The sequence below is a fragment of the Oncorhynchus gorbuscha genome, linkage group LG16, assembly GCF_021184085.1.
Source record: "Oncorhynchus gorbuscha isolate QuinsamMale2020 ecotype Even-year linkage group LG16, OgorEven_v1.0, whole genome shotgun sequence".
Classification (NCBI taxonomy): domain Eukaryota; kingdom Metazoa; phylum Chordata; class Actinopteri; order Salmoniformes; family Salmonidae; genus Oncorhynchus; species Oncorhynchus gorbuscha.
The window spans coordinates 56,343,853-56,920,568 of record NC_060188.1 but is presented as its reverse complement, the minus strand read 5'-3'; the positions used below and the strand labels follow the sequence as shown (position 1 = coordinate 56,920,568).

The window sequence follows — 576,716 nt, the reverse complement described above, 5'->3', positions numbered from 1 at the left end:
GTCACACAGCATTTCTGGGAGAGATTTAGGCTATGATCCTGATTCACTCCAGTCCACAGCATTTCTGGGAGAGATTTAGGCTATGATCCTGATTCACTCCAGTCCACAGCATTTCTGGGAGAGATTTAGGCTATGATCATGATTCACTCCAGTCCACAGCATTTCTGGGAGAGATTTAGGCTATGATCCGGAGTCACTCCAGTCACACAGCATTTCTGGGAGAGATTTAGGCTATGATCCTGAGTCACTCCAGTCCACAGCATTTCTGGGAGAGATTTAGGCTATGATCCTGATTCACTCCAGTCCACAGCATTTCTGGGAGAGATTTAGGCTATGATCCTGATTCACTCCAGTCCACAGCATTTCTGGGAGAGATTTAGGCTATGATCCTGATTCACTCCAGTCACACAGCATTTTGTCAGACTTTGACAAACGCCAGCAATACCCATATTTCCGAGTCACAGTAATATGATTTATTAGGAAAAGCACAAGCGCATCTGGCTTGAAGAGCGGCCCATCTCACTGAGTCTATGGGCCTAATGCCAACACAGAGTAGAGATTTACCGAGGTTAAGCCACCATAATCAATATGACACTGTTAAGTGCACTTTGATTGTGCAGTGCACATTGGAGATGGGGAGCACCAAGGTATGTCCCTGGTCTGCAGCTGAGCATTCTCTAAGCCTAAACTGGCTTTTGAATGTCATTGTTCCGGGGACATTAACTTTGATATGATTTGATGAGATGGACAAAGAGAGGATGCTGCGGCCATCTTAAATTGTATTGCTCCTCGCGCCATTAGAGTCCAGTCGATTGGCCGGGGGGAGCTAAGGTTTGTGTAATCACACACACGACACACCATCCCTTCACAGAACACAGGTAGCGAGCGACGGTGAGCGGCTAAATTGGCCAGTGTGAAACTCATGTCACTAGGCAACCAGATCTGATGGTTCCTTTGTGCGGGGTGAAAGGTTGGAAGTGCTCACACTAATCTCCCCGCTTCACAATTAAATAACAGAAGAGCCATTTCAAACCCCCTCTCCACTTTCTGTGGCGACAACAGCAAAAAAAGAAAGCAAGTCAATCCCCATCTCTCCTCTACCAATTCCTTCTGTGCTAATCGAAAAGTATTTGCACTGTAAATTAAACGTGGCCTCTTGCGTCACTGTTTTTTTTTACACGATGAAACGCTTCTAAAGAATCCTCAAACGGCTCAAATCTAATTCTGCAGGAAATTTGACTCCCAATACCGCTGTGGACAAAAGGGCCTTGGTTATTGTGATGGCCAGGCCTCTGTTCCTTCTCCGGCAAAACCTTCCCTATTCAAAGCCCCCACGCCACAAGGGTAATATGTGGCAGGCATATTTCAAGGTGGGAAACCGAGACAAACAGGAAGACAGCCAGGCTACAGTGTTGTGAATGTTAAATCTGGGGGAGTTAATGCGTGTTGGAGACAGGATGGGCTGCTGGGGTCATATTGTAACGTGCTGAGAGACATCTCCGAGAGCGAGGGGGTTTGGCATCCAGATTGCCAGCTTCTCCAGCTTCCTGCTGGCTTTCTTTTACGGAGCGTGAATCGCCGAACCTCCAGGAGTCCATAATCTCTCCTACGAAACTTTCTCGCCAACAATGTGCCATAAAGCCCGCTTGTACCGAGCGATTCTCCCCGACTGCTCCGCCAAACGGATTCTGATATCCCAATTTGCTGCCAGATCTCCCCCTTCTACAACAGGCTCTTCCTTCACTACCCCCAAAACTGTGTTGTTCCCCATGTTCCCGTGGCGATGCCACAATGCCACCACGACACCTTCTAAGCCGTGACCCAGAGGCTAGAGAACCGAGAGGCCCAGTTGGGTACTTCTTACTGGCTGGGGTAGGTGGTGGAAGGAGGCTGTGTCGGTGCACACTCACACACACACTGCCCCTCGCATAGACGCCTCAAAATGCACGAGGCACAGTCAATAAACGCACAACTCATTGTGGGAATTTCCACTTGGCCTAAAGGCTAAACATTCCTGCCACGGCAGATGATTACTTCTGGGTGTTGGCCTGCCGCCGTCCCACCGCATGGTATCTATCAGGCCGGCTGAGCATCCCTACGCCTGGAAAACTCATTTATATCCTATCAGGGGAAAAACATTTGTTTGGAGAGGGGAGCAGAGAGGAAAAAAAACAGGGAGAAGAAGAGACCGTAGTCTAGGTCTGCACTTGATTTAATTTGGTCACTGACTCAGACCACTTGTACACTTCTTATTTTGGGAAGTGAGTGAGCGAGATGGAGGGAGAAAAAAAAGTTCTGTCTAGGAGAGCGGAGAGAAGAGGAGCGTTGCGTTTAAGGCCTTTTAGGGCTGCAGAAGAGGTTGACAGATCCACTATTAAAATGTGTATTTGTTTATGTGGATCCCCATTAGCTTTTGCAGAAGCAGCATCTACTCCTCCTGGGGTCCAGAAAAAACACAACACACTGGTACACTGATAGACAAGGACAGTCACACACATTACAAATACAACGATATTCAAACAAAATAAAGAATACAACTTTTTTTAAAGCTGTGTGTCCCCTCCCAGTCCCCGCCGTTCCAAGAGACCTTTCATCTCTTTTTTTTAAAGGTAATTCTGCTGTTTGAGTAATTGGAGATGGAAGGGAGTCACAGACCGTGGCTCTGTATAATAGTGTGTTGCTGTATTCGTTTTGGACTTGGGGAGTGTGGAGAGACCCCTGGTGGCATGTATTGTGAGGTATCTATGGGTGTCGGAGCTGAATGTTATTTGATTATACTGACAATCTGGAATTTTCAGCACAGTAATACTTCTGATAAAAACTAGAAGAGAAGCAGCTAAGTCGCCTCAACCTGGAAAGACTGGCCTGCATTTTGTTGATGTTAGTTCTGTATATGTGTTACAGGGGTAGTTATGTTTTCACTTGACACTGCAGAAATATGTTTTTGATGTTTATGTATTCCTATTTGTTGAATGAATTTACATATCAGTAAGGTGTTATGCCATTGGTCATACATGCAGATAGAGGGAGACCGCAAACTTAAATTCTTCCCAGTCTGATATGGACAGGCAAGTGATACAGTAGGTCACACTCTGAAACGTCTATTTTCATATCTACAATGTGTACTATGTTACATGTTCTGATGTGTATATATTTATGTTTTAGTCATTTAGAAAACTCTTTTCCAGACCGACTTACAGGAGCAATTAGGGTCTAGTGCCTTGCTCAAGGGCCCATCAACATTTTTCACCTAGTTGGTTAGGGGATTGGAACCAGCGACCTGCGGTTACTGGCCAAACCACTTAACCACTAGACAACGTGTGTGCTATCCTGGGATGTGTTTTTTATGTCATTGCAGTAAGAGATGAGTTAGCATGCACCTCTAATTGTATTGGCCACATTAGGTCCCTGCTAATTCACTTATTTCCATGCTAACAGACCAATCACAAATCTACAGCCATATGGTTGTCCTACACATCTAATGTGCTTCCTTGTGTCTATCGTCAGGTACTTACGTTTGTTGTATTTTGTACTATTTTTGTCACGGTTATGATGTTTGATTACAAAATGACCCGTCTGATATTGACACGCAAGCGAATAAACATCCGTCAACTGGGCTCGACTGGCTGGACAGAGTCACAAAGTACAATCACATCTGTTACACTGGTGACGAGACTTTGCGTCTTTGCTGGACATCTGTTACATGTGCAGTTACGGGCAAGACGTACTGCTCACTTTTGAGCCAGTTGCAGCTTTGCTGGGTTTTCCTTTGATGGGACAAGACCAGAGCATTTGATGTGTCAAAAAACATAACTATTTTTTAGAACAAACATACCCAACCCATCTTCACAATAACTTTGTCAATATGACTTGACCATCCAATGTTAAACCAAGGAGATTATTTATTTTTATTCAACTAAGCAAGTCAGTTAAGAACAAATTCTTATTTACAATGATGACCTACCCCAGCTAAACCCTAACCCGGAGGACGCTGGGCCAGTTATGCACCGCCCTATGGGACTCCCAATCACGGCCAGTTGTGAATCGAACCAGGGGTCTGTAGTGACACCTCTAGCACTGAGATGAAGTGCCTTATACCACTGCACCACTCGGGAGCCCATGAAAAGTTCAGCTTCCTCAACTTGCTCAATGGTCACACACTTTTTACACAATTCCAGATGAGATTTAGGTCTTTGAGACCGTTTTGAACCAAATACAATGCCTTTAGTTGTAGAAGTATTTAAGACCAGTGCATTATTAAATCACCCATTCAGATACTGACTAACTCCTTATTTAGAATGTCAGTGACCTCACTGGCTTTGGGTGCCGACATGTAGAGCGTGGAATCATCTGAAGACAGTCATTCTAGCATCTTGTAAGACCGGTGTCAAGTCATTTATAAAAATAGAGAAGAGTAATGGCCCAAGGCAACTGCAATAACACAGATTCAGACAGACAGTCAGCTGAAAGATTTCTTTAACTGCACTTTAGCAAATGTTACCCATACTGCATAGCACAACTGTTTTAACTGGGACAGTGGGAGGTTTGGGTTTCAATGCTTGGCCTATGTCACCTGTTGAACTTCTCCCGCAAAGTCAAATGACCCTGACGTATTCTCACTCGCTTTCAGTCTTTTCACTTATCAAGAGCTTTCACACAGGATGATGCATGAAAAAGGACTGGGCAAAACTAGAGAAGGTGAAAACAAAATGGGAATGGTTGAGTTCTGATTACCAGTAACATCAAAAGGAGATTCTCCTCTTTCAATCAGAAGGGGGTCAGTCTGGGTGAGCCCATTCTTGTGGTATATTTAGGAGATACAGTATCCCTCCCTCTGAACCCTGTGACCTTCGGTGGGAACCAGGCATCACCTGGGAGGAAGGACCATCAAGGGGACCAATCCCAGCCTCTCTACAGTGACGGACAGTTTAGCCGTCACATCAACTGTCACTCCGGGTCTCACAAGGACACATATCTCTGCATTACACCTGATGACCAAACAGGGGACAAATACTATTACATCAGCCAAAAGTGTCCGTGCAATTCATAGTGGTTTATAAGGACATAAAAATCTACACAATACATACACAGTACACTTGTATGACAACTATGCAACATAGTACCCTATAGTTGTCATAAAAACTATGAAGGGACAAAGACATTTGCTACAAGTGCACTCCACTGTGGTTTACAATACGATACCTGCGTCGACCCTGAGTGCCCTCCACGGGAGGGAGTCAGACATACAAATGGGTAATCTGCCGGAGTGAAGGACAGCTTGCTCAATAATGAATGGCTAGTGAAATATGGTGGCTAGCGTCTAGCCATGCTCATCAGCATTACTGCGCACCTGATGACCACAGCAGGGGGGCATTCATGACGCTAACGCGACAATCAAAAATGAAACGCTACCCAATAACCTTCATGTACCTCCAGTTACTATTTCTAGACTGTTTGTGCTGAATAAATGTCGGTGTGGTAATACATCTATTTATTCAAACCTTGATTTCCACATAAACACATCAGAATTTAAGATCTTTCAGGCAAACAGAAACGCTTCATACCAAGGCTATGTGGGGAGCACACGCATGCACTATCCATTGTGGCTCTAATGCTCACTGACAACTTAATAACGTCACAATTAACTAAATGCTAAACAGACGCTCCCATTCGCCTAATGTGATTGAGATAATCAACACTTTTGACGTGACCCCTGTGCACCGGTGGCAACGGTCCAATTTAGGAGAGTCACATGGGAAGGGTGTTTGTGGGGACTGATTGGGAGGCCACCAGTGTGAACATTTTCAGATGTGGGAGAGAAAAAACAAAGTAGGGTGGGAGGGAAAGCGAGAGAAAGAAGGAAAGAGGCCTCATGGTTTATTTTCTCCCTGTGCCATAACACAGGCGTGTTGTCCTCCCTTTTCTCTCGCTCACTGTCCAAACTATTTCTGTCTTGAGAAAGAAACTGTTTACTCTGTGGCCCGGTCGCTGGAGTCACGCCGTGTTCCCACCGGCTAAACCCACTGTTGCCTCTCCAAAATGTTTAGCATATTTTCCCTGTAACACAAGACTTAAAAAGGAGGGGAGGAAAAGGGGGGGAGGGATAGAAAAGGAGGGGTAGTCCCTTCTATTATTTAGGGATCTTCACTGAGGAGCGGTCAGAGTGCTCGTCTATAAACATGACTACCACCATCTCATAGAAAACATGTTGCTTGGCCTCCTGAGTGGCGCAGTGGTCTAAGACACTGCATCAGTGCTAGCTGTGCCACTAGAGATTCTGGGTTCGAGTCCAGGCTCTGTCGCAGCCGACCGCGACCGGGAGACCCGTGGGGTGGCGCACAATTGGCCCAGCGTCGTCCGAGATAGGGGACGGTTTGGCCGGCAGAGGTGTCCTTGTCACAATCGCGCACTAGCGACTCCTGTGGTGGGCCGGGCGCAGTGCACGCTTACACGGTCACCAGGTGCACGGTGTTTCCTCTGACACATTGGTGCAGCTGGCTTCCGGGTTAAGTGGGCATTGTGTCAAGAAGTAGTGTGGGTTGTGTATCGGAGGATAAACAGCTCTCGACCTTTGACTCCGAGTCCGTACGGGAGTTGCAGCGATGAGACAAAACTGCAACTACCAATTGGATTACCACAAAATTGGGGAGAAAACGGGGTAAAAACCTCAACCCTGCTTCGCTTCCAAACTTGGACATAATAGCTTTCAATGCCAGAAGGTGACATTTGGATCATTTGCATGATCGGCAAAAGCACCCAATTCTAGAGGGGGGCAAAAACTGACAGTGCAGATGTAGATGCATTGATGGCACCCATATTACATCATCAAGCTCAAAAGTCATATCAGGACATGGAATCCATCTCCTCCTAGTTCAAACCATTAAGATGTGTCTTGTGTGAGAGGGGTGCGTCCTTCAAGCTTGTTGCTAAATGATCAATGTCAGGTGCTATAATGTGATTCCACCAGTGACTTGTGAGGTGGAGATGGAACCCTCCGGAGCTATACGAGAGGTGATATACAGTGCCTTCGGAAAGTATTTAGACCCTTGAATCTTTCCACATTTTGTTAAGTTACAGCCTTATTCTAAAATTGATTAAAAAAAAAATTTAACAGCAATGTACACACAATACCCCATGATGACAAAGTGAACAGGTTTTCAGAATTTTTTGCATTTTTATATATTTTTTTAAACAGAAATTTCTTATTTACATAAGTATTCAGCTCCTTCGATAGGACACTCAAAATTGAGCTCAGGTGCATCCTGTTTACATTGATCATCCTTGAAATGCTTCTACAATTTGACTGAATTCCACCTGTGGTAAATTCAATTGATTGGACATGATTTGGAAAGGCACACACCTGGCTATATAAAGTTCCACAGTTGACAGTACATGTCAGAGCAGAAACCAAGCCACGAGGTCGAAGGAATTGTCCGTAGAGCTCCGAGACAGCATTGTGTTGAGGCACAGATCTGGGGAAACATTTCTGCAGCATTGAAGGTCCCCAAGAACAGCGGCCTCCATCATTCTTAACTCTTCCTAGAGCCACTCCCCAGTAAAAGGCACATGACAGCCTGCTTGGGGTTTGCCAAAAGGCACCTAAAGATTCTCAGACCATGAGAAACAAGATTCTCTAGTCTGATGAAACAAAGATTGGACTCTTTGGCCTGAATGTCTGGAGGAAACCTTGCACCATCCCTACAGTGACACATGGTGGTGGCTGCATCATGCTGTGGGGAGGTTTTTCATCAGCAGGGAGACTAGTCAGGATCGAGGCAAAGACGAACGGAGCAAAGTACAGCGAGATCCTTGATGAAAACCTGCTCCAGAGGAGCAGGGGCAACGGTTCTGCTCCAGCTCAGACTGGGGCAACGGTTCACCTTCCAACAGGACAATGACCCTAAGCACACAGCCAAGACAACACAGGAGTGGATTCCGAACAAGTCAATTCAATTCAATTCAAGGGCTTTATTGGCATGGGAAACATGTGTTAACATTGCCAAAGCAAGTGAGGTAGACAACATACAAAGTGAATATATAAAGTGAAAAACAACAAATTAACAGTAAACATTACACATACAGAAGTCTCTGAATGTCCTTGAGTGGCCCAGCCAGAGCCCGGATTTGAACCCGATTGAACATCTCTGGAGAGACCGGAAAATAGCTGTGCAGCAAAGCTCCCCATCCAGCCTGACAGAGTTTGAGAGGATCTGCAGAGAAGAATGGGAGAAACTCCCCAAATACAGGTGTGCCATCCTTGCCTGCCTGGTTGGCCTTCTCTCTCTCTACCGCACCTGCTGTCTCTAACTGAATGCTCGGCTATGAAAATCAACTGACATTTACTCCTGAGGTGCTGACCTGTTGCAACCTCTACAACCACTGTGATTATTATTATTTGACCCTGCTGGTCATCTATGAACATTTGAACATCTTGGCCATGTACTGTTATCGCCACCGGGCACAGCCAGAAGAGGACTGGCCACCCCACAGAGCCTGGTTCCTCTCTAGGTTTCTTCCTAGGTTCTTGCCTTTCTAGGCAGCTTTTCCTAGCCACCGTGCTTCTAGACCTGCATTGTTTGCTGTTTGGGGTTTTAGGAGTTTCTGTGTAGCACTAACTTCGGCTGATGTAAAAAGGGCTTCATTTGATTGATTGAAATTGGATTGTAGTGTCATACCCAAGACGACTCGAGGCTGTAATCGCTACCGAAGGTGCTTCAACAAAGTACTGAGTAAAGGGTCTGAATACTTATGGTAATGTGATATTTCAGTTTTAAATCTTTTATAACTTAACAGACATTTCTTTTGCTTCGTCATTATGTGTATTGTGTGTAGATTGATGAGAATGCTTTCCGAAGGCGCTGTAGGTGGGAGTCGGGTTGGGCTGCCCTTAAAAAGGAATTAAGCCAGACCAGGGCAGTAACCTACTGCGTGAACACATACATTCATGTGTTCATACTGTGCATGTTCGGAGTAATGTACATGCATGCACAGGGATATAACCTAACCTAAGCACATACCAACTAACACTAAATATAAAGCCTGTTTCACAAGCAGTGTGAGTCTGAGCGGCTAAAGAAGCACCGTGGCAGCTGATACTTCTGACGTCAACTGGCCAGAAGGGATGCCACAATAGTGCCCATTGAAAGAGCAGCATTACCCAGAAATGGGCATGACTTCAGGGCCAAATATTGTCATTTGAGAACAACAACCCTTGCTGCCAAGCAGCCGCTCAGATAACATCTGGCTTTGATGGTCAACAATGTTTCCCCTCCTATGTTTTCCTCGGTCTGGTGTTCGACCCCTGTGCAAAAACAGTGTTTTAGATTTAATTATTATTACAGCCATTACAAAGGAAAATAATAGGTCCCCATTTGCACAATAACTAATATTATCTTTATAAAACAATATTCTTATTTCAAGTCTTACATTCAAAATGTACAGTGTACAGTGCACATGTAAAAAAAAAAACCCCAGACAGTTTGACAGAGTATTTCAGATGCGGGGGGGGTGATGACTGCGCGAGGGGAACAGGCCTTCGCTCTCTGCCCCTCTGTACCCTCTCTGTCAGCAGGAGTCTGAGACCCGGACATTTACAGCGCCACGTAAAACTCTGGTCATCCTAAACACCACCTCCATGTCGACGGCCATTAACTATTTACATAGCGGGTGCGACGCAGTCACACAACCACCGGACTGTGGACCGAGGGGGTAGAAGGTGAGTGGGGAGGAAGAAATCTCTAGCTGTTAAGTAACTGTTTTCTCTGGGGTTGGATGGACACAGCAGCTCTCAGAGGAGCACTTTTCCTACTTTGAAAAAGGTGTATATTACATCTCATTGTGAACTTCGAGTCATTGAAACATTTCTGTATAGCAGAGTGAGAGTAAACAGAACAGGGATTCCTCACTGTTCACTCACCTCTCAATCTCACCTTACATGAGTCATGCTTAATGGAAACGTTGTTCTAAACGGTTTCAAGTATGAGTAATCCCCTTCCTGACAGTGTACAGTAAGTTATGTATTGCCACACAGGCATACACAGAGCCGCACACAAACAGAATAAGGTGACAACCCATTTTCCAGAGCTAGTAAACTGAGTAAAGCTAAGCATATGGGTGAGCATATTGAGGGATGGAGCCGGCGTATCAGCCTAGCCATGCGTTACAGCACATTTTAAAATATAAGCCTGGCGGGCCTCGGGGGAGACTGGCCTCACTGCTGTTCCAATACCTGGCAGGAAGACAAGTCGCGCTGCCCATTTTTCTAGACCAGACTGGAATGCTATATTTAGAGCTGCATTCCTTTCTGCTGGTATGCCTGTCCAATCATTAGCCTCGTTTAACCCCTCTTCACTCAGAGGCCCTCGAATTGGTCAATGCCGCTCCGGAGGCCCCAGCCACTGTCAAATAGGGGGCCTGCTCAAGTGGGGCCATGAGACACGAGTGTCAAAAAATGATCGCTCCGGAAAGGTGTTCGAGTCAGGCTTGGATGAGACGTGTCAATGCCTTCATGATACGGAGTGTCACATACCCAAACAGAATCAGGATGGACTATTTTTCTACTGCAGTAGACAGAGGAGCCCCCCCCCCATTTCAAATACAAAACAGAGCATGACTTCCCTGCAGGTTGAGTAACATCACCCTAACAATGGCTAACTCTCAATGAGCACAACAAAACTTTATCTACTGAAAAAGTTTCCATTGGAGAAAAAAAAGGAAGAGATAAATGTATCACTTGGGAAGACATTTGAGGTTGACATAGTGACAGGAGAACATTGCTTGGATCACATTACCAGTCCATAGTCCTGAAAGAGGATGGCTTGTTGTTTGTTTGGCCAGTCACATAAGTGTGGAGTGATAGAATGGCTGTAACCCAGTAAACCGCGGGTCACACACATCAATGCTACACACCAGAGGTTGTGACCCATCTGACACACTCTGGAGTCCAACAGTCACAACACACCTAGTCACCCTTCCCACAGTATCAAGCAGCGGTGGATCAACACACTGTGAGTGGAGGGAAACCCGAGTCGGACATATATGAGTGAGTGATCTTTGGAATCTGCTGGAAAGACGTCGCCATCCTCATCCTCCTGTCGCTGATGAACCAGACTGGCTTGCCAAGTGAAAGGCACCCCCCACCGTCCAGTCCCGTATTGATTACCACTGCTTTATTAAAAGGCCTGATATGATCCAGTCCCATCCAGCTAGCCAGTGGACGGTAGGTCCCAGGTCTGGGTGTCTCTTCCCTTCCCCCTCTCTGGCATCCAGGCTGTGTCATCAGGCTGAGGGAGCCCGTGTGCCAGGGAAGATTCCAGACCCTCACCTTCCATTGGCCACTGTGACGCGAGCCAACCGGCTTATAAACATAACTCAGGGGGGTTCGGCTTTATGCCAGAAGCCATGCATGTGGATATGTTCACCACTGAGTCTTTCTGCTTCGGTCAGCGGCAAGCGCCACAATACATCACCCATTGTAGATACACAGTGGTGTAAAAACAACTAAGACTTAATAATGAGTCAACTAGCATTAAGGTCAACTAGCATTAGACGTTACTCAATATACTTCAGACCATTTAGGCACACTAAAATGCATGTGTTTTTTTGGGCCATATTTATAGCCATCAATCTGACCTGTTTCGCCTGAATTGGTTCAAACTTTAAGCCCAAGAGCATACTGTAAACACTTGCACAACAGACACAGACATAGATGGGTGTACAAGACCATGGTGGGAGTGGAGCAATTGTTTCAAAGAGATCACAATCTCCCTAACACACAGAGTGATGGGGGAACATGTGTAAAGCCTTATTGAAGCAGATGCGGGATGTGTTCTTACATGTGTGGATCTGTCTGTGAGCCTCCAGAGCATCCTCCTTCTGGAACTGGGCCCCACACTGGTCACAGACAATGGCCTTCTCACCAGCTGCAACACAGGAGAGGAGACAGGAGGGTGTCAAATATGGATGGTGTTTATAGACCGTATATGAATAGAAAAAGGTGTGTACAGCAGTAGTTATGTAGGATGACATAATATGGTTCCTACAGTGTAGTTGGCTTAACACTACTTGCGTAGTACAGCATGTGGGTAGTGCTACATAACCTTCAGAACAGCCATAGTGTAGTGAAATCATCTATTTAAATTAACAAACTGATACTGCCAAGAGCAGAGCAGAGTGCAGGTTTTTATTTTAAAGATATCATAAAAAACAATTCCCACGCACCTATAACAAGCAAACTCAGATGTATAAGTGATGTTCCTATTTTTGAAAATTGGTATTGACATAGCACTGAATATTACATGAGCCATTGTGTCTGAGCAGCTTTATTAGTGCAGTATGGGAACATGTGCCAACGTTGGGCCTCTTCTCTTCACACTGCACTTCTACAATCCAATTCAGTTCAGTAAACTTGATTTATTCCCCAGCCAGGGGCAATAACAAAATCCTGTTTATTGAATTGAACTGTATGAGTGCAGCACGAGGAGCAGAGGTATTTATCAAAACACAAACAGGGGGTGCTATGGGAGCACGTCAAGGCGCGCTAACTCGCTGTCCTGCTCCACCCAGATATCAAACAGGTGTGTTCGGTGTTCCTGTGTGGTCCTGATCCCAGGACGATGAGAACCCTAAACCAGACCTTGGTTGTTCTGTTCTTGGCATCGTCTCCAAGGGTTACGACACCCTCTGGCAGCAGCAAATCAAAACAGGAAGTTAATTCTCATAACTTTTTTTGGTCTCCGAGATGGAGAGAAACTGGGTGTCGGTTTCGCAACACTATTACAAAACAGCTACACCGTTAGTCTGAGGAAGACAAGTTACACTGAGGCATGATGGACAAGTTGGAGTTGTACATTTGCCAGTTACTTATGTAACTTATGTAACTGTTTGAGTTATTGTACTAGACCTTAACTGTCATTTCACACACTCACAGCACAAGGCATTAGTTCCTATAGCCATTTATTCTACAGAAATATGGACTTCAGTAGAAAAAAACTTGCCAAAGTAATACCCTTGATTTTCTGCATATTTTAAGGCAACGTATGGCCAGGGATGTTTAATGCAGAGTTGAACATATGGCATAATTTGTCCGTTAAAAGATACTTAACCTTTGGAGAGGGAACCGTGTTCAGGTGAGATAGACAGAATATCACATTTTAAATTCGCATGAATAAAAATCAGCTCCCCCTGCTTCTTCCAGAGCCCAATGGAGATTATTGGATATTATAGGGTCAGGAGTCTTTCCTGGTTGGGTCACATGGTCTAGAACACAGGTAGGCAATTAGATTCAGCTTCCGGACAATTTGAGGATGGTCTGGAGGCAGGAACTTAATTATAATAATTTATCAAATTACCATAATTAAGGCCAAAAAGAGATGATTTTAAAATACAATAATTTCATACCTTGATTACATTGAGACATGATAATGTTTATTTTATTTGCGGGAATACAATAGATTAAAATCCTTTTTATCTGAATTCTTAAGAGATTTTAGTGTCTTTTGACCAAATACAAAAAAATGAAAATAAATGAAAAATAAATGTATTATTTATGCCGGTTTTGGCCCGCCGTTCATCTGTTGCCGACCACTGGTCTAGAAAAACTCCTGGCCCTAGCATTGACTATAATGCTTTTTTGACTGCTAGCTTCATTCAATGGACTGTAACCATGAGCAGCCCTCACTAAAAGGTGCCATGAGCCAATTCAATCTTTACCTGGGGGGATCCAGCACAGCGCAGGCTTAGTGAACCGGGGCCCCACAAATGGCACAACACTAACCGCTCCCCAGGGAGGCTGAAGTGTACACCCCGGCACATGGACATAAATCCTTAGAGGAAGTGGCGGCGTGACGCCCGTGTCTTTATGTGGACAAAACCTCCGTGGCACCTTATTGGTGTGGGTCATTACTGTCTGAGTGGGGAGGAGGACCGTTAGAGGGGTCACAGCACCCAGTCAGTCAGCCACCCAGCTGGCAGGCAGGACCTGTTCAGGAGGCCACTGAAAAACCCTAACCCAAATTAAAGTGATACATTTTCATTCCCTTTCCTACTTATTTTATCAATAGAAGGCATCTCATAGCCAGCTAGAGGAGAGGTGAGAGAAACTCCTGCCTGGCACAGTGCCCCCCCTCCCCCGATCCTCTGCCCCGGGTAGTGCCGTGGAAGCACCAACTCTGCGGCTCAAAATAACTGCCTGCCTCTCCAGAGAGAGAAAGAAAGAAGTGGCTATAAAATAATTGTTCTCCAACAACCCCTGCTTCCTCCCTCCTTGGCCTCCCTCCTTCAAGTTGCCACAACCGGGCCCTAACCTGACATAATGGGCCTTGCACAACTGTTGCTTCGAATAACCCAGGGAAAAGGAGGGGGAGTGGGGATTTGTGCCACGTGCCACGGACGGACCCTTTTTGCTTCCTCCTCTGTAATATTGCACAACGTATTTTGGCAGCGAGATTTTTTGTGTTTCAAAAGAAACAGAACACTTTGTTTATGGCCTTGCGTGGCGGCCGTGTCGAGAGGAAGCCTCCTCCTCCTTAGGGAGATGGGATATGCAAAAAAACACATTTCCAATTCAAACAGGCATATAATACACACGTGTACATGTGTGAAATAGGACAAATATAAGCACCTACCAAATTATTCTTAAAACAAAGTCACGGCACAGATTGGAGGGAGGTGGGGGGGTGGTGGGGGAACTCGAGCTATGCGAAGAGTGGTCGCGGTGGGAGGGCTACAGTGTGTGTTTGTGTAGGGGGGGGGGGTTACACCTGATTGGAAGTGCCAGTAGCCCACCCCACGGTGTGTCTGTGCTAACCCAATCTAACAGAGCCCATCCGCACCACACCGCCACACACACAGCCTACCCTCAATGTGATCGCATAACTATGCCATTCATCTCCACTTCTCAGACAGAAGATGCAGTTTGTTCCTTTTGTGGAGAGGCAGAGAGAGAGCACGAGAGAAAGAGCGAGAGAGAGAGAGAACAGATCGAGAAGAGAGAAAGAGAGAGAGAGAAAGGGGGCAGATCGAGAGAGAGAGAAAGGGGGCAGATCGAGAGAGAGAGAGAGAGAGGGCAGATCAAGAGAGAGAGAGAGAGAGAGAGAGAGAGAGAGAGAGAGAGAGAGAGAGAGAGAGGGGGGAGGGATATTTGAGCAGACAAACACAGAAACCAACAAAAACACAGCCTGGCTGTTCGGTGAGCCTACACAAATGGGTTACGCAAGACAGTACACTGGGTGCAAAAAAAACCCACACACACACACATCCGTCAGAACAATGAGTACAGACACCACGCTCTCCCTTTTTTCCTCTCTCCCTCTCCTCTCCCTTCAGCGGTAACGAGCTGTGCTGTACAGTTTTATTTACACTACCCTCTTATCAGTCACAGAACAGTACGGAGACTGCCAATTGGAAAGGACAGCCCAGAACTGTGTGTTCCCTCGCTCAAGTAGATGTGTACCGCAGGCAGCACATTTTTTATCAACCAAGACGAAAATCCTGGGCCGCAGCCAGGATTCCTCTCAAAACACACACACACACACACGAGAGTATTACGCACGCACAGACACGACACACATAGACCAAGGGCACACAGCACTGACTAACAAACATATACAGTAATTTATACAAATAGACATACAGCTACCCATAGACACGTGTAGCACAGACACAGACAGACAAAATACTCGGATACTCGGAATTACACGATTGTGTAAGCAAACACTGTACAGTAGATAAGATAAAACTGTTTTCCCTCTTGCAAATCCTGACCATAAGGACATGGGAGAGCGGTTAGCTGGTTTACAATGATAGTTATCAGCAGGGGGGGAAAACAGAAATAAAAACAGAAAATCTTCAGGCCACATGACAGTTTTATGGTCTACTGCTCAGAACGAGGATGTCTAGAGACGAGGAAAGCAGACAAATATTGACTTGCCGAATGTGAGGGCGTGTGCGTGCACACAGACACACACCAAAGCAGTCTCTGAATTCAAACCCTCAAAATGGATGCGCTTCAGCACAATCAGTCACCCTTGTTTTTCGCTGCTCAAATCTCTTAATCCATTTTGCCTGCAAACCAAATTTGTCTGTCCAGTAGGTCACAGACAGGCTTTTTTCTCCCTCGCCCTCTCTGTTGCTCGCTCTTTCCTCTGTACAATAAAGCTATTTTCAGTGCTCTTGCCTTGGGGAAACTAGGGGCATCTCAGTCCACATAACGCCACCCCCCCGTCCTGACGTCAGTCAGAGCCTTGTTCAGGCAGTACACTAGTCTGAGCCTCAGCCTCGTCTGGGCCTTTGAAGGCCAGATAGTGTGGCTGCTATGACAAGCAGGCAGGCAAACTCACATCCTCCCTACCTCCCAATCCTTCCAGCCCACCAAACTACTAGGGCCGGGACGATACTGGTATCGTGATACTTGTTAGTAAAGAAACAAAGCGGATTGAACTTATTTTGGAAAACAGCCCAAACGTTGGAAACAAAACATCATTATGTTGTCATCCAGAGTCAATTATTTATTTTCCGACCTATAGCACACTATATTTGACATACAGCAGGTTTAAAAAAAGCTGTGCGTTCATTTTTGCCATGGTACAATATTATGATACTGGTATCACAACCCTACAAACTACCTTTCACTCTTCCTCCCCAACACCTTCCCCCTCTCTGCCACAGAGGTGAAAGTTTCCATGTGTTCTCCAGCTTTACCTACTCCCCATTTTGTTCCAGAAGTGGGTTGCTAGACGTTCTTAAGTTATGACATGTTGGCGTGTTCCCCCTCGGTCCGGCTCGGACACAAAGGCCTCTTAAAGCTTTGGGGAGGAAACATGAGCCGGGCCGGGGAGAGGAGAGAGGACCCACTGGGGCTTTGCTGGTGTGAAGTGGCAGGAAATGAGGACGGGACCTCCTGAAGTCAGTCCGGCTGGCTGCCCCTGTTCCCCCTCTGCTCCCTCCAACACAGGGGCCATTCCTCAAGGAAGACTTCCATTCCTCAAGGCAAAGAGGCCTGATTTGAATAGCCTTGGTCTCCACAATAGACGGAGACCAACTCCTAATGCGGAGGTCAGGCCAGTTTGGGCCAGCTGTCCTCAAAAGCGACCGTTGGAATGACAGAAACAAAATGGCTTGTTAGGGTAAGACAGCTTTCATTTGAATGGTTTGATGTGAGTGGATGCAGTTCTCCCTTTGCATTCAAACCAGGTTAATTGAAGCAACGCAGACAGGCCACTGGTGCGTAACGCAGGCCTAAATGTACACCAATGCACTGAAAAAGTCCCATCCACAGTTCAGAAAATGGTAGCCATGATTAGTGGGGGACCGTTTCTATATCAAACATCTCTGACCCAGAGCTAGTCAGTGTCACTCCCCTGGCCTGGGAAGGTCATGGAATGTTCCAGGACATAAACACTTCTTTGAACTGTTGGAGCTGAGCGATAACCGTTGGATTTGGTTCTTGGCGAGGGGACGGGAGGCGGCAGCTTTTTTCCATATGAACCTGAGAGTCTGACCACGAGGTGAACCCTCGCCCCCCCATGACTATTGCAGGACACAGAAAACCCGCTGGATACAGCAATTGACATGTCTTTACAGTGCTGTAAATGCCTTTATTGCTTAGGAGAAATAGATGGAAGGAAGGGCGGGGGCGTTTTCGGTTGTCATTTGCCAGCCTTTATATTTGGCCTGGGGAAAAGATGACTGTGTGAAGCCGGTTCCAACAGACGCCTCTAGATGCCTTTTAACAGTACCAGTCAAAAGAAACAGCCAATGTAAAAGAGTCCAGCCACTAAAAAGCAACCAAAGACCGGGCAACCTGCTATTCAAATGTAACAAAAGACAACAAGCTGTGGCCATAAAAGACAATCATGTGGTGCTGCTGTATTTGAGCCAGTATCGCAAAGATGGCATGAACAATTGGTTCAGAAGCTGTAGAAATGCTGCACAGTTCCTGACAAATGGGTGCTACAGTGTCTGCAGTGAAACAAAATGGTCACAGGGCTAGAAAGGGGAAACTGAAACGATGGCAAAGCCTGCTGCATACGCGCTCTCTCCACAAGTCAATAACCTGTAAAGATTTAGCATTTAGGGCCCATTATTTCCTGCTTTCAAGTCACACGTTGTCAAAGGAACTACTGGGTTTATTAAGGCCAGAGTAGAGTTAGGATGCCTGGGGGGTGGGGGCTGTAGGCAACAATTACCTCTGGGACAGTAAATGAGACAGGAAAAGGGAGGGAAAATATTTGTTTTGGGAGGGAAGACTGACAGAAATGTTTAACAGAAGACTTTAAAAATGCACAAATCCAAGATGGTAATAATCCTTTTTCAATGGGATTGTGAGAGTTTCCGTAATACATTGCCAATAGCAAGGGGACTCTATGTACCTGAAGATTTGTTGGTGACAGTAGAACATCACTAATCCAGATTATCCTTTAAAGACGAGAAGTCTGAAATATGTGGACATCTGAAGTGCCAACTAGGAGCACATGGTCGCAGAGCCAACAGAAACAAACTGCCGATATGGCCAAGAAGAGATAATAGGAAATCCAAAAACCAAAACAACTGGAAATGTGGAAAACATGCAGCGTTTAACTACACTCAGGTGCACTGATTTACATACTTGTTTATTTCGTTTGCATCCAAAATGATTTTTCACCCAGTTAAAACACACAAGGTTTTATTGCCTACGAGTTCAAACGGAATGTGATATAAATTATACAAATTCCAAAAGTAAAAGTATTGAGTGAAAAAACTTCACATTAAATAGTCTTAAAAACCTTCATCTTTGGCCAAGATGTCTGCCAAATGACAAAAGGAGTTTGCTGCTTGCTCTTTCCATTATGTCATTTGTTTTTCTGAGAGAGGGGGGACTGAGCCATAATCTTTCCTAGCAAGAAGAAGTGGAAAAGGGGAAAAAGTAGGGTGAGAGAAAGCGAGAAAAAAAAAGTCAATTCCATAAACATTTTTTTCTTCACAAAAGTGGACAGTGTGACGGGCCATTAACTTCCTCACTAAAACTTTTTACTATGTCCTGCCACACATTCCAGATCTGCTGTCCTCTTCCTCTGAAGCAGCTCCTAGTCAGTCACCCTGCAGTGCACCACAGCACCCAGATATAGTAACGATAGAACCGACACTCGAGAAGTGACAAGCCATTGGCCGAGAGCCAACAAAAGCCAAGATTCAGCTGGGCAAAAATAGGCCAAGCTGCCACTGTACAGTCCTTTTTATACTGAACAAAAATATAAATGCAACATGCAACAATTAACAATTTTACTGAGTTCAGTTCATATCAGGAAATCAGTCAATTGAAATAAATAAATGAGGCACCTAATCTTTAGATTTCACATTACTGGGCAGGGGACCAGCCTTGGGTGGGCCTGGCTCCCAAGTGGGTGGGCCTATGCTACTGGGGAGCCAAGCCCAGCATTCAGAATTATTTTTTCCCCCACAAAAGGGCTTTATTACAAACAGAAATACTCCTCAGTTTCATCAGCTGTCCAGGTGGCTGGTCTCAGACGATCCCGCAGGTGAAGGGGCCGGAAGTAGAGGTCCTGGGCTGGAGTGGTTACACATGGTCTGCGGTTGTGAGGCTAGTTGGACATACTGCCAAATTCTCCAAAACGACATTGGAGGCAGCTTATGGTAGAGAAATGAACATTCAATTCTCTGGCAACAGCTCTGGTGGACTCTCTCAAAACTTGAGACATCTGTGGCATTGTGTTGTGTGACAAAACGGCATATTTGAGCATCCTTTTATTGTCCCAAGCGCAAGGTGCACCTGTGTAATGATCATGCTCTTTAATTAGCTTATTGATATGCCACACCTGTCAGGTGGATAGATTATCTTGGCAAAGGAGAAAAGCTCACTAACAGGGATGTTAAAAAAATTGTGCACAACATTTGAGAGAAATAATCATTTTGTGCATATAGAACATTTCTGGGATCTTTTATTTCAGCTCATGAAACATGAGACCAAGGCTTTACATGTTGCGTTTATATTTTTGTTCAGTATAGTTAATCTATAACTACATTTTTGACACCTGAAGGGATAGTATAGTAGCTCCTTTGACTGTGCTCAGACTTGAAAGGCACTACTGGCTAGACGGCTCATCAATTTAACAGAGAGCAGAAGCATCTCCTCTGAGAGGCTTCCTGAGCCCCAAACGACAGACAGTTTACTCCAGTCAAAAATAGTCCTCCCTCTGCCTGACCACCAAGATTAGTATTCCGAGGCCATTTAATAGTTCGCAACAGTTAGAACATAATATCCACGCTCTGCTTTTATGCTGCACCTCCTAGTGGAATTAGTAGCATAAAAGCAAGCCTTGTGTGTCCTGGCTACTTCCAGATGGCTTTGGGAGTGCTTTTATCTTTTTTTTCCCCCCTCTCTTTCACTTTCTCTCTCTCCCTTTTTTTTCATACATGAAAGCACCGTCTGCGGATCTTTGCTTAGCGGGTTGATTGTCTCTTCATCCCGAAAATAAAAAAAATTCTTAGAGTATTTCAGAAGGGAGTCTCTTCCATAAATGGGATTCATAGCTTTCTAATCTGTGCTGAGAAATTGATCTAAAACTTTCCCAGAGCTATCGTCCAACTTACATAATGCAATAAAGGCCATGCCTTGGAGGATATTTACTTTCATGGCCATTTACGTGGCAAACAAATCATGCTTTCTTTTCTCGGTTGGCATTGTGGTAGCGTATGACATAGTTTATTTCCGTCACGAAATGGCCCACAAAGATTAAATCCAACTGGTATGTTGCGACAAGACCAATCTGGCAAATGATGCAAGTGTGGTCAGTGTCATACCATGTTTATAGATGGTAGATTTTCATACAAAATAAATCAAGAACATATTGCATTGATGGTAAGCTTCGGTCTTAACCATGGAACATTTCTGCATACAACAGAATGCTATTTTGCTTGATAGCAATGACAACTACGTGCAAAATATAATTTTCACATGGTTAATGGATTGTCATATAATTGAAAGGTGCAGACTAAATGAAGTCTGGAATGGTGGTCAGGTCTGACAGCACATTTCCCTAATACCATTACACAAAAGCCATGCGTTTGCTGTGGTGACAGCTAATAGAAAGACCTAAGTGCATGGTTATGGGATCATTTTAGGACATGCGACAGTGCTCTCCCACACTCACTCGAACCCGCTTAAAACACCCAGACTGCCTCGGGTAAAAAAATAAATACTGGCCCAGCTCTGCCAGTGCCAAAACATTCCTCTCCTAATTTCAGTCACAGATAAACACTAGATAATCTTATAGCCGCTGCAATGTATGATACGTGGTTATGTCATTAGAACAACAACAACAGTGTTCTTCTGCTGAGCCAGATAGAGAATCAGTGGCATTTTATGAAAATCAGCCCTTTTCATCCTTCCCAGATGTTTTCATTTTCTGAGAAAATCCTTCTAATTGAGATATTTTGATGCAGGTGTGATGTAGTCTGATTAGTCAGGTCACACGTTCTCTCACTCTCCCCAATTTACACCAAGGTCGGTTGTAGTCGCTCCAGCCAACGCTGTCCTCTGGGTGAGTAGGTTAACCAGCTGGTTATTCTTTTTTGATATGTAGTCAACACAGGCAGCCACAGATACATTAACAGTGATCATTCAGACTGTTTAATATACAGACAGTTTGTCGGGCTGACATGTATAGTTACTAACTGAAGCTTCAACTAGGCTTGGACAGTATACTGTACACCAGGGCATTTTTAAATACCCAGGGTATGATTTTCAATACAAATGGTTTTGAATATTTGTATTTGTAAAGAAACACATGCACGCACACACACTATGTGTAACCCCAGTCAGATGTCTGTCCCCCCCCCCAGCGTGTCTGCGGCTTTCTGGGCGATGAAAGGTAGTGGGCTCCGGGCCTGACAAGAACACCAATCCATACTGGCCACAGGCTCCTCTCCAATCTATTTCTGCTCAGCTGGTTTTAAATGAAGTTATTATGACTCATTAAAATGCCCGCAAGCTTGTGGAAGTCGGCCAATTACGATTTAAATTTAGCCTCTCTCACAACCAAGCGCGCTCCCCCCACTCCTCCCTCCCCTAGCCCCCGTCCAGTACACTTCTCTGGCTCTTTTATTGCATTGCTATCCCCCCCTCCCTTTTCGCCTGTTCAAACCACACATCACTGCTTTTCAACCACAGATTTACAGCTGGTATCAATTCCTTGATCTTTGAACACAAACAGAACCCAATACACAAACAAGTCATTTCTGCCCGGAGAAATGCAAACAAATACACACAATAACTTCAAAAAGGGGAGACACCTTGAGTTACGTTGTTTCCTTACGCCTGCAGTTCCAAAAATGTTACTGTGAATCAAAAATAACAAAAATAGTCGCCCCTCAATTGCATATAATTTCGGCCCAAAACGTTATGCATGTTGCTGGCTTTCCTTGCAAGTATTTTTCTGACTCAAATCATGACCGCTTCACGTCACTGCTTCACATCACTTCCTGAATATTGACTTCCGTGTCTTGTTATTAATGGGACAAGGTTGACATTTAAGGGATCAGTGTTGATGCTATCATTCTATTTCGTAATTCTTTATTGCATTCCTCAGAACTTGCTTAGTGATAAGAATGATGATGTCTACCAATAAAGCAATACATGGGTGTGTCATTCTGACAGATCTATAGTACCTGCCATTCCCTGTTTGGGCCTTAAGCCCATGTCAAGGATCTTCCACTGAAAATAAAATACCTACGACCACGCAATGAAGTCCACCTGATCCTTGTACAGCCCCCCTTGAGCAACGTTCACCTTTCTCGGAATGAGGTGCACTTCTTTTCAAACAGCCCTCCCCCAACCCCAACACAGCATGGTGAACCTAACACATGTTTCTCCCTTGTAGACATGCTTGTGTGCCTTCTCCCCCTCTCTGAAATGTGTGTCGAGGTGCATGTGTGTGCCTTCTGCCCCTCTCTGAAATGTGTGTCGAGGTGCATGTGTGTGTTTTCTGCCCCTCTCTGAAATGTGTGTCGAGGTGCATGTGTGTGTTTTCTGCCCCTCTCTGAAATGTGTGTCGAGGTGCATGTGTGTGTTTTCTGCCCCTCTCTGAAATGTGTGTCGAGGTGCATGTGTGTGTTTTCTGCCCCTCTCTGAAATGTGTGTCGAGGTGCATGTGTGTGTTTTCTGCCCCTCTCTGAAATGTGTGTCGAGGTGCATGTGTGTGTTTTCTGCCCCTCTCTGAAATGTGTGTCGAGGTGCATGTGTGTGTTTTCTCCCCCTCTCTGAAATGTGTGTCGAGGTGCATGTGTGTGTTTTCTCCCCCTCTCTGAAATGTGTGTCGAGGTGCATGTGTGTGTTTTCTGCCATATCACTTGTTCCTTTTCAGCAGAACAAATTAATCGAAACCCCCCTTTCCTTTCCAGTGAGTGACACCCACCCACCCCCTTTCCTCCCGTCTCTGACAGGAGCTGCTCAGAGGGAGAAAAAAAGAAAGGATGAACCATATCCAACATTCTATGGGCTGTGTTCTGTTTTAGAAAGGCACACAGTGTACTGTGCAGCTCATAAAACTCTAAAACATCCTCCAGACGCTGCCGCAATCACCCTCCATCAAAACACTCACTGCACTCACCCTCCACACAAAACACACCATCTCGCATACAAAAATAAGAGCCGGCATCGAGCTGAATACCAAATCAGCCCATTAGAGCACAGGGGCACTCGCTACTTAGCAACCAAAGGGATTTAAAGCTGCAATACCCTGACAACAAAGGAGTAAGGGAGTAAGATCAAGGTCTTTTTTTCTACATGGGTATTATGGGCTAGTTGGGAGCTTCCTTGTGGGTTTTCTTTTTAGCACCAGAGATGTTTCTTTAACTAGGTGATGGTTAACGGACAAGTCAATTTTGAATATCCCATTGAATCTTATGAGTAAGGTGTCTTGTCGCCGAGGTAATTCGATGGGGGCTACTTAATTTGAAAGAGGTGAAAGCATCGTAAATCATTATGTATCAATATGACTCGATTTAATTGACCTCGTGTTAAGATCTGAAGCCGGGCCAAATGTGTTTTGTAGTACTAGAAATAATTATATGAGCGGTACAATGAACGTCGAGAGAGACTCGTTTAGTAAGAACAGTCATAAAAACACACAAGGTCAGATATTGAATGACTAGCGCTCAAGTACCATATAATAGTAGGTTATTGAAACAGGATCCAACTTAGACAACATTCAGTAGTAATTAGTGGTTTACTACAATGACACAAACACTGTAGCACCTCACCTACTGGGGGAATAGTCTAGAAGTTTAAGAGAATCAAGAGAGATGGCCTTAAGGGACAAGCAAACTAAACTGGGCCATCCAGTTCCGTCATAGTGTAACGACAGATGACTAACAGTCAAAGGCATCACCTCCCATTATGTACAGTACAGTCAAATCAAATGTATTTATAAAGCCCTTTTTACATCAGCAGATGTCAAAGTGCTTATACAGAAACCCGGTCTAAAACCCCAAACAGCAAGAAATGTAGATGTAGGCTATCCTTGTCACATACTGTACAGCCTAGATAGACCATCCCTCTTCCAGAGGCTTATAGAGTGCAGCCAGGTAGATACATTGAGTTCTGGCTAAAATGGGACAGTTTACTGAAAGAACACTATTTCCAACAGTCAAGTCTCATTTCAGGTGGATGGAGGTCTTAACTGGTTCCCTCCTGCCTCTCTCTCTGTGTGTGTGTGTGTGTGTGTGTGTGTGTGTGTGTGTGTGTGTGTGTGTGTGTGTGTGTGTGTGTGTGTGTGTGTGTGTGTGTGTGTGTGTGTGTGTGTGTGTGTGTGTGTGTGTGTGTGTGTGTGTGTGTGTGTGTGTGTGTGTGTGTGTGTGTGTGAGTGTGTGTGAGTGAGTGAGTGGTGAGTGAGTGAGTGAGTGAGTGAGTGAGTGAGTGAGTGAGTGAGTGAGTGAGTGAGTGAGTGAGTGGAAGCGCTTTTTGATGAGGAGAGAAGTTGCCGGACAATTACTGAGGCCATTATAGCCAGGGACCCAATCGTCTCTTCTGGACCTTTGTAATGGAGGCAGATTTATGCCCCAAATAATTCAAGTGTTGTTTTTAAATAGGGGTTTAATGTACATCAACAGGTCAGGGAAAGTATTATGGGTTTAAACCACAAGAGAGGAGTTAGGGCACACGGCCAAACAGAAGCTTGGCCCATTTATCCATGCCGTCTGTCATCCTGTGCTAATGTACTGGAGGGAGGGAGGAGGGGAGGGAGTGGGGGCGGTGAGCTATGGTGTCAGCTGTTGTGAAAAATATACATGTAAATCACAGGGCATTTTCTTTTCTACTCCCCCCCCCCCAAAAACTTTTAATAGAGCTTTTCCTCCACAACCCCCACCACATCCCCCTCCCTGTCCTGATTCACAAGGCCCTTCTCTATTTTGGAATATGTGGCTTGGAAGGCAGTCAAGTTCCATTAATTTCTGGTTTGGGTACAGTATGTTCTTGGACACATCTGCGAGTGATCATAAACACGCTGGAATGCTGGCAGAACATCCAGACCTGCCGGCACAACCATGATGTCATCACTGTGAGGGAATAGCTGGAGCGGGGCCAGGAAAGCTCCACCGAGCCGCTCCACTATACTCTACTCCTCGCTCGCTCTCTGTTCTGCTCCCACGGCAGTGAGACAGATGAGAGAGAGAGAAAGAGAGAGAAAGAAAGAAAGAGAGAGAGATAGAGAAAGAGAGAAAGAGAAACACTTTCACCTGGGCTTTTCTCATCATCCCCCTACTTCCTCTTTCCCTCTCCCCAGCACGCAGTTTTTCTAAATACCTCACATTTTTCTATGTCTTAATGCTTTAGCCATTTATATGGCGCGCACAAAGAAGTGGGAGCAGGTGTCAGTCAGGTGCACTGAGAGTTAACTAGCAGATTATGTCAGGGTTGATATGAGGGGGGCTGCAGGAAAGAGGGGGAGGTCCAAGATCTTGGCTCGTGGCTCCTCTGCTCTGTAATGGCAATCCAATGTGCAGTTTGATATTTAGAGTCAATTTGGTGACATGGACTGGGTCTAAGACAACCTCTGTCAAGGTTTTCTTAGGTTGCCAGAGTGTTAACTTCTAACACTGTCATCCAAGTAAGGGTTAGAGCAGGAAGACCGACATGCTAACAATGGGAGCAGAAGAATCCCCCAGGGCTGATAGTGGGACAAACAGTGAGCCATCGCAGAAATATCTAGCAACCCCAAAACAGGTGACTGTCCTTCCTGAGTGTGGCTGGCTGGCTAACCGAGTTTGAAACCAGCAAAACAAGCTTTGGAGACATTTTTAAGTGTCAGTGAGGGGGGATAATATGGCAGAGTGAAAATAACAGTATACACACGTAGCCTCAGAGTGTAGGAGGCAAGCTGTACTGTCATGTTCCAGCAAACATGACACTCTTTTCCTGATAGTCCACCGGCAGTAATATCCCCCATGTGATCCTGGCTGGGTCTCGCCGTCTGGACGTAATGTGCCTTTGTGTGTCTGTATTAGAGTCAGTGTGGGTTTCTGAGTGCATGCGTGTGTATTTGCAGTGTGTGTCTGTGCGTGGCGAGGGAGGGGGCCTGCTGCCGGACGAGACTGCTCCCTAGCCTAGCTCAGACGGCTGAGCTAATGAAGTCAAGTGAGGCCCAGAGCTGGGTCTCCCTGGAGAATAGAGCCCAGACTTAATCAGGCCGGGGCGGCCAGGACGGGCCTGCTAATGACACAGCCCTGAGAGTCTGGACGGCGTGCACACGTGGCCCTGTGTGTGTCTGTCTACTGTATGTCATTTAATCTAGTTTGTGTGTGTGCATGTGTGTGCGCACAGCATGTCTGTCCATTAAAACATTCAATCAATTCAGATTCTCTCAGTACAAGTTTAGTTGGCTTTGCAAGCCAAAGCTCATATAGGGTTTCATTTCTGCCACTTCACAGCCTATACAGTTGGTTAATCTGTGAACTCTTGGCTGTTACTGTAAACAGAAGATTAGAGCTTTTGGATCTAAAAAAGACGTTGAGATAAAAACTTGCTTTGATGGTGCATTATTTCCGCTCACTGAGCCTGAACAGGTTTGGAGAAGAGGAATAATTACATCATATAAAGCATCCATGTGCTTTACAAAATGTAACTATAAATCACCTAAGTCTGTGGGCCAACTGGTCCCAAGACTATTCCACAACACTCTACCAAAAGGGATACCAGGGCATCTCACCTCCTAAAGGGCCTGATTTTCTCCCTTCCCTGTTCCCAAACAGCTGAGTCACTGTTCCTCCAGGCCACTGCCTTTCCCTCGCGGGCTCCCAGGACACGGTGACCTTAACTTGGGGAAAAACACAGGCACACGCCACTTCTTTATTGGGCCCACGGCCCACCGAGGCCCACTCATCAGCTTACCATATCGGTGCTAGACATCCACCAGACTCCTCTTACATTCAACAGTTACCCCCCCTCTGATGGCTCAACCACCGCCACGGCAAACACTAACTGCTCGACAGACAATAATACATTAAAAAAATCCCCACTCATAACAAACACTAGAAAAAAAACTGGCACAAGACTCACTGTACATACTGTACCCTCGGCTGTGGCAGGCAGCCCAGACTGGCGAGCCGCCAAGTCCCCGATAAAACAAGCACACAGAGGGAGAGAGACAGAGACACAGACAGAGAGAGAGAGAGACAGACCGAGAGAAACAGACAGAGAGAAAGAGAGAGAGAGAGAGAGAGAAAAAGAGAAAGAGAGAGAGAGAAAAAGAGAAAGAGAGAAGAGAGAGAAAGAGAGAGAGAGAAAAAGAGAAAGAGAGAGAGAGAGAGAGAGAGAGAGAGAAAGAGAGAGAGAAAGAGAGAGAGAAAGAGAGAGAGAGTGAGAAAGAGAGTGAGAAAGAGAGAGAGAAAGAGAGAAAGAGAGAGAAAGAAGAGAATGTGAGTGAGACAGGCTGCACTGGCGGACTGGAGCGGGGAGGGGAGGGACAGCGACGTCTGAAAAGGTAAACATCCCCACACAGTACACTGTGCATACCAACAAGTATTCCTCGTCCTCCTCCCTCCCGCCCGCCTTCCATCTCTCTTTCACTCTCTGTCTGTATGTCTGAGGCTAGGTGAAGGGTGGGGGCTGGTTTGGGGGGGGGGGGCAGATACAGGGACCTGTGAGCTGTCATTTCAGAGAGAGAGAGATGATAAAAATCAAGACACGCACCGAGGTCGGGATGGAAAAGAAGTTGAAAGTCTGAGGCAAAAAAAAATATCAAAGGGCCTCGGCTCGTCGCTCGTCTCTCCCTAACCGTCGCTGTCTTGATAGAAGCGCCTGTCTGCTTTACGCCAGACCAAAGCTCCAATGAGTCAACACTGACATGTACACAGCACAGGTTGGCATTGTGCGTCAAGCCAGCCAGCCCTGCGAAAGTTTCAGCGCTTGAGCTAAAAATACACTGCCCACATCCTTCACTCACTTTTCATTGTTGAGGGGAATCATTTCTTGTGGTTCTTCCTAGAGTTTCAAATGTGTGTGAAAAGGCAGGCAGACGGTTGTTTGCCATTTCCTTTTTTAGCTTGCCACCCATTGACAACTTCAATGAAGTATTTCTGGAGGGTGGCCAAGAATTTGTCAGGTCAGAGTATTTACCTACTCACCTGTTGAAAGCAGTCAGCTTTATCATCCAGTAACCACTTCATACTCGTCATGACTCACAGCTCTGATAATGACTGGACCAATGATCTCCCGAATGACTTGGTTAATGATGATGCTAGACCAGATCTGGACTCAATCAGGATGGGGAAACTAAGGCCAACCAGGTCTGCCTTTACTATGCAGCCTAGGTGCTGAAGACTATGCAGCCTAGGTGCTGTTTCCACAGGCACCCGGGAGCTAAGCAAGCCATAGTAAAACCCTCTTTTGAAGTCTTCTAAAGTCTTTCTCTGAGGCAAGGAGAAGAAGCGGCTGAGTCCAGGATTACCCGACTCATTTTAAAACTTCCACATTGCAATAATTCTTCCCCTAAGGATTGCTTGATTACACGCACCGTCTTACTGTCGCAGCAGGAGTTGCCTGAGGTGGCAGTGTACAATACAAACTCTGCTGAATTTCAGAGAGAAGAAGAAACTCAATGTTGTGTCACGGGATTTTGGCTCCAGGATCTGAGAAACTGGGGAGGCTGGGAGAATGTGTTGGGGTCTCCGACCTGCAGTGTGTTTATTACACTGTTGTAGTCATAAATGTCACAGCCAGCTTTAATACAGACATGCTTTTTATTATGGATGTCAAACAAGAGCTGTATTTGTGGTCTTTCTGACTAGCGAATGTGTAGTAGTGGGGATTTGGAAGGGGATTCTAAAATAAACATAATATATTTCCTTAAAGCTGTATTTTTACATGCTGAGTCGTGCACGGAGCCAATTCACCGGCACAGCGTGAGGCGTCATTCATCTCCCCGCCGCAACATGGCGGGAGAGCCACCTCGGCGACAAATCAAAACCTGTGTTGCTACATCCTGGGGCCCCAGACTCCGGCATTAATTGCGAGATACTAATTTGTTTGTTCAAAACCCCTTTGAAACATGACTGAGGGAGAACAAACAATGGTGACATGACATCTCTCATTTCCATATAATGGGAGAGAACTGAACAACACTGTTGTGTTTCCAGTGTGGAAGGAACATTGTGGTTGCATGTGGAGACATATGTAAATCAAATCAAATTTTATCTGTCACATGCGCCGAATACAACAGGTGTTGGCAAACCTTCGTGAAATGTTTACTTACAAGCCCTTAACCAAAAATGCAGTTAAGAAAATACCCCCCCCCCAAAAAAGTAAGAGATAAGATGCGTGCTGTGTTAAGAAGCAGTGTGGCTTGGTTGGGTTGTGTATCGGAGGACGCATGACTTTCAACCTTTGTCTCTCCCGAGCCCGTACACGAGTTGTAGCGATGAGACAAGATAGTAGCTACTAACAATTGGATACCATGAAATTGGGGAGAAAAAGGGGTAAAATTAAACAATTTAAAAAGCAAATAGTCTGGGTAGCCATTTGATTAGATGTTCAGGAGTGGGGGGGGGGGGTATTTTCTTAAAACTGCATTTTTGGTTAATGGCTTGTAAGTAAACATTTCACTGTAAGGTTTACCTACACCTGTAGTATTTGGCGCATTTGACAAATACATTTTTATTTGATTTACATATGTTTCCACATACGACCACACAATGCTCCTTCCACACTGGAAACACAACAGTCAGTCAGTCAAGTGTTGTTCGTTCTCTCCCATTATACGTAAATGAGAGATGTTTTGTCACCGTTGTTTGTTCTCCCTCAGTCATGTGGCTTGGGGCTAGAAGCTGTTTAGAAGCCTCTTGAACCTAGACTTAGTGTGCCGACCTAGACTACCGCTTGAGGGGCAGTAGCAGAGAGAACAGTCTATGACTAGGGTGGCTGGAGTCCCATATGTCGTGTGGGTGGGCAGGAGGTTGGATCAGGCCAACACGTGGAGGGGTAAGGGGAAACCTACACAACAGGGAACCCAGAGTCCAATGGCTTTTACAGACCGTCTATAAACCATCTGCACTTAAGGCCCGAGGAAGAGAGGAGTCCAATAAAGAAAAAAGCCCAACTGCACTAAGTAGGCCCTGAATCCACAGGCTGTCCGTGGCCAGTGTCAGCCTGGCTGGATCAATAGCTGCTGTGTGTTGAATTACATGGCTTTTAGATGGCTAATGCCATGGCCCAGGCCCTAAACCAATGGGGCCAAAATCTCCACTGAATGTTGATTTAAAACCACTGCAGCCCGTTGTAAATCCGGAAATATATCTCATGTTATCTGTTCATGAAATCATATCCGTGAGTACGACACTGGACACAAATATGAACGCAACATGCAAAGTGTTGGTCACATGTTTCATGAGTTGAAATAAAAGATCCCAGAACTGTTCACACTCAAAAAGCTTATTTCTCTCCTGTTAGTGATCATTTCTTCTTTGCCAAGATAATCCAGCCACCCTACAGTTGTGACATATTAAGAAGCTGATTAAACAGCATGATCATTGGACCTTGTGCTGGGGACAATAAAAAGCCACTCTATAATTTGCAGTTGTGTCACACAACACAATGCCACAGTTATCTCAAGTTTAGGGAGTGTGCAATTGGCATGCTAATTGCCGAAATGTCCACCAGGGCTGCTGCCAGAGAATTTAATGTTAATTTCTCTACCATGAGCCTCCTCTAATGTAGTTTTAGGGAATTTGGCAGTACGTCCAACTGGCCTCACAACCGCAGACCACGTGTAACCACGCCAGCCCAGTACCTCCACATCTGGCTTCTTTACCTGTGGGATCATCTGAGACCAGTGGACAGCTGATGAAACTGGAGGTTTGCACAACCGAATAATTTCCGCACAAACTGTCAGAAACCGTCCCAGAGAAGCTCATATGAGTGCTCGTCGTCCTCACCAGGTTCTTGACCCGACTACAGTTCGGCATTGTAATCAACTTCAGTGGCCAAATGATCAACTTTGATGGCCACGGGCATACTGAAGAAGTGTGCTCTTCACGGATGAATCCAAATTCCAACTGTACCGGGCAGATGGCAGACAGCATGTAATGGCATCGTGTGGGCGAGCAGTTTGCTAATGTCAACTTTGTGAACAGAGTGCCACATGGTGGCGGTGGGGTTATGGTATGGGCATGTATAAGCTATGGAAAATGAACACAATTGGATTTTATTGATGGGAATTTGAATGCACCTCTACACCACCAAATGTTTTAACATAATGCACAAGCCCCATGTCGCAAGAATCTGTAGAGAATTCCTGGAAGTTGAAAATGTCCCAGTTCGGGGGTGGGGTTTCAACATGGCTACGTAAAGACATTTTCTGAGGCCTCTCCACTAAGGGGTGAAACTTTTCTGTTTGAACGTTTTTAACTATCAAAATGGGGTGGAATTCTTATTACAGTATGTAGGAGAGGCTACATGTGACTATGGGGTGTGTGTTCAGCACGTGCATATGAGTGCAATAGTGATAATGTTTAGGACAATTAAAAATATTAGGCTATCCATTTTTCATTCACATGTCCATAGATCTATGTTAATTCGCCATTATTCAACATAGGACATAAACACTTAATGGGCTTCCTGTTAGTAGCGTGACAGAAAATAGTGTAGGTACTATTTTTGGTTCTGTCGTTTCATTTTGAGACTTGGCAGTGGGGGTTATATTTTTATTTGTAGGTGTTATTTTAGTTTAGCGTTACACAAGCGTGTTATTAATTGTTTTGTTTTTGTGATGCACTACTCATTCTGGGTTTAGTCTAATACCACTGTAACATAAACAGTTAATTTAAAGCTCCTGGAATGTTCGGGGTAGTGGGCATGTGGTCAAGATTAAGAAAATACTAACATCCTTAAAAAAGGAAAGGGTTTCAATTGCGATGCTACACGAGACCAATTTATCTTCAACAGAACACGCTAAACTGAAGAGGGACTGGGTGGGCCATGTGTACTTCTCTTCTTTTAGTTCAAACAAAAGAGGCACTGCCATCTTTGAAAATAAAAATGTCAGTCTCCCAAGTGGCACAGTGGTCTAAGGCTCTACAGCTGTGCCACTAGAGATTCTGGGTTCGAGTCCAGGCGCTGTCGCAGCCGGCCACAACCGAGAGACCCATGGGGTGGTGCACAATTGGCCCAGCGTCGTCCGGGTTAGGGGAAGGTTTGGCCGGCAGGGATGTCCTTGTCTCATTGCACACTAACGACTCCTGTGGCGGGCTGGGTGAAGTGCACGCTGACATGGTCGCCAGGTGCACAGTGTTTCCTCCGACACAAAGGTGCAACTAGCTTCTGGATTAAGTGGGCATTGTGTCAAGAAGCTGTGCGGCTTGGTTGGGTTGGGTCCGTATGGGAGTTGCGGCGATGAGACAAGACTAACTAAAGAATTGGATACAGCGAAAACGTGTGAAAAATAAATTAAATAAAAGAACAAATGTCCAATTTATATTTGAGCACCAAGATACAGACCATGAAGGACGGTTTATTTTGATTACAGGTAATATACTTCAACATATTACTATACTCCCTCAAATTTATGTCTGACATGATTTTTTTATTTAATCAATACTGAAAGGGACTTGGGTTTATTTCAGGAGATTTTAACTGTACCTTGGGTAAATTGGATAAATCATCAACTGCCCCAGTCTCGAATCATTGAGCCTCAAATACATCTGTGATTCATCTGGTTTAGTAGACATACTGTATGGAGAGAGCTAAATCCTAATGTCAGAGACTATACTTTCTATTTTAGACTCCATAATTCATATTCTAGATTGAACTATTTTTTAGGCCCTCTACTTACTAGCATTTTGTCCAGTCATGTGCTATTGGTTATATAGTCATTTCTGACCATGCCCCAGTGTATATAGATATTGAAATTGGCAAAACAATCCCCAAAAACGAGAGGTCTCTGCTTAACAATGAAGGATTCTGCTCTGTGATCAAAGATAAGTGTTCACATTACTGTCTCGACAATCAACTCTCTCCTGTCTCAGCTGCAACTATCTGGGATGCTGCTAAATAAAGTATAAGGGGTCATATCATTTCCCAAGCCTCGATCATGAAGAAGCTTAGAATGGAAAATAGGAACAAATTGGAGGCTGTAAAGCATTTAGAACTTCTTAATAATCAACCCAGGTGAACTGGAATTCACTAGCTTGTGCTAAGGCCAAACTCAATTTAGAGCACACAAAGCATGTAAAAAAGAAAACGTAGATTTTTACCAAGCAAAAATATTATGAGTTTGATAACAGTCTGAACGATTGATTAAATCTATATGGATGGCAGATGGCTCCACTTCTTATGATCATTGCTTATCAATAATACGTTTTGTGACATCTAAAAATCTCTTTATACTTCACAATGTACAAGATCGAACAATGAAATGCCAAAATATCTGATTAAGATCCCCCCCCCCACCCCCTCCGAGTTTTGCAGCCACCTAAGGCACTGCATCTCAGTGAAAGAGGCATCACTATGCCTTATGGCTAACGAGACATGGTGTGATGAAAGAAACATACAGAAACTCAAATCCTTCTGTTCACCTGATTTAGAATTCCTCAATCAAATGTCGACCACATTATCTACCGAGAGAATTCTCTTCGATTATAATCACAGCCTTATATACCCCCCCCCCCCCCAAGCAGACACATCGATGGCTCTGAACGAACTTTATTTGACTCTTTGCAAACTGGAATCCATTTATCCGGAGGCTGCATTCATTGTAGCTGGGGATTTTAACAAGGCTAATCTGAAAACAAGACTCCCTAAATTTGATCAGCATATCGATTGCGCAACCAGGGGTGGAAAAACCTTGGATCATTGTTACTCTAACTTCCGCTACGCATATAAGGCCCTGCCCCGCCCCCCCTTTCTGAAAAGCTGACCACGACCATTTTGTTGATCCCTGCCTACAGACAGAAACTAAAAAAAGACGCTCCCACGCTGAGGTCTGTCCAACGCTGGTCCGGCCAATCTGACTCCACACTCCAAGACTGCGTCCATCACGTGGACTGGGATATGTTTCGTATTGCGTCAGATAACAATATTGACGAATACACTGATTCGGTGTGCGAGTTCATTAGAACGTGCGTTGAAGATGCCGTTCCCATAGCAATGATTAAAACATTCCCTAACCAGAAACCGTGGATTGATGGCAGCATTCACGTGAAACTGAAAGCGCGAACCACTGCTTTTAATCAGGGCAAGGTGACTGGTAACATGACCGAATACAAACAGTGCAGCTATTCCCTCCACAAGGCTATCAAACAAGCTAAGCGTCAGTACAGAGACTAAGTAGAATCTCAATTCAATGGCTCAGACACAAGAGGCATGTGGCAGGGTCTACAGTCAATCACGGACTACAAGAAGAAAACCAGCCCAGTCACGGACCAGGATGTCTTGCTCCCAGGCAGACTAAATAACTTTTTTGCCCGCTTTGAGGACAATACAGTGCCACTGACACGGCCTGCAACGAAAACATGCGGACTCTCCTTCACTGCAGCCGAGGTGAGTAAGACATTTAAACGTGTTAACCCTCGCAAGGCTGCAGGCCCAGATGGCATCCCCAGCCGCGCCCTCAGAGCATGCGCAGACCAGCTGGCCGGTGTGTTTACGGACATATTCAATCAATCCCTATACCAGTCTGCTGTTCCCACATGCTTCAAGAGGGCCACCATTGTTCCTGTTCCCAAGAAAGCTAAGGTAACTGAGCTAAACGACTACCGCCCCGTAGCATTCACTTCCGTCATCATGAAGTGCTTTGAGAGACTAGTCAAGGACCATATCACCTCCACCCTACCTGACACCCTAGACCCACTCCAATTTGCTTACCGCCCAAATAGGTCCACAGACGATGCAATCTCAACCACACTGCACACTGCCCTAACCCATCTGGACAAGAGGAATACCTATGTGAGAATGCTGTTCATCGACTACAGCTCGGCATTCAACACCATAGTACCCTCCAAGCTCGTCATCAAGCTCGAGACCCTGAGTCTCGACCCCGCCCTGTGCAACTGGGTACTGGACTTCCTGACGGGCCGCCCCCAGGTGGTGAAGGTAGGCAACAACATCTCCACCCCGCTGATCCTCAACACTGGGGCCCCACAAGGGTGCGTTCTGAGCCCTCTCCTGTACTCCCTGTTCACCCACGACTGCGTGGCCACGCACGTCTCCAACTCAATCATCAAGTTTGAGGACGACACAACAGTGGTAGGCTTGATTACCAACAATGACGAGACGGCCTACAGGGAGGAGGTGAGGGCCCTCGGATTGTGGTGTCAGGAAAATAACCTCACACTCAACGTCAACAAAACTAATGAGATGATTGTGGACTTCAGGAAACAGCAGAGGGAACACCCCCCTATCCACATAGATGGAACAGTAGCGGAGAGGGTAGCAAGTTTTAAGTTCCTCGGCATACACATCACAGACAAACTGAATTGGTCCACTCACACAGACAGCATTGTGAAGAAGGCGCAGCAGCGCCTCTTCAACCTCAGGAGGCTGAAGAAATTTGGCTTGTCACCAAAAGCACACAAACTTCTACAGATGCACAATCGAGAGCATCCTGGCGGGCTGTATCACCGCCTGGTACGGCAACTGCTCCGCCCACAACCGTAAGGCTCTCCAGAGGGTAGTGAGGTCTGCACAATGCATCACCGGGGGCAAACTACCTGCCCTCCAGGACACCTACACCACCCGATGTTACAGGAAGGCCATATAGATCATCAAGGACAACAACCACCCGAGCCACTGCCTGTTCACCCCGCTATCATCCAGAAGGAGAGGTCAGTACAGATGCATCAAAGCTGGGACCGAGAGACTGAAAAACAGCTTCTATCTCAAGGCCATCAGACTGTTAAACAGCCACCACTAACATTGAGTGGCTGCTGCCAACACACTGACACTGACTCAACTCCAGCCACTTTAATAATGGGAATTGATGGGAAATTATGTAAAATATATCACTAGCCACTTTAAACAATGCTACCTTAGATAATGTTACATACCCTACATTATTCATCTCATATGCATACGTATATACTGTGCTCTATATCATCTACTGCAACCTTATGTAATACATGTATCACTAGCCACTTCAACTATGCCACTTTGTTTACATACTCATCTCATATGTATATACTGTACTCGATACCATCTACTGTATCTTGCCTATGCTGCTCTGTACCATCACTCATTTATATATCTTTATGTACATATTCTTTATCCCCTTACACTGTGTATAAGACAGTAGTTTTGGAATTGTTAGTTAGATTACTTGTTGGTTATTACTGCATTGTCGGAACTAGAAGCACAAGCATTTCGCTACACTCGCATTAACATCTGCTAACCATGTGTATGTGACAAATACAATTTGATTTGACTACAGACCCTGGTTTGATTCCAGGCTGTATCACAACCGGCAGTGATTGGGAGTCCCATAGGGCGGCGCACAATTGGACCAACATCGTCCAGGTTAGGGTTTGGCCGGAATAGGTCGTCATTGTAAATAAGAATGTGTTCTTAAAACACACACACACACACACACACACACACACACACACACACACACACACACACACACACACACACACACACACACACACACACACACACACACACACAGCAAAAGGTTGGGGTCACTTAGAAATGTCCTTGTTCTAGAAAGAAAAGCCCATTTTTCGTCCATTAAAATAACAAATGGATCAGAAATACAGTGTAGACATTGTTAATGTTGTAAATTACTATTGTAGCTGGAAACGGCAGATTTTTTATGGAATATCTACATAGGCGTGTCGAGGCCCATTTTCAGCAAACATCACTGCTGTGTTCCAATGGCACGTTGTGTTAGCTAATCAAAGTTGATAATTTTAAAAGGCTAATCAATCATTAGAAAATCCTTTTGCAATTATGTTAGCACAGCTGAAAACTGTTGCCCTGATAAAAGAAGCAATAAAACTGGCCTTCTTTAGACTCGTTGAGTATATAGAGCATCAGCATTTGTGGGATCGATTTTACAGGCTCAAAATGGCAAGAAACAAAGACATTTCTTTCTGAAACTCATCAGTCCATTCTTGTTCTGAGAAATGAAGGCTATTCCATGCGAGAAATGTCAAAGAAACTAAAGATCTCGTATAACGCTGTGAACTACTCCCTTCACAGAACAGGGCAAACGGTCTCTAACCAGAATAGAAAAAGGAGTGGGATTTTTTAGTACATAATACACTCTTAGCTTTGAAAGATGCAAGGAGGTACTTGCAGATTCCCGACCACATCACCCTGGTCACCGATTGCCCTTAATTCAGATCCCCCCCCCCCAAAAAAAGGAGTATTGGACTTCTGGACTGTAAGACGAAGGGTATTGCTGACCTTATGCCTTTATTTACTCAGGACACTCTTAAATCGTTTCAACAGATAAAAACTGAGTTTGACATACCCAACAAAGATTTGTTTAAGTACCTACAACTTGGATACTTCATAGAGAGTCTGAAGAAAGTCGATATACTATGTTTTCAAATTACTGAAGTTGAAAAACTATTTAAGAATCTTACTGTTCGGAGAGTTTTAATCTCCGACATATATTCTATTTTAGCGAACAGAAGTGCCTCATCCTATGACGCGTTGAGACATGTTTGGGAGAGACATTGGACATGCATTTGGTGAGAAAGAATGGGCTTCTATCTGTGAAAGGGTCAACCCCAAATGCACCTCCATAAGCATACAATAACTACATTTCAAATGTTTTCATAGAACCTACTTTACACCTGTCTGCCTTCATAAAAGGTTTCCCAATGCATCACAGTTACGTTTCAAATGTAAACAGGATACTGGCACCTTCATGCACATTGTTTTGGTACTGTAGCAGAATCCAGGCTTATTGGAATGATATTCATTTACACAAAGAATATCTGCAAGTAGCTTTTTCACCAAATGTATATTTTCCTCTACTTTGATTGTAAATGTTGCGTTTGACCCGGACTCTGAACATCTGTTCAATACCCTTCTTTACTTAGCCTAAAAATGTATATTGTTATTATGGTCCACGCCTGATGTACCATCTGCGAGAATGTGTCTTTCTCAATCGTCTGCTATTATACCCATAAAGGCACTTACCTTTGATTTACACTAAAGTCTGATACATTTTGGAAAATCTGGTCTCCATTATGGTCCTATGTAGAAAAGCTCCCATAAATGCCCCATGTTATAATTGTGATGTTTGTATATATTTTTTTCTCAATTTTATGACTGCCTTTTTGTGTAATGTTTTCCTATATCCTTATTCCTTTGATTGTACTTTGTGTGGTGATGCACTTTGTTTGGTTGTCTATGTAAAATAACATTTTCATAATATAATATTCATAATACAAAAATAAAATGTCCCAGTTCTTCCATAGCCTGCATACTCGCTACATGTCACCATTGAGCATGTTTAGGATGCTCTGGATAAACGTGTACGACAGCGTGTTCCAGTTCCCGACAATATCCAGCAACTTCGCACAGCCATTGAAGAGTAGCAGTACAACATTCCACAGACCACAATCAACAGCCTGATCAACTATGTGAAGGAGAAGTGTAGCGCTGCATGAGGCAAATGGTGGTCACACCAGATACTGACTGGTTTTCTGATCCAAGCCCCTATTGTTTTTTTAAAGGTATTTGCATTTCTGTATTCCCAGTCATGTGGAATCCATAGATTAGTACCTAATGAATTGATTTCAGTTGACTGATTTCTTTATATGAACTGTAAAATTGTTGCGTTTATATTTTTTTCAGTGAAGTTATCCCATTTCAATATCAAGCCTGTACAATGCACAGCCAATACCCTGAGTCGATATTCACACAATAGTAAGGAATTCCCCTAGACCACGATGTCACACCCTGACATAGAGAGCCCTTGTTTCTCTATGGTGTAGTAGGTCAGGGCGTGACTAGGTGGTATTCTAGTTTATAATTTCTATGTTGTGTTCTAGTTTATATTTTCTATGTTGGTGTTTTATATGATTCCAATTAGAGGCAGCTGGTAATCGTGGTCTCATATTTAAGTAGTTATTTTTCCCACCTGTGTTTGTGGGACATTATTTTGTGTTTGTGCACCAATTAGTCACGTTTTGTGGTTTGTTTATTGTTTTGCTGAAGTTTCACTTAGTAAGAAAGATTTGGAACTCTACGTATGCTGCGCCTTGGTCTCGTTCTTACGACAACCGTGACACACTAAACATTCTATCCCATTAACCCCCAGTCTAAAAGAGCCAACTTCGTTGTACATTTTTTTGTAAGACAGAAGTAACAAAAGATGCCGAGAAGCTGCTGTGTTGTTCAACATACCATGTAACCAGGTCAAAAATCCCAACCTACGGTTCGCAATGCTCCCACTTAAGGATATAGAGCCTGCGCGAAAAGCCCTGTGGCTTCCGGCTACTTGGCGTGGGACGTGGTGTCCAGGTAGGCTACACGTAGCTATGTGTAGTCCGTTTAACTCCACTCACTACTTGCATCTGTATAATCTCTTTTTTGGTGATGTTGGTCTTGGCTAGCTTACTGTTCCGGTTGGTAGCTAGCACTCACGTGGCTGCAAGCACCGTCATGAAAAGGGGCATGAGGGAGGTTCTACAATATTACATAATGAGAACACTCGGGAGCAGGCGATGTTGAAAAGTCATCTTTAGACATGTACTTTTCTTGAATGAAGTTATGTAACTGACTTAAACAAGCACATTGGGGTAACGTTGGCGTTGTGGTAGGAACCCATGGGTTGTTTTCCACCAAGGCGTTCGGGACCGCAGAGTTCTATTCAATACCGACTGGGACTATATCAAATTCCATAATGTTCATGTTCATATAGTGTAGAATGTAAACAAACAAAAAAAGTACAATTGTTTTGCTATGCATTGTTAAAACTGGGTATTACACAGTATTAAACACAGGATGAAAAATCTCTACATGTACAGTATTGTTTTTGTAAATACATGCAGTATAGATACACATTCATAGACAGATATCTGTACAGACACACAAGTGTTGATTCTTACCTGAGTGAGACAGCAAGTGCATCCTAAGGCGTAGGCTGTCCAGGAAGCGTTTCCCACACAGCTCACATCCATAGGTCTTCATACCGCTGTGCAGCTTCCTGTAAAGACGAGGGAGAAGCACATCTTCAGGACATTGTCTGGATTTTACAGTCAATATCAAAATCAGACAGAGAGACACATTCATGAATGAAACCTGTGATTTGACATTCAGCTGCCTACATCACTGTTCAGTGTTGCTCACAATGATATCCTGGTATTGTCAAACACTTTGCTTCTCAGATACTGGTAAGACAGCGTCACCGACCATGAATCAGTACATCAAAGCATAACAGTAAACGGAGCTTGACCTTATTCCAGCTATAAAATCACTAACTGTTATTCCACTGGAGGTGTTACTGTGGCAAGCATGCACACCAGTCATAGAATTGACGCACATTGGATGGATTAGGTCCTATAAAGTGGACTATGATTTACACAGAGAGACGTACAAGGGAAGCCGGTTTACAATAGGAGTCTTTATTATACCGTGACAGTTTTGAGTCCCCTTGTCAATTCCTTTTTATTTTGGACCCTTGTTATGGGAATGGCTCCTTTATCGCCCAGTCAAAATGGCCACCACCTGAAGGAACACGCGTTGGTGCAGAGCTACATGGTTGTGGCCCAGAAGGTCAAGCCTAAACTAAGGGTAACTATTTAATTACACAGAAAAGGAAAATGGGGGTTAGATAACTATGCAACCTTCGGCAACCTTGGACAACCTATGTGAAGATTTCAGTTTGGCGATGTGGTAGGAACCTTGACAACTCAATCTGTTGCAAAATCCTCAAACACCCCAGGGGCAGATCCAAAATTAGCTTTTGTTCAGATGTATCTAAATCTGTTCTGAAGCAATTAAAGGACACAGATTGGCAAACAATTGCCATTTTTGCAGATAGCCTCGCTAAGCCCCTCGAGAACGTCACACACACACACACACAACACACACACACACTGTAGTTTGGCCATGTTATCTTTAAGACATACTGCATCCTTCAAGGAAGAGATAAGCAGATCAAGAATGGTTTGACAGTCCACACACACAGAACAACTTCAAACAATGCCGCACTTAAGAACATAACACTCAGAGAGAATGCTCAGGTCATCCCCCCCATAAAACATACAAACATTCACCCCTAGCAGGTATGCCCTTTTATAGTTTTATTGATGTTCTTGCCTAAGTGGGCCTCGCCAGAGCCCACTGACCGGCTCAAAGACCGCTGGCAATTTGTTAAAAATGGTAAGCCAAATGTATTTTTATTAGCATGCTTACAGCATTCTGGAATTGTTACCAGAGAAGTAATTAGCTCAATGGTTGCACCTCGGCGCCAACTGTGGTACGTCTCAGAATGGGAAACAAAAGACATATGTTCCGGTTCTATTTGTGCACAATTAAACTAGTCACCAAACTGTCGAAAGCTGAGAGAAAATGGTATGTAAAAAAGGATGTGAGTGAGAAGAATGCACCAAAATAGTTTCCTTTTTATGTTCAGGTGAGGAGCGGTTTTGTGTCGAGTGCATTGTATGCCTGAATGAAGTGATAATCAGAGCACTTCAAGCTGGATTGTCTCAGTATCAAATCAGACGACGGAAAAAATTGTCTTAGTGTGCAAGTTCTCAGGGAAACAATACCCTTGATAAGGAGATCTGAACTTCGTAAACTTGACACAGCGATCCATCTTCGTGTCTCACAAAAGAGCAGAGGATGTTTGGGGAGAAAAATGACGATTGATTGATGTCAAACGCCAAATCAAAATTGATTTACAGCTCCTGCTGCAAACGAGAACAAGCCATCTGTGACAATGGTGGCAAGAATTATTAAGCAAGGAAGTCTGGTGTGACTTCAATTAAGATTAATTGATGGAAAACCGCTTTGAGGACCGAGGGGGAGAGTGAAAAATCACAAATCAAAATAAACAAAAGGAAAAGGGGCGAGAGAGAGTGAGAAAAAAACTAGAAACCATACAAAATCCTGATGGCTGGTTTAACAAGAGTAGGATTTGTGGAAAGACCTCGACAAACAAAAGGAAGAATGAGGCAGCAAAGCCCTTTGGCAAGCTGTAAGTAATTAAAAAGGCCTGTAAACGTCTCCAAAAATAAAAGGGCCACTTCAAAACGCGATGGTGGGTGAGCGGCTGTGGCAGGAGGGGAGCTGGGAAAAGACCAGGGGTCCGCGCACCTTGGGGACACTGAGTGATGCACACAAACACAACATCTTACTGTAGGGGACTTTTCAAAGACCTTTTGTTGTGGCCCCTCAATCTGGCCATTGTCCCCTGGTACAGAAAGCTGATGAAGAGTAGATGGACTTATTAAGGGGACTGCAAGGGGCTGGAGAGAGGGGAGCATGTGTACCGACTCAACCTTATATGCATGGAGGCCAGGGAGGTGTTGGAAACGGGAGGCTTCTGTCCATCTGGAGGGGAGAGATGGAGATGGAGCTGAATCTAACAGAGGACCAGCTCGTCTAAAGCAGAGAGGAACCTGATGGTGTTTCAACCAGACAGACAGAGGCAGACAGAATGACAGTGGTTTATAGGGCTCTATATATTTAGCATACTAGGGAATAGTTGCAACATGCTACGTCTTCGCAATTGTGCTTGAGGAGTTTTGTGTTTAAAACCAAATTAGGCTGGGCAATTGAGAATGCTCAGCAAGGGCTATTGCAATTGTTATGGAATAATAATATAATAATAATAATAAAATATAATAATATATATAATAATATAATAATAATATATATTTCTATTTGGAAAGCTGAGAATACCTACAGTTGAAGTCAGAAGTTTACATACAACTTAGCCAAATACATTTAAACTCAGTTATTCACAATTTCTGACATTTAATCCTAGTAAAATTTCCCTGTCTTAGGATCACCACTTTATTTTAAGAATGTGAAATGTCAGAATGTTTACAGATGTTTACATAAACTCAATTAGTATTTGGTAGCATTGCCTTTAAATGGTTTAACTTGGGTCAAATGTTTCAGGTAGCCTTCCACAAGCTTCCCACAATAAGTTGGGTGAATTTTGGCCCATTCCTCCTGACAGAGCTGGTGTAACGGAGTCATGTTTCTAGGTCTCCTTGCTCACACACTTTTTCTATAGGATGAGGTCAGGGCTTTGCGATGGCCATTCCCATAACTTGTTGTCCTTAAGACATGTTTTGCCACAACTTTGGAAGTATGCTTGGGGTCATTATCCATTTGGAAGACCAATTTGCGACCAAGCTTTAACGTCCTGACTGATGTCTTGAGATGTTGATTCAATATATCAATTTTCCTTCCTCATGATGCCATCTATTTTGTGAAGTGCACCAGTCCCTCCTCCAGCAAAGCACCCCCACAACATGATGCTGCCACCCCTCTGCTTCATGGTTGGGATGGTGTTCTTCGGCTTGCAAGCCTCCCCCTTTTTCCTCCAAACATGACGATGGTCATTATGGCCAAACAGTTCAGACCAGAGGACATTTTGTTTCATCAGACCAGAGGACATGCAGAGGTCTACAATTTTTTAATGAAGTTTTTGCTGATTTCCTTTGATTGTCCCATGATGTCAAGCAAAGAGGCACTGAGTTTGAAGGTAGGCCTTAAAATACATCCACAGGTACACATCCAATTGACTTAAATTATGTCGATTAGCCTATCAGAAGCTAATGCCATGACATAACTTTCTGGAATTTTAAAGGCACAATGTATGTACACTTCTGACCCACTGGAATTGTGATTATATCACTTATAATTCACTGTTTGTAAACAATTGTTGGAAGAATTACGTTTGTCATGCACAAAGTAGATGTACTAACCGACTTGCCAAAACTATAGTTTGTTAACAAGAACTTTGTGGAGTGGTTGAAAAACAAGTTTTAATGACTCCAACCTAAGTGTAAGTAAACCTCCAGCTTCAACTGTACACAATGTAATGCCATCTGCCCCAAAAATAGCATGCACGACAAATGTGAACACTGCTAAGATTCAAAATGACTTTGAATGAAACGACACCCTCCTGCTGCAAAAAGTTAATGGCAGAGAGCCACACAATGTTAACATTACCATTAACTTTGTGTTTTTTTATGGAAGCATTTCTTTTTACAGCTACTTAATTTTACAGGCGCAGAAACTCAGAGTGACCCTTGCTGGTGATTTAGCGCAGCGGCAGTCAGCAGCCTGGCAGCCCATCCTGGGACTTGTGCTAACAGCCTCCTGTCTCGGTGCTGGTGGCAGGTCCATTAGCCTGGATAAAAAGCAGTTTATTTGGGGGTGGGTGGCGGTGGACGGAGGCGGAAAGCCGAAACGACCAAGCAATTATTACAAGTTCTACTTTCTGACCAAAGGAGCTCTGACCCCTCCACCAGATGTATCTGCACAAAAGACCCCCTCGCCCTCCCACCACCCTCCCTTTCCTCTCCATGTGTGAACTGTGGCAGCTCCCAGTCCCCTCAGGACTCCCTCCCTCCCTATGTGCACGCACACGCACACACATCAACCCCCCTCTCTTAGGACATGAGAGGGGTGGTAGTGTATGTGTGTGTGGGGGGGCGGAGGAGGTTAGGGGGGGCTCGTTTGAAACAGACTGACTGTAGTCATTAAGGAAGCTGACATTTAAAAAAAATCAACTCAAGCCATTTACTCAGTTAATAAGCGACTTTGTCCAGCAGTCAGTTTTGACAGCGGCAATAAATAAAAAATGTATGTAAACAAAACATACGCTGAACACCTCATTTAGGCGCTGGAGTGGTGCGTGGGCTCGTAAATCAGGGAAGTGTTTGAAACGGGAGTAGATTACAGGCCTGTGTTATTGAGCTGTTACAGCGTGCCTCGTATAAACCTGAACCTTTTCACTCTCCAGTAGACCACGCTCTACATCATAGCCAGGAGTTCTCCTGTCCGGGGACGGCCCTCAACGCAGGGGTCTCTGCTACATGACGCCATTAAAATAAAAAAACTGAAACAAGCTTCAGTAACACCACCAAAACAACAGTATACTCCACTGAACAGCCAAAACAACAGTATATACTCCACTGACCAGCCAAAACAACAGTATATACTCCACTGACCAGCCACAACAACAGTATATACTCCACTGACCAGCCACAACAACAGTATATACTCCACTGACCAGCCACAACAACAGTATATACTCCACTGACCAGCCACAACAACAGTATACTCCACTGACCAGCCACAACAACAGTATACTCCACTGACCAGCCACAACAACAGTATACTCCACTGACCAGCCACAACAACAGTATACTCCACTGACCAGCCACAACAACAGTATACTCCACTGACCAGCCACAACAACAGTATACTCCACTGACCAGCCACAACAACAGTATACTCCACTGACCAGCCACAACAACCGTATACTCCACTGACCAGCCACAACAACCGTATACTCCACTGACCTGCCACAACAACCGTATACTCCACTGACCTGCCACAACAACCGTATACTCCACTGACCAGCCACAACAACAGTATACTCCACTGACCAGCCACAGCAACAGTATACTCCACTGACCAGCCACAGCAACAGTATACTCCACTGACCAGCCACAGCAACAGTATACTCCACTGACCAGCCACAACAACAGTATACTCCACTGACCAGCCACAACAACAGTATACTCCACTGACCAGCCACAACAACAGTATACTCCACTGAACTGCCACGACAACAGTATACTCCACTGAACTGCCACGACAACAGTATACTCCACTGAACTGCCACAACAACAGTATACTCCACTGAACTGCCACAACAACAGTATACTCCACTGAACTGCCACGACAACAGTATACTCCACTGAACTGCCACGACAACAGTATACTCCACTGAACTGCCACAACAACAGTATACTCCACTGAACTGCCACAACAACAGTATACTCAACTGAACTGCCACGACAACAGTATACTCAACTGAACTGCCACGACAACAGTATACTCCACTGAACTGCCACAACAACAGTATACTCCACTGAACTGCCACGACAACAGTATACTCAACTGAACTGCCACGACAACAGTATACTCCACTGAACTGCCACAACAACAGTCTACTCCACTGAACTGCCACAACAACAGTATACTCCACTGAACTGCCACAACAACAGTATACTCCACTGAACTGCCACAACAACAGTATACTCCACTGAACTGCCACAACAACAGTATACTCCACTGAACTGCCACAACAACAGTATACTCCACTGAACTGCCACGACAACAGTATACTCCACTGAACTGCCACGACAACAGTATACTCCACTGAACTGCCACGACAACAGTATACTCCACTGAACTGCCACAACAACAGTATACTCCACTGAACTGCCACAACAACAGTATACTCCACTGAACTGCCACAACAACAGTATACTCCACTGAACTGCCACAACAACAGTATACTCCACTGAACTGCCACAACAACAGTTTAGTCATCTGTTTGGTTAAGCGGTTGAATAATCTAATAATAATCTATGCCTTCAGTATGGAAACATTCTGGAAGTGCATTAAAGATAGGAAGTCCTTAAAATCTTTATATTCCTGGATGGAGTCGACAAAGGCTTTCCTACTATTGCACATTGGCGTGTTAATATTAACGTCACACGTCAGCTCATCAAAACAAAGAGTCCAATCAAAAGAAATGAACCGAATAGAAAAAGAAATGAACCGAATACAAAAAGAAACTTGACTGCTGCGCTTACGCCTTTACAGCTACTTCAAAACATCTCTCCGCCGAAACCCAGGAACATTGCCCTCCTCCTTTATCGCCTTTCATCTTTCCAATCCTTTTCTAGCCTCCCTTCTCGACGGCATTCTTAAAACAACTTGAGATGATACTTGGCATACAGGCGAGGGGGCAAATGGAGAGAACAGGAGAGGAAAAGACGAGACGGCATTGGAAAAGGAGGAGAAAGAGGCACGTGTATAGATTGGGGCAGGGTCACCGTAAAATAAATGATAAATTGTAGAGTGAGTGTTTGCCCTCAATGTGCCTGGAAATGGAGAGGCTGAGTGGCCTATCTGGGGGAGCCAGTCCCATTAGTCTCCTCCTCTGGGGGGGGGGGGGGGTCTCACTCGGGGCCCTAAGAAGCACGCACGCCATCCGTCCCATGTGCACACACAGTCAGATTAAGGTATTTGTCAAAAGAGGGGGCCAACAATGTGGCAGGGAGAACATAGAGGGAGGGAGAGAAAGAGGGAGGAGGAAGGGGAGCTCAAGCTGTCCGTCTATTTGCCTCACTAGCTGCTTTTTAATAGAGATCTCAGTCAGGTGTCGACACTGCTCTGCCAAAACATTTGCATAATGATGATTAATCTTAATTGACATAGTGGCATTTGCACTTTTTTGGGTTCTTCCACCGAGCTATCCTTTAGTGGTGGCTAAGATTAGCTGTTCCTTGCCTCATATACACAAGGGTGAAAACAACCATCTATGATATTTAAAAAACAGACATTTTTACATCCAGAGGCTGATATAACCACATGTGGGAGGGGGAGCACTTGTAAACAAAACTGTAATAACGCAAGTGATGGCTAGATGACACATCGGTAGATGATCCTAATGATCCATAAGTGGCTACGAGATGCCTCTGGCTCTGCCAGCGGTTTTTATTTTGGTATTCTTTCCCCGATCTCCAGAGCCGTGCGGTGAGGCGAGGGTCTTTTTTCCACAGGCGTTTCCAGCCCATTAGGACCAGGCGAGCCACGCAGATGACGACCATCAGACAGCGTGAGGGGGAGATTGGAGCACGATAATACAAAGGGATAAAAAAATAAAAAAAGAGAAAACAGGGATACAGAAAAACAAACAAAACGAACGCCATCACAGCTCGGGCCCTATTTTAATGGCATTCATAAAAACAAATGCCACATCCATTTCTTATTAGCCCAGAGCCGTCCTACACATGTCAATGACTAGCCCCCTTTCCCCCCGCTGCGAGACGTTCATATGAATTCCCAGCCACACTCACACATGCTGCAAGCTACGTGCTAAGCATAGACAAGTAGCAGGCAGGCTGGGAGAAGAGGGAGGGAGGAAAAAGAGAGAGAGCCACTGCCTTTCATCCCTGGTACAGAGGCGTTATTTATAATACCCAAAGATTACCACCCCCAAATTTGCCTGGGGGTACAGGGATAGATTCAGCAAGACAATATTCTTGAGGTAAAAAGGGAAATATATTAAATTAAATGAATTTACAAGGGAGGGTGGGCGGTTGGGGGGAGGGGGAGCATAATAGCGCTGCATTAAGGGAGAGGTCTGTTGAATGCCAAAAGGATATTCGTTTCCATAATGGCCCAATGTTATCAATTGAATTATTGCCTGTAATATCAGCGTTAGTGGTCGACTCAAAACCACCCGCACTAATCAATTCCCATTCACACTCTGCCATCATTATCACGGTCTATGTCATCATTACAGACCCAAACCCGTGGCTCTAACATGGCTTCTGCTGGGAGATTGGTTAAATAATCACCGTGTTGACTGGCTCGCTGCTGTTCGGTGCCTCTCGTCGTGAAAGAGAGTGGTTCTCGAGCAGCAGTCCCAGACAGTGGAGGTGTATTGGTGGTGGGGAGAGAGAGACTGCAGGCGTTGAACAATGCTCAATTATGTCGTCCAGGGGAACGCGACACAGCGCTCCTTTCATTATCCCTGGCTGAAGCCTCTTTTCTGTGTAGTCAACAGGCAGAACTGGAGTATTAGCCCCACACATTGGCTCTGTACAGGGCCCCGACATAGGACCGCCACTCCTAGTAGCCATACCTGGAGACATTATTTCCGCCTAATCCCAGGTTTTATGCCTGAATCTCCGCCAAACTTAGAATCTGGGTTCCCCCCGTCTTTTTCTCTCAAGAATTTACCATCTGAAGTATACTATTAGGTTTATATAAATACTTCGTTCAATAGAGAATTGCATCAGAAAAACAATAGTCCAAACCCTATGCCTCTACCATGTATGGTTCAAAAGTTAGATCATTTATTTACTCAGAGAATAGAATGTCATTACGGCCATGGTCAAAAACTGGTTGCTGTTTAATAGAACTCAGTCACTGCTCTGCGGGCAGAACGGCACGAACGTCAAATGTCAACTGACAAGCTAGGTAGTGGCTGCACGATTGCATGCGATAACAGGGACTTACATTTTTTTAAATCTGCAGAATACAAAACAAAGAATTTAGCCAATATACGATGAACAAAAATATAAATGTAACATGCAACAATTTCAAAGATTTACAGTTCATATAAGGAAATGAGTCAATCAAAATGAATTCATTAGGCCCTAACCAATGGATTTCACATGACTGGGAATACAGATATGGATCTGTTGGTCACAGATACCTTTAAAAAAGGCAGGGGTGTGGTTCAGAAAACCAGTCACTATCTGGTGTGAACACCACTTGCCTCACGCTGTGCGACACTTCTGTCAAAGAGTTGATCAGGCTGTTAATTGTGGTCTGTGGAATGTTGTCCCACTTTTCAATGGCTGTGCGAAGTTGTTGGATATTGGCGGGTACTGGAACACACTGTCGTACATGTCGATCCAGAGCATACCAAAAATACTCAATGGGTGACATGGCTGATGAGTATGCATGCCATGGGAGAATTTGGACATTTTAAGCTTCCATGAATTGTGTACAGATCCTTGCGAAATGGGGCTTGTTGAAACATGAGGTGAAGGCGGCGGATGAATGGAGAAGCGGATGAATGGAGAAGCGGATGAATGGCACGACGATGGGCCTCAGGATCTCTTCACGCATCTCTGTGCATTCAAATCGCAATCAATAAACTGCAATTGTGTTCATTATCCATAGCTTATGCCTGCCCATATCATAACCCCACTGCCACCGTGGGGCACTCCGTTCACAACGTTGACATCAGCAAACTGCTCGCCCACACAATGCCATACACGCTGTCTGCCATCTGCACGACACAGTTGAAACTGGGATTCCCAGCGGCCATCGAAGGTGAGAATCTTCCTACTGAAGTTGGTTACGATGGCGAACTGCAGTCAGGTCAAGACCCTGGTGAGGACGATGAGCTGAGGAGCTTCCCGAAATGGTTTCTGACAGTTTGTGCAGAATTTATTCGGTTGTTGAAACACTCAGTTTCATCAGCGGTCTGGGTGGCTGGTCTCAGACAATCCCACAGGTGAATAAGCACGATGTGGAGGTCCTGAGCTGACGTGGTTTGGCCGGTTGGATGTACTGCCAAATTCTCAAACTACGGTATATTATGCGAGAGAAAAGAAAAGCACATTTTCAGGCCTCAGAAATCGCAGCCCAAATAAATCCTTCAGAGTTCAAGTAACGGACACATCTCAACATCAACTGTTAGAAGAGACTGCGTTAATCAGGCCTTCAAGGTCTAATTGCTGCAAAGAAACCACTAACGGACACCAATAATAAAGAGACTTGCTTGGGCCAAGAAACACAAGCAATGGACATTAGACCAGTGGACATCTGTCCTGAGGTCTGATGAGTCCAAATTGGAGATTTTTAGTTCCTTTCACTGTGTCTTTGTGAGACGCAGAGTAGGTGAACGGATGACCTCCGCATGTGTGGTTCCCACCGTGAAGCATGGAGGAGGTGGTGTGATGGTGTGGGGATGCTTTGCTGGTGACGCCGTCTGTGATTTGTTTAGAATTAAAAATGCACACTTAAACAGCATGGCTACCACAGCATTCTGCAGCAATAAACCATCCCATCTGGTTTGCACTTAGCGGGACCATCATTAGTTTTTAAATAGGACAATGGCCCAACACACCTCCAGGCTGTGTAAGGGCTATTTGACCAAGAATGAGAGTGATGGAGTGCTACATCAGATAATCTGGCCTCCACAAATCACCCAACCTAAACCCAATTGGGATGTTTTTGGTTGAGTTGGACCACAGAGTTGTTCTGGGATTGATTTGCACTTTTTGCAACAAAGTACGTTAATCTCTAGGAGACAGAACTCATCTCCTTCCTGAGCGGTATGACGTCTGCGTCTACTATTGTGTTCATACTTGTGTACTATTGTTTGTACAGATGAACGTGGTACCTTCAGGCATTTGGAAACTGCTCCCAAGGATGAACCAGACTTGTGGAGGTCTACAATTTGTTTTCTGAGGTCTTAGCCGAATTCTTTTGATTTTCCCATGATGTCAAGCAAAGAGGCACCGAGTTTGAAGGTAGGCCTTGAAATACATCCACAGGTACACCTCCAATTGTCACATCAAACGATGTCAATTAGCCAAAAGCTTCTAAAGCCATGACATCATTTTCTGGAATTTTCCAAGCTGTTTTAAGGCACAGTCATCTTAGTTTATGTAAACTTCTGATCCACTGGACTTGTGATACAGTGAATTATAAGTGAAATAATCTGTCTGTAAACAATGGTTGGAAAATTACTTGCGTCATGCACAAAGTAGATGTCCTAACCGACTTGCCAAAACTATAGTTTGTTAACAAGAAATTTGTGGAGTGGTTGAAAAACGAGTTTTAATGACTCCAACCTAAGTGTATGTAAACTTCTGACTTCAACTGTATATCCTCCCCAAAGAAAATTAGTTCTAATTTTCATGGTGTGATTAGTTCACTTCACGTTGCCATAGAAACGGTCCATCTCAACGTAGATTGACCAGGGTTAGAGCAATAGAAAGCTACCTATCTGGTGACGAAAGTGACAAGGGTATCAAGTTGATTTTGATTGGTCCAAAGAGTGAAAACACCTCAAATGTTACCACCTCCCAATGCAGAAAATGGAGATGCCCCCCCTAGCAAATGGTCACAACAAACTAACGTTCTTATTTAATCAACACTGTTAAGTACAAGCATATTAAAGGTTGTAATATTGTAGAGAACAATCTGATGATTAATTGTATGTGATTCATAATAACATAAGGCACCCTCTTGAATTTAACCTTATTTTACCACATTCTAGAGCAGTGAGTGAACACCCTATATTCTATTTATTTTTGCATTTTATTTCACCTTTATTTAACTAGGCAAGTCAGTTAATAAAAAAAATCTTATTTACAATGACTGCCTACCAAAAAGGCACAAGGTTTCCTGTGGGGGTCAGGGGCCTTGGATAAAAAAAAGAAAATAAATACAATATAAATATATAGGACAAAAAAACACATCACAACAAGAGAGACAACACTACATAAAGAGAGACCTACATAGCAAGGCAGCAATACACGACAACACTGTATGGTAGCAACACAACATAACAACAACCAGGCTTGATTCGATTTAATCATAATTGGAATGTGAGGATTTTTGAAAGAAAAAAACTGCAACACATTCAAATAGTTGCAGTTGCCATTATGAGTACATGCGTGAAACAGAGACCCGTGTTCACAAATTAATGCCATGATTTGACATTCCCTGACACGAGGATAATAGCCTTGTCATTTAATCAAGGCCTCAACGCAGTGGTTCAACACAACCAGATGGAATGAAGAAAACGGCATATGCGAGATATCACAGACATCTATATCTGCAAGCCCACCCGATTTATGGGCTAAATACTGTAAAATAGCAATGACAGCTATACCCCCCTCTTTCTGTTTAGTCTCAAAAGCAACCAGAATCTTCCTCGCCACCCGCCATCTGAAATTAGACATTGTCTTTTTCTATGTCACAGTTTGTTATGTTCTTGTTTTCTTCTGTTCCCATTTCTTGATCCTTCAGATCTGAGAGGTTAGTGGCGTGCTAGAGCTAGTGCAGTGCGGCGGGAGCGGGGCCCGAGCTATAAAAAGACCCAGAGTCTTCCCTCTGCCATGCATTATTCATGGGCATCACCTTCCATCAAGTGGTAGAAACCTCAAGGATGTCTAACTTTAGGTTGTGTGTTTGAAAAAGGGGAAGACAAGAGGAGCTAGGCTGAGGCAACGTTCCCTCTGTGCTGCTGATGTGTATAATTTATTCCCGGTTCAGATGACATCAAATACTTGTACCCTCTTGAGTGTTGCAGTTTGCATCTACGATGCTTAAGGGAAAGAGAGAGATGTTTTATCTTCCCTCCCGCTCTCCCTCTCGTCTTTCTAGCTCAGTCATAACGAGCGCCAGCACCTGTTACATCCATAAAGATGACATTCAACAACAACAACCTGTACAACGCAGCAGAGTGCTCCAAAAAACAAGCTCGCTAAACGGTGAGACAAACTTTTGGGACAGACCTATGGAGCAATCACGAGCAATGTTGTTGTTCAGGCTACGCTATTCCACAGATGCTGTTTATGGTTTGCTACATTCCATCCAGATAGATCAGTTCATATCAGTGTCAGAACCAGTGTATGACACTCACTGTAAACAGTTTTTGTTTGTCTATCGTGTTTTCTGGGTCACTGGAGCGAGAGGCCAGAGAGACTCGCGCAGACCAGTATGACAAGGAGGCCATTATTTCAAACTTTTGGCTTTAACTCTCAAAATATTATGCAATGCCTTCTGGATTGATTTACTGTAGACCTCTGTGTAGCCCAGAGTTGAGCACATTTTAAGAAAGCATATAGCGGGGCATGGCCGAAATTAGTACCACAAATGCAGCCATTATTTGCGACAAAAAAAGCTGAATGTATCTTAAGAGGCCGTTCTTGGAAAACAGCTTTTACAAAGATCAATTTAGTAGGTCATATTTTGATATTTGAGATGTCCAGGGCAGATTGTTTGTGACGCAGCTGACCTCGGTAACAGTGTGTGTGGTAAATATTATGCCCTCTCGTTGCTGTGCCTCGTGGTCGCTCAGGGAGGTTCAGGTGGCAGTGTGGCACAGCAGTGGCAAAATGCTAGGTATCTGCACTGTCATTCCCCCCATGTCCGCTTTCCAAGAGCGCCCGCGAGGTCCCAAATAGCCCCAGCCAGAGCACACAGAGGCTGCAGTAAACAAGTCCCTATAGCCTGGGCAGGGAGGAGGGCGTGGGGTGGAATGAAATCCAGTGACCGCTACGTGCAGAGTCACCACTCACCCACTACTGGAAGCCCTTTATGACACGAGTCGACAGACTGAGAAAAACAGTCAGCGAAAAGACCTGCGACAGTCAGCCAGCCAGTCAGAGCAGGGCAATGCCAGGAGTGTCAGCCAGATTGAATATATGCTATTCCATACTGACCTACATTCATATGTGAGGGGGCCATTGAAATATAAGTTAATGACGCCGTGTCTGGTGACATTCTGTGTGGCACAAAGGGGCTGCTTTGCTCTGTTTGGCTGGATAATGTGGCGGCGCATGGTGTCTGTTAAACTGCATTAGTTATAATATGAGCAGAACCATTTTGGCCATTTCACTCTGGGTGGCAGGGACTAAGTAGCTCTTTGGGAGAGAGAGAAGGAAAAAAATATCTGGGAAAACTGCTGACAGCTTTTTGGCCGGAGGGGCGGAATTCTGAAATGCCTCTGTATGACAGGCCAGGGTCATTCCCTAGTCAGGGAGCAGACTTTCCCTGACCCTGTGTTTCTAAGAAACGACTTTGAGGACTGTGTGTGTGTGGGGGGTCTAGGGGGTAAACTCATCCCCAGTCTAAGCAGCATGGTAGAGGGGAGGGGTGAGGTGTGTGTGTGGAGGGGGGAGCGTGAGGAGAAATCGATACGGCTGCTGTGAGTCACTCGCCACTGTGCCTTTTGGCCGGGCGTGGAGGCAGCGGTGGGGGGGGGGAATCAAAACGGACGCCTTTACAAAACTAATAACTATCAGTGAGGCTGCCCTCCAGACAGACGTGTCAGTCGGTTGTGTTCTGATAGAGAGAGCCAGGCACAGGCACAGCAGGCCAGGACAGAGCAGGTTGGAGCACACAGGGCTGGGAGCACCACTGGCTGGGCTGCCTGGTAACAACACAAACTGCCATAGGGCCTGATGAGTGGGGGGCTGAAGTATTAAAAGGCAATGGGAAGACACGGCCAGGTAAATGGAGAAAGTGTGGGAGTATTTCTGTGCTTTTAGATAAAAGCAGATTCACAGCAAGAATATTCTGTATGACAAGGAGATGTTCTAATGGCACCTGAAAAGTCCATTATAACTTTCATTGTAGAAGAGTTCTTATAAATCCTAATTTAGGAACATTAACAACTCCCTCAATGCTGAATCATTTAACCAAAAATCTGTCCCACAGTTCCTTATATGAATGAAGAAAACAACAGTTTTCTCCTGAGGAAGTGACAGAAGCGACACAAGGGCAGTATAATTTCCTATCCACTCGAACAGAGTTGGAGTCTCCAAATGTCCTTGGGGTTGGTTAAATATCTGCCAGCTGGGGCATTTTTTATTTTGTGTGTCGTCGTGAAAGAAAGAACAGAGCCCGATCTTGAATCAATCATATGTACAATGAATCCAATAAGCATGACTGGAGAACGCACCTGGGGTCCTTGGGCGGCGGCTGGCTGTGGTGGTGCCCGCTTGAGCGGCCACTCCATTCCCGCTGCTCTGTGTCACGTCTTTCAACAGATGCCACGTTACAGAATAGGTCATTAATAGCACAGTGGGCCAGCTTGTCTGAATCTCCCTCTCTCACACACACACACACACACACACACACACACACACACACACACACACACACACACACACACACAATATGTCTCCATTTGCCTCCCAGGAGCAGCGGGCCCTGGCCACTTTACTGTAGGCCACGCTTCACCTAATTATGCCAATCAAACAGAGGTTCAGTGGGAGGGGTTGGGCCAGGGGGAAGAGCGAGGTGGGCTAGACTGTCGATTTTCATTCACACAGCCCTCGCTCAGGCCTCTTTTACACAATTTGCAAGAGTGGAGAAGGTTTTACATATTGATATTGACCCGTGCGATGGCAGAGAGGCGCCTCGTACACAGCTTCATCCACTAAACGTCGGCTTGGTCGTTGCTGGCCACAATTGCACTTGTCAAAACTAAAATCTGCTTGGTTTACCAGCCATGAGCACCAAGCCACAAACCCCAGTTGCAGAGGTTTCACCACCAGCTTTCCCTTTCCTAGATTGGTGGCGGGGAAGAATAAAAACAATGATAGAAGGCTATTTGAAGAGGGTAACATATCTGTGAGGAACTATTTTGCCTTTACTGTTATTCTCGAAGGCAATTTCTATTCATCTACAGTATTCCATAGTAAAAGATATTCTCAATTTCTTCAAAGTGTTGCATAATTCATAGCACAATGGCTCCAGCCGCCTCAGTATCTCCCCTCGGGGTGCTGATCAGATTTAAACAGTTGTATTTAGTGCTGGCCAGACTCTGGGGAGGGTACCAAGGCCACATGATGCTTTAGTGGGCTGCTAACGTGGCGGCTGTGTTTTAGCACTGATAGACCCCCGCTGCATTTAAATCAGCATCTTAACAAACATGTTCCCAACCTCCCCTCCTCCTCCGCTGGAGAGAGAGAGAGAGAGAGAAATGTTACCTGAGACAAGCAATTTACCTTTTTTTGTTGTTTGCCTGACCTAGAGAAAACAATTTCAAAGGGTCTTCCTGCGGTCTTAACAGCTTCGCTTGAACAGGTAGGCACCAGGCCGCCTTTTTTCCCTCAGAAGATGAATTGGCGAGCTGTCTACTTCAGACAGGGCGAGTAGTTGTGTTTCTGTAATGGGACACTGGAAGTGTCTTTGATTAATGAAAGAGCGATACTGAGCTGTTAGGGAACCCAGCGCACTGAGAGAGCGATTGAGTGGCGGATACGTGCCGACAGATGCCGGATCCCGGTGAGAAGAAGGGGGTTGGGGGATGAGGAGGAGTCCGGATATGTTTCTCTCCATTGTGGGGGCCCGAGTCGCGCAGAGAAATGGGTGTCAAAATGGGTGTCAGGCACATTCCTCCAGCCTCAATGAGAAGTTGTAATTGAGGCTCCCCTTCACTGATAACGACCAGAGTGTTTGGTGACTGATACAGAACACAAACCAGTACAGCCTCAATGGACGTGGACACTGTTCCATTTCATAGACCAATTCTCATTGGGAGACCTTAAAGCCCAAATGAAAAAGGAATGCATTTTTCCCAAAAGCACAACTGAGGGAAGCAATGCCAGTGCTGCTGAGAGCTTGACAATGATTTAGAAGTAGTTTTTTTTTTTTTACACGTTGTCCATTTTGGAAGCCAAGTACGAGATGTTCTATCACTTGGTTGTCTAAAAATGTGTGTTCCATCTCTCATTTGGACTTTTCCCCCATCTGGGACAAGTCACAAACCTCAGGGAGAAAAAAAATACATGATTTTACAAAAACATGCTTTTTTTTTTTTACAAAGACACAGCGCTGGAAAGGTTCATATTTACAGAACAGTTGAATGTCCGCTCATATGCCATTGCTCCTGCCGAAATATTGCAATTATAAATAACTTTTGTTACAAATAATTAATTTATGAAAATAAAGACTGATGTAATGGAACAAGCTCATTGATAGAGACCACACATTACAAGACAGCTGCAAATAATGGTCGCTTCTAACAAAGCCTTGTTGTTGTTTGTAGTTTTGCTAATACACATTTATTGGCCAATGGTATTATTACGGTTTTAAATGCAAGAACACATTTTATTGAGCTGATTAGTTTGCCTGGGATTTTTTTTTGTTGACATGTCTGGAGAACACATTATGATGAAGGGGTTTTCCTGTGAGAAGGCACTTATTAACCCTCTGGAGCATCACGTCATGCCAAAATGTTCCAAGATGGGTTTTCTTTTGTGTTTAGGGTTTCTCTCTCACCCCAACCCCCCCTCTTCTTTCTTTTGGTGCATAGGACCTCGATTGGATTATTTTGGGGGGCACGGAAGAAAGGATGTTTATGTTGGCCTTGTTTCTAGGCGGCGAGCCCTCCAGAGGGAGTACATTCTTCACCCAAAGCATGACTAAAGGTATGTGAACCATCTGGACAAAGCCACTGGCCACAATGGCCCTACACAGCCAAGTCCCATGGCCAGGACCGGGCTCACACAGTGGCCTTTCATTGAGTGGGCCCAGCACCTAGATATCCATCTGCTCCTGTGGGGTCAACCATTTCCACTGTTATCCAGTCAGTGTGTGTGTGTATGTGTGTGTGAGCGTGCGAGTGTGTGTGAGCGTGCGAGTGCCCTGGTCCTTTTCCTGGCACAAGCTGGGTGAATAGGACCATTTGTGAGTGAGTGTGTGGAGTGGTGTGATTCCGTGACTCTGTAAATCAATAAACAACCCACTGGTCAGTTATGAACAATGCACAAAAGCAATGTGAGAAGTCTGACCTAATGTTTAAAAGTGCAAACACACTTTTAAAAAAACACCTCACGTGCAGAATACACCTAGATAAAAATATACCACTTGAAATTCATTCCAGGAATGCTCATTAGAGGCAACACCTGGCTCTCATGGAATGTCATGTGAGCCAATCATTACTGTGCATATCTGTAGGGAATAGGGATGCTTGGACTATACTCTGACAGTGGGATCTATACTATTCTCTATGAACAAGCTTGATGCCTGCTATAATGTCTGAGTCGTCCTGGGCAATGTGCCTGACTAGATAACACAGTAGGAGGGAGCAGCTGATGCTAATAAAGAAGCCAAATTTGATAATCACCTGAGACAGTCAATTTGCTAATAAGGGATTCTAATTAATTCATCAATGTGCATTTCGGCCGGCAGTATTGTCAAGAGCAGTCAAGTGCCGTTTGCGCTCTCTCCCCTCTCTGTTATTGTCTTCAACGCAAGAGTAGCTCAAAACGTTGATATCAATTTCGCTCAGCGCATGAGAGAATTGTGTTCGTGGAGAAAGACAACAATTAAAGTTCAAGTGGGCTTACCACCAGACGCGTGGCTCTATCGGTCTTAACTGATGGATAGCGGTTGCACTGTTAAGGATGTATATAATAGGCAACTGACTGCGTGTTGGGGGAGTAATGAAGCTGCCATTGGCCACACATGACGGTAATACATCATAGTACAGGAAAATAACAACTTGCATACATTCAGGGTGAAAGTTTAAACAGGAAGAATAAACTGAGATCATAACGTGTTCCAAACCGCAGAGATGAGCCAGTGGTTTTAACAAGAGATCTCATAAAACAACAAGGACCAAATTAATTAATTTCACTTTTAATTTGTTATGAAAATGTATAATTGCATACCTATCCTTCTGACATGCTATAATCTGCATGAAAACAATTATAATAGAAGAGCTGGCTTATTTCAATTTAAGATCCTCAGACGCAGTAATTATAAACTAAGCTGAGAGAGGCCCATTCAGCTTATCAATGGATTACACTCCCTGTCGGTATTGTCCATTCTATGTGGACAATATGCCCATTCTATGCGTTCAGGTCAGGGTTGAGGCTTAGGTAAACTGAACGCTGTGGTGGTCATGTCGAAGGCAGTAGTGCCCTCTGGGCTGAAACTTAGCCGCCCCTATCCCCTTCAGGAAACCAACGGGTTAAAATGAGTTAGGGTCGGAGGGGGGAGGGCGGGAGAGGGAGGAAGAGAAGGGTGGGAGAAGAGCTCACCCACAGAGGGGGCTAAGTAAGTACAAACGCTGACGAAGGAGTGAGCGGACGGACGTATAAAGCCCCTTTTTACTCCCCTTTTCATTCCTGTGACCTAAAGAGACCTCCACCACACAGGGTAAAACACACATTTAAATACATTCATGCCATTTTGATGTTGATGTCATTATCTATATTTGTTTAATAGTGAAATAACAGGCAACTATATCAGAAGTGAATGTTTAGATGAGTACTGATTATTTGTCCAATAAAAAATAAAAACAACATTTTAATACAAATAAAACAGAACAGCCATTACCACCTACAGCTACTGAAGGAAGTGTCTGTATCCTAAATTGTTCAAATGTTATTGGGTCATGGACAAGACAACACGCCAAAAAAATTCCATTGCTGGAGTTGGAGGGGGAAGGAATTTATGGAGGGGAGGTCTGGGGGTCAGAGGTGAACCCTAGCATTCAACAGTCAGCCTAAAAGCCAGAGATAAGAGCTGAAAGCATCCTGTGTGTGCCTGATACCAGCCCCTGGGCAAACAGATACAGTAAAAGCTTGACCAACTGGAATCCTCCACTCTCTTAGGGGCCAGAGTTTCGAGCTCTTCTTAAAGTCAAACTGGGTCAGGGATTGGCCAGAGTGGTCAGTCATTCATCAGCCATGCCCTAATGGCCAGGATTTATTCTGTTACTAGAAATGATCTTCGTCACAGGGAGAATAGCCACAAGCGGACAATGCAAGGCAGGCATCCATTTCGAACATGTCAATTGGATCTAAATAAAGGGGTCGCGGGGGTCGTCCGGACACTCACCACTCCCTGAGAGCCTGTTTGGGTATCGGCTCCGGCGTTTACTTATCTTCAGTGTGCGTGACAGTACAGAACAAGGGCCTGGGTCTTTGGGATTGTTTTTGGGGTGGGGGTAGAGGGCAGGTGGTGACAAGGTCTTGTCTCTTGAGCTGACAACTGAGCGTGCCACATCCCTTAACCCTAACGTACACTATCTGGCACCAGCCAAATACCAGAATCAAATCTCACTTCACTCAGGTGGTTTGGCACAGTTGTTGGTTTCCGCTGAGCAATGGTAAGCATGTTTGTGGTGGAGTGAATAGTAAGAAACTGTTCTTTCCAGAGGTCACCTGGACTTTTAGGAATTACTTCATGTATTTACAAGTCGACTGACATTTACAGATTACACAGTAGACCGCAATTAAATCAGTAGACCGCAATTAAATCAGTAGACCGCAATTAAATCAGTAGACCGCAATTAAATCAGTAGACCGCAATTAAATCAGTAGACCGCAATTAATCAGTGTTGAACAGTGACCTAAAATATATTCATAAAATGTGGAAATACTAAAGGCCTGGACTTTTGTAAGTCATGCACCCAGTGATCTCTAGTATGCTATGTGACATCCGTTTCTACACCAGCTAACAATACAAAAGGAGAGCGGGTCTTTTCTTTCACTACCCCTTCCTTATTTCCACCCTGCCTGCCTGGCGAAGGCCCGTCAGCAGCTTCTCTCCACAGCTCTAACATGGCACGACGTCACTGACACAGGAAGTGGTTGGTCACACCGACATACAGTATGTGTCACACACAGAGGCACGCACATAAGCACACGCGCAATTATTATAGTCAAATGTCTATTAAAAAGTGGGCTTTTCTCAAAGCAGGTCTATTCTTGGAACAAAACACAATAATTGATTAGAAAAGGGATTCATTCTTACGACCGAACCACGCTGGAAAATAAATCCTCCGCAAGACTGCATTTCCAAGCCAATTGTTCTATTAAATTGACACTACACCGCATTCCTCCGCAAAATGGGACATGTTCAGCTGGTGTTTGCTGGCGAGTCCGCTACCATGTTTCAATAACAGAAATACAACAGCAATTGTTCCGGGGTCTTTAGAAGCATTGAAATGAGATCCTTTCAAGAAGGCTCTTGCTTGTTTCCTGTTGGCAACATCCTGGCCACCAAACAAAAAGCAACTGAGGCAGAGAACGGTGGCTGGCATTGGAACATAACAATATCCCTATTTAATTAGCTCTGTTACAAAGGAGAGCTTGCTGTTGTCGTCACTGTTGTGAAGGTATACATTAATGGACCAGCGCAAATACACTCCACTGCCTAAGCCCAGGCAATATACAGCTCTGTATCCTCCAACCAGGGAGTAGAATCAATGTACGTTAGATACCTTGACCTGGTAAGACATGACAAGTATGACAATATTGTTTAAAAAAAAGTTTTTGGACTATGAGCACAGAGCTTTGTGATGTAGGCCTGTGTCCCTAAAACAGACAGTCTCCATTGATAACACCAGTGGAGCAAAATGTCACCTACATTGCCCTCTGAAAATATTCAGACCCCTTCTTTACAGCCTTATTCTAAAATTGATTAAAAAAAATGTTTTTCCCCTCATCAATCCACACACAAAACCCCATAGAAAGGTTTGCAAATTTAAACAAATAAACTGAAATTGTACATTTATATTCAGACCCTTTACTCAGTACTTTGTTGAAGCACCTTTAGCAGCGATTACATCATCGAGTCTTCTTGGATATGACGCTACAAGCTTGGCACACCTGCATTTGGGGAGTTTCACCCATTCAGGTCGTTGTCCTGTTGAAAGGTGAACCTTCACCATAGTCTGAGGTCCTGAGAGCTCTGGAGAAGGTTTTCATCAAGGTTCTTTCTGTACTTTGCTCTGTTCATCTTCTCCCAGTCCCTGCCGCTGAAAACCATCCCCACAGCATGATGCTGCCACCACCATGCTTCACCGTAGGGATGGTGCCAGGGTTCCTCCAGACATAACGCTTGGCATTCAAGCCAAAGAGTTCAATCTTGGTTTCATCAGACCAGAGAACCGTGTTTCTCATGGTCTGAGAGTACTTTTGGCAAACTTTTGGCAAACTTGGTGGAGTGCTGCAGAGATGGTTGTCCTTCTGGAAGGTTCTCCCATCTCCACAGAGGAACTTTAGAGCTCTGTCAGAGTGACCATTGGGTTCTTGGTCACCTTACAGACTGCTCAGTTTGGCAGAGCGAGCAGTCAGGGAGGTGTATTGCTGGTTCCAAACTTGTTCCATTGAAGAATGATGGAGGTCACTGTGTTCTTGGGGACCTTCAATGCTGCAGAAATGTTTGGTACCCTACCCCAGATCTGTGCCTTTACACAATCCTGTCTAGGAGCTCTACGGACAATTCCTTTGACATCAATGCTTGGTTTTTGCTCTGACATGCACTGTCATGCACTGTCAACTTATATAGACAGGTGTATGCCTTTCCAAATCATATTCAAATCAATTGAATTTACCACAGGTGGATTCCAATCAAGTTGCAGAAACATCTTAAGGATGATCAATGGAAACAGGACCCACCTGAGCTCAATTGCAAGTCTCATAGCAAAGGGTCTGAATACTTATGTAAATAAGGTATTTATTTTATTTATTTTTTATAGATTAGCAAATAATTTTGCTTTGTCGAAATAAGGTATTGTGTGTAGATTGCAGAGGATTATTATTATTATCTTTCATCCATTTTAGAATAAGGCTGTAACTTAACAAAATGTGGAAAAAGTGAAGGGGTCTGAATACTTTCCTTCGGCACTGTATATTTAAAATGTCTCTCGGGGAGTGTTCGCTTGAACCAGAGTAAACACCGAGAAGCGTCAGGTTTAGGCCCAGGAGATTAGGGTTGGCTGCGCCACAACAGCCCACCAGAGAAAAGAGAGAATGCCCAAAGCTGTAGAGCTACCACTACATTTCCTTCACTCAATGAACTAAACAAAACTTCTCCCATTATGGATAACTCACCGAAATATTCTCAGAAAAAAGTGGGGGAAAAAAAAAAATATATTTTTTAAATTGCTGGAAATTCTTGAGATGTTTCTTCAATATATCCTCAGAATTTTCCTTCCTCATAATGCCATCTACTTTGTGAAGTGCACCAGTCCCTCCTGCAGCAAAGCACCGCCACAACATGATGCTGCCACCCCCGTGCTTCACGGTTGGGATGGTGTTCTTCGGCTTGCAAGCCTTCCCCCTTTTCCTCCAAACATAACAGTGGTCATTATGGCCAAACAGTTCTATTTTTTAATCATCAGACCAGAAGACATTTCTCCAAAAAGTATGATCTTTGTCCCCATGTGCAGTTGCAAACCATAGTCTGGCTTTTTTTAATGGCAGTTTTGGAGCAGTCGCTTCTTCCTTGCTGAGCGGCCTTTCAGGTTATGTCGATATAGGACTCGTTTTACTGTGGATATAGATACTTTTGTACCCGTTTCCTCCAGCATCTTCACAAGGTCCTTTGCTGTTGTTTTGGGATTGATTTGCACTTTCCACACCAAAGTAAGTTCATCTCTAGGAGACAGAACACTTCTCCTTCCTGAGCGGTATGATGGCTGAGTGGTCCCATGGTGTTCATACTTGCGTACTATTGTTTGTACAGATGAACGTGGTACCTTCAGGCATTTGGAAATTGCTCCCAAGGATGAACCAGACTTGGAGGTCTACAATTCTTTTCTGAGGTCTTGGCTAATTTCTTTTGATTTTCCCATGATGTCAAGCAAAGAGGCACTGAGTTTGAAGGTAGGCCTTGAAATAATACCACAGGTACACCTTCAACTGACTCAAATGATGTCAACTAGCCTATCAGAAGCTTCCAAAGCCATGACATAATTTTCTGGAATTTTCCAAGCTGTTTTAAGGAACAGTCAACTTAGTGTATGTACACTTCTGACCCAGTGGAATTGTGATACAGTGAATTATAAGTGAAATAACCTGTCTGTAAACAATTGTTGGAAAAATAGCTTGTCATGCACAAAGTAGATGTCCTAACCGACTTGCCAAAACTATAGTTTGTTAGCAAGAAATTTGTGGAATGGTTGAAAAACGAGTTAAATGATTCAAATCTAAGTGTATGTAAACTTCAGACTTCAACTAATTAATCAGAATAAAATATATGTGGATCCACCACCCTTTTTGTGCCTTTCATTTATAACAATGAAAACGTGTAAAGAGCCATCGAAATGAACAGATACATTAACTACATAATCTGCAACATCAGTTCCTATAACCTGTGACTGAAATAGGCACTGGGGAGTGGAGACAGACGTGAAGAGAGGGAAATCCAGGTGGGTTTTGCTCCTCCACACCTGTTCCAACTCAGTGGCCTTGTGGTTAGAGTATATACCCTGAGATTACATGGTCGGGAGTTCAATCCCTGGCTGAATCGTACCATAGACTAAAAATGGGACCTAATGCTTTTTCTGCAGGGCACTCAACATTCACTCTATCAGTCCTGAGATTCCAGCAAAAGTTTGACAATTAGTTGCATTCATGAGTTTTATTGACAAATAAATAAAACAATAAGGTCCGCCAAAGCAAAAACCTGATAAATGTATATATACACAAATGCTGTAAATTTAGAAATTGTTTACTGACTGGGAAATGAACTAATCTGTGACAACTTTGGAGTTTGTGACAGCAACTATGTGAGGTTATTACAGTATTATAGACACTGTGTCCTGGGAATCCAATGGGACAACCCAGAAGTCTGTAACTCAGACACACAATGTTTAAAAGGGGATAGTCCAAAAGGCATCGGCGTTATGGTGGGACTCATTGGGTTAAAGGAGATTTGGGGTAAAGCCGTGCGATAGACGAGCATCCTGTCCAGGTGGTGTACTTGTACATCAAGCTGCCTCACACCACAGAAACAGGAGGAGATAAGAGCATGAGCCATTCCAGCTCACACAAGCCAAGGCCTGTGCAAGGCTACTTACAACTGTTCACAAGTGTCGCTGGGTGCTAATGGCATGATTAGCATGAAATGAGAGGTTAATTTGTATCGTGTAAGCCCACTCACAGCCGCTTTAACCAGGGGCGCCCAAAAAGGGCCTCTTCAAGTTCTCAAAGCAGATACAAGACTGACTGGTTGTTTTGACTATGTGCTCTAATGATAATTGCACTGGGAAACATCATTTATTTCATTATTACACATTTACTTTGTAGACAAGCAAGACCCACATTCAATGTCTAAATACCTAAAAAAATGCCCAAAAGCAAATCAATCCTGAACTTTCACCTTATGTTTCATATATCCGCTAAAGTTCCTGTGAGAAACGCAGATACTTGTTGCAGCTAAACGCAGCCTCAACACCTTTTCTCAGTATTGTTTTTTTCTAAAGCCTTAGTTCTATTCTAGGCCTTGGCACTGTAGAATAGTGTTGACACACCAAGCCAGAGGTAATGTATTCAGATTGCTCCCAGGTCCACAAAACCTGCCTGGTGTCTCTCTTCTGAGGACTTTGTTCATCCCCCATAATTGTACTTAAGTAACAGACTGTGTGTGTTCGTGAAAGAGTGCAGAGTGTGTGTGTGTGTGTGTGTGTGTGTGTGTTCACTTTCTATGAACTAGAACTGATCGTTAAATGACCAATTCTTGGTTAACGTGCAACTTCAAATGTTAGAGATAAGATTAAGTGTAGTTGAACTTACATCTCATTACTGGGTATTGATCGTTCAGCAAATGATGGTTTATTATATTAAGCCATCAATAACTACTTATGCCAATCACGTGTGCTTTTCTAAATTTGCCTGATGGACTAATTGAGCAATAGGTAGCTACGGATCTTATAACAGCAGGCAACAGAAAATGTGACCACTTGTCTGAATGGATATTCTACTTCAACATCATACACATCATTGAATGGAAGGAAATGGTCAAGATCACTACTCTAGTTTTCAATAGAGGTAAATATTGGCTCACAGAGTTTGACTCAAAGCTCCAGTGCAAGAGTGAGTTATCATATGACACATATAACAGGTAGTAGAGCAACAGCTATTCTCTGTGGGCAGAGACTGTCCTAGAAAAGAGAGACCTCTATCATGTGGACAAGGGAGCTGGAAAATGTGGCAGCAGAAATTGGCTGGGGATAAGACGACAACCCCCCCCCCCAGTCTCTCTCTTCCACTCCTCTGCCATGTCCCTCATGCCCAGGTGCAATCAATTTCCCCCTGGCATGTGCCAACTCCGAACTGGCATAATATTGTCACTCACCAGAGATATGCCATTGTAAGAAGTGGTTGGGTAAGGGGGCGTCAAGACGACATCTTCCAGACGTTACAGCTCTAAGGTCAAGACAACATCTTCCAGACGTTACAGCTCTAAGGTCAAGACAACATCTTCCAGACGTTACAGCTCTAAGGTCAAGACAACATCTTCCAGACGTTACAGCTCTAAGGTCAAGACAACAGTTGCTTCAGTCGTTTAATAATAAATGTCTGAACAGCCTGTAATAATTCATATGACTCATCACTGAAACACGGAAAATACAGATCGTATACTACAGTCACCCTACAGCACTGATGTTTACAGTTTAATATCTGCGGTGCAGGAAAATGTTGGCATTTTGCTTTTCCTGTCTGCTTAATTGGCATCGTTAATGACCTTTCTGAATTAATTACAGGCCCGTAAAATAAGTATTTTTGGACAACACATTCCTTATAAAAGTCTTACTGGCATTTCTATGGCTTTTACTTGGTTTTATGTAGGCCTAGAATGCATGTGTAATGCTGAGTTGAAGTCAGTTCGTTACAAGTTTGCATTCTACTCCCACCGAAAAGACTTCAGATCAACAATCCAGCAAAAGTGAACGCCCAAAATGTTCCCGAAAAATACTTAAGATACTTTGGGGAAATGGTTTCATCATGTACAGAAGCATTATGAAATGAATTGCATCTGCTCTCGTGTTACAGTATGAGTGTTATGAACCCAAGTGTAGATTAATAATGTTATAATACTGTAGATATGAACTCCTCAATGAGGAAGGTAATGTATATCAATGGAGTTAGAAAATCCTCCTGCCCATGTAGGATAAATGCTCCCTCTTTGGGTCCAGAAGCATCTTTTCTCCCCACAATCTCCCCTAGAGATGCTTGTTATTGAGGTGGAGACAATACTATGGCTTCTCAAACCACGATGTCGAAGAGCCTTTCTGAAACCCAGACACGCACAGTCACATACAGTCTCCAGAGATGCTATTCAGAGTGCAGACTGTGCTGCGTGGCTACTGTATGTGACGTCAGTCAGGCTTTGAAGTAGCTCAGCCCCAAGGTTTGTTTCTCCTAATGTTGTGAAAGATCATTAACTGAAGACTGACCCCCTTTGTTGCCGTTTGTCCTCCAACAAACGGTTAGCATTTTTTATTTGACCCCTTCGTCTCTGTGTGTGTGTGTGTGTGTGTGTGTGTGTGTGTGTGTGTGTGTGTGTGTGTGAAGTGCGCACACATGCGCGTGTTGGGCACCTTTGGGAGTGCTTCCATCTTCACACACACACTCAAGGCTCCTGACTGTGATGGAGAGGTCACAGGATTTTATTGGGATATATGTTGACAGAGGCAGAGTGAGCACGGACGTGTTGATGTGACCAGCGTGATGCCCATGCAGCCTGTGACTCACTGTGAGACTACAGCCAGTAGTTGTTGATTTGAGTTTCTGTTTTGTAAGAAAAGTACTTGTATTTGTTTTCAACTGGAATGGTCAAGGAGCTTTTAAAACAACCAACCCCCACTTCTGTCACACCTTTCAACATGCGTTTGCTTTGTGTCCATGTATCTGCATGTGGAGGATTAAACACAGATACATGCACATCAACACACATACACTCTGCTACAAGAAAATATCAAGTAAAGGCTCTTCCCACTTGAGGGAAACGGGCACAATCAAAGAGATCACACCAAGAGATGAACAGCTGTCTGGCTCGAGACTTTAGTTTTATCCCAGTCACTCTGAACTCCGTTTGTACACAGTGTGCAAATGTACACATTGGAAATGCACATAGGGATAACAGTAGAGATTAATACAAGCACAGATAACAAAAATAATGTTTTCAACCAGTGAATGTGTTCGAAAAATGGAAGCAACAACATGTGTGGGTAATGTCTCGCCAAGGTACTGAAGAATGGTAAATATTCCCATCTGCTCTGCGGATAAAAGCAGCCTTCCTCTCTCGTCTAGGAGAGCCAAAATCGTCAACCGTCAAATATCAGAGAGCCATTTTGAAAACACCATGTGTAAATACACATTTACAGTACATGAACACACTAGTGTTTTTTCAGACGCTCTGAATAACATCAAAAAAAGGTTTGAGGCCATGGACCGCCAATTTTAACATTCTCTTCGTGGTTTTCTTTTGTGAGGTGGGGTGGGGGCAGTGGTGGTGGTGTTGAGGCAATCTGGGTCTCAAGACATCTAAGGTTCACAATTTGTTCCAGTGCCACTATTAATGTGTTGAAGGAGCGGGCTCAGCGGGGGGTCGAGGGCTGGCTCAAAGGGCCCTCTTCTCGGTGTGGAAAAGCGAACACACTGAACAAAGGTGGGGGTCGGGACCTTGAGGCCATGTGAAAGCTGTACCTCCCCGGACTCGGAATGCTTCTGCAGACACACTGGCCGCGCTGTGCTGGCCTTTGGGGTTGCAATAGGGAGGCAGGCCTCCGTCGCATTTGTTATGGTTCACGGCGAGGAAAATGTCACGACTCCCGACTCGGAGGGAGGAAGAAAAGAATGGAGCCCTGTGAAGCTGGGTGTCGACCAAACAACAACAATAACAATAACGACGAAAAACAATGACGCCGAGCGAAGAAGACAGAAATGTGGGCACTAGATATTTGTTCATCCGTTTGCAGGGCTCTAGCCCCCCCCCCCCACACACACACTACTGTGGGCTTTGGGTCTCCTCAATGATATGTCAAGGGTATTTGGAGAGAAAGACTAAGAGAGGCAGAGAGACATTGTAATGCAAACCCCCCTTTCTTCACATTGCAGCTGGGTCTCTGATCCACAACATTCAGACAGACTTTTTCAAAATGTCACGGTGACTTTCATGTGCCACACAAGGGGTTTTGATGTAAACGCCCGTCTCGTTCTCAGGGGTCACCAGATCAGTTAGACGAATAACTACTCGGGTTTACAACAAATAGCTGACATATGCATTTGTCCTGTTCAAGGCAACATTCAGCTCCAACAAAAGCTTAGAGCTGTTTTTTTACACTAACGACAATCACAACATGAATGATATATAACCTTTCTGATCAAACACCATATTCAACTTTTTCCCCCTCATATCTGAAAAGGCATTATCAAGATAATCTAAATACCCAATAGAAAAAAAGTATAGTCTAGCTGCAGATCAAAGAAATGACATATTCAACAGGCCAAGACTCACATCTGTTCAAGATGGAAATGGATTCTGTTTGATAGTTCTCTATGACCGCAGGCAAAATCTCTTTATTTTTTAAAATGTGCTGTTTTATATTTAATTTAAGGCCGGTTGTTGTAGACATGCTACTAAAATACTGAAGAATAAATATCAACTGTTACTGAAAAATCCGTATTTCATGTCAGGTTACATGAATATTGTCTAATGGTTTCCATGACCTTCATCTGTGACGTGGTAAAATGTTGTATGTACTGTATTACATTTCTGCATGCAAAGTGTGTATTCTCTCCCATTTACGGTGGTTCAATGTGCTATTCAATTCACTATGGTGTGTGTGTGTGCGTGCGTGCGCACGTCTGTCTCTGTCAATAACCTACTTGCATTCAGTTGGATTTTTTTAAAGCAGTGTGTGTTTGCTCTCTTCTTGTGGTAAATACAAAAGGTTTATTTTTAACCATTCCACCACAGTGGACAACAGTGACCGGCTGACAGCTAGAGAATGAAGTTGAGCCACTACTTCATCACAATGGTGGGATAGAGAAGAGCATGCCGAGACAAAGAGAGGAAGGGAGAGGAGAGAGAGAGAGAGAGAGAGAGAGAGAGAGAGAGAGAGAGAGCAGAGGGCAGGAGACCCAGTATCTCTACCATTACAGGGCAGAAAACCCTTCTGTTACAACTCTGTTTCAACTGACCAGTCCACATAGAAACTATACTACCCAGGAAGGCAATGCTGCGGTGAAATTGGTGGGAAAAAGTTGGTAGAATGTTAATGACGGGCCCAATGCATGCTGAATTTGGCAGGAAATAAGGTTTGCAAAAAATTGTGAGAGGAGAATGACTGAAATATATTCAGCGCATCAGTTTGCAGAAAAATGAACATTTATTGTATATTCTTGGTTAATTTGCAAGACTAACGTCAAATATATCAATTATTTTGACCCTACATGATCAGTGCCACAATTCAAACTATTTAATATCAAAGCAGCTCACAAAATCTTCAAACCACAATGAAATTCTGCCCACTCGGCATTCAGCCAAATGAGGTCATTCCGTTTTTGGGACATTCCCCTGAATATCAGCGGCAGCCATATTGTCATTGTTCATATTGTCACGGTTATGAAGGAAATAAAACGGTTCTCTTATTCGCTCACTCACTGGTGTTCAGTCATCCAAATTCAATGACTCTGTCAAACACGGCTTGGGTTGAGGAGAGGACTGACCAGTTGGATGGCAGGCCTCTTTGTGTTCTTAAGGACAATGGAGTGAGAAGTGGGGGTTAACCCAGACCCCAGGACCTCTCCTGCCCTCAACCCCTCCCCGTTAAGGCCCTGCCCAGGCAACCTCTGACCCTAGGGTCACTGTGTCCCTAAGAATAATAAAATCTGTTCCGACAGACTTTAGTTATTCATATTGTACGGCCATTCCTGTTCTTCACCAAGCATCCGTTTCTCATCGCCAACGGTGAAAACAAGATTATGCCAAGATTAGAGGATTCTCCTGGCAGATGGTGCCTTTTCCCCCCTTGCTCAGAGCTCGGGTGACTTTCCATTTCTTTGTCAATTTTTTTATTAATTAATTTATTTTTTCATCGCCAAAGAGGATTTGATCATTGAGTCCTATAAAATTGTATATGATATTGATGCGCCATTATTGAGATTAAGCTAAATACACTGAAATCAAACTGCTTGGGTGAAATTCCAGCAGTGGAGTAGGATTATTTAATCACAAGCTGTGCAAAGTTACTAATGCTTTTAGTTTTTGAATATCTTGATTGTGCAGAGTAGTGAGTTCATTCTTATGCATGTATCAACAATGACCTAACTGGATACAGAGAATTAGGTTACATTCTACAGTCAAATATTTTTACATTTATTGTACTAGTGGCTGAAAGTGGTTGCTTAAGTAATGTACCGCAGAGTTGGGGTGTCCACAAGGTATAGAATTGTACTTGCCTAAATAACACCCTGACAACAAAAAGCTCCCTCCATTGTTGTGAGCATTAATCTGCTGACAGACAGTAAAGGCTTCCCATCCAAAACAGTTTGTGGATATATTATGACATGTTTTTGTTCGTTTTGGTCTTCAGTACGGGTTTTTTCGGCAGTTCACGCACAATATTTTTTCTCGAGGCAAGCAGAAGTTCAGAAGCATTAGTCTACGCCCCTTCGTCCGTGATTGGTCAACAGTAGGGATTCTTCGATGAAGTGTTTGTTGTCATTCAACGATAGACTCGTTCTCATGCACAGCCACAAGATGGACAAAGCACTATTGCTTAATTTTTGTTTTTGTTGTTTTTGTTTTTCAAGTTAAGGTATTTTAAGGGACTATGTGAGCACACTCGTTCGGTTCTACAATACTAGCCGAGTTCGGCTCGGTGCCAGCCGAACTGAAGCATGCGGAAACCTTAAGGTCCCCATCTTTCACATCCACGCTGCACTTTTCCTCACGCCCACCACAGACGCACTGTTATTGTTCTAAAACTTTGCCTGAGTGACAAAATGATTTACTGAACAATAAAAATACCCATTTTCTCTATGAAGCAGCATCCACTGGAAGTTGGGCCAGCCCCCAAATACATCCCCACCCCCAATGCTCTTTGACCTTATCGGAGGCCTGACTTAGCAAAAACAGTGGTCCTCCCACGAGGCCTGTGCAGGTTCCTATTTCACTCGGGCAATGAAAGGGACTACTGTAAATAAATGGGGGCCTGTTTGACCCTGCCTTTGTCTGGGCCGAGACCCCTGCATCCACTCTACTGTAACAGAGCCCACCTCTCACAATAGTGGCTCTCATGGCTCTAAGACCCCCAGCTTTCTGCCTCTACACCCACAGAGGGCAGGATTAGGAGAAAAAAAAGAGCGCCCCTGTCAGATTCACCAACCCGCGACTCCAAGGGTGTCCCCCCCAGCTTAGACACTTTAGCCTTTGTCCTCTGGCCCCCTGTGCAGTACCAGGGACTGGGAGAGAAGGGGACACACTAAACCCTGGGACCCTATGTCCCAGGATATGAGCAATAGGCCAGACCAAATTGATAGATCCAAACAAGGGAAATAACTTTACTGTTTGATTTTCCTTTGCATGAGGCTCTGCTGATTAATTTAGTCAGAATGAGAAAAAGAAAGTGTATAAACTGATCAAATAAATCACACACACAAATACATAGGGAACTACAGTATTTAAATCCCTAGAGTAGTTACTCTTATATAATAAGATACTAAAAATGAGAAGAAAAAAAACTGGCCACTACAGTCCTGTCTCTTTTTCGACCAGTGTGTGTGTGTGTGTGTGTATAGAGTAGTGTGGGGGGCGTCAGGTCAGAGGCTAAGTCAAATATTTCCCCACTGAGGTATGTGAGGGGATGCAGGAAGCTGAGGGCCCGAGATAAGGTGTGACGTGGCGATAAGGACCCAAGCACCTGTTAGGGAGTCCAGCTCCTCGTGTGCTGCAGCCATAGACAATGCACCAGATGCCAGTAAGAAAAAAAGAAAGAAACTCTGGGTCGCTCAGAGAGGACGCCAGAGTGAACCCGGAGACAGAGAATCAATGGGCGTCTCCTTAGCTGGAAGGTCAAAGCAGGAGCATGGGGGTGTAAAACTGCTGGCTGGACATGCAAACCCTTATTTGGAAGTGAGGCGTGTGGGGTGGAGGGGGGGTGGGCAGGAGATCCAGGCCTATTTTACACTATGCTTAATGGCGTTCGACGAGACCTGACAGCATCATCAGTAACTTCCTGGCCGAGACAGGAGTGGCAGAAATGATGCAGTTTGACTCATGACATGTCAGAGCCTCCCGCTTTGGTGATCCGTCCAGGAAATGGAATGGCTTTTTTCCGCATTTGAGGACCACAGACACAAAACAATCCCGATCTGATTTAAAAAAAGAAAGACCTTGGGGGGGAAACTGACAGCAAGATCGTAAACAAGAAAAAGAGTTTGATACACCTACTAATACAAATTATGAGATTTAATAACATAAACCAACTCATAAATCTCCAAATGTAAATTTCATTCAACCTAAAGGATCAAATAATACAAACTGTACAGTATAAACCTGTCAAACATCACTCATCTCCTTCGACTGACTCCAGCTGACATGCGGCCTCTCCAAGGGCCATTCTATCCATCCTCAGCTCTCTGCCACTGCTAATCTCTCTGGACGTCTTCGGTCAGCAAATACATAAATCAATTATGGTTTTAAGCTTGATGCCATGATTTACCCAACTGATCCCCCCTGGATTACAGTAAGGCTTAAAATGTGTCTCGAGCTAAACCCTTCTGGACCGCACTTGGCGTTCCCTGCTAGTAGCAGTCTGAAAGAGGCGCAGACATAATGTATACCTTAAAATGCGATGTTAAGAACTGAAAACTGGGGAAAACTGAAAACTGGGGGAAAAAAATGTAACAGTGGTTCCAAGAGCTAAGAGGGTTAACTTGCAAAAGCAGCGAAGAACTGAACTATATGTGACCAAACAGCCGGTCAACAAAACCACAAGAAAATAAAACTTCAACAAAAAATTGCCAGACGGGCAAATGCAGACTGCAAATGCAGACTGGCAAAAAGCTGTCCAACAACCTGCCTGATTAGATTTGTGTGTCTATTATGAGACGTAACCTGGCTAGGGTCCTGAGAGGAGGGAGATGGCCGAGTAATAAACAGGACCTGTGGTGCCGTCCAGCCTTCCGCACAACCCAGTCCCCTACCTGAGTGCTCCTTTATGATGGGAGTTTTATGACCGCCTTCTTAGCACGCTCGTATCACTCCATTGGGGCCCCTTGCCAATCTCTGGCACCCCATTCAGGAGGCAACAAAGAGGCTAATTAGAGTCTCTCTCGGTGGAAGCCCGCGGAGGGCTCCGATTTGATACTTCCAGCGGAGACTAGGAGCCGCGGTGGCCGCATTCACACAGGCCTTGTGCACGCTTGGGTTGGCCCTTTGGCTCGGAACCCCGCTCATTGTTCCTCAGCGCGTTAGAACCACCAAGGGGGAACCGACACGTCTTCTTTCATGTGGCAGGACCCGGCAAGGAGATGCTAATCGGATATCGACAGGATTAAAACACCGGCGTTCAGGTCCGGAGAAGGGGTTGGAGAGGTTCAGGTCCGGAGAAGGGGTTGGAGAGGTTCAGGTCCGGAGAAGGGGTTGGAGAGGTTCAGGTCCGGAGAAGGGGTTGGAGAGGTTCAGGTCCGGAGAAGGGGTTGGAGAGGTTCAGGTCCGAGAGGGGTTGGAGAGGTTCAGGTCCGGAGAAGGGGTTGAGAGGTTCAGGTCCGGAGAAGGGGTTGGAGAGGTTCAGGTCCGGAGAAGGGGTTGGAGAGGTTCAGGTCCGGAGAAGGGGTTGGAGAGGTTCAGGTCCGGAGAAGGGGTTGGAGAGGTTCAGGTCCGGAGAAGGGGTTGGAGAGGTTCAGGTCCGGAGAAGGGGTTGGAGGGTTGAGAAGAGGTTCAGGTCCGGAGAAGGGGTTGGAGAGGTTCAGGTCCGGAGAAGGGGTTGGAGAGGTTCAGGTCCGGAGAAGGGGTTGGAGAGGTTCAGGTCCGGAGAAGGGGTTGGAGAGGTTCAGGTCCGGAGAAGGGGTTGGAGAGGTTCAGGTCCGGAGAAGGGGTTGGAGAGGTTCAGGTCCGGAGAAGGGGTTGGAGAGGTTCAGGTCCGGAGAAGGGGTTGGAGAGGTTCAGGTCCGGAGAAGGGGTTGGAGAGGTTCAGGTCCGGAGAAGGGGTTGGAGAGGTTCAGGTCCAGAGAAGGGGTTGGAGAGGTTGGAGAGGTTCAGGTCCGGAGAAGGGGTTGGAGAGGTTCAGGTCCGGAGAAGGGGTTGGAGAGGTTCAGGTCCGGAGAAGGGGTTGGAGAGGTTCAGGTCCGGAGAAGGGGTTGGAGAGGTTCAGGTCCGGAGAAGGGGTTGAGAGGTTCAGGTCCGGAGAAGGGGTTCCGGAGAAGGGGGAGAGGTTCAGGTCCGGAGAAGGGGTTGGAGAGGTTCAGGTCCGGAGAAGGGGTTGGAGAGGTTCAGGTCCGGAGAAGGGGTTGGAGAGGTTCAGGTCCGGAGAAGGGGTTGGAGAGGTTCAGGTCCGGAGAAGGGGTTGGAGAGGTTCAGGTCCGGAGTTCAGGTCCGGAGAAGGGGTGGAGAGGTTCAGGTCCGGAGAAGGGGTGGAGAGGTTCAGGTCCGGAGAAGGGGTGGAGAGGTTCAGGTCCGGAGAAGGGGTTGGAGAGGTTCAGGTCCGGAGAAGGGGTTGGAGAGGTTCAGGTCCGGAGAAGGGGTTGGAGAGGTTCAGGTCCGGAGAAGGGGTTGGAGAGGTTCAGGTCCGGAGAAGGGTTCAGAGGTTCAGGTCCGGAGAAGGGGTTGGAGAGGTTCAGGTCCGGAGAAGGGGGTGGAGAGGTTCAGGTCCGGAGAAGGGGGTGGAGAGGTTCAGGTCCGGAGAAGGGGGTGGAGAGGTTCAGGTCCGGAGAAGGGGGTGGAGAGGTTCAGGTCCGGAGAAGGGGGTGGGAGGTTCAAGGGGTGGAGAGGTTCAGGTCCGGAGAAGGGGGTGGAGAGGTTCAGGTCCGGAGAAGGGGGTGGAGAGGTTCAGGTCCGGAGAAGGGGGTGGAGAGGTTCAGGTCCAGAGGGGAGGGGCAGAGAGGGAGCGGCCCTATGAACATTTAATTAAAACCGGGTTTTCAGGTGGATCATTGTAATTCAATTGTTTTTTAATGGGAAAGTTGCTTGTGCTTAGTTTCAGTAAGAAAGAAAATCAGTGAGCACAAGAGTGGTAAATATAATTAAAATAACCCCCAAATGGGTTTTCAAAATTCAAGGAAAAACAAAGAAACTAAACATATTCTCTTCAAGAGCCAATGACAGAATATAATCATAGAAAAGTGTTTAACATTTTATCTCCACAAGTGTTTCAGGCAGACATCAGTGTAGCTGCGCTACGTGGAGAGGGAAAACCCATCAGGAAGGTAGACCAGATAATAAATGTACATGTCACTTGATAACTGGCTGTAACTGCTAACCACTGGTGCGTTTCCACTCTCACCAAGGCAGGTAGGCGTAGAAGAGCGTGGGCTGTCCCCAGCACCTTCCTCCCTCTGACCACAAGCTCCCCAGAAGGACAAAAGATAGGGGCCTCGGCTCGCACGTTTCATAACAGCCTGCCTGACCACGAGGCCAGGCGCCGCGCTCTCAGCACTAGCCAGGTTTAGCCACGCAGAGGCAGGGCCGAGGTTGGGCCAAGAAAACAGACACTAATGTTACACAACAGCCCTCCTCTCGGTTCTTATCTCTGTCTGTCCGATGTTCGGTTGATTCCCCATTGCCATGGCCACGGTCTTTCTTCTCTCCGGGTCCAAAAAAAACGGCTATTTCAGATGTTAGGCGAGAGGTGTTGTGCCACCTGGCTCTGTACCGAGTCTGCACCACGCTCTCCCGCCTGTAATCCAACCATCTCCAGTTGCAGCAGTAAGATAACAGGAGCCAAAGCACTGAAGAAAGGAGGAGGCTTGCGCAACAGTAGCAAGTCTATGCACCCGGCGCCAAACGATGCTTATCTGGTTAATAAGCTGTGTGATCTGGTTCTTTTTTTGGGGTGATAAATATTAGATTTTTACTGTATTTAGTTTGTTAAAATCAAAGGGTGCTTGTGTTGTTGAATCTGTGTACAACATTAATTCATCAATTATTTAAAAAAATAACTGCATAAGGTGATGACGGTATGAGCGGATTCTCAAATCCAATAGAGATTTTTTTTTTGGGGGGGGTGCTCCTTCTGATAGAGAACATGCCTCTGTGATAATCTGTCGTTGTAGTCAGGGGTGTGCAGTCCATCCACATGATGTAACCCAGTGTTAAGTCTTTAATCGATACATCTCCCGGCATGACAGTGCGGACAGAGCACAGATCTGAGATCAGAGAGATGGCGGTGTAAATCTTTACAGTTCAACCAGGGCCTTTTAGAACCTGTCTATAATTGGGTGTCAGCCAGCTGCCTCGGCTCGGGTCTGCTCTACTGCAGCGTCTGGCCAGCCAATAGCTTATCCTCAGATGCATAAACAAACACTGACACCAGACACTACGTCAACAAGGCATCAAGACTCAGAGACTATGAAGACGAGTTAGTCCGGGAGGACAACCTAACGCTTCATGTTTTCCCCGTCCTCAAATTTGGTCTGTTCTGGAAGACGAGGACCTTCCGGGCACATGTGCCCCTTCAAAAAGCTTTTGTGGTGCTATTTGGTTATTACCCTTTGATGTACTACTGTACCTGTGTGGAGTGCTCTCCAGGGGAGTTCACTCACAGATTTTAAATGGGGGGGGGTAATCCTGCTCCATGTAATGGATGTTCCTCTGCCAGTTTAGCTTGCAATAAAAAGCTTCTACATTGAGCCAAGCTTAGGTAATGAATCTGTACTTTCTTTCCCACCATAATGCAGACTTTGACAAAGACCACAACACAATGAGGAAAAAGAGCGCTCACTGACACACAAAAGCCTATCAATAAAATATGGTAAATAACTAAATCCCTTAGAAACGATATGTTAATTTAATTTGTATCTGGGACCACAGATTGGGGAGGGAATAGGTCATCTTGACCATTGGTGTTAAAGTTTATGCCTAAAGCAGCCTTGTGGTTCTTGGTGGTGGATATGATATCAGGTGTGCTTCACCTTATAGGGCAACTTCTGATGTGCACCTGTCTCTCCCTACACATAATTTCAGGATGCAGGTTGTGTTATATCCTGCGACAACGCTATGGCCGGTATCAGGCCCTATCTGCTCTTGGTTTACTGAAGAGGAGCACGCGTGGTTATCAGTCCTCCTGATATGCACAGATAAGGCCCCCAGACTCCTGTTTAAACACTAGGGACCCTGGGTATTAGAACCACGCTGACTGTGTTTGACTATGCCCTCTCCGCCCACGACGGAGGACAACCGAGGAAATTGAATATCCGAGTCAGTTGTTGAGGAAAAGGTTTCTCTATGTCAAATATGGCCGACGAGAGGTGGACAATCGTTGACAGGGGCTCATTCATACACTGTGTGGCTTGGATATGAAAGAGATGGTTCAAACATTGACAGTTAGTTATGTTTAACAGCTATGTCCTGAAAGGGTTCTGGAGGGGGCATTCTTGTTTGGTTGTAAGTACATTAGAGGCCATGCATCTGCATGATAATGGGTTTTAAGTGAAAGGGATAAACCCAAGGCTATGGGTCTTTGAATAGGATGCTGTGTTTGGAATATCAAGCAGAGTTCTCTTCCTTAGAGTTAGTCCCTGTACGATTAATTTATTTGTCTAATAAATCACTCAGCCTTGCCAGATGATTATTTGCTTATCACGGGGTTACTAAAATATCGCTGTAATCCAGTCTCCCTAAAGCCACGAGTACACTCACCCAGACTTCCTTCAAGAAATAAATCTGAGCCTGTCAAATATGTCCCGGCTTTGGAGAAAGGGAGAGAAAAAAAACACAGTTGTTGTTGTTGTGGTGAGATGGAGCTTTGATTTGGCCCCTGTAGGAAACCTGGGGCGATTGAAAAACAAACACAGCCCTTCATTTACCAATCCCTCACTCATAAATCTCCGGGAGATATCAATACATGACTCTGGGGGGCTACTTCAAGGGATACCCCCTCGCTCCATTTGTGGAGCCAATCCACATCTCATCCAGTTGTTGAGGCTTTACGATAGAACCCAGGGCATTGGCGAATGAATGGAACAGGCTAAATTATACAGGAAGCAAGCACTTACTGATGCATTCATTCTAACATATACACACACACACTCTCGCTTGTGCACGCACACACACGCACAAAGGACCTGTGCCACGTCTGGAAACAATTATGGCCGGTTAACTTGACCTGTTTGCACCAAATGAACTCCCAGACTGAAATATTTTTCACGTTTGCACCAAATGAACTCCCAGACTGAAATATTTTTCACGTTTGTAACTGGAGATGGCAGCAACCCTGGCACAAGGCTGCTGGGATTTAATCTGTAATTAGACAACCAGAACCATTGCTCTGTGTGCTGCGAGCTGTCAACAATCAAAGCTTCTGACAAATCTTTAGAAAACACAAACACGTAGGTCTATCAACTGGGGAACCACGATTTCTGTCAATTGCGCCGACATAAAAAAAAAGTAATCGGATGAAAGAATGTACAAGTTTGCTGATAATAAACAGAAGGGAATCAGAAGATCATATTAAATCAAATCATGACTCATAATTCTGGCAATTTATCCTTATAAATTAGAGCCATAAGAAGAAGATAGGGATCTGCATATATTTAAAGGCAGACATTTTCTGGATACAACGGCAATTCATTATACACGGATGATAAAACAGGCGATGCATGACGCAATGTTTGACTTTATACTTCAAATGTCTGAAGTCTGTTTGAGGAAGCTTTAGAACAGGGCTTACAATATTTAGGGATGTCATGGAACATCTACTAATCTAAATGAACCCATTAGTATTCTGTTGGGGCAGCCAACAGATCAATGCATGAAACGGTTTGGAAATCTCTTTTGATCCTAGATTTCCCATCTCTTGCACAACCAGGGATGGTCACATTGATAAAACTTGAAAAACAGGCAACCTCACCACTCAATCTATCCAGGCAAAAGACGTATCCTCACATTAAATAAGCATTCAATAGATCTTACCTAAACCTGAAAGACATTCAGGATAAATTATGATTTATTAAAGACAACCATTGGTTTTAACACCGCAAAATTAAATTGTTTGCCATTTTGTTCACACTAACCCAAGTCATTTCATGGCAAATAAATCCAAAAACACTAACGTTTTTGTTTATTATAGCTTACAAAGGTTCTATTCAATTCCTCATGAATTTTTAGGACAGTGGGTGAAGGTACACAAGGCCATCTCTCTGAACAAGTAATTCTGTATTTCTTCCAAAATTCATTAAGGGAATATAGAGTAACCGAGACGGAACACACTCAAATCTGCCAATTAGATAGCTTTTGTTAAATCAGTCTTCGGCCATGCTGTAGACATACCAATATTTTGGTAGGGGCTGCTGAAACAGAATCCTCACGTGAACCTTAACCGTGGCGCATTCCATCTGATTAGCACAAACATTTCAAGCTGAGCAGGTCCACTCAAGGTGAAAGAGGCCAGTAGAAGAAAGAAATACATTCTGACAGTGTATGTAGTAGTGATGCAATTCAATTCCAGGAAGTGCTCTCTTTCCTTCTCTATTGGCAGCCAATTTAACTTGGACACATTCAGTGTTATTGCATTACATAAACTTAATGTACAGTAACAACAACGTTCAGCAGAGCACAAAAATTATTGAAACAACAAAGATATGTGTACAAGATCAGGGTACTACTAGGTAAAAACTTTTCAGCACAACAAGTATGAGTCATCTTGATTTTGGAATCTTTAAAATGTCATCCGACTCTTTTATGTTGCGTAAAAGCCTGGAGTTCCAAACATGACCTAGGACCTGTAAACTCACCAGGGGCACCCGCTCCCCTCCCATTCCTAGTCTCTGTATAATCTTAAGCAACTGGAAATGTGAGCTCTCAATCAATTCTGACACACTGAGTCAAACCCAAAATCGGCAATTCCACAGTAACGGAATTGTGCTGTGCAAACTTGTGAAACATAGATATCTATGATATGGTCCTATGATTACTTCAGATTTGGTCCGGTCTGGACAAGACCAAATCTGAACCAATCATGGATGTCTATGTTTGGGCCAAATGAAAGCCGGTCCAGACGTTTGTGGAAGTTGAAATCATAGTTGGTCCGGAGCGGACCAGAAATCAACATCTGTTGACGTTGAAATCAAGGCCAGGGCGGACTGACCAAATTTCAACTACTTTTCTATGTCCATTACATCCAGTGCTCAGTGGTTGAGGATGCGGGTTACAGTAAATGGAAAGAGAGGAGGCTCGTGGGTAAGTATCAGTAAGAGCCAAGAGAGGTGACATTAATTGGAGAGAGAGAGGAAGGAAAGAGAGGGATTGGATGTCCCAATTTTTCATACTCTTGCTTTGACTACCAGACAAAGAGAAAGGAAACGGTTATCAGCTGAACATAACAGTATACCAGTGGAAAGTAGGACAGTAGCACATGACCCAACTGTGGTTACAATGGGAAATCATTGTAGCCAACTCAATTGCAGAAATTGTTAGATTTTTTTCTGAAATTCTGTTACCGATTTGGCAAAAGAATTTAGAGTTTTAATTAACTTAATCATTCATAAACAAAATTGATATCAGTAAAACACTAAGTCACCTTTACTTTTGTGAACTTTCATTATCCTCCCTCATGAGGGAGAGAATTTCTTAAAAAGATGTGGGTTTTCATAAGAGAATTTCAAGGCACAAGGCAATTTACAGAAGGCAAATAATTTCTTCAAAACAAAATATATAAAAGTGTGGATATGCATTGGCACGGGTCTTTACTTCAACATTGTGTGTTTTATTTTTATTTTTTTATTTGACCCCTTTTTCTCCCCAATTTCATGGTATCCAATTGTTTTAGTAGCTACTATCTTGTCTCATCGCTACAACTCCCGTACGGGCTCGGGAGAGACGAAGGTTGAAAGTCATGCGTCCTCCGATACACAACCCAACCAAGCCGCACTGCTTCTTAACACAGCGCGCATCCAACCCGGAAGCCAGCCGCACCAATGTGTCGGAGGAAACACTGTGCACCTGGCAACCTTGGTTAGCACGCACTTTGCCCGGCCCGCCACAGGAGTCGCTGGTGCAGGATGAGACAAGGACATCCCTACCGACCAAGCCCTCCCTAACCCGGACGACGCTAGGCCAATTGTGCTTCGCCCCATGGACCTTCCGGTCACGGCCAGTTATGACAGAGCCTGGGCGCGAACCCAGAGTCTCTGATGGCACAGCTGGTGCTGCAGTACAGCACCCTTAACCACTGCACTCAACATTGTGTTTTGATGCATTTCAAGACTTTTTCTACTAGATGTTTTCTAAGACCCCTTTTCTATCTGTTTGACAAGAAATCAAAGCCTTTGCTTATTCACAATTTTTGGGATTGAAAAATGTATACATGCCTTATTTACTCACAAATATAGACTCGTAGCATTTGTTTGACACCCAATTTGACATGCTCCTATGAACTTCACAAGATGGTGCTCATTGGTCCTTTTACATGGAAATGACCAATTCTAAATCCTACAAGCTTCATGAGGTGTTGGGCTATGAGCGAGAGTGGCAGGCCATTAGCAGAAACGGAGTGTTTCTTAAAAAGCAGATAATGGCCTATTTCCCAAATTTCGAGACACTAGTACAGTTCCTTGACAGTTTTGGAAGTTGAGCAACATTTCTCATGTGCAGACAACAGCACGCTGACCGCTCTACAACAGGAGTGCATGGTGGGATTTGAACATCGGTGCACACCTGGCGTGGATTTACTTGCTGTATACCTCTCAAATCCCAACCCTCCCCCTCCTTTGCAGTCCTACATCCACACTACTACTATTACTACCACCCCCGCCCTCTGGCTATGCTGACGAGAAGCAGAGGCCAGCCGAGCGGCCGAAAGGTTAGGCTGCAGAGGTCAGGACTCGGGTCCTGTGCACAGCCCTCATTTCCTGGGCTGGACAGTCTGCACCACTTATAAAGCTAATAAGGCCCTCCTTGTCCCCCCGGTGGCTGGGGGCCCCAAACTCTCAATCACTGGCCACACCACAGGGGTCAGGGGTGGGCTGAGATGGGTGTGAGGAAGGGGGGGGGGGGGCTGCTTCCCATTAGCTGGCCCCCTTCACCAGGTGCGACTAATGGGCTCAGCCAGCGCCATGGCAGGACAGCTCGCTAGTCACCCGGACAGGCCTGGAAGTCATCAGGGGAGAGGACCTCAGCTTCGGTCGCCAACCACAGACTTGATGGTTTCAGAGAGAGCGACAACAATGTTGTCTTGATATGATAGCCTACTTCAAACTTACAAAGGGATTCACCTGTACTTTTGTATACGTTTTGGCCAGTAGTTCTGAAAGTAGAGCTCACAAGCCAAAAGTGAACCTGAAAATTGCATACTAAGTCACATATGTGCACCAGGCATTGCTCTCTCTCACTCTCCTGATGTGCATCATGTGCATCTTGATAGCTGCCACTCATATGTTGACGGACTGAAGCTCATTGGTTGAACTCAAATTGCTAGAGGGCTGGTCCTTGTGGGGGAACATTTTTGGGAAATAGGGCAGCCCAACTTCCAGAAAAACAGTGACTTTCAAACTAGGGATTGTGTGGTTAATTGAGCAAAGACTAATTCTGATCATAGATTATGCATGTATGAACTACACATTGACACATACAGCCCAAAGTGTAGGAAGTTGAAATACTTAGTTGCCAAAGTTCCAGAGCATGTCTTTATAATCATATGAAAGCAAATATTCAAGTGTCATGTAATAACAGCAACAAGTAACCTGGTGGCATAGACGGGTTAGCTGACAACGCCACAAAAACGATGCGCACAATTCAAAGGGTCAAAACGACTTGTGTTATGGTTCTGGATAGATAGCTAGCAACAATAACAAGAAACTGTGTGAGGTGAACCGTAAGTGGCTCGTTTCAGCTTGTTTGATCTTGGTATTGATACCATGTTTTGATTAGAGGTGTTTTGACTGATGTTACGTCTACGCTAATATACAAAAAGAAATGGTAGCTAACCAACAACTGTAACGATGTATGAGTGGAGACCAGCGCTCTTTGTGCAACTTTGTTTACAATGAACAATGGAGTTGAAATATAGTTTGCATGTTATCAACAATCTAAGCCAACCCAGTCTGTCTTTCCCCATAGTTACGCACCAGTCGGTTTTGTTGCTAAATAACCAAACCAACCCGTCTATTGAGTTACAATGCCTAAAGGAAAATTACACCACTTTTCAATCTCGTTTTCATTATCTCCAGCACAATACCAGTATCTACATATGTGAAAACGGCGCAATTATACATTTTACATAAACATATAAAGTTATCATTTTTCACGATGGCCGTCAGACACTACAGAGACTCGCGGTGATGTGGGGAGCAAGAAAATTCCCTGCCTCTGGGCTAGAAACTCCGTTTTGACATGTAGACACTGGTATGGTGCTGGAGAGAATGAATTAGATTGAAGTGGCGGAATTGCCCTTTAAAGTACCTACATTATTGACTTTAGAACACAAGTTTGAAAAAGTAACTCTTTCCCAATTCTGGGTGAAAATTGACAACCATAAAATCCAATGCAAATACCAGTAGTCTAATGGAAAATATGCTACTTATTTCCATGAAACCTCACTTTTTTCTACCTTTGGTTACAAAAATGTAAAAAAATGTAAAAAACTATGAATTGAACAATTTCTAGTGAAAAGGCATATTCATTGGTTAAATCCTTCTGAGGAATGTATCATCAAAGCAGGCTATCTTGACCACAAGAAGCTAACCTGACAATTACCTATTGCATCAGAATTAAACATTTTCTCTTGGCCGAGAAAAATATCTAAATGAGGGGTAAAATCACAAACGTTTATATTTGCAGTGCCTTTAGAAAGTATTTCTGGGTAAGTCTCCAAGAGCTTTCCACACCTGGATTGTGCAACATTTGTTCTGTCAAATCGGTTGTTGATCATTGCTAGACAACCATTTTCAGGTCTTGACATATTTTCAAGTAGATTTAAGTAAAAACTGTAACTTGCCCATTCTGGGACATTCACCGTCTTCTTGGTAACAACTCCAGTGTAGATTTGGCTTTGTGTTTCAGGTCATTGTCCTGCTGAAAGAGAAATTATTCTCCCATTGTCTGGTGGAAAGCAACCTGGTTCGGTCTTTCCTTTAGGATTTTGCCTGAGCTTAACTCCATTCCGTTTCTTTTTTAATCCGCAAAAACTCCCGCAGTCCTTAACACTTAAAAGCATACCCATAACATGATGCTTGCCACCACTATGCTTGAAAACATGGCCCAAACATAACAGGTTGTATTCAGAACAAATCTATTTATTTGCCATATTGTTTGTAGTATTACTGTAGTGCTTTGTTGCAAACAGGATGCATGTTTTGGAATATTTGTATTCTCTACAGTCTTCCTTCTTTTCACTCAGTCAATTAGGTTAGTATTGTGGAGTAACTACAAAGTTGATCCATCCTCAATTTTCTCCTATTACAGCCATTTAACACTGCAAGTTTTTTAAAGTCACCATTGGCTTCATTGTGAAATCCCTAAGCGGTTTCCTTCCACTCCAGCAACTGAGTTAAGAAGTACATCTGTATCTTTGTAGTGACTGGGTTTATTGATGCATTATTTTTTACCCATCTACCAATAGGTGCCCTTCTTGGAAAGCCTCCCTGGTTTGTGGTTGAATCTGTGTTTGAAATTCACTGCTTGACTGAGGGACCTTACAGATAATTGTATGTGTAGGATACAGATAGGAGGTCATCATTCAAAAATCATGTTAAGCAATATTTTTGCATACAGACTTGAGTTCATGCAAATTATCACATGGCTAGTTAAGCACATTTTTAGACTTTCCATAACAAAAGAGGTTGAACACTTATTGAAGACATTCAAGACATTTCAGATTTTCATTTTAAATACATTTCTAAAACTTTCAAAAAACATAATTCCACTTTAAATTCAGGATTTTTACAATAAAATGTGTAAAATGTTGAGGGTTGTGAATACTTTCTGAAGGAACTGTAATTCATGGATTTTAGCTTAATAGTCATCTAGCTTGTTAGCTCTAGTTTAGATCCCTGCAATATGGATACCTTCCATACACGATGCGCCCATTAGGGTGTACCGCAACTAAAACTCGATACTTGTAAATTCCGTAATGCTTTCCTTGTACCAATGTCAGTCCTGTTTAACTGCATGCTTTTCTTTGGATGCTGAAATCCATAGGTTTTATAAAAACTGCACCCTTTAATTCACTGTTTCCAACTGAATCGGAAGTTAAGCGTGCACTACCACTTGATACTTTAAAAATATCCATTATTTAATTCTTACTGTGTACCTATGCTTGTCCTGATTATTAGTGTTGTCAGTTGGATTTGGAATCCACCGTTTTGATAATTGGCCTTCTATGATAATTTGCCTTCTAATTTGCCTTCTATCCCTTGCGAAATCTAAAATTTCTGCCATGCAATGACTTACAAAAAAAATACAGATTTCAGCACCCAAAGAAAAAGCTTGTTACAGGACAAAACACTGGGACAAGGAAAGCCTTAAAGAATTAAATGTTTTACAGGTATCAACTGATAGCGTCTCAATGTAGTCTGTGGTACATTCTGCCGACACGGAGTTGAGTTTACTAAGCTGCTAGCTAGCACATGCAAAAAAACAAAACATTTTCAACAGAAAAAAAGGACTGAAAAACGTTTGTTAAGTAGATTCCTGAATTATGAAAAGGTAGAAAAATTTAGATCTATATTTTATGTACAGTAAACTTAAATGTAAACTTAAATGAAGTAACTGTAGGCAGAATTTATTTATATTTTATCATTGATTTGAAGAAAAGTTTTTTTGGCAAAGATTAACAAGTTTACAAATGTTAATAGAACCAAACTAGTCAGAAAGAAATTCACAAAGTTGACCTTACCGGTGTTGCTCTACAGCTTCGTTGTCTGGTAGCTCTGCGCCACACACGTTGCAGCGTTCGTGCTGGTTTCTGCCATCTGGCTTCATGCCAGCAGCCAGCTCCCCCAGCTTGTTGAAGAACTCCCTCTGAATGAAGCTCTGGGGCAGAAGTCCCCCGTAGGCACTGAAGTCCATGGACATGGCCAGGGCAGGGGACATGTGAAGAGAAGAGGCCATGGAGGCCGGCATGGATCGCATAACTTCGTTTTTATGATTGGGAGGCAGAGAGTACAGGGAGGTCAGCTGTTTCTCAGTCATGCCTGTCATGCCAGCCATGGCTTCGAGACCCATTTGGCTACCATCTGCTTGGGGGTCGCCCATGCCATCCTCCCGGACGTAGTGCAGCTCGCGGGCACTTGTGATCACGCTGCTCCTGGTCGGGGTCCCTGGGCCATCACGGTTCTTGTCCAACTCGTTGCTCCTCTCACCATTGCTGGAGGCGCTGGACTCCATGGTTCTGGGGCTCTCGTGGCCTCCGCCTTCATCCACTTGCATCATCTCCGTCTTGATCTCGGTCATCAGTTGGCGGTGGGAGTTGCCGTGAGTCAGGTGCTCTCCCCCGAAGCCCTGCTGCAGGAGGGACTGGCCGATGCTCATCAGGCTGTCCACAGCAGCTTTGGTTGGGCTCATGGTGGAGAGCCCAAAGGATGTGGAGACGGAGGGGCTCTGGTCTAGGGCAGAGGCTTGCTGGGTGGCTGAAAGGAAGCTCCCCTCCATGGAATGCTTCTTAGCGTTCTTCCCTCCTTGCCGGACCTTGCGCTCGTCTTCTTCCTCCGTGCCGCCATCGTTCATATTGGCCTCCGTGTCATTATCATCCGAGGACTGGATGGTCTCCAGGATCTTGAGACATTGCTCCTCCAGGTACTCGATTTCTAGGATCTCTGCTGCGTACAGCAGGTCGTCCAGGTCTTCCACTTTGGCCTGGAGTGTGGCAGTGTAGGCGTACTCCAGGATCTGCTGGAAGGTCTTTGGTGAAAGGAAGTCCAGGGTGTAATGCTGGCTGTTGCGGTGAAACAGAATCTCAAACATCTTGCTGGTGCAGGCCAACACGGTTCTATGAGCATGGAACTCCTGGCTGTCAACCATGATGACCACGTCGCAGAGGGTCCCTGCCAGACGCATCTGGTTGGCCTTCTGCAGCAGGACCGTGGGGTGGTTGGGGTTCTGGAGGTGGATCATACCCATTTTAGTCAAATCCATAACGTCGCTGAGATCCGCCAGGCCAACTCATGAGGCTCGCTTTCCCTCCTCAGCAGTTTCTTCACTTATCTTTGTAAACAAGATAAAGTCAATCTGAAGAGAGAACAAGATCAGGTATATCAGAATATTTTGGGAAAACACTTTATAATATATAAAAACAACTGTTGGCTTCTCAACTATATATCATATTTGGTCCTAGCCCAATAAACATCAAATAACTGTGGTAGATAAGATCACAGATCAATATTTAAACCTACACTTTTATATAACAAATCCAAACAGTTCTGCAGTGTTAAGTTAAAACAATCAATTGCTGTTGTATGAATTACTGCAGATTATTTGAAAAGCCATTGCAAACCATAAATGTTAATTGTCTTTTTTATAATAATTGATTTCAATTAGATAAAGATCAGCAATTTATCTTTATTTTCTGGGCATTTTGAAATCAAATTGTTCTCACCTCTCATCCAAATAGGCTACATTAACATTGCACACTTCATAAAATGAAAACAGGTCTATGCACATGACACTGAGCTGTTCTGTACATAATACATACAACTATGGACATACAACCCTACTGGGATGGTAAGAATTGTATGCAATGGCATCATAGTTGAAATGAGTGGCCATAAGAGCAAATTATCAATAGCTAAATAACACAAGTCAAACGCCAAGCAGACCAAATCACCCTTATTAAACTAAATTAAAATCTTTAAAAAAAATACCCCATCTTTTCCCACTCAATGTATAGTTATGTGAAACATGAACAGCAACAAATATGGACCACTGAGAGCCTTGCAACACCCTAGTCTTTGTTAGAATGCGTTGATGCTTGGTTCACAAAGACCATCAACACCCATTCTGAAATGAAATGGCATCTTATTCAGTATTCTTATCACAGAGAAGAGCAGTGAGCACAGAAGGGAGCGAGCAGCGTGCCAGGAATAGTTGGAACAGAGGATGTCGCAAAAAAAAGAAAACGCCATGTAGCGCCAACAAGATTATATTACATACGCCAAAGAAACGCACGAGTCATTGCTTTGGACACCTCTTTAACTTGGTTACGTAATATAAATTGCTCTACACGACTACAATTCTATTGTAATCTGATCTGAAAATACAATTTATTAAAAGAAGCGCAGGTTTATACTAGGACAGAATAGTTTCCATTACTGATTTTACTTGGAATGTACCTGGTTTTAACGTCTATGGAATGTACAGTAGGCTAGGCGATCAATGATTTGAATGCATGTTGGCATGTCATTGCCCGCTCTCACAAAATATTAGACCAGATGAGGAATAACCTGTCATGTAATAATATTAAATGATGATATAATCACCGTTATTATTATAAATATAAAATGTTATTTCTGTAGCCTATTACAATTAACATGATTACCCAGGGTCGTTACAGTAGCTTATACTCATTTTAGGCAAGTCATTTTATAATTTACATTTTCAAATATTCCATTAGAGTTAATCAAGAATCAGAAACGGTAGGCTACAGACCTTTTCAATTTTTCCGAAAGGATATCGATAAAGAGCGCAGATTAAAATCGATTAATTTATGCTAACATTATGCATCCGCAATTCCTAAACAGGTAGACAATGCTAACAATATACTCAGTGGCTCTCATAAAAATGAAGTCAACAGTTGGCAATCGTTGGAAATACTCAATGAAAATTCTATTCAATTTCAGATAGCCTATATTACAGAGGAGTTTAAGACTGTATACATTTGGTATTGATAGGAGTGATGGAAGTCCAACAAATGACAACAAATGTTACTTTATGACACGAATAACAATTTATCGCTAATTTATGACCCAGTAAATAGGTCCATGTCTATAGCGCTCCGTAATTAGCTTAGTGCCCCAGGTTTACCATAGGAAACAATCGAAAGTTGCCTAATAAGGATAGGTAACGTAAAGCCCACAAATTGTATGAGGAACTGGATGGATTAAGACAGTGCGTCGGGACGGCGCGTTAATGTCACCAAATAATTTCACGCACTCGTGTGATCAGACACCATTGAAGGGTTAATTATTATTTTCAATCAATAGGTTATGCTGTATTGACAGCATATCAACGCCAACATAACGCAATCATACGAGAACCCTCTAAGGACCAACTGTATCCACGAAGACAGTTGTCTGTCCGAAGCGCGCATCTCTTTAGCATTATGTTCAATGCGTCCTGATGTTTAAAAATCTGAGACAATAAAAACCTAAGCTCGTGGAAGTCGTATCCAAACACATTTTGCTCAAGAACAAACAGTATACTCACACTTCTCTCAACAGAGTCTACTAAAGTACATAAGGTCGAATGAGACCCAAATACATTGTTGCAACCGGGACTGGTTGCAACAATGATTAAATTCACTAGCCTGCTATTCTGATTAGCACACAGGTGGAATCGTTTGAAGTGAAATCATTACAGCTTGAGAGCATTTTATTTGGACATGTCATTATGATTGAGCTTGAAGAGATAACCCATATCGACAGCAATTCAATTTGCCATTCCATCTATAAACAATGTTATATTTATTTGCGTCAAGAAGAGGCAATATTTCATTAAGAATCAAGGAATAAGCAACAGTCGACCAGTTATCTATGTGGGTCTCTGGTGTAGGCCTACAATTTACATCAGTCAGTGAATAAATAGATGGACACAGTTCAGATTATTGCCCTTGTGTTTAAGATGATTTGTCATCACCGCTGCACGAGCTCTTCAAGTGCGTCATTTGTTCGCTTTTTAAAACTTCCAGGAATATAAGAGCGGCATAAGGTGTCAGTGTACTGTATTCTCATTTCAACAGAAACACTATTTTCAGAATAAACCACATGGACGAACGTCATCCTGTCTGGTTCGCAATGTAAGCCTCAGACCTCACGTTCTCCTGTTGCGATCTCCCGAATACTAAAACAGACAATTACGTCAACCTAACATCTTTACATGGCCAATGAAGCCCAAGTGTTCATGAAAACTTAAACACATTTCGTCCGCTCAGACTTTTGGCTTTATTTGACAGCTAAATACATGCAATTTAAAACACTTCAGCGCAAACAGGAATTGATACATCAACTTTCCTTGCCACATTGTAGCGCTATAGGAACTGTAACTTGATGAGGGTTGAAGTGAGGATAGCAAACATACTATTAAAGCATTCACAATATTAGAGTACACAGGAAAAACAACTGTAAGCATGCAGAGAAGCGGGTCTGTCACTGCAACATGAAAGCTGGGCGCCCATATCAGTACTCACCTAAATTGCACGTTTTGATTCCGAATGTGTGGTTATTGGGCTACAGCATAGTAACGCAGTTCACAGTGCCCGCTCTCACACGCACTAACTCCTCTGTTCTTTCGGGTTAGCAAATCAACACAATGGTGACGTCAACGAACCGAGTCACTCTTCCCTCTCTTGAATCCATGCAAACACTGCGAAAGTGAGACACCTAGGGGGCTGCCGATTTTTTTTGTACGTGTAGGCAGTAGGGGAATTATAGGAACTGATACAATTATCAGCGATGGTGATAATAGGTTATTGTATTTTTCTTTATTTAACTAGGCAAGTCAGTTAAGAACAAATTCTTATTTTTAATAACGGCCTAGGATAAGTGCCTTGTTCAGGGGCAGAACGACAGATATTTACCCCGTCAGCTCGGGGATTCGATCTAGCAACCTTCGGTTACTGGCCCAACGCGCTTACCACTAGGCTACCTGCCTAGAGTAATCTTCTAAATCTGAACATTTTAAAAGTCGAAATCATTATGTAATTAGGTAACCCATATAGTAAGAGGAAATTAACAAGTACATGTAGAATATTGAGGATAATTGTCCAAGAAAGTGTATGAATAATGAATATAAATATTTACTGATGAAAAAATAGATATCCATCTACTTTATCAAAATATAACATTTATATTCCTTTTATTTTGTCCCACCAGTGCCACTTGATTATAGGTTGTGTTTTTACAACTTGTTGGCTTGTAGCCAACAGGCGTTGAGCTGTCTACAGTAGGTCTATTGGGAGTTACAAGGTATAGGCTGCTGTATGCACTAAAACACACTCAATGCTACTGTATCCGTACAATAATAACAACTGACCAATTGTGTTTTAAACTGCGATGGGAAAACTTGTTTTATACTGTAATAGCCCCTAGGCTATAACTAGTTGTGCTGGACCAAGAAATACCAGTCTGTATGTGTGTTACATAGTATTTGCATTTTAACATGCATAGCCAGGCACACAATAGAGAAGGTGGGCCTATCATTTTTTTGAAAGGACACAGTATTTTGCTAATTGTGGTAGCAATATTTTTGTCATTTTCAAACTTTTTCAAAATTTTGTTTATATGAATTGACTACTGCAAGATGCTGCCAACCCCTTATGGGAAGAACGTGGTTGTCATTAACTAAACCAAAATCATAACATATTCTATTATTTACCTAATAGTCAAAATGTCCCCGGAATTGTGTGCAGAAAATAGTTTCTCATTAGTTACATTTAATATCTAGCTAGCATGTTGAATCCCCTCACACAAAACATGCCACAAGCAACAGGTCTGTCATCTCATACTGACCAATGGTTACATTGCAAAAATATATTAAGATGGGAAACATGAGATAGATGTGGATCGTAAGTAGAGTATTTTAATGTGCAGCGGTGCATGGAGAGTTTTTAGCTCCATCTGTGTGAGGATCACAGAGTGCTTCATCACCTTCGAGCTGCATGCTGTGCTGGCTTACCCATGGATAAAGAAAAAAGGCACTGCCTTAATCTCCATTTAATCCCCATTTTACTGGGGGAAAGGAAATAAAGTGGTAAATTATAAAACTATATCATTATCACTGCACTACAAACAATACAGAGGTTGCTGTTAAATGTTCAACTCTAATGTGATATGGACTTGCCAGCACATGGTGTGACTCTGCAACTGTCCAAGCAAATGGTTGAGTGGTAATTTAAAGGGTGAGTTCACCCAAATTACTAAATGATATGTTGGTTTCCTTAACCTGTAAGGAGTCTATGGAAAAGGTGTGACAACAATCCATGCTTGAGTTTTGCTTACCTAGCCCCTGTTTCAAATGCAAACTTTTTAGCATTTGTGTTGCAAACCAATACAAGTCAATGGATTTCACGGTGCATTCGGAAAGTATTCACATTTTGTTATGTTACAGCCTTATTCTAAAATTGATGCATTTTTTCCCCCTCATCATTCTACACACATTACCTCATAATGACAAAGGATTACAGCCTCAAGTCTTCTGGGGAAGGCACTACAAGCTGGGCACACCTGCATTTGGAGAGTTTATCCCGTTCTTCTCTGCAGATCCTCTCAAGCTCTGTCAGGTTGGATGGGGAAAATTGCTGCACAGATACAGTGCCGTGCGAAAGTATTCGGCCCCCTTGAACTTTGCAACCTTTTGCCACATTTCAGGCTTCAAACATAAAGATATAAAACTGTATATTTTGTGAAGAATCAACAACAAGTGGGACACAATCATGAAGTGGAACAACATTTATTGGATATTTCAAACTTTTTTAACAAATCAAAAACTGAAAATTGGGCGTGCAAAATTATTCTGCCCCTTTACTTTCAGTGCAGCAAACTCTCTCCAGAAGTTCAGTGAGGATCTCTGAATGATCCAATGTTGACCTAAATGACTAATGATGATAAATACAATCCACCTGTGTGTAATCAAGTCTCCGTATAAATGCACCTGCACTGTGATAGTCTCAGAGGTCCGTTAAAAGCGCAGAGCATCATGAAGAACAAGGAACACACCAGGCAGGTCCGAGATACTGTTGTGAAGAAGTTTAAAGCCGGATTTGGATACAAAAACATTTCCCAAGCTTTAAACATCCCAAGGAGCACTGTGCAAGCGATAATATTGAAATAGAAGGAGTATCAGTCCACTGCAAATCTACCAAGACCTGGCCGTCCCTCTAATCTTTCAGCTCATACAAGGAGAAGACTGATCAGAGATGCAGCCAAGAGGCCCATGATCACTCTGGATGAACTGCAGAGATCTACAGCTGAGGTGGGAGACTCTGTCCATAAGACAACAATCAGTCGTATATTGCACAAATCTGGCCTTTATGGAAGAGTGGCAAGAAGAAAGCAATTTCTTAAAGATATCCATAAAAAGTGTCGTTTAAAGTTTGCCACAAGCCACCTGGGAGACACACCAAACGTGGAAGAAGGTGCTCTGGTCAGATGAAACCAAAATTGAACTTTTTGGCAACAATGCAAAACGTTATGTTTGGCGTAAAAGCAACACAGCTCATCACCCTGAACACATCATGCCCACTGTCAAACATGGTGGTGGCAGCATCATGGTTTGGACCTGCTTTTCTTCAGCAGGGACAGGGAAGATGGTTAAAATTGATGGGAAGATGGATGGAGCCAAATACAGGACCATTTTGGAACTAAACCTGATGGAGTCTGCAAAAGACCTGAGACTGGGACGGAGATTTGTCTTCCAACAAGACAATGATCCAAAACATAAAGCAAAATCTACAATGGAATGGTTCAAAAATAAACATATCCAGGTGTTAGAATGGCCAAGTCAAAGTCCGGACCTGAATCCAATCGAGAATCTGTGGAAAGAACTGAAAACTGCTGTTCACAAATGCTCTCCATCCAACCTCACTGAGCTCGAGCTGTTTTGCAAGGAGGAATGGGAAAAAATTTCAGTCTCTCGATGTGCAAAACTAATAGAGACATACCCCAAGCGACTTACAGCTGTAATCGCAGCAAAAGGTGGCGCTACAAAGTATTAACTTAAGGGGGCTGAATAATTTTGCACGCCCAATTTTTCAGTTTTTGATTTGTTAAAAAAGTTTGAAATATCCAATAAATGTCGTTCCACTTCATGATTGTGTCCCACTTGTTGTTGATTCTTCACAAAAAATACAGTTTTATATCTTTATGTTTGAAGCCTGAAATGTGGCAAAAGGTCGCAAAGTTCAAGGGGGCCGAATACTTTCGCAAGGCACTGTATTTTCAGGTCTCTCCAGAGATGTACGATCAGGTTCAAGTCTGGGCTCTGGCTGGGCCACTCAAGGACATTCAGAGATTTGTCCTGAAGCTACTCCTGCGTTGTCTTGGCTGTGTGCTTAGGGTCGTTGTTCTGTGTGCTCTGGAGCATTTTTTCACCAAGGATCTCTCTGTACTTTGCTCTGTTCATCTTTCCCTCGATCCTGACTGAAAAACATCCCCACAGCATGATGCTGCCATAACCATGCTTCACCATAAGGATGGGGCCAGGTTTCCTCCAGACGTGACGCTTGGCATTCAGGCTAAAGAGTTCAATCTTGGTTTCATCATACCAGAGAATCTGGTTTCTCATGGTCTGAGAGTCCTTTGGGTGCCGTTTTTCCAACTCCAAGTGATCTGTCATGTGCCTTTTACTGAGGAGTGGCTTCCATCCATCTGGCAACTATCATAAAGGCCTGATTGGTGGAGTGCTGCAGAGATGGTTGTCCTTCTGGAAGGTTCTCCCATCTCCACATAGGAACTCTGGAGCTTTGCCAGAGGTACCATTGGGTTCTTGGTAACCTCCCTGACGAAGGCCCTTCTCCCCTAATTGCTAAGTTTTGCCGGGAGCCAGCTCTAGGAAGAGTATTGGTGGTTCCAAACGTTTTCCATTTAAGAATGATGGAGGCCACTGTGTTCTTGGGGACCTTCAATGCTGCAGAAATGTTTTGGTACCCTTCCCCAGATCTGTGCCTCTACACAATCATGTCTCGAAGCTCTACTGGCAATTCCTTCGACCTCATGGCTTGGTTTTTGCTCTGACATGCACTGTCAACTGTGGGACGTTATATAGACAGATGTGTGCCTTTCCAAATCATGTCCAATAAATTTAATTTACCACAGGTGGACTCCAATCAAATTGTAGAAACATCTCAAGGATGATCAACGGAAACAGGATGCACCTGAGTTCAATTGGAGTCTCATAGCAAGGGGTCTGAATACTTACCGTGTATGTAAATGAGGTATTTCTGTTTTTTATTTTTTAAACATTTGTATTATGGGATATTGTGTGTTAATTGATGAGGACACAAATTTATTTTAATCAGTTTTGGAATAAGGCTGTAACTTAAGAAAATGTGAAAAGGGGAAGAGGTTTAAATACTTTCCAAATGCACTGTATATTAGCGTTTTCACACTTCACGGCTAACTGTCCATCTTTAAAAGTCAAATGCAGCCGTTTTTATCTCAATATCAAATCATTACTGGGTAACAAGTACCTTACTGTAATTGTTTTTAATAAACATTGTCAAAAATGGAGAAGAAAAATAGCTGTGTTGTTAGGGTTTGACCGGGGTAGGGCATCATTGTAAATAAGAATTAGTTCTTAACTGACTTGCCTAGTTAATTAAAGGTTAAATAAAATACATTTAAAAATGTACCTGCCTTGATAAACCCAAATCCGACCAAAGCCGGACATTTTGTCTTTTAAACAGATAATCAGAGCATTATCATAATTATCAAAATGATTCCAACACAGAATAAATAAAACACAGATTTTTGTCCTTTTATAAACATGGGAGAGAGTGGATTGGCTGTCAAACTTAATCTGGGGGACAAAATGTGAAAGAAAAAAATATCAAAGAATCTTGAAACCCTTTCAGTTTGTTTTCTAAATTAAGTTATTTTCCTCACCGTGGTTGGGGCTTAGCCATTTCTGATCTTGCATTTGTTCACGAGTGTCTGAAATCATTCATTTCCTCATGTCATTTGTTTGTCTAGTCATTTCATAGACCATTGGGTCAGTATCAATATGGCTGACGAGTGTCAATGTTTCCACCTCAGAAATGGTTTCAGGTGTGCACGCACACACACATGCACGCACACACGCACACACACACACACACACACACACACACACACACACACACACACACACACACACACACACACACACACACACACACACACACACACACACACACACACACACACACACACACACACACACACACACTGAGACTGAATGGCCTTTTTTTTTACACTTGTATAAATCTGGGGGCTTCTCCGAGACTGGAGCCTGCCTCTCTGACCCCTGACCCCAACCTCTGACCACCAGTGGATTTAGTCCTAAACACATTGCCGTTCACATGTGCTAAAGTCAACTACTCTTTCTCAGTGACTCTTCTCTAAAACCAACAACAGTATGAAATCAAAAATAGTAACGAGCAACATATCTTACTTACTTACTTAATTTCGTAAAACAAAAATAAATGTCTTCTCTATTTACCAATCTCTATCTTGCTACACCATACTTTCGTGTGGAATTTACTTTTAAAACAAGCATTTCCCGGGTTTATGTACAGGGATAGCCACAAGACAATAACATAACATTGTCTTTGCATTTCTACAATTTACATGAAAAGCTTGATGTTGTCCTATATTTTTTATTTAATTTAACTAGGTAAGTCAATTAAGAACAAATTCTTATTTACAATGACAGCCTAGGAACAGTGGGTGAACTGCCTTGTTCAGCGGCAGAATGACAGATTTTTACCTGGTCAGCTCAGGGATTCGATTTAGCAACCTTTCGGTTTCTGGCCCAATGCTCTAACCACTAGGCTATCTGCCACCCCAAATTGCACTATAATCTAAAATCAAACAATAATCTATCAAAAAACCAACACTCAAAATGTATATTTGTTTGTCGAGTTGGTTGCAGAATTGCTTGTAGGCTATTCAAATCAAATCAAATTGTATTAGTCACATGCGCCGAATACAACAGTGAAATGCTTACTTACAAGCCCCTAACCAACAATGCAGTTTCACTGTCCTTCCTTTAGTAATAGTGGTCTTCTTCCTTTAGGTTAGGTTAATGGGTGACCTAGGTGTTTTGTTTACCAAGTGCATATTTACCCATCCATTCTAAGGCTTCAGCCTTCACCTGGCTGGTCAGTAGACAAAGTGCCTCAGTTAAGATGATCCCTAATCAATACGGTTCGTCTTGTCAGACCAGAAGAATGGCAGTTGTACCAACAAGGCTGCTTGGTCAGTTTCAGGTGACAAGTATAATGACCTTAGTTGAGGAAGTATTCTTAAGAACTATAATAATGTTGCTGAAACATGATCAGTGCGTTTTGACAATGTTGGCAACAGGGAAACTATAAAAGCACTCTGTAAAAGTCTGGAAAATAAAAGCCTATTGTCCTCACCCCCAACATTTTCAGAAAGTTTCCGTTCTCTATCACCACTCAGCTCGATCGTCCAAATCTCACTCTGACCATTAGATAAACTGTCACAATATGCATGTCATATTTTGTGGAAATAGATATGGGTTAATAACTAATTAATGAAGTTCCGTCATCATATGTCTGGATAACATTGTCTGGATGTGCAAACGTCTGGGCTGAGGCCTGGGGAAAGAACCAATCAGCATTGGCTTAAAAAACAAAACAAATAAAGTCTGAAAAAGACTACGGGTTGAAAGTTTGTAATATAAGTGGGTTTGGAAAGAGATCAGAGCATTTATTGACTATATTACTCATAGTGGTGTTATGAAAGTTAAACCCTGGATGTAAGTAGACAGTTGTCCAATCCACATAGGCATGTAGGCAGATGCCAATGAAAGGCTAGTTCAGTTCAAGACACTATGTTGAGGTGAGGGAGGGTATTGTGTCTGTGTTCATGTCTGTTTGTGCATGGCTACACGAATATCCAGTTAGGGGTTAGAACCGCAGATCAGTTTGTCTTCCTGACTGCGACAGACCAAGTTGGGTGTTTTCAGCGTTCCATCCAGAGCATGGTATTTCTCTATTTATACCAACACTACATGATGACTCACTACTGCTTTGAACACTGGCTCCCAAGAAGAGATTAGAAAAGAGGAACGCTAATAATGAAAAGATCATAAACGACAAAAAAGGACAGAGCGATAACGTTCTCTAATACACTCACACTGTCGTCTTCTCGGGTACAGTAAATCCATACCTGTCTCAGTATAGTTTATGATATCAATTCACTTCCCTGACCAAACTTCTCTGCTTTAAGCGGTCTCACCCACCTAATTAAATAGATCATGTAATAGGTCTCCATGGTCTCACCATCATGCCTCCATCCATGTGAGGGAGGGGGAAGAGGAGACTCAACTGACCCCACACTGTTGTCAAGATTGTACAGCGCCGTAGTTTCAATAACGTTTCTCAAATATGCCTTTCTTATTGAATTCCCCACACTAATTAACCACAGGAAGTGATTTCCTTTGTCTTTGACAGGTGATAGGCAGACAGAGGGACTGGAGAGCACCAAAACAACGCCAAACCCACGCCAAACCCAGATAATTGCTTCATTAATAATTAACATATTTAAACCCATTTAAACATTTCACTGGTGTTAGCTGAGCTCTTTGGCTGGTTGGACTAAGCCAATCAGGGAACAATAAATGCGCTCTGAGGGGATATAACTCAAGAAAGAAAAATTATTCTCCCAGGGCTCTCACAGACTGAGGCACTGAGATGTCTTTAGGTTTGACTGTACGCTGGTACTACAAAGACAACGGTCCAATGGGAGCGCCTCACCAAGGCGATGGTTAGGAATGTGGCCTATCCAATAAATAGGGAGTTTTCGGAAGTTCAACCAGAGAGACTGATTAACCATGTGACTAATTAGTCAGCACCATAGCACCCTGATTCAATGCACATCATTTGAAAGGACCCATGCCTTCCCAACTCTAAGCTGTTCCTGTGTTTGTGTTCCAGATAATTCTCATACGTATGACATTTACATTTTTGTCATTTAAATCGATTGTGATGACCCGGTTGAACTAACTCAAAAACTGCAAGGACAATGCATTGCCCTTGAAATGTTGCATTATAACTACAGATCTATAACTACAGATCTATAACTACAGATCTATAACTACAGTTGAACGTTTTTCAACCAAATATGACAGTAATTGGACCAATAGTTTCTTATAGTAGTTATTGTCTTTCAGTGGTGGCATGGGCCTTGTAAATGCCTGCTAGTGTTCCAACAGACTAATTACTGTTTTAGTGAGAGCGCCACACTAGAATTATGCCCAGAGAGAGAGAGAGAGAGTCAATTAGCAGCTGTTATGATCTACGATAAGCCTGAAAATTAGCCACTTGTTGCATCTGTTGCATGGATGATAATCAAGAAGAGACCAGACATTAATATTCCCACTAAATAAATACACATCTAATCTGATGACATCACAGTAATGGCTAATGGGGTTCAATGTTAAATGGACACAAAAGCGAAAAAATCATCAGAACTGCTTGTGAAAAAGAACATGCATTTAGAAATGGAGACGAGGTGGCACTTTATTTACAATCCTAATGGAATTGTAATTGTGCTTTATTCACTGATTTACAAAGACACCAAATAGTAATCATTAGGTGATTACCTCGTAATTATCTAACAATTTAATTTCACAAGACAGAACTCTTTCTATGATATACACAAAAAATATCCATTGTCATGTGAGGCCAGTTATTTCTGACAGGTAGTCATAGAGACACATCAACAGTACATGCATGTCGCGTACTGTCCTAGATGGGCTCTTTCTCTCTCTCTGTCTCTCTGTCTCTCACTCTTTCTCTGTCTTTCTCTGTCTTCTCTCTCTCTCTCTCTCTCTCTCTCTCTCTCTCTCTCTCTCTCTCTCTCTCTCTCTCTCTCTCTCTCTCTCTCGGTCACTCTCTGTCTCCCCTTTACCTCTCCTATACCTTTCCACATGGTCCACCAACCTATCTCGTATCTCAGAGATGCTCCTCTGTTGGCTAATGAGGTTTTGAGGTCCTTTCAGGAGTTGGGCTGCCTTTCACAGAAGGAGCCCTGGGTTCCTTGCTTGGTCAAGGGCCCAATGAATACCAAGCCCATTAAAAGGCGGCTCCCTGGAGTTCTCTTTCAGCGAAAATGTTATAAAATGTATTTCACGTGTGTGTCTCCGCCCCACACAAACAATAGGGACCCAATAGAAGGCAAGTTAAATATGCTGCAGTTTGTGTTTGTAAATTATGTGACGTGTCAATATAGCATTGTGTGACACCTACTGTCAAACGCACACAGAAATAAATCATAGACATAGTCGTGTTAATCTTGTACATACACTGAGTGTACAAAACCTTAGGAACACCTGCTCTTTCCATGACATAGACTGACCAGGTGAAAGCTAGGATCCCTTATTGATGTCACTTGTTAAATCCACTTCATTCAGTGTAGATGAAGGGTAGGAGACATGTTAAAGAATGATTTTTAAGCCTTGAGACAATTAAGACATGGATTGTGTATGTGAGCCATTCAGAGGGTGAATTGACAAGAGAAAAGATTTAAGTGCCTTTGAATTGGGTATGGTAGTAGGTGCCAGGCGCATCGGTTTGAGTGTGTCAAGAACCTCAAAGCTGCTGGGTTTGTCAGACTCAACAGCTTCCCGTGTGTATCAAGAATGGTCCACCACCCTGTGGAATGCTTTCAACTACCTTGTAGTATCCATGCGCAGACAAATTGAGGTTATTCTGAGCGCAAAACGGGGCGCAACTCAATAAGGTGTTCCTAATGTTTTATACACTCAGTGTATAACACACACACACACACACACACACACACACACACACACACACACACACACACACACACACACACACACACACACACACACACACACACACACACACACACACACACACACACACACACACACACACACACACACACACACACACAGAGTCACATCTAAGACATCGCGCTGACATCTACTTTTAAATGACAAAGTCCTTATTTACAAATCAGTATGGAATCCACTTGTATTTCCAACTATGATGAAAAACCTGGAGGACAATCAAAGGTCAGAAGTCCATTTCACCAGCTCAGTCTCAAGTGTCCCTGAGCGATATTCATGTGGAAAGTTAGAACTATGGAGGCCTGGAGGGTCCATCCATGTGGTCTTTTTCCTTGGACCACTTGAGATAAAGCTTTTCTGTGGGATGTCTTGCATAGCTCCATTCTCTAGGAGTGCATCCACTCTCTCAGCTGGGCAGACCAAGAGAAAGGGGCCAGGGCCAAACTAAGAATGCCCATTAGCCAATGAGTGGTTGGTCGTGGAGTACTGCGCATTCCTCGATGCTGTGAAAAGCAGTAGGTGTATGTGTGTGTCTCTCTGTCTCTACGTAAAGGCTGAGAAGTGTTCTTTGATGTCCCTCCCCCCCATTATTTCCGCCCCCCTCCCTCTCGCTCACCCAGTGTAAGGACCCAGCTGTTCCCAGTGGAGCAGAATTCCAAAACTTCCCCAGTGGAGGTAGTCAAGCCCTCTTCTCCATAGTGCTTAACCACTGGACCGATGGCAAACAACAGAGTAATCATATTACAGTGTTCCTGGGAAAGAAGGACAGCTAGCCACAGGGAAGCTCCTTTGGTTAATCCCTGGCTTTTCTCTCTCTCCCTTTTTCATCCCAGCCTTTCAGAGCAGTTCTGGAGACGGAGGATCCTTTAACCGCTCAAGGATGTCGGCTCCACTACCTCGGATCCCTCCCCTCCTTAGTCATTCACCTGGATATACAGTAAGAGTACACATACACACTGTCTGTCCAGAGGCACATACACTATTTACTCTTAGGGTTTCAAAAGGGTTGTTCAGCTGTCCCTATAGGAGAACCCTTTTTGGTTCCAAGTAGAACCCTTTTGGCCTCTGTGTAGTACCCTCTGTGGAAAGGGTTCTACCTGGAACCAAAGGGGTTCTACCTGTAACCAAAAAGGGTTCTTCAAAGGGTTCTCCTATAGGGACAGCTGAACAACCCTTTTAGGTTCTAGATAGCACCTTTTTTTCTAAGAATGTAGAGGTGACTGATGTTCAATGAATGCCGTGAAAACCAAGATGTGTGTTTGCAGTGACCACTCTGCTGGACTTAATACGCATTTACATAAACTCTTACATTTACATTTACATAAACACTTCTGTACACACATTGTCTGTACTGTAAATATATTTTAGGACTGAGCACACCCCAAAACACACGCGCACGCACGAACAGACAGAGTGTGCTATCAGGTCAGGAAGTACTTCTGCAAGACGTTGCCCTCTACATCTCATTTGCCATTATATTTGGGTCCCTTCATCACCTGCGCTCTATTTCTCTACACCCCATTGACTGCACACCACATAGCCTTATTATCAATAATTAATATGCGTGATAAATCACCTGTAATTAAACACATTAGTGGGACACGGGTGTAGATTTACCCTGAACCACGTCCAGTGGTATTAAAATGAGCCTGATGCTCATTAAATATACATGAGGAAGCCACTGTCTGAATAATAAACAAAACCCATGATAGAGCCTCTACTGTAACACAGGGGAGATGCAGGGAGGAAGGAGGTGACACTGGAACTTCTCCAGCACTCTGATTAAATTAGACTGTAAGTGATAGTAGAAACTAGGTATCTGTCTAGAATAGAAAAGTATACTAGAATATGGAATAGTTGTTAGTAGTATGTAATCCTCCACATGTTACAATGGAGATATGTATTTTTGCTTGGGTGGAGTTTGGGTCATTGGAAAGTCAATCAAGGGTAGCGTGGGGGAAGTCCCTAAAATATTTACAATGGAAATGTGTCTTTTTGCTCTGCTTGCAAAACTTAAACATATACCATACTTAGGAGGAGGACAACGTCAGTTGCAATGTTGATCCCCTGGAGCTATTCACCTTCCGGGATAGTAGAATGGCTATGATGTACATTGGAGACTCAGGGACTGTGTGTGGGGAGCATATGGATCTCTTTAGTAAATGTGGGACGAGTAAATACACAAAAGAGGAAATCAGCTAGCCACCATTAACTTTCTCTCTTAAAAGAGTGCCTTCGTAGAATGCATGTCTCCTGCACAATTTACCCACCAGTACCACCAAAGCACCAAGATACGGTTCATACTTTGCTGTAAGACAAATAGCTTCCTCATTCCTAACCATAACGGTATGTGCAAAATCGAACCTAAGGGGAAGGACAAAACCTTTCCCCTACATCACCTATTCAAAACAGCCAAATGCCATTTGATGTACAACTTACAGTATGTACATTCTTTGAAGTATGTCACCATCACCAGACATAACTCACCTTGTGTTATCCATACGTTATAGCCACGGGGTGTTACTCAACAGGAGCCATATACTGTATGAATGACTTACGTACTGTTTCCTGACAGTTGGCCGTATATGATAAGTGATATATGACATGATGTGCCATGCACTACCCAGGAGCTGATGTCATGTCATTGATCATAGAGCAGGATGTCATGTCACATGACTGCTGTCGTTCTGAGGCACCTTCTGTTTAGTAGTGATTCATAAACCCTTTGTGACAGTGTAGGGACTTTATGCTTGACTGAGGCTTCGGTGTACAGTTTTTAATGCAGTGGGACTGCACACAGACCGCTCATGCTTGTTGAGAGTATCTGTTTTATGTACCACAACCGCTTACAACAATATCTTATTGACACATTGGTGACCTTTATGTTTGACCTCTTTTGATGGAGGATCTCATGCATGCTGTGAGAGTCTCTGCTGGCTGAATATCCAGGTCTTTGTTGTAGTTGTCATCATACCATCATCATCAGCAGCAGCTTGGAATCCAACCCTCCGTGGCCACATCTCAAGACCATTGAAAAACACAGTAATCATCAAGTAAGCATCCGTTGCTTCTGTTCAATGATACAAATTGCAATTGAATATCCCACCTATAAACAACCATGTTCAAACAGTCAAACTGCAGAGCAGTGAACACAGTGTTTAAAGGAAGCCAGGGTATAATTACACTCCTTTCATGTGTGTACCTGTAGCGTGGCCTTCTCTCCCTCGCTCTCTGGCCGGAGCAAGAGAGTGGGCAACAATACTGCCAGCTGCGGCCACATGCTGTGAGCAAAAGCCATTCATTTCGAGAGGACTTTTTGTTCCGACTAGGAAGTGAAGTGGGAAGTTATTTCTTTGAAGAAGCGCCCTGGAATAGTTATGATCAAAAACTGGTAGCCTCAGCATCTGTCTGAACGCACCTGGGATTTTCACAAAACAGCTCATATCAGAATAACAGTTTGCATAGCATATACAGTTGCCATAATATGGTGGGAAGGTTAGTGTTAGGACATAGACAAACACACTATCCAGGTTACATTTCCACACTCCCGGGAACATTCCCCAAAACATTAGCTAAGATTCCCATTAAGTTCTAGTTGGGGTCTTATCTAACATTAGGATGATACAAAACATGTTTTTGGATAACACAATCTTGCTTGCCAAGAAGACAGTGAATGTTCTTGAGTGGACAAGTTACAGTTTTGACTTAAATCTAAGGCAAGACCTGAAAATGGTTGTCTAGCATTGATCAACAACCAATTTGACAGAGCTTGAAGAATTTAGAAAATATTAAATGGGCAAATGTTGCACAATCCAGGTGTGGAGAAGTCTTAGAGACCCAGAAAGAATCACAACTGGTGCTTCTACAAAGTATTAACTCAGGGGTGTGAATACTTATGCGAATGAAATATTTCTGTATTTAATTTTCAATACATTTGCAACATGTTCTAAAAACATGTTTCACTTTGTCGTTATGGGGTATTGTGTTTAGATGTTTTTTTTTGTTTTTTTTTCATCCATTTTGATAAATGTAACAACATTTTGAAGAAGTCTAGGGGTATGAATACTTTCTGAAGGCACTGTATAGTGTGTATATACAGTACAGTATTGAGATTGCGCAGAGAGCCAGTGCAAGATAGTGTCAACGCAGATAGTCCAGGTAACCAATAATTAACTATTTAGCAGTCTTATGGCTATTTAGCAGCCTTACGGCTTGGGGGTAGAAGCTGTCTCGGAGCCAGCTGGTCCGAGAGTCGATGCTCTGGTAGCGTTTGCTTGAGAGTAGCAGAGTGGACAGTCTATGGCTTGGGTGGCTCGAGCCTTTGGCAATTTCTCGTCCATTCCTCTGACACCGCCTGATATAGAGGTCCTGGATGGCAGGAAGCTCGACCACAGTGATGTACTGGGCTGTCTGCACCACCCTCTGTTGTGCTTTGCGGTCTAACACGAGGTGATGCAGACAGTCAAGATGCTCTCGATGGTGCGGATACGTAACCTTTTGAGGATCCAAGGGCTCATGACAAATCTTTTCATTCTCCTGAATGGGAAGAGGTGCTGTCATGCCCTCTTCATGACTGTGCGGTGTGTGTGGACCATGTTAAGTCCTTAATGATGTTTAACCAGTACGGTTCAGTGCATTTGTTGACAAAGTCTGTAGCAGGTGTTTGTTCTGAGTTAGCATGCTAGGATTGGTTTGCAGAAGTGTTAGTGTGAGTTTGAAGATAGCTGATGGCTCTGGTCAACAGAAATGTTTGGTGTCGCTGTGCCTGCCATGGTAGTACATTTATGGCAGCTGGTAATCATAAGCAACTGTAGGGGTGATGAGGTGTTTTGCTCGTGGGCCGGAAACATTTTGTTGACTGTTTTGGCTATGGTTTTAGTAGCGTTTGCTAGTCCTGTTTGCAGGATTATATTTCCCAGTTTGGAGTCTGTAGGAAATGGCACATGCGTTTGTATTAGCACTACGCTAGTGGCTAACGGTTGCTATGGTTTGTAGCTTTGGTAAATTAGGTTGTTTTAGTGCTCAGCTAGTGGATAACTGTGGCTATGGTTTGTAGCTTTTGAGCATGGCATGGTGGTTTGGTTTTTGCCTGGTATAAGTAGTTATCTCTAGGGCTTGGAGAGCGTGCATGTATTGGTTGGTTAGCGGTGAGCAAGTGGCTATCAGGACTTTGTCAGTTTATTTATTTTTTGTTTTTGGCGTGGTGATTTTGACTAAAGGGCGTTTGAGTTAGCAGTGTTTCATGCTAAGGTAAAGGATAGCTGGGGTCTTCTCAAAGTAACGAGGGATCAGTTAGGTCAGGTGGCAAAAATGCTGGAGGTTGCAATAGCAGAGGTGGTGAATACCTTATGGGAAAAGTGGAGTGAGTGCTTGCCATCGGTCTGGGGGTTAGTTTAGTTTATTAGGATCCACATTAGATACGGCACATGCAGCAGTTACTCTTCCTGGGGTCCACATAAAACGTACAGAACAGTAATAGACAAGAACAACATAAGATATTACATTACATTTAAAAAATAAAAATACAATAAGAGTCATACAGTCCCAGTCAAAAGTTTGGACACACTTACTCATTTAAAGGTTTATCTTAATTTTTACCACTTTATACATTGTAGAATAATAGTGAAGGCATCAAAACTATGGAATAACACATATGGAATCATGTAGTAACCAAAAAAAGTGTTAAACAAATCAAAATATATATTTGAGATTTTTCAAAGTGGACACCCTTTGCCTTTTTGACAGCTTTGCACACTCTTGGCATCATCTCAACCAGCCTCATGAGGTAGTCACCTGGAATGCATTTCAATTAACAGGTGTACCTTGTTAAAAGTTAATTTGGGGATTTTCTCTCCTTCTTAATGCGTTTGAGCCAATCTTTTGTGTTGTGACAAGGTAGGGGTGGAATTCAGAAGAAAGCCCTATTTGGTAAAAGACCAAGCCCATATTATGGCAAGAACAGCTCAAATAAGTAAAGAGAAATGACAGTCCATCATTACTTTAAGACATGAAGGTCAGTCAGTCCGGAAAATGTCAAGAACTTCGAAAGTTTCTTCAAGTGCAGTCGCAAAGACCATCAAGTGCTATGATGAGACTGGCTCTCATGAGGACCACCACAGGAAAGGAAGACCCAGAGTTGCCTCTGCTGCAGAGGATAACTTCGTTAGAGTTAACTGCACCTCAGATTGCAGCCCGATTAAATGCTTCACAGAGTCCAAGTAACAAACACATCTCAGAATCAACTGTTCAAAGGAGACTGCATGTATCAGGCCTTCATTTAAAAATATATATTTTTATTTAACCTGGCAAGTCAGTTAAGAACAAATTCTTATTTACAATGGCGGCTTAGGAACAGTGGGTTAACTGCCTTGTTCAGGGGCAGAACGACATATTTTTACCTTGTCAGCTCAGTGGATTTGATTTAGTAACCTTTCGGTTACTGACCCAAAGCTCTAACCACTAGGCTGTCTGCCACCCCAGTGGTTGAATGGTTGAATTGCTGCAAAGAAACCGCTACTAAAGGACACCAATAATAATAAGAGACTTGCTTGGGCCAAGAAACATGAGGAATGGACACTAGACCAGTGGGAATCTGTCGTTTGGTCTGATTTGAGATTTTGAAATGTGAGATTTTTGGTTTGTGAGACGCAGAGTAGGTGAACGGATGATCCCCTCCATGTGAAGCATGGAGGAGGAGGTGTGATGGTGTGGGGGTGCTTTGCTGGTGACACTGTCTGTGATTTATTTAGAATTCAAGGCACACTTAATCAGCATGGCTACCACAGCATTCTGCAGCGATATGCCATCCATTCTGATTTTGCTTAGTGGGACTGTCATTTGTTTTTCAACAGGACGATGACCCAAAACACACCTCCAGGCTGAGTAAGGGCTATTTGACGAAGGAGAGTGATAGAGTGCTGTATCAGATGACCTGGCCTCCCCAATCACCCGACCTCAACCCAATAGAGTTGGTTTGGGATGCGTTGAACTGAATTTGATTTGTTTAACACTTTTTTGCTAACTACATGATTCCCATATATGTTATTTCATAGTTTTGATGTCTTAACTATTATTCTACAATGTAAAAATAATAAAAATAAAGAAAAACCCTTGAATGAGTAGGTGTGTCCAAACCTTTGACTTGCACTATATATAAGAAAAACAGAAAAAAAGACAACAATAATACTATTTACACAATATTCATATTCATATACACAGTACAGTTAAAGTATATCTTTAAAAAGATAGAGTACCCAAAAAGGGACAAGATCAAAAACTGAACATAAACGCAGAACATTTTTTTAGAACAGATATACCTCTCCACATCTTCACAACAACTTTGTCAATATGATTTGACCATGATAACTGACCATCCAATGTTACTCATAGGAGTTCAGTTTCTTCAACTTTTTCGATGGTAACACCCTTTATGGACAACTCCGGTGAAGGTTTAGCTCTAAGAGAATGCTTCAAACCAAATACAATGCTTTTGGTTTTAGATTTACAGTATTTAAGACCAGTTTATTGTTAAAAAGACCAGTTGTAACTCCTTGCTTGCTAAGAGTCTCAGTGAGCTCACTGGCTATAGGTGCGGATGTGTACAGTGTGCAATCATTAGCAAACATAGTCATTTTAGCTTCTTGTAAGACAAGTGGAAAATCATTTGTAAAAAGAGAGAAGTCTAACGGCCCAAGGCAAGTGCCCTGAGGGATACTGCACTGTACATATCTGATGCTAGAGAAGCTTACATTGAACAATACTCTGAGTTCTATTGGATAAGTAACTCTCCAACCATGTGATGGCAGGTAATGTAACGTCATAAGTGAGCTTTTTCAATAACAAATGATGATCAATAACAGCTGCGCTGAAATCTAACAATATAGTTCCAACTACCATCTTATTATCCATTTATTTTAGCCAATCATCAGTCATCTGAGTCAGTGCCCTTCCCTATATGTGAGCCAATCTCTTTTTCGGTCTAACTGCAGAGGACTACTGGAGTAATGGATGTTTACTATTTTATTTTTTCTCTCACTTCTGCTATTTTTAGCTGCAGTATACGCAGGCAGTGAACAAGCTCTTTGTTGTTTTTTGGTCTGACAGTTGCCTTTGTCATGCTTAAACTATTCTCATTCAATCATTTAAATGTATATGGTGTGCAGCACTGTTCTTTTTCTTAATTTTTACTCAATTTGCGATTGTTGTTTAGCTTGTAGTACTTTCTGTTCTATATTCCACTTTGTCATTGTCTATAGTTTCACTCAATTCTAGGACTTTAAGAAATAATGTAAAAGCGTAAAAGTAAAATATATATATATAATAAATATGCATGCTGAAAGTCAGTAGTTGTTATTTAACAAATAGCATTGTATTTATTCGAACACAACTCTATCCATCAGTTTACAAAGAACAGGCAGCAAACTGATTGGGCGGTTGTTTGAGCAGGCAAACAGTGCTTTACTATTTTTAGGTAGTGGAATTACTTCCTCCCACGCCTGTTGACACACACTCCCTTAGGCTTTAGGCTACCATTCACAATAGTTTCCCATCTAGGTTGTCTATACCGGGTGGCTTATCATTGTTGATGGATAACAATCTTTTCCCACCTCTTCCACACAAACTTGACCAAATACAAACCTTCTCTTTCATTATTAGATCTTCAATGCACAATTGATGATGATTCACTGCTCAATGTTGTCATTTCACTTCTCAGTTTGTCCACTTTACTGGTGAAATAGTCATTGAAATGATTGGCTATATCAAAATGTTTTGTTGTAAATGATCGATCAACTTCAATGAACGATGGAGATGAATTGGGTTTTTGCTCCAAACTATTTTCCCATTGGTTTTTAATGTAATTTTCTTGTTTTGGTAACATGTTTTTTTTCTCAATTGACATGATTTCAACCAATTAGCTGAGCAGCATGACTTGCTTGCCACCTTTTATGCATAATTTCTATAAACCAGACAATTCTTAACAGGTGCATGCATGTCTGTCAACAATTGGCAATAATAATTGTAGTGGTGCATCTGGATTCTCCTCTTTATATACATTAGACCAACAAACATTTCAACCAAAGAATCCTAAGAAACGATTTTGTATGATTTCTTATAAATACACTATATATACAGAAGTATGTGGACACCGCTTTAAATTAGTGGATTCGGCTATTTCAGCCACACCCGTTGTTGACAGGTGTATAACATTGAGCACACAACCACACAATACCATAGACAGACATTTACAGTATAATTTCTTTAGTGAAGAGCTCAGTGACAGTCAACGTTGCACCGTCATAGGATGTCACCTTTCCAAAGAGTCAGTTTATCAAATTTCTGCAATGCTATACCTGCCCCGGTCAACTGTAAATGCTGTTATTGTGAAGTGGAAACGTCTGGGAGAAACAACGGCTCAGACCACCGAGTGCTGAAGAGCAACACTCACTACTGAGTTCCAACTGCCTCTGGAAGCAACGTCAGCACAATAATTGTCCGCCGGGAGCTTCATGAAATGGGTTTCCATGGCCTAGCAGCCGCACACAGGTCTAAGATCACCATGCACAATGCTATTGAACTCTGGAGCAGTGGAAACGTGTTCTCTGGAGTGATAAATCACGCTTCACCATCTGGCAGTCCGACGTACGAATCTGGATTTGGTGGATGCCAGGAGAACGCTAACTGCCACAATTCATAATGCAATCTGTAAAGTTTGGTTGAGGAGAAATAATGGTCTGGGGCTGTTTTTCATTATTCGGGCTAGGCCCTAGTTCCAGTGAATAGAAATCTTAACGCTAAAGCATACAATTACATTCTAGACGATTCTGTGCTTCCAACTTTGGAGCAACAGTTTGGGGAAGGTCCCCTGTTTCAGCATGACAATGCCCTGTGCACAAAGCGCAGAAGATCCAGAAATGGTTTGTAGAGATTGGTCTGGAAGAACTTGACTGGCCTGCACAGAGCCCTAATCTCAACCCCATCAAACACTTTTGGGATGAATTGGAATGACGCCTGCGAGCCGGACCTAATGGACCAACGTTAGTGCCCGACCTTGCTAATGCTCTTGTGGCTGAATGGAAGCAAGTCTCTGCAGCAATGTTTTAACATCTAGTGAAAAGCCTTCCCAGAAGAGTGGATGCTGGGGCAGCAGAAGAGCCTAGTGGTTAGAGCATTGGGCCAGTAACCGAAAGGTTGCTGGATCGAATCCCTGAGCTGACAAGGTAAAAATCTGTTGTTCTTCCGCTGAACAAGGCAGTTAACCCACTGTTCCCTGATAGGCCGCCATTGTAAGTAAGACTTTGTTCTTAACTGACTTGCCTAGGTAAATAAAGGTTACATAGCAGCAAAGGGGGACCAACTCCATATTAATGCCCATGATTTTGGAATGAGATGTTTGACGAGCAGGTGTCCACATACTTTTAGTCATGTTGTGTAACTTTAGGCCCTGCCTTTGGTACTTTGGCTTTCCTTGTTATTGGCACATCGTTATGGTCACTGCAGCCAATGGGAACTGATATTGCTTTGTAACAAAGCTATGATCCATACAAATGTATTTCACAGATCCAACACTATTGGTATACACTCGTCTAAATATGTGTGTGTGATCAATAACATTTGATTTAATTTACTTGTTTGAGTGATAACCTGGGTCATGTTACAGGCATTAGTCACAGTAAGAAACTTCCTCTTGCGGGGACAACTACAGTTGAAGTCGGATGTTTACATATACCTTAGGCGAATATATTTAACCTCAGTTTTTCACAATTCCAAACATTTAATCCTAGTAAAAATTAGGATCACCACTAAATTTTAAGAATGTGAAATGTCAGAATAACAGTAGAGAGAATGATTTATTTCAGCTTTTATTTCTTTCATCACATTCTCAGTGGGTCAAACGTTTACATACACTCAATTAGTATTTGGTAGCATTGCCTTTAAATTGTTTAACTTGGGTCAAACATTTCGGGTAGCCTTCCACAAGCTTCCCACAATAAGTTGGGTGAATTTTGGCCCATTCCTCCTGACAGAGCTGGTGTAACTGAGTCAGGTTTGTAGGCCTCCTTGCTCGCACACGCTTTTTCAGTTCTGCCAACAAATCTTCTATGGGATTGTGATGGCCACTCCAATACCTTGACTTTGCTGTTCTTAAGCCAATTTGCAACAACTTTGGAAGGATGCTTGGGGTCATTGTCCATTTGGAAGACCCATTTGCGACCAAGCTTTAACTTCCTGACTGTTGTCTTGAGGTGTTGCTTCAAAATATCCACATAATTTTCCTCCTCATGATGCTATCTATTTTGTGAAGTGCACCAGTCCCTCCTGCAGCAAAGCACCCCCACAACATGATGCTGCCACTCAAGTGCTTCATGGTTGGGATGGTGTTCTCCGGCTTGCAAGCCTCCACCTTTTTCCTCCAAATATAATGATGGTCATTATGACCAAACAGTTCTGTTTTTGTTTCATCAGACCAGAGGACATTTCTTCAAAAAGTATGATCTTTGTTCCCATGTACAGTTGCAAACCGTAGTCTGGCTTTTTTTGGCTGTTTTGGAGCAGTGGCTTCTTCGTTGCTGAGCGGCCTTTCAGGTGATCTCGATATAGGAATCGTTTTATTGTGGATATAGATACTTTTGTACCTGTTTCCTCCAGCAACTTCACAAGGTCCTTTGCTGTTGTTCTGGGATTGATTTGCACCTTTTGCCCAAAAGTACGTTCATCTCTAGGAGACAGAACACTTCTCCTTCCTGAGCGGTATGATGGCTGAGTGGTCCCATGGTGTTTATACTTGTATACTATTGTTTGAACAGATGAACGTGGTACATTCAGGCATTTGGAAATTGCTCCCAAGAATGAACCAGACTTGTTGATGTCTACATATTTTTTTCTGAGGTCTTGGCTGATTTCTTTTGATTTTCCCATGATGTCAAGGAAAGAGGCACTGAGTTTGAAGGTAGGCCTTGAATTACATCCACAGGTACACCTCCAATTGCGTTCTGAGCCCTCTCCTGTACTCCCTGTTCACCCACGACTGCGTGGCCACGCACGCCTCCAACTCAATCATCAAGTTTGCGGACGACACAACAGTGGTAGGCTTGATTACCAACAACGACGAGACGGCCTACAGGGAGGAGGTGAGGGCCCTCGGAGTGTGGTGTCAGGAAAATAACCTCACACTCAACGTCAACAAAACTAAGGAGATGATTGTGGACTTCAGGAAACAGCAGAGGGAACACCCCCCTATCCACATCGATGGAACAGTAGTGGAGAGGGTAGCAAGTTTTAAGTTCCTCGGCATACACATCACAGACAAACTGAATTGGTCCACTCACACTGACAGCGTCGTGAAGAAGGCGCAGCAGCGCCTCTTCAACCTCAGGAGGCTGAAGAAATTCGGCTTGTCACCAAAAGCACTCACAAACTTCTACAGATGCAATCGAGAGCATCCTGGCGGGCTGTATCACTGCCTGGTACGGCAACTGCTCCGCCCTCAACCGTAAGGCTCTCCAGAGGGTAGTGAGGTCTGCACAACGCATCACCGGGGTCAAACTACCTGCCCTCCAGGACACCTACACCACCCGATGTTACAGGAAGGCCATAAAGATCATCAAGGACATCAACCACCCGAGCCACTGCCTGTTCACTGCGCTATCATCCAGAAGGCGAGGTCAGTACAGGTGCATCAAAGCTGGGACCGAGAGACTGAAAAACAGCTTCTATCTCAAGGCCATCAGACTGTTAAACAGCCACCACTAACATTGAGTGGCTGCTGCCAACACACTGTCATTGACACTGACCCAACTCCAGCCACTCTAATAATGGGAATTGATGGGAAATTATGTAAATATATCACTAGCCACTTTAAACAATGCTACCTTATATAATGTTACTTACCCTACATTATTCATCTCATATGCATACGTATATACTGTACTCTACATCATCGACTGCATCCTTATGTAATACATGTATCACTAGCCACTTTAACTATGCCACTTTGTTTACTTTGTCTACATACTCATCTCATATGTATATACTGTACTCGATACCATCTACTGTATGCTGCTCTGTACCATCACTCAGTCATATATCCTTATGTACATATTCTTTATCCCCTTACACTGTGTATAAGACAGTAGTTTTGGAATTGTTAGTTAGATTACTTGTTGGTTATCACTGCATTGTCGGAACTAGAAGCACAAGCATTTCGCTACACTCGCATTAACATCTGCTAACCATGTGTATGTGACAAATAAAATTTGATTTGATTTGATTTGATTTAGATTAACAATAATTTAAACTTTCAGCTGATATAAGACACGTATATGTACATAAATGTTTAAAATCCATAATAGTTATGATTATTTATTTGAATTGCGCGCCCTCCAGTTTCACCAGAATTTGTCTCACGGGACACCTAGCCCAAATTAAATCAACCAGAAAATATACCTCTCTGTTGATATCACATACATTATCAAGCATTTCACACATATTATCCAGATACTGACTGTTCACACTTGGTGGTCTATGGAAGCTTCCCACAAGATTGGGCTTTAGGTCAGGCAGATGAACCTGTAGCCATATTACTTCAATAGTATTTGAAATCCTCTCTAATCTTTACAGGAATGTGGTTCTGAATATAAACAACAACACCTCTATCAATGTCATTTCTGTATTTTCTGTAAATGTTATAACATTGTATTTCTACCATTGTATCATCAAAGGTATTGTCTATGTGTGTTTCAGAGATATTCCGAATATGAATGTCATCTGTTACGGGCAGCTCTGAACAGTTGAAACTGGAATTCAAAGAGCTGATTGACTCTCTGCTAGACACTATTAAAAGACCCATCATATCTGGCCCTGTGTCCTCTCTGAATCGTGGCATTGAACGCTTTAGCAGGATTATTTTTCTTCACAACTGTCTACGTGATTATTGCAGCTCAGTGGGTGTAAGTTTTGTTGACAATTTTGATACCTTTTGGAAACAAAACACATTTTATAAGGAGGATGGGATCCACCCAAATCATTTGGGTTCCTGGATCCTTTCACAGCATTATAAGGCTACATTGAGACAATAACTTGTCAATGACCCAAGCCCCGCCCAGCTCAGAGTCATCATAATGCTTTAGCAAATGTATATTATACCAGGGGCATTTGTAGACACAATGTAAGTAACCTCATTTATGTCCCTCTAACTACCCTGAATGCCTGTGCTGATCCTACAGCTATTGTATGCAGCAATCATGTGCCTATGAACCAGATGTATGCTGTTAGCACTGAGGCGGTGTGCTCTAGTAGGGGGTCCACTGTGTGCAACTCACCCTGCACTAACATAAATAACATGAGAATATCTACTCCTGCTAAGCTTCCCAGTAAAACAATGAAAACAAGCAAGCATCCCAGAAAAGTGCTCAAAATAGCCCACTTTAACATATGTTGTTTAAGAAACAAGGTTAATGAAATTAATAACTTGCTAGCCCTTCATAATGTCATTAAAACCCAGATGGTCTACGGTAGAATTGATGTCCTGGCGTGGTACATTCGGGAGCAGCATAGTAATGTCATTTACCTGAGCTCCGGGCTCTGTTTTTGCACCAGGAACAGTCACATTTCTTACCATGGAGCTGCCCAAAATCACCGCTGGCAAGAAGAACAAAGAAATCCATCCACTCCCACGCTTCACAGGATGGTGCAGGCCTCCGACAGATGGAGAAGTCCCTCTCGATCCTAAGCAGGGACAAAAGGTTGCTGACGTCAACTTCAAAATCATAGGGGAAGGAGTAGGAGTAAGCACAGCATTTGCAGACAGAGGTACCCCCAACCCCCATTTTGCCCCGAAACAAGCATAATTGATACAGCTCCTACAGGGCTGGAACCATACATTTACTTCTCCAGACAAAGAGAGCTCCATTAGAAAACTCATCTGGGACTAACTTTGTTAGCTTGATGGCTAACGTTAGCAGCTTAGCTAGTGGCTCTTTCAAGCAGACTTTAACCGAACAGTTAAGCGGGATTCCGTGACAAGAAATAGCGGCCCTAGCTGTTAAAAGCCAACCGCATCACGTAATCCATGCAAAAACAAGTTTGTTATTTATGTTTAACAAAATATTGGTTATGTTTCAGTTAAAATGTTTGTTGAGTGTTTCCAGTATACAGTGTTCAGCTGAGCACTCTGATGACGATGTAGAAACACAACCAGACTTGGGCCTCCACACACTTCATCAACCACATTGGTCTATTCTGATTGGGGCTATCTTCTGTGGAGGAGTCCTGTCCACTCTGGAAGGGGCCCGATGTGACAGGGTGGAGCTTAGCAGTCAATAGGAGGAATACTGGTAGGAAATAGCAAGGCTAGAACAGGAAATATCAATTTCGAAACAGCACATGAGTGAAGGGCTGCATACAGGGGAGAAAGTTTGTGTTCGACGTTTACTTCCCTGGTGGTGGTTGCTCCAAGTCTCTTACCGCTGGCTACATATCAGATGGAGCTTGGTGCTTATGACCACGGGCCGAGTGAATGGTTGGCTTCTCAGTTTAGAACAAAGGGGTTACAGGTTGTCCCTTGGTTTGGTCAAGTCAGAGACTTTTGGCAGGAAGAAATTACCTTAGTGTAGAGCAGTGAATTTGATAGTTTTGGTTTAAGACTGGTTTCTGGTTTTGAGAATGGATTTATCTCAGAGTTAAGGGTCTCTGTAGTCAGGTTATGTAACTAAAGCTCTAGTATTTATACTGTACAGTCTTTAGCCCTATCCCGAAGGCCCCTGCAAAAACCAGCATTTTCATCTATCTGAGTTCAAACACACAATGTGTAAAATGTCCAAAACGTGCTGGCATTACGGTGAGAATCATTGGGTTTTAAGGACGGTTTATGGAAAATAAAGAGAAAAAGTATAAAATAGATATTGGTGACTGAGATTTTTTCCTTTGTTACGACATAGACAACACAATAAATAATAATCCGCTTGCATTGGCCGACCAAGAGGTCAAGAGAGACAGCTGGTCCGGGACCAAAGTAAGATTGCTGTCTCCCTGGGAACATGTACACTAACATTAAAAAGTTTGTGGTCACTTAGAAATGTCCTTGTTTTTGAAAGAAAAGCATTTTTTTTGTCCATTAAAATAACATAAAATTAATCAGAAATACAGTGTAGACATTGTTTAAGTTGTACTTGACTATTGTAGCTGAAAACAGCAGATTTCTTAAATTAAATATCTACATAGGCACACAGAGGCCCATTATCAGCAACCATCATTCCTGTGTTCCAATGGCACGTTGTGTTAGCTAATCCAAGTTTATCATTTTAAAAGGCTAATTGATCCCTTTTGAAACCCTTTTGAAATTATGTTAGCACAGCTGAAAATTGTTGGTCTGATTAAAGAAGCAATAAAACTGGTATTCTTTAGAATAGTTGAGTACCTGTTGCATCAGCATTTGTGGGTTTGATTACAGGCTCAACATGGCAAGAAACAAAGAAGAAGAAGGCCAGCATCCCGGAGTCGCCTCTTCACTGTTGACATTGAGACTGGTGTTTTGCGGGTACTACTTAATGAAGCTGCCAATTGAGGACTTGTGAGGCATCTGCAGGAGGATGCACATCCTGCAGGTCAAAGGCCAACGGCCCTCTCAGTTCCTCTACCACTAACACAACAACAACAACAAAAACACATACGAGTGAGGGCATACTGGAACTGGATATCTTGGCATGGCAGCCTAGAAGAGAATATCACTGAATGTGTTGTTATGTAACTCTTACGTGATTAAAGGCTGGGAACCAGAGATGGGGCAAAGTGTTCTTGATGGGAATGCTGCCTGGGCTCTTAGGAGCATTACTATTCACCCCCTCAAAGTCAATACTTTGTAGAGACACCTTTTGTAGCAATTACAGCTGCAAGTCTCTTGGGGTCTCTATAAGCTTGGCACATCTAGCCACTGGGATTTGTGCCCATTCTTCAAGGCAAAACTGCTCCAGCTCCTTCAAGTTGAATGGGTTCCATGGGGTACAGTAATCTTTAAGTCATACCACAGCTTGTCAATTGGTTTGAGGTCTGGGCTTTGACTAGGCCATTCCAAGACATTTAAATGTTTCCCCTTAAACCAGTCGAGTGTTGCTTTAGCAGTATGCTTAGGGTCATTGTCCTGCTAGAAGGTGAACCTCAGTCCCAGTCTCAAATCTCTGGGAGACTGAAACGGGTTTCCCTTAAGAATTTCCCTGTATTTAGCACCATCCATCATTCCTTCAATTCTGACCAGTTTCCCGCCGATGAAAAACATCCCCACAGCATGATGCTGCCACCACCATGCGTCACTTTGAGTATGGTGTTCTCTGAGTGATGAGAGGTTTTGGGTTTGCGCTAGACATTTTCCTTGATGGCCAAAAAGCTCAAGTTTAGTTTATCTAACCAGAGTACCTTCTTCCATATGTTTGGGGAGTCTCCCACATGCCTTTGGCGAACACCAAACATGTTTGCTTATTTTCTTCTTTAAGCAATGGCTTTTTTTCTGGCCACTCTTCTGTAAAGCCCAACTCTGTGGAGTGTACGGCTTAAAGTGGTCCTATGGACAGATACTCCAATCTCCGTTGTGAAGTTTTGCAGCCCCTTTCGCTGTTCACTTTGGTCTCTTTGTTGCCTCCTTGCCTGGTCTGTGAGTTTTGGTGGGCAGCCCTCTCTTGGCAGGTTTGTTATGGTGCTATATCCTTTCCTTTTTTAAGATAATGGATTTAATGGTGCTCCGTGGGATGTTCAAAGTTTCTGATATTTTTTTGTATTCCAACCCTGATCTGTACTTCTCCCCAACTTTGTCCCTGACCTGTCCCTGACCTGTTTGGAAAGCTCCTTGGTCTTCAAGGTACTGCTTGCCTGGTGGTGCCCCTTGCTTAGTGTTGTTGCAGACTCTGGGGCCTTTCAGAACAGGTGTATATCTACTGAGATATACATGAGATCATGTGACAGATCATGTGACACTTGATCGCACACAGGTGATTGCACACAGGTGGACTTTATTTAACTAATTATGTTAAGTTATTTTTTTATTTCACCAATTTGGACTATTTTGTGTATGTCCATTACATGAAATCCAAATAAAAATCCCTTTAAATTACAGGTTGTAATGCAACAAAATAGGAAAAATGCCAAAGGGGGTGAATACTTTTGCAAGGCACTGTATGCTATATATCAACAACAAACAGTTACCGAAAATCAAGGAACTAGCCTAAAATAGCCAATAGCTAGGACATAAACAGCCAATCTGTGCATTTTACAAAACATATTATCAACTAAAATGCATGCAACCGGTAGCATTTTTCTGCCAGTGTAGTCTGTAGTGCTATAGTAGTGATGACAAAGGCAGTGTTTAGACAGGTAGTATATGAGGCCCAGGCTGACGCTACTATCTGTGTGTGAGATCTACTCTGGGCTGGGCCTACACTGGTCCATTGTTGTACATAGGGGGAGGGGTGGCCACACTGAAAGGGCCCTAATCTTATGGCCTGTGAGGTTAGGGGTTAGTGGGATGGTTTGGAGACTAGCAATAATAGTGGCTATGGAGGTCACAGGACTGCTTATGTGACAGTGTGACACACACACATGGCTATAAAGTCCCTTTCTTAAATAGTTTAACATTGGGATAATGACGGAGTTCACATTTCCAGGAGAACATAAAGTAATAAGAATATACAGTATTTCTCCTTCAGATTTATAATTAAGTCATTACCATGTCATTCCATTATCAAGTGGATAAACAGGGATCATTTGATAGGGACAAGTTCCTGTAACCGATTTACTGCCACTTAACTCTGAGGAGTGTTGGGAAAGAAAGAGACAAGCCATGCATGTTCACTCTTTCTCTCCTCACTGCAAAGGAAGGGAACAGCAGAGATGGGCCAGTGGCATTCCTCTGAGGGAACATTTTGAACTAGCCAGACAGATTTGTGGCAAAACCTGTGGGACTACTCTCTCACTCTGTCTCAGTTTTGCTCTTTCTGTCTGTCTCCCCCTCTCTTCGTCTCTCCTGTATCTGCCAGATTGTTTCATAACAAGGCACCAGACCAGAAGCTTCTATTGAACTCCAAATTTGGCCTTTAGACAGCCACACCAGCTAGACAGACAGACACGTCACAATCTCATCCACGGTCATCATTACACTTCACTTCTTCATTAACTTCTCTCTCAGTCAGTCAGTCAGACAGAAATGTTACCTCTCAGCCAACTGACATTCAAGTGTTTACTAAAATATCTTGTTGCTGCCAGATCGGAGTTCACAAAATGTGGTGAAAGTGGGTTGGTGTTGGTACAGACCTGGTCTGGTACTGTCTGGTGAAATGTGACAGTGATTCTCCATGGCTGAGGCTGGAGGTGTACCAGACATAGTTTAACCTTTCAAGGGCCAATATCGACTGCCAAACACTGGTCAAAACTATGAAACCAATAGATTTTAAAGCTGATACATATAAAGTATAATTTGTACTTTATGGCTGCATGCATCTAAAACAAGCCAGTCAGGATCAATCCAGCCTAAGAGACAGCAAATTTGACAAATAGTACCACTCTGCCATCTAGTGGATAAGAGTTAGAAATGCATCCACACAGTTATACTCATCTAACATGATTTCTCTTCAGCACAGTGAGTATCACTCAAATCTAGCATACATTTGTCATGACGTATACCTGACACTTGTCCCCCACAATGAAATCGGTGAAGGGACTCTGGATCTGTCTCTGTTAGTTCTTATTCATTCGTACATTAGTCACATGCGATATCTCAGATAGCACTGGGATGATTTAGATGACACTTGGGTGAATGATGCGTCTTGTCATTGAAATCCAGTATTTACAAAATTAGACTGATTGGCCCAAGGCAGGAGCGGGGGGCTGCATAATTTGTGGGGGACGACATTACTGTTACCTTGTTCATATTATCTTAACATTGTATACAGGAAATATTACATAATCATAAACCTTTGTGGAACATGAGCGGACAAGACACGATTTGGATAGTCCAAATGTTCCATCTGTAAATGCTCTACAGAAGACCATACTATCAACAAACTGTTGATAAGCAACTGAAGGTTGCTTGCGAAGGTTACAGTCAGGGTTAGGTTTAGAATAAGTGTCAGGGTAGGGGTTAAGGTTAGGGTTAAGGTTAGGGTTAGGATAAGGGTTAAGGGTAGAGCTAGGGTTAGTAGATAGTTGTAGAGCATCTACAGATGGGCTATCAAAATGAAGTGGTACATTTGAGACGTACATTATTAGATTTAAAAGTAATTTTAAATGTTATTGTACAGTGTAACAAATCAAGCACAAGAGAATATATAGCATTTTGTAGAGCAAATGATGCACAACATTTACATTTACATTTAAGTCATTTAGCAGACGCTCTTATCCAGAGCGACTTACAAATTGGTGCATTCACCTTATGACATCCAGTGGAACAGTCACTTTACAATAGTGCATCTAAATCTTAAAGGGGGGAGGAGGGGGGGTGAGAAGGATTACTTTATCCTATCCTAGGTATTCCTTAAAGAGGTGGGGTTTCAGATGTCTCTGGAAGGTGGTGATTGACTCCGCTGTCCTGGCGTCGTGAGGGAGTTTGTTCCACCATTGGGGGGGCCAGAGCAGCGAACAGTTTTGACTGGGCTGAGCGGGAACTGTACTTCCTCAGTGGTAGGGAGGCGAGCAGGCCAGAGGTGGATGAACGCAGTGCCCTTGTTTGGGTGTAGGGCCTGATCAGAGCCTGGAGGTACTGAGGTGCCGTTCCCCTCACAGCTCCGTAGGCAAGCACCATGGTCTAGTAGCGAAAGCGAGCTTCAACTGGAAGCCAGTGGAGAGAGCGGAGGAGCGGGGTGACGTGAGAGAACTTGGGAAGGTTGAACACCAGACGGGCTGCGGCGTTCTGGATGAGTTGTAGGGCTTTAATGGCACAGGCAGGGAGCCCAGCCAACAGCGAGTTGCAGTAATCCAGGCGGGAGATGACAAGTGCCTGGATTAGGACCTGCACCGCTTCCTGTGTGAGGCAGGGTCGTACTCTGCGGATGTTGTAGAGCATGAACCTACAGGAACGGGCCACCGCCTTGATGTTAGTTGAGAACGACAGGGTGTTGTCCAGGATCACGCCAAGGTTCTTAGCGCTCTGGGAGGAGGACACAATGGAGTTGTCAACCGTGATGGCGAGATCATGGAACGGGCAGTCCTTCCCCGGGAGGAAGAGCAGCTCCGTCTTGCCGAGGTTCAGCTTGAGGTGGTGATCCGTCATCCACACTGATATGTCTGCCAGACATGCAGAGATGCGATTCGCCACCTGGTCATCAGAAGGGGGAAAGGAGAAGATTAATTGTGTGTCGTCTGCATAGCAATGATAGGAGAGACCATGTGAGGTTATGACAGAGCCAAGTGACTTGGTGTATAGCGAGAATAGGAGAGGGCCTAGAACAGAGCCCTGGGGGACACCAGTGGTGAGAGCGCGTGGTGAGGAGACAGATTCTCGCCACGCCACCTGGTAGGAGCGACCTGTCAGGTAGGACGCAATCCAAGCGTGGGCAGCGCCGGAGATGCCCAACTCGGATAGGGTGGAGAGGAGGATCTGATGGTTCACAGTATCGAAGGCAGCCGATAGGTCTAGAAGGGTGAGAGCAGAGGAGAGAGAGTTAGCTTTAGCGGTGCGGAGCACCTCCGTGATACAGAGAAGAGCAGTCTCAGTTGAATGACTAGTCTTGAAACCTGACTGATTTGGATCAAGAAGGTCATTCTGAGAGAGATAGCGGGAGAGCTGGCCAAGGACGGCACGTTCAAGAGTTTTGGAGAGAAAAGAAAGAAGGGATTACTGGTCTGTTTTTGTTGACATCGGAGGGATCGAGTGTAGGTTTTTTCAGAAGGGGTGCAACTCTCGCTCTCTTGAAGACGGAAGGGACGTAGCCAGCGGTCAGGGATGAGTTGATGAGCGAGGTGAGGTAAGGGAGAAGGTCTCCGGAAATGGTCTGGAGAAGAGAGGATAGGGTCAAGCGGGCAGGTTGTTGGGCGGCCGGCCGTCACAAGACGCGAGATTTCATCTGGAGAGAGAGGGGAGAAAGAGGTCAGAGCACAGGGTAGGGCAGTGTGAGCAGAACCAGCGGTGTCGTTTGACTTAGCAAACGAGGATCGGATGTCGTCGACCTTCTTTTCAAAATGGTTGACGAAGTCATCTGCAGAGAGGGAGGAGGGGGGGGATTCAGGAGGGAGGAGAAGGTGGCAAAGAGCTTCCTAGGGTTAGAGGCAGAAGTTTGGAATTTAGAGTGGTAGAAAGTGGCTTTAGCAGCAGAGACAGAAGAGGAAAATGTAGAGAGGAGGGAGCGAAAGGATGCCAGGTCCGCAGGGAGGCGAGTTTTCCTCCATTTCCGCTCGGCTGCCCGGAGCCCTGTTCTGTGAGCTCGCAATGAGTCGTCGAGCCACGGAGCGGGAGGGGAGGACCGAGCCGGCCTGGAGGATAGGGGGCATAGGGAGTCAAAGGATGCAGAAAGGGAGGAGAGGAGGGTTGATGAGGCAGAATCAGGAGATAGGTTGGAGAAGGTTTGAGCAGAGGGAAGAGATGATAGGATGGAAGAGGAGAGAGTAGCGGGGGAGAGAGAGCGAAGGTTGGGACGGCGCGATACCATCCGAGTAGGGGCAGTGTGGGAAGTGTTGGATGAGAGCGAGAGGGAAAAGGATACAAGGTAGTGGTCGGAGACTTGGAGGGGAGTTGCAATGAGGTTAGTGGAAGAACAGCATCTAGTAAAGATGAGGTCGAGCGTATTGCCTGCCTTGTGAGTAGGGGGGAAGGTGAGAGGGTGAGGTCAAAAGAGGAGAGGAGTGGAAAGAAGGAGGCAGAGAGGAATGAGTCAAAGGTAGACGTGGGGAGGTTAAAGTCGCCCAGAACTGTGAGAGGTGAGCCGTCCTCAGGAAAGGAGCTTATCAAGGCATCAAGCTCATTGATGAACTCTCCGAGGGAACCTGGAGGACGATAAATGATAAGGATGTTAAGCTTGAAAGGGCTGGTAACTGTGACAGCATGGAATTCAAAGGAGGCGATAGACAGATGGGTAAGGGGAGAAAGAGAGAATGACCACTTGGGAGAGATGAGGATCCCGGTGCCACCACCCCGCTGACCAGAAGCTCTCGGGGTGTGCGAGAACACGTGGGCGGACGAAGAGAGAGCAGTAGGAGTGGCAGTGTTATCTGTGGTGATCCATGTTTCCGTCAGTGCCAAGAAGTCGAGGGACTGGAGGGAGGCATAGGCTGAGATGAACTCTGCCTTGTTGGCCGCAGATCGGCAGTTCCAGAGGCTACCGGAGACCTGGAACTCCACGTGGGTCGTGCGCGCTGGGACCACCAGATTAGGGTGGCCGCGGCCACGCGGTGTGGAGCGTTTGTATAGTCTGTGCAGAGAGGAGAGAACAGGGATAGACAGACACATAGTTGACAGGCTACAGAAGAGGCTACGCTCATGCAAAGGAGATTGGAATGACAAGTGGACTACACGTCTCGAATGTTCAGAATGTTAAGCTTACGTAGCAAGAATCTTATTGACTAAAATGATTAAAATGATACAGTACTGCTGAAGTAGGCTAGCTGGCAGTGGCTGCGTTGTTGACTTTGTAGGCTAGCTGGCAGTGGCTGCGTTGTTGACACTACACTAATCAAGTCGTTCCGTTGAGTGTAATTGTTATGCAGGTGAATGAGGACCCAATAGCTGGCTAGCTAACCTAGAAAATCGCTCTAGACTACACAATTATCTTTGATACAAAGACGGCTATGTAGCTAGCTATTAGCTAGCTACGATCAAACAAATCAGAGTCTTTAATCCAGTTTAAGGAAATGAAAAATACTCCTAGACAATTCGTTGGAGCTGTTGGTAAATAAAGCACAAAAAAACAATTTCACTCTAAGACTACACACTCTAAATCACAATTAGAACTGACTGGAGACTAGCGATAATAAACTGCAGGTTGCCTGGGATGATCTTGATTTGGAAGGCACTTGACCGGCAGCAGACTTTTACAGCACCTACTACATTTCCCACAATGCAACTGACGCACCAGTAGGCGCAGCATCTGCACAGGGTCAGCATCACAGTAAAACAGATACCCATCAAAAATGGCAAAACGGAAGGTGGACAGGGCGGGGATACAAAGACACAGCACGGTGAACAATATACAAGGATGGACCAAAGGCTACAGGCAGAAACGGAAAACAAGGGGGAGAAATAGGGACTCTAATCAGGGGATTTCATCAAAAAATGATTAAAGTTTGTGAACAGGTTTGGAAGACTTTTTAAATGTGATTGATTAGACCAGGGAATAGGGGAATTGCATATTCCTTGGCTGTGGGGAGCAGACATTTCTGAATTGCCCAGTTGTCAATTTTCACGGAGTGGACAGAGAGAAGAGAGCTTTACGTCCTAGCATGGACGGGGATGATTTGAGAAAAAGATGGTAAATGAGATGGACTTGGGAAAAACCGTGGGTTTGAAAAAGACCAGCAGGGGGAAAAGCGGAACAGAAGGAAAAGCAAAATGACAAGACAATATAAGACAAAAAATGACAGTAATAGTTTCTACAGTGCTGCAGTTATTCTGACGGAGTTAGAAACGGAGCATGGTGATTTGCTGGCTAGCTAGCAGTGTTGATTACGTGAGGAGATTTGTCTGTTTGGACAGCAAAGGGAAAGAACGACAACTCCGAGACGAAAGCTGGCTAGCTAACCTGAAGAAAATCGCTCTAGACTACACAATTATCTTTGAAACAAACTGACTCTGTGGGAGACGCAGATGCGGAAAGCTGAGCCACTTTCCCAGCTGCCAGACCAGCTACCAGTTCCCGAGCGCACAGTTGGCTGATAAAATAGGTATGCTTGCTTCGACGCCGATTTGCTGACTTTGAAGCATCAAACAAATCAAACCGTTGTACTGTAATGAAATGAAATGAAAATGTGATACTACCTGTGGACACAAGCGAAGCATCCAGGCTGCTCAAACGTTGTCTTGTTGAGTTCTGTTTTCTTTGATGAACGGAAACAAAACATCGTTGGCTGCTGTTGGCTCAGCTAGAACATTGATGAACTTGTGGAAAAGATCTCCTATCACCTCAACCTCAAACAAGTGAACATTACTGTGCAATCACATAAGAGTTTTTACTCAGTTCAAGTTTAAAAGTTAAGTTTAATATTTGTTTTCACTGCAACCTCCTTAAACAAAATTTAAGACTTTATTTTAATCAACAATTATATTTTAAAAATATTTCTGAAGACTACACACTTTTCTAAACTACACAATTATCTTGAATTTTTATATAAAGAAACTTTTGTGTCTGTTGAAAATTAAAGAAGACAACATATTGGAATATATTTGTTAGGTTTTCAGTAGGTTCAATTAGGTTGTAGACTATATGCGTCATTTAGCTAACACTACACTAATCAAGTCGTTCAGTTGAGTGTAATAGTTTCTACAGTGCTGCTATACGGTAGACGGTGGACGTTTGCTAGCTGGCTAGCTGCTTGGGCAGATAGCAGTGTAGCCTACGTTAGGACGACGAAATACGATAATTACGCAATTATCTTCGATACAAAGACGGCTATGTAGCTAGCTAAGAAGAAATTGCTAAGATTAGACAAATCAAACCGTTGTACTATAATGAAATGTAATGAAATGTAATGAAAAAGTTATACTACCTGCGGACCGAAGTGTGGATGCGACCGCTCGCTCCAACCCGGAAGTAGAATTTTCAACAAACTAACTCTCAAACATGTCAACTGCATTTCAGTTGACTTGTAAAATGAAAACATCTATTAGACAAGGTTAGTCAGTCAAAGGCTATTCAAGTACTTGAAACGTATTAGTCTGATGTCAAAGGATAGGCAGTTGACATACTCTGTTACTGGACCTTTATGGACAGTTTGTTACATCTACAGTGGTACTATTAAAATAGTGTTGCCAAATGGATGAATAAACAGGACTTGTCTTTGATCTTCATTAAATGTACAGTGTAACTATGGGGCATTTCCGTGTAAAAGGACCCATGACCACCAACGTGAAGTTCATGGGAGCATGTCAAATTGTGTGTCACATGAAAGCTAAGCGTCTATCTATATTTTTTAATTAAGGCATACTGTAATATTTTCAACCATTTTCCATTCTAAAAATTAGGATTAAGCAAAGACTTTGATTTCAGGTCAAACAGATGGAAAAGGGGTCTTAGACACATCTACTAGAAAAACTCTTAAAAAGGTATTAGAAATGCATCAAAACCCAATAATGTTGAAGTGAAGCCCCCTGCCAACTATTATCAACACATACTTTGTTTTGGAGAAATTATTTGCATTCTGTAAGTTTTAGAAACATTTCCGTTTCCCTTGTAATTACATTACCAAAACCCCACATATCTTTAAAATATTCAGTAATTTCTCTTCTTCATGGAGGGAGGATTATGAAAGTTCACAGAAGTATCAAGTAAAGGTAGACCTACCAATTAGTTATTGTTTTACTGATATGAAGTCTGTTTAGGAATTATTAAGGGGTTAAAACTAAATTCTGTTACCAAATTGAATTGGCTACAATGATAAATCATTGAAGTCACAAACCAGTTGGGTCACCAGCTACTGTCCTCCCTTCCACTGGCATACGTTTGTGTTCCGCTTATAACCGTTTTCTTTCTCTTTCTGTTGTCTGGTGGTCAAACCGCTCGCTCTCATGCTCCCTCTCTCAGAGCCCGAACTTGAACCCAATCAAGCATCACTGGAGAGACCTGAAAATAGCTGTGTAGCAATGCTCCCCATCCAAAAGAGCTTGAGAGGATCTGCAAAGAAGAATGGTAGAAACTCCCCAAATACAGGTGTGCCAAGCTTGTAGCATCATACCCAATAATATTCAAGGCTGTAATCGCTGCCAAAGGTGCTTCAACAAAGTACTGAGTAAAGGGTCTGAATACTTATGTAAACCTCATATTTCAGTTTTTTACTTTTGATACATTTGCAGAAAAAAACTGTTTTTGCTTTAATTAACAATTGAATCAATTTTACAATAAGGCTGTAATGTAACAAAATGTGAAAAAGTCAAGGAGTCTGAATACTTTCTGAATGCACTGTATATACTGTACTCTACTGTGTTGTCCAAACTCATGAAACATAGATGTCTATGATTGGTTCAGATTTTTTCAGATCATGTCAACATTATACCTTCCAAATCTTAGCTAGCAAGCTAGACAAGCAGTCATCACCAATCATGTCGTCAATCTACTGGCAAATCCTTTTCAAGCCTTGTCATATGAAAATATATTATAGATAAAACGTATCGGCGCTCGTCGGCCATAAACATTACACAAGATCAAAATCGCAAATTCTGCAATGAGTGGTTTGGAAGGAATTCGTGGTTAACTGCAAACTTTGCAAAGCAATCACTATTTTGCTTCCCCTGCTATTCGGTGGAGAGGGAGTGTGGTCCAAGTCTGGGTTTAAGGGTTTCTTTTCCAAGCTTAAAAGGATAGCATTCACACGCAACACCATGTGCCAGAAAAGTAGTGTATTAAGCTGTTAGTTGCCCATGTGCCTCACCCTAATAATTTGGTCCCTTTCCCCCTCAGAACCTACTGTTCTGACTTGGTGGTGCACATCTAGCCTATAGCCTGTTTTAGAGAAATTACATCATCAAATATTGTAAGAGGTTTCATTGTCTGCTCATATAACCCTTTATTTATCCAACGGATCTGACTTGGTGTACAGGGAGAATACTGTAAGAATGGCCCATGTTCTGAATACTGTCGCTGTACATTTCAAAAGTGCTGAATAAATAGTTATATTGACTACGTCCGTCTTAGCTCTCTCCTAAATATCTTAATCGAAATTACGGATTGCCTCTTATCCGCTCATCGTTCCCTTATGCCATAGTTTGTACATCTCAATTGTCAGCAGAAACCACATTTGCAAGTCAGCCATGTCAGCTGTGTTTTTTTAAAGGCAGTAAATGAAGCTAAATAAACTGTTTCGCTGCCAGGCTCTGCTGATATCCAGGTGTAGTGGCAGTAAGGATAGTTTCAATGGTGCTGAAAAGAAAGCTCTGCTGTTTAGACAGATTTATGTATGCCCTAACAGTTTGTGGGCACGGTCTGTCACCGTTATAGTGCAATTAATGTATTGTTTAGTGTTGTGTTGTGGCTTTGCTGGCATGCATTCCAAAATTTTGGGGGTTTGCCCCACCAAGATTTACATGCTAAAATTGACACTGGTGTACCTATTCAGGATACATCACCATGAAGACAATGATATTCATAATCCATAATTATGCATTTCTGTATAATACAGATCAGGGATGCATCTTTCCCTTTCAAAGACGATTCGATACGTATCAGAGCCTATGTATCTAGATAGAATACAGGAACCATACCTTTTAGTTTGAAACGCTTCAGTGCGATTCAGTTTGAGTAGAGAATGAATCGACGGGATTTGGTTTGATGTGAAATGATTTAATGCACTAACATTTGTTGCATGAACACACATTTTCCAGTATATATATACATGCAAATCTGGTTCTGATGGAGCTTGTGAGCTGGGCCTCTGAGCTGGGTCTCTGAGCTGGGTCTGTCTGAGCAGACTTGAGTTTGAGTACATTATGTATGTTTATGGTGTCTGCACTATGTAGGCACCTGAGCTGAGCCATAAAGGAGGCTAGGCATCGACCATCCCACTACCACTATCAAATTAATGGGGCAATATCTAAAAATTCATTGATTGTGTAGAGAAAAACTACCAAAACTATTGCTGAAGGTGAACCTGAACAGTCAAAATAAAGGATATTGTAAGGCTTGTTCACCAGGTATTTTTTTTTGGTATTTATTAATTTAACCTTTACTTAACTAGGCAAGTCAGTTAAGAACAAATGTCTTATTTACAACGACGACCTACTTGTAAAGCCCCACGGCCAAACCCTTCCCCTGCTATTCGGTGGAGAGGGAGTGTGGTCCATGTCTGGGTTTAAGGGTCTCTTTTCCAAGCTTAAAAGGATAGCGTTCACACGCAACACCACTACTTTTCTGGCTTTTCTGAGACTCCTATTATTTTCTGAGACTCCTAATTTTCACTTGAAAATGTTTGCTAAACAAAAAACATTGATTTCAAAGTTTAACAAAGCACACAACATGATGCACTGATTACTTTTAACATTTTTACACAGAAAATTTACTGAAAGAACTGTGCAGCTGCAATGTTTAGTAACGTAATTATAGTAAAATCTCCCTAATTTCTTTTTATCCGACCAAGTTGACCAAAAACGGTTAAATATCTGCTCCGAGTTAAGATGCAAAGACGTCAGAAAGAATGGAGTGTCAGGTATGACATGACACATTGACCTTGAACAAACAGTGTCGAACTGCAAGTGTTGGCCGCCATTGATCCCCAAGCAATATCATATAGCCTGGTCAAATGCGCTCTGTGCCCAGCTTCGTGCGCTGACCAACCAGCGAGGTATGTGGCCCGTTCCTGATCTTGCACATCTGCGTTGCACCTTCAGCATTCAAATGGTAAAATCGCTTGCGTGATATTGGGCTTGTCACGGTGTGCGCTACTAGTGGAGAAGTCAGGTGCAGGAGAGCAGAGAGTTGTGAACAGGCGCACACTTTAATAAGGCAGAGGCAAATAAAACAGACAGACGCCACTGCGTCAAAACCTCCAGCCAAAGGTAAAAGTGCTATGCGCGAAACTGTCACAAAAATTGAGCAAATGTTGAACAAAAAACATCCCTCGTGAAAAGTCACGGAATAACGGGGGAAAACCCAGCCTGGCGCGTACACACGAACATGTAACAAAAACAATTTCACACAAAGACATGGAGGGGAACAGAGGAATAAATACATGCAGTGTGATTAGGGAATGAAAACCAGGTGTGCAGGAAATAAAACAAATGGAACAATTGAAAAATGGAGCGGCGATGGCAAGAAAGCCGGTGACGTCGACCGCCGAACGCCACCCAAACAAGGAGAGGAGCCGAGTTCGGCGGAAGTCGTGACAGGGCTTTATTAGTGGAGTGACAACCGGTCATTTGCTAGCTTTATTTAACATTTTTAATCTATGGGCTGTTGAAAATGGTGTTTTACCGGAATAAATGTAAACTACAAGAGACAAGTCACATCTGGCTATACCTAAAGCTTCGAACACACAGACAGTGTATTTGCGCGAAATAGTACGCAGCATCACCTGGATATTAAATTTTTTTTTTGTTTAAATTGAACTAGGCATTTCATTATTATTTACAATGAGGCCTACCCCTGCCAGATGTGATATAGCCTGGATCCGAACCTGGGACTGTAGTGACGCCTCTTAGATCACTGCACCACTCGGGAACTTTTGTATGCAGCAGAAGTTCAACATTCACCTTCAGCTACCATTTATGTCAAGCCGTCTACGCATACAGTTTGACACATATGTTTGATAAATCCAACGTATGCACCACACCGAACGCACTGCAACTGCCTCTGCAACGCAATGCTGCAAGGCATGTTCTGTGTAAAATGTTAAAAGTAATCCGTGCATAGTGTTGTGCGCTTTGTTAAACATTGAAATCAATGTTTTTTGTTTAGCAAACATTTTAAAGTGAAAAATAGGAGTCCCAGTGTAAATCCATTACCATGGAATTGCCCTTTTCTACCATCTAGTGGTTATAATCCTCAGCATCATGGTTGTAGTGTATGGGCAATGTATGGTTGGTTGTGGTACATATATTATGATAATCATGGATAACAATATTTACTCAGATGTGTTTAGCTGCCTACTTCAACCCATTGTTGTTTACTTAAGTGACTGAGTAAATCCTGTAAACAACAATGGATTCCGGTAAATCTGAGCCCTTCACTCAAATTGTCATTACATTTTTTTGGTTAACAAAATGCAACCTTCATCATTTCCAAATTTCAAACAAGCAGTACACTACAAACTACCATAAAATAAAATAAAATAAAAAATGGACACTATTACTGAAAGTCATGACTAACAAAAACTCCAACAAAACATTGTCAGAATACTTTCTTTGACTTCTTGTCATTGTTGTGGCTAAGTAAAAGTAAATTACTCAATGATATTTTTCCTTTAACTTTATTGAACACAATTTCTGACAGAATGCAAAGTCAAACTGTTTTTTTTTGTCGGTTAGTACTCAGTATTTACACCAGTGACAGTGGAAAGAGAGGTGGTACCAATGTTTCACTTAGTAAAAATCTGTATACAAGAGAGAAGGCCCCAAAAGCAGGGAATGGTGGGTAAGAATGAGAATGGAGGTCTCTGGGAAACATCTTGGAGGGGAAAACGCCCTTATCTGACTCAAAATGTCACATGACCAACTTTTGTTTGGCTATCGTTTGGCTATCGAGTAAGAGACTCCAAACCTCGTTGGATTGCCTGGGCAATGTTCAGCAGGTCACAACATTGGCCAACATTAAGATAGAAATGTATGATGTAGAACCTATCTTTATATAGACTAAGCAATCACGTAATCTCTAATCATGGCAATTCTATCTGCAACATTCCACAATGTTTTCGTACTGAACATGGCCCTAGACTCCATTCAAATACTTGAAAAAAAACGCTTCCGTACTTCCTGTATTCCTTGAAATAAACTGGCATGCTTGGTGAGGTGGAAGCAATACGGTGACACCTCACTTTCACCAAGCCAACGGTGTCAGGTGAGTGGTTACTTTCAGGAAGTCAGAGAGAAAGAGCGTTTTTCCCTTTCTCATGGCATTTCTAAAGTTTTTGAAAATCGTTTTTTTTTTTGTTCCCCCGACTTCTTTCCTGAAATAAGTTTCATGGCACAGTACACTAATGAAAATGTCAATGTAAACGTACATAGGAATTGGTCCCACATTATCATAGCATTTGAACATACAGGTCAAAAGCCACAGCAGTCCAGCTTTTTTGGGGTCAAGAGAAACCCATATCTTTTTTTTTTATTACATGGTTAGGAATGGTTTATACACATTTAATCAGAAACTGTGTCATTTGAGCACACCTCTTTACATTACAGAGCCTTGTGGAGTAAAAGCACTTGATGTCTATTTTGAAGAAAACAAAAAAGTTCGGAACAGACAGTTTACAGAACACTTCAAGAGATCAATGTACAACAGATAAAGCCTTTGTCAATTCCTTTTTCAGGAACCTTTCAGTGCTGCCACACCAATGAAATCCAAGATAAGAGTACATTGCATGCGTGTTTCAGGTCAAGAAAAAAATACATTTTCCTTCATTAATGATGTTCGGTTTTGAAGACCAACCATGACTGCAAGTCATTTGAGCCAATTGGGATTGGAAATATTTGATCATGTCCAAAGTTGTGTTTGTGTGAAACAACTTTTGGTGTAGTGATCATGAGTTAATCATTGGAATGGATCTTGTTTTTCCTTGTTTGTTTGGGGAGAACATTTTATTTTGCATTAAGTCACATGGAGAACCAGTGAATGAGGATCCTTGTGACAACGATGTGGACACAACTGACCACCTCCATTTTCACCCCCTCCGAGCTGAGTTTATGCACTAACACAATGACGCAGCGGTTTAGTCATTTCACAGTTTACAAACCAGTTACATTGTCAGTACTCTTCCTGTGTGTTTTCCTTGGACTGTGTAGTGAAGGAATAGCAATGGACAGAACTAGGACACGAAACCTTATGCTGTCACCTCCTAGAACAAGCAGACACTGAGCAGGATGGAACGCGTGCTGCCATTTTGACGTTTCAGAAGGCACCGTCTTCTTATTTTGTTTTCTTGTTTTCGTCTGCTCATTGCTTTCATGGTTTTTCATGGAACTTTTTTGTTGTCTGTACTATTAGCTATACCTTTCACAACCAAACTATGCATATTTTAATTCTATGACAAAGAACACGTATTCACACTAGGATATTCACGCATTCACAGCGCACAAGCTTGCAGTCTAAAGTATGAGAAACGCTGTACAAAAAGGTCAGATTTAATATTTTTTTGATTTGACCAAATCCACACCGGAGTACTATGGCTTAAATAAGAAATGTATAAATCCGGCCATTACATTTGTTTATATGCATAAAATATGCTGAAAAACACAAAACATACATTTTTATTCCCTTGCATTTTGAGATGAAGCCCAATCAATCACTAAATTGGAAGTGCTGTTCGCAACAGGCACAGTATTCTGAAGTTATGGGACAAAGCCATCAAATGGGGGAATAAATAAGACTGTTTCTAGGCTATTTTAAGGACTTCTGTTCATACATTCAGCTGCTACCACTCATATCCGGCCTTTGATTACATCATTCTCCCATAAGCCATGCTACTCTGTATGCCCGTCTCCTCCTGTGACCCCTTGGGACCTGCAACATTTCCGGGGTTAAAGCAGAGCCCTGAAACCCCTGGAGTGGAACAGGTCCACAGCTCATCTAATAGGATCATTCATTAAGAACATATAGAGGTGTGTGTATTTGTGTGTTAGAGAAAGTGTGTTCATATATTTGCCAAAACAAATGAATCAAAACATTTAATCTTAGAGACGATAAATTGCGTAATGCTAACCGCCAACTCCGACCTCTATAACTGTGGAATAAACATTGTCTTTCTGCTGTGTCTTCTTTTGTTTTTGTTGTGTCTACACAATCTTGGGACAGAGTTAACACAATGTAAACATTCAAGAACAAAAAATAAAACAAAAGACAACCACATATGAAAAAATATGCTCTCTCTAGTTCTCAAATTATACATGAAAAATAAAGATACAATAACATGCAGTTACTTCTGCACATTATTTGAACACACAACAAAACATGAAAAAAGTACCCAAAAATCCATTAGCAGTGGAAATAACGATGGCATTACTGCATAACAAAAGAGAACATAACTGGAAATAGTGTGTGGGTCAGGTGTGTGCACATCGTAAAGGCATTGTTCTGAAGTAAAGCTACAACTCCCATGGTTATCTGTGCCAATGATACTTAGCTTCTGTCCCATTTAAAAGACTGGTGACGTTGATGTTACATATAAAAGGAGGTCAAGGAGAGTGAACTAGAGGTAAGGATTTTCCTTCACGTGAACACAGAGAAAATGACAAAAGGAATAACAGATAAAGAAACACTAAAGCGGGTGCATTAGGTCTTATTCCCGCTCTACATGTCTAACAAACTCATCTTTTGCTCGGAGAACTCATAGAAGACACTGAAGAAAAACACCCTTTTATTGAGCTTTTTGTTGTTTGACGGGAGTGGTGTGCGACATTTTCGTTCCCTCTGGAGGTCTGTGACCGTGGTGCACCCGACCCCCCTCCCTTCTCGCTGTCGGGATCATGCTTTGCTCTCGTTGCCATTTGTCTTTGCAGCTTCGTTGGGGACTGTCTTAACCTCAGACAGGGCTTTCTTCACCTCTGTCGCTGTCTCCGGGGCTTTACTTTTATCGCCTGTCATGATTTTACCGCTGAAAGGAAGGAGAGAACCACACAAAAAGAGAGATTCATTAAGTGATGAATACCAATCCCTTGCAGCACACAACTGTCTGTTCTAAGCGGCATTTCGTCTTAAAAAAAAGAAGGGGAAAAAAAAACAGTTGCTTCAGGTTTTTGAGGCAACGTGTAGCCCCTGGAACCAAATGCATTTCACACATAACAGGATCTGCTCTGCTATCCTATCCCGACATCAAAGACGGTCACGCAGATGTCACAGCCGTTTCATGGGAGAATGCATGGTTATATTATATTGAGAGAGCAGAGATACAGTACATGAGGGAACGGCACACTGGAACAGAACATCAATACGAAGCAACACTGGGAGGCGGTACAGATGGTCTGACTTGAAGGAGGAGCGAATGATGAATGGGGAGAAACGGAGAATGGAGAAAAAACATCCAACATTCAGTCAATGACTGTTCTACATAACATCCACTTCAAGACTGCAACAAAATGACACCTCATTGTCGTTTATCCCTTTGGTCTGGTGGTCACTAAATGTGTCACTGATTACTATCTTTCATTCTATCCAAAAGTGCAGTAAAGTACATGAGCTTTGTGACTGGGCCAGACATTTTCTCCTAGTCGTGCAGTTTCACAAGTCATGCAAATCGCACTTTGATAATTAAATGAAATGAAGCCTAACTTGTATCTCATCAGATGTGACAGAGCAGTCTAGTCCACTTCACAGCAAATTGCTTTTCCCTCTATGATTAGTCTGGGGTTAGTTTGTATTGATTGACTGTCAAGGGAAAAAAACTAACTTTTGGGCCTGTATCTGTCAGCCTAATCATAAATGCTAATGAATGATCAAAACGGATAAAGCTGTAGAGCTGAGAATTCTGGAGTGAATTGGCATAAGTCTTCATTGGCGCGTTGTGCCTCAGTTGACCTATGCTTTTCATCAACCTCTGGTACCGTGCTTTCCTGTTCAAATTATATTCTTCAAATAAACACTTCAGGTGATGAATAATGACTATGGGCTAGATAATGAGGATGGACTTGGCCTCTCTCTGGTAAGAACTAAGCCCGAGGACTCCCAGGCTAACTGAGTAGTACGGTACTCTGTACGGCAAAGAACCATGTTGGAGAATTTCACCTACCATGGCATCGTATCGTACCTGGGAAACCATCTATTCTACTACCAGGGTGACTCATTGGTGAACAGCCCCTGTATAAAAGGGCAGTGACAGAGTCAACAAGGAACTGGGGTAACTGATGATTGCTGATAAAGACGTGAGTCTCCATTAGTGACAGATGCATTGTGGGTCATTATGGCGGCCTCAAAGCGAAAAGGGTCTTAGGTTACTATCTACACCATCCGCCGGTGGACTGGGCTTTGTTGGAGTCCACCGGGATCTGGCTCCTACTGTCACCCAGACTCCACAAAAGGTAACTGATCCCAGAGATTTGGGCTTGATCACTACAGCAGCAGGACTTCCATTACCTTGTCCATAATAAACCTCTCTGGGTGGACTGCTGCTGCTGGCCACAGTGGGTGACCGCCCGGCTGGCTATGCGTGTTTCAAGACCACCACCCACCGCCTTGCGGCTCAGCGGGGATTAGTAGCATCAGTGAAAATGTGCTTTCCTCTTTGGCAGGGTCAGGGCCAATGCACTCTGCCGGCCACTGTGAAAGAGTGGGAAACCTCAGGCCACCTTCAACCTGGCAAGGAAAGGACTATTACAGTGGATATTTTGTCACCTCAAGGGTAGCGTTCCCTGTCAGACGTCTGGTGCTGTATCGCCCTGCGGTTGAACGTGTCAGAGTAGCGTCCTCATGAAATGGCCAGGTTGGCTGCCGGAGGAAGTTATAGGGTCATTGATCTCAGCACTGACTGACCTTGGCAGTAGAGAGTAGCACAGGAATGGTATCAACGGGGACAAATAAAGTTTGTGTAGCAAAACAACCACCAAAACAAATAGCAAATCAGGCAAATGAGCTGTTAGACCAGGGGTGGGCAATTCCAGTCCTCGAGGGCCTGAACCACAGCTAACACACCTGACTCCAATAATCACCGAATCATGACTTTCAGTTTAGAATGCAATTTGATTAATCAGCTGTGTTTGCTAGGGATGGAGAAAAAGTGTCACACCAATCAGGCCCCTGTGGACTGGAGTTGCCCATCCCTGTGCTAGACAATGAAGATAAACTGGGAGCCTGAAAGGCTTTTCTCCACGAATCCTGCTAAGGTGACATAAATGTAGCTAATTAGGGTAACGGCGTTGGATTTTTTATATTTTTTATATATTTTTTTTTAACCTTTATTTAACCAGGCAAGTCAGTTAAGAACATATTCTTATTTTCAATGACGGCCTGGGAACAGTGGGTTAACTGCCTGTTCAGGGGCAGAACGACAGATTTGTACCTTGTCAGCTCGGGGGTTTGAACTCGCAACCTTCTGGTTACTAGTCCAACGCTCTAACCACTAGGCTACGCTGCCACCCCAGCTATACAAGTGTAGTGTTGTTATCGCCTGGAGGACAAACTGCCATTGACAACCATGATCATTGATGACAGGGTCTGTTAAGCAGCCTGGCCTTAGCCAGGGCAGGGGAAACTAGGCTAGCCTGGTCTGGACTGGCTGGAGGGTGAACTCTGCCCCTGTTGCTATGGGAACCTTGGTGTGGATAATATTGGGAGGCAAGGAAGATAAATCTCAGTGGAACTCGATATCTGTCCAATATAACGATATAATGGATGAAAACAGAGGAACCGAGTAGTTGTCTGTTTGTTAGCACCCAGATGTGGAGGAGCAGTTACATCTGCCAGCTGCACTTTACTGTAGCTACATGTCAGCTGGAGGGGAGAGCTGTGTGTGTGTGTGTGTGCACATGTCAGCTGGAGGGGAGAGCTGTGTGTCTGTGTGTGTGTACAATGCTGTGGGGGGCCAAATCATCCTGCAATCCCGCAGTTTCATTCTGCCTTAATATATAAACAGTCCTCCATTCTGAGATTGGGAGAGTGTAGCGGCTCTGTTTGCTTTCTGCACTGATTAAAGCAGTTCGCACATGGGGCCCTGGGCTCAGAGCTGACAGCGGCAGACATAGAAGCGTGAGCCCAATGCTCAAAGGCAGCAAAGGGAGGTGAGGAAGGGGGGGGGGGGCGAACAAACCGTTGATCAACGAAAAGAGAAGGAAGAAACAAAAGTGTCTTGTAACTATTTGAATAGTCCCCATTCCTGTTCATGCCCTGTGGACATCTATGTTTGCAGCCAAGTTCGGCAGGTCCCAGGTACTAAAGAGGCTGGTGTTTATGCATGCTCGCCACAGCCAGAATGCAGATAAACTAAGTGCCTATGTTTTGGCTGAGGGGAACCATGGGAAAAGCAAGAGGGAAAAGCATGGGAAATGGGGAAAGCAAGAGCCCAATGGGCTTTCAAACATTGATGATCCGAGGGTGTCCAAGGTCAACCTCTTAGGGGTGGCCTTCGAAACCAGCCTTCAGGGCTGTCTGTCAAACAAGTCGGACAGCTAAGTCAAATAAAAGTACCATCTAAGGACTGTCCACATAACAAGGCTGGCATAGTCTAACACTAGTCCTTTGAATGTACAGAGGGATCAGTATTCTGTAGCACACCCTGCGGAGGAGAATATTCTACCTCCGCAGGAGAGGAACAAGGTGTCCTCAGTGGACAAGCTCAGGAATCTAGTAAGCCTGTAAGATGCCTGGCAAGACTGGTTGGTTGTCGTGTGGCAGACAAATCACTGTGGAGCCCGGGGAGGAGGAGATGCGTCAGACCCGCTAGACTTATGAAGATATATCTGCCCGTTCAAGAGTCATGTTTCATCATGCCGATGACGAGAGCCCCATTGCCACGAACGGATACATTAAGTCCTGACATTCATCACTGATCTCTGTTTTATGTTTGGGGTGTTATGGGTGAAAAGCATGGGACAAGAGAGAGGGTGCAATCGGAGCAAGCTCCTGGAATAACGCTCTACAGAGCTCGCCTGATCATCCTTAGGGTTTGCCTGAGATAAGACTGAAATGTACTAGCTTCCGCCGAGAACAAAGCCCTTTCATACGGCGCTGATCGAAATGGCTTTGTATTGTTGCGAAGAAAGATTGTTTTCAGGAGATAACAACCGCAGAAATGATTGTGGCAGTAATATCAGGACCATAATTCCGTCGTATCTATCAGATTTGGTAAAACTCCTGATGTGAGAGAGAGAGAGAGAGAGAGAGAGAGAGAGACCATCACTATGAGAACAGGACATAGTAGGAGGTGGTGATAGAGGGTGAGCGAGGACAGACACAGTAAAACAGACTAGGAGGAGGAGGAGGGGGGGGTCATACTCGTCCTGGGCGGGTGCAGCAGTGGAGTCTGCCGGGGCCTTGGAGCCTTTGCCTGGGGCATCAAACACATCCTTGGCCAGGCCGTCTATCTGTAAGTCCTTATTCTGACTGCTGGTGGCGGAGGGGCTTTGGACAGACTCGGGCTGGCTCTGTGGTGCGGCATCGGCTGTGGCAGAGGGTGGGTTGGAGGGGACCTTGACTGGCTTCGAGGATGGGGCTGTGGGGGTCGAGGGCTTGGGGTCAGACGAGGGTGTGGCTTTAGGAGCCTCGCTTAGGTCAACGAGGGGAGCTACGTCAGATTGGGTGGCACGCTGGGAGGCGGGGGTGCTAGGTTTGGCCGTGCTGGACTGGGGGACGGGGGCAGGTTTGCTTTTAGGGGAGGTTTTGGGGGCAGTTTTGGACTCAGCCGGGACAGGGGTTGGGGCAGCTGCGCTGGAAGTGAGAGTGGTGCTCTCGCTAGCTGGGCTGTTCTGGGTTGTGCTAAAGCTCTCAGTGACAGGTTCAGAGTTAGTGGCGACAGAAGGGAGCAAGTCCACCACCGTGGCGGTAGTGTCAGCAGCGGGCCTGTGAAGAGAGGAAAGCAGGAAAGAGAAGAGCCATCGAGCCGCAAGAAGGTGAGAGGAAAAAGAGAGCAGGGAGGGGTAGGGGGGTGAGGCCAAGGCACAGACAGACATCCAGAGTGAGTGCTACATGCAGTGATAAAGCAAAGAACTAGAGAATCAAAATGTTAAAGTGGAGTGAGGTTTTGACATAGACACCATCTTAAGCAAACTAAAGAAAATTAAATCAAAACAGGTGCTTAAGGGTTTAGGGTCCAAGTTATTAAATGTTCGAGGCTGTTAGTACAACAACTATTTTTTCTACCATCAGTGTAAACAACAAACATCCGAGCACATCTTCAGTATCAGGTTTTGATGTTCCATTCTCCCATTATTTGAACAATTAGTTTAGCCAATATGTCAGCAAACACATGATCAAAACACTCAACTGCTGTCATTATGGAATAAGAAGTATGTTTTATGCATAGTCATATTACAGGATTAGTATGGGTTTGCCAGTGTAGGGCAACCCCAGAGCAGGGGGTCTACCCACAGCCAGTGCTGAGTACTCACTCAGGCTCAGTCAGAGGGGTGGTCTCGTTAGGCTCTGTAGGCCCCCCTCCTTCATGGTTAGGAGTGCGCTCCTCCTCCGTCCTCACCTCCACAATGGGCCCCTTGGACTCATCCTTCCTGTAATGGGAAAAGTATTTTAAATAAATGCTGGTGCAGTGCAAGCACATTGTAGTGAGTCATTTTTGTTTTAAAAATCCTGCACTTCTGCCCTGTCAAACTGTGGTCCGTTGTCTGAGAGCAGCTACTGTGGGATGCTGGATGAACAGGACACTCAAATTGCATACAGCATTTCAGAGAGAAGAGCAAGGGATCCAGGGAGCAGATAAGAAGAGAGACTCACGTGAACGCCGCCTTGCCCTCCTCGAGGTCCTTGCTCTTGGCTCCGGGTCCAGACTTGCCGCAGAAGTTGACGGCAATGCACATGACGAGGCCGCACTTGTTGAGGAAGTAGCAAGTGACGTCGACGCCCACCAGCAGCAGCACAAAGACCACAATGAGGATCCCCACGATGGCCCCTGTGCCTAGGCCTGAGCCGCTATGCATAGTGTCTGGAAGGAAGGAGAGGGAAGGACGAAGGGAGGAAGAGAGAGAGAGTAATAGAGACCGAAAGCATGGAGAGAAAGTTAGAGGGTTGGAGAGAAAGTTGGAGGGAGGAAGAGAAACGGGGAGAGAGGGAGTTAAAGAGAACGTTGGAGAGAGAGGACGAGATAGAGACAGAGAAACGTTGCATTAGGGTCAGTATTAATCTCCACCCTTTCATCCATAACTTCATACTGTCAGACTGCTTCTCTCCAGGTGTCAAGTGTGTTGTTGTTCTTTGAACAGGTTCTGGGCCAAATCATTACATATTCTACTAAAAATACATCAGAGTGATGCTACACAGAAAAAAACAACTCATTTTGATCTGTTAAGACTTTAAAAATAGGTTGATAATCAGATTATCAAAAAATACACACTTGGGCCGAGAGAAATCACAACGCATTGCATTAGTTGCATTCAACCAATAAACAACGATCAGTTATTATCCAAGTTAATGTTAGACACACGACATGTATCAGCCATATTAGGGTCACACACCAGACATGCCCATCACGACATCCTACACTAATCAAATCTAAACATCAGAACATGAAGGAAGTCTAATGGGGCATCAATCAAAAATCATAAAACAGTCAACCATTGGAGCACCTGGTTCATTAAATAAAGATGCTTGTTTTATCATCACTTCCTATACGGGTCTATATGCCTTTATGACCCAATATGAGTCTGTCGCTTACCCACTCTCATTATTGTTGCCAGTTGTAAGAGAAAGCAAAAGGCAGTGGAAAGACAGTAAAATCAATCAAACATTATGCAAATATGTTTAAATCTCTTTTACATAGATGAATCCTGCACACAAACAAATAAACAATGTGGAAATAAAGCCTATAAGAAGGGCACAAAACAAAGGCAATGGATTGTGTTTTCATGAAGCAACAGTACTTACCAGAAAATTAATATCCAGGAATATGTAAAATACTACAATATTAATAAGAATTTACAATAGTCACATCCCTTGACTTTTTCCACATTTTGTTGTGTTACAGCCTGAATTTAGAGATGAAATGGATTAATGGATTAGTTTTTAATAAAAAAGGAAAAGCTGAAATGTCTAGAGTCAATAAGTATTCAACTCCTTTGTTATGGCAAGCCTAATTAAGTTCAGGAGTAAAAATGTGCTTACAGATCACATAATAATAATAATAATAATAATAATTAGATAGGTAAAAATAAAAAAGCAAACAAATATCCATTTGAGCTTGGTGAAGTTATTAATTACACTTTGGCTGGTGTATCAATACACCCAGTCACTACAAAGACACAGGCGTCCGCCCTAACTCAATTACCGGAGAGGAAGGAAACTGCTTAAGGATTTCACCATGAGGCCAATGGTGACTTTAAAACAGTTACAGAGTTTATTGGCTGTGATGGGAGAAAACTAAGGTTGATCAACAACTTTGTAGTTCCTCCACAACACTAACCTAATTGACAGATTGAAAAGAACAGAATAAAAAAATAAGCTCTTAGAGACCTACCCAGAAAGAATCACAGCTGTAATTGCTGACAAAGGTGCTTCTAGAAAGTATTGACCCAGGGGTGTGAATACTTATGTAAATGAAATATTTCTGTATTTCATTTTCAATAAATTTGCAAACATTTAAAAAAAACTTTTGTCATTATGGGATATTGTGTGTAGATGAGTGAGAAAGAATATACATTTAATCCATTTTGAATTCAGGCTGTAACACACCAAAATGTGGAATAAGTCAAGGGACATAAATACTTTCTGAAGGCACTGTATGCATCTCTCCACTACAATGGATGACCACGTATCCACACTGTTAATACTCTGCCTTCGACACACACACACCACACATGATCATGAACAGAATTAATACGAGCTTGTAACCCAACCACAAAACTGTTAAACAGATTAATGTGTTTCACAAAAAAATTATTACTATGCTTTGTGTCAAATCAATCTCACACAATCAAATTTGGAAATCATTTGCAGCTAATTTGCATTCAGTAAACAGACACAAAATGAGATCGGAGATTTGATCAAACAGAATAATCTAAAATTTAATTCAAATCAAACAAGAGCATTTGGAGTATGGTTGATTTGACACATAATGCTCTACACATGGCAAACAGGTTAGATAGAATTATGATGACAGAACAAAATTCAATTCCAGTTAGCTCTGTTAGGTGTCAAATATGAGACAGTTTATATTCTGAATTAAAGCAACACACAGGCAATCCTCGATTTGGACTTACTCTTTGCTCTTGTCATATTGAGAATATCAGGATGTCCAAATGTCAGACTCACACACCACACAGTATTCACAGTAGAATCAATGCAACAAAATGTACTTGAATAATTCTATGATTTACTGGAAAACCATCACTTATCAAACACGGTAGGCTTCAAGGTAGGCATTTATTTGGGTCATATGAACCATCATGTAATTTCATTGACATTGTTCCCTTTCTGAGTTCAATGAAATGCACAAGAAGGAAGTCTTTCATTTAAAAAATAAAACATGTAAAAAAATCAGCAAAGCAAAATTCCCATTGAAATGTGTTGAGATTTTTGCTCCGTCTCGTATTCCAGCGTTCCCTCCAAACGACCAGGAAGCCTGGGTCTTATCTTACTGTAACACACACAGTGATTTTGGCAAACAGTAGCCGACGTTTGGGCTCCAGTATCACTGGCTTACAAATGTGTGTAAGGAGACAGACTCGGCTGCACAATGAAGATGTGCATCTGTATGCAAATCCACTCTATATACACTGGTACCTTGAGAGGGAGGATACTTTGTGTGGCAGAAACACAAATTCACAAACACAAACACAAACACACACACACACACACACACACACACACACACACACACACACACACACACACACACACACACACACACACACACACACACACACACACACACACACACACACACACACACACACACACACACACACACACACACTTGATTGATGTATTTGTATAATGTAATCGTCTTGTCAGACCGGAGTGTATTATATCTGTCACTTCTTTGAAATAATGTTGTTGACTGCATACGGTTTGGTTGTAGGCAAATATAGAAAGCTATTCTATAATTTCACCAGTCTACATTAAGCATAGAGAGGGATGATATAACAATAAGTTTAAAAAAATATTAATTGGCAATAGTTGACAAAGATTTAGCACCATGCAATATATACTAATACTGTACGTTGCAAATGGAAAACTTTCAAATCATATCAAAATCTAATCTGGGAAATGATAGTAAATGGTCAAAAAGGTCATCATCTAAGTGAGTCACCAGATTTGAGCCAAAATGGATACCTGTGGTATACATTCCTATAAATCTAGTGCGAAGTGTTTCTGCCTCTGATGAAACGGCTTTAAATTACAGTTGTTGATATAACCCTCATTATAAACTGGGTGTTTCGAGCCCTGAATGCTGATTGGCTGACAGCCACGGCATATCAGACCGTATACCATGGGTATGACAAAACATGTATTTCTCTTGCTCTAATTATGTTGATAACCAGTTTATAATAGCAATAAGGCACCTCTGGGGTTTGTGGTATATGACCAATATACCACGGCAAAGGGCTGTGGACAGGCACTCCGCGTTGCAGCGTGCTTAAGAACAGCCCTTAGCTGTGGTATATTGGCCATATACCACACCTCCTCGAGCCTTATTGCTTAATTATACCCCTCATATGGGTAAAGCTAATGCATTGGAGGGCAGCTGAATTATTAATACCATGCACCAGGGAGCTGATAGGAAAATACTTTTCAGTGACTGCTGCAGTGCTGGGGAACAACTCTTAAACAAAGTCCTGGCAAATCGCTGGCTTGGCTCCAAGCTACAGTGAGCAGCAATTAGCTGTAAGGCATAAGACCTCTAAAGAGAGGCAGAGTACAGCAGAGCAGCCAATTGTTATTTCCTCTCACATTGATTCGTCATATTCTCTGAAAGTCTATAAAGTTGAGTCAACCTCTGTGGCGGCAATAGCTCCGACCGGCAGCTCTTTATTTACTGCTGTTGCTAAGAGTGGGAGAGAGCATAAGCATCTACCTGCAGGGCAGGGTGACAATTCTTGTTTTCCCGCTGCATCTTAAGAAGTGCGATAAATCACATCACACATTTTAACACCGAAGGGGCCGCCTCACAAAGCTTTCTCGGAAATGGAGAAACAGAGCCATGCTGTGTCAACAAGGAGCATGAAATATATTTTTGACGCACCTTTTTTTCATATCTTGCAGATAACAAACAGAATACAGGAAGTAAGACAGAAACACAGTCAATAAAGCCAATTGAAAAAAATTCTCCAAGAGATAATAGTCATTACCGTATGAAGCATCAGTGTCCTACCCAGCGTGTAACATTTTGCATCGGATGTCATAATGTTGTCGTTTTCTGGTTGTAAACTGGTTTTCTGGTCAAATTAGAGCAAAGTTAAGACATCTTTTATGGCATCAAAATGCCTGGAAAAGACAAAATATTTTGGTTGTAATATGGTCACTGGTCCCTTTACAGTCAGTATGCAACCTGACCATGTATGTCACCAAGGACGTTGGCCTGACATCATTGCAACCAGTTTTGCCCTCTGGGTGTGACTCCGATTGTATGAAGCACAGTGGTACAGTATGGTTAAGCTTATCAGGTACTGCATGGATTAAAAAAGTGAACATATGGGTACCCACAGAGGTTCTAAACTATGCACATATTGTGCTTGTTATCTCATGACAGTTAGCTCTTCCTACTTTATTTCATAAAAGCCACAGCTATCAAACTCGATCTCAACCGGCAGTCGCCTATGAAAACTTGCCGGATGCTTCTGAGGAGTGGCACTTGCTTGTATGAAAGAAGAACCAAACAATGTGATTGGCACATGCGAATCCAGGAGCCAAACTCCCGGTGCATCACTTTATTACCTTCCGATCCATTTAAAATGGTGGGGAGACCAAAACTGGGAGAAGACTCATCACAAAATGCTAATCTGAATTTTGAACAAAGGACATCTATCACTCTTTCCCATGGCAGGGTGTTTTAAGTGCAGCCAGGCTTTAGGGACAGTCCTAACCTTAGTTTACAACCCCAGAAATGGGCCGCCACAATATAAGACACTTTGTTAAAGCTTCAGACAAGCACAAGATATGGGATAAAACAACCTTGGCATTTCTGAGGATGAACAGTCAACAGAATTCAGCACTGTGTCACACACTTGCATTTCAGAATGTAAGTCTAGAGCTCTAGCCGTTATTATGTCGAAAAAAGTTAACACTATTTTATCATATCTTCTTAAAACCTACAATGATTACAGCATGGAAACACACTGGTATGTACTTACAAAAATGTGTCATATAATATAATTATTTCACATTACTGAAAATGACTGACAGATTTGTATTAAACAGCTGTAGCATAAATGTTAAGCATTTTCTGTTTTCAGGTAAAAGAAGAGCAAAAAGAAACAACCAAAAGAACAGCCTGTATTTAGTTTTGAACTTTTTAAAAGATTATGTACACAAAACATGTTTTGAATGAGCGTCAAACAGACAAGGCAGTAGCTCGTCCTTCATATAGCCATCCCTTTCAAAAGGAGCCTTATGACTATGAAAAGAAGACGTAAAAAACGTGAGATGTCTTAATCTTCATGACCAATCTTAACCAATACAAAAATTCCTCTGAAACGTGTGCCTTCCCTTTTATGTACAATGGGAACAATGACAATTTAAGCTTGTATCCAGATATACATAAGGTAGGCACAGTTTTTTTCTCACAATTTCCCAATAGGACTCAATTCCATTCTGTGGTATGACAGAACTTTTTCACAAACAATGCTGCCTTATTCAAATCCATATTTTTTTCATTATGCAAAATAAACATTGATGATAAAAAAAATTAACATTCAGAATGATATAAGTATCAAGCACCCCATTTTAACCATTTAACATGAAACTGATATCTTGATTCTTCATCTTGTGTGTGTGTCTGCACAAGGGTCAAAAGGCATAGAAAACAAAGGGGTCTGGCCGAGATTTGAAAGGCCAAGCTATCCTCTCTCATTGAGCGAGACACAGTTTATGAGAGCAAGAACACAGTCAGCGTGGAGAGCATGAGAGATGCCAGAGTGTACGTCACACACGAGGAACCAAGGGTAGCTGAGGCCAAAACACACCAAAGTTTGTTCACAGAGATATTCATAGCAAAAAATTGGAAAATACAATTTTACACCAAAAAATACAACAAAATAGTATGTATGACAAATGTTATGGTCCACATAGTGCCCAACATTACACGTGAAGACAGGACAAGGACAGAAGGGGAGGTGGGAGAGAAGAAGGGAAAGGGAGAGAGAAAAAAAAGACATAGAAAATAGGTCATAAATACAAAAACGCAAGTTTGAAAGATTCATTGAGAATAAACAAAGGAATAAAAAAGCAAATCCAAGCAAGTTAGAGGATCAAAGTAATACTAAAAAAGTATGTTAGTAGCACAGCAAATGACGTCTATCACAGCATGCAAAGGTGAAAGGTCAGAGAAAGTTCAAAGGTGCAGGGTGATGGGGAAATGTTGAAAAAGACGCATACATAAACACATATGTTTGTATCAATTAAATGATGGGCTATCCCCTGAACGTGAGCACACATCCAAGAGAGATCAAATCAAATTTTCCATGGCAAGTAGAGTTGCCCAAGCAAAACACACATTCAAAAACTGGTGCAATGTCAAGGCGATATCAGATGGTAGTTGGAATGGTTTAATGGGTGATCTCATGTTACTAAAACTGCAAAAGTGAATAGCTTTTTATAGCTTTACTCAATGTCAACCTTAGCTGGGGAGATTTGGATTGGTCAATTTAGAACTCCAGTGGTCCTTGCACACAGTATTGAGCATGCTCAAACAAATGAATCACGTGGGTCAATATTTCCAATTATTCAACCTTTCCTTATTTTTTTACTTGACCTGCACTGAGGGACATCGATTGAAGTTTACTGTCTGTCTGTCTGTCTGTCTGTCTCTGTCTGTCTGTCTGTCTGTCTGTCTGTCTGTCTGTCTGTCTGTCTGTCTGTCTGTCTGTCTGTCTGTCTGTCTGTCTGTCTGTCTGTCTGTCTGTCTGTCTGTCTGTGTGTGTGTGTCGGGCACTGATGTTGGGCGATTAGGCCTGGCTCGCAGTCAGCGTTCCAATTTATCCCAGAGGTGTTGGATGGGGTTGAGGTCAGGGCTCTGTGCAGGCCAGTCAAGTTCTTCCACACCGATCTCAACAAACCATTTCTGTATGGCTTTGTGCACGGGAGCATCGTCATACTGATACAGGGCCCTTCCCCAAAGTGTCACAGAATTGTCTGGAATGTCATTTTATACTGTAGCTTTAAGATTTCTCTCAAAGCAAGAGGCCTAGCCCAAACCATGAAAAACAGCCCCAGACTGATATTTCTCCTCCACCAAACTTTACAGTTTGCACTATGCTTTGGTGCAGGCAGCGTTCTCCTGGCATCTGCCAAACCCAGATTCGTCCGTCGGACTGTCAGATGGTGAAGCGTGATTCATCACTCTAGAGAACGCGTTTCCACTGATCAAGTCTAATGGTGGTGAGCTTTACACCACTCCAGCTGACGTTTGGCATTGCACATGGTGATCTTAGGCTTGTGTGCAGCTGCTTGGCCATGGAAACCCATTTCATGAAGCTGCCGACGAACAGTTCTTGTGCTGTTGTTGCTTGCAGAGGAAGTTACACACTTCAGCACTTGGCAGTCCCGTTCTGTGATCTTGTGTGGCCTACCATTTCGTGGCTGAGCTGTTGTTGCTCCTAGACGTTTCCAATTCATAATACCAGCACTTGACCAGTACAGATGAAGCAGGGCAAAATTTGGACAAACTGACTTGTTGGAAAGGGCGCGTCCTATGACGGTGCCACATTGAAAGTCACTGAGCTCTTCAGTAAGGCCATTCTACTGCCAATGTTTGTCTTTGGAGATTGCATGGCGGTGTGCTCAATTTTATATACCCATCAGCAACGGGTTTGGCTGAAATAGCTGAATCCACTAATTTGAAGGGGTATCCACATACTTTGTATCTATCTATCTCTCTATCTATAAATATATCTATATTGGGTTTTGAAATTATTGCACTTTTTGTACATAGTCCCCCAAAAGTTTTGGGACAAATTCACTTGTGTGTATTAAAGGAGTAAAAAGTTAAGTACACTTCTACATTAATGATGATGCTCCTCAATCACAGATAATCCTGAATGAATTGTGAATAATGATAAGTGAGAAAGTTTGTAACCTCCCATGTTATTGTAATTGTGAGAGGTTAGCATGCCTTGGGGGTATGATATTTGTGCATCTGTAATTTTCTCACTCATTATTCATGATTCATTCACGATTACCCATAATCATGGTATAATCCAAATGAATATAGAAGTGTTTAGTAACATTCTATTCTTCTTTTTTTTTTTTTTAAAGTATTTACCATTAATTTCTATTGGGCACAAAATAATCTTAAAAATGACCAAAAACAGCAAATGCAATCAACAAGCTTGATGTAGTCATTGCGTGCTTTGAATATTGGACCAAATATATTCACTTTTAACTCATTTAATACACATAAGTGAATTTGTCCCAATACTTTTGGTCCCCTAAAATGGGGAGATTATGTACAAAAAGTGTTGTAATTTCAGTTCACACAATATGGACGAAAATACCCTCAGATTAAAGCTGACAGGCTGTACTTCATCATTTCAAATCCAAAGTGCTGGAGTACAGAGCCAAAACAACAACAAAATTGTCACTGTCCCAATACTTTGAGCTCACTGTATATATGCCCAGTAAGTAAACAAAAAAGGAAAAGTACATTTCATATAATCTACACTCATCTATATTTATCTAATATGTTGCAGTGCCAATATATAACACTGAGAGAGTCTGGATTTTTGACACAGCAGCTGTTGGGTCGTTCCACGAAATGGGCGCCTTGAGTCCATTTGATATTTCAAGTAGAAATTATTCACCAATATTGAATTTTAAAAGCCTGTTATATTACACAAAGTGCACTTTAATATAGACCACATGGAGAATTGAATAAATCAGATTTTTCATATGAATAAAGGTTTGCTGAAGTGCCTTTTGACATGTCCCTCCGTCAACCCCGTGTCACGACTAGGAAGATGTTATATTAGTGATTCATTTACGTCTGTCGGTCATTTTAAGGCCAAGCCTGTTATGCAAACAATTTACCCCTTTAAAATAATGGACCATTCCACCAAGTTAAATTATTCACAGCAGGTGACATCATTTGGGTTTTCTGAACAGCATGGTTTAAAAATAAGTAAGTCTTCACTCTCTTTCTGGTCTATTTATAATTGTTCTCTCATCTTTCACTGAGGTGGTCGAGCTCAACCCGTCAACCCTGTTCACTCAATTAATGCTAGGAAAACATGAATTTGATTTAACTTTCATTATGTGTGGAACATGCGTATAGTTCCTAATTTCATGATCACCATGCTCTTCACCACATCGGTCTTTACGTAAACCCCATTATTGTCAACCCTGTTAGAGGCCCAATGGTAACTTCATGAGTTTGATATTATATGTGAGTTTATTTGTACAAGGGATACTTGATCAATGATAAAATGTTGGCAGTTACATTGGTGTCCGTAACAGGGTTGACAGACATTGACCACCTTTTACATGCACACCAAATCCCCATTATTATTTGGGAATACTCAAGTATTTTGTTTTTGAGTTGACACATATAAACACCATATCCCGTTTACAATAAAATGAAAAAGCTTGTATCCTGGTTATGAGAAACCTGGATAAGATGCCTGGGATATGCTGATCTTAGACGGAATACTATGGCATGTCAACAAATCCCATTTGGTTGTTTTTTGAGGTCTGTGCGTGCTCAGTTTTGCATATCATAGGTGTCGTGTGATGTTTTCATCTGAATGTCAAATCAAAATCATACTATAATTTCCAACATTTGGTAGGCCATACTATAATTTCCAACATTTGGTAGGCCATACTAAAATTTCCAACATTTGGTAGGCCATACTAAAATGTCCAACATTTGGTAGGCCATACTATAATTTCCAACATTTGGTAGGCCATACTAAAATGTCCAACATTTGGTAGGCCATACTAAAATGTCCAACATTTGGTAGGCCATACTAAAATGTCCAACATTTGGTAGGCCATACTATAATTTCCAACATTTGGTAGGCCATACTATAATTTCCAACATTTGGTAGGCCATACTATAATTTCCAACATTTGGTAGGCCATACTATAATTTCCAACATTTGGTAGGCCATACTATAATTTCCAACATTTGGTAGGCCATACTATAATTTCCAACATTTGGTAGGCCATACTATAATTTCCAACATTTGGTAGGCCATACTATAATTTCCAACATTTGGTAGGCCATACTATAATTTCCGACCATTTGCTATGCCATTTGTTTGTCAAATATAGTTAGATAAATGCAGCTTCTCTTCTGTCATAACTTGTTGCCCTGGCCTAGAAACTAATAATAATAATAATAATAATAATAATAATAACTAAATAAAGTAGTGCTCCCAAGAGTAATGTCTTACGTCAATAGAATGAATGCATTCGTAATCTAGTTAACTTCAGTTTCAATTAAGGACCGGGGAGAAAACACAATAATTCCAAAACAGTGGAAAGATGGTTCCCGTGCAAAATGTAATCAGTTTGACCGGGTTTAAGGAAATTAAAAGCTGAGAAAACGATGAAACACATTTCTGATAAGTTTTCAGTTGGCTTGGGTGCATATTTTATGTGGTTGAAACACTGTCCGCTTGCATTACAGTGTCAAAGATAACAAGTTACACGCATATTCACATTTTCAAGAGATGCTGAAGGAAAGGAATCGTACTTCTCCACTCCTGTTCCCTAAACAAAATGTACATTTGTTGTATAATTTTACTTCAAGCAATGCATAATTCTGCAGGAGTTATTATATTAGGCTACATGTGAAATAGGCCAACAATCAGTGTCCAGATTTCAGTTTCTATTCCACTTAACCAATATGATTTTAAAATGAGAAATATTCTGTTTATTCATGGATACAGGGATATCAAAGGTGCATATAAAAAGCTTATCCTGAATAAGATCTTAAGTGGGATATGAGCTACTATCCGGAATACTGTGCGCATGTAAACATGGCCAGTGTGGTACGTGTAGATAAAATGCTCTTAGTTCATAGGATTTCAATGCCAGAGATGGGAAAATGTTTTTTTTTTTTGTAGGCTAAACATATCCTCCATGCAACTGAATGTTGAAAGAAGAGATATAGTTTGCATGTCCAAAAGGCAACCATTTCATGGAACAACCCTGTTTTTGGCCATATTTACTAAGAACAGCTGTGGACCTTAAGTCGGTGCAGATGTTGAGCCTAAAAATACACTCCGTTTTTTCCTCAAATACCCACATGCTTCGCATTAAAATTACTGGCACTGCTACATGTGTAGCTAAGCTCGGCAAAGGGACACATTTAAAAAAAAGATATATATATATATAAAGAAGTAAATAAAAAGGGAACTTGGACGGTGTCCACGTGAACCTGCTCAGACAGAATAATAAGTGATCCAAACCTCCCACTGCTATATGGTTGGTTCCCACCAAGTGGATGAGAAAAAGTCAGTCCCTGTGCCATGCACTGGCAGATGCCTGTTAGGTCTCCAGTAAAGCATTAAGACATTAATCCTGTTGACGCGTCACCATGCAAGACTGAAGGCTGCATCCCCACTGAGCCAAGGCACATATTCAGGTCAGTAAATACAGCAGTGAGCCTGAACTGAGACCGACTAAACCTGGCTTTGGAAGAGAAAGATAGAGAAAGAGGGGAGAGAAACAGAGAGGAGAGGGAGACACGGACTTTTGATGCTCTTTCACTGAAACATCAAAAAGTCAGAGAGAGAATGTGCATGACATGAAGGGAAATGGAAAAGAGAGGAAGCATGGAAGATAGGGAAAAAGAGCTAAAGAAGGTGAAGAGAAAGTGAGAGATGCATGGAGCTACTGATAGACACATAAGAAAGAGAGAAGTGCGGGTGGGAAAGTAAGAGACAATAACATATAGAGAAAGTGAGAACGACAGTGCAAGGAGGGATTTATGAGAAAGAGAGAAATAGTAAGGAAAAGGTTCCAAAGCTCAGGTTTGGTCAGTGGGGAGGCAGCCCAAGTTGAAATTCAAACCTCTCACACCACAACACTGTCAACAGAGCACCAGCTGACCGTGACCACCAGGGTAGGGGCACTGCTATGGACATAAAGAGAATGTTTGAGGCCTGACCGATATCATCTGTCCTGACCTTATTGCTCACTGAACTTGCACAGCAATGTCAGCCAGAGAGGTTATAGGCTGAGACCAAATGACCAATCTCACTCTACAGCAACAAAGACTCACTGTGTGCAAAACTATTCCATCACAAACAGCGAGACAAACTGCCACAGTCTTTGTTCAATTCTTATCACCCCAAAGCCTTGTGCAATGGTGCGACAAACTCTGGAATTGAGGCTTTGAGGCGGACTGCAGAGGGCAAAGTGTTTCTAAAATGTAGCCCTGACAGTCAGAAGATGACTTTGCTACTCTGTTTTCTGTCTGTCTAACTTTGACCTTTTTCCAACCTTCTTTTGGGATGAACAAACTTGATGAGGGTGTGCCAATTGCAAGACAGAATGAACGCCTAACACATCAGGACAGAGGAGTGATATCTACATCTGTGAAGTGTCAGGGCTTAGGTAGTCTCAAAACCTGACTAGAAGTCCATTTGGGTGAAGAACTGGAGGGGTAAACACAGTATACATTGGGTCACGGTGGCACTCTCTCTGTTGGAAGTGTATGTGTCCTTGCAGTGCAGGCGGGTGGTGGGGGTGGGCAGTACCTGGGATGGCGGTGGGCTCTGCTGCAGTCCTGAAGAAGAGGGTGCCGGGCTGCGACTTGCCCTGCTGGTTCTCGGCCACCACGTATACCTCATACTCCGTGTTCCAGTCTAGGCTGTTCAGCACCACGTACTCACTGCCGTTGGGCAAGCGGATCTCCGGCTTCCAGTCCGGAACGTGCTTCTAGGGAGGGTCGCAAAAAGAGAGACACTCAGAAGACCTAACTCGGTAAGACACCCGTGGCTATGACACTCCAGAAAACTGCCCATCACTTTATATCACTGTAAATGTTTCCATGCATTCACACTTGTTATTTGGTCATCCATTAATCTTCCTATGTGAATAACTAACCATTTATCAATCTAGGTATAAAACACAATGGTGATCTGTCAATTTTTACAAATCATGTGATCCATTTCTGTTTTTCAAGTATCCATGAGTATATTTGCTTTTTCCTAATCTGAAATAATGACTGTGCGATAAAACCGGAGAGATATGTAACCAATACATGCTGAATAGCTTCTCTTGGGGGGAAAACCAGGAAGCAAATCGGTATACACAGTGTTAAACCTCCATGCTCCGTCATACTCACAGCCCTGTATCTTATCAGGTAGTGTTTGATGGGTGAGCCTCCATCGTCCTGCTTGATCCAGTTGACCTTGAGGGCGTTGCCCGTGGTCTGCAGCTTGCCCTCCAGTTTAGGGGGACTGGGCTCCCCTACACAGGACATAGCGGTCAGTCAGTTACCATGGTGATGGCCTACATGCTCAGCTCAGTCTCCTGCCCAGGGCCCTTAACCTAGGTGGCATGGCTGAATGCAGCTGTCTCTCGTTAACTCCCATTGTCGGAGGAACAGTCTACATCACTAAATCTGCCCTCGCTTCAGGAGTGGGATTAGAATTTTTAACAAGCCCAAGCCACTGTGGGATTCTCACTTCATTTCAATCCCTTGCCTCTGGTTTTTGTGTAAGTACTGCTATAAATGTAGTACATCTGGAGAAAAAAATTGACTGTTTTGACGGTGGCAGCGGCAGAGGACGTTCCAAGACGCTAAAATTCAGTCTTGACACTCATAGACTCAAGGACGGTGTTATGATGGAGGGACAGTGAGGGCAGTGGGCGGTGGGGTGAGGGAGAGAGCCAGTGGGGAGATAATTCTCGTTCAGAAGCAACTCGTTACATGTCCTCTCCTCCAGACAAAAAGGGAACAGGCTAATTAGCCTCCTCGTCTTGATTGGACATGTTACTCTATTACATTTAATAACATTATCATGGTCCGTTGGGAGGGGAGGGTCGGTGTGTTACATCGTATGTACAGTGTGTGTGTGCTTGCCTTGAGTGTGTCTGTGTCTAATGATGTTAGTGTTCAAATTTACAGCCATGACACCTCAGTCACAGAGGGTGTAGGGAGGAGACTCTAATCACCAGAACTCATTAATCATGGGAACATTGGTTACACACAGTTAGCAGTGTGAATATGCTATAAAATAATTAGCAGAACACAGCATGTTACATACAGCTCCAGTATTCTACTACACACCATCACTAACTGCCCCAAAAGGTGGTATCAGGTTTCAAATGGCTGCTGCTACAGCACTTCTGCAATGCACACTGATTTGTTTGTTTTTGGCTGACATCAAAGGAGATTATTTAATGTCCAGATTTGTTTTTGTTTTTCTGAAATGTTGCAGCCTGACACCCTGACCTTCAGTCACACTGGGTACAAGCTTTGAAGCTCACTGCCATGCTTGAGGGATCATTGTTGCCCTTGATCACCCTGATGATATTTATCCACCAATGAACTCTGAGAGCAGGTTATTCCCACAGAGGGCAGTGAAAGAGCAGCAGACAACAGCAATCCTGCCAGGCATTCGAAAGTAATCCATGGAAGTGCAGCAGGGAATATTAATGTTGGACTTTCACCGATACTCCGGCCTGGAAGTCTGTTTGGATCACCTCCTTTGACTTCAGCCAAAATTAGTTAAGAACGATAAGCAATAATAGGGTGAGAGACAGACAGATGAAACCTGCTCCACTTTTGCTCACGCTACCCATTGGATCTTGGCCTAAAGCTCCCTGACTTTCAGCCTGATTAAATCCTATGATTGGATAATATTTTTCAGTGTCTGCTCCTATTTATCATCTACCTTGGACCTGAAAAGGTAAGTACAGTCTTTAATTTTCAATCATTCATAAAATGTATAAAAAGATCATGTCTGCAGTTGAACTGTTTAAAAAAAATGTTTACGGTTGTATTCTACATTTAAATTGACGTTGAATCTGGTTAATTAATGACACTTCAAGCATTCACTTCAGTGGTGATTACACAATTAGTCAATCAGACATGCATGAAGGCACTTGATCTTGATCTCAGGTGATTATCTGATTAAATTCTCCTCAAATGCATTGGACTCAAAAGTATTGGAGTAAGCATGATTTGATATAAACAGAGTTAGTGATAAGAAAAACCCGTCAAAACGGTGGCATGTACAGGGAGGTATATAGGGAGGTTATCCAGTCGTGAAAGTCATTCCCAGTGAGGTGAGGAATTTTCAAATGTTAAGAAGAAAGAAGAGTCATTAAGGTTATGTGAATTAGAGATATTAACAAAAACATGCTCTATCATGCAAACACCGCTTTTATTCAATATGTAGTGATTTGGTTATATTTCGATACATCAATTTGTGACAGTCCCATGATCGTTCCCATTTTCATCTGATGCAACAATAACTCAACATTCCATTGGTCTCCCCAAAAGTTGTCTTATCTAGTTAAATCTGATGTAAATATTGTACAGTAATATTACTAAGTTTGTCTGCACAGTAGTGTATGTATACTTAGCAATTTCTGAATGTTACATCAGACAAATGTTTGATGTGTCAGATCCTTTACTCTAAACTGACATGGATAGCAAGGAAATGATGTGTAAATAAAACTTGGAGCTACCTTCCTGTACTGAATCACACGAACCATTCACTTTTTTCAGCCCTTTAAAAACATCCCTGCATGTGGGAACCAATGAGCTTATCGTTTTGCCCCAAATGCAATGAAAAGTTTGTCACACCAGATGAGTTTTAAAGGACTCATGAATTGTAAATGGGACTGTCATTTTTCAGTCAATATCAATACATGTGAATAACATAGAGGCACTCTGGAAGACAAAACACAGACATGCAGAAAGGCCAGACCTTTCTGTCTGGTGAGACAGTAAAGAAAACAAAGGAGTTGAAGGAAAGAGGAGTGAACATGCATGCAGTAATGTGGAGTGATTACCAATGATAGTCAGTTCAGAAAAGCATTCTGGGAGACAGTCTGAAAAGGAGTTAACTCCAAGGATGAATACGTAATTCCAGGTAAACACAATTCAATGAGCGTGCGTGCAGTTGCTAAAGGCGATGGTTTCAACGCTGCTATTGAGATTATGTGATTTGGCAACAAAAAAGTACATTTAAAAAAACATGTTCTGTTTGCACATGATAGCCATAGGAGGTAGTAATGGCACCTTAGGCACCCCCAAAGAATGTACTATAAAAAAAGATATCCGGTTAGAGGTCAACCCTTTACTTATTTGCAAATAATAATAATAATAATACATTATGTAATGCTTACTGATAGCAATCTATATAACATATCTAATATGTGACATAGCTATAGAAATGAGGGAAATATACTGTAACGACCTTGGGGTTATAAAAGCGGATATCGACTCTGGTTCAAGACCTGATTCCTACCAGTTCATTACATTGGTGACAGAAGTGATCGGACCTTGTATCCATGACAGTGTGTGTGCTTGGCCTATAAGACTTAGAGTCGCAAACTAGCGCTCTTTGAAAGGAGGGAGTAGTGTAAGCGCGGATATCGCTTTTGGGATACAGTCATTAACGCACTGGACTTCGGACTAGAAGGTAGAGGGTTCGAAACCTGCTCCCTGACGTTCTCATTACAATACTCTGCACCTCTCAGAAAAAAACGTGAATTATACCTCTGTTAGTGGCTAACCAAGTAAGCACACACATCTGCATGTAATTGTGTTAATGTGGTTGGATGTAGATAGAATCCAAGTTGACCAAAACAAATGTGTTTAATGGCTATCATAGTAGCGTATCTAGGCTTGAATCCATGTCTAATTTTCCACTGCTTCTTATTGCTATAATATGAATCGGACCAAACAGAACAAAAAAAATTACCTTCTGTTCACCAGCGAAGACGACATCATCAGCACCATGCAAGAGCCACATGACATAGTCATATGATACGCACGCACATGATTGGTTGAAAGAAAAGTGGAAGGGGGGGGGGGTCACATGGAAAATACAAAACATTTTTTAAATGATGTAAACATGGGTAAGGAACAAAATAATAAGAATGTTAAAGACACAATGATTCAAAACAGAAACACATGACAAAATAAATACATACGTTCAGAACAGAACTTCTTTGCACATCAAATAGACATAGAAAACATGTACAGCAATTAGATACATGAAGCATTTCAGGATTGCAAGTGCAGGTTTTTACTCTATTCAAAAGATGTCATGACCAGAAATAAGTTCACTCATATATGCACAAATTTGACTGGATACCAATTCCATGAAATGCTATTTGTCTAAAATTGCCTCATGCATCTTTCTTTCTACACACATAAAATAGTGGCTTTGTATAAGACTGTCACTTATACTTTGGCTCTTGACCATAAAGGGTCTTCATACAGCCTTGTGGCCTGTATAAATTGAACATTTTGTCTCCAACCAAGACAGTTGTGTAAAAGAAAAGAAAAACAGAGGAAACTCTGCAGTATTAACAATACTGATTGACAAAGCACATTGTAAAATGTTACATGCGCAATGAAATATGGTATGCCAATATGACAACTACTGTATGACCACATTAAGCATTGGGGAGGGGGGGGGGGTTAAAGTATTTGGGACACATTTGACATTCAGTCACACATTGTACAATTGCATACTGTATCTAAAGATATGGTCACGACCTATGAGAATGCAGTGTAAACCCATACCATAGTATACATTCCCATAATGTTTATAGAGGAAAGAAACATGAATTACAGAAACAGAGAGTGGACTCTGAACTTCATTTTATGAATTCTAAACACACCACTAGACATAAAACATACTTACTCTGATTAGCTGGTGTCAAATACCATTAACGTATGCACATGCAAACACACTTGAAGCCTTTAGGGCAAATTCCTCATGTCATATTTCACATTTAGCCAGCTAGAATACTAATCACACATGAAGGCAATCAGTATTGATAAATTACTAAATCTTTTAATATGATTTACATAGACCTTACAGTGCATTCGGAAAGTATTCAGACCCCTTGACTTTTTCCACATTTTGTTACGTTACAGCCTCATTCTAAAATGGATGAAATTGTTTTTTTCCCCTTCATCAATCTACACAAAATACCCCACAATGACAAAGGAAAAACTGGTTTAGAAATGTTTACAAATGAATAAAAAGTTTTAAAAAATGACAACCCTTTACTCAGTACTTTGTTGAAGCACCTTTGGCAGCGATTACAGCCTCAAGTCTTCGTGGGTATGCCGCTACAAGCATGGCACACCTGTATTTGGCGAGTTTCTCACATTCTTCTCTGCAGATCCTCTCAAACTCTGCCAGGTTGATAGGGGGTGTCGCTGCACAGCTAATTTCAGGTCTCTCCAGAGATGTTTGATCAGGTTCAAGTCCAGGCTCTGACTTTGCCACTCAAGAACATTCAGACCCGAAGCCACTCATTCGTTGTCTTGGCTGTGTGCTTCAGGTCGTTGTCCTGTTGGAAGGTGAACCTTCACCCCAATCGGAGGTCCTGAGTGCTATGGAGCAGGTTTTCATCAAGGATCTCTCTGTACTTTGCTCCAGTCATCTACCCCTCAATCCAGAATACTCTCCCAGTCCCTGCCGCTGAAAAACATCCCCACAGCATAATGCTGCCAACACCATGCTTCACCGTAGGGATGGTGCCAGGTTTCCTCCAGACATGACGGTTGGCATTCAGGCCAAAGAGTTCAATCTTGGTTTCATAAGACCAGAGAATCTTGTTTCTCATGATCTGAGAGTCTTTAGTTGCCTTTTGGCAAACTCCAAGCGGGCAGTCATGTACCTTTTAATGAGAAGTGGCTTCCATCTGGCCATTCTACCATAAAGGCCTGATTGGTAGAGTGCTGCAGAGAAGGTTGTCCTTCTGTAAGGTTCTCCCATCTCCACAGAGGAACTCTGGAGCTCTGTCAGAGTGACCATCAGGTTCTTGGTCACCTCCCTGACCAAAGCCTTTCTCCCCCGATTGGCCAGGAGGCCAGCTCTAGGAAGAGTCTTGCTGGTTCCAAACTTCTTCCATTTAAAAATGGAGGTAACTGTGTTCTTGGGGACCTTCAATGCTGCAGAAATATTAGATGCCCTTCTCCAGATCTGTGCTTGACACAAACTTGTCTCGGAGTTCTACGGACAATTCCTTTGACCTTATGGCTTGGTTTCTGCTCTAACATGCACTGTCAACTGTGAGACCTTATATAGACAGGTGTGTGCCTTTCCAAATTATGTCCAATCAATTGAATTTACCACAGGTGGACTCCAAGTTGAAGAAACATCTCAAGGATGATTAATGGAAACAGGATGCACCATAGCTACATTTGGAGTCTCATATCAAAGGGTCTGAATACATATGTAAATAAGTAGTTTTTTTATTTTTAATAAATTAGCAAACAAAATGTAAAAACCTGTTTTTTGCTTGGTCATTGAGGTATTGTGTGTAAATTGATGAGGAAAAATGTGTATTTAATCAATTTTAGAATAAGGCTGTAACGTAACAAAATGTGTAAAAAGCCAAGAGGCCTCAATACATTCCGAATGCACTGTATATGCACTACAATTTAATATTCTACAAGTGAGTCAAAATCAAATTAGTAACTAATAGAGCACTGTTATATTAGAGCTGTTATATGATGTATATTGGTTAGCCTAGAAATATACTTGGCACATGACCTACAAAATAGTTCCTCAGGTATCCTTAGATTTTCTACATTAGACAGATAACAGCAATTTGACAGACCCATAGCACAGCCACACACAATGAACACAACTATACTGTACACCAGGGCCCAATGTTGACCCATAGCAGCATCAAAGCATTCAGCCAATCAAATCAGCCATGCTTATCCCAACAATACTTTAGGGATACCCGATTTGCCCTTCCCAAACATGTATGTATCCAAATCCTTAAGAGCATTAAACATATGAAAAGGCTACACATGTGGGAACTTCAAAATTTAAACAACAAACCACAACTCTCCTAATCAATTCAAAATAATCTCATCAGTAAGTGACATCAACAACCACTTCTACAAGATAACATAGCTTTATCGTATAAAAGGAAGTCGCTTATTCATGCCTCTCGTTCTTCACCACCTGAGCCTTTTATTTTATTTTATCCCTCCCCTTTTCCCTTTCCATCCTTCTCTTTTAATGAAGCACAGGAGTTATGTTAGGACGGATTCACATCCCTACGGTTTGGCATTCATTAGTTTGTTTAAAATATTGGTCAAATCAAAATACTGCTGTCTTTTTTTTCTATGCAGTCTGATCTTCATGTTGTTTACTGTATTATCCCTGTGGCCATCCTTCAAAGCACAGCATGCCGATGGCTGGGCAACATTGTCCAATTGTAGGCAGAAGACACCGTCACCCTCTTTTTTTATCACAGAATGGTTCTCTTTCAAAAACCTCCGGTCTGTCAGAATAATCTCTGTCTTGCCTCGCTGTCTGTCAAGCCAGGCTCCCTTATTCTCGACAGGTATATGTAACGCATGCTGTAATGGTTACCCATGGGACACCCGGAATGTTACCTGACGTCACTGTCAATACCATAGCCACCAGGGGAAAGCGAGAAGGGGAGGGAGCTGCCTACATCTTAGAAGAGTGTTCAAACATTGTACCTGGCTTAGCAGAGGAGCCACAGACACACAGACAGGAAGAGCGATAGAATGAGCAGACTAGTTATATATCTAAAGGGCAGAGAAGCTCTTGGTGTGCTAACGCTAATGGTGGCGATGTTATTTAAATGGAAGGATGGTCACTTCCTTCTTTAGACTAATCAGACAACATGCAGCAGTGATCATTAATGTTACAGTGATCAATCCCCTAATAAAATGCGCGCTGCATGCTGCACTGCTTTGACATAAAAATAAATAATGTCTGTAAAGCCCAATCGGAAGTTTCCACTCTAAATTAAACGCACGGCAAACTGTGGGGGCCGATGCTAAATGCACAGTGGTGTGAATATTGCTGATGAATACATGCGTTCATTGGAAGGAAATTAGAGGGAAATAGTAGAGGCAGTAGAGGGGAAACCTGTTTCTCGCAGGCGGAGGTTAGTCAATGGAACTCTAATAAGGATCGAGGCAGTGAGCAGAGTCAGTGACTGTCTCTCTGTATCACATCCCTTTAACTAATAACAGTACATCAGTAGCTCCTTGTCACTACACCGGTTCTCTCTACAGAGTGATGACGCAGCACTAAGCAGTGGTAAGACCAAGCAGACATAGAGGGACATCGGGGGTAGAGAGAGAGACACACCACATACTGCCGGCATACTCACTAAGGGCTGCACTTGTTGAAGGAATGAAGGTTGGTGTCACTGACGAAACTGCAAGATGGTGAAAACATGGTGAGAGGTGCCCGTGATTGCCCAGAGAGGGCAGTGCTAGTCGTTAGTGTTAGACGACTGGCTGTTCTGATGGCAGAGCACCACCTCGGTACACATCAGTCATCTACTGGCACCAACACACCACAGAGCGTAATTTTGACTTTGACATAAGGCTTATGCTGAGCAGCATGAAACACCTCACGAACAAGAGCACTTTAAAATCATGATGTACGGGACAACATCACATTCATAATATGAATATGTCATATCACAGGTCTTTTCATGCCATTATCTGAGATGCTTCTTACCATGGAATGTAGAGCAGTGTATTTTACTGTGTTTTTATCAGTAAAATCAGCTGGAATCTACATTGTACAGCAATAAACTAAAGTTTCACCCCAAAAATGATTCTTATCTTCATTAGGAACACCAGCAGGTAGCACATGTACTGCCCCGTAAATTCTAAATACATAATTGGCTTCCCCACATTCCCCACACAATTCCTAAGGGCAGATGAGTTTTCACAAGGCTTGTTTAAAGCAGGTAGAATAGCTGTTTGTCATTGTTCGACAATCATCAATAGAATTGAACCCACTTTATCAACAAACTAATTTCATTCCAACTAAGCTGATTTCTCAAGATAATCACGAGTCATTACCCACAAGGTAGGTGTCCTTGTAAGAACCACAGATCTGTACAAAGACTCATGATGACTCAATGAAAAATCTATCATTGTTTGTCAGCTGAAAAGAGTGAGATTAGAAATTATTCTCTTGTATGACACACATCGTGTTATTAGTGACAAAAGCATATTGTGTAAGGGAACCATAAAATAGACTATCAGTGTACAAATCAGCCTAGTTTGCTTTGTACACAAGTGGGGGTAGAACTGTCTAAGGTAACCGGAGTTTTTGTTCCAGAGGTGTCAGGCCTTCCTTAGATACACACACACGAGGTGAGAAATGTTATGGCAGACAAAGACACTAAAGTGATGAAAGCAACATTGACTGAACGCTTGGTAGAACACAGTCAATTTAAAAGGAGAATCGTTTTAATTTGAAAGTAGTGCAGTATTGCAGAAAGCAATAATCCACTCCACAAATCTTTGAAAAAAAGCATGTCCACTTTTGACATGATATTTGCAAGAACCGCTCAAAAGCCTTCGACTTTGCAAAGAAGCATCACACTGCTTGACTCCCTGTAAACTCTCATCAGTTCAGAAACAGAAGTACAATCAGAAACTCACAATAGAGTTGTTTCACCGGTGAGAAGTTGAGTGATAATCCGTCTTGCATGAGCAGGCCAGCAACTTTGTCTGGCAATGCGCAGATATTGCAAATGACATATTTGTGGTAAATTCCAGGGAAGATATGTTTTGAGAAAATGGGAAAAAATACTTAAGAAATTTTATTTAACCTTTTAATTATTAATAGGGATTAGGACATTTTGGCTAGCTAGATAAGAACCAATTTAATAGCCTCCCGAGTGGTGCAGAGTTCTAAGGCACAGCATCACAGTGCTGAGGCACCACAACCAGCAGTGACCGGGAGTCCCAATTGGCCCAGCGCCGACCAAGTCAGGTAGGGGAGCTCTAACGACTTCTTGTGGGCGCCTGCAAGCTGACTTCGGTCGTCAGACTTCTGGGTTTAGAAGCAGCATGTCTTGACTTACCCCTTTCCCGAGACCATTGGGGAATTGCAGTGATGAGACAAGGTCGTATCTACCAATTGGATATACCGAAAATGATGTAAGATTACAAAAAAAGAACAAGAAAAAATTACCAATTTAAAAAATGTCTGCGCAATTGCATAAAAGCTAAGAGGCAGCCAAGGTATTTATAGCCAAGTTTCTGCGGTGCCCCAGCCAAGGCACCTAAATCATGGTAGAAGTGTTTCTGAAAAACCAATTAGTTGAAAAATGTCAAGAGAGGCTGAGACATCCCTAGAAAGGCGTACTCACTGTCCAATTACGTCAGGTCACCAGCTGGACTGCTGCTCATTATGCTGCCAGTGATCTCCTTTTGCCCAGCCTGAGTGTGCAGGGAGCATTTTGTGTGGTAGCTGCTGTTGTACATGTAATTTCAAGTGCGGTTGCTGATGTTAGAACAGTCGAATTCAGGGGTCTCCAAACTTCCGTCACCACCTCAGCCTCGATCACCATGGCTGGCTCACTGGTGACTCCACCTACAGAGTTAAAGAGCTCCTCATCCATGCCACCTACAATGTTGTTCTCAGGGCTATTGCCATGGGTCACAGGGTCTCTGTTGCCTTGGCTGGTGTGGTCATGGCAACAAGGAGGGGCCCTGCTACAGAAACAGCTGTGATACTGTACCTTGGACATTCGTGCTGCCCTCTGTAGGTTGTTAGGACCTCAATACATGGGGTAGTGTCCTCTGTCTTCGACATGGTGCCTATGACTACACCTCCCTGGTCCTCAGCTGTACTCTCTTTGGTTGAAATGTCCTGGGGTTCTGGTAAGTTACAGCAACCTCAAGCATTGGGTCAGCCCTCAGGGAATCATCATATCCCTTTGCAGGTTATATGGACACCTGGGTCACTATATTTCTAAATTAAGACTTGTCTTCTGTCCTCAACTGATGAATACACTGTGTAGAATGGTTTTATGTCATTTATCAGATGCTCTTATCCAGAGTGAGTGCATACATTTTCATGCTGGTACACCGCGGGAATGGAAATCACAACCCTGATGTTGCAAGCGCCATGCTCTACCAACTGAGCCACACGGGAACCTAGTACAATGGCATGACACAAATGTACATGTGAGCACTCACTAGGACCTTTCTTGTAGTCCCTACTATGACATACACGCCTGCACACACAACCTAATTAAAGGAGATGAGTTAACTTGTATAACCCGAATACATCTACTTAGAGCAATACTTTGAAATAATTCCTCAATTAAATGTAATTTAACATCAACTGCTTTGGACTACATTTACAAGTTGTCCCTTCCACTCGAAATAGTATAGTAACTGCATACAGCAATAGAGAAGACTAAAGTTGATGACATCCCTGGGCTCCTGGTTATTCACGCAGGCCCTGATCAATGTTAAGTGAGTGTTGAGTGTTCGGACCATTATCCCACCAATCACCTCTCCCATCCAGACGGGTTCACCTCCACTACAAAAACAGATGATGCGATCCATCTCCTCCAAGAGAATCCGTATCATTTAGAGATATGGTCTTTGTTGCGCTTCTCTGCCTTCTGTATCAGACTCTTATGAGGGGAAAAATAGGCTTCTCAGTAATGGGGCCTCACACTGTCATGGCTGAACAGAGATGCTATAAACCCAGAGGAAAAGCAGATTGTCTGGCGAATTAGGGATGCCTTAATAACGGCAACAAACTATCAGCCGAGGCTGAATCCTGTCTGTTGCCGATTTCTCAAGTTACATTAAAATTGTTCCGCATTAACCATGAGTCATCATTGCGGCTCAGGCCTTTGTTTGTAAATGCTACTGTATTAGCAATGACACTCTCCCAGCATGTTGTTATTTCTACTTATGTTCATACTAATTACTGCGTATATGTACAATTGGCTAAGGGATGAGTGACTATTAGCAGTCAATCAGGGGTCAATCAGTTCACTGTACAAAGGGAAAGGGGACAAGTCACAGGGGAGAAGCAAGTACTATAAATGATCTATGGAACTATGGAATTGCTATGGTACATGGTCACTCACTTATTATAAATTCAATGTCTATGTTAAGAAACTACAACAACTAAGACAAACCTGAGTCCACGTTAGAGTAATGAAATGGTATGCCACCTGGAAAGGTTTATGAGACAAGAGATATTGCGTGAGTATTTGCTTGAAGGCAAAAAATTCTCTACCAAAATGCCCCAATCAAAAGGTTGAAGCAATGGTCAAGTAAATTCTTAATGCAATGACATAACAGACCAAATTCCATTGTTGAAAGTAAATGCATCTACACCAGTTTCCCAACTCCAGTCCTTGAATACACCTCAACAGAACACATTTTATTTGTTGCACTGGAAAAACATACCTGGTTCAACTCATCGAGGGATTGACCAGGGTAAACATTTGGGGGTTGGGGGTACTCGAGGACTGAAGTTGGGAAACACTTTATCTACACTACTACTACCACCAATAGTTAATTCAGTATTTTTTTTACAAAGATTTCAGAAATGAATGTTTCAAATAAATGGATGAAATGAAAACAAAGACAAAGAAAAGGGATGAGAACTTACTTGTGAAAGCATAGCCTGAGAAGTCAAAGTGAACAAAAAGAGATGGGTAAACATGAATAACAAAATCAGTAGAAATAGAAACAATGAGAACAGAATGGTAGAAGTTGACTGTCCTGTCACTTCAGAATTGACTATGAACCATGACCGACAGTGATAATAGGATAGTTCACTTTTGTATATATATATATATATATATATATATATATATATATATATATATATATATATATATATATATATATATATATATATATATATATATATATATATAACCAGTAAAAAAGAAGCAAGTATTCTAAATTTAGAGAACTCAATAAAAATACCTAATCAATGTACTTTATCATCAATTAGGCATGTTAAAGGGCACCTGCACCACTTTTTGATTTCATATTCCTCATCTCCAGCACCAAACCAGTGGTTACATTTGTAAAAATGGCACGTTTCAATGATCTATGGTTAAAAAGATAAGAAACGTCCTAAAAAATACTTCTTTGTGAAATCACAGGGTAGGATTATTATTATTTTTTTAAAACAGGGATTTTCAAAACCTGGAAAGGGTTTCTAGCTAGAGGGAGGTTTTTTTCTTGATTCCCACATCACCGCGAATCTCAGTGTTTGAAAATCACTTAATTAAAAAAAACAAAAAATACGCTGTTTTCATATATGTAAACACTGGTTTGATTCTGGAGATAATGAATATGGGGTTGAAAAGTTGCTCTTTAAGGATCCTGGATAGACTTAAAATAATGTCACTGTACTTTTAAGCTAAGAAAACATCCAGAGCATTATGAAATCACTGTTTATCTGATTTTTAAAAAAGGTACTCAATGCTCCAAATTACGAAGTAATAACAGGACAAGGCATCCCTCTAGACTTCAGACTGAAAAAAGGGTAAATCCAAGTGGCAGCTAAGGGTGACTGCTGCAGAAGCAGAAGGTTTAAAGCACAGATGGAAGCGTGGCAAGAAGCAGAACCGAATCAGACTGATTCATGCCTTAAATACAATGTGTTCAATCAGAAAGGAATAAACCTTTATAACTAGCCAGCACAGCAACTTCAAGCAGCATGACTGGCAAACTAGGAGGGAGAAGAGAAAAGATGGGGTGGCTATTCCATTCCAACGCTCTAATTCCTTCAGCACCTGTGTTTTGGGATGGCTATGGCAGTGTGTGAATCTCGCCAGATTAATATTATGCTATTTCATTAAGCAGCTCTTCCAAGTTTTTTCCACTTATTTCATTTGTGTAAAGTGGCCTTAATAAAACAGCCAAAAAGAGGAGCAATTATAAACTAATCAGGAAGTACATTTGTCTCTCACTATGCCCGTGCTACTCTAGAAGTATAACAATATTTTCACTGCCTGACTTTTGGATTTTTCCGTAGCGAGAATGTACAGAAACAACCTCTTCGTACTCGTGACGGCATCTGAGATTCAGAATAACAAACCCTCAGTGTTGACTTATCTGAAGATACCATTATTCCATACGATAGTCCATTACATTGGCAAATGTATAATGTATGGTTTTATTCCAAATTCACTATGCTTTAGAAGTTTAAGAATTTCCAGGAGTGATGCTTCAGTGATGGTTGTGTAGTAAGTGATGCTTCGAAGTGATGTTCACACAAAACTCCTTTCAATCAATTATTAGGTAGTAGCATTCACTGATCCATCAAATATCTGTCGAGAGAAAATCTCAAAATGACAAAGGATTATGCTCTGATAACTTCAGTTGTCCTCATGAAGAACCGTGACAAACACACAGACACTATGGTCACAAGGAGCAGTGTGTGGGGAGGGGGTACAGAAACTAGGATTGCACCCCCCTTTCACCCTCCATTATATGAAGCACTAGGTCCCTAGCCCTCCTTCCCCAACCCTTCCATGCAAACAGACACGCAGTCTAGGGTCAGTTGGCAATGCATCCCCGGAGTGGAGTGGCTGGTCTATCAGAGAGATCGGAAGGGGGACGCATTATGCCTTTGGCGCAGGGGGCTTGGGGTGGTCGTGGCTGGATGGCTAGACTGCACTAGGTGGTGATGGGAAGGAAAAGCATTACGGTCAGGTGAGTGCTGTCGCTCTGCAGGAGGGGCAGGGAAGAAGGGAGGGAGCAGGAGGGAACAGGGAAGGAGGGAGGCACTTACGGACTGGCTCAGTCTTGAAGTTCTGGGGAGGGCTGCTCTCGCCCTCGCCCTTGCCGTTGATGGCGGACATCTTGACCTCATAGAAGGTCTCGGGCTTCAGGCCAACGATGGTGATCATGCTCAGGCCTGTTGGAGGAAAAAGGGTTTTAGAAAGCTCCATTAAAGCTACTCATCACGGACCCAGTCACCCGGCTGGCTGATGAAACCCATGTCTTGGATGGTTCTAGGAAGAGTAATGCGATGGTAGGGCCTGTGCTAAAAACAGCAGAGGACAGGACAGAGTGCTGGCTGTTATTTTGATCTCCTCTCTTTCCAGGAGCAAGGCAGTGTGGTGGAGAAGATTGTGAGCGGAGAGGGGGTGTGATGGCGTGACTGTTTCTTGTTTATGAGCGAGCGTGGAGGCTCGTCCTCGTTTGTTTGAGTGAGTGTGTGGGGAGGTGTATTGCTTGACCCTGTGTGTGTGGGGGCGAGGGTGTGCGAGAAAGTCATATGTTGAGGTTGGTTATGTTTGTTTCTGTGTATGTATGTGTGTATTTTCTAGTCCATAAGTAGATTTTTTTCCACAACAAGCAGGACATTCTCCAAACACCCGACAGGGCCGACATCCCCATTTTTTGCAAGAGGAAACAAAGCAGGTACAGAGGTCAAAGAGCCGATGCGTCGTGAGGACCCGGAGAAGGCGAGTGGGAAAGCTGCAGTTACCGTCAATACTACTCGCCAACGTGCAATCATTGGACAATAAATTATACGAGGTACGATCACGAATATCCTACCAACGGGACATCAAATCGTGGCTGAATGACGACATGCATATTCACTTAGCGGGACATACGCTGACCCGGCACGATAGAACAGCACACTACGGTAAGACGAGGGGGGGGCGGTCTGTGCATATTTGTAAACAACAGCTGGTGCATGAAATCTAAGGAAGTCTCTAGATTTTGCTCGCCTGAAGTAGATTACATTGTAATAAATTTCAGGCCACACTACTCGTCTAGAGAGTTTTCAGCTATACTTTCGTGGCTTTACCACCACAGCCAGATGCTGGCACTAAGACCGCACTCAGCCAGCTACATAAGGAAATAAGCAAACAGGAAACCACTCACCCAGAGGCGGCTGTCCTAGTGGCCGGAGACTTTAATGCAGGGAAACTTAAATCAGTTCTACCAAATTTCTATCAACATGTTAAATGAGCAACGAGAGGGGAAAAAAATTATAGATTGCCTGTACTCCACACACAGAGACGTGTACAAAGCTCTCCCTCGCCCTCCATTTAGTAAATCCGACCACAACTGTATCCTCCTGATTTCTGCTTACAAGTAAAAATGAAAGTAGGAAGCATCCATGACTCCGTCAATAAAAAAAAGTGGTCAGATGAAGCAGATGCTAAACTACAGGACTGTTTAGCTATCACAGACTGGAACATGTTCCGGGATTCTTCCAATGGCATTGAGGAGTACACTGGCTTTATCAATAAGTGCATCGAGGACGTCGTCCCCACAGTGACTGTACGTACATACCCCAACCAGAAACCATGGATTAAAGGCAACATTCACACTGAGCTAAAGGGTAGAGCTGCCGCTTTCAAGTTGCGGGAATCTAACCCGGAAGCTTACAAGAAATCCTGCTATGCCCTGCGACGAACCATCAAACAGGCAAAGCGTCAATACAGGGCTAAGATTGAATCATACTACACCGGCTCCGACGCTCGTCTTATGTGGCAGTGCTTGCAAACTATTACAGACTACAAAGGGAAGCACAGCTGCAAGCTGCCCAGCGACACAAGCCTACCAGACGAGCTAAATCACTTCTATACTCGCTTCGAGGCAAGCAACACTGAGGCATGCATGAGAGCATCAGCTGTTCCGGACGACTGTGTGATCACGCTCATCGTAGCTGGCATGAGTAAGACCTTAAAAACAGGTCAACATACACACCACCCGATGTCACAGGAAGGCCATAAAGATCATCAAGGACAACAACCACCCGAGCCACTGCCTGTTCACCCCGTTTATCATCCAGAAGGCGAGGTCAGTACAGGTGCATCAAAGCTGGGACCAAGAGACTGAAAAACAGCTTCTATCTCAAGGCCATCAGACTGTTAAACAGCCACCACTAACATCTGCCAACACACTGACTCAACTCCAGCCACTTAAATAATGGGAATTGATGGGAATTGATGTAAAATATATCACTAGCCACTTTAAACATTGCTACTTAATAATGTTTACATACCCTACATTGTTTATCTCATATGTATACGTATATACTGTACTCTATATCATCCTCTGCATCTTTATGTAATACATGTATCACTAGCCACTAAACTATGCCACTTTGTTTACATACTCATCTCATATGTATATACTGTACTCGATACCATCTACTGCATCTTGCCTATGCCGTTCTGTACCATCACTCATTCATGTATCTTTATGTACATATTCTTTATCCCTTTACACTTGTGTGTATAAGGTAGTAGTTTTGGAATTGTTAACTAGATTACTGCATTGTCGGAACTAGAAGCACAAGCATTTCGCTACACTCACATTAACATCTGCTAACCATGTGTATGTGACAAATACAATTTGATTTGAAGGCTGTGTGGCCAGACCGATTACCAGGACATGTGCTCCAGGCATGTGCTGACCAACTGGTAGGTGTCTTCACTGACATTTTCATCATTTCCCTGGTTGAGTCTGTAATACCAATGTTTCAAGCAGACCACCATAGTCCCTGTGTCCAAGAACACAAAGGCAACCTGCCTAAATGACTACAGACCCGTAGCACTCAAGTCTGTAGCCATGAAATGCTTTGAAAGGCTGGTAATGGCTCACATCAACACCATTTTCCCAGAAACCCTAGACCCACTCCATTTTGCAACCGCCCAAACAGATCCACAGATGATGCGATCTCTATTGCACTACAAACTGCCCTTTCCCACCTCGACAAAAGGAGCACTTATGTGAGAATGCAATTCATTGACTACAGTTCAGCGTTGAACACCATAGTGCCCTCACATCTCATCACTAAGCTAAGGATCCTGGGACTAAACACCTCCCTCTGCAACTAGATCCTGGACTTTCTGATGGGCAGCCACCAGGTGGTGAGGGTATGTAGCAACACATCTGCCACGCTGATCCTCAACACTGGAGCTCCCCAGGGGTGCGTGCTCAGTCCCCTCCTGTACTCCCTGGCCAGGCACGACTCCAACACCATCATTAAGTTTGCAGACGACACAACAGTGGTGGGCCTGATCACCGACAACAACGAGGCAGCCATTAGGGAGGAGGTCAGAGACCTGGACGGGTGGTGCCAGAATATCAACCAATCCCTCAATGTAACCAAGACAGAGGAGATAATTGTGGACTACAGGAAAGGAGGACCGAGCACGCCCCCATTCTCATCAACAGGGCAGTAGAAGCAGGTTGAGCGCTTCAAGTTCCTTGATGTCCACATCAACAACAAATTCGAATGGTCCAAACACACCAAAACCGTCGTGAAGAGGGCACGACAAAGCCTATTCCCCCTCAGGAAACTAAAAAGATTTGGCATGGGTCCTGAGATCCTCAAAGGTTTCTACAGCTGCAACATTGGTACGGAATTGCTCGGCCTCTGACCGCAAGGCACTACAGAGGGTAGTGCGTATGACCCAGTACATCACTGGGGCTAAGCTGCTGGCCATCCAGGACCTCTACACCAGGCGGTGTCAGAGGAAAGCCCTAAAAATTCAAAATGTCAAAGACCTCAGCCACCCCAGTCATAGACTGTTCTCTCTACTACCGCATGGCAAGCGGTACCGGAGTGCCAAGTCTAGGACAAAAAAGCTTCTCAACAGTTTTTATCCCCAAGCCATAAGACTCCTGAACAGGTAATCAAATGGCTACCCGGACTATTTGCATTGTGCGCCCCCCACCCCCAACAACCCCTCTTTTACACTGCTGCTACTCTCTGTTTATCATATATGCACACTCACTTTAACTATACATTCATGTACATACTACCTCAATTGGGCCGACCAACCAGTGCTCCCGCACATTGGCTAAATGGGCTATTAGCATTGTGTCCCGCCACCCACCAACCCGTCTTTTACACTACTGCTACTCCCTGTTTATCATATACGGTATGCATAGTCACTTTAACCATATCTACATGCTACCTCAAACAGCCTGACTAACCGGTGTATGTATGTAGTCTTTTTACTGTTGTTTTATTTCTTTACTTACCCATTGTTCTCCTAATACCTTTTTTGCACTATTGATTAGAGCCTGTAAGTAAGCATTTCACTGTAAGGTCTACTTGTTGTATTCGGCGCACGTGACAAATAAACTTTGATTTTATTTGATATCTGCGTGCATTTGTCGGCAGGCCTTACACCGTGTGATTGTGTGCTGGCATGGCGTTATGTGTGTGTCTGCAGAATTGCAGTAACTTGTGTGTGAACCAAGTTGTTTTAAGTTTGTGTGCTTCTGTGCTAGAAGGGATTCCTGTGTGTGTGTGTGTGTGTGTGTGTGTGTGTGTGTGTGTCAGCCAGCTCTTTCGTGTGTGTGTGTGTCAGCCAGCTCTTTCGTGTGTGCGTGTGTCAGGCTGGGCTCAAGGCTGACAGAACAGCTTGTCAACAATCTGCTGACATATCCCATGTGAGCATGGATAAGACAGACAGACACAGTGCCACATATACTCGACAGGAAGGAGGGCCTGTCAGCCCCTGACAGATTGGTTATTTAGTGCATCTTTGTGTTTGTCGTCATTTTGGCTGAATCACTGTGCTGACAATTAAATTCTAATATCAACCCCAACAGCTCACATAGGTTTTGATATTTTATTTACATGTTATTTATCCCATTGAGATGGATTTGTCTCTTCCAAGAAAACACTGGCTAAGACTCAATATGAAAGGTATTAATAATGCTCTGACACTAGGTTATGTTTCAACAAACGGACCTTATTCAGAACTGAAAGCTGACGTTCACATTTCAACCATCTGGCATAAACTAGTCTACTTGGAGTCCTACTGGCAATGTCATTTTGTGGTGGGCTGCTCAGTGTGTCTGTCTGTGTGTGTGTCTGTGTGTGTACAACTCACCCTCCTCTGCATCATACTCCCTGCCGGTCCAGTCATCACCCTGCATGCGCCACTCTGCCCGGTACTTGAGGATGGAAACGCCTCCGCTGGCATCGGGCTCCTCAAACTCCACAACGGCGGTGCTGGAGAAGGGCTCCACTCGCTCGATGGCGGGTGCCGACGGCACATCTACACAACACCACAGAGACGTACAGGTTCAATCCTGTCCCTCGAGTCCCACGGGATATGCAGCCAATCAGACTCAAGGATTCAACCAATCATATAAAGAGAAATGTGCCTGGATTCATCCAGTCAAAAGGCCATATATGAAGAGATCAGCCAATCACGGTTTTAAGGTTTTGGAAGTCCCATGATACTACAGGCAACGGGAGCTACATGTGAAATGATGTCCCAACTGCAAGGGAATTATCCAAATTACATCTTCCAAATTATATTGGCAAGAACATGTTGGGGTGATATTCTGAGACACATGGTTTACTGACACTGGACACAGGGAAACAATTGTAACAGCCAAATCTGCCATATCTTTTCTCAACTGGCTTTAAAAAATGTAAGAATGGTTCTTCCATTGGTGCACTCACAAGCACAGTGCAACTTCACTAACAAATGTGTTAAAGTGGCAGTCACCACTGTGTTGCAGATGAATAAAATAACGCTTGTCCAACTACCCTTGACGTCTGTACTGCTTTATAGTCCACCAAAATAGCAGTCTTAAATGTGTACTTAACGCCAAAATGTCTTTGTAAACGCCCTGGAAATTACACCCATTATGTTTTTAAATCACAATTGCATTTCACCTTAACAACTGAAAAGTAACTGATCTGGAAGTTAAAAGCCCTATGCTGACCTCCTGATGTGAAGTAAAATCGAGACCAAACTTCTGAACTGTTCCAGAAATAATTGGTTGAAGCTGCTTAAGGTGTGCTAACGACACTGTGTGGCTGTACTATATGCACCTTCCATTGAACTAAAATACAAACTTTCTATTGCCATATTTGTTCAGCTATACAGTATCAAATGATTTAATAATGAACACATATGAATCATCTGAAGGGAAATCCGTGTACAGTATCACAGAGTAAGCCCTGTTGACTGACCTGCTGGGATCAGGAGGAACTCCTTGGACTCTGCTCCGATCATGTTGGTAGCTGTGCAGTTGTAGCTTCCAAAGTCATTCTGGGAATCTGGGGTGACCTGGAAGAAGATTAATTTTTTTCCTTCAATGATCTGATTTACCCCAGATGGTCTTGTTGATTACTGAGGATCTCATCGCCATGGTGCTAGCAGCGCTCTTTGTTCCTCACCGCTGGCGTACGTCTTGCTCGAAAATGATCGAGTAACAGGGGCAGTGGGCCCCTCTGGTGGAACCATTAACCAGGCATCTTAAGGTAAATGTGCTAGCGGGTCATACAGGCCTCTGCCACAGAGAGCGTTCTAGGTTCAGGGGACACTGGGCATGAAACCCACTTTTGAATGGGCACACTCACTGCCTGAGATTCTGCACAGAAGGTTATGCATGCTGACTGTGTCCACCCAGGTCCTGGGAACAGACTCAATGCTTGCATACCAAATGGCACCCTATTCTCATTATAAAGCTTAGAATACTTAGAATATTGGGCTCTGGTCAAGAGTAGTGAACTATATAGGGGATAGGGTGCAATTTGGGACGCAACCATTGACTGTGGTTTCCCAACAAGTTTCACGTGTGCTTTTATAAATGCCGGGATTAGGACCCGGGTCTCCCACGGCTGACGCCACCGTCAAGGATTTTTATAACTTAACCAAGATCGACCACAGCCTGTCGTTTCCAATGGGAACAGATGAGTCATAGTGGGCAGAACAAAGCACGAGCTAGTGAGAACCTATTGGCCCGTTTTAGCATGCATCTGCCCATTAGAGAACACCTACTCTGTGAAGTGTGCAATAACTCAATTCGCCTTTGCACTCCTAAACAACGCAATTTAATCCAATCTGTTCATAGCAGATTTTAGTTTTGGGAATAAAAGAAAACTGTATTGAGAGCCTTTAGTGTGGTGCAGCGGTCTAAGGCACTGCATTGCATGCAATGCTAGGGGCATTATTACAGACCTGGGTTCATTTCCCGGGCTGTGCAAACAAACGGCCGTGGCCGGGAATCAGTTGAATGGTGTTTCCTCTGATACATTGGTGCGGCTGGTTTATGAGTTAAGCTGGCAGGTGTTATGAGCGCGGTTAGGTGGGTCATGTTTCGAAGGACGCATGACTCCACCTTCGCAGCGATGCTCTCTCTACAAAGCTTGTATTGAGATCAAATGTTTCATCAATGAGAAAACTTGCAGAATGTCAGTCAAAATCCATCTTCTACCACTGCTGGGCATCCTCTCACTATGATATTTGGTAGTAAGTGGATGCCTCACATTTATACTTCCAGTGAAATATCTGTCTCATTCTTCTCTGTGCCAATGTCTTGACCACCCGCCCAAGAGGGCCAACACTAATGTTTAAGTTGCAGGCAGGGCTACCTCATCACATGACCATGAGCAACTATGACTGACGCATGTCCGCTAAACTTTCACAAGCTTTTTCACATTTTAATGTCAACTAGGGCTGTCAAACATTTCAAATGTAATCTAGTTTATCGCAGGATTTGCTGTGATTAATCACAAATGTATAATTTGCTCAAACTGAGCTGTAATTTCTATTTAAATTAATACAAAAAGCATTATAAGAATATTGCAGTTTTTATTTTGTCCAAAGTAACAACTAGAAAAATCTGGTAAATTGACAAGCACACTTTCTTTAACCTCAAAGTCAACTTGTTTTGTCATCACATTGTTGTTTCTAGTTGTACAGATTATGTATGTTGGATGTTTTCAGTGTATTTTAAACGCTTTCAGACAATGCGCAAAAAAAAACATGTGTGCACTAACTTGAGTTAATTGGATTAACTTACAGCACAAATTCTTACATGTTAAAAAGGATAAATAGGGAAACACATAGCCTTCGCTTTTCTGTTTGTCTTCCAACAGTTACTGACCAATGTATGAAGAGAGGTGTGCGCCTGCAGCAGTAACACATCCGAATGGATGGCTCAGAAATACAAAATAATCATTTTTAACACACTAGAATTATTATACTCAGGTTAGCTAAGTTACCTTAACAGAATTACATTACAAATAGCAATTGCATTGCTACAGCAATATGTTAACACTACCTCTTCACATGTGAGGAGAATAACACTATTTCACCAAAACATGTGAACCTGCAATTCCACACGTGAAAGTGAGATTTTCACATGAGTTTTCAAATGTGAATGTTCTTTACATGTGAAACTGCAAATTACACATATGAAACTGCAAATTAGATTTACACAGATGAAAGTTCTTAACATGTGAAACAGCAATTCACATGTGTGGTGAACTCTAAATTAAAAATACGTGACATTTAAATACAACATGTGAAAATTAGATTTTGACATTCGTTTTTTTTAAACAATGTGTTTCTGGAGCTCTCAAGTGAGAAAAAAAGTGAACTTTCATGTGCCTTAATATTCAACTTGTAGGTGATCTGTAATTAAAACGTTTTTAGGATCCTTCCTGGCTAGCCTTGAATGGCTAAGATAATGGAGGGGCTGGTCATGCTGCGAGATGGGTTCTGATTGTTTTACTATGCCACAGGCTACTGTCTATAACAGGCAGGTGTCACGACTTCTGCCGAAGTTAGTGCCTCTCCTTGTTCGGGCGGCGTTCGGCGGTCGTCGTCACCGGCTTTCTAGCTGCCACCGATCTAGGTTTCTTTTTCTTTTTCTATTTGTTTTGTCTTGATTGTACACACTTGGTTCCCATTACGTTATAATTATTTACCCTATTTAACCCTCTGATTCCCAATATGTTTTGTGCGTGATTGTTCCTTGTTGAGTGTTAGTAGACTTCTGTGTTATGGTGTGTTTCCCTCTGTGGAATTTTATGGTTGTTTCTTTTCGAGTAAAGTACGTTATTTTACTCAGTTCTGTGTCCTGAGCATGACTCCATCCTCACCGCTGCACACTGACACTTGACAGCAGGGGTCTCCAACAGGTAGATCTCAATCTACCAGTAGCTCACAGCCCACATATGAGTGGCTCGCCAAGCAATTCTGAAAGGACATGCATTTTCTACATGTGTCCCTTTGCAAACTTTCTTAAACAAGCTCCTGGTTACCTTCCAAACAAAGCCACATTGGCATTACCACACACCTGGTTAGCCACTATTGCCTTAAAAAGCCAAACGTAACAAATCTGCCAATTAATATCCAGCAGGTCCGTCTGTTTTGTGTACGCATTTGTCTATCACTCAGTATGTAGCCAGTTAGGAATGCTAGTAATGATAAACATCTAGACAGAAAGACTTTCTGCAAAAACCTTCTCAATTAAATGTTAACTGCAAAGTGGGCTTACATGACAGAAAGATATGATTTTTTGTATCAATTGGGTGGTCATCATTTTGCAAACTCTGCCATGACATGTGCTGCAGCAGTAGGCTGCAACGTCCCTAGACTGACACATTCCTCTCTTTCTAAATGGGAAATTAAATGGGAATGACACTCAAATATTTTTGGTTTAGACCTCAAAATTGGTCTTCTGATGTGATTTAAGCATTGACATGGACCCATTTTTTGTTGTTTCTCTATGAATAATTGTAATATTGAGAGTCAAAAACAAAAACATTTCAGCTAGGAAAAATAAAACAGAAAACACAATTCTGGAAAATACAAAAGATAATTTGATAGGGCCCCTTAGAGTTGTTTATTAACCATTATTTTACCAGGTATATTGACAGAAAAAACATCGCTTGTACACCAAGGACCCAGAGAAGAGGAGAATGTGCCTATTTGAAAGCTATAAAATATATTTTAAGGATAAATGTTTTCAAGTCGCTCTCATGCTAGAAAAGGTTGGAGACCCCTGGTCTATAACATAATTGGGGGCTTCACTGATCAGCAGGGTACCGGAGATTTTTTGAAAAGATGATAGCAATGTCACTGAACAACTGTCATTGAACCAGACAATGCAGAGTTTTCTGATGACAGTGATGGGGAAGAAAGGAAGATCAACAGTTTTGGCCAACATTAAACCTAACTAGCTAGCTAATGTTAGTTGCTTGGTATCTAATGCCAGCTTATGTTATAAATCGGATCTCATTTAGTCAGAAATCCATTTGTATTGCTAAACTGTATGGGTTGGGATTATGGTTCATGAACTTCTTTAGCTATCTAGCTTGCTACATGTCTAAACAAAAGACTCCACTTAGCCAGATGATTATGTAGCCAGGTGTGCCTGGGGATACTAAGGCCATATATCCCTTGTGTCATGTTTTGTCATTTATTATCTTGTCTTGTCCCTGTGCTTCCCATTCTATTCGTTTCCCTCTGCTGGTCTTATTAGGTTCTTTCCCTCTTTCTATCCCTCTCTCTCCCCCTCCCTCTCTCACTCTCTCGCTCTCTCTTCTCTCTATCGTTCCGTTCCTGCTCCCAGCTGTTCCTATTCCCCTAATCATCATTTAGTCTTCCCACACCTGTTCCCGATCCTTTTCCCTGATTAGAGTCCCTATTTCACTCCTTGTTTCCCGTACCTGCCCTGTCGGATCCTCATTTATAATTCACCGTGCTGTGTCAATGTTTTGCCCTGTCGTGTCGTGTTTCCCTCAGATGCTGCGTGGTGAGCAGGTGTCTGAGTCTGCTAGGTTCAAGTGCCTTCCCGAGGCAACCTGCAGTTCTCGATCAAGTCTCCAGTCTGTTCTTGTCTTTACGTGTAGTATTATGCTTTTTGTTTTGTAAAGTTTATTCTGGATTAAATACTCTGTTTTCGCCAAGTCGCTTTTGGGTCCTCATTCACCTGCATGACACCTTGTTCCATTTTCCACCCAACTGCAGTGTATGATATACCCGTTTGAAGCTCGGAGTCTGTACTTTTGTAAAGTGTACAGAAAAGCCAATATTGGAAATGGTACATAAGTCTCAATTGGGAAATGTGGTCACATATGTGCTGCTGGCGTTATCCAGTTTGAGCTTGCCTTAAGTGAATTGTGTTTTAACATCTGGTAATAGTATTAACCAACAGGTAGTTGTCAATCTCAGGAGGAAAGGGAAAGGGGGGTACCTAGTCAGCTGAATATACTCAACTGAAATGTGTCTTCCGCATTTAACCCAACCCTCTGAATCAGAGAGGTGGGGGGCTGCCTTAATTGACATCCATGTCTTCGGAGCCTGGGGAACAGTGCGTTAACTGCCTTGCTCAGGGGCAGAATGACAGATTTTTACCATGTCAGCTCGGGCATTCGATCCAGCAACCTTCCGGTTACAACGCTCAAACTGCAACTACAGTCCTTGAGAAAGGCACTTATTTATGATATATATTTTTTAAATTTGAACATTTATTTAACTTGAGAAAGGCACTTAAACCAAAATGGTTCAGGAAAAAAACACATACCAGTATATATCCAGTTGTATTATTGTATTTCACGTTACATAAAAGCGTCTCTAAAGTACCTCAGAAAGAATTATGCCATCAACAATTAATTTGAACAATTATTCTCTCTCCAGGGACCTTGACACAAAATAGCCACGGTGTATTATGGTGATATAACATCCGTGTGCTATCATTTCACTGACAGTTAATTGCGAGATAACATTACCGTCATACTTAATTGGTCAGCCTAAGCACGTCTCAACTTGAGCAGTCAATTACTCCCTGGTATCATTAGGAAGTTTCAGTATGTTAAATGGGTGCTCTACTTTGGTTGGATTACTGCTAAAATGAAGCTTTCAGCAAACTTGTTACTGAATCATTGAATGCAGAAATGTCAGGGTTCTGCAAGGGAGTCTCGTTTGTTTTAGGGGCCCTCATATCCCTATTGTACCATACCTCGAGGTAGCTGACAGCTGGTGTGTTGTAGATCTTGACGTTGGTGGTGTTAGTGCTAGACAGCTGCTGGCCATCTCTGAACCACACCACTGAGGCTCCCGGATGAGCCAGCACCTCACAGCTGATGTTGGCTGCGTTCCCTTCCCAGGTGTAGACAGTCACCGAGCCCTGGATCTTGGGAGCATCTGCAACAACACGGGGAGGGGCATGTTATGTCTGCACTAGACATCTGTACATAGTTAAAACACTATAATGAATAATGTAATAGTATATTATTCAGGGTGTGGTTTTTAGTGTCATTTTCTGGATACGTCTCCCACAATACCTAGGTTTAACCACTATAAATAAAAAGTTTAACACTCAAAAAGTTTGCAATTCTGTTTGTCTTTCTATGAGGACATAAAATGGTATGTATCATATGGTGAGCATAGTAACGTTGTGCTACACCATGAAATAAAATCATAAAGGCTGCTGTGGTAAGCTGCATTCAGGGGTAAAAGTGATGAGCCAACAACTGTGTAAAAATAACACTAGATAAGACAGAGGCTGAATCTTCATTCCAGTCACCACTACACTATCAATTTGTTTTATTATGCAATTTGTGCTTTATGGACACGAATGTGAATAATAAATAAGCTGCCGTGTAAGAAGGACTTATATTTTATTCTTATTTGTTGTTTTATGGTTATGGTTCTTTGTTTGGCCTTTAATGTCACATGGCATAAATCTACCAGTTGTCAGTAAAACTCTGTACAACAGTGTGTGGACTGCACTCACTTTCACCTATTGCTACTCTACACACTTGCTGTAACCAATTCAGTACTGTTGACTAAGCGCCACAGACTCTCCCTTCACTACCTCAACTGCTATTAAAGCTATCACAATTTATTGATCTACCACACACCCCCAAAACTGTTTTAGTTAATCATGTTTAATATTGTAAGAAAATAACCCTGTGCTTCCCTGGGCCCATATAAGCTGTGTAAAATATTGTTCTTCTCTCTCATATGTCCTTGATACTGACGCCTCCCCTGATGCTGTTAGCTTTGGTTCCGACGTCTGACACTGGGCACTTGATAGCATTGCGGTCACCAGCTTTTGGGATTGATGGACATCGTCGAGTCGGCAGATTCTCCATCCCTGCTCCACCGATAAGGCCTGGGTCCCTCTCTGAAATCTCAACCCACTGTCTGACTCTGCAATGAACCCAATTACAGCTAAATGGGTTTCTCAAAATAAACCCTGCGCTTATCGAGAGGAGAGCTAAAACAATCATTGTTTTCATAAGATATTTTTACCAACCGAAAGGGCAAGACAGATATTTTAAATATCAGCACATGAGTAGCACAAACACACACCGCATACTACAGATAATGTGAAGTGAGTGTCTGAATTGAGAGTTGAGTACTGTACGTGTCGATACCGGCATCATCCTATGTGTAGATGCTGTCCTGATTCTGCAATCTGGTTGGGTTTACTCTAGGAGGGAAAGTGCTTTGCGAGAGACAAAGCACCTTTTCTTATCGCTTAATTACTGGCTAACACTGAACAACCCTAAACTAACATTACTGAACTAACAATCTGATTACTCACGAGCCAGACTCCAGCTAACCGCTAGTCCCTACAATCCTATCAATTGTGTATCGTGATGCTATCTGATTTTAGGAGCATATTACCTGTGTTTTGGGGGCAAGGGAAATTCATCTAATTGAACGTTCATTATTTGGTACATATTTTTTTCATTCTCTCTCCCTTCATTTTCATGGAACATTTGAACGTGCAAAATGAGATTAAGCACAATTTGTCTCTCCCTTGCCTGCGCATCTCTCTGATGGTAATGGTGCACAGCTCCGTGCTACGTACCGTTAACAGGCTGAAGTGACTAATCTGATCAAACAAAAATCCCTAACTGTGAGTCTGGAACTTGTTAACATTGAAACTTGCTGGCCCCGACTCAATTGGTTAGGCAGAAAATTCAATAAAATCTTTGGCAAGGCTACAAAGCTATCATTACACAGTGCTAGATATAGAACAATCCACTGAACTCTAGTGACACAGCATAAAGGAAAAATCAATGGGTCAATGTCATTGGGTCAATGGCTTCTGGGTAAAATTGTGTCAAAGTCAAGGTGTATGCGTCTTTTGGTAACTTTCTGATCTACAATTTTTTGGACTATCACTCTTCGGGACATTCTCTTCGATTTCGTCAAAAATTACTATACACAAATAGAAGGTGACAACTCATGGAACTTTTGAAGATACAGGTAAAAAGTGGTATTAGTGAAATGTGATGTGAAAGAGCGCTGACAACAAGCTAAGAGAGACAGACAGATGGGTGTCTTACAGCGGACTTCCAGGTACATGGTCTGCTGGTCTTGACCGATGGAGTTGCGGGCAGTGCAGAGGTAGTGGCCGGCATCGGTGAACTGGACATACTTCAAGGTGAGAGAGGAAACCCGTGCGTGACTACGCACCACAACATTCCCATCAAGACTCTACGAGGAAGAACAGAGAAGAAACACAATTAACACTGACAATTTCATGTTTTGGTGCAACCTTCTTTCTTCGGTTTTATATATATATATTTTCTGTGCACCTGTCAGATTTGGACAGAATTGTATTTTTAACTAATAGATTTGTTTTCTCGACTCAATTGCTTAACAAAATGCTGCCAAATAAATACGGCAAGCTCCCTCCCATCAGACTGAGACAGATATTTAGGTATTTTTTCTGGGCTGCTTTGCAGGAGGTGGCAGGAGAACCAAAGACATCAATAATGGAGCACATCAATGCAGCAGGTTCTAAAAGCATGGCTGGAAAAAAAATCCACTAACAACTATTTTCCCAGCTTCTTTTGGGCTACACACAGCTTCACACCAATGGGCAGAAATACATCTACTTGCTAAACTACTAACTCTCCAGGACTATTTTATAAAACAGCATCACACTTCAGCTTTTGCTTTATTTTAATAATAGATCAAGATTTTATATGTGACACCCCTCCCTATTGTGTGGACTTCCCAACTAAGAGTTTTTAGTACTTTACGTGTCAATACCGGCATCATCCTGTGTGTACGTACTGTCCCGATTCTGCAATCTGGTTGGGTATAATCTAGGAGGGAGAGCGTTTTGCTCGAGACAAAGCGCCTTTCCTAATAGCTAATTACTGGCTAACACTGAACTGAACATTCCTGAACTAACAAACAGAGTTTTCACTAGCCGGGCTCCAGCTAACCGCTAGTCCATACAATCCTATCAATTGTGTATTGTGATGCTATCTGGTTCAGTGCAGATTGCCTGCGTTTTAGGGGCAAGGACATTTAATCCAATTAGACGTTTATTATTTGGTACGTATTTTTTCATTCGCTCTCCCTTCTTCATATTCATGGAACATTGGAATGTGTGAAATGAGATTAAGCATGATTTGGCTCTCACACACCTGTGCATCTTTCTGATGGTAATAGTGCACAGCTCCGTGCAACGTACCATTTTCTGGCTGACGTGACTAATCTGAGCAAACAAAAAGCCCTAATTGTGCGTCTGGAACTTGTTAACGTTAAAATATACTGGTCCCTATTCCATTTGTTAGGCTGAAAATTCTATTCGATCTTTGGCAAGGCTATAAAGCAGTCCTTATACAATGCTAGATACTGAACAATCCAATGATCCCTCCCTATTGTGTTATGTTCTCCGTGTAGTGACAATGGCTGTGCAGCACTTTAAAAACCGAGCTGGCTGAGGAGCTGAGGCGTGTCCTACAACCTTCTCAAAGGGCAACATTAATCTTGTGTTAAGGGACTGTTAGAACAAGCATCTGCTCCTGTGTCTTATGAGCCTGTATAGAAATAAGGTAGCAGAGGGTAGTATTGTTCCGATTATAATAAACTGGAAAAAGCTGATGACCCAATACAGATGTAAGCTCTTAACTTGAGCCAGTTTGCTACAGCATGAAAATTCAGCAGCAAGAAATTATAATTATTATGTGGAATATTATAATTAATGGACATTTATGTAGAGTTTGATACATTTTTATTAAGGGAAAATCAAGTCTGAAGTATCAAAATGGAAATGACAAACATCAGAAGTCTTTTTAAACCTCAAATACACTACACGTTTTAAAGTTCTCCTGCAACAGGGTGATAAAATTAAGATCCTACATCTGTAGGTATTTGAACATCTAAAGCTTGATCCAATAGACAAAATGTTCAGATTGATGTTTCAGTGCAAACCGAAGTGCAAAGGACTGTTTTCATTACTCTATGATAAAGAGCTATTTCAATTACAAAATCAGAATGGTACAGACACTCAATATGACATTTAATGGGCAGGTTGAATAATGAATGGCACATGCTGATATCATGGTAAACATGAACGTTAATTGACTGCGCACCACTCACTGGCCCAATGTGACCAGTTTTAACCGTTCAAGAGGAGACCCTTCCATGACACGTTTTAATCTTCTTTTTTTTAGTCCTGCCAGCTGACACCCTATTACAAAAGCTGTCATTAGATGTGAGATGTTAATCATGATCGTAGTGTTAGTAGCGCGCTTATACACGTCAAACTGCCCATGGCAAGCAGGATTCCAGTCTCAAAATAAGTGTTGACCATAACAAAACTAATGAGTAAAGGGAGCATCATTACTTATATGGAAAGTCTATGTCTCACGTTCTCCCTAAAGCAATAGCAGCGACATGTGCAGTACCAGTCAAAAGTTTGGACACACCTACTCATTCAAGGGGTTTTCTTTATTTTGACTATTTACTACATTGTAGAATCGTGAAGACATCAAAACTATGACATAACACATATGAAATCATGTAGTAACCAAAAGTATAAAACAATTCGATTGGGTTGAGGTCGGTTGACTGTGGAGGCCATCTGTTGTAGCACTCCATCACTCTCCTTCTTGGTCACATAGTCCTATTGAAAAACAAATGATAGTGGGACAAAGCGGAAACCAGATGGGATGGCGTATCGCTGCAGAATGCTGTGGTAGCCATGCTGGTTAAGTGTGCCTTGAATTCTAAATAAATCACAGACAGTGTCACCAGCAGAGCACCCCCACACCATCACACCTCCTCCTCCATGCTTCATGGTGGGATCCACACATACGGAGATCCATCCATTCACCTACTCTACATCTCACAAAGACACGGTGGTTGGAAGCAAAAATCTCACATTTGGACTCAGACCAAAGGGCAGATTTCCACTGGTCTAATGTCAATTGCTCGTGTTTTTTGGCCCAAGCAAGTCTCTTCTTTTTATTGGTGTCCTTTAGTAGTAGATTCTTTGCAGCAATTCAACCATAAAGGCCTGATTCATGCAGTCTCCTCTGAACAGTTGACGTAGAGATGCGTCTGTTACTTGAACTCTGTAAAGCATTTATTTGGGCAGCAATTTCGGAGACTGGTAACTCTAAGTAAACTTCTCGTCTGCAGCAGAGGTAACTCTGGGTCTTCCTTTCCTGTGGCAGTCCTCATGAGAGCCATAGTGCTTGATGGTTTTTGCGACTGCACTTGAAGAAGCATTCAACGTTCTTGAAATAGTCCGGATTGACTGGCCTTCATGATGGACTGTCATTTCTCTTTGTTTATTTGAGCTGTTCTTGCCATAATATGGCCTTGATATTTTACCAAATAGGGTAATCCCCCCCCACATTGTCACAACACATCCGATAGGCTCAGACGCATTAATGAAAGACATTTCACAACTTAACTTTTAACAAGGCACTCCTGTTAATTTAAATGCATTCCAGATGACTACCTCATGAAGCTGGTTGAGATAATGCCAAGTGTGTGTAAAGCTGTCATTTAGGCAAAGGGTGGCTTACTTGGAAGAATCTCAAATCTAAAATATATTTTGATTTGTTTAACACGTTTTTGGTTACTACATGATTCTGTATGTGTTATTTCATGTTTTTGATGTCTTCGCTATTATTCTACAATGAATAAAATAGTAAATATAAAGAAAAACCCTGCGCATCATGATAATCTAATCATTGGACCAGTGGAGGGAAAACATCAGCAATTGATCTTCTGGTCAATGTCCCTGAGCCAGAACTTCTTTATTATATATGACATTGTGACACCTTTGGAAGGTCTTCTTAAGTCTACAAATGACTTGTGTGATGGCCAGAGGGGATTTGGTCTGTATCGCACGTTTGGGGCTTTGCAATTCAATCTATTCAGTAAGTCGATTTTAAGGTGGGATGGCTTAGTCATGAGCCAAAGGCATTGAGTGGTTTAAATTACTGACAGGCTTTTTGAAGCGTGGGTTCCATCCTGTTTCCGTCTCACAATCCTTAACCTGTTAGTATACAAGGCTGTCTACAGAGCAGCGTCCCATACCTAGTAATTGGTGGTAAGCTGTACATGCAGGGCCTATTGCATTACATGTGTTCCGAGGCGGGGAGAAAATGTCATATATAAGCAGTGTGCACACCGCTTTACATTGTGAGGGTTGGTCGCTGGCGAGGCTCATGTCACACCCTCACCTCGTGCAGCTCTTCTTGTGTTGTCACATCAAGAGAAACAGGATAGAGAGAGAGGGAGCTTTTGCAAGAGGGAGGCTTTGCAGCGGGGCCCCATAATGTAATTCTGTTTCTGGCTCTTATCTTCTCTAATAAAAAGCGCAGAAGCATCATTCTACCAAGCCCTTTTTTTTCATTCCACTCAATTCAAGGAAAATAGAACGTCTGGCTGAGCCCGGGTACAAGAGTGAAAAACACCGCTCGGCTTCTCTCCCAGCCTTCAGAAGCAGTCGTACCTGCTGGGGACGGGAGTCTCATTTCTCTCAAAAGGCATCATGTCCGGAGGAGGCCGGACTGGAGTGTGATGTGGACAGCGTGGCACACTTACAATGGGATTTGGCCAAACTGACCTGTCGTATGGAGGGTGAACTTAGGAAAGCATGGATAAATCCTCCACCCACAGCACCATGTGAGTCTTGGACACTCCTAACGTGTATGGTGGAAGTTGGCCCTATGTTACAGCTTTTCCAAAATGGAAGCTTATGTGTAAACACACCAACCCTCTCATCAACCCACACATTGCACTGCTAATGCAAGTTGCCTCAAACCAGTTGCAATGGTGAAAAGATCAGAGCAGCTCATTAGAAATATCAAAAGTAAAATACATGCCACAACATTATGTGAAATGCCAACTGCTTTTCCTACAAACTACGAGTCTAGAATACCAGAGACTAAGACCGGTGGAATACTATGTGGCATCTAAAAAGACGCATTTAGCAACACTAGTTATCTACTGAAGCTAAACAAAAAATTGGCTAAGCTAGGAGAACCAAAATTATACGAATTCTGACAGATCAACATTTCAGTTATAAAGTTATCCTGGCTGTGGGGCAATTATCTAGGCTACATGGAAGCAGTCCCATTTTTTCAACTGAGATAGAAAACTGAATGTCAGTTTTCAGATGTGAATTCATGGTTGGATGCTAGAGTATTGATCACCTGAGACCTGAATGAGTAATATACTTTTCCCAGTGAATTTAACTTAGTATGTTTCTGTGAAGGCAGTGGGATTCATGAAAGGTTTAGAACGGCTTGCAAGATGATTAACTAGTTTTAAATCTGCAGCTCTGGGAATCCTATGTTTCCCATCACTCACACACACCATCCATATGTCACTGAATCATTCATATAAACACAGCACACATGTTGATGAATATTCATACCCTGAACCAAACAACAGTTATGCCTTGTGTGACAGAGGAATTGCGGTGGTTGAGTAAATGCCTCGAATATTTACCACAAAGGCATAAGCATTTGTTGAATTCATGTGTTGGTTTTGGTTTTGTCTGGCATCACATTACTATAAAATATCTTATTGGCTTTTATCCTGGTCCTTTCTATCTTTCAAGCAGTGGATTAGACAGCATTAAGGGACATCTCTATTTTTGGGTTTTATTTGTGCAGTCTACAGTTAGGCTGGTTAGTGTTTTCAAAAAAGGCACAGCTAGATTGGCTGTGTTGGTCCACGGCAGAGCACAGTGTTGGCTGATTTAGGTTTTTCCAATGGTGCCTAGCTAGCCCCAGTCCCTTGACAGGACTCTTGGGGCAAACTGCTTTGTGGGAACTGTCGACACCCTCATAATAAGTGGTTATGAAACCAAATTTATGAGCGGAATCAATATGAGGGACTGAACTTGAGGGCAAGTCGTAAATTAGCAATCAAAACATTTAATGAAAAATTATCTTTCAAAAGGAAGCGTCTCATTTCATATTCCTGAATTTGACTTCATTAGTCTGGAATCGTATTGGTGCCAGATTTTGGGGAGTTTGAGGAAAGAATTTGGAGAGAAAGTCAACACGAATGCTCTGTAGTGAACAGGGTTAGTCTACTATGAGACTGGCTAGGTGTTAGGCACTGAATCTAGGATCTGGCTACGTGTTTAGTAGCCATACCTCGTACGTCTCAGGCCGAGTCCAAGAAGCCTTGAGGGGACAAACACCACACATGTTAGATGCTGCCAATGCAGGCTGGATTTTACCTGTAGCAGTCCAGTGAAATGGTGTTCATGTTCAAAACAAAGATGCATGAAATTTAACCAGAGAATACATGTCAAAGAAGCTTTACTCACACATTTAAATTGAACCATTTATTTTCGGTTATTAAACCCTCACAGTTGAACAACAGAGCCTAACACTGACGTTTACTGTAGGTCTTCAGGCAAAGTTAAGGCTATTACTTGAGCACAATATTGTTATAGATTTCGTTTTAAATTTGCCCTCAAACATTATGCTATTATTACTTTCAACAGCTTAATCAATGCCAAGAGCTTCAGCTTTAAGTTGTTTTCCATGTTATCATCCCATCACAAGCGATAACAAAGCAACAGCATCATCAACAACCAAAGGACAGACACTGGATACAGTTTCAAGGTTTGAAAATGATGAAAAAATGAATTTGAAGGGGGAATTTGTGATATTCTGTGACGAGGAGTGTCATGCCAACAACATTCCTACATGGTTACTATTCAGGAGGAGACACGTCTGGGAGGGGGTGAAAGGCCACCTGCACAACGGGACATGCACGTTGACAAGTGATCAAATGCCAAACCATGGCGTCCTCTGTAATACATTATGGGAGGCTCTAAATCACTTTTCATGCATCTGCAGGGAAAGAGACAAAGGCCATTGAGGCTAATTTTGAGAAAGTCGTTATGGGTAACCAATTGGACTTCCTTTGCTAAATAGTAGCCAATATTGTTATCAGAATAATATACTGTACATCTTCATTATTACCTTTAGTCAGTGGCGACCCGTCATTCAGGGCAGGTGGGGCCGTCATTGACGCCACCAGTTTAGCAAAAAATAATAATTTTGCATGTTATTTTGGTGTCACATGAGTTTAAAAACAATGTAAAACATGTTTTAATAATCCTTGAGTTAATAAAGCCGTATACAAACATGTTCTCTTTCTTGCTCCAAAATGCTGGTGTTTCATCCTAGCTCAATGCTTTCAGTGGTGGAGGGGCAGCCAGCGAAAATACAGAGTGTAGGGGTTGGTAATATTCTCTAGTTGAGCCATGATTGGCTCAGTGTTCTGTCACTCATGGGGACACTACGTCAACAATGAGTGGTTTGGAAGGAATCAGTGACAAACTGCGAGTGTTGCAAAGCAATTACTATTTTGCCTCCCCTGCCTACTATTTGGTGGAGGAGGTGTGTGGTCCAAGTCTGGGTTTAAAGATTTAAAACATTGTCGGAAAGGGTCTCTTTTCCAAGCTTAAAGGGATAAACATTCATACGCAACACCATGGGTCAGAAAATGTTGAATACTTTGGTCATGCTCTCAATCCAGCATGACTTCAGTTACGTTCAAAACAACGTATTTATCCTACGATTCTGACTTGGTGTACAGGGAGAATACTGTAAGAACAGCTGAATTCTGTCACTGTCCATTTCAAAAGTGCTGAACAAATAGGCATATTGACTACGTTTGTCTTAGCGCGCTCATCTTCAATCAAAATTGCAGCTTTTATTTTCAACGGTTTTCAATGGTTCAGTAATTGACCCATGTATTTCCAGTTGAGATTGCAAGGGTAGTTGTGTTTGAGCAATGCGCTGACTATGAGTCAGTATATTGTCTATAAAAGTGGGCCCCCCCTCACTTCGTCCCCCTCCCCCACAGAGAGAGAGAGGAAGTTAAGGTCTCAACATCATGCTGAATTTATCTGAACTAAAATGTCTGAATCTGTCGGTGTCCATTTTGAAACTGCTGAACAAATAGGACTACCTCGTCACTGCTCGCTTGCTTGCACTTGCTTATACTTAGAGATGCGTGCTAATGATAAGAACAAAGATTATGAATTCACTAAACATAAATTGAGTAGTGTGTGTGTCTGGTTCAAAAGTCAAAAATCATATCGGCATTTGTTGTTATTGAAGGAGAATGTTCTTATCGAGTTACACAAATCCACAAGGAGTCAGTAGAAACCATATTTACTTAAACATGTCAGCCATACCAGCTATAGTTTTTAATAAGTCAGGTAGCCAGGTGTAGCGGTGGTAAGGATTCACTCCATGGTGCTGAAAGGAAAGCTCTTCTGTCGGGACAGCTTTATTAGGCCTTAACAGTTTGTGGCTACCGTTTGTCACTGTTATAGTGCAATTAATGTATTGTTTAAGAGTAGTGTAGCGGCTTTGTTGGCACGCATCTGAAAAAAATTGGTTGAGTTTGCCCCACCAACTTTAATACCTATTAATGTCACATTTAAATGAACACCTTTTCTAAACTTTTCTTTCTAAAATAATTTCTTATAGAACCCCTGAAGCTTGCTCCATTGAAAGATTGTCCAAAAACCGACAACCTTGCCAGGTGGTTATCATGCAAAAATGTGATCTATTCTCAAGTCATTTGGACAGGACAGGGTGAGATTCAAAAAGCAGTCCCTTTTAGTTTGAGATACATTAGGAATCAATAGATTCATTCTTTGGTGGAAAATGACATTTCTGCCATTGAGTGTCATGATGAATATGCATTCGTAGTGTGTGGTCTCACAGACTTGATCCACAACTCTGATACATCAAAAGGGACATGAATGGAAGATGGAGCGAGGCGGAAGGGAACTAGTCCAATGATCGATGGGGGAATGACAATGAACCAATAGAATCTTTGAAAGCCTTTATCACAGGAACAGCAGGATTTTCTCATTACAAAGGGCGTTAAATCAAATCCTCTGTGACACTAGGAAAGGGGAAAAAGAAAGAGGCAGACAGATACAAAGTGGATAGACCCTGGCGTTACTGAGCGGTGACGAAGCAATGTTATCCAGGTGGATCATTCGTGTTAGGGGAGGACAGCGTTATACGAGTTCTACACCTAACTGGAAGAGCAGATATTCTGGATTGTAATTGTCATATCTGGCCTATCAAGTGACAATAAAGCTTTTATAGTCAGTAATATTATTATTATTATTATTATTAGAACATCTGTTCAAATTATATGTGATAAATATAGCATGGTGGAACTTTTCCAGTTATCTCCAGTTATCTCCAGCAATCTAGGATCAGCTATCCCTCCCCTAATACTAACCTTAACCATTAGTGAGGAAAATACAAAACTGACCCAAGAGCAGAGTTGAGGAAACTTCACCCCCCATCATCATGATGTGCCTCCTTCACAGCCAGCCTGCTATAAAGCATTACCTCGCTACTTATTAGGGAGACAAGCATGACCTTTAAGTGAGGGAAATGCTGCAGGACATTCACACATCCTCTTTAAACACCAAAGCCTCCAGCTACCGGTGCTGTCAAAGAAGCCAATAGAGCCCACCAGTGTACGAAATCTTCGAAAATGTATTATTCAAGCCTGGCAACCACTAGTCCCAGGTCAACTGAGGATAAATGCTAGGTTGGCAATTTGCTATCTATTCTGTGTTTGTTGGAATAGCAATGACTTGCAATTGCTTTTCATGATCCTTCAACTCGGATAGGTGGACATTTTACGTGTTCCTAACAAACTGTTAATTTGTTTGTTATTTTGCATTATTTGTAACTAATTTTGTACATAATGTCGCTGCTACCGTCTCTTATGACCAAAAAAAACTTCTGGACATCAGAACAGCGATTACTCATCACAAACTGGAAGAAGCTTTTTCCATTAACGAGTCTGACGAGAAGGATATACTGCTTTCCCGGGAACAGGCCCAAATCCATGTCATTTGCGTGAAAAGAAGACGGGGGGAAAGTGGACAGAGGTCGGGCTGCCTTTTGAGAATTCGTAGGCGAGCAAGTAAAACCCCACTGCAAATGGCAAACATGACATCATTGGAAAATAAAATTGATGACCAATGAGCAAGATTAAACTACCAACGGGACATTAAAAACTGTAATATCTTATATTTCACAGAGTCATGGCTGAACGACGACATGAACATCATACAGCTGGCTGTTTTGACATTGTATCGGCAGGATAGAACAGCGGCCAAGACAGCGGCCTAAGACAAGGGATGGCGGTCTATGTATATTTGTAAACAACAGCTGGTGCACAATATCTAAGGAAGTCTCAGGGTTTTGCTCAGCTGAGGTAGAGCATCTCATGATAACCTGTAGACCACACTATCTACCTAGAGTGTTTTCATAGGTATTTTGGGTAGAGCAAGGAGACCTACAAACCTCACTCAGTTACACCAGGTCTGTCAGGAGGAATGGGCCAAAATTCACCCAATTTATTATGGGAAGCTTGTGGAAGGCTACCCGAAACGTTTGACCCAAGGTTAAACAATTTAAAGGCAATGCTAACAAATACTTATTGAGTGCATGTAAACATCTGACCCGCTGAGAATGTGATTTAAGAAATAAAAGCTGAAATAAATCCTTCGCTCTACTATTATTCTGGCATTTAACATTCTTAAAATAAAGTGGTGATCCTATCCTAAATATCAGGAATTGTGAAAAACTGAGTTTAAATGTATTTGGCTAAGTTGTATGTAAACTTGACTTCAACTGTATAGAGTTCTCTGTGGAGAAACATGCTTTGAGATTCTGTACAAGAATTAGAGGGCAACTTTTCCAATTGTTATTCAAGGGACAATTACTGACATACGGTGGAGTGAGTCAGCCAGTCCCCTTATAACTATTACTTTTCTTACACAATTCAATCAGAATCGACCACAAACAGATGGCTTTAGAAAAGCTAACATCACCACCTGAATGCAGTAATAAGAGCACAACAATAGGCTTGAAATTAGGTTATTTGCCTTACTCTAAATGCAGAACAGCGATAATGCCTTTCATTCTGACATCCTTGCATGATAGGAATATACCTAGGGGCGGACTATTCATATACAGTATAGATTTGGATGTGTAATGTGTCATTCTTTACTTTAGAACCAGAACCCACAACAGGAGCTAGCCAGCTAACTAGCTGCTAGCGGTCATCAGCTAACCTTTAGCCAGGACAACTCCTGCCAGTCTGTACAGTGTGTTTCAATCCAGAGCTTATCGGACTCCTTTTTCTCCATATCACTGGATTCCTACTGCAACTCTGAACCTCTTCACCTGGATCATAGCAGCTAGCTAGCTGCTATCCGATTGGCTTCTCCTGGCTAACGTCTCTGTCCCGAAGAAAGTACCAATTAGTCTGGAGCTAGCCTGTTAGGCCCATCTCTCGGCTAGCTGAAGAGATCCATCAGCCACTCCTTGGGCTACAATACCTATTTTGCCAATTGGCCTGGACCCTTTTTATTGCCGATACGGAGCCCCACAGATCCATCACGACTGGACTGCCAATGTAATCTGCCCGAGGTTTTTTTCAACAGACTCCTACCGCGCGACGTCCCCTGAATGCCCATCTGCTAGCCTGCTAGCTGCGGCCCACTAGCTGTCCAGAGCATACCGGACTGTTAGCTGAAGTGGTCCATCAGTCAATTTCTTGGGCTACTATACCTATTTTGCCAATTGACCTGGACCCTTTTACTACACGGACCTCTGCTGATCCATCATGACTGGTCTGCCGACGTAACCACACAAGGGGGCTACAACAACTATGATCACTCGGCTACGCATGCCTCTCCCTCAATATTCCTTGTCCATTGCAGTTTTGGTTAGTGATTATTGTCTTATTTGACTGTAGAGCCTCTGGCTCTACTCAATATGCCTCAGCTAACCCTCCTGTCCCACCTCCCACACATGCAATGACCTCACCTGGTTTAATTGATGTTTCTAGAGACAATATCTCTCTCATCGTAACTCAATAAATGGGTTTAACTCCACTGTATTCACATCCTACCATACCTTTGCCTGTACATTATACATGGAATCTATTCTACCGCGCCCAGAAACCTGCTATTTTTATAGCCCTTAGCCGTACCCTTATCCTACTCCTCCAGTGTTCCTCTGTTGATGTAGAGGTTAATCCAGGCCCTGCAGTGCCTTGCTCCACTCCCATTCCCCAGGCCCTCTCATTTGTTGACTTATGTAACCTTAAAATGTATGTATGTGTAAAAACAACCTAGCTAGCTAAACCTGTCCTTAGCTGACGATATAAGTCATTAACATCCAAACATGCGATAGCATAAGAAATTGATGGTAGCTATTTGTTGCTATTGTTGGGTTCATGCATGTTGACATTAGAAGCCTCCTCCCGAAGTTTGTTTTATTCACTGCTTTAGCACCTTTCCAGAAACAAGTCCCTCACCTTTGTAGCTTGCTATAGACCACCTTCTGCCCCCAGTTGTGCCCTGGACACCATATGTGAATTGATTGCCACCCATCTATCTTCAGAGCTCGTGCTGTTAGGTGACCTAAACTGGGACATGCTTAACACCCCGGCCATCCTACAATATAAGCTTGATGCCCTCAATCTCACACAAATTAACCTACCAGGTACAACCCCAAATCTGTAAACACAGGCACCCTCATAGATATCATCCTAACCACCCTGCCCTCCAAATACACCTCTGCTGTCTTCAACCAGGATCTCAGCGATCACTGCTCCATTGCTTGCATCCGTAACGGGTCTGCGGTCAAACGACCACCTCTCATCACCGTCAAACGCTCCCTAAAACACTTCAGCGTACAAGCCTTTCTAATCGACCTAGCCCGCATATCCTGGAAGGATATTGACCTCATTCCGTCAGTAAAAGATGCCTGGTTATTCTTTAAAAGTTTAAAAGTTTCCTCACAATCTTAAATAAGCATGCCACATTTAAAAAAAATAGAACCAGGAACAGACATAGCCCGGGGTTCACTTCAGACCTGACTGCCCTTGACCAGCACAGAAACATCCTGTGGCGTACGGCATTAGCATTGAATAGCCCCCGCAATATGAAACTTTTCAGGGAAGTTAAAAACCAATATACACAGGCAGTTAGGAAAGCAAAGGCTAGTTTTTTCAAACAGAAATTTGCATCCTGCAGCACAAACTCCAAAAAGTTCTGGGACACTGTAAAGTCCATAGAGAATAAAAGCACCTCCTCCCAGCTGTCCACCGCCCTGAGGCTAGGAAACGCTGTCACCACAATAAATTCACAATAATTGAGAATTTCAATAAGCATTTTTCTATGGCTGGCCACGCTTTCCAACTGGCCAACCCTACCCTGGTCAACCTCCCTTATCTTACCTCATTTGCACACACTGTATATAGACTTTTTTCTATTGTGTTATTGACTGTATGTTTGTTTATTCCATGTGTAACTCTGTTGTTGTTTTTGTGTCGCACTGCTTTGCTTTATCTTGGCCAGGTCGCAGTTGTAAATGAGACCTTGTTCTCTCTCAACTAGCCTACCTGGTTAAATAAAAATAAAAAATATCATTCTGCTGAGCGCTTTAAGCTTTAATCGGCAGTTGGAGTCCAAATGTAAAAGTATTATTCAAGGACATAAAAGGAGAACAGGAGCGTAACGCTGGGGGTGACAGAGATTCATAAATATATGTAGACACACAATCTGGAACCAAATCTGCTCTTTGAAGAAAATGCTCATGCTGTTAAGAAAAAGCACTGTCTTATTCAAAAAGTAGTTAACAATACCTTGCTTGTCAGGTTTCCATTTAAACGTCCAAGAGTTTACGGTAATGACGTACAAACCAAACTATGACATGCAAAATAAGGTTTGCATGGGACACACTGATCTAGGGATTGAGTGGAAAATAAATAAATACTACTTTCCACTGAGTCCAATTGCATATAAAACCTATTTCCTCCCTCTATAAAATGCCTTCTGCCCCAATACTTCCATGGACCTCAAAGCCCCCTTAAAAAGTGCTAATGATTACTAAGAGTGCTGTTAGCAACACAGAGGAACTGCAGGGGTGCAAAGTAATTGCAGGGGGATTTGGTAAGACTTTGTCCTAGTAAGAGAGAGATCTAGAGAGAAAAAAAGAGCAAAGCAGAGGAAGAGTGTGAAAGTGAGATTAAAAATGAGCGTGAAGAGTGGGTAAAGACTTTCTCACCAATGTTGCTGCCACTCGACATCAGAACAGCGATTACTCACCTTGAATTCGACTAAGAATATTTCTTTAAATGAGTCGGAGGAGAGGGATTGACGCCAGACACCCGAATAGGCCCTCATCCCCGTCATTCGCAGGAGAAAGACGACTGTTTCGTGGAAGGAATTCGGGGTGCCTTGTGAGGTGTAAACAACAAGTGGCTATCCTGCCTTTGCCATCGGTACCATTGGTCAACGTACAATCGCTGGATAATAAAATGGACGAACTTAAAGCACATATATCCTACCAATGGGACATCAAAAATGAATAACTTGTGTTTCACAGAGTCGTGGCTGAACGACGACATGAATAATATATAGCTGGCAGGTTATACACTTTACCGGCAGGATAAAACAGCAGCCTCTGGAAAGACAAGGGGTGAAGGTATATTTGTAAACAGCAGCTGGTGCACGATATCATTAGCAAGTTTGCAAACACAACAATAGTGTGCTTGATTACCAGCAATGATGAGACAGCCTACAGGGAGGTTAGTGCACTCGGAGTGTGGTGTCAGGAAAACATCTTACTCAACCACAACAAAACAAAAAGGAGATGATCGTGGACTTCAGGAAACAGCAGAGGGAGCAGCCCCCTATCCACATCGATGGGACAGTAGTGGAGAAGGTGGAAAGTTAAGTTCCTCGGCGTACACATCACGGACAAACTGAAATGGTGCACCCACAAAGACAGTGTGGTGAAGAAGGCACAACAGCGCCTCTTCAACCTCAGGAGGCAGAAGAAATTTGGCTTGTCACCTAAGACCCTCAAACTTTTACAGATGCACATTTGAGAGCATCGTGTCGGGCTGTATCGCTGCCTGGTACTGCAACTGCACCGCCCACAACCACAAGGCTCTCCAGAAGGTGGCGCGGTCTGCACCCCTGTCCTGTCCCTTCATCCTGTCGTGTGAGCAGGTGCCTCTTTCACCTCACATCACCGGGGAAAACAACCTGCCCTCCAGGACACCGACAGCACCCGATGTCACAGGAAGGCCAAAAAGATCATTAAGGACAACAACCACCCGAGCCACTGCCTGTTCACCCTGCTACCATCCAGAAAGCGAGGTCAGGAAGCTGGGACCAAGAGACTGAAAAACAGCTTCCATAAACAGTCATCACTAAACAGAGGCTGCTGCCTACATAGACTCAAATTATTGGCCACTAATGAATGATTCACTAGTCACTGGTCACAAATATTGCCACTTTAATAATGTTTACATATCCTACATTACTCATCTCATATGTATATACTGTATTTTATACCATTTACTGTATCTTGCCAATGCCGCTCAGCCATCGCTCATCCATATAGTTATATGTACATATTCTTATTCTATTCCTTTACATTTGTGTGTATGGGTAGTTGTTGTGGAATTGTTCAATTACTTGCTGATATTACTGCACTGTCGGAAATAGAAGCACAAGCATTTCGCTACACTCGCATTAACATCTGCTAACAACAGTTGAAGTCAGAAGTTTACATACACATTAGGTTGGAGTCAAAACTCGTTTGTCAACCGCTCAACAAATTCTTGTTAACAAACTATAGTTTTGGCAAGTCAGTTAGGACATCTACTTTGTGCATGACAAGTCATTTTTCCAACAATTGTGTGATAGCTTTAGAAGCTTCTGATAGGCTAATTGACATCATTTGAGTCAATTGGCGCTGTAAAATGTAGACCTCCACAGGTCTGGTTCATCCTTGGGAACATTTTCCAAATGCCTGAAGGTACCACGTTGATCTGTACAAACAATAATACGCAAGTATAAACACCACGGGACAACGCAGCCGTCATACCGCTCAGGAAGGAGACGCGTTCTTTCTCTTAGAGATGAACGTATTTTGGTGTGAAAAGTGCAACTCAATCCCAGAACAACAGCAAAGGACCTTGTGAAGATGCGGGAGGAAACAGGTACAAAAGTACCTTCAGTGGGGAGAACAAGTACACTGATACACTGCCGATTTTGCAGGTTTTCCAACTTACAAAGCATGTAGAGGTTTGTAATTTTGTATCATAGGTACACTTCAACTGTAAGAGACGGAATCTAAAACAAAAATCCAGAAAATCACATTGTATGATTTTTAAGTAATTAATTGGCATTTTATTGCATGACATAATTATTTGATACATCAGAAAAGCAGAACTTAATATTTGGTACAGAATCCTTTGTTTGCAATTACAGAGATCATACGTTTCCTGTAGTTCTTGGCCAGGTTTGCACACACTGCAGCAGGGATTTTGGCCCACTCATCCATGCAGACCTTCTCCAGATCCTATAGGACATATGTCGATATGTCCTATATTGACATAACCTGAAAGTCCGTTCAGCAAGGAAGACTCCACTGCTCCAAAATTGCCATAAAAAAGCATATGGGGACAAAGATCGTACTTTTTGGAGAAATGTCCTCTGGTCTGACGAAACAAAAATAGAACTGTTTGGCCATAATGACCATTGTTATGTTTGGAGAATAAAGGGGGATGCTTGCAAGCCGAAGAACACCATCCCAACCGTGAAGCACGGGGGTGGCAGAATCATGTTGTGGGGTTTCTTTGCTGCAGGAGGGACTGGTGCACTTCTCAAAATAGATGGCTTCATGAGGCAGGAAAATTATTTAGATATATTGAAGCAACATCAAGATATCAGTCAGAAAGTTAAAGCTTGGTCTTCTAAATGGACTATAGCCACAAGTATACTTCCAAAGTTGTGGCAAAATGGCTTAAGGACAACAAAGTCAAGGTATTGGAGTGGCCATCACAAAGCCCTGACCTCAGTCTTAAAGAAAATGTGTGGTTAGAACTGAAAAAGCATGTGCGAGCAAGGAGGACTACTAACCTGACTCCGTTACACCAGCTCTGTCAGGAGGAGTGGGCCAAAATTCACACAACTTATTGTGGGAAGCTTGTGGAAGGCTACCCGAAATGTTTGATCCAAGGTAAACAATGTAAAGGCAATGGTACCAAATTCTAATTGAGTGTATGTAAACTTCTGACCCACTGGGAATGTTATGAAATAAATAAAAGCTGAAATAAATCATTTTCTCTACTATTATTCTGACATTTCAGTCTTAAAATAAAGTAGTGATCCTAACTGACCTAAGACAGGGAATTTTTAATAGGATTAAATGTCAGGAATTGTGAATACTGAGTTTAAATGTATTTGGCTAAGGTGTATGTGAACTTCTGATTTCAACTGTATGTTTATGAGAACAAAAACATGTTATTTTATATCTAAGAAAGTCTCAAGGTTTTTCTCGCCTGAGGTAGAGGATATCATGATAAGCTGTCGACCACACTATCTACCTAGAGAGTTTTCATCTATATTCTTCGTAGCGGTCCATTTACCAGCACAAACCGATGCAGACACTAAGACCGCACTCAATGAGCTGTATACGGCCATAAGCAAAAAGGAAAGCGCTCATCCAGAGGTGGCGCTCCTAGTGGCCGGGGACTTTAATGCAGGGAAACTTAAATCCCTTTTATCTAATTTCTACCAGCAGTTTAAATGTGCAACCAGAGAGGGGAAAAACATCTCTTGAACACCTTTACTTCATACAAGGGGACATGTACAAAGCTCTCCCTCGCCCTCCATTTGGCAAATTGGACCATAATTCTATCCTCCTGTTTCCTGCTTATAAGCAAAAACTAAAGCAGGAAGCACCAGTGACTCAGTCAACAGAAAAGTGGTCAGATGAAGCAAATGCTAAGCTTCAGGACTGTTTTGCTTGCACAGACTGCAAAATGTTCTAGGGTTTTTCCGATAACATTGAGGAGTACACCACAGTAACTGGCTTCATCAATAAGTGCATCGATGACACCGTCCCCTCAGTGACTGTACATATATACCCCAACCAGAAGCAATGGATTACAGGCAACATCCGCACTGAGATAAAAGGGTAGAGCTGCTTCTTTCAAGGAGCGGGACACTAACCTTGAAGCTTGTAAGAAATGCCCTCTGACGAACCATCACAGGCAAAGCGTCAATACAGGACTAAGATTGAATCGTACTACACCGGCTCCGACACGCATCGGATGTGGCAGGGCTTGCAAACTATTACAGACTACAAAGGGAAGCACAGCCGAGAGCTGCCCAGTGACTCGAGCCTACCAGACAAGCTAAATTACGTCTATGCTCGCTTCGAGGCAAGTAACACTGAAACATGGATGAGAGCATCAGCTGTTCCGGATGACTGTGTCATCACACTCTCCGCAGCCAATGTGAGTAAGACCTTTAATAAACATGTCAACATTCACAAGGCCGCAGGGCCAGACGGATTTCCAGGACGTGTACTTCGAGCATGCGCTGACCAACTGGCAAGTGTCTTCATTGACATTTTCAACCTCTCCCTGTCTGAGTCTGTAATACCAACATGTTTCAAGCAGACCAACATAGTCACTGTGCCCAAGAACAATAAGGTAACCTGACTAAATGATTACTGACCTGTAGCACTCATGTCAGTAGCCATGCAATGCTTTGAAAGGCTGGTCATGGCTCACATCAACACCATTATCCCAGAAACCCTAGATCCAATAGATTTGCATACTGCCTCAACAGATCATGCAATCTCTATTGCACTTCACACCTGGACAAAAGGAACACCTATGTGAGAATGCTATTCATTGACTACAGCTCAGCATTCAACATCATAGTGCCCTCAAAGCTCATCACTAAGCTAAGCATCCTGGGACTTAAACGCCTCCCTCTGCAACTGAATCCTGGACTTCCTGACGGTCACCCCCAGGTGGTAAGGGTAGCTAACAACACATCCGCCACACTGATCCTCAGGGATGTGATCAGTCCCCTCCTGTACTTCCTGTTCACTCATGACTGCACGGCCAGGCACGACTACGACACCATCTTTAAGTTTGTCGATGACACAACAGTGGTAGGCCTGATCACTGACAATGACGAGACAGCCTATGAGGAGGAGGTCAGAGACCTGACCATGTGGTGCGAGGACAACAACCTCTCCCTCAACGTGATCAAGACAAAGGAGATTATTGTGGACTACAGGAAAAGGAGGACTGAGCATGCTGCCATTCTCATCGACGGGGCTGTAGTGGAGCAGGTTGAGAGCTTCAAGTTCTTTGGTGTCCACATCACCAACAACTAACAAGGTCTAAGCACACCAACACAGTCTAGAAGAGGGCACAACAAAACCTATTCCCCCTCAGGACGCTGAAAAGATTTGGCATGGGTCCTCAATCATCAAAAGGTACAACAGCTGCACCATCAAGAGCATACTGATGGGTTGCAACACTGCCTGGTATGGCAACTTTTCAGCCTCCAACCACAAGACACTACAGAGGGTAATGGTACAGACCAGCCATCCAGGACCTCTATACCAGGTGGTGTCAGAGGAAGGCCCTAAAAATTGTCAAAGACTCCAGCCACCCTAGTCATAGACTTCTCTGCTACCGCACGGCAAGCAGTCCCAGAACGCCAAGTCTAGGTCCAAGAGGCTTCTAAACACCTACCCCCAAGCCATAAGACTCCTAATAAAATGGCTACCCAGACTATTTGCATTGCCCCCCCCCCCTTTTACACTGCTGCTACTCTGTTATTATCTATGCATAGTCACTTTAAAAACTCTACCTACATGTACATACTACCTCAATTGCCTCGACTGGCCGATGCCGCCACACCGGTACCCCCGCCGCACCGGTACCCCCATTGCTTTTAACTGCATTGTTGGTTAAGGGCTTGTAAGCATTTCACTGTAAGGTCTACACCTGTTGTATTTGGCACAAGTTACATAACATTTGGTTTGATGACTGAATATTGATGAGAGCTGTTAGCAGTTGTCGTTGGATATTGCTTGACTGTTTGGATGAGAATACATGAAATTATGGAAAGCTGCGTAATTACTAATTACCTTAAATATGCTGAAATGCAGCTGCACCTGGGGTTCAGCGATTGCTGCTGCATTTCTTTCATTGTTTGAGTATACAATGACTTGGAATGGCTGGTAGTAAAGTAATATGACAGCATTCCGGTGCAACGTCAGATAGGACCATTCCCTGAAACACGTGCCTCGAAATGAACACTGGTTCAGACGTGGTGGTTTAAGGGCTTTCAAAGACAATCAAAAGCTTGGTTTTCAATCCCAAAATGTGAACTGTACCACAAGAGGTGGGGGGGATTTGAGTGCAATCTATGCATTCACAGTGACTATGCAAACAGCAAAATCAAACTACCGAACCCTGATAAGATCAGAATTTAAGTGGGTCAAAAAGTTACAGGAATTCGAGCGGATAACCGGATTTGCATCTGTTTGCAAATCTGGGTGGATATACTGAACAGTGTATAGTCACAACATTCCAACATATTATGAGTTTCATTACCTGACCATTTGAATATCATACCTGGTAATTCTTGTTTAGAGGCTCCTGTAGAAGGAGACACCAATGCATGAAACCATCAGGACAGTTTAGTACATGTCCACTGGCTTTTAATGTTGGACTTGGTCAATTGAATTTTGAACAGGTTTTGTATAATGCCATGAATGAAATAGAGCTGTGCTTGCTTTTTAGGTTTCCTATCAATATTCAGGACAGTGATGGATCGTTCAGTAGGCACTCTGAGTGACATACCCTGTCCACCACAGCTCAGGCCCCTGGTTGCAAGCCTCCCCTGGTCCCCAGACACCAGTACCTGCTCTCCCTCTGTGAAGATCCTGCGGCCAAAGCTCCAGGTGATGGTGGGGGTGGGGTCTCCTGAGGCCTCGCAGGTCAGGGTGATCTGCTCCTCCAGCTCTGATGCAGTCTGGTTGACCAGGTAGGTGATCTTAGGTTGCACTAGAGAAGGTAGAAATACAATAAATTGATGGATGACAATGGAATACATTACTTGTATGCACATTGCTATAGTAAAACCAATTAAACTAATTCTAAAGCCCAAAAACACAACATTATTTTACCACAGTTAATAGTAATTATTTTTCTCTTACCGAACACATTCAAGCTGACTTCCTCCTCTTTCTCCCCGGCCTTGTTCCGGGCGATGCACGTGTAATCTCCTTCATCCACTTTCTTGACATCTTTTATTATCAGCTCCGAGCCGTCGTTGTTCAGGCCGTACTTATCGTCCGACTCAAGGACAATGTTGTTACTGAGGGGGGAAAGACAGAAATGCAGAGTTCACGTCACTGATGTCTGTCTCCACAACATGAAGGTAAAAACAGTCGTCTTCACTCTGAGAGTATTATCTTTTTGGGGGCCGTATCTCAGTAGAGCAGCTGGTAAACAAAAGGCCTGGCTCAGAACCATAATGTCACGTTGGCATGAAGAGATTCGGGAGAGACGCAGGGAACACGTAATAGTTGTTTTTATTATTCCCCAAATTAATGGCGTTGAAACTCAAACAAAAGAGAGAGGGGTACCTTGAATAAATAACACACGGGACGAGACCCGTAATCATCTGCACAATCCACAAGGGCACGAAAGCCAAAACACACAGCACAGGTACTCACACGCACCAACGGACATTGTGACAATAATCGACAGCACCATGGTGAACAAAGGGCACATCTATACAAATACAATCACTGGGAATAGGGGCCAGGTGTGCGCAAGGAAAGTTCCAGAGGGATCCGTGACACTTAAAACCAATGTCTTTAGAGCTACTGACCAGACATCCAGGACAGAACGTTTTTTTCTTTGTTTCTCTGGCTCTGCTTTGTTACCATAGCTGCATCATGGCTGTTTTGCAAAGGGACTACATCCATAGGATGGTGATACACTGTATGATGTCAAGTTAAGGAATTTCTTCGGCACTCTTGACCGAGCACTCTCTTTGAACCATGACATGCCTGAGCCTCCCTTGAACTCTAAATCAGATGTGCACTGAGTTTGGACTGCGGTCCCACATCTGTATGCTTCTAAGAGCTTCAATCCTGCAGCAGCCTCTAAGGGATACCAAATGACAGGCCTGTCAGCGGCCAGGAAATAAATAAAGAATGTTAGGAGTTTCTGCCCCCCTACTCCCTCCCTTCACCCTACCTCGCTTGTCTCCTTCCTCCTCCAGCGAGGCCCATCCCTTACGGATGCATCTCCTCATCCTCCTATCCTTCTCATTCGTTTACACTCCAAAAGGAGCTCGACAAGCAGTGTTGGAATTATTCTCATACTATACTAGAGGGCCCGTTGTGTCAACAGTTATGCTGAGGATATATCAAACAAATGAGCTTTGGCCATCTTCAAGGTACTACATAAATATAATTCAATACTGTTGACCATCCTCTTATCATGAGAATGCTGACCAATTTTTTTTTTTACATTTAAAATAAACAACCCTTATTCACTTCACAGTCTCCTCCTCAACCAGTCACAACAAGCCAGTTGGTTTATGCTCAATAAAAGACAAGGTGGTCGGTGTGACATACCGGGCCCAGGTGACTGTGGGTTCAGGGAAGCCATCAGCGTCACAGGCCAGCATCACAGACTGGTTGACGTCCGCCGTGGCATTCATCTCCGACTGCCTGGTGCGGATGCTAGGGAGCACTGAAACACAGAGAGACATGGATACAAGCATTACTCAAAGATACAGAGGTCACACGTGAGTAGGAAATAAATTATACTAAGATGGATACAAGGTAAGACAAGGTGGTCGGTGTGACGTAAAAAGTCTTAAAATGTATAATCAGATCATGATTCACTATACTGGTTGATTAAGTATGATAGGAGAAAATACTTGTTACTGTATGCTTGTATGCTTGGGGCGGCAGGGTAGCCTAGTGGTTAGAGCATTGGACTAGTAACCGGAAGGTTGCAAGTTCAAACCCCTGAGCTGACAAGGTACAAATCTGTCGGTCTGCCCCTGAACAGGCAGTTAACCCACTGTTCCTAGGCCGTCATTGAAAATAAGAATTTTTCTTAACTGACTTGCCTAGTTAAATAAAGGTAAAATAAAATATAAAAAATACAGGCTTATTTTCTCTGTTATAATTCTGTAATGGTGCTCATAACAGCACAGTATTGCATTTATAACTACACTATATTCTAATTGTGCTCGGATGCCATAAATCCCATTGCGAGAGCATAGGCGGTGAAAGAGAGGGAGGATGTGGTACTCACCGTTGACGATGACCTTGATGATCTTTAGGTCAATCTCTCCCCTGGTCATTACACGAGCCTCACAGGTGTACGCCCCTTCATCTGTTTTCTTGATGCCTCGGATCTGGAGGTGGTTGTTGGTCAGGATCTTAAATCGAACTATGAAAAACCGCAAGAGAAGGAAACAGAGAAGGGTCATTTATCCTTAACAGTGGGTGGTGTAGGTTTAAGACAAGGCAACATGGTAAAAGCACACATACTGTGCGACTTCAGGAGGCATGGTCTCCGTTACAGAGGAATGCTGTACCCCCCCCCCCAGCAGCAATATAGCTAACAATGTAAATGCATTGCATGAGTTATTTCTGGTGGCTGGAAACATAAGGAGGGGTGGAGAGAACATACCTTTTTTCATTAGGACCATATGATAGGGTACACAACTCACCATCAGAAATAGATTGATCTGTAATATTAGTGGCATAAATTCATCAAAAGAAAGCTCCATCAACTGGAATAATGTCTTATTTACCTATGTTCAATGTTTATTTAGAAAAATAAATGCCATACTATTCACTGTGATATTTCTTTACATTGCTCCACAGAGCATTGCCATGACATGGTGCCTCTAACAGCGTTGTATACGAGAATACGTGTCTAATTCTATATCCTTCACATTCATACTGTAGTAAATGTGGTAAAACATGGTAATGTAAACATACAGATGCTGAAACCACTACTACTTCTTGAATTGCGTCATCAAAGCTCTACTATGTAAATATTCCATGAACCCTCTAAGTTCAAACATCTGGCAGCCAGCGTATAAATATTGTATGGCAACTGTGTTCTGTTAACCCTCTTCTGAAGCGGTACCAGATGTATATCTGGTTTACTGAATGTGTATTTGGGCAAAAGCTTTGAATTCATTAACCAGACTTTTTAAATAGCTCTCTGAGCTGTGAAACACATATTAGCATGAAAAAGACTTGTAATTTGAGCTATAAGCACATGCAGCTTTGATAAGGAAAAGGTTAACTGGAGCAATGTGGAAAATGGTATTTACATAAGCAGTATGGGTTTCAATCTGGGCTACAATTAGTGGTTTTCCAGTGAAAAACACAACCCGTCCAGGGTCCAAGAAAACACCACACACCAGAGCGCTGCGGTCACCCTTTGCTTCCCAGTGGTTGCAAGAGGGAGGGGTCCTCTAAGGTTAAAATAGTGCAATATGGAGAGAAACAAAATCCTTCAGGCAGCATCCCACTCGACTTGACTAAATAGTCTAAATATGAACCCTTCAAATTCTTTCACAACCGATAACAACCATTCCTCCTGATCAAGAAATATCTTATTTCCTGTTCTCTCTTCATCCATTATGTTAGAACACTTGAATTATCAAAAGGCAGGGCTGTGCACTTAGGGAGGGAGCGAGTGAGTGGGGGGGGGGTGAATGAAAACAAGTTGGCAGATAGATGAAAGCAAATTTTAAAAATGGTAAAGGGGAGAGCCGCATGACTCTGGCAGTAGGCAACCCACACATTGGCACATCGAACTGTGCACAAGCCTTACCGTCTTTTGCAACCTGGATCTTTGAGCCTTTGTGCTTCCAGATGATGTCAGCAGGAGGCGAGCTGACGACGTCACAGATGATGTCAGCGTCATCCCCTTCATTGAACTCCTGTGGGGAAGGGGCGTTCTTGAAGGTTATCTTTTCTGTAGGGGAGAAGAACAGAAGTCCACCGTCAACTGGATTTCCTGAACCAGTCAACAAACTTAATTAACCAACATGTTCTATGGCAAGCACTTTCTTTGTTACCCAGTCTATGCATTTGAAAGAGTGCTAACTGTAGTGGCATTCCATCTGTTCATTCCATCTGTTCAAAAAGAAAATACTTCATACTATACAGTTAGTATAGTTGTATATGCTGGTTCTCGAAATGAAGATACAATGTTGGATACGATTACAATGATACTAGGGCAAAGATACAATCAACAATACCGTATATTATTTTTCCAAGACCTGCTCACCACTCCAAGTCAGTATCAGGTAATCCCAACAATAAATTATCAGCATACTGCAGACCTGCAACAGGTAACCCTCATTGACTCTTGTTTTAACTCACGTCCTCGCTCGATGCATAAGCCCAATGGTTCAGTTCTAGACAATCTTGTACCTATACCAATTCAAACCAATCCTATGGCATTTTCAAATAAGGGGTTACCTACTGATCATAGCATGCTTGTATTAGAGACTTCATCTGACCTTAAGTCACACAGCTGCGGTCTTGGATTTGTTCATGTAAATGGAAGAAGTTTGATTTCAAAGGTGGAATCAATCCAATGTGGACATTCTGGTCATTTCTGAAACTTGCTGATGTGTCTGTCAGTTTATAATGTTTCCAGATTAGACAGAATTGGCAGAGGTGGGGGTGTTGTCATATTTACAAAGGACAATTTTGATGTTTCTGTATCTCTTGCTACCTCTGTCCCTAAGCGTTTTGATTGGCTCGCTCTTAATGTGGGCCGTGGTCATAATAACCAGCAGACACTAGTAGGAGTGTATCACCCTCCCTCTGCTCCTTCATGTGCTCTTAACCAATTCATCTGAAATTTAAGTATGGTAATCTGAACTATTCATTATGGTCAATTTTAATATTAATTAGAAGACTCCAGGGTCAGATACGCTGAAATATATTTACTCTGAGCTAAACCTGTCTCAGCTGATAACTGAGCCAACACGGCTGAATCCTAAAGAAATTGAACAGTGCGGTTAGATTAACAATAATTTATGCTTTCTGCCCATGTAAGACATGTCTATGTCCTGGAAGGTTTGCTGTTACTGATGTGTTAATCACATTAGCGCACGTTAACTCAATCGTCCCAGTATAGGGACATCGATCCCTTACAGGTTTTAAGAAACTAAGATTTAAAGTGGGCTTTATTTTTTAGAGAAACAGATCTAGTTTCTCTTGTCAGTAGGAAGCAGATGGTGCAGTCAACCTTTATCTGTTCTTGATTATGGTGATACTATTTATCAAAGTACAGTTGCCTCTACTCTTAAATTCCTGGATGATGTTTTTCATAGCGGCCTTACAGGAGACAGTTTTATTACTCATCACTGTATTCTTTCCCAAAATGTTGTGCTGAACCTCTTTGAATTCACAGATTTCATAATTATGCTCTGTTTGTTTACAATGCCCTGCTCCACAAGCTTCTGACTTACCTAACTTCACTGTTAAAATTTAAAATGACAACTTATCAAACACATTCACAAGGTTGGTTAACTCTGGACACCCCTTTGGCGTTCACAGAATTAAGTAAGTTAACCTTTAGATTTCTTAGATCTCCAAAATGCATTTAGAATATATGCTTTAGTGTCCCTGGAGCAGTTCAGGCAGAGGACAGAATATTTTTTTATAATGAAGAATGTGTTTTCTGTGTATTGTGTATATTTGTCTTTGTCTGTGCAATATGTGTTGTGCTTTCTTATCATTTGTTTCATATTGTATTTACTTTTTTATGCATTTTATGCAATTGCATATGCAGGGCTCCCTCACAAAGAGACACACAGGTCTTAATGGTGACTCCCTGATTAAATAAAGGTAAATAAATCATGTGGGAGGCCAATTGAAGTAAACAAATATGAACAGAATATGCAGACAATTTTAAATTACATTCTTCAAAATTACATTGTGCACAGATAATACAGTGAGAGGATTTCCTTTAGTGGTAATCCGCTAAAGTACAATGAAGAATAGGACCTTGTTCCAAGCAGTTTGAGAGGGAACTTACGGAAGATTTTAACGTTGACGGTGCCCTGAGACTCCTTGTCTCCATTTTTGGCAACACACTTGTAGATGCCGGCATTGTCCACGTTGGCGTTGTAGATCGTGAGAGTGGACGAGGACTCATCGTTGCGGTTCACGAGGATGTCCTGTCGGTTCGGTAGAAGCTTCTCGCCGTTCGGGGCATACCAATCAATGTCCTTTACATCTCCGACAACTGAGAGACGAATAGAGGCAGGGTGGACGTGTGAGTAGAGTGTGAATGCACTGTTTATGTGTCTACAGCAGTTCATATGATTGACAACAGAGAAGAATGTGCTGCTTTGCGAGATGTGTCTGAGGTATGCATTATAGCTTTTTTTGAAGGTTAACAGGCTTCTCTACTTAGCAAAATAACATCCATCCCAATGCTGTTTAAGTCACCTCTGCAAGATGGAAATCTGTCATGAACATGAGATAAAACCTAAAAAGTATATAACGTAGGCATAATGTCACAACATCTCACTCTTAACAAAGACAAGAATATCCAGACAAACTAGACAGAGTAAACATTGGTTTGGTACAAATGGATTAATACTAGGCCAGCATTCCCTAGGGCTACCTGCTTTAAGGACTCCATGCATTTTTTTATGACATATTTGCTCAGATGATGTACTACCTCAAATAAAATACAAAGGACAAATGAAAACTTGAGAAGTTCTATCGCATTCTCCTCCATTGATGTTTTGAAAGGGCAAAGCAAAGTCACGTGTCCTGGATTCCTTCACTCCCTCCTCATTCATAATGGAATAAAGAAGTGTTGAGAAAAACAGTCTTTTGCAGACTTTTTTTTACTGCAAAAGAAGTACACAGCTGGCCACAGTTCTTTTCAGTCAAGGGAAACATCATTAAAGTGAGATGGTTTCATCTTTCTACCATGACATGTTGAGCCACTCTTCTGTCTTTGCTATTCCACAACAGGACGCTGACCTGCAGCAGTCTGCCAGTAGTGTGTGTGTGGGGGGGAGGGGGGGGGGGTGTAACAACCACAGTTGCAGGTTAGCATCCCGGGAAGCCCATGCTACTGCATCCATGAGAACTGCTGTAGCACCTGCACTTTATTTGGAATCCTCTGTCCAAATACAGTAGCTAAGTGGGGGTTTGCTGTTGTGGAGGCAATGGTATCTGTACCAAACCTACCTTCACAGAGGAAGAATTTTGACTCCCCCATACTGATCTCTCCTTGCATCGGGGTGATCTCCACCTGCAGGGAGGCTGGAAGAGAAAAACACAGAGAGCAGGTCTCAGAACAGTTAAAGTAAACATTTGTTTAGAAAGAGCAGGTCCTAGAGCAGTTGTGCCCAAGGGGAGAACGACTATGACAGGATGACACAGGGGCAAAGCACAGTGAGGCAAGGCAAGACACACATTTTAATGCATCAACAATTTGACTGAACATCTGCTGCTGATCAACCTGAGATGAGCCATTTCCCACCTTCCACTTTTCCATATGATGCTGCATTTATGCCGTTATTTGGATTTTGTTGACAAACAAGCATTTTATTATTCGCATGACAAAGTTAGAGTTGGTATGCCAAGACAACAAATGGAAACACATAAACCCACATTTTAGGCTTATAGGCCATAGTAGCATGTATTTTTGGGCCTCTAGATGTGTAAATTGTCAGAGATTTGGCAAGGTCCCAGCATTGCTAGTGCGCATGTGATATTGGGCTGTGTAAACCGGATGCAACCCGGATATACTCTAGACGGCCCAAGAATCGACGTATGCAAACGTGAGTAGATTTAGTTGAAAACAAAGGGCGGACATCTTGGACGCCAGTTCTTTTATACCTCAGTGGCAATTACTCAGGGGTCCGGCGACTTGATATTTTATTCATTTTTTAACCTTTTAACTAGGCAAGTCAATTAAGAACAAATTCTCATTTACAATGACGGCCTACCAAAAGGCCTCCTGCGTGGCCTGGGATTAAAAAAATATTAAATAAATATATATATAGGACAATACACACATCATGACGAGACAACACAACACTACATAAAGAGAGATCTAAGACAACACCATAGCATGGCAGCAACACATGACAACACAGCATGGTAGCAACACAACATGACAACAACATGGGAGCAACACAAAATGGCAGCAGCACAAAACAGGGTACAAACATTATTATTATTGACAACAGCAAAGGGCAAGAAGGTAGAGACAACAATACATTACACAACTGTCAGTAGTAAGAGTGTCCATGATTGTGTCTTTGAATGAAGAGAATGAGATAAAACTGTCCAGTTTGAGTGTTTGTTGCAGCTCGTTCCGGTTGCTAGCTGCAGCGAACTGAAAAGACAAGCGACCCAAGGATGTACGTATGTGCTTTGTGGACCTTTAACAAAATTTAACTGGCAGAACTGGTGTTGTATGTGAAGGATTACGGCTACAGTAGATATCTCAGATAGGGGGGAGTGAGGCCTAAGAGGGTTTTTATAAATAAGCATCAACCAGCGGGTCTTGCGACAGGTACACAGAGATGACCAGTTTACAGTGGAGTATAGAGTGCAGCGATGTGTCCTATAAGGCGCATTGGTGGCAAATCTGATGGCCGAATGGTAAAGAACATCAAGCCGCTCGAGAGCACCCTTACCTGCTGATCTAAAATGGCACCTAAAGCCTCGATTTTCACTCAAGACTAATGAAAGCCACCTAACTGAGGTATCCCAGTGTTCTCTCTTTTTCATCTTTCACAGACTGCACACTCAGGAAGTATAATTCCATAAATCATAGCATATTAGCTTCCTGAGATGCTACCTAATACATTTCAGCTTTCTGCATCAGCTAAAGCAGGTGACACAGATGAGATTTAGAATGTACCGAAGAGAAGCAGCTGGTGTTTGTTCTCTTCTGCTTTGCTGGATAAATTAAAGAGGAATCAACTCCCAACTTGGTGAGAGACAAGAGAGATATACTCAACATTTTCATACCTGAAAGATTTACATAATCTTAACCCTAGGTGTGCCGGGACGACAGCAGAGGACTCTTTCTTCAAAAGTTCTCTGATCTGCCATGGCCTATTTTGGAAATGTTCTATTCACAAAACAGGTCAGGCACTCTCTCTGCCAAGATCTGTGCCTCTAGAGTGAAGCACAGAGTGCAAAGCCGATACAACATTGAATCCTAATATGAACTTAACATAAGATTGACCATGACTAGGCTGACACTATTCATACATTGTCTCTCTACCAACCCTGATAGATGTCAGGTTGAACCCAGGTGATACTCAGCTCAGCTGCATTCAACTGACCTGATTCTGGGCTGGTACCTCAAACTGGCTGTGCAGCAACCACCAACACATAAGAGCTAGTGCTAAAGCTAACACATAGTCGACTAGGAGGGACACAGCGGTGGCTGTCTGTGCTGTGCTTTTTAAACTCTCCCTCACAGTATGGCAAACTGACAGCGCTGTTGAACTTCAGCTAAAATAACAGGGGAGAACAGACATTAAAGGTGCAATATGCAGAAATTGCTTCGCCATTTCATGGTTGCTAAAATTAGAATAGTTAACCTAATTTCAGTTTATGTGACAAAATAAGCAATGTAGTGTAGAGTATCATTGTACCATCTAACTCGCTGTGAAATATATTTTCAATAACTGAAAAGTATGGTATTTTCAGGTGTTCTAAGCTGGTGTACAGAACCAAAAGTGAAAGATGCAAAAACGCAACTTAAGAACGGAAGCATAGACATAGCGCACATAGAACAGATCTACTGCTTCTCAGACTTACTTTCAATGAGAAGGACAGATCTATAACTGACATTTCTCTGTGAATTTGGTCATGTCATCCAAAAGTTACATATTGCAGCTTTAATGGAAACAAGAAAATACCTTTCCTTGTATCTAACAGAGCCCATTACATTATACATTGTGACATTTGGTAACCCTTTACTCGACACCTAGCAGTCATAACCATGTCATAATATGCCATAACATGTCATAATCTGGTTATAACACTGTTATGACATATCTAGACCTGTGACGTTATTTTATGGCTGGTTATGACACCCACATAAGAGAGTGTCAAAACCCACAAAATCTACCACACAAGGCAAAACATTCCATTACACCATAGCCTACTTGTCAACAGTATTTCTATGTTTTATAACATTTTCTGAAATGTACCATATTGAATTATCATTGTAATTGTGCAGACATTGATGTCAAATATGCACCTACCCCAAATGCTCTGTTGCTGATGACTGAGATGAATGCAGGAGCATATTTCAGGAGCAGGACAAGACACCCTCTTTTTGACAGATATCTGACATAAGGGCATGTACGTGATAGGCCTATCTGGCTTATATGATTCTGATGGGCATAATGCTTCTTGACAGTGTCATAATGTGTAAAAACATTGCTTTAGAGAATTCATTACACCAACAAAGGACTTAAACTTTCAAACTAAAGTTTGTCAAGGAAAAAACACATGTGAATAAATGTGGGTTGTGACATACTTATGCAGGTGTCATAACAGCCATAAAATAATGCATATCAGGTGTAAAAATATTGTTCATGACAGCGTTATGATCATATTATGACAGGCTATGACACGTTGTCATCTGTTGACATTATGACATGGTTATGAGCGTGTCATATAAAGTGTTATGACACTAGGTGTCAAATAAAGTGTTACCTGACAGGTTTCCAAAATGCCCTTCAGGCTTCTTACTTTGTAATTAATCACTGGACTAGGACTGTCCCCGACTAAAAAAAATCTTGGTCGATCAAGAGTCGTCGGTTCTTTAGACCAATTCATTTGTCAAAATGTTTAAACATGTATTTTTCCATATATTGACACACCCTATGTGTTTTAATCAAATCAACTCCATTCACTGAGCTTGTCTGAGGCCTTAAGCACACTGTTTGATTAAATAACTAAGACACACAAGTGAATAGAGGGAGTGCGACCAGCAATTGATTAGATTGTGCCGGGCCGGACTTGCTGCACTGTGTTAAATAAAAAAAGACAAGGAGTGACTGTGTGACAAGCACCCGTCGTTTCGCTCTCCTCCCTGCTACAGCGACCACCACAGAACATCAAAGTGTTTATCGCTCTGTCTGTGTTGCTGAAGCTGCAGCATAATTACAGCCATTTCTGACTGAAAAGTTCTGTTTCCAAAATCCCTTGTTTATGAAAAACATTCCCTAATCCCTCAATCCTTGCTCTCTTTACGTGACACATGAATGCATCGCATGCACGTTACAAATAGGGCCTGACCTATAGCAGATCAATAAATAGGCTATAACAAACTTTAAACACTGACACATGACAGCAAAATACAGCTGAAGTCAGACGTTTACATACATGTAGGTTAGAGTCATAAAAACTTGTTTTTCAACCACTCCACAAAAATCTTGTTAACAAACTATAGTTTTGGCAAGTCAGTTAACCTTTATTTAACTAGGCAAGTCAGTTAAGAACCAATTCTTATTTTCAATGGCGGCCTAGGAACAGTGGGTTAACTGCCTGTTCAGGGGTAGAACGACAGATTTGTACCTTGACAGCTCGGGAGTTTGAACTTGCAACCTTCCGGTTACTAGTTTAATGCTCTAACCACTAGGCTACCCTGCTGCATGACAAGTTATTTTTACAACAATTGTTTACAGACAGATTATCTCACTTATATTATAATTCGCTGTATGAAAATTCCAGTGGGTCAGAAGTTTACATGCACTAAGTCGACTGTGCCTTTAAACAGCTTGGAAAATTCCAGAAATTGATGTCATGGCTTTAGAAGCTTCAGATAGGCTAATTGACATCATGTGAGTCAATTGGAGGTGTACCTGTGGATGTATTTCAAGGCCTACCTTCAAACTCAGTGCCTCTTTGCTTGACATCATTGGAAATGCAAATTAAATCAGCCAATACCTCAGAAAAATGTGTAGATTTCCAAATGCCTGAAGGTACCACGTTCATCTGTACAAACAATAGTATGCAAGTATAAACACCATGGTGTCACGCCTTGGTCATTGTATTTTGTGTTCTCGTTATATATTTGGTCAGGCCAGGGTGTGACATGGGTTTATATATTGTATTTTCGTATTGGGGTGTCACGCCTTGGTCATTGTATTTTGTGTTTTTGTTATATGTTTGGGTAGGCCAGGGTGTGACATGGGTTTATATGTTGTTTTCGTATTGGGGTTTGTTATTATTTGGGATCGAGGCTGATTAGGGGTGTTGTATAGGCTTGGCTGCCTGAGGCGATTCTCAATCAGAGTCAAGTGATTCTCGTTGTCTCTGATTGGGAACCGTATTTAGGCAGCCTGAGTTTTGCTTTGTATTTCGTGGGTGATTGTTCCTGTCTTTGTGTAGTGTTTACCAGATAGGCTGTAATAGGTTTCTCATTCCGTTTGTTGTTTTCGTCTTTCAGTTATTTCATGTACCTCAGTTATTTAATGTACCGCATTTCATTCATTAAAGTCATGAGTAACCAACACGCTGCATTTCGGTCCGACTCTCTTCCTTCAACAGACGAACGCCGTTACAGAATCACCCACCACTCACGGACCGAGCAGTGTGTAAACTGGCAGCGACAGCGACAGCTTCAGCAGCGAAAGGAGGACGTTATGGACGGTAGAGGCATGGAGTATACGACGTGGGAAGAAATCGACAGGTGGGCGGCCGACCCAGAGAGAGTGCAGGCGCCCGCCTGGGATTCGCTGCAGCAATGCGAAGAGGGCTATAGGCGAATGGAGTCAATAAAAAAGAGAAGGCGGCGCAGAGAAAGAGTGGCTGAGTCAGGGTTCAGACCTGAGCCAACTCTCCCTGTTAATCGTGAAGAGCAGTTGCAGTGGGAGAGGCTGCACCACTTGGAGAATTGGACATGGGAGGAGGAATTAGACGGGAAAGGACCTTGGGCTCAGCCTGGAGTATATCGCCGTCCCAAGGAAGAAATATAAGCGGATAAAGCGGAGAGGCGCTGGTATGAGGAGGCAGCACCGCGACGCGGTTGGAAGCCCAAAAAGCAGCCCAAAAAAATTATTGGGGGGGGCTAGAAGGGAGTATGGTTATGCCAGGTAGGAGACCTGTGCAAACTCCCTGTGCTCACCGTTGGGCTAGAGAGACCAGGCAGGCACCGTGTTATGCTATGGAGTGCACAGTGTTTTCAGTGAGGGAGCATTGCCCGGTGCGGCACATACCAGCCCTTCCTATTGGCCGGGCTAGAGTGGGCATTGAGCCAGGTAAGCTTGGGCAGGCTCGGTGCTCAAGAGCTCCAGTACGCCTGCACGGTCCGGTCTATCCAGAGCCACCTCCACCCACCAGTCCTCCGGTAGCAGCTCCCCGCACCAGGCTTCCTGTGCGTGCCTCGCCTGTTCAGCGCAGCCAGCGCTTTTCTCCTCTCCTGCGCTGTCGGAGTCTCCTGTCTGTTCAGCGCTATTAGAGCCTTCCTTCCCTCCTGCGCTGTCGGAGTCTCCCGCCTGTTCAGCGCTATCAGAGCCTTCCTTCTCTACAGCGCTGCCGGAGCCTCCTGCATGTTCGGAGCAGCCTGAGCTGTCAGTCTGCATGAAGCAGCTAGAGATGCCAGTCTGCAAGGAGCTGCTAGTCTGCAAGGTGCTGCCAGCCTGCATGGAGCAGTCAGAGCTGTCAGCCTGCATGGAGCAGTCAGAGCTGTCAGCCTGCATGGAGCAGTCAGAGCTGTCAGTCTGCATGGAGCAGCCAGAGCTGTCAGTCTGCATGGAGCAGCCAGAGCTCTCAGTCTGCATGGAGCAGCCAGAGCTGTCAGTCTGCATGGAGCAGCCAGAGCTGTCAGTCTGCATGAAGCAGCCAGAGCTGTCAGTCTGCATGAAGCAGCCAGAGCTGTCAGTCTGCATGAAGCAGCCAAAGCTGTCAGTCTGCATGAAGCAGCCAGAGCTGTCAGTCTGTAAGAAGCAGCCAGAGCTGTCAGTCTGCATAGAGCAGCTAGATCCGCCAGACAACCAGTCTCTTCCAGATCTGCCAGACAACCAGTCTCTTCCAGATCTGCCAGACAACCAGTCTCTTCCAGATCTGCCAGACAACCAGTCTCTTCCAGATCTGCCAGACAACCAGTCTCTTCCAGATCTGCCAGACAACCAGTCTCTTCCAGATCTGCCAGACAACCAGTCTCTTCCAGATAACCAGTCTCTTCCAGATCTGCCAGACAACCAGTCTCTTCCAGATCTGCCAGTCAACCAGAATCTTCCAGTTCCGCCAGCCAGCCAGGATTTACCGGAGCCTACTACCTGCCTGAGCTTCATCTCAGTACTGGGCTTCTTCTCAGTACTGGGCTTCCTCTCAGTACTGGGCTTCCTCTCAGTACTGGGCTTCCTCTCAGTCCCGGGCTTCCTCTCAGTCCTGGGCTGCCCCTCAGTCCCGAGCTGCCCCTCTGTCCCGAGCTGCGCCCCTGTCCCGAGCTGCCCCTCTGTCCCGAGCTGCCCCTCTGTCCCGAGCTGCCCCTCTGTCCCGAGCTGCCCCTCTGTCCTGAGCTGCCCCTCTGTCCCGAGCTGTCCCTCAGTCCAGTGGGGATCTGGGTGAGGACTATTAGGCCATGGTCGGCGGAGAGGGTGGATTATCCCAGGACGCGAAGGGGAGGAACAAGGACATTAATGGAGTAGGGTCCACGTCCCGAGCCGGAACCGCCACCATGGACAGACGCCCACCCGGACCCTCCCTATGCTTTTGAGGAGTCCGCACCTTAGGGGGGGGTTCTGTCACGCCTTGGTCATTGTATTTTGTGTTTTTGTTATATGTTTGGGTAGGCCAGGGTGTGACATGGGTTTATATGTTGTTTTCGTATTGGGGTTTGTTATTATTTGGGATCGAGGCTGATTAGGGGTGTTGTATAGGCTTGGCTGCCTGAGGCGATTCTCAATCAGAGTCAGGTGATTCTCGTTGTCTCTGATTGGGAACCGTATTTAGGGAGCCATAGTTTCGCTTTGTATTTCGTGGGTGATTGTTCCTGTCTTTGTGTAGTGTTCACCAGATAGGCTGTAATAGGTTTCTCGTTCCGTTTGTTGTTTTCGTCTTTCAGTTATTTCATGTACCGCATTTCATTCATTAAAGTCATGAGTAACCAACACGTTGCATTTCGGTCCGACTCTCTTCCTTCAACAGACGAACGCCGTTACATGGGGTTTGTAGTATTTGGGATTGCGGCTGAGTAGGGGTGTTGTACAGGCTTTGCTGCCTGAGGCGGTTCTCAATCAGAGTCAGGTGATTCTCGTTGTCTCTGATTGGGAACCGTATTTAGGTAGCCGGGGTTTCACTGTGTATTTCGTGGGTGATTGTTCCTGTCTCTGTGTAGTTTCACCAGATAGGCTGTAATTAGATGTCACGTTCCGTTTGTTGTTTTTTATTTTGTAATAGTTATTTCATGTATCACGATCCTTCATTAAAGATCCTGAGTAACCACCACGCTGCATTTCAGTCCAACTCTCTTTTGACAAACGAAGAACGCCATTACACATGGGACCACTCAGCCATCATATCGCTCAGGGAGGAGACGCATTCTGTCTCCTAGAGATGAAAGTACTTTGGTGTGAAAGGTGCAAATCAATACCAGAACAACAGCAAAGGACCTTCTGAAGATGCTGGAGGAAACAAAAGTATCTATATCCACAGTAAAACGAGTCCTATATCGACATAACCTGAAAGGCTTCTCATCAAGGAAGAAGCCACTGCTCCAAAACTGCCATAAAAAAGCCAGACTATGGTTTGGAACTGCACATAGGGACAAAGATTGTACTTTTTGGGGAAATGTCCTCTGGTCTGATGAAAAAAAAATAGAACTGTTTGGCAATAATGGCAATCATTCTGTTTAGAGGAAAAAGGGGGACGCTTGGAAGCTGAAGGACACCATTCCAACCGTGAAGCACAGGGGGTGGCAGCATCATGTTGTGGAGGTGCTTTGCTGCAGGAGGTACTGGTGCACTTCACAAAATATATGGCATCATGAGGCAGGAAAATTACGTGGATATATTGAAGCAACATCTCAATACATCAGTCAGGAAGTTAAAGCTTGGTTGCAAATGGATCTTCCAAATGGACAATGACCCCAAGCATACTTCCAAACCTATAGAAAATTTGTGGGCATAACTGAAAAGGTGTGTGCGAGCAAGGAGGCCTACAAACCTGACTCCGTTACACCAGGTCTGTCAGGAGGAATGGACCACAATTCACCCAACTTACTGTGGGAAGCTTGTGGAAGGCTACCTGAAACGTTTGACCTAAGTTAAACAATTTAAAAGGCAGAGGTAGTCATTTTTCCTCTCGCTCCTACTGAAAACCCAATTGTCCCGGTTGATATATTATCTAATAGATATTTGAAAAACACCTTGAGGCTTGATTATAAAACATGTTTGCCATGTTTCTGTCGATATTATGGATGTAATTTGTCGTGACCTCTATTCTCAACATAACGTGACCAACAAACGGAGGTATTTTGGGTATGAAAATTTATGGAACAAAAGGAACATTTGCTGTCTAACTGGGTGTCTCGTGAGTGAAAACATCCGAAGATCATCAAAGGTAAACGATTAATTAGATTTATTTTCTGATTTTCGTGACCAAGCTTCCTGCTGCTAGCTGGACATAATGCTATGCTAGGCTATCGATATACTTACACAAACTCTTGTCTTGCTTTGGCTGTAAAGCATGATTTCAAAATCTGTGATGACAGGGTGATTAACAGCCACACAATTTCACTTGTGATTTCATGAATATGAATATTTTCTAGTAATATGTTTTGACCGCGCTATGCTAATTTGTGTAGTTGATGACAATTCTCCCGGATCCGGGATGGGTAGTTCCATTATTAAATACATTTGGCTAAGGTGTATGTAAACTTCCGACTTCAAATGTAGATGTAGAGGACGTGACAAATAATCTCAAAATGGGGGAATGTTTTGTAGTTGCTCAGGAGGCAAAGGGAAAGTCAGATATGTGGAATAAATTTAACTAGTTGTGAAAAATAATGGATATCAAGAAAAAAAAGGTAAGGAGCAAGAGCTGTGTAGATATGTGTGTCAAACAGGTGCTATGTAGATTACAATATAATTTCCCAGATCGTTTGGAGCAATGTAAACAACAATACTTTAACCGTACCAGAGTCTGTTATAAAGTTGTTTTTTTGTTAAGCCTTTATTATAGCAACGACTAAGCTATTTATTCAAGGCTCGCTTTATTTTAAAACAAAAATGCTTGATTGTATTTTAAATCATGAATGACTCGTATGTTGTGTGATGACATGAATGAATGATTTGATACAGTAGCCTATAAGACTAAACAGGATGCACTCTTATGCCTACAGCTCAATGGTGGTTATACAAGGCTGCTATATTAAGCCTACTAATGATAATGACTTTACTTAGGATCATAGCAATAGTAATAATAACAATAAGAAGGAGATAAAGAAAAAGGAGCGTTATTGTTGATTATAGACCTATCACATTGTATGATTTTTAAGTAATTAATTAGCATTTTATTGCATGACATAAGTATTTGATCACCTACCAACCAGTAAGAATTCCAGCTCTCACAGACCTGTTCGTTTTTCTTTAAGAAGCCCTCCTGTTCTCCACTCATTACCTGTATTAACTGTACCTGTTTGAACTCGTTACCTGTGTAAAAGACACCTGTCCACACACTCAATCAAACAGACTCCAACCTCTCCACAATGGCCAAGACCAGGGAGCTGTATAAGGACATCAGGGATAAAAATGTAAACCTGCACAAGGCTGGGATGGGCTACAGGACAATAGGCAAGCAGCTTGGTAAGAAGGCAACAACTGTTGGCGCAATTATTCGAAAATGGAAGAAGTTCAAGATAACGGTCAGTCACCCTCGGTCTGGGGCTCCATGCAAGATCTCACCTCGTGGGGCATCAATGATCATGAGGAAGGTGAGGGATCAGCCCAGAACTACACAGCAGGACCTGGTCAATGACCTGAAGAGAGCTGGGATCACAGTCTCAATGAAAACCATTAGTAACACACTACGCCGTCATGGATTAAAATCCTGCAGTGCACGCAAGGTCCCCCTGCTCAAGCCAGCGCATGTCCAGGCCCGTCTGAAGTTTGCCAATGATCGTCTGGATGATCCAGAAGAGGAATGGGAGAAGGTCATGTGGTCTGATGAGACAAAAATAGAGCTTTTTGGTCTAAACTCCATTCACCGTGTTTGGAGGAGGAAGAAGGATGAGTACAACATCATTCTTTGGGGATGCTTTTCTGCAAAGGGGACAGGACGTCTGCACCGTATTGAGGGGAGGATGGATGGGGCCATGTATCGCGAGTACTTGGCCAACAACCTCCTTCCCTCAGTAAGAGCATTGAAGATGGGTCGTGGATGGTCTTCCAGCATGACAACGACCCGAAACACACAGCCAGGGCAACTAAGGAGTGGCTCCGTAAGAAGCATCTCAAGGTCCTGGAGTGGCCTAGCCAGTCTCCAGACCTGAACCCAATAGAAAATCTTTGGATGGAGCTGAAAAGTCCGTGTGTCACCCCCGAAACCTGAAGGTCTGTATGGAGGAGTGGGCCAAAATCCCTGCTGCAATGTGTGCAAACCTGGTCAAGAGCTACAGGAAACTTATGATCTCTGTAATTGCAAACAAAGGTTTCTGTACCAAATATTAAGTTCTGCAATAAAATGCTAATTAATTACTTTAAAATCATACAATGTGATTTTCTGGATTTTTAAGTGTATCTATGATAAAAAATTACAGACCTCTACATGCTTTGTAAGTAGGAAAACCTGCAAAATCGGCAGTGTATCAAATACTTGTTCTCCCCACTGTATATTTGCAGAAAAATCCTGGATTCTGCCATAAACATGATTGGTGCTTTGTAAGATGGAGCCATCATCAGAGGCAGTGAAATTTGAGCTGTCTAAAGCATGTTCGCTGTGCCTGGTATGAGGTACCACACAAGAACAAAAATAACAGCTCCTATTTCCTCTCTTACCAAGTAGGGCATAGGAGAAACCTCACCACAGATCCCAATTCTGAGGACAAATGTATTTCAGGCCAAGTGGGTAAAAACGCTATTTTTAGTGTTTTGAATTTCAAACTCTTTAAATTGAGGCTGAAGCTTGAAACTCCAGAGTGAATGCGGTAACAGAGTAAAGTTTCTGACCCACGTACACTACCAACCGTCGACACAGCAAAAAGTGAGCTGCTGTGTCCTTGCTGAAAGCACATAGCAAACAAATAAGCACACAAAACATAATGGGGCGGGATATCGATAAGCTTAATTACAAAACACATTTTAAAGACTTCAGCCTCTACTGCTGCTGCCGCTCCTGTTTCTGCCTAAATGTTCTGGCACATAGGGCCCAGAGCAAAGTCCCTGTACACCAAGCAATTCTGCCCATAATTTAATGAAGCGATAATTCTAGCTTTTTATCCTGGATCTGCATTTTTGAACGACGACGGCCTAGGAAAAAACTCCTAACATAATATGCACACAGGCATGGGCTGTACAAGTGTGGTAAAAGCTGATTGCTGGAGCAGGGAGCAGATACAATAAGGCAGTTTATTGGACAGCTGTAAATGTTGAGGAAGCCCCCTGAAGATATCCATATCGGTGAAAAGAGCACACCTGAGACTGCCTATAAAAGTTGCCCTACCAATTTAAATAAAAGCTTATGATTTAAACATGTTGTAAGCCTTCCTCATTTCCATTAAACAAGATTCAATAACTCAAGGTCAATTTGAAATGAGATTTAACTTTAAAAAATAGATATGTTAAACTGCTAATAGCTTGTAATCAAACAGGGCTGTGTCTCCATTCTTAGGAGAATGATGTGGTCAATATGGAAACCAGGACATAGGCTATGTTCCATTTAAAGTATGAAACAGATGCAAAGTCTCCATTGGTGCTCCTTATATCATGGTGAAAGAGATATTACACTACAGAATGTTACACACATATCATTCACACACTAGTCATTCCTGTGTACACGTTTCCTTTTTCATTTCATATACATTGGATGACAACCTTACTATAAAGCAAGAACATTCATCTTGGGTACCAAATGAACGCAGGCCATACAGTGAACCTGTAAATTCACATGAGTCCACGTGTGCTTTTGCTCATACCTGTTTATCATCGCACTGAGCATATTTTCCACCGGAGACAGCCATATCAATTCATCACGAAAATAAGTAATCATCAAGGTTTTCGCGTGAATCAACTCTGACATAAACAAACTCTTAAGATTTTCACATATCACTGTTCAATTGGCCTTCACCATTCTTTCTGCCCGTCATCCACTTCTGGAACATTCGACGCATGCTAAAACAATCAACACAGAAAAGGTGTATGAGAGCAAGAGATGAACAACAATATTCCCGGTTGGGAATAAATGATCGACACTGACATGACATAATGAATGTGGGAGGGGTAGATTTGGTTCATGATACTATGATGTAATTTGGTCTCTAAATTTGAATCCTTTCCCTCATATGACCTATTAAGCTTTGCCAGACAGGAGGCTCTGGCAATGTACAAATCAGAGGCAGCAAATCAAGTCTCACAAGACTCGTCTAAAGGTACCAGTTTAGCGCCTTAAAAAAAAGGGGTTAAATATGGGTACATTTTTTCCCCAATAATTCCCTGCCATCTCTTAGATCTCTCAGATATAGGACAGACACTTCAAAACAAACAACCAGAGAATTTACTTCGGCATTGTTTTCAGGTGGGAACGTGGTGCTTTAGAATGCTACACCAGACAGGCCACGATGCACTGATCAAAGAGCATGGGCAAGATCCTGCGTAGATTTCCCATCACAGGATTAAAAACCCACAGACAAACACACACACCCGCACATATACAAGCACCCCCCCCCCTAGCAAATACATTCTGATGTATGCTAAACTTTATGCACTTCCAAATTGTACATTTAGGTTCTCCTCCCCAGAGGCACTCACTGCTAAATGGACTGAGTATCCACTTATCTAAATTGGTAATCCCCATTAATTATGAGTAAACACTACTCACTGTCCATATTAGTTCACCAGTACGCCATTATACAGCTAATAGTCGATCCAACACGTGCTGCCGAGTGACCACTGCCAAGTTTGTCTACTTTACACACAGTATTTCTTCTCCTTCAAGTGCACCCGCCCTGTAACATTTCATTACAGCACACATTTTCCTAAGTAATTTATTTGGCTGGAATAATGGAAAAACTTAGCTTAGAATAGCACTCCCCTTTCAAAATCACTGACTTATGTTAAAAAAGTTGGTCAGAAAACTTGAGGGGCCAAGTAAGGCCCACGGGCCACCAGTTGGGGAACCCTTCTTTAGAAGGAACAAAGTTCTGTGGTGCTGCTAATCTTCAGAACAATCACCTGTCAAAAGATAGCAACAGTGGGCATGTCAGAAACCTTGCGGTCTGTGGTGAAATAACTCTTCCAGTGCCAGTTTGGGGATGGACTGGAGTTCCAGACTGTGTTTTCCATCGCCACAGTAGAAGTATGCATGCCTAATTTGAGCTTGGCAGCTGGTGAGACAGGCTTCATTACAATAGAATTCCACAACAGCCAGCTGTTGAAGCTTAATATTCCAGTCATGTCCTCACATAAACACACATCACTGAAGCTCTCAACACGTCCACACACATGCACTAACAGGTGGGCAAGGGGGTTGAGTCTCTGGCAGGTTACCATAGAAACCAATGAGCTGTGGGCAACTGGTAGGTCAATGTGGTGGAGGAGAGAACAAAGAGTGGGCAATCTTTTTCATTCATAAAAGTTTTTGTGTCAGGTGCCAGTGGAAGGTGAGGCAGGAGGCGAGGGCCACGTGGGGTAAAGGGGGAAAGGGTTGCCCTCATTAACGGGCCTCCCTGGCAGGGCTTGACCCAATAAGATATTTTCCCAACTGTTCCACTTCCACTGTTCCTCTTCAACTAGGTGTGCGGGATGCGCCAACCATGCAGCAGCAACATGCCGTATCCTTGGAAAAGACAAGGGAGAAAAAGGAGCCGGCGTTGACAATAGGGCTGGTAATAGTCTTACCCCGTTGATATTGTCTCACACTGCTTAAAACTGGCACAAAAATGTATTCTTTTCCATACAGGATACAGGTTAAAGAAGGATTTATAAGCCTTCAGACATGGATTGTGTACAGTATGTGTGCCATTCAGAGGGTGAATGGGCAAGACAAAAGATTTAATTGGGTACGGTAGGTAGTAGGTGCCAGGCGCACCGGTCTGTGTCAAGAACCGCAACAGTGCTGGGTTTTTCACGCTCAACAGTTTCCCGTGTGTATCAAGAATGGTCCACCACCCAAAGGACATCTAGTCAACTTGACACAACTGTGGGAATAATTGGAGTCAACATGGGCCAGCATCCTAGCTTCGACACCTTGTAGAGTCCATGCCCCAACGAATTGAGGCTGTTCTGAAGGCAAAAGGGGCTTTTCAAAAGGGTCTTTCTATTGCAATTTGTAATAGTAGAATGCACAAGGTGCAATTTTGAAATTGCGTAGTGCATCATCAGTTTTCCTCTTGTTATGTCAGTCAATTAATTCCTTTAGAGAGCTATTTATAACTTGTCAGAAATGTCCAGATCAACTAGCCCACGTCAGCTAAAGATTTTAGCAATGCTTTTAAGCCCATAGATTTGTTGTAATGTTCGACTCGTTCAAATATCACATGAATACACATTAAACATGGCAAAATGTATAGAATTGCAGGAAATTAGTTCAAACCTGTAACATTTTCTCTCTGCCAAACAAGAGGGGTGTGAACAGTTTGTGTCGTGAACAGTGCTTATGTCCATAGACATAGACGTGGTGGACGGGATGTTCCCCGATGCTGGAAGGGGGGCCTGAGTGAAAAAGTTGATCATGGAAAGAACACTGACCGTGATATAAACGGTCAAGCTCATAAGGCAGCTATGCATTTCTCCACTTGTACACTGCGTGAGTGTAGCTGGCACTATCGCTATACTATTCCATTATAGACAGGATAATGAGGAGGAGAGGCACTATAGCCACAGATACAGCCAGCGATTCCCAACCATCCATCCACTCACATCTCTTGATAATTACATTCTAGGGCCCTCCTATTATCACCCTCTGAGCTCCCACAATGCAATGCTGTCTGGAGTTTTGTTTTTCCTCTTTTCATTTAACAGGAATAAGTCACCACAATGGAGGGACTGCCACAATTCTGTCTTCGGTGCAATTACTAGGGCGCTCATAACTTTGTGTTATACTTGGCCCATCCAGACTACTTTCAGGCACCGTCAAGCCTGACTAACTGCATCAAAGGCAAGAGCTGGTGGAGAGATAAAGCGCACCAATGGCAATCGCTTTCCCCTGTCAAAGGAGGCCCGCACAATTACAGCATGAGAAATGGAGGGGATCAATGAAGGCGAGGGGGAGCGATGACCATCATGCATTATTGCACCTTAATGAATATGCCAATAAATACAATTGTGAAAATGAGCATTTTCAAAATAAACTAATTGTTATGGATGTGCGCAAGTTCTCTCTGAGGTCAACGAAAATGACCTTTTCAAAAAGGTTTTCACTAAACTTTATAATGCGCAGCCACACACACACAGAAAACAGAGTCCACAATAATAAATAAATCGAGGAGATGGAACCTGTGTGTTTCTAATGGCAGATATGTGGTTTAATGAATCAGTAACAGGTCTAAATGGATTATAATACTGTAAAATATAATCCATGTCACTGAAACAACACTTCCTTTAAACAACGGTTGAATATAGCGCCTCCTCTGTACCCCTGAAACAATTCCCACCAACGCCTTTGAGGGCTTAAATATCCACTAGTTGTTTAGGAAGAAGGCATTTGAACTTTAAACCAGTGATCAGAGGCCAGTTTCACCCAAGGGGAACATAAATCAGAGGGTGATCTGAGGGGTTGTTTTTGACCTTATCCCACCATCAGTGCTCTGTGTGTGGATGGCATGTGTCAGTCAGCCACTGGGGCAAAAAGGATGGAGGAGCTACTGGAAAGGGGGCAGAGAGCCAGGGACCCTCGGGGTTCCCCGACACTGACGAGTCACAGTGGACGCATCAGCAACCCAGAGATAAAGAGTCTCTCTGAAGAGAGCCAAAAACTCTTCTCACTTGATGGAGATAGGCTTTCCGCCACGTTGGAGGAGCACAGAGATAAAGGTGATGGCAGTGGGAGGTGGTGGGAAGTGGGGGGTGAGGAGTGGCTGGAGGCACAGCGTTCTGATCTGGGCTGTAGAGAGAGAGGGAGAGATGGGGGTGCCAAGGGAAGAGGCGGGTCGAGTGAGAGCGAAAAGAGACCGATTCATTGTGACATTTCTGTCTGTTTGAATGCATGTCAGGTTTTGATGCAATTTCGGATGAGTTGAGAGGCCCAGGGTTGACCAAGAAACAAACAATCAGATGTAATAAATGAATCCAAGGCTACTGGAGAAAAGAAAAGGAGAGCAAAAATTGTGTAGCACTCGAATGACTAATCTGTCGAGAATGCACTTAAAACTCCTGGGTTGCACAACAACCACAAAATGGGTTGCAAATGAATAACGCAAAAGCAATTGGAGCTAACGATGGCATCCACTTCAGTCATTGAATCAAGCTGAAACCAGCACTTCTCATTTGGGGTCAATGCCCTTGTCTCATTAACATGCCTAATAGTCATTATGCCGGCTTTGGGAAGCAGCGATTATAAACGGCAAATTGTTCTCCCCCATCCCCCCTTCTTTCTAGTGCACATCATTGACATATCATTACCACACGTGCGATGGCAATATTGTCCTTCAAAGCATCAAAAAAAGTTCTGGGTGACCAACATTTCAGGGATCCAAATGTATGCTTCCTCTTGTCCTAATTAAGACACTTATTTCCTCTCTCTCGCTCTCTCACAATATCTTTTAATAAGTCCTCTCCTCCCAAATTACTGCCTCCGTAATATTAGCTTTAATGATCATGATTTCTGCAGTTTTCCCTCTCCACTCAATGGAAGTGTGTCTTTCTTCCACTGACACGAGTCTGGGGATCCTGTGAGATTCTAATTGCAGAGAGTTGGGGAGATTTAGGTGGTTGAACTCAGACACTGGCGCTAGTTAGCGACGTCAAGCTCTGTCTGTGTGAGGTATGGTTCTGTCAATAACACAGCACTAGCACATTTTCCCACAGCAGTTTAAATAATAAACGACTTAAACAAATGAACCTAAGTGTTGTTTTCGTCTTCAACAGTACAACAACCCCGGCTTCAAACTCAGAGTTTAGGTGAGTGCTTAGCATTTCCTGCTAGCTTGATAGTGTGGTTTATGTAGCCGAGGCAAGGGGAGCTTTTCCTCCTTCCTGATAACTCAAGATATAGATAATGACATTGTGAGAATAGTTAATTAACACAGTACCACAGAGATTGTTTGTGTGGATAAATATGTGGAGGGGGAGAAGCTGTGGAACCAGATTAATAGGGAATTCTCGGTATGGGGCCCACACATAGGGGGCCATAATTAGGGTTAATTGACTCGTTATTGAAAGTCATTGAGACTGGTGGCCAGAATGCCAAAATTGAGAAAAAGGATAATCCAAAGCAGGTTTCCCCTGAAGGTTGCTTAAAATAACCTGTTTTTCCCCCTCCCCTCTCCCTGGGCCCCCTCAGCCATTTTTCAACCTGCGCTCTACATGGCATTCTACATAGGAAGCGATTTGGAGCTTAACCTGAATTTTTAGAAATGTTTTGTTGTTGCCCTTTTTCTCCCCAATTTTGTGGTTTCTCCCCAATTTCATCCAGCTTTTGATCTTCACAAGACAACTGAGTAGCATTGCATTGGCTACAAATTAGTTTATAGTTTCCGCCGCACACAGACAGAATCTCCTCTTCAAATCATAAATGTTTTGATTGAAGTGTTAATGCCAAATCGGTTAACAATAACCAGAATATAGAGACTGGGTTTCAACTCTGCGTCTTTCAATACAACAAGAATTAGCATTCCAACATGGGGCAAAATGAGACCAACTAATGACCTGAAGCTTCTTGTAGTTGGCTCAATCGACAAAGTTACATTTTACTTCCTGGAAGCCCTCAGACTAAAGCTGATTGTTCCTTTTGATGAGAGGACTATAAAATCGGGCCTTTAAGTTTTATACTTGTTACAGCCAAGAGAGTGATGGTACAGGCGGTAATCCAGACAAAGTGGCAGTGAACAAGTGAAGGACTCTGGCATTACACAGGCTTAGGGCTGACACGTCTCCTACAGCTTGATTAGGACCTGACAGCCAAGGGCCGTCTGGAAGCTTGCAGGGAAGTATGCCAAGCACTATGTACAGAATGCTGCTAGCCCACCCACTCCGATATGTTGAAGGCCTACTTTCTGAGTTGCGTTTGAAACATTGAAGACACAGTATAACCCTACAGTAGCTAACAAACAAAAAATGCTCTGTGCTGGGTTAGTGGAACAGCCTTCAGAAAGTCTTCACACGCCTTGACATTTACAAATTAATAAAGAATTAAAAGGCTGAAATATCTTGAGTCAATAATTATTCAACCCCTTTGTTACGGCAAGCCTAAATAAGTTTAGCAGTAAATATTTGCTTAACAAGACACTTAAGAAGTTGCATGAACTCCGTGTGCAATAATAGGGTTTAACATGATTTTTATTGTCATCACAAACCTTATCTCTGTACCCCACACATAAAATTATCTGTAAGGTTCCTCAGTCGAACAGTGAATTTCAAACAGATTCAACCAAAGACCAGGGAAGTTTTCCAATGCTTCGCAAAGAAGGGCACCTATTGGTAGATGGGTAAAAATAGAAAAAGCAGACATTGAATATCCCTTTGAGCATGTTGAAGTTATTAATTACACTTTGGATGGTGTATCAATACACCCAGTCACTACAAAGATACAGATGTCCTTCCTAACTCAGTTGCCGGAGAGGGAAAAAAAATGGTGACTTTAAAACAGAGTTTAATGGCTGTGATCGGAGAAAACTGAGGATGGATCAACATTCTACGCAGTTATGCCACAATACTTACCTAATTGACAAAGTGAAAAGAAGGAAGCCTGTACAGAATAAAACTATTCTAAAACATGCATCCTGTTTGCAACAAGGCACTAAAGTAATATTGCAATAGTGGTAGTAATACTACCACTCTCCATATTTTTAAGCATAGTGGTGGATGCATCTTGTTATGGGTAAGCTTGTAATCGTACAGGACTGGGGAGTTTTTCAGGATAAAAAATAAACGAGTGGAGCTAAGCACAGGCACAATCCTAGAGGAAAACCTGGTTCAGTCCACTTCCACCAGACACTGGGAGATGAATTCACCTTTCAGCAGGACAATAACCTAAAACACAAGGCCAAATCTACACTGGAGTTGCTTACCAAGAAGACAATGAATGTTCCTGAAAATCTATGGCAAGACCTGAAAATGGTTGTCTAGCAATGATCAACAACCAATTTGACAGACCTTGAAGAATTTTGTGCATGGAAATATCTCAACCTGGAACCCAAACTATTGCCCCGTGGGCCTCTGGTCAGGGGTCTCTCACCTTGTAATAGGTGGAAAGCATGTGAGGGGAATACCATATGTCAAGGTCAGCTGAGAGAAAAAATGAAACTCCACTCAAGACGAAGCCATGAGGGATTGCTACGTGATTATCTTAAAGGTCCCCATATCCATGGAGGAAACTCCCAAGGAGACAAGGAAAAACACATTTGGAGACATATTTATTATGATGGGTGGTATGTACAGGGGAAAATGGTGACAGGGCCTGAATCCTAAGCGCTGTATGACCTTGGGGTTGGGCCAAGGCGACTAGCAAAGCCATCAGTTTCTCTTTTCCCCTCGTGTGACGAGGCATTAGGTTCCTGAAGTAGCCTCAACTCCACAATCTTCAAATCTCTTTCTAAATTATAGTATGCGCATTGTAGACATACTGTGCAAGTTTCATCTTCACAGCCATTCTAAAAAATACCAACGACTGAAATGAGGAGCTTAATTTTTTTGTCTGACATTAAAAAACATTCAATGAATTTCTAAAATGTATGTCGGCCAGGAAGGCTTTTACCTAGGTATTATGTTAACAAAATAAACATCTATTCCAAAATCTACTGGGAAAAAGGGAAAAGACCCACCTTTAAAAATGATCAGTACTAAAACCCCACTAAAACCCCACAAGTCTGTCTCCTTAAATTAAGTCACACAGAATCCGTTACTTTATCGATGCCCAGCTAATTAAAAAGACTCCTGCACCAGTGCACATCTTTTGATGTTGGCCAGCTTATCGAATACTGATGCCCCTCTCCTCCGTAGGGCTTTACGGATCCAAATCAGAGCCCAATGGAGATTCAAACCAAAGCCTGATATAGCCTACTCAAACTCAATTTCACATGTTTTTTTTGCCTTAGTCTGAAGACATGCAAATGGACTGTAGGTACAGCATCTGCTTCTTAAACCTAGAATTATATACTAATGCATTGGACCTAACACAGTTAACTAAATGTAAAGGAAAAGCATCAGCTAACTCTTCCAGTGATCCTCAAACATGCATTGCAAATAGTGAAGCTTCTATTCTTTAAACTGTTCATGCATTAACAATTGACTGATGGTAAATGCTGGCGTTCATCTGGTTTGACATGAGGTCACTGACTTTTAACAGAGGACCAATGTCAAAGCCTTATTCAATACAAGGGCACTTAACAGATGCAATGTGTGCTAGAACAGGTTGTTGGGTCTAAGCATTTTAACAATGGCCTAGGTGGAACAAAATGCAGGACAGAAGGCGATCCAAGAGCCTGAGAACACGGCCATGCCGAGCAACAGGGGAGGGGGGAGTCTGGTGACGCCAGCAACTCTGAAGTGACTGTTCACTTTGAAAAAGTGTCTGAATGTCCTGTAAGGGTGAAGTCAGAAAGAAACATGCCATTGTGAAAGTCAATTATGGCTCTTGGTTAAACATGTTTTGCAGTGACCCCTTTATTTTATAACTTCCAAGAGATATTAATCAATGGGTAAATATCATTGCTTCCAACACCACTGTGGCTCACTACATGCCCCAACTTGCCATACCAAACATTTCAAGAAAGAAAACTAGAAACGGTGTACATGGTGAACTTGAGATGGCACCTTGAATTGCTGATGTAAGAGCTGCAGGTCATCCATATGACCCTAACTGAGGTACTCTGGTCCTGGAGTTCAATGGTGTCAGCATTCGGAATGTCACCTCATCAGTAACACTGCCCAGAGTGTGTGCATGTCCCCTCTGTCTTTTTCCCTGCACTTTCTCTTTCACTCTCACCAATTCTCTCTCTCTTTCGCATTCTCTCTCTGTAACAGGGTAAGCCGGTACAAAGTGTCTGTGTGAGTGAACAAAATCTCAGGCCTGCACTCTAATTAACTAATGAACAAATGGACTCCCACCCCCCCTCCCTGGTTGGCTGGACATGCCCTGTACCCTTATTAGAATTCCATGTTCAAACCAGGGACACAGAGTTCCCCACAGTCACAGCCTTTCGTTCCTGTGACTGTTATGCCCGGCAGAGGTTGAGTTAGGCCAGGCTGGCACCTCCTGGGGCTTGTTCCCATCTTTCCCTCAGGCTTGTTCCTCAGGAGATTTATTTGCCTCCAAGAGAGCACATTAAATATTCGTAATTTAATATGTTTTGAATTTTTATGTAAATCTTGCTAAGGGCCAAGAATAGTCCCATAATCATGTTTGTAGTTAAACCCTCCATCTGTCTATTTGACCAAGATGAGACCATTTCTTCCCTCTGCAGCCACAACATGCTTGAGTGTGGACTTGAGAGAAGAAGTATGTTATGAGAATCAACCAAATCTAAGTGCATCTGGCTGACTTGAGCTGGCTTTCTGTGTGTTTCAGGGGAGCAATGATAACCCATGAAAGGCCCAATGAAGCAGTTTTTATATCAATATCAAATCATTTGTGCGTAACAATGAAGTACCTTACCGTAATAAGGTTTCCATTCAAATACTAGGACTGTCTGGGAGTGGTCTGTGTGGGGAGGGGAATACCAAAAAACAAAAAAACTTATTGGCAGAAGTTTTGGAACTCACTTTGTTATTGTCCTATTAAAAAGGTCCAGTGCAGTCCAAAGTATTGGTTTTCTGTGTTTTATATCATATTGTACTATAGCTGATGGAACTTACACTGGAAAAATGTGATCAGTGTTATTTCCTAATACAATCTTTAATCGATCTTCCGGATCTTCTTCAATCAGCCTGATTGCATGGGCAGGAGTTTTGGCTTGCCTGGTAACATCACCAAGTGGTAAATTGGTTAATAGACCAATAACAAAAAGGGTTCCAAACCTCTGCCAAAAACAGGTAGTTTTGAGTTTCCCCCTTCCCACTCAGACCACTCTGAGTCCTAACAAAATTCTTGATTGAGAAATAGTTTAATATAAAAATGTATTAAAGGTAATTAATCAGAAATTAACTGATATAAAAAAACAGCTACATTTACCACATGGGGATATCATGGAAAGACAAAACTTCCGCCCATGCAAACGTACTGATTAGAAGGTCTTGTTTAGAATTGTATTTTGTCTTGTGTAGATTGTATTTTCAACCAGCAACTTTTAGTGTTAGTTCATCAACTGTTGTACAATACGATATTAATATTTGTATTGCACTGTTGACTAAGTATCTTCCAAATCTTTGTGCCTAGGCCTTTGTGTTCCACCAGGAATATAACATGAGTGAGACAAATTACGCTAATACAAAAGTGTGAACTGGTAGCACCACTTTGGCCTGAGTGTTTACTGATTCACATGCAAGGGTACCTCTCGGTTAAAATGTTTCCAAGGGTGATAAGAGGCTGGAGGAGACACTGTTGTGTTATCCTTCATGGGCTAGCAATCTCATCCAAATGTTGACAGTGGCTAAATGATCTGAGCGGCTGTCTCGGCAGCAAGTGGCTAAGGTAAACTCGCTGCAATTGAGGAAGTTGTGCTGTGAGTGCAAGGCCTGCATAAAAGAAGCTCAATTAACAGTTTGTCATCACGAGCCCTTCAAGAGGGTATCTATTGCAGCCCAGCACAGCGTGAACATGGAAGTAGCACCAGAGCATGGCTAGTTCTTTGAAGAAAACCTCTTAACATGAATCTGTGACGGAGAAAAATCAGGATATCGTCAAGATAGACAAAAACAAAAATGTTCAGCATGTCTCTCAGAACATCATTAACTAATGCCTGAAAACAGTGGCGGGGGACCGAGGAAGTACTCAAAATAACGGGCCTCGAGAGAAAGGGCTGGCTCCCTCTTCACATGTGAACCAAAGCATCCCTAGATACAGAGGCAACTCTTCTGTCAGAAACGGAGAGTTCTACTTTGGCATAATCAATTTGGAGATCTGCAGGCAACCTTATGCACAGTTTTGCTGACACAAGGTACCAAGGGATAATGTTTTTCTGTAATGTCCTGGAGAACTGCCATTTGAAAGTCGATTCTATCCAAACCATTAATACCAATGTGGTAACCTGTAATTCCAATACAAAACCTGGGCGGTGCGGTGAATTGACTCTTCCGTATGAGCATTCTATCAATGGGGGAATAATCAGACAGTTCATGAAGGAGGAGGGGGGGGGGATAAACTGTAAGAAGGGTCTTTATCTATTCATCTTCTCTCTCCCAGGCAGGAAAGCCCTCCTCGGGAGAAGATTTCTCCATTATCAGCCCGATAGATCCATGTGCCGATGGCCTCCTCTTTAAGGTTGACCTTTCGGGTCTAGGAGCCTTTTTCTCTTTCCTTTGTTGCCTAGCAACATGCCATACAGAGCGATGGTTGCTGTGCGTGAGGGGTATGTCAAATTGAGTATTGATGGGAGGTATCTCAAAGATAGGGGGAGTTAGAAATAGAGGATTGCGCCTACTTCTCTCCAAGGAGAATTATGAAACCAGCTCCAGGACTAATCTCCTCAAGTCTCTGATGTGTTCATTAGCCATAGAAAATGACTTTAGTTTTGAAAAATGGGAGCTGCTCAAGCTAGCTCTTATAGACAGTGCCAAATTTGTCCTGCTATCCCCGGAGGAAGCCCAGACTTTGATTCCCTATTAGCACCAGCTACCTGTTCTGCTTGGCAGAGGAATAACACTTGGCCTATGTCCAGCAGACAGGGGTCTGCAACAGTAGGCTCACTGCATAGACTCAAACAGTGACAGCATACACTGTCTGAGGTAACTCTTGCTTTGTCCTGCAACGATCCATTGTTTAGACATAAAACAAACTTAAACTATTTGGTTTCACTAAAACACCGTTCTAACGTTAGAGGCATAGCCAATATCTCTAGGAACAATACGATTTGTCGGCTTAAACGTGTCCTTCACTGTCAAATAATCGTTTTAAACACGTTTTTAATCCAGGGTCTCCCTTGTTCTGCCTGTAGAAGTGGGTGATTGCGTGGTAGCCTACTTTCACGTGACTGCTTGCTCTAGAATGGACCTTAATTGGTGGAACCGAATAGTTTATATTTGGTTGATTAAGGATGCCAGGCTACAGAAGCTTCCGCAATGAGTCTAAACAATGGCTCGTTGCAGGATGAAGCAAAGGTAACTCTAAATCCAAGTAAATCTCTTCAACATTTTTTCTCACACCATTCTTCAAAAGATACCAAAGACGCTTCGGCAAGATGTTCTATATCGCTCACACACAGACTTGACTTAAGAGCGCGGGTGCATTCCAATTAATCCCTCTATGGACATAGCACTGCGAGAATAATGAAGGCGAAGAATGTTATGGAGAACCCATAACCAATGTTATGGGTTATGGCTCGCAGCAAATCTGATGGGAACCCATCCTGGTTGATTGAGATAGCACAAAGCTCTTTGGCTCATTACAATTTCCCTTCTCAATCCTCACACACTGACCATGAACTTATAGCACAAGGTCTTTGTACGTTAAGACCAAACAGAGATACTTTAGTCCCAAGGAACACTTGGCTGTTGAGTTAGTATTTCTTACACAGTCAATGTGTCTTTCAGAAGGCTGGCCAAGAAAATAGGAACTTGTCTCTTATTGAATGATACTGGAGGCCTATCGCTGTGCTGGTCTATGATACCAATCCCCTTAGAGAAAATATATTCTTTAGCGGCAGAGACATTGTCAATATCACGCACAAACAGCTGCAACTTGGTTATCCCTCAGCTGTGAGAAACCATCTTAATCTGTCTCCCGTCTATGTCTTTCTCTGTCGCGCCTAGATGCAAGAGAACATTTGCATACTCATAAAAAGCCAGTAATCAAGCTAACTACTGTAAGACAGCAGCAACTGTAAGACATGCCCATGCTTTGACATGCATTCAGTTAGTAAAAAGCTGGAAATCAAGAAAACTAGAAAACAAGTACAAGAAAAATCAAGAGAACCCAGACTTGAAGAGATGTGTCCGTGCTTTGTGCTGTGTAATTAACCAGAGCATTTGGAATTCAGGGACAATGGATAATAATGGATACTCAGCCATTTACATTACATTTTAGTCATTTAGCCAGAGTGACTTACAGTAGTGAGTGCATTTCGTACTTTATAATACTTTTTCAAATCAGGTTGAGAAGGGGGGTTGTTGATCGGAAACAAAGGATTTCCGATGGGTACGTTTTACGCAAAGGTGAGATCTGGTGTTTTGGTGCAACGTGATGCAGCTGTGTTGATGTTTATCAGATGCATTCAGCCAAATCTCCATGTAAAGGACATCTATGACATTGAGAGTTTGTTTTGAATGTGTATGAGCATTAAACTAGATGTGGCTATGTGGCAGCATCACTCGTGATTGACATGGATAAAGAGTGACAGATTTGACTGCTGTGACACTCTCGTCTGCACACGATGCCACAGACTAGAGGATGAGTCCATGAGTCAAAACAAAAGCACTTTGCGCCTGTCAGGAGACACTACCTCATAACGACCTTAACCAAACAACAGATCTTCCTCCCTCGTTGTATTATGAGTCACCCAGGTGTCATACAATTACACCCCGGTGACATTTACAACCTAAATGAATTCATGCCAGGGTAATTCATGGGGTTTCTAAGACTTCCAGTACCTAGTGAGCTCTGATGGCATTTTTGGGGGCAGGGCAGGGATGAATTAAGAGAGAGCAGTTAAATGCCACCGAGTGACTATCTAGATTTCTTATTTTCTTTTTGGTGAAAGATTTGTGGCGGTGCTTCTTCGATGGCCGGTCTCTTAGTGAGTTGCACCTCCTCCGCTGTGCTCTCTGCTGTGATTTGTAGGACCATTCCTAAAAATGATTGCTTCCGCCAGCCAGGCCCTCGTGTCATCAATCAGCGCCTGTGGATGTGGGGAGCTGGCGTTTTTGGCAGCTCTCCATGTCATTAAATCACCCCAGAGCCCGGTGTGACGTTGTGATGGCGTAATGGTGTGCTGAGAGAGAGATGACGCTGTAGGTGTGTGCCATGTTTTCTTAAGGGACCCACTAAGGCCCACTAAAAAACTACTGCTGTCCTGGGGAGCTCATTCTAGATGTTCCTGGAACTGGTAAAGAAAAAATTATCAAGAGGAGAATGTGGGCTTTGTCCAGACTATGGTCCCTGAGGAAGTAATGCGAATTAGAAAAAAAAACACGTCAACATTAAATTGTTTGGATATAACAACATTGTTTCTGGCTACACAAGAACCAAATGACAAGTTGCCAATGGTAGCTAATTTGAGAAGTTGAATGATTTTAATCGAGGGGTTTCCTTAGGCAGGTAGTATTGGGCCTCCTAAAAGCTAAGCTGGCACTATACTAACATTAGGAACAACGATTTGTGCTACTCCTCCTCAAACTGCTTTATGAATGAGATTGTCCAAGCTTATTTTAAAGCGAGTGGCAAAAGAAAATCAAAATGGATCCTCGCTGCACTAGCCAAGGCTGAACCCCCGTCGGTTGCTCCTTTTGATTTTCATCAGGAGAATCAGAATATTGCTGTGGTGTAATTTCGGGCACATTCAGAGCAAAACAATTTAAAATCAGATGAACACATTACTGCCGACCAGGAGACCAAGGCACAAATGAAAATACATAATTGTTTTATCATTACAGTAATGGGAGGGATAAGCCAAAAATATTAACACTATAGCATATCTACCAATAGCTTTTACCAAAGCACAGTGAAGCAGAAACAACAGTTACTCACTAATATGACTAAAAGTAAGGTATTGGCCTAGAACATAATCCAATATCACTATTGAGTATCACCTTTCCTGGAAACTGCAATATGAGTGAGTGAGAGAGAGAGAAAGAGAAAGAGAGTTTGTTTGTTAAGCAACAAAACTGATGCATGTGCAATTTTGGGGGAAAACAGACATGGTTTGCATAGATTGTTAACAACATGTAAACTATATTTTGTATCCAAATGTTTATTGAAAAACCAAATGAACATGTGTTGTCTCTCAAATACATCGTTACTGTTGTTGGTTAGCTAGCTAGCATTTTGTTTTGCCATATTGGCGTGAAAGTGACATCAGTCAGAACAAGAAATGAAGAACAAGATAAAACAAATCACCTACGATTCCCGTATTGCAGCTTCTTGTCATTGTTGCTAGCTATCTGACCATTCAGAATCATAACACCACACAGCCTTCTGCCCCATCGATGAGGGTGCATCATTTTCGTCATGTTGTCAGGCAACCCGTCTATTAGCCATTCATTCCGCAGCAACCTGCAGTAATGGGTGTGCACTAGTCTGAACATTATAGCCTTCAATAGTACTACAGTAGTTTAGGGGACTAAATTAGCTCCACTAACACAGTAGTAATGTGTGCAATAGCCTGTTAAGTCATGTAGAGCTGCTCTGACTCTGATTGCCTGGCACAGTTTCATGACGGTGGCAAGCCATGTCAACTTGATTAGCAAAGATAACATCTTTCATTGATTTGTTGCTGAGACACAACCATGTATTGTTATTAATGTCATGTTTTCTCCCTGACTGTCTGTCTTCAAGTGTACAGTACTTGCTAACACACACAAGAGAGGGGTAAAAGCCTGATGGATAAATCACTAATCATTACTATGCTAATAATAATTCCTAGATCTACATCGCACATAATTCCTAGATCAACATGCTTGGAGCCCCCCCTTTCTTCAAATGAATAAGTCTAAATTTGAAAGTGCATTTATAGAATAGGCTACCTTCCCACTAGAGCTCTACTACCCGACATTATACATTGGGTTAGGGCCAGCCTGTTTTTCATCATTAATTAGGGTACGGGCAGGGCTCAGGTATCACTAAATTAATCACTAACATTTTAAGGCTGTGCCATTTCCTTGTGCTCTGCTGCACAGTACAGTCATATCTGACTAAGATTCATAACATGGTGTAGAAGTGCTTCAACCTCGTCAAATAGAAGACGAGATTATTTCACAGAAAATAATTTTCATTGAGTTTAGTGATGAAAAGTAGCTAATATCAACTAACTGCTCTCTCATGTCTCTTCATTGAGCAGAGCAGCCCACGCGGAGCTGTTGCTATGGATACTCTCAGAGCAGCCCACGCGGAGCTGTTGCTATGGATACTCTCAGAGCAGCCCACGCGGAGCTGTTGCTATGGATACTCTCAGAGCAGCCATGAGTAGAGCGATCTGCGCAAAGGGAGCGAGTGACAGACAGAGGAGCAGCTAATGGATTTACTAACGGATACTCTCAGAGCCGTCATGAACAGAGCGATCTGCGCAAAGGGAGCGAGTGACAGACAGAGGAGCAGCTAATGGATTTACTAACGGATACTCTCAGAGCCGTCATGAACAGAGCGATCTGCGCAAAGGGAGCGAGTGACAGACAGAGGAGCAGCTAATGGATTTACTAACGGATACTCTCAGAGCCGTCATGAACAGAGCGATCTGCGCAAAGGGAGCGAGTGACAGACAGAGGAGCAGCTAATGGATTTACACGGATACTCTCAGAGCCGTCATGAACAGAGCGATCTGCGCAAAGGGAGCGAGTGACAGACAGAGGAGCTGACGGATACTCTCAGAGCCGTCATGAACAGGGCGATCTGCACAAAGGGAGCAAGTGACAGACAGAGGAGCAGCTAATGGATTTACTAACAGAGGAAGTTATTTCTTATTTCAGGTTTCAGGCCTTAAATCTGTCAGAGGCAAATCGGGCCCTGGTAGGGCCTGAACATCACGGGCATGTGTGGTGCTCGGGCTTAAAATTAATGCCCGTGCAGTGCTCTACTCCCCATCTGCACAATCCTCTTTTGCAGATAGAATCTACATTGGAGTGGGAGTAATTATTTGGGGTGGATTAGTGTAACAGCCAAGCACCAACTTTTGCATTTAACGAGGTCAGTTGTGGGCTGCCATGTGTCTTGTATCGTGTAGAGATCCCACTCTCAAATCTGTGCCTCCAGGTCCATGAAATAACCATTTTGTCACGTCCTGACCTTAGTTCCTTATTTATGTCTTCTGTTTAAGTTTGGTCAGGGCGTGAGTTGGGGTGGGCATTCTATGTTTTTGTTATAGGTTTTGTATTTCTGTGTTTGGCCTGGTATGGTTCCCAATCAGAGGCAGCTGTCGATCGTTGTCTCTGATTGAGAACCATACTTAGGTAGCCTGTTATCCCACTATGATTTGTGGGTAGTTATTTTCTGTTTAGTGTTTTTGTTGCACCTTGCAGAATTGTTCATTTGTCGGTTTGTTGTTTTTGTTCCAGTATTCATCTACATAAAAATCATTAGGAATACGTACCACGCTCCACTTTGGTCCACTTCTCCTTCCACCAAAGAAAATCGTTACACATTTAGAAAATAAAGACAGCAGTTCATCCAACCTTAAGGCTCGGATTAGAGTATACTGTACTATAGATATTCTTGGGGCCTGTACATTTATGAGGGAACATTAGATGGCTAAAACAAGTGTATTTACAACTATAAAGTTACTTCAGTATTTTGATCAAAGTAACAACAACATAGCTCATTGTCAAAGTATTTTTATCTGTCATACCCAATCTTTCCATAATGTTTGGGGTATGTTAAACCAAAAAACAAAAGTGAGATTAGAAGTCTAGATTAAACATACACGATAACATTATTTTCCTCACTGTGTCATCTGTCTTTTTCTGAGATGGCGGGCATCCTCCTGACCTCAGGGACAGGATGTAGGGAAGACTGGGGGCAATTGTAACAGTTTTGTCTTTTAGGGCATACACTACACGATTCTAAAATAGTAACAACTTGGACATGCTCACATTTCCCAATTTCTTTGTCGCAAATCTTTAATTCCGTCCATCCTCAACCCCAGGACATGGGGTGCTCACATTAGACGATGATTCCCTAGTTGATCCTGCCCTGTGTTTCTCGGTTGACAAAAAGTGTAACAATTGCCCCCGGTCTCCCCTACATCCTGTCCCGCAGTCTCAGACAAAGACAAATTACTCTATTCTCCTCACAATGTTATTCACCAATCTGTCTTCCATCACCTGGTCCACACAGTGCATGTTGTTGTAGCTCTTCTCTTAGCCATCTTTGTTTTGGTCTCACATGATGAGTGCTCATTGGCTATTGGCAGTAGTCCTTGCCAAATCACATCATAGCAATGCTCATACTACAAGATGCGCAACCAACATTTCTGACCTGTCAGAGAATTATTGGTGCACTCGACAGGGGTCTGGAGAATGGAATAGCCATCACTGGTACGGCCTTGACCCGCTCAAACAACGCGAGCCTGATGTACTAATCCTGGCACAAATTACAAGGATTTCACCCCGATCATGAAAATTAATCTGGGACAGCAAACTCGTGGCGAAATCGGGTAGTGTATGACTGGCATTACTTGATTTCTCAGAGACCACTTGCACTAGGCCATTACATTTTGTTTATAAGAAAAATAGATATGTCTCCTAATCATTCATACCATTTATAGGTCTTTACATAAGACTGTTTGATCACAATATTGATTTGAATCAACCAGGGGCAATTATAACAGTAGCTGGGGTCAAATATAACACCTAGAAAATAAACCATAAACTGAAAAAACATTCAATCATTTATCACAGTGGCGTGCGAAAGTATTCACCCCCTTGGCATTTATCCTCTTTTGTTGCCTTACACCCTGGAATTAAAATATATTTTGGGGGCTTTATATCATTTAATTACCAACCACAAAGCCAACCACTTTGAAGATGCAAAATATTTTTTCTTGTGAAACAAACAAGAAATAAGACAAAAAAACTTGAGCGTGCTTAACTATTCACCCTGCCCAAAGTCAATACTTTGTAGAGCCACCTTTTGCAGCAATTACAGCTGCAAGTCTTTTGGGATATGTCTCCATAAGCTTGGCACATCTAGCTACTGGGATGTTTGCTCATTCTTCAAGGCAAAACTGCTCCAGCTCATTCAAGTTGGATGGGTTCTGCTGGAGTACAGCAATCTTTAAGTCATACTACAGATTCTCAATTGGATTGAGGCCTGGGCTTTGACTAGGCCATTCCAAAGCATTTAAATGTTTCCCCTTAAACCACTCGAGTGTTGCTTTAGCAGTATGCTTAGGGTCATTGTCCTACCTAGAAGGTGAACCTCTGTCCCATTCTGAAATCTCTTGACGACAAACAGGTTTCCCTCAAGAATTTCCCTGTATTTAGCACCGTCATTCTTTCCTTCAATTCTTACCAGTTTCCCAGTTCCTGACGATGAAAAACATCTCCACAGCATGATGCTGCCACCACCATGCTCCTTTAGGGTTATCTTTGGTCTCTTTGTTGCCTCTCTGATTAATGCCCTCCTTGCCTGGTCCGTGAGTTTTGGTGGGCGGCCCTCTCTTGGCAGGTTTGTTGTGGTGCCATATCCTTTCTATTTTTTAATAATGGATTTAATGGTGCTCCGTGGGATGTTCAAAGTTTCGGATATTTTTTTATAACCCAACCCTGATCTGTACTTCTCCACAACTTTGTCCCTGACCTGTTTGGAGAGCTCCTTGGTCCTCATGGTGTCGCTTGCTTGGTGGTGCCCCTTGCTTAGTTGTGTTGCAGAATCTGGGGCCTTTCAGCTGAGATCATGTGACAGATCAAGTGACACTTAAATAAAGTCCACCTGTGTGCAATCTAACTAATTATGTGACTTCTGAAGGTAATTGGTTGCACCAGATCTTATTTAGGGGCTTCATAGCAAAGGGTGAATACATACAGTATACATGCACCACTTTTCTGTTTTTTAGTCATTTTTAAGTAAGTAATTTTTTTCATTTCACCAATTTGGACTATTTTGTGTATGTCTATTACATGAAATCCAAGTAAAAATCTATTTAAAATTACAGGTTGTAATGCAACAAAGTAGGAAAAACGCCAAGGCGGATTAATACTTTTGCAAGGCACTGTAATTATCATAGACAGCATTCTGGATCATTGCTACTCTAACTTCCATGATGCATTCAAAGCCCTCCCTCACCCTCAATTAGGCAAATCTGACCACGACTCCATTTTGTTGCTTCCAGCCTAGTGACAGAAACTACAACAGGAAATGCCCATGCTCAGGTCTGCTCAACGTTGGTCCGACCAATCGGATTCCACACTTCAAGATTGCTTTGATCATGTGGATTGGGATATGTTCCGGATAGCCTCAGACAACAACATTGATGTATACACTGATTCGGTGAGCGAGTTTATTAGCAAGTGCATCGGTGGTGATGTACCCACGGTTACTATTAAAACCTTCCCCAACCAGAAACCGTGGATTAGTGGCAGCATTCGCGCAAAACTGAAAGCACGAACCACTGCTTTTAATCATGGCAAGGCGACCAGAAACATGACTGAATACAAACAGTGTAGCTATTCCCTCCGCAAGGCAATCCAACAAGCTAAGCATCAGTATAGAGACAAAGTAGAGTCGCAATTCAACGGCTCAGACACGGGACATGTGTGGCAGGGTCTACAGTCAATCACGGATTACACAAAGAAAACCAGCCCCGTCGCGGACACGGACGTCATGCTCCCAGACAAATTCAAAAACTTCTTTGTGCGCTTTGAGGACAATACAGTGCCACTGACTCGGCCCGCTACCAAAACCTGCGGGCTCTCCTTCACCACGGCCAACATGAGTAAAACATTTAAATGTATTAACCCTCACAAGGCTGCAGGCCTAGACGGCATCCCCAGCCGCGTCCTCAGAGCATGCGCAGACCAGCTGGCTGTGTGTTTACGGCATGCTTCAAGAGGGCCACCATTGTTCCTGTTCCCAAGAAAGCTAAGGTAACTGAGCTAAATGACTATCACACGGTAGCACTCCCTTCCGTCATCATGAAGTGCTTTAAGTTAAGAGACTAGTCAAGAGACGAGTTGGAGACCACTCCAACTTGCTTAATGCCCCAATAGGTTCAAAGAAGACGCAATCCCACTGCACACTGCCCTAACCCATCTGGACAAGAGGAATATCTATGTAAGAATGCTGTTCATTGATTACAGCTCAGCATTTAACACCATAGTACCCTCCAAACTCGTCATTAAGCTCGAGTCCCTGGGTTCTCGACCCCGTTCTGTGCAACTGGGTCCTGGACTTTCTGACGGGCCGCCCCCAGGTGTTGAGGGTAGGAAACAACATCTCCACCTTGCTGATCCTTAACACTGGGGCCCCACAAGGATGCGTGCTCACAAGGATGCGTGCTCCTATACCCCTGTTGACCCATGACTGCGTGGCTATGCACACCTCCAACTCAATCATCAAGTTTGCAGACGACACTACGGTGGTAGGCTTGATTACCAACAATGACGAGATGGCCTACAGGGAGGAGGTGAGGGCCCTCGGAGTGTGGTGACAGGAAAAACACCTCACAATCAACATCAACAAAACAAAGGAGATGATTGTGGACTTCAGGAAACAGCAGAGGGAGCACACCCCTATCCACATCGACGGGACACTAGTGGAGAAGGTGGAAAGTTTTAAGATCCTCAGCGTACATATCACAGACAAATTGAAATGGTCCACCCTCACAGACAGCGCCTCTTCAACCTCCGGAGGCTGAAGAAATTTGGCTTGTCACCGAAAACACTCAAACTTTTACAGATGAACAATTGAGAGCATCCTGTCGGGCTGTATCTTACCGTATCGTATGGTACAGCAACTGCTCAGCTCACAACCGTAAGGCTCTCCAGAGGGTAGTGAGGTCTGCACAACACATCACCGGCGGCAAACTACCTGCCCACCAGGACACCTACACTATCCGATGTCATAGGAAGGCCAAAAAGATCATGAAGGACAAGAACCACCCGAGCCACTGCCTGTTCACCCCGCTATCATCCAGAAGGCGAGATCAGTACAGGTGCATCAAAGCTGGGACCGAGAGACTGAAAAACAGCTTCTATCTCAAGGCCATCAGACTGTTAAACAGCCACCACTAACATTGAGTGGCTGCTGCCAACATACTGACTCAACTCCAGCCACTTTAATAATGGAAAAATTGATGTAAAAAACACATCACTAGCCACTTTGAACAATGCTACTTAATATAATGTTTTCATACCCTACATTACTCATATCATACGTATATACTGTACTCTATACCATCTACTGCATCTTGCCTATGCCGCACGGCCATCGCTCATCCATATATTTATATGTACATATTATTATTCATTCCTTTTCACTTGTGTGTATAAGGTAGTTGTTGTGAAATTGTTAGATTACTGCACGGTCGGAACTAGAAGCACAAGCATTTCGCTATACTCGTATTAACATCTGCTAACCATGTCTATGTGACGAATAAAATTTGATTTGAGACATATGTACTGATTTTGTAAGAAATATACAAATAAGTAACCAATATTTACACTAACACTTGTTTGTGCATGTCCATTTGGTTCCTTTCATAATATCTTGAATAGTCTGACGATGTCCAGATTATATATTTTTACAACTTTTTCTACACAGGACTTGAAGACTATTTAAGTTTATTTTCTAGTAATTTATTTATGTTAAAATCTCTTTTCCATAATTTGGATGCTTTGTTCAGGGTCATTTTGACATTGCGTTACAATTTCCCCCAACACCAGCAGCCATGACAAAATCTCATGTGCCAAGCAAAAGACAACAATAGTGACAAATGTCAATCATGTAAATGTTTAGCCAAGATATAGTAATGAAAATTATGCTGGTTTGAATTCTTGGACATAAATGGTCAGGACAGTATAAGAAAAATATAGCCGGTGAAAAAACGACTTTCACCCCTAAAAACTGTGAGATATTTGTCTGAAACTGTTCAAGCAGGGAGATAACCGAAATGTACTGAATGATTATCACTCTATATTGTTCCTGTTTGGAGAAATTTAAGGTGTTACAATTACTCCCTGTAACAATTGCCCACGGTCTCCCTTACAGCTCGATGACACATCAGGGTGGAGGCCAGACAGGGAATAGATGGGTTTGTCTTGTCATGCATGGAAACGGCAGCCATCGCCCATCTGCAAGTCACCTGGTGAGTCGGAGAGAGCCTGCCTGCCCCGTTGCATTCAATCAACAGACTTTTGTTACTGAGAGACATTTGATTCCAATTGGATTTCTCTTTGCTATTCACTCCTCCTGTGTGACAGCATCCATCGCTGGTTCAGACTCAAGACCTGTTTATACCAATAAAAATTGCTGACGGCACTGGCTGTGTCCTAAATACATGCTAGTTCAAGAATAATCACATATACACATACATATGTATATATACATACATATATACATATATACACTGCTCAAAAAAATAAAGGGAACACTTAAACAACACAATGTAACTCCAAGTCAATCACACTTCTGTGAAATCAAACTGTCCACTTAGGAAGCAACACTGATTGACAATAAATTTCACATGCTGTTGTGCAAATGGAATAGACAACAGGTGGAAATTATAGGCAATTAGCAAGACACCCCAATAAAGGGGTGGTTCTGCAGGTGGTGACCAGACCACTTCTCAGTTCCTATGCTTTCTGGCTGATGTTTTGGTCACTTTTGAATGCTGGCAGTGCTTTCACTCTAGTGGTAGCATGAGACGAAGTCTACAACCCACACATGTGGCTCAGGTAGTGCAGCTCATCCAGGATGGCACATCAATGTGAGCTGTGGCAAGAAGGTTTGCTGTGTCTGTCAGCGTAGTATCCCGAGCATGGAGTTGCTACCAGGAGACAGGCCAGTACATCAGGAGACATGGAGGAGGCCGTAGGAGGGCAACAACCCAGCAGCAGGACCGCTACCTCCGCCATTGTGCAAGGAGAAGCAGGAGGAGCACTGCCAGAGCCCTGCAAAGTGACCTCCAGCAGGCCACAAATGTGCATGTGTCTGCTCAAACGCTCAAAAACAGACTCTATGAGGGCCTGACGTCCACAGGTGGGGGTTGTGCTTACAGCCCAACACCGTGCAGGACGTTTCGCATTTGCCAGAGAACACCAAGATTGGCAAATTCGCCACTGGCGCCCTGTGCTCTTCACAGATGAAAGCAGGTTCACACTGAGCACATGTGACAGACGTGACAGTCTAGAGATGCCGTGGAGAACGTTCTGCTGCCTGCAACATCCTCCAGCATGACCGGTTTGGCGGTGGGTCAGTCATGGTGTGGGGTGGCATTTCTTTAGGGGGACGCACAGCCCTCCATGTGCTCGACAGAGGTAGCCTGACTGCCATTAGGTACCGAGATGAGATCCTCAGACCCCTTGTGAGACCATATGCTGGTGCGGTTGGCCCTGGGTTCCTCCTAATGCAAGACAATGCTAGACCACATGTGGCTGGAGTGTGTCAGCAATTCCTGCAAGAGGAAGGCATTGATGCTATGGACTGGCCTACCCGTTCCCCAGACCTGAATCCAATTGAGCACATCTGGGACATCATGTCTCGCTCCATCCACCAATGCCACGTTGCACCACAGACTGTCCAGGAGTTGGCGGATGCTATAGTTCAGGTCTGGGAGGAGATCCCTCAGGAGACCTTCCGCCATCGCATCAGGAGCATGCCCAGACGTTGTAGGGAGGTCATACAGGCACGTGGAGGCCACACACACTACTGAGCCTCATTTTGACTTGTTTTAAGGACATTACATCAAAGTTGAATCAGCCTGTAGTGTGGTTTTCCACTTTAATTTTGAGTGTGACTCCAAATCCAGACCCCTATGGGTTGATACATTTGATTTCCATTGATAATTGTGTGATTTTGTTGTCAGCAGATTCAACTATGTAAAGAAAAAAGTATTTAATAAGAATATTTCATTCATTCAGATCTAGGATGTGTTATTTTTGTGTTCCCTTTATTTTTTTGAGCAGTGTATATTATATATATATGATAGATATAAGCAAGCCAACACCACAGCATTTCGATATCTTTTTGTGATTATAATGTACTCGATAAATCTATTTGCTGTCAAAGACAACGGCTGATACGTTCTGTAATTTGTAATGCTATGAAACTAATTTGAATTCATCTTTCACGACTCAAGCCTGTTTCTTTCATGTCCAATCTGATTTCCACCATGTTCAAGCATGATTTTAATGTGCCGTGACTGACAAAAAATGTTCCCCATCCGCAGAACATGAGAAGCCCAACTACACAACATAAAGAGACTGCGGAACATAGCGCTGATAGTAAAAGCTGCCTGTTCAAAACTTTGGCACAGTCTGATGAACTTGATAGAATATAATAATCACTCCTCACCTGGGGCAATTACTCTAAATCTAGCTTCACCCCCCCGCACAAATTCAGATATCAAAAGGCAAAAAAAGTGAATACATTACTAGTTGTGCCGTCAGTAAATAATTGTGGCTAATGGAGAAGTAATAACAGTAATTCAGAAAACGGGAATGTTTCATATCTGGAGAGGCATATGTCATAATGGGTGTTTCAGTCTATTACAGCTGGAGGATGAATTAAGAGTGCAATGCGCACAGATGCTGCACTTCCTGCTAGAGTTTATATTTTTTGGAATCGGGGTTGATAGCATTATATATTTTCTACAGCAACAGACAGTATTCTATTAGTATATAGTTGATATCATGTTCTACATTATGGTACGAACACAAATGTATATTCTCTGAATGCCGTTAAAAATGGAAGGAGCTTCAGATAAAATGAGCTTCAGTATTTTGATAGCACCACTGTACACTGTGCTAGCAAATGCCCCCATAGACAGCATCATGACAGATGACAACAACTCTTGTAAAGGGAAAATTGTGTCCTTGTCACCGGGCATGTATTGACAAAGGCTCCCTGTCACTTATCTCGACCTGCTCAACTTGGAGTCAATATCGTGTCACCACCCATGTCGGCAGAGTACCTCACACACGGCTCCGTACTTTGACACGCTCCATTGTCATTACAGGAGGGCTACAACAGCCTATGAAAGCTCTTTAAATTGAGTGCACTGCAAATGTCACTCTTAGGTTCATGAATATCAAATAGGGAAAGGCAACTACATTAACTTTTTTATTCCGTTCACAAAAATGCGTGACAAAAGCCAGTAGAAGGCAATGTATGGAAATGTTAGAAATAATAGAAGCACCTTTTATTTTGAGTCTCTGCTATTTTTTCTCCTTTTTAACCTTTGTTTAACTAGGCAAGTCAGTTAAGAACAAATTCTCATTTACAATGACGGCCTAGGAACAATGGGTTAACTGCCTTATTCAAGGGCAGAACGACAGATTTTTACTTTGTCAGCTCGGGGATTCGATCTAGCAACCTTTCGGTTACTGGCCCAACAGGGTTATAACCTGTGAGAGTTTTGTTCACATATGTTCGTGAGTGTCATGTCTATATGAATGCAGTGAACGGCACCTGTTCTGTTGCCTAGGATCATGGGGCAATTGTGCTCTCGGGACACAAGGTCGTGTGATATGATTCAGTGACCTTTATGGAGGAGGTTACCGATACCGACTACATTAGGATATTGCAGAACATAAAAAATGCATTACCTTTTATGTTAAGGATATACTGTACAATAGGTCAGGAATATGAGGCACATGGTTGCTGTCGGCTGATGGGATAAACAAATGTATCATTCTGGTGTAGCTACATATCAAAGATGATACAGTGTAACAAGCATGAGACACATTCTAACCCTCGCTTTCCTCAGAGTCTTCCTACTGCAGGTTCAGATGAAAGTGGCATTGCTTCAAAGCAACATACTCCTGGACACGCAGTGCATAGTGATGTACCATATTTCCTATGTAAAACTATACAGGGAGATAGTAATAACATCTAGACAAGGCCAGTCAACAGGCTTTGTATGAAAATACATTTGAGAGAGGTAGCTATATGGACTAAAAACACAATATATGAGTCGTTCCAGGAAACTAGGCATATGTGTCACGTCACTACTTCACAGGATAGGCATTTGAACGTAAACATTTTTATTATTTTATCAAAATTAGTTTTTTTGGTCAGAAATACCTTCTGGAACATGTGAACTTTCATTGGTTTTTATAACAAACTTGTATGTCATTTGTAAATACAAATAGAATTGTTAAATTACGAGCCTAGTTGGTTTAGTCACAGAAAACGACAGGGACCTTCCCGCCAGCAATGATTGGCTGAGATAATGGGTGGGCTGGACATGCCGAGAGATGAGTTCGGATTGGTCTGCCATGTAGCGGGCCCCCGTCTATAACATGAGCGGCACAGTATGTGTAGGTAATCCTTACTAACGCAGCTTTTTTGAAAGATATCACAAAGAACCGCTATAGTGTTGCTAATGCCCTTTACTTTCTGGAGGATGATCATGCCATTCTGACTCTGAAAATGAATCAAACACTCCAATATGCAAGTAACCATTTCACTGTACTGTTTACACCTTTTGTATGCTGTGCATGTGACAAATACACTTTGATTTGATTTGCTGTAGTGTGTTTACCAGAGACGGTAATGTGAAGAACAACATGACCTGCACCAGTAAAATTAGGACATAACGTCAGGCCAACAAGTCCGTGTCCAAGTTTTTTTTAAATATCCGGTAAAATGGCCTGCTTTTATTATTTCGCCAAACTCACAACCATAAGCTATTTTATGTAATTAGCTCACCATTAACTTGTAAATAATGATCTTGTTGTGAGTTTCTTTTGCTGTAATAATATTTTTTTGTTTGTTGCTAAAGCTATGAAAATGGTCATTATTTGATCTGGCTAGGCAGCTAACAAACAAGCTGGAAATGAACCAAAACATTGTTTAGAAAGTTCCTTTTAGTTGTCTGGTTTGCTAGATTGACTTATACTAAATTATTTGTTAAACGGATGGGTGTTTATTAGTGTTAAAATACACCAGTTATGCTACTGTGGACCACCGGGCTGCTGAAGTTATGGAGCCTGTCCTTTTTGTGTTTATACGTTTTCATAACAACAAGTACAATGTTGGACGACAATAGAATGTTCATGATGTCCCCGCGACAACTGTCTACAGACATGTAGAGAGGCGTAGTATAAACCAGCCTTTAGTCTTAATCTTTGGTTGTTCAGTACACTACTATACTCACTCTGTTTAGCACATGGCCTCACGTGAATCCTTAAAGAGATGGGTGGGGCTAAGGCTTAAGAGGGTGTGAACGATACTGAATAGGTGTAGACAAAGATCTCCAGTAGGTGTACCAAAATATTAAAGTGCCATTTTCTCAAAAGTGGGTTTAGAAGTTTATCAACTTTCAAAGCAGAATTACTTTCCCAGTGTTCTTCAACTGTAGTGTATGATACAACATTTTCTAGCTCGGAGTCTACTTTTGTCCAATGTTAAAAGCACAATTTCAAATTTTGCTAAGTAAGACAGAATCGAGTTGGTCGGTCACATGTATGTTTGAATCATGTAGCAATGTCAGTAAACAAACAATAAGGACACCACTCATTTACCTGATTTACAATCCCACTGTGCTGCATCTCCAATCCCACAGTGCTGCATGACACGTCTGTCCTCATGAATATGTATAGACACTCATCCCCTGAATACAGATCACCATTACCATCAGTATTCCCCGAGTACTGTAGGAGGGGATTTGCTTGTTAGCCAAGTTCCATTTTTTCTCTCCTTTTTTTTGCTTGTTAAATAATTCATGACATAACATGGCCACCATGACATGGCCTCCTGGCAGTGGGTAGGGAAGACTACACACCGCGTCAGAGGAGAAGGGGAAGGAGGAGAGCAGAGGGGAGGGAGGGAGGCAGCCACTCCTATCGGCTCCACTGGCAGCGGCGTAAGAAGCTGTTTACCAGGCGCCTTGTCCTTGAAAAACGGGAGTCCAGAACTAGGCTGACAACTCCGGGGGGCGAATGCAGAGTGCCTGAGCGCCCAATCATTGCCTCGATGGCTCGCTCACTCACTCCCCATTCAGATATATATAGCAATGACTAGGGGGCTAGCGTGTCACATCGATTTCAGAGAGCCTGTGTTACAGAGACTGTGTGGAGAGTATTATTAGGGGATGTGTTTTGGAGGAGAATGACTATCGCCATTATACCATTGTCTCCTGTAATGACGAGTACTTTTTCTCTCAAATGTAGAGACAGCTGTGTTCAGCTGCAAATTGGGCTCAGAACCACGTATTCTCAACCTTTTTCAGCCCATTGACCATACATGGCTTTGGGGGTGAGGACACCAATCATGGATAGTTGACCTCTGCAGGGGACACACTTACACACAGAGCTGCTTGCTGCCACTCAATGTGCTACGCATGACTCAAGGAGACCCTCCTGTTCTGGACCAAGCTTCAGTTGTGCACCAGGTCCCCCTTAAGAAAGAGGTCTTCTTACCTCAATGAGATTTCTGGGTTAAACAGAAGTTCCATAAAAAGTTAACAAGAAATGTTGAAATTTAACCTTTCATGCCGGCTTTAACCACATAAAAGGGATTTGAATCGGCTGCTCTTTAATTGACCCCGAGGAAACAGGCATGTGCTGTATGTGAGAACCTGAAAGGGCATTTCATTGATAAAATCCTAGGATGCTGTCAGATACAAGGGCCCCCCTGTGTCGTCACAACAGAATGTTCCTGGATTGGCTGCCCTGCATCTCCTTAATCTGATGTTGTGATCTAGTGCAGGGGTTCTTAAAGTTTTTCAGCTTGAGACCCAAAATAGACCAACATTTGAAATTGACCATCCTGTGACCCAAATCATCCTCCAATTAAAAATAAATAGTGTGCTATTATATATGTATTCTCATATCTCTCTCACACGCCCAGGGCCCACTTTGGGTCCCGACCCATAGTTTGAGAAACCCCAATCTTGCGTGTTAATACACAACTAGCCCCTAACACTGGCCAGCGCTATCAACAAAGCCACCAACCTATCTATTGCTCATCGCCTCATCCCCACCGGGTTGTTGCAATAAATTAACCAGTTACCATGCACCGCGCCTTAGCTGGCAGCAACAGGAGCGTGAGTGCTTCATTAAGAGGGAAAAGGGGGGACAAAATGGTGCTGTAGAGAGAACACTGTATTTTAGCAAGCTCCCATGGCATTCGTAAATTTATATTTTTACATTAATCTCCTAGCTTGAAAAGGTGGTAGAATTGGCTAAATAAGTTATCCTACAATGAGTCTTGACGGCTATTTCTCAAAAATCTCTGACAACATGCCCAACAGGAGGAGCTAGCTAACGTTAGCGAAGCTAACACTATTGCGGATCCAGGCACAATGGAACTGGTGATTCAAAAGATGACTGATAACATTACTGAAGTGATCAATGTTAAGATAAGAACGGTCTTGGAAGCAATAGCAGGCCATTCAGCTGAACTACAGAGGGTTGTCAAACGTGTTGATGAGGCGGAAGGAAGAATTGCCACAGTGGAAACTTCAACTACATCTATGGACACTAAGATAAAGGCACTTGAGAAACAGGTGCGCGAAATGGCGGAGCAAATTGACGACTTGGATAATCGAGGACGCAGATGCAATATTCGTGTTGTGTGTCTCCCGGAAAATTCTGAAGGAACACGTTCAGTATTTTTTTTGAGGAATGGATCCCTGGCTACCTACAAATGGACACTAAGGCTGGTCGTGTGAAGCTGGACAGAGCCCATCGCTCTCAAGCACCGATACCTGGTCCCAACCAGCGCCCACGGCCAGTGGTTATAAAGTTCCACAACTTCACCGACAAGCAGCGCGTCATGGATACGGCTAGAAACATCGGTTCTGATGATAGTCAACGTAAAGGTCAAAGGTCTCACAGCGGTTGTACGAAGACGCAAAGCGTTTGATGTGGCGAAGGCTCGACTCAAGAGAATGAAGATGGACTACGCACTGCTGTACCCGGCCACATTGAAGATTATGGTCAACGGATCGCCTAGAAAACTCTACACACCTGAAGAGGCTGCTGCGTTTATTGACTCTCTCGGGTAAATAACTTTAAGCTGCACCCCCGCAGCATTGGATAACTTTTTTACTTTTATTTGAATCTGATCATAAAACAGTGGTGTGAGTTCTCACGTGCTCCGGTTCAGTAATATTCGTGTCTTTATTATTTTTCTTGTTAAAGTAACTGCCGCTATAGTTCAGGCTGAGATATGTGTGAATCTATATTGGTGCCCAGGCTTGGTTTTAGGTGGAAGAGCCTCAATCTTCTTCTATTGATTTTCATTTCCATATATATATATAAAGGATGATGCTATTGAGTGGCAATGCGGACTTAAGAGTCTACATTGGAATGTTGAAATCCCCTGCATGTTAGCTAGTGGGAAAACCCCCTTTTGGATCTTTACATGATTAATTTAGGGGTTTCGTATAGTTCGAGTTCAGGGTTCATATCGTTTATTTATGCTGGGTGAGATAGAAGAGAGTTCAACACATGGAGAAAGGTACCACCCCACTTTTACAGTAGGATTCAGTCTGGATACTGAATGGTCAAAGTGCAAATTTTTTTTTTACCTTTATTTAACCAGGCATGTCAGTTAAGAACACATTCTTATTTTCAATGACGGCCTGGGAACTGCCTGTTCAGGGGCAGAATGACAGATTTGTACCTTGTCAGCTCTGGGGTTTGAACTCGCAAACTTCTGGTTACTAGTCCAACGCTCTAACCACTAGGCTACGCTGCCTCCCCAACGGCAGGTAACAGACTGCGTGTATGTACATGGAACATTAGAGGGAGTCATAACCCCATTAAAAGGGAGAAGGTACTGTCTTTTTTGAAAAAGGAAAATATTGATATTGCCCTGTTGCAAGAAACTCATTTGGATGATAAGGAGCACCTGAAACTACAACAAGGGAGGTTTGGTCAAGTGTTTTTCTCATCAATTACATCCAGAAGTAGAGGTGTAGCAATTCTTGTAAAAAATAACTTACCACTTAAGGTCTTGAATTGTGTGAAAGATAAATTTGGTCACTTTGTTATAATTAATGGTACTTTACAAGGGCAGAACATTTCCATAATGAATATTTACTTCCCCCCTGCCCGCCCCCTGATTTCCTCACTAAGGTATTTCTAGACTTTTCAGAATTAAACTTTGTTGAACCCCCTTATTGATAAGTTTCCCAGCGGTATAGCTTCCCCCTCTCCTCAAGCTAAGTCACTTAAAGCTATTTGTGATGATCTGGGGTATGCTGATGTTTGGAGAACTTTTCATCCCTCCAACAGAGAGTTCACTTGTTTCTCTGCACCTCATGGATGTCAGACGAGAATAGATTACTTTGTTATGCCCAGGACGTCGTTGCAGTCTGTTTTATCCGCTAGGATAGGAAGCATAGTTATATCTGATCATGCGGAGGTGATCCTGGACATAAATAAGTGATATTTATAATTGACACATAAACCTCGACATAAAACTCAACGGGGCATTCAATCGGTCAAGACATTGGAGGTTGAATACAACCATACATTCACATCATATTTTATTACAGAGTTTAAAGCATTTTTCTCTATTAACTCTCAATCAACAGTTAACCCCTCACTCCTTTGGGAAACCTGTAAAGTGTATGCCAGGGGTCTGATTATGTCATACACAGCCACTAAGAGACGGAAAAAGCGTGAAAAGCAAAAAACATGGTGAATTAGGAACTAAAGAGAAGGACTACATTAAAACTCCCACTCCTGCCCTACTAAAGGAAATATCAGTCTTTAGATCAATGTTGGACACAGGACGCTGAAAATAAAATGAGATTTGTCAGGCAAAAGCTATATGATGGTGATAAGCCAGGAAAGTACTTGGCATACCGAGCTAAAAAGAGAGCTGACTCCCAGTCAATTGCTACTATTACTGATTCTGATGGCAATCATTTATATTAAAATAAATTGATAAATGACTCATTTAAGAAATGTAATGCAAACCTTTATGCCTCAGAACTGCCAAATGATGCACCCAAATTAATGGAGAACTTATTTTCTAAGATTGAGCTCCTTACTATCTCCGAGGAACAGAGGGCTCTCCTTAAATGCCCCTATTACCGAAGAAGAGATAATGTTCGCAATTAAGAATCTGCAAAATGGTAAGGCCCCAGGACCAGATGGGTTTTGTAGTGAGTTCTATCAAGAGTTCCATGGCCTGATCCTTGAGCCATTGCGTGATATGTTTAACCACTCATTTTCAAATGACCAGCTCCCTCAAACGCTGAGAGAAGCCTACATATCACTTATTCTCAAAAAGAGAAAAAAGGCCCACAGGGAGTCTTGTTCCTCGTACAGACCAATTTCCCTTCTGAATGTGGATAGAAAATTGCTTTCTAAAATTCTAGCCACAGGATTAGAGGACTCACTGCCACTAATTGTGAAAGGAGACCAAACTGGCTTCATTTAGGGCCGTAAGTCATGCAACAATGTCAGACGGCATCTTAATGTAATTCAAGCCTACCAACAAAGTGCTATGGATGGTCTTGTGCTCTCCCTAGATGGTGAGCAAGCATTTGTGGAGTGGTCTTACCTATTATTTGCTCAAAATAAATTTGGTCTAGTGGACAACTTTATAAAATGGGTGAAAGTTTTATATGATGACCCTCAGGCTGCTGTCCTTACTAATGGGCTAAGGTCAAATAGCTTCTCTATATACAGAGGTACCAGACAGGGCTGTCCTTTGTCCCCTCTCCTATTTGCACTCGTTATGGAACCACTGGCCGAGGCCATCAGGGTAACGCCTGCTATACAGGGGCTGCTCATTGGTGATGATCACCATAAAATAAGCTTGTATGCTGATGATGTCCTGATATTCATCTCTAGTCCCGAGACTTCAATTACATCTCTTATTAATATTATTGAATTATTCAGCAAATTCTCAGGCTACAAGATTAACTTAACTAAATCAGAGGCTATGCCACTTGGTAACCTTCACTCGGTACCTAATACTTCTCCCCTTTCCCTTTTAAATGGTCTCCCCCAGGTTTTATGTATCTGGGTATATTTGTAACTCCTAAATTCCAGCAAATGTACAAAGCCAATTTGTTCCCTTGTTTGATACAATAAGACAGGATCTGGAACTCTCTCCTGATTTCTTGGTTGGGTAGAATATCCCTCATGAAAATGAACATTTTACCAAGACTACTTTACCCAATCCAAATGATTCCAGTATTACTCTCCAATAAGATAATAAAGGATGTAAATGGATGGCTAAGTTCCTTTACATGGAGTAAACGCAAGCCAAGACCTGTATCAGCCTCCAGTATTTATGCTGCAGTAGTTTGTGTCAGGGGGCTAGGGTCAGTTTGTTATATCTGGAGTACTTCTCCTGTCCTATTCGGTGTCCTGTGTGAATCTAAGTGTGCGTTCTCTAATTCTCTCCTTCTTTCTTTCTCTCTCTCGGAGGACCTGAGCCCTAGGACCATGCCCCAGGACTACCTGACGTGATGACTCCTTGCTGTCCCCAGTCCACCTGGCCATGCTGCTTCTCCAGTTTCAATTGTTCCGCCTTACTATTATTCGACCATGCTGGTCATGTATGAACATTTGAACATCTTGGCCATGTTCTGTTATAATCTCCACCCGGCACAGCCAGAAGAGGACTGGCCACCCCACATAGCCTGGTTCCTCTCTAGGTTTCTTCCTAGGTTTTGGCATTTCTAGGGAGTTTTTCCTAGCCACCGTGCTTCTACACCTGCATTGCTTGCTGTTTGGGGTTTTAGGCTGGGTTTCTGTACAGCACTTTGAGATATCAGCTGATGTACGAAGGGCTATATAAATACATTTGATTTGATTTGATTTGATATTGCAGCTGTCAAGTTCTATGGGCGGCTTGGACCTGCCCAATATCAGGTTCTATCAGTGGTGTGCCCACCACCTATGTTATATTTCTGACTGGATCACAAATGATGACTCCTCTATTTGGTTAGACATTGAGACTTCTCTTTCAAAACACCCGTTACAGGATCTTTTATTTTTCGGAAGTTTCAAGTCTGTAGAAGACTTGCAATAATCATATTACACTTAACACACTCAAAGTATGGAGGTCAGTTCAATGCTTCCTGGAAAGGTCCAAACTAACCTCTGCTCTTACCCCAATTCTTAACAACCCAGATTTTAGTCCAGGATTGCTGGATGCTGGCTTTACCTTTTGGCTTAATAAGAGCATATGCAGACTAAATTACTTATTTGCTGATAAGATTTTATTGTCATTTGAGCAGATATATTTGCTGATAAGATTTTATTGTCATTTGAGCAGATGGTCAAGAAATTTCGACTCCCAAAGCAGGACTTTTTCCGCTTCCAACAAGTAAGAAATTATATGCTGCAGAGCACCACCTTAATTGGTAACCCCGATATGTCTGTCATTGAAAGAATGAAAAATGCTTTTTTTTCCCACAAAGGAAAATGTCTGTTAGTCTGTTTTATGATGCTTTAAGGTCCTTTTCTGCTGTCAACACAGAGAGTGAAACAAGTGTGGGAGAAAGAATGGTCTGTTACTATTGACGAAGAGATGTGGGAGGACATTTGGAGATATGCAAAAACAATATCTATATGTAATCGTACTAGAGCAATCCCATGCTTTTAGCCCCACTTCCTCTTCTCCTCAGTGCCTTAAATGCAAAACTGATACAGGCACCCTAACACATTGTTTATGGTCATGTACCAAAATACAAAGATACTGGTCTGGTGTTCTGCAAGAAATTGAAAAGATCCTAGGGGTTGATCTAGAATTGGACCCAGTTTCTTTACTGTTGGGTCTCCCAAGTAGGCATGTTACTTCTGCGGGTAAGTGGAGGCTTTACAACATCCTTACCTTCGCAGCGAGGAAAACATCCTTTTACAGTGGATTATTGATAAGGTTCCTTCTATTAAAAATTGGCATAATATACTATTTGAATGGATGCCTCTGGAATATCTGACATGTACATTGTATTCTAAAACAGATCAGTTCTACAAAGTATGGGAACCTTATCTAAATTACCTAGAACCTGAGGTATCAGCTATTATGCTGCAAGGATTCTCTTAGAATGGTGGGGATCTATGTATTTCAGAATTACACTGTACGTTCCATGTGTGGAACCTAACTTTTTGGTTTAAACTGAGATTTTTTGTTTAATTTCTGTTTGTAAGTTTGTTTAAAATGTATGTATTGAGAGACGCAATGATGGGGATGGGGTGAGAGAAGCGCCGAGTGGCGAGAGGAAATTGTATGTATGTATGTATGTATGTATGTATGTATGTATGTATGTATGTATGTATGTATGTATGTATGTATGTATGTATGTATGTATGTATGTATGTATGTATGTATGTATGTATGTATGTATGTATGTATGTATGTATGTATGTATGTATGTATGTATGTATGTATATATATATATATATATATATGCAGGTATGTGTAAGGCTGTTTTTTTGTTTCTTTGTCTCTGTTGTTGTATCTCTTAATATGGGTGAAAATGGTGAAATTCCCCAAAAATACTGTTACAAGAGGGAAAAGGGCCCAAAGGGAAGAACTATTTATCACACAGTGCTACATCAAAAGATAAGCGAGCAGATGGCTTCAGCATAACCAGGGACAGAAGGCAGGAGAACAGAGAACAGCTCGTCCACTTATTTTTTTCTGAAGGACTTTCAACGCCTCCATTTCTTAACACAGAGGTGGGAGATACATCAGCAGGAATTCCAGGGCTGACGCCTACAAACCAATATCTGTTCGAAGCAACTACATATTCCCACATAGCGATGATGAATAGAAAATGATCCACTATAATGAAATGACCTTGGGTTCATGTGAAATTGAGATTACCAGTGCATCCACACACAAGTATATTGATACAATACTATCAGCACTATAGCAGCATTGAAAAAAGACATGAAACATGGTTTCTCTCAATGTATAGAGTAGAGCTGGTCCAATAAACCAAAAATGATCGACACTGACCAAACCGACCACTTACAGTATTGTGGACATTTTGCTGGTATTGTTCATTCTAATAAAAAACACCTATAGGGCCCTACCGAGAAATGTGAAGCTTGAAATTAAATACGTTTGCTAATACTGGTGATTGAATGTTGTAGCTATCAATTGTCTCATTAACAAAGTAGTTGTAGCAATTTCAATGGTAATATAAATAAAAATGTGTTGCACATTCATGTTATACATTTATCATTAAATGTATCATTATAATTCAGTCAATTTATTGTGATATGGATCTTTGTCCATATCGCCCAGCTCTAGTATAGAGTGGGAGTAGAGGTGTTTGGACTGTTAACCGTGCTGTGCTGTGCTACTGGAGAGTAGAGGTGAACTTTAGCCCTGGTCCAGATTACACCTGTCTGTCAAATTGCTGACACCAAGAGAGCGACAGCTCCAGATTAGCAGAGGTAGGCCCGGCAGCTATAATTGCCTCTGTAATCCATTTAACAATGTCTGTGCAATCTCTATCTGGTGCCCCTCTCCCCACCCCATCCCATCTTCTTTCAAGGCAAATCTTTACCGTGGGGCTGCTGGGAGGAGGAGATTTGGGATTCTTCTCTCTTTGCGCCTCAGACTTTGGGGCTTTGAAAAGTGTGTACAATGGCTGCTTTTGGTGGAAAGAGAACCCGTGCTGAGAGAGACAAATGAGGCCAGTTAGTCTTCACGCAGTCCTGGAGGATTTAACATTCAAAGAGCGTGTGATAAAACAGAGAAAAGAAGAAAATAGGCGGTCCCAGTCCGCCCAGTGGCATCAGTTCATTTTGTCCATTTATTTTCCGAACTAAATGCATGAGGCGGCGGGGATCATCAATACGATGCTGCCCTTATCAAGCGAGACACGTCGGTGGAACAATGGGAAACTGTAAATCAGAGAGAGGTGGCGGCGATATAATAGCATTAGCCCTCTCCAAATATCGCTGACTAAGGGGAAAATGGCACTGCGGTGTCAGAAAGCCTCCATCAGCGAGAGTTGTGCGGACGTTAGCGGATAACTCCTCCTTTTTCAAATGTTTATGAATGTCACACTAAGTTGCCTCTCAGACATATGTTGCTAATCCTGAGGATGAAAGCTGTTTTGTCTTTCAGTTCTGTGTGTGTGTTTGTGTGCAACAACATATCTGTGGTTTGCTGAGTGTGTTGCGTGGATTGGAGGTTTAAACTCGCTGGCAGGATGAAGTGGCCCTCTGATGCCCCCAGCTTTTGTCATGGTAAGTGGAGACCCGTGGTGCAGGCTCTAGCTAGTGGCCATTGTCTTCCTATGCGCAGAGACAAAGGGGACTGGGCAGTCCAGATGTACATACGAAAGCAGGGAGAACATTTCATCAAATGCTGCCTGTCTGTCACGGGACACCCCCCTTACCCCTCCTCCACCCACCCACACACACACACACTCCCCACCCTTTTTCCCTTCTTCTGAGGGGGTAGGTGAGGGGGTAGGTAACCAGATATAGCTAGATCAAAAACATCCCTCTGCTTCCATCTTCTACAGCTGAAAACGTTCTCCTTATCTGAAAAGCATCAACAAAGAGTACCATCCAGTAGCTGCTATTTCATCTGTGAAATGTATTGCACCTTGTGGTTGTGGTGAAATAAACCTGGGTTGAAAACGCAAGCAAGTAGACAAACAACAACAACTGATCTGGGAAACTGGGACAATAGCTTTACAAAACACTGTCAACCACACTGCCTGCACGCTAGGAGGGCCATTTTCGCCCAAGCACTACACATTTTTTTCCAGCCCATGATGTGAAAAGAGCAAAAGGAGCACTACCGTCCATGTTCGGCAATAACAAGTATATAGCACATTCGTAGAGTGGAGTGGCTGCATGTGGGAGATGTCATCTTATGGAGAATGCCTTGTACTCCTCTCTGGTTATAGTGGACCCATAAACAAAGCGCCCAACATAAGAGTTCTCTCTCTTTTACATTTTTTTATGTTACCTTTATTTTACTAGGCAATTCAGTTAAGAACAAATTCTTATTTTCAATGACGGCCTAGGAACAGTGGGTTAACTGCCTGTTCAGGGTCAGAACAGCAGATTTGTACCTTGTCAGCTCAGGGATTTGAACTTGCAACCTTTCGGTTACTAGTCCAATGCTCTAACCACTAGGCTACCCTGCCGCCCTGGCACAGATAGCCTAGAAGAGAGAAAGAGAGAGCGCTCTATGCCAGTGCTATTTCCCTTCACTGTTCCCTCTTTTCAGACCAGCTAAATTTACCCTTTTCCATGGCTATGTGGAGCGCTCCCCAATTCCCAGAGCCATTCAACTCGGCTCCTGTCAGGAATTACTCTGGGTCATAGCTGTTGCTGTGGCAACTCCCTACACCAATTAAATATGTATGCATATAAAACAATAAATAAAGATATTTTTTGCTGTTCAATCACATGTACTCCCCCCAGACACGAGAGTGTGCCCCAGTATTCTTTCGACAATGTGTACATTTCAAAGACACTGGCATCAAAAAAAGCTGTACCACTAGAAAGAACAGTCCTATGGACTATGTTTTGTGCTTCATTGCATCCCAAACCCTTCACATCCTGGCCAAGTTTCTCTTTGATCCCCAACAAAAGTGTGAGGCTGTTAAACACTGCCTTTTTGATTTGTGGGCCTGCCATGCCAAATAGTGTCCACTGGCTAAATAGTGTCCCTCTGCGTCACAATGGGATTCGGTGTGTTTTTATTAGTATTTTTATATTTACATTTTTATATAGCCCTTTGTACATCAGCTGATATCTCAAAGTGCTGTACAGAAACCCAGCCTAAAACCCCAAACAACAAGCAATGCAGGTGGTGAAGCACGTTGGCTAGGAAAAACTCCCTATAAAAGGCCAAAACCTAGGAAGAAACCTAAAGAGGAACCAGGCTATGAGGGGTGGCCAGTCCTCTTCTGGTTGTGCCGGGTGGAGATTATAACAGAACATGGCCAAGATGTTCAAATATTCATAAATGACCAGCATGGTCAGGTACAGGAAGGCAACAACAACTTCCCGAGTTACTTTCAGTGCTCTGACTGTCCGCAATAGGCTGAGACAGGCTGGACTGAAGGCTTGTAGGCCTGTTGTAAGGCAGGTCCTCACCAGACGTCACCAGCAACAACGTCGCCTATGAGCACAAACCCACTGTCGCTGGACCAGACAGGACTGGCAAAAAGTGCTCTTCACTGAGGAGTCGCGGTTTTGTCTCACCAGGGGCGATGGTCGGATTCACGTTTATCGTCCAAGGAATAAGCGTCACACCTGTACTCTGGAGCGGTATCGATTTGGAGGTGGAGGGTCCGTCATGGTTTGGGGCGGTGTGTCACAGCATCATCGGACTGAGCTTGTTGTCATTGCAGGCAATTTCAACGATGTGTGTTACAGGGAAGATATCCTCCTCCCTCATGTGATACACTTCCTGCAGGCTCATCCTGATATGACCCTCCAGCATGTAAATGCCACCAGCCATACTGCTCGTTCTGTGCATGATTTCCTGCAAGACAGGAATGTCAGTGTTCTGCCATGGCCAGTGAAGTGCCCGGATCTCAATCCCATTGAGCACGTCTAGGACCTGTTGGATCAGAGGGCTAGGGCTAGAGCCATTCTCCCCAGAAATGTCTGGGAACTTGCAGGTGCCTTGGTTGGAGAGTGGGGTAACATATCACAGCAAGAACTGACAAATCAGTCCATGAGGAGGAGATGCACTGCAGTACTTAATGCAGCTGGTTGCCACACCAGATACTGACTTACTTTTGATTTTGACATTATTCAATTTTAGTCACATGTCTGTGGAACTTGTTCAGTTTATGCTTCAAATGTTGAATCTTGTTATGTTCATACAAATATTTACACAAAATAAACACAGTTGACAGTGAGAGGACGTTTCTTTTTTTGCTGAGTTTATATGAATTTGCACACAAAATAACCTGAAGCTAGTTTTAATTTTCCTAACACTGACATTTTTATCTTTATGTCTTCATAAGGGTTACCTTGGTGGAAGCCAACAATCTTATCCAGTTGAAGAAGTTGGATGGCCGACCACTGGAAGCGCTGACACACAACACTTCGGTGAAGCCCGTGAGACAAAGTATGTTAAGCTTTGGTTGACATTTGAGAAAGCAAGAAATGGTAGTTATGCTGAGCTCATAAAAATGTACCTCTTCAATTTACCTCTCCAAATGACTTTGGAACCATCAACTCTCTGAGCCACCGAGGAGGTTTCCCATCCACCAGAGTCAGTGAGTTCGGATCAGTCTCCATGCTTAAAATGGTTGAACATATCTTTCCTTTATAACATTGCATTAATCTACGGAATGTCCTCATAGGTGGCGTCAGACGGGAGGAACAGGGGCAGGTAAATCCAGGAGTGTGGTAGGTATGTCCAGCAGTACCAACACTGGCCCAGGGGTTTGTCCAGATAGTCAATCTCAAGGCTAACCACTGGGCCATGATATAAGAAACCGTCACTGCCAGGTAGGTACTGTTAAGGTGTATGACTCTAGTGGTCATGACACCACGCTAAAGTTTCTCTCATAACTCACCTCTCTCTTATCTTTTACAGGGACCTCTGACTGTGGAGTGGCCGGCAGCCCAGCCTGGATTTTTCAATTTCGGTAATTTTCTTATAAAATTGGTAAAAAATAATGTATAGCAACCCCAGGTGTAAAATGGTAAATAACGGCTACTTCTCAGAGTTTTGAATTGTCAAGAGGAGTTAAACAAGGGTGTCTGCTGTCACCAAATCTATTTGTTATGGCCATCGAAATGCTAGCTATTAAAATCAAATCCAATAACAATAGAGTGTTAGAAATCCAATGCTTAAAAACAAAGTTGTCCATGTATGCCGATGACTCAAGTTAATTAAATATTAGGTCCGCAAGCTAGATCCCTGCAATGTCTCATTGAAGATCTAGATAACTTTTCTGTACTCTCTTGACTAAAACATTATGATAAGTGTACAATATTACGTATTGGATCTTTTAAAAAATACAACTTTTACATTATCCTGAAGTTTACCTATAAAATGGGCTGATGGTGAAGTAGACATACTTGAATATTCATACCACAAAAGATACATAAGCCCTCAACAATGAATTTCAATAGAAGTCTTTTTTTCAAGTTAAAATCCTGCAACCATGGAGAGACATGGCATTTACCTCATTTATGTAAAATCGCCCTTATTAACTCCTTAGTCATATGTGGTTAGAGCATTGGACTAGTAACCGAAAGGTTGCAAGTTCAAATCCCGAGCTGACAAGGTACAAATCTGTCGTTCTGCCCCTGAACAAGGCAGTTAACCCACTGTTCCTAGGCCGTCATTGAAAATAAGAATATGTTCTTAACTGACTTGTCGAGTTAAAGGTAAAATAAAGAAATCTCAGTTTACTCACTTATGGCGCTGCCTACTCCCGATGATTAATTTTGCAAATCATATGAGCAAATATTTCGCAGTATCTTGGATGCTAAACCAGACAAAATACAATGTGCCTATCTATATAATGAATAGAATTGGGTCAGTTGAGATTATTAAATATAAATTCACTAAACCTCTCTCTCAAAGCTTCACTCATTCAAAAGTTTTATTTGAACCCTAAATGGTTCTCAAGCAGATTACTAAGAAAAGCTCATCCATTGTTTAAAAATGGCCTTTTTGCAGATTGCCATGTCTCATTTTCGATTAATTGAAAATGATACTTTTTTTCAAAGTATCTCTCTTTTTCAAATAAGCATTGCAGAGCTGGCTACAATTTAAATTTCATCCCCCTGAAAAGATAGAACAAACATTACAACAAATATTATGGCTGAACGCAAATGTGCTGGTTGATAAAATACCTGTATTTATTGAAAAGATGTTTGAAAAGGGTATTTTGTTCTTAAATGATATTGTACTTTGAAATGGTAGAGTTATGTCCTTCATGGAGGTATCAGAATTGTACGGGAAGGTCTGCTCAATCCAGGGAGTACAACCAATTGATTACAGCATCACCCCAAAAATGGAGGAGTCAGGTTGCAGCGGGAGGAGGTTGGGAACTGGTCTGTCGGCCCAATATAAAGGATCAAAACTGGCGGGGAATAAAAATAGCATAAATAAGAAAGTATACCAGTTTCATCTTGGAGGGTTCGGGTTCATGTTTTTTGGGCCTGGTGGAAGGTCGGTCAACGTGCCCTTGAGCAGGGCATTGACCCTGGATGCTTCTGTGTGTCGCTCTGAATGGGAATCTGTTGGATGACTGGTATGATGTAGTTGTAGAGCGGCTTCACTGCAAGTATATTGTAAGTTTTGAATATTCAATAAAAACATTTTTAGGTGAGTAACTTCAGGAAGAACTTCAGGAAGTGAATTGTGGGATGTGAACGATGGTAGACAACCCCTTCAACATGTAAACTATAAACAGACCAAACTCATCTCTTCTTCTCTTATTATCTTTGGTTTCTGTGAGGTTTCTGTGAGGTTTCTGTGAGGAAAAAAAGCATGGTGACGCGCTGAAACTAATCATCGTTGGATTACTTTCAATTTCTAGAAAGTGTTTTGCTCAATGGTGAGCTCACCCGTGATGTGATTAATTATAAATAGTAATTTCTATTAGCTAATTCATATTGTAGTTTGTCAGCCGAGTTATAAAATATCTCAATCAATCTTTCCTCAGTTAGCGCTAGGACCAATGTAGCCTAAATTTTTCTGGTTTGGATGATTGTGTTATGCTATAGATACTTCTGTGAATATCTGAACATTGCATCCAAAAATAAACTGCTCACATTCTGGACATAACTTTAAGGACTGTGTTTGTGTAAATAGTTTATGGAAAGTGTGGCCAGCTCAAATGCTGATTGTTGCGTCATTCGAAACGGGCTGTTCTAAATAAGCGTTCTAATCACACCGGTTTGATCTTACACTACAGGGACAACTGTAGAATTACCACACCAGTGTGTTGGTATGTGTGAAAAGTTTAAGACACAGCTGGACTGTCTGGCCCAAACACCAACCCTAGTGTTTGAAGCGGTAGCAATTGTAGAGCTATAGTTAGGCCCAATTTGAGGGTTCAGTGTTGTATTCCCAACCCTCTTTTGAACACGTGGTGAGTGATTGTTTTTGATATGATAGTTCAATAGTAGTAACAGCTTAATAGAGATATCCAGTGAGCGCTTTAGGAATACATAAATTCTTGTTTGTACCCGCAAAACACCAGTCTCAACGTCAACAGTGAAGAGGTGACTCCAGCATGCCATCATTCTAGGCAGAGTTGCAAAGAAAAAGCCATATCTGACTGGCCAATAAAAAGATTAAGATGGGTAAAAGAACAGACACTGGACCGAGGAACTCTGCCTAGGCCAGCATTCCGGAGTCTCCTCTTCACTGTGTTTTGCTGGTACTATTTAATGAAGCTGCCAGTTTTTTTTATTTATTTTTATTTCACCTTTATTTAACCAGGTAGGCAAGTTGAGAACAAGTTCTCATTTACAATTGCGACCTGGCCAAGATAAAGCAAAGCAGTTCGACACATACAACAACAGAGTTAGACATGGAGTAAAACAAACATACAGTCAATAATACAGTATAAACAAGTCTATATACAATGTGAGCAAATGAGGTGAGAAGGGAGGTAAAGGCAAAAAAGGCCATGGTGGCAGAGTAAATACAATATAGCACGTAAAACACTGGAATGGTAGTTTTGCAATGGAAGAATGTGCAAAGTAGACATAAAAATAATGGGGTGCAAAGGAGCAAAATAAATAAATAAATTAAATACAGTTGGGAAAGAGGTAGTTGTTTGGGCTAAATTATAGGTGGGCTATGTTCAGGTGCAGTAATCTGTAAGATGCTCTGACAGTTGGTGCTTAAAGCTAGTGAGGGAGATAAGTGTTTCCAGTTTCAGAGATTTTTGCAGTTCGTTCCAGTCACTGTCAGCAGAGAACTGGAAGGAGAGGCGGCCAAAGAAAGAATTGGTTTTGGGGGTGACCAGAGAGATATACCTGCTGGAGCGTGTGCTACAGGTGGGAGATGCTATGGTGACCAGCGAGCTGAGATAAGGGGGGACTTTACCTAGCAGGGTCTTGTAGATGACATGGAGCCAGTGGGTTTGGCGACGAGTATGAAGCGAGGGCCAGCCAACGAGAGCGTACAGGTCGCAATGGTGGGTAGTATATGGGGCTTTGGTGACAAAACGGATTGCACTGTGATAGACTGCATCCAATTTGTTGAGTAGGGTATTGGAGGCTATTTTGTAAATGACATCGCCAAAGTCGAAGATTGGTAGGATGGTCAGTTTTACAAGGGTATGTTTGGCAGCATGAGTGAAGGATGCTTTGTTGCGAAATAGGAAGCCAATTCTAGATTTAACTTTGGATTGGAGATGTTTGATATGGGTCTGGAAGGAGAGTTTACAGTCTAACCAGACACCTAAGTATTTGTAGTTGTCCACGTATTCTAAGTCAGAGCCGTCCAGAGTAGTGATGTTGGACAGGCGGGTAGGTGCAGGTAGCGATCGGTTGAAGAGCATGGATTTAGTTTTACTTGTATTTAAGAGCAATTGGAGGCCACGGAAGGAGAGTTGTATGGCATTTAAGCTTGCCTGGAGGGTTGTTAACAGTGTCCAAAGAAGGGCCGGAAGTATACAGAATGGTGTCGTCTGCGTAGTTGAGGACTTGAGGCGTTTGCTTCTCAAACTAGACATCTAATGTACTTGCCTCTTGCTCAGTTGTGCACCGTGGCCTCCCTCTCCTCTTTCTATTCTGGTTGGAGACAGTTTGCACTGTTCTGTGAAGGGGGTAGTTCACAGCGTTGTACGAGATCTTCAGTTTCTTGCCAATTTCTCAGAACAAGAATAGACTGACAAGTTTCAGAAGACAGTTTTGTTTTTGGCCATTTTGAGCCTGTAATCGAACCCACAAATGCTGATGCTCCAGATATTCAACTAGTCTAAAGAAGGCCAGTTTTATTGCTTCTTTAATCAGATCAACAGTTTTCAGCTATGCTAACATAATTGCAAAAGGGTTTTCTAACGATCAATTAAACTTTTAAAATTATAAACTTGAATTAACTAACACAACGTGCCATTGGAACACAGCAGTGATGGTTGCTGATAATAGGCTTCTGTACGCCTATATACAGAGTCCATTAAAAATCAGTCATTTTCAGCTACAATAGTCATTTACATCAATGTCTACACTGCATTTCTGATCAATTTGATGCTATCTTAAATGGACAAAAAATGTGCTTTTCTTTCAAAAACAAGGACATTTCCTTGTGACCCCAAACCTTTGAACGGTAGTGTATATACAGTGGGGAGAAGTATTTGATACACTGCCGATCTTGCACGTTTTCCTACTTACAAAGCATGTAGAGGTCTGTAATTTTTTATCATAGGGACACTTCAACTGTGAGAGACGGAATCTAAAACAAAAATCCAGAAAATCTCATTGTATGACTTTTAAGTAATTAATTTGCATTTTATTGCATGATATAAGTATTTGAAACATCAGAAAAGCAGAACTTAATATTTGGTACAGAAACCTTTGTTTGCAATTACAGAGATCATACGTTTCCTGTAGTTCTTGACCAGGTTTGCACACACTGTAGCAGGGATTGTGGCCCAGCGGTAACTCACCAGCATTACATCTGGGAATACGACTTTCCCTAATTGAATGATCTTTTCGTACTCCCCAGGGCAATTTAATTTATTCCTGAGGCTGATCCAAAACAACGCCGGTGGAGAAGAGGTATTTGGAGTGGACTTCTTGTCCGATTTAGGAGGCGCACACACCATCTACCGTTTCCAAGTATATTATTCACTAATGTATAGTCTCTGGATAATAAAGTAGACAAGCTCAGGGCAAGAATCTCCTTCCAATCAGGGATTGTAGCATACTCTGTTTCTCAGAAATATGTCTCTCTTGGTATATACGGCTTTGTCCATCCAGCCAGCTGGCTTCTCAGTATATCGTGCACACAGGAATAAATGAACTCTCCGGGAAGAAGAAAGGGGGAGGTGTTTCATGATTAACCACTCATGGTGTGATTGTGATAACATACAGAAACTCAAGTCCTTCTGTTCACCCGGCCTTGAATACCTCACAATCAAACGCAGACCATATTACCTCCCAAGAAAATTATCTTTGGTTAAAGTCACAGCTGTGTATATTCCCCCTGGACTTTATGCTGGAAACCACATGCTGGAAACCACATATCATGAGGCCACATTCATTGGAGCTGGGGATTTTAACAAAGCAAATTTGAGGAAACGCTACCAAAGTTCTATCAACACATTGACTGTAGTACTCACACTGCTAAAACACTCGACCACTGCTACTCCAACATCCAGGATAAATACAAGACCCTCCCCCGCCCTCCCTTCAGAAAATCTGATCACAACTCCATTTTGCTCCTCCCTTCCTATAGGCAGAAATTCAAACAGGAAGTGCCCGTGCTAAGGACTATTCAACGCTGGTCTGACCAATTTGAATCCAAGCTTCAATATTGTTTTCATCACGCGGACTGGGATATGTTCCGGGTAGCCTCCGAGAATAACGTTGACGAATACATGGAAACAGTGAGTTTATTAGGAAGTGTAAAGGAGCATTCACACAAAACTGAAAGCGTGAACCATCACATTTAACCATTGCAAGGTGACTGGGAATATAGCCAAATACAAACGGTGTCGTTTTTCCCTCTGTAAGGCAATCAAACAGTAAGGCTGTAAGGCAATCACTATCCCAGTCTGCTGTCCCCACTTGCTTCAAGATGTCCACCATTGTTTCTGTACCCAAGAAAGCAAAGGTAACTGAACTAAATGGCTATCACCCCATAACTCACTTCTGTCATCATGAAGTGCTTTGCGAGCACTACCTTACCTGACACCCTAGACCCACTTCAATTTGCTTACCGCCCACAGACGATGCAATAGCCATCACACTGCCCTATCCAATCTGGACAAGAGGAATACCTATGTACGAATGCTGTTCATTGACTATAACTCAGCATTCAACACCACAATAACCTCCAAGCTCATCATTAAGCTTGGGGCCCTGGGTCTGAACCCAGTCCTGTGCAACTGGGTCCATGACTTCCTGACGGGCCGCCCCCCAGGTGGTGAAGGTAGGAAATAACACCACCACTTTGCTGATCCTCAACACAGGGGCTTCACAAGGGTGCGTACCCAGCCCCCTCCTGTACTCCCTGTTCCCCCATGACTGCCTGGCCACGCACGCCTCCAACTCAATCATCAAGTTCGCAGACAAAAAAGAGTAGTAGGCCTGATCATCAACAATGACGAGACAGCCTACAGGGGGAGGTGAGGGCCCTGAGAGAGTGGTGCCAGAAAAATAACCTCTCACTGAACATAAACAAAACAGAGGAGCTGATTGTGGACTTCAGGAAGCAGCAGAGGGAGCACACCCCTATCCACATCGACAGGACCACAGTGGAGAAGATGGAAAACTTCAAGTTCCTCGGCGTACACATCATTGGCATTCTGAAGTGGTCCACCCACAGACAGTGTGGTGAAGAAGGCGGAACAAATCAAAATGTATTTGTCACATACACATGGTTAGCAGATGTTAATGCGAGTGTAGCGAAATGCTTGTGCTTCTAGTTCCGACAATGTAGTAATAACCAACGAGTAATCTAACCTAACAATTTCACAACAACTACCTTATACACACAAGTGTAAAGGGATGAAGAATATGTACATAAAAATATATGAATGATTGATAGGCAAGATGCAGTAGATCGTATCGAGTACATTATATACATATGAGATGAGTAATGTAGGGTATGTAAACATTATATTAAGTGGCATTGTTTAAAGTGGCTCGTGATACATTTTTTACATCAATTTTTACATTATTAAAGTGGCTGGAGTTGAGTCAATATGTTGGCAGCAGCCACTCAATGTTAGTCGTGGCTGTTTACAAGTCTGATGGCGTTGAGATAGAAGCTGTTTTTCACTCTCTTAGTCCCTGCTTTGATGCACCTGTACTGTCCTCGCCTTTTGGATGATAGTGGGGTGAACAGGCAGTGGCTCTGGTGGTTGTCATCATTGATGATCTTTATGCCCTTCCTGTGACATCGGGTGGTGTAGGTGTCCTGGAGGGCAGGTAGTTTGCCTCCGTGATGAGTTGTGCAGACCTCACTACCCTCTGGAGAGCCTTACGGTTGTGGGCGGAGCAGTTGGTGTACCGGGCGGTGATACAACCCGACAGGATGCTCTCGACTGTGCATCTGTAAAAGTTTGAGTGCTTTTGGTGACAAGCCAAATTTCTTCAGCCTCCTGAGGTTGAAGAGGCGCTACTGTGCCTTCAGCACCACACTTTCTGTGTGGGTGGACCAATTCAGTTTGTCCGTGATGTGTACGCCGAGGAACTTAAAACTTACTACCCTCTCCACTACTGTCCTGTAGATGTGGATAGGGGGGTGCTCCCTCTGCTGTTTCCTGAAGTCCATGATCATCTCCTTTGTTTTGTTGAGTGTGAGGTTATTTTCCTGACACCACACTCAGAGGGCCCTCACCTCCTCCCTGTAGGCCGTCTCGTCTTTGTTTGCTAATCAAGCCTACCACTGTAGTGTCGTCTGCAAACTTGATGACTGAGTTGGAGTCAGATGTCTGCATGGTCACGCAGTCGTGAGTGAACAGGGAGTACAGGAGTGGGCTCAGAACGCACCCTTGTGGGGCCCCAGTGTTGAGGATCAGCGGGGTGGAGATGTTGTTACCTACCCTCACCACCTCGGGGCATCCCGTCAGGAAGTTGCACAGGGCAGGGTCGAGACCAATTCAGCGGATGTTGATGAAAATTATCCCGCTAACGGGATGAGTGCGTCAAGAAGTTAAATGCTGAGCTATAGTCGATGAACAGTATTCTCACGTAGGTATTCCTCTTGTCCAGATGGGTTCGGGCAGTGTACAGTGTGGTTGCGATTGCGTCGTCTGTGGACCTATTGGGGCGGTGAGCAAATTTGAGTGGGTCTAGGGTGTTTGGTAGGGTGGAGGTGATATGGTCCTTGGTCTCCTGAGGCGCTTCAATAGCGCTGAAGATATTTGGCTTGTCACCTAAAACCCTCAAACTTTTACAGATGCACAATTGAGTGCATCCTGTCAGGCTGTATCACTGCCTGGCACATCACTGGGGACAAAGTACCAGCCCTCCAGGACACCTACAGCACCCGATGTCACAGGAAGGCCAAAAAGATCATCAAGGACAACAACCACCCGAGCCATGGCCTGTTCACCCTGCTATGTTCCAGAAGGTGAGGTCAGTACAGGTGCATCAAAGCTGGGATTGAGAGACAGAAGCTGTTTTTCCATCTCTAGGCCATCAGACTGTTAAATAGCCATCACTAGGCAGCTTCCACCAGGTTACGTAACCCTGCACCTTAAAGGTATACATCAATGATGTCGCTCTTGCTGCTGGTGAGTCTCTGATCCACCTCTACGCAGACGACACCATTCTGTATACTTCTGGCCCTTCTTTGGACACTGTGTTAACAACCCTCCAGGCAAGCTTCAATGCCATACAACTCTCCTTCCGTGGCCTCCAATTGCTCTTAAGTACAATTACAACTAAATGCATGCTCTTCAACCGATCGCTGCCTGCACCTGCCCGCCTGTCCAACATCACTACTCTGGACGGCTCAGACTACATGGACAACTACAAATACCTAGGTGTCTGGTTAGACTGTAAACTCTCCTTCCAGACCCACATCAAACATTTCCAATCCAAAGTTAAATCTAGAATTGGCTTCCTATTTCGCAACAAAGCATCCTCCACTCATGCTGCCAAACATACCCTTGTAAAACTGACCATCCTACCAATCCTCGACTTCGGCGATGTCATTTACAAAATAGCATCCAATACCCTACTCAACAAATTGGATGCAGTCTATCACAGTGCCATCCATTTTGTCACCAAAGCCCCATATACTACCCACCATTGCGACCTGCAAGCTCTCGTTGGCTGGCCCTCGCTTCATACTCATCGCCAAACCCACTGGCTCCATGTCATCTACAAGACCCTGCTAGGTAAAGTCCCCCCTTATCTCAGCTCGCTGGTCACCATAGCATCACCCATCTGTAGCACGCGCTCCAGCAGGTATATCTCTCTGGTCACCCCCAAAACCAATTCTTTCTTTGGCCGCCTCTCCTTCCAGTTCTCTGCTGCCAATGATTGGAACGAACTACAAAAATCTCTGAAACTGGAAACTTTTATCTCCCTCACTAGCTTTAAGCACCAGCTGTCAGAGCAATTCACAGATTACTGCACCTGTACATAGCCCATCTATAATTTAGCCCAAACAACTACCTCTTTCCCTATTGTATTTATTTTATTTTATTTATTCATTCATTTTGCTCCTTTGCACTTTATTTTTATATCTACTTTGCACATTCTTCCACTGCAAATCTACCACTCCAGTGTTTTACTTAGTATATTGTATTTACTTTGCTACCATGGCCTTTTTTTGCCTTTACCTCCTTTATCTCACCTCATTTGCTCACATCGTATATAGACTTGTTTCTACTGTATTATTGACTGTAACTCTGTGTTGTTGCATGTGTCGAACTGCTTTGCTTTATCTTGGCCAGGTTGCAATTGTAAATGAGAACTTGTTCTCAACTTGCCTACCTGGTTATTAAAATAAAAAAGGCTGCTGCCCCATTTACATAGACTTGAAATCACTGCTACAATGACCACTCTAATAATGTTTACATATTTTTGCTTTACTCATCTCATATGTATATACTGTATTATACTCTACTGTATTTTAGTCTATGCCACTCCGACATTGCTCATCCTAATGTATATATATTCCTTAATTCCATTATTTTAGTTTTAGTTTGTGTGTATTGTTAGATATTACATGCAATTTTGGAGCTACAAACGCAAGCATTTCGCTACACATCTGCTACACATCCACTACACATCACAAGCATTCCGCAATAACATCTGCTAAACGTGTATATGACAAAGAAAATTTTATTTAAACTAATAATGCATGGTTGGTGCACAAAGAACATTGAGGCCAACGTTACATTGTGACATAACAAATGGCTTCACAGTACAGTATGTAGGCTATTGCTCTGTTCTACAGCTTTCACTAAAACCAAAGATATTTAGAACTAAGCCAAGATTGTTCATCTGTGAAGCATAATGAGGAGAACAAGCAAGAAGGTGGGCCAAGCATGAGCTGGTGAGCTCCTATTGTCAAGTTGTAGCATGTATTTGCATATTTCCATTAGGGAACGCCTCCTCTGAAGTACGCGTTTGCACAAAATTTAACTTTGCACTCCTAAAAAAACATATTTTTTTACTTTGGCAAACTGTCAAGTCAATAAAACTCAGTGGACAGTGTTCGTAACAGATTCTAGTTTTGGGAACAGAAAAACATTGAGATCAGATGTTTAATTGATGCGGAAATTAGCATTACATTGACCCAGTTTCACCTAGTTCCATCCTCTACCACTACCAGCAACTGGACTTCTTCGCCCTACCATATTTGGTGGTGAGAAAGCATTCTAAAACGGATGCTTCAGCATTATAGCATCTGTGACGTGTCTGGGTTACCCTTTCTGTTTTTGCTAAAACTATGACAGATATCCTGTTTCAAACAGATTTGTTTGATCACAATCTTCCAAGGCCCAATATATTTTTGTCAGCACGAGGAAAACAATTACATTCAGCCAGGTGTCAATATCGTGTCAAATCTGATTTGGTTATTTATCAGTTATCAGTTATCCTGGTTCCTACCTGCTATTTCGGTATCCGTTAGCGAGATAAAGATGAGCAGAGATGCACAGCCGCAGAGTCTCCACCAGCATAGTAGAGAGAAAGTCAGGCCCTTGGTTAGGAATGATCTGATATTCAAGAATATACACCTCATCAATCTCGGTGGAGGAGACAGCTTGTCTGCTCACATCTGGTCCTAACATCCTGCGGAGGAATATTCCTGAAACAAGGTCAGCTTAATTTTTTTGTGTGACTTTTCAGCACATGAGAAGAAAACAAAATGTCTTTGTGTTGAAGAAGGGGGCTATACAAGTGTTTTTCAGTAACACATTTTTAAGTACAGTTCAGCAGTGCTTTCGTTTTGGAAACACATTTATGCTATTGGCTGATGACCTTAAACTTGTTTCAAATAGTAAGGTTATCTAATAACTACACACAAAGACAGCCTATTTTAGAGCATAAACAAATTATACTGAACAAAAATATTAACACAACATATCAAGTGTTGGTCCCATGTTTCATGAGCTGAAATAAAGGATTCCAGGAATGTTCCACACACATAAATTAGTTTACATCCCTGTTAATGAGCATTTATCCTTTACCAAGACCTTGCATCCACCTGACAGGTATGGCATATCAAGAAGCTGATTAAAGGGCATGGTCATTACACAGGTGCAACTTGTGTTGGGGACAATAAAAGGCCACTCTAAAATGTGCAGTTTTGTGTCACACAGCACAATGCCACAGATGTCTCAAGTTGAGGGAGGGTACAATTGGCATGCTGACTGCAGGAATGTCCACCAGAACTGTTGCCAGATCATTTTAGGTTATTTAAATTGTATGTTTCTACTATAAGTCGCTAACATTTTAGAGAATCTGGCAGCATTTGCAACCGGCCTCATAACCGCAGACCACATGTAACCATGCCTGCCCAGGACCTCCATAGCAGACTTTTTCACCTGCGGGATCGTCTGAGACGAGCCATCTGGACGGCTAATGAGGAGTATTTCTGTCTGTAATTGTCTGCTTCCCTGCCCAGTCATGTGAAATCCATAGATTAGGGCCTAATAAATGCATTTAAATGGACTGATTTCCTTATATGAAATGTAACTCAGTAAAACCGTTGAAATTGCTTCATGTTGCATTTAAAGATATATATATATATATATATATATATATATATATATATATATATATACACACACACACAAGTACACTGCTCAAAAAATAAAAGGGAACACTAAAATGACACATCCTAGATCTGAATTAATGAAATATTCTTATTAAATACTTTTTTCTTTACATAGTTGAATGTGCTGACAACAACATCACACAAAAATGATCAATGGAAATCAAATTTATCAACCCATGGAGGTCTGGATGTGGAAAACCACACTACAAGCTGATCCAACTTTGATGTAATGTCCTTAAAAAAAGTCAAAATGAGGCTCAGTAGTGTGTGTGGCCTCCACGTGCCTGTATGACCTCCCTACAACGCCTGGGCATGCTCCTGATGAGGTGGCGGATGGTCTCCTGAGGGATCTCCTCCCAGACCTGGACTAAAGCATCCGCCAACTCCTGGACAGTCTGTGGTGCAACGTGGCGTTGGTGGATGAAGCGAGACATGATGTCCCATATGTGCTCAATTGGATTCAGGTCTGGGGAACGGGCGGGCCAGTCCATAGCATCAATGTATTCCTCTTGCAGGAACTGCTGACACACTCCAGCCACATGAGGTATAGCATTGTCTTGCATTGGGAGGAACCCAGGTCCAACCGCACCAGCATATGGTCTCTCAAGGAGTCTGAGGATCTCATCTCGGTACCTAATGGCAGTCAGGCTACCTCTGGCGAGCAAAGAAATGCCACCCAACACCATGACTGACCCACCGCCAAACTGGTCATGCTGGAGGATGTTGCAGGCAGCAGAACGTTCTCCACGGCGTCTCCAGACTGTCACGTCTGTCACATGTGCTCAGTGTGAACCTGCTTTCATCTGTGAAGAGCACAGGGCACCAGTGGCGAATTTGCCAATCTTGGTGTACTTTGGCAAATGCCAAACGTCCTGCACGGTGTTGGGCTGTAAGCACAACCCCCACCTGTGGACGTCGGGCCCTCATACCACCCTCATAGAGTCTGTTTCTGACCATTTGAGCAGACACATGTACATTTGTGGCCTGCTGGAGGTCATTTTGCAGGGCTCTGGCAGTGCTCCTCTTGCTCCTCCTTGCACAAAGGCGGAGGTAGCGGTCCTGCTGCTGGGTTGTTGCCCTCCTACGGCCTCCTCCATGTCTCCTGATGTACTTGCCTGTCTCCTGGTAGTGCCTCCATGCTCTGGACACTACGCTGACAGACACAGCAAACCTTCTTGCCACAGCTCGCATTGATGTTCCATCCTGGATGAGCTGAACTACCTGAGCCACTTGTGTGGGTTGTAGACTCAGTCTCATGCTACCACTAGAGTGAAAGCACCGCCAGCATTCAAAAGTGACCAAAACATCTGCCAGGAAGCATAGGAACTGAGAAGGTGTCTGTGGTCACCACCTGCAGAACCACTCCTTTTTTGGGGGTGTCTTGCTAATTGCCTATAATTTCCACCTGTTGTCTATTCCATTTGCACAACAGCATGTGAAATTTATTGTCAATCAGTGTTGCTTCCTAAGTGGACAGTTTGTGGACAGTTTGATTTCACAGAAGTGTGCTTTACTTGGAGTTACATTGTGTTGTTTAAGTGTTCCCTTTATTTTTTTGAGCAGTGTATATTGACACCCGTTCAAAATTTGTGGATTCGGCAATTTCAGCCACACCCGTTGCTGACAGGTGACTGTCATGTATAAAATTGAGCGCAATCTCCATAGGAAACATTGGCAGTGGAATGGCCTTACTGAAGAGCTCAGTGACTTTCAATGTGGCACTGTAATAGGATGCCACTTATTCTAACAAGTCAGTTCATCAAATTTCCTCCCTGCTACAGCTGCCCCAGTTAACTGTAAGTGCTGTTATTGTGAAGTGGAAATGTCTAGGAGCAACAATGGCTCAGCCACACAAGCTCACAGAACGGGACCACTGAACTGTCCTCAGTTGCAACACTTACTAGATAGTTCCGAACTGCTTCTAGAAGCAATGTCAGCACAATAACTGTTCGCCTGGAGCATCATGAAATGGGTTTCCATGGCCAAGCAACCACACACAAGCATAAGATCACCATGCACAATGCCAAGTGTCGGGCTGGAGTGGTGTAAAGTTCACCGACATTGGACTCTGGAGCAGTTGAAACGCGTTCTCTGGAGTGATGAATAACGCTTCACCATCTGGCAGTCTGGGTTTCACAATAAATCTATTATGTATTTTAGACAGGTCTAAAAAAGCATGAGATAAAGAAAAGGTAGTCTATTTCAGAAGAACAGAATAGCATACTCTGAGTTGTCCTTATGTTAGGTCCTGATCTGGCTATGCCAAATGGCTGTGGGCTATACTAGCTCATTTAGCAGACAAGATTTGCTTAGAATTCCATGGCATTATTTTATAGTATGAAGAATTGAACAAAGCAGAATAAATAAAAAATTCTCCAAACAATGAGGGAGTGCGCACATGCAGTTATCCTGTCTTGAGCGGTTAACAAAGAAACAGGTATTCTTATATGCTTAATGTAACTTCAGTTGTTCTACAAACGTTGGGCTATACGTTTGGATTTTTAATACATTTTAAGGCTGCATGATGTGACTAAAAAAGTTGCTTGAAAAGCTCCTAATCACCTCTCTCTCTCACATGGCTCTCCATCACGTCATTCTCACAGGTTACAAGTGAAGACAGACACATCGTGGGACGCAATTGTGCGTGTCCTTATCCAATTCTGAGGTGCATATTGAAGATATTTGAAGAACTGTCCACATTTGCCAGCCAACAAGATGAGTAGGCCTAACAAACACCAAAAGAAAAATAAATATTCCAAACATAGTCTGGGAAAGGTGTGGGATCTGATAGATCCCAAATTTATACAACCACTAGCATCCAAAAACTTTTTTACGCAATGTGGCTGACGCAACAGATCATAACGTTGTGCTTAAAATGTTGATAAACTATTAGGCTATGTCTTCACATTGTAAGCACGCGCAGCAATGCCCACATAGTAGTAGGCTATAAGCGCAGCAATGCCCACATAGTAGTAGGCTATAAGCGCAGCAATGCCCACATAGTAGTAGGCTATAAGCGCAGCAATGCCCACATAGTAGTAGGCTATAAGCGCAGCAATGCCCACATAGTAGTAGGCTATAAGCGTGAATGTTCCATTAGCGGAAAACATCCCTTGTAATGTGGATTAATGTGCTTCATTTTAAGATGTTATTTGTCCACTTTAGTTGTGATACCAACCTTATCAAAACATATAGGGCTAAGGGTTAGTCTACATGAGGTATGCGACTATCATTTGAAAAGGTGCAAAAAAAAGGCATTGTTTCTATGCTGGGGATCATTCCCAAGTGATTATATATCATTCACAAGTGATAGGCTAATATTGTCACCCATCAGACTACTCTTGATTTAATCTTGTCTTTATATATACATTAAATAATATGTGAACTTTATTTTTATTTAGAATGGATCATTATCATGCACCTGTGTCGAAACAGGGGCAGCGGGAAAAAATATACATGTCACATTTGCACTTAAATAGCAAATGGAGGACGCTTTTCCTGTGGTTCATTTTCATGCCAGCTAGGTAGGCTATACTCCTATTGTAAATATAAACAATGTGCTTTATATTAGGAAAGTTGAGAAATAAATATAGTAGACCTAGCCTATAGAAAGCTGATGGGAACCATCTCTTTTTAATAGAGGTCATCACTCTGTTTTCTCACGCAATTGCATAGCCTATAGAAATGTTGCGCAACATGAGCTCATGGGCTCTCATGAAGTTTTTGATTCGATTTTCTGAGTGCCAAGCAGTTAGCAAGTTTGGTAGGCTACTAATGACCAGCAGCAGCATCAGAGCCTGGAGAAGCATAATTATTTGACTGCCTTCATGACTTGTGACCACCGGTGTGGCAGTAATACGGCCACCGCAACAGCCCTAGTGTCCACATTCTTCGGTCATGTAGTGTATTTTTCTTCAGTATAAATTCCTTCCTTTAAAAACATTCAACTGAACTATCCAACACCATCTCTGGCTTCAACACAAAATGACTGGGTGAAACATCCAGCTCATTATCCCAATCTCCATTACTTTCACATCCACTTGATTGCAACAATCTGTTATCTGCTCAGTGGTATCCTGACCTCCTTGGAAACGTGTTATACAACATGTTTAATTAATTAGAGAGAACATCCCAATTCAAAACAGACCCGGTAATTTGATTACCACTAGTGTGCCAACATAACCAACTTTAAAACCGTACACAATGATTTCATGGGTTTGCTAATTCTCTGGCTGCTGCCTTGGAGGTTTCAGGGAAGGGGATTGCCTTCACTATCTACTCCAATGAGTGACAGATACACCTCTGCTGGCAAACATGACCAGTGGAGGACTAAGGTGATTAGCACATTAGCGGTCACAGTCACATGACAGGAAACAGGAAGCAGAAAGCCTGGGAAGGAACAGCATGGGGGTCGGAAGTAGCTTACAGTTTGCTGGTTTGTCAGAGCGTCTCTAACTGTGATTCTAAACATCTTACTGGTTGTGACAAAGAAATCAAAGTGGCTGTATGAAAAATTCATAGGCACCATCGGGAAACGAATAAACATGTTGGAGTTAGAGAAACCCTTGTTTTCCTCCAGAAGATAATAAAAGCAGACAGAGAATATAGAGAAAATGCTTGTCAAAACAGAAAGGGCCTGAGAGATAGATAAATGAAGTGAGAGAGTGAAAGAGAGAGACAAAGAGAGGAGGAGAGTGGTAAGACATATGCAAGGATCCAGCCGTAGAGCTAGGCAGCAACACTGGAACAGAGGTTAGTTGTGAAGACAAGGCCCTGTGTCCCTTGCACACTCCTGCTGCTGCTGATGATGCTGTTGCAGAAACTGCATTCATACTCCCTGCTCAGGGTTGCTATGGAAACACCTGCCTCCCTCCCGCTCTCTCTCCTCCACTCTCCTCTCTCCCCCCTCCTTGCTGGTAATCTTACTATGAATAGGATGTGAGAGCAAAGCTTTGGGGGAAAACAGCTTAGCATGGAGGCAGCAAGCTGAAGCATGTCATACGCTCAGGAGGCACCCTTACAAACAAACACACTGGCGTGCCACCAGTTTTTTAAATATATATAGATTTTTAAGAGGGTTTTAAATATTCGGGATCCCATCAAAAACAAATAACGGGGGTGAGGAGAGGTGGTGAGTCAAGGTTTTGGGTGCGTTTACAAACACAAATGTATTTTGTGCTTGTAGATTCTTGATTCAATCCACCAAGGTTGCTCCGTTCAGGTTCTATCTAACTTCGCCTCCACCGCTCACATATTACAATTAAAGGTGGATTCAGCTCTCAGCATTAATTCACTAGAACAAATCAGGGGAGAAGTGCTCAACAAACAGGATCCATACCCCAAACACAGGGTGCTTATTTATGAAAAAAAAAATATTTACAGGACTAATTCAGAGAAGCCTTGGGCATTGTTTACAAATGACAGAATCTCCTCTATTCGACAACAGTGCTTATCAATGGGTCACGTTATGGAAATGAAGGGGGGCTGTTTCCAATGTAACCCCAGATGCACTCTATTTCCTGTATGGAACTGTAGCCGTTGGTTGGGTTGCTATGAGAGGTTTGGCGCACAGGTGTCAGTGCCAAGTAAGAGCCACTCAGTCAGGGCCTCGGTAGCTAGTCAGGGCCTCAGTAGTGCTGCCACAGAGTGCTGTCATTAGGAGCTCTCCCCCTCTGTCATTACCACCCTGTGTTCACCCCTATTACCATGACACCAATCAATCCCGCGAATGGGAGGAGACGGTCGGGGTCATGTGACCCCTAGTTGTACCTTGCATCATCACGTCAACTGTGTTCACGTAAAGGGCAAGGAGAAGGGAGGTTGAGGAAGTGGAGAGAGGTGTGGGTGGTGGTAATAGTTCACTAATTAGCCATGTAGCCATTTTGTTCACCTTAAAAACTAAACACCTCAGCCACCGCAGGCCATTAGAGAGTGAACAAGTGAGCGAGTGAAAGGGACGATTATACCCGATGGCTAAACACATTTCGCATCCATTGTTTTCAATCTGCACTCTCTCTGTAAGGTGTTTTGTGTACATTTCCCTAAATCTGAGATAATGCAGTGGAGTAGAAAAGACTGCAGAATAAAAAAAAGTGTCAAAACAAAAAGAAGATTAGCGTGAGGATTGCTACAGCGGGCTCTGGGGAGATAAGGTACAAAGGGAAGCCATATTCCTTTTTCCGTATTCTTCCTCTTATATTCTCTCGTTCCAATTGCATTGGGCTGATTAAGTCCACGCTTTGTTTTTTTCCCCGACATAATGTTTATTCTAACGAGAAAGAGAGAGCGAGGAAAGCAAATACAGTGACAAAAGTCATGCATTGCCAAGAGGAAGGAAGTGTTTGTGGGACATTTTGTGGTGTGTGTATTTCAGCTTGCAGTCAATGGGGGCCTAACAGAACTTGGCAATGGCAGTGGAGCTCTCAGTCTTGTTTATGAATTCCTGTCATTCTGTGCGGCTAAACTAACGAAATAAGCCGGATACGTAGCAGTAACACAGTCACAGAGGACTGGACAAGAGTATTTCATTATATTAAGAAATCAGTTCCTTTGTAAAAAAAAAAGGGTGGGTTTATGTCTCCTTGTGATCAGGGCTAGGTATTTACTGCAGGGGATTCGACTGTCTATGTAGGTGATTAAAAGCACACAACTCTTACCTTCAGCCAGACGTGGCGAAGCGGCAGAGAAAGGGAATGCACCAATCACCAGGCCACAAAGGAAGGAGAGCGAGCGAGAGAGAGAGAGAGGGGAAGAGAATCATTAATACAACATAGGAAATGTTCTTTTGAAAGAGGCAGTGAGAATCAAATCTCTCACCGTGAGACACAATCAGAGATCAATTGTGGGAGGATGAAGCTGTGGCTAACGTGATATATGCCAGGCGGTGTTACAGATACAGGCTGCTGATGCTATGGTGATGGAGAGTGATGTCATCCCAGAGGGCAGAATGTGAGAACACGGTATGTGAGGTCACTGCCTTCATGACAACTCAGTGCTCCCTGTTATGTAACATTCTCCCCCATAGAAATAGAATTCTCTATGCTTTGCCTTGATTAACTGATGAGCACTTCTGTGATGCTATAAAACTACTACAGACAGCTACAAAGGGTCTGAAAGATATTGAGTGATGTGTGCTAATTTAAAAGTACTCTACTAGCTGGCTTCCATGTGTCATTGAAGTTTAAGGTTTTGATAGAAATTAGGTAGAAGTTAGCTTGTTATCAAACCCACTGGCCACATACACTGAGTGTACAAAACATGAGGAACACCTGCCCTTTCCATGGCATAGACTGACCAGCTGAAAGCTAGGATCCATTTTTGTCACTTCTTAACTCCACTTCAATCAGTGTAGATGAAAGGGAAAAGACAGGTTAAAGAAGGATTTTTAAGCCTTGACACATGGATTGTGTATTTTTAAATTATTCTTTTTAACTTGGCAAGTCAGTTAAGAACAAATCCATATTTTCAATGACAGCCTAGGAACAGCAGGCTAATTGCCTTGTTTGGGGGCAGAACAACAGTATTGTACCTTGTCAGCTCTGGGATTTGATCTTGTAACCTTCTGGTTACTAGTCCAAAGCTCTAACCACAAGGCTACCTGCCACCCACAGGACTGAGGCCAAGACTGGGATATATGTGTCATTTAGAGGGTGAATGGGCAAAACTGGGCAAAAAATAATTGAAGTGCCTTTGAACAGGGTATGGTAGTAGGTGCCAGGCGCACCGGTTTGAGTGTGTCAAGAACTGCAACGCTGCTGGGCTTTTCACGCTCAACAGTTTCCCGTGTGTATCAAGAATGGTCCACCACCCAAACAACATCCAGCCAAATTGACACAACTGGGGGAAGCATTGGAGTCAACATGAGCCAGCATCCCTGTGGAACGCTTTGGACACCCTGTAGAGTCCATGCTGCGACAAATTGAGGCTGTTCTGAAGGCAAAAAAGAGTGCAAGTCAATATTAGGAAGGTGTTGTGTATAAACTGAGGCTTTACTGTGTAGTGTCATTGTTACCAGTGGGTGGTCGCTGTGCCTTTATTATTCAGACAGAAGCAACAACAACATAGCCTCTGTGAAACAGTAGGCCAAAGTCACCATAAGCAGCATTTAACACATCCACACAAAATAAACAAGTCAACAAATACAAAAAAGGATTTCCCAATAGACCTCATTGATTAACATCCTTGAATGTAAGGAATGAAGAGGGGAAAAGGGTTTCTCACTGAATATTCTACTCTCTAAGGAGCGCATGCCTTTGAATTCACCCCTTGCATCCGAGTATGTTCTGAACCCTGGGGCAGCCATATTTGTTACTCTGAGAATACACCGATTTGTTCGCTGTTATGATATAATTGCAGCACAGACGGCTCTTTTGAAGCAAATACAAGTCGCAGATGTTCAACAGATTTCCCACATCCACATCAATAGTGGATATTGATGTTGGGCCCATCTGTGTGTAAAAGAACATGTGTGTAATGGATGGAGTGCTTAAACAACATCAAGAACGTAGGCCGATGAGTGGGGAAGGAATAGACATGTGAAGTGCTTGTACTGCCTTCCCCTGTGGTTAACAAGCCTCATCCACCAATGTGATTTCAGTATTATCTAACAGCGGTCGAATCGACCTGGAATGCTCACAGGGCCACGCCTCCTCAGCTGCTAAACATCTGACCGATATAAGAGAGCGAGCGAGAGGGAGGGGGATTACGACAGGGAAAAAGATAGAAAAAGAGAAGCAGAGAGAGAGGGATGACGCAGAGAGAGAGAGAGAGAGAGTGCAAGGGAAAAAGAGGAAGAGAGAAGAGGGGTGAGAGGGAGAAAAGGAAAGGTGGAAAAAAGGAGAGTTAAACAGAAAAAGACGAGGGGAAGAAGATACTTGCTCCAAATAACTGTTTAGTGTAGTTTAGTTGATTCATTTGACCATTTTAAAAAACAAGCTCACATAATACTTAAAAAAGACATACATATACATAAGTAAAATCAGAGTATAACAAAGTCTGGGATTTCCATTGTGGTCCTTGTTCTCTCTCTTCCTTCCTCCGTCTCTCTCCCTCTCTATTTATTCTGAAGAGGTCATGAAAAAAATACAAATCTGCAAAGCAATACTTGTAATCCATGAGAAATCCAATTTATGGTTCTATAATCTCAGCATGGCCTGAGCACTGGGGGACACGGAGAATTGACCGTGTTCACTGCAACACAATCTCCCTTAAAAAAACAAACATATATCTCAGCCGATCTCAATAGTGACAAAGGGAGTGAACTCATTATAAAAGTGAGGGTTATACCGGCACGGATCAAGACACTGACGCACATAAGGCCTTGGTCTGCCGAGAGAAAAGCGATAGCGCAAAGTGAGCGATTTCCGAGACAATAATGGACAAAGTGAGAAATAAGAAAAGAGGAGAAAATAAAATACTGTTCATTTCCCCCTCCTGTATCGCTCCAATCGGTTAGCACTCGGCTACAGCAACGGTCGGGGAGAGAGAGTTGAGGGAGGGAGGGGGATGTCAACACGGGTTGCCTTGTGAATAGAGCCGCCCCGGGCCCCCATCCTTATTTACGTATGCATGTCTGCATTCATTTCATCTAAACAGGGCTGGCTCTGACACTGGGTCTCCCATCTACTCCTTTCTTCCTCTCCCTGTTCTGCCCAAGTATACAGTATGGGTAACAACACAATACGCTGTGAGGAGAACCCTGCTCCTGTCTGCACACAAAAACACACACACAGCCAGCTGGGCGTGTTCAACAACAGCACAATATCAAGATCATCTACTTTCTGGGCTTTTTTGGGTCTGAAATGTCACAGCAGTTTTGTCAGCTTTGAACGAACAATGGACTGCACGGAGAGGAGCAGAACCAGGGCAGTCCAAGTCTGTAGGAGTCAGTTTGATAAAGTTGGCCGTGTGGAATAGCTGTGAATTTGAACTTGACTAATCTACGAGAGGGTGGAAATGTTTATGAAGGCTGTGCTACTGTATAGGTGAGAGAATGAGTCCACCGACAGAGGCTATACTGCACCTAATGACCAGTTAAAGATCTGAGTTGCCCTGATAAGAATTGTACGCACACACACTAAGGAGCCCGTGGCATGAGACGACCTTGAGAAGAGACAGGGGATCCATGCGAAGTGTGGGAAAGAGCTTCGTCATTGGCTGCACTCTGCACGTGACACATCATTGATTCTGTGTGTCTGCGTGTGCGCAGGGGAGCCATTGATTTTGGGGAGTAAACTAAATCTGTCAGTTGAACCTTTATACGCAAATGCAACCCCTAACGCTCACACACATTCCCTCACTGACATAGACACATTAAATCAAAACCAGTACATGGATATTATGCCAAAATAGGAGTTTATTGTATTGTTTGTATTGATTTGAGTTGTGGGTGTACTCAATACAAGCTAGGTGCCAAGGTCACGAAAAGGTCTCCAAAAAAACAAAAGGTATCTTATGTGACTGCATCAGTAGGAGAGTGAGCGCAGACGTTTCAAAGACAGCCTGACCTCAAATGCTCCACACAGAACCATCTGGATTATCCAATTTATTAGTAGGTTAACCAACATTTGAAAACAAATGACTCAACACGAAACCAATGACTTTGGACAAAAATAAAACGCTTACTCTGATATGTTTTTTGAGATACTTTCCTAATATGGTCATCGTACTCCACGCCTCGTTATGATCAGACGTCCAAGATTTCCATTTGCCATTCCTTGTAGTCACATCATACTGTACCCCAGCGTCTCTAGCGTTTTAAACTGTAAAATATGTTTGCGCCATCGAAAATAGCTGGACAAACCGACTAAGGTGGCCAGTGCGGCTGCAGAGTTTTTTCACGACAAAGAATGGAGTCACTTTCTTCAACATTCCCTCACAAACCACAGGGCCATACTGTACTGTGTAGAGGATGCCTCCCAAATGGCACCCTATTCTCTACTGCATGTAGTGCACTATTGACCAGAAACTAGTGCACTACATAGGTAATAGGGTACCATTTGAGACTCATGTCCTCTCCAATTATCTCAACCTCATATCTGTCTTCAGTGACAGACAGTAAATTCGCCTCCAATTCACCATTACCCACAGAAAACCATGCTTGCAGAGACGCATACTTTAAGCTCACCCACAATTTGGATTTTTTTCTTAAATAGTGCTGTTGGAATAAATGAACAAACGGGCACTCTGCTTGCCGCGCAGTCGAAATATAGGTTCGGGCAAAGCCCTTTCTTTTCTCGTCAAAGTAGGTAAAAGGAGAGCAGACAGTAAGAGGGCCAACGTAAATCAAAACTTCTGACTGAAACTCTATTAATCCAGATGTTGAATTAATCATTGTTCTCTCCATTCTCAATACAGATGGTAAATCTTTTAAGTCATAATACTTTGAATTATTCACAACGGCTTCACAGGAGTGATTTCCCTCTGAATTATTGAGTTCTTCCATTTTAGGGATACACTGCCTGATTGGCCTTTTAGCACAAGGACCGTCCTTGTTTAAAAAAAGGTTCCCACCTCTTTTTTTCTGCGATTGCTTTTGGGTCACCGTGTAATTCGAGAGCCACTTTAAATGGAGAGAATGAGTCATCCAAAATGCAGCTAGGCAGGTTCAGGGCTGAAGTTGGAATTCTGACAAATATTGCAGATTGTCGAGGTCGTTGAGTGCTGAATTCTGAAAAATGTTCTCCTTGGCGCTGTATCAACTAATCTTGATTAATTAACATGTTCATATGTTTACCAAGTTCTGTTGGAAATATTAATACCTCATTATCCACGTGCTCTGGCCCTAGTAGGAGAGTCTAGATACTGCCGTTGCCATGGATATCTCCCTGTGCCCCCAGCATTTAATTGCTTTGCCTCCTCGTCAGCTGTCTAAACATCTCTCAGTGAAATGCTGTCCCATCAAGGATGATTTGTAACTTGTTATTTTACAGGGAAGAGAAGGACCTGCAGGATTATTAGGATGTAAAAACTGACTAGGCTGCTGCTTGGGTTTATGCCCATTACAATTTGCCAGTGTGTGTCTGCAAATAATGCCGCAATAATAGAGATATAGTGTCATAAATTAGATATGAGATGGTAATATGGCTGATATGTGGTTGGGTGTCAGACTGTGAAATGACACAAGCAGTTTGTTGTCGATGAGCTCGCTCAAAAACCCTTGACGGAGCCTTTGAATGACCAAACGGAGAGACTAATATCAATTCCACTGGCCGGCCCAACTGAGGAAAAGCAGCCTTGTCCGTTACTGGGAATTCCGCAAGTGTAAGAAGAATTCTTGCACTAACCCCCCCTCCCTCAAAATCCAACCACCGGCTATGCAGCTCTAATACCAGCCTGGAGTCAGCTAGTCTTGACCATATTCAGTCAATTTGCTCAGCAGACGCCCGCCGGCCTCTGCCCCTAACTGCGCAGGGAAGCCAACTTAGCAGACAAGACACTGGCAGATCAAAGACAACAACAAAAAGCTCTTCTTTGCTCTCAGATTGAGACTTCAGATAGACATACAGTGCATGTATGTCTCTCTTTAACTTCTCTCAGTATAATGGAGAGCAGAAAATTAACAGGTAGGAAAAAAACTTGCCTTGGGAAACATATGCTTAAATGTATGTACTGAGTAATATGTGAACCCCCCTGAAAGCCCCACTGGATTAAACAGGTTGCTGATTTACAAAGCATTCACACCTGTGGAAAATGTGCAGGTTTTATATTCAGAAGGGAGTAAACATAAAAACAAAGATTTAAACAATACCTGGAAATCTCATCCCTTGTTCTCACCTATATTCACGTTTTTTGAGCAGTCTCTAATCCTAGATCAACAGGGTCATATTTACTAGGTACCAAACTGGCTGATACTGGGAGGGGCTGTCTGAGCTCGTCCAAAAGGAAACACAATTTTCTTTTCCTGTTTCAAAACGTTTTGTTCACTAATGAATATGACCCATGTGAGAACTTTGCACTAGTTGAACTGCTTAGTAAATCAGGCTCCATGTGCTAAGCAGAGCTTCCCCTTATAGTAGAGTGGTTCACTCCTCCTAAGTACACCTTACAACTGTGGCACTAATGAATTCATCAGGACAATTGGAGACAGCAGGCTCCTCTCTCCCATACCTCCAATTAATTTTCTCTCTCAAAGCGCTAGCTTCTCACCAGCAACAGGTGGAGAAGGTCCTTACTCACTCCCATTCACTTTCCACTCCCATTAGCCGTCTTTTGGATGCTGCGGGCTTGCTGATGAGTTTAGAATTCAAATCGAGACTTTTGGTAGATATGAGGTTTTTGATTAACTTTAAAGTGTGAGATTATTCGGATTACTGTGTGCCATCAATCAACGATGGATCAAATCCAATAAACCGATTACTTATAGGCAACTTTTATGGTTATAGGCAACTTAAGTTATAGGTCACTAATCAACTGTGAATTATGACTGCAACCATCACAAGTTTAAAAGACACTAAGTCCCCTGTCACACACTCCTAAACTGAATGATGTCTTGTTGACATTTGAATTTCTAATCCATTGCTATGCAGTGACATGGGTTACATACTTCATCTTGGTTACGTTGAAAACGCATATTAACCCAACGATTGTGGCGAAATATCAGTCTCAGAGATCTACTACTGTCGGCGATGTTTCAACATGTGTAGAACACGTGTGTGTGTGTGTGTCCCGAGTCTTCTCATGATTATGGATGAACGGTGTTCTCCTCCGCTGGAAGAGACCGGTCACCCCAGACAAAAGCCGCGTCGGCAGGTTCTGTTATCGGGCTTTTCAGACTCCAATATATTTCTCAGTAAATATAGAATAATATTTTTCATCTTATGGCTCCTGCATGGACTGAATGAGGCTGGTGCTATATTTTTGCAGGTTTGACACAGGGATAGTCACCTAGCCTAAAATCAATTCATTCTTAAAGGGTTAGAGATTAATTCCGGCATCTATAGGAGGTTGGAAAAGCATTCTGATCTTGGAGTCCCTTAGGGCAGAATGTCATTCAATGTCAATGTAATGTTTCGTAATATGCAGGAGAAATATATCTTTAAAGAAAGGCACTCTGAACAACAACTACTGATTACCAATGACTACAGGTGCAAATACACCAGGGACATTGAAGGACTTTGGACTTGTGATAAATTACATTATTCTGAATATAAATAGGTATTGTTCAGGATTTCGACATCAAATTAAATTATTTCAAATACTCATAATATACAGTATAATCGGTATAAATTGAAGGTATTTGTGGTATTAAACATTTTGGCAAGCACTTGTTGTCTACAAAATCTTAAATCTTCCCATCTTTGGGATTAAACAACAATAGCGGGTCTCCAACTGTCCTTGTGGAATAGGGGTTAGAGGTGGCAACTACTGCCCTGCCCTCTCTTCCAACCCTTTCTTTCCCTGGTCCCAACACGCTGCTAGAACAACACCGTTATGAAGGAGATTACCACACTCCTCTCCAAGTTCTCGTCTGAGGCCGTGTTCCCGGCAGACCCACTGTGGCAAACGGAGAGAGAGAGAGAGAGAGGAAGGAAAAAGCCAAGGCACAATGCCCACATTGGCACAAGATGTTCTGCCCAAAAATCCAGGCCCATTTTTCCCTCCACGTTGGCAGGAAGTCCAAGGATCATGTCTCTCCCGATAGGCAACAGGAGGGCGGAATCTGCTGAAGGATGAGGGAGGGAGAGATGGAGGATGGTGTGATGTGCTGGTGGGGGATAATAGAGGCTGGAGACTTGACAAGGAAGGGGATCAATGGGAGACAAAAAAGGAAAAATCCCAATCCAGAGAGACAGATGCTTCCCAGCCAGCAGAGAGAGTGAGCCGCGTTGGAGGAGCAGTGCCCTGGTTGACTAGTCATAATGGGTTACGGAGTAGCGGCATCGCTGTTCCATCATCTGAAAGTTCCATTCTTTTCCATTGTGTTCCTTCAATTGTCATAGCAGGGAGAGCAAAACCCACAGTGTTCCTCTCAATGACAGAGACCACTTCTTGACATTGTGAAAAAAAGATAACATAATTCCTAAACCAAGAGACAACGTCATCTTTCTTTAGTCCACTGAAGCTGTACATTGTGAAAATATAGTGAGCACATGCCATTTATCTTGAACGGACTAGTCAAGTGGTATTTTTTTTTATTACTATAGAACCCCCACAATTCTACCTAGCATCTCTCTTCATTACCAAGGTAAAGGCTACACTGTGTAGTTGGTGGTTGAAGATTTCCCTCTAGTGGTGTGGGGGCTGTGCTTTGGCAAAGTGGGTGGGGTTATATCCTTCCTGTTTGGCCCTGTCCGGGGGTGTCCTCGGATGGGGCCACAGTGTCTCCTGACCCCTCCTGTCTCAGCCTCCAGTATTTATGCTGCAGTAGTTTTGTGTCGGGGGGCTAGGGTCAGTTTGTTTATCTGGAGTACTTCTCCTGTCCTATTCAGGTGTCCTGTGTGAATCTAAGTGTGCGTTCTCTAATTCTCTCCTTCTCTCTTTCTTTCTCTCTCTCGGAGGACCTGAGCCCTAGGACCATGCCCCAGGACTACCTGACATGATGACTCCTTGCTGTCCCCAGTCCACCTGGCCATGCTGCTGCTCCAGTTTCAACTGGCCTGGGCCCTAGGACCATGTCCCAGGACTACCTGACATGAGGACTCCTTGCTGTCCCCAGTCCACCTGGCCATGCTCCTGCTCCAGTTTCAACTGTTCTGCCTTACTATTATTCAACCATGCTGGTCATTTATGAACATTTGAACATCTTGGCCACGTTCTGTTATAATCTCCACCCGGCACAGCCAGAAGAGGACTGGCCACCCCACATATGCTCTCTCTAATTCTCTCTTTCTTTCTCTCTCTCGGAGGACCTGAGCCCTAGGACCGTGCCCCAGGACTACCTGACATGATGGCTCCTTGCTGTCCCCAGTCCACCTGACTGTGCTGCTGCTCCAGTTTCAACTGTTCTGCCTTATTATTATTTGACCATGCTGGTCATTTATGAACATTTGAACATCTTGGTCATGTTCTGTTACAATCTCTACCCGGCACAGCCAGAAGAGGACTGGCCACCCCACATAGCCCGGTTCCTCTCTAGGTTTCTTCCTAGGTTTTGGCCTTTCTAGGGAGTTTTTCCTAGCCACTGTGCTTTTACACCTGCATTGTTTGCTGTTTGGGGTTTTAGGCTGGGTTTCTGTACAGCACTTTGAGATATCAGCTGATGTACGAAGGGCTATATAAATAAATTTGATTTGATTTGATTTGATTCAGTAGGCCTAAATTACAGGTACAAAAAAATAATAATAATTTCAACTATTGCAAGATTCATTTGCAACTATTGCAAGATACTGTGCAAGATCATGCAATGACAGAAAAGCACCCAATTCTAAGGGAGCATCCCATTTATCAAGCCAAAATCGAATAACGACAGAAAGCCTGCATCTAAGCATCATATAATTTTAATGGATCCACATTTAAAATAAATGGAAAGCCCTTGCAATTCATGCCTGTTATATATAATGCACATTGACATCCAAATAATCTGTCGTAGGCTACATATGCTCTCATTATGATCTTAATCATTGATGGCATGTCAGAATGGCCCAGGTGCTCCCTGGGTAATGATGACAGGCACCACGGACCATGTCCTCCTCCACAATACGGTAGGTCTCAGGATAGATTTTTACCTCCTAATGCTGTCAGCTTAAAACAATTGAGCTAGCACTGCTACTGGGGTGTTGTTTTTAGTTAATTATTGGACGTGAAGACCCCCTCCCCCGGACTTCCTCTCCATAAGGCAGCTTGACAGCCACAAACACACCCACACTGTATTACAATCCCCAGCTACCCATTGTCTCTCTCACAATCAGCAACCCCAAACTATACCCCCTACCATAAACAAACACTGAGCAAAATCCTGGGCATCATTGCAATTCTTTAGGACGACAACCTTGTGTATTATAAACTGCATGAAATCAGAAGTCCTTTACGTACTTGGCAGACTTTGATTCGGCACAAAAGTCCTGGACAGTTATGTACACAACAACAACAGTGGCATATTCACTGAGTGTACAAACCATTAGGAACACCTTCCTAATATTGAGTTGCACCCCCTTTTGCCCTCAGAACAGCCTCAACTGTTGGGGCATGGACTCTACAAGGTGTCGAAAGCGTTCCACAGTTGGCCCATGGGATGCAGGGATGCTGGCCCGTGTTGACTCCAATGCTTACCAGAGCTGTGTCAAGTTGGCTAGACGTCCTTTGGGTGGTGGACCATTCTTAATACAGATGGGAAACTGTTGAGCTTGAAAAACCCAGCAGCGTTGCAGTTCTTGACAATTTACAGTTGTGTAAAGTACACTGAACAAGAATTAAAATGCACCAACAGCTTCCGGGTGTTGTTTCTCCTCCGTTAGCATAGCGCTAAGCTAATCATAGCGTATTACACCACTAGAACGGAGCTCCCAGCCAACCTCATCTGTGTCTACTCAACCCCATGATGTTCTGTACACTCATTTCCATATGCTTTAAACAAGAAATGGATATGCCACTGTTAAGTTGTATTTATTTTTCATTCATTCATGTGTTAACAGTATACAGATCGGATCTCCTGGTCAGGGTCCACTCACAGAACAAACACACACACACAAAACAAAAACAGGTTAAGATATCTTTGCACAAATATCACATTTAAGTAAGTATTCAGACACTTTACTCAGTACTTTGTAGAAGCACCTTTTGCAGCGATTACAACCTAGAGTCTTCTTGGGTATGACACTACAAGTGTGGCACACCTGTAATTGGGAAGTTTCTCCCATTCTTCTCTGCAGATCCTCTCAAGCGTTGCTGCCCAGCTATTTTCAGGACTCTCCAGAGATGTTCGATCAGGTACAGATCTGGGCTCTGGCTGGGCCACTCAAGGACATTGAGACTTGTCCCGAAGCCACTCCTGCCTTGTCTTGGCTGTGTGCTTAGGATCGTTGACCTGTTGGAAGGTAAACCTTTGCCCCAGTATGAGGTCCTGAGCAGGTTTTCATCAAGGATCTCTTTGTACTTTGCTCCGTTCATCTTTCACTTCATTCTGACTAGTCTCCCAATCCCTGCTGCTGAAAAACATCTCCACAGCATGATGCTGCCACCACCATGCTTCACCGTAGGGATGGTGCCAGGTTTCCTCCAGATGTGATGCTTGGCATTCAGGCCAAAGAGTTCACTTTGCTTTCATCACACCAGGACTCTCATGGTCTGAGAGTCCTTTAGGTGCCTTTTGGCAAACTCCAAATGGGCGGTCATGTCCACTCTACCATAAAGGCCTGATTGGTGGAGTGCTGCATAGATGGTTGTAATTCTGGGAGAATCTCGCATCTCCACAGAGGAACTCTGGAGCTCTGTCAGAGTGATCATCAGGTTTTGTCACCTCCCTGACCAAGGCCCTTCTACCCTGATTGCTAAGTTTGGCCGGGCGGACAGCTCTCTGTGGAGTCTTGGTGGTTCCAAACTTTTTCCATTTAAGAATGATGGAGTCCACTATGTTCTTGGGGACCTGCAATGCTGCAGAAATGTTTTGGTAGCCTTCCCCAGATTCTGTGCCTCGGCACAATCCTGTTTAGGAGCTCTATGGACAATTTATGTATAAACTAGATGTCTAAGCAAAAGACCCCACTATGCAAGTAACCATTACACCTTCGGTATCCTGTGCATGTGACAAACCAACTTTGATTATATTTGATATATGTAACAGTTTTGCTTCCGTCCCTCTCCTCGCCCCTACCTGGGCTCGAACCAGGAATCCTCTGCACACATCAACAACTGACACTCACGAAGCATCGTTACCCATCGCTCCACAAAAGCCACAGCCATTACAGAGCAAGGGGAACAACTACTTCAAAGTCTCAGAGTGAGGGACGTCACCAATTGAAACACTATTAAGGCGCGCACCCCGCTAACGAGCTTACCATTTCACACCGGTTACGCTCACCCCCCTTTTGACCTCCTTTTACACAGCAACCAGTGATCCGGGTGAATAGCATCAATGTAACAGTATTATTTCCATCCCTCTCGTCGCCCCTGCCCGGGGCTCGAACCAGGGACTCTCTGCACACATCAACAACTGACACCCATGAAGCATCGTTACCCATTGCCCATCGCTCCACAAAAGCCGCAGCCCTTGCGGAGCAAGGGGAACAACTACTTCAGATCTCAGAGCGAGTGACGTCACCGATTGAAACACTATTAGAGCACACCCCACTAATTAGCTAGCCATATATAGCCATATACATATAGTGTGTGTTTACCAGAGACGGTATTGTGAAGAACAACATTACCTGCACCAAAGTCAGATTAGGATATAGGCCAAGGACAGATATGGCAGCTCTGCTTCTAGCTCCTCAGCAACTTTGCAGTTTTTGTTGTGTTACTTCTGACATTATTAGCCCAGAAAATGTTTTGTGTTATTACATTCAGCGGAAAATAACTTTTGGATATCAGAGCAGCGGTAACTCACCGTCATTACGACCAGGAATACGACTTTCCAAAATTGGATCCTTGGGTCGTACCCCCCAGGGCAATTGAACTAATTACAGAGGCTGCTCCAAAACACAGCCTGCGGAGAAGAGGTAGTGGACTTCTAGTCCGACGCAGGTGGCGTGCACACCATCCACCACTTCTGTGTATATTCCTTGCTAATGTAAGTCTCTGGATATTAAAGTACACAAGCTCAGGGCGAGGATCTCCATCCAGAGAGGCATCAGGGATTGTAACATACTCTGTTTCACGGAAACATGGCTCTCTCGGGATATACTGTCCCCGTCCATACAGCCATCTGGGTTCTCAGTACATCGCACAGACAGCAATAAAGAACTCTCTGGGAAGAAGAAAGGCTAGGGTGATTCATGATTAACCACTCATGGTGTGATCATGACAACATACAGAAACTCAAGTCCTTTTGTTCACCCGACCAAGAATAACTCAACATCAAATGCAGACCGAATGATCTCCCAAGAGCCATGTATATTCCCCTCAAGCCCATACCACGACAGCCCTCAAAGAACTACACTGGACTATGCAAACGGGGAGCCACATATCCTGAGGCTGCATTTATTGTAGCTGGGGATTTTAACAAAGCAAATTAAGGAAAACGCAACAGAAAGTTTTACCAACACATTGCTGGTAAAGTATTGGACCACTGCTATTCAACTTTTCGAAATGCCTACAAGGCCTACGATGCCATTTTGCTCCTCCCTTCCTATAAGCATAAACTCAAACAGGAAGTACCCGTGCTAAGGTCTATTCAAAGCTGGTCTGACCAATCAGAATCAATACTTCAAGATTGTTTTCATCACGCGGACTGGGAAATGTTCTGGCTAGCCTCAGAATAACATTGACGAATACACAGTTACGGTGACTGAGTTCATCAGGAAGAGAGGAGATGTTGTACCCACTGTGAGTATTAAAACCTACCCAAACTAGAAACCGTGGATAGATGGCAGCATTCACGCAAAACTGAAAGCGCGAAACACAGCGTTTAACCATGGTACGGTGACAGAGAATATGGCAGAATACAAACACTGTAGTTATTCCCTCTGTAAGTCAATCAAACAGGCAAAAGGTCAGCACAGAGACAAAGTGGAGTGTCAATTCAACAGTTCAGACACGAGACGTATGTGGCAGGGTCTACAGATAATCAAGGACTACTAAGGGAAAACCAGCCGCATTGCGGACACCGATGCCTTGCTTCCGGACAAGCTAAACACTGCGCCTGCTTTGAGGATAACACTGTGCCACCGATGCGGCCCGGTACCAAGGACTGTGGGCTCTCGTTCTCCGTGGCCATTGTTCGTAAGACATTTAAGCGCATTAACCCTCACAAGGCTGCCGGCCCAGACGGCATCCCTATCTGTGTCCTCAGAGCATGTGCAGACCAGCTGGCTGGAGTGTTTACGAACATATTCAATCTCTCCCTATCCCAGTCTGCTGTCCCCACTTGCTCAAAGATGTCCACTATTGTTCCTGTACCCAAGAAAGCAAAGGTAACTGAACTCAATTACAAATGCCCCATAGCACTCAATTGATATGGCAGGCGAGAATCTGTTGAAAATCCATCCAGGAAGTGGGATATTTTTGATGTGTGTAGTTTTCAATTAAATGCCTATACAGCATGTAATGGGTTAGGACCCAGATTGCAGTTCCTATGGCTTGCACTAGACGTCAACTGTCTTTAGACATTGTTTCAGGCTTGTTTTCTGAAAAATGAGGAAGAATGAGACCATTTTGTTAGTGGACTGTAGAATGAAGCAGAGCTGGTTTGCGCTCGTGACAGATTGCACACCCTTCGTTGTTTTTCCTTTCTATTGAACACGCTAATGTCCGGTTGAAATATTAGCAATATTAACGACCTGAGGATTAATTATAAACATAGTTTGACATGTTCCAACAAACTTTACCGGTACTATTAGGATGTATTCGTCTGCATGTTGTGACCGCCATTGAGCCAGTGGATTACTGAACAAAATGCGCCAACAAAACGGAGTTATTGGGAAATAAAGAGTTCATCAAACTAAACATCGAGTTCATCGAACAAAACAAACATTTATTGTGTAACAGGGACTCTTGTGACTGCAACCAGATTAAGATCAAAGGTAAAGGCTATTTCTGACTTTTGTGACTCCTCTACTTGGCTTGAAAATGTTAATATGCTTTTGTAAGCGGGGCGCTGTCCTCAGATAATTGCATGGTATGCTTTCACCGTAAAGGCTTTTTGAAATCTGACACAGCGGCTGGATTAACAAGAAGTTAATCTTTAAGCCGATGTATAACACATATCTTTTATGAATGTTTAGTTTGAGTATTTCTTCATTTTGAATTTGGCGCTCTGCAATTTCACTGGATGTTGTCGAGGTGGGTCGCTAGCGGAACGTCTGCGCCAGAGAGGTTCATCATTTTTACATACTGCTTTACTCATCTCATATGTACATACTGTATCCTAATCTATTTTAGTCAATGCCACGCCAACATTGAGCAATATAATATTTATTTCTTAATTCCATTATTTTACTTTTAGATTTGTGTGTATTGTTAGATACTAATGGACATTTGGAGCTAGGAACACAAGCATTTCACTACACCATCTGCTAAATATGTGGATGTGACAAATAAAAATTTGATTTGATTTAATTTTACTACTACTTTTTGCTACTACTTCCACCACTTTTACTCTTTCAATATTTTGTTATTTACTACACTACCGTATTCACTCTGTTTAGCACATGGACTCACATCTAAATGCTTAAAGAGATGGGGTGGCTAAAGGCTTAAGAAGGTGTGACCGATGTTGAATGTGTGTCGACAAAGCAGAGCTTTCCAGTAGGTGTACCAAAACATTCATGGGCCATTTTCTCAAAAGGGGGGGTTTCAAGTTGACCAACTTTCAAAGCAGAATTACTTTTCCATTGTTCCATATCTGCATACATGATATACTATTTTCTAGATCTGAGTCTCTACTTTTATCTAATGTAAAAAACACATTTTCAAATGTTGCTATAAAAGCCAGAATCCAGGTTGTGGGTCACAAATAGCACAATGGGAGAAAGCGTGAGCAGGTGATTCCAGCTGTGTATTGACAGGGGTCGCATTTTATATTGAACGTCAGTATTTTTTTTACGTCAGTAGAGTGATCATGGACGTGCAACTATAGTTTTCCTTCACAGAAAATACATTAGTGTAACATATTTGGCAGAAAACAGCTTAACCACTTGCTCCTACCTGGCACGCAGGCGTCCCATCTAGAGCTCTGGAAATGCAAATGCGCTACGCTAAATGCTAATAGTATTAGTTAAAACTCAAACGTTCATTAAAATACACATGCAGGGTATTGAATTAAAGCTACACTCGTTGTGAATCCAGGCAACAAGTCAGAATTGTAAAATGCTTTTCGGCGAATGCATGAGAAGCTATTATCTGATCCCCCATCTAGCTTCAGAGTTTGTTCTGTTAGGTGACCTAAACTGGGATATGCTTAACACCCCGGCAGTCCTACAATCTAAGCTAGATGCCCTCAATCTCACTCAAATCATCAAGGAACCCACCAGGTACAACCCTAACTCTGTAAGCAAGGGCACCCTCATAGACGTCATCCTGACCAACTGGCCCTCCAAATACACCTCCACTGTCTTCAACCAGGATCTCAGCGACCACTGCCTCATTGCCTGTATCCGCTACGGTGCCGCAGTCAAACGACCACCCCTCATCACTGTCAAACGTTCCCTAAAACACTTCTGTGAGCAGGCCTTTCTAATCGACCTGGCCCGGGTATCCTGGAAGGACATTGACCTCATCCCGTCAGTTGAGGATGCCTGGTCATTCTTTAAGAGTAACTTCCTCACCATTTTAGATAAGCATGCTCTGTTCAAAAAATGCAGAACTAAGAACAGATACAGCCCTTGGTTCACTCCAGACCTGACTGCCCTCGACCAGCACAAAAACATCCTGTGGCGGACTGCAATAGCATCGAACAGTCCCCGCGATATGCAACTGTTCAGGGAAGTCAGGAACCAATACACGCAGTCAGTCAGGAAAGCTAAGGCCAGCTTCTTCAGGCAGAAGTTTGCATCCTGTAGCTCCAACTCCAAAAAGTTCTGGGACACTGTGAAGTCCATGGAGAACAAGAGCACCTCCTCCCAGCTGCCCACTGCACTGAGGCTAGGGAACACGGTCACCACCGACAAATCCGTGATTATCAAAAACTTCAACAAGCATTTCTCAACGGCTGGCCATGCCTTCCGCCTGGCTACTCCTACCTCGGCCAACAGCCCCGGCCCCCCCGCAGCTCCTCGCCCAAGCCTCTCCAGGTTCTCCTTTACCCAAATCCAGATAGCAGATGTTCTGAAAGAGCTGCAAAACCTGGACCCGTATAAATCAGCTGGGCTTGACAATCTGGACCCTCTATTTCTGAAACTATCCGCCGCCATTGTCGCAACCCCTATTACCAGCCTGTTCAACCTCTCTTTCATATCGTCTGAGATCCCCAAGGACTGGAAAGCTGCCGCAGTCATCCCCCTTTTCAAACTGTTACAGACCTATATCCATCCTGCCCTGCCTATCTAAGGTCTTCGAAAGCCAAGTCAACAAACAGGTGACTGACCATCTCGAATCCCACCGTACCTTCTCCGCTATGCAATCCGGTTTCCGAGCCGGTCACGGGTGCACCTCAGCCACACTCAAGGTACTAAACGACATCATAACCGCCATCGATAAAAGACAGTACTGTGCAGCCGTCTTCATCGACCTTGCCAAGGCTTTCGACTCTGTCAATCACCATATTCTTATCGGCAGACTCAGTAGCCTCGGTTTTTCGGATGACTGCCTTGCCTGGTTCACCAATTACTTTGCAGACAGAGATCAGTGTGTCAAATCGGAGGGCATGTTGTCCGGTCCCCTGGCAGTCTCTATGGGGGTGCCACAGGGTTCAATTCTCGGGCCGACTCTTTTCTCTGTATATATCAATGATGTTGCTCTTGCTGCGGGCGATTCCCTGATCCACCTCTACGCAGATGACACCATTGTATACACTTTCGGCCCGTCATTGGACACTGTGCTATCTAACCTCCAATCGAGCTTCAATGCCATACAACACTCCTTCCGTGGCCTCCAACTGCTCTTAAACGCTAGTAAAACCAAATGCATGCTTTTCAACCGATTGCTGCCTGCACCCGCATGCCCGACTAGCATCACCACACTGGATGGCTCCGACCTTGAATATGTGGACACCTATAAGTACCTAGGTGTCTGGCTAGACTGCAAACTCTCCTTCCAGACCCATATCAAACATCTCCAATCAAAAATCAAATCAAGAATCGGCTTTCTATTCCGCGACAAAGCCTCCTTCACTCACGCTGCCAAGCTTACCCTAGTAAAACTGACTATCCTACCGATCCTCGACTTCGGCGACGTCATCTACAAAATTGCTTCCAACACTCTACTCAGCAAACTGGATGCAGTTTATCACAGTGCCATCCGTTTTGTCACTAAAGCACCTTATATTACCCACCACTGCGACTTGTATGCTCTAGTCGGCTGGCCCTCGCTACATATTTGTCGCCAGACCCACTGGCTTCAGGTCATCTACAAGGCCATGCTAGGCAAAGCTCCGCCTTATCTCAGCTCACTGGTCACGATGGCAACACCCATCCGTAGCACGCGCTCCAGCAGGTGTATCTCATTGATCATCCCTAAAGCCAACACCTCATTCGGCCGCCTTTCGTTCCAGTACTCTGCTGCCTGTGACTGGAACGAATTGCAAAAATCGCTGAAGTTGGAGACTTTTATCTCCCTCACCAACTTCAAACATCAGCTAGCTGAGCAGCTAACCGATCACTGCAGCTGTACATAATCTATTGGTAAATAGCACACCCATTTTCACCGACCTCATCCCCACAGTTGTTATTTATTTACTTTTCTGCTCTTTTGCACACCAATATCTCTACCTGTACATGATCATTTATCACTTCAGTGTTAATCTGCAATATTGTAATTATTCGCCTACCTCCTCATGTCTTTTGCACACATTGTATATAGACTCCCCTTTTTTTCTCTGTGTTATTGACTTGTTAATTGTTTACTCCATGTGTAACTCTGTGTTGTCTGTTCACCCTGCTATGCTTTATCTTGGCCAGGTCGCAGTTACAAATGAGAACCTGTTCTCAACTAGCCTACCTGGTTAAATAAAGGTGAAATAAAATAAAATAAAAAAGCATGTAACACCACAAAAGACCCACAGGGGACGTAAACAAAATAATTAGCATATTCGGCGCTACACAAACCGCACAATAAAATATAAAACATTCATTACCTTTGACCATCTTCTTTGTTGGCACTCCTAGATGTCCCATAATCACTATTGGGTCTTTTTTTCGATTAAATCGGTCCATATATAGCCTAGATATCATTCTATGTAGACTGTATGATAAACGAAAAAAAAGAGCGTTTCATAACGTAACGTCATTTTTTTAAATTCAAAAAGTCGACGATAAACTTTCACAAAACACTTCGAAATACTTTTGTAATGCAACTTTAGGTATTAGTACACGTTAATAAGCGATAAAATGCATCAGGAGGCGATGTAACTTCTATAGGTGTCGTCTGGAAAAAAACATGGCCGAGAGAGCTCGACCAAAACATCCGGTCGGAGAACGGAGGGAAGGAGTTCCCTTGAACCGGTTAGACCAAGAATCAATTGCGAATCAAATGACAAGATTCTAGACAACGTGTGGTAGCTGTAGGCGCTGAAACCTCGGTCTCATGTAATTCGGTTCACTTTGAACAATTCCTGGAAGTAAGCACAAGGATATTTATTTCCATTTTCAGTGATCAGGTTTTCCTGCGCTATTCGATGAAACTCACGCTCTGTTAAAGTCACAGCCGTGATTTAACCAGTTTTAGAAACGTCAGAGTGTTTGCTATCCACACATACTAATAATATGTATATACTATATTCCTGGCATGAGTAGCAGGGCGCTGAAATGTTGCGCGATTTTTAACAGAATGTTCGAAAAAGTAGAGGGTCGACTTAACAGGTTAAAAAACCTCTTGAGACTAGGGTGCAGTATTTAGATTTTTGGATGAAAAACGTACCCAAAATGAAACCGCCAATTTCTCATGCCCAGATTCCAGAATATGCATATAATTGTCATGTTCGGATAGAAAAGACTCTAAAGTTTCCAAAACTGTCAAAATATTGCATGCGAAAACCTGGGGAAAATCAAACCAGGAAGTAGCTTCTATTTTGAAAGCTTCATGTTCCATAGCCTGCCTTCGCTCCACTTAAAGGGATATCAACCAGATTCCGTTTCCTATCGCTTCCTCATGCTGGGAACAGTCTTTAGACAGTCTTTAGACATAGTTTCAGGCTTTTATTTTAAAAAATGAGCGAGAAAGAACCCAGCAGAGTTTTTCATGCTCAACAGCCATTTTCTTTCTCTCGCCTATGGAAGAGAGAAAGAGAACATATTATCGATTACATCTTGTAAAAACAACCTGAGGATTGATTATAAAAAACATTTGACATCTTTCTACGCACTTTATGGATACTATTTGGAATTTTCGTCTGCAATGTCGTGACTGCTCAAGCCTGTGGATTTCTGAACATAACGCGCCAAACAAATGGAGGTATTCTGGATATAAAAATTATGTTTATGGAACAAAAGGAACATTTGCTGTGTAACTGGGAGTCTCTTGAGTGCAAACATCCTAAGATCATCAAAGGTAAGCTATTTAATTTATTGCTTTTCTGACTTTCGCAATCTACTTGGCTGCTAGGTGTTTGTAATATTTTGTCTACTGAGAGAGATGTTCTTACATAAACGCTTGTTATGCTTTCTTCGAAAAGCTACATTGAAATCTGACATGCCGGGTGGATTAACAACAAGCTAAACTGTGTTTTGCTATATTGCACTTGTGATTTCATGAAAACTAAATATTTTTAGTAATTTAATTTGAATTTGGCGTTCTGCAATTCAGTGGAAATTGATGACAATTATCCCACTAAAGGGATAGGTGCGCCAAGAGGTTTTTATGGCAAACTGCAACATTGTAAACTGTTTTAGAGACTGATGGACAGGGTCTGGTAGTGCTCCAGTTCTCCCTGTCAGAATAAGCCACAGAGGTCCTGGAAAGCACATCAACTCCTGTAGAAATGGCACTACGGTTATTGTGAGTAACCTAATTTATGTTTCTTTGACGTTTTCACGTGTGAGTTCCAAATATCTCTTACGGTCACCCCAGCATGAGTATTTTTATGCCTCATTATTTCTTCCAAATGTTGTGATTCCGATCTTGTCTCATCGCTGCAACTACCCAACTGGCGCGGGAGAGGCAAAGCTCGAGTCATGCACCCTCTGAAACATGATCCGCCAAAACACGCTTCCTAACACCCGCTCGCTTAACCCGGAAGACAGTGTCATGACGTTGGCCTGGGGGGGATAGGTTTATGACAGTCATATATACCTCTTCCCCCCTTTGTCCTCTCTACCCTACTGAAGTTACATTTGCAAAACCCTTGGTTACCATAGAGATTCTGGGAACGTAAGAATGTGGGGGGAAATTAACTATACTCTGGTAATCCGAACATTTGAACATATGCAGGGGTACTTAATGAATATGATGTCAGTTCGGTTGTCATCTGAGACATTCTCATCAATGATCAGATGACATAAACTCTACAGTGGAAAGCCTACACATCAGAGTTATCGGATTCACATGGAGTTCAATTTAAATGTTTGAATATGAAATTATTTGTGATGGGATGAAATGTGATTTTAGCTTCTAAAATGAGAGATTTGGATTTTCATAAGAAAAGGCTGCTCAATCAGTGGCCCGCCTCTGTGTAGGAACATGGGCTATAAAACTTTTCAAACACTCCCTCTTCTCCCTTCCTATATAAAGCCTTGACGACAACAGAACTTCCTGTTCCGATGAGGTAGGATGACGGTCCTATGTCAGAATGGTTCAGATAATAACTACAGAACGAAGCCAACATCAGCATGAGCTTTGGTTGCGAATGGTATGAACTTTTGAACTCTTATTCACTACAGAAGTGATACCCCCTAGCTGTTGAGTTAGCGACCGCAGCTGCAAACGCAGGTTAGGAAGGAACAGACAGAGTATCCCGTCTATCACACAACGACGTTACTACAACGTATACAATTGACAACCAGAGACATTCTTCAAAGGACAGAGGACTCGGTTTGGCAACATGGCCTTCCATCTACCACCAACCTATCGAAGCGCAGCTCAGAGTAAATATTTATTGCATTTTCCTTTTCCAAATGGGCGGTAATTTAGAATGCATAAGATAATGTATTTACGATAGCACAGCTTTTCCCTTTGTTCCTCAGTCTCCCGCTCTTTCACTCCAACCCATCCCCTTTTCCTTTGTGTAACAAGCGGTCATATCTGTTCCGTCCGCAAGGGACGTTTTCCTTTATGACGTAATTCGTAATCAAGTTATGATTAATTGTGTGTATGTGAATTCTGTGTGATTAGTTAGGTATTTAGTAAATAAATAATTAAACCCAATTTTGTATTGCTGATATAAATTTTTAGCCGGGGTTCTTGCAGATAGCCAAGAATTTACAACTTTCAGATTATGAGACTGAAGTAAAATGAAGATTAATGTTGACTGCTATTGATGTAAAATATTACTAGGTCTTTAAGAGTTTATTCGGAAGATAACAGCTCTATAAATATTATTTTGTGGTGCCCGACTCTCTAGTTAATTACATTTACATGATTAGCTCAATCAGGTGATATTAATTATGGAGAAATTATTTTATAGAATAGTATGTCGTATCACTTAATCCGGCATAGCCAAAGACACGATAACAGCTACACCAATGTGTTGGAGGAAACATCATTCAACTGATGACCGAAGTCAGCGTGCAGGCGCCAGGCTCACCACAAGAAGTCATTAGAGCGTGATGAGCTAAGTAAAGCCCCCCCGGCCAAATGCTCCCCTAACCCGGATGACGCTGAGCAAATTGTGCGGCGCCCTTTGGGACTCCCGGTCACGGCTGGTAATGACACTGCCTGCGATGCAGTGCCTTAGACCGCTGCACCAATTGGGAGGCCCATAGGCTATATTTCAACTTGCCCAAGCACCTCTCCAGTGTTTCCCCAGATAAAGTATGCAGACATTTGCGCAGTCTAGCACAAACATTTTCCCCCTGGCTGTCACGTTCTGACCTTTATTTCCGTTGTTTTGTCATTATTTAGTATGGTCAGGGCGTGAGTTGGGGTGGGCAGTCTATGTTTGTTTTTCTATGATTTGGGGAATTCTATGTTTCGGCCTAGTATGGTTCTCAATCAGAGGTAGGTGACATTAGTTGTCTCTGATTGAGAATCAGACTTAGGTAGCCTGGGTTTCACTGTTTGTTTGTGGGTGTTTGTTTCCGTGTCTGTGTTTTTCACCACACGGTACTGTTTTGGGTTTCGTTTGTTCCACGTTTATTGTTTTTGTATTCAGTTGTGTTCATGTTAAGTATTTCTTATTAAAAGAACCATGGACACTTACCACGACGCATATTGGTCCTCCGATCCTTCTCGCCTCTCCTCTTCAGACGAAGAGGAGGAAATCCCTTACACTGGCACATTTTCTGGCTGCCTTTCATTGTTGTTTTCTTTACAAATAATAACTTTGGACATGTGTGCGTTCTAATCAAAGTAAGTGTCTTTTTTTCTGTATATTGTGTTGTCGTTTCTACTGTAGCATACCGTATGTATGGAGCATAATGTATTTACTGTTTGCTTCATGTTTTCAAGTACCGATTCTTGCATAGATTGTAATGGACACGTGTGTAAAATAGTTATTTAAAGGTTGTACACACATAGCTATTTGCCAGCTATGTGTGGCACCATGTTTGTTGACATTATACAATGCATTCTGGGTGTTACAAATATGGCGGCACGCACAAACTACCCATCGTCATATTACTTCAGATTTTTTGAGTGTTTGTTTAACTCAATTATTTTGATCAATGGTGAGCTCACCCGTGATGTGATGAATTATAAATAGTAATTTCTATTAGGTAATTCATATTATGGTGTCTGTCAGCTGAGAGTTAACACAAGTGGTCACATTTAGCCTTGTCAAATCTTTCCTCAGTTAGCGCTTGGATTAATGTAGCCTACATTTTCCAGTTTGGATGATTGGGTCATGCTGTCACCACTACTGTGAATGTCTGAACATTGCATCCAGAAATAAACAGGTTTGTGCAAAATGTTTCAGTGAAAAACAGTGTTACCAGCCAAACACTGTTGCGTCAATCGAAACTGGACGTTCTAAATAAGCGTTTTTAATCACACCGGTTTGAGCGTATGCTGCAGGGGCCAATTTGGAATGATCACACCTGTGTGTTGGTACACGTCAAAGGGTTAACTCTGCCTTCTAGTGAGTTTATACAAACTTATTTCCTACCATTGTGATAGAGATTGGAGACGGTCAGAAAACATGGTTGTAACGTTCATCATTTGGTTGTTATCCCATTGGTTACCTCGAGGCAGATGCCCCAGGGGCAGAGTGGCCCACACTCATTGAATATGGTGCTTTTAAATGTTAGCGCTATCACAAGTAAAACCTTTCCGGTGAATGATCTCAATATTGAGTACAAAGTTGATTGCTTGTTTCTCAGTCATCAGACTGTAGTGCCACCCTTATTGAAGCCTCTGCCAGACTACAGCTTTTCATACTATATTAGAATTGGGGGGAAAGGGTGGGGGGACAGCCTCTATTTTTCCTAAAGATTGTACTAAATGCTCTCCGCTGTAAGGACATTTCGTTTGTCAACTTTGGGTCTTTTGAGCATCGTGATAAACTGTTTAAATGTCAGTCACCAGTGTGGGCCATAACCCTGTATAGACCACCAAAGCACTGCCCCACTTTCATTACTGATCTGTCTGAACTATTGTCTATTGTCGTGAGAACTATGATAATATCATTGTGTTGGGCAAATGTAATATTCATGTTGACAAAGCGACTGACCCCAAGGCCATTGAATGTATTAATCTTTTAAGCTCTGTCATGGATCCCCCAGGTACTGCTGCTCATTCCGTTCACCAGCTCCAGAGGTCTGTCACCGGCCTTCTAGACATCACTGCCTTGGATTCATTACCACCGACCCCGGACTGTCTTGTCTCATTACGCATACCTGGTTGTCATTCCCCCTGAATTAGCAGGTGTATGTATATATGTGCCCTCTGTCCTTGTCGGTTATGGGTCCCATGTCCGTAGGTCTTGTGAGTACCTGTGCTCTGTTGAATCGGCTTTCGTGATACGTGTTATTGTGCACTTATTATTACGGGTCTCATCCCGTGCATAATTTAGAAGTTTTACACCTCACTCTTTTGTTACATCCCTGTGTTATATATATGACGTACTTTATTTTGGGCAGAGAATTCAAACCCCCTATTATGTATTCCTATCATTATACAGTGTGACAGAATAATCAACCAATCTAAATGGAGACAGTGGGAAAGGCCGAGCTGGCGACCATCATAGAGACATTCCAGCATCAAGAGGACTGTCTCTCCAGACTCAGCAGCGCCATGGACAGCGTGCTGGCAACCTGCTGGCATCCTGCAGACTTTCCAAAACTATAGTTTGTCAACAAGAAATTTGTGGAGTGGTTGAAAAACTAGTTTTAATGACTCCAACCTAAGTGTATGTAAACATCTGACTTTAACTGTGTATACATGAATACATACATATACATATACACACACACACACACACACACACACACACACACACACACACACACACACACACACACACACACACACACACACACACACACACACACACACACACACACACACACACACACACACACACACACACACACACACACACACACACACACACACACACACGTGTTTGTTTAGGGCTTCGTCCTCGTCGTTTTCATTACGTACTTTATTTTGTGTGGAGATATAAAAAACGTTCTTTCGTATTACATATCATTATACAGTGTGACACTATGGACTTCATCCAACATGTTACTGGGCCCACCCATAACCGCGACCATACTCTGGACCTGGTTATTACCAAGGGGCTTTCTATTGACATATCCTATATTGTTGATTTATCTGATCTGTCATGTTTTGTCTTATATTGTCTTGTCATTTTGCTTTTCCCTCTGTTCGTTTTCCCCCTGCTGGTCTTTTTAGGTTCGTTCCCCTTTTTCTCTCTCCCTTCCTCTCTCTCTTCTCTCTATCGTTCCGTTCCTGCTCCCAGCTGTTCCTATTCCCCTAATCAATCATTTAGTCTTCCCACACCTGTTCCCTATCTTTTCCCCTGATTAGAGTCCCTATTTCTCCCCTTGTTTTCCGTTTCTGTCCTGTCGGATCCTTGTATACTGTTCACCGTGCTGTGTCTTTGTATCGCCCTGTCGTGTCGTGTTTCCCTCAGATGCTGCGTGGTGAGCAGGTGTCTGAGTCTGCTACGGTCAAGTGCCTTCCCGAGGCAACCTGCAGTTCATTATCGAGTCTCCAGTCAGTTCTCGTGATTACGAGTGAAATTGTTTCTTATGCTTTATTTACCGCTCCGATTTGTCTAGGAGTATTGCTATTTCCTTAAACTGGATTAAAGACTCTGTTTTCGCCAAGTCGCTTTTGGGTCCTCATTCACCTGCATAACATGATCACCACTGTGTATTTCTTACTACCTTGTTTCCCATAGTACAGGGCAATTCTGAGCGCATTATTAAGAAATGCTATCTTACCTCTGAAGTTACAACAGATTTTATTGAGTGTATGAAAAATACTCCATCACCTACTCTGCCTTCCTCTTGTGATGATTTAGTTGATAACTTTAATAGCAATTTAAGGGCAACCATTGATGCCACGAAGAGCCCCTTGGATGAAACTAATCAATTAAAGGGACATTGAAGAAAGGCAGGGCGGAAGTGGAGAAAGTCAAAGTTGCAGGTCCATTGTGATATTCTGAGAGAGCAACTTGGCATATATAACAAAGCAGTTAGAAATGCCAGACAGGCTCATTTTTCTCACTTGATCACTATTAAATCAGAATAATTCGAGAGTGCTCTTCTCGACCATTGATGGCCTGAAATCCTACCCCCGCAAACCTATGAACTTTCCTCCTCATCCACTAAATGGGATGAGTTCGTGGCATATTTCAGAGATAAGATAACCGACATTAGGCTGGATATCAGTCAAGCAAGATCTGAGGAGAAGTTTGATATGTGCACTAGCATACCACGCAAAGACACTATGGATTCATTTTCCCTGGTTGACAAGGACATGCTCAGGAAAGTGATATCACAATTTCAGCCTTCTATCTGCCTTCTCGATCCTATCCCCACCCCCTTCTTCAAAACAGTTTTTAATTGCATATCTGAAGATGTGCAAGCTATTGTTAATCACTCCCTGTTCACAGGCACTTTCCCCACTGCACTAAAAATTACTATGGTGACAGAAAAGTAATCTAGATTATTCAGCTCTCAGCTTTCAGCCAATCTCCAACCTTCCATTCTTAAACCAAATTCTGGAGAAATTGGTGTTCAAACAGGTAATTCAAACAGTGCCAACTGTATTTAAAAAAAAAAAAATCCAATCTAGTTTTCGTGCACACCACAGCACAGAGACAGCCTTAGTTGAAGTGGTACATAATCTTAGAGCCAACACAGATGCCAAACAGCTCTGTCCTTGTACTCTTAGATTTAAGTGCCACAATCGACTCTGTTGACCATGGTGTCCTTCTGGACAGAATGGAGAAGTGGGTTGGCCTCCCTGGTCCAGTTCTAAATTGGTTTAGGACCTATTGAACCGGTCGAGAGAGTTTGTCACCCTTGGTGAACATAAATCATAGAAAATACATATCACGTGGCGTTACAAAAGGTTTGATTTTGGGTCCGGTACTGTTCAGTTATATATATATATATATATATATATATATATATATATATATATATATATATATATATATATATATATATATATATATATATATATATATATATATATATATATATATATATATATATGTTACCCCTTGGCAGCATTTTCACTGCTACGCAGACGATACACAGTTTTATATTTCTGTGTCACCAGAATATTTTAGCTCCACGGATAAATCAATAGACCGTATTAGTGATTTAAATACTTGGATTGCTCACAACTTTCTCCAGCTAAATCAAGACAAGACCGAGGTACTTATAGTTGGAGTCAAAGCAGAGAGAAAATCTAGCTGCACATTTTAATTCACGGGCAGTAAAGATACAACACCACATTAAAAAACCTAAATGTTATTATAGATTCTGAACAAAATGTTGAATCACAAATTAGCAATGTGACCAATAGCTTTTTATACCACCTCAGTAATATTACCAAGGTGCCTCCGTTTCTCTCTCTGGCTGATAGAGATACTCATCCATGCTTTTATTACAAGCAGTCTTGACTACTGTAATGCTCTCCTGTCTGGTCTACCCAAGAAAGCCATTGGTCAAGTGCAAAGCATACAGAATGCTGCAGCACAGGTACTGACCAAGACCAGCACTGACTGCCTGTGAGTTTTATAATTAATTTAAAGACCACGAAACAGTCCTGTCTGGTGACATACACAAAGACATAAAACAATCACCCATAAAACACAGGTAGGAAAAGGCTACCTAAGTATGATTCTCAATCAGAGACAACTAACGACACCTGCCTCTGATTGAGAACCATACCAGGCCAAACGCAAAACCCAACATAGACAAACGAACATAGACAACCCACCCCAACTCACGCCCTGACCAACCTTAAACAAAGACATAACAAAATAACTAAGGTCAGAATGTGACAGAGGCAGACTTGATTTATTATGCCCCCAGCCTCTGTAATAGCCTGCCAGAGAACCTGAGGGGGGCTGAAACTGTGGACATACAGTATTTTAAAACATTTTAGCTTTCATTTTCCTTAGGGTGCTTTTTAGTTATTCAGTTTGTCATTTTCACATTTAAAAAATCTAATTTATTACACAACAAACATATTTAAACTTTTATTTCACTGTTTTTTTTCCTGTAATGGAATGCAACACAATGTGTTTGTCTGAAATGTACTGTATGAATAAAGCTTGATTTGATTTAAGAAGTGCAACACTGTTTTGCTGGCAGTTTAATAAAATGATGCATGGCAATCATATTACTAATGTTTATTATAGTTAATCTTGCATATTACAGGAGAAAAGTAGGCTGTCTACACCTAGAAAAATACAGGAGAAAAGTATCTACAAATCAGTCAGAACGCTGTCTTTTCATAGAATGCCCATTCATGAATTCTCATCCGAGTGGAGAAGTGCAACTGAAGCACAAAATGTGTGATGCTGAGCAGAATTTACAAATAAGCATTTTAGATCAGCGTTTACAAAATACAGAAAGATATTTCTTATGCGCCATATTTTTTTCTGCATGGAAAACACATAATTTTGTATTAAGGCGACACTTAACTTGCTAGTTATCTAAATAAGTGGCTGAATTAATAAAGTCACGGGGCATCATATTGTGTTAGCTTTCGCCGTGTTTGAGAAGTCAAAGCCCTTTGGATGAGTTCTGTACAGCTGCCACTGCAGCTTGATTTCCTAGCGTTTTTCTCCTCTCCATTCTGGGCTCCTCTGCTCTGAGCAGAGCAAGCAGGTCCACAGTACAGTTCTTCCTTCAGAAAAGCATGCATCAAAACTGTTCATTTGTACAATGCCTCACGTTCACATTCGCTTGTAAAACGTCCAAACTCAGGAGAAATTACATTTGGTAGCTCCTACCTATATATGTATAATTTTATGAGTTGGATTGCCTGTCTTTGCAATTTGTTGATTTTCATTTGTGCTTGTTAACTAACAGCCTCCATGGAAATTTCCTATTACTTGTGGAAATTTTGTTAGCGTTCTGGTAATAGACACCCAATGGGCTTTTTTGCATATTTTTGGTGCCCCCTTGTGTACTAAACCGGTAATACCATAAATCCTGGTGTGAGAGAAGGACGGTATTAGTATATGAAAATCTGGATGCCGCCTAACCCTAACACACTCACTCCACTTAAGACATCCACATACAAAGCCAGGTTCTGCTCGGTGCAAACCAAACGTAAGTGAAGTGAACGTCTGTGCTTGCATATCAAATCACATTTATTTATAAAGGCCTTCTTACATCAGCTGATATCTCTAAGTGCTGTACAGAAACCAAGCCTAAAACCCAAAACAGCAAGCAATGCAGGTGTAGAAGCACGGGGGCTAGAAAAACCTGCCTAGAAAGGCCAGAACCTAGGAAGAAGCCTAGAGAGGAACCAGGCTCTGAGGGGTGGCCAGTCCTCTTCTGGCTGTGCCGGGTGGAGATTATAACAGAACATGGCCAAGATGTTCAAATGTTCATAGATGACCAGCAGGGTCAAATAATAATAATCACAGTGGTTGTCGAAGTTGCAACAGGTCAGCACCTCAGGAGTAAATGTCAGTTGGCTTTTCATTGCCGATCATTCAGAGTTTCTCTACTGCTCCTGCTGTCTCTAGAGAGTTGAAAACAGCAGGTCTGGGACAGGTAGCATGTCCGAGGAACAGGTCAGGGTTCCATAGCCGCAGGCCGAACTCCCTTAAAATACCTTCGCTTGAAAAATGAGAAAAAATCTGCAATATTACTGTTTGTCCCTCGAGACGCCATAGCAGTGCACTTCCTCAAAATAGTCTGAATTAATCTAACTCAAGAAATCTGTAGTTCATTTTGAAGTTTTTGCAGAGGTTGTCAATTTTACATCTAAGATGCTTGGTGCATTATTTCTCAAGTGAAAAAAAATGTGCATGAAAATGAATCGTCTGACGTTGAATGACACACACGTCATTGAAGAATCACTGCTCTTGATCAATCACCAACAAAGGGACATAGACTTCGGCTTATCTGAAGAAAAAGATGTGCTCAAAAGCCCAAAAGCAAAAATGCAGAACGCTGCTGAACGGCAAAACAAAAACGTAACCACATGTTGTCATAATATAAGTGCAAATAGTTTCAACTGGGAAGCATATGTTAAGCTTCACTCACTCACTCACTCACTCACTCACTCACTCACTCACTCACTCACTCACTCACTCACTCACTCACTCACTCACTCACTCACTCACTCACTCACTCACTCACTCACTCACTCACTCACTCACTCACTCACTCACGTACACAGAGACTTATTTAACACCCCCAAGGACACATCCTCTCTCACATCTGGCGTCCAGCGGCCTCCATTACACGGCTCTGTGGTACTGTGTACTGTATATCTGTCATTCTTCCAGGGAGCCCCAGAGATAGAGAGATTTAATTCCCTTTGTCTCCACACTCCTACTCCCCATTGTCTCTCAGGGAGAAAAGGGGGCAGAGCACTTGGGATTGGGGGGGGGGGTGTAGGTCCTCCTCTGATAACACACACACACACACACACACACACACACACACACACACACACACACACACACACACACACACACACACACACACACACACACACACACACACACACACACACACACACACACACACACACACACACACACACACACACACACACACACACACACACACACACACACACACACACACACACACACACACGACAGGTGGAGAATGAGGAATTGAGTGTCAGCATGCTATCTGTTGTTGTTTAAAAAAAAAAAAGTACCAGAGCGCTATCTGCTTTTTCAAAAATACAGTGCCATGTATGTATTAAGTACAATGTGAATACCACGTTTGGTTCAAACTTGTGGTGCAGCAAGTTTATTTTCCGTAACAGGTGATATATGGGGCCAATGCACTTTACTGACTGTACTGGAGGAGGCACTTTTTTTTTACCCTTAAGTGTGTGTACATTACTGTGTTTATATGTGGGGTATTGTTTTTCAACAGGAAAAATAGCTGGAGTGTCTATAAATACTCTGGCAGATAATTGGTGGAGAGATTCATGAGCTGTGGAAGATGTGATATACACATTGAGCAACAAATCACGTCAGCGCCACCAGGGACTCTTTATGTAACGTTGTGTAATGCACCGGTGAAAGGCCATCTCTACAGCACAAATGCAACATATGTTTTTCACAGCATAAACACTTCTTTTGACTGACAACCAAGGAGTGGCCATACTTCCCTGGCTAATCTAGAGACGAAAGAAACGCACACCTATTTAGGCAAGGTGCTGGCTAGTGGAGTAGAACACACTCTAGGAGCTCAGATGCAATAATTTAATAACCCAATAACCAACGTTTCGACAGACAAGTTGTCTTCATCAGGGTATAATGACAAACACTGTGGGGTGACTAGTTTATATAGTGTCAAAGGACACACACACACAGGTGTCTGTAATAATGGCCGGATGGAGCCTGAAATTATTGGTTAATTCTCAGATATAAAAATAACATACCAAAAACATGAAAGGATACCATATGATGATAGATACAATTTGGCTACATAGGCCTACAAAACATTTACAATAGCAAAATCACAGTAATCACAAGAATGATATCAGATCAAAGTCTACATGGAGGGAAGGGAACAAGAGTCTTTAAATTAAAGATCCAGGCAGCCTCTCGTTTTAACAATAAATTGTTGAGGTCACCCCCTCTCCTAGGGAGGGTGACATGTTCGATGCCGATATAACTTAGAGACAAAATCGAGTGGTTTGCTTCCAAAAAGTGGGCAGAGTTTTTGCACCGAAGGGTGCTATGATGCTCAGAGATTCATACTTTTAATTGGCACTTTGTTTTACCCACATCATTTTTACCACAGGGACAAGTTCTAAGATAAATAACTGCCTTAGTGGAGCATGTGATAACACCTTTGATTGGGATCTGTTTCCCTGTTTGAAGGATCGTATGCTATCCTTTCTGGGAATTAACCAATGTTAATGATTACAGACACCTGTGTGTGTCCTTTAACACTATATAAACTAGTCACCCCGCAGTGTTTGTCATTATACCTTGATGAAGACAGCTTGTCTGTCGAAATGTTGGTTATTAGGTTATTAAATTATTGCATCTGAACTCCTAGAGTGTGCAGCTCTCCTTTACATTTTTCATACTTCCCTGGTCCCCTTGTTATTGGAGCTCAGACCCTTACTGAAGTATGGCAGCAGGTAGTCTCAAATCCACTTTTTCCGTAGTCACAAAAGCAACCGTGGAAGTCCTTCAGGGACCCAGAGTGCCGCCCACTGCACTAATGAACTGGTAAAACAAAGACCTTTCATTGGACGACCAAGCCCTTGGGGACACCGGAGCTGATGTCATTGTGCTGCTTCGGTTACAAACCGTTAGGGCCTCGCGACACGGCCATGGCAACGGAGCTAATTATTCCTGGTGAAAATTAGGGAAAGGTGCCTGAAATAATCAATGAGCTAAGCATTTTATACTCATGTTGCCTTCGTTATTGAGTCAAAGAGTGGAGTGTCTCCCCTGCATTGTTTTAGGTGTACACTTTTACCTGACAAGATGTTCAAATCTGAGAAATCAATAGATGAAAACATGTTGAGATGCTAGCTCTCTTTGTGAAGGGAGGCTGCAAGAGGAAGTCTCCAGACAAATACAACCATCGCCTGTGTGAATCAGTGAAGTGTCTCCCCCTCCCCCCATCCCTTCTTATCCCCCACACGCTCTCTCCCTCCACCTTGCTGTCACACCCCTGCTGAGCCTCCCTGGGATGAAAGACAAATATTGCCCTTCATCTGGGACGAAACATAGTCAGTCCCCCTTCTCAGCTGGGGCCTTTTATTCACCACAGAACAGTGCCAAACACTTCCATGGTCATCACTTCCTCTGGGTCCTCTTGGACCATCTCACTCGTTGCCTTTTGTTGGTGCCTGGAACGAGAACAGCGAGCTGTCCTAAGATTCACCTGAAAGCTCAAGAGACTAGGAGGACAGTCCTAGAACGCAGACTGGTTATAATACTTGAAGAATCTTGAAGAATAAACTTGCACCAATGAATCAAAAGCTTATTGTTTTCCTTCTAGAATATCAACTTCCCCACAACTGCATCCCAAGATAAATATGAATTCACTGACATCTCGCTCTTAACTCATCACTGTTAATTGAATGAGCTAGCCGTTAGCTTTGAGCTAATGTAGAGGCTAACACTTGGGGTGATAGAGAGAGACATTTTGACAAATGAAGGAGGAAGCCATTACAGTTTAAATGCAGTGTATTGCCATCACGACAAAGTGGGGCTAAGGGAACATAGGACAAGGGCCAGATGATACAACCTCTGGTGACCAGGCAATATGTCTGGATTCTAACAACTGCCTCGTCAATTGTTGGATGAGCGACTGAAAAATGAAGCACAACACATATCTTGTTATGAGAGTGCGTGGTGGTGGGCGTATTTATGTTTTTTTTATTTAAATGCAATAAAACAGAAGAGTTTTCAAAGTCAGTCTGCTGGCTTTCGCTTTGACTATAGCTCGATTGTGCATCATGCCTCATTTGAGGTTTATAAATACATTAATGCAAAAACTAATTGGAAAACAACTCGCAATGCACTATTTCACAGCCCCAAAGTCTTGTCAGAGTACGGTAAACATCCTCCGATGTTGGCATATCAGATTTTAAAGCCCAATAAAGAGGCCCAACAGTGATGAGGAACAGGAGTGACAACACTTATCTTTACTGCTGGCTCCAACAAAACGGCAGTCTTCCAGACGGTCTTTTTTTACAAGCCGATAACACAAGTCATTTCACATTGATTACATAAGTCAGGGAACACAAATTAGTTGACTCAGATTCCAAACAGCCAAATGTTGTAAAATGACTGGAATCGTTTCCCCTCCAAATGCACTGGAAACTATATAGGATGGGCAGGCATACATGGGGACAAGTGAGATGTCAGCCAAAAGCAGTGTTCATCTGCAACAGCTGTGTGGAGCCTTCTCCAAATGGCAAAGCCCGATGTCTGATGTTGACAACGAGCTCAAGTGGTCTGAATCTGCTTCCAATTTATAGCTGAACTAAGGCAAGCCTTGTACAAGCATTTATGTGATGAGACCATTTCCTATAGGAGCTGCACTCCCATTCAACCTTTGTAAATAGTTAGACTTTCTGATTCTAATGACTCTTTATAGAGCAAGGCCTGACAGCTTTGGCTCATGTAGTTTCATATTGCTGAAGGATGAGGGCACTGCCATTGGCTCAGCATTCTCCCAGCTTTGGTCACCATTTGGCCTGCTCAGATTTCCAAAAAGCGCTCACTCGTGCTCTCTGACTGGAAAAGCCCACACAGCAAAACTGAGCATAGGGGGATCCTGATGGCATGAGGTATTTTCAGGCCATCTTTCAAAATCAGATTAAACTCCACATCAGGCTTTTTGTGTATCAAAAAAGACAAAGCCTAAATGTGACCGACCGACTCAATATTATGTAGCAAAACTCAAAATGGTGTATTTTTTTAACATGGGATAAAAGTCTGGTATATCATACACTACAGTTGAGGAACAACGGGAGAAAATTCTGCTTTGAAAGTTGATAAACTTGTAACCCCACTTTGAGAAAATAGCCCTTGAATGTTTTGGTACACCTACTGGAGAGCTCTTCTTTGTCAACACACATTCAGCATCGTTCACACCCTCTTAAGCCTCCCAAGCTAACTGGCTAATGTTGGCTAGCTTGCTAGCTAATTAAAGACACAAATGAGAGAACAGCTCACTGACCATTTTTATGTTATCCAGAGCGTTGGTGACTGCAACTGTACTGCTGGCAACAATTGAATTACGTTTATTTGGCAACGTTTACTGACACCAACCATATTCAACAGGTGTTGAGTGTTTGTAAATTCATCAGTTATTCTGCACTCTGGCACACTCAGATGAGAGTGCTCTGAAATCGGAGTAGACAGCCAGAGTGAATTTACCAGCTACGTCTATCAACAGCTGTCGTGTCGCAGTGACACCATGAACATTCTATTTAAATGGATACTTGCATAGTGGAGTCTTTTGTTAAGACATGGAGCTAGCTAACTAAATAATGAACCATAATCTCATGACATTTCTACCCTGCATGAATCTGCAGGTAGCTAACCAACCAGGTTCTATGTTAGCTAGCTAACAACTACAAAAGCAAATAGTTCTGAGTTACGAATAATATTACTACACAGATCATACACACAATGTTAGCCAGGTAGCTAACAGTACACTTTAACTTGAAATGAAAACAACTTTCTGACCAAATTAGAAACGTGTAATATCTGAAAATGTAGCTAGTTAGACTATGTTACCTGTATACATGGACGATTTTCCCTCTATGTCACAGATGCCATGTTTGCTGATTTCAAAACTCGGTCCTCCAGAAAGTGGAGAGTAACACTTATGCAGTTCTACTACGCAATATAAAATAAAAGCAGCATTAGACAGGATTACCTACACATACTGAACAGCTTAAATAGACAGAAGCGTGCTACATGGCAGACCAATCCGAACTCATCTCTCTGCAGGCCCACCACACTCATTATCCCAGTCAATCATGGCTAGCCGGAAGGTTGCTGCCTTTTTCTGTGGCTAAACCAACAATGCTTGTAATTTAACAGTTGCATTCATATTTACAGATGGCATACAAGTTTGTTATTAAGGCACATGCTTTTTTTATTAAAAAAGTTTATGTTCAAATGGCTCTCCTGTGAAGTAGTGATGCACAACATATGCCTAGTTTCCTGAAACGAGTCACAGTTGTCGCAGTGGCATCATGAACATTCTATTGTCGGCCGACAGCAAACTTGTCGTTGTCATTATGATAAAGTATGAACACAAAAAAACAGGCTGCATGACATCAGCAGCATGGTGGTGTATTTTAACACCAATAATCCAATCTGTTTAAAAATGAATTTATCATGTGTTAATCTAGCAAACCTGGCTAACGTTAAATTAGTTGGCTAGCCAGTTCAAATAATGACCATATCATATTGCACTCATTATTAGAGACAAAAGAACACACAAATATAATTATTTACAAGTTAATGGCGAGCTAATTACAGAAAATAGTTTACAGTTGTTAATGTGACAAAATAAAAGCAGGGCATTCTATGGGAGAATTTTAGAACTTGGACACAGTCTTGTTTATTTGTCACATGCATAGGATATAGAAGGTGTAAAGGTATAGTGGATTGGTTACTCGAAATGAACCATAATCCCAACTCGTAACAATACTCCACTGCATGACTCTGCAGGTAGCTAAAGATAACCAACTAGGTTCAATGTTAGCTAGCTAGCTAACATTAGGCTATAACTTAGAATGCAAATGGCTCTAAGATAAGAATAATATTATTATACAGTTTATACATGTAGCTAGCTAGCCAACAGTACGATTTAACTTGCAATGAAAACGAACTTGACAAAATTGGAAACTTATAATATCTTATAATAGCTAGCTAGACTCTCTTACCCATTTACATGGATGAATGCTTCTCCCGGGACCACCCATACGTAGAATGTATGCACACATGACTGTAAGTTGCTTTGGATAAAAGCGTCTGCTAAATGGCATATATTATTATTTATTATTATCATGGATGACATGGTTTCCCTTAGTTTAAGGACGTACTCCGGAAATAGGTGTTTTATACAACAGCCTTCTGTGTGTTCCCTTTTCGACTCCCTCCGCATATTTACAATCAAACGACAGAATTTTCTCCATCTCCTTAGCTATCATACTCTGCTTCTGTAACCGATGTGAAATGGCTAGCTAGTTAGCGGGGTGCACGCTAATAGCGTGTCAATCGGTGACATCACTCGCTCTGAGACCTTGAAGTAGTTGTTCCCCTTGCTCTGCAAGGGCCGCGGCTTTTGTGGAGCGTTAGGTAACGATGCTTCGAGGATGGTTGTTATGTGCAGAGGGTCCCTGGTTCGATATGTGCAGAGGGTCCCTGGTTCGAGACCAGGTAGGAGCGAGGAGAGGAACAGAAGGTAAACTGTTACACTTCCACCGGGCACTCTACTGATTTCGAAACGGGGTCATCCAGAATGTGAAGAGCATTAGCAACACTTTTGCAGTTCTTCGTGATATTTTAGGAGTACCTACACTGAGCAGCTCATGTTATAGACAGAAGTGTGCTACATGGCAGACCAATCCAAACTCACTCTCGGCATGTCCAGCATATCCATTACCTCAGCCAATCATGGCTAGCGGGAAGGTTCCTGTCTTTTTTCGTGGCTAAACCAACTAGGCTCGTAATTTAACAATTGTATTTGTATTTATAGGATGGCATACACGTTTTTATTAAGGCACATGCCCCCAAAATTATTTTGATTAAAAAATATATGTTTACTTTCAAATTCCTCTCCTGTGAAGTAGTGATGTGCAATTTACGCCTAGTTTCCTAAAACGTGCCACAAATACAGCTTTTGTGGCTTCACTGACACACGAATCACATCCTCACACTGCATAGCCTACACTTGAATACAACACAGGTCTTAGAGCTACAGTAGAACTGTTAGTGTTAAAAAGTTTATATATGCTAATCACTCAGCCTTGAATACAGTTATGGCATTTCTGTGGTGTAACGTACTATCATAGCTGCCATATTTCAGGCTTCAAAGTTTCCTTTCTGCATCTCATCAATGTCTTGGCCAATGGCAGAAAAATAAAACATAAGCACTCTACTGGTCAAAACTAATTTCCTTTGGTCCAGATGTGTAATGATTCTGACAGTTATGACTAGGATCTAGGATGTATGTTGATTTATGATGGCCTTTAATGCTCATTGCTCAAGGGGTTTGCAGGCAATGTCTATTTTTATAATGGCTGTAACCTCTTTTGGATCTTATTTTTCATAGTAGGCCAGACTGATCTCTGCCTGTCCTGTGCATCCTGTCAGGGCAACAATGTATGCATTCATCCTCACCAGCAAAGTGATTACACCATTGTGATCGCTCTCATTTCAAACTTTTCCTGATAGTTCATTTGGACTGTGCTGTATTTTACATTCAGCATGCAAAAGCAAGGTTGCTTCTGTCTCGAACAGGCAAACAGTAAAAAAAAGTTTTCCTGCGACTCACCAAGAGCTTAGGAGTAGCTGAAAGGCCAGAGGAGGTGCATTATTGTGGAGGAGAACAGTGAAGACAGACATGCAGGTAACTGCATAAATAAATGAAACACTTGAGTAAATGAGGGATACAAAGTATATTGAAATCAGGTGCTTCCACACAGGTGTGGTTCCTGAGTTAATTAAGCAATTAACATCCCATCGTGCTTATTGTCATCTATAAAAATGCCCAGTTGACCATTATTTTGGCTACCATGTATATAAGAAGAGATCTAATGTGACTTTAAAAGAAGGGTCTCAATGGAGCATAGGCGTTTTTGTGGGCCGTGTGTGTATGTATGTGTGTGTGTGTGTGTGTGTGTGTGTGTGTGTGTGTGTGTGTGTGTGTGTGTGTGTGTGTGTGTGTGTGTGTGTGTGTGTGTGTGTGTGTGCGTGCGTGCGTGCGTGCGTGCGTGCGTGTGTGTTCCATATGCACAAAAAGCTTATTTCTCGCAATTGTTTGCACACATTTGTTACTGAGTATTTCTTCTTTGCCAAGATAATTCATCCACCTGACTAGTGTGTCAAGAAGCTGATTAAACAGAATGATAATTACACAGGTGCACCTTGAGCTGGGGACAATAAAAAGCCACTCTAAAATGTGTAGTTTTGTCATCACAGTACCACAGCTGTCTCAAGTTTTTAGGGAGTGTGCGATTTGCATGCTGACTGTAGGAATATCCACCGGAACTGTTGCCAGAGAATTGAATATTAATTTCTCTACCTCCAATGCCATTTTTGGAGAATTTGGCAGTACCTACAACCAGCCTCACAACCGAAGACCGCGTGTAACCACGCCAGCCCAGGACCTCCACATCTGGCTGCTTTACCAGTGGGATCATCTGATACCAGACACCTGAACAGCTGATAAAACTGAGTATTATTGTTTGTAATAAAGCCCTTTTGTGGGAAAAAACTGATTCTGATTGGCTTGGCCTGGCTCCCCAGTGAGTGGGCCTATGCCCACCCATGGCTGTGCCCTTGCCCAGTCATGTGAAATCCATAGATTAGGGCCTAAGGGATTTATGAACTGTAACTCAGTAAAATCATTGAAATTGTTGCATGTTGCTATAGTTTTGTTCAGTATAGAAGCTCATTCATAACCTTCATTCTTGGGTAAATATATGGTCTAATACAGCAGTGCATTAACCATCCGTACTGTGTAAAACAGAATAAATCTCAGCCGGTTTCCAGAGTGTACTCACTCAACTAAAAATGTGTGGTCAGCATTGACCTCATGCTTCACTAAGATTGATCAACTTTGAATCATTATGTAGGTGACGGTTGCACGTCATTTCTAGTTTCCTAATGGTTGTCAATTTCATCAGTGTCGCACGAGCCATAAAACTACTCTTTCTCCTAGTCACACGAGCCATAAAACTACTCTTTCTCCTAGTCACACGAGCCATAACACTACTCTTTCTCCTAGTCACACGAGCCATAAAACTACTCTTTCTCCTAGTCACACGAGCCATAAAACTACTCTTTCTCCTAGTCACACGAGCCATAAAACTACTCTTTCTCCTAGTCACACGAGCCATAAAACTACTCTTTCTCCTAGTCACACGAGCCATAAAACTACTCTTTCTCCTAGTCACACAAGCCATAAAACTACTCTTTCTCATAGTCACACGAGCCATAAAACTACTCTTTCTCCTAGTCACACGAGCCATAAAACTACTCTTTCTCCTCGTCACACGAGCCATAAGCCTACTCTTTCTCCTAGTCGCACGAGCCATAAAACTACTCTTTCTCCTAGTCACACGAGCCATAAAACTACTCTTTCTCCTAGTCACACGAGTCATAAAACTACTCTTTCTCCTCGTCACACGAGCCATAAGCCTACTCTTTCTCCTAGTCGCATGAGCCATAAAACTACTCTTTCTCCTAGTCACACGAGCCATAAAACTACTCTTTCTCCTAGTCACACAAGCCATAAAACTACTCTTTCTCCTAGTCACACAAGCCATAAAACTACTCTTTCTCCTAGTCACACAAGCCATAAAACTACTCTTTCTCCTAGTCACACGAGCCATAAAACTACTCTTTCTCCTCGTCACACGAGCCATAAGCCTACTCTTTCTCCTAGTCGCATGAGCCATAAAACTACTCTTTCTCCTAGTCACACGAGCCATAAAACTACTCTTTCTCCTAGTCACACGAGCCATAAAACTACTCTTTCTCCTCGTCACACGAGCCATAAGCCTACTCTTTCTCCTAGTCGCACGAGCCATAAAACTACTCTTTCTCCTCGTCACACTAGCCATAAGCCTACTCTTTCTCCTTCAAACTCTTCCCATTAATGTATTTTATACTTTGTGTCTTTGCTACAAAGACAGTACAGTATGAAGATAGGCTAAAACTGCTCCTCCAATTGAAATCCCTGATTAGACTTGTCATGGCAATGTCAAGGTGATGTTGGCTGGCTAATCTCATGCGTAGAAACACGTCAGCGGGGCGAACAGTCGTCTCGCGCCGAACTGTGCATGTGCAGGCCGTTAAATCAGACACTTCGACATAGTTATTTTTGATGAAAATGAAAACGTGTCAGTTTGTCACTTTCACGAGGTTAGATCTATAACATGTTCAACTACTTAAGACACCTAAGGTTGAGCCTTAAGATTTAGAGAAATAACAACTAAGGAAGAATTTCTCACTTCTCTCATTGACTTCTCAAACCCCAAACCCCGACATGGTCTGTTTGATCTGCTTCACAAGAATTCCTGGAAGTCTCACGATGTTGCACCTCTGGGTTTAGAAATGTTATTTCTGATATTTTGTGCTTCGTTTTTTCTTGGTAGAAGCATATTAATATAGAATCCCCCTGAAACAGAGTGAGGAAAAGAGAGAGATTGAAAGCTCTGTGCCCTCCAGTTGTGGCGATTAACAGCATACCTCACATATGCTCCATGTGGATCTTGCTACAAGGAAACAAAGGCCATCCTGCTTGGGGTAAATGGAGCCAGGGAGCCCACAAAACAGAAGAGGGGCCTCCACTTCGTCCTCAACAGACGGACAGCAAACATAAACAAACAGAATACATTATCCCCCCGTACTTATGCATGGCTGATAAAAGGCATTCTTTGTCTCAGGATTAGGTTCTCTCAGACCGTTGGATTACGGCTCCTATACCTCCCTAAATTTTGCACGTTTGTTTCTAATTAAGCCCATCTGCTTTTTATATACGGGTATTATAGCAACAGAAGTCTGGAGGGAGAAAACAAAAAAACTCCAGGAACTGTATTTTAACAGATGGAGGTATTAGCTGTGTGGCGTCTCGACCCCAAGTACGTCTCTGCTGAAATACGAGACGGATCGGAGGGGGTAGAGCACGTACTGTTTTCACACCAATCCACATATATTTCAAAAAGCGACGTTGGAAGGAAGTGTACGCCACCATTTTTGCATGTTTCAGCGACAAACTTTGACAAATTTAATTGACAACCGGGAGTAATAGGGAAGAGAGAGACAATTATGTGTTATTTGGCGATGAGCAGTGTGTGTGTTGTCACTGCTGGCACTGCTGAATCCCAATTGCAAACCTCTTGTCCCAGGTCAGCCCCATCTAGCCAACATTAGGAGACGATTTTTCCATTGTCAGCAAATGCCAACATTAATTTACAGCAGCACACTGCCTCTGAAAAGAGACTTGCGGTTCATTCACTACAGAGATATTTTAATGATCCCGTCCCCTGCCATTCTTCCCATTCTCTGGAGTTTATGGATGAACCGATGGCGCCTCCATACTCAGATTGAACTACTCTAACAGACTATTCACCACATTACATACACCTGATTACACACACACACACACACACACACACGTCTTTCCTTCTTATTGATAGCATATGTACATATCGCCGAATAGCCACAATAATACCATGTTCTCCATTTTGTCCGTGCTCTAGAACAAACATGTTTATTTGGATTGTCTCTCAATGTGTTTACAAGTGAGAGACTAGATTCAAATGTTGGCCTACGATCACAATGCATGTAATAGGCTATACTATACATTTCAGTAGATCTTTCAGGGGTTGAAACGTAAGCATATAGTCCCATAACCAATTGTATTTGTCTGGCACTGAGTTACATTATTGACTTTCAATATCTCAACTCTCTCACTTTTACTTTTATCTGTATGTATTTTATGCAATTTCCTCTGTCCCCTGGGGGTGTCAGTGTCAGATACACCTGTTTGGAATAAGAGGGCCTTAGAATTCGCGTCACATCTACAGTAAACCAGCTTCAATCATCCAACTGCAAGTATGATGACTTATCCATGTACTATCCTGTAGTGTATCCAATACAATAAAGGCCTTTGGTAGCAAATGTGGCATAACAGTCTCCAGTCTCAAGCAAAGCACTACTGACCCACAGGATCAATGTAGTGGAAATGGTGATGACAGATGATAGTTCACTCAACGCAGATAGAGAGACAACCCAATCACAACCATACAATGATGACTGGCATGTTGATAGCACGATATCTAGGGCTGGCATAATTATCGTATATTCATATAACTGACAATAATGGACAAGAACCGTGAACTTAAAACAATTCTCGTCATAATCGTCTTAATAGACTCATTTTTTAAAATGTAAACATTTTTTTTGTGTACTTTTTACCCCATTTTCTCCCAATTTCGTAATATTCAATTGGTAGTTACAACACTGCAACTCCCGTACGGACTCGGGAGAGGCGAACGTCATCCGAAGCACGACTCTGCATAGCCGCATTGCTTCTTGACACACTTCTCGCTTAACCTGGAAGCCAGTCGCACCAATGTGTCGGAGGAAACACCGTCCAGTTGGCACCCCCCCTATCCACATCGATGGAACAGTAGTGAAGAGGGTAGCAAGTTTTAAGTTCCTCGGCATACACATCACAGACAAACTGAATTGGTCCACTCACATTGACAGCGTCGTGAAGAAGGCGCAGCAGCGCCTCTTCAACCTCAGGAGGCTGAAGAAATTTGGCTTGTCACCAAAAGCACTCACAAACTTCTACAGATGCACAATCGAGAGCATCCTGGCGGGCTGTATCACCGCCTGGTACGGCAACTGCTCCGCCCTCAACCGTAAGGCTCTCCAGAGGGTAGTGAGGTCTGCACAACGCATCACCGGGGGCAAACTACCTGCCCTCCAGGACACCTACAACACCCGATGTTACAGGAAGGCCATAAAGATCATCAAGGACATCAACCACCCGAGCCACTGCCTGTTCACCCCGCTATCATCCAGAAGGCGAGGTCAGTACAGGTGCATCAAAGATGGGACCGAGAGACAGCTTCTATCTCAAGGCCATCAGACTGTTAAACAGCCACCACTAACATTGAGTGGCTGCTGCCAACACACTGTCATTGACACTGACCCAACTCCAGCCACTTTAATGGGAATTGATGGGAAATGTTAAATGTAAATATATCACTAGCCACTTTAAACAATGCTACCTTATATAATGTTACTTACCCTACATTATTCATCTCATATGCATACGTATATACTGTACTCTATATCATCGACTGCATCCTTATGTAATACATGTATCACTAGCCACTTTAACTATGCCACTTTGTTTACTTTGTCTACATACTCATCTCATATGTATATACTGTACTCGATACCATCTACTGTATGCTGCCCTGTACCATCACTCATTCATATATCCTTATGTACATATTCTTTATCCCCTTACACTGTGTATAAGACAGTAGTTTTGGAATTGTTAGTTAGATTACTTGTTGGTTATCACTGCATTGTCGGAACTAGAAGCACAAGCATTTCGCTACACTCGCATTAACATCTGCTAACCGTGTGTATGTGACAAATAACATTTGATTTGATTTGATTTAGAGCACGATGGGACAAGGAAATCCCGGCCGGCCAAACCCTCCCCTAACCCGGACAACGGTGGGCCAATTGTGCCCCACATCATGGGTCTCCCTGTCGCGGCCAGCTGCGACACAGCCCGGTATTGTACCCGGATCTGTAGCAACACCTCTAGCACTGCGATACAGTGCCTTAGAACCACTAGATAGATATAGTTTATCCAATAGCAGTTTTTCATTTTTACATGAATTGGTTAAAGTTAATAATTTTATGAGCAGAATGGCACGGTTGAGAGGAAAAGCTTATTAGGTGTGCCATAGCTAGTTTTCAAATATGCATTATGATACATTACAAGCTCCAACAATGTTTTTACAAAAATGACAATTATGAAAATAACCACAGACATTTGCATGACAATTAATTGTTAACAAAAATGCCATAATTGTCACAGCCCTAATGATACTGTATCTTCAACATGCTCACACAGCAGGCTGTAGAAAACTGCTGCAACCATGACAAGGACCGACGAGTTGTGCGTTCCGAGATGCCATTCTGCACACCACTGTTGTACTAAGTTATTATTTACCTGTTTGTTGCCTGGCTGTTATCTTGCACGATTCTTGCCATTCTCCCTCGACCTCTCATCAACGAGTTGTTTTCTCCCACAGGACTGCCGCTGACTGGATGTTTTTTGTTTGTCGCACCATTCTCTGTAAACCCTAGACCCTGTCGTGCGTGAAAAGCCCAGGAGGCTGGCCATTTCTGAGATACTGGAACCGGCGAGCCTGGCTTAGGTCACTCGTTTTTCCTATTCTAACATTAAATTGAACAGTAACTGAATGCCTCGATGCCTGTCTGCCTGCTTTATAAAGCAAGCCACGGCTAAATGACTTACTATCTGTAGGAGCAAACCATTTTCATGAACGGGGTGGGGTACCTAATAAAGTGCATTTGTACATTTATGCTACACACGCATTTACTATTGCTAATACTGCCTAATTTAAAACACTTGTTCCCCAATCCCTCCTTCCCCCAAACATGGGTAAAAATTTTACTATAAATTGTGACTTGTACTATACTAATGCTAAATGTTTATTATTTTTTACTTTATGTTCGTATTGTTATTTTTATTATTTGTTATTGTTGTTGCATTATCGAGAAGGAACCTGCAAGTAAGCCTTTCGGTTGGACAGTGTATACCATGTGTATACGACTAATAAAACTAGAAATTTCCTCTTTGAAGACTTACGCCCCGGAAAAGTTTGTTTACTTCCACTTTATTAATGCCCATTGGGCCGGATTAGAGGTGCGTCATTGGCTTTCATATGGCTGCGGGGCAGGCCTGGAAATAAATAAAGGTTGTTTCAATAAGGTTGTTTCTCCTTCTGTAGCCTTATACGGCCTTCAGACAGCGTCTCTAATTTATCCTCCACCCCAGGAAAGAGCCATGCACGCAACATCCAGCACCGTTACTAGGTGAAAATATATACAAGTTCAAAGTAAATTTACTGCTTTAAATATCAGACCGTTGCTTTTAAGGCTAATGTGGCAGTCCCTGCGTGCCATAAATTCATTGTGATTGAGTATTAGAGGAGAGGATTCCCACTTTTCCCCCAGCCTGTACATTTGCTACTTGGTAATATTATAACCTTGGGCAGCTGTTGTTTTAATTAAATTATTATGCACTTTGCAGAAGCACTTTCTGGTGTGTGTGTGTGGGTGGGTGGGTGGGTGCGTGTGTGTGTGGGTGGGTGGGTGGGGCTTACACCCCTATAATTTTGCATTAGTACAAGGTAAAAATGGCCTGGGGCTATGTGATCAATTCTGTGTTAACTGTGGAGCAGCTGCTCTTATTCCCTGGAACTCCTCTGGTTACAGTGCCCATCTGTGACCCACGCACAATCATCCAATCTCAGTGCTGCTGCTAATGAAAAATATTGATCGCTCCATATTTAAACTAAACTAAAAAAAAATGAACAAAGAAGGTACATGTGGTGGGAGACAGGGATGGTCAATGGTGTGTGCTTTTACTGTCTCTGTTAGGCACATTAGCAGATGAAATTCACATTCTACAGCTGGACAGGGAGAGTAGAATCTAGCACAATGTACTTTTGTCTTTGTTTGGCACACTGGCTGTGTACTTTTGTAATACAGTGGTCACCAACCATGATTTCGTTTTAAGCCTATGCAACATTAACCTAATAAACACAACTCTGTAGGATTGTGGTTTGTGCAGTAGGCTTTATACATTATCACAGCATATTGTCTAAATGCTTGGCCTGCCAATTTTGTTATTCGCAGACCATATTATATTTCAAAATTCAAGCTTTGTTAAGAAAATAGATCAGGTGTTGTATCACTTGCAAGGCACAGCTGAGTATAAATTGAAATAATTGACAAATAATTTGCTTTTTTATTTTACTGGACTGATTGTACCTGCATCTGAGGGTCAGTTTCAGTGAGGGGAGGGATAGAGCAATAGAGGGTCAGCCTGTCATAGACCCTGCTCTCTCCTTTCCTCCGATGAGACCAACCAGAGAGAGGGGAAACCGTCTTCCACCTAATGGTGAAACTCGAGTCAAACAACATTATTTCTGCCTCATGCACTCAAGGGATCCTGAGTGTCGCAACCGTCTATGGCACTGCATCACAGTGCTAGAGGCATCACTACAGACCCGGGTTCGATCCCGGGATGTATCACAACCATAGGGTGGCGCACAATTGGCCCAGCTTCTTCCGGGTTAGTGGAAGGTTTGGCCGGGGTAGGCCGAAATTGGAAATAAGAATTTGTTCTTAATTTAACTAACTTGCCTAGTTAAATAAAGGTTAAATAAATAGAAATGCACAAATTCATGTTGTTCTTATGACCAGACAAAGTGAAATATTACACGAATAGCTGCTAATAATAAAAATGCAGGCCTATTGATACACTTGACTACTTATTCATTGCAGAATGCTGCAGTGTTGGTTGTAGTGTGAATGGTAGGGAGAAGCACGTTTTATGTTTTGTAAAAGTGTTGAATAAAAACATTGTCGACAGTGCTAAATAAAAACGTATAAAAAGCTCTTTGCTGTATTCTTTGACAGTGATGGTTTTAAAAGTTATGATGTCTCACATAGGCTAGTATAACATTTTGCAGTAGGGTCATGGAAGCAGTATTTGACCTTTTGACTGTTACTTTGGTACATTGCAAAAAGCACATAAGTTAAAAGGTATTTCTTTAGTACTTAGAAGTGCTGCTTGGAAAATAAATAACATTGGATATGTTTTAACCTCTGATAAATATAGGCCTAAATATGCCAAAATGGACAAAAGTGATTGGTGATTTGAGCTATCCGATTGACCGGCGCAGTAGGCGCACTTGATTTAGCTCTTCTGGTACGCCGGGTAAGTGGAGTTTGTCCCTCCAGACAAATGAAATGGTTCAAAATGGGAACACTTTGCCTACCCAGCATGCAGGGCTTCTGAATCAAGTGATGTAGTTCGGTCCGCGAGCTGCTCTTGTCTATTAATGTTATGTCATGTTTTGTGTGGACCCCAGGAAGAGTAGCTGCTGCTTTTGCAACAGCTAATGGGTATCCTAATAAAATACCAAATACCTACAGCCAGCAGCGCAAGACAAAATAGAACGCGAAGGGCTTCATCATCGGCTTTTCTACAGACATTTTTAGTGATCAACTAGGAATGCCTTGAAGATAGACTGATCGAGATCGACCGGTTGGTGATCACTGTTTTAATGCAACTCCAATAGAAAATGTCAAATGCTCTGTGCTATGAGTGGAACAGTTCTAGATTTGAAAAGATCTGTCCTTGAAGATAAGAATGATTTGTCTTGATACAGTATTCCATAAAAGCAACATGGCTTCTACTTAAACAGTGCCACAATCTACCAACAGAACTACGTGGCCTATAAATAAAAGATTGCGTCACTAAATTAATAGAAGGATGATTTGAACTGAGATGCATCAAATCTGGAGCACAACATTTGGGAGCTTCTGGGTCTCTTGTAGAAATAATGTTTGCAGGGAGAGAAGAGGGAGACAGGAAGAGAGACAGGGATATAGACAATGAGAGGGAGAGAGAGAGAGACAAAGTAACACTGGCTTGCTATGTCGTCCTACTTTAACAGTGAGGCATTGTATGGGATGTATGTTTCCTTTTGCCTGGCTACTGTACCTGTGCTTTCAAATTTCTTCAGGCATAACTTCAAAAGCTTAGAGCAGCCGACGCTCTGAAGTTTGAACCTACAAAGCCCCCTAAAACATGGTTCTACTACACACTACACACATGTTTGTTTCTAGGCCAGATGTGGGTGGAATAGAAGTTCACAAATACTATTAACTGTCCCTGCCATTGCCCTCCATGATGTTTCAGGTGCCCTGACTCAGCCCTAATCTCCTATGCATTAGATGGGAGGAATAAATTAGGTTCTGAAGTTGGGCTACTTTAACAATCAGTAGTGACTCTGATCTTCATTTGAGTTGGAATGCGGGAGATAAAATTAAATTAAAAACAGTCTTTCAAAAGCGGAGTGCTTTTTTCCAAAGGATTATTTGACCTTCATACCAATGTGGTTTGGGCATGGGAATAGAGTTTGTATCCAACACACACACACACACACACACACACACACACACACACACACACACACACACACACACACACACACACACACACACACACACACACACACACACACACACACACACACACACACACACACACACACACACACACACACACACACACACACACACACACAGACTGCTCAGTGAACGGATATGTGGGAGGAAAAGCCAAAAAACAAAATACTGTTCGGCTGTTTCAATTAGTGGTCAAAAGTTAACCTTGAGGGCACTTATCAGCCCAGTGTTAAAATCTCCCCACACAGGTGGCATTTTTGGGCCACTCCACATTTTCTGCTTGACTTGTGATCCCTGTTTCGTATGGTAATAGTATGGTAGTATGGTAACATTTTTAAAGAGCACAGTAAACAGGGGCCTGATCGATAAAGGGGGTTGAGGCCGGCAGCAAAATCAAAACCTTATTTACTTGTCATTGTCCATATATCTACAAATCTAATCTATGCAGATGGGAATGTAACAATGCTGTCCTGGTCTTATCCATGACTCAGCACAGAGTTATTCATGACTCAGCAGAAAAGTTTCAGACTGAAGGCCAAAGCGGGGCCCTGGAGATTACTAGACTCTACACAGGATGCGATGAAGAAGCAAGTAGAAACATTATTCAGCATGGGTCTCACATAAGCTGCCTGGTATAGTCTCTCTCCTGGCATGTTGTTATTGATGGTGCTTGTTGCCTGTTTTGTAAGGTGCCTGCTCTCTGGACTGACCCCACTACACCGAGGTGTCCCACCACTATAGAAGGGCATGCTAAGTGAGGGACATTATTCAAACACATGAGGGGTAAAGTAGTTCCTAGGGTATGCAGAGGTAAAGGGGAATCACTCAACTCTCCCTCTTCTTCCATGTGAGTGTAGGAGACACTGCAAGGGGTTCAAGCAACCTCAAAGGGCATAACCAAGGTTATGAAGTTCCTGCAACCTGAGAGGAACATGGCAGTTGACTAGTACTTCATAGCACCTTAATAAGAAACACATTGTTCGCTGCGTAATAGATTAAGTCAACCGCCTCCAGTCTGTATGATACTGAAAACTTGGCTCATTTAGCCTAGTCCAAAAACTCATTTCATTTCAGCAGCGTGTTCATAAATGCCGGGAGGGGGGGGCGGCTGCACCTCTGACTGGGAATCAGTAGCTATTGATTGATCTGACAGAGCAGATAAATAAAGTGGGTGAGTGGAGAGATGGGAGGATGTGAGGTAGCTAGCGGTAATCCATTAATGGGCTTGTGCTGCCCTGTTCCCATTGATCCAGGCCGGGGAGGGCTAGCCTGCAGCTTATGAGCCATATTCCACCACAGACACCACCATTTATAGTCCCCCCACTAAACCCTAACGAGACCTCGAAACACCCTGATGGGTTCAGCTCAATTATTGAATTTAACCATAAACTTTCAGAGTTCAGTCGGTTCTGATTTTAGCACAACTTTTTACCTCTAGGCCAAATAGATAAACACTAGGTAGACATCCTCCTCATTATTGTAATGCTGCTATTACATTTAGACATTGTACCTAAGGACAGGAGTTTGGGGCTACAATTTAACAAGCAAATTATTTTCTATAACAAAAAGGATTTCAACGGAGGAAATTCCTCAAAAATAGTACAGAGTGACTACATCCACCCCTTAGAAATACACAATCAAATGCACTGTACATGATGTCTACATTAAAGGAGTAACAGAATAGACTGTGGTTCACCATATTCAAGTCAATCTTGCCACGTCTGTCACCTTAAAAATAAACCATCTGCTATTGGTTATAGGGCCTGGGCTATGGCTCTATTGGAAAGCTTATGCTCCGATTGCCTGTCCTTAAACTCATACAGCTCTCAGCAGGAAGCTGTCCTGGTGACAGATAAAACATACCAAGTGGGCATTGGAGGAAAATGGGCTGAATTAAAAGTAGCCTCTCCATTCAACGGTAAGAGAGAGAGAGAGATAGCCACAGCTAGAGTCTGAAACCTAGAGGTCTGGTTTGAATTCCACTGACCCGGTGTCAGCGCTCAGGTTTCATTGGCCTCTAATGGCATGAATCAGACCAATCTAGTCTCATTGGACAAAACATATTCCGATTTGTCACCGGCTAATAGGTGCAGACGCAACAAATTAAAGCTCACAAAAAAACGCTCTGTTTGTGAGAGTCTTAATTTAGCAGCAGACAGGTTAGGGAACATAACCAGAGCGCTCTACAAGAGACCATCTCGAAAACATCTCATACATGCAAATGCATGCGAGATTTTCAGGTGTAGGCTATTTTTTTAGCCATGTCGCTGTTGTATCAGAGCTTTTTGTGTCCTTTAAAAAAATACATATCTGTCTTTTTCTTTCGAATGTTAATGACACAATTCTTTCTACACAATCCTTTTTATCCTAATCCGAGATTATTGGAGACATCAATCGTTTTAGATCATTGGCAATCAAAGTGGTTTCGATGGGCCTCCGGCTTGGGCTAGGCCATAAAAGGATAGAACTCCTCACCATTCGCGCACACAGATTTTGATCAACATCAGCAACAGGAGGCTGTGCTGGTTGCCATGGTAACTTTCTGCAGCTGAGAGAGCCGGGAACACGCTCGCTCGCTGAATAACAATTGGGGGCAGTGCTGACAGAGAATGGTGGGAAGTTTTTCACCAGACTAATCATTTTTTTTGCGCACACCATCCTGTTGTGGCAGGACTTTTTGAGATCACCAATTCTGGGCGATCTTTTGTCCATTTTGGCATAGTTAAAACATATCCCATGTTATTTATTTTCCAAGCAGCACTTCTAATACTAAAGAAAGACCTTTTATCTTATGTGCTTTTTGAAATGTACCAAAGTAACAGTCAAAAGGTCAAATATCAGAACAATGACATTATAGAGCTCAAAACAGGAACAGAAAGTACCTAGGAATTATTACTACTGTCACTCATCCTACCTTTTGCCCACCAGCCTTTGTGCTACAGCATGATCCTACACCCTTGCTCATCTTACACTCAGCAGACATAAACAAAGATGATCTCTTTTGTTGCTTTTTCAACAACTGCGACTCAGCGTGTCAACGGAATCCATTGTTAATAGAGGCCGGGTGAGGTGGCAAGTGCACCGAAACAGTCTTTTCTTGAATGCTATCAGACTAAGCGAAGTGTATAAATGAGAGGGCAATTGTAATAAAACATTTCAAAGGCTACAGATTTGGAGGGCTGCTGGCTGTTGCGCGGAGGAAAGGTAGGGTTCGACGAGAGTGAGAGGTTCTTTAACTCGCCGGCGCACCCGGGCGGGCATGGTGACAAGGACGGTGTCAGGTAGCACTTAGGTTAATAAGATTTCTTACAGGGTTGAAAGGCTGACTCTGATTTACCAGTCCGATGAATTACTGGCACGTCCTTACAACTTGTTTGAACGAGGAGTATATTAGCTGTGATTTTGCACAGAAAACTTCCTGAAATGAGGGCTGTTTCAGACTTACCTAGGCAGGGAATGTATTGAATTTAATTTCGGTGATGCCAAACTGTTAATAAACGTAATGTAACTCGTAATGAAACAAATGCAGAGTTGACCCTTTCATGTTGATGGAGCTGTAGTGTCATAGGGTTGGAAATGGAATATTCTCACCCACTTTAAGTACAGTACACCCCTAATAACATGAATCAAGGCATATAATGGCAGAGTAATAAATAACAAGGAGGCCTTCTGAACTTGTCATGGTAAAGTGGGTGTGTTTCTTCAAAATAATCTCCCTACACACACTGATTGTGAGACTATTGAATGACTATTGTGATTGCCAGGCAGAGGTAATTTGTGCAGTAGTCAGAGCGAACGGAGGAGAGGAGGAAAGCAGGCTACAGCCCATCTAATGGATAGGTTTTGTATACATACATTTCCAGCACTCAACACCTCCCCCAACACTGAGGGGAAACTAAGGCAAGCTTTTTTAACCACAATAAAGCTGCAATTAAATGTGTGTGGCTGGTTTTACAGGGCCCGTTTAACCAAAAACAATGTGAGACCTACTGTATGTCATGGAGGGAGACTAATTGGACTGAGACGATCTCTGTTTCGGAATACCTGTGGGATACACAGTGGTGGTGACTCCACATCTAAGGTTACAGAATGTCTGACTCTGATTACTTTATCTGAACATGAATCAGTCATGCTACCTTGTGTTTCACAAACGAAGGACAGGGTAAGTTTACAGAGCCTTTGTGCAATGACAACATAACTAGTTCAAAATCATACTGACAGGTGACTCATACCACGCCGGATACACAGTAGACTGGAGCAGAATAGTGTGCAGCGCAACAGTACTACTTACTAATCCTCATTGTAGAAACTTGCTGCTTGGAGATCAGTTACAGTTGAAGTCGGAAGTTTACATACACCTTAGCCAAATACATTTAAACACATTTTTTCACAATTCCTGACATTTATTCATAGTAAAGATTCGCTGTCTTAGGTCAGTTAGGATCACCACTTTAGTTGAAGAATGTGAAATGTCAGAATAATAGTAGAGAGAATGATTTATTTCAGCTTTTATTTCTTTCATCACATTCCCAGTGGGTCAGAAGTTTACATATACTCAATTAGTATTTGGTAGCATTGCCTTTAAATTGTTTAACTTGGGTCAAACATTTCGGGTAGCCTTCCACAAGCTTCCCACAATAAGTTGGGTGAATGTTTGCCCATTCCTCCTGACAGAGCTGGTATAACTGAGTCAGGTTTCTAGGCGTCCTTGCTCGCACAAGCTTTTTCAGTTCTACCCACACATTTTCTAAAGGATTGAGGTCAGGGCTTTGTGATGGCCACTCCAATACCTTGACTTTGTTGACCTTAAGCTAATTTGCCACAACTTTGGAAGTATGCTTGGGGTCATTGTCCAATTGGAAGGCCAATTTGCGACCAAGCTTTAACTTCCTGACTGATGTCTTGAGATGTTGCTTCAATATATCCACATAACTTTCCTGCCTCATGATGCCATCTATTTTGTGAAGTGCACCAGTCCCTCCTGCAACAAAGCACCCCCACAACATAATGCTGCCACCCCCATGCTTCACGGTTGGGATGGTGTTAATTGGCTTGCAAGCCTCCTCCTTTATCCTCCAAACATAACAATGGTCATTATGGCCAAACAGTTCTATATTTGTTACATCAGACCAGAGGACATTTCTCCAAAAAGTACAATCTTTGTCCCCATGTGCAGTTGCAAACCGTAGTCTTGCTTTTTTATGGCGGTTTTGGAGCAGTGGCTTCTTCCTTGCTGAGCGGTCTTTCATTTTATGTCGATATAGGACTCGTTTTACTGTGGATATAGATACTTTTGTACCTGTTTCCTCCAGCATCTTCAGAAGGTCCTTTGCTGTTGTTCTGGGATTGATTTGCACTTTTCAAACTAAAGTATGTTCATCTCTAGGAGACAGAACGCGTCTCCTTCCTGAGCAGTATAATGGCTGCGTGGTCCCATGGTGTTTATACTTACGTACTATTGTTTGTACAGATGAACATGATACCTTCAGGCATTTGGAAAATGCTCCCAGGGAGGAACCAGACTTGTGGAGGTCTACATTTTTTCTTCTGAGGTCTTGGCTGATTTCTTTTGATTTTCCCATGATGTTAAGCAAAGAGAAACTGAGTTTGAAAGGTAGGCCTTGAAATACATCCACAGGCACATCTCCAAATGACTCAAATTGTGTGAATTATAAGTGAAATAATCTGTCTGTAAACAATTGTTGGAAAAAGTACTTGTGTCAAGTAGATGTCCTAACCGACTTGCCAAAACTATAGTTTGTTAACAAGAATTTTGTGGAGTGGTTGAAAAATGAGTTTTAATGACTCCAACTGTATCTATTATCATTCATGTATTTATTGATTCCAGGGATATGGACAAACATAAAGTATGAAGCTTTCTCGGGGAGCCCGGCATATGCCCTCTGAAGCAAGGAAAGGAGGGGGTGGCGACAGGGTATCTGGACAAATCTTTTCCTGCATGGCTCCCACTGTGCTTTCAACTGTCCTTTTTATTAACGTGAAGTATAGTCATGGTTGGACTGCCAAAACACCTTGTTCGTCCCAAACAGGGGCGAGGGGGGGACAGAAAGAGAAAAAGCGGCGGAGAGAGAAAGAGGGAGAGCAAGCAGACTCGTCCCTCTCAGTAGTGTTCCCACTTCTGCATCCATCAGTAGTGTTCCCACTTCTGCATCCATCAGTTGTGTTCCCACTTCTGCATCCATGTGTTTCCACTTCTGCATCCATCAGTAGTGTTCCCACTTCTGCATCCATCAGTAGTGTTCCCACTTCTGCATCCATCAGTTGTGTTCCCACTTCTGCATCCATCAGTTGTGTTCCCACTTCTGCATCCATCAGTTGTGTTCCCACTTCTGCATCCATCAGTAGTGTTCCCACTTCTGCATCCATCAGTTGTGTTCCCACTTCTGCATCCATCAGTTGTGTTCCCACTTCTGCATCCATCAGTTGTGTTCCCACTTCTGCATCCATCAGTAGTGTTCCCACTTCTGCATCCATCAGTAGTGTTCCCACTTCTGCATCCATCAGTAGTGTTCCCACTTCTGCATCCATCAGTAGTGTTCCCACTTCTGCATCCATCAGTTGTGTTCCCACTTCTGCATCCATCAGTTGTGTTCCCACTTCTGCATCCATCAGTTGTGTTCCCACTTCTGCATCCATCAGTAGTGTTCCCACTTCTGCATCCATCAGTAGTGTTCCCACTTCTGCATCCATCAGTTGTGTTCCCACTTCTGCATCCATCAGTTGTGTTCCCACTTCTGCATCCATCAGTAGTGTTCCCACTTCTGCATCCATCAGTAGTGTTCCCACTTCTGCATCCATCAGTAGTGTTCCCACTTCTGCATCCATCAGTAGTGTTCCCACTTCTGCATCCATCAGTTGTGTTCCCACTTCTGCATCCATCAGTAGTGTTCCCACTTCTGCATCCATCAGTTGTGTTCCCACTTCTGCATCCATCAGTTGTGTTCCCACTTCTGCATCCATCAGTTGTGTTCCCACTTCTGCATCCATCAGTAGTGTTCCCACTTCTGCATCCATCAGTAGTGTTCCCACTTCTGCATCCATCAGTTGTGTTCCCACTTCTGCATCCATCAGTAGTGTTCCCACTTCTGCATCCATCAGTAGTGTTCCAACTTCTGCATCCATCAGTAGTGTTCCCACTTCTGCATCCATCAGTAGTGTTCCCACTTCTGCATCCATCAGTAGTGTTCCCATTTCTGCATCCATCAGTAGTGTTCCCACTTCTGCATCCATCAGTAGTGTTCCCACTTCTGCATCCATCAGTAGTGTTCCCACTTCTGCATCCATCAGTAGTGTTCCCACTTCTGCATCCATCAGTTGTGTTCCCACTTCTGCATCCATCAGTTGTGTTCCCACTTCTGTATCCATTAAAGGGGGATGTGACAGTTTACAGATACACTCTTTATGTTGACCGGTCACAGGCGTCAGAGGATGCTGGTCCTGGCTGGCTGAAATGGATTCACCTTACTGTGGCGTTAATTTATGACCTGAAACTGACTTACCTTCCAAGACAGCCATGGCAAAACAAAGAAAGAATCTGGACTGTCCTGGTTTAAAAATGCTGTTGCAGTGACATGAGTGATGCTTTTCAAGGCCATCCATCATGACTGCCTGACGAAAATGTCAGATCTGCTTGTTTAGTCCGGCTGCTACTGTCTGCTACAGGTATAGAATTTCTAGAACCATTCAGATGTACGTTTTTTTTCCTCATGTAAAATTTGAAATAGGAAAAATAAACAGAATTTATGTGTATTGGTATAAAATGTGCCATACAAACAGTGGGGCAAAAAAAGTATTTAGTCAGCCACCAATTGTGCAAGTTTTCCCACTTAAAAAGATGAGAGGCCTGTAATTGTCATCATAGGTACACTTCAACTATTGACGGACAAAATGAAGAAAATAAATCCAGAAAATCACATTGTAGGATTTTTAATGAATTTATTTGCAAATTATGGTAGAAATTAAGTATTTGGTCACCTACAAACAAGCAAGATTTCTGGCTCTCACAGACCTGTAACTTCTTCTATAAGAGGCTCCTCTGTCCTCCACTCGTTACCTGTATTAATGGCACCTGTTTGAACTTGTTATCAGTATAAAAGACACCTATCCACAACCTCAAACAGTCACACTCCAAACTCCACTATGGCCAAGACCAAAGAGCTGTCAAAGGACACCAGAAACAAAATTGTAGACCTGCACCAGGCTGGGAAGACTGAATCTGCAATAGGTAATCAGCTTGGTTTGAAGAAATCAACTGTGGGAGCAATTATTAGGAAATGGAAGACATACAAAACCACTGATAATCTCCCTCGATCTGGGGCTCCACGCAAGATCTCACCCCGTGGGGTCAAAATGATCACAAGAATGGTGAGCAAAAATCCCAGAACCACACAGGGGGACCTAGTGAATGACCTGCAGAGAGCTGGGACCAAAGTAACAAAGCCTACCATCAGTAACACACTACGCCGCCAGGAACTCAAAGCCTGCAGTGCCAGACGTGTCCCCCTGCTTAAGCCAGTACATGTCCAGGCCTGTCTGAAGTTTGCTAGAGAGCATTTGGATGATCCAGAAGAAGGTTGGGAGAATGTCATATGGTCAGATGAAACCAAAATATAACTTTTTGGTAAAAACTCAACTCGTCGTGTTTGGAGGACAAAGAATGCTGAGTTGCATCCAAAGAACACCATACCTACTGTGAAGCATGGGGGTGGAAAAATCATGCTTTGGGGCTGTTTTTCTGCAAAGGGACCAGGACGACTGATCCGTGTAAAGTAAAGAATGAATGGGGCCATGTATCGTGAGATTTTGTGTGAAAACCTCCTTCCATCAGCAAGGGCATTGAAGATGAAACGTGGCTGGGTCTTTCAGCATAACAATGATCCCAAACACACCGCCCGGGCAACGAAGGAGTGGCTTCGTAAGAAGCATTTCAAGGTCCTGGAGTGGCCTAGCCAGTCTCCAGATCTCAACCCCATAGAAAATCTTTGGAGGGAGTTGAAAGTCCATGTTGCCCAGCAACAGCCCCAAAACATATCACTGCTCTAAAGGAGATCTGCATGGAAGAATGGGCCAAAATACCAGCAACAGTGTGTGAAAACCTCGATTGACCTCTGTCATTGCCAAAGGGTATTTAACAAAGTATTGAGATAAACTTTAGTTATTGACCAAATACTTATTTTCCACCATAATTTGAAAATAAATTCATTAAAAATCCTACAATGTGATTTTCTGGAATTGTTTTTCTAATTTTTTCTGTCATAGTTGAAGTGTACCTATGATGAAAATTACAGGCCTCTCTCATCTTTTTAAGTGGGAGAACTTGCACAATTGGTGGCTGACTAAATACTTTTTTGCCCCACTGTAAATCAAGCATCTCTTGATTTGATCAAACGCATTTATTCTCTTGTGGTTTTTCAGGCTCCATAAACGGGTATAACTCTTTCCACACTGGGAGCAGTGGTGTCGTCTCGCTGGTTCAGACGTCTCTGGTTCCTCTGAGTCGGGTCTCTCTTTTTGATGAGTCATAATCACCTAAAGGAATTCTCAATAAATTCCTCTGTTTATCCTGTGTTTAGAAAGACACACTAACCTGATGGAATGCATGACCTGCAATGCTTCAAATGGGAGGGCAATGATAAACCGGGTTATTGTTTATCTGGATAGATAAATCTGATACTTTATTCCATTCCCACTGGAAATCCATTTATTCTGGCTGCAGTCCTAAGAAATCACCAACTGGATTGGCAATAGATTCCATTTAAAGATAATAGATCCTCAAGCAATAGCATAGTACATTTTACTTGAGTAGAAACTGAGCTTATTTACTCAATCTAATATTTCATATTCATGTGGTTATTATCGGGATAGAACTGAGGGGAGATGTGCAAACAACGAAAACATTTGCTTCATCATTCAGCAAGCCTTTACTCCAGAATAATCAGAATAACTCCAAATGAATGCAAATGCTTTTATGCGGCAATAATAATCAGATTATCCATGCTTCTACCAGAGTGGCACGATTGTAGCATCAGATGGCCATTGGTCGCCCTGTGGCAGTTGTTTAAGATGGACATCCAGAAAGGATGATAACCGCATACCATTTCTTGAAATGACATACATTTCCCTAATGGGAGGGAAAGAGCAGTGTCCTATATCCTTCTCAAATCACATTCCAGGAGAGCTGTGACCATTTAACTTGTTGACAAGCAGTCACAAGATAAGCTCCTGTGCTGAAGCTCCTGTGTTCAGCACCATCATTTAGTAGAGACATCAGGGTAATTTTCCAGACCCCTGTCAAGGTAGACTTTGGGACTGTTGCCACATTTTGCTCTATACTAGTGTGCAGTGTTCCATTAAGGAAGCCAAAGCTGTCCCGCTCTCCCCATTACCACTGCCAGTCTAGATAATGAAACAATTGGATTGGCTCAATAGGAGTCCGGCAGGGGAGGGAGAGCGGGGAGCCCCCCATTACAAAGTGCTTAATTTGTTAGTATTGCATTACAGACGTCTTTGTCCCGCTTCTTCCTTCCATTCTATTTTCTAATTGGTTCTCCCCTTCTTCCCAGAGGACCAGGAGCGTTGTTGCTGGTAATGGTGGAAGGGGTTAGGGTTGGTTGATATAAGGGGAAGAAGAGAAGAGTAGGGCAGTGGTGGGGAGGGGAGGCACATATGCATGGTAAAACATTGTCTGGGTGCCTGGAGGCAGGGGAGGAGGGGAGGGTGGAGGGGTGAGAATGAGGTAACGCCATCTCAGTGGGGATGTTTATCCCTCCCCTTTCCTCCCCCTCCATTCGCCTGTCTATGTCTGGCTGGCTCGCATCCCCACCACTCTCCCCCTCTTGAGCAGACACTACATCACGCTCAACAATAGACTACTAACATCTGCAATGAGGGCCCTTCATCCACTAGAACAGCGGGGAAGGGGAGAGCTCTTATTAGGGGAGGGGTGGAGATGGGACAGAGAGGGATAATGCTCGGCATGTCTAGCACAGAATTGGCCTATTGTTTCTCGGAGACCAGAGGAGATGTCCTCGGCCCCACTCCTCTGTTCCACAGCACCTCAGAGAAATGGGGAATATAGAACGTTTCCACAAGGTCAGGGACAAGGACTTTCCCATTGTACAGGAGTGACAAATGTTACAGTACAGAGAGATATGTTCTAGTACAGTAGTACAGTACAGCCAGCCCAGTGAGTTTGGTCGTTTAGTCACTAGAACACAACCCTGCTAGTGTCTTCTCTTCGTCATCCAAAATGGCGGCTCAGTGAGTTAAAACGAGCCTGCGATGACAAGAAATGTCCCTAACACTTGTGGTGTTGCTCTTCCTACACTCCGCCTAGCCACAAAAACATCACTAAAGGCAATGTGTGTACCCCCTCCAACCACTTCCTCTTCTGAGGAATCTATCCTCTGTAGTAGCAGTAGTGGTCTCGTCGACGTTCCTGCTCCCCTGGCGTTTTAACCGTTCAGGAGTAATAAGAGAACCTGGAAACTTTTCACCGCCGACATCCTCTGCCGAGGTCCCTAGCCTACCTGGGCAAACACCCTCATTAATATTGTAAATGTCCTGTCATAAATCTTCATGACAAACAAAACGACGGTAATAAATAAATATATCAGTTCCGTTTCAACGTTTCAAATTCCTGTGCTATCAGCTCATGGGGAGCGTGACAAGCATGGCTAAGGTTGGGAAAGCAGAGAGCCCTGAACGTGTAAGGAAAGGAGACAGTGCGAGTGCTTCTCGATCGTCTACTCTAAAGTAAGTGTGTTCTCCTTGTGTTCTTTCCCTAGTCTGCGCTGATGCGAAAAAAGGGATGAATGTAAGAGAACACAAGGAGAGGCAGCCACTCTAGACTCCCGAGACAGGCCCTAAGCTCCCACCTGCGACATGACTGGGAGCACATATTAGCTAACTGTCTGTTTGTTTTTGTTCAATTCATTATGCTTACCTCTTTATCTCTGTGCACCAGAGAAGGGCTGGCGGGAGGAGCTATAGGAGGAACAGCTCATTGTTATGGCTGGAATGGAATGAATGGAACGGTATTGAACACATCAAACATAAACCACATGTTTGACTCCCTTCCATTTATTTAACTCCAGCCATTACAATGACCCTGTCCTCCTATAGCTCCTCCCACCAGACTCCACAGCTGTGCACTACTATTAATCCACAGAAGACTGGACCTCAGCTTATTCACAGTGCGATCCAATAGAGGAGAACAAACTAGTGAGAACAGGGAGCAGTTGGGAAAGACAGGGAAATAGATTGGTGGCACTAATGTCTTTGTGTTCAGTTATTGCATGTGGAGACATAAAAGGTCATTAGAAAAGGCAGATCTGTGATGCAGTAAACAAGCCTATGGACATAGCTTTGCTAAAAGGCACTTCTATCTGGCTGCATTGCTGGAGCTGAAACAATGTTGGAACAATGGCCTTGGCTCTGACGCCATGTGTGGCTTCTCGCTGACGACAATGGATATAGCCTTGGGCAAACACTTCTGTTGAATTTCTCACTTCCACTCATGGGGATTGAGCGGATGGACACACACACAGACTGGCTGTCACGGACAGACGCACGCACGCACGCACGCACGCACGCACGCACACACACACACACACACACACACACACACACACACACACACACACACACACACACACACACACACACACACACACACACACACACACACCGAGAGGCTGTCACAGACACACACACACACCAAGCAGTAACAAGATAAATTAAAAACCCAGTGTCCACCCCAGTGTCCATTTTCTCAGCCCCGGCAGAATATGAGGCAAGTGTGACAGGGACATTTTCTCCTTATTTTCTGTGGAAGTATAGCAGTAGGCTTCAGGGGGATCCTTTGAACATCAAACCTTCCCTGGAGCTTGTGGGAGGAGGATGTTCAAGGAGCCTTCTAAAGCTAACCCCAGACCTGAACCCAGAGTTGTCATTGCTACTGAACCTGTGATGAGGGCATAGGCAGAAGGCTGGGTATAGAGCCCGTGGCCTACTTCCTCCGTGCTTATCTGACATACCTTCTGTGTCTTGAATGTCATCGCTATAATCCTATGCTGAATGATAAACTAGGGTATGTTATGATTATTATTTGGATTTTAGGATTTTATTTGAACCTTTATTTAACTAGGCGAGTTAGTTAAGAACAAATTCCTATTTACAATGACGGCCTATCCCGGCCAAACCCGGATGGCGTTGGGACAATTGTGCGCCGCCCCTATGGGACTCCCAATCACGGCCGGATGTGATACAGCCTGGATGTTGACAACACATTACCAAGGATGGTCTTCGCAATAGGATTTGCATAACTCGTGATCAAATTATGAATTTAAGATAATTTGCTAATCAATAGGCTATAATGTATATATCAATAGTGCTGAATTTCATGAGCTGTTGTGTTTGACAGCAAGGAATCCCCTTGCATGCCTATGTAATGATGTTGAATAGAATACGTCTCTTACCTATCACAATGATGAAAAGTACAGCCGACGTCAACACAGCACCATGGGAGAAAAGAGAAGAGAGAAAAAAGATAAGTGCCAAAAAACATCTTTAACCTTTAACACCAAACATTGGCATTAGCTAAAGAGCCACAAGGGAGGCAAGACAACAGTATCCTCACTGAGTGAGGAGTTGCTCTGTCTCTCCACACGTGGACAGTAAATAATGTGACAAGTGTGTAGGGTAATTAAGTCATGAGGTGTTATTGAGCTCACTGAAGCATCCCCACCGACACCTCCCCACAAATGACAGCACTTGATGCGAAGGACCTTCGGTGCGAGGCGGAGGGTGTGTGGAGCTCTGACAAAACGTACAAGCCATTGATACCTGAAGTTGAAGGCTGGGGAGGATTAGGCCACATGTTACGGCGGCAGGCGATCAAGTGTGAAATTAATAGGGCCAGAGGGGAGAGAGTGGAGCGTTATTCAATTTCTTTCTCCAGATCTGCCACAGGAGTTCACTGATTTACTTTGGTCTTTGGGAGCCACACACTGGCCCGCGCTGCTCAGCATCACAGAGACCCCCGCTCTGCATTAGCTCCTAACCCAGCCACCATTACCTCAACTCACACCACATACATGTCTACAAGCGCAGGACAAGACACAAAATGGCTGAGTATTCCCATGACATTTAAAATCAAATCAAATTGTATTAGTCACATGCGCCGAATACAACAGGTGTAGACATTACAGTGAAATGCTAACCTAAAAGCCCCTAACAAACAATGCAGTGAACAAGAATAAGAAATAAAGGTAACAAGTAATTAAAGAGCAGCAATAAAATAACAATAGCGAGACTATATACAGGGCGGTACCGGTGCGGCGGCACCAGTTAGTTGAGGTAATATGTACATGTAGGTAGAGTTATTACAGTGACTCTGCATAGATGGTAACAACAGAGTAGCAGCGGTGTAAAATAGTATGGGGGAGGGGCAATACAAATCGTCTGGGTGGCCATTTGATTACATGTTCAGGAGTCTTATGGCTTGGGGGTAGAAGCTGTTTAGAAGCCTCTTGGACCTAGACTTGGATCTCCGGTACCGCTTGCTGTGCAGTAGCAGATTGAATAGTCTATGTCTAGGGTGGCTGGAGTCTGGGACAATTTGACACCGCCTGGTATAGAGGTCCTGGAAGCGTGGCCCCAGTGACGTACTGTGCCGTACGCATTACCCCCTGTAGTGCCTTGCGGTCAGAGGCTGAGCGGTTGCCATACCAGGCAGTGATGCAACCAGGATGCTCTCAATGGTGCAGCTGTAAAACCATTTGAGGATCTGAGGACCCATGCCAAATCTTTTCATTCTGCTGAGGGTGAATAGTTTTTGTCGTGCCCCCTTCACAAGTGTCTCGGTGTGCTTGTACCATTTGTTAGCATTGTGAGGTTATCTGAGCCCTCCAGCTGATGAACAATTGAAATTTCATTACTAAATACTGGGCATTATGAACAAAGTCAATGAGACCAACATGCTAATACAGTGTGGTGGCTATATTGTGACAATACACACACATAGGGAATTCTTAGTAGAATAAATGGAATTTAAGGGTAGGCCTATCCACTCAATAGATAAAAAATATATACAGTAGATAACTATGACGTAGTCTTTAAACTTCCCATTACTCTTCTGAGAAATCTTTATCTACACAAATCAGTTTCTTTCTCTCATTGTTGAAGTGATGTGCTTTTTGGAAAATTATTTTTACTGACTCGAGAGTCATGGTTCCTTCTTCCGAGTGACTCGTTAATTTTAGTAATTGTTTGACCTGCTGGCCGCAACTAATTCAACAGCAGGATGAATACGTGCTCCTCCCGACTCACTGGCTCTGGAGACATGCTCCTACCACCAACTGTCTATCATGTGTGCGCACAGAAAAATACTGTTTAGAACTGATAATTGATCACATGGTGCAAGAATGAAATATATTGATTGGCAACACTTTATTTTAAGGTGCACATATTAGCCACTCATTTGTAGTTTATAATTATGTATATAAGTAACTTATAAAACCTTTTTTGTGTTGAGAGAATAACAAAAGAGTGCAAGAGTGCATTTGTCATCGAGGCAAAGGGTGGCTACTTTGAAGAATCTATAACATTTATTTTTATTTGTTTAACACTGTTTTGGTTATTACATGATTCCATATGTGTTATTTCATAGTTTTGATGTCTTCACTATTATTCTACAATGTAAAAAATATTATAAATAAAGAAAAACCCTTGAATGAGTAGTGGGGCCAAACTTTTGACTGGTACTGTACATATAAACCACAAATTAGTGGCTAATACAGTATGATTACCTTATAATAAAGTTTTACCAATTGATTATATCGATTGAAGCAGCAATAGGCTGTGATGGACACAGAATCTAGGCTACACAGCCTGCTTCTGCTCAACATTCGAACTCAATAATTAATCATTTGTGGGGGGGGGTTGCTGCAGTTCACAAATTATATGTGCTAACCTCTCTCGCACCAGTCAAGTCATTCCACAAAGAGTCGTAAACAATCTAGTCCACCTGTGGCCGCAACTACACTCCAAAAGGGTTCTTCGGATGTCCCCATAGGAGAACCATTTTTGTTTCCAGGTCGAAACCTTTTGGTTTCCATGTAGGTTATCCTATAGGGACAGCTGAAGAAACATTTAAGGTTCTAGATAGCACCTTTTTTCTCAGAGTGTAGACATTGTTTCAAAGGTAGCAATAGATCATCTTATTTGTATGCCTAGCCATCACAAATGAACATTGTTTGAAGTCTATTAGTCACAAATCCCTCCAATAATAAGCCCCCTATGGTGAGAATCCCGTCTCTTTCGAGTTTTCAAATCATCGTTCGCCAGTAGGGGCTCCTGCATGCTCTGGGCATTACTGAATCAAATTAACAGAATTAGTCAAAATATTTGTTATTTTGAATGAATGAGTTGAAAAGATCAGAGTCAGTAAAAAACGGAACTTCCCATCACTACATTATTGCCTCTTCGCCCTATTTTACATTTTTACAATTTATTTCACATTTAACCAGATAGGCCAGTTGAGAAAAAGTCTCATTTACAACTGCGACCTGGCCAAGATAAAGCAAAGCAGTGCGACAACAGACAACAACACAGAGTTACAGATGGGATAAACAAAAGTACAGTAAATAACACAATTCGTTCCAGTCATTGGCAGCAGAGAACTGGAAGGAAAGGCAGCCAAAAGAGGTGTTGGCTTTGGGGATGACCAGTGAGATATACCTGTTGGAGAGTGTGCTACGGGTGGGTGTTGTTATGGTGACCAGTGAGCTGAGATAAGACGTAGCTTTCCCTAGCGAAGACTTATAGATGATCTGGAGCCAGTGGGTCTGGTGACGAATATGTAGCGAGGGCCAGCCGACGAGAGCATACTGGTCGCAGTGGTGGGTAGTATATGGGGCTTTGGTGACAAAAGGGATGGCACTGTGATAGACTGCATCCAGTTTGCTGAGTAGAGTGTTGGAGGATATTTTGTAAATGACATCGCCGAAGTCGAGGATCGGTTGGATAGTCAGTTTTATGAGGGTATGTTTGGCAGCGTGAGTGAAGGAGGCTTTGTTGCGAAATAGGAAGCCGATTCTGGATTTATTTTTGGATTGGAGATGTTGGTGTCTAGCCAGACACCTAGGCATTTGTAGTTGTCCACATATTCAGAACCATAAGTCAGAACCGTCCTGAGTAGTGATGCTAATCAGGCGGGCAGGTGCGGGCAGCGATCAATTGAAGAGCATGCATTTAGTTTTACTAGCGTTAAGAGCAGTTGGGGGCAACGGAAGGAGTGTTGTATGGCATTGAAGCTCGTTTGGAGCTTCAATGCCATACAACACATAGAAGGGGGAACTTTATGGGGTCAATTTAACATGACATCATTCTAAATGGCCACCATAAATCAAGGATACCTGATTACTAAATGGGTGGGACCTTTTATGCAAATGAGTCCTTATAGACCTTTTCTAGAATCCTCCCTGTGAACGGTCAAAGAAAGAGATGGAACGAAAAAAGAAGAGGGTAAAAAAAGTCACTGCATTACTCAAGAAAGCCCATTAGCTCTTATGTTTTTTAAGGACAGCGCACACCAAGTTGAAAAAGCGTATATTGAATACATTTGATTTGATACCCCATAAGGGGAGGTATGTTTTTAGACCTTTTTACAAATGAATAAAAAATGAAAAGCTGAAATGTCTTGAGTCAATAAGTATTCAACCACTTTGCCATGGCAAGCCTAAAGAAGTTACATTTGCTTAACAAGTTGCATGGACTCTCTCTGTGTGCAATAATAGTGTTGAACATTATTTTTTTATAACTGCCTCATCTCTGTACCCCACACATACAATTATCTGTAAGGTCCCTCAGTCAAGCAGTGCATTTCAAACACAGATTCAAACACAAAGACCAGCGAGGTTTTCCAATGCCTCGCAAAGAAGGGCACCTATTGGTAGAAAAAAGCAGACATTGAATATCCCTTTAGCATGATGAAGTCATTAATTATACTTTGGATGGTGTGTCAATACACCCAGTCACTACAAAGACAAAAGACTGCCATGTTTATTCAACGTTTCGTCATTGAAAAGTTTTATGAATACTGGCATGTGTGCAGGATGGCACAGAGAGCTGACTGTTGTTACAATAGTAGCTTAACTGGTCAACTTAGCCCTTCTTTGGCAATTTGATGAGGTAGAACCCTAAAATATTATGTAGGAGCTTAAAATCAGCTGTATTTACAAGGCAAATACATCTGACGAGTACAATTCCATGGAAGGCATTTTCCCTACAAAATGAAAAACATGTCTAGTAAGTAGGTTTGTGTGATTTTATATTAGGTGCTCCTGAGTGGTGCAGCGGTCTAAGACACCGCATCTCAGTGCTAGATGCGTCACTAAAGACTCTGGTTCGATTCCAGGCAGTATCACAACTGGCCATTATTGGGAGTCGGTGAACAATTGGCCCAGCGCCGTCCAGGTTAGGGTTTGGCTGGGGTTGGCTGTCATTGTAAATGAAAATGTGTTCTTAACTGACTTGCCTAGTTAAATAAAGATGAAATAAATAAGGAGTAAACAGAGAACTAACTGCCAAATATCAAGGACAAGAATAGATGAAGGTTGCAGCAGAGTGAACCTACATATCAGTGTAAAAAAACAACAACAGCATAGACTAACCACAATGTAATGATGATCAATTTCAATTTGAGAGAGGAGACAGCATTCCACCACAAATATTTGGCTTCCAATACCAGAGGCATTCAGGAAACTGTTTAAACAAAATGTTTCAAATCACGACAACACTTGGACAGCTTGGACACTGCCCACAAAGTTGTTTGCTTGAAGGCATCTTTAGTAAAGAGGACTTTGAGTTCACAGCAATTAGAAATCTCACCTCAATGGGGACTTAATTGTTAGAGACATTTTATTGTGCATTACTTCGGTAGATATAGTTTCATACTAAATAAAGCTGTCAAGTCAAAGCTTGCACCGATTCAGAATGGATTTAAGGTTATCCAAAGTTTCTTAGCCCTGATTAAAATCAGACAATTTCTTAAAGCTCTTGTGTTTTTACGCCGTGGAATGCGGCCACTAAAAATATTTATTATCTTCCCGAAAATAAAGCAATAGGGAACATTCCCTGTGTACAGCCAGTTATTTATTTATTTATTTGAAAGCCAAATATTGATTTGACCAAATAACCCAGATAAATTTTAAGTGGTCGTAAAATAGTTGTATGTATCAAGTCTTCAGTATGGGGGTGGACACCCATACAGTTGAAGTCGGAAGTTTACATACACTTAGGTTGGAGTCATTAAAACTCCTTTTCAACCACTCCACAACTTTCTTGTCAACTATAGTTTTGGCAAGTCGGTTAGTACATCTACTTTGTGCATGACATGTCATTTTTCCAACAATTGTTTACAGACAAATTATTTCACTTATGAATCACTGTATCACAATTCCAGTGGGTCAGAAGTTTACATACACTATGTTGACTGTGCCTTTAAACAGCTTGGAAAATTCCAGAAAATTATGTCATGGCTTTAGAAGGTTCTGATAGGCTAATTGGCATCATTTGAGTCAATTGGAAGTGTACCTGTAGATGTATTTCAAGGCCTACCTTCAAACTCCGCACCTCTTTGCTTGACATCATGGGAAAATCAAAAGAAATCAGCCAAGAACTCAGAAGAACAATTGTAGACCACAAGTCTGGTTCATCCTTGGGAGCAATTTCCAAATGCCTGAAGGTACCACGTTCATCTGTACAAACAATAGTACGCAAGTATCAACACCATGGGACCACACAGCCATTATACCGCTCAGGAATGAGACGCGTTCTGTCTCCTAGAGATGAACATACTTTGGTTTGAAAAGTACAAATAAATCCCAGAACAACAGCAAATGACCTTGTGAAGATGCTGGAGGAAACGGGTACAAAAGTATCTATATTCATTCAAACGAGTCCTATATTGACATAACCTGAAAGGCCGCTCAGCAAGGAAGAAGACACTGCTCCAAAACCGCCTCAAAAAAAGCCAGACTACAGTTTGCAACTGCACATAGGGACACAGATCGTACTTTTTGGAGAAAGAACACCATCCCAACCATGAAGCATGGGGGTGGCAGCATCATGTTGTGGCGGTGCTTTGCTGCAGAAGGGTCTGATGCACTTCGCAAAATAGATGGCATCATGAGGAAGGAAAGTTATGTGGATATATTGAAGCAACATCTCAAGACATCCGTCAGGAAGTTAAAGCTTGGTCGCAAATGGGTCTTCCAAATGGACAATGACCCCAACCATACTTCCAAAGTTGTGGCAAAATGGCTTAAGGACAACAAAGTCAAGGTATTGGAGTGGCCATCACAAAGCCCTGACCTCAATCCTATAGAATATTTGTGGGCAGAACTGAAAAAGTGTGTGCGAGCAAGGAGGCCTACAAACCTGACTCAGTTATACCAGTTCTGTCACGAGGAATGGGCCAAAATTCACCCAACTTATTGTGGGAAGCTTGTGGAAGGGTAGCCAAAATGTTTGACCCAAGTTAAACAATTTAAAGGCAAGGCTACCAAATAATAATTGAATGTATGTAAACTTCTGACACACTGGGGATGTGATGATCGAAATAAAAGCTGAAATAAATCTGACCTAAGACAGGGGATTTACTGGGATTAAATGTTAGGAATTGTGAAAAAGTGAGTTTAAATGTATTTGGCTAAGGTGTATGTAAACTTCCGACATCAACTGTAAGTATTGTTCTGCAGCCATGGCTTATTGTCTAGAGAGCTCTTCTGAGAAATGGCTCTTCTGTGGTTTAGGTTAGGTATGCGGTGTGTGGTAGCAGAGTTCACAGGTTCAATTGCTTCCTTTATTGTGCTATTTACCCCCGGTGTCATGAGATCTACCCCCAAAATAAATGGGCAGAATATGAAGCAGCTACGTAGACAGGGAGGGTAAGAGAACACCATGTAAAATGATTATCTAAGAACTCCAGAGTTCCTCAAAACTCCCTGAACCCATTGCATCATGTTCTTTGTATGTTGACCATCAGTAGGAAATGCTATCAAGATAGAACAATGAAAATAACATCTGGGAAATTTCAAACAAATTGTTTTCAAAAACTCAAAATAGCCATGCCTCCTTGTCATCAGTAAGTCTAGCTTATGTCAGTCTCATCGACCTTTGGAGTCTTCTTAATTACCCATTAACCAGGGAGACAGAGACTTTGAGGGAAATGACATCAATTCCTCGATCAAGACCAAGAATCCCACTGCAGAGCCTGCACCACAGCTCACCCATCCAGAACCGTCCTGTCAGAAGAGATGGATCTATCTCAGAGTGGAGTGTACATGTCACTGATGGTGAGTGATAAACTCCAGCGCTCCTAAGCATGCTGAAATAAGGCGTCCATGTCCAACACGGAGTGTTATTCGCTGAGCCTCCATTCCATCGCTCATTTATAAACCACCAGGGGCCTGCTAATCTGTTGGCGAGCACGTCTCATGGACTGCGGGTTGTGGGCGACGTGATAGATATCTTAGCAACAGCAAAAGGTGAAGTTCAGATTTGCATAGTTTTTTTTACTTCTACTTCCGGCACTTTACTGTTATAGAGGTGGACTAAGGGAAAGCCTAGTTTCCTCACAGGCTATTATCGCATTAAGCATAAAGGGTACATCTCAAACATGCATTTCTTGATAGAAAGGTCATGCTATAGCTTATTAGCGGTGACATTTTCAATTACGATCCTTAATATGGGTTAACCAGTTCCATAGTGCCACAAAATGGCATCATCTGGGCATGGCTCAAAAGTAGAAAGGAAAGGTTGTCTGTTGAGGTAAATGCCATGCCATCAGAGGGAGGTTCTAAAATCCTTGGGTTCTAATACAACAGGTGGCCGTAAAGCCCAGTACACCAGAGGCCTGACACATTCTCAATGAATGACACGACATATAGGCTGCCAGTAATCCTCTACAAGAGATTATTTACCTATTGAGTGTATGGCAACCAGCAGCATAAACACTGGGACGTGATAGGCATTTCACTTCAGACTGAATGTGTGCTGCAGACTCAAGATGTGATGGCGTCCTGAAATAAATTCCATTGGCCTTCTGGCAAGCCAAAAAATGTGTCAGAGTAAAATGTGAATGAATTACAACTGTTGGTGGTCCAACAAACCGCTAACAAACATTTGCACACATCGATGACCTTTCACAATCCGGATCTCTCTACCTTCTCCCATATCACAGCACTTTCAACATGTACCACATCAAGAAGCGCAATAAATGACTGCGCATTGAGACCAAAATACCATCCACACAGCTTAGGCGCCTTTCCATTGCCATACTGTGGACATCCTCAGCCGTATTAGGGTCTGTCATCTGAAGAGGCCTGTCTGGAGAAGAAAAGAAGCTGACCGACACGAATCACATTCCGTCTAGCTGAGGCGGTCACAATAACGGCAGCCAGTTTTCTGACAGGCTTTTTCACAGAGAATTCTGTTTTGGGAGAAAGGCAAGCCTGTCCTTGTGCAACTATTATGATTCCCTGACCGCTCCTGGGCTTGAATGCTGAATGCTCAAATGTCCATGCTTAAGCAGTCCCTTAATTACATGCTGCATTAAATCTGCATTCGCACGTAGCTCAGGGTCCATAGACAACCAAACAGAATGAGTCAGAGGGCTCAGTAGCCTTAGCGAACATGAACTGTACCCTGCCTTGAGTCCTGTAAATGGAGGAGGGAAGAGGAACCACAATGGAATCCATTGTTGAAATGTTCAGCCAGACATGCAGCCAATTGATCAAAAATGGCATGAAACCTTTACACATCAGGGCTGCCGCTGTAAAGTACACTTTTTATCCCTCCAACTGTCAGCCTTTGCATGTAAAAATGCTGTCCGAACAACAGTATGAGGGTTAGAGAGCCTAGAACAACAGCGTGTTCTCTGTATGTGCTCACTGGGGTGCTGCAAAGCTGCATAGCCAATTCCACTAACAATTCATGAGGCTTCACATTCAGACGGTATTGTGGGGTCGCGACCCTCATTCAAGCACACTATGCTTCAAAGGTCCACCGTCCAATGACACAGTCTGTCCGTCGCAATTGTGATCTGTGTGGGGTCCCGCTATTGCAATCCCACAAGATAATATTGACTGGCTATTCACGATAATGTGGAACAAGGATTTCAATTGTGTTGCCTTCACTGTGTATGTAGGCCAACCATTTTGTTTCCGTTGGCAATTCTGAAACAAACTGGCACCAAGTCATGCACTAGTGTCTCCAGGTGAGAAATGGCCATGTCTGACTATGTCTTTCCCCCACTCCTCTCCTCTGAGGTGAAATGATCGCTGGAGTTTTTGTTTCCCAGGGCACACTGGCGTCGTCCTGCTCAGGGGGTCCCTGCTCTAACCTCCAGGTGACCCCGTTCCTTCTCTGTGGTTCTCAGGGAGCTTTTGTAGGTAGCTGGCCTCTCCTCCCCTCTGTGTCTACACGGAAGATAAAGGGGAGAGGAGAAGGCCCAGGGTACTGGAAGCCTCCACACACTTTTTTTTTGTTTGACGCTACTCTGCCGGCAATTTTGAGAGGGGCTAAGACTTAAGCGTGACAAGCGCTAATGCTCCTGGGAACTCCTCCTTTGTCTTTATTTGTTATTGTTTGATAATGTCTTAAAGGAGGGGGAGCATTTTGAAATTGTGCCTCAGGGAGTCTCTTTTAACACAACCAACTCTCCTTAGAAGTCTACATGGGGAGAATATGGTAACATTCACTTTAGAGCCACTTCAAATCTTAAAACAATCTGTTTTCTTAAGCGTCTGTTCTGTAAATAGTTTTAAACAACAGGGGGGGAGATTTTCATGATGCATGATGCAAAGTTATTGCTCCTTGTAGACCGACTAAATCATACATGAGGTGGTGGAAGGAGTGATGAGGTGGGAAATGTATCAATGAAGCAAATATACACCTATAGTTATCTAACGGGGTCAAAAACGGAGCCTCAAATCCCAATTAGATCACGTGAGAGGTGCACATATAGTCCGGATGACCCTCCTTCATATCAGGGGCTGACTGTCTGGAATGTTAATTGTGTCTAGACAGAGTTTAGGAAGAAGCACTCTTTTTCAAGTGGACTGGGGGGACCTCCCTTTCTTCTCCACCTCCACCCCATTCCCTGCCTGACCCCTCACTAGACCAAACTCTATATACTCCATGAGGTCTGGCACTGGCCTATCCGTGGAAGAGGAGGATCGAGGGCTGCCTGCCTGCCTTGCAGCAAGGCGGAACCTGGAACAGTCAACCCGCCACGCCGTAAAGCACTGGATAAATGATTATAGGTCTGTCGTTTGAAGTTCCCCCAGCCCAACGGAGCAGACTCATATTTCATTTCCACCGTGTCATCTGTTAAAGTCTTCACACTATCCCAGGATTCTTCTCTGTGATATAAAACCACGTCTGCGCGATCTGGAAGATGACGTGAGATCCGGTTAAGTGTGCACAGCTGTGAAGTCAATGAGACTAAGAGAGATGTAAAAAACCTTAGCAAATAATATCCCACTATAGTTGAAGATTAAATGGGGGCTTGGTCTTCTTGGTATTTACTGTGTCGTCTGATGCTGAGCAGACGTCAGAATTCTGTATGTCAGAGCCTTGCGGGGGCACAAGGTTGAAAAATGATTTAATTTCATTTGCTCTTTCCATGTCATAGACTGACCAGGTGAACTGTATTTGCCTTTATTTCAACAGGGAAGTCATATTGCGACTAAAATCTCTTTTACAAATGAGCATGCAAAATACAAAAACAAGCACATACGAAAGGCAGGTATAGACAAACATAATAGACAATATACACATTAAAGATGGTGAATGCGCAAGACAACAGATTTAAGTGTCTTTGAACGGGGAATGGTATGTAACGGCCGTTGGTGGTGGAAGAAGAGGACCAAGGTGCAGCGTGGTACGTGTTCATCTTTTTTAATGTAAACTGAACACTGAATAGCAAAACAACAAAGAAAACTACTGAAACAGTTATGTCTGGTGCAGAACTACCCACAACTCAAGTGGGAAAAACAGGCTGCCTAAGTATGGTTCTCAATCAGGGTAACGATTGACAGCTGCCTCTGATTGAGAACCATACCAGGCCAAACACAGAAATACCAAATCATAGAAAAAGGAACATAGACAACCCACCCAACTCACGCCCTGACCACACTAAAACAAAGACATAAGAAAAGAACTAAGGTCAGAATGTGACAGGTAGTAGGTGCAAGGCGCACCGGTTTGTGTAAAGAACTGCAACGCTGCTGGGTTTTTCACGCTCAACAGTTTCCTGTGCATATTAAGAACGGTCCAACACCCAAAGGACATCTAGCCAACTTGACAACTGTGGGAAGCATTGGAGTCAACATGGGCCACTATCCCTGTGGAACGCTTTCGAAAACTTTATGGAGTCCATGCCCCGACGAATTGAGGATGTTCTGAGGGCAAAGGGGGTGCAACTCAATATTAAGGTGTTCCTAATGTTTTTTACACTCAGTGTATAAAACCATTATCTGAGTCAGAAGCAGTAGAAAGTAAACCTCTCTGCACTCTAGTGCTGCTGCACAGTGCATTCCATATCATTATTGGAAATACCCTTGAGTATAATTTCAGTTAGTCTCCAAGCAAATTTGCTAAATGAGCAGCATTATACCTGTATTTGCAGTCTAGCTACACAAACACAGATCCCTATTCATTCTGGCTATGAGGAATGACATGCTATAGTGAACAAAAATATAAATGCAACATGTAAAGTAGGAGTGTTTCTGTTTGTAAAAACCCCTTTTGTGGTGGAAAAAATCATAGGTAACATAAAATCGGCCTTGCATATTTTTAATTGCATCATCATTTAAAAAAAATCAAATGTGCCTTTCCGCTCGAACACACACTAGTTACTCCTAGTTTCACCTTGTCTATATGCTTAGCAATTGATTTGAAGCTTTGATGATTTTCAAATCCAGGGGTGCACTTATTACCCCACATGAAGTCAATGTAGGTTAAAAACCTGCTATTGTTGCTCATTGACATGCCAATGGATGATCGTGACACCAGATCAAGTTAATAAACAGGAGCTGAGGGGAGTGGTGACCCGGGGATAGCATTTCTGTCTGGTATATTATACGGAACAAGAATATAAACGCAATTCTAAAGATTTTACTGAGTTACAGTTCATTTTACAGGGCATAATTAATTTATTTGAATTGACTGATTTCCTTATATGAACTGTAACTCAGTAAATGTTGCATTTATATTTTTTGCTCAGTATAGTTTGAATGGCATTTGTACAAGCATTGGACAGTGTTATAACAAACTGTGCACCATGTCCAATGGCCCAAAGATACACAAACCAATGCTGCTTTGTAATGATGTCATTCTTCAGTGATGGCCGATTTGATGGTGACAGAACAAGGCTTCAATGTAATTTCCCACTTCGGTATCCTAGCTAGATGGGGTTGGGTATGGAAATAGAATGCTACTCCATTATCTATTTTAAAGTACTACTGCTGAAAGTAGGGAAAAAAGAATAGCTCTCTAAAAAAGGGTTGAATAATATCAGGCAGATATGGCTCTGATTTAAGGTAATGTGGAGTGCAAATGCTCACTTTGTCTGCCTACTATATACAGTACCAGTCAAACGTTTGGACACACCTACAGTGGTTCCTCCTTTAAAAGTTGCGAGCTTACACCCCGGGACGTAGAGGTAACATTAGCCAGCTAGTGTTATGACATGAGTAAGAATTTGTAATTCGTGTTGTTTAATGTTTTAGGGACTCCTGAGAAAAGCACCAAACCAAGCTGCTGTCTTGTGAAACAGTGTATAGCTCGCTAAAGCATTTCCTGAAAATGTTATGTACATGTGTTAGCTTGCTTTGCTTATATTTGCCATGCAATGCAGATGATGTAACATAGCTAGCTAACTATTTATTTGCTTATTGTTTAGTGGAGCATAAAAATAACTGAGTGCCTATGGATGTTTAGCTAGCTACAGTATGTAGCCGATCTGTGTATGGATCCCAAAACTTTTAGTATGAATATTAGTTCAGAACCTGTCTTTCATTCAAGGGTTTTTCTATATTTTTTAAAACTATTTTCTACATTGTAGAATAATAGTGAAGACATAAAAACTATGAAATAACACATATGCAATCATGTAGTAACCAAAAAAGTGTTAAACAAATGATGCCTTGATGACAGCTTTACACACTCTTGGCATTCTCTCAACCAGCTTCACCTGGAATTCTTTTCCACAAACGCTGAGCACTTAATGGCTGAGTTTCCTTCACTCTGCGGTCCAACTCATCCCAAACCATCTCAATTGGGTTGAGGTCGGGTGATTGTGGAGGCCAGGTCATCTGATGCAGCACTCCATCACTCTCCCTCATTGTCAAATAGCCCTTACACAGCCTGGAGGTGTGTTGGGTCATTGTCCTGTTGAAAAACAAATGATAGTCTCACTAAGCGCAGGACAGATTTCCACCGGTCTAATGTCCATTGCCCATGTTTCTTGGCCTGAGCAAGTCTCTTCTTCTTTTTGGTGTCCTTTAATAGTGGTTTCTTTACAGAATTCAACCATGAAGGCCTGAACAGTTGATGTTGAGATGTGTCTGTTATTTGAACTTTGTGAAGCATTTATTTGGGCTGCAATTTCTGAGGCTGGTAACTCTAATGAACTTATCATCTGCAGTAGAGGTATCTTTGGGTCTTTCTTTCCTGTGGCAGTCTTTGTGAGAGTCAGTTTCAAGTGCTTGATGGTGTTTGTGACTGCACTTGAAGAAACTTTCAACGTTCTTGAAATTTTCCGGATTGACTGGCCTTCATGATGGACTGTCGTTTCCTTTTGCTCATTTGAGCTGTTCTTGCCATAATATGGACTTGATCTTCTGTATACCACCCCTACCTTGGCACAAGACAACTAATTGGTTCAAACACATTTAGTAGGAAATAAATTTCACAAATTAACTTTAAACAAGGCACACCTGTTAATTGAAGTGCATTCCAGGTGACTACCTCATGAAGCTGATTGAGAGAATGCCAAGAGTGTGCAAAGCTGTCATTTTTTAATATATATTTTTTATTTCACCTTTATTTTACCAGGTCGGCTAGTTGAGAACAAGTTGAGAACAACTGCAACCTGGCCAAGATAAAGCAAAGTAGTGCAACAAAAAACAACAACACAGGGATAAACAAAATGACAGTCACTAAATATAGAACATCTATATATAGTATGGAGTAAGGAGGTAAGGCAATAAATAAGCCATAGTAGCGAAATAATTACAATTTAGCAAATTAACACTGGAGTGATCGATGTGCAGATGATGATGTTCAAGTGGAAATACTGGTGTGCAAAAGAGCAAAAAAAGTTAATAAAAACAATATGGGGCTGAGGTATGTTGTTGGATGGGCTATTTACAGATGGGCTGTGTACAGCTGCAGCGATCGGTGAGCTGCTCAGATTGCTGATGCTTAAAGTTAGTGAGGGAGATATAAGTCTCCAACTTCAGCGATTTTTGTAATTCGTTCCAGTCATTGGCAGCAGAGAACTGGAAGGAAAAGCAGCCAAATCACTGGGGATGGATGACCAGTGAGATATACCTGCTGGAGCGCGTGCTACGGGTGGGTGTTGTTATGGTGACCAGTGAGTTGAGATAAAGCAGAGGTTTACCTAGCAAAAATGTATAGATGATCTGGAGCCAGTGGGTCTGGCGATGAATATGTAGCAAGGGCCAGCCGACGAGAGCATACTACAGGTCGCAGTGGTGGGTAGAGCATACAGGTCGCAGTGGTGGGTAGAGCATACAGGTCGCAGTGGTGGGTAGTATATGGGGCTTTGGTGACAAAACGGATGGCACTGTGATAGACTGCATCCCGTTTGCTGAGTTAAGTGTTTGAGGATATTTTGTAAATTACATCGCCGAAGTCGAGGTTAGTTGAATAGTCAGTTTTACGAGGGTATGTTTGGCATCGTGAGTGAAGGAGGCTTTGTTTGTGAAACAGGAAGCCGATTCTGGATTTATTTTTGGATTGGAGATGTTGGAGATGTTGGTGTCTAGCCAGACACCTAGGCATTTGTAGTTGTCGTGAAATAGGAAGCCGATTCTAGATTGAATTATGTATTGGAGATGCTTAATATTAGTCTGGAAGGAGAGTTTACAGTCTAGCCAGACCAAATAGGCAAAGGGTGGCTACTTTGAAGAATCTCAAATATAAAATATATTTTGATATGTTTAATACTGTTTTGGTTACTGCATTATTTCATAATTTTGATGCCTTCACTATTATTCTACATTGTAGAAAATACAATAACAACAACAAAAAAACTGTAATGAGTAGGTCTGTCCAAACATTTGATTGGTACTGTATATATACATATATATATATATATATATATATATATATATATATATATATATATATATATATATATATATAGTATATCCTTTTTTTTACCAGGTAAGGTGACTAAGAACAGTCTCATTTACAGCAACAAACTGGAGAATAATTACAGGGGAGAGGAGGGGGGAGGAATTAGACAATTGGAAGCTGGGGATGATTAGGTGGCCATTATGGTATGAGGGCCAGATTGGGAATTTAGACTTGACACTGGGGTTAACACCCCAACTCCTGCAACAAGTGCCATGGGATCTTTTATTTAATGTCCCATCCAAAAGACAGCGCCCTGCACAGGGCAATGTCCCTAATTTCTGCCCTGGGGCACTGGGATATTTTATTTTTGACCAGAGGAAAGAGTGCCTCCTACTGGCCCTCCAACACCACTTCCAGCAGTATCTGGTCTCCCATCCAGGGACGGACAAGGACCAACGCTGCTTCGTGTCAGAGGCAAGACAGCAGGGTTGCAGGGTGGTATGCAAGGTGGTATGCTGCTGGCCCAAAATGTATGGGAGGCAAACATCTATAACTCACCAGCATTAGCCTAGGTTAGAGGCCCACAATCTGTGATATTAAAAACAAATGAACTGAGGTGAGCATATTTTCTCCCCACATGCAGAAATGACAATTGGCATGGAAATACAAACACTTTATGGCAGGCTTGAAATCATTCCAATAAATGGTTCTCGCAGTAGGGATCATGGCTCATATCAAAATAGAATATTTATATTTTTAATCAGAAAGAACTGAATGCAGGCTGTGAGTTCAAACCTTCAAGGTGGGGTTTGATTAAGGTCTTGTTTTTGTTTTTTAACACAGGCAGAAAGGAAGCCAAATAAAGCCCCCTTGGAGTCTGGACTGGCGAATAGTACCAAAAGGACCCAAATGAGGCCTCGAAATATGTAAAGATCTAATGAAACGTGTTGGGGCATAAATGGGTGTTGAAGAACAGCATGAATTAGATACTAAACGAGAGCTGATTGTCCGTCTGCACCAGATAGCCAAGGAGGGCTTTTAAATCTGTGTGGGGAATGAGACAACACAATGTACTGCCCACGTCTCTGTCTACTCTTCTCAGGTTCATACGCTATTTAAGAGGCCCACCAGGAGCCATAAATTAAGAGAGGCTTTCTACCATAAAGGACCCTCTTTAAAAGGGCGAGCGTGTGGTCGATGCAGCTGGGCTGGGGATTATTCCCTTGTAACGAACAGGCTGTGAATACGACCATATATAGTGCAGTCATACATAATGGATGCATAGCCCACCAGCATGACAAAACCATATTAAACATCTCCAGTCAGCCTCACAACAATAAGATAAGAATGCAGAGAAATATGTAAAGCCACTTTTTATGAATTACTTTAAAGCCAGGGAGCCTGGCCACTCCCAACTTTGGTCATCATTTCTCCCAAATAAAGAGATGCTTTTTGAATCCTATCTAACCAATCAGACAATTGCTGGGACGGCCACTGATTCAGTTATAGTGGCAGCTGAGTTTCTGGCAACTGGTAGCATAAGGGGTATCTCCCCTCACTTTGTAACGTATGGTAGCTCAATGCAAGAACACAAAGACCCTGGCTGCCCACAGCTGTCTAGACAAAAGCGGCACAAAATGGGGGGTAAAGCCAAAGAAGTAGAACTGGACACCAGGCTTCCATCACAAAAGGACAGGCCATATTGGCTTTAAATGGCAGGAGGGAGGTAATGAAGGACAAACTTAAAGCCACTTTGTTGAGCGAAGCAATATGCTACAACTATAACCTGTCCCAAGTTAAGTTCAGCATTGATTATGTATCCGAGTCAGCTTTCTTTAGAGTTTCTAGCTCTCCATAGGGGTATAGTTCAGTAATGTAACCTTATTCCCCAACACATTTCGAAAGGTTCCTGTATGCAGGGGATAAGGGTGAGGGCGTTGTAAGGGGCAACTGGCCAGTGTTAACACAGCACTCCAGCCACCTCAGATGTGGACATGAAAGAAAATAGAATAGCTTTGACTTGGCGATGACACTCAGTGGCGAAAGGCACCGAAGAACAACAGGTTCTTTGTGAGGGAACAACTGTAACACGAGTGGCGGGTTCAGCCAAGGAACTATTTTTATGAATTAGCTTGAGCATAGAGCAATAACATGTCCTAATCGGTCTCATGAAAAAATAAATATTGTAAGTGCTCAACGCAACCGTATCGGCCATTTTATCACCGGGTCACTTTACCCTCTGGCAGAGTGCATTCTGATTTAAGCATTGCAAGCAGGCCAAATGCAATTTACTAGTGCTGGAAATTGCCAGGAACCTCACAATACGATACTATCACGATACTTAGGTGCAGATACGATATGTATTGCGATTCTCACGATTCTAGATGTCTTGTGATTAAATAGTGTATTTTATTGCCATTTGATGTTCCAAACATTGCACACTATACAGTGCATTTTGGAAAGTATTCAGACCCCTTGACTTTTTCCACATTTTGTTATGTTAGTGTTATTCTAAAATTGATTCAATTAAATTATTTCCTCATCAATCTACCCACTACCCCATAATGACAAAGCGAAAACAGTTTCTTAGAAATGCTAGCAAAATTATTAAACATCAAAAAACAGATATACACTACCGTTTAAAAGTCAGAGGTCACTTAGAAATGTCCTTGTTTTTAAAGAAAGCACATTTTCCGTCCATTAAAATAACATCAAATTGATCAGAAATACAGTGTAGACCTTGTTAATGTTGTAAATTACTATTGTTGCTGGAAAGTTCAGATTTTTTTTATGGAATATCTACATAGGCGTACAGAGGCCAATTATCAGCAACCATCACTCCTGTGTTCCAATGGCACGTTGTGTCAGCTAAGTTTATCATTTTAAAAGGCTAATTGATCATTAGAAAACCCTTTGGCAATTATGTTAGCACAGCTTAAAACTGTTGATCTGATTAAAGAATCAACAAAACTGGCCTTCTTTAGACTAGTTGAGTATCTGGAACATCAGCATTTGTGGCTCAAAATGGCCAAAAACAAATAACTTTCTTCTAATACTCGGCAGTCTATTCTTGCTCTGAGAAATGAAGGCTATTCCATGCGAGAAATTGCCAAGAAACTGAAGATCTCGTACAACACTGTGTTCTACTCCCTTCACTAAAAAGTGCAAACTGGCCCTAACCAGAATAGAAAGAGGAGTGGGAGGCCCCGGTGCACAACTGAGCAAGAGGACGAGTACATTAGAGTGTTTAGTTTGAGAAACAGAAGCCTCACAAATCCTCAACTGGCAGTTTCATTAAATAGTACCCGCAAAACACGAGTCTCAACATCAATAGTGAAGCAGCGACTCCGGGTTGCTTGCCTTCTAGGCAGAGTTGCAAAGAAAAAGCCATATCTCAGACTGGCCAATAAAAAGAAAAGATTAAGATGGGCAAAAGAACACAGACACCGGACAGAGGAACTTTTGCTTTTGTACCTTTACAATGGATAAAAGTAGAGACTCAGAGCTAGAAAATGGTATATAATAAACTGTTGTTGAGGAACAATGGGAAAGTAATTCTGCTTTGGAAGTTGAGAAACATATAACCCCATTTGTGAAATTGGCCCTTGAATTTTTGGTACACCTACTGGAGAGTTCTTCTTTGACAACACATTCAGCATCTTCACACCCTGTGAAGCCTTAGCCCACCCATGTCTTTAAGGAATCACATGTAAGGCCATGTGCTAAACAGTATAGTAAACAACCAAATATTTCAAGACGAAAAGTAGTAGCCTACAATAAGGAAAAACTCCAGGTAAATACTCTTTATCTATTCCTTGGCCTATATCCTAATCTGACTTTGGTGCAGGTCTTGTTGGTCTTCCCATTACCGTCTCTCGTAAACACATACTATATCAAACAAAATCAACGTTTATTTGTCACATACAGAAGGTGTAAACGCTACAGTGAAATGGTCACATGCATATTTGTAAAGCAGCAATATCAAAAACAAATAAATAAAAATATTTTATAAATATTAGATGATGCTTACCCCAGACAAATGTCTAAATTGATGGGTCCTGTGAAAGAAATGCTATAAATGCCAGTCACATCTTGTTAAGTGTACAGAAGGTGTATAGAAGGTGTATAGAAGGTGTACAGAAGGTGTACAGAAGGTGTACAGAAGGTGTATAGAAGGTGTACAGAAGGTGTACAGAAGGTGTATAGAAGGTGTACAGAAGGTGTACAGAAGGTGTATAGAAGGTGTACAGAAGGTGTACACGATACAGTGAAATGGTTAAAGTAGCAATATCAAAAATAGAAAGTGTCAATATAAACAATAAATAAACAAGTGTCAAAATGCCAGTAAGAGAAAGAACTAAATACACAGTATGTACACGAACAATGTCAATAATGATATCAGTGATACTTTTGATAGACAATGAAGTTATATGCATACAATAAGGGGTAAAGTGGCTGAGCAGCGTGATAAAAATAAATGTAGCAGCAACGTATGGTATGCGTGTTTGTGTGTTAGGGGGAGAGTGATGTGAATGTGCTGCTACTAGAGAGAGTCCGGATGAATGGGAACTTGGCCTCCAGTGATGAACTGGTCCATCAGCACCACGCATGAACAAGAGCATCTATATTCGGCGAGCCTGTTTCTGTCCTGCCCTTTACTTTGGTGCAGGACATTTGATGTCCATGGCCTCCTTGTCGCAAAATTCCCTAATCTTCTCAAAAATATATATTTGTCTAGTTGTGTCCAGGTGGTGCTTGTACAGGCAGACCATCTATGGGAGAAAGGACATCAGCATTGCACAGCAGCTGAAACCTGGTCCCAACTGGGTTGCTGCTCCTTTGGCGACAACAACACCAGGCTCCAGAGCATCAAAGCTGTAAAACAGGAAAATAGACATTACAACCTTGCATAACATCAATTGACCTCCCAAGTTTAGATAAGAAGAATAACCTCATACAATGCAATGAAAATGATATTCAGTTGAAGTGCTGGTACTGCTTAATCTGTGGCAGCCACCTGAAGTAAGGAGTCAGGTGTTGTTGCCAGTCATAGCCTTACACCAGCACCGTACCAACCTCCAGTCCAACCAACAGTGGGATGTTGTCCCGTCACAGTGCTGTCCTTCACCACACCAGCAATCTCTTCACAGATTCCTGAAGGAAGAAAGCCCGACTACACGTACCTCTGAAAAATAAACAAATAATGCAAGACCAATAAAAGTAGTGCCAATCATGTTGGAGGTAAATTAAATAATAAAAATATGGGTTATTTATGCTTTACATAGTGTTGTCATCGATTCCTTGTAGAGACACCACACTGCTGCTTCTGTCACATGGGATGGCAGCAGCTTTCCATCAAAGTGTTTGTGTCCTGGGTGACGTCCTGGTAATACTATTGCATTATCCTCTGCATAGTTGTTGTTGAAGTTCACAACTCGCTGCAAGTCCTCATGCTACAGGGTGTAACCTGCGCTTGCTTGGGCAGGATCTCTTTTTGATGGGAGGCATTAGACCATTCTCCTTGTATGACTGGTGGAAGAGAGTCTGGCGTGTTCTACAGATGCTGAAAGACAAATTCCAGATACAAATATCTTAGCATTATTATACAATAGATGGCCGTAATCACCGCCAAACTCACCTGACTAACTTGATTAGTCATGTAATCATCTGCCGAAGTGGAGTCTTGTTTAAACATGAAGCTAGCTAAACAATGACCCATAACCCCAACCCATAGAGTACAAGCAATACAAACCGATTGTCATAACTAGTTAAAGCTAACGAACTAGGTTCAAAGTTAGTTAGCCATCTAACATTAGGCTATAACTAGCAATGCAAATGGCTTCATGAGATAATATTAATACACAGATCATAAACGTGATGTTAGCTAGTGAGTCAGCCAACTAATGTTAGCTAGCTGGCTTTAACTTGCAATGAAAACGACTTCCTGACTAAATTAGAAATGTATAATATTTGAAAATGTAGCTGGACTCTTACCCGTATTCATAGATGAAAGCTTCACGGCAGACTGCAACCCATTTCATTAAATTAGACGTCCTGTGTCGTTTCCGTTTCGTTTGTACAGCTTGCTTGGCCCGTTGTGTCAAATCGCTCTGGTTCACACTGACCGTGTGCAATGCCATAAGATTAATCAGATCTCTTTCCCTCTGTCACGGATTCCATTTGTGCCCTAAGTTTGAATATGTAATCCGGAGAAACACCTCAATGATATCTTTAAAAAAAGCTGCAGTAGAAAGGAGTATCTACACATAGCGAGCAGGTTATGTTATAGACAGAATGTGCTATATGGTCGATCAATCTGAAATCATCTCATCGCCTGTCCAGCCCATTCATTATCTCAGCCAATCATGTCTAGCGGGAAGGTTCCTTCCTTTTTCTGTGGCTAAAAACATCTAGGCTTGTGATTATTCTATTTTATTCCTATTTACAGATGGCATGCACGTTTGTTATTAAGGCACATGAAAGTTCACGTGGTCCAGAAGGCATTCTGCCAAAAAAAAGCATTTTGATAAAAAAAATAAAACATTCTAATGCCTCTTCTGTGAAGTAGTGGCTTGCGACATATGCCTAGTTTCCTGAAACAAGTCCCATATTGTCTCCAAAAACTATTGCGATATGTAAACTGTATAGCTTTTTTTACCCATTACTACAATTTACCCCTGGCTCTTATCCACATGTATTGTCCTGTAAGAGGGCGTGGCCTTCTAGATATGTACAGTGCCTACTCGGCCTAAGCTCTGGCAGGATCAATGGGAAAGCTGAAAGACTTTTAATTCAATAATGCTCATGTTAAACCAATCCAAATCTAATTGGATTGACCATTTCCCTTCATCGATCAAGCTGCAGAGTCTGTCACTTAGCGAAGAGGATGTGTGTCTCTACTAGTGTCAAACCAATTTGTCTCTCACTACTAAAACGTGCTTAATGGGATGGATATACACAAGCATTTGGTTAGGACGCATATTTCCATAACAATACCGGGAAAAGCACACTTCTCCTCAGTTTTCACGTTCTTTCTAACTGATTCTGTAGTTACTACCTTTTGCCAGAGCTGAAGGAAAGAGATAAAGACATCAGTTAAGGCCTGTAGCTAAGTATTGTCACTTCATTTCATTTTCTGAGCTCCTCAGAACAAAAAGAGACTGTCCGTGCGGGAGCTTGATTAAACTCTTTAAGCATTTATCAGATACACTATTGAGCCTGAACTCCTGGGCAACTTCAAGGTTCTAAATGTTTATCAGATACACTATTGAGCCTGATTTTCTGGGCAACTTCAAGGTTCTAAATGTTTATCAGATACACTATTGAGCCTGAACTTCTGGGCAACTTCAAGGTTCTAAATGTTTATCAGATACACTATTGAGCCTGAACTTCTGGGCAACTTCAAGGTTCTAAATGTTTATCAGATACACTATTGAGGCTGAACTTCTGGGCAACTTCAAAGTTTTAAATGCTAATCAGATACACTATCGAGCCTGAACTCCTGGGCAACTTCAAGGTTCTAAATGTTTATCAGATACACTATCGAGCCTGAACTCCTGGGCAACTTCAAGGTTCTAAATGTTTATCAGATACACTATCGAGCCTGAACTCCTGGGCAACTTCAAGGTTCTAAATGTTTATCAGATACACTATCGAGCCTGAACTCCTGGGCAACTTCAAGGTTCTAAATGTTTATCAGATACACTATCGAGCCTGAACTCCTGGGCAACTTCAAGGTTGGAGGAGCTAAGGTTTCTTTTGCTTTGTTCACCGAGCCAAGAGGGGGAAAAGGCATCTGAATGTCTTTAGTAGAGCACATGAGGGAAATCTATTCACTGCCAAGTCTGAGACCACAGCTGGAAAAAAACACCATGCAGATGACCACTGGAGGGGAACTGTGCTGAGACTTAAAATAGGAGTATTTGTGGAACAGAATCTAGGAATTTGATCCATGTGTACTCAGTAGCAATAGGTGATTCATGACTAAAGGAATTTGCTATTGTTCTTGGGGGTGCCTTCAACTCCGAAAGTCCAGTTTGCTTAAGAGGGTAGTTCTCTTCTAAAACTGCTGAGTGTGCAGGGGGCACTAATAGTACTGCTGACAAGGCCCTGATCGTACTTGTTGAGTTATAGCACAATCCTTCACAGTATGATCTCAGAGGTTGGTTGCTAAATCCTCCGGGTTTGACCCACCCCGAGCACTAGAGAAGTGATGAGGAGCTAAAAGGCTGCCACCTTCACCTCTCTAAGCCTCTGGGTCTATGTTTTGTGTCAGTTAAAGTAAACTCTTAGTACACCGTGTAGCCAGCTCATCTAATATGCACCGATTGAGATCCAGAAGTCTAATGAAGTATTACTGGGGGGCTTTACCAACCTGTTATTCTTCTCTCTTTTTACACCCTAGCTCAGCACACTGGGTTCAATTCTCTGTCTCAATGTGTTCAGGGCAACGAGTGACTCATGCTAATGAAATCTCATTCAGCAATCGATGAGCAGCCTTCGGCTTAATGGTTATGCATACAATTATTTAATCTTAACGCAATCTCACTGTCTGGGGGGTCTTCTCTCCTCCCTACCCCCCTGCCAATTAGACAGACTCGTATGTCAACTGCCTCTGGGAAAATAAATAAATAAATTGGCAGCAAAAAAAAGAGAGAAAGAAAACACTTGCTACTTACAAATGAATGGTACTGAAACAGTCAACAGGGCTTTTCTGCGTGTGAGGATGTTCCCATTGAATAAGCAGATTTAGGGGAGTGCTAATAGGTCTTTGTAGATTGCCTTTCAAGGATCAAAGAGATGAATTGGGCCCATTAAAATGGGACAGAGCCGTGTAGAAACATAAAATAAGGGAATACTTATTTGCTGCATTCTAAAGAGGCCTTTCAGTGAATGTCTTCTCACCTTTCACACAAATAGCAGTGCCGCGATCGCAAAGATTGTTTCATGATCATTCATTAGATGGGATCAATGAACATAATCATGTAAGCCTAGTTGGATGTTTGACCTAGAGATGTTTCAGCGACAGACCATGAGTCTCAAGTACATGTCTAGAACAGTGTTTCCCAACTTTGGTCCCCAATAGTACACATTTCTGTTGTAGTCCTGAACAAACACACCTCATTCAACTCATTGAGGGCTTGATGATTAGTTGACAAGTTGAATCAGGTGTGCTTGTCCAGGGCTACAATGAAAACTTGTACTTTTAGGGGTACTCCCGGATCAGGGTCGGGAAACACTGGTCTAGGACATGCTCATTTCTCAGTATGTGAAGATTATCATACACTGCCATGGAAATAGAATACGACCCAGTTGACAGCATGTGACACTATTTTCACCCTGAGCAGTAGATTACTGGCGAGGTCCTCCAATGAGAGCTGAGTCTGTAAAGTTGTTCAAACACACGGCACACATACTAGATTCGAAAAGCTGACCGTGTGGGTGAATACCTCTCCTTACCTCCTCATGAACTGTTGTTGTGTTTTTAGCCATGATACTGTAGTGATGCAGGGAAAAAAATTGCTACAGTTACATTTCGGGATATTATTTTTTATGATATATTGTATTGTTTTGACAATATCGCAAGAAAATGTTTTCTGTAGTTGGCTGTACCTGCACCAAAACAAACCAATTTGTTTTCATAAGCGATTAATACTAATTTTCTAATGGCTCTCTCTTGTCCCTCTGCAGCAGACATATTGTGAGAAATAAGTTTGGACCATGCAATCGCAATAAAATCACAGTATTGAATCGCGAATACATATAGAATTGTGAGAATCGCAATACATATCGCATCGGCACCTAAGTATCGTGTTAATATCATACCGTGAGGTCCCTGGCAATTCCCAGTCCTAAGATACTGCCATGACAACCAACACCCACAAAGAGTAGATATGCTCTTCTTGCTTTGCACGCATTTGACATGCTATCCCTCTTCTTTGGTTTATCCATCATATTCTATCATGTAAGTGTTCAAGGTTAGAAACAAAGGTTACATCCGATATATGCTAACGACCTCTCCCAAGATCTCAGAAGCCTCAATTCCAGGCAATCTGTTGGTGGTTCAGGTTACCTTGACTATCAGCAGACCACAACTGCCAGTAATCTAGTCACTGAAAGCATTGTCTGGTTCTGTGGCTCCAGCTAGTAAGTCGCAACATCTACGGAACTACAGAGTTTAGATATAACCTGACTGCACATTGTCCGAGCTGTGAGCACAACCATGAGTGGATAGTTGACTGTCGCTCCAAACCTCAACTGCAAACACTTGGCAATTTAGATTGCACTTGGCAATTTAGAAGAGAGAATTGATTTACATAGAAACAATTTTTTCACAGCTGAAAGATGCAGCCGCTCCAAAATATGTCTTGAGAGATCACTTTATCTCTTCACAGACAGTTCTAGCACTTCAACGTTTTAGATTTCGGCACAACAATTTCAATTTTGATACTTTATTTCTGCCTTTTGAACACTTGGCACAACATTATGCCACCTGCTCTCATAGCTGCTCCAAATCCGGTGCAGTCATTACAATTCATTTGATTAACTTAATCTATGGGCCATTATGTGTAATGGGCTGAAATGTTTTACAGTTGACCTAGTTATGACAGCAAATCAATACATGTATTCCCCTGAATTAAAGTAATCCAGCGAGACTACTTTTTTAATGGGTATTGCATTTCTTGGCATGATAATGTAATGTCCCAATGGTCAAGCTCATCAGCATTAAAACCGCTAAAGCCACAGTAACTGTCAATCACCTTAATCCTCAAACAGATGGAATCATTTTGATTTAAAATACAACTGAAATATAACACAATTCTGTCGTTTTCATTTGCTGTACTTTACTGTCTAACACCAAAGGCAGTCTGAGACATGTTCGATATGTTTATTGAAGTGGTGGCATTGAAAACATATCCTCTTCACAAATAACCCTCCAACAATCGGGGTTTTGATTCAGTAGAGCCGATAACATATTTATTTATTTGTTGGACAGATGAATAGCAGCTGCAATTCAATAAATGGTCCTAATAAAAATGTGCTTGTTGACGCTCCTCATAGTACAACTGTGTTGTAAAGGACTCGACAATGGTGATTGTCTGGCACACAACAATGTCTAGACAGGAGGAAAAAACCCAGGAGAGGGTAAAACCAGGGGTGCACATCAAAAGCTGCCTGATTACTGTCTGCAGTGAAAGCTGGCATGGGCTCACCCCCATTTTCAAAAGGACAACTGCAAGGGTAATTCCACAAACAATGGCACTTAGGCACCTGGGGAATCTTCTAAAAAAGCATCCTGGCTCCCTCGATTACCCAGCTCTCACATGGTCTACAATCCAGTCATGGTGTACCCGTTCATGGGCAGAAATTGTTAAGAGTGTGGGGGGTTGGGAGGAGAATGAGAGAGTAGTGCCTTAATGAATCACAGCAGTAGCAATAAACACATAAGCATTACAGCATGGGATACTTTCTGCGACACTCGAGCAGGGATCTGATTAGATGCGATGTGTTGGATGGGATGGATGGGGCCTGTCTACTACCCCTACTCTCTCTCTCTGAGGCACAGACACAAAATGGCAGCTGAGAGGCTCCCTGAACACATTGATCTCCACCGCTCTGCCTGGCGCCTGGCTGAGCCATATGGCTTCAGCAATCACTTTAGCCCCTGCCAGCCTCTGCAATACTTACACTTCTTCAAGAGGAAGATTGGCTTGCTTACCTCAGTGCCGTAAGTCGGCTCTGTTTTCATTCCTTTGCTGGTTTTTTTTCATGGTAACTCAAGCAGCAAATGTGGAGAAAGCATTGACGTAAGACCTTCAGGCTGTTACCAGGCTGTTCAAGGGGGGGGGGTGCTTGTGGATCAACACTCAGTTAATTCAACAGGAACCCATATTTCTGATGAGAGCTCAAATGTTCTACCACTTCACAGTGTACACAACACCAAATGGCTCAGATGAATTGTACAGTAAACCAGTAAGTGTGAGAGAGAACAAGAAAGCAAAAAAGATTTAATGCTTATTGAGAATCCAATACACAGTTCACTGTGAGAAGGGGGGGGGGCACTGGAAGGCAGTTGGAGCTTCCTTGGCTTTTCCTCCTCTTCTCCTTCCAACAAATGGTTTTCTCTCTATGTGATGTAGATGTATATTGACTGAGCTGCTTACCCCTGGCAGTCTGAGACGCAGACATGCATGTTAGTGTTAGAAGGCAAGGCGTCCCTGTGACCAAGTACTTAATGTAAACCATCTCCATGTTAGTCAGCCCTCTCTGCAGCTGCTTTGCATTAGACTGATATTAGCCTCAATACAATTAAACCTGCCTGGCTGAACCACACTCAGAGCAGAGGTACCCCTCTGAGCGGTTGGATCTGCAATGTCTTGACAGCTAAAGAAGCTCATCTCTCTCTCTCTTCTCTCTCTCTCTCTCTCTCTCTCTCTCTCTCTCTCTCTCTCTCTCTCTCTCTCTCTCTCTCTCTCTCTCTCTCTCTCTCTCACTCACTCACTCACTCACTCACTCACTCTGATCTGTGGTCTACTAAAATTTCCACCATTCATGTTTACAGTGGAGGTCATTAGAGGTGAATTGGCCCATTGACCTCCTAATGAGCCAATAGCCCTTACATTTTTTTTGTTATTTAACCTTTATTTAACTAGGCAAGTCAGTTAAGAACAAATTCTTATTTACAAGAATCTGGCACAGCCAGAAGAGGACTGGCCACCCCTCACAGCCTGCTTCCTCTCTAGGTTTCTTCCTAGGTTCCGGCTTTTTTTAGGGATTTTTTCCTAGCCACCGTGCTTCTACACCTGCATTGCTTTGCATTACTCTGGCCAAACCTCAACGATGCTGGGCCCTATCGGACTCCCAATCACGGCCAGATACAGCCTGAACTCTAACCAGGTACTATAGTGACGCCTGCTTGCACTGGGATGCAGTGCCTTAGACCACTGCGCCACTCTGAACATGTTTTCTTTATCAGTTTTTACTGAAAGGCTGAATTCCTACAAGCACACTGAAGCCTTACAGTAGAGCCGAGAGCCTAGTTTGTGAATTCATAAAGACCAATACATACTCGCAGCAAAAGGTGGCGCTACAAAGTATCAACTTAAGGGGGCTGAATAATTTTGCACGCCAAATTTTTCAGTTTTTAATTTGTTAAAAAAGTTTGAAATATCCAATAAATGTCGTTCCACTTCATGATTGTGCCCCACTTGTTGTTGATTCTTCACAAAAAAATACAGTTTTATATCTTTATGTTTGAAGCCTGAAATGTGGCAAAAGGTCGCAAAGTTCAAGGGGGCCGAATACTTTCGCAAGGCACTGTATATAATAGCATCTGCAGATGAAGCATCTTTTCTAGATGTCAGGATGGTGTATTGGAGGCGAAGTCAAGTGCAGGAGAGCAGATACAATGAACAGGCGCACTTTTATTATAGTTCCAAAAACGAGAGCACTACCTACATGAAATAAATGTGCTCAAAAAACAGAACATAAAAGTAGAGCGCGTAAACTAACACCACCTAACATAAAAACAATTACACACAAAACATGATGGGAAACAGAGGGTTAAATACAAGTAGTTTAATTGGGGAAATGTAAACCAGGTGTGTATGGAAACAAGACAAGACTAATGGATATACGAATAAATGGAGCGGCGATGGCTTGAAAGCCGGTGACGTCGGTTGCCGAACGTCGCCCGAACAAGGAGGGGCTGACTTCGGCAGAATTCGTGACACTAGAAAAGGTTTATAAGGACTCATTTGCATAAAGGGTCCCACCCATTTCGTAACCAGGAATCCTTGATTTAAATTGACCCCATAAAGTTCCCCCTACTATGTTATAGGGCGAAGAGGCAACACTGTAGTGATGGGAAGTTCAGTTTTTTTTTACTGACTCTGATCTTTTCAACTCATTCAGTCAAAATAACACATTTTCATTTGATTCAGAAATGCCCAGAGCCCTACTGGTGGACGATGAACTCAAAACTCGAAAGAGTCGTGATTCTCGCCATAGGGGGGTTATTGTTGGAGAGATGTGACTAAGAGACTTATAAAAGTGTACTTCAAACAATGTACATTTGTGACTGCTAAGAATATAAATAAGAGTATTTATTGCTACCTTTGAAACAATGTCTACACTCTTAAAAAACATGGTGCTATCGTAACCACACTAGATTGTGAATGACTCTTTGTGGAATGACTTGACTGACGAGAGGGAGATAAGCACATATCGTTCTTGAACTGCATATCGTTCCTGATTCGTTCTCGAGTTTGAATGTTGAGCAGAAGCAGGCTGTGTGTCCTAGGTTTTGTGTCCATCGCAGCCTAAAGCTGCGTCCATCGATAACATTCAATATTCAATTGGTAACACTTCATTTTAAGGTACACATATTAGCCACTCATTTGTAGTTTATAAGTATGTACAGTTGTAGTCGGAAGTTTACATACACTTAGGTTGGAGTCATTAAAACTAGTTTTTCAACCACTCCACAAATTTCTTGTTAACAAACTATAGTTTTGGCAAGTCAGTTAGGACATCTACTTTGTGCACGACACAAGTAATTTTTCCAACAATTGATTACAGACAGATTATTTCACTTATAATTCACTGTATCACAATTCCAGTGGGTCAAAAGTTTACATACACTATGTTGACTGTGCCTTAAAACAGCTTGGAAAATTCCAGAAAATGATGTCATGGCTTTAGAAGCTTCTGGGAGGCTATTTGACATCATTTGAGTCAATTGGAGGTGTACCTCTGGATGTATTTCAAGGCCTACCTTCAAACTCAGTGCCTCTTTGCTTGACATCATGGGAAAATCAAAAGAAATCAGCCAAGACCTCAGAAAAATATTGTAGACTTCCACAAGTCTGGTTCATCCTTGGTAGAAATTTCCAAACGCCTGTACAAACAATAGTACGCAAGTATAAACACCATGGGACCACGCAGCCGTCACACCGCTCAGGAAGGAGACACATTCTGTCTCCTAGAGATGAACTTACTTTGGTGTGAAAAGTGAGAGTCAATCCCAGAACAACAGCAAAAGACCTTGTGAAGATGCTGGAGGAAGCAGGTACAAAAGTATCTATATCCACAGTAAAACGAGTCCTATATCGACATAATCTGAAAGGTTGCTCAGCAAGGGAGAAGCCACTGCTCCAAAACCGCCATAAAAAAGCCAGACTATGGTTTGCAGCTGCACATAGGGACAAAGATCGTACATTTTGGAGAAATGTGCTCTGGTCTGATGAAACAAAAATAGAACTGTTTGGCCATAATGACCATTGTTATATTTGGAGGAAAAAGGGGGAGGCTTGCAAGCCAAAGTTGTGGCAAAATGGCTTAAGGAAAACAAAGTCAAGGTATTGGAGTGGCCATCACAAAGCCCTGACCTCAATCATATAGAAAATGTGTGGGCAGAAGGACTATAATCCTGACTCAGTTACACCAGCTCTGTCAGGAGGAATGGGCCAAAATTCACCCAACGTACTGTGGGAAGGTTGTGGAAGGCTACCCGAAACGTTTGACCCAAGTTAAACAATTTAAAGGCAATGCTACCAAATACTAATTGAGTGTACAGTATGTAAACTTCTTACCCACTGGGAATGTGATGAAATAAATAAAAGCTGAATTAAATAATTGTGATCCTAACTGAACTAAGACAGGGAATTTTTACTAGGATTAAATGTCAGGAATTGTGAAAAACTGAATTTAAATGTATTTGGCTAAGGTGTATGTAAACTTCCAACTTCAACTGTATATAACTAGCTTATAAGTCCTTTATTTTGTCTTATTAGTCATTTATTAGGTCTTAGGTAATTTGTTATTCAAACATTATATGTAGCTCTGGCCAATCCTTACTAATAACCCAAAAAGTTATTTGTAGGAAATGTAAAACTTGTAGTGTATTTGAGGTTCAAAAATACTTCTAAAGTTTGTCATTTCCACTTTGAAATTTCAGACTCAATTTCCCCTTACAAAAAAACATATCAACCCCTACAAAAATGTCCATGAATTATAATCCACATAATTCACATTTCCTGTTACTGAAGGATAATTATACTGCTGTAGCAAACTGGCTCAAATTAAGATCCTACATCTGTACATCTAAAAAACACAGTGAAATGCTTGAATTCTCTGTCTGAAAACTGCAGTTGATGTGATCCTTTTTAGCTACAGGATAGCAGTATCCCTGAGTGCCTTTGGCAACCCAAACATGTAGGGTTCACCAGAGCTGTAATCTATTTAGAGGGACAGACACTGTTACATTTGGTTTGTTTGGACATAAACAGCTCTGTATCTCGCACAGTCAGCCCCGGTTAGAACCGGTTTAAGATGGTTCCCTTTATGGCCAGAGAGAAAAGGGCCTCAGTGAGCCTCAGTGATTGTGGTCTGTTATGATATACAGCATTGCAGGTAAGATATTAGCTTAAACTAAGTTAATAGTATATAAGTACATAAAAGGTCCAGAAGATAAAAAAAAAAAAATGCCAGCTCAAGCTGAGATATTAATGCTTCATCTGTAAAGCAATTAACTATCAACTAGTTAATGGGGAACACTGTTAGGAAACATTGTTTTATGTATGCGGGAAGTTGCTGTGTTCACGCCTTGAATGCAACGATTCCATGTTTCTAGATCATACCTTCATACGGAGGGTGCATTCCATCCGTGATGTTTTTAGGATGCTTAGGCCATGGTAATCTCAGACTTTCATGAAATAAAAAAGTAAACAAACAGCCATCACAACACAGAGCTTAAGCATATGTTTTTTTCAAATGGCATACTCTTCCCTCAGTGTTTAAATGACATGCTCTTAAAATAGCCGTGAAGATGAAAGCCTTCACAAAACCAGTCAAATCCCTGATTCACATTCATCTGACCTCTTTTTAAAAACTAACTCTCCTCCCCTCTTTGCTCTTTTTAAAACTCTGCCTCGCTCTAAAGGTTGTAATTGTGGCTGCTCCAGGGTAATTTCGAGGGCAGCGGCCCTCTGTTGCCCCTTTTTTTGGAGTGTGAGTAGTGTGGTTGGCTTTGAACCAGGCCTGGATCGTAGTCATCAAAAACCCTGGACCTTTTGGAAATACCACTAGGTCATCCATTTTGGAGCATTTCCTGGCTGCCAGTGCAGGATGTGCCAACTCAAGGAGTATCTTGGAAATTGTTGAAATGTCTTTAGGGTTGGGGAGTCGTTACCAAACAGAGCTGCAAAGGGGGTCGACCTGCTTGCCAGCCAGCTCAACACACGGGCAACAGATGATAGGGAATGCCATGTGCCACAACCAGCCTGCCGACACCGATCCCTCCCAGCCAGCCAATCAGGGTTTACAGAAATAGACTAGCGGAGCCGTGAGTAGAGCACAGAGGAGCGTTTTTCCTGGGAATGTGGAGCAGGGAAAACATCCTCATCGCTACGCCAGCTCTCCCAGACCTTCTGACACTGGCAGACAAGACTTAGCTTGCAGCGCTGACACAAAGACAGAGGGGTGTTTTGTTTTGTGGCTGTCTAAGACCTTCTACTCTTAGCGGTTATTTGGCTCTTCTTAGCACTTCATGTATTCACACTTAAGGCACAATCTAGTCAAAAAGTATCAATAGAAGAGAGAGAGAGGGAGGGAGAGAGAGGTGAACTTCCGGGGGTATGTTGTGGAGGCAGAGGAGCTGGGATTCAGACAAGAGCTGTAAATAAATTAACAACCGAGAGGAGAGACTGGACTTGAACACACAATCCTTCTATTGCTAGGAAGTCAGTGTTTTCATCATATGACTCCACTTCAGATGCACCAGACATCATGACTATATTCCTTTCCTAAAGATACCTCAGCTGTCAAAGCTGTTAAATAATGCATTTGGCATTTGAAAAGTGCCATGCTGTTCAACACCTTTAAGTGCATTTTCCTCCATATTTTTTTGATAGCTCTGTGCGCCTCGGATACTCTGTCTCGGCAATTATATCATGTCCAGAATCTCCTCAAATCTCGTTACAGTTCTGCCATTTTACATGTCTTTAAAGTAGTGTCCCAGCAGGAAACTGAAAAGACAAAGAGACATCTCAGTGATGATGCCTACCGCACCAGGAGCCTCCCATTCTGACTCTACCCTAATTAAAAAAGTATATTTAATGAGCATTTAAAGAGCGCCCATGTTAAGAATAGCAATAAGCATGCCTGCCAGGTCATCTATGCCTCAGCCAATGCTACCTTGATTGGTTTTCTCAAAAGTGTCTTCTAATAGTTTCCTTATGAAGCCAGCCATTTTGAGTTAACGAAGCAAGGGGGATTCAAACTGGCTCCTAGTATTATTTGAGTTAGTTGAGTTGTTCAATATGTTTACTGCATGCTTTCTATCTCGTTTTGGTCATTTCTGTTGACACTGAAACTGTTTTTCCATCACAAAAATGACCAATTAGACAGCCCGCCTAAGAATTTTCTACACAGGAAAAAAAATGTAATTAGCTCCAATGATGGTAATTTCCTCCATATTAAAGGGATAGGTTGAGATTTTGGTAATGAAGCCCTTTATCTAATTATACAGATTCAGAAGAACAGGAACAGCTAGCATGCTAACTGTTCCTGTAGACTTTCAATCAGTAGGGTCCGCAGAGTACCGTCCGTGAAGGTATTGCAGGGGGTCCGCACCCCCAAAAAGAAAAAATTATATTAGCTGTTCCTGTTCGTCCGACTCTGGGGAAGTAGATAAAGGGCTTCATTGCCAAAATCTCTAACTATCCCTTTAACTATCCCTTGGAAAGAAATGTTTGAAAACCCCTTAAATAAGTGACTGTCACACTCATGAATGTGTACCGTAAATTCAATAATATTAATGTATTATTCCCTAAGTTTTGTAACCTAAAGTACCATCTGTGTAATATATTTTTTTATTGGAAAGCTACATTGACAGCATATCCTTGGATAAATCTCAGTAATCTCAATATCAGTATATCACTGCTAGACGAGGATAGAGATGATACAGTACAGATCATTCAAACTAAAAGGGCAATACTTAATCCTCCTCTCTAACACCACAGGAATGTGTTATCAGTGGAACCATCCAGAGCTGAAGATGCACTGTCTAGAGCTGGAGATGTGTTTGTATTGGTTGATACATGTACAGTACGTGGGTATATATACACTACATAGATAAAAGTGTAGGGACACCTGCTTCTCGAATATCTCATTCCTAAATCATGGGCATTAATATGGAGTTGGTCCCTACTTTGCTGCTGTATCAGCCTCCACCTCTTCTGGGAAGGATTTCCACTAGATGTTGGAACATTGTGTAACGGATGTGAAACGGCTAGCTTAGTTAGCGGTGTGCGCTAAATAGCGTTTCAATCGGTTACGTCACTTGCTCTGAGACCTTGAAGTAGTAGTTCCCCTTGCTCTGCAAGGGCCGCGGCTTGTGTGGAGCGATGGGTAACAATGCTTCGTGGGTGACTGTTGTTGATGTGTGCAGAGAGTCCCTGGTTCGCGCCCGGGTATGGGCGAGGGGACGGACATAAAGTTATTCTGTTACAATTGCAGTGGAGCCTTGCTTCCATTCAGCCACAAGAGCATTAGTGAGTTTGGGCACTGATGTTGGGCGATTAGGCCTGGCTCACAGTCGGCGTTCCAATTCATCCCAAAGGTTTCGATGGGGTTGAGGTCAGGGCTCTGTGCAGGCCAGTCATGTTCTTCCACACCGATCTCGACAAACAATTTCTGTAATGACCTCGCTTTGTGCAATGGGGGCATTGTCATACTGAAACATTAAAGGGCCTTCCCCGAACTGTTGCCACAAAGTTGGAGGCACAGAATTGTCTAGAATGTCATTGTATATTGTAGAGTTAAGATTTACCTTCACTGGAACTAAGGGACCTAGCCCCAACCATGAAAAACAAACCCAGATTATTATTCCTCCTCCACTATTCTTTACAGTTGGCATTATGCAGGTAGTGTTCTCCTGGCGTCCACCAAACTTAGATTTGTCTGTCAGACTGCAAGGTGAAGCGTGATTTATCACTTCAGAGAACATGTTTCCACTGCTTCAGAGTCCAATGGCGGCGAGCTTTACTTCACTCCAGCCGACGCTTGGCATTGGTGATCTTAGGCTTGAGTGAGGCTGCTCAGCCATGGAAACCCATTTCATGAAGTTTGCAACAAACAGTTATTGTGCTTCAGCACTTGGCAGTTCCATTCTGTGAGCTTGTGTGGCCTACCACTTTGCGGCTGAGCCGTTGTTGCTCCTAGACGTTTCGACTTCACAATAACAAGGACAGGGGCAGCACTAGCAGGGCAGAAATTTGACAAACTGACTTGTTGGAAAGGTGGCATGCTATTACGGTGCCACGTTGAAAGTCATTGATCTCTTCAGTATGGCCATTCTACTGCCAATGTTTATGGAGATTGCATGGCTGTGTGCTTGATTTTATACACCTGTCAGCAACGTGTGGCTGAAATAGCTGAATCGAATACTTTTGGCCATGTAGTGTATGTACCAACACAAACAAACAACGTGCTGGCTGGTATCAACACAACACCACACAGGCTAGAGGGATCTCTGGATCTCTGCAGTCCCAGAGATACTTAGCCAAGTCCATCTAATGACTAGAGTTACACTGAACAAAAATATAAACGCACCATGTAAAGTGTTGGTCCCATGTTTCATGAACTAAAATAAAAAAACTTAAATTTTCCATACGCACAAAAAGCTTATTTCTTTTACGTTTTGTGCACAAATTTGTTTACATCCCTGTTAGTGCGCACTTCTCCTTAGCCAAGATAATCCATCCACCTATCAAGAAGCTGATTAAACAACATGATCATTACACTGGTGCACCTTGTGCTGGTGACAATAAAAGGCCACTCTAAAATGTGCAGTCTGTCACAAAAACCAATGCCACATATGTATCAAGTTTTGAGGGGAGTGTGAAATTGGCATGCTGACTGCAGGTATGTCCACCAGAGCTGTTGCAGATAATTGAACGTTCATTTCTCTACCATAAGCTGCCTCCATTGTAATTTTAGGGAAGAGGTGCTGAGGAGTTTTCTGTCTGTAATAAAGCCCTTTGTGGGGAAAACTCATTCTGATGGGCTGGGCCTGGCTCCCCAGTGGGTTGGCCTTGCTGCCAAGTGGGTGGGCCTACGCCCTCCAAGGCTCACCCATGGCTGTGCCCTTGCGCAGTCATGTGAAATCCATATATTAGGGCCTAATGAATGTATTTCATTTGATTGATATCCTTCTATGAACTGTAACTCTTGCATGTTGCATGTTGCATTTATATTTTTGTTACGTATAATACATCAGACAGAAATGCTATTGCCGCGTCTCCACTACCCTCTTTTTCTTTTTATTTCACCTTTATTTAACCAGGTAGGCTATTTGGTTGCAAGTTCTCATTTACAGCTGCGACCTGGCCAAGACAAAGCAAAGCAGTGCGACACAAACAACAACACAGTTACACATGGAATAAACAAACATACAGTCAATAACACAATAGGAAAAAAGTCTATATACAGTGTGTGTCACAAGTCCGACCGAGGGTGGCTTCCCTTCCCAGTCGGGTGGCGCTCGGCGGTCGTCGTCACCGGCCTATTAGCTGCCACTGATTGTCATTCCTCCCCCTCCTTGTATGTTTATTGTTAGCACCTGTTCGTGAATGATTAGTTGGGCTTTATTAGACAGCCAGCCCGCCTGTTTCTTTGTGCGGGATTAATTATTGTGACCTTCGGTTCTGTAGTAGAGGAACGTGTTTGTTCCTGGTCGTGTATTTCGGTTGTACTATTTTTGTCCCCCGTGTTTGGGGCAGTTTGGTTGTGAGCACACTGTGTTGCGTTTTGTGCATTAAAGAGCACAGCGTTGCACTCTCTGTTTCCTGCGTCTGACTCCACACCCACGACACCCGGAGCGTTACAGTGTGTGCAAATGAGGTAAGATAAGGGAGGCAATAAATAGGCCATTGTGGCGAAATAATTACAATTTAGCAATTAAACACTGGAGTGATAGATGTTCAGAAGATGAATGTGCAAGTACAGATACTGGAGTGTAAAGGGAAAAAATAACAGTATGGGGATGAGGTAGTTGGGTGGGCTATTTACAGATGGGCTATGTACAGATGCAGTGATCTGTGAGCTGCTCTGACAGCTGGTGATTAAAGTTAGTGAGGCAGATATCTGTCTCCAGCTTCAGTGATTCTAACAATTCGTTCCAGTCATTAGCAGCAGAGAATTGGAAGGAAAGGCAGCCAAAGGAGGATTTGGCTTTGGGGGTGACCAGTGAAATATACCTGCTGGAGCGATTGCTATGGGTGGGTGCTGCTATGGTGACCAGTGAGCTGAGATAAGGCAGGGATTTACCTAGCAAAGACTTATAGATGACCTGGAGCCAATGGGTTTGGCAACAAATATGAAGCGAGGGCCAGCCGACGAGAGCATACAGGTAGCAGTGGTGTGTAGTATATGGGGCTTTGGTGACAAAACAGATGCCAATGTGATAGACTGCATCCAATTTGCTGAGTAGAGTGTTGGAGGCTATTTTGTAAAAGCTGAAGTTGTAAAAGCCGAAGGATAGTCAGTTTTACGAGGGTATGTTTGGCAGCATGAGTGAAATACGATTCTAGATTTAATTTTGGATTGGAGATGCTTAATGTGAGTCTGGAAGGAGAGTTTACAGTCTAACCAGACACGTAGGTGTTTGTATTTGTCCACATATTCTAAGTCAGAACCGTCCAGTGTAGTGATGCAGGACGGGCGGGCAGCGATCGGTTGAAGAGCATGCATTTAGTTTTACTTGCATTTAAGAGCAGTTGGAGGCCACGGAAGGAGAGTGTTATGGCATTGAAGCTCATCTGGAGGTTACTTAATTAACACAGTGTCCAAAGAAGGGCCAGAAGTATACAAAATGGTGTCGTCTGCATAGAGGTGGATCAGAGAATCACCTGCAGCAAGAGCGACATCATTGATGTTTAGAACCTTGAGCGTGGCTGAGGTGCACCCATGACCAGCTCGGAAACCAGATTGCATAGCGGAGAAGGTAACGTGGGATTCGAAATGGTCGGTGATCTGTTTGTTAACTTGGCTTTCGAAAGACCTTAGAGAAAGCAGGGTAGGATAGATTTTGGTCTGTAGCAGTTTGGTATAGGTCTGTAGCAGGATAGATATAGGTCTGTAGCAACTCTGCTCCTGTTTATTAACTGGTCTCATATTGCCATCATCCAATACCACGTCACTGAGCAACAACAGCAGGTTTCTAACCTACAATGACTTTATGTGGGGTAATAAGTGTTCCACTGCACCACCACACTTGAAAATCATCAAAGATACAAATCAATTGCTAAGCATATAAATGAGGTGAATCTAGGAGTAACTAGTGGGTTATTATGACCAAGTGTGAATTATGACCAATTAAAAACACGCAAGGCAGATTTTATGATACCTACATTTACTGATGTTGGAAGTTCCCACAAGGAGAGCTAAAAATGAGGGGGGAAAAGCCACCCAGCACGAGCCCTTGGGGAAAACAATGATACATTCTGGGGGTGAAACTTGAGTGTTATGGACAAAGCTAGGCTGTGCATCACCTAGCCTACAAGCGGTGGCAACTGTATTCTCCCCTATGGCTCAGACGTAAGGCCCCGTCCCTGACAGGAGGCCGGAGGCCCCTCTAGAGAAATGTGCCATGGTGAATGGTGGAGTGGAGTGAGCAGACGGGAGCATTTAGAAAGAACAGGCAGTGCATGGATGACTTCCTGAGAGTCTCGCTGAGCTGCTTAATCGTAACCAGATTTGGAGCATTAAGATGAAAACAAAACTCCAAAAGCTCGTACAGTTTATGGGTCTTAAGATGCAAGCCTAATTGCGTGTGTGTGTGTGTGTGTGTGTGTGTGTGTGTGTGTGTGTGTGTGTGTGTGTGTGTGTGTGTGTGTGTGTGTGTGTGTGTGTGTGTGTGTGTGTGTGTGTGTGTGTGTGTGTGTGTGTGTGTGTGTGTGTGTGTGTGTGTGTGTGTGTCAAAGGGGATTTGGATGAATGTGTCAGAATATGTGTGTTCTTTCTGGGCTTCATTATGTTTTGACCCATTAACCACCTGGCTTGGGGGTCGCTGGATCATTCACATTACTTAATAGTGTGTATGAAGGATCCATCTCACTGGAGTTTCCTGCGTAATTGTTTTTAAAAGTAGGAGTGATGTGAAACAGTAGTAGAAATAGTAGGATACACCTTAGAAGTAACCTAAACTAAAAGGTTCAAAGTTACTAGTAAACAATAAATGACTTACCTTGAGAAAGAGACAGAATACCAAGAAGACACCATCAAGACACCAGAGGATCCAGAGGACAGGAGAGAAAGAGAGAAGTCCAAACACTGAATTAGTCATTGGTTTATGATTTGAATGGTAACATGCAAGTTGTAAATCACATTGATTCGGGTGTGCAGTTTGCAAAACATTTCCATACGATAGTAATGGTCAGAAAATATCTACATACAGTACCATGAAACAACAAAGTTCACCGGTCATCTTCATGAGAGAATTTCCGAAGAGAGTCTCAGGTAGCCTTTTCAAATTCTAATGGCTAACTGCGATACTGTCCTCATATCTTGTGATTGTTCATCATCACGTGAGAATTAATGGAAGTGAATCAAGACTGTGCGCCCAAGGTTAATCATATTCTCACATTTATCACGACGCATAGGAGAAGGACATGGCGTACTGTCTGAATTACAAAGCCGTGTCTTTTAGACAAGTTTGAAGGGTGTTGTCATGGATATACATCATCTCTGAATGGTAAAAATCACTGCTGCTAAACCACCAGTGTTTGCTTGCCAGTAATTGAATTTGTGTTGGTCTAAGAGATTAACGCTATCTCAGGTTACATGGCATCCTTTCAGCGGCGAGGTCACACTATAATCACAGATCCACGCATAGCAATAAGCGACAATAAGCAACAATAACCAACAGACTTTGGCTCAGCGTTCGCAAGTTTTCACTGAGAATGTCATTTGAGAAGCGCCCTTGTTCTCTTCGTGCAAAGGTCACAGCTGTATGTTTCTTTCCTCAGAGTGGAGTTCCTCTGTCTGGTTTGGTCTATTGTTAATTTATTAATTGTTGAAAATTATTCCAAATAACCCAAAGCTCCAATAGGCTCTGCAGAAGAACACTGTGGATCATTATTGAGGAAAAGGTGGGAGTTGGGACGAATTTAGGCCCCTTGGCCAATTAGCCTTGTCCATTCCAGATCACTTCCTAAAGTCCAGCTAACAACACCGTAGAACACTCACTCATTCATTCTCTAATGAACTTCAGATTCACAATGAATACTCGGCTGCCGAGCCAATCGGACACATAGCATTTTGCACAACAAAAGGCCTGTGACAAATGCCAGGTTTTACTGTATCTCTGAAAAAGCATACTTTCCATTTAACGTTGTAAGTGGCAGTTAGCACAGCTTATTCTAGTGCTTGCCAGGATATAGTGGTACAAAGGGCCAAGCAAAAACACAAATTACTTTACAGATGGAGTCATAAGCTGACACACACAAATCATTGATATTCACTGTAAAGTGCTTTAAAGAGACCACCCGCTGTCTTAATTGTACGTTGCCACCCCAACGTTGAAAGCTCTGGGACCAAAGCATTTAAAGCTAACATTTAGCAACATATTGATCTTCTACTCCCTTTTAACCTGGATATGCACTTGAAATAATTTTGTCCAAAATTGAGAAAAAATGACATATTTGGGGCATTGTCCATAAGTAACACAATCTGGATTGGTACTTCTAATATCTGAGCTCAGATATTCAGTGCCATAGCAAGAGGCAGCTGTGCACTTCTCCATATCTCTGACTAATGATAATGAATGTTGTAAAAGCTGAGAGCCTCTTCTCAGTGTCGGCCCGTGTGAACTTTGGAGTGGTTGATTCAGTGGAGAGTGCCGAGTCCCCCGTCCCTCTCAACGGTGACACGGCGGGTTCCTGAATGCTGAGCAGCTTCCCCACCGCTCGGATCTGAGAGGACGGCGCGGCTCGCTGATGTGAGGAGAATCGAGTTCCACCAAGATAAACATTTGGCACATTTGCCTATCACGATGCGGGAGGGCAATTTCTTCCCGTCTGAGCAATGTGAAAATATGCTTGAATAATCAACAGCTACTAGTCCTTTCTCTTGTCTCTCTCTCTCTTTCAACTTAACTGACATTTACATAGTAGGGAACCCCTCGTGTTGTCCTCCTTCAGCAGTTTGTTTCAGTAATCGATGTTTCATGTACATCCGTATGAGCTCCTCATGGGTTGTAGCAGGTCTCAGTCTGCACTGCTCTCCAGTAGTTCACTCTCTACCCATCAACCTAGGTTAATGGAGAGAGCTGTATGCTCTGGGATACCGCTCACTTAATGCAATCTCATATTGCAGCAGGCGGAGCGGAGTGCCAAAGAGCAGGAATTTGTATTGGTGTCACCCGCAAGTGCTGCCTCGCTCCTCGAAATATCTTACGCCATGCACTGAACCCCAACAGAGTTGGCCTTGGAGACTGCAGCGGGGACTTACACACACTGCCTGGCCGGGGACGATTAGCAGAGAGGCCGCTTAAACTGTGAACGTCTCGGGATGCACTTCCACAAAAGAAACCTGGGTCAATTTGAACTGGCAGCTGGTGGCAGGTATTCTACAAGGTGTGTGTGTAGTGGAGGTTGGGGATAGTGGATCCATGTGTTCTTTCTTTACCACCCAGTAATACAAGATGGGGCTAAGAATGGAGTAGGGGTGGAGGTTTAGACATCAATAAAACATCTCAGGGGAATACGGTCAGTGTAAGGCTGTGTAAGGCTTGACTGGGCAGGTTGGAGGTGGTGTTGTTGTGTTGTTGTTCAGAGGCTGGAATTCTCTATCAGAGCCACAACTCTTACGTCTGAGATCTTTGTCCACTGACAAAGTAGCCAAACTGTTTGTTTTCATTTGAAGTGCCATTTCTAGAACCGGATAAAAAGAAACTCAACATGTATATGTCTCCCCACAGCAGTGCACTCCAAAAATATGAACAGATTCAGTAAGTGAGTAGCATTTCTAATGTGGAGAACATGCATAAGCAATTTAGAGTAGTGATATTGTAGCAACAAGGGAATAATGAAGTTCTGCTTCGAGACAATCTCAGCATCTGGGGTTATTTTGTGTCAACAATAGCAATCTGTAGCCTCTAAATGAACCTCCTGTCTGACTGCTGAAGACGTGTCTGCAAAATTCCTTGAGTTGTGGCCATGCCAAAACAACTGTTCAAGGGGGCGGGCTAGCCCGGCAAGGCACAGTCCAAAGAAGCAGTTACAAAAGATAAGAGCTTCTGTGCTTCTACATCTGCATTGCTTCCTCTTTGGGGTTTTAGGATGGGTATCTGTATAAGCACTTTGTGACAACTACTGATGTAGAAAGGGCTTTATAAAATACATTTGTAAAATTGATTGAAGAGCCCCAACAATGGCCCACTGAGGCACCTCTTCATCACTACTAGCACAAGTTGAGGTAAGGTAAGCTCAAAATGTTTTATGTCAAGCCAAAAGCACACTGGCTAACAGCTCACTGAACGTCCTTTAACAAGAAGTAAACAGGAAATAAATGTATGATGTTACCGCATGAGTGTCATAATGTGACAGTCGGAATGGTGCCTTGCCATAGCCAATCGTGAAATATGGATAATCATTCGTTCTAACCAGAAATGAACAAAAACTTGGTAGTAAACCTATATCTGGTGAGGCATATCGGCACACTCTATTGAGATCTCATGTTTCAATCCAGTGACAGCTTTATTTAACCATTTCCAACACAGAATCCAGGAAATATCCTCCTGCTACAAAGTGAGTGGAGCTCCCTACATCATACATAATGTATGAGCTCTGGGTGCAAATAAGTTCTAGGCTACCAGTGAAAAAAAGGTGGGCAATGAAATATAAAGACTATAAAAACAGAGAAAGAAATTGACACATTGTCTACACCAATTCATGTGTCTGAAGTATGAGGTCATTTTGAAAACTATGCTAATCTGAACCTCAAACGCAATTACTTGTATCAATACCACTGTGCATTTTGCCCTTCAACCCATGAACAGACAATCGTTGCTGCAACAGCCTGTCAGAACCCTAATGGAAGACACTATCTCCCCTGCTATCTTTTGTTTCGCTCAATGATGAGTTGAATTATAACCATCATCATTAACTCCTTATCTGTGGTTCATCTGGGCCCTAGTCCTCTTGTCTCCTAGCCCACTGATCTGTAGGCCCTATACACACACGCTGCTCTTTAAGAGGCCAGTCTATTTCTTCATCGAACACTCCATTCGATGGAGTCCAGCTTTATTATGATTATACAGACTGGATTCATCTATTCAGCCAGCAGACATGTGCTTGGTTTTCCAATGTGCTTAATGGAGGACAGCATTGCTGCTGCTATCGTCCTGCTGTACTTTCATCCTCCTACTGTAATTGTTCGCAGAATTTATGAGATTTAATTTGGGACTATGCAACATGTGCAGGAATTGAATGACTTGAGAAAACAAATAGCACCAGTTTCAAATTAGCTAAATATTTAGAGGGCAAAATGACACCTTTGTTTCTCTGGCAGATGAAAGCGACCCTTGACTCTGCTCTTTTATAGTTTGTTTGGTTGAGGAGCTTGGCTTACAGTGATAGAGCTAATGTCAACACCGGCCAAATACCAAATTACAAAGCGAAGGAGTGACCATGCGTGTTACCCCACTGCTAGGGCTTCGGCAGGGAACACATGATCTTTGTCAATAACCCAAGGAAAAAAAACACCTTCCTATCTCAATTGCCATGGCCAGAAATACAAGACGTGGGCTGTATTTGGCACAAAAATACATTTACCCCAAGACAGACGAGAGATACTTGTGATTCCCATCAGTCACCTGTCATGTAACACGAAGAGTAGGGTTCTGAACCCTGGGGTGATAAAATCGCCTCTCCAATACACCTATCACACATTTAATGGTGCGTCGCTCTAAAAGTGCACGCTCAGTGCACCATGTTTTAACAGGTTTGTGTGGTGACAAATGCCCTGTTGTCACAAAAGGAGCTGGTGGAGGCAGACAAGCAATATCTGCTATGGTGAGATGGAGAACTCTGATTTAAAAGCCCCATTTCCGACCTACTGTTGTTTGGCGAGGCAATTTTTTTCTATGATTGTACTGAGAGCTACATAACTTTTTATTGAGGAAGTCTTTAACGACCAACAGTTTTCTATCCCGGAGAGGTCTGAGTAGTGGTAACAGTGAATTGAATCAAGCTCACCACCTGCGATACATTTTCCACTTTGGCAATGAATTCAGAGCAATCATTAGAGGACAACAAGAAATGATAAAGCAAAGCCCTGCTTCTTCTGGTAGGAAATTAATGGCGCTCGGCTCGTAGACAAAACCTCTTTACACTATACTCTATTTCTCTCCAAACCCATTGTGGGTTAAATATCATAGTCTCCCCAACCTTGTTGATCTGAAGATTGCCACTAAATCCCTTCATCTTCCTTCCTTTCCTTAAGTGTCTCACCATATCTCTATCCTTTTGGTAAACAAGAGTGCTCTCTCCCTTGGTTTATCTCTTCTTAACCATCTTGTGCCTTCCACCTGGGTTAGTCAGGCTGAATCATCCCTCTCTTCTTCTTTTATCATCATTTCAACGTTGGCCGCCACCTGTCCATCTTTCTTCCAGATGTGAGTGGCCCTGCCAGTCCACAAAGTACAGAAGCCAATGAAAGCCCTCTGAAAGCATCCAGAACACTGAGATGATTTATATTGCCAATGATAGTAGTGTGGCTGACTTCTGAATCCAACAATCGGTCTGCCTGAGGTGAGGTTATGTATGGGTGGATAGAGTTGGGGTTTGAAACTTAAATTAACCTTAAGAGATGTTAGAAGTAGCTTGTTTTTTTTGCTTCTACTTTCAACCTTCGTCACAGCAGCCTATTGCAAATACTCAAGTGTCATTACCACCAGACTAAGCGGTGGTTTATTTATACACACGCTCCTCACACAGTAGAGGAGCTATAATCGGTCATGTCTGTTCATCCAGCACTTTAGAGGGGTCCCGTCATTAGAGCTGGGTGATATATCAAATTCCTTCGAATAATTAGAATGTATGTTTTTGAGCGATATTCCAAATGCCTGTATTGCAAGGTTTGTTTTATTTAATCGTTTTACTGAGCGTTTATGTCCGCTTGGTTTCATGTTGTCTTTTTGGTCTCGTCTCTTTCACTCCTTCTGTGCTGTGTGCACCTTCTCAAGGTTCACCAGATCTGCATATAATGACGAGATGCTCATGTCTCCGCTCTAACAATGGGAGTCGTTGTCCCAAAGGCAGGAAGGCAGGCGACAAGCCTAGGTCAAAAAATAAGCACATAGAAATGCATTGGCCTTTTGGATTTTGGCCTCTTCCTCTCTGTTTACAAACACATGCCACATACCAAGCCAGTTTTATTGCTTCTTTAATCAGATCAAACCGTTTTCAGCTGTGCTAACATAATTGCAAAAGGGTTTTCTAATGATCAATTAGTCTTTTAAATTATAAACTTGGATTAGCTAACACAACATGCCACAGGAACAGAAGAGTGATGGTTGCCAATAATGGGCCTCTGTACGCCTATGTAGATATTCCATAGAAAATCTGCCACTTCCAGCTACAATAGTCATCTACGACATTAACAATGTCTACACTGTATTTCTGATCAATTTAATGTTATTTTAATGGACAAAAAAGGTTTTTCTTTCAAAAACAAGGACATTTCTAAATGACCCCAAACTTTTGAACGGTAGTGTATATACGGTACAAGTCAAAAGTTTGGGCACACCTACTCATTCAAGGATTTTTCTTAATTTTTGCTATACTTTGTAGAATAATAGTGAAGACATCAACACTATTGACTAACACATTTGGAATCATGTAGTTACCAAAAAATGTGTTAAACAAATCTAAATATATTTTAGATTTTTCGATTCTTCAAAGTAGCCACCCTTTGCTTTGATGACAGCTTTGCACTCTCTTGGCATTCTCTCAACCAGATTCACCTGGAAAGCTTTTCCAACAGTCTTGAAGGAGTTCCCACATATGCTGAGCACTTGTTGCTGGCTGCTTTTCCTTCACTCTGTGGTCCAACTTATCCCAAACCATGTCAATTGGGTTGAGGTCAGATGATTGTGGAGGCCAGGTCATCTGATGCAGCACTCCATCACTCTCCTTCTTGGTAAAATAGCCCTTTACACAGCCTGGAGGTGTGTTGGGTCATTGTCCTGTTGAAAAACATATGATAGTCCCACTAAGAGGAAACCAAATGGGATGGCGTATCTCTGCAGAATACTGTGGTAGCCATGCTGGTTAAGTGTGCCTTGAATTCTAAATAAATCACTGACGGTGTCACCAGAAAAGCACCCCCACACCATCAAGCCTCCTCCTCCATGCATCACACATGCGGAGATCATCCTTTCACCTACTCTCATCTCACAAAGACATGTTGGAACCAAAAATCTACATTTTGGACTCATCAGACCAAAGGACAGATTTCCACCAGTCTAATGTCCATTGCTCATGTTTCTTGGTCAAGCAAGTCTCTTATTCTTAGTGTCCTTTAGTAGTGGTTTCTTTGCAGCAATTCAACCATGAAGGCCTGATTCATGCAGTCTCCTCTGAACAGTTGATGTTGAGATGTGTCTGTTACTTGAACTCTGAAGGATTTATTTGGGATGCTATTTCTGAGGCCGGTTACTCTAAGGAACTTATCCTCTTCAACAGAGGTAACTCTGCGTCTTCCTTTGGTGTCCTCATGAGAGCCAGTTTCATCATAGCGCTTGACGGTTTTTGCGACTGCACTTGAAGAAACTTTCAAAGTTCTTGAAGTTTTCCAGATTGACTGATTGGCTCAAACATATTAAGAAGGAAAGAAATTCTGCAAATGAACTTTTAATAGGGCACACCTGTTAATTGAAATGCATTCCAGGTGACTACCTCATGAAGCTGGTTGAGAGAAGGCCAAGAGTTTTGTTCAAAGCTGTCATCAAGACAAAGGGTGGCTACTTTGAGGAATCTCAAATCTGAAATATATTATTACCTTCTCTTGGTTACTACATGATTCAATATGTGTTATTTCATAGTTTTGATGTCTTCACTATTATTCTACAATGTGGAAAAGAGTACAAATTTAGAAAAACCTTTGAATATGTAGGTGTGTCTAAACTTTTGACTGGTACTGTATATCGTGAGAACAAAAAAAAGCGGATTAGGTGATTGGTATCATGGCGTACCTTGGATTCTTTCCCTGGCCTGGGTGTGCTTCCCACTCTCCCCCTGCTGAATTCAACTGGTGTAGACTTTACCATGAAAAGCTTGCTTATGAGTCCTTCCCAACGATGAGTTATACATACATTAGTAACACAACAGGAATAACATTTTATTCGATTTTGATTTGGTCTTTTCAAAGAGCACTGATGTATCGATTCAGGGACACAGAGACTCTCATAAGCCGAGTCCCACTGCAAGGCTAAAGATGTTACCTTCACAGTGAGCCTTGAAGTGTTCAGGAAGAAATGTGTGCGGTGGTGGGGGAAGCTGAAGATGAGTGCTCACAATATAATAAAAAATGGACACAGCACTGCTCGAGGCATGTAGTCTGTGGCATCGCTATGACTAGCAGTTGACCAATAACAACAACTGGCCTCCATTTTAAACCGAGCTGACCGTGACAGTGCAGTTCATTAAAAGATAAAGGAAGTGGGGCATAGCTGCCAGTCGATTAGCACTAGCTTCAAGTCCTCCTGAAAACAAGGCTATTAATGTGTCTGACGGAGCTTTTAAGTGACTTGAGTTAACGCATTCCCACATTAGGCTTCACAAATTGAGCACTCAGTTGAAGCAACTCCTCTTCCGAGATAAGTGAGCTTAAATTTTGTATATGTCCTTCGGGAGCTCCCTCACATACAAAGGGCCTGGGACCGCAAGTTACAAAGCTAGTCTGAAATCCATAGTGGATGATAACTAGGACTAGACAAACTGCATTGGGTGCGCAGGGCGAGAGCTGCAAATTGACGAGAGAACGTTAAAGCCCCACGGTAGAGTCCTGCCCTGATTAATTAGAGCCACAGAAGATGGAACATTTGAGAGCTTAGCTGTCCTATAATTCCCCAGCAAAAATCATGTGCTCGGAGCTTGACCAAGCTAAATTTATGATGACTTCGTCAACATGACAGTGAGTTATCACCCCTGCCCTCTTCCTCACCCGTGACACGTACACACACCATAACATCAAACCAATCAGGATTGGAGATCTACGGTACACCAATGTTGAGAGTTACACAGGACATTGTAATGTGAATGGGATCAGCTCTCCCTACATGTTGGAAAATTATTAGATATTACTTGTTATATATTACTGCACAGTCAAAGCTAGTAACACAGGATTTCATTACACTAGCAATAACATCTGCTTAACACGTGTATGTGACCAATACATTTGATTTGATTTGACGTACAATGTTTCTGGGAAACTCACATCCTATATAGCGCATGGTCAGGTTTACGATGTTAACTGCAAAGGCTTTGAATCCAACTACCAAGATCGGTCGGTGTATGTGTGTTCTCAATATCCACATGTTCAGTAATCATTGTGCCAGTCCACAATCGCAGCCTCAGGGATTTACCTGACTGCATTATAATCATCAGAAATGAACTCCCCAAAAAGCTGTAGTCTAACACTCGTTGACTCTTGCCATCCCCACAGACAAGAATTACTCCTCAGATGTATACGGATCAGGACCTTGAAAAGTGCTTGCTATTACTTGCCGTTAAGAGTGAACGACTTGTGCTGATCTTACTGAAATTGAACCAAAGCTTCTAAAAAAGGCCAATAAGTTGTGTCCCCACTATCAACAACCTTGGCTGAATGACAAACTTTACTACCGGGCCTCTCCGTGCTGCATCCTAAAGTCGACTGCGAGCAAATTACACTCACTACCAAGAGATATGGGGGTGCAGGCTCGAAAACTTCTAGATGTATAGTTCAATTTCAAATGTCATAAATACGAAGTCAGCCTGTGGTACCATTGCAAAGTTAATGGATTTTGTGGAGGCGCTGACATGCTGTGGAGGTGTCCCTCTGGTCCCTCACAGAGAGGGGTCAGGGAAGGAGCATTCTCCCACATTCCCCCAGTGTTTACAGAAAGGTTGGGGAGGCGGGCGGCTCTGAGAGGTCACTCAGCTTAGGTTGCCTCCTTGAGCGGAGGATGGCAGGGCTTCTGGGTAATTACGATGGGTCTAACCACTGAACATGGAACCTTTAACTGCTTATGATCATCGCTGAGGCTCTCAATGACTATCCTGCCCCAGAGGTGAGTCCAGCCAGTAGGAGGCGAGTCTGAATTTTGGTGAGTGTATGGGCTTGCACTCTGGGCCTGCGGGATAAACATGCTACACAAAGAACGCCCCAACCATTATCCAGCGCCTCTCTGACTTCCTGTGGAGGGCGGGATCTCCAAATTGTGCCCCCCCCCTTTGGCACCACGCCAAAGGGTGAGCAGTACACTCTGAATGCTTCCTGGGGTGCAAACTGATTTGCAGTGACTGAGAAAGTTCAAGTGGGTATCTTCTCCCCTTCGCCCCCGCTTCTCCCCCCCACCCGAGTCCTTGCCCTGTTGCAGAGCCAACAGCACACAGGTCAGGCAGGAAGATGACATCAATCGCACTTAGCGGGCTGAAGTGAGGATGAAGCAAGCGGAGCCGCCGTCCGCAGCAGGCAACCATCAAAAGACCTCCAATTCCATTCCATGATTCATGGACTCATTTATGCTTGAAATGTGTTACTTTCTCTTATTGCTGCTGCTCAAACATATTCTTTATGACAAATGATTTTCTCTTGTATGTACATTTCAAACAAACTATTTAATAATGCATTGCGTTTTCAGAAAATAAAGGGGTGAATCCACTCCTCTCCTCCTGCCCCGAATGTTTTTGTGAAGCTAAGGATGATAGGATTCTTTTGGTTGTGTTGCTTGAGAAACAGAACATGAGTTGTCCTACTCAACCATAAATTACCCTTATTATCATCTTTCAGAACAATGTCTGTCAATTTGCATTCTGTGGTCAACTGAGTACTCCACATGCTCCAGTTGTTTCCAGTAAACTAGTTAAGCTTCAAGTATTCAACAAATCCATAAATAGCTCACCTCAAATCATGGTTAATAATTGAAATGACAGGATCGAGTGTATGCTTTTGATCTGCAAGCCCCCAAGAACTGGCAGTTGGAATATCTTAAAATGTACACAATCTGTCTTTCTCTTTTTCTCCTCAGATACATGGGGGGAAATGATTCCCTGTAAGACACTAAAGATTGATCATTGGAAGAATGACGCAACTGGAGTGCAATGTATTATGGTCTGTCCTTCATTTTGAAACAAGCCTGTTTGACAGATGAATGCATGTCCCAATTACAGAACACACAGGCAGGCCTTTCTAAATGCAAAATGCGTTACTTGGGCTTTGTGCTGACGATCCTGAGCATTCTGAGCATTCCGCGGATATAGAAATCAGCACAGGAACACTGAAGGTTACAAATGGAAATATTAATAAATGCAGAATAGTGCAGTCAATAGAACACACTATTTCCCTGGTCGTCAAATTGGAGACATTTCACTTTATGCATGAATTATTATTGTTGGCAGGACCTAAATTTAGGGAATCAATCCTAATTGGAACTAGCTGCGCTCCAATTCACAGTAACAAACAAGGAACAAGAAGGAGCATTCAGTGTCTGCTCGACTGTTGTGTTCTTTGGAAACCATAGGTGCTCTCTTTGTCTGACAGCGTTGGCATTAAGGACAAAGTCTGACAGTGTTGGCATTAAGGACAAAGTCTGACAGTGTTGGCATTAAGGACAAAGTCTGACAGTGTTGGCATTAAGGACAAAGTCTGACAGTGTTGGCATTAAGGACAAAGTCGGACAGTGTTGGCATTAAGGACAAAGTCTGACAGTGTTGGCATTAATGACAAAATCTGCCAGTGATGGCATTAAGGACAAAGTCTGCCAGTGTTGGAATTATGGACAAAGTCTGCCAGTGTTGGCATTATGGACAAAGTCTGACAGTGTTGGCATTAAGGACAAAGTCTGCCAGTGTTGGCATTAAGGACAAAGTCTGACAGTGTTGGCATTAAGGACAAAGTCTGCCAGTGTTGGCATTAAGGACAAAATCTGCCAGTGTTGGCATTAAGGACAAAATCTGCCAGTGTTGGCATTATGGACAAAGTCTGCCAGTGTTGGCATTAAGGACAAAATCTGCCAGTGTTGGCATTAAGGACAAAGTCTGCCAGTGTTGGCATTAAGGACAAAGTCTGCCAGTGTTGGCATTATGGACAAAGTCTGCCAGTGTTGGCATTATGGACAAAGTCTGCCAGTGTTGGCATTATGGACAAAGTCTGCCAGTGTTGGCATTATGGACAAAGTCTGCCAGTGTTGGCATTATGGACAACGTCTGCCAAAGTCTGCCAGTGTTGGCATTATGGACAAAGTCTGCCAGTGTTGGCATTAAGGACAGCGTCTGCCAGTGTTGGCATTATGGACAAAGTCTGCCAGTGTTGGCATTATGGACAAATTCTGACAGTGTTGGCATTATGGACAAAGTCTGACAGTGTTGGCATTATGGACAATGTCTGCCAGTGTTGGCATTATGGACAATGTCTGCCAGTGTTGGCATTATGGACAAAGTCTGCCAGTGTTGGCATTATGGACAAAGTCTGCCAGTGTTGGCATTATGGACAACGTCTGCCAAAGTCTGCCAGTGTTGGCATTAAGGACAAAGTCTGCCAGTGTTGGCATTGTGGACAGCGTCTGCCAGTGTTGGCATTATTGACAACGTCTGACAGTGTTGGCATTATGGACAACGTCTGACAGTGTTGGCATTATGGACAACGTCTGACAGTGTTGGCATTAAGGACAAAGTCTGACAGTGTTGGCATTAAGGACAAAGTCTGACAGTGTTGGCATTAAGGACAAAGTCTGCCAGTGTTGGCATTCAGGACAAAATCTGCCAGTGTTGGCATTCAGGACCAAGTCTGCCAGTGTTGGCATTAAGGACCAAGTCTGCCAGGGTTGGCATTCAGGACAAAATCTGCCAGTGTTGGCATTCAGGACAAAGTCTGCCAGTGTTGGCATTAAGGACCAAGTCTGCCAGGGTTGGCATTCAGGACAAAATCTGCCAGTGTTGGCATTCAGGACAAAGTCTGCCAGTGTTGGCATTAAGGACCAAGTCTGCCAGAGTTGGCATTCAGGACAAAGTCTGACAGCGTTGATGAGGCAACCACATTCACAGACCAGACATGAACAGCTATTGAAAAACATTTTTTTACATTGAAGGAAACATGTCCAAGACAGTCCAGAGTCCAACTCTTCAACTGGCAACCATCAGTGCTTTCCATAACAGCTGCACAGAGACAGTCCATTGCTCTGGCTTGGTAGGACTTCCGACAACTTCTCAATGGTGCCTTTGTTGTCCTGCATCTCAAAGGCATCCTTATGCCATTTGTCTTCAGCACTACTACTGTAAATGCTGAAACACACAGATAAGGGGGGCCTACTACTCATCTATAAGTTACTGCAAATAACATGAGCAGTGAGTGGAGGAGAATCCCCAAAGAAAGACTGGCCTGCTTTCAAAAGCAGCATGAGAGCAGATATTGTACCTTGTACAATCTGCCCTTCAGCGTTCAATCGGATTTCTATTAGCATTCTTTGCGAGTCGTCAAAGATCTTCACCATCACTAGCTCACAGTGTGGGGCTGCGGGGCTTTTCATTTTCAGGCAGCCCGCTGAGAGTTTGTTTTGGGACTCTACCCAAGAAATATAGTCTAAGATGAGACCATGCATATGGACATGTTTTTGTGAAATCTCATAGCACTTCCTTTTGCCAAAAACTCTTACACACACAGATAGTGTCTTGGGCGACAATGGGTAGACTGATTTCAACACCATATGCTACTATATAAACACTGCATGCTAAAAGCCCTGACACAACAAAAAAATATGTCTGTAAGCATTAAAAGACACTAAACAAAAGAAACAAACATCTTAACCTGATGCATGAAGAGTCAACAAAAAATGACACTACACATGATCACATGATCACATAACAGAAGTACAGCATAAATATACCAATGGTGCATTCCATAGAGAAATTTAACATCTGCACCCACAAACCCAGTTTCCCAACATTAACTCTCTGAGATCTCAACGCATGCCCCTCATTTCGGAATTTCTATGGTGAGGACCACCAACTGCAACTATAATCTCCAATTACGACCCCCGACAGTTGTGCAAACATTGCAGGCAAACTTTTCTAAGTGACATTTTTCAATATCAATTCTGTGTGCTTATGCAGGTCTTAGACAAACAAGCTTTCACACTCTCGACTTTTCATTGCCCAAAAGGGTTTATGGGCAAATTCAACCTTTCTCACTACATTCACAATATTTCACTCAGTAAAGTCACATGTCGTGTTAGACTGGCATTAGCCAATTTGCTAAGAGTGAAAGAAATCGTAATGATACATTCGAACTAACAGAAATGTAAATGAATTGGCAGTTATGTAGGGAGGAGGGGCTGATCGTGAATAGCAAACTAGACATGTGGGCTGTTTCAAATCAGGCCTGGTTTAAGTAAATAAAACGGTAGAGAAGATATCGGAATGTCAAAAAGTATGACGACTGTATGTATTACAGACATGTGCAGAGTAAATGGGGGGGGGGACAAGGGGTTTTCCCCATGCATCTTTAATGGAATAGGACTAGCTGTTATCCTTCCCAGCTAGATAGACTGTGTCACCAGTTCAGGCGATTTATACTCTGTGATCGGCTCTATGCAGTACAGGGTGCTGCTGGAGAAAAAGCAATTACTGTAAGCCAGTGTGACAGCAACACACAGTGCCACTGTCTGGGCATCCTAAATGTTTAAAACCGTTTGGGGTGGATGGTGAGAAAGGTCGGGAAGGGTTTATTCCATCCACCGAAAAGTAAATAAATAATGTTCTGCATTATTTCTGCTCGGTGAGCGTGAAAAGCTAAATAGTAGCATTCCTTTCAGCTGAGGATAATGGGGGCTACTGTATTCTCAACTGCTGGAATACTCCAAATCCAAATGCACCAGAAATTCCAAATACATCTGTCCATAAAAAGAATAACAGGCATGAAGGTATCATTAGGGGTATACCGGTTAGAGGCAACCCAGTAGGGCTTCGCTGTAATGTCAGTAGCAATTTGGAGTTGAAGATTGGTGTCAGAAGTGCAAAGTAACATGAGGGCTGTAAAAAAGGCTACTAGCACAGGGAATACGAGAGAAGAGAGTTCACTCTCTATCTGGTCTGTCATTCAAAGGGTTAGAGCAAAACGGGTTTGAAAGGACCACTCTAAAATCTCAGCATGCTACCCAAGTTCAGCAAGAATCCTCTTTTTTTGGTCTATTGTCATAACAGGCCGTTTGAATACGGATAAGCTGGCCCTAACTGGATTTAATGTGTTCCAACAGTGTTTCAGAAAAAGATAAAAGAGCAAAAGATAAAATATTTATGTAAAAAGAAACTGATCCAATTACTGTTTCTCACAGTACAGTCTAATTGTCCCTTGATATAACATACTACTAAATTATCTCAGTCATATTCTTCCTTACTAGCCTCATCTAACTAGCCTCTTAATGAAATTCAATCTGGGGCTGGAGTGAAAACAAATCCACTATACACCTGTAACTTTTCGCAATGTCCGGCATCTCAGCCAAAGTTACATACAGTGCCTTTGGAAAGTATTCAGGCCCCTTGACATTTTCCACATTTTGTTACGTTACAGCCTTATACTGAAATTGATAACATTTAGATTTTTTCTCTCATCAATCTACACACAATACCCCATAATGACAAAGCAAAAACAGTTTTTGGAAATGTTTGCTAATTTGTTTGTTTTTTAAACCTGGAAATATCACATTTACTTAAGTATTCAGATCCCTTACTCAGTACTTTGTTGAAGCACCTTCGGCAGCGATTACAGACTCAAGTTTTCTGGGTATGATGCTACAAGCTTGGCACACCTGCATTTGGGGAGTTTCTCCCATTCTTCTCTGCAGATCCCATCAAGCTCTGTCAAGTTGGATGGGGAGAGTTGCTGCACTGCTATTTTCAGGTCTCTCCAGAGATGTTCGATCGGGTTCAAGTCCAGGCTCTGGCTGGGCCACTCAAGGACATTCAGAGACTTGTCCCGAAGCTACTCCTGCATTGTCTTGGCTGTGTGCTTTGGATCATTGTCCTGTTGGAAGGTGAACCTTCACCCCAGTCTGAGGTCCTGAGTGCCCTGGAGAAGGTTTTCATCAAGGATCTCTCTGTAATTTGCTCTGTTCATCTTTGCCTCGATCCTGACTAGTCTCTCAGTCCCTGCTGCTAAAAACCATCCCCACAGCATGGAGGTGTCAGCATCATGGATGGTGCCAGGTTTCTTCCAGACGTGACGGTTGGTATTCAGGCCAAAGAGTTCAAACCTGGTTTCATCAGACCAGAGAATCTTGTTTCTCATTGTCTGAGAGTCTTAGGTGCCTTTTGGCAAACTCCAAATGGGCTGTCATGTGCCTTTTACTGAGGAGTGGCTTCTGTCTGGCCACTCTATCATAAAGGCCTGATTGGTGGAGTGCTGCAGACATGGTTGTCTTCTGCAAGTTTCTCCCATCACCACAGAGGAACCCTGGAGCTCTGTCAGAGGAACCCTGGAGCTCTGTCAGAGGAACCCTGGAGCTCTGTCAGAGGAACCATCAAGGTTCTTGGTCACCTCCCTGACCAAGGCCCTTTTTTATTTTTTTTACCTTTATTTAACTAGGCAAGTCAGTTAAGAACAAATACTTATTTTCAATGACAGCCTAGGAACAGTGGGTTAACTGCCTGTTCAGGGGCAGAACGACAGATTTGTACCTTGTCAGCTCGGGGATTTGAACTTGCAACCTTCCGATTACTAGTCCAATGCTCTAACCACTAGGCTACCCTTCTCCCCCGATTGATCAGTTTGGCCAGGCGGCCAGCTCTAGGAAGAGTCTTGGTCGTTCTTCCATTTAAGAATGATGGAGGCCACTGTGTTCTTGGGGACCTTGAATGCTGCAGACATTTTTTGGTACCCTTTCCCAGATCTGTGCCTCGACACAATCCTGTCTAGTAGCTTTACGGACTATTTCTTCGACCTCATGGCTTGTTTTTTTTGCACTGTCAACTGTGGTACCTAATTTAGACAGGTGTGTGCCTTTCCAAATCATGTCCAATCAATTGAATTTACCACAGCTGGACTCCAATCAAGTTGTAGAAACAGCTCAAGGATGATCAATGGAAACAGGATGTACCTGAGCTCAATTTGGATTCTCATAGCAAAGGGTCTGAATACGTATGTAAAAAACATTTTTTTTTTTTTTGCATAAATGTATAAAAACCTGTTTTCGCTTTGTCATTATAGGGGTATTGTGTGTAGATTGCTGAGAAATAAATCATATTTCATCCATTTTAGAATAAAGCTGTAATGAAATGTGGAAAAAGTCAAGGGGTCTGAATACTTTTCAAAGGCACTGTATGTACCCCTGGAGCCTGGCGGGTAAACAGAGGGTAAACTGTTAAAACAACTGTGTGGTTCATCCAGGAATCAGTCACCTCATGCACGCACACACACACATACTCACAAGGCTGAAGGCTCCCAAGCATCTAGAGAACTGACTCAAGATAATGATCCCTACCATTTGTATTTGAGTCTTATAATGACGTGAATATGAATTGGAATAGATTTCTGAGAGATAAGCCTCTAAAATGATACAATTGTATCTCTACTACTACTACTACCACTATCATTATTAATATTCTCATACTGGCTTATTAAAGTCTAGGCAATGGCCTAAATTGGGAAAATGGAGAAATAGCACAGCCAATCATGCGTGAAGATTAATATTATGACTATAAAAAAGCACTCTTGCAATTGTCATAATGCCCTCTTCCCAACACAATAAACTGTGATGACTCACACTTTCATTAGAGTAAAGGGGAGACAAACTGCATTGCAGCCCACGCAAATATCCCGTGCTCCATATTTCCCTCTCTTATGATTTATCACATCACCCCGGGGAAAAAAGAAGTCACGTAGATTAATCTCGGTGGGATCAGCCGGTTCCAATCTCTAACCTTGACACATTTCAAGGTTCTCTCCTTTGCGCTATTTTGGGATCTTCAGGACATGGGGGAGCTGGTGCAAGGAGTCCTCTGTGGGACTGAGAGTCGAGCCTGATCTTATCTAACTTAATGTCTGGCTTTAACAGCACAAGATGGAACGGTAAGATGGGCCTTCTTATTTCTTCTAACTGTAAGACTGAAACAAGCCGCACAAATAACATATCAAATGTGATGATTAATCTCAGAACAAGAGGAACAGAAACAATCCATTGATTTTAAGCTTGGGACATCAAACCTTCATAATAGCCACGGGTTAAAGCTAGAATCCTTACTTGCTACATCAATTTTTTGACTTAAAAATTCATGATATATATCCATTGATTCTGTGCTTTCTAACCTCCAAACGAGCTTCAATGCCATAACACTCCTTCCGTGGCCTCCAACTGCTCTTAAACGCTAGTAATGTCATGTTTGTCATTTATTATCATGTCTTGTCCCTGTGCTCCCCATTCTATTCGTTTCCCTCTGCTGGTCTTATTTGGTTCTTTCCCTCCTTCTATCCCTCTCTCTCCCCCTCCCTCTCTCACTCTCTCGCTCTCTCTTCTCTCTATCGTTCCGTTCCTGCTCCCAGCTGTTCCTATTCCCCTAATCATCATTTAGTCTTCCCACACCTGTTCCCGATCCTTTCCCCTGATTAGAGTCCCTATTTATTCCTTTGTGTTCCGTTCCTGTCCCGTCGGTTCCTTGTTTAGTATTCACCATGCTGTGATTGCGTTTCGCCCTGTCCTGTCGTGTTTTTGCTGTGATTGTGTATCGCCCTGTCCTGTCGTGTTTTTTGCCTTCATCAGATGCTGCGTGTGAGCAGGTGTCTCTGTCAACTACGGCCTGCGCCTACCCGAAGCGACCTGCAGTCTGTGGCCGCTTCTCCAGTTATTTCCCCTCTACAGACTAGAGGATTTCTGTTATTCCCTGTTTGGACTTAAATAAACTCTTTTTCTGTTAAGTCGCTTTTGGGTCCTCTTTCACCTGCATGACAGAAGGAACCGACCAAGGAATGGACCCAGCGACTTCAGACGCTCGTTACACTGCCGTCAGGATCCAAGGAGCCATGCTCGGCAGACACGAGCAGGAATTGTCTGCTGCTCGCCATGCCGTGGAGAACCTGGCCGCTCAGGTTTCCGACCTCTCTGGACAGTTCCAGAGTCTACGTCTCGTGCCACCTGTTACTTCCTGGCCTGCCGAGCCTCCAGAACCTAGGGTTAATAACCCACCTTGCTACTCCGGGCAGCCCACTGAGTGCCGCTCCTTTCTCACGCAGTGTGAGATTGTGTTCTCTCTCCAACCCAACACATACTCTAGAGAGAGAGCTCGGGTTGCTTACGTCATTTCACTCCTTACTGGCCGGGCTCGAGAATGGGGCACAGCTATCTGGGAGGCAAGGGCTGATTGCTCTAACAAGTTCCAGAACTTTAAAGAGGAGATGATTCGGGTTTTTGACCGTTCAGTTTTTGGTAGGGAGGCTTCTAGGGCCCTGGCTTCCTTATGCCAAGGTGAACGGTCCATAACGGATTATTCTATTGAGTTTCGCACTCTTGCTGCCTCTAGTGAGTGGAACGAGCCGGCGCTGCTCGCTCGTTTTCTGGAGGGACTCCACGCAGTGGTTAAGGATGAGATTCTCTCCCGGGAGGTTCCTTCAGATGTGGACTCTTTGATTGCTCTCGCCATCCGCATAGAACGACGGGTAGATCTTCGTCACCGGGCTCGTGGAAGAGAGCTCGCATCAACGGTGTTTCCCTGCTCCGCATCGCAACCATCTCCCTCCTCTGGCTTTGAGACTGAGCCCATGCAGCTGGGAGGGATTCGCATCTCGACTAAGGAGAGGGAACGGAGGATCACCAACCGCCTGTGCCTCTATTGCGGAGTTGCTGGACATTTTGTTAATTCATGTCCAGTAAGAGGCCAGAGCCCATCAGTAAGCGGAGGGCTACTGGTGAGCGCTACTACTCAGGTCTCTTCATCTAGATCTTGTACTACTATGTCGGTCCATCTACGCTGGACCGGTTCGGTGCTACATGCAGTGCCTTGATTGACTCTGGGGCTGAGGGTTGTTTCATGGACGAAGCATGGGTTCGGAAACATAACATTCCTTTCAGACCGTTAGACAAGCCTACGCCCATGTTTGCCTTAGATGGTAGTCATCTTCCCAGTATCAAATTTGAGACACTACCTTTAACTCTCACAGTATCTGGTAACCACAGTGAGACTATTTCTTTTTGATTTTCCGTTCACCGTTTACACCTGTTGTTTTGGGTCATCCCTGGCTAGTATGTCATAATCCTTCTATTAATTGGTCTAGTAATTCTATCCTATCCTGGAACGTTTCTTGTCATGTGAAGTGTTTAATGTCTGCCATCCCTCCCGTTTCTTCTGTCCCTACTTCTCAGGAGGAACCTGGCGATTTGACAGGAGTGCCGGAGGAATATCATGATCTGCGCACGGTCTTCAGTCGGTCCCGAGCCAACTCCCTTCCTCCTCACCGGTCGTATGATTGTAGTATTGATCTCCTTCCGGGGACCACTCCTCCTCGAGGTAGACTATACTCTCTGTCGGCTCCCGAACGTAAGGCTCTCGAGGATTATTTGTCTGTGTCTCTTGACGCCGGTACCATAGTGCCTTCTTCTTCTCCGGCCGGGGCGGGGTTCTTTTTGTTAAGAAGAAGGACGGTACTCTGCGCCCCTGCGTGGATTATCGAGGGCTGAATGACATAACGGTTAAGAATCGTTATCCGCTTCCCCTTGTGTCATCAGCCTTCGAGATTCTGCAGGGAGCCAGGTGCTTTACTAAGTTGGACCTTCGTAACGCTTACCATCTCGTGCGCATCAGAGAGGGGGACGAGTGGAAAACGGCGTTTAACACTCCGTTAGGGCATTTTGAGTACCGGGTTCTGCCGTTCGGTCTCGCCAATGCGCCAGCTGTTTTTCAGGCATTAGTTAATGATGTTCTGAGAGACATGCTGAACATCTTTGTTTTTGTCTATCTTGACGATATCCTGATTTTTTCTCCGTCACTCGAGATTCATGTTCAGCACGTTCGACGTGTTCTACAGCGCCTTTTAGAGAATTGTCTCTACGTAAAGGCTGAGAAGTGCTCTTTTCATGTCTCCTCCGTTACTTTTCTCGGTTCCGTTATTTCCGCTGAAGGCATTCAGATGGATTCCGCTAAGGTCCAAGCTGTCAGTGATTGGCCCGTTCCAAGGTCACTTGTCGAGTTGCAGCGCTTTTTAGGTTTCGCTAATTTCTATCGGCGTTTCTTTCGTAATTTCGGTCAAGTTGCTGCCCCTCTCACAGCTCTTACTTCTGTCAAGACGTGTTTTAAGTGGTCCGGTTCCGCCCAGGGAGCTTTTGATCTTCTAAAAGAACGTTTTACGTCCGCTCCTATCCTCGTTACTCCTGACGTCACTAGACAATTCATTGTCGAGGTTGACGCTTCAGAGGTAGGCGTGGGAGCCATTCTATCCCAGCGCTTCCAGTCTGACGATAAGGTTCATCCTTGCGCTTATTTTTCTCATCGCCTGTCGCCATCTGAGCGCAACTATGATGTGGGTAACCGTGAACTGCTCGCCATCCGCTTAGCCCTAGGCGAATGGCGACAGTGGTTGGAGGGGGCGACCGTTCCTTTTGTCGTTTGGACAGACCATAAGAACCTTGAGTACATCCGTTCTGCCAAACGACTTAATGCCCGTCAAGCTCGTTGGGCGTTGTTTTTCGCTCGTTTCGAGTTTGTGATTTCTTACCGTCCGGGTAGCAAGAACACCAAGCCTGATGCCTTATCCCGTCTGTTTAGTTCTTCTGTGGCTTCTACTGATCCCGAGGGGATTCTTCCTTATGGGCGTGTTGTCGGGTTAACAGTCTGGGGAATTGAAGGACAGGTTAAGCAAGCACTCACGCACACTGCGTCGCCGCGCGCTTGTCCTAGTAACCTCCTTTTCGTTCCTGTTTCCACTCGTCTGGCTGTTCTTCAGTGGGCTCACTCTGCCAAGTTAGCTGGTCATCCCGGTGTTGGAGGCACTCTTGCGTCTATTCGCCAGCGCTTTGGTGGCCGACTCAGGAGCGTGACACGCGCCGTTTCGTGGCTGCTTGTTCGGACTGCGCGCAGACTAAGTCGGGTAACTCTCCTCCTGCCGGTCGTCTCAGACCGCTCCCCATTCCTTCTCGACCATGGTCTCACATCGCCTTAGACTTCATTACCGGTCTGCCTTTGTCTGCGGGGAGGACTGTGAGAGCCGCCAATAAACGCAGGATTAAGAGTCCAAGGTATTGTTGCGGCCAGAGAGTGTGGCTTTCCACTCGCAACCTTCCTCTTACGACAGCTTCTCGTAAGTTGACTCCGCGGTTCATTGGTCCGTTCCGTGTCTCCCAGGTCGTCAATCCTGTCGCTGTGCGACTGCTTTCTTCCGCGACATCTTCGTCGCGTCCATCCTGTCTTCCATGTCTCCTGTGTTAAGCCCTTTCTTCGCACCCCGTTCGTCTTCCCTCCCCCCTCCCGTCCTTGTCGAGAGCGCACCTATTTACAAGGTACATAAGATCATGGACATGCGTTCTCGGGGACGGGGTCACCAATACTTAGTGGATTGGGAGGGTTACGGTCCTGAGGAGAGGAGTTGGGTTCCGTCTCGGGACGTGCTGGACCGTTCACTCATCGATGATTTCCTCCGTTGCCGCCAGGATTCCTCCTCGAGTGCGCCAGGAGGCGCTCGGTGAGTGGGGGTACTGTCATGTTTGTCATTTATTATCATGTCTTGTCCCTGTGCTCCCCATTCTATTCGTTTCCCTCTGCTGGTCTTATTTGGTTCTTTCCCTCCTTCTATCCCTCTCTCTCCCCCTCCCTCTCTCACTCTCTCGCTCTCTCTTCTCTCTATCGTTCCGTTCCTGCTCCCAGCTGTTCCTATTCCCCTAATCATCATTTAGTCTTCCCACACCTGTTCCCGATCCTTTCCCCTGATTAGAGTCCCTATTTATTCCTTTGTGTTCCGTTCCTGTCCCGTCGGTTCCTTGTTTAGTATTCACCATGCTGTGATTGCGTTTCGCCCTGTCCTGTCGTGTTTTTGCTGTGATTGTGTATCGCCCTGTCCTGTCGTGTTTTTTGCCTTCATCAGATGCTGCGTGTGAGCAGGTGTCTCTGTCAACTACGGCCTGCGCCTATATATCCGACCTGCAGTCTGTGGCCGCTTCTCCAGTTATTTCCCTCTACAGACTAGAGGATTTCTGTTATTCCCTGTTTGGACTTAAATAAACTCTGTTTCTGTTAAGTCGCTTTTGGGTCCTCTTTCACCTGCATGACAAGTAAAACCAAATGCATTCTTTTCAACCGTTCACTGCCTGCACCCGCTCACCCGACTAGCATCACCACCCTGGGTGGTTCCGACCTAGAATATGTGGACATCTATAAGTACCTAGGTGTCTGGCTAGACTGTAAACTCTCCTTCCAGAATCATATCAAACATCTCCAATCTAAAATCAAATCTAGTCGGCTTTCTATTCCACAACAAAGCCTCCTTCACTCACGCCGCCAAACTTACCCTAGTAAAACTGACTATCCTACCGATCCTCGGCTTCGGCGATGTCATCTACAAAATAGCTTCCAATACTCTACTCAGCAAACTGGATGCAGTTTATCACAGTGCCATCCGTTTTGTTACTAAAGCACCTTATACCACCCACCCCTGCGACCTGTATGCCCTAGTCGTCTGGTCCTCGCTACATATTCGGCGCCAGACCCACTGGCTCCAGGTCATCTACAAGTCCATGCTAGGTAAACCTCCGCCTTATCTCACTTCACTGGTCATGATGGCAGCACCCACCCGTAGCACGCGTATCTCACTGATCATCCCTAAAGCCAACACCTCATTTGGCCACCTTTCCTTCCAGTTCTCTGCTGCCTGTGACTGGAACGACTGGCAAAAATCGCTGAAGTTGGAGACTTTTATCTCCCTCACCAACTTTAAACATCTGCTATCTGAGCAGCTAACCGATCGCTGCAGCTGTACATAGTCCATCGGTAAATAGCCCACCCAATTTACCTACCTCATCCCCATACTGTTTTTATTTATTTACATTTCTGCTCTTTTGCACACCAGTATCTCTACCTGCACATGACCATCTGATCATTTATCACTCCAGTGTTAATCTGCTGAATTGTAATTATTCGCCTACCTCCTCATGCCTTTTGCACACCATTTATATAGACTCTCTTTTTTTCTTTCTTTTTTCTACTGTGTTATTGACTTGTTTATTGTTTACTCCATGTGTAACTCTGTGTTGTTGTCTGTTCACACTGCTATGCTTTATCTTGGCCAGGTCGCAGTTGTAAATGAGAACTTGTTCTCAACTAGCCTACCTGGTTAAATAAAAGGTGAACTAAAAAAATAAATAAAAATCTGTACCCCATCAGAACCCAAACTATACACTTGTTTACTCCAGTGTTTCTAAACAGAGTACATGCAAACAAACACGATATAACCTATAAAACATGGTTAAAAATATAATTTTGATATCATGGATGGTCAAGGTAGCCTAGTGGTTAGAGTGTTGGGCTAGTAACCGAAATGTTGCAAGTTCAAATTCCTGAGCTGACAAGGTACAAATCTGTTGTTCTGCCCCTGAACAGGCAGTTAACCCACTGTTCCTAGGCCGTCATTGAAAATAAGAATTTGTTCTTAACTGACTTGCCTAGTTAAATAAAGGTATATAAAAAATAAAAAATCCTTGAATCCATAGCGCTGTCTTTGAGAGTGGTTACATGTGTCCTGCCCCCACCCCTGTTATTTACTGAAACAGTGGTGGGGAATGTGCTTTGTTATTGTTTCTGATTGCCGCTTTAAAGCAACAACCGCTGCTGCCAAGCAAATGATTAATACATTAAGTAATTGTCCATAAGTCATCACCATTGATGCTAGTAGTAGGGGTCAGGTTCCCCATTGGAAGCTTTTGGCTAGTATCACATCCCTTTGCGATCATAGTACCTCACTAGGAATTGTCTTGACATCGTAGCCAAAAGAAGCCTGGGTAATCTTTCACATGCTGGACTCTGGATGAAGACCAGCAGCAGCAAGCAGCGCTCTACTAGAGGAGACAGAACCTGACATTAGAGAGGAAGGGGCGGCAGACAGGGCTAACAAGAACAATGTGCAGAGCCTCGAGAGGACGGTCCCAGTGAAACACCTCTTCGTTCAATCAGCCAGGCTGATTCACGACTCGCCCCTACATTAATGCTTCTTAGTAGCGAGCTGCTGCTTTACTCCGATGACAGGAACATCTTTTCACTCTGACTCAGTACTACAGCAGGGGGTACGCAGGTTTAGCTGGTAGATATATTTCATTTTGATTCCTGGAATTGGTCATATCCCCCTAATGAACAAAATGAGGCATCTAAAAAGAATGACAGACCGGGGCCAGAGTGTGTGTGTGCGAGGAAGAGAGAGACGCAGAGGCAGAGAGGCAGAAAGGGAGGGAGAGAGAGGGGAGAGAGAGAGATAATGAGTGGATGTTGACGAGTGCTGGCTCAAGGGAGAGTGTGTTCTTGGGTGTGTGTGTGTCTGTGTGTGTGGTCCTATGTTCATGCTGTTTTTGTCTCTTGGCTCAGTGTCACCTCCAGTACGTTTTCTGCTTCAATCTTTTAGGCTGGCTCCGAGTCTCAAGCAGAAGATGGTTGCTCCTGGGAGCCACTTAGCTTGGCTCAGGCAGCCTGTCTGTGGAGGGCCCCTCTCTCCCACCACAGGGGGGCTACATTGTGCTTGCTCCTGGGAGTTTGTCGCACGCCAGCCTGGCGCCTCGCCATCTGCCACCCTCACCTCACTAGGGGGAACCAGCCACCCCCATGGTGGCCACACCCTGGCTCCCAGCTTGGCGCCACTCTGGCACTGGCAGTCCCTGCTGCAGTGACAATGGGGCTCTCCATAGCCCTAGCCAGACTAAATGCCTCAATCAGAACAGGGAATACCGGGTTCTGTATTTATTATTTATCACACCGTTGTTGCCCCCCCCCCCACCGCCTGGCATCTCAGCGGGATAGATGGCGCCTCCGTTCTAAAGTCCACGGGGAACATTTTTTTATACAGAATTTGGTTTTGTTACTGGCTTCTCTGATAATTCAAAACTGATTATTAGCATTATTAGCACTCATCTGTTACCCACTTCTGAACATGTCTTCAAGCTGACATGTCAAACCAATTTAGCTCTTAAATGTAATCGATCTTAACATACAAAAGCATATAATATTATTTGTGAATGGTGAATGTGCCAAATTAAATGTACCACAAGGTCTTCTCTGAGACACTAGGATGCGATATAGGTTTCACAAACCAAAGCATTTGGTTGACCTCAGCCTTAAAGGATTAGGAGAAATCGGTGTGTGGTTGGTGTACATTTTCTGAAAATGGTGGATGGTTATGAGTGGGTCTATTCACAATTGAACTGTACATAATCACAAGCTCTAGTCCATGCTGTGGTGGCCATTCATACTTTTCAATAACCATAATCACATAATCACAACCCATTTTCAAACGTCTTGTCTCTGAATGTGAAAACAGTTACACACTCAAGCAATTATCACAGTAGGGGCTTTGGATTTTGATGTGGGAAAAATACAGTAGTTGACCTACAATCTGTGCCATTCTAAAACATCTTAACACAGTGATGGCTGGTACGCTTGACAAGTGACTTGACTTGTCTGGGGTTTGAAAGAGAACTGTTACTGTGCAGGCCATACAGTGGGTATAGAAGTCACCACCCCCTTTCAAAATGTTCATCCTTTTTTTCCTTACAACTTGAAATGAAAACACATACAATTGGACATTTCCAGCTTTATTTATACACAGTAACCCACAATATTAAAGTGAAATTATTATTATTTAAAAAAAGAATTAAAATACCCTATTTGGATAAGTGCCCCCCCCCCTCCCCTTAGGTTTGTAATTGCAAACTTCCTGAGGTGTAACCAACCACCTTCCAGATCACAAAACAAGCTAATTGGCTTCCAACTGTGATCAATTGGAGTGACTTTGACTAGTTCAGAATAAAAGCAGTTGTTGATAGAGGACTCCACTGCTTAGTAGTGCAATTCAAAGCAAATAATCCACTATGGCTGAAAGGTAGTTTCAAAATATCTACGAGATGAAATTGTGGAAAGGCACAAGTCAGCGGATGGATATAAAACGATTTCAAAGGCTTTATCCCTCAGAGCACAGTTAAAACCTCTCTGCGCACCGAACCCGGTAGCGGGATGAAATTCAACAACATACGGTGATCACTACATAAATAGTCAACTTTAAACATTCATGAGTCTCTTTGAATACTTCTCTCCTTGCATAATTGTTCAAGCTCAGTCAAATTGCATGGTGACTGCTCATGGTCTGCACTCATCAAGACCATTATTAAGAAGTGGAAGGCTTATGGCACCACCTAGACCCTGCATAGATCAGGCCGTCCCTCCAAACTGGATGACCAGATCCGAGAGGCTGCCAAGAAGCCAATGGCGACTGAATGAGCTTTGTCAAAAAGCACACTGTAGATTCCGAGGCCAAGTGGCAAAAGGTGGTGTGGTCAAATGAGATCAAAATATAACTTTTTAGCCTGAACGCAAAAGGAAATGTCTGGCGAAAACTTAATACGTCTTTCCACCCAAAGAACACCATTCCTACAGTAAAGCTCGGCGGTGGCAGCATCCTGTTGTGGCTGTGTTTCTCTTCTGCAGGGATTGGAGCACTTGTCAGCATAGAAGGGAAAATTCTTGAGGAGAACCTGCAGCCCTCTGCCAGAAAGTTGAAAATGGGAAGATGGTTCATGTTTCAACATGACAATGACCCAAAGCACAACGCCAAAGTAACCGTATAGTGGCTGAAGGACAAGAATGTGAATGTCCTTGAGTGGCCTAGTCAGAGCCCCGACCTAAATCCCATCCAGAATCTGTGGGATGACTTGAAGAGTGCAGTCAATGAGCGGTCACCATGCAATTTGACTGAGCTTGAACAATTCTGCAAGGAGAGAAGTATTCAAAGAGACTCATGGCTGTAATTCAAGCAAAAGGTGGTTCCACCAAGTATTAACTCAGGGAAGTGTTCTCTTATCCAAATAGGGTATTTTACTCTTCTAGTTCTGATACATTTTCAGAGTCCCCCCAATTGGATATTGTGGGTTACTGTGCGTAAAAAGTCTGATTTGATGTGTTTTCCTTTCAGGCTGTAAGGCAACAAAAGGTGAACATTTTGAAAGGGGGTCATGACTTTCTATACCCGCTGTATATACAGTATTTTGCCTACTGTATAATACACACAATGTCCCCTGTGGCTACTAGGATAGAGAGTCACTCAGAAGTAGACAGACCCCTGCTGCACACACCCTTTTGCCCACAGGCAGCTGATGTGGCGTAAGTGCCATGCAGATAATGGCCCCTCGTTTTGATACTGATGAGGAGGCACAGCGTAAAAGAGCTTAATGTCATGTCAAATGAAGGGCAGGCATTAGAGCTTGGGGCACAAACTCTCAACGAACCAATTCGTCCAGAACACCCCAGTACAGACGGCCACCCATCTCAAAATCCTGCCAACCCACATCCACTCACATCACCACCTTGTCCAGCCATGAACTAACCTGCACCACCGCACATTGACTCGATACCGGTACTCCCTGTATATAGCCTCATTATTTTTATTTTATTGTGTAACTTAAAAAAATATATATATATATATATATATTTGTTTTACTTCAGTTTATTTGGTAAATATTTTCTTTACTCAATTTTCTTAAAATGACATGATTGGTTAAGGGCTTGTTAATTAAGCATTTCATGGTAAGGTCTACCTACACCTTTTGTATTCGGCACATGTGACAAATAACATTTGATTTGATTTGGCTGAAATAAAGGTCAGTGATTAATGAGGTTGTGCTTGCAGTGAGCTCCTGTTTCGTCATGCCGCTGCTGCTGTTTGGCTCAATCTCTCCTGGACCATCCAAATCGATAAACAAAAAGACAGTGAGCATTTCCTAGATTGGGTTCTTGCTCGGCTCCCCCCTACATTTTAAAGACAAAGCGACGTACATTCTTTATCTGCTGCCTATTGTCATCTCTCAAAGACAGGGTTTATACCAGCCCCCCTGGTCTAATTGTCATTCATTCACACTCTCCTGTTTCCCCTGACTCTCTGAAGATAATTAGGGCTATGCCAACTGACTCACTCTTGCAATATTCAAGAAGATAAACTTATAAAGTTCTTTCTTTACTTCAGACTGTATCACACACGGGGTCCCTGGGGCCTGTGATCGACGTGTAATCTGGCTATTCAAACACAGCTGCATCGATAGGCCCGGCCCAGGCTCCCATGGACACAGGGCTTTCATCCCAGTGCCCCCCACCCTCCGTTACAAAGGCATGCACAGCTGTCACTCTTGTTGCCCAGAGATGGCCACAGCCTCCAAACTAGATTTCCCATTCATTCTATGCTTCACATTATTTAATTTCCAGAGTAAATCCAACCGATAGGAGAGGCTTGATTGTGCCTTGAATTCTAGCTACGCCTCAGAAACCATCAGAACTCATGTTGTGGAGCAAGGTGCATCGTGGTAGGCGTACATTTTCTTTATTAATGTTCCACCAAAAAAACAATGAACAACACAATGAACATAAAGCTTCGTAGTGCAAAATCATGCAACAAACAAAGACACGATCCCACAACTGAAGGTGGGGAAAAAGGGCTGCCTAAGTATGATATCCAATCAGAGACAACAATAGACAGTTGACTCTGATTGGGAACCATACTCGGCCAACAAAGAAATATACAAACTAGAATGCCCACCCAAATCACACCCTGACCTAACCAAATAGAGAAATAAAAAGGCTCTCTAAGGTCAGGGCGTGACATGTCAATGCAAGTTGAAACAACCCATGCTAATTGTACCAAAGTTTTCGGTCCAGTTTGTCTGCTGCTGCAAAAAAAAGAAAAATGAATATAAACAGTAGATTCATCTAGGAACTTCTTTCATTACCTTTTAACCCTGCTCTCTGTATCCCCCATTCTCAACATTTGATCCCCCCCTCCTACAAGCCTCCCGCATTTACCTAGTGTTTTGAATACTGCAAATCAAGAACGAAGATCACAGCGATAAATCTTTTGCAAAGGAAGAGCCCCTGGGGTATTCATGCAGATCCCGCAGCAGCCTCCTCTACTTCCCTTCAATATACATTGCCAAGTTAATTGCTGTATTTTTCTTTCTCTGTCCCTACTAGTGTTAAGAGACATAAATCTGTGTGCACCACACATTGAACTGAATCTGTCCAAAGAAAAGAGCACAGATGTTATAAATAAATGCATGCCACAGACTGAACATTACCATTTGCGAGGGTGACTCCGTATTAGCTTTTTGTGTTTAAGGGTTCTGTCTGTGAGAGGGAATTTGACATTTAAGGCTCTCTGGAGGCATTAAAAACCATTGAACTAGTAAGAACCACCATATTGGGGAATTAACTAATTAAAGCTCTTAAATGTCCTCGGCAAAATGGTACCCTGAGACTGTCCCAATAACAGTAATGAGAAAGAACAAACTAGAGAGTGTGTGAGATGAAGAAAGGGAGCCACGGTGAGGGAAAGAGAATAAGAGAGGGAGATGCAGCAGCTTTCAGACACGTGAGGTGTCTGTCTGCATCGACACAAAACAGGGGGGAAGGGGTGAGATTTGGAGCTCTCTCCTCTCGAAGATTAGACATGTTATATTCTGAGTGGTGGCGATGTCTGTGTTTTCCGCTTCACTCCTCTTTATTTTTCTCCCTGGTCGTGGCGAAGCCCATTACGGTCCATAAACAATAGAAGCTGTTCCTCTAATGAGGAGGAGAGCCTCCAAAAAGGCCCTGTCCTTGGGAACCTGGCCATGTCTGCCTACTGCATCTTCCCCAGTCTCCTGCAACCAGGCCAGCACAGCTAACAACCAGCCCATTCTCACCAGAGAGAAATCCGGCCTCATTTGCAGCCCTCTCAGCAACTCTCTCTCACTCCCTCTTTTTCTCTCTCCATCTCTCATTTACTAGTAGTCTATTTCCAATGTACACCATCCTTTTTACCTCCTGACACTTTGGGGATGATTTTGGTTATAATTGCCCGAGGGTAAATCTGACACAATGATTAATGAGGACTCTGCCTTTCCTGGACCCCATTTCTAGAGAATGAGCAAAGAACCTGGGAATCAACAGTCCCAGAGGTTTCTATGGAACATGGTGTCTGGTATGGTATCCAAGTGATGCACTATGCAATTAAAGTGCATTGGTGCTGACAAAACAATTGAGTCAATACTTTGAGTGTGTTTCTTGGCCTTCACTGAGTATGATTTGCTTCCTAAAGCTTTCGTAAAAAGGGGAAGAAATAGTTTCAGTGAATTAGTGGAAAATATCTCTGATGTGGCATTTCAAGTGGGTCTTTAAATTGGCAATAGGTCAAAAGCTGATAAGTGAGCTATCAATGCCTATTGACAGTCCGATAAAAGAGGAAAAATGATAGCAGTGATAATGTGACGATAAGAGTGCAAGATCATAGGTACTGCATTCCTGTAATAGAACTGGTAATTTGTATGAAAATGTGAGGAAGGTACATAACGTGACAATGCTTTCAAAGCCAGGTGAAAAGATATGAGAGCGTGCGACAGAGGTTTCAAAGTTGGACATTCTGCTGCAAAGGGAGGGTGACTAACACAAAACAATCCCAGTGCTTCGTCTTTTGACACACACCACATATCGCCCACAACCCACCATCTGTCCTCTTGCACGATAGATTTACAAATGAGGAGCATCCACCACCATAAAGATAAACAATGTGTCCAGAAGCCATTTTAGGGTCTCTCAGCATCCAGATTCATTGGTTTAGTTTTAAACAGCTGTCAATAACACCCGAGTCCAGATTCCCATTTTCACAGAGGTGATATATGTTTGAAGGGTGAACTAAGATTCTTTTATTGCCTTTTCAAACCGAAGGTATTGCAGAAGGCATTTAAAGCTGCTATATGTAACTTTTTGGGAGACCTGACCAAATTCACGTACAAAATGTGTGCTATAGATCTGTCATTCGCATTGAAAGTGAGTCTAAGAAGTGGTAGATATGTTTTATGTGCGCTATTTCTATGCTTCCCATTCTTAAGTTAAGTTTTTGCATCTTTTACTTTCAGTTTTGTACACCCACTTCAAACAGTTGAAAACACAATATTTTTGGTTATGGAAAATATATTACACAGAAGTTTAGAAGGTACAATGATTCTCTTCACTATACTTTCTTGTTTTGTCACATAAACAGAAATGAGATTATTAGACATTTTTCAACCAGGAAATGGCGGAGTGATTAGGTCTAAACACTCAAGACGCGTTGCTAATTGATACCTTTTCATGTCCTGTAACGGACACACTTACCATGGTACCTTTCACAAATGATTGCTCTGTTGCTTCCCATCCTCTCTCCACTGTTTACACTACCTCAGGAGAGGTATACTAGATCTGATGTTCAACGGTGTCTAATTAACGTTCAACTGCTTTATCATTCAACAAACACTTATCTTCATGGGAGATCCACTATGTGTCATTGGTCCCAGTTGGACATTCTTAGGGTAGTTGAGGGTATGTGTTCGTGGATTGAAAACAATCGACACCATGAAGATATCAATAAGAAGAACGACAAATACAAATCATCTGACAAATCATAAGCAGACCACAATGCTGAGCGAGACTCAATATGCAGTGCCTTCGGAAAATATTCAGACACCTTGACTTTTTCCACATTTTGTTAGGTTATAGCCTTCTTTTAAAATAGATTTTAAAATGTGTTTCCTCATCAATCTACTCATAATAATCATAATGACAAGGCAAAAACAGGTTTATAGAAATGTAACAGGTTTGTAGAAAATAAAAATGGAAATATCACATTTACATAAGTATTCAGACCCTTTACTCAGTACTTTGTTGAAGTACATTTGGCAGCAATTATAGCCTTGTCTTCTTGGGTATGAAGCTACAAGCTTGGCACACCTGTATTTGGGGAGTTTCTCCCATTCTTCTCTGCAGATCCTCTCAAGCTCTGTCAGGTTGCATGGGGAGCGTTGCTGCACAGCCATTTTCAGGTTCAAGTCCGGGCTCTGGCTGTGCCACTCAAGGACTTTCAGAGACTTGTTCTGTAGCCACTCCTGCGTTGTCTTGGCTGTGTGTTTAGGGTCGTTGTCCTGTTGGAAGGTTGAACCGTCACCCCAGTCTAAGATCCTGAGCGCTCTGGAGCAGGTTTTCATCAAGGATCTTTCTGCACTTTGCTCCGTTCATCTTCACCTCAATCCTGACTGGTCTCCCAGTTCCTGCCGCTGAAAAACATCCCCACAGCATGATGCTGCCACCACCATGCTTCACCGTAGGGATGGTGCCAGGTTTCCTCCAGACGTGACGCTTGGCATTCAGGCCAAAGAATTCAATCTTGGTTTCATCAGACTAGAGAATCTTGTTTCTCATGGTCTGAGAGTCTTCAATTTGCTTTTGACAAACTTCAAGCGGGGGCTGTCATGTGCCTTTTACTGAGCAGTGGCTTCCGTCTGGCCACTCTACCATAAAGGCCTGATTGGTAGAGAGCTGCAGAGATGGTTGTCCTTCTGGAAGGTTCTCCCATTTCCACAGAGGAACTCTGGAGCTCTGTCGGAGTGACCATCGGGTTCTTGGTCACCTCCCTAATCAAGGCCTTTCTCCCCCGATTGCTCAGTTTGGCCGGGCGGCCAGCTCTAGGAAGATTCTTGGTGGTTCCAAACTTCTCCCATTTAAGAATGGTGGAGGCCGCTGTGTTAAGAAGCAGTGCTGCTTGGTTGGCTTGGTTGGGTTGTGTATCGGAGGACGCAGACTTTCAACCTTCGTCTCTCCCGAGCCCGTATGGGAGTTGTGGCGATGAGACAAGATAGTAGCTTCTAAACAATTGGATACCACGAAATTGGGGAGAAAAACGGGGTAAAATTACAAAAAAATATATATATAATAAGAATGGTGGAGGCCGCTGTCTTCTTGGGGACATTCAATGCTGCAGACATTTTTTCGTACCCTTCCCCGTGTCTGTGTCTCAACACAATCCTGTCTTGGAGCTCTACGGACAATTCCTTAGAGCTTATGGCTTGGTTTTTGTCCAATCAATTGAAATTACAACAGGTGGATTTCAATCAAAAGTTGTTGAAACATCTCAATGATGATCAATGGAAACAGGATGCACCGGAGCTCAATTTCGAGACTCATTAGAAAGGGTCTAAAAACTTATGACAATAAGGTATCTGTTTTTTCATTTTTTTATAAATTTGCAAAAATGTCTAAACACATTTTCGCTTTGTCATTATGCGGTATTGTGTTTAGATTGCTGTAAAAATAAAATAATAATAAACAAGGGGTCTGAATACTTTCCGAAGGCACTTTATGTCATATTGATCATGTTATGGATCACGAGCCAATCTCGTTGATGTGCAGACTCACTACAACATCAATGAGGCAAGAAAGCCAATGAGCCCTGCCAAAAACATCTGAAATCTTTGGGCCTGGGCCTATCAACTGAGTAACTGAAGCAGACCTTCTTGGCTTTGGTAAAAGGGTAACCCCAGCCCCCTATTGACTTCACAGAGTGCAGCCCAACTAGCTGTACATATTGCGGGAAGTATCAATCATATGTGACCTGACATCCCCCTCTGTTCCTCCAATGTAAACAGATGTCTTTCCTCAGGGGCTCGACCGAATGATCTCCATTGATATTCCCTCTACAATCAGTCTGTCGCAAGTTATGTAGAGGAATGAGAGCTTCTCTTGAGTAAAAAAAAATCTGACTCAGAACCACTAGTCGATTCCTGTCCATAGATGCCAAGAGACATCAACTTGGCATCTATGGTGAATTTGACCAAATCTATTTCTCAGCTCGGTTCAGTCAGTGGACTGCAGCCCTTTTCACAGACAAGGTGGTGCAGACTATTTTTGTGGCAAATAACTCTAATCTGTTACACTCCCTGGGAGCCGGCAACTCTTGGAGGTATCCTCCACTCTCGGAGGAAGCGGCACATCTGCACCCGCCTTCCTGCTCATCTCATATTCTTCCTAGTCAAGAGAATTGGGTGAGCGATGGAGATGTGGTGGGAAATAAAACGGCTTACTCGTTTCCAGCTGGCGGCTAGATTAATGCCCCAAATATACACCGATATGGCAATGCGCATCGAGGTCGTCACCTTTTAATCTGCCCAGAGCTCAGCCTCTGTCCTTGTCAACCGCTAACTAGAGGCTAACTGAAAGCTTGATGCACCCTATTGAAGATTAACTTGGTTGGCTGCAATGACTCAATGTTTTTTTGGCAAACACTGGCAGGACAGCCAAATGATATGTAGAAGAAGTAGAGGGAACTGCTTTCTGATGAAGGGTGGTTATTAAGACGTGTATAGGCACCAGAAGCAATGAAAGGAGCAGGTACAATCAGAGGTGTGCCATGAGCTTGTGACTCTAAATTGCAGGTCTGCTGAAGAAGTGGATTGATTGTTTCTGATTCCCTGTGGTGGGGAATTATGAAAAGCCAGAATAACAATATTCTCTGTGCTGCTCAGACCTTCATTCCCATTTGAAGAAAGTGTGAAATGTCAGGTCTCTCTCTCTGCCGGTAAGGCCCATTGGTATGAAATAAATTAATACTGACATTAAATTCAAATCTAAACGGGTTCTTGCAGGGCCTTCAGATAACTTGGGTCAGAGTATATTTATAGTAAAGTGATCTCAAACTTTTGGTCAGATGTACTTACAAGGGGAGGAATTTAGGGAGTGCATTTGTCACTTAAGCACAATTCATTGTGCATATTGATGCTTGTGTTCAACAGTAAATTATAGACTATTATGCTATGATGTCCTGAAGGGAATATCACTCCTGTTTTTCCATCGTTTCTCACCTGTGTTCTTACAATAGCCGATTTATTACATTAGCATATTAATCAAAATCAGTGTTATATCTAGTGCGAAAAGATAATGAATTCTATGATCAAACTCTGACTGATATAAACCTATGGTGTCAATACGTTACCTTAATAATTTCAGCACCTAGATAGATGATGTAATGAACATACTGTTGCTACTTAATAGCATGTTGCTACATACAGCTTCATGAAATGGGTTTCCATGGCCGAGCAGCCGCACACAAGCCTAAGATCACCATGCGCAATGACAAGTGTCAGTTGGAGTGGTGTAAAACTCGCCTCCATTGGACCCGGGAGCAGTGGAAATGTTCTCTGGAGTGATGAATCAAGCTTTACCATCTGCCAGTCCAACGGATGCATCTGGGTTTGGTCGGATGCCAGGAGAACGCTACCTGCCCCAACACATAGTGCCAATGGGTTTCCATTGGCACTATGGAGGAATAATGGTTTGGGGCTGTTTTTCATGGTTCAGACTAGGCCCCTTAGTTCCAGTGAAGGGAAATCTTAATGCTACAGTATACAATGACATTCTATACAATTCTGTGCATCCAGGTTTGTGGCAACAGTTTAGGGAAGACCCTTCAAAAATGTTCCAACGTCTAGTGGAAAACCATCCCAGAAGAGTAGAGGCTGTCATGGCAGCAAAGTGGGGGACCAACTCTATATTAATGCCCATGATTATGGAATGAGATGTTCGACAAGCAGGTGTCCATATACTTTTGGCAATGTGGTGTAATACATCTCTGACAGTACATGTTTAGGAACACTAATACATTGGTGTAAAATACAATATTTTCAGCCCACTTACTCGACTAATTATGTGTACAGATGCAGAACCTTGCTGCAATGGCTAACTGATCAGCAAAGCACCACTTGCACAGCAGCCACTGCAGATGAAACGAGACAGCTGTCAGTCATCTGAGCAGTTCTACACTTGCTGTGGTGTAATCAGAACATTATACACTGGCTCAAGAGCAGCGAGTTAGAGAAGATAATCAATTCTTATGTTCCAGCCATGTGAGGTTGCTGGTTTAGATTTGATGCCTGAGCATCTCGGCTGCACTATTTTTGGTGGCCATTTACAATTTCTGTTCATTATACCATTTATTTTGTTCAGATGTGGACAATTCCATGGTAAAACTGAGACTAAGATTGTTCACTTTAAAATGTAGGCCCATGTCAAACAAAAAATTACTGCAAAGTTAAACAAACCATACAACATTTTACGAAAACACATTTACTTGAAGAAAAGTGCAGATGCTAAGTTTGGTCACAGAATGACAGTTTGTGCTTATTCTGTTTCCAAACTTATGTTGTGCGGTGTTCTTCAAATAAATGTGTTTTTGTCAAATTTTCAGTGGATATTGTTAGAAGTGGTCCTTGTGCATAGAGTTGTATGGTTTGTATAACTTTGCAATCATTGTGTTTTTGTATGATATAAAATTTAAAGTGAAAAATATGAGTCTCACTGTCACTCTGTTAACATGGAATTGTCCATGTGTAAATGTGGTCAAGTTAGTATAGGGAATATGAAAGAGTAAGCATCTTAATAGGCCTGGATTGGTCATGGTCCAAGATTATATAAAGGGATTTGTGGTTGTACGGAGAAAAAAGCCTTAACTACCATTAGAGTGAGGCATATTACAGATGATGGGCTGTAACACAGCGACGGACCACAATCAATTCAGCTGCACGCTCACTCGAGTGCCCAGCAGCCCCTCCCCGATGACACTCTCCATTGTGCCCTCGCTCTTTCTATTCCTCCGCCCCTTCCCCCCACCTTGCCTCTACCTTTGTTTGCCTTTGCCTCTCTTTTTTCTCTCACTGGGTGCATATAGGGGCACCAGGTTTTTCTTTAAGAGGTCTTCTTTGATATTGTTTTAGTCCACAACCCTAATAAATCACGGGCTCCCCTATTCTTGTGAAGTCCTGCGGCTTGACCATAAACAACATAATGAGAAGCCCTCCTTCATGGTCTTTGGAAGGGGTCAAATGGGGAAAGTCTCACACTGTTTCAAAGGTTTCCTCATATAGTATGATGGAATGTGATCTCAGATTGGTTGGTTAGTAACATGTTGTTTTATTTATTATTTTAGTTTGTATAATTTATCTGTAAATTGTCTGCAAAGGTACACGTTGTAAAAAATTGGTCACAAGATCTTAGAATGTAAAAAATAGGACTCTTCCTAGACTTTGGTTGAATTGTGTGCGGTTCAAGGACAATTCATTGGGACAGGAAGGACATTACCAATCTCTCTCAGGAAATCAAACACATCAGTCCACTAACCACCTGCTACCCCCGAACACAACACCACCATTTGTCTTAGCCAATCAGAGTTGATTAAGGTGTCCAAATTTCCGTATTGACAGCAGCGCCTCAGCAACCCATCACCACCACCACTGTAAATCTATTGTTTGGCTTCTACTAACATGATCTTGGCTTGCACAGAACATTGATACAGAGATGCATGGATTGAACATCGCAGCAATGCCAGCAAATGTGTCTAATTGTAGATAATGCTTTTAAAGATGTCTTTCACAGCCTGCTAAAGGGGCATAAACAGTATGGGGATAACTAGGCATGGATTTAGTAACCTTGCCAAATCTTCTGCTAATGTCGCGCGCTGCAGCAAAAGTAAATAAAAGGGAGGCTATGGCAGCATTATCTCTTCCAACTTGAATTCATTTAGATGGTTTCAAATTTTTGTAGTGAATATATCCAGGTGAAAGAGATATTACCAGCCTATCCAAATCGTTGCATGTAGACACAAACTCAATATCCATTTCATTAAGCTTTAACAGACAATATTTACCTCATCAAATGAAAGACCTCATTAATATTTCTCTGTTCTAGTTGCCCCAATAATTGATCTGGCCAAGGCTTTCGACTCTGTCAATCACCACATGCTCATCGGCAGACTCGACAGCCTTGGTTTCTCAAATGATTGCCTCGCCTGGTTTACCAACTACTTCTCTGATAGAGTTCAGTGTGTCAAATCGGAGGGTCTGCTGTCCGGACCTCTGGCAGTCTCTATGGGGGTGCCACAGGGTTCAATTCTTGGACCGACTCTCTTCTCTGTATACATCAATGATGTCGCTCTTGCTGCTGGTGAGTCTCTGATCCACCTCTACGCAGACGACACCATTCTGTATACTTCTGGCCCTTCTTTGGACACGCAAGCTTCAATGCCATACAAGGCAAGCTTCAATGCCATACAACTCTCTTTCCGTGGCCTCCAATTGCTCTTAAATACAAGTAAAACTAAATGCATGCTCTTAAACCGATCGCTGCCTGCACCTGCCCGCCTGTCCAACATCACTACTCTGGACGGCTCTGACTTAGAATACGTGGACAACTACAAATACCTAGGTGTCTGGTTAGACTGTAAACTCTCCTTCCAGACCCACATCAAACATCTCCAATCCAAAGTTAAATCTAGAATTGGCTTCCTATTTCGCAACAAAGCATCCTCCACTCATGCTGCCAAACATACCCTTGTAAAACTGACCATCCTACCAATCCTCGACTTTTGGATGCAGTCTATTATAGTGCCATCCGTTTTGTCACCAAAGCCCCATATACTACCCACCATTGCGACCTGTATGCTCTCGTTGGCTGGCCCTCGCTTCATACTCGTCGCCAAACCCACTGGCTCCATGTCATCTACAAGACCCTGCTAGGTAAAGTCCCGCCTTATCTCAGCTCGCTGGTCACCATAGCAGCACCCACCTGTAGCACACGCTCCAGCAGTTATATCTCTGGTCACCCCCAAAACCAATTATTTCTTTAGCCCGCCTCTCCTTCCAGTTCTCTGCTGCCAATGACTGGAATGAACTACAAAAATCTCTGAAACCGGAAACACTTATCTCCCTCACTAGCTTTAAGCACCAACTGTCAGAGCAGCTCACAGATTACTGCACCTGTACATAGCCCACCTATAATTTAGCCCAAACAACTACCTCTTTCCCTACTGTATTTATTTGATATATTTTGCTCCTTTGCACCCAAATATTTTTATTTCTACTTTGCACATTCCAGTGTTTTACTTGCTTTATTGTATTTACTTTGCCACCATAGCCTTTTTTTTGCCTTTACCTCCCTTATCTCACCTCATTTGCTCACATCGTATATAGACTTGTTTATACTGTATTATTGACTGTATGTTTGTTTTACTCCATGTGTAACTCTGTGTCGTTGTATGTGTCGAACTGCTTTGCTTTATTTTGGCCAGGTCGCAATTGTAAATGAGAACTTGTTCTCAACTTGCCTACCTGGTTAAATAAAGGTGAAATAAAATAAAATAAAAAATAATTACTTTTGGGTTAGCTGTTAACTTCTTATTCAACTTGTCAGCTCATCTTGTGCTCTGAAAGAGAACCCAGCAAAACATGCCAGATGAATACAGAGGAGCCTGTGGCAACATGTCATGTAGCCTAATATAGGCAGTGCTTGACTTGAGCAGGAGCTCAATTGGAGCTGAGTACTGGCACCTAAAATGTTCTACTGCTTGAGCTCCTATTCCTCTCAGCTCAAAAGTATTGTGGAGCTCCTTCACCTAAAACATAAACAATACCTGCACCCAAAATGAGTACCGGAACCTATTTCAGTCCAAGTCAAGCACTGACTATAGGTGCAGAATATAGAGAGAGAACAGTCTATGACTTGGGTGACTGGAGTCTGACAATTCTTTGGCCCTTCCTGACACTGCCTAGTATATAGGTCCTGGATGGCAGGAGGCTTGGCCCCAATGATGTATTGGGCTGTACGCACTACCCTCTGTAGCGTCTTACGGTCGGATGCCGAGCAGTTGCCATATCCGGCGGTGATGCAACCAGTCAGGATGCTCTTGAAGTTGCAGCTGTAGAACTTTTTGAAAGTCTGGGGACCCATGCCAAAATGTTTCAGTCTAATGAGGGGAAAAAGGTGTTGTCGTGCCCTCTTCACAACTTTCTTGGTGTGTTTGGACCATGAACGTTTGTTGGTGATGTGGACACCAAGGAACTTGAAACTCTTGACCCACTCCAGTACAGTCAAGTTGATTTAAATGGGGGCATGTTCGGCCCTCCTTTCCTGAAGTCCACAATCATCTCCTTTGTCTTGCTCACGTTGAGGGAGAGGTTGTTGTCCTGGCACCATACTGTCAGGTCTCTGACCTCCTCTCTATAGGCTGTCTCATCGTTGTCGGTGATTAGGCCTACCACCATTGTGTCGTCAGCAAACTTAATGATGGTGTTGGAGTCGTACTTGGCCACGTAGTCGTGGGCCCATAGCTTAGTGATGAGCTTTGAGGGCACTATGGTGTTGAACACTGAGCTGTAGTCAATGAACAGCATTCTCATATAGGTGTTCCTTTTGTTCAGGTGGGAAAGGTCAGTGTGGAGTGCGATTGAGATTGCGTGGATCTGTTCGGGCGGTATGTGATTTTGAGTGGGTCTAGGGTTCCCGGGATGATGTAGTTGATGTGAGCCATGGCCAGCCTTTCAAAGCACTTCATGGCTATCGACGTGAGTGCCACAGGGCAGTATTCATTTAGGCAGGTTAACTTCGCTTTCTTGGGCACAGAGACTATGGTGGTCTTTCTCAATTTTTATTTAACCTTTAGGTAGGCAAGTTGAGAACAAGTTCTCAAGTTCTCATTTACAATTGCGACCTGGCCAAGATAAAGCAAAGCAGTTTGACACATACAACAACAGAGTTACACATGGAGTAAACAAACATACAGTCAATAATACAGTAGAAAAATAAGTCTATATACAATGTGAGCAAATGAGGTGAGATAAGGGAGGTAAAGGCAAAAAAGGCCATGGTGGCAAAGTAAATACAATATAGCATGTAAAACACTGGAATGGTAAATTTGCAGTGGAAGAATGTGCAAGGTAGAGATAGAAATAATGGGGTGCAAAGGAGCAAAATAAATAAATGAATACAGTAGGGGGAGAGGTAGTTGTTTGGGCTAAATTATATGGGCTATGTACAGGTGCAGTAATCTGTGAGCTGCTCTGACAGCTGGTGCTTAAAGCTAGAGAGGGGGATAAGTGTTTTCAGTTTCAGAGATTTTTGTAGTTCACTCCAGTCATTGGCATCAGAGAACTGGAAGGAGAGGCGGCCAAAGGAAGAATTGTTTTTGGGGGTGACCAGAGAGATATACCTGCTGGAGCGCTTGCTACAGGTGGGTGCTGATATGGTGACCAGCGAGCTGAGATAAGGGGTGACCTCGCAGGATCTTGTAGATGACCTGGAACCAGTGGGTTTGGCGACCAGTATGACGCGAGGGCCAGCCAACGAGAGCATACAGGTCGCAGTGGTGGGTAGTATATGGGGCTTTGGTGACAAAACAGATGGCACTATGATCGACTGCATCCAATTTATTGAGTAGGGTATTGGAGGCTATTTTGAAATTGACGTTGAGGATAGGTAGGATGGTCAGTTTTACAAGGGAATGTTTGGCAGCATGAGTGAAGGATGCTTGTTGCGAAATTGGAAGCCAATTCTAGATTTAACTTTGGATTGGAGATGTTTGATGTGAGTCTGGATGGAGAGTTTATGGTCTAACCAGACACCTAGGTATTTGTAGTTGTCCACATATTCTAGGTCAGAGCCATCCAGAGGAGTGATGTTGGACAGGCGGGCATGTGCAGGCAGCGATCGGTTAAAGAGCATGCTTTTAGTTTTACTTGTATTTAAGAGCAATTGGAGGCCACGGAATGAGAGTTGTATGGCATTGAAGCTCTCCTGGATGGTTGTTGACACAGTGTCCAAAGAAGGGCCAGAAGTATACAGAACGGTCTGCTTGAAACATGTAGGTTTTACAGACTCCGTCAGGGAGAGGTTGAAAATGTCAGTGAAGACACTTGCCAGTTGGTTCGCGCATACTCTGAGTACACGTCTTGGTAATCGTCTGGCCCTGCGGACCTTGTGAATGTTGATCTGTTTAAAAGGTCTTGCGCACATCAATTACGGAAAGAGTGATCACACATTCATCTGGAACCGCTGGTACTCTCATGCATGCTTCAGTGTTGTTTGCTTCGAAGTGAGCATAAAAGGCATTTAGCCCATCGGGTAGGCTTGCATCACTGGGAAGCTCCCTTTCCCTTTGTAGTCCGCAATAGTTTGCAAGCCCTGCCACACTGAGCTGGTATACTACTCAATGCCATTGGATGAATCCCGGAACATATTTCAGTCTGTTCTAGCAAAACAGTCCTGTAGTATAGTATCGTGTAATCTGACCACTTCCGTATTGAGCGAGTCACTGGTACTTCCTGCTTCAAGATTTGCTAGTAAGCAGGAATCAGGAGGATAAAATTATGGTCAGATTTTCCAAATGGAGTGCAAATGAGAGCTTTGTATGCATCTCTGTGTGTGATCTAGATTTTTTTTAAATCCTCTGGTTGCACATGTGACATGCTGGTAGAAATGAGGTAAAACGGATTTAAGTTTGCCTGCATTAAAATCCCCTGCACTAAGAACGGCACTTCTGTATGAGCATTTTTTTTGTTTTCTTATGGCCTTAAACACCTCTTTGAGTGGTTTCTTAGTGCCAGCATTGGTTTGGGATGGTAAATTAACATCTGTAAAAAATATAGATCAAAAATCTCTTGCTAGATAGTGTGGTCTATAGCTTATTATGAGGTACTCTAACTCAGGCGAGCAATACCTTGTGAATGGTGGGACTTCGGGCCAACGCACTGCATGGAAATATAGGCTCCCCTCTCGGGTGTGCTCTCCCTCTTCCTCCTCCTCTCTCTCTTCCTTTTCCTCTCTCTCTTCCCTCTCCTCTCCATGTTCCTCTCCCTCTACTCCTCTCACTCCTCTTCACTCGCCTCTTCCTTTTCCCCTCCATTCTCCTCTCGCTCCACTCCTTCCTTCTCTTCCTCCTTGCTCGACATCTATATCCCTCCTATCATCTCCAACTCCTCTTCCACCTTGCCTTCGGCTGCTGAGCCCTGAGTCTCCATATCACTTCCCTCACTTTAACTGACCTAGAGGAACATACTAACAGAGAGAGGGAGAGAGAGCCAGAAAGGAGCAGAGCAACAAATAGGATACAATTGTGGTCAGGAACATCTCTCTCACCCTCTCATACATTTGCTCTCTTCCTTCCTCTCTTTTCTCAAAAGCAGAAAGAGTTTCCATAATAAATTCTGTGATACAATTGCATGCCTCCCATTCAACACACACACACACACACACACACACACACACACACACACACACACACACACACACACACACACACACACACACACACACACACACACACACACACACACACACACACACACACACACACACACACACACACACACACACACACACACACACACACACACACACAACAGTATTATCATGATGCTATAGAGCACTTTCATTCAATCAATCAACATTATTTTATGAAGTACTTAGTGGCTAATTCAGTCGATGGTGTGCATATGTACAGTATGTCAGACTGCTGGATAATCAGACAGGATAGAGTACACAAATAGACCCATGGTCAGATTAGTTTTCCTATCTAGTAAGAAGTCAAGTTTGTGGCACACCGGTTTACAGATTCAACACATCAACTACACATCAACTGTTCTCCCCAACCTTTACTAAAGAACAACTTTTGTTTGACCACCGCAAAATGGTCTCCCGCTGTCTTTTTTTCATTGTGAGTTTCACCTCTGACTCCCCTGGGCTGCCACAGTGCAAGGACATGTCAGAGTCCATATCACCAACCAACGTGGTCAATTCGCTGCTGTCATTGAGTAATGAAGTAATTTATTATTTTAAAAGTCAAATGACATTATACCCTCTTTCCGGTTTCTGGTTCATGACAACAGGTTTTTAGCAAGTTCATTTTACGATATTGACACAGATATTATAGTTAGAAAAACAAGGCCGTTCACAGCTGCTATAGTAATTTAAAGAAAGGCTGTTGAAGGCAGCTTTGGATTCTAAAGGGTTAAAAACCTGCTGTATGTAAAATATTGTGTGCTCTAACTTGGGAAATAAATAATGTGACTCGGTTGACAACATAATGATGTTTGTTTCTGACATTAAGGATGGTTTCCTAAAGAAGCTAAATCCCCTTCGTGTTTTGTTTCCTTTCCCCATTATCACGATACTGGTATCGTCCCGGCCCTAGTAAAGGCTTGTTGATAGTAATAAGTAATCTATCTTGGATCATTTAGCAATCAGTTATTTTCTGATGACCTAAGAATAGTCCTGCATGAATATTGACACTGCCTGTGCTTAAGGTGTGTCGATAGCAGCACCGTTCTACTAAGGAGTAAACAATTCTAGAGACTAGCACACATCCTGTCATGTTCTTCTCCCCCAGTGGAGGCCATGTTTTCTTTGCTTCAGACAAAGATGCTGCAGCATCATCCATAGGACCTATAAAAACAACCTAGCCAATCAGCAGGCGTGCATCTAACCCACAGGATGAGCTAAGTGCCATTGCTAAGTGCCAATACATCAGAGTGATGAGTCATTCACTGATCTTGGGGTACAGCACATGCCCCCAGTCCTCCTTGTGTCCTCCCCTAACAGCCGTGTGTGTGTGTGTGTGTGTGTGTGTGTGTGTGTGTGTGTGTGTGTGTGTGTGTGTGTGTGTGTGTGTGTGTGTGTGTGTGTGTGTGTGTGTGTGTGTGTGTGTGTGTGTGTGTGTGTGTGTGTGTGTGTGTGTGTGTGTGTGTGTGTGTGTGTGTGTGTGTGCACGTCCTGGGTCCCATACAGGGTCGCCTTTTATAGGTCCTCTCGACTTTCGAAGGCCTTTCCACTTCATTTTTTTTAAAGAATCCTTTCAGAGACGGGGGGGCAAGGGGAGGGAGAGGTTGCTTTTCAGCATGACAAACCCGAACCCATTTCTCTTTCTTTTTTCTCCTCCAATACTCTATAGGATGCCTTCAGAGCTTACACAATGCAAATCAGTATGAGTCCCTTTTCATGGATTGATTAATATGCAAAGGCAGCCCATCCTTATCAAACAGCCAGCAATGGAAAAATATAACACAAGCTGCCAGTGTAGTCATTTACAATTTTTCATCCCTTTGCTCTTTGGGTTCATTCAAGTAGTGAAATATGAAACCATTTAGTTTTGATGATAACTTTGCAGTTTCTGACAATTATTCCCATTCACTAATCGTATTATGAGACAGTAAAACCATGGTATTGAGAATCTTTGGCACATACTGGTTATTTAGCCCCCAATATCTGTCTCACAGTCAACCTACTCCAATGCACCATGCAGGCCTACAACTACGCTAGAGCCACAGAAATATCATTGACTTGAACACATTAGTGTAGTCTTTACACTCTTGGGAAAAATAGGTGCTATTTATAACCTACCCTATTTGGTTCCAGGTAGAACCATTTCGGTTACAGGTTTCATATTGTCATACTGTCCTTCTCTTGTTCCGGGATTTGAGGTATTACTGGCATATGGCATAGCACACAAGGGGCCGCTAAAAACGCAACAAAAGACCATTGGGCCTCTATTACCTGAATGCTAACAAAATTATTACAAACTAATAGCGAAATCACAGACGCTGTTAGCTAAATTCTAATGAGCAAAAACAAACTAACTGCAAAAACAGGCAAATCCAGCTCATAAAGTAATATAAGCATAGCTAGTAGCTACCGAATGTCATTTTGGGTGAGTGTGGACATTCAAAAGCGAAAGTGAACGAGAGAAACTGTGCAAATGAACAAAGTTGTTATGTATGCTTTTCTGAAGGAAGAGCAGCATGTATAGATGGAGCAGATGGGTTAAGAACGGAGGAGGGAAAAAATGGCAGCTGTACAGAACTCATCCATAGCTCTTAAAACCATTGTAAGATATCTGATGGCAAAATGTTTGCAGTGAATTGCATACAAGTGTAACTTCATCATATGATGTGCGCCGCACAACAGAGACTCGCAGAGAGAGATAGAATGCTATGGACTCACCAAGCTCGCTTTTTCCCATTTACAAACAAACACGTGACTGGCTCAACTGTTCTGGGGAACTACGGTAAGCTTCATAATTGACAATGTGACAGGTGAAATAAAGAACACAATCTGCTTCATATCCTAAAGAACTGCACAAGTTGACAGCAGGTAATAACTGAAGTAGCTACACTCTTAGAAAAAAGGGTTCCAAAAGGGTTCTTCGGATGTCCCCATAAGATAACCCTTTTGGTTCCAGGTAGAACACTTTTGGGTTCCTTGTTCTACATTGAACCCAAAAGGGTCCTACCTGGAACCAAAAAAGGGTTCTTCAACGGGTTATCCTATGAGGATCGCCGAAGAACCGTTTAAGGTTCTAGCACCTTTTTCCCCCTAAGAGAACAAATAATCAAATGTATTGAAACACTTCAAATAAATAGTTTTGACGGTAATGAAAAACGATGCATTTCCTTTTTCCAAATACCCCGGTATACGGTATATACGGTAAACCCCCCCAAGCCTAGGTAGAACCAGAAAGGGTTCTACCTGGAACTAAAAAGGGTTCTACGTGTAACCAGAAAGGTTGCTCCTATGGGGCTGCACAAGAACCAATTTGGAACCCTTTTTTTTCTTAGAGTTGGATAACATTGGAGCGGCAGGTAGCCTTGTGATTAGAGCATTGGACTTGTATCCGAAAGGTTGCAAGATCAAATCAAAGGAAAAAATCTGTCGTTCTGCCCCTGAACAAGGCAGTTCCTAGGCCATCATTGAAAATAAGAATTTGTTCTTAACTGACTAGCCTAGTTAAATAAATAAACATCTGCAATCTCATCAGGTTTCAGCAAATGGAACAAGTGGCGCTGCAATAAATTACTCACCAATGAGATTCTGTTTCGTGGTTAATCATATTACTTTTTAACCTACCAGTTGAGCAAATAATTTAAGCCTTTTCACATTCAGTCTATTTTTGCACTTGCTGTCTTACTCTAATTAAATATAGGGGAATTTATACTTTTTGACTGGATTGGTTCAAAGGGGATCTCTTTAGTTTATGTTCCATGAACACTCATCCTTGGGATGAAATCAATTCTTCCAAATGTGGCTTATCTATGAACACATTTCGCCTCACTAAATTGAATTGCCGCCCATTTCCACATTCAGTCTTTTGAGCAATCCTAGACACACAGTGGTTCTCCTACGTTGTGGTGAACACAATCAGCCTTGACTGCAAAATCTGCTAAGGGACAGCTGCCAGATGGAATGATAAACTTTAAAAGAGGTTGCTATTAATGCCTCATTGGGCCCACACCGGGAGATCAAGGGCGGACGTGCCATTATGTAACGGGAGGAATAACCTATACTTCATATGCACAGATGTAGCCAATCATTACAAACAACAGTAGTGTTACATTGAAGACTATCAATGTTATGCTAAATTTGAAGTGCAATTTACCTCCAATCTGGGTGGGATAAAGTCATCCTCCATGTGGATACACACAGTTAGGTTATACCATAAAGTGGAGGTGCTAACAATAGCAATCCGGAACAAGGGCCATAATATTTACAATGCTACATTATTGCAGAGTTAAGGCAACAGAGAAGTCTGAAACCATGTATATCCCTTTAAACGCTATGCCTCTCACCCAACTAGAATGGGATGGGGTTTGAAGTATCCAGCTGGATGTTTTATTCATATCCCATTTCAAGCAACAGACCGAAAGACTTATAATTTTCCCTTGTTAGGCTGCTTTTTACTGCTTCCGCCTCTCAAAAATAGGCAATCCTATTTTCATAGTGGCTTTGAACTTGCCACAGAAGTTGAAGTCCCAGATGTTAACCATTGTGGAATTGTTTATTTTTTCCCCAACTGTTGACTAATCTTAAACTTCGCCCTCTTCTTGAGGTGAACTCTACGCCGGACACGCATAAACAACACGCTTTTTGGAAAGTCTTTGCGTTCCCTTTTATTTATTTGCTTGACTTTAAAGAACTCCCTGAAGCGTGTTCTCTCCTGGATTTACTTCTTTGATGTTGATGGGGACCTGAACCTGGCAAAAAGCACCAGGGGCTTCCCAGAGAATGTCGCCAATGTGATGGGAATGTGTGGCCGGCCGGGGCCATCTTTTGGCTGGCAGTCACACATGCACTTAATGGTAAAGAGTGCTGCAGGAGCAGCTGCCTGCTAACATTTACATGTCAACACATGACAACCGCACAGGGAGAGTTTCTGCACCATACCCCTTGCCACAAATCTCATCGCCCAAATGTAATATATATTCAAACTGTGAAAGGAGTCAACTATACAAGCTCCTTAAAACAGCTCTGGTGGACAAAAGTGATGTTTAAAAAAAAGAGAAGGGAAGAAAGAATGGAGGTGGTCCTCAATGTGCTTCTTACATATGTAGGATCTTATTTGGAGCCAGTTTGCAGGAAATAATTATTATTATGTGGATTATAATTAATGGACATTTTTGTTGGGGTTGATACATTTTTCATTAGGGCAAATCAAGTCTGAAATGTCAATGTGGAAATTACAAACTTTAGAAGCCTTTTTAAAACTCAAATATACTAGACATTTGCATTTCCTGAAGTGCCAGGAAAATTCTCAGCAACAAAATAGTGATCAAATGAAGATCCAACATCTGTACTTGACTAAGTCAGAGAATGGAATGTAACCAGCAACAGCTCCCAGTCTGTCTGGTTGGAACCCCCATGTTTCTCTCTGGCTATACACCGATGGTAAAAGATGTGATGATGCACCTCCATTCCACAGAACCAGTTACTATTCATACTCCCCCAACCAGCCAAAGTCTTTGTCTCGCTGCCTTTTTGTCAAGGCAGTACTATAAGCCACTTTTCATATTCAGTTAGTTTCTCTCTCAAACAATTGTATTGAATTTCATCCAGCAAAGAATCTAGCGGTGATTGGGCATTTTCTTGGACAGTGGCCAGGGTTCCTTCTAAGTTTATTAGCCCTTGGCATCGAAATGTAATTGTCAGCAAACTGGAAATGAATATATTTAATTACATTGTTTCTGCACATTTTTTTAAATTTTGCTTTCTAACATCACAGTACTGTCATTACTCACTTAATACCTCCCAGGCCAATCAAATAATGTGATCAATTTCTTATTTTAACTCCCTTGCAATGGGTTATGACTTAGTTATTCACAATTGTTCAATTATCTCTGTCTAGTCAATTACACTTTCCCTCCTCAAAAAAGAACTGAAGCAGTCTCTGGGTATTTATAGTGAACACTGAATGAAGTAGGCTACTAATTTTGAGGTGCTCTTAATATTCCCCCTACTGTTGCTTAGTCCTCATGACAACTTTCTTCCCCACATTGCCAGTGGAGCTTCCCTTTTAAACCTCCCTGCAGATCAATGCCACGCCCCTAGTTCAACCAAAGACAAAGGAGTGTTTTGTGTTTGCTTAGCAATACATCTGTTTTACATATAGACATCTTTATGCAAAAACACATGCATTCTAGAAGAAGAAAAAAATATTTGTTTGTTTGTGGTGTGTATCTGCGTGTGCATGTGTGTGTGTGTGTGGGGGGGGGGGGGGGGGGGGCAATATACAGACTGATCCAATATAACGGGTCCCCCCCCTGAGTCCGCGCTCTCTGGTTGGATAGCATTGTTTACCATGGGATTCATAATGACTACTGACCCATTTCTTTAGATACTTGTATAGATAATAGTAGCATATTACCAATTACTTTTCTGTCTACAGGGGTCTGTTTTCTGTTATCTCTCCCAAAATCTATAGGCCTATTCAGTTCGGGGATTTAAAAAATCTTTGTCGCATATATAAGCCTGTCTAGAAGGGCTAGGTATGTATGTATTCATGTGAAATGTATTGATATAGCTAACTATGCCCCTATGTGGCTCACGTTACAAGCACGCACAGTCTGCACTGAGTAGGCTCTACGCATCAAATACAATGTAGCCTATTGGAAGGCTTCAACTTTGCGATTGAAAATCAGCCTAGAGCTTTCACATTTACGCATGAATTGATAAAGACATGCTGAAACAAGTTTAATTGAAAACAAAATAAAACATTAGGCTTTCGCGTTTAACCTAGACTACTATTACGCTACCAAGAAGTGTCGTAGTTACCGCGTCATTAAAAATATTTGCAGGTGTTAGGTTTGAGGAAAGAAACAAATCATCCCCATCGGCAACCAACGCTGAGAGCACAATATGCGCGCCACCTCCAAATATATATATATATATATATATATAAGCATAAAAAGCTACCAAACTCTTTGTATTAGCCTACTGTAAAAAAGGGTAAGCCTACTGGTTCCATGAATTAAATGTGATGGACAATAATTCAAACACATTAACTGTTGGGTGATTTTGCTGACACAAAGGACCAGCAAGGCAATACTTGTTTCACTGACTCTCCTCCCAAGACGGAACGCATCCATCTCCTCCTTGGCGCTATACCCACTCCTCCGCAACAACAAAGCTCAAGGTTAGGAAAAACAGTTTGTCCAACTGCTCAAACCATGTATATTCAAACCATGAGGCAATGCAACGACTCAATTAACGGACAAGTGATATCTTATTACGCAGATAATTAGTAGCCTAAACAGTAAACTACAGACAGAGCCTACTTGAGATTTAGTCTATATGATTATGAAATAAGGTTCAAATGTCGGTTATTTCGCTTCACAGCCATTACTGAGAGAAGAGCCATACTTTCCCGTCCGTCTCTTATCTATGAGAAACTCAGGTTTCCATTGCCTGTTTATATTCCGAAGCGACAGCTCTAATATGATAGATCTAACTCTCCATTCGTTGAGACACATTTGAGACGCAGTTAGCACGGATGGGACACATACGGACACTGCTATACTGTGAACAAAACAAAGCACTTTCAGAATTTAAAGAATTTTCATTGTAACATGTATGAGTTGGCGATATTCAATCATTTCTAGAAAAAAAAACATAAAAAAAACAATCTTACCTGCATAGCCAAAGAGCAATGCCCAGATGAGATACCTTGTTTGAAGCATTGCAATATCTCACAAAGATATTCTCCTTGAAGAATAGATGGACAGACTTGACAACGATTTCAGTGTTCTGAAGAAATGTATGTTTTCCAACTACTGTATTCTGATAGCAGTATTCGAGTTGGTCCTTGCAGCTACCCGAATACGCACGAGAGCAGCTCGCAGAATGAGTGACTAGCAGCCGTAGCACACACACAACACGAATTAATCCGCCTGGGCAAAATGTTCGTGCTCACACACTCACACTCAAGGGGGGCAATGGATGCAGGCACAAACTAGTGCGCTCAGCTAGTCGCTCTCCACTGGGAGTAATTCGGATTAGGAATCTCACGAAACCTCTATTGATCCGTACAACATAGAAGTGCATTTTGAGAAGATATTTAACCAACATTATTTTGCCCAGTTTTTTTCAACCATTCAAAATATCTGCACCAGATGAGATGTCCAATGTGCAATTGTGCGTAATTGCGCATAGTCGACCTATTATGTATGGGCCTATGACTCGCCAAATGACTAATGCTCCGTTCTCATAATGCATGCATGCATTCCCAAAGCAGCTTGTTGGTTGGTTCCCACGTTTTGTATTTAGCATACACCTAGTTAAAACACGGTATTACCTGCTTTAGACCATAAATGGTATGAATCGTGAAACCTGCAGTCCGTATTAAATATTTTGTGTTCAGTTTCACCATCTGGTCATGACAACGACACTCGGGAAGGCGCGCTGATTAATAAGATGCTGCCGGAGAAATAGGGCGTCCTCTTCACTGTGTCATCAACGTCCCCTCTTAACTATATTTTTAGTTTCGTATTCCCATATAAGCAGTAATGGACAAAACAGACTCATCATCCCTCAAGTGGCGCGTCTCTCTTTATGCTGAGTCTACAAACCACATTTAATTTCATGTTTCAAAGGTGACTAGAGCAAATAAATCATTATAGCAGGTGCAACAACATGATGGTGTCCATAGAAAACCGAGAATTGCATTTCTATGGCCATTTGATAAATAGGCTACTCAGCATTTTACACTGGCTACATTTAACAGCATTTTACGCCATTTTTACAGCTATCTGTCATGAGCAGACATTCTCATATTCACACCAGTGATGTGAGTTTGATCAATGGAACTTATTGCTATCATTACTAAGAGATTGTAAAAGGGGTATAGGCCTACAGTAATTATGCATTAACATGTAGAGCACAGTCAGTGGCAACCTGTCACTCAGTTGATCCCTATCTGTTTAGCTAATAATAAAAATAAAATAAAACAAAAATATTTACACTACAGTCAAAAGTTTGGACACGCCTACTCATTAGGGTTTTTCTTGATTTTTAATATTTTCTACATTGTAAAATAATAGTGAAGACATCAAAACATGGAATCATGTAATAACCAGAAACATTTTAGATTCTTGAAAGTAGACACCCTTTGCCTTGATGACAGCTTTGCACACTCTTGGCATCTCTCAACCAGCTTCATATAGTCACCTAAAATGCATTTCAATTAACAGGTGTGCCTTGTTAAAAGTTAATTTGTGGAATTCCTTTCCTTCTTAATGCGTTTGAGCCAATCAGTTGTGTTGTGACAAGGTAGTACTGAATATAGCCCTATTTGGTAAAAGACCCAGTCCATATTATGTCAAGAACAGCTCAAATAAGCATAGAGAAAGGACAGTCCATCATTACTTGAAGACATGAAGGTTAGTCAAGCCTGAACATTTAAAGAACTTTGAAAGTTTCTTCAAGTGCAGTGGCAAAAAAACGGAATCTAAGCAAGCTAGTTAACAGTCACCATCATGAATCAAGTCAACAATCTCCTGGCAAATCCTTTTCAATCCTTGTCATATGAAGAGAAAGTATAGATAAAACGTATCAATGCTCATCGGCTATTGGACATAAACATTACACAACAAGTTGGAAATCGCAAATTCAACAATGAGTGGTTTGGAAGGAATCAGTGTCTAACTGCAAGCTTTGCAAAGTAATTATAAGGGCACAAGGCGAAGACCAAATGCAGACACAGGAGGCAGATGGTTAAGCTCCGATATTTATTATAACAAAAGGGATAGGACAAAGGCAGGTCGGGGACAGGCGAGAGTTCATAAACCAGGACACAGTCCAAGCAGTACCAGGCGATAGGCAGCCTTGAGGTCAGGGCAGGCAGGGGTTTAGTGATCAGGTCAGAGACCAAACCGTACAAAGGGATAGGCAGACTCAAGGTCAGAGTAGGCAGAGTGGTCAGGCAGGCAGGTTCGGCGTCAGGACAGGCAAAGGACAGAACCAGGAGGGCTAGGAAAAACAGACTGAGAAAGAAAGGGACTTGGCAAAACAAGACGAACTGGCACAGAAAGACAGGAAACACAGGGATAAATACAGGAATAATAAGCGACATCTGGAGGGGGGTGGAGACAAGCACAAGAACATGTGAAACAGATCAGGGCGTGACAGTATCCCCCCCTCTAGAGGTGCCACCTGGAGTCCTACCTGGGCGAATACCTGGTTGACCAGGGTGTCGGCGGTGGAAGTCGGTGATGAGTGCTGGATCCAGCATGTCTCTAGCGGGAACCCAGCACCTCTACTCCCAGCCGTAACCCTCCCAGTAAAACAGGTACTGGAAACCCCTGCCCGTGGTCGAACACCGAGGAGGTGTTTCACCGTGTATGCCGGATGGCCATCGATGACACGGGGAGGAGGGGTGGGCCTGGAGGCAGAAGACAAATGGCTGTGAGACACGGGCTTAATCCTAGACACATGGAAAGTAGGGTGAATCCTGAGGGTACGGGGTAACACAAGACGGACAGCAGTGGAACTAAGGACTCTAGAGATGGGAAAAGGACCAATGAAATAGGGGACAGTTTGCGGGACTCCACCCAAAGGGGCAGGTCCCGTGTGGAAAGCCATACCCTGAGCCCCATGCAGTAGCGGGGAGCTGGAGTCCGGTGGCGGTGTGCTTGTCGAGGATACCTGGAGTTGGTCTGGAGAAGTGCAGCCCAAGCTCTTCTCCAGGTACGTCGACAACGGCGGACAAACATCTGGGCTGAGGGTACGTTGACCTCTTGCTATTGTTCTGGGAAGAGCGGAGGCTGATAGAGAACTCAAAAAGGGGAGAGTCCTGTGGCTGAACAGTTTCGGGCATATCCTACCCAGACCAGTTGTTGGCTCCAAGTCGTGGTGTTGGTTGAGGTTTAGGAATCTTAGGGTGGCTTCCAGGTCCTGGTTAGCTTGTTCCGACTGGCCTTTGGATTGGGGATGGAATCCGGAGGACAGGCTGGCTGCCGATCCAGTAAGGGTGCAGAATGCCTTCCAGAATTGAGACAAGAACTGAGGACCCTGGTCGGAGACCATGTCCACCGGGTGTCCATGGATCCGGAAGTCATACTTGCACCAGAAGCTGGGCCGTCTCCTTGGCAGAGGGTAGTTTGCAGAGAGGGATGAAATGGGTGTCATTGGAGAACCGATCCACTACCATCAGAATAACAGTGTTGCCATCAGATGGAGGGAGTCCAGAGAGATATGGGACCAGGGGCGATAAGAGACAGGTAGTGGCTGAAGGAGGACAGAAGGAGCTTGCCGTGGAGTCTTGTTCTGAGCACACACTGTGTACACGACGATGAAGGCAGAGACAACAGGAACCATTGTGGCCCACCAGAAACGTTGTCAGAGGAAGGCTAGGGTACGACGGGAACCTGGATGGCAGGTCAGCCTGGAGGAATGAGCCCATTCCAGGACCCAGGACCGGACTGAGTTAGGGACAAACAACCGGTTAGCCGGGCCCCATTCAGGTTCAGGCTGGGAACGTTGTGCCTTGTGGACCAAGGTTTCAATACCCCAAGGCATGAGGTAGGGAGAATGATTTCGGAGACTGAGGGTGTGGCAGAGGAACTGTATATGTGCGAGATGGTGTCAGCCTTCACATTTTTGGACCCTGGACGGTAGGAAATGGTGAAGTTGAATCTTGTAAACAATAAAGCCCACCGGGCCTGCCTGGAGTTGAGGCACATGGCTTTACGGAGTTATTCCACATTTTTATGGTCAGTCCAAACCAAGAAATGCTGTTCTGCTCCTTCCAGCCAGTGCCTCCACTCTCCCAGTGCCATCTTGACCGCCAGGAGTTCTCGGTTGCCTATGTCATAGTTCCTCTCTGCAGGATTGAGACGATGGGACAGGAAAGCACAGAGATTGAGCTTTTGGTCCTGGACAGATCGCTGGGACAGCATGGCCCCTACTCCAACATCAGAAGCATCAACTTTTACTAAAAAATGACAGGACGGATCCGGATGGACGAGGATGGGTGCTGTGGTGAACCGATGCTTCAGGTCCACAAAGGCGCTGTCGACGGCTGGAGATCATGTGAATGGTAATCTGGGAGAGGTGAATGCCTGTAGCCCTGAATGAAATGGGGGTAGAAGTTAGCGAACCCAGGAAACATAGTAACTGCGCTAATCTACCACTGCTTTAATTTTTTACGGATCCATTTGGACATTCCCATCAGCGATGATATATCCCAGAAAGGAGATTGTAGAGCGGTGGAACTCACACTTCTTGGCTTTCACAAACTATTGTTTCTCCAGGAGGCGCTGAAGGACTTGTCTGACATGAAGAACGTGGTCTTGGGCCGACCAGAAAAAAAACAGGAAGTCGTCAAGGTAGAGAAACAACAAAATGGTTTAGCATGTCCCAGAGAACAACGTTTACCAGAGCCTGGAAGACATGAGGGCGTTGGTGAGTCCAAATGGCATGACCTGGTATTCAAAATGTCCAATGTCCGTGTTAAATGCTGTCTTCCACTCATCTCCTTCGTGTATCCGAACCAGGTGGTAGTCATTCCGAAGGTCCAGTTTGGAAAAAAATGGTGGCCCCCTGGAGAGGTTCGAAAGCTGAGGAGAGGTAGGAGGTAACGATTCTTGATCGTTATATTATTCAGACCCCGGTAGTCAATGCACGGACACAGGGTCTTGTCCTTCTCCACAAAATAAAACCCTGCGCCGGCAGGAGATGCAGACGAACAGATGCCTCCAGTATCCAGAGAATCCTCAATGTACTCCTCCATGGCCTTCGTCTCCGGGCCTGATAGAGAATATAACCGACCACGATGTGGTGTCATGATTCAAACGCATGACGTCATGATTCAAACGCATGCATTACAGGCACCGGTTAGTCGGGGTGATTGAGGTAGTATGTACATGTAGATATGGTTAAAGTGACTATGCATATTTGATAAACAGAAAGTAGCAGTAGCGTAAAAGAGGGGTTGGCGGGTGGTGGGTGGTGGGACACAATGCAGATATCCCGGTTAGCCAATGTGCGGGGGCACTGGTTGGTCAGGCCAATTGAGGTAGTATGTGCATAAATGTATAGTTAAAGTGACTATGTATATATGATAAACAGAGAAGCAGCAGCGTAAAAGAGGGGTTGTGGGGGGAGGCACACAATGCAAATAGTCTGGGTAGCCATTTGATTACCTGTTCAGGAGTCTTATGGCTTGCGGGTTAAAACTGTTGAGAAGCCTTTTTGTCCTAGACTTGGCACTCCGGTACCGCTTGCCATGCGGTAGTAGAGAGAACAGTCTATGACTGGGGTGGCTGGGGTCTTTGACAATTGTTAGGGCCTTCCTCTGACACCGCCTGGTGTAGAGGTCCTGGATGGCAGGCAGCTTAGCCCCAGTGATGTACTGGGCCATACGTACTACCCTCTGTAGTGCCTTGTGGTCAGAGGCTGAGCAATTGCCGTATCAGGCAGTGATATAGTGTATTACATTTAGTCAAAGTATAATAGTTTGTCCCATATTCCTAGCACAAAATTACTACATCAAGCTTGTGACTCCACAAATTTATTGAATGCATTTTCAGTTTGTTTTGGTTGTAGTGTGTGTATTGTTATTGTATTGCTAGATATTGCTGCATTGTTGGAGCTAGAAACATAAGCATTTCTCTGCACCTGCGATAACATCTGCAAAACTGTGTATGCAACCAATAAACCTTGACTTGATTTGATTTGTTTATATTCCACTAACCTGAGGGATGCATCTCTAAGTATAGTTTCAGGATATTCTATGTAGCCTACAGTAGGCCTATATTTGGATGTAATTAGATATTTAGAGACGCATTGCATGTCCCTGATCAGTTTATTGGAATATATTATACAGCGACTAAATTTACCAAGTATTATAAACAGATAATACTAAATTAATAAAATATTTTGATTTGATTTGACAGGACTTGGCTCTCAGAAGGTCGTTACAGTTCTATTTTTGTTTTTAATGCAGAATGAGCTGGCACGATCCACAAATACCAATCTCTCCCAGAAATAGGTACGGTTTTTCTTTTAGATGAGCATTTCCCATCCAAAACCCATTGAGGATCCCACTCTACTATGAGTGTCCTGACAAGCTACAAAGTTCTATGCAACTCTCACGCCTTGGTCATTGTATTTTGTGTTTTTGTTATATGTTTGGGTAGGCCAGGGTGTGACATGGGTTTATATGTTGTTTTTCGTATTGGGGTTTGTAGTATATGGGATCGCGGCTGATTAGGGGTGTGGTATAGGCTTGGCTGCCTGAGGTGAGTCTCAATTAGAGTCAGGTGCTTATCATTGTCTCCAATTGGGAACCGTATTTAGGCAGCCTCAGTTTCGCTTTGTATTTTGTGGGTGTTTGTTCCTGTCTCTGTGTTGTAGTCACCAGATAGGCTGTAATAAGTTTCACGTTCCATTCTGTTGTTTTTGTATTTAGTATTTCAGTTATTTCATGTACCTCGTTTTCATTCATTAAAGTCATGAGTAACCTACACTCTGCATTTCGGTCCGACTCTCTTCATTCAACAGACGAACGCCGTTACAGTAACTATGTTAACCTACATTGTAATTCCACAGTACTTGCCTGTGTAACTAACTACCATGTAAATACATTGGTATTATGGACATTTTGTATTTATTTATTTAACCTTTATTTAGCTAGGCAAGTCAGTTAAGAACAAATTCTTATTTACAATGATGGCCTACACCGGCCAAACCCAACGAGGACGACGCTGGGCCAATTGTGTGCCCATGGGACTCCCGATCATGGCCGGTTGTGATTCAGCCCGGGATCAAACCAGGGTCTGTAGTGATGTGTCTAGCACTGTGATGCAGTGCCTTAGACTGCTGCACCACTTGGGAGCCCCTAAGTATAACGAAATCATAAAACAGCTAATTAAAAACATTGACAGGTCAAGGAATCAGCCTAAAAAATCTTCATCAATGATTTAAAACGGCAATCGGGACAAGTTCCTCCATTTAAACTATTTTGTAAGGCATTCCAAGCTGATGGCGCAGAGTACATAAAACCCCTTTTACCAAATTCCGTTTGGACATTTGGAACAGTTAGCAAGATGAAGTCCTGCGAACTTTGAGAGTACCCAGTACATTTCTGAAGAATAAAAATGACCAGATAAAATGGTAGTAAAAAAAGCCTAAATGGCCTTGTAAATAAAAGTATACCAGTGATTGACTGAGCCTACGAGTGACTAGAGGAAGCCAGCCAACATTGGAATATAAAGTGCAGTGGTGCATAAGGGTTTTGCAGTTTAAAATACATCTCAATGCTCCATGGTAAAGGGTGTCAATTCATCTCAAACACTGAGCAGAAGCATTCACATATAAAATATCACCATAGTCTAGTATAGGCAGGAAGGTGGCGTGGCTGTCCTTCTTGTGGACAAATTTTGTCATAAAACTTGGTCATCAAAGTCTGGTATTCCGGATTTGTGGTGCTTTCAAGACAACCGGGAACTCAGAGAAAAAGAAAAAAAGTTTGAATCATGACGTCAGTGATCTTCAGGTAGGAGTTCTAGAAAGAAGCCAGAGTTCTCGACTTGGAATTCCAAGTTGGATGACCGTTCAAAACGGTGTTTTCCCAGTCTGAGCTCAATATGTGTTCCCAGTTGTCTTGAATTCACTGAAGACTGAGATTTCCCAGTTCCGAGTTTCCAGTTTTTTTGAACGCAGCAGAAGTCATGCTGGATTGACAATGCGTCTGCCTTCACGTTTTGGGAGCCTGGTCTGAAGGAAAGGGTAAACACAAAATAGGTGAAAAACATGGCCCATCTTGCCTGGAGAGGATTCAGTCTCCTCGCCGCCCGGATATACTCCAGATTACGGTGGTCAGTCCAGATGGGAAAAGGGTGTCTAGCCCCCTCAAGCCAATGTCTCCACGCCTTAAAGGCCTTGACGACAGCCAACAGCTCCCGGTCCCTCACGTCATAGAAGCTCAGCCCGGCGGAGCAAAACTTCGAGAAGGCACAGGGGCGGAGCTTCGGTGGCGTACTCGAGCGCTGAGAGAGCACAGCTCTTGGACGTGTCCACAGCTCTTGGACGTGTCCACCTCCACTATGAACGTCAAAGAGGGATCCGGATGGGCCAGCACGGGAGCCTAGGTAAACAGACCCCTCAAGTACCTAAGGACATGTCCGCCTCGGCTGACCACTGCAAGCGTACAGGGCACCCCTTCAGCAGTGGGGTAATGGGAGCCACTACTTGACCAAAACCCTGGATGAACCTCCGAGAGTAGTTGGCAAACCCTAAGAATGGCTGCACCTTCTTTACAGTGGTGGGAGTCGGCCAATTACGCACGGCTGAAATGCGGTCACTCTCCATCTCCACCCCTGAGGTGGAAGGAGACGGACTACTGGAAGAACAGGCATTTTTCAGCCTTGACGTACAGGTTATGCTCCAACAGGTGACCAAGCACACTGCGCACCAGGGACACATGCTCGGCGCGTCTAGCGGAGTATATCAAAATGTCATCAATATACACCACTACACCCTGACTGTGCACGTCCCTGAAAATCTTGTCTACAAAGGCTTGGAAGACTGATGGTGCATTCATCAACCCATACGGCATGACGAGGTACTCATAGTGCCATGAGGTGGTACTGAAAGCAGTCTTCCACTCGTCTCCCTTCCGGATACGCACCAGGCTGTAAGCGCTCCTGAGATCTAGTTTGGTGAAGAAGCACGCCCCGTGCATTGACACAATCGCTGTGGCTATGAGAGGTAGCGGGTAACTACACCTCTCAGTGATCTGGTTCAGACCCCGATAGTCAATGCACGGGCGCAAACCTACCTCCATCTTCAAAAAAAATAAACTCGAGGAGCCGTGTGAAGTGGAGGACCGAATGTACCCCTGACGCAGGGATTCGGAGACATATGTTTCCATAGCCTCCATCTCCGCCTGTGAGAGGGGACTCCTGGGAAGTGTAGCGTCTACCAGGTGATTTATGGCACAATCGTCACGTCGATGGGGTGGTAATTGAGTCGCCTTCTTTTTAGAGAAGGCGAGAGCCAAATCGGCGTATTCAGGGGGAAATAAACTTCAGTTAGTGCTAAATACGGCTGCTAGAATCCTGACTAGAACCAAATAATTTGATCATATTACTCCAGTGCTTGGTCTCACTACACTGGCTTCCTGTCAAGGCAATGGCTGATTTCAAGGTTTTACTGCTAACCTACAAAGCATTACATGGACTTGCTCCTACCTATCTCTCTGATTTGGTCCTGCCGCACATACCTACACGTACGCTATGGTCACAAGACGCAGGCCTCCTAATTGTCCCTAGAATTTCTAAGCAAACACTTTTATGGAATGGTCTGCCTACCCATGTGAGAGACGCAAACTCGGTCTCAACCTTTAAGTCTTTACTGAAGACTCATCTCTTCAGTGGGTCATATGATTGAGTGTAGTCTGGCCCAGGAGTGTGAAGGAGAACAGAAAGGCTCTGGAGCAACTAACCGCCCTTGCTGTCTCTGCCTAGCCGGTTCCCCTCTTTCCACTGGGATTCCTATTACAGGGGCTGAGTCACTGGCTTACTAGTGCTCTTTCATGTCGTCCATAGGAGGGGTGCGTCACTTGAGTGGGTTGAGTCACTGATGTGATATTCCTGTCTGGGTTGGCGCCCCCCCCTTGTGTTGTGCCGTGGCGGAGATCTTTGTGGGCTATACTCGACCTTGTCTCAGGATGGTAAGTTGGTGGTTGAAAATAGTAGTGGTGTGGGGGTTGTGCTTTGGCAAAGTGGGTGGGGTTATATCCTTCCCAGGAAACGCAGGAGAGCCCCCTGCATCACCATGCCCAGAGGAGCGGTGACCTCCCTAATCAATCCTGACCATAATGGTCGACTATGGGGATCCCTAAACTATGGGCGAACACTCTATCAATATAATCCCCAGCCGCGCCTGAATCGACGAACGCCTTATGCTGGGAATGTGGGGAAAACTCAGGGAAAGTGACATACAAACACATGTGCAACAGAGTGCTCTGGGTGAGAATGGTGCCGGCTCACCTGGGGTGACGCCAGAGCGCCCTGCCTGCTGCCTCGATACCTAGAGAAACCAACCCGGCAACGACCGGCAGTGTGACCTCTGCGGCCACAGATGGTGCACGAGCTGGAACCCCTTCCGGTCTCCCTGCGCACCGCCCCTACCAGCTCCATGGGTATCTGAGAGGGGGTGTGTGGGGATGGAACTAACAGACCCCGGGAACGTCCGCGGGTAGCCAGCAGGTTCTCCAGCCGGATGGACAGGTCCACCAGCTGGTCGAACGTGAGGGTGGTGTCTCTGCAGGCCACCTCCGGATGGACGTCCTCGCGCAGACTGCAACGATAATGGTCGATCAGGGCCCTGTCGCTCCAGCCCACGCCGGCAGCCAGGGTCTGAAACTCCAGGGCGAACTCCTGGGCGCTCCTCGTCCCCTGCCTTAGATGGAAGAGGCGCTCACCCGCCGCTCCACCCTCAGGCGGGTGGTCGAAGACTGGTCCAATGCTGTGGACTCCCTCTCTCCACACGGTGTTGGCCCACAAGGCTTTCCCAGTTAGGCACGAGATGAGGGCGGACCCCCTCTCACGGCCCGAAGGAGCCGGGTGGACGGTTGCCAGGAATAGGTCCAGTTGTAATAGGAACCCCTGGCAGTTCGCAGCCGTCCCATCATATTCCTGCGGAAGGGAGAGATGAATCCCACTGGGACCAGGAGAAGAAGGGGCGCGTAGTGGAGATCCCGGCTGTGCTGGTGGAGGCACTGGGAGAACTCCCTGTCTCTCCCAGCGGTCCATTGTCTGGACAACGCGGTCCATGGCGGTGCCAAGATGGTGGAGCATTGCTGCGTGCTCCCGGACATACTCCTCCACCCCTATACCCGGGGTACCTGCTCCTGCTGACTCCATAAGTTTGGCCGGTGTTCTGTAATGCGTGCGTACTAGCAGCAGAGAAGTCAGGCGCAGGAGGTCAAAGACTGTGTTACAACGGTGCAGTTTAATAATAAAATCACTGTGAAAAAAAACAATAAATAAATACAATGGGATGAAACCCTTCGCATGCCAGACATAACGTGCACAAACTTTTACAATCAACAATACCGGACAAGGACATATGGGGAACAGAGGGTTAAATACACAACATGTAATTGATGGGATTGAAACCAGGTGTGTGGGAAGTCAAGACAAAACAAATGGAAAACGAAAGGTGGATCGGCAATGGCTAGAAGACCGGTGACGCAGACTGCCGAACGTCGCCCGAACAAGGAGAGGGACCGACTTCGGAGGAAGTCGTGACAGTGCCTGTATGTAGCCTCGCTACTGTATGTAGCCTCGCTACTGTTATTTTTCACTGTCTTTTTGCTGTTGTTTTCATTTCTTTACTTACCTATTGTTCACCTAATACCTTTTTTGCACTGTTGGTTAGAGCCTGTAAGTAAGCATTTCACTGTAAGGTTGTATTTGGCGCACGTGACAAATAAACTTTGATTTGATATAAGTTTAATTGTATCCAAATACTTGTGACACCTTCAAATGGGGGAACTGGATACAGAAAGTGCTTTCTTTTCTAAACGGTAAACAGATATATATGAACATACCCTAAAATAAAAGGTACTTATATACCTTTTTATTTATTTAACTCAAATCCAAAATGTTGGAGTATTGAGTCAAATTAAAAGGTTTACCTTCACTGTACAAATAAATACATAAAGGAGTATACATTCCAAATTCAACTACTTGTCTTTCCAAATAAAACATTTAGAAATACTTCTTTCCAAATGTCGTTGAAAGTCATTTAAATACCCTAAATAGTATTTTGAACCCAGGTCTGCTCCTCCTCTGATTCATTTAACAATTTCAATGTTAGAGATTGTAGTTAGTTTTCCTATCATACTTTCTCAATCCTTTTAATTTCGCATATAAAAAAAATAAAATTACCATCTTGAGTCACTCTCTCGCAAAGGAGTTCAACTAGACTATGTCACTTATGTCTGAGTAGGTTGTTACACCCAGGGCCTAAGAAACAGAAAGTTTGGTCTCTTAGAATCTGAACCAGTGTAATTTCCCATACAGCTCATCCAGACACATTGTCTCTTTCCATTTAAGCATATAAAGCTATGACCTCGGTAGTTACATTGCTTGATTGCATAAGCGACCATTTCATTGTGGGCATTTAACATCACCTTGGACAAGGGCATGGGCTACACAAATAAATCGATATTAACGAAGGAGAATCCATTTGTTGTCATGGCAATAATGTGTATCGGAGGCTCTAGACAATAATTTCATGGCCCCCCTTTATGGATAGCTCACGACTGCAGTTGAAATGATCCTGTTTATGTCTGCAGTCCTCAATAAGTTGTCAAGGTAATCGGATGACAACCGGCAAAATGAGATCGTTAAACTTGTGCTGCACTGAGAGGAGATTTTAATTCCTTTGATTTAAAGCACTGTATACTTCATTTTCCACCGGCATGACAGGCTACAGACAGTCAGACAGTCCTCAAACCATCAACCTTGGAGACTCTTGCTGATTATCTTCCAGCCCTCATGGGAAGAAAGATCAACGATGTACTGTATTGTATGAACTGATCAATGCATAAAAGCTATGAGTATGCAGTAGATTATGCTCTTCATATAGATATATAGGTGCAGGTATAAGTGAGTAGCTGGCCTACCTGTTAACTACCAGGTGCAAAAAACACAGAAAAGGAGGCACGTTATATTCCAGGACAGGTAGTATTTTGTCCAGTCATGTAAGCTTATCTATCCTGAAATTCACCCCCATTGATAATAATCAGTGCTGTGTTTATATGTGTGTCTTGTATGTTGTAAGGAGGTGCCCTCTTCCATTGTGCCAATGGACTACTCCTGGGCCTGAGTGAGTAATGCCAACCGGCCAGTGCCATGCTGGCACCTGTCTCTTGTGAATTAGCTGTGAGTCAGCTACTGCCCGATGCAAAGCTTCTTCCTGGATGTTCTTGCGTCACACATCTGCCTGTAACACTTGGGGCAAACGCTTTCATATCCAGGTCAGGATGGAGTATCATGCACTCTACCCCTCCTGCCACCTGACTGCACCTGCCCATAACCTGTAATACACTACATAGATGTAAGGGACTTAATCGCCCACTGGAAACTTGAAGACAGGACCTCACCCAGAGAGCTGTGCATGTCAGTTTGTGGTTAGACAGCCAAATAGAATGCCATTCTAGTTCTGGTTAGACATAGCAAATGCCATTCCAGTTATATCCATAGCAAAGCTAGCTTAGCTTACCTCACTGTACTCACTACTGCCCTTGTTTGTTGTGATTGAATGGCGAAGACACACCCAAGAAACACCAACATTAAACCACACCCCCAAAACAACTCTCGTTTACCTTCAGTCACTAGCATTTCTTAATGAGCATTGATGGAACAACAAGGCCAAATCAGGAAGTGCAGTCACATTTTAATAGCCTGCAGTTAGCCCTGTCCTTCCCTGCAGTGACTCTCTCAAATGTTTCTACATGCAGGTATGATTTATTCATATATTTTCGTGTTTGGAGCTCTTACTTCTTGTCCCAATGAAAAATAAAGTGATTTAGGGACAACACCGATAATTCTGTCCTGCCAGGCTTGTGGTCGCATCCCACTTCGCTCCCGCAGGTAGTATAACTTTTTCATTACATTTCATTATATTTCATTATAGCACAACGGTTTGATTTGTCTAATCTTAGCATTTTCTTCTCAGCTAGCTACATAGCCGTCTTTGTATCAAAGATAATTGCGTAATTATCGTATTTCGCCGTCCTAACGTAGTCTTCACTAGCCAGCTAGCTAACGTCCACTGATTAGCTGCACTGGAAAAACTATTACACTCAACTGAACGACTTGATTAGTGTAGTGTTAGCTAGCTACATAGCTGTCTTTGCTGTCTTCGTATCTTCGTATCCAAGATAATTGTGTTGTTTAGGTTTAGAGTGTGTAGTCTTAGAGTGATTATCTTAATTTACCGAGGTTAGCTAGCCAGCTATTTGTCGTCCTTAACGTAGTAGACTCTGCTAGCTAGCCAACAGCTAGCCAACGTCTACCGAATAGACTCACAACCCGGTCGCATTCACAGGTAGTATCACATTTTCATTTCATTACAGTACAACGGTTTGATTTGTTTGATTGTAGCTAGCTACATAGCTAGCTACATAGCCGTCTTTGTATCAAAGATAATTGTGTAGTCTAGAGCGATTTTCTAGGTTAGCTAGCCAGCTATTGTCGTTCTTTTAAGGCAACGTAACATAAACAACACTACTAGCTAGCCAGCTAGCCCCCGAATAGCAGCACTGCAGAAACTATTACACTCAACGGAACGACTTGATTAGTGTAGTGTCAACAACGCACCCACTGCCAGCTAGCCTACTTCAGCAGTACTGTATCATTTTTAATCATTTTAGTCAATAAGATTCTTGCTACGTAGCTTAACTTTCTGAACATTCGAGACGTGTAGTCCACTTGTCATTCCAATCTCCTTTGCATTAGCGTAGCCTCTTCTGTAGCCTGTCAACTATGTGTCTGTTTATCCCTGTTCTCTCCTCTTTGCACAGCCAATACAAACGCTCCACACCGCGTGGCCGCGGCCACCCTAATCTGGTGGTCCCAGCGCGCACGACCCACGTGGAGTTCCAGGTCTCCGGTAGCCTCTGGAACTGCCGATCTGCGGTCAACAAGGCAGAGTTCATCTCAGCCTATGCCTCCTTCCAGTCCCTCGACTTCTTGGCACTAACGGAAACATGGATCACCACAGACAACACTGCTACTCCTACTGCTCTCTCTTCGTCCGCCCACGTGTTCTCGCACACCCCGAGAGCTTCTGGTCAGCGGGGTGGTGGCACCGGGATCCTCATCTCTCCCAAGTGGTCATTCTCTCTTTCTCCCCTTACCCATCTGTCTATCGCCTCCTTTGAATTCCATGCTGTCACAGTTACCAGCCCTTTCAAGCTTAACATCCTTATCATTTATCGCCCTCCAGGTTCCCTCGGAGAGTTCATCAATGAGCTTGATGCCTTGATAAGCTCCTTTCCTGAGGACGGCTCACATCTCACAGTTCTGGGCGACTTTAACCTTCCCACGTCTACCTTTGACTCATTCCTCTCTGCCTCCTTCTTTCCACTCCTCTCCTCTTTTGACCTCACCCTCTCACCTTCCCCCCCTACTCACAAGGCAGGCAATACGCTCGACCTCATCTTTACTAGATGCTGTTCTTCCACTAACCTCATTGCAACTCCCCTCCAAGTCTCCGACCACTACCTTGTATCCTTTTCCCTCTCGCTCTCATCCAACACCTCCCACACTGCCCCTACTCGGATGGTATCGCACCGTCCCATCCTTCGCTCTCTCTCCCCCGCTACTCTCTCCTCTTCCATCCTATCATCTCTTCCCTCCGCTCAAACCTTCTCCAACCTATCTCCTGATTCTGCCTCCTCAACCCTCCTCTCCACCCTCTCTGCATCCTTTGACTCTCTATGTCCCCTATCCTCCAGGCCGGCTCGGTCCTCCCCTCCCGCTCCGTGGCTCGATGACTCATTGCGAGCTCACAGAACAGGGCTCCGGGCAGCCGAGCGGAAATGGAGGAAAACTCGCCTCCCTGCGGACCTGGCATCCTTTCAATCCCTCCTCTCTACATTTTCCTCCTCTGTCTCTGCTGCTAAAGCCACTTTCTACCACGCTAAATTCCAAGCATCTGCCTCTAACCCTAGGAAGCTCTTTGCCACCTTCTCCTCCCTCCTGAATCCTCCTCCCCCTCCCCCCTCCTCCCTCTCTGCAGACGACTTCGTCAACCATTTTGAAAAGAAGGTCGACGACATCCGATCCTCGTTTGCTAAGTCAAACGACACCGCTGGTTCTGCTCACACTGCCCTACCCTGTGCTCTGACCTCTTTCTCCCCTCTCTCTCCAGATGAAATCTCGCGTCTTGTGACGGCCGGCCGCCCAACAACCTGCCCGCTTGACCCTATCCCCTCCCCTCTTCTCCAGACCATTTCCGGAGACCTTCTCCCTTACCTCACCTCGCTCATCAACTCATCCCTGACCGCTGGCTACGTCCCTTCCGTCTTCAAGAGAGCGAGAGTTGCACCCCTTCTGAAAAAACCTACACTCGATCCCTCCGATGTCAACAATTACAGACCAGTATCCCTTCTATCTTTTCTATCCAAAACTCTTGAACGTGCCGTCCTTGGCCAGCTCTCCCGCTATCTCTCTCTGAATGACCTTCTTGATCCAAATCAGTCAGGTTTCAAGACTAGTCATTCAACTGAGACTGCTCTCCTCTGTATCACGGAGGCGCTCCGCACTGCTAAAGCTAACTCTCTCTCCTCTGCTCTCATCCTTCTAGATCTATCGGCTGCCTTCGATACTGTGAACCATCAGATCCTCCTCTCCACCCTCTCCGAGTTGGGCATCTCCGGCGCGGCCCACGCTTGGATTGCGTCCTACCTGACAGGTCGCTCCTACCAGGTGGCGTGGCGAGAATCTGTCTCCTCACCACGCGCACTCACCACTGGTGTCCCCCAGGGCTCTGTTCTAGGCCCTCTCCTATTCTCGCTATACACCAAGTCACTTGGCTCTGTCATAACCTCACATGGTCTCTCCTATCATTGCTATGCAGACGACACACAACTAATCTTCTCCTTTCCCCCTTCTGATGACCAGGTGGCGAATCGCATCTCTGCATGTCTGGCAGACATATCAGTGTGGATGACGGATCACCACCTCAAGCTGAACCTCGGCAAGACGGAGCTGCTCTTCCTCCCGGGGAAGGACTGCCCGTTCCATGATCTCGCCATCACGGTTGACAACTCCATTGTGTCCTCCTCCCAGAGCGCTAAGAACCTTGGTGTGATCCTGGACAACACCCTGTCGTTCTCAACCAACATCAAGGCGGTGGCCCGTTCCTGTAGGTTCATGCTCTACAACATCCGCAGAGTACGACCCTGCCTCACACAGGAAGCGGCGCAGGTCCTAATCCAGGCACTTGTCATCTCCCGTCTGGATTACTGCAACTCGCTGTTGGCTGGGCTCCCTGCCTGTGCCATTAAACCCTTCAACTCATCCAGAACGCCGCAGCCCGTCTGGTGTTCAACCTTCCCAAGTTCTCTCTCACGTCACCCCGCTCCTCCGTTCTCTCCACTGGCTCCCAGTTGAAGCTCGCATCCGCTACAAGACCATGGTGCTTGCCTACGGAGCTGTGAGGGGAACGGCACCTCAGTACCTCCAGGCTCTGATCAGGCCCTACACCCAAACAAGGGCACTGCGTTCATCCACCTCTGGCCTGCTCGCCTCCCTACCACTGAGGAAGTACAGCTCCCGCTCAGCGCAGTCAAAACTGTTCGCTGCTCTGGCCCCCCAATGGTGGAACAAACTCCCTCACGACGCCAGGACAGCGGAGTCAATCACCACCTTCCGGAGACACCTGAAACCCCACCTCTTTAAGGAATACCTAGGATAGGATAAGTATTCCCTCTCACCCCCCCCTTTAAGATTTAGATGCACTATTGTAAAGTGACTGTTCCACTGGATGTCATAAGGTGAATGCACCAATTTGTAAGTCGCTCTGGATAAGAGCGTCTGCTAAATGACTTAAATGTAAATGTATGTTGGGGGCAGCGTAATGGTTACAGTGCTCAAACACATTGCCAATTTACAGGTAAGTGCCAAAATATAGGAAGCAACGACATAAAATGTTTTAATAGGGCATTGGGCCACCACGAGCCAGAACAGCTTCAATGCAACTTGGCATAAATTATAAAAATGTCTGGAACTCTATTTGAGGAGTGGGACACAATTCCTCCACAAGAAATTCTATATTTTGGTTTTTCATTGATGGTGGTGGAAAATGCTGTCTCAGGCATCGCTCTAGAATCTCCAAATGTTAAATTTTTTAATTAAGTTTTTTTACCTTTATTTAACCAGGCAAGTCAGTTAAGAACAAATTCTTATTTACAACAACGGCCTGGGAACAGTGGGTTAACTGCCTGTTCAGGGGCAGAACGACAGATGTCAGTTCAGGGGTTTGAACTTGCAACCTTCCGGTTACTAGTCCAACACTCTAACCACTAGGCTACCCTGCCGCCCTGTGGAGGGTTGAGATCTGGTGACTGAGATGGCCGTGGCATATGGTTTAGATCGTTTTCATATTCGAGTGAATGCTCTAACAATGGAAATACATGTCCTCATAGATGGAAGGTGAGACAAGATCAGGATGGACCATTCTAGCCAATAAGAGGGCAGAGATAGACAGAGCGAGATAGAGGAATCATATTTGTAGCTGTGACATTATAGCTTCTGTGACAGCATGGGCAGTGCCATTGACGCTATCTCCATTTTAAATTAGTACATTTTCAGGAATCGCACATGTGTAGAAGCACCTGCTATCGATATACTTTGTATCCCTCATTTACTTAAGTGTTTGCATTATTTTGGCAGCTGCTTTGTTCTTGTTTAGACGGCAGGAATGTCAATAGATACTCAACATACAACTCTCAACATACAATTCCACAAATGAACTTTTAACAAGGCACACCTGTTAATTGAAATGCATACCAGGTGACTACCTCATGAAGCTGATTGAGAGAATGCCAAGAGAGTGCAAAGCTGTCATCAAGACAAAGGGTGGCTACTTTGAAGAATCGAAAATATAAAATATATAACACTTTTTTGGTTACTACATGATTTCATGTGTTATTTCATAGTTTTGATGTCTACATTATTATTATACAATGTAGAAAATTGTTTTTAAAAAATGTAAAAACCTGGAATGAGTAAGTGTGTCCAAACTCTTGACTGGTACTGTACATATAGCGAGAAAAATAACTATTTCTAGTAATTTATATGCTAGTAGACGGACTTCAACTACGGAATTGATTCAGGCCGGTGATGCTGACGCCATTACTATACAACCAGCTGTGTACGTTGCTGAATGATTGCTGATACGTTTTGCTACATATATTTGCAGCCATAGCTATAGATATATTTTTGCCCTAGTAAATACATGATAAACTTTTATGAATAAGGTATGTTGTTTTGGGTTAGCAGACAAAGCCCCCAAATTCTTGCTAGCTATCTAGCTACCTAACTTGGAAATCTGAGTTAGTTATCATATATTTTTCAAAGATTAAATTTGTTGGGTAGATAGCTAATGTTAGCTAGCCAGTTCGAGTATAAACATTACTGTACGGCTAATCATAGATGACCTATGATTAGCTGTATATAGCCAAGTTTATCGTTACTCATTGTGTATTTATTATTACTTATTAGGTGTTTTACTTTTCTATAATATCTCTATTTTCTTTCTCTCGCATTATTGGGAAGGGATTGTAAGTAAGCATTTTACTATTAATCTACACCTGTTGTTTACAAAGCATGTGATGAATACAATTTGATTTGAGCTAGGGAGCTAGTATTCAAGTGCCTGCCATGTATTGACCCTAAATGGCAATGGGCTACAGCTAAATGTTGTAAGCAAGGTGGCTAGCTATGAGAGCTATGCACATCTTCCTCAGATGCTACATGACATTACACATTAGCTTGATCTTTATATAGCTAGCTAGCTCCAGTATCATTTCCCTTTCGTCTGTGACATCATAGCTAGCCTGGCTCACTAGAAAGATCAAATAAAGTTGTATAACCAAAATTATAAACTAGGGTGGTTCGAGCCCTGAATGCTGATTGGCTGAAGGCCATGATATCAGAACGTCTACCACGGGTATGACAAAAACATTTATTTTGACTGCTCTAATAACGTTGGTAACCAGTTTATAATAGCAATAAGTCACCTCAGGGGTTTGTGATATATTGCCAATATACCAAGGCTCAGGGCTGTATCCAGGCATTCCACATTGCGTCGTGCATAAGAACAGCCATTAGTCGTGCTATATTGGCCATATACCACATCCCCTCGGGCCTTATTTCTTAAGTAGCTACTAGCACGCTTGTACCAGCTATTTACTTTGCTAACATACTCACCAACACCAGTAGTTTAATGGTGACAGGCGGTAGAAGTGACCAATATGGAATCCCATTTTCACTTCTATTTGTCGAGCGAAATGTGCGTGCGTTGCACTCATACACAAACTTGACGACAAATGTCCACATGGCAGCTGGGGGCTGACCACAATGTGTTGTCTCTGGGCAATTTGGCATCATTGGCAAAAGTGGGCATGTAAGTAATCCATCCCCATCCCCTCCAGTAAGTCATGACAAACTCATTTTCAAAATTCATTTTTGGACGAGAATGACTTTATTGACAAAATGATCCTATTTACACCTTGTAGTCAATTTTGACACTATAATTAATGTTTCTGACTTTTGCATAGTCTATTTAAAACCAGAGAAGTTGTTTCTAAGGGGAAGTTGACCTTTAACTCTACTTTAGAGCAATAAAGGTTTGAACAAAGACCACCGTGCCCTCAAAGCCAAACTCTCTCAACCAAAGTCATGAACTCAAGAAACTAGTTATAATAAAACATTTTCTGTTGACCCTCTGTTTCTGCAAAGAACTATAATGAAATTCTGATTGATTGACACACGTCAACATATTTATGATGCTGAAAAGACACTTCATTTTCACAGTGAAGGGATGGCTCAATAAAAATGCAAAGCTTGGTGGAACCATTTGTACGTGGCACATACTAACAATGTGAGGGCAAGCCATTTTTTGATGAAACATCCACCCCCACTTCCCTCCACATTGACTCAGAGCAGTGACCTGATGTTTAAGCAATAATATCAGGCCTTTTTTCAGCTCATGGTAGTATACAGCCCATACAGTACAACTCTCTTCCAAAGGGGAAATAAATGTGTTAATTTCCCCTGCTATAGAGGTCACATGTTGTGTCAAACGGCCAGTCGTGGCCTGTCTTCTATGAAATCCACCACAGAAACCCAATGCTCCCTCAGCTAGCCTGCTTTCACCAGAATCCTGGTTGTGGCAACACTGCATGGTTGCCATTTTCAGGCAGGATTATCCCCCCAATCCCAACAGGAAAACAAAGGCTTTGCATATGCCCGATTCAGCAACTCAGCAAGGGGAAATTTGGCGGCACAAAGCCAGCCGGGGTGAGCCGGTGAGACGCAGTTAATGAACAATGAGCTCCTTCCATATCTCTGTGCCACCACATACTGTATCTCACAGCCTGTCAACTAGGCCACACTACTTCGCTTGCTCCTCTTCTCCATGCAATCTACAGTGGCAACATACAGTAATTCTATACTGAAGCTGACAAGCACTCTTTGTTATCGTGCACCCAACTTTTCCTCTTGTTCTGGTACACAGTAGAGTCAGTCTATCCAGATAAATAGGAATGTTTACACCCCCTTTCATCCCAGCATGTACATGGAAGCTCGCTTTGATCCCGCTGCATTCGCCGTCTCACTTTCATGTTCACTCTGATCCGCATTGATTTTCGAGTTTGTTTATGCCAGATATCGTAAAGGTGAGAAATGCACGGGATATATATTGTGGTATTCCTTTGGAAAATACATAAGATTAGCAACAAGACCCTAGTAAAATACAACCGAGGCTGGCTCTAGTTATGTGGTTAGTGGTAAATTGCTTGTGGAATTGTAGACTCCTTCACACGTAACTGTAGCTGGTGTTTTTATGCCATTTGTGCAAAGAGTGAAATTTACTGAAGTGTGGCTCGGGTCAAAACAAATGGGCCTTTTTCGATTGTGTAATATTACTAATGGTTGAGGGGTCAAGGGCCTTCATTGTGGGCAGATGGAGGAGTGCAACAGCAAGTCAAAGGTGACATGTGAAAATATGTAACTCACAATGACTCCGATAAGCCAGCTGCTCAAACTCCCTTTTAGGCTGTTACAATATGGAAGCATGATTCATAATGGCATGTAATGTCTCTGAATCGGGTCAAAAGCAGATCTAGTGTGAATTCTTAGTTTGCCAATGTGAGAATAGAGGCACTACAGACATTTTCTCAAGCCTCTTATGAATGTGGTATTTCAAAACAAACTATTTTGGTTGACAACATCTGGTGATGCCATACTGTAGAAATGAAACAACACAATAAACATTTAGATATAACACAACCACAGTTGTCACATCAATTTAAAAAAACGTAACTTTCCATTACAGAGATAAATTAAAGTGACCTATGTATAGCACTCGTGCTTCATGGACATAAATCAAACAAAGCTGAATAAGGGATCTGTAACGCTCGTCCTCTTCTTCTGACGAGGAGTAAGAGATATCGGACCAATTTGCAGCGTGGTAAGTGTTCATTTTAATATGTAAAACTGAACACTACAAAATTACAAAAAAATAACAAACACATAAATCCCAAATCATAGAAAAAGGAACATAGACAACCCACCCTGACCATACTAAAACAAAGACATAACAAAAGAACTAAGGTCAGAACGTGACTGTACCCCCCCAAAGGTGCTGACTCCAGCTGCAAAACCTGAACCTATAGTGGAGGGTCTGGGTGGGTGTCTGTCCGCGGTGGCGGCTCTGGCACGGGACGTATAGCCCACTCCACCATAGTCTTTCTCCGCCTCTTTAACCGCCTCCATGGCCTCTTTAGAGCGGCGACCCTCGACGCCAACCTCGGACTGGGGACCCTAGCCATGGGTCCCGAATGGACGGGAGATTCCGGCAGCTCGGGACAGACGGGGGACTCTGGCAGCTCGGGACAGACGGGGGACTCTGGCAGCTCGGGACAGACGAGGGACTCTGGCAGCTCGGGACAGAAGGGGGACTCTGGCAGCTCGGGACAGACGGGGACTCTGGCAGCTCGGGACAGAAGGGGGACTCTGGCAGCTCGGGACAGAAGGGGACTCTGGCAGCTCGGGACAGACGGGGGACTCTGGCAGCTCGGGACAGACGGGGGACTCTGGCAGCTCGGGACAGACGGGGGACTCTGGCAGCTCGGGACAGACGGGGACTCTGGCAGCTCGGGACAGAAGGGGGACTCTGGCAGCTCGGGACAGACGGGGGACTCTGGCAGCTCGGGACAGAAGGGGACTCTGGCAGCTCGGGACAGAAGGGGGACTCTGGCAGCTCGGGACAGAAGGGGGACTCTGGCAGCTCGGGACAGAAGGGGGACTCTGGCAGCTCGGGACAGAAGGGGGACTCTGGCAGCTCGGGACAGAAGGGGGACTCTGGCAGCTCGGGACAGAAGGGGGACTCTGGCAGCTCGGGACAGAAGGGGGACTCTGGCAGCTCGGGACAGAAGGGGGACTCTGGCAGCTCGGGACAGAAGGGGACTCTGGCAGCTCGGGACAGAAGGGGGACTCTGGCAGCTCGGGACAGAAGGGGACTCTGGCAGCTCGGGACAGAAGGGGGACTCTGGCAGCTCGGGACAGAAGGGGGACTCTGGCAGCTCGGGACAGAAGGGGGACTCTGGCAGCTCGGGACAGAAGGGGGACTCTGGCAGCTCGGGACAGAAGGGGGACTCTGGCAGCTCGGGACAGAAGGGGGACTCTGGCAGCTCGGGACAGAAGGGGGACTCTGGCAGCTCGGGACAGAAGGGGGACTCTGGATCACTGGGCAGGAGGAAGACTCTGGATCACTGGGCAGGAGGAAGACTCTGGATCACTGGGCAGGAGGAAGACTCTGGCAGCACTGGACAGGCGGGAGCACCTGTAGGGAGGGGACAGAGAGACAGCCTGGTGCGGGGGGCTGCAACCGGAGGGCTGGTGTGTGGAGGTGGCACTGGATAGAACAGACCGTGAAGGCGCACTGTAGGTCTCGAGCACCGAGCCTGTCCAACCCTACCTGGCTGAATGCTCCCCGTAGCCAGGCCAGTGCGGCAAGGTGGAATAGCCCGCACTGGGCTATGCTGGCGAACCGGGGACACCATGCGTAGGGCTGGTGCCATGTACCCCGGCCCGAGGAGACGAACTGGAGACCAGATGCGCTGAGCCAGCTTCATGGCACCTGGCTCGATGCCCACTCTAGCCCGGCCTATACGAGACGCTGCTATGTACCGCACCGGGCTATCCCTGGTGCCTGCCCGGTTCCTCTCTCTCCACGGTAAGCACGGGGAGTTGGCTCAGGTCTCCTACCTGACTTAGCCACACTCCACGTGTGCCTCCTCCCAATACATTTTTGGGGCTGCCTCTCGGACTTTTGGGGCTGCCTCCTCATACCACCGCCTCTCAGCTTTCGCTGCCTCCAGCTCTGGCGATACTCTCCCGGCTGTATCCAGGGTCCCTTGCCATCCAGGATCTCCTCCCATGTCCAAGAGTCTGGAGATCGCTGCTGCAGCCCGTCACCATGCTGCTTGGTCGTTTGGTGGTGGGTGATTCTGTGACGCTCGTCCTCTTCTTGTGACGAGGAGTAAGAGATATCGGACCAATTTGCAGCATGGTAAGTGTCCATTTTAATATGTGAAACTGAACACTACAAAATTACAAAATAACAAAGTGAAAGAACGAAACAAACGAAACAGTCCCGTGTGGCGCAAACACTGACACGGAAAATAATCACCCACAACTCAAAAGTGAAACCAGGCTACCAAAGTATGGTTCTTAATCAGGAACAACGATTGACAGCTGCCTGGTTGAGAACCATACCAAGCCAAACACAGAAATCCCAAATCATAGAAAAAGGAACATAGACAATCCACCCAACTCACACCCTGACCATACTAAAACAAAGACATAACAAAAGAACTAAGGTCAGAACGTGACAGGATCTGCTTCCTTACAGATCAAATAATGATTTTCTATTTGATAGAATGACATGTCCAGAATATCAAGGTCTTTGACTGATTCATAAACTATGCTGAGAACTCATATGCTTGTGTACAGAGGCACTGGTTTTATTCAACCCACAGACCTTACTGTCATAATCTGTATGCTTTTTATTTCACCTTAATTTAACTAGGCAAGTCAGTTCAAAACAAATTCTTATTTACAATGACGGCCGACCCCAGCCAAACCCTAACCCGGACGACACTGGGCCAATTGTTCGCGGCCCTATGGGACTCCCAATCACGGCAGGTTGTGATACAGACTAGAATCGAACCAGGATCTGTAGTGATGCCTCAAGCACTGAGATGATGTGTCTTAGATTGCTGCGCCACTCGGGAGTTCCCTTTGCTACAATATTGTCAGCGTTCCCAGGACCCAGTTTTTCAACAGTTATCTGATCGGATTTCAGCAATCGGATAGGATTAAATGCAAAACAATATAATGAATAGGATGGGAATCCCCATTCAAGTCAATGATGCCATGTTCTATTCATTCTATTTCTATGCATTTAATCCTATCCGATTGCCGAAATCCGAACACATAAAAACTAGGCCCTAAGGATCAACACAAATAATAAAGTGCACTGTTCAATCCTCCCTTACAGAATGTTTAAAGTAAGAATAAACTAATTGAAATTAAAGTCTTTAGGTTGGTTCAACTCCCCCACATCGACCTTTGCCCTTCTACTTCTCAGTACAAGATGAACGTTTTGACCCGATCCTCTGGGAAAAAACCTGACATGTTCCTTAAACAAACGTGGCCAACGAGCAGCAAGATACAGATCAGGCCAATTACTTTGCCTGGAAAAGAATGTTAATGCATTGCTTGTCAACGCTGTGCTGACTACGTGACACATATGGGCCTGGCTACCAAGAGACAGAGAGAGATTGATGAATTTGCCTTGACACTTAAAATGGACCCCCTTTGCCATTCTGGACCTTGTTAAGTTACTATCCAGATAAGGCTGTTTGCTTTGAAGAGGTTATTTTCACTCCCTTCTCAAACAGCTTGAACTCCATGGAGCCCACAGAGCTTTCATACATAGCGTAGTTATTCACTTTTACAGGCAAGTGTTGAATTAATTTAAAACAAAATCCAAACAGGGTTATGGTTTTCAAAAAAAGAAATGTGAAATCTTGCATTAAAAACACATTAGTGATTCTCATTTAAAGCTACAATATGTTACTTTTTGGGCAAACCGACCAAATTCACATAGAAAATTGTGTTACAGATCTGTCACTCATTGAAAGCAAGTATAAGAAGCAGTAGACCTATGTAAGCAATTTCTATGCTTCGCATTCTTAAGTTTCATTTTGGCCTTTTTGACATTCAGTTTTGTATACCAGCTTCAAAGCTGAAAATACAATATTTTTGGTTATGGTTATATGGTTATATTGTTTAGATGGCACAATGATTTGCTATACAATGGCAGATATTTCGGTTTGTGACAAAACTTAGGCAAACTATTTGAATTTCTGCAAACAGGAAGTGATCGATTTCTGCATATTGCATCTTTAAAAGTATTTTGTCGCACATAGAACCCAATAAAAGGTTTGGGAATGAGGAAGATGTCTGTGCAGGAGGTGTTTTACTGTTATTCAGCATGGTACAGATCTTTTACGATCTCAATAACATGATGTAACAGTGGCATCTGGGGCAGTCATCATATAAACCGCTAGCTCGGAAAGCTGGATTACAGTTGGAGAAAAAGAGCTTTGATTTGGTCCCAGACACTAACTCTCAGCTCTGTAAATAGAAAACCCTGACAGTCAGCAGAGCAGCAAGAAATGCACATTTAATACAAGGGGGGAACATATTGTAAAAACAGAGTTTTGTGACATGAGGTATACAGTGCTGATGTCAAATGGGAGATGACTCTTTTTGAGAGCTAGAGTGATTGCATTTGAGTCCCTTGTCATATCCCCCCACCACACCTCCTACTTTTGAAATTGCCTCTTTACATTTTCTGTGTTATAGTAGGACTGGAAACGTGTTAGACTTCTAGGCCTACATGTTTTATTGTAAACAACAAATAAAACAAATTCTATGGCTTGCAGCTGGCATGTCCTCTGCTATTGTCAAGTATTACCAGGGAACGTTCTGGGCCACTGGGATAGACGGTGACTGTCTGACTGTTAGGACTATATTCCCACACTCATAAAATGGACTGTCTCTGACCAAAGAATACAATAAAAAAATCCCAGCATTTCAGCTGCCCTCTTGAAGCACATAAATGTTGTACCCAATGTCTCCTCGTCAGACACTAAGAGTTACAAAGGTGTCTGATGTGGCATCTGGACTGAGGCACGACATCTGGCTAGTTGCCATTCAGACACATTGGCGGTGCATTGTGAATTCCCTAAAGAGCCGTGTCTTTGTGATAGGGACGGATATCCTTACAATGCTCTCTCTTTCTCCCTCCTTCATTTACGTTATAGCCAGCCTCTCGATAGCGCTCACTCTTTATTTAGCCGCAGTCTCAGACAAGCCTAGCCTGTCTTGGAGGTTTTAATAAGTTAAGGGGCTGTCAGTTGAGAGTGCTTTATTTTCGAGAGGTACTTAGTCTCAGGCACTGTTCTTAAAGCCCCCATGCAGTCTTTTTAATTTAATGTTTAAATCATCACTTTATGTTTAATAAATCATTGGGTGTGTTTTTTTAATATAACTCCAAAATACACTGAGTGTACAAAACATTAGGAACACCTTCTATTTAATGATGCAGGCTGACCAGGTGAATCCATTTGAATGCTATGATCCCTTATTGATGTCACCTGTTAAATCCACTTCAATCAGTGTAGATGAAGGGACAATTGAGACGTGGACTGTGTGGCGTTCAGAGGGTGAATGGGGTACTACCATATCCTATTGAATGGTGTATGGTAGTAGGTGCCAGGCGCATTAGTTTGAGTGTGTCAAGAATTGCAACCTTGCTGGGTTTTTCACACTCAACAGTTTCCCGTGCGTATCAAGAATGGTCCACCACTCAAAGGACATCCGCCCAACTGTGGGAAGCATTGGAGTCAACATGGGCCAGCATCCCTGTGGGACGCTTTCGACACCTTGTAGAGTTCATGACCTGACTAATTGAGGCTGTTCTGAGAGCAAAGGGGGGTGCAACTCAATACTAGGAAGGTTTTTTAATGTGTTGTACACTTAGTGTATATGTTTTAAATAATTTATTTCCCTGAGCCACTGAAATGCTCAGTCCAACTGTGTGGGCATGGGGATTACAAATGTGAATATATTTGCATATACAGCCCCTGATTGACTGATAGAATAGTCTAGTCCAGCCCCTTACCCATTCAAATAAATCATCAACAAAGGCACATGGTATTCAACCTACCAGATGGAGCTGGAGTTGGACCCTGAAAGCGACGAACTTCCACAGCTGTGTAGGCTACTTTGTTTTATTATCAAAACCAAAGGCATACATAATGCATCTTTATTTGGTGTGTAATTGTTGTACTGTTTTCAATAGGTCACCAGAAAATGCAGGTCCAGAACAGCCTGTTTGCATGGTGGACTATTCATTCTGGCCTATACCCTTTATATGAAATAGACTTTGATGATATTGGAGAAAATCTCATTAATGAAAAAATTTCTAACGAGTAAACTGTTGAATTACACATTTTGGAATGTTTTCTGTTGTTGAAAGTAAATAAATAAACCAGACTGCAATGAAAGGTTGATTCCCTGATCCACCTCTACACAGACGCCACCATTCTGTATACTTCTGGCCCTTCCTTGGACACTGTACTAACTAACCTCCAAACGAGCTTCAATGCCATACAACACTCCTTCTGTGGCCTCCAACTGCTCTTAAACGGTAGAAAAACCGAATGCATGCTTTTCAACCGTTCACTGCCCGCACCTGGCCGCCCGATGGGAATCACCACCCTGGACGGTTCCGACCTAGAATATGTGGACAGCTATAAATACCTAGGTGTCTTGTTAGACTGTAAACTCTCCTTCCAGACTCATATTAAACATCTCCAATCCAAAATCAGATCTAAAAATCGGCTTTCTATTTCGCCACCTAACACTGCGACCTGTATGCTCTCGTCGGCTGGTCCTCGCTACATATTCGTCGCCAGACCCACTGGCTCCAGGTCATCTATAAGTCTATGCTAGGTAAAGCTCTGCCTTATCTCAGTTCACTGGTCACGATAACAACACCCACCCGTAGCACACGTTCCAGCACGTATATCTCACTGATCATCCCCAAAGCCAACACCTCATTTGGCCGCCTTTCCTTCCAGTTTGCTGCCAGTGACTGGAACGAATGGCAAAAATCTGACTTATTTCCCTCACCAACTTTAAACATCAGCTAACCGATCGCTGCAGCTGTACATAGTCCATCTGTAAATAGCCCATCCTACCTCATCCCCATACTTTTTATTTTTTATTTACTTTTCTGCTCTTTTGCACACCAGTATCTCTACTTGCACATCATCATCTGCTCATTTATCACTCCAGTGCTAATCTGCTAAATTGTAATTATTCGCTCCTATGGCCTATTTATTGCCTAACTACTCATGCCTTTTGCACACACTATATATAGACTTTCTTTTTTTGACTTGTTTATTGTGTTATTGGCTGGTTTATTGTTTATTCCATGTGTAACTCTGTGTTGTTGTCTGTGTAACACTGCTTTGCTTTATCTTGGCCAGGTCATAGTTGTAAATGAGGACTTGATCTCAAGTCACTGACTTGATCTCAAATATGGCTAGTAAAGGACAGGCAACTAACCATAGAATAACAACCCACAAAATAACCAAGGAATATGGCTACCTAAATATGGTTCCCAATCAGAGACAACAATAAACAGCTGCCTCTGATTGAGAACCAATCTAGGCAACCATAGACATATAAACACCTAGACCCAGAAAAACCCTAGACATACAAAAACCCAGAGACAATGAAAAACTAAACAAACCACCCTTGTCACACCCTGACCTAACCAAATAATAAAGAAAACAAAGATAACCAAGGTCAGGGCGTGACAGAGGTGAAGGTCAAAAGTCATGCACCCTCCGAAACACGACCCTACCAAGCCGCAGTGCTTCTTGACACACTGCTCGCTTAACCCGAAAGCCAGCCGCACCAATGTGTCGGAGGAAACACCGTACACCTGGCGACCGTATCAGCGTGCATGTACCCGACCCGCCACAGGTGTCACTCATGCGCAATGGAACAATGACATCCCGGCCGGCCAAACCCTCCCCTAACCCGGACGAAGCTCGGCCAATTGTGCGTCGCCTCGATACAGCCCGGGATCAAACCCAGATTTGTAGTGATGCCTTAAGCATTAAAATGCAGTGCCTTTAGACCGCTGTGCCACTCGGGAGGCCTCAAGATATTGTTTTACATGTGCTCAAGCTATGGTTGTCCTGAAAATCTAATGAAGGATAGATCTCCAGGAGGATGATTGGTGATCACTGCCCCTACACACACTACAGATGTGTTTTCAAATAGTCATACAGTCAATCACAGATAGATCCGTAGCCCCTACCCATTGACATATTTTACTAATCGGTTATTGGGCATGGTTCAACCACTACACTCTCGGAAGAAAGTCATATACGGTATATATCACTTTTATCCCCTTAGCAGAGCAATCCTGAGTCTATATATTACTGTTTTTCAGTGCATATAGTGGCTAAACCATGCTCCTTGACAGACTTAGTAGGAATTGTCAATGGAGTTTTGTGACTGTGGTTTACAATACACACTCCCCTGCCAATGGGAATACATTAGCCCAATATGATGGGGCTACACCACACAATCAGCTTCCCGGAACATTATCTTCAGTGTGACTATAGTATTCTGGTGGCCGGCATAATTCTGGTGGCTACAAATCCCATAAGGGGGCCATCCGAAATCGTTGGAGGACATAACAGATCAAGACGGACAAAGCGGCACGGCATTGACCATTACGCTGCTGCGCAAATGTCCTCGGTCCTTGCTCCCCAAAAAAGGGCAGTGGAGGCCACCATTTAATGGGTGGAATGAGCCCTGAGGCTAACAGGCATGACCACTGGTCATCTCGTATGCTAACTTGATTCCCATCGCAAAGTCAGTGAGACAACCGCTGCTTTGGAGAGTGGCTTACCTAGCACCACAGCACCATAGCACACCAGCAGCTGAGGTGATGAGCGAAACGCTGCACTGCGTTCTACATAGTGCGCCAGAGCGTGCACGGGGCACAGGCGATGTAATCGCTCATCTCTCGCCCCTTCAAGAGAGAGGAGAGGGAAAGCAGACAGCTCAAGGATCTGTGGTGTATGAGCTCTTGTTAACCTTTGCCAGCAATGCCAGATTTGGATGCATCACCACCCTGCTCATTAATGTTGAGGCAGTTGGGATGCGTTGAAAGATAGCACAAATCACCAACACTCTTAGCAGAGGTCAGGGAAAGCGACAATATTTTCAAGGAGACCTGAGCTAGAGGCTCAAATGGTGGCTCACAGAGTGCGTTGAGCACTAAAGCTAAGTGGATCTGGTCACTGTCCGGAGACTCCGTTTTTCCCAACAGGAATCGCTTTGGCAAGACGCCATGTGGGTCTTGCCAATGGTCCAGATCTGCTCTGAGCGAGCAGGGTATCACCAGCTAGCGATGACGCAGAGGGTCTAGCCATAGGTGGGCAAACCACCGGTGAAGCCAGTGTATGTGTAAAGTGCCAGCAGTGTTAGCCGCCGACATGAAGGCCAATACGGACATGACAGAGTGCGCCATAACCCTGTGCGTCAGGTAAAACCGACTGAGGGCTGATTCATAGGTCTGAAATTCGGGCTGTCATAGTCATGGTAACCCCAGGTAGACAATATGCTGACTGGGCCAGGGTGCACCAGTTTTGCTCAATCCAACATGACTGCTATCATTGGCTGACCCACCGTGGGCAGCCATGGCGCCGTTAGACTGAGCCTGGGCTGTGGTAGCCTGGGCTGTGGTAACATCAGCTCCAGCACTGGGTACAGGCACAGAGTGGAACAGTGACCTAGAAGGCCCTGTTTTCCCAGTTACTGACGTGGTCAGAGGCTGGGGTGCAGAAAGAGTGGGACACATAGTATGAGAGCACTTACGAGAGGGCCCATGCAAAAAGCATAAATTGACGCACCACAGTTGGGGGCTGTGATGTGTGAGGGCTGAACCTGTTCTGTTGCTGTGGCAGTGTGCGAAAGGGAATATGTTACCATTTTAACATCAGCACCAGTACCAAGCAGAGGCACAAAGAGGGACAGTAACAGTGCAGAGGGTGAGCACACACTTGCACACCTTCCGGGTGGCTTATAGTGGGAGGGGTTCGTCGAATTCCCAGATGCCTAGAAGCTCTCTCAATGATCCCAGGGAACTAAGAACGCAGAGAGGCTCGAGGGGTCGTTATCATCTGAAGGAGGGTTCCCTTGGCCATACACAGGCTCCCTGGTACTCAGCACTCTTTTGTCCCCCTAATCACTCTGAAATCAATGCAAATGTAATTCAAAAATCGAATCAAACACTTCACAAGAGCCCATGAGTGCATGTTGCGCAACATTTCTATAGGCTATGCAATTGCGCAAGAAAATAGAGTGAAATTACATCAGCTTTCTATAGGCTATTTCTCAACTTTCCTAATATTAATCACATGGCTTATCTTTACAACAGGAGTATAGCCTGTCTGGATAGCATGAAAATGAACTACGAGAAAGCGTCCTCCATTCGCTATTTAAGTGCATAGATGATAAGTATTTTTTCACGCTGCCCATGTTTCGAGACAGGTGCATGATAATGGTCCATGATAATGGTCCATTCTAAATCAAAACAAATTTCAGATATATATATTGTGTAGTATTGTCACGCCTTGGTTTTAGTATTTTGTGTTTTCTTTATTTATTTGGTCAGGCCAGGGTGTGACATGGGTTATTGTGGTGTGTTTTTTGTCTTGGGGTTTTGTGGGGTGTCTAATTAGTCTATGGCTGCCTGAGGCGGTTCTCAATCAGAGTCAGGTGATTATCGTTGTCTCTGATTGGGAGCCATATTTAGGCAGCCATATTCTGTTAGTGTTTTCGTGGGTGATTGTTCCTGTCTCTGTGTAGTTGTTCACCAGACAGGCTGTATAGGTTTTCACGTTCCGTTTGTTGTTTTGTATTTATTTAGTTATTTCATGTTTCGTCTTTTTCTCATTAAAGAACACGAGTAACCACCACGCTGCATTTTGGTCCGCTTCTCCTTCAACAGACGAACGCCGTTACAAGTATATGTAAAGTCAAGATTAAATCTAGAATAGTCTGATGGGTGACAGTCGCACCTCATGTAGCCTAGACCAAGGTTTGTATCACAACTGGTGGCCAAATAACTTATACATACAAAAGCAGCATGTGAGTTTCAAGTTTGAGGAAGATCCTTTTCACCATAAAAATGCACCTTTATAATGAAATAATGACATGCATAATCGTATTTGCAGTCACTTTTGATAATGGTGTTGGATGGAACATTCGTGCTTATAGCCTACTGCATGTGCGCATGGCTGAGTATATAATCAGAAGAAATAGCCTAATAGTTTATCAACATTTTAAGCTAAACGTTCTGATCTGTTACATCAGCCAATTTGCCTTAAAAAAGTTTTTGGATTCTAGTGGTTGTATTAATTTGGGATCTATCACATCCCACAACTGTCCCAGACCATGTTTGGTATATTTATTTTTCGCACAGAATAGGTCAACTTCTGTACTATGGGGGATAGTAGATTGGCATAGGCTAGTGCTTTTGCTGTTCATAAGTCCTATTCATCTTGTTGTCTGACAAGATGTAAATGTGGATAGTTCATCCAATATCTTCAATATGCACCTCGGAATTGGATAAGGAGGAGCACAATTGTGTCCCCCGCAATTGCAGGAACCTATTTCCCCCATGTGTCTGTCTTCACTTGTAACCTGTGAGAATGATCCGATCACGCGCAGCACTCAGGGAGAAGGGCACCATGCAGCATTCCGGACCAAGGGCACAATGGCCACTTGCCGCAAAGGGCATGGATTTTTTTAGGGTTCATTACGGCCACACAAATGGGATGCCGTCATGGAATTCTAGGCAATATCGAGTGATGAAGTGTGTACAGTCTGCGCAAAAAAAAACAAAGCAGAGCTCATGCCTTTCAAGCAACTTTTTCAAATCATAATTAAACTTGCATCATGCAGCCTTACAACGTATTAAAAATCAAAACATATAGCCCAATGTTCGTAGAACAACTAAAGTTATATTCATCCACCTCTGGCCTGCTCGCCTCCCTACCACTGAGGAAGTACAGTTCCCGCTCAGCCCAGTCAAAACTGTTCGCTGCTCTGGCCCCCCAATGGTGGAACAAACTCCCTCACGACGCCAGGACAGCGGAGTCAATCACCACCTTCCGGAGACACCTGAAACCCCACCTCTTTAAGGAATACCTAGGATAGGATAAAGTAATCCTTCTACCCCCCCTTTTAAGATTTAGATGCACTATTGTAAAGTGGCTGTTCCACTGGATGTCATAAGGTGAATGCACCAATTTGTAAGTCGCTCTGGATAAGAGCGTCTGCTAAATGACTTAAATGTAAATATGTAAATGTTAATAACTCTAAATGAAGCATATAGGAGAACCTATTTCTTTATTTACCGCTCAACATAGAATAGCCGCATGTGTGCACTCCAAGTTGTTTGGAGAAAATATCCTTTCTATTCAATTGTATTCTTCATACTATTAAATAATATAAAATAATGCCACGGAATTCTAAGTAAATCTTGTCTGCTAAATGAACTAGTGTAGAGCACAGCCATTTTGCATAGCCAGGTCAGGAACAAACACAAGGACAACTCAGTGTGCTATTCTGTTCTTCTGAAATAGACAACATTTATTGTGAAGGTGTAGGCTATATTACATGGATTTATCAGACTTTTTAAAATGTAGATGTTCGAAAGGTCTGCTTCAGTGGCTTGTGGAAGCCAGGAGATGCTAAATGTGTTTATGTTAAATTAACGGTCAATTACCGTGAGACGAACAAGGTCTCAAGTCTAGTTAAATCTAGACTTGGTTTCCTCTATTGTAATTGCTCCTCTTTCACCCCAGCTGCCAAATTTACCCTGATTCAGATGACCATCCTACCCATGCTAGATTACTGAGACATCATTTATAGATCGGCAGGTAAGGGTGCTCTTGAGTGGCTAGATGTTCTTTAGGACATCAGATTTGCCACCAATGCTCCTTATAGGACACATCACTGCACTCTAAACTCCTCTGTAAGCTGGTCATCTCTGCAAACCCGTCGCAAGACCCACTGGTTGATGCTTATTTTAAAACCCTCTTAGGCCTCACTCCACCCGATCTGAGATATCTATTGCAGCCCTCATCCTCCACGTACAATACTCGTTCTGCAAATCACATTCTGTTAATTCTTCCCTAAGCACACACATCCCTGGATCGCTCTTCTTTTCAGTTCGCTGCAGCTAGTGACTGGAACGAGCTGCAACAAACACTCAAACTGGACAGTTTTATCTCAATCTCTTCATTCAAAGACTCAATCATGGACACTCTTACTAACAGTTGTGGCTATTTTGTGTGAGGTATTGTTGTCTCTACCTCCTTGTCCTTTGTGCTGCTACCATGTTGTGTTGCTACCATGTTGTTGTTATGTTGTGTTGATACCCTGCTGTGTTGTCATGTGTTGCTGTCTTGTTCTGTTGTTGTCTTAGGTCTCTATGTAGTACTGTCTCTCTAGTTGTGATTAGAGGTCGACCGATTAATCGGAATGGCCAATTAATTAGGGCCGATTTCAAATTTTCATAACGATCGGAAAACTGTATTTTTGGGCGCCGATTTGACGATAAAAAAAAGTGTCCAATAAAATAACATCAAATGGATCAGAAATACAGTGTAGACATTGTTAATGTTGTAAATGACTATTGTAGCTGGAAACAGCTGATTTTTTATAGATTATCTACATAGGCGTACAGAGTCCCATTATCAGCAACGGCTAATTGATCATTAGAAAACCTCTTTGCCATTATGTTAGCACAGTTGAAAACTGTTGTTCTGATAATAGAAGCAATAAAACTGACCTTCTTTAGAATAGTTGAGTATCTGGAGCATCAGCATTTGTGGGTTCGATTGACAGGCTCAACAAAATGGCCAGAAACAAGTAACTTTCTTCTGAAATTCATCAGTCTCTTCTTGTTCTGAGAAATGAAGGCTATTCCATACGAGAAATTGCCAAGAAACTGAAGATATCATACAACACTGTGTACTACTCCCTTCACAGAACAGATTAAACTGGATCTAACCAGAATAGAAAGAGGAGTGGGAGGCCATATATATATATATATATATGGTCAATTAATTGGTCGACCTCTAATATATATATAAATAAAACATTGGCAAAATCAGTGCCCAAAAATACCTATTTCCGATTGTTATGAAAACTTGAAATTGGACCTAATTAATCGGCCATTCCGATTAATTGGTCGACCTCTAATATAATGTATATATATATATATATATATATATTAGAGGTCGACCAATTAATTAGGTCCGATTTCAAGTTTTCATAACAATCGGATATCTGTATTTTTGGGCACCGATTTTGCCAATGTTTTATTTTTTATACCTTTATTTAACTAGGCAAGTCAGTTAAGAACACATTCTTATTTTCAATGACGGCCTAGGAACGGTGGGTTAACCGCCTTGTTCAGGGGCAGGATGACAGATTTTCACCTTATCACCTCGGGGGAACCAATCTTGCAACCTTACAGTTAACTAGTCCAACGCAATAACGACCTGCCTGTTGTTGCACTCCACAAGGAGACTGCCTATTATGCGAATGCAGTAAGCCAAGGTAAGTGGCTAGCTAGCATTAAACTTATCTTATAAAAAACAATCAATCATAATCACTAGTTAACTAGACATGGTTGATGATATTACTAGATATTATATAGCGTGTCCTGTGTTGCATATAATCTGACTGAGCATTCAATCATACAAGTATCTAAGTATCTGACTGAGCAGTGGTAGGCAGAAGCAGGCGCGTAAACATTCATTCAAACATTCAAACAGCACTTTCATGCGTTTTGCCAGCAGCTCTTCGTTGTGTGTCAAGCATTGCGCTGTTTATGACTTCAAGCCTATCAACTCCCGAGATGAGGCTGGTGTAACCAAAGTGAAATGGCTGGCTACTTAGCTCACACTAATAGTGTTTCAAATGTCACTCACTGAGCCTGTGGTTGTTTCCCTTGCTCTGCATGGGTAACACTGCTTCGATGGTGGCTGTTGTCGTTGTGTTTCTGGTTCGAGCCCAGGGAGGAGCGAGGAAAGGGAAGGAAGCTATACTGTTACACTGGCAATACTAAAGTGCCTATAAGAACATCCAATTGTCAAAGGTTAATGAAATACAAATGGTATAGAGGGAAATAGTCCTATAATTCCTACAATAACTACAACCTAAAACTTCTTACCTGGGAATATTGAAGACTCATGTTAAAAGGAAACACCAGATTTCATATGTTCTCATGTTCTGAGCAAGGAACTGAAACATTAGCTTTCTTAGCACATATTGCACTTTTACTTTCTTCTCCAACACTTCGTTTTTGCATTATTTAAACCAAATTGAACATGTTTCATTTTTTACTTGAGGTAAATTTATTTTATTGATGTATTATATTAAGTGTAAAAAAAGTGTTAATTCAGTATTGTTGTAACTTTCATTATTACAAATAAATACATTTAAAAAATAGTCTGATATTTCGGTAGCGGCTTTTTTGGTCCTCCAATAAATCGGCGTTGAAAAATCATAATCGGTCGACCTCTAGTTGTGATGTGTGTTTTGTCCTATATTTCTATAGTATTTTTATTTAAAAAATTCATCCCAGGCCCCCGTCCCCACAGGAGGTCTTTTGCCTTTTGGTAGGCCGTCATTGTAAAAAAGAATTTGTTCTTAACTGGCTTGCCTAGTTAAATTAAGGATAAAAAAATAAAATAAACATTTGCTTGACAATCACCGCCTGACCACCACAGCCCTACCTGGGAAGTGATCAGAAGATAACCAGGCAATAATTGTGTATGATCTTCTGTGTAAAAAATAATATTTTTGCTTTCAATCATGTGATGCTTTTCCCTCAAGTCTCATTATGTCTCCTCCTGTCCACTCTGCTTTAGTCCTGCGCAGTTAGTGAGCATCGTAAAAGGGAAATATATGCGTTCCTGAGAATCTTAGCTTTCAGTAACATGGTTGTAATAGCTTATAGCTCCAACAGTTCAAAAGCTAGAGCCACATTGCAGGAGAAAAACAGAAACAGTCTGTTTATCACAACCACATTTAGGGGCTATCGGAGATTACGCACGTAACCGCGGTTCTATGAACACATTTTTATTTTATTCAGAGCTTCTCTTTACGACCCATTTTTCAAATCAGGTGAACCCTTTGGGAAACGTGCCATGGCAGTCGGGTTGCCTCCCACAATCTAAACTTTGCAGCATATAACTTCCAGCCTACACTTTCCCTAGGTTGGGGATCTAGTTAGCTACCTAGGTAGCGTCGACCGCCAGTAGGTAGCTATCTGTACATAATAAATAAATGTCAGAATCGGAAATGTAGATACATGTCACTTATTGCAGTGGAAGCTAGCTACCTAAGCAAGCTACATACTATCCAACGTTAACTAACTGAATCCCAGACATAGGGGAAAAGTGTAGTTGGCTATGTGGATACATTGTTTACATTGAGGGAGGCAAAGTCTGCCTAGGCCCTAGGGCAGCATTTCCCCTTTATGATTCTGACATTACTTTTTATATAGCTAACTGCAGATACCTATACAAAAGTCACGTCACATCAGTAGAAATCTATCCTAGTTGCGATCGAGGATAGTAGCAGCTAGCTAGCAGAAACAGCACAATAGTATTATCTATACTTTTAATAATAAATAGCAAAAATAATAACTATTTCCGGTAGAGACTTACTTCTTAAAAGGTTGCTGCCGGATGCAAAATGTATGGGATAGAACCTTGATGCAGGATGTTGCTAGAAAATCCACTGGCTAGTGTGGCTAGCTAGCTACCTTGTCGAAGTGTGCTGTGCATATGCCAAATCAGACAAAGTGATCGCTCTGATGGAAGACAGTGCAAATAAAAATTGCTTCCTTGCAGCCAGCTACTGCACAATCTCTCTTGCTTTCGCTCATTGCTTTAGAGTAAGAAGTAGGCCTAACTCCAGAAATATTTTGGCCTTTGGTAACCTAACTCTGCATGTTGCCAACAATTAGGAATGTAATGTCAATATGACTAAGGTGGGCCAGCAGAAGTGTATGAAGATAGTCGGTATTAAATAGAACGTTTCGGCCCCGCCGGCCTTGGGGGAAAATAACCCATGGTCATCTTGACTCATTGACTTACATAAAAATTTTTTTTCAAATGCAGTTTTCTTGTTGACTGCTAAGTCAATAACAAAACATTTAAGAAAAATCAAACATGTGCTGCTCCCTTGCATTCTCACTACTTGTTTTTGTTTTTAATTGTAGGACATTCTTCATGCCGGTGCGTGAGTGAGTGCTAGCTAGCTACCGACCAAAATATTAAGCTAGCCAAGACCAACAATACACTATACAGATGCAAATAGTGAGTGTAGTTACAAACGGACTATCCTAAATGAGTTAAATGTCTTATCTGTGATGAAATGTTTTCCACACACATAGCTATGTGTAGCCTACTTGGACATCGGGTGCAAAAAATGTCCCACTCTCCCACTTCAAATATTCCAAAGCAACAGAGCTCTTCTCACAGGGCGAGACTATGTAGTTGTCTCTTTTACACCGGGAGTCAATGGGAAAGAATGTTTGTTTTCCCGAATTTGTGGGTGTGTGTCATGACTCCTACCGAAGGTGGCTCCCCATCCTGTTCGGGTGGCGCTCAGCGGTCTTCGTCACCGGCCTACTAGCTGCCACTGATCCTTTTTCCCCTTTCTGTTTATTGGTTTCACCTGTTTGTGTTTTAGGCTGATTAGTCTAATTGTTTGTGTTTGTGTTTTAGGCTGATTAGGGATTGTTTTGTGTAACTTGTGTGCACGTCTGTGGGTTACGTGTTTCCCATTTCGTGGGTTTTGCTGGACAGTTTAAGGCCCAGTGTTTGGGGCATTTATTTTGTTGTGCGCCCTGTGTTTTCGTGGGGTTGGTTTATGTTCGCTGTTTTGTGCATTAAATATAGCACTACCCTGACTTCTCACCCACTCCACCCAGTACGTTAGTGTGATCGAGAGAAAATCCTTATTATTACATGAATATCGACTAGGAGTATATAAGGAGTATATCTGCATATCAAAGACTAACTGTCATTGGTCTATTATAATCAGATCAGATTTTGAAGTCATGATCTGGGCCAAAATCTCCATCCTACTTGGACAGGCTAAAATTTGAGGAATTATTTTCAAACAGCTCTTACACAAAAAGGGCATTATCATAATTTTCACAATTTCAGAACGTTATGTCAACCACAAAAAAAACAGGAAAATGTTGTTTTTAACTGCACTGCACTTTTAAATTCTTCTGCATACAGTGGTTCCTCAAAAGTTGCATCATACTGTGGCACACATTGCGTGCTGCTGCAGCATTCTGTGGCACGTCATCTCATTCTCTGTAATTTTCATCATAGGTACACTTATACACTAACATATTCCTCTCAAATGTACATTTTTTTGCTTGACTCATTATGACGTTATAATTTGGTTCCATCGTAATATTTTGTCAGTCATCTTTGTTGAAGAACACCAAAAGAACACAGGTGGCTCACCTCAAAACTCCCCCTTGTGGTGGTCTGGAGCAATGAAGCATGACGCTGGGTACCTCCAAGTCCTGCGGTGCAAGTTCGCAGCTTTTAACTTGTTGCGTCGAGCAATCCCATATCCGGGAGCGTAGTTATAGCCTCAAGCTCATTACCATAACGCAACGTTAACTATTCATAAAAATCGCAAATGAAATGAAATAAATATATTGGCTCACAAGCTTAGACTTTTGTTAACAACACTGTCGTCTCAGATTTTCAAAATATGCTTTTCAACCATAGCTACACAAGCATTTGTGTAAGAGTATTGATAGCTAGCATAGCATTAAGCCTAGCATTCAGCAGGCAACATTTTCACAAAAACAAGAAAAGCATTCAAATAAAATAATTTACCTTTGAAGAACTTCGGATGTTTTCAATGAGGAGACTCTCAGTTAGATAGCAAATGTTCAGTTTTTCCCAAAATATTATTTGTGTAGGAGAAATCGCTCCGTTTTGTTCATCACGTTTGGCTAATCGAACCCCCCAAAAATTCAGTCATTACAACGCCAAACTTTTTTCAAAATTAACTCCATAATATCGACAGAAACATGGCAAACGTTGTTTAGAATCAATCCTCAAGATGTTTTTCACATATCTATTCGATGATAAGTCATTCGTGGCAGTTTGGTTTCTCCTCTGAAGCAAATGGTAAAATACACGCAGCTGGAGATTACGCAATAATTGCAATGGAGGACACCAACCGGAGCACCTGGTAAATGTAGTCTCTTATGGTCAATCTTCCAATGATATGCCTACAAATACGTCACAATGCTGCAGACACCTTGGGGAAACGCCAGGGAGTGTAGGCTCATTCCTTGCGCATTCATAGCCATATAAGGAGACATTGGAACAAAGCGAATTCAAAATCTGGGGCATTTCCTGTTTGAAATTTCATCTTGGTTTCGCCTGTAGCATCAGTTCTGTGACACACACAGATAATATCTTTGCAGATTTGGAAACGACTGTCATGTTTTGTCATATATTGTCTTGTCCTTGTGCTTTCTCTTCTGTTCGTTTCCCCCTGCTAGTCTTATTAGGTTCGTTCCCTTTTTCTATCCCTCTCTCTCCCCCTCCCTCTCTCTCTTCTCTCTATCGTTCCGTTCCTGCTCCCAGCTGTTCCTCATTCTCCTAACTCACTCATTTACTCTTTTCACACCTGTCCCCTATTTTGCCCTCTGATTAGATCCCCTATTTCTCCCCTTGTTTTCCGCTTCTGTCCTTGTTGGATCCTTGTATGATGTTCGCTGTGCTGTGTCCTTGTCTCGCCCTGTCGTGTTTTGACTCCTTCAGATGCTGCGTGTCAGCAGGTGTCTTAGTCTGCTACGGTCGGTGCCTTCCCGAAGCAACCTGCAGTCAATGGTCGAGTCTCCAGTCTGTCCTCGTTACTACGAGTGGAATTAATTTTTTTCCTGTTTTGTTTTCTTCTTGATTTTTCCAGGATTATTACTTTTGTCATATACTGGAATAAAGACTCTGTTTTCGTTAAGTCGCTTTTGGGTCCTCATTCACCAGCATAACAGAAGGATCCGACCAAGAATGGACCCAGCGACTACGGATTCTCGTAACACTGCCGTCGAGATCCAGGGAGCTATGCTCGGCAGACACGAGCAGGAATTGTCTGCTGCTCGTCATGCCGTTGAGACCCTGGCCGCTCAGGTTTCCGACCTCTCAGGACAGTTTCAGAGTCTTCGTCTCGTGCCACCAGCTACTTCCTGGTCTTCCGAGCCTCCGGAACCTAGGGTTAATAACCCACCATGTTATTCTGGGCAGCCCACTGAGTGCCGTTCCTTTCTCACCCAGTGTGATATTGTGTTCTCTCTCCAACCCAACACATACTCAAGAGAGAGAGAGCTCGGATTGCTTACGTCATTTCACTCCTTACTGGTCGGGCTCGAGAGTGGGGCACAGCTATCTGGGAGGCAAGGGCTGAGTGTTCTAACAATTATCTGAACTTTAAAGAGGAGATGATACGGGTTTTTGATCGTTCAGTTTTTGGTAGGGAGGCTTCTAGGGCCTTGGCTTCCCTATGTCAAGGTGATCGATCCATAACGGATTACTCTATAGAGTTTCGCACTCTTGCTGCCTCTAGTGACTGGAAAGAGCCGGCGCTGCTCGCTCGTTTTCTGGAGGGACTCCACGCTGAGATTAAGGATGAGATTCTCTCCCGGGAGGTTCCTTCCAGTGTGGACTCTTTGATTGCACTCGCCATCCGCATAGAACGACGGGTAGATCTTCGTCACCGAGCTCGTGGAAGAGAGCTCGCGTTAACGGTGTTCCCCCTCTCCGCATCGTAACCATCTCCTCCCTCCTGCTCAGAGACTGAGCCCATGCAGCTGGGAGGTATTCGCATCTCGACTAAGGAGAAGGAACGGAGGATCACCAACCGCCTTTGCCTCTATTGCGGTTCTGCTGGACATTTTGTCAATTCATGTCCAGTAAAAGCCAGAGCTCATCAGTAAGCGGAGGGCTACTGGTGAGCGCTACTACTCAGGTCTCTCCATCAAGATCCTGTACTACCATGTCGGTCCATCTACGCTGGACCGGTTCGGCTGCTTCATGCAGTGCCTTGATAGACTCTGGGGCTGAGGGTTGTTTTATGGACGAAGCATGGGCTCGGAAACATGACATTCCTCTCAGACAGTTAGGGAAGCCCACGCCCATGTTCGCCTTAGATGGTAGTCTTCTCCCCAGTATCAGATATGAGACACTACCTTTAACCTTCACAGTATCTGGTAACCACAGTGAGACCATTTCCTTTTTGATTTTTCGTTCACCTTTTACACCTGTTGTTTTGGGTCATCCCTGGCTAGTATGTCATAATCCTTCTATTAATTGGTCTAGTAATTCTATCCTATCCTGGAACGTTTCTTGTAATGTGAAGTGTTTAATGTCTGCTATCCCTCCTGTTTCTTCTGTCCCCTCTTCTCAGGAGGAACCTGGTGATTTGACAGGAGTGCCGGAGGAATATCATGATCTGCGCACGGTCTTCAGTCGGTCCAGAGCCAACTCCCTTCCTCCTCACCGGTCGTATGATTGTAGTATTGATCTCCTTCCGGGGACCACTCCCCCTCGGGGTAGACTATACTCTCTGTCGGCTCCCGAACGTAAGGCTCTCGAGGATTATTTGTCTGTTTCTCTTGACGCCGGCACCGTAGTGCCTTCTTCCTCTCCTGCCGGAGCGGGGTTTTTTTTTTTTGTTAAGAAGAAGGACGGTACTCTGCGCCCCTGCGTGGATTATCGAGGGCTGAATGACATAACGGTTAAGAATCGTTATCCGCTTCCCCTTATGTCGTCAGCCTTCGAGATTCTGCAGGGAGCCAGGTTCTTTACTAAGTTGGACCTTCGTAATGCTTACCATCTCGTGCGCATCAGAGAGGGGGACGAGTGGAAAACGGCGTTTAACACTCCGTTAGGGCATTTTGAGTACCGGGTTCTGCCGTTTGGTCTCGCTAATGCTCCAGCTGTTTTTCAGGCATTAGTTAATGATGTACTGAGAGACATGCTGAACATCTTTGTTTTTGTCTACCTTGACGATATCCTGATTTTTTCACCGTCACTCGAGATTCATGTTCAGCACGTTCGACGTGTACTCCAACGCCTTTTAGAGAATTGTCTCTACGTGAAGGCTGAGAAGTGCGCCTTTCATGTCTCCTCTGTCACATTTCTCGGTTCTGTTACTTCCGCTGAAGGCATTCAGATGGATCCCGCTAAGGTCCAGGCTGTCAGTGATTGGCCCGTTCCAAGGTCACGTGTCGAGTTGCAGCGCTTTCTAGGTTTCGCTAATTTCTATCGGTGTTTCATTCGTAATTTCGGTCAAGTTGCTGCCCCTCTCACATCTCTTACTTCTGTCAAGACGTGCTTTAAGTGGTCCGGTTCCGCCCAGGGAGCTTTTGATCTCCTCAAGAAGCGTTTTACGTCCGCTCCTATCCTCGTTACTCCTGACGTCACTAAACAATTCATTGTCGAGGTTGACGCTTCAGAGGTGGGCGTGGGAGCCATTCTATCCCAGCGCTTCCAGTCTGACGATAAGGTCCATCCTTGCGCTTATTTTTCTCATCGCCTGTCGCCATCGGAACGCAACTATGATGTGGGTAACCGCGAACTGCTCGCCATCCGCTTAGCCCTAGGCGAATGGCGACAGTGGTTGGAGGGGGCGACCGTTCCTTTTGTCGTTTGGACTGACCATAAGAACCTTGAGTACATCCGTTCTGCCAAACGACTTAATGCACGTCAAGCTCGTTGGGCGTTGTTTTTCGCTCGTTTCGAGTTTGTGATTTCTTATCGCCCGGGTAATAAGAACACCAAGCCTGATGCCTTATCCCGACTCTTTAGTTCTTCTGTGGCTTCTACCGATCCTGAGGGGATTCTTCCTTATGGGCGTGTTGTCGGGTTGACTGTCTGGGGAATTGAGAGACAGGTTAAGCAAGCACTCACTCACACTGCGTCGCCGCGCGCTTGTCCTAGTAACCTTCTTTTCGTTCCTGTTTCTACTCGTCTGGCTGTTCTTCAGTGGGCTCACTCTGCCAAGTTAGCTGGCCATCCCGGCGTTCGAGGTACACTTGCTTCTATTCACCAGCGGTTTTGGTTGCCTACTCAGGAGCGTGACACGCGCCGTTTCGTGGCTGCTTGTTCGGACTGCGCGCAGACTAAGTCAGGTAACTCTCCTCCTGCCGGTCGTCTCAGACCGCTTCCCATTCCTTCTCGACCATGGTCTCACATCGCCTTAGACTTCATTACCGGTCTGCCTTCGTCTGCGGGGAAGACTGTGATTCTTACGGTTGTCGATAGGTTCTCTAAGGCGGCACATTTCATTCCCCTCGCTAAGCTTCCTTCCGCTAAGGAGACGGCACAAATCATCATTGAGAATGTGTTCAGAATTCATGGCCTCCCGTTAGATGCCGTTTCAGACAGAGGTCCGCAATTCACGTCACAGTTTTGGAGGGAGTTCTGTCGTTTGATTGGTGCTTCCGTCAGTCTCTCTTCCGGTTTTCATCCCCAGTCTAACGGTCAAGCAGAAAGGGCCAATCAGACGATTGGTCGCATATTACGCAGCCTTTCTTTTAGAAACCCTGCGTCTTGGGCAGAACAGCTCCCCTGGGCAGAATACGCTCACAACTCGCTTCCTTCGTCTGCTACCGGGCTATCTCCGTTTCAGAGTAGTCTGGGTTACCAGCCTCCTCTGTTCTCGTCCCAGCTCGCCGAGTCCAGCGTTCCCTCCGCTCAGGCGTTTGTCCAACGTTGTGAGCGCACCTGGAGGAGGGTGAGGTCTGCACTTTGCCGTTACAGGGCGCAGACTGTGAGAGCCGCCAATAAACGTAGGATTAAGAGTCCTAGGTATTGTCGCGGCCAGAGAGTGTGGCTTTCCACTCGTAACCTTCCCCTTACGACAGCGTCTCGTAAGTTGACTCCGCGGTTCTTTGGTCCGTTCCGTGTCTCCCAGGTCGTCAATCCTGTCGCTGTGCGACTGCTCCTTCCGCGACATCTTCGTCGCGTCCACCCTGTCTTCCATGTCTCCTGTGTCAATCGCGCCCCCGTTCGTCTTCCCCCCGTCTTTGTCGAGGGCGCACCTATTTACAAGGTACGTAGGATCATGGACATGCGTTCTCGGGGACATGGTCACCAGTACTTAGTGGATTGGGAGGGTTACGGTCCTGAGGAGAGGAGTTGGGTTCCATCTTGGGACGTGCTGGACCGTTCGCTGATTGATGATTTCCTCCGTTGCCGCCAGGATTCCTCCTCGAGTGCGCCAGGAGGCGCTCGGTGAGTGGGGGGGTACTGTCATGTTTTGTCATATATTGTCTTGTCCTTGTGCTTTCCCTTCTGTTCGTTTCCCCCTGCTGGTCTTATTAGGTTCGTTCCCTTTTTCTATCCCTCTCTCTCCCCCTCCCTCTCTCTCTTCTCTCTATCGTTCCGTTCCTGCTCCCAGCTGTTCCTCATTCTCCTAACTCACTCATTTACTCTTTTCACACCTGTCCCCTATTTTGCCCTCTGATTAGATCCCCTATTTCTCCCCTTGTTTTCCGCTTCTGTCCTTGTCGGATCCTTGTATGATGTTCGCTGTGCTGTGTCCTTGTCTCGCCCTGTCGTGTTTTGTCTCCTTCAGATGCTGCGTGTGAGCAGGTGTCTTAGTCTGCTACGGTCGGTGCCTTCCCGAAGCAACCTGCAGTCAATGGTCGAGTCTCCAGTCTGTCCTCGTTACTACGAGTGGAATTAAGTTTTTTCCTGTTTTGTTTTCTTCTTGATTTTTCCAGGATTATTACTTTTGTCATATACTGGAATAAAGACTCTGTTTTCGTTAAGTCGCTTTTGGGTCCTCATTCACCAGCATAACACATCAGAGTGTTTTCTTTCCAAAGCTGTCAATTATATCCATAGTCAAGCATCTTATCATGACAAAATATCTTGTTTAAAACGGGAACGTTTTTTTATCCATAAATTAAAAGAGCACCCCCTATATCCAAGAAGTTAAAGAAGGAACCACTGTAGCAAGGTTATTATACTTTTGTTTTTTTCTATTATTTTTTATTTCTATTCGTTTTTCGGTGTTTATTTGAAATTAGGTTTAGTTTACAGTTCGTTTTCAGATCTGATTTGCAAATGTTTATTTAGTTTTGGTTGTAGAAAAATATTTATATTTAGTTTTTATATAATTTAGTTTATGGTTTTGTTTTAGTGATAGAAAGCATGCGTGGGAGGCTAGGAGCCATTTGTGTTGTACAGTTTTTTGTGTGTTTTTGGGATGTCACTTCTTGCCACTGGGGGGCAGTAATACATAAAGTTATGGGTCAGGACATAGGTTAGGTTTATTATAAAGGCCATCTCAATATGACATCTCAATGTGACTTGGATTTAAAATGAATAGTGCTTAGACTGGTGCAAAAACAAATTGCTGAAAGGAACCTCTCTCGTCCAAGTTTACACCAATCCAATGATTGTTAACTTTAGTAGTACATGTAAGAAGAATCAAGTTAGCTACCTAGCCATTTGTAGTGATATTGATACAAACTATGCCTATTTGATAAGTCGCCATCTCCTGGCAGCATTTACCCATCACATTCCGTAGCTTTAAAACCCACAAAACTTGAAACCTCCATTGACCTGCTTCGGCTTTGGTCCAAAGTTTAGAGAATAGTATAGTTTTAGCTTTTCAAACAGATTTGTTAATGATATTATTTCAGTTTACTAAATAGTTTTTCCATGATTAGTTTTTGTTTCAGTTTACTATAATAACCTTGCTCTGGAGAGTAAAGGGCTGGCGCGGGTGAGAGGAGAGACACCGTGAAATGCTTCGGCTAACTAACACCCTCTACACGGAACATCACCCCTAGTGCCAGTCTCCTCTGTGTTCCAGCCAAAGAGGTCATGGATTGTCATCGTGTGCCAGGGAACATTTGTCTGCTATGAAGGTGACGTTGTAAAAAAATTAACACTTTATGGAGCTTTTTCTTCTTCTTTGTATTATATGTGTCACTCAAAGTTTGTTTTTTCACAGAACAATGTCTGTGTCCAAAATATGCAAATCCTTTATTACGAAACAATTCCATCTCCAATTTTCTGATAAAGACCTGACCTGGCAGGTTCCTGGAGCTGAAAACTTCTTTGCCCGTGACATGCCACATCAAATAAGATTATTTTCTGCAATCAGTGCACACCTAGAGGACACAATAGATTACTGGAAATGGGACTTGCTTCTGGAGTCACCGCATGAAAGGATTTTAAGAGCCTTCTGTTAGATAAAAAAAACATCACAGTGTTTTTTACTTTGAGTTGCAGGACTTTGAACCTTTGCACAAACCATCACATTATCATTACAATTATCTTATGATTTTCTCGTCCTTTTTGAAAGCACTAAGGAAGTCTTCAAACTTCAACAAATGACGGCAACTTTATCTGTAAAATCATAAAGGACGGAAGCCTAAAAAACTCTATGGAGACTTGGAGAAATGTATTTTCTGAAACCATAAATCTTCATACATTGAGCTTTCTCATTGAGACATGCAAACCTGTCCCCTGGCAAAATAGAACATGGGTCGTTTGTTCCATGTCATTTCAGCAAAACATGACACCCACCAACTCAGATTATTCTGAAATCGTTTCTGTAGTTAGAAACAGATAAGGTGGCTCCCGACTCCTTGTGGCAGGCTGACATCTGTCGTTAGTTGAACGGTGTTTCCTCTAGCAAATTGGTGCAGCTGGCTTCCGGGTTAAGCGGGTGTGCGGTTTGGGGTGTCATATATCGATAAGATAAGCATTCCTGAAGCATTCTTTTGCTGAAATAGAATTTGATCTCTAAGAAATTAAGCTAATCGATTGCACCCAAATTGGCCATTTTAATAGAATATTGTATTCATATTCAATAATTATAGTAAGTAACATCCGATTTGGACTAAACGTTTTTCTAATAATGAGTAAGACATCTAATAATAAAAACCATCCACGGACCCCCCCCACACCCCAACAACGAGTATACAGTACCAGATCTCTATGTTTGACAAGTAGTATAGAGCTGCAATTCAGAGTATTGCTTCTTCATCCTATGTAATGTATTCTCAGTGAATTTGGTGATGTTTTCCCCCCTTGTTCAGAGAAATTAGTAATTGAAGCTGTTGGGTTTATGTCCAAATCTACATGCTGCTATGACCAGGTTCTGACCACTAGATGGTGCTGTTCATGCTATTAGTTTTTTGTTTTTTTTAAGAATCCCGCCCCCCATTATTTCACACTTACGTATTGGTGTTCTTACCCTGTAAGCAGTCTATGGACTAGATATGACAGAAACCATGCTTTGGTTTGTTTACCTGGCCACTGTTACAAATGCTAACTTTTTGGAGTTTTCTAAAGCTAACCAGATTCAGTTAGCATCATATTCCAGCACAGGCTTCATCCATACTACGAAGGTGGATATTGCTCACCCCCCTGCTGTTGACTCTAACAGGCTTGTAACTGTGCATGCATGTCGCACATGGCTATTCGAAAACTGACCTCTTCATTGAGACAATCCATGAGGGGGTCAGTGCCACATTTTAATTTGTGCCGAAATCAAAATAAAATAAAAGTTATCTTGCGATTTCAGCAGGCCATGGTGTGAAATAGGCTTTTAAAATAAAGTGCCGTATTTATTTTATTACTTATCGTTAATTCTGACTTTGGTGTCCTAAGCACCTTTTTTCTCACTCCTATCGATTAAATAATTGTATTAAATCACACAAAAGTGTTACTGTACATTTAAAATGCATTCTGTCATTACTAAATGTGTAAGGTGATATAATTTTACAACAATCTGAGATGGTGAGTGTCATTCTTTCAGCAAACAAAGTTATTCCGTATCGTTGTGTTTTGCCATAACCACAAGGCTTATTTTGTATCTGGTAGTCATTTCACTCAAGTGGTACGGAATCCAGTCTCCCACGGGAATCATTTATTGATGCTCCAGCTTGGGTTAAGGCTAAAGGTCCAGGGTCTGCACCTGTGCATTCTTTTCACAAATTCCTCAGCTGCATCTTTGGATACTACATCAACATGCTTTAATAAAACCTTTTATTTGTTTTGAAGAACTCATATTTGGAAGAATTCCAAGGCAATCCTCAAATGTCTCAACATGTTGAATACCTTTAATTGAATTGGCATTCTCACTGGGATAAATAAAACATTTTCGCAGTTGCTCGTTTCAGCTACGTCTTAGAGGTGTTATAGTACAATTGGTGGCGTGCGTATAACACGCTCTTAAACATCCAATGATTCTGGTGCACTGCTTTGGAAATGGCCAAAGTGATGATCCAACAAAGTTAGTTTGGCTTGAAACAGACCTGTCGCACAGCTTCACATATTCATCAAGCATGCACTCAACTCAAAGAGACAGAATACAGTCTTGTCTCATTCAGTGAGAAATATTGTTTTTTTGAAAGCCCAACTGATTCCAGCCTCCCCGCACATTCCAAAGCTGCTAATCGAGGTTAATTGAGAGTAATGAAGATGTGTGACAGAGCCTAGGAGTGGCAGTGGCAGCCACAGCTCTGTGGCTACACTCTATCTCCCACAGTGCTGTGTGGGTAACAACACTTGACGAGGGTCCAGAATTGTGTATCCTTACAGTTTGCCGCTCAGACAGAGTCAGTGTCACGGACTGTGCAACACCTGCGCTCTCTTTTATAGTGCGCCCTCATGAACAGAGCCAGATTCTGCTGCGGAGGTACAGGTGCATGCCAGAACTGAGAGGGCGGATGGCACAGCTGTCTTATCTCACTCCATCAGGTGCTCCCCGTTCATATTGCATTAAAACACTTGAAATAGTTTATGCGTTTCAAAATAGAATGGTCTAGTCAGCATCTTAAAACTGAGAGTTGTTAACGGGCCAGTTAACTACTTTAATTGAAAGGTATTCACATATTCAATGGTCCTGATTAAGGTATTGATTTTCATTCAGTATTTACCTGCAGTTTACACTTTATGCTCTTATTATTGCTGCAGCATATGGCAACAGGTAGATGATATTGAGGGTGCTTAGCTGCATTTTTTTTGTCCACGGAGCAGGTATCATTTGTCCACTGTGCTAATGACTAAATTGAGCTGTAAGGTAATGTGGTCAAACATTGTTGCTAATTTACACACTGTGGGCGAATCCTATCCCCTATTACAATTTCTCAAAATGACCATCAGATTTCAAACAGTAAATCTGCAAATCATTCAGTCAAATAACAATCCTTGATCCACCTGCATGCTCTGCATTAAGTTCCATAACTCACATCTTTTAAATTAGTAATTACTTTTCCCACAAATGCTAAATTGACAACATTTCCATTTAAAACACATTTTAGGGGGGAATGTAACAACACATTGCTCAAATTAACCATTCTAAATAGTCATTAACTGTCATGGGGAAGGAGGAATGAGTGGAATGAGCGTCATACTGTTGAAAAGTGGAATAAAGAGTGTTAAAAGTGACTATCAATACACTGCTGGGAACCAGGGATAAAAGTAAAAGGGGGGAATAATAAGCTTTCACTGTACTGATAAGTAACCAGGTCTGACAGCGGAGGTAATTAGAATGAATTATGGAGGGACTGTTATTTCTCTCCGCCTTCCCTCACAACAGATCTGGCTCTGTGTGTTTGCGGAGAGGCTGCTCACTGGGCTGTGAAATCAGAACCATCTGACAGCATTCCCTCCCTCTTTCCCCTCCATCTGGGAGACCCACCCCCCATTCCCTTCCAACACGTCGTGTCTATCCTGTCACATGTGCCTCATGCCCCTCTAATAGAAAACATCCTCCTCATATGCACTCTATTGAAGTTCACCACTCCTACCTCCTCCACCTCCCCCGCCTCCCTTCCACTCCCCATCTCTAAACCAGGGAGACAGGTGAGGCCAAGGAGAATTGGACTGAAGGTCTTTCGCTCACTAGGATATGGACACAGACAGACAGCTTCTGTGTGTTTTTGTCAATTCATCAACAAACTGCTGCCCCCTCACTCTCTTTTTCCCTCCCTCCTTCTTTGTCTCTCTTACCTCCCCCATCTCTCTAGATCTGTTTTTACCACACTTCAGGACCAAATGGTTTGGCTGTCAGAGACGGAAGTCTGATGGTCGCTGCTGAAACTGGGAAGCGTTCACGTGTGAACGTAAATCATATATTCGCACATGACCTGCCTTGACTGGGGTCTGCAACTCCACCAGGGGAAATGCTTCCAGATGAGTCGCTACAGTAGGTTGGATCATGGGAATCTCCCAGGAGTTATCGAACCAGTGGACTGCTTCTGGGTGCCTGTTAAAGTTCTGGCAAAGTAACAGTTGTCTGTCACTACTTTGGTGCATAGGCCTACAGCTGTGTAATATCCACTAAATTATTCAAGACATCATGTGAAATCTAGACTTATCTTATAGACACCCTATACTATTACAATAGTTCAAGTATCGGGGATATCTCTTGAGTTTGTGCGGGACATCCCCTCAAGGTTGAGGTATTTGAACAAAAATATTTATATTTAGCTTGAAACCACTTCCTGACTTTTTTTTAAACGTAAACATTATATACTGTAAGTAGTATAATTTCTCGGAAATGTTCTTGAGCTCCCACACAAAAATGTGCAGTGCAGCAGTGTTGTCAGTTTAGGCCCTACAGCTAATACAAAGCCATGTTTTACAACAGTTTAATTAGGTTTGGTAAAGTCACTATATAATTCTTAGGTTAAAAGATAATGGGATGTCAGGGTGAATTGATGGAAAATACACCATCATAAGGAATAGGAGAGCTCAACCCAAGCGGGAGGTGTGGCGAGTGGATTTAACGTTGCTTGAAAGCTGTATTTTTGTGACTAGGGGGCAGTATATTCATTTTTGGAAAAATAACGTACCCGTAGTAAACAGGATATTTTGTCAGGACAAGATGCTAGAATATGCATATAATTGACACCTTAGGATAGAAAACACTCTAAAGTTTCCAAAACTGTAACAATATTGTCTGTGAGTATAATAGATCTGATTTTGCAGGCGAAAGCCTGAGGAAAATCCAATCCGGAAGTGCCTGATGTTTTGAAAGCACTGCGTTCCAATGCGTCCCTATTGAGCAGTGAATGGGCTACCAGATTACTTTTTCTCCGTATTCCCCAAGGGGTCTACAGCACTGTGACGTAGTTTTACACATTTATGTTGAAGAATACCCGTAAGCGGCTACATTGCGCAAGTGATCACCTGATGCTCCCAGAGAGATTCTCGGTCAAATACAGAGGTAGCCATTATTCCAATCGGACCTACAGAAAAGCGAATTGTCCCGGTGGATATATTATCGAATAGATATTTGAAAAACACCTTGACGATTGATTATAAACAACATTTGCCATGTTTCTGTCGATATTAAGGAGCTAATTTGGAATATTTTTCCGGGCGATTTCTCAGCCAAACGTGAAGAACAAACAGAGCTATTTCACCTACAAAAATAATATTTTGGGAAAAAAGGAACATTGGCTATCTAACTGGGAGTCTCGTGAGTGAAAACATCCGAAGCTCATCAAAGGTAAACGATTTAACTTGATTGCTTTTCTGATTTCCATGACCAAGTTACCTGATGCTAGCTGGACAAAATGTTATGCTAGGCTATCGATAAACTTACACAAATGCTTGTCTAGCTTTGGCTGTAAAGCATATTTTGAAAATCTGAGATGACAGGGTGATTAACAAAAGGCTAAGCTATGTCTCAATATATTTCACTTGTGATTTTCATGAATAGGAATATTTTTAGGAATATTTATGTCCGTTGCGTTATGCTAATTAGTGTCAGTCGATGATTACGCTCCCTTATGCGGGATGGAGAGTCACTAGAGGTTGTGCAAGTAATTGCTGGAATATTTTGGCCTGTCTCTCTTCAACTGTACTCTCCATGTTACGTGGGGTCATACACAGACTTATGATAATAATTGATTGGATTTATATAGAGCTTTTCTAGACACCCAAAGCGCTTTACATTGTAATGGGGATGCTCACCTCATCCACCACCAATGTGTAGCATGCACTTGCAAGGCGACCAATTTGTGCCAGAATGCTCACCACATATCAGCTTTGAGGTGGAGAGGTGAGGAGTGATATATGCCAATTAGGAGTGAGCGGGATGATTAGGTGGCATTGGATTTTTAATGACCACAGAGAGTGAGGACACCCGTTTAACATTGCCTCCAAAAGATAGCACCTTACACAGGGCAATGTCCCCTTCACTGCCCTGGAGTGTTGGGATTTGATCTTTAGACCAGAGGGACGCCTACTGGCCCTCCAACACCACTTCCAGCAGAATCTGATCTCCTATCCAAGGACCGACTCTGTACCGACCCTGCTTGTCTGTGCACAGAAGACTGTGAAAATGCAATTATTAATGGAAGTAGTAATGCCTGGATTGTTGTCTCTCTGACAACAATACTGCAGTACTGTAAATTGAGCAGGGCCGACGTGTGCACATTTTCTATTTCATGGGTGTTATAATAAAGACCATTCAACTAATACGAGAGCACCAGCCCCTACCATAAGGACACATTGATACACTGTAATCCATTGGTGGCTAAAGAAATGAGCACATGGAATGTAGCAGCAGGCCTATAACTTCCATCATCAACTAAGTCTATTACATAGTAGGCCTAAAGCCAACATAAAAACTATAGAAAATATCCTGATGAAAATGCATGTTCTTTCAAATTGCATTCATCTCTCTTCTTCACCTGTCTGCCTCGCTTTCTATAATTCTTGACTTGAGCTATCGTTAGTGAAGTGCAACATTGTATCAAATCAATCAAATGGATATGGCCCGAAGCTGTCACTAGCAAACTTTGTATCAACTTGCCTATTCGGGGCCCTCAGAGTTTCCCACGTCAGTGAGCTTGGGACAGCAGCTATTTTTGCGCAAGCTTGGAAAAGACGTTTCCATTGGATTTAGGGATCATCAGATCATAATATTGTGCTCTTTCACACAGAGTCTTTTGGTGATTATCAAGGCCAGGAGAGTTGGAATACTGTGAGGCAGGGCCCGAGGGCCGGCTCCAGGCATAAGCGACATAATATAAGGGGTCGCTTAGGGACCCAGGCCCCAAAAAGAAAAGGAACTCAGTAGGGGTTTCAACTTAGTTAGAATAGTTGAATACACAAGGAGAAAGTTAGAAATGTGGTTGTGCATCAGCAATTTCTCTTGTTATGTCAATCACTGACAGCCACTCAATTAACCATGTCAGCTAACAATTTTTAGATTGGTTGGTTAGTTAGTCTAGCCAGCTATCTTAACTTGTATTAATCAAGGCCAAATAGCGATTGGGCACATGCCCAGGGGCCCTGACCTACTGGGGACCCCATTGATTTTGTTAGTCACTCTCACTCAGATATTGACATGGTATAAGTCATGGCAAAATGTGTAGAATTGCTGTAAGGAACTATTAGTCTATCATTTACAATGTATGTTAAAAAACAGACTTCATTGACTTATTGTGTGAGTTGAAGAAAGAATGACTGAGAAGCTCAGCTTATTTGTGGTGGACATTGTGAGTTAACACAATTAGAAATTCAACATCCCCCAAATGTAAACGTTCCTACATTTACGCAGCATGCCAGGTAGGCCTACTTCTATGCGTACTCCTATGCGTACTCAGCTGCGCCCACTCGCTCAACATTATCACGAAAGAGAAACCAGGCAAATGCTCATTGCTCACATGGAGCTTTCCAAACAAAAGACAATGGAAAGATTGGCAAAACTCGTAAATGATGGTTAAGAAATAAACCAAAACACGTATTCTCACAAGTGTAGCAGGTTTTGAACTCTGCCAACTCCGATAATGAGAACGGTATATTACTGTAATTGAAACATGCATTAACAGAAATGAATGTAACCAAATAACGGGGATTAATGGTACATTTACAGCTGATGACATACGTATGTAATGGGAAATTGATAAAAACAAACAATCGAAGAGCGAACAATTCACACAAGAATTGGCGGGAGACAGCTGTGTGCATTCTGGAGAGCTGAGTGGATGCATTCTGGAGAGAGATATGTCATATCTTCGCCACATACCATCCCCTTCTTCTTGTCTCAACATTTAAAATTATACTCAAGACACATTATCTTATCACATATTTTAGATGCTTTTCACTGACAGTGGCAACTCAATGATCAGCTAGGCCTATTGCCACGTGCGTGCCCAAATTGCGGGCTTCTCAATTAAGCATAGGCCTACACACTTGTGATTTGAAACAATCCACAGGTACTAGGGTAGGGGGCAGCATTCGGAATTTTGAATGAAAAGCATGCCCAAATTAAACTTTCTGCTACTGAGTCCCAGAATATAGGATATACATATAATTAGTAGATTTGGATAGAAAACACTAAAGTTTCCAAAACTGTTAAAATAATGTCTGGGATTATAACAGAACTGATTTGGCAGAGGAAAATCCAACCAGGAAGTACTATTATTTTGAAAGGCTGTTTTTCCATTGAAAGCCTATCCACCATACAAAGACTTAGGACCCAGTTCACGACCTCTGTGCCTTCCTCTACATGTGAGCAGTCTTTAGGCATTGTTTCAGGCTTTTACTCTGAAAAATGAGGGAGATACAGCACTTAAATATCAGTGACCAGTGGAAATTTCCATTCATCAGCCATGCGCACTGACCGTGAACGCACCTTTCTTGTAAAGTGTGCTTTTGACGTAAAGCATTTTTGAAATCTGACACAGCGGTTGCATTAAGGAGAGTGTTATCTATATTTCCATGAAAACACTTGTATAGATTATCAATGTTTATGATGAGCATTTCTGTCATTTTATGTGATTCTCTGCACTTTCACCGGATGTTTGTTTGAGACAATGTATTTCTGACCACAACGCACCAATGTAAACTCAGATTTGTGGATATAATCATGAACTTTACCGAACAAAACATACATGTATTGTGTAACATGAAGTCCTATGAGTGTCATCTGATGAAGATCATCAAAGGTTAGTGATTAATTTTATCTATATTTCTGCTTTTTGTGAATCCTCTCTTTGGCTGGAAAAATGGCTGTGTTATTCTGTCAATAGGAACTCACCTAACATAATTGTTTGGTTTGCTTTCGTTGTAAATCCTTTTTGAAATCATACACTGTGGCTGGATTTACAATTAGTGTATCTTTAAAATGTTGTAAAATACATGTATGTTTGAGGAATTTTAATTATGGGATTTCTGTTTTGATTTTGGAGCCCTGCACTTTCACTGGCTGTTGACGAGGTGGGACGCTACCGTCCCACATACCCTTGAGAGGTTTTATTTAAAGATGCTGAGACAGTGGGGTGCAGACATTTTCGGTTACTCAGATGCTTTATCTGAGATTGATGCTTCTTTCTGTTGGCTCTCCTCTCGGTCAAATAAATCATTGACATTTCAATATTTAATTTGGACAGGCAAGGAGGTATGGTAGGGCAGCCTTGGATTTGGTTTTTCACATTTACGGAGTGATACAACTAGTAGTGCAGCAGGAGAATAGCATTTAACACTAAAATAAAAAACCTTGGTAATGTAATATCGGAGATTGCAATGGTGTAGCTCTGTAACCCCTCTTGAATGCCTTTGATTACATGTGAAAATGTAGTAATGTCAAGAATAACCCTAGAGAAAAAAAACGATATGGTACAACTATACACACACACGCACACCACCGATTGGGTTGTTCCGCATTCCAAAAAGAAACTAACTAACAATAAACTAACTAGCATGGAGATGAGTGTATGTGGCCCTATTCCATTGAAAGGGTGCCCACTTTACTTCAACCCCAGCCTGCTGATTTGCAACCATGGGCTAAGGTGATTAATGCCCGCACAAGTAAGATGGATGTCGAAAACTGCCAAGCACACAGGAGGAATGGCACTGCACAGACCTAGGATGGAGACGAAGAATGAATCAAATGTGACATGCAGGAACTGTGGCACAGAGAGGGAAATGGACCATTTTGCATAATACATAAATTAACTCTGGGCCACTGGTTCGAGCGACTCTCCAGTGCACTGCTCTTACTAAGCAGGAAATTAAAGTGAGAGGCATCTGACAGATGGCTCGACTACTTGAACTAAGGATAAAATATAGCACTGTGAGTGGGATGTCATTTCAAGTTCCATAAAGTGAAATAGGAGGCACCACCTCGTGTGTGTTCGTTTGAGTTGTATGGGTCTGAGAGGAGATGCATAAAGCAAGTTAAACCCCTATTATTACCATTCAATATGTTTAAACCAGGTCATTAACATGTTTTGTACACCAGATTATTAACGTGTTTCTTCAGGAAGTAAAACAGCAAACATTATGGATCGTCAAGCATGCGTGGCCCGTCTAACAAAAAAGTTAAGTACAAAATATGTTGAATGCTGTTAAGTGCTAACTTTAGCAGTTGGTTGAAACTTCCCCGCTTCAACAAAGCAAGGCTTTTTGGGAACAAAGGCCACCAAAAAGCCATGAATGGAGAGAAAGAGAAAGTGGAATGCAGGGAATCTTGGCAGGCCAGGAAGTGATGGAACTCGGAGGACTCTTGACTCCAGGCACGTGCGCAACAGTAGCCCCCAGAGCAGTGGGAGAGTCTACCCAGCAGCTGCAACTTGTCAATGGGCTGTCAGGGAGGCCAAGTGGGAGTCTGTTACACTCATACACACCACCTCTCCCTCCTAAACACCATCCCCTCACACATATCCTTCTCCTTCCCTTCCAGATGTCTCAGGTTGTGAGTCCCTCTGGGGTCCCCCCCAGAGGGATGTGGAGCCACAGTGCTGGTGTGGAGCTGAAAATGCACACACCAGGGGAGGCCCCACAACACTCTGATCGGGGCAAAGTTAGCGAGGGGACGCTGGATAATTTATGAGACTATGGTCTAAAGTAAATTACCATTGGGTTTCTTAGTGTCTCTCCAGGGGATACTTATAGATTTTCCCCCTCTGTTAACTTTCTGTTTTTCCAGATTGGAAAGTTAAGAGTGACATAGACCGAGAATTATTTATTTAGATGGTAGATTGTATACCTTTCCTGCCCTCGCAATCAAATTGTCATCGTAGCCAGATTGGAAAAATCTATTTTAAAGCCACTTGGTTACCTGACAAGGAAACAACTAATTTCACCTTGAAAAGAAAACAACTCATTTAAAATATTTCAATATAACACAATTAGGATTGTTAACTAATAATGCTAAAATGGATAGATAACTTATGTGCATATCTGGTTTACGGACATCCCAAGTGTGTCATGCAGTAAGAAGGATCAAACAAAAAAAAATGCATTACATACATTCAGTCCACGATAAGATGACCACCAAATATTTAGTAGTAATAAATAAGTGTTATAAATCTGTACCAATACATTAATTGTAACATAGAAGAGATCATTTGATCACATCAATCAAGAATAAGCTAATTCAGTTGCCAAATGTGTACAATGATCATCACAGACCCTGAACAATATATAACTTTCAAATTTCAACCAAAGCTTTTAATTTGACTACATTAACTATTCCTTTAAGCTCTTAGTGGAGCAAAGGGCCTCATTTTTTATTGAAGCTATGCTAGAAACTGCCACGCTGCAGTATCTCTATGACATCAATGGCCAAAGTCACCATTAAAGTATTTAATGACAAGTCTTCAGGAAACCATTATCATAGGGGAGTAATTAATTAATTATGTGTCCCCTTTCTCAACCCCTTAATAACCTTTTGTGACTAGGGGGCAGTATTTTCATTTTTTGAAAAATAACGTTCCCGTGGTAAACAGGATATTTTGTCAGGACAACATGCTATAATATGCATATAATTGACACCTTAGGATAGAAAACACTCTAACGTTTCCAAAACTGTAAAAAGATTGTCTGTGAGTATAACATAACTGATATTGCAGGCGAAAGCCTGAGAAAAATCCAATCCGGAAGTGTCCCATGTTTTGAAATCGCTGCGTTCCAATGCGTCCCTATTGAGCACTGAATGGGCTATCAACCAGATTACTTTTTCTCCGTATTCCCCAAGGGGTCTACAGCATTGTGATGTAGTTTTACGAATTTATGTTGAAGAATACCCGTAAGCGGCTACATTGCGCAAGTGGTCACCTGATGCTCCCAGAGTGAATCTCGCATAAAATACAGAAGTAGCCATTATTCCAATCGGTCCTACTGAAAAAACAATTGTCCCGGTGGATATATTATCGAATAGATATTTGAAAAACACATTGAGGATTGAGTATAAACAACGTTTGCCATGTTTCTGTCGATATTATGGAGCTAATTTGGAATATTTTTATGCGTTTTCGTGACTGCAATTTCCGGGCGATTTCTCAGCCAAACGTGAAGAACAAACGGAGGGATTTCGCCTACAAATTTTTTTTTTTTTTTAAAAAGGAACATTGGCTATCTAACTGGGAGTCTCGTGTGTGAAAACATCCGAAGCTCATCAAAGGTAAACGATTTAATTTGATTGCTTTTCTGATTTCCGTGACCAAGTTACCTGCTGCTAGCTGGACAAAATGCGATGCTAGGCTATCGATAAACTTACACAAACGCTTGTCTAGCTTTGGCTGTAAAGCATATTTTGAAAATCTGAGATGACAAGGTGATTAACAAACGGCTAAGCTGTGTCTCAATATATTTCATTTGTGATTTTCATGAATAGGAATATTTTTTAGGAATATTTATGTTCGTTGCGTTATGCTAATTAGTGTCAGTCGATGATTACGCTCCCTCATGTGGGATGTGGAGTCACTAAAGGTTTTAATATCACAGCCAGGTTCACTATGGTGTTGGATAGTAATGGGGGCCGAGATCAGGATCTCTGCATTTCCTGGAAAAAACAATGGCTAGGATAAGGCCTTAAACAAGTGTCGGTAAATATTAAAGCTCCGTGAAAGTCTAATGAAAGGCCAAGAGACATATAGTAACAACTTGGAAGTGAAGAACATTGATGTATATATCTAGCTAGTAGATGCAGCATATTGTGAATGTACTAAAGCACTTCTTCAAGCTAGGTCAGTGTCTGACAAATATATTGGCACCCTTCCACTTTTCTTGAAGGGAAAATCCACCCCAAAAATATATTTTGTTATTTTGTCCATTTGATACAGTCTCAAAATGTTTTGAATGTCAGCAAGGAATTTTTCAAGATATTGGGCTTTCAAAACGCAGTGTCACCTGCCACATCATGTGATGCAAAATGAACACAGGAAAATGTAAAAAACACAGGAAAACATGATAAAAACACATTTGACTGCACTGTGCCTTTAAATAATGCCCTATTTCTTCTTAAACAAGTTTAAATGGTCAACACACCTTGTTATTCCTGTGTTATATTATATGTACAAAACATTAGGAACACCTGCTCTTTCCATGACATAGACTGACCAGGTGAATCCAGGTGAAAGCTATGATCCCTTATAGATGTCACCTGTTAAATCCACTTCAAATCAGTGTAGATGAAGGGGGGAGAAAGGTTAAAGAAGGATTTTTAAGCCTTGAGACAATTGAGACATGGATTGTGTATTTGTGCCATTCAGAGGGTGAATGGTCAAGACAAAATAATTGAAGTGCCTTTGAACAGGGTATGGTAGTAGGTGCCAGGCGCACCGGTTTGAGTGTGTCAAGAACTGCAACGCTGCTGTGTTTTTCACACTCAGCAGTTTCCCGTGTGTATCAAGATTGGTCCACCAACCAAAGGACATCCAGCCAACTTGACACAACCCGGGAGGGCAGGCAGCGGTGTAAAGTACTTAAGTAAAACTATTTATTGTAATACTTAAGTCGTTTTTGGGGGTATCAGTGCTTTACTTTACTATTTATATGTTTGACAATTTTTACTTTCCCCCACTACATTCCTGAAGAAAATAATATTATTTTACTCCATACATTTTCCTTGACACCCAAAACTACTCGTTATATTTCTAATGCTTATATTTCTAATATTTTCAAAATATGCTTTACAGCCAACGCTAGACAAGCATTTGTGTAAGTTTATCATGGCATAATGCTATGCTAGGCTCTGCTACCAGCAGGCAACATTTTCACGAAAATAAGAAAAGCAATCAAATTAAATCATTTACCTTTGAAGAACTTCGGATCTTTTCACTCAGGAGACTCCCAGTTAGATAGCAAATGTTCCTTTTTTCCAAAAATATTATTTTTGTAGGTGAAATAGCTCCCGTTTGTTCGTCACGTTTGGAGCATTTGGAGACCAGCTGTTTTGGAGTAAAATGTTCAAGTCAGTGTACGGTGTCCATAGGAAGATTTCAGTCAGAGTTGAGTCAGCAGGAGTTTTGTCACCAGGACATGTGTCAGTAGCCAAATGAACCCCTGGTCTGTTTGTCTGGTGGTCACACGTGTCTGTGATCAGAGGACCACTGGTTCGAGCATAGCATGGGGACAGGGGCAGTGGAGGAAGCAAAGCGGGTAGCAGCTTAGTGAAACAGGATACATATACACACATTTCTTTAGAAAATAAGGAGAATAATAATTCTATGATAATTTTGCTTCCACCTTTCGATGACAGGTGTGGTTATTGGTAGGCTACTCCTATTTTTGGTGAAATTAGTTTATAGATATATCTATCTAGAGAACCAGTCAAAAGTTTGGACACACCTACTCATTCCAAGATTTTTCATAATTGTTTGACTATTTTCTACATTGTAGAATAATAGTGAAGACATCAAAACTATGAAATAACACATATAGAATCATGTAGTAACCACAAATGTGTTAAACAAATTAAAATATATAATACATTTTTGCAGTTTTATTTTAGTGCCTACAGTAGGATGCAAGATTTCAAGTAGTTTTTATAGTATTCTGTACATGCTTCCTTCTTTTCATACTGTCAATTAGATTAGGATTGGGGAGTAACTATTGTACAATGTTGTTGATCCATCCTCAGTTTTCTCCTATCACAGCCATAATCTGTTACTGTTTTAAAGTCAATCATTGGCCTCCTGATGAAATCCAGGAGCATTTAAATATTAGTCATTTAGCAGTTTAGCAATTCATGCTTGATCCGAAAATGTGTTCAGAGGCTCCGTATGGAGGGTGTGACGCAATTGCGAAGCATTCGGAAGCATGCAGAAGTCAAATTGAGCTCTGTACCATATCGCCGTGCGTCTTCCAAATGTTGTAACAATGCGGATGGCTCCATATAGCTCTGCATTGACATGATTGGTTGATGGCAGGTGGGTGCAGGAGGTCCTGTATAAACACAAACAACTTCCTTCACAACAGCTCTGCAAGAAGTATGAATGCCCTGCCTTCTGCTGAGGCAGTATTGCTTTAAATGCTGCACGGCCAATGCACACGTTGGATTGACCATGCAGCGCCTTTTACAGAGTGCATACATTTTCAAATTTGTTAATCCTAGTCCCCTGTGGAAATCGAGCCCACAACCATTGCGTTACAAGTGCCTTGCGCTACCAACTGAGCCACAATGGTTTCTTTCCTCTCCGACAATTGAGTTAGTGACTCTTTGTAGTGACTGGGTGTATTGGCCTACACACAATACCACATAATGTCAAAGTGTAAATATTTGTTTTATGTTTAGTAGAAAGGTTCGTCTGCAGTTATTTTGGTCTAAGGTTGTGCAACCAAGTACAAGCTCCAGGGTGCCAATCATTTTGTGCATGCCATTTATCTTTATTTTCACATTTTAAATTGTAAATGTAGGTTAACAAAAATAAAATTGGTTCTGCAATGTTGAAAATCCAAGGTGTGGTGAATTTATTTAAATTTCTATTTATTTTAGAAGAAATAGGGAATTATTTAAGAAAAGTGGAAGGGTGCCAATGTATATGGTCAGATACTGTGTCTCCATCTCCCCCTTCCATTCAGCTAACCATTGGTTTATTGCTAATGGGAGTAAGACCCGGCAAAGACTTATAAAACTTAAAGCCTTTCCCTACTCATTGAACATCAGCAAGCAGAAGTTATTGCACACTGTTAATAGTATAGCCAGATTGGCTGATGGAAGGGTTAGCTGTTGAAAGAATATTAAGGTGTTGACTGTAACGTCTGAATGATAATGTGTTATGGTACAATTTTTCCCTTACTATAAATCAAAGCCAAGCAGCGGCCTAGATTAGCATATTATTTTCACGAAGCCTGTATAGCATAAGATATGACATGTTCAGTATTTGAATTATGTATTAGTTGGACAGTGTCCCCAAGCATGCTGTGGGCTTTCAGGTATTTCATATCATAGCATCAAGCTCCTTATCCATTACAGGGAAAGGTTTTAGCTGATATCTGGAAATATCAGAGGCAACCGTCTGAAACAGCTCCTTAATTAAATGCATTTATCTGGCTGCAGAAGGAGGCGTTTTTGCTGTCCATTTCTGTAACGGGCAAAATTATGACCTACAACACACAAAAAGATAGATATGCCCCCTCCTAAAATAAAAATTGGGTTGCGCAATTTTAGTGATTTTCATTTTTGCAGTTGATTCAATTAGTAAAAAACATTACCCTTGATCGTTACCCTGTAAATATGTGGGTGCAGTTACCATACTGCATGTTTGACAAGTGATACAATTAGGTTAGAATGGCAACAGCTGTTATTAACAATGAACTAAGGCATACATTCTGATTTGTAGCTTCATTCATTTTGAAGTGAATACCACTGGACATTTGCCTGACTTTGAATGATTGCAGTGTGCACATCACATCTGAAACCAGCCACCAACGTCTCATGAGTTAAATGTTTGGATTCACAATGTACAATTCAGGAGACTGTTGTACTGGGGTGTATAGGATTATGGAAATCAGAAAGCTATTTTCTCTCTGTTGGTCAGGCATGCTGCCTAGTGTATGATGTGTATGTATAATGTGTAGAAGATAGTAGTGAAGTGTTGTGAAATGTGTTGAGAGTACTCCACACAACACCCAAACACACACCAACACAAGCATATTATTGTAGTACCGAGTATTTAAGAGTGAAAGCCTTGATGATTGTTCTGAGTGAATTCATAAATCCACTTAAAGGTTTTGATAACTGAAACTGATAACCATGTAAGAGTATTAAAATTGACTGATTTCAATGCATCGTCTGAACAGCTAATTAAGAACACAATTACCATAGCCAGCACTTCAAAGGCACATGAAAGAGGCATTTATAACAAAGGCAAAAGGTTTTGACGTATTCCATCTGTCTTTGTTCTGTTGATTTTCATTAATGCACTCTAAGTCATTATGTCTAATTGGTGGTGCAAGGTGGCCTTCAGCAGAACTGTAGGGAGCTTGGATGTGGTCCCAATTAATATGGCTTCGGCAGATTTGTTAGAATAAGTGCACGAGGCACATCAAATTGGTAATTGATTTGCTTCTCATGGTTCCACGAACACTTTGCCGCCATCATGCAAGATTGTCCCTGTGCTATGCTATTATCGGGAGGACCAATGGACCACACTCAATCAAAACTAGACCAGGACAGTAAGAGATTAAGAAATTATGATAATTTTACCCCTTTAATTCAAACATGCTGTCTCATAGTGCAGTAATGACTATTCCTAGGGGTTCTGACCCCACCTTATGTAAGCACTTAGATGTAGATATATCATTAATGGCATGTAATAATACCTTGTGATCCAAGAGTGGACTATATTTTTACTCCAGTCCCAACTATTTCCACTGGGGGCTATTGATCTCAGAGAGTTAAGAAATATAAGAATAAGAATGTTGACACTTTGGGCAGTTAAGATTTTACACTTAACGTGCCTGAAAAAATATTGAGGAATCCATTGTGTGTGACTTTCAGACACCTTAAAGGTGTTTTTGACTTTCCACTACTAGGTGTTGATTTCCTAAATCATCAGAGGAGGGAAAACTCCTAAATCTCAGTAAATATTTGCCGGGGATGATCACTGCGCTATAACAGCGGAGCTGGAAACGACTTGGGGGAAATTCTCCTTTCCTGCACATGGACCTGGTCCAAAACCATCATAGTCCCATTAATCTGATAGAGCTATCCTGACTGACAATCTGAAGTGCAAGGGGGCTAATGCATTTTCAATTTCCCCTCAGCAAACACTGATAGGTCAAGCATGAGTCACTATGGGCAATAAATAATAAAGCTTCAATATCATTCAATTAGAAATGCCAAACCTCTGATTATGCAGATATGACAGGGTTTTCTGTATTGGCTTTTGGCCTTCTGCTCCTTGGAATGCCCAGGAATGGACCTCAACCTTTCTTCCTGATGCCATTATAAATTAATTGTAAATGATAAGGTAAAGGTAATTTATAAATAATTTAGAATTTCCTGGTGTTTCTCCATTTGAGAGATGCATAGCTAAGACAGAAAGAGATGAAAAGACAAAGCGATTTGAACACAGTTCTGTTTTTGTCTGGCATCAGAGAGTGTCTGGGTTTGTTTTTGTCTGGCATCAGAGAGTGTCTGGGTTTGTTTTTGTGTGCCAAATGTTTTTTCCCCATACAAACAACACCCGTCACTATTAACTCCAAAATTAGGACGAGCTCTGAATGGCCATCGTTGATGAAGATAAAACACAATCTGTCACTCGGGACAATATTAAGAATTTAACATTTCACAACGTATTACGCTCAACCAAGGACAAACAACACTGTTTGGAGTGTATTGGAACTCTGCACACAAGGCAAAGACTATTATTAGCACTAAAACAGCCAACTGGATTTACTAGTAAAACAGACAGCTCCACAATTTTGTTTTGGCAGCCATCTTTGATGCCAAAATGTCCAAACCTCCATTGGGAAGTCTGTTTTTGTTTTTGTCCTTATGAAGAACACATTCTAACCAGTCTAACACTGAGTGGTGGTTAGAAATGAGCACATACAAATGATTCTTCCCTCACAGTGGTTCATCACCTTGACAGCAATGCAATCCACAAACAACATTTGATTTGAGCCCTGTCCATCTCAAACTCAACCACACTGTATGCACAGCAATTACAAAAATGGATTTACTCGTACATAGTTGTGAGTTTTATGACAATACTGAGGGTGGGTGTGATCGACATGACTCCTTCCCACTGAAAAAAATAGCGGTGTTATTTAGGACATGCCGTTTATTTTTTTACCATTATATTTCCAGGTAAGTTGACTGAGAATACGTTCTCATTTACAGCAAGAACCTGGGGAATAGTTACAGGGGAGAGGAGGGGGATGAATGAGCCAATTGTAAGCTGGGGATGATTAGGTGACCTTGATTGTATGAGGAACAGCTTGGGAATTTAGCCAGGACACCGGCGTTAACACCCCTACTCTTAAGATAAGTGCCATGGGATCTTTAATGACCTCAGAGAGTCAGGACACCCGTTTAACATCAAATCCGAAAGACAGCAATCACTGCCCTGGGGCATTGGGACATTTTTTTTAGACCAGAGGAAAGAGTGCCTCCTACTGGCCCTCCAACACCTCTTCCAGCAGCATGTGGTCTCCCATCCAGGGACTGACAAGGACCAACCCTGTGTAGCTTCAGAATCAAGCCAGCAGTGGGATGCAGGGAGGTATGATGCTGGCATAAATTGCTATCAATAAAGCTAGCTAACGCCAGCACTTCTGGCTACCATATATCAGCCCTGATATTTTTGCTACCTGTCACCTGTCACATCGACTCCTCCCCTCCAGTGTTCGACGTCACCGGTTTACTAACCACCGGTCCTGGTAACCATCATTACGCGCACCTGGCATCAATCATTACACACACCTTCTCTTCATCATGAGGCACACCTGGAATCCATTTTCACTTTTGGATGAATAGCGTGCCCAGAGTGAACTGCCTCCTACTCTGTCGCAGATGCTAATATATGCATACTATTATTAGTATTGGATAGAAAACACTCTGAAGTTTCTAAAACTGTTTGAATGATGTCTGTGAGTATAACAGAACTCATATGGCAGGCGAAAACCTGAGAAAAATCCAACCTGGTGGTGGATGAGTCTGTTAGACCAGTTCAACAGCTTCACCGCCAAATCCCCATGCCTTTAGTATATTTTAGTATATTTTCCTTCGATGGAATGGGGATTTGGCGGTGAAGCTGTTGAACTGGTCTAACAGACTCATCCACCACCAGGTGAAGCTCACCTGCCATAGCCCGAATCCCTTTAAAAACTTCCTCAAACTGTTTCAGTATTGCGTCTGAGGTGTTTGAGTCTGATGGGACCTTTTGTTTGTCTTTAGTGCTGACATTATGAATGGCATGTTGGTGGTTGTGCTGTAGCAACTTCATTCTTAGGGATAGGCGTCCCTTCAACGGGGCAGTTGTAAATCATGCAGTGCCGTGTGTCACAATCGCAGATTTTAGAGAAACAACAAATGTCGATACATATAAGTGTCTTATATCGGCTGAAAGCTTAAATTCTTGTAAATATATATATATATATTGATTGTAATTATTCCTGAATGAGTGAGTGTTCATGTGCAAAGGATTAGCATTTCAATTAACCTCTTAAAGCTAAGGGGCAGAATTTTCACTTTTGGATAAATAGCGTGCCCAATTTCAACTTCCTGCTACTCATGCCAAGAATATAAGATATGCATAATATTCATAGATTTGGATAGAAAACACTGAAGTTTCTAAAACTGTTTGAATCACGTCTGTGAGTATAACAGAACTTATGTAGCAGGCAAAACCCTGAGGACTAACTGTTCAGATTTTTTTTTCTCCCATCCCTCTTCCCTATATTGTCTCTGCCATTGGAAATTTAATAGGGGACATACTTTCAGTTCCTACATCTTCCAGACGATGTCGCCAGTGTTTGGAATATGTCTGAGGTTATTTCTTTGTCTTAGCAGGAAGTAGGCCAACTCGGAACGGGGGACACTTTTGTGAGTTGCACAAGACGTGATGAGCAGAGCTAGTTTCTTTTTGTTCATGTATTGAATACAGATTGCTCGTCTACAATTTGATCGATTATTGACATTTAAAAATACCTAACGCTGTATTACAAAAGTAGTTTGAAATATTTTGGCAAAGTTTATAGGCAACTTTTGAAATATTTTGTAGTGACGTTGCGTTTTTCTAAGCTGTTTTTTTATGGATCAAACAGGCTTTATAAATGGACATTTTCTATATATATGGACGGAATTAATCGTACAAAAGGACCAATTGTGATGTTTATGGGACATATTGGAGTGCCAACAAAAGCAGCTCGTCAAAGGTAATGCATGTTTTATATTTTATTTCAGTGTTTTGTGTAGTGCCTGCTATGCTAGCTCCATTGTTTACTGCTGGTGAGGATGGCTGCAGGCTATCAGATAATAGCTCCATATGCTTTCGTCGAAAAATATTTTGAAAATCTGACATGTTGGCTGGATTCACAACAAGTGTAGCTTTAATTGAGTATCTTACATGTGTGATTTAATGAAAGTTTTAATTTTATAGAATTTTATATGAATCTGGCACTCTGCATTTCCCCTGGAAATTGGCCACTTGAGACGCTAGCCTCTCCCCTATCCTCAAGAGGTTTAATATAATTATCAACTGTGTAGTAACTCCTTTTGTCTTTCCCGCCCTTTTCAGTCCACACCAACTTCCCTTTGACTACCAAACCATTATATCGGTTTAGCCCACTAGGGAACCTCCCCTATCATTTCCTTATAACCATATGTACTGTTGTTTGTTTATGCATTTCTGTGATTATTTAGTTAATAGTAAATACATTATGTGTTCCTTCTGTAGCTCAGTTGGTAGAGCATGGCGCTTGTAACGCCAGGGTAGTGGGTTCGATTCCCGGGACCACCCATACGTAGAATGTATGCACACATGACTGTAAGTCGCTTTGGATAAAAGCGTCTGCTAAATGGCATATATTATTATATTATATTATTATTATATTATTATTAAGACAATTGGTGTTTGGATTATTCATAGTAAAGGCTGGATATATATTAAAATATCTGAAGAGTTATATTAGGAAAATTATAACTTTGTTATCTGAAGATTTTCCATGGTGCCCCCGGCTTCTTAGTTAATTACATTTACATGATTAGTTTAATAATATAATAATTTCAGAGAATTGATTTGATAAAATAACAGTCTTCACTTTAATGATGCCAAAGGCACGACACACTTATTTGCATTTATCCGACAGCGATTACCCTGCCCACATACCGTATCCTTTTCCCACAGCACTTGACTTTGGGTTCTTTTCTCTGACACCATGTTTTTGGTCTCCGATTGGAGGTGTGGGTTCAAATCCCACTTCTGACACCATGTTTTTATGTATTTGTGAATAACTCATGTCTGAGAGTTTGGTAAAGTTCAAGCATAATCCTTTACTCAGGTATAACATGTTGCAGGTCACGACATCCTAATCAGACAATCATAATGCACCTGTTTATATATCCTAGATAGCTGCCCCACTAGTGCCATCTCTGTGTTGACATTAATTGTTACAAAACATATCCTGCCATGTCACTGATGCATCATGAAACAGTGTTGTTTGATGAAGACATTGTCTGTATAGTTGTTTTGGCCTTTTCCCCGCAGCATTGTCCCAGCCATATCCGTGGCAGAAGGAATAATGAAATCCTCCTCAATAGTCTGGCGGTTGCCTGTACTAGCCACTCGCTAGCTCACCGTATAAGGCGCTTCTAGCTCCTTCTTATTAATGGTATCTGTTGCTTTTATACATGTCTTACTGCTCAAAAATCATCTTTATTCTCGCTCAAAAAACTCCCACTCTAAATGTCTGTGCAAGAGTGAAGGTTTCCTGGGAAAGAGTAACAGTTAATGTGATTGAATGTTGATTATTTGACTAGGCTACCTGTATTTGACATTGTGTTGTTGTTTTTTTGTATTTTTGGCTGTGAAATGAGGCTACTTAGGCGAAAGAAAAAAACGTACCCAAATGTATAGCCCAGTTTGAAAACATAAATGTACTGTTTGAAAAAATAAAAAATAAAAAATAATTAAAAAACGCCATGTGTACCCCAGTTTGGGAATACCTGCCATACAGCATGTCAGATATCTAATGTTTAGGTGTAGAGTTTTTGCTTGTGTCTGTCCAGAGTGATTGTGTTATCATCTTTGATAAATAAATACCGGAGGAAAGTGGAAAGCCTACTTGAGCGCTGCGTCAACCTCTCTATTTAATCTACATTTTAATGGATGATGCGATGGAAGCTATAAAATCATTCTGAATTGTTTTTGACATCCTAGAAAAGACAGTCGAAAGTTTGATATGTTCAGCAAGTAAAGCGTCATAATTACCTCTGCAAGTTCATTGTAGTTGACCTTGTTGGCGGTAACCTTCCCTCTAGTCGTGTCCTCTATCAATGCAGCTTTTCCCAGAAGCTTGAATCTGATGTGTGCATTTATATGTTCCCTGCTTTTGTTTTGCTGTTTAGCTGAACGATCGATGTTCTTCAGGTCACTGTACACACCTTTCGACCAAGGCTCAGACTTTCCAAAAAGCAGGCAAGAGCAGCAATACAGGCGGCTTGATGAAAGGCTCCTTGTTAACCAGCTATACTTTTGACACCTGTTGATATTGAACGCCCTCACCTTTCATCATTCTTTAGGAAATTTATCTCAGGCAGAGGTCGACCCTCACTTTTAATTCACACTTGTTCTGTGTACCCCAGAGAACAAAAGGGGTTCTTCAACAAAAAGCCCACAACATTTTCGGCAGCGTTGTGTCACAACTTCTACCGAAGTCAATGCCTCTCCTTGTTCGGGTGGTGCTTAGCGATTGAAGTCACCAGTCTTCTAGCCATCATTGATCTATGTTTCATTTTCCATTGGTTTTGTCTGGTCTTCTTATACACTTGGTTCCAATCCCATTCATTATATGTTGTGTATTTAACACTCTCTGTGTCCCCTCAAGTCAGGGATTGTTTATTGTTATGGTCATGTTTTATGGATTGGTGTGCGACAGGTTCTTGTGCCCACATTTATTTTATTATGGACTTTGGGTTTGGAGTTTGTTTTAAGTTATTAAAATACTCCATTTATACCAAGTTGTATTCTCCTGTATTCCTGTGGTCCTTCTGTAGCTCAGTTGGTAGAGCATGGCGCTTGTAACATCAGGGTAGTGGGTTCGATCCCCGGGACCACCCATATGTAGAATGTATGCACACATGACTGTAAGTTGCTTTGGATAAAAGTGTCTGCTAAATGGCATATATATATATACTTCCCTGCCACCTACATACATGATGTGACAAATTGGCCATTCTACCATTCTGGTGGAGAAAACTGCACACTAATGCTGGTAGCTAGCTACTGAAGTTATCAAGGCTAATATTTAAACATTTTAAAATAAATTGCACTAACTGGACACAAAAATAAAGTTCTAAAACCAAGAAAACAATTTAGAGTATACCTTCTGTATTTTGAAAAAACTAATTTGAATTGAATAATATCCCCAAAATGCTCAACTATCACTCTTCACTCTTAATCTCTATCCTACAATGTCAGCAAGGTTCTCAACACATAGAACCCCATAATGCTCATGGTACAATCCCAATACAAGACACTAGGTTAATTCTCTGATCCTAATTCTATGATTGGATGTACAACATGTCAGTTCATACTGCAAAAGCTTTGATTGGTTGGAGGACATCCTCTTGAAGTGGTCATAATTACCATGTATGTCTATAGAAGGTGGCTAGGCCTAGAAGCCTCCTAGGTTTTGTATCGAGGTCAATGTAGCCAGAGGGGACGGAAGCTAGCTGTCCTCCAGCTACACCATGGTGCTACCCCAGACAGTGCCGTTGAAGTTACTGTAGACCTTCATTGCAGAACAGTGTATTTTAATAAATTATTTGGTGACGTACGAATATATTTAGTATAATTTAATTTTAAAAATGACTACTTTTTAAAATGTTCCTAATGTTTTTATTTTTTATGAGATTTCACTGAGGAGGATGGTCCTTCCCTCCATTCTCTGATGAGCCTCCACTGATCTTGAGTAAGTATATAATTTGTATATATTATTTGTTATTCGCACACTTTGCATTGAAATGAGAAGCAGCGGTTCAGAACCATCACTAGACCGACACTGTCACGCCTTGGTCATTGTATTTTGTGTTTTTGTTATATGTTTGGGTAGGCCAGGGTGTGACATGGGTTTATATGTTGTTTTCGTATTGGGGTTTGTATTTTTTGGGATCGCGGCTGATTAGGGGTGTTGTTAGGCTTGGCTGCCTGAGGCGATTCTCAATCAGAGTCAGGTGCTTATCGTTGTCTCTGATTGGGAACCGTATTTAGGGAGCCATAGTTTCGCTTTGTATTTCGTGGGTGATTGTTCCTGTCTTTGTGTAGTATTCACCAGATAGGCTGTAATAAGTTTCACGTTCCGTTTGTTGTTTTCGTCTTTATAAGTTATTTCATGTACCGCGATTCATTTAATTAAAGTCATGAGTAACCAACACGCTGCATTTCGGTCTGACTCTCTTTCTTCAACAGACGAACGTCATTACAACACATTAGAGGGCACATTCCTCACTCGCTAGATGTGCAATTAAAGGGCTTGATGCAGAATTAAAGGGGAATTACACTTAAAAATAAATGTTTGTTTTCTTCTGATGTGATTTAACCATTGACAGAACATCCACTTGTTTTTGTTTTCTATGAGCAATTGTAATTTTGAGAGAGAAAAACCCCAAAAATCTAAATCCAGGAAAAATAAAACTGAGAAAATATAATTTGTGGAAAATATAAAACTTTCAGTTGTTTAATAACCATTATTAACCTCTCCCTCAATGTCAACAAAACAAATGAGCTGATAGTGAACCTCAGTAGACAGCAGAGAGAGCACGCCTCCATCCACACTGACAGGGTCGCAATGAAGAGGGTCAAAAGCTTCAAGTTCCTCGGCGTGCACATCACTGACAACCTGAAATGGTCCCTTCACACAGACAGCGTGGTGAAGGCACAGAAGCACCTTGTCAACCTCAGGAAATTCAGCTTGAACCATAAGTAGGGCTGTTGCGTTTGACTATATTTCCATATTATTACAGACCACCCCTCAGAGCCTTGTTCCTTTTTTTGTTTCTTCCTAAGTTCCTGCCTTTCTAGGGAGTTTTCCTAGCCACCATGCCTCTACACCTGCATTGCTTGCTCTCTGGGGTTTTAGGCTCGGTTTCTGTATAAGCACTGTGACAACTGCTGATGTAAAAAGGGCTCTTTAATAAATACATTTGATTGATTACCGCCACACCGGCAGTCATGAGTAATTTCCACGTGACCGTTGAGTCATTGCAATCTCCTCTTATGCACCCTGGACATGCATTTGTTAAATATCATCAGGTCACTAATGGACTGGTACTTAGGGCTCTATTGTTCCTCTAACCACTCTGATATCAATGCAAATGCAATCGAAAATCATCATCAAAACAGTATGTGCTTTTGAAACTCACTTCACTGTGATTGATCAATTTGAAGAAAGAAGTTCAACAACAGGTTGAAACTGAGTGGAAAACATGGTCGTTGAGGATATTGTTTCAAAGCCTAATACAACAAATTGGACAGCGCTTTCTAAGGTGATGACTAATTCAAAACAGCCATATTCATAGAGCTTATGCATATGCATAGGCCTATTAATGAGCCCAAACCCCCAAAAAGCCCTGAATTCAAATAATGATTGTGCAGTTATACAATACATAGCCTACCGCATATTATGCAAGTCAGAAACACATATAAAAAAACATATTTAAGATGTCTTTGGTACATAATTGGTCTCTAGCCTACACTCCAAAATTGAACAAATTCTAGTAGGCACCATTGAGTGTAGACTGTATTATTATGCATACTGGAAGGACTGGTTACTTTATGCTATGCTCCAAACTTTATACACATGAGTCTGGGAGAGGATGTATATGTCACACCTGCTCCCCCTCTCTGGCGCTCAAGGGTGCCAGGTGGCCCATCATTACGCACACCTGGCACCATCGTTACGGGCATCATTGCTTCATGGGACTCACCTGGACTCTATTACTTTATTGTTTGCCTCCCCTATATCTGTCACTTCCTCAGTTTCTTCCCCGTGTCGGCATTAATGTCGTTATGTATTTCATGTCCAGACGCTGTCCTGTTTGATGTCTGTTTATTAATTAAATGTTCGATCCCTGTACTTTCTTCTCATCTCCAAGTGTCTGTCCTTACAGTGTAGGCTTAGGCGATGCTGTTGGTTCATTGCTGCTGTTGGTTCATTGATTGTGCAGGTTGGCTTACAGAGTTAGCCCACAATTATAGTGAATTTGTATTTGGTTTTGAATAGCCTAGTAATGGGGCATTTTTTATATTTTCACAATTAATAGGCTGACACATTACCTGGCTTTAGCTACAGAATATCTCAACACCATGCTTTGCCATCTCTTCCTCTCTCTTCTTCATTCCTTTCTTGAGCTTTATTCTGAAATACATTTTCTTCATATATTAATATCTTTATTTCTTAAGGGTTCAGGGAGCATTCATGAAGGTGTTATTCCATGCTTGTTCATGTAGCCCTTCTGCAAAACAGGGTGACTCTGGAGATCCTCTGTAAAACAAGCTCTGCTCATGTATCTGTGTGTAAATTGGAAATGTAAAACACTGGACTTCCTGACTACGAGTGGGCGGTGTTTCTGAGCAATCTGAATTAGGTGCTTTTAGTTTTCACCGGCACAACTCAAAGTAAGCTTCCCAACTCCTACTAACAAGGTTATGATGGATCAGGCTGGCATGAATTGCTTTTTCTCCCCATACTGAGAACAAGACTGCCTTATTGCTTTGTTTAGAGGTGCACTTAATCTTTCTCCACACAGACTAGGTAGGTAAGCCTGGGGACCAAGAGAGAAATGTGTGGATTTGCTTTGCTCTTTCATCATCACATCCTCATGAGGCATGTTCTCTCCAGGTAGTGCCGACTTGGTCATTCATTTTGCCGTTATATAAGGAATTCCTCCTCTTAAATGTTTATTGCATTACAAAAGAAAACGTTTCAGGTTGTTTTCCAAATGTATTATTGAACAACTAGTGAACAACTGTGAAATCTCAAGGTTTTTATGCTGTTGTTTTCAAATGGATACACATTGAAAATAAATCAGCAAAAAGTTAGCCCATGACGAAAAGCCAATCAAAGCAAACCCATTTCAATCTGAGGGAGGAAGATTACAACAATGACTTTAGTGCATTGTTGGCACAGAGTTGCTTGGATCACATCCAAGTCTCTTGTTTTTTGTTAATCATAGGCTTTGGTATGCATGGAAGGGCCCAAGCCAACGAGAGGTGGCGGATGTGCAACGTACAGATTTAAAGTGCAGAGCTAAAGAAGTGGAAAAGCGAGGCCATCGTTATAAATATGCAGAAAAAAAACATGTCGTGCTTTTCACACCCAATGCTTTCTCTCCCTTTACTTTCAAAATAATGCTTCTCAAATAATGCACTGCAACAAAGGTGAATTGGACATGGACTGTGCTGTAGCTGGGAGGCTGGGAGCGTGTGGATACAGATGGGACCTATGTTGTATTGATCACTGCCTTCGAGAATATTGCTGAGCTGAATTGCCGTGACCCTGGCATATCAAACAGAGGATTGGGTTTACCGGGAAACTCTGCCATACATGCTGCCTGCTATACAGTATGTGCGGTGCCAAGGGACATGGAAATACCACTAACAGACCCAAATGCTCAGCCCTCTCATCCCCTATGCCTCATTCATATAGAACGATGCTGCTGTATATCACATGCTATATCATATTTAGGCCTGGGCTGCTGAAGCGTAATTGATCTTATTTAGCTAAGCCAATCCAAAGCTAAACTCTTCTTATTTGGTCCTCCATGATGTATACACAGTTACCACTTCAAAGTTATTTTACCTCTGCCTTGAGCACTGCCCCTTCCATTTCTTATTTCGACCTTTGACCCTGCCTTTAGTCCAGTTTTCCTCCAGCACCTGTCTATGTTTTTGTTTGTGTATTTACTACTTTTTCCTACCGACATTCCTCTCTGAGCATTCCCCCCAAATGACGTGAAAGCTCGTATTGCATGGTAAATGGTTTTGGACGATAAAACTATAGTTATGGCCACATAAGTACACTCATGGCCTAGGTCTTGGCCTCTCCAGTGTCGGTCGTGGTTTTGGATCAGTGGATCAGCCACAGGTAGTCTAGTGTATCTCCCATCTCAGGCTACCAATTTTAAGGACTGTTTTTCCATTCTAACCCTGGCTAAGTATACTGACTGAAAATTCCCTTTTAGAGATGCTCTTGCACCATTATCAGTCACGTTACCCATGTGACTAACTACTTTCTGTTATGGGAAACAAAATTGCAAATATAGCTTATCCACTGGGGTCACTGCCAAAATGCCATTCCAAAATTAGGCAACTGGGCTCTGCACGGACATACTTCATAGTTCATCACTTTCCCAAAGTCCTCCGTTTGCAGCCTCCCCCAATCAGAGTTTAAGGAGAGAGTGGGCAGGCCCTCATGCTGAGTTCGGTATTTTCTCCCCCTCCTCTCCATCAGTGCACGTCAGCACAAATTAGAAAGAGTTGTCACTTTTCTTGTTCCATCAATAAAGGCAAATGTGTTTACCATAATCCATATTACAGTGGTGTCCTCATGACAAAAATGAGTGGTTCTGCTGAGCATTTTCATAATGGATTAGATATCATATCAATTGAAAAACCACGGGTGGTGGTACATGCTGCACAGGCTGTAGGAGAGCACCACCGGCTCAGCACACACGCCCTCCTGAGGGGAATGACTTCACCTCCAGTTATTTCACTCTCTGCCTTGTAGTCCTGCCCCCTTCCTACTCCTCTCCTCCTCCTCCTAGCTCCGAGCTGTCTCGGTATGTGACAAGACAAGACAAGCCTTTATTCTGTCTGTCACCATATTTACTGCACAGTCCCTGCAGGCCTACCCGGTGACAAGTTTGGCAAGCCACAGTAAACAACCCGCTCACTCACTGGTACTCTGTGAGGTGGGGTGGGAGGGAGGAGGGAAGGGTGATGAAACACACAAAGAGGAAGGTTGGGATGTGGATAAGTTTGTATCACGTGTGGGTGGAGTAAACAGGAACAGTGTGTGTGTGTGTGTGATTGGGAATGGTGTGTGTGAGGCTGAAAAAAAAGTGTAATTGTATAGCAGTATGGGGTGTGTGTGTGTGCGTGTGTAAATGTGTGTGTCAGTTAGTGTGACATTGTTACTGTAGGTGTGATATCAGTGATATCTATAGACAGAGGAGTCTGTCGCAGTATACAGTATGTGACAAATGATAAGGATGAGATGGAATAAACCAGGTGCTAGCTGCTGTGCAGGAGTCAGAAGCGGGAGGATGGGAGTTGGGAGGGAGTCATTGCTGGCAGAGGAGATTGGCTGTGACAGTGAGCCCCTGGATTGTGGTTTGAAGCTGGGATTAAGGCCAGGTGACTGGAGTGCAGCCGCAGCTCACTACATTACACAGAGGGGCCTTATCCGCTGTGACATGGTCAGGAAGAGGGAGAAGTACTGGGAGGAGGGGTGGAGGCAGAAGAACTGGGAGAGGGGTGAGGGAGGAGGACAGTGAGGAGGAGAGGACAGAGTGTGGTTGAGGGGAAGACAGAGGGACAGGAGATAAACAAGACCAGAGGAAGACTGGAACAGAGAGAGGGAGGGATGAAGAGGGGAAATATATTTTGAGATGGGGAGAGAGACAGAGAGGGGAGGAGAGTGAATCAAGCAGGAGAGAGAGACGAGAGTGTAAGAAAGAAAGAAAAAAGACAGAGAGAATGGAAAAGACAGGTTCTCTGTCTATCTGAGGTCAGACAGAGCCGTCCAGAAGGGGCTCATTGTGTCAGCAACTCTCGCCTTATCCCCCTGTCACTTATAGAGCTCAGAAACAGTTGGGCAAGTTTGCATTCAGGGCAAACATCAAATACAGGTCCCTCAAAATCAATGGCCAGACTTCGTGCTGAAAGACTGAAACCAACGTGACAATCAGAGCGACTTCCCACAAGCATCCTGGGAAATAAAGTACATTAGCGATCAACCAGTAATTTGACAGTAAATACGGATTATTTTGTTTGGGTCCATTGTTGTTGACGTTGTCGCATTTGGTTTTGCTGTTTATTTCCAATAAATCTTCCTAAGTTAGACATATTCAAAAGTAAATCTGTTACCATTCACTGTCTGTGGCACTCTTTGAGGATTCAACATAAGCAGGCCTTTTATGAACTCATCCGCAGTGGTTCAAAATAATCTGCATCCATATCCAATCCATTTTCAATGCAGATATGGCTTTTGAGATTTTGTTATTCACCATGATCTAGTGTCTCATTCCATTGAGTGGACGTTGTTTTCTTCTTTCTTCTCCAGTGTTGTCACCACTGTATATTGGCACTGATATATAGCTCACTCGTAGAAATTATTTTTTCCCCCTCGATAAGTGGAACCATTGCTCAAATACAAGGCTTGCTATATGTTACTGCTTTAATAGACTGTGAAAAAGGGCACAGAATATGTCAGCCATTGTCAGTGGCTTCTGGGAGAGCTATCAACAGCTGTCTCAGAGCCAAAGGCTTGCATTGTTATCCAGCAAACACTCATTTTGAATTACTTCAAGTCCGGAGTCCTGCGGAACAATTTTATTTGTTTTACGGCCCAACTTTCCATATCAGAGTTATTCCGAAATCACATCATTGTTATTCACTTTGGCAATGACATACAGTGCATTCGGAAAGTATTCACACCCTTTGACTTTTTCCACATTTTGTTACGTTTACAGCCTTATTCTGAAATTGTTTCAATTGTTTTTTCCCCACAGCAATCTACACACAATACCCCATAATGACAAAACGAAAACAGATTTTACAAATTTTTGCAACTGTATTAAAAATAAAGACCTGAGATATAACATTTGTATAAGTATTCAGACCCTTTACTCTGTACTTTGTTGAAGCACCTTTGGCAGCGAGTCTTCTTGGGTATGACGCTACAAGCTTGGCACATTTGGAAGGAGTACCTCCCATTCTTCTCTGCAGATCCTCTCAAGCTCTGTGAAGTTGGATGGGGAGCATCGCTGCACAGCTATTTTCAAGTCTCTCCGGAGATGTTCGATTGGGTTCAAGTCTGGCTCTGATTGGGCCACTCAAGGACCTTCAGAGACAACAGGTGTAGACTTAAAGTGTACTTACATTTGACAGAGCCAAGTGACTTGGTGTATAGCGAGAATAGGAGAGGGCCAAGAACAGAGCCCTGGGGGACACCAGTGGTGAGCGCGTGGTGAGGAGACAGATTCTCGCCACGCCACCTGGTAGAGCGACCTGAACTTTGCCTGGTAGACCTGGTCATCAGAGGGGAAAGGGAAGATTAATTGACTGATTTGGTCAAGAAGGCCAAAAATTCAGATATAAAAAAATAGAGAAATAATAGAAAAGTAAAGTGTGTTATAACACAAGTAATAATAAACAAACAATGAGTAGCAATAACTGGGGTATATACACAGTGTACCAGCACTGAATCAATGTATGACGTAATTGAGGTAGATACACTACATGACCAAAAGTCATGCTCGTTGAACATCTCATTCCAAAATCACAGGCATTAATATGGAGTTGGTCCCCCCCTTTGCTGCTATAACAGCATCCACTCTTCTGTTAAGGTTTCCACTAGATGCTGGAACACTGCTGCAGGGACTTGCTTCCATTCAGCCACGAGCATTATTGAGGTCAGGTTCTGATGTTGGGTGATTAGGCCCGGCTCGCAGTCAGCTTTCCAATTCATCCCAAAGGTGTTCGATGGGGTTGAGGTCAAGATTCTGTGCAGGCCAGTCAAGTTCTTCCAAAATGATCTCGACAAACCATTTCTGTAAGGACCTCGCTTTGTGCACTGGGGAATTTTAAGCTGAAACAGGAAAGGACCTTCCCCAAACTGTTGCCACAAAGTTGGACACACAGAATTGTCTAGAATGTTATTGTATGCTGTAATGTTAAGATTTGCCTGCCCAAACCATGAAAAACAGCCCTGGTCTGGTGAAACCAAGTTTGAACTCTTTAGCCTGAATGTCAAGGATCACGTCTGGAGGTAACGTGGCACCATCCCTACGGTGAAACATGGTGGTGGCAGCATCATGCCGTGGGGATGTTTTTTAGTGTCAGGGACTGGGAGACTAGTCAGGATCGAGGGAAAGGGGAAGTACAGAGAGATCCTTGATGAAAACCTGCTGCAGAGTGCTCAGAACCTCAGACTGTGGCGAAGGTTAAACTTCGAACAGCACAACAACAGCCCAATGCCAAGACAATGCAGGACTGGCTTTGGGACAAGTCTCTGAATGTCCTGGGTTTTACCCTGATATACACTGTCAACAGTGGGACCTTAAATAGACAGGTGTGTGTTTTTCAAAATAATGACCAATCAATTGAATTTACCACAGGTGTACTCCAATCAAGTTGTAGAAACAACTCAAGGATGATCAATGGAATGGAAACAGGATGCACCGGAGCTCAATTTCAAGTCTCAGCAAAGGGTCTGAATACTTATGCAAATAAGGTATTTCTATTTTTGTTATTATACAAAAGTAAAAATGTCTAAAAACTTGTTTAAGACCTAACAAGAAATGTATAGTTGACAGCCAGCCGTGAAAGTTAGAGATGGACAGAAGTAAATAATTATAAGTGAGCAATTCAATAATACAAGCTGTGAGACTTACCCACGTTTGCTACAAAAGTGCACTCAACTCTTTTTTTCTCCTCCAAGTCCATCTTAGGGCTTTAAAGATCAACATTTTACATCTGTAAACCATTAAGCACATTGGACCAGGCCTTCCATTACAGTGGATCTCTCAGCCTACACAATTTATTGCTGCACCTAATAAATTGAGTATTCATTTCATAGGGACGAGAAAGTACCCTAGCTGAAATAAATCTTCAGGACATAGTAAATGTTGTGTGTTAAATGCCCAATGAAGCCATTTTCATATCCATATCAAATCATTTCTGGTTAACAATTAAAGGCCCAGTGCAGTGCTTTATATATATTTCCATACTGAGGTTGGAATATGATGTGAAATTGTAAGAGATGTTTGAAAAGACATGGAGAGACATGGGGATTTTGGTATTTTGGAGATTTTGGGATGGAGATTTGGCCTTCCATTGTTTATGGTAGAGAAATGAACATTAAATTATCTGGCAACAGCTCTCGTGGACATTCACGCAGTCAGTATGCCAATTGCACGCTCCTTCAAAACTTCAAAATACATCTGTGCCGTTGCGTTGTGTGATAAAACTGCACATTTTATAGTGACATTTTTTTTATTGCACCTGTGTAATGATCGTGCTGTTTAATCAGCTTCTTTATATGCCACACATGTCAGGTGAACAGATTATTTTGGCAAAGGAGAAATGCTCACTGACAGGGATGTAAACACATTTTGAGAGAAATAAGCTTTTTGTGTGTATGGACATTTTTCAGGCTATTTTTTTTTACTCATGAAACATGGGACCAACACTTTACATGTTGCATTCATATTTCCATTCAGTGTAGATAATTGACCAGTAAGAAAGAGTTCCAAACCTGCCAATAAGAGCTAGTTTTCAGTTTTCCCCTCCTCACTTGGACCACTTGCAGACAGTCCTAGCAAAATTGCCCTATGCTAAGACACTATTTTTATGTATTTTTTACAATTTTAATTGAAAACAGTCATAGTAAGGTATTTAATTGTTGGCCAGAAATGATTTGATATTGAGATACAAATGACTGTATTGGACCTTTTAAGTACCTTACTCTAATAGATTTCCATTAAAATGAGCAAAAATGTATTTTTAGCACAAACTATTTATCAAGCTAGAATTTAGCTAGGACTGTCTATGAGTGGTCTGAGTGGGGAGGGGTAAAAAAAACACTGCGCTGGGCCTTTAAAGATCCATCTGGTGCAGAGGTAGGGCTGATGGTATCACAGTAGCGTATATAATTACAATGGGTTTAAGAGCCTAGAAGTGCCTCTATGTTTTGAAAGGTGAAGCCCAGAGATTTGCAACACTGATAGATAACGGTTAAAAGTTATGGTCCGTGGTCAGGGTAAAACTCCAAGCTTATATCTTCAGATGAATACCGGTAAGCTACAGTATTTCAATCAGTTTAGGTGATTGGTGGTTGATCTATTTATTGACTGAGCAATTCTCCACGAGCACCAAGTGTATTTAATGTACACTTATTTACTCTAAATGTTGCATCACATTTTACCCAAGACAACTGGGACCAAAACGGTAATTGAAAAAGCTATTCCCAATGCCAGGCATGTGGAGACCCATGATTCATAGCAAATCACTGAAATACTACATGGCCTTGGAGTATCCTCTCTCTCCTGCCCTTTTTCTCATCATTGTCTCTGGTGACTCTCTGTAGCCTGTGGCCTATGAACCATTACAGCATCCGGGAAGGTATACCATCATAGAGTCTGACGGGAAACTCCCCGACCTCTCCTGGGGCGATGTTAACGAACATCTCCGATGTCATGCTTTATGCTAGGGACTGATTTCACTAGGGCGATATCAAGGCCATAGTGATAGAAGTAGTCCTCACTGAAAAAGGCAGGGTTGAATGCAACAACCTTGTCATATTATATAAGGGACTTATCATCGTGAACAGACTTTGCAAATTCCCTTATATAATATTGGTTGCATTTCCACATTGTTAGTATCCCTCTGAAGTGTAAAACATTTAAATAAGAACAAAGTTGCCAAACACTGTGGTTAACTTTCTGACAAGTGTTTTGACAATTGTATAATACCAAGGTAAAAAAGACAACATCTATGTGTATTCTAACTGCAGGAATTACATTTAGAAAATCCAGTCAGTCTTGACTAAAATGTTATTTCTCTCATTTTCATCATTATCTTGTGGTCCTCTGTGGCTCTGTTAGTAGAGCATGGTGCTTGCAAGGATTGTGGTTTTCGATTCCCGCTGGGGCCACCCAAACGAGTCAAATAAATAATGCATGCATGACTAAGTCACTTTGGATGAAAGCATCAGCTAAATGGCATGTACTGTATATTATATATACAGTTATTATATCATATATAAAGTATAATGTATAATATCATTACATTTTTACATTTAAGCCATTTAGCAGACGCTCTTATCCAGAGCGACTTACAAATTGGTGCATTCACCTTATGGCATCCAGTGGAACAGTCACTTTACAATAGTGCATCTAAATCTTAAAGGGGGGGGGGTACTTATCCTATCCTAGGTATTCCTTAAAGAGGTGGGGTTTCAGGTGTCTCCGGAAGGTGGTGATTGACTCCGCTGTCCTGGCGTCGTGAGGGAGTTTGTTCCACCATTGGGGGGCCAGAGCAGCGAACAGTTTTGACTGGGCTGAGCGGGAGCTGTACTTCCTCAGTGGTAGGGAGGCGAGCAGACCAGAGGTGGATGAACGCAGTGCCCTTGTTTGGGTGTAGGGCCTGATCAGAGCCTGGAGGTACTGAGGTGCCGTTCCCCTCACAGCTCCGTAGGCAAGCACCATGGTCTTGTAGCGGATGCGAGCTTCAACTGGAAGCCAGTGGAGAGAACGGAGGAGCGGGGTGACGTGAGAGAACTTGGGAAGGTTGAACACCAGACGGGCTGCGGCGTTCTGGATGAGTTGAAGGGGTTTAATGGCACAGGCAGGGAGCCCAGCCAACAGCGAGTTGCAGTAATCCAGACGGGAGATGACAAGTGCCTGGATTAGGACCTGTGCCGCTTCCTGTGTGAGGCAGGGTCGTACTCTGCGGATGTTGTAGAGCATGAACCTACAGGAACGGGCCACCGCCTTGATGTTGGTTGAGAACGACAGGGTGTTGTCCAGGATCACACCAAGGTTCTTAGCGCTCTGGGAGGAGGACACAATTGAGTTGTCAACCGTGATGGCGAGATCATGGAACGAGCAGTCCTTCCCCGGGAGGAAGAGCAGCTCCGTCTTGCCGAGGTTCAGCTTGAGGTGGTGATCCGTCATCCACACTGATATGTCTGCCAGACATGCAGAGATGCGATTCGCCACCTGGTCATCAGAAGGGGGAAAGGAGAAGATTAGTTGTGTGTCGTCTGCATAGCAATGATAGGAGAGACCATGTGAGGTTATGACAGAGCCAAGTGACTTGGTGTATAGCGAGAATAGGAGAGGGCCTAGAACAGAGCCCTGGGGGACACCAGTGGTGAGAGCGCGTGGTGAGGAGACAGATTCTCGCCACGCCACCTGGTAGGAGCGACCTGTCAGGTAGGACGCAATCCAAGCGTGGGCCGCGCCGGAGATGCCCAACTCGGAGAGGGTGGAGAGGAGGATCTGATGGTTCACAGTATCGAAGGCAGCCGATAGATCTAGAAGGATGAGAGCAGAGGAGAGAGAGTTAGCTTTAGCAGTGCGGAGCGCCTCCGTGATACAGAGGAGAGCAGTCTCAGTTGAATGACTAGTCTTGAAACCTGACTGATTTGGATCAAGAAGGTCATTCAGAGAGAGATAGCGGGAGAGCTGTCCAAGGACGGCACGTTCAAGAACAAGTCTATAAAAAGTATATTACCTAGGCATCACAGTGCTGGATCTCTGTGTTATACATTTCAGGACAACTTGTGACAGACACTGTAGAGGGATGAGTAGTTTCAACTGTCACTGTGGAACAAATTGCTACCGCCCTAATGAGCTCCTCTTGAACAAAACAACCACCACATCAGAAAGATTGTGCGATTGAGTAACAGAGATGGGCACCTAAGCACTTGGCAAATCTCTTATGAATACTATCATTTTGTGATGGGAGGAAAGCAAATAACTTCATTTATTTCTAGAGAAAAAAATATATTGCAACATGCAATCAAGGTATTATACCCATGGCTTCTGTGCAGACCATGACCAATTTACCCTGCGTCTCAATGTCTGGAGGGAAGAAAAACAATGTTTGTAGGACGGCTGTTCAGTACATGCACGGAATACATGGTTCAGAAATGATTCTATCAGTGCATTTCACCATCGTGTTCAAACTGCGCAGTGGAATCTGCAATGCAATATAGCACAAGGTGAAAAGGCTGAATATGAAAACAGTGGTCGCCATCATTTTAATGCCATTAGTGCGGGATCTGTGTTTTAATCATGTCAATTGATTAACTTGGTCAGAGAGTAGACACAGTGGGCATGCTTATGATTCACAGCTCATCGTTTTCAAATATTTTCAATTAAGGATAATACAATACACCCCAGAGTCCTAGTGATGGAGTTTAATATCATCACCATATAATGCAGTCTATTGACTTTTCTTTAAAGAGGAGATGTGATTCTCCCTCTCTAATTGGTTGGTATGAGTATGCCTTGTTATTTGCCATCTCATTGTTCTCGCACTACTGAACAGCAATCCCCGATTGAGCAACACACTCGGTTTAATTTTTTAAAGTAGTGCTTTCTACAGTGCATGATAAGAAGCAGGGCTTCCTATTAGTTGGGATAGTATGCCATGATAGATAAAATATGTAGGCCTACTGTGCAAATTACTTCAACTTATGACATGTTCCATTCGTTTTTCTTTTGTAGTCTGAGGTAATTCCCTCATGAGGGATAATAAAGTTATATTGTATCATAATGTATTCAGTATTTATCTTTTTTAATAACTTCATTCATGTTTTGAATTAAAGTGCCCTGCAGTGCTTTCATCTGAGTTTCAAAGTCTTCTAGTAAATTAAAATAAGTTTAAAGTATGATAACGTACATTTCTTTTTCAAGCACAATCTAAATATCTAAAGGCCCAGTGCAGAGAAAAAAGTGATTTTTCTGTGTTTTATATATACTGTATTTCCAAACTGAGGTTGGAAAAGTACTGTGAAATGTTAATAAGGGCCTTTTAGTGTAAGTGTCACACCCTGGCCAAGAGGGGCAGTGACTAAAATTGCTCAACTACCAGACTATGCCAGTTCTTGTTAAATGAGGGGAACACCTCAACCAGTATAAGACACATTTGTGACAGGCCATCTATTGGATTGGGTCACGAGCAATACAATGGACAAAACTTTATCAAAAATATAACATATTATTACAATAAACTCTGTTCATTTACAGGTTAAACACCAACTGGAAATCTTCTTTCTTCAAGCCAGTGTCACAACAATCATCAATCAATACATACCCGGATGGTGGCTTGCATGCTACTCAGCCAATAGTAAATACCTAGGAAATCAAATCATGTCACTTGGAGCAAGAACTATAAAAGAACAAACGATAGCCGACAACCCTTAAAGCAGAGCGTACTATGTTTAAGAAGGGCGCCATTAAGAAATAGCTCCAACCAGAGCTCCGCAGGTCAGACCTTTGTCGTTTGGACCGACAACTTGCATCTTGTACTCTAGCTCCACGGATGTGCTCCTTCATCTTTGGTGGGGATTTAGGGTGGACTACATCCTAAAAGTTGTATTGCTACCCACAACTGGATTCAAACTAAACAATAAAAATATGCTTCATGTGGAAAACTAACTTACTCTTCACAACTAAAATAGTCGACAAAACAAAACAGTCTCCCACTTCTTCCCTCCTTCGAAGCTCCATATCTCCCCACTTAGGCTCTGGGGCCTGAGAGGGTAGTACGGCTCATGACAGCCTTTCATGTAACTCCTTCGCCGAGAAGTCCTCCAATCCCAGAAACCTCTGCTGCATCCACCATGATGCCCACCTACTTATATTGTAGAATCTCTGGATCTTGCTCTGATGAGAGGCAACCCCTGCCACCTGCAGTCAATACCGATCCACCACCATGGGCCCTTTCAAAACATTCGCTCCCTCAACACTCTTGACAGCCACTGCATATGATATGTTCTGGTTGGCCTTGACTTTAGACACCACATTTTCCTTCACCTTCATCGGGCATTCTAAAGATGAAGCAACATGGTTCCCACAACAATTGAAGCATTTCACACAATCAAAACTCAAACTACACTCAATAAGATCTTCTCCACAATCTTCACACCTTTGCTTCTTTTTTCTACATACACGTGCCACTTGTCCTAAAGCAATCACTCTACAGAAATCTGGGGACAAAAACAAAAGCACAGATAGACTTCACTTTCTCTTCATTAACTACTCGATTCATCCGACACGCATCAGTCACTCCAGGGATATTTTGTATTTTTTCTATCTTGACTTCCCAGACAACACCAGATATTACCCCCTTGAGGGGTGCCCTGCTCCGAAGAGCTACACACGACACGAGTACAATGCAACACAAGCTCTTTCTGCGTCTGAGAAGTACACAATATCAAAACATCTCGTAATCCTCACTGCATTTTGCATGCTCTTTGCATGCCCATCTCTCTTTCCACCAGCTATTAATGTTTTTCAAATGGATTCCTTGGTTTGGCAACTCGATCTGCCACTCCTCAACAAACCGCACTCCTGCAAGATAAGAAGCGGCATTCGCAGAACTATTGGTTTTGTTTTCAAGCACTACTCTTGTTCATTTTCCATTATTCTGGACTAGTGTCCAATCTTAATATAATAAATAATAATATATGCCATTTAGCAGACGCTTTTATCCAAAGCGACTTACAGTCATGTGTGCATACATTCTACGATAACAACATTAGACCATTACAACATTAGACCATAACAACATTAGACCATAACAACATTAGACCATAACAACAATCTTCCTTGCTTTTACCAGCATCAAGTTTACCACCTGCTCCAGCTTCCGCCATCTTTCTGAGTTGCCTGTATCTCGTGGGTTACAGTTGCCAGGACTACAGTCTAAAATCACGGAAGCGCTCCTGCTCCCCACACTGCCCTAACAGAGGTGCTTGGCTCGAACACAGGTGTGCCACAGGTTATAAAGGAGGCAGAAGGTGTGAACTGCAATTAAAGAGAGGGAATAGTTTAGGGGGTGCTCCAATCACAGGAGGAGGGTGGTTAAAAAAGTTAATACAATTAAGCACAGCAAATCTCCATGTCACAGCACACACATGCTATCCATTTTACTGAACCTTTATTTAGCTAGGAAAGTCAGTTAAGAACAAATTCTTATAAACAAAGACGGCCTATCTTGGCCAAACCCTAACCCTGACGATGCTGGTCCAATTGTGTGCCGCCCTATGGGACTCCCAATCACGGCCGGTTGTGATACAGATGCTGTGATACAGGTGCTTCTTCACCTGCATTGCTTGCTGTTTGGGGTTTTAGGCTAGGTTTCTTCACAGCACTTTGATATATCAGCTGATGTAAGAAGGGCTATATAAATACATTTGATTTTGAATAGAATCAAACCAGGCTCTGTAGTGATATCTCTAGCACAGAGACGCAGTGCCGTAGACCGCTGCGCCACTTGGGAGCCCAAATAAGGACAATCATTTGTGAGCGCATACAAATGTCAGTATAAATTCTATTCATATAGGAGCTAAAGTCATCCCTATGACATAACAGCTGTTTGAAAAGACCGCCTGAAATTTCAGCCTGTTTCGGTGGGATGGAGTTTTGGCCTGCCTAGTTAATAGACCGATAAGAGAAAGAGTTCCAAACCTCTCTGCCAATAACAGCTATTTTTCAGTTTTCCCTTCCCACTCAGACCACACCCAGACAGTCCTAGCAAAATTCTTGCTAAAATGACTCTTTGCTAAGAAGCTATTTTAGTTTATTTTTGACTATTTTAATTGAAAAAAATCACAATAAGGTACCTAATTGTTACCCAGAAATGATTTAATATTTACATAAAACCGGCTGCATTGGTCCTTTAAAGTCTCTCTACCAAATTCAGGTAATACTTGATTGGGTACAGAGAGAACATCTGTCTGAAATTCAAATCATCATCATACACAGCAGGGGAGACTTCCTACTAACAATACAATAATTACAAACCTACTTCCACTACCAGCTCTTCCCCAATGTGGACATGCCTCAAGGAAGGGCACAAATATACATGGAAAGTGAATGAAGGCTGTGTCACAATCACTAAACTAACAATTGGAACCATCTCATAATTTTTGGATACGACAATGCTACGATAGCTAGCAAAAGACTGTATGAGCGATTGCTAAATGTAAACAACCTTAGATAGATAGCTAACCATCTTGGCTAACTGTGGGGAGAAGACATTTAGCTAAGACTGTCTCCAAAACTGACAAGGTGTCTGCAGTTTTGTTTACATTAATGAGGTTTGTGACATCTCCACTTTCCAAGTGTTTTGGGAAAGGCAATATAGGCAGTTTTGGAAGATTTGCATTATGTTGTGGTTGATGTCTTTGAGCAGGAAGTCAACCTGCTGTCTATAATGATGTCATATTGCTGATTTTACCTTAAAAATTGGCAACTAATGATGTGGAATGATGATTGTCAACTCAGCATGACTTGAGTCAGGGGAAACTATTTTGCCCCTTAGAGCCACTGTACAGAGCCATGCAAATGACACAAATAAAACTCTTGCAGACTACATATGATCGTCTTTGAATCTCTCTAAGGTTTTACAATCAATCATCCTGTAGTAGCCATTGCCTATCCTTCTTTTAATTAACCGATATCTTAATAGATTCATCCAAAGAGGGGGTGATTTGAAGTTTCTTAATTAACTAGGATGACTCATCTTGAGGTAGGACTGGCATGAACCCGTTTCATTTCACTCGGAGGGAATACCATTCCACTAACCTGCACAACATCAGATGCTTAATTGAAAGTGAAATTGTAAGGAACCACATGCACTCTTCAAACTGTGTGGCCTCTTAAAAGTCATTAAAGAGATAGGTCACCCAAATTACAAAATTACATTTAGGTTTTCTTACCCTGTAAGCAGTCTATTCATCTCATCAACCCAGAACCAAAATGTTGCGCCACCTTCCCAATTGACAGCAATATAGTGTAAAACAATATAAAAAATAAGAGGTGGATCAAATTTGATTCACGTCCGCGGTAAATACAGCAACACCCCCTATGTTTTCCATTCATTTTTCCACAATAGGAAGGTAAGCGCTCAGGCAAAATACATGTGTAAATGGCGTTTACCCTCCACAACACCACTGTCGATTAAGTACTGAGAGGAGATGAATGAGAAATTATAGAACAAGAAATGGAAGGTGGGCAATAGGCCGCTAGATATTGCATTGAACAGTCTTTTGACAGATGTTACGATACCATTTATGTTATATAGTATGTCCACAAAAGATTAGCAGTCTACACTGAGTGTACAACACTTTAGGAACACCTTCCTAATATTGAGTTGCACCCCTTTTGCCCTCAGAACAGCCTCAATTCATCGGGGCATGGATTCTACAAGGTGTCGAAAGCGTTTGACAGGGATGCTGGCCCATGTTAACTCCAATGCTTCCCAAAGTTGTGTCAGGTTGGCTGGATGTCCTTTGGGTGGTTGACCATTCTTGATACACACAGGAAATTGTTGAGCGTGAATAACCAAGCAGTGCTGTAGTTCTTGACCCACTTAAATTGGTGCGCCTGGCACCTACTACCACAACCTGTTCAAAGGCACTTAAATATTTTGTTTTGTCCATTCACTCTCTGAATAGCAGACGTACACAATCATGTCTCAATTACAAATCATTCTTTAACCTGTCTCCTCCCCTTCATCTACACTGATTGAAGTGGATTTAACAAGTGACATCAATAGGGGATCAGAGCTTTCACCTGGATTCACCTGGTCAGTCTATGTCATGAAATGAGCAGGTATTCCTAATGTTTTGTACACTCAGTGTATACACAAGGTAAGACAGCAATCCATGCTTTGGTTTTGTTTACCTGGTCTCCAAATGTTTTAGCATCAATAAAGATAATATTCCTGATATTATTCCTGATATTAGTTTTTCAATTCATATCCAAATAATTTAAGCCACAAATTCTATTTCAAGAACTTTGGGATGATAGACTATTCCTTCTTAATATGATCTATGCTTTGTCAATTGTGTATTATATATGTTTCAAAACCTTTTGCTACAACATTCTCCACTGAACATAAGCCAGAAAGCTGATTGAAGTTAATGCCTTCATCCAACCTATGGGTCAAACTATCATTTCAACCAAAAAATTCAATGTGATGGATTTGGATTTGAAAAGTCATTAACCTAAGGGAATTTTCTATTTTTAACTTGTAACCTAACATTTTTAGTTGATTTCACAATTAATTCTAATTAGTTGACTCATCCAAATGTAAATCAAAACTAGACGCTGATGCCTGTGCTCAGTGTGTTTCTTCAAAGATAACGCCAATGTTCCCTCATAAAATGAGAGAGAATTTTGCATTACAGAGGTTTTTGGTGAAACGAGTCTGTGTGGATCCCATCGGACAGAGATTGGAAACCCAAATTGGTCTACACGGACAAGTTGTGGCCTGGCTTAGATCTTTGTCCTCTGATAAATCAACTGTACATTTCGGTGCTCCTCAAGGTTCCGTTTTAGGTCCACTATTGTTTTCACTATATATTTCACCTCTTGGTGATGTCATTCGGAAATATAATGTTAACTTTCACTGCTATGTGGACGATGCACAGCTGTACATTTCGATGAAATATGGTGAAGCCCCAAAATTGCCCTCCCTGGAAGCCTGTGTTTCAGACATAAGGAAGTGGATGGCGGCAAATGTTTTACTTTTAAACTCGGACAAAACAGAGATGCTTAGTTCTAGGTCCCAAGAAACAAAGAGATATTGTGTTAGATCTGACAATTAATATTGATGGTTGTACAGTTGTACAGTCTCAAACAAAACTGAGAAGGACCTCAGCGTTACTCTGGACCCTAATCTCTCTGTTGACAAAAATATCAAGACTGTTACAAGGACATCTTTTTTTCAATCCACATAACATTGCAAAAATCAGAAACTTTCTATCCAAAAATTATGAGGAAAAATGTTTCCATGCCTTCGTCACTTCCAGATTAGACTACTGCAATGCTCTACTTTCCGGCTACCCGGATAAAGCACGAAATTAACTTCAGTTAGTGCTAAACATGGCTGCAAGAAAATAGTCTAGAACCAAAAAAATGTCATCATATTACTCCAGTGCTAGCCTCTCTGCACTGGCTTCCTGTTAAGGCTAGGGCTGATTTCAAGGTTTTACTGCAAACCTACGAAGCATTACATGGGCTTAAAAAACTAGGAAATAACAAATATGGAATAATGTAGAAACCAAAAAAGTGTTATATATTCTATTTGAGATTCTTCAAAGTAGCCACCATTTGCTTTGATGACAGCTTTGCACACGCATGGCCAGAAGTATACAGAATGGTGTCGTCTGCGTAGAGGTGGATCAGAGACTCACCAGCAGCAAGAGCAACCTCATTGATGTATACAGAGAAGAGAGTCGGTCCAAGAATTGAACCCTGTGGCACCCCCATAGAGACTGCCAGATGTCCGAACAGCAGACCCTCCAATTTGACACACTGAACTCTTTATTTTTTATTTATTTTTATTTTACCTTTATTTTACTAGGCAAGTCAGTTAAGAACAAATTCTTATTTTCAATGACGGCCTAGGAACAGTGGGTTAACTGCCTGTTCAGGGGCAGAACCACAGATTTGTACCTTGTCAGCTTGGGGATTAGAACTTGCAACCTTTCGGTTACTAGTCCAACTACTAACCACTAGGCCACCCTGCCGCCCCTCTCTATCAGAGAAGTAGTTTGTGAACCAGGCGAGGCAATCATTTGAGAAACTAAGGCTGTCGATTCTGCCGATGAGGATGTGGTGATTGACAGAGTCGAAAGCCTTGGCATGATCAATGAATACGTCTGCACAGTAATGTTTCTTATCGATGGCGGTTAAGATATCGTTTAGGACCTTGAGCGTGGCTGAGGTGCACCCATGACCAGCTCTGAAACCAGATTGCATAGCAGAGAAGGTATGGTGAGATTCGAAATGGTCGGTAATCTGTTTGTTGACTTGGCTTTAGAAAGGCATGGTAGGATAGATATAGGTCTGTAGCAGTTTGGGTCAAGAGTGTCCCCACCTTTGAAGAGGGGGATGACCGCAGCTGCTTTCCAATCTTTGGGAATCTCAGACAACAACGAAAGGGGTTGAACAGGCTAGTAATAGGGGTGGCAACAATTTCGGCAGATCATTTTAGAAAGAAAGGGTCCAGATTGTCTAGCCTGGCTGATTTGTAGGGGTCCAGATTTTGCAGCTCTTTCAGAACATCAGCTGAACGGATTTGGGAGAAGGAGAAATGGGGAAGGCTTGGGCGAGTTGCTGTGGGGGGTGCAGTGCTGTTGACCGGGGTAGGAGTAGCCAGGTGGAAAGCATGGCCAGCCGTAGAAAAATGCTTTTTGAAATTCTCAATTATGGTGGATTTATCAGTGGTGACAGTGTTTCCTATCTTCAGTGCAGTGGGCAGCTGGGAGGAGGTGTTCTTATTCTCCATGGACTTTACAGTGTCCCAGAACTTTTTTGAGTTAATGTTGCAGGAAGCAAATTTCTGCTTGAAAAAGCTAGCCTTGGCTTTTCTATCTGCCTGTGTATAATGGTTTCTAGCTTCCCTGAACAGCTGCATATCACTGGGGCTGTTCGATGCTAATGCAGAACGCCATAGGATGTTTTTGTGTTGGTTAAGGGCAGTCAGGTCTGGGGAGAACCAAGGGCTATATCTGTTCCTGGTTCTACATTTCTTGAATGGGGCATATTTATTTAAGATGGTTAGGAAGGCATTTAAAAAAAATATCCAGGCATCCTCTACTGACGGGATGAGATCAATATCCTTCCAGGATACCCCGGCCAGGTCTATTAGAAAGGCCTGCTCGTTGAAGTGTTTCAGGGAGCGTTTTACAGTGATGAGTGGAGGTCGTTTGACCGCAATGAGGCAGTGATCGCTGAGATCTTGGTTGAAGACAGCAGAGGTGTATTTAGAGGGCAAGTTGGTTAGGATGATATCTATGAGGGTGCCCGTGTTTAAGGCTTTGAGGAGGTGATGTCTTCACTATTTATCACATTTCAAGAGAAGACTCAGATGCAGACAGTGTCTAATTTACAAAAGTTTAATACTTGAACAGGGGTCAGGCAAAACGACAGGTCAGGGTCAGGCAGACGTCAATAATCCAGATCTGAGCACATAAGGTACAGAATGGCAGTCAGTCTCAGAGTCAGGGCAGGCAGAATGGTCAAAACCGGGAAACTAGAAAACAGAAACTAGACAAAGACAGGAGCGAGGGAAAACCGTTGGAAGGCTTGACAAACAAGACGAACTGGCAACAGACAAACTGAGAACACAGGTATAAATACACTGGGCATAATGGGGAAGATGGGCGACACCTCGGGGGGGGGGGGGGGGGGGGGTGGAGACAAGCACAAAGACAGGTGAAACAGATCAGGGTGTGACACTAGAAAATAAAAAAAGAAAGAAAAACCTTTGAATGATTAGGTGGGTCCAAACTTTTGACTGGTACTGTACAAGGTGGGCTATGACAGCATCAGCAGTTAGCAACCAACAGCTGGCAGACATGTTTACATTTGGTTAGTCTTATCAGTGTTATTTAGATGGAATACTTGAGCTAAATGAGGTAGCTCTATAGCTAGCTAACGTTAGTAGAGCAGTAGCAAGCTAGCTCTTCCACCTACACGGTTCACTTCTAAAAAAGTGATAAATCTTGATCTCCACTGATGCTGCTGTCTGTTTGATATGCCACCTTAATGGTAGGGACAGCGTATACAGGATATACTATCCCACTTTTTCACAAGTTTTTAATTTACCATGTGACACTGACCGCAGGGCATTGTTTCCGAAGTGAGAGCTGATTTGGAGAAAACCTCAAACCCAAATTCGAGAACAACATTACAATATTATAACATTTCATTTAAATTTGTAATTTGGGAATGTCTTCTTGGGGTGCTCTAAATTTCTGACATTGAGAAATAGGTGTTACGTTCTCTTTAATCCCTCCACAGTTAATATAAGTGTAGCCAGGTGGTAAAAACACATAGCTGTATTAATTTATATCCACTAGATGGCACTGTCTCTTTAAGAGATCCTTAAACAATGTGTGCAAGCGCTTATGGGCGTGCGCCTGCGCAGTGTGTAAGAGTGAGAGCAAGTAATTACACTGGAAAGCTGTTGTAATTCATAGTGGATCCAACGTTACTTTAGATGGATTGACATGAGGATGTTAGCTTCTTGCTAGCTGAATACTAGTGCTCGCAGAACCATGTTAAAGGGAACAATAAAGGGAACACTTAATAACACAATGTAATTCCAAGTCAATCACACTTCTGTGAAATAAAACTGTCCACATAGGAAGCAACACTGATTGACAATAAATGTCACATACTGTTGTGCAAATGGAATAGACAACAGGTGGAAATTATAGGCAATTTAGCAAGACACACCCAATAAAGGAGCGGTTCTGCAGGTGGTGACCACAGACCACTTCTCAGTTCCTATGCTTCCTGGCTGATGTTTTGGTCACTTTTGAATGCTGGTGGTGCATTCACTCTAGTGGTAGCATGAGACAGAGTCTACAACCCACACAAGTGGCTCAGGTAGTGCAGCTCATCCAGGATGATACATCAATGCGAGCTGTGGCAAGAAGGTTTGCTGTGTCTGTCAGTGTAGTGTCCAGAGCATGGAGGCGCTACCAGGAGACAGGCCAGTACATCAGGAGACGTGGAGGAGGCCGTAGGAGGGCAACAACCCAGCAGCAGGACCGCTACCTCCGCCTTTGTGCAAGGAGGAGCACAGCCAGAGCCCTGCAAAATGACCTCCATCAGGCCACAAATGTGCATGTGTCTGCTCAAACGGTCAGAAACAGACTCCATGAGGGTGGTATGAGGGCCCGACGTCCACAGGTGGGGGTTGTGCTTTACAGCCCAACACCGTGCAGGATGTTTGGCATTTGCCAGAGAACACCAAGATTGTCAAATTCGCCACTGGCGCCCTGTGCTCTTCACAGATGAAAGCAGGTTCACACTGAGCACATGTGACAGACGTGACAGAGACTGGAGACGCCGTGGAGAATGTTCTGCTGCCTGCAGAGTCTATGTTTGTTTTTCTATGTTTTGGGGTATTTCTATGTTTTGGCCTAGTATGGTACTCAATCAGAGGCAGGTGTCATTAGTTGTCTCTGATTGAGAATCATACTTAGGTAGCCTGGGTTGCACTATTTGTTTGTGGGTGATTGTCTATGTCAGTGGCTTGTGTCAGCACAGGTCTCATTTGTAGCTTCACGGTCGTCATTGGTTTATTGTTTTTGTTACTCTTTTGTATAGTGTTGCAGTGTTCTGTGTTCTCTTTATTAATATTCACTATGAACACATACCACGCAGCATATTGGTCCTCTGATCCTTCTCGCGGAGGAGGAGGAAGACCGTGACAAGTGTATTATTTGAAGCTGCTGTATGGGTGAGATGAGGATCTACTGTTCCATGTGGGGTTAGGGTATCACGTAGACAGTGTGTTAATAGCAGAGCCACTACCGTTTATGCATTTCACTTTGTTCTTATTGTACTCAGATTGTTTTTATGCACTTTACTAAACATATGTATTTCACTTGATTGTGATTTAGACGGAACTTTACTTTATGGGGATTTACCTCCTACATTATCCTATTTTAAATGTAAGCTTCGACAGAATAAACAACCCCAAATTAGTTTGGGTCCTGTGCTGAGTTTACTTTCGCAAGGCTACATACATGTTATATGCTGGGTGAAACAACCCATTAATTAAGTTTATTCACTCAGGACACTGACACATCAATAATTTATTGTTCATAATGCTTTATTTCTTTGATTAATCTATGATCTGCCCACGAATATTGCATCATAAATTGCTGACAGCTTGCTTTACATCCGGTCGACAGGTGGTATTTAAATATATGACCGGTTATAACCAAAGGGCCCTTACAATGTTTTATTATGAGCTCATAAAAATGGAAATGATTAGCCTACTAAATGTTCCTCCAATAACCCCTTATCTCTGTGTAATATCGTGTTGTCATGTCATGTTCTTGCCAAAGAAAAATATTTCCCTGCCAACTGCATCTGTTACTTTGCCTGAACAGAAAATTGCAGACACAAACAGAGAACGTAAGCTCCCACTCAAATCCTTTCATTGATTGAACCATGTGTCTCATGAAAATTCCCCACTGGCAAGTTGTCAATGTGATGTTCAAGATAGGGACTGAACGTTTCTGGATTCAAGCCATATAAGCCATGTTTAAGCTCTTGACAGTAGTTTGTCAGGTTATCCAAAACACACAATCTCAGTTTGAAAACAAACTATACAGAGTACTAAAAACTGACCTGACCGATGTCGATTTAAGGTGACAGCGTGAAAGAGATGTCTAGTCGAAGGCATACATTTTTGAAATGGAGTGCAAAAGTTTTGTGGACTATGGCCTGTGAGGATGAATGGTTTCTGGTCGACAGGAGCCAGTGGATTTGGAGATTCCCATCTAATGCTTGAGAGACCTTGAGGAAATCATCAATGACAGCAAAACATATACCCAAGAGGTCTGTCCTTGCCTGGCTGCTATGATACCCTGCGCAGGGAAAGATGGACCCGGCCTTCACAGTCTTGGTCAACTCACCACTTGAACAAATCCTCATTGAAAAAAAGGCCCAATGTCATTACAATTCATTGTAATTAATTCGCATAATTGACAGTTCAAATTAACAGAACATTTCCATTTTGGAAACAAGGCTGTAACTTGCTCTGTCTGCTTGGATTTCAAAGGATTAAAAGGATTACAATGATAAGCTTTTCAGATTGAATTGGCATGTACTGTAGGCTACTTTGAAGGTTGCTAGAAACTGTGCCACTCACATTTTTGGGTTGAACGTCAGTTCTATTTACACATGAATGCCTTACAGAAATGATTTGAATTGGCTTACTGGATACAAGGAAAACCTGATGGCTATGTTATAGCCAAGCTGACATGTTCAGGATTAAATGGAGCAGATCACCTCGTTTTAGTTCAAAACATATCGAATATGACTTTGACTCTAAGGTCTAATGAAAATCAAGAAGCTTCATGTCTCTGACTGCAAATTAGAAAAAAACATCTGACCCTCTCAAAGATCTTGACCTTATGACATGTGTAACCATGGTAACATTATACTGCAGGATATTGTACTGTCACAGCGGGAGGGCATATAGGGTTATCGTTAATAATACAGCTACTTGAGATTTATCGGTCGTGAACTCATCATGACCCTGGCCTCTACCATAAACCTGCCACTATAATGAGTGGGACATGGCAGGGTTTTGCATTCTTCATTGAACTATTTTTACCATACAGGCCTACCGTACATTATCAGTGCAGTGTTAGGATTGGGAATGATATACAGGCCTAAACCTCTGTGGACGATAAGACGGTTCAGAGCTAAAAACCTGAGAGCGAGAGGATTACTGTCATCTTAATTCTCATTATCTCAAAAAGATAATAATCAGGCCACCAACTGTTGTTGAACAGAACTGTTTACTGTGTGACTGATGGTAGGGCTCCAGGGAACTACAGTGAAATAAACATCAACAGCACCTCAGCATAGACATTTCCCAAAGTTGAATTTGAAATGCAGGTTGTGTGCCAGTCGGCATGCTGAAGACTGATTTAATTTCCAAATCGCCACAAACACACTTCCAGCACTTCTTTGGCTTCCCAGTGGCTTCTTACCATCTCACTGTTGCTGGAATATTTATTTTGAGAGATTTATTTTGCTCCAGCTGATGTGGAAAATTTGGAATCTTGGTTACAATATTTAGGTGTGTGTCCTTTTCAATCTATGAGATGACCCAATTAACTGACCTAATTTCTTCAGCTAAATGCCGTTTCTTTTCAAAATGTTTTTTTTACCCGATCGTGATGGAGAAGGGGCAAATTAGGGGAGAAAATCACCCATTTGTTTCAAAGACTATCTCGCTAAAGACTAGTTTACTAGTATTTCCAAAAGCTCTAGTGTATTGCAGTGTAGTGAAATATTGTTTGAGGGGTAAATCAAATCAAATCAAATGTTACTGGTCACGTACACATACATAGCAGATGTTAATGCAGGTGTAGTGAAATGCTTGTGTTCCTAGACATTATTAAAGTGACTCCTGTCTGTGGGTGGACCATTTCACTAGTGTTCCATTCCAAGTATCATATTGTTGAGCCGAAGGGTCTGTTTAGTAACTAATAACGATTGAATATGACAGGTGGCGAACTTAGGTCTTTTTTTGTAGTTGCAGATTTACAGTATCAGAATTTCTCACCACTCCACAAGTAAGCTTCGCTCAGTAGTGCGATTAGTGCTTTTTGAGGTCGGTTTGGTTTTCAAAAAAAACATTTTTACATTAAATGCACTATGCATTATATGGGTTGAATCCTATAACAACACAAAATAAAACAATTAAAAAGTCCCATGAGCAACCATTTTAATAAAATATTTCAGTTGTTATGTATATTACATTTGTTTTATTTGATGACTTTATTATTTCATTCCAAGTCATCATCTCATCTCTATAGAGCGGCTGCCTATGCTGTTTGACAAAATCACTATTTTGTAGTTCTTCAAAGTCAATAAAACTTACTTTTATGTCTGCCGAATACCAACTATCAATCACTTAGAACGTTTATTTTTAGGTAGAGATACCTCGCCAAGCAACAGCTGCTCTCTATATAACCTCATGATCCCGCATTTTTCAGTCTCTTCTGTATCAGTCATAAAAGAAACACTGACCGGAAAAGTAGCTGTGCAATGGATTATGGTCATTGTAGTTAATTACCAAGTTGTATGCTCTAAACTATGTAGAATATTAGCCTGTTGGAAACTACAACGCCTTAATACATCGCACAGTTCAGGTAGGATCTGATTAATCTCTAGAGGAACTGCAATGTGCGCATTGAGCTCACAGAAAGAAAACTAACGTAATGGTATTCAAATAACCCATGTTGGTCAATTAGTTGTCAAAAGTAGAAAAGTAAACTCAATTTCAGATAAATTGCTCAGCACTATTGTCAATAATTATAGCCCAACTCCCTGGCCATTTTAGCCTTTGTTATTCTCAAATTACAGTTACAATGGCGAACATCCTCATTTGAAATATGTATCTGTCATTGCAAGTTGATTCTTCAGGGGCATAATGGATTGTTTTGTAATGACCCCCTTGCCTGTGATGCGGATCTTGCAGGCAATAAAACATTGAATGGACTCTGAAATACAGAGGAATAAAACATATTTGATCACTGTGGAATTTACGATGCCCCCTCAATTCCGACAGCAAAATTGAGGGCCGTGACGGCCTCTAGGTGACATCCGACTTGGTTTCGAGCATCTTTGGTCTGTCTCTAATAATTTTCATAATTTTTTTTATTGCATTTTTTGGGGGGTAGATCAGCTTTAATATTGCAGAGAGATTGTATCTTCCATCAATGTAATTGTGTGCATCTTTTCCAATCCCCCATATATTTATTTGTAAATACATATACAGTACCAGTGAAAAGTTTGGACATATCTACTCATTCAAGGGTTTTTCTTTATTTTGACTATTTTCTAGATTGTAGAATAATTGTGAAGACATCAAATCAAATCAAAATCAAATCAAATCAAATGTATTTGTCACATACACATTGGTTAGCAGATGTTAATGCGAGTGTAGCGAAATGCTTGTGCTTCTAGTTCCGACAATGCAGTAATAAACACACATATGGAATCATGTAGTAAGTAAATCAAAATATATTTTAGTTTTTAGATATCTTTCATACAAATCTTAACCTTTGTGAACTGTTCCTAAGATCTGTGGTTCATCAGTGCAAGTTGAGATGGGTGTATCTTGGCGATAAAAGATCTTTGTATTTTTCTGTAGTCACTTCTCAACGGTTCATTAGAATTGTTGAAAGTCAAATGCTATTGCAAAGCTTATTATTATTAAAGATGTAGTTTAAGCATAACTCTGACTGGTGTGTAGTTTGTAACTCTCCTCATTTGGTAAAGCAGAAATATCCCACCACAGAAGATAGACCTATTTGGCATTCCAGGTGAAGCTGGTTGAGAGAATGCCACAAGTGTGCAAAGCTGCCATCAAGGCAAAGGGAGGCTACTTTGAAGAATCTCAAATATAAAATCTATTTTGACACTTTTTTGGTTACTACATGATTTCATATGTGTTATTTGTAGTTTTGATGTATTCACTATTATTCTACAATTTAAAAAACAAACTTGAATGAGTACTTGTGTACAAACTTTTGACTGGTAATGTATATATACATACATATCTTTAAAAAAAATATTTTCCTTTATTATTTTGCACTATCCCTACCACCCCTCCCTTAATTGGAGAAAACTAATGACCAACACTTGTTAGGCTTCTACTTCCAGCTTATACATACTATATACATTTTACAGATACTATCTATTTTACAATAGTTATATTTTATTTGTTTTTAATCCTGTCCTTCCTCTACCCTTAAATTATCTCATCTATTTCTGATGTCCATCCAGTTTGATTTCCATATTTACCATATATTTTTTTTACTGTGCTATTTCACAAAATTTCTGAACCTATATATAGTTCACGGACACAGAATATTTTACATGAGTTATGTGGTTGTTATTGTCCCACTCTTCAGCTCCACTCAACCCCTAACATCTATCTGTTAATATGGGATTTCTATTTGCCATATATTTTTCATCTGTTCTGTGATGTTTCACAAACGTTCTGAACCTTTCTATTCTCATAGTTTCAACAGATTGTAAATTAAAGATAAAGATTTTTGCTAAAGAATTATTATATTATTGATCGACTTTACAAATCACCCGGTAGTAACATCTGCAGAGTTAGCTCCAGGTAAATGTTGCAATTCTTCAGCCATTGACCTGTGACCAAAACAAGCTACATATGGACAGTACCAAAATAAATGATCGAATGACTGTCTCTATTAAGAGCCTTTTCCTAAACCATGTGCCTCTAAAAGAGTAGTCAGATGTAAGCAAAGAAAATATCATCAGATTTTTTCTTTTCTTTTACCAATCAAAACTATTCATTTTTTATAATATAATAATAATATATGCCATTTAGCAGACGCTTTTATCCAAAGCGACTTACAGTCATGTGTGCATACATTCTACGTATGGGTGGTCCCGTGGATCGAACCCACTACCCTGGCGTTACAAGCGCCATGCTCTACCAACTGAGCTACAGATCTCACTTAGTGGTGGAATAATGCGTTATATAGTACATTATGTTCACCAAGTTGACTTTATCACCCAGTTCAATATGGAGTCGTGCCTCTGCATAAGTTCTCACAATGGCTGATGGAGCAGAGCTGAGAGGCAATGCAGCGGATCATCTGTCTGGATATCGACTGGTAACACATAAAAGTGAGATAGTGCATGACTCAAAAGCAGAGTGATGAAGCTGAAACCTGTCAAAAGCGGAGTAAGTTTGTAGAAAATTCAAGGATCGATGCTGGAAAGGGTTAGGAACGTGCAATTGATGTCTTCTGGCAACTAAACTGTTTAAGAAGGCAAGGACACACACTCACACCGACACAGACACTTCTGCAGGGAAAAAAAGACTAAAGTTCACACCTGCTGGCTACCCAAAAGATCAGTGGTGCATCCAGAACTATGTAGATTTTCTAGAACACGTTGATGGATGTGGGTAACTCCATCGTAATGAAAGCTTAATTCACACTCAAAATCTGGTATTAAATAGGATGACATTAAGTAATTGACACAGCAGAGAAAATCCTGATACTAAAGCATGCCTTTGTTATCTCTTTGCTAATATCACTTTTGCTGGTTTTCAGTATATCCACCAAAAAGGATTGCCTCAATCATGACATCTTGCATTCAATTTCTAGGGATATGTGTCTAAATACTGTATTTAAAGAAATATTACCCAAGAGGACTGTTTTTGTTTATTTGGATATTTATATTTTACATACTGTATGGGCCAGGATGGAGAAAACTGGTGCAACCTAGAAGAACCTCTCACAAACCAAGTGAGAAGAAGGGCACCCGAGCCAAAGGCTTAAGTCGAGTCAAGATGGAGAAAGGATCATTTGATTAGAAAATGTGATTATTTTATCTATAGATATAGTTCTTACCTCTCAACAGTGGTATAAACTACTTAAGTAAAAACACTTTCAAATATTACATAAGTCATTTTTTGGGGTATCTGTACTTTACTTTCCAATTTATACATTTTTTTACTTGTACTTTTACTTCACTACATTCATAATGAAAATAATGTACTTTTTACTCCATGCATTTTCCCTGACTCCCAAAAGTACTCGTTACATTTTGAACATGTCACGCCCTGATCTGTTCACTTGTCCTTGTGATTGTCTCCACGCCCCTCCAGGTGTCGCCCATCTTACCCATTTTTCCCCTGTGTATTTATACCTGTGTTCTCTGTTTGTTTGTTGCCAGTTCGTCTTGTTTGACAAGTCAATCAGCGGTTTTTCTATCAGCTCCTGCTTTTCCCCAGTCTCTCTTTTCTCGTCCTCCTGGTTTTGACCCTTGGCTATCCTGACCATGAGCTCGCCCGCCTGACCACTCTGCATGCCCCTAACACTGAGCCTGCCTGCCGTCCTGTACCTTTGCCCAACCTCTGGATTACCGACCTCTGCCTGACCTGACCCTGAGCCTGCCTGCCATGCTGTACCTTTGCCCCTGTTGCTGTAATAAACATTGATGCTTCGACACGGTCTGCATGTGGGTCTTACCTTTATCCTAATAGAATGCTTAGAAGCCCAGTAAAAATGTCCAGTTCACACACGTATCAACAGAACATCTCTGGCTATCCGTAAATAAATAAAAAAACAAGAAATTCTGCTGTCTGATTTGCTTAATGTAAGGAATTTAAAATGATTTAAACTTTTACTTTGAAGTATATTTTAGCAATTAAATTGACTTTAATACTTAAGAATATTTAACACCAAATACTATTAGACTTTTACTCAAGTAGTATTTTCTTGGGTGACTTCCACTCAAGGCATTTTCTATTAAGGTATCTTTTACTCAAGTATGAAAATTGGGTACTTTTTCAACCACTGCCTCTCAACTCCCAACAAACAAAAGCATTTCCCATCATGAGATAAGAATAAAACACTTGACACTTATTGGGTATTATTTCACCGAGGTTTAAAACACAAAGAACCGAAAAGATCCTTTCTTTTCTGTATAAACTGAAAATAACAAAACGTTCACCCCACTGTTGACAGGCGGAAGTTTGACAGAGTGACCTGGCGTTGAACCATGTTACTTCGAGGAGAAAGAACATGCATGCTGAGGATGGTAGCAGGCCCATATGAAGTTCTCTTTCAATAGACACACCCAAGGATCAGGGTTCACTTCATCAACGACACATTTACAGTCCACACTCAAGTTCAAACCCTGAAACCCGAATCCCCCCTCCCAAAATGCCTAGCTAGTGGAAATGATCAGTGGCTTTTGGTGAACCTTGGTAGGAACATAGAATGAGGATTGTTGAAAGTGCAAAAGGCCGGATAGAAGAAAAATGACAAGAATCCAGCCAGAGATGAGGAGAAACCAGACGATGTAAAATGCATGAACAAACCGAGCCAGTGTGCCAGACATGTATTTTCAGCAGGTTGTATATAATTTAATGCCAGCACAAATCCAAATAAAGTAACTTTGAATTAAAATGACATCTAGTGCAAAAAAACTAATACGCCTCTTTCTGACTCTTCGGGAATTAATCATAATAAGAGGTCATATGATAAGACACAGATATTGACAAATGTCCATGGCATTTATTTATCAAAAAGTTCAATTTCCAAAGAGATTTTTTTTAACACATTGTGAAGTGATTGAATAAGTGACCAACTGAAATCTTGGTTGTCCTTGAGCAATGTGTCATGAAAATGATAGTTCGTAGCAAATGGAACTCTCCATATTTTCATACCTTTGAAATGTCAGATATATGGTAGAGCGAGTAGCCCAGAACCCAACTAACATGAAATGTAACCTCAAAGTCAATGGCACTGTGAATCAAAAATGGTCACTTTGTGAGATAGCTTTTGAGGAGATGAATTGTGGGTCTGTAGTTCTCTGAGAGAAAATGAAATCCAGATGGATAGAGGCAAAGGCTTTCCAAACTTCAAAGCAGTATAACTGGACACCAGGCCGGAATATATGGCAGAAAAGCGTTTAGCATATCTTGAGGCGTAGCCTAATTCCTTTCAAGCATTTTTCAGAACGCAGTTTTGTATTTCAAAAACCATCCAGTAGTCAAAAGTAAACTGGTTTCAAGAAAATGTAGATAAGTTGTATTGAATTACTCGTGAGCTTTCTTTGGGGGTAAAGGTACAGCTGTGGTTGGGGGTGGAGACGTTGTATTGTCAAAACGGTAAAACTGAAAAATTACACAAAATTCTGATTGATATCTGATGTAAAATACTGCTCATGTATATTTATGATCATGACCACATATTTATCTTGTATTTAGAAATCTGAGCACTTCATATGGGCTCATACATATAAATCACCCTGTGAGATAAGGCCTAAGCTCCATCTTTGCTGAGTGATTGTATAAACCGCTCTGTTGATATTATTTTCTCACAGATTGTCCCCAGAGTTTCCTCCTCACTAGTTTTCCCACGGACAAGTCCTTGGGAATAAATGTTATTGTACCCATCTATTTCTGAAAGTTCACATCCAATGTGTATTTGAATTTAGGAATATGACTGCCTGGACATTCGGGTTAGCCAGTCCAATTAGATACATGGTATTTCAATTCAAGTTATTCTGGATGCTCACCCTTTGAAATGTCTTGAAACCCTTAAGTGGATGAATAAAAATGTCTTCCCTCTGATGAGGATTTACTTTTTTCCTTTGAAAACAAGGGTGAGAAAGAATAAACAAAGAGTATACTAAGCTACAAGCCATAAACTAACTAGATTAGCTATGTACGCAATGCCGTAAACAGTTATGTGAGGAAATTATTCTTGTCAGAATCATCTTTGAAAGGGATTGTGTGGCTCAGTGACTTAGTTACTTTGAGATGATTGAGGCATTACCATTGAAGCATACTACTGTAACTGGGGACCTTGAGTTACATGGATTTAATATTAGCAGTTGGTGGCCGTGGCTAGTTTAATAAGAAAACAAAAGTGTGAATTGTAGTCTATATTTGTCCATAGACTGCTTTCAAGGTAAGTTAACAAATACATTTTTAATTTAGCTGAACTATCCCCGTCATTTACTCATTCATTAATGCTAAATACACCTTTGATGTAACAAATTGTTTTAAAATTTGTGATTTTGTCCATATATATTGTGTAAACTGCAAACTGAATTGCGTCATTGAGGAAATTAAAGTTGCCTAAACTAAACTTTTTGTTTCTAAATACCATAATAGTATCAGTATTGACCCCCATGGCCAAGAAAATATCCTTTAGCACTAACGGCCTAGAAATTTCACATCAGTGCCTCGGTTAAATGCATTAACAACACATTGATGATAATGGTGCCGGAGGAGATGGCTGCCGTTTTACAATATCCTTGTCACGCCCTGGTCTTAGTATTTTGTGTTTTCTTTATTATTTTTGGTTAGGCCAGGGTGTGACATGGGTTTATTATGTGATGTGTTTTGTCTTGTTTTTTTGTAGGTATTGGGATTGTGATATAGTAGGGTTATCTAGAATAGTCTATGGCTGTCTGGAGTAGTTCTCAATCAGAGGCAGGTGTTTATCGTTGTCTCTGATTGGGAACCATATTTAGGAAGCCATATTCTTTGAGTGTTTCGTGGGTGATTGTTCCTGTCTCTGTGTTTGTTTGCTTGCACCAGATCGACGGAAGAAAACCGTAACAGAATCACCCACCACAACAGGACCAAGTGGCGTGGTGACAGGCAGCGGCAACAGGAGCAGCGAAATCTGGATTTCTGGACATGGGAGGAGATATTGGACGGAAAAGGACCCTGGGCACAGCCTGGAGAATATCGCCGCCCCAAAGAAGAGCTGGAGGTGACGAAGGCGGAGAGGTGCTGGTATGAGGAGGCAGCACGGCGACGCGGATGGAAGCCCGAGAGTCAGCCCCAAAAATGTATTGGGGGGGGGGCACACAGGGAGTATGTCGAAGCCAGGTAGCCATACCATAACACTCTTATCCAATTGTGTGGGTTTTTTTTCATGTTATTTGAAACTTATTTTGTACATAATATATCTGCCACCATGTCTTATGACTAAAAATAGCTTCTAGATATCAGGACAGTGATTACTCACCCCGTAGTGGAGGCATACTTTTTATTTTTAACTAGACAGACGGGAAGGATTTACTTCAGATGCTCAACAAGGCCCTCATCCCATCATTAGCAGGAGAAAGAGACAGAGATATCCGTTACGAAGATCGGGGTGCCTTGTAAGGATCCGACAACGAATGAGTAATCTGCCTTTACCATCAGTCCTATTAGCCAACGTACAATCATGGGATAATAAAATAGACGAGCACGTATATCCTACCAACAGAACATTAAAAACTGTAATATCTTATGTTTCACAGAGTCGTGGCTGAACGACAACATGAATAACATACAGCTAGTGGATTTTAAGCTTTTACAGGAGTACAGAACAGCGGCCTCTGGTAAAACTATGTATGTTTGTAAACAACAACAGGCGGTGCTTGAAATCTATGGAAGTCTCAAGGTTTTGCTCGCCTGAGGTAGAGCATCTCATGATTAGCTGTAGACCACACTATTTACCAAGAGAGTTTTCATCTATATTCTTCGTAGCTGTCTATTTACCACAACAAACCGATGCTGGTACTAAGACCGCACTCAATGAGCTGTATATGGCCATAAGCAAACAGGAAAACTTCAAGTTTGCCGATGACACAATAGTGGTAGCCTGATCACTGACATCGATGAGACAGCCTATTGGGAGGAGGTCAGAGACCTGACTGTGTGGTGCCAGGACAACAACCTCTCCCTCAACGTGATCAAGACAAATGAGATGATTGTGGACTGCAGGAAAAAGAGGACCGAGCACGCCCCTATTCTCATCGACGGGGCTGTTGAGAGCTTCAAGTTCCTTGGTGTCCACATCACCAACAAACTATCACGGTCCAAACACACTGAGACAATCGTGAAGAAGGGACAACAAAGCCTATTCTCTCTCAGGAGACTGAAAACCGACATCCCTCTTTTACGCTGCTGCTACTCTCTGTTTATTATCTATGCATAGTCACTTTAGCTCTACCTACATGTACATATTACCTCAATTACCTCGACTAACCGGTGCCCCCTGTACATTAACTCTATAATAATAATAATATATGCCATTTAGCAGACGCTTTTATCCAAAGCAACTTACAGTCATGTGTGCATACATTCTACGTATGGGTGGTCCCGGGAATCTAACCCACTACCCTGGCGTTACAAGCACCATGCTCTACCAACTGAGCTACAGAAGAACTCTGTACCGGTACCCCATGTATATAGCCTCGCTATTGTTCTTTTTCTGTTGAATTATTTGTTACTTTTATTTTCTATTTTTACTTATTTAACACTTATTCTTTCTTAACTTCTTAAAGCATGGTTGGGTAAGGGCTTGTAAGTAAGCATTTCACTGTTGTATTTTGCGTATGTGACAAATAACATTTAATTTGATTTGACATTCACATATTTAGTGGGAAGTCATCAATGACTCATGGGATGTGAAACAGCTGGTTATTACTAGGCCAAACATCAAGGGATAAACAGGTGTGCGAAAACAGGTGTGCGACGAATTCAAGCATAAACTCCAATAAAGCTCAATAAACGGCAATCAAACTTCCTATGAAAAACCCTTACCTATAAAGCAGGTTTGATTACTGTGGAAATTTAGCTCACTCCTAATTACCCTGCCATTAACCTGATATTCAGAAACGTTTAGATTCACTACAGTACCTGTTTAGGCTTTGCTGAAAAAAAAACAGTTATTTGAGATAGCTCTATTAATCCAAAATAAGAATGGAGGAATCCATATATGAAGAACTGTGTATGTGTGGCCTTAAAAATCTTACCATCTGAAGCTTAATTTGCCGTCACCACTACTGATACTGCACATAATTAAATTATATGGGGTGTATTTTCTTAAATGCAATAAACAAAATAAAAATGATTGGAAATGTGAAATTAATGACTTACTTTGTTCCCAAAATTCCAAGGTTAATTGTAATGACATAAATAAATAACATGAAAACGTACATAAATAACACCCTGCCCTGATTGCTCAGCTTCGTCCGGATCGCTGCCTTAAATTGTCAAGAGTCAACTCCAAATTTATGAATGACATGATCTGTAGTGATACATAATACATATAAACAACAGTATTAGCAAGTAATCATTGAGAATAGATTAATAGTTTGTTCTAAATACAAAAGTAAAGTAAATCAACCCTACTGTCAAGGTAAATCACTTTTACTCACACAAGTTCACAGTTGCAGAGGCAAATTACACCCATTTCTTGTCTTTGTGCCAGACATTAGAGCCTGATTTGTCCTTGTCTGGTTTTCAATACAGTATAACACCTGGCTCTACCAACCTGGAATGTCCAAATATAAAGTCACTGTTGTATTCAGACACATTCTTTTGGGAAGGGCAAGTATTTACTACCTTTCTACTTTCAGGACACAGTGGAAATGGTCATATGAGAGGAATGCATCCAACTAAACCAACATGGTTGTGAAGGAGGCGACCCTGCCGCCTCGGCCTAGTGGTTAGAGCGTTGGACTAGTAACCGAAAGATTGCAAGTTCAAATCCCTGTGCTGACAAGGTACAAATCTGTTGTTCTGCCCCTGAACAGGCAGTTAACCCACTGTTCCTAGGCTGTCATTGAAAATAAGAATTTGTTCTTAACTGACTTGCCTAGTAAAATAAAGGTCAAATTTTTTAAAAACAATTAAAGTACGGCAGATAATCAGTATGTCATCATCATTAGCACCACTAAGGAAATCTCTTTGATTGATACTAGGATTGATTAAGTTGTATTTACCACTAACGATTCATATATTAACAATGACTGTACACTTCATAAAGCAAATAAATCCTTATTCAACTTTCCAATTTTTTCAGGTGCAAAACCTGTGTCCTGCCAATATCAGGGAAAATGTTTGGAGTAAAAAGTATATTCTTTTTACATTCCCAAAGAAAATAATATACTTTTTACTCCATACATTTTCCCTGATATGCAAAAGTACTCATCACATTTTGAATGCTTAGCAGGACAGGAAAATGATCCAATTCATACACAACACTGGTCATCCCTATTGCCTCTGATCTGGCCGACTCACTAAACACAAATGCTTTGTTTGTAATCTATGTCTGAGTGTTGAAGTGTGCCCCTGGGCATCCGTAAATAAAAACAAAACGAAATAGTCCCGTCTGGTTTGCTTAATATTATTAATTTGAAATAATTTATAATTTGAGTATATTTGACTATTGATACTAAAGTATATTTAAAATCAAATACTCACGTTGTATTTTACTGGGTGACTCACTTTTACTTTAGTCATGTTCTATTATGGTATCTTTACTTTTACTCAAGTATGACAATTGGGTACTTTTTCCACCATTGAGCATATCTAGCCAAATAAAATACAATTGTATTTGTCACATACTCATGGTTAGCAGATGTTAAAACCTGTTAAAGATAGGGCTGACTACTGCCCCCTTTGGAGGAATTGCGTGCCCATAGTAAACAGAAAAAAAATCTGTCCAAAATTGCTAATATATGCATATAATAATTATAATTGAATGGAAAACACTCTAAAGCTTCTAAAACCGTTCAAATTATGTCTGTATGTAAAGCAGAACTCGCAGGGCAGCCATTCTCCCAAACTCTCTTGTCATCATGAAAGTTGGGCCAACTTTGACGTCATCGCCCCCACCCTTCCCAACCAGCCACAGATCTGGGAACAGTTTCTATCTATTCACTCCACTTTTGGCGGGCTGAAACCTTCAGGTCACGCGAAAATACATGCACTTTGATGCGCGCGTCAGGTCCAGAGCTCTCTTCCAGGGTTGACCAAACGATGTCTGTTTGTCTGTTCGAGCTAAGGATTGTTTTCCATGTTCAGAACATGCTAAAGCTTGATTCTGCACTTAGTTTGACCAGTTTCATCGACATATAATATGTAATTTTGAAGTTTTGATGCGCATCCACGAGAATTTTGGCTGCATTTCAGACGGAATTTGTCGTGTTTGATAGCCCAAAGACACAGACTTGAAAACCAAATGTAGTTTTTGGTAAGTATGACTACTTCCACGGCTTCTGATCGAAGAACATCAAAGGTAAGGGAATATTTATGTGGTTATTTTTGTGTTTCTGTGGAGTCCAACATAGAGGAGACATAATGCTAATGTGTGAGCGCCGTCTCATATTATAGCCTAGTGAACGAATTCTGTAACGTTAAAAATAAATGTAACACAGGGGTTGCATTAAGAAGAAGTGTATCTTTCTATCTATATGTAGAACATGTATATTTAGTCAAAGTTTATGATGTGTATTGCTTGTTATCTGACGTTATCTGCCGGAGCTATCATCATTTCTCCGGACATTTGAGTAGCATTTTTTGAACATTGCGTCATTGTAAACAGAGATTTATGGATATAAATAGCATATTATTGAAAAAAAACATAAATGTACTGTGTAACATGTCCTATTACTGTCATCTGATGAATATTTTCAAAAGGCTAGTGAATTATTTTTCTTTGAATCCTGCGTTTGTTGATTGCATATTTTGTTCAACTTGGCTATTCAAATTAGCTGTGTCTTTGGTGGTGGTTTGACATAAATATGTGCTATGTTTTTTAAATGTAAAAAAAAAACATTTTAGAAATCTGACTTGCTGGCTGGATGAACAAGGTGTTTATCTTTCATTTGAGCTGTTGGACTTGTTAATGTGTGGAGGTTAAATATTTCTAAGAATATTTTTGCATTCCATGCGCCACCATTCCAGCTGAACGTGGGAGGGGTCGTTCCCAAAAGGGAACCCTACCCTGTCATCAGGTTAATGCAAGTGTAGCGAAATGCTTGTGCTTCACGTTCTGACAGTGCAGTCATATCTAACATGAAATCTAACTAATCTACCTAATACACATAAATCCAAAAAGGGGGAATGAGAAAATGTGCATATAAATATGTGGATGAGTGATGGTCGAGCGGCATAGGCAAGTTGCAATAGAATACAGTATGTACATATGATATGAGTATTGTAAGATATGTAAACATTATTAAAGTGGCATTATTTAAAGTGACATTGTTTATAGTGATTAGTGATCCATTTGTTAAAGTGGCAGCAAACTCTCTGAGTTAGTGATTGCTGTTTAGCAGTCTGATGGCCTTGAGATAGAAGCTGTTCTTCAGTCTCTCGGTCCCAGTTTTGATGCACCTGTACTGACCTCACCTTCTGGATGGGAGCAGTGTGAACAGGCAGTGGCTTGGGTGATTGTTGTCTTTGATCTTTTTTGCCTTCCTGTGACATCAGGTGCTATAGGTGTCATGGAGGGCAGGTAGATTGCACCCCTGTGATGCGTTGTGCAGACCTCACCACCCTCTAGAGAGCCTTGCGGTTGAGGGTGGACCAGTCTCCATACCAGGCTGTGATACTGCCCAACAGGATGCTCTCGATTATGGATCTGTAAAAGTTAGTCAGAGTTTTGGGTGACAAGACTGATTTCTTCAGCCTCCTGAGGTTGAAGAGGGAGTGTTGCGCATTCTTCACCATACTCTCTGTGTGGGTGGAACCTATCAGTTTGTCGTTGATGTGTACGCCGAGGAACTTAAACTTTCCACCTACTCCACTGCTGTCCCTTCGGTATGGATAGGGTGCTCACTCTGCTGTTTCCTGAAGTCCACGATCATCTCCTTTGTTTTGTTGAGTGAGAGGTTATTTTCCTGACACCACACTCCGAGTGCCCTCACCTCTTCCCTGTAGGCTGTCTCGTCTTTGTTGGTAATCAAGCCCACTTCTGTTGTGTCATCTGCAAACTGGATGATTTGAGTTGGAAGCATCCAGTGTTGAGGGTCAGCGAGGTGGAGAAGTTGTTTCCTACCTTCACTACCTGGGGGCGGCCAGTCAGAAAGTCCAGGACCTAATTACACAGGGCAGGGTTGAGGCCCAGGGCCTCCAGCTTGATGATGAGCTTGGAGGTTACTATGGTGTTTAATGCTGAGCTGTAGTCAATGAACAGCTTTCTTACATAGATATTCCTCTTGTCCAGATGGGTTGGGCAGTGTGCAGTGTGATGTTGATTGCATTGTCTGTGTACCTGTTAGGGCGGTATGAAAACTGAAGTGGGTCTAGGGTGGCCGGTAAGGTGGAGGGGGTATGATCCTTGACTAGTCTCTCAAAGCACTTCATGATGACAGAAGAGAGTGCTACGGGTCTGTGCATGCTCTCAGGACGCGGCTAGGGATGCCGTCTGGGCCAGCAGCCTTGCGATGGTTAACATGTTTTAATGTTTTACTCAAGTTGGCCACGGAGAAGGGGGGGTGCAGTTCGTGTCAGCTGGCCGCGACGGTGGCTCTGTATTATCCTCAAAGTGGGCAAAGAAGGTGTTTAGTTTGTCTGGATGCGTGGAGTCTGTGTCCGTGACGTGGCTGGTTTTCTTTTTGTAGTCCATGATTCCCTGTAGACCCTGCCACATACGTCTCATGTCTGAGCTGTTGAATTGCGACTCTACTTTGTCCCTGTACCGAATTTCGCTTGTTTGATTGCCTTGCGGAGGGAATAACTACACGGATTATTTTCAGCCATATTCCCAGACCTCTTTCCATGGTTAAATGCGGTGGTTGGCACTATCAGTTTTGTGCGAATGTCGCCATCCATCCACGGTTTCTGGTTAGGGTAGGTTTTAATAGTCACAGTAGGTACAACATCTCCAATGCACTTCCTTAGGAATTCACTCACAGAGTCAGCGTATAGGTCGATGTTATTCTCTGAGGCTGACCGGAACATACAGTGGGGCAAAAAAGTATTTAGTCAGCCACCAATTGTGCAAGTTCTCCCACTTAAAAATATGAGAGAGGCCTGTAATTTTCATCATAGGTACACTTCAACTATGACAGACAAAATTAGAAGAAAAAAAATCAGAAAATCACATTGTAGGATTTTTAATTAATTTATTTGCAAATTATGGGGGAAAATAAGTATTTGGTCAATAACAAAAGTTTATCTCAATACTTTGTTATATACCCTTTGTTGGCAATGACAGAGGTGAAACGTTTTCTCTAAGTCTTCACAAGGTTTTCACACACTGTGGTATTTTGGCCCATTCCTCCATGCAGATCTCCTCTAGAGCAGTGATGTTTTGGGGCTGTTGCTGGGCAACACAGACTTTCAACTCCCTCCAAAGATTTTCTATGTGCTTGAGATCTGGAGACTAGCAAGTCCACTCCAGGACCTTGAAAATTACAGGCCTCATCTTTTTAAGTGGGAGAACTTGCACAATTGGTAGGTGAGTAAATACGTTTTTTGCCCCACTGTACTTAAAACATTCTTATTTGATATTTGGAGGATCTATAACCCAACAGGTAGGGAATACTCCTTTTACTCTCATGTTCACAATGTTTATACCCAAATTGACTACTTTTTTGTTGATGTGAAATTATTTCCTTATACCTGTTATGTGAGGTCATGATATTATATTCTCTGACCACAGTCCACTCACCTTCTCCCTGAGATTGGGTGACATTGTATCAAATGAGAGGGTCTGGAGGTTGAATCCTCAGCTCTTCACAGAACCAACATTCTGTGAACATCTTAAAGACCAAATTACATTTTTATTTGATACCAACGACGGGAACGTTTTTTTTCCAAAAATGAAAATACTGCCCCCTAGTCACATCAGGTTTTAATACAGACCAAACTTTAGGGGGCAAATTGGACCGGCTTTATCCTTAATAGAAACTCATTCTTCAAACTCAGGCGCCTCTTCAATATTATGTATGCTCAGAGGTTAACCAACGTGGACCTTGCCGTTATATCTCTTGATGCCGAAAAGGCCTTTGACCAAGTTGAGTGGCCCTATTTATTCAAGGTCCTACAGAAATGTAATATTGGAGATGGGTTCATAAATTGGAATCAGCTTTTATATAGGAACCCCTGTGCGAGAATACTCACTAACCAATCATTGTTGCCCCAATTTAACCTTAGTAGAGAGACAAGGCAGGGTTGTGTGCTGTTGCCTCTGCTCTTTCCTCTAATTATTGAACCTCTCTTTCAGGCGATCAGATCTCATGCAGCAGTACACGGCTATAGTATTAAAGATACCCTCACTAAGATTTCTCTATACACAGAAGACATTCCCCTCTATGTAACAGAACCCCAATCTAATATTCCAAATATTCTTGATTTGATTAATTTGTTTGGTACCATCTCTGGATACAGAATAAATTGGAACAAGAGCGAATGAATGCCCTTATGGTTGCAAAACACCTTAGAGCTTCTTCCATTTAAGTCATCTTCAGAAAAATGTACCTACCTAGGAATTGTAGTTACCAAACAATACTCCTCACTATTTAAAGACAATTTCCCCCCTCTGATGCAAAAACTCAAGGCAAACATACAATTTTGGAGAACTCTCCCAATTTCTCTGCTCAGAAGAATTAATGCCATTAAATGGTCTGCCTCCCACAACTGCTCTACCTATTCCAGAACATCCCAGTATTCTTGCCTAAGTCCTTTCATAAACAACTGGACTCAATTATCAATCCATTCATCTGGGATTATAAAACACAGGATATGTAAAAAACACCTCTGTAAATCTAAGATGGAAGGACGATTGTCTCTCCCAAATTGTATATTTTACTATTGGGCCGCTAACCTCTGCACTGTTACATTTTTGGTAATCCTCACGCTTCATACTAAGCCAACTCGATGACGGAAGTGCATCATCCAGTTAGTTTAGTATGGAGCGTGTGGATTGCCACCCCTTCTCTATTGGCGCTGTGATTTTGTCGCCCGTCAATTTGGAGATGTCACTTATCCTCTCTGGGATATGTGGGACGGTAGCGTCCCACCTCGCCAACAGCCAGTGAAATTGCAGGGCGCCAAGTTCAAAGCAATATAAATCCCGTACTTAAAATTCCTCAAATAACAAGTATTTTACACCATTTTAAAGATAAACTTCTTGTAAATCCAGCCACAGTGTCCGATTTCGAATAGGCTTTACGGCGAAAGCACACCGAACGATTATGTTAGGTCAGCACCTAATCACAGAAAACCATAAAGCCATTTTCCAGCCAAGGAGAGCCCTCATAAAAGTCAGAAATAGCGATTAAATTAATCACTAACCTTTGATGATCTTCATCAGATGGCACTCACAGGACTTCATGTTACACAATAAATGTGTGTTTTGTTCCATAAAGTTAATCTTTATTTCCAAAAACCTCATTTGAAATTGGTGTGTTATGTTCAGAAATGCATTGTCTCAAACAAACATCCGGTGAAAGTGCAGAGAGCCACATGAAATTACAGAAATTACTCAAAATAAACATTGATAAAAGATACAAGTGTAATACATGGAAATATAGATTAACTTCTCCTTAATTCAACCGCTGTGTCAGATTTCAAAAAGTCTTTACGGCGAAAGCACACCTTGCGATTAGGTTAGGTCAGCATCTAGCCACAGAAAAACATACAGCCATTTTCCAAAGAAGGAGTGGTGTCACAAAGGTCAGAAATAGCATTATAAATATTCACTTACCATTGATGATCTTCATCAGAATGCACTCCCAGGAATCCCAGTTCCACAATAAATGTTTGTTTTGTTCGATAAAGTCCATAATTTATGTCCAAATACCTCCTTTTTGTTTGTGCGTTTAGTTCACAAATCCAAACTCACGAGGCGCGGGCAAGTCCAGGCGAAAGTTCAGACGAAAAGTCCAAAAAGTTATATAACAGGTCATAGAGACATGTCAAACGATGTATAGAATCAATCTTTGTGATTTTTAAAATCATAACTCTTCAATAATGTTTCAACCGGACAATTCCTTTGTCTTTAGAAATGCAATGGAACGCAGCTAACTCTCACGGGTGCGCGAGACTGAGCTCATGGCACTCTGCCAGACACCTGGCTCAAACAGCTCTCATTCTCTCCCCCTACACAGTAGAAGCCTCAAACAAGGTTCTAAAGACTGTTGACATTATATAAATGTTGCGGCAGCCTAGGCTACACCTAAACATTAGAGATCTGACATGCTGTATGGGATGAAAACTAGACCATTTTTCAGTCTGATCAACTGTAGGGTTCTAATAAGAGCAGATGCATACAGCCATTGTGCACTGTCCATTTGGTCAGGGTTAAGTATTTGATAACATTATGTATTTACAGTCCATTTGTGTGTCAGGAGAAAATGTGAATGTGATCAAATTTGGTTTATATTACAAATTAGGCTGGCTCGGCTGCCAACACGTTTTTAATCCAAATTATTAACTGGAATTAATCAATCAACATAATGATGATGACAGATGTGAGTACATTTTTTTAAAATAAAGCCTACAGTTGCACAGAACGACATGATGCAAACATTCATAAAGCAAGGTCAGCTGTCAGTTCTATTGTCTCAGTTGTTGTCTCCTTGTCAGGGTAGAGGAAATACCCTTCCTAATATAGTCTAAATATAATGAATATGAACAAGTGTAAGGTTGCTGCAACTTGACAGGGGTTTCATCCCCCCCAGGACCAGGAGTTGTTTTCAGTTTTTAAAACCATGAACTGATTAGGAAAAACTGGTCCCATCATTGCCCTTACAAAACTTTTTTACAACTGATTAATCACTGTCACACCTTACAGGGTCCAGAGTTTTCCTGGTTAGGTTAACAGATAAGGAAAAGTCCCAGGGTGTTATTCAGGAATGTTTCTTGGGCTACTTTCATGTGTCAAGTGGGCGAGATGTGAACTCTGTGTTTAAACAGAGAAACTTGTTCAAACCATGATGGCACGGCTGGAATAGAATGTATCTGCTATTTGTATTTCCAGCTAAGTCCCCTCCCTCCTGTTCCCTGATTAAAAGGTGATGACTCTAGTACCATTGTCAACTCTGGCACATTGAATGTTTCCTCTCCAAGCACTGTGAGTACCCCTATCATTTTTTTTTCATTACTCTATGTAGAGTCAATCACATACACAAACACAATTACATTATTACACATCAATGATTTTACTCCTTGCTTGGACTAACTCATTCTTAGCTCTTTGGTTGAACCGTGTAGTGTGTTTTTGTTTTTTGTCTTCCCAGACAAATCCTGTCCTTTACTGAAGTCAAGCCTTTGAACACCCCAACTCATGCCTCATACCCTCATTCAATCCCTGCTGTGAACCCTTCCAAACACTGTGTAAGTAGCCCTCTCATTCCCATTCCCCATAATATTGTACAATAAATGTCTTTATTGAATGCTTTAGGTTAAAATAACTTTTGAAACACACTTTGACATGTCCGTGCATTCAGCTCCTATATTCTATCCTATATGTGAGTCTCCCATCCTCCTCAATCTTTCAAGTCACCAACCTCCACTGAGTTCCACCATAAATTGCATTACATGGTATGACATAGACCTACAACTGTCATTGGTCTGTGGAGGGGGTGGGGATATATCAAGGATCAGCTTGTTATTTGATTTAGAATTTTAAGATCCCTTTAAGTATCAAAAATATGTATGAAAAAAATATGTGAAAAATATCAAAATCAAATCAAATTTTATTTGTCACATAGCAGAGCGAAATGCTTGTGCTTCTAGTTCTGACAATGCAGTAATAACCAACGAGTAATATAACCTAACAATTTCACAACTACTACATTATACACACAAGTGTAAAGGGATGAAGAATATGTACATAAAGATATATGAATGAGTGATGATACAGAATGGAATAGGCAAGATGCAGTAGATGGTATCGAGTACAGTATATACATATGAGATGAGTAATGTAGGGTATGTAAACATATAAAAGTGGCATTGTTTAAAGTGGCTAGTGATACACATATTATATAAAGATGGCAAGCTGCAGTAGATGGTATAGAGTACAGTATATACATATGAGATGAGTAATGTAGGGTATGTAAACATTATATTAAGTGGCATTGTTTAAAGTGGCTAGTGATACATTTTTTACATTATTTTTTCTATTATTAAAGTGGCTGGAGTTGAGTCAGTATGTTGGCAGCAGCCACTCAATGTTAGTGGTGGCTGTTTAACAGTCTGATGGCGTTGAGATAGAAGCTGTTTTTCAATCTCGGTCCCTGCTTTGATACACCTATACTGACCTCGCCATCTGATGATAGCGGGGTGAACACGCAGTGGCTCGGGTGGTTGTTGTCCTTGATGATCTTTATGGCCTTCCTGTGACATCGGATGGTGTAAGTGTCCTGGAGGGCTGGTACTTTGCCCCTGGTGATGCGTTGTGCAGACCTCACTACTAGAGGTCGACCGATTATGATTTTTCAATGCTGATACCGATACCGGTTATTGGAGGATCAAAAAAGCTGATACCGATTAATCGGCCGTTTTTTTTTGGTTTTTTGGTAATAATGACAATTACAACAATACTGAATTAACACTTATTTTAACGTAATATAAAACATTAATAAAATCAATTTAGCCTCAAATTAATAATGAAACATGTTTAATTTGGTTTAAATAATGCATAAACAAAGTGTTGGAGAAGAAAGTAATATGTGCCATGTAAAAATGTGTGCCATGTAAAGTATGTGTCATGTAAAAAAGCTAAGGTTTAAGTTCCTTGCTGAGAACATGAGAACATATGAAAGTTGATGGTTCCTTTTAACATGAGACTTCAATATTCCAAGGTAAGAGGTTTTAGGTTGTAGTTATTATAGTATTTATAGGACTATTTCTCTCTATACCATTTGTATTTCATATACCTTTGACTATTGGATCAAATCAAATCAAATCAAATTTTATTTGTCACATACACATGGTTAGCAGATGTTAATGCGAGTGTAGCGAAATGCTTGTGCTTCTAGTTCCGACAATGCAGTGATAACCAACAAGTAATCTAACTAACAATTCCAAAACTACTGTCTTATACACAGTGTAAGGGGATAAGGAACATGTACATAAGGATATATGAATGAGTGATGGTACAGAGCAGCATACAGTAGATGGTATCGAGTACAGTATATACATATGAGATGAGTGTGTAGACAAAGTAAACAAAGTGGCATAGTTAAAGTGGCTAGTGATACATGTGTTACATAAGGATGCAGTCGATGATGTAGAGTACAGTATATACATATGCATATGAGATTAATAATGTAGGGTAAGTAACATTATATAAGGTAGCATTGTTTAAAGTGGCTAGTGATATATTTACATCATTTCCCATCAATTCCCATTATTAAAATGGCTGGAGTTGGGTCAGTGTCAATGACAGTGTGTTGGCAGCAGCCACTCAGTGTTAGTGGTGGCTGTTTAACAGTCTGATGGCCTTGAGATAGAAGCTGTTTTTCAGTCTCTCGGTCCCAGCTTTGATGCACCTGTACTGACCTCGCCTTCTGGATGATAGCGGGGTGAACAGGCAGTGGTTCGGGTGGTTGATGTCCTTGATGATCTTTATGGCCTTCCTGTAACAACAGGTGGTGTAGGTGTCCTGGAGGGCAGGTAGTTTGCCCCCGGTGATGCGTTGTGCAGTCCTCACTACCCTCTGGAGAGCCTTACGGTTGAGGGCGGAGCAGTTGCCGTACCAGGCGGTGATACAGCCCGCCAGGATGCTCTGGATGTTCGTTTCGTCACTATAGTATAGCCAGTGCAACAGTATAGCTTCCGTCCCCCTCCCCGCCCCTACCTTGGCTCGAACCAGGAACACATCAACCACAGCCACACTCGAAGCATCGTTACCCATCGCTCCACAAAAGCCGCGGCCCTTGCAGTGCAAGGGGAATAACTACTCCAATTCTAAAAGTGAGTGACGTTTGAAACAGTATTAGCGCACACCCAGCTAACTAGCTAGCCATTTCACATTGGTTACACCAGCCATTAGGCTGATAGGCTTGAAGTCATAAACAGTGCCGTGCTTGCAAAGAGCTACTGGCAAAACGCACAAAAGTACTGTTTGAATGAATAATTACGGGCCTGCTGCTGCTCAGTCAGACTGCTCTATCAAATCAAACTTAATTATAACATAATAACACACAGAAATACGAGCCTTTGGTCATTAATATGATCGAATCCGGAAACAATCATTTTGAAAACAAAATGTTTATTATTTCAGTGAAATACGGAAACGTACGGTATTTCATCTAACGGGTGGCATCCCTAAGTCTAAATATTCTTGTTACATTGCACAACCTTCAATGTATTTGTAACGGCGTTCGTCTGTTGAAGAAAGAGAGTCGGACCGAAATGCAGCGTGTTGGTTACTCATGACTTTAATGAATGAAATGCGGTACATGAAAATACTGATACTAAATACAAAAACAACAGAACGGAACGAGAAACTAATTACAGCCTATCTGGTGACTATAACACAGAGATAGGAACAATCACCCACGAAATACAAAGCGAAACTATGGCTCCCTAAATACGGTTCCCAATCAGAGACAACGATAAGCACCTGACTCTGATTGAGAATCGCCTCAGGCAGCCAACCTTAACAACACTCCTAATCAGCCACGATCCCAAATTATACAAACCCCAATACGAAAACAACATATAAACCCATGTCACACCCTGGCCTACCCAAACATATAACAAAAACACAAAATACAATGACCAAGGCGTGACAGAACCCCCCCCCTAAGGTGCGGACTCCCGGACGCACCTCAAGAGCATAGGGAGGGTCCGGGTGGGCGTCTGTCCATGGTGGCGGTTCTGGCTCGGGACGTGGACCCCACTCCATTAATGTCCTTGTTCCTCCCCTTCGCGTCCTGGGATAATCCACCCTCTCCGCCGACCATGGCCTAATAGTCCTCACCCAGATCCCCACATAACTGAGGGGCAGCTCGGGACAGAGGGGCAGCTCGGGACAGAGGGGCAGCTCGGGACAGAGGGGCAGCTCGGGACAGAGGGGCAGCTCGGGACAGAGGGGCAGCTCGGGACAGAGGGGCAGCTCGGGACAGAGGGGCAGCCCAGTACTGAGAGGAAGCCCAGGCAGGTAGTAGGCTCCGGTAAATCCTGGCTGGCTGGCGGAACTGGAAGATTCAGGTTGACAAGCAGATCTGGAAGAGACTGGTTGTCTGGCAGATCTGGGAGAGACTGGTTGTCTGGCGGCGCTGGGCTGACTGGCAGCACTGGCGGCGCTGGGCAGACTGGGAGCACTGGCGGCGCTGGGCAGACTGGGAGCACTGGCGGCGCTGGGCAGACTGGGAGCACTGGCGGCGCTGGGCAGACTGGGAGCACTGGCGGAGCTGGGCAGACTGGCGGCACTGGCGGCGCTGGGCAGACTGGGAGCACTGGCGGCGCTGGGCAGACTGGGAGCACTGGCGGCGCTGGGCAGACGGGAGACTCCGGCAGCGCAGGAGAGGAGAAAGGCTCTGGCTGCGCTAAACAGACGAGAGACTCCGGCAGCGCAGGAGAGGAGAGAAGCGCTGGCTGCGCTGAACAGGCGAGGCGCACTGAAGGCCTGGTGCATGGTGCTGGAACTGGTGGTACTGGATTGAGGACACGCACAGGAAGCCTGGTGCGGGGAGCTGCTACCGGAGGACTGGTGTGTGGAGGTGGCTCTGGATAGACCGGACCATGCAGGCGCACTGGAGCTCTTGAGCACCGAGCCTGCCCAAGCTTACCTGGCTCGATGCCCACTCTAGCCCGGCCAATAGGAAGGGCTGGTATGTGCCGCACCTGGCTCTGCACCCGCACTGGAAACACCGTGCGCTCCATAGCATAACACGGTGCCTGCCCGGTCTCTCTAGCCCAACGATGAGCACAGGGAGTTTGCGCAGGTCTCCTACCTGGCATAACCATACTCCCTTCTAGCCCCCCCCAATAATTTTTTTGGGCTGCTTTTCAGGCTTCCAACCGCGTCGCCGTGCTGCCTCCTCATACCAGTGCCTCTCCGCTTTAGCCGCATCTATTTCTTCCTTGGGACGGCGATATTCTCCAGGCTAAGCCCAGGGTCCTTTTCCGTCTAATATCATCTCCCAAGACCAGAAGTCCTTATATTGCTGCTCCTCACAATTAACAGGGAGAGTAGGCTCAGATCTGACTCCTGACTCAGCCACTCTCTCTCTGCGCTCTCCCCCAATAAATATTTGGGGGTTACTTTCGGTTTTCGCTCTGAGTCACCGTGTTTTCCTTTTTGACTCCATTCGCCTGTAGCCCTCTTCGCACTGCTGAAGCGAATCCCAAGCGGGCGCCTGCACTCTCTCTGGGTCGGCTGCCCACCTGTCGATTTCTTCCCACGTCGTATACTCCATGCCTCTGCTGTCCATAACGTCCTCCTTTCGCTCCTGAAACTGTCGCTGTCGTAGCCAGTTTACACACTGCTCGGTCCGTGAGTGGTGGGTGACTCTGTAACAGCGTTCGTCTGTTGAAGAAAGACAGTCGGACCGAAATGCAGCGTGTTGGTTACTCATGACTTTAATGAAAGAAAACGCGGTGCATGAAAATACTGATACTAAATACAAAAACAACAGAATGGAACGAGAAACTAATTACAGCCTATCTGCTGACTATAACACAGAGACAGGAACAATCACCCACGAAATACAAAGCGAAACTCAGGCTCCCTAAATACGGTTCCCAATCAGAGACAACGATAAGCACCTGACTCTGATTGAGAATCGCCTCAGGCAGCCAAGCCTAACAACACCCCTAATCAGCCACGATCCCAAATTATACAAATCCCAATACGAAAACAACATATAAACCCATGTCACACCCTGGCCTACCCAAGGCGTGACAGTATTTCATAATTACGTACAATTCTGGCAAATTAGTTCGCAATGAGCCAGGCAGCCCAAACTGTTGCATATATCCTGACTCTGCATGCAATGAACGCAAGAGAAATTACACAATTTCACCTGGTTAATATTGCCTGCTAAACTGGATTAGTAGTTATAACTAGTGATTAGGATTGATTGTTTTTTATAAGATATGTTTAATGCTAGCTAGCAATTTACCTTGGCTTCTACTGCCTTCGCGTAACAGGCAGGCTACCCGTGGAGTGCAATGGTTAGAGCGTTGGACTAAAAATTTGGAAACGGTATATTGATGATATTTTTGTTCTATGGAGGGGTGATGCAAAACAGCTCCAGGCATTCCATGCTTTTCTTAACTAATGTTCTGAGCATCTGAGATTTACTATGCAAATCTGATACACGTCGAATCCGTTTTCTTGATCTTATGATCTTGTGTGAAGATACTGTTCTATACACTGATCTTTACAGGAAGCCTACTGATCGTAACAGTTTGTTGAGGGCTGATAGTTGTCACCCACTTCCCTTGAAAAATAGTTTGCCCTTCAGACAATTCTGTCGAATCAAAAGAATTTGCAAAAAACAATCCGATTTCGACATAAATATGGCTGAGACGCAAAGATAGTTTAAGGAGAGGCGCTACAAGAATGATCGGATTAATATTGCCATTGAGAAAATTCTAAACAAAACGAGACATGACCTTTTTCAAGGTCAGTCTCGCAAAAAGACGCATTCTTGCATTCTAACTATCTGCTATTCAAAGTGCTCTGAACAAATTAAGGGAATTGTTCACAAACACTGGCACATCCCAAAATCCGATGATAGTCTCGGTAATATGTTTTCGGACCTTCCCTTGGTCGTATTCTCGCGGGGCAGAAATCTCAGAGACCAATTGGTAAACTCTGATTTACCACCCCAAGATATTCCTGAACAACATCTATTTGCGCCCCTACTGGATGGAAATTGTGCTCAATGCAATGGCACTTATACATGTAGATCCTTCAAACTTCAAAAAGTGTTATTACGTGCTCCACTAAGGCAGTTATTTATCTTATAACTTGTCCTTGTGGTAAAAATTATGTAGGTAAAACAAAGCGCGAATTAAAATTACGTATCTCAGAGCATCGTAGCACCATTAGGTGTAAAGACTTTACTTATCCAGTTGCGGCCCACTTCTTTGAGGCAGGCCACTCGATTTCGTCTCTGCGTTATATTGGCATCGAACATGTCACCCTCCCTAGGAGAGGGGGTGACCTTGATAATTTATTGTTAAAACGAGAGGCTGCCTGGATCTTTAATTTAAAGACTCTTGCGCCCTTCGGTCTCAACGTAGACTTTGATCTGAAGCCATTCTTGTGATTATTGTGACTTTGCCATTGTAATTGTTTGTAAGCTTGATCGTATGCTATCTATTTGTTGTTAGTATGTTGTTCTTTGTATGACATTTTAATATTTGATTATTAACCAATGATATTAGGCCACTCTTGGCCATGATTACAGACACCTGTGTCTTTTGACACTATATAAACGAGTCATCCCGCAGTGTTTGTGATTATAATAATAATAACGGTGGTAATTACATGTTTCCATCTGAGTTTCTAGAGTGTGCGGCTCTCTTTTATTTTAAAGTTTTCTACTCCGCTAGCCAGCACCTTGTCTTAATAGGTGTGCGTTTATTTTTCTTCTAGAACGATTACACCATGAGTCGTTAATCATGAAGCATACACCCCCACCCTTCTTCTTCCCAGAGAGATGTTTATTTCTGTCCCGCGACGCATAAAAGAATCCCGGTGGCTGTACCAGCTCCGACAACATATCCTGAGAGAGCCATGTTTCCGTAAAACGGAGTATGTTACAATCCCTGATGTCTCTCTGGAAAGCAATCCTTACCCTAATTTCATGTAACTTGTTATCTAGAGACTGGACATTCGCAAATAATATACTCTGAAGTGGTGGGTGGTGTACACACCTCTGAAGTCTGACGAGAAGGCAGCTCCGTCTACCTCCTGCGGCAACGTTGTTTTGGGTCTGCCTCTGGAATCAGATCAAATGCAATGGTGGTGGTGGGAACAAAGGATCCGCTTCGGGAAAGTCGTATTCCTGATCTTAATGTTGCTTAGTTGACGTAGCTCTGATATCCAACAGTTCTTCCCGGCTGTATGTAATAACACTTAAGATTTTCTGGGATAACAATGTAAGAAATAATACATACATAAAACTAAAAGAATACTGCATAGTTCTCCAAGGACTCTGTGCCATCTTTCTATCCACAATGCACTCTTCATTTGAAATGGGTTTTCCTTTTTTCAACATTTTATATAGGTTATAACTGAAGGTCAAAAGCAGGTGTCACAATACAGTATGTCGAACATTGTTTGTTCAGCCTGTGAACCAAAATTAATATAAAACTTGCTTTAACTAAGGTTGCATGCTCAATGCTGTTATTTTTAAGTGTGATTTAGACAAGAAGGCTTTTATTAGCTATTCTACTGATCTTGCTGTAAACAGTAACTCAAAGGGAGGAAATAAGTCACAATGTTGTGCACATGGGTTTCCTCACTTCTTCCGAGAAAATAAAAGTCTTCAAATTAAGAACCAAATCTACAGTTTTCCTTTAAAAAACAACCCTTTCAAACAACTGAAAAGGTGTTGTACTGTAAGTGATCCTGGTTCAATTGAAATGCTATTTTCCAAAATAATGAGTAAAGTTAGCCTCAGATGCACCACACAGTGAATTCCAATTCATGGGTTTGCACCTCCGTCTCTTGGTCGCGTCTACAGATGCCGCAGCATATTGATGTCTGACTGATGGTTAATGCTCAATCTTTCTGAATGGGATCTAATGACTGTTTCGTCAAATGTAAATTGTAGTGGGCTGGAAATACGATGACATTGCTAAAGTAAACAAATAATTAGTAGAAAACAACTTTGCTATCATTACAATGTCATTCAGTATAATTTAGAGAGATGGCCATGTTGCCACGAACAAGCACAGCAAAGCTAATGTTAGCTCGCTACAATTCCGGTGCTTTCCCCTCAATCTTAGCTAGCTAACTAAAGTTATGCTGTATCTATAGTAAAGCTGGCGACATGCCAATGGTGACAATAGCTTGTCCTGCTAACAATGCTTCCTTTTGAAATCATCGTGTTTCCAAGCCACTGTAATGCACTTCAGACTAAATCTTCATCAGAACCCATTGAGACTGCATAGAGTAGAATGCTCAGCTGGGCATCAGTCCTAAAAATGTTGTAAATCGTAACCTCAGCCAGGTTTAAACTTTTCTTGAAAACCTGTCTGCAGGGAGAGAGGGAGAGATCGAGAGAGAAAGAGAGATCCCTCCAGTAATCAAATATATGATCAGAAAATCATTTACACTGGAGGCTCCGAGACCCGGCCAAAATCCAAAGGAAGCTAAATCTGGCTGAAAATACAGTCCCTGCTGTCAAGCTTTGTTCATATGCTGGATTAGAAATTCCATATATTATGCAATAAACAGTCAAGGCCATTATCTCCTGAGTAGAGTGGTGCTTTTGGGAGAAGGCAGAGGAACAAAAAAAACAAGCCATTGCTATTCATGATATGCATCTACTGCACATAGAAAAACAGTACTGAAAGCTATAATGCAATACTATGAATGGAATTTCTTGTCAATGACACTTAGGGATAGATTTGTCAGGGACATCACAAATAAAAGTGCTGAAATCATGCTGGCTCACCATTTAAAAAGAAGACAGAACAAGCTGAGTAACGCTATAAGATGACAAATACCTACATGTTGGCACAGGTACAGCTGATTAACAACCTAGCAAGGAATTAGACTTGTAATCAGAGTATCAATATAATATTGTCAAAGAAAATAATGCGATACTCAACATTTTCAATTTTTCCCTCAATCTGAAGGACATGTGTGAAGAATAATGTATTTGGTAAGCTATATGTACTACATATGTACTACATATGTACTATATTTTATATGTTAATTGGGGTTCATTTGCACAAACAAATAACCACTAGACCTTATGTTGGCATTATTTTAACCATCTGTGGAGTGGATGACACATGGGTTTATATTCCATGTGAATTTTACAATACACTATACACTCAAAGAGTGGCAGGATCTTGGTGGCTAAAATCGAAAGTCAGCTTCTTATCACACAGTATGGAAATGTCTATTCATCAAGTCTAAGAAAACTACTAGTATCTTTCAAATGGGAGGGATGTCCCACAGTGCCTTAAAGCAGCACACAGCTAAATTGTTCAAATCTGCTCTGCAGTGGCCCAAAAATTAAGCAGTACCAAAGACACAGTGTGAGTACCCCAACATTATGGTTAGTTTGGTTCCCTGATGCTGATCTGCTGAAACAACAATCCAACCGTGTGTATATCAGACAATATCAAATCAAATCAAATCAAATTTATTTATATAGCCCTTCGTACATCAGCTGATATCTCAAAGTGCTGTACAGAAACCCAGCCTAAAACCCCAAACAGCAAACAATGCAGGTGTAAAAGCACGGTGGCTAGGAAAAACTCCCTAGAAAGGCCAAAACCTAGGAAGAAACCTAGAGAGGAACCGGGCTATGTGGGGTGGCCAGTCCTCTTCTGGCTGTGCCGGGTAGAGATTATAACAGAACATGACCAAGATGTTCAAATGTTCATAAATGACCAGCATGGTCAAATAATAATAAGGCAGAACAGTTGAAACTGGAGCAGCAGCACAGTCAGGTGGACTGGGGACAGCAAGGAGCCATCATGTCAGGTAGTCCTGGGGCACGGTCCTAGGGCTCAGGTCCTCTGAGAGAGAGAAAGAAAGAGAGAATTAGAGAGAGCATATGTGGGGTGGCCAGTCCTCTTCTGGCTGTGCCGGGTGGAGATTATAACAGAACGTGGCCAAGATGTTCAAATGTTCATAAATGACCAGCATGGTTGAATAATAGTAAGGCAGAACAGTTGAAACTGGAGCAGGAGCATGGCCAGGTGGACTGGGGACAGCAAGGAGTCCTCATGTCAGGTAGTCCTGGGACATGGTCCTAGGGCCCAGGCCAGTTGAAACTGGAGCAGCAGCATGGCCAGGTGGACTGGGGACAGCAAGGAGTCATCATGTCAGGTAGTCCTGGGGCATGGTCCTAGGGCTCAGGTCCTCCGAGAGAGAGAAAGAAAGAGAGGAGAGAATTAGAGAACGCACACTTAGATTCACACAGGACACCTGAATAGGACAGGAGAAGTACTCCAGATAAACAAACTGACCCCAGCCCCCCGACACATAAACTACTGCAGCATAAATACTGGAGGCTGAGACAGGAGGGGTCAGGAGACACTGTGGCCCCATCCGAGGACACCCCCGGACAGGGCCAAACAGGAAGGATATAACCCCACCCACTTTGCCAAAGCACAGCCCCCACACCACTAGAGGGAAATCTTCAACCACCAACTTACCATCCTGAGACAAGGCCGAGTATAGCCCACAAAGATCTCCGACACGGTACAACCCAAGGGGGGACCCAGACAGGCCGACCACAACAGTGAATCAACCCACCCAAGTGACGCACCCCCAGGGACGGCACGAGAGAGCCCCAGCAAGCCAGTGACTCAGCCCCCGTAACAGGGTTAGAGGCAAAGAATCCCAGTGAATAGAGGGGAACCGGCCAGGCAGAGACAGCAAGGGCGGTTCGTTGCTCCAGAGCCTTTCCGTTCACCTTCCCACTCCTGGGCTAGACTACACTCAATCATATGACCCACTGAAGAGATGAGTCTTCAGTAAAGACTTAAAGGTTGAGACCGAGTTTGCGTCTCTGACATGGGTAGGCAGACCGTTCCATAAAAATGGAGCTCTATAGGAGAAAGCCCTGCCTCCAGCTGTTTGCTTAGAAATTCTAGGGACAATTAGGAGGCCTGCGTCTTGTGACCGTAGCGTACGTGTAGGTATGTACGGCAGGACCAAATCAGAGAGGTAGGTAGGAGCAAGCCCATGTAATGCTTTGTAGGTTAGCAGTAAAACCTTGAAATCAGCCCTTGCTTTGACAGGAAGCCAGTGTAGAGAGGCTAGCACTGGAGTAATATGATCAAATTTTTTGGTTCTAGTCAGGATTCTAGCAGCCGTATTTAGCACTAACTGAAGTTTATTTAGTGCTTTATCCGGGTAGCCGGAAAATAGAGCATTGCAGTAGTCTAACCTAGAAGTGACAAAAGCATGGATTAATTTTTCTGCATCATTTTTGGACAGAAAGTTTCTGATTTTTGCAATGTTACGTAGATGGAAAAAAGCTGTCCTCGAAATGGTCTTGATATGTTCTTCAAAAGAGAGATCAGGGTCCAGAGTAACGCCGAGGTCCTTCACAGTTTTATTTGAGACGACTGTACAACCATTAAGATTAATTGTCAGATTCAACAGAAGATCTCTTTGTTTCTTGGGACCTAGAACAAGCATCTCTGTTTTGTCCGAGTTTAATAGTAGAAAGTTTGCAGCCATCCACTTCCTTATGTCTGAAACACATGCTTCTAGCGAGGGCAATTTTGGGGCTTCACCATGTTTCATTGAAATGTACAGCTGTGTGTCATCCGCATAGCAGTGAAAGTTTACATTATGTTTTCGAATAACATCCCCAAGAGGTAAAATATATAGTGAAAACAATAGTGGTCCTAAAACAGAACCTTGAGGAACACCGAAATGTACAGTTGATTTGTCAGAGGACAAACCATTCACAGAGACAAACTGATATCTTTCCGACAGATAAGACCTAAACCAGGCCAGAACATGTCCGTGTAGACCAATTTGGGTTTCCAATCTCTCCAAAAGAATGTGGTGATCGATGGTATCAAAAGCAGCACTAAGGTCTAGGAGCACGAGGACAGATGCAGAGCCTCGGTCCGATGCCATCAAAATGTCATTTACCACCTTCACAAGTGCCGTCTCAGTGCTATGATGGGGTCTAAAACCAGACTGAAGCATTTCGTATACATTGTTTGTCTTCAGGAAGGCAGTGAGTTGCTGCGCAACAGCCTTCTCTAAAATCTTTGAGAGGAATGGAAGATTCGATATAGGCCGATAATATATCATGGGTATGACGCAAAAATACTTCTCTACTGTTCTATTGATGTTGGTAACCAGTTTTTAATAGCTATAAGGCTTGTGGGGTTGTGGTATATGGCCAATATACCACACCCATTTGGGCCTTATTGCTTAATTATAACATGCTACAGCTGCACCCCTCTTAATCACCTCATACTTCTTCATGAAGTGCATTCTGAGGTGTCATATTAGCTGGGCAACAGCATCACTGTCACAACATCTGAGTGGGTGATGCTGCTGCCAGTGGAAGGTAATCTGGCGCTCCCTTGGACAGAGGCCGCAATTTGCTCAGACGGAGCGTTTTGAGTCTCGGGAGGTCACAAATCATTCATAGTATCTCACCGAGTCGCCATACAAGGCTGTTCAGTGGTGATGGATGTCACAAACCAGCAGGCCCTGTGTCTCCATAGAAACAAAGGCCATGGCTTTGACACTGGCTGCCCTTGTAAATAGCACTAGTCACCAGTATCATTCATATGAAGAAAATCTCTGTGAAAGATGGCTCAGCATTGTCAAATACAGCACCAGTCAAAAGTTTGGACACACCTACTCATTCAAGGGTTTTTCTTTATTTTTACTATTTTCTACATTGTAGAATAATAGTGAAGACATCAAAACTATGAAATAACACACATGGAATCATGTAGTAACCAAAAAAGTGTCAAATAAATCAACATTTATTTTAGATTTTTAGATTCTTCAAAATAGCCACCCTTTTCCTTGATGACAGCTTTGCACATTCTTGGCATTCTCTAAACAAGCTTCACCTGGAATGCTTTTCCAACAGTCTTGAAGGAGTTCCCACATATGCTGAGCACTTGTTGGCTGCTTTTCCTTCACTCTGCAGTCCAACTCATCCTAAACCATCTCAATTGGGTTGAGTTCTGGTGATTGTGGAGGCCAGGTCATCTGATGCAGCACTCCATCACTCTCATTCATGGTCAAATAGCTCTTACACAGCCTGGAGGTGTGTTGGGTCATTGTCCTGTTGAAAAACAAATGACAGTCCCACTAAGCGCAAACCAGATGGGATGACGTATCGCTGCAGAAAGCTGTGGTCGACATGCTGGTTAAGTGTGCCTTGAATTCTAAATAAATCACAGACAGTGTCACCAACAATGCACCCCCACCACATCACATCACACTTCCTCCATGCTTCACGGTGGGAACCACACATGCAGAGATCATCCGTTCACCAAAAAACTGAAATTTGGAATCATCAGACCAAAGGACCTATTTCCACCAGTCTAATGTCCATTGGCCATGTTTCTTGGCCTAAGCAAGTCTTATTTGTCATGTTTGTCATTTATTATCATGTCTTGTCCCTGTGCTCCCCATGCTATTCGTTTCCCTCTGCTGGTCTTATTTGGTTCTTTCCCTCCTTCTATCCCTCTCTCTCCCCCTCCCTCTCTCACTCTCTCGCTCTCTCTTCTCTCTATCGTTCCGTTCCTGCTCCCAGCTGTTCCTATTCCCCTAATCATCATTTAGTCTTCCCACACCTGTTCCCGATCCTTTCCCCTGATTAGAGTCCCTATTTATTCCTTTGTGATCCGTTCCTGTCCCGTCGGTTCCTTGTATTGTATTCACCATGCTGTGATTGCGTTTCGCCCTGTCCTGTCGTGTTTTTGCTGTGATTGTGTATCGCCCTGTCCTGTCGTGTTTTTTTGCCTTCATCAGATGCTGCGTGTGAGCAGGTGTCTCTGTCGACTACGGCCTGCGCCTACCCGAAGCGACCTGCAGTCTGTGGCCGCTTCTCCAGTTATTTCCCCTCTACAAGTCTAGAGGATTTCTGTTATTCCCTGTTTGGACTTAAATAAACTCTGTTTCTGTTAAGTCGCTTTTGGGTCCTCTTTCACCTGCATGACAGAAGGAACCGACCAAGGAATGGACCCAGCGACTTCAGACGCTCGTTACACTGCCGTCGAGATCCAAGGAGCCATGCTCGGCAGACACGAGCAGGAATTGTCCGCTGCTCGCCATGCCGTGGAGAACCTGGCCGCTCAGGTTTCCGACCTCTCTGGACAGTTCCAGAGTCTACGTCTCGTGCCACCTGTTACTTCCTGGCCTGCCGAGCCTCCAGAACCTAGGGTTAATAACCCACCTTGCTGCCTCTAGTGAGTGGAACGAGCCGGCGCTGCTCGCTCGTTTTCTGGAGGGACTCCACGCAGTGGTTAAGGATGAGATTCTCTCCCGGGAGGTTCCTTCAGATGTGGACTCTTTGATTGCTCTCGCCATCCGCATAGAACGACGGGTAGATCTTCGTCACCGGGCTCGTGGAAGAGAGCTCGCATCAACGGTGTTTCCCTGCTCCGCATCGCAACCATCTCCCTCCTCTGGCTTTGAGACTGAGCCCATGCAGCTGGGAGGGATTCGCATCTCGAATAAGGAGAGGGAACGGAGGATCACCAACCGCCTGTGCCTCTATTGCGGAGTTGCTGGACATTTTGTTAATTCATGTCCAGTAAAAGCCAGAGCTCATCTGTAAGCGGAGGGCTACAGGTGAGCGCAACTACTCAAGTCTCTCCATCAAAGTCCTGTACTACTTTGTCGGTCCACCTACGCTGGACCGGTTCGGGTGCTACATGTAGTGCCTTGATAGACTCTGGGGCTGAGGGTTGTTTCATGGACGAAGCATGGGTTCGGAAACATGACATTCCTTTCAGAGAGTTAGATAAGCCTACGCCCATGTTCGCCTTAGATGGTAGTCATCTTCCCAGTATCAGATTTGAGACACTACCTTTAACCCTCACAGTATCTGGTAACCACAGTGAGACTAT

General features: G+C 42.8%; 2 protein-coding genes and 1 long non-coding RNA gene across 20 annotated transcripts in view; all 3 read right to left on the bottom strand.

The window, feature by feature from the left end:
* LOC123999724 (zinc finger and BTB domain-containing protein 16-A-like) overlaps positions 1 to 92,374 on the bottom strand; it is a 147,527-nt gene extending 55,153 nt beyond the window's left edge. For 2 of the 3 annotated variants that reach the window (XM_046305747.1, XM_046305749.1), the window contains exons 1-4: positions 92,280 to 92,374; positions 87,777 to 89,107; positions 40,549 to 40,646; positions 11,835 to 11,921 (exon numbers count right to left, since the gene is read on the bottom strand). In XM_046305747.1, the coding sequence (XP_046161703.1) occupies positions 11,835 to 11,921; positions 40,549 to 40,646; positions 87,777 to 89,014 (1,423 nt within the window). In that variant the 5' untranslated portion in view covers positions 89,015 to 89,107; positions 92,280 to 92,374. Of the gene's footprint in view, positions 1 to 11,834; positions 11,922 to 40,548; positions 40,647 to 87,776; positions 89,108 to 91,300; positions 91,415 to 92,279 lie in introns of those variants that run through there. The other variant, XM_046305748.1, reaches the window with a different exon arrangement.
* Positions 92,375 to 134,517: 42,143 nt separating this feature from the next.
* Positions 134,518 to 442,139, bottom strand: ncam1a (neural cell adhesion molecule 1a). Of its 16 annotated transcripts, XM_046307011.1 has the most exons (24): positions 441,826 to 442,139; positions 213,429 to 213,503; positions 212,257 to 212,466; positions 210,034 to 210,177; positions 208,492 to 208,629; positions 207,801 to 207,918; positions 206,367 to 206,527; positions 206,072 to 206,214; positions 191,391 to 191,420; positions 185,310 to 185,460; positions 182,966 to 183,150; positions 177,183 to 177,279; positions 176,086 to 176,253; positions 171,000 to 171,125; positions 168,858 to 168,872; positions 168,379 to 168,414; positions 164,578 to 164,625; positions 160,149 to 160,151; positions 156,554 to 156,678; positions 155,964 to 156,144; positions 142,825 to 143,032; positions 142,485 to 142,601; positions 141,373 to 141,936; positions 134,518 to 137,044 (listed from the first exon to the last, which is right to left on the bottom strand). In XM_046307011.1, exons 1-24 carry the CDS (start codon positions 441,872 to 441,874, stop codon positions 136,915 to 136,917), a joined length of 3,222 nt encoding a protein of 1,073 aa, XP_046162967.1. In that variant the 5' UTR covers positions 441,875 to 442,139; the 3' UTR covers positions 134,518 to 136,914. The 16 variants fall into 16 exon arrangements, with proteins under 16 accessions (XP_046162967.1, XP_046162971.1, XP_046162970.1 ...); XM_046307015.1 differs by lacking the exon at positions 164,578 to 164,625; XM_046307014.1 differs by lacking the exon at positions 168,379 to 168,414.
* On the bottom strand, positions 370,027 to 372,370 carry LOC124000555. Its single transcript, XR_006832628.1, has 3 exons — positions 371,072 to 372,370; positions 370,867 to 370,975; positions 370,027 to 370,665 (listed from the first exon to the last, which is right to left on the bottom strand). It is a non-coding gene; the product is annotated as an uncharacterized LOC124000555 (long non-coding RNA).
* Positions 442,140 to 576,716: the final 134,577 nt, after the last annotated feature.

Excerpts from the sequence above, each read along its gene's own strand:
- ncam1a (XM_046307011.1), bottom strand. The coding sequence starts at position 441,874 with ATGCTTCAAACAAGGTATCTCATCTGGGCATTGCTCTTTGGCTATGCA. Across the intron at positions 206,528-207,800 it reads CCCACAGTCACCTGGGCCCG|TAACAACATTGTCCTTGAGT; the intron begins GTATGTCACACC and ends TTCCCCCCTCAG. Across the intron at positions 137,045-141,372 it reads GCTGCACCCGCCCAGGACGA|CGGTAAAATCATGACAGGCG; the intron begins GTATGACCCCCC and ends CCTTCCTTTCAG.